Genomic DNA, 446,526 nt, shown 5'->3' with positions numbered 1-446,526 from the left:
GTCGGTCAGCCCTTTGAAGGTTTGTAATTACTTGAATTTGTCCAGGTTTTAGTGACTATACTGAGAAACTGAAAAGTAATTTCTGCAGTATCACGTGACAGCGTTGTTTTTCAGTTTCTCAAATATATATAATTGTAACTCTTCGGCCATCTTCTAATTTATAAATGTCAACTATTCTATTTAATTGCAAATATTCTTAGTTTACACTTGCTATATTACAAATTATTTCTTAATACTTAATTTTATAATTAAAAATAAACAATTCCTTGTTCAATTACCGGATGTTGTACATCTTGTGAATAGAAGAGCTACAATAACAGACTCTTTCCTTACATCTCTTAGCTAATTTGCAGTATTACGTTATAATTTCAATGGCGATTTTGTGGAACTCTGGCTTTCTTTTGCTGGCTTAATGTCAGTAAAACCTCAGTTATGAATATACCGATCCCTCCCAGAATATTTCCATTTACAATATATTAATATCAAAAAAACAAAATTATTTTAGATTTTAATCGAGGCATCTACTGCAGTATTTCTTTATTATTTGTATCTGAACGTTCATTTAATTTTTCCTAGTTTTTCAAAACTAGAAATAACATTGCAGTTATACTAAATACCAACCTCAGGGTGACCTTTATGACATTTTCTTTCCCTGAATACCTCGTTACTGCAGAACGCAGAACGTTGCTGACTTGATGAGTGAAGCATAAATGCTTTTCGTATTCCCTTTGTCTGAGGGGGGGGGTTCTTTGAGTGGAGAGTTATTGAGCGTTAAGCTCGCCCAGAAGGGTAGTGAGATTAGCTGTGGTCAGCTGAGCATAAGATTGACTTGGGTCTTTTGTATTTGTAGAATTCTGTTTCATTGTAGTCTGAAGCTTGCTTGATTAGCGAGTTTGGATGATTGTTTGTCTTGGTGAAGAACTTTGCTGATAGATCATGGAGGAGGGATGCGATGTAAGGAATGTTGACTTCTCTGTGAATTTGGGAGTTTCTGATAAACCATGGGGCATCCAGAATCATCATCAGGCATTTGTTCCGTATTCTCTGCAGTTTTTGAATATTTGTATTCGAGGTGTGGCTCCAAGTAGGAGATGCGTAAGTGATGACTGGGCGTATTACCATCTTGTATATGAGTAGTTTGTTCCGGATATCCAGTTTACTTCTTCTGTTGATCATGGAGTAGAGCTGGGCGATTGCTTTGGATGTCTTCGAGCTTATGTGTTCTATATGATTGGTGAATTGGAGTTGTTTTTTTGTCAAGCATGACACCTAGGTATTTGACTTCATTCTGCCATGGGATCTTGACACCTAGCAGGTGTATGTCTTCCTTGATCTGAAACTTCTTTTTGGTGAACAAGATGGCTCTTCAGTGGGTTTTGTTTGGATCCTCCAGTCCATCAGCCATTTCTCCAATGTGTGAATACTGTTTTGGAGTATTTTGATAGCTAGTTTGGGACTGCGAGATCTTAAATAATAAAGCGGTATCATCCGCATATAATGCCGTCATTGTTGAACTTGGATTTTGTGGAATATCAGCTATGTAGATAGAAAACAACAGGGGAGCCAAAAGAGAACCCTGCGGCACGCCTGCCAGGATCTTGCGTTTGGATGAAAAAGTTTCATTTATTTTTACTTGCATGAATCTGTCTTTAAGGCAACTATCTATGATTTTTATTAGATTAGTTGGCATGTTAAATTTGATGAGTTTGTAGAGAAGACCCTGGTGCCACACCTTGTCAAAAGCCTTCGAAGAGTCTATAAAGACTGCATCAGTGTGGAGGTTCCAGTTGAAACCTGTGATGATAAATTCAACCAGTCAGTGTATCTGATGTCTGGTGCTATGGTTTTTTCTGAATCCGAACTGCTCATGAGGGATAATACCTAGTTTATCTGTTGTTGATTGAAGCCTTGTAAAGATGACTTTTTCTGCAACCTTACCTAGGTTGGACAGTAGGCTGATAGGTCTGTAGCTTTCGGGGAGTTGAGGGTTTTTCCCAATATTTTTGATTGGTGTGATGTCAGCCGTTTTCCATGCTAAGGGAAAATATTTGAATCTGATTATTGTATTGAAAATATTGACTAGGTGCACAATGGCTTTTCTGGGGAGTAATTTGATTGTTCTGTTTGTGATTCCGTCTGAACCTGGAGCCTTGTTGTTATTCAAGTGGGTTATGATATTTATAACTTCTGCTGGAGAGGTGGGTGTGATGGGTTCTGCCCTCTCCTTTTGTTCTGTTATAACCTGCCTGACTCTGCGGTGAATCTTGTAGATTACACTGATGTTTAAATTATCGTAAGAAGGATTACACTGAGTTTCCAAATTGTCAACCAAAGCTTCTGCTTTTTCTTGGTCAGTGAGCTGCTCCTTTCTTGGTCTGAATTGGGGGTATGAGTTGCCTTTTAGTGCGGAGAGTTCTCAAGAATTTCCAGATGGGTTATCCTCTCGGTTCAGATTGTTCAATTTGGTTTCCCTGTCTTGATTTCGATGTTTTTGTAGAGCTTCCCGAACTTGTCTATTTAAATTATTCAGAGTTGTTTTATCTTGTGAGGCTTTTGTGTTATGGTACCTCTTTCTCGCTCTGTTTTTCAGCCTTATCAGGTCCATAATTTCCTCAGGGATCCGACCACTGGAATGAAAAATTGTGGTTTGTGTGACTGAAGTTGGTGCTTTTTTTTAATTTGGTAAGTGAGGTTGTCGACAGCTATATCTATCTCCTCTTTGTTATGGATAATGATGTTGGGCCAAGGTGGTCTGATTGGAGAGCTTTACCCATGATATAAAGGAGTGTGGAGGAGAGAATTGTTCTTGTGTGCTGAGCTCGAGCAGAATGGGGTTGTGATCAGATGATAATTCGTTTAGCGTTTCCAGTTGTTGGTATTGATATCTGATGTTTCTAAGGACTGCGATGTCCAGTACGTCTGATCTTCCATTTGGACTGTGATGAGTGGGCTCTGTGGGTCCGGTTATAACAATAGAATTTTGCGTTGAGTAATGGTTTAGGGTGCGGCCTTTGTCATTGATTGTAGAGCTATACCAAGCTGTATGCGTGCATTGAAATCTCCAACCATGATAATGATGGAGTCTGTGGAGCCGAGAATGGAGTTCAAGTCAGATACCAGTAATGGAATGCTGCGTGGGTTGTATACTGCATAGCTTTTGATACTGCCAGCATTGTTTATATGGACTTCAACGCCTGTTCTCTAGGTTCTTGGTTTGTGGATTTGTCAGTACATTGTAACTTATGTAGTGTTTAATGAATATGGCTGTGCCGCCTCCACTGGCAGTGAGTCTTTTTGTTTTGTACATTGCGTAGTTCCGTAATTTATGGTTATTAGCTGGTCTGAGATGTGTTTCATTTACTACAATTATATTAGCAGTATATCTGTGAGTGAACTCTTGTAGTTCAAGGATTTTGTTGTTCAATCCATTTGCATTCCATGCAGTTATGGTAAGGGAGTTAGGCTTATATTTCCTATTGCTCATGATTGAGGGCTATCAGAATGGAATGGGTACCTTGAAGGAATTTCTTTATGGAGGATGGTGTAGGATTTGTTTTGCTGAATTCCTGAAGCATGGTAGCTAGTGAGGCAGTTACAACTGATGTAAGGTTGGAGTTTGTAAATTCGTTGGAGGAAGTATTCTTGGATCGTGCAGCCTCAGCATACGTTTTGGTCCTGGTTTCAGGTTGATTTCCTTTCTGAGCTGTCAAGGTGGAGGTTATTTGAACTAGATGGCGATCTGCACAGTTGCTCAGGGTGTCACTGCTGGGTGATGGATGAGCGGTTTTGGGAGACCCGCGGTTCTTTGGGTGTGCTATGCATCCTTTATAGTTGGCGGGGTGAGGACCTCCGCAGTTTGCGCACTTAGCTGGCGTAGATCTTGGCTTGGTGCATATAATGATCTGGTGGCCTTCACCACAATTTGAGCACCTGAAGTTGGCCCGGCATAGCTTTTGAGCGTGCCCAAAGCGCTGACATCCGTGGCACTGTCCTGCTGACGCTCTCTTTCGTAAAGGTTCCATGGTAATTCTGAGGCCTCAGATAGCAGCTAGCTCATATATTTTCTTCTGGGTGTTATCAATCTCCACGAGTACTAGAGGCATTGGCCTTTTATCAGACCTTAGCATCCTACTTACTTTGATTGGGGTCAGGCTCTGGTTGCTTAAATCAGCTGAGATTTCCTCTGACTCCACGTATTACCATATTTAAGGTCTTTTCACTCGGTAAAGCGAATGTATGGTAAGGAATATTTTTGGTGTCCAGTAGCCTTGTCATTTGCCTGTAGTCAGTGACGGTGGCTGGCTGGATTTTGACTCCCTCGTCTGAGTTTTTTGCCCAGGAGTATGTGATGTTTTGCTCCCTGAGGGCTGAAATCCATTTCTCCTTGTCCCGTAGAATAACTGGGGGGACCTCCGAGTTTTTCGACGCGTCCTGTGTGGGTGAGTCATCCTCCATAAGATCTTCTGCTGTTCTTCTCCGTTTGTTGGAGTGCTCTTCTTGTGAGTTGTTATGACGGGGGTTTTTAGATGGTGGAACAGTTATGAATTCCCCTTGGGTTTCTCCATCCTCTACTTCTGGATCATTTGTTTGGACGTACAGGTTTAAATAACCTGGCCAGTCGGTCTCAAACTTTGCCATAATAAGTTTTAAAACTTTTAATGACGCCTCCTTTTTAGAGTCTTAATCTGTTTCTTGATACCTTCCATACCAATCGGGAATTTCCTGGATTTATGTAAGGGCTACGAAACAAACCCTCAACAACGTGGGTCAGTGAGCCTACGATTCAGTTGCTTTTAGTAATTAATCAACAATGGCGATTCCAACGACGGTTAGGCCTATCGAATCGCCCAATTACAGTCTATTTACCTGTGATGTTAACTTGCTGTTCTTGTATATAATTTAAAAACTATAATCGCATCTCTGCTAGTTAATCTAGGAGCTACACTACAAAACCAGAGTTTCATTTCGTACTTGCATTACAGTAGTAGGCGACTTTAAATATCTCGTTACTGCATCCTTTAGTCCTTATAAGGACTGGCTTAAAGGTGCGAAGCAAGAATGCTTTTCATCCTCCCCGTTATCTGTAGAGGAGAGTGTAGGGATAAGGTGTTATTGAGCTATTAAAGCTCTGATCATGGCAGGAGGATAACAGCAATAGCCAAACCTTAATTAGAACTTCATTGGCTACATCATTGCCCCTGTAAGGGTCGACCCAAACCTATTCTTCGTTACTGCAGTTTTAATTCCCACTTTTTATGTGAGTCTTATCCAATAACAAATGTGGTGTCTATAGTAAATTTTAATACTGTGTAGGTTTGGTCAAGTAAGATAATCCAGGAATAAGGCACAAAGACACCAAATATGAAACTTTTTTTTCAAATCCATTCAGGCTTCCATTAAAAAGGATGGTGATGATAATCATGCACTATGCGATGAAAATTTTCTACCACATAACATACATTTTAGAACTCACTGTAATTACTGCATCTTAAGGAAATTCTTCTGATTGTTTACTTCATATTAAGAAACTATTTTACTAACTCGTTCTATTTTGTTTTCGAGACATTACATCATTATTTAAAACGCTCCTTAGGGTTAAAATAATTTCTTAGAAATACACTTCATTTTCTTTCATCAATGAAAGTAATCCTTCATATATTTCTTACTAATGGAAAGATGAAAGGGGAAAAAAACCAACAAGGATGTGATATCAGACTTTCATGTAATCAACATCTGTCAAGGTGACGTTTAATAAACACCCATCAACAAGTATAGATTAGTTGACCGGCTCAGGTGTAGCCCTAATGACCCTATTTCGTCTCTTGGCGACTGGTATATGAAGACGAAGGGAACTTAATGTAGTTTACCAAATCAGTCATATCCTGACATCCTGCCTTAAGAATCCATTGTCGCATATTTCTTCTATTCATTTAAAAATAATAAGCACTAAAATTATTTAAAAAGCATTTCAAAACCAAACCTTATCTTTGACAGAAAAAGATAAAATAGAAACAAAAATCCAACCTTCTGTTTAACAGGCTTTTCTCGACCTCTGCCTGTTTGGTATTCAAAGCAGCAAGCGTATATCGAAGAATACGCTTGTTGCCATTAAGCAGAATGTATTTACTGGGTCCCTAATCAATAATAAATTTCATCTGGCTACAAATTGCACAAAACAGTATAAAGATGTCACGCCAAGTTGCCATTTCGGGTAGATTAACAATCGATAAAATCCAGAGGAGGGGGAGCTCTAAATCAATGGCAATGGTTGCCCTAGGAATTGAATTACGGCAGCTTCCGTACATTTGTTATTCGTTTCCTAGTTCTTCACAGGGTAGAGAAGCTATTTAAACACAAGAGCGTACACTCTTCTCATCTTATATACAAAATGAGAGAGAGAGAGAGAGAGAGAGAGAGAGAGCAATGCATACGTCCTGAATGTAAATGGTGAAGTAAATATGATCACCAAGTCTAGTGAATTTCTTAGAATTTCAAGGTGCATCGAGTGATGCTGAGTTTTTTATGTTCTGATATAAATTGCCTTTTTAAAATTTTCTTTGTAGATCGTTCAAAGTCGTTAACATACCTGTATGATTATATTTTTAATATGCATCCATGATATATTACTGCATTATTGGTATGCTTATATTTTTGTGTTATCATAGTCTATCATTTCACTGAAGTGAAAGACAATTGATTTCTGCATCTCCTGAAAAATACTCACAGTCAACACTGTGGGTATTTTTAAAACCGAAAAAAAAATCAGAATTGCCAGGGGTAAAAATCCTGCCATTTCCCTACAAATGTAGCTAATTTATCTTGATATAAATGGCATTGTAAATCGTAATTAGACGCTGATAACCAATATTTTGAAAATATACCTTGTACAAAACTTATTTAGCGATAGTAATGAGGTTGCCATTGTAATTTCGTTTAAATGCATAAATACGATGGCAGTATCGCCAACGTTCGATTATCTGAATTAGCTGGCCTTGGGCCTATAAAATTACATAGATTTTCTCCCGAAAACTCGGATATTTCCTATCACAAAACAAGAACAGAACTTAGACGTGCAACTCACATATATAATACTATACTCGTCTCATTACCTTAGCTGTATCGCTAATATCAAAAATGAACCCAATCCACTAACATTTATGTTGTTGAGTTCGCTCTTTTTGACTCAAAGTAAAATTTATGTCCACACCACAACACCGATTAAAAAAAAAACTCGCCCTCTGGAGGAGAGCCATGAATCTAACAATAAATTTCATGATATTTCATAATATTTCGCTTGCGCAAAATAATATTTTGCGCACGCCACTACAGTATATCTTATATATCGTACACGCAAAGCATATATGAGAGAGAGAGAGAGAGACTGATAGATTCTACTACATTAGACAAACCCGTAAGGTTGAAGAATACAAAATGAAAGACAAATTAGATTTGGCCTTTCATTTTGTATTCTATACTTTGCATCATATGACCTTTGATCCATCTCATTGTTGCTTAGTGAGCCAGCAGGATTTCTTATGTTCTGCTGACATCAACAAAATGATGAAATGAATTTTAACAGTATTTGATCCACTGTCATTAGAATAATAATAGAGACCAATCCTTATGGTAACTTTGAGAAACGAAAAAATAAAACATATAAGCAAAATACACGAAGAATATCCAGTTATGTCAACTGTTTACATGCTTGTCGTTACATGTTTAGAAACACGATGTAGTAATTTTTGCACGCATTCATTAGAATTTTGAAGTTTCTGCATAACAAATGTAGAAATGATTTGATTTCTTATACTAATATGTAATCATTTAAAGATCAAATAATCGATAAATTTGATCACAGTTCGACTCCACAGAATCTCATCTAACAAACATTAAAACGCATAATTAAGAACTATTATTGTAATTTTTATTTTCGTTCTAACTGAAATTATTTTCAAAGTTTCGTAATAATAATATCTTATGATTGCGCATATTTGAATTCTAATTATATTTAACCACATTACATAATTCTGAGAATTGCATTCTGTTTTCTGTTCTTAACGCTTTTCCTTTATTTCATCAGCTATGTAGTAAGAAGTTCACGTAGAAATATTTTCATAGCTAAATATATTCTTCCATCGGAATTTTATCCCTAATTAACATTAAATTAGTAGGAGAAAGCAACGTCGTTTAGCCTTTTTTATCCTGTTCTGTGACTTTTTAATCGTGCCTAATACTAACTCATTAAAAGTGTTATTAACTCGAAGAAATTCGTACAGAATAAAAATGCCAAAATCAAAAAACAAATTCAGAGCTACTTAATGCATATTAATTGTACAAAAAGAAGAATAATTTCAGAAATATTCTTTCACGATATTGCAAAGAGCGACGTCTGGTGTGCATTTTATAATTAACATATGAAAGTAAATGGAGTTTATTTTCCCAACTGGTTGTGGAAGCAAACTCGGACCATTTAGTCAGAAATTTTGCTTGCACTCATCTTTCATTCTCTAGGGTTTTAGGAAGCACAACCAAAAATGCAAGCAAAGAATTATATTTCGCTTGCATACTAAGAGCGGTCGGCTTTGAGAGATGTCAAAGATGTCCAAACAATTTGATATAATCAGAAGATGTGTTTCACAATATTATTCATCATTGGCCCAGAAAGTTAACCGAAAATATTCTCGTAGTCCCATTATAAACTGTCCCTTACCCATGATCTATCTCTCTCTAAGTAAGAGTTTTGCAGATATAGAGAACTGTAATGTAGGCTTCGCAAATTTTTATACGTGGGTTGATATATAAAAGTTAAAGAAGCTCAGTTTCTCTTGCTGTGAGGAACTGTATCGCAGAAAGGATAAGGAAACATTGGAGGAGCCCTCTCCTGGAAAATTTTGATTTGGAACCTCCTCCACCTAGGCATGAGGTTGAAAGACAATAAAACAGCTTAATAATAATAAGCCCCTGGGTTCAGATGGAACACCAGCAGAGTCAATTAAAGCCACAGGGGATGGAGGGATAAGAGTTCTTCATAGATTGATTACAAAGATATGGGAGAACGGATCATGGCCAAACGGCTGGAGAAATCGGTTTTCATACCACTGCAAAAGAAGAGAAATATGAAGGATTACAAGAGCTATAGAACAATTCGTTTAATTTCTCATGCAAGCAAGATTTTATTAAAGATCACTCTAAATAGGATTGACGCCAAGGCGAAGATGCCTTAGGAACAAGAAGGTTTTAGGAAAGTCAAGGTTGTGGAAGACGTATCCTTTGCTTAGACATATTGAAAAGCATAAAGAATTTAGATTCCCAGTTATAAGCTATATCATAGACTACTCCAATTTTTTTACTGTGTTCAGCTTGGAAAATTCTGGGAGGCAATGAAAACAATGGGTTTTCCTCGAACATTATCAGGTTGATAGCTAACTAGTGAGCAAGATGCTGCGGTAAGAACAGGTCTTGAATTAACCGATTGGTTTCAGGTGGGTAAGGGAATTAGGCAAGGATGCCTACTTTATACTCACCTATTTAGTAACTATGCTGAGGGCATCATGCGCGTAGCATTGCATGAGCTTAATACTGGAATTAGGATAAGGGATAGATTGATCAGTAATCTGTACCTCAGCTTATCTCAATAATCTGAGGTACGCTGATGATATAATAATGTATTGTAACGACCAGAAAGAACTAGAAATCCTTGACAAAGTTAATGATATCAGTAAGAACAAAGGATTTCAGCTCAACTCTAGCAAGAAAAATATTATGATTTTCAAAGTAATTACAGACAGGAAAGCTTCTGAGAAACAAGTATACCTTAACGAAGAAGAACTGAGAAACTCAGGAGGTTCGCGTACCTTAGATTCATTATTAATGTGAAGAAATGCTGGTCAGAAGATGTTAGAAGATTAGGAATGGGTAAAACAACAGTCAGAGACTTGTCCAAAATCTAGAAGGATGGTTTTTATTGAGGATTTGGATGTAGCTGTTTTTCCAACAACGACTTATAAATGTCAGACTTGGAACCTGAAGGAGTCTGATAGGAAAAATGATAACCGCTTTAAAGATCTGGTATTATCATATACTGAAAGGCGGTCAAATAGATGGGTACTAGAAAGGATTAATAGAACTTGTAAGGCTCTTTATGGATATTGACAGAATAAAGTTGAAATACTTTGGTCACATTGAAAGGACGGAAGAAGGACTTATCAAAAACAGTAATAAAAGGTCAAGTTCCTGGAAAATAAGGAAGGGGAAGACCGTCAATGAGATGGATGGATGGTGTGACTGGACTGATCTTTAGAGAGTTGACGCCTCCAGAAAAGCATTAGAACCATCTGGTTCTAAAAGCATTAGAACCATATGCCACACCAATACTCTCCATCTGGAGAGTATTGGTGTGGCATATTACCGAGCTACGGAGCGCCCATAGGATATCTAACGATGTCCAATGATTGGAAGAAGAAGAAAAAAGAAAGAAATGAAGTTAGTAGTAAAAATTACTTCCATACATTTATTTACAAAATTCTGTTTTCTTAGAATGAAGAACAGCATAGTTCCCGCCTTTTGATTATTTTTCCTGTTACAACCCTATGTCACCGGTATTCAGCTTAATAATAATGACTTCATTCAGGCGATCGACTGCGCGGTTGATGTCACCATTTGTCACACTGAATAGGGCTTGGAAAGATTTCCTGTGATGACAAAACTTAGTTTCCAATCATTTATAAGATACCACAAACATTAATGAGAGCTTTTCAGTTGAATGTGAGCTAGCAGGTCTGAACCAAAGTGAACTGGTGACTAAACAAACACACTTAATACCCACTAACAGAAGATGAATTAAATATTTTAGCAAGAGGCCATAAGTTTGCCATTTCACCTAAAGGGAATTAATTTCCATATTTAGATTTTATACACAACATTGAAAGAAACATCGATTATCTTTCCAGTATTGAAGCCAACAGACTTCGTTTCGAAATCGCCAAAATAATCTATGATGCCAACCTTCTGACTTGAATATCCCACCATCAGAAATGAAAGCTCTTACCTCCTTAAAACGTAATAAAAACATAATCATCACCAGAGCCGACAAGGGAAATACCGCTGTTGTTTTTCGGTCATATCGTATGACCGAAAAATGAATTTACTACTCCAAGAACGAAATACATACGCCAAACATGATTATGCTCCTACAAAAAGACAGCTCAAGAAACTCAACAAGTTACTTGATGAAACCACTTCCTTAGATGAAGAAACAATAAAAAACTCAGGACATACCATTCTAGGCCTCCTAGAATATATGGTTTACCTAAGCTTCACAAGAAAAACATTCTACTCAGACCCGTCGTGATTCTATTAGCAGCCCGACTTACAAATTATCAAGATTTTTATCTAACCTTCCCCGTCCTCACATAGGCCACTCAGCTTCATCAATTAAAAATTCAGAGTTTGACGCAAAAATAAAAGACATTCAACTGTTGGAAACTGATATGCTAATTAGCTTCGCAATTGTCTCCCTCTTCACTAATATTACCCATAAGGAAACGGTAGGCTTGTTAACTCAAACATTTCCATCTGATATTGTAGAAATATTCAAATTTGTTATTATGTCGGGTTACTTCACTTGGAAAGAAAAAATTTACAAGCAAGAGAAAGGAACAGCAATGGGGTCTCCCTTATCAACAAACTTAGCCAACCAACCTGTTTCTAGAATACCCTGAAGAAAAACTTTTCACCTTTAAACCCAAATCAAAAATTTGGCTAGGATATGTTGATGACATCTTTCCTGTCTAGGATCATTACGAACAAGAACTACACCTCTTTCTAGATAAAATAAACCTTCTTCATCCCCGCATCAAATTCACGCTAGAAAAAGAATCTCCACAGGGTATCTTCTTTCTGGATTTACACATCCAAAGAAAAGAAGATGGTTCCATCTCCACTTCTGTCTATCGCAAGCCGATATTTTCAGGTCGTTACATTCACAATTCTTCTGCTCATCGTTCATCTCAAAAATTTGGCATCATTAAATCATTAGTAACCAGAGTACACAGATTCCGATCCTCTGATGAATCTCTAAACCAAGAGTTGGAAATAATCACAAATACAGCCATACTAAATGGATATAATCTTAAAACAACTCAAAAAAGTATCAGTCACTTCCCTACACATCAACCTAGACAAGAACAAGCCCGTAGGATTCCCATACTTTATGTCAAGGGCATCTCTGAGCGTCTTTCAAAAATTATGAAGAAATACAAACTTGTTACTACCTACAACACAATCAACCAGATCTATAACTTGATACCTTCTTCTAAAGACAAACTGTAACCTCTGATGCTACCTGGAATGTATGAGGTTCCATGCTCCTGTAAATTGTCTTACTATGGACAGACAGGTAGATCTGTTTATAAAGGCATTTCGGAACATCAAGACCATATCCGTCATATCAAACCTCAGAAATATGGCCTCGCACAACACGGAGTTGAAAACCCAAACCATTGTAAAAAGACCAAACTTCTACATAGATCTTTATATAAACATGAACGTTTATATAAAGAAAGTGCTGAAGCCCTACTTCACAGACCAAATCTAAACCGTAATAACGTTCTTGCTATTCCGAAAGTATGAGAAATTGTCATACAAAATTGTGTAAAATAATTTTTTATGTATGTTATCTTATAATCTTTTTTTTTTCTTTTTTCCCCTCCAGATACATTTCATTTAATTCTATACCAGCTACTGCACGCAATTGGGATTCCATTGTAATCATGCGCCCTAACTGTATGTTACTCCTAGTATTGTTTGAATTAACTGTACTGACGATGTCTTAAGATACTTAGGATGAAATATCTACTTATTAAAACGTATTACTCTGGTTATTGCGTGTTTGTTTAGTCATGAATTCTCCACAGGTTTCATTGTACAATAAAGTGAACTGGTTTTTCTATTCTTCCTAAAAACTATGATTTTTATTTTCGTAACCCGAAAATGAACATCAGATTAAGAAATACAGTATTAAACAAAATGAATGCCTAATACGCTTTCCATAATTTTACCTGACTTATAATACTGAACAATTGCAATCATCCATTCAAATCTACAGTAAAAGCATTTTACTGTTCTGAAAGTCTCATCTATTCACTCCTTATGTTGTAGTTTAGTGTTGTAACTAAAGAACTAGTATTCAGATCCCTACATGGCATATTTCTTTCTTTCCTCTATCCAACTAGCCAACATCGGGTGCAGTATTATTTCTTTCATATTAATACGGCGTAACATAAAAACTTTGCCTTGTAATGTAACAGATGCGTATTAGAATGAAAATTGTCTCTAAGTATGGAAAATATTTTTGGTATAGTTAACTTTAAAATGCTTTCAGAGATAAATCTGTTATTAAAGTTCGTGATAAATGTTTTATTGTTGACTGTTGTCCTGCTATCTACGGTTAAAGTTAAATAAAATTTTGAAACTGCTATTTATAAATTAGCCATTCGTAATCCGCATCCTCTCACTGTGATTTAAAAGAAGCAAGCCAGAGGATTCGCATTTTAAATAATAATCACATCTACAAATGGTAAGAGATCTACAACACATTGGCGTCATTAATGGAATGTGGGTAAAACTGTCTGGGCCCTGCACTAATGGAACATTGGGCGATGAAATCGTCTACCACTTTAAGACATTCACAAACATGCCACAATTAGAATTCGAACCAAAAGCCTGCACTTCAAACTAAAAGTGGGAGCTTTCACCGCAACCAGTCTGGGATAGAATCATTATGAATATTAAGATGTACATCCTTATTGGGATATCATACAGTGAATGAAAATGGTGTTTCTGCTCTGTTTAGAATCCTATTGAAGATGCCATCGTTTCATCCATTGCTACAAGATGAGAAAGGAGTCCAAAATTTTTGACCCATTTCAGCTTTTACTTGAATCGGTTATGCAATGCTAGGTGATGAGTGTTTGGGGTCAGGTATATCAGTTTTCTCTATTCCACAAGGATTTATTCAGTTTTCAATGATTCAACGATTCCTTAAAAAGCAGTATGGACAGTTCTGGTGTGTAAAATGAGTACAGTACATGTGACCTTGTTGTCGTGGATTTGGGTCCTGAATTTATATCACAGAGACCTCATATCTTCAGGTTCGTAGTACTGTAATAGTATAATATCGGGTTTCATCTCAGTCCCTTTTGATTCTAAATTAAATAACGATAGCTACTTACAGTGAGTGCCTTAACAGGCATTTATCCTGTTAAGGCCAAATCGTCAAATCAATCAACCCTTTTGAAGCCTAATTTTGATAGGACATCGTAATGCCAATAGTCTGCTGTGTGTGTGTGTGTGTGTGTGTGTGTGTGTGTGTGTGTGTGTGTGTGTGTGTGTGTGTGTGTGTGTGTGTGTGTGTGTCCAAGCGCGCGCGCGTTAAGTAAGCCCCTATTTTGCCTGAGAAGCCGCTAAGTTGCAGAGGATAAAAAACAAACAGTCACCAAATGACATGTAGTAAAACGGTTAACGGACGGAAGTAAGGAGGCTGAACTGCAAACATTGAAGAGAGAAAAAGACAGACAGAGAGCTTTATTCACCAAATATTCTGATACACTATAATGAAATGTCATAATCTTGTTTCCTAGATAACCGAGTCTTTCAGATATAATGCGGTACCAATGCAGTTTAAATTACATTGACTTAAGATGGGCTGGTCTGTTTGGAATTACGAATACGTGAGGATACGAGACCAGAGTATTAGGCCATTTAATTGAACGTGTTGTTTGACCAGTCTGATTGTTTTGCACAATGAAAAAAAAATTACATTTTCTGAAGGAAAACCCTCTTCCACTTTCGTAGAAAGTGGAAGAGGGCTTGTAAAGATTTTTTGCACCTCACACGGGGATGCGAACCCAAGTATTTATGTTTGGTTGGATTGTTTTGAATTACAAGAAGCAACTAAAGTATGAAGCCAGTATAGTACGTCTTTTAATTGCGCGTTCTTCGAGCTATTTTGCTGTTTGAAGAGAGGAAAGATCAAAAATCATCTCCTTATGAGACATAAAAAGAAGGTTGCTGTTACATGTCTGGAGAAAAGCAATCACAATCTTTGTTTCTCAGTGTGAGCGTTCATTTACCTGACACGTGTTCAAAATATGGATTGTTTTTCGGTCTTGACTAAACTAATATGTTTTCAAAGCATTTAACCTATTTATTTTCACTGGTCCTAAACGTTTATTTGGATTTTTTTGTAGTTTTTATTACTCCATTTTTTCCAATGACTTATGACAGTCTTAAATCGAACCATTATACAATAAAACATTTTATAAGAAATATAAGAAAAAATAAGATATAAATCCACACCAAGTATTTTTTATTACACATATATAATAAAATATTAAATATTCGGTAACATTTTACTTGGCATTTTCAACTGTGTATGTGGTCATACAGTTACCTGGCAATTAAAAGATGTCCATATTAAAGATTTTATTCTTTCTTTTTTTTTGGGAGAGAGGCATTTTTCAAATATAAACGTAGATTTATTCTAAAAATATAAAACGTTCTTAATGCAGTCAATCAATGCAAAGTCTTAAATATTTCATTTATTTCATTAATCTGATGATACCAAAAAAATATTTCATCAATTTTTGACTTTAACTTTTTGTTGATTCTTTCCCATCTCTGTTTGGCTACACCTTTTTATTCTTACATGCGGTTTTCTTTCGTGTGATAGTGTATTTCATCTTGTTCGTTTTCGCTTCTGGCTTTTGTGACTCCTTGTAACCTTAACGCTACCGATCTTCGATGCATTTCGCCTTCAACAGGTTTCCACTTGTTGGATGTACTCGGTCTGAAGCAACATGTCACTGTTGCACCGTCTGCTCCAAGTTTCTAGCGAGGTCTCCACCAATGCTCGTGGCAGCCAAGATAGTATCGATCGCCCATAAGGAGAACGCTCGTGCGGCGGCCTCTCCGTTAGTCGCCTCCATTAGCCGAAGCCTGTTGAATCCCTGCCACTCCCAATATCGACCGCGATATGGGGTCGCCTGTTGCTGTAGCTTCTCGGCAGTGTTCGGCTTCATGCAGGAAAGCCTGAATTACAGGATCACAGACCGCTGCATGGCCTGCAAACAATGGAGTCAGATTGAGCAGGCAGTACTTGTTCCATCACCGCATTCACACACCTACTGGAGGAAACTTCATTATGTAATACCGCTGAGAGAAAAGAAATAAAAAATGGGAAAGAATTTGTTTTATTGTTCTTTGGAAAAAAATATTTGAATTTAAGCCTGCTGTTCGGCTAATAACAAAGTTTTAAGCCGGCATTTTCAATAACAAAATTCATGGAAGATTTCTCTTTTTTTTTCATTAAACATAAATAAATCTCTTGAGCTAAACTAGGATTTACCAATCTTTTTAGCCTTAAAGTTTTTTGTTTTTGTTCTAGCTTTTTATTAAAAATATTTATTAGTATTTAAAACATAACCAAACTATTTTGTTCTAAATATAGTTTTATTGAAATAAATATAATCTTGCACGATTTAAGGCCCTACCTGCCTAGCAACAGTAATTTAGAAGATCGATTGGGATTATAGCTCTAATTTAAAAGTTCCGTTAATAGATATCAAATTAAAATATACTCCTTGAAACATGGGCATGTATATATATATATATATATATATATATATATATATATATATATATATACAGCACCATATTGTTTTTTTGTGTTGCATTTTGTCTTATGTACACTACCACTACCAATAATAATAATAATAAATTAGATTTAAAGTTATATTTATTATATTCAAACTCTAATTCATTAATTAACAGTATTAAATATTATATAATAAAAATCTCTTGTTTTGATCGTGATTGAAGTAGAGTATTATGAAATGATTGATGTATTATCAAAATCAATATCCGTACAATTCACTTAATACTACAGAACTTACAGATTCAAGATATATATCCAAGTTATTCATTTAAACAAACAATAGAAGAATTAATACTTACAGATCAACTTTATCACATGTGGAAAAAGGTTAGGTTGAACAAAGTCTGGACATAAATCAGAAGACCAATCTTCTGACTTGAGTTTTAAGCGGTTGGCATCTCTGATTTAAGGTATTTAAAATTAAATAAATTTACAAAGACAGCGGTAACGACGTAATTCTGCTTCATCCGTTTTCTCAATTAGTTCACATGTTTCAGTCCTACTCAACAAAGTAACGTCTAGAATAAAACAAATACAAACTTTGAGAATTTTAATTGTTGCTATTCTATAGCAATCATAAAGATGTATGTTTCCTTCAATCAGTGAATAATAATATTATTATTATTTGTGAATTACTTATTCAATACCTCTGAACTCTAGTGATTTTTTTAAAAAAATTAAAAATAAATCTGTTATCTAGGCATTGCTATTTATTATTTACTTACCTTGTAGTATATTTGTTCCGAATAAAAGAGTTGCAGTCTATTAAATATTAGACAATTTATAATGCAAGCAATAATTACCTATAAAACAGAAACTTTAGCTATGCATTAATATATGTATAGATTTGGTCGTTTCACTACTAGAAGATTGGTAACATTTGGCAAAATAAGTTAAAAAAACATTGTAATACACAAGGAATGTAGTCTTAACTTTTCTCTATCTTTCTATATACCTCGACAGGGAGATTAAATACCTTCAACCACCTTCGCCAGCGGTCGTTATTTTTGCTTGAATAATTGAGTACAATGTTGCGACAAAGATTTCAAGTGAATGACATCCTCTGTGAAGAGAATGGGAAGAGATGGAAGCTGAGAGAAAGAGAGAGAGCTTTCTTGTTTATCCACCAGCGTCATGGGTAGTGCCTCGGGGAACTATGCAGGTATAGTAATGCCTCGCACTCTTTTAAGCAACATCCGGCCACTCCTGGCCTGATTGCTGATGGAGGTAGAGTGTTTCCGGTTCGAGATGCAGTTAATCATACGGCAGACAGTGGGTCCTTTGGTAGTATACAGCTGCAATCGTTCCCGATAAGCGAATGCTATACAGAAAAGGCACAAACAGAAGATATCGATATAATTAACTGAAGAGTAGAGTTGAAATTTATTTTTTTGTTCATGATTTCTGTATCTGTAAATTTGAAATACCAGTTATAGTGTTCTAGGCGGCATACATTTGTGATTTGATTATGTTTGATTACATTACAAATCCAAAGAGAAGTGTAGGTAAAATTTGCTTATTACTAACAAACCAACATTTTTAGAAATTACGTACATTAACTGTCGTTTTCCTATGGGGAATTTTAACTTAAAATTCTAGGTTATGCTGTTAAAGCAATTACACTCTAGAAGTGCTACCATCATATTTTAAATAGTTGAATTTAAATATGAAATAACTGGGAATAACCGAAAAATCTATTACATTATATAGTAAACTGCTAATCTGAGGTTCTGTAAGATATTTCATAATAATAATAAATGAATTTTAAAGTATCAATCTCTTGAAGACAAGTGGTATAGACTAAAGAAGTTATACAAGCTCGTCTATCCCAATGTAATATAATTCAACTTAATACATGGATTTTACAAACATCCATGAATTATGCGGCACTATATTAGGACAGTATGTTTACATTCTTCGTAAATTTTTTATCAGTTTGTGGCTGGTTCTTTTTGGTTCACCTTATTACGATAGTCCAAGCAAACTAATAATTGAGCATATGCATGTTTAACTACTATTTAATGTTAACTCCACTAAATATTACACTTTGTAAGGTTTAGTGATACTTAGACGATGTTTCCCGTCTTTTTATGGCATTTCATTTAGCCATTTATCAATGCGAAGTCATAACGGTACGTCTGATCCTTTAGGGCTTAATAGTGCAAGAGAAAAAATGACAAATATTAGTTTGAAGAAAAGCAACCTTGCACTGTTTGTTCCTAGCCATAGCAACACGTAATAACCGGAAAAAGGCAATATCTTTCTACGTCGTCCACTTACTGATAGCGAGGATATTCACTTATAAGTTTTCAGGAAGACCTGTAGAGCAAGAATAGTGTGGAGAGTCTGGTACTTTTGCGATAACCCCCCCTTACTCATTCTTTCATAGGAACCTATTGACCTTTTCTTGCTTTTAATTATAACGTTTTTATGGAGTTTAACCAAGGTTCTTGGCTAATCAATCAAACAAGCTGTGGTGTCTAAGACATTAAAACAACGCCTATGTCACTCCGGCAAGCCATAAATAAAAAGATAAAGGAAGTGTTCGATGAGCAGCCTGCACACCTGATTAATGGTGAACTTCCCCTCTACACAAATACCTAATAAAAATTAATATCTTGCTGCAGTCAGGACTGCTAATAAGAACTATATATTTAATCGTAACCTATTAGCGATAATGTAAGTGTCAGGTCTTTTATACATTATATTCACTCATTTCGTTGACGAACTAAAAGCTGTAGAAGATAAATTTATATAAGGTTTTGCAGTAGCACAAGACTGCGCCTGTGACAGCTTGGGTTCATCTTTATAAATAATAATTTGCAACTATCAATGTTTCTGTAAGTCGAAAATTTACATTTAATTCAATAATAATTATAATTATTGCCTGACAAATCTTATTTCGTTTGCATTAATTGATTTTTTTCAGAAGTAAATTAAATGTTTTATGTTGATTAGAGTATCTTTATATATGAAATAAAAGTTTGATTAATTTTTCCCCTCATATTCCGGATATATTGGCTTTTTCAGTTAACGAAATGAAACGACATCTGGTGGATGGATACCGTTTTTTCAATCTGATATTTAATATATTATCTTCTAATTGATTAGAGTATCTTTATATATGAAATAAAAGTTTGATTAATTTTTCCTCTCATATTCCGGATATATTCTCTTTTTCAGTTAACGAAATGAAACGACATCTGGTGGATGGATACCGTTTTTTCAATCTGATATTTAATAAAGCGAATTACCAATGACAGAATCAGAGGAAATGAATAAAATAAAATTTTATACGTACAATATCAGTAGAATCGTAGAGATTTTTTATTTGTAAAATTTTATATGAAATAACTATTCTTCACAAGTTCAAAACTAACGTAAATTTAAATAATTTCAAATTTGTATTCTTATACATTTCAAGGTTATTTATTATGTTCTAAAACGCCACTTAAATAATATTGGTTTATACCTAACAAATAGAAATATCATATAAATCGAAAAGTCAAAATAAGTTTTAGACATCATAAGTTAATGAGGAACACTTTACTATTTGTTTTTATTCGTATTCGTTTATTACGTTGGCGTCATATTCGTATTCGTTTATTACGTTGGCGTCGAGAGCTATCGCACAGGCATCGCCATCTATCGAGAAAATATTTAACTATATTTCGGTTTTTCATGATAGGCACAACGTTGGTGAACCAATTCATATTTATGAACAAGAAAGATAACCTTGTCGGTTAGTATGCACTACAATATTTTCAGATGAAAATACTTTTGAATTAATGGTCGCGTATATTCCGTATTAATAAGATAACAAACCAAGGAAATTTCTTTCAAACAGATTATAATGATTTTAAGAAAATGAGTATTGTCGAAATAAATAAAAAATAATAATAATAAAATTTCTTTCTATTAATCAAGATCACTAATTACATTAAATTATTAATTTAATGGTTATTTAAAAACTATGCCATCTTAAAATGTTTTATGACTATTTAAGTGGAGCAGTAGGTCACAATTTGAACGATGTGTTCGCCAGCATCATTATGTTGTAGTATCAGAGACACCTTCTTTATTATTTCACATTTTTTAAAGAAAATTAACTACGGAAATTAAGGAAAACAGGAAGAAGTGCATCCACCCATAATCTTAGTCATCTCTCTCTAATATGCAGGATGAATTTTGACTCACTGACAAAACTCCGAATCTTCGGGGAAGCATAACTCCATTAGGTCGATCTGTAAGGGTGTACTTATGTTTTCCTTGGAGAGCGAAAAGACCTCTAACTACCCTTTGTTAGGAAAGCCAAATAATAGCACACAAAAGGTGGCGTGATCCCTGTTAATGATAATGATTACAGCTAACGTCCTTCTTGTTGTACGATTAGAGCACCTCTTGCGAATGATGAAGAAAAGTCCTGAGCTGCTTTTGTCATTACAGGAGACCTGTAATTAAGATCCAAAGAGTCAGAATTAGATGGACATTGTTAGTTAATGATGCATTTATTTGAAACTCAACCTTTTTTTCTCGATTATTGAATATTTTGATAAAAAATTATCCTGCTCCTGATTATTTTGAAATTTTTCATTCTCTTGATGATCTCATTTATTACTAATTCTTGAGGATACATAAAATTTATTAGTGAGATTCGAATATCCATCATGATGTATTGTGATTCAAGTGGTTCAAGAACCTATTCTTGAACCACTTGTATTTGGATAAATATAAAAATTGATTATGAAAATTTTCAACATAAATTCACGATCTTTGAATCCTTTAAATTAATCTTGATTTTGTTTTTAGAACACAAAATCAATAGATACATTACATAATATTCTTTTAGTAAAAAGTAAATATCTGTAAATATCTGCGGCAATTTTTATATGTCCATGGTTGTTTTTCATTAGAATTTGGAGTTAGCAATTTCCCTACTTTCCTGTAGATCTGTGAAAACAAAGTACACCTTCATTGTTTCATAATTAGGTTCCAAGCTCATAGAACAAATATTTCTTCTCTTTCATTCAATCTCTTCTTTTGTGTTCTTTGGATGCAACTTCCTTCATCTGTGGTTTTTACGGGTATTAAAACCAATCCTCATCATTATCATTCAATGGGCGACTTAGTCTTCTTTTCCTCACAGTTTATAATAAAGAACATGTCTTTCTATTTGCATTCTCCATCTAACTGTATTTATATTTTCTCTACGATTCGTTCCTAATTTAATTATTTCCTTATTTCTTCATTTCTTTAACGATATATCGCTAATATATCATAAAAGAAACGGATTAGCATTGGTTTGTATGCTTATTATCATTAAAAGTAATTCTCATAAGTTTCTTCTAAACGTTCGACTCATTTACATAACATATATGAGTTAAACAGTATCTCCTGTTTAGGAGCACCATTAAGAAGGTGCCTGGAATCTCCATTATGTATCCACATGCCTGCCTGGTTTTTCTCGGAAATCCTGTTTCCAAGAAAAATCGCTAAATGAGCATCGAATGTCGCCATCTTGGTTCTTTAGTTTCTTGTAAATCCATCTGAATTAAACTTTAGTATTCATACAAGCTATTTAAACTATTCACATAGGTGAGCAGTTTATGTACATATGCATACATATACATACTCCAATTTGTATATAGTACATGTATACTTATGTGTATGTGTACATGGATGGGGTTTATGCATTAGCATTGTATAGCATTGAATATACGTTTAATGAAAAATTTAGATCAAATTCTAATTGGTGTTTTTTAAAAAAACGTTCTACTAATTATGATAATATACTGCTCACTCATAAATATGTATTTGCGATAGATATTTACAATTCTGTATTTACAAAACTACATTTACAATATTGTGGTTCAATATAATATATCAACATACATCTTTGAGCTTATGTTAAGCTGATTTGAATGCGGCAACAGAACTAATAGTCGATAATTAATCCATGTTAAGCTTATCTGGAGAATGAGATGGAGTAATTATTGTCTGTTGGTTCTGTTGCTGCATTAGCAATATTTGAGATATGTTACCACTGTATTAGCATGCGCGCGCAGAATAACAAGTAAGACTATGCTTGTTACATAATAGATTGTTTGCGATTGGCATATTTTCTGGATGTTATAGCAGCATACGGCCATAGGAATGAAAGTAAGCAGTTTCAAAGCAATTTTTTAGTAACAACGAATATCAAATTTTAATTCAAAATATTGGATACAAAGTTGGCACTCAAGAAACAAACAGTTTATTTATTTATTTTTATGTCTTTATTTCGTATGCTACGGTTGAAATACTCCAAGGAATCTTTTAGGAAATGAAAAAGTCAAATGCTGAATAACACATTAAATTAAGTATTTAAGCTGCCTTAAATTAAGTATATTTTAAATATATTAAACTATCAGAGTTTATTTTATTTTTTCATTACTATTTTTACACCGAATATCAATACATGAAACCAAGGTGTCTATCATCAAATATGACGTCATTCCTCTCTCTTGAATCGATATAATTCTTTCAAGAAGGATTCCTAACTGTATTAGTACAACAACCCTCTGCCACGCTGTCTGATTTCGATTTTAAGAAATTGTTTCCTATACATGCTGAATGGCATTCACTCAATCCTCCCATCGAATATGAGATTTGGAGCGCTGAATCAAGTGTATGTATTATCATTTCTGCATCCAGCCTCGTTAGCCAAGGGAATGGTATACACGCTCTCTAAACAACAGGCCAGGGATTCCAATTCCAACATGGATGTTTGTGATTATCTTTAGATGGGAGATGAAATTCATCGCTGAATGTGAGAACTGCCACCCTGCTTAATGAAAGCCTAAAGGACCTTGTAACAAGTTTGGTGTTTTGGTTTCTAGATCATGGTTTCCAGGTTATATATTTTTTAAATATATAGAATAAAAAGAAAAACTTATGGCACACAAACTTATACACTATAGGTTTACAATATTTTGTAGATGAGCGCCATATAAAAATAATTCACTGTTTTCTGAGAGGAGTAAAACATGATTCATTGGTCTGCATACAAACAGCATTATCAATATGCTACAGCGAACTGTTTCGATCCTTTCGATAACGTAGCAACAACATCAGTTATTGCTTTTTCTCCTTTTTGAAAAGAATACGCTGTTTCTCTCGTTAGTGTCTCAACATCGTTTCAGAGAACGATGAGCATTCGATGTGATATTTTTCAACTTTAGTGAAATAAATAAATGCTATGATATTCTTATCTTAAAAATACTTAATATTATGATTTAAAATTAAATGATTCAAGCAAAGCTAGACAATTATTATTATTGTTATTATTATTGTTATTGTTATTATTATGTAAATTGCTATCTGTCTTTTTAATTAGCCTCTCAGGTCTGTGTCCCAGTCTCTGAGCACTCATATTAATAATATACACTTTTTCTTTTCTTAGTTTCCAATATTCGACTCATTCTTTCTCTCTCTCTCTCTCTCTCTCTCTCTCTCTCTCTCTCTCTATTTATCTCAATTTGCCTTCTGTCGCTAAACAGCCCACGGATATCATATTATCCCTCTGCTCAGAAATATGAAACTAAGATCATAGATAGAAAGTTTATTTCTCTCTCTCTCTTATATTTTAATAATGCTCATCCCTGACCGCGTGATGACCTCTCCGAGACGGACAGTTACAAGACAAGTAAAGCAAGGAAACGTCTTATTGAAACTAAGAATGTGGCTTTGTCAGTTGGGCTGTTTGGCTGGCTCACGCTTTGTACATTAGCACAGTGGCCAGTATGAAGACTTAATGCCTGATGTCAGTGTAGGATTAGGGAGATTTAAATTTAATTACAGGAAGATTAACAGTGCCAATAGCGTTTCCTCTCTGAACTGCGGTCGTCTTGCTTAACTCTTAACCGGAACCGATGGCGTGGAGTGGGATGGGGGGGGAGTAATCGGGGGGAACGAAGAGTGGCGGCCATGCACCCTAACATTGCCATGTGAACCCAGAACGGGAAATTACCGCGTTCTATCCGCCGTTCATTAAGTAGTGTGATCTTGTCATCGTGAAGACTTCGAACGAACAAGGTCGGACTAGAGACGGGGGGACTACGACTTGAAATTGCGTTCACTTCCTGGAAATAAAGAGTAGTTAGTTCTGGTCAAGAAATTTCAGTAATTTGTCTACTGAAAGTTGTTTAATCATTTCTCTCTCTCTCTCTCTCTCTCTCTCTCTCTCATCGCTTTCTTTTTCCCAGGAGTTTTTACCTAGTAGATAGCATTTACATTTACAGGTGGGAAAAAAACAGTTCAGTTTATTTTATTGACTGACCACTAAATAACATAAAGAAACACAAGTTTACCTTATTTAACGCACTTTATAGACATATAGAGTTCCACAAATGATGCAAAACAGTACTTGCCATGCGCAAAATATATTCGTCGAAGTTTCTCTATTTTCTTAATGATACTTCTCAATAAATGAATAGGAGTTCCACAAAGTGATTAGTGTTGCTGCATTATTATATGAGAAGTTATTTTTTATTAATTAAAAACGAATATTCAGTTTTGTCCAGTTTATAGCTACTCGCCACGTGCGATTGAGCAAGCTTATTTGTCGAGTTCTGGAACCTAAATTACGTTTTGGCTACTAACTATTCAACTATTAGATGAACATGCTGTTAGAAGAGGAGAACATGTTTGTAAAAAAAGTCAGACGAGGTTTTAAGAAGTTTATGAGTTTATTGTAAGTATGCCATACTGGAAACTAAATGTTTGTGTTCCTTTTTCCCTTGTCCAATAAACATTATACAAGCTTTAGTTGGACTCAGTGAGGTTAGAATGTATTGAACTATCAGAATTAACACAGTGTTCTCAACAACAAATATTAGGGAAGCGAGCTTTACTGTCAAGTCTATTAATCTCACAGGTTCGACAAGAGTAACCTGTCCTGGACCCATGAAGTTGTTTTCACCTAAAAATGAGTCAACAAGACTCATTCGGAGGCAATTAGGTTGTCTCCAAAATTATAGGTCTTCTTTTCACTCAGAAAAACAGACAAATTGGCTGTAGAGAGAGAGAGAGAGAGAGAGGGGAGCAATAACAATATTACATCACAACAACAGCGATGGTCCAAAACTCCTTCTGTTCGTAACATGGGAAATGGGGAATGCATGTCACAAGACATGCATTCCCCATTTCCCATTCGTTTTTAAGAGGTCATTTCGTAGAAATACATATTGTGGAATGGCACGAGCAGGACGAGAAACTTAAGCTATTAATTCTCGAATGTATTAAGACCCTCGGTCTCTCACTCTACACTACGCCTTGAAAGTGCACCGGTGATTCCTATCTTAAAAGCAGAACGAACTCACAGCGAGAGAAACGCGGCCACTTTCTGAACAGCCGGATATATTATGCTAACAAATAACCAACTACCGTCCATTCCTTGGATTAAGCAAATCCGATTTCGCCTCATTTTCGTGGTAATTAGTAAACGTTCCTCATTTCTGCTGACAGCCGTATGTTTCTAAGCAGAGTCCCCAAGCAAAGAGGCCCACCCTTTGTGACATATTTATACCACCTCATTGGGGACACTAATTTCATCGTGCTAGCGTGTCTGCCATAGAAATAATGTAACTGCTTTGGAGAGGCCAAATGCGTGTGTGTGTGTTCTGAGTAATGGGAATGGCGGTTGGCTTGCAACCCGTGGTGAGCCGGTCGCTGCATTTTTAGAGTGGTGATGTGGGGGAAGACTTAAAGCAAAAGGGCCATGTTACTTAGCTGGTAAAATAAACAACGTTAAGCGCGTGGGGGTTCTGTGCAGAAATCGAAAGCACTACCAGAAAAGTGAAATGGATATTTTATGTTGTGATCTTCGTATGTGGTTCACATAATTCATTGATTACACACAGCTCTGTTATATTCATTTTCATCGCTTTTTTGGTTTTCCTTTTTTGTATGATAATCTGCACCAGCTAATACTGTTTGTTTTATTTTGTTATCATATGTTCAGTTCTATATTCACTTGTTACTCTTTTTATATTTCTGTAAGAGTTTACTCCACTTTAGAGCAGTCAGAAAAGTGTGGTGACTATTTGATTGGCAACATCTGATCGAACACTTTCAAAGAAAATGATAATGTCCCTTGTTGTACGGAAGCTGAGTTAGTCGGACTGCGATGAGGATGATGTTTTTTTCTCTCATAAAAACTAGCTTTTCTTTTCTTTTTCAAAAAAAAAAAAACTATCGATGAATCCCTGAATCTTACCTGCTGAGTCAGAACTCATCGAAAAGTTCAATATAATCATTCAAGTCAAATGTTTGGAAGATACTAAACAACTGGGATATCAATTTTCAGTTTACATGTATGTAATACCTAGATATTTATGAAGTTTATATTTATTTTTATATTATACTTGCCAAGAAATTATATTCTTATTTAATCCTTTGTCCAGGCGTAAGTAAACATTGTGTGTGAAGTATCATCCCGACTAGTTTATTTGTATATAAAGGCTGCTTCAATTTCATTAGTATCCCATAATGCAAAGCATACATCCTTTCAGAAGTATGTATTAGTATGCATTAACGGAAGAATTACTACTCATTCGGGTTTCGACCTTTATTGAGGTCTCATGTGGAAGAGAGACGCAGGAAGATACTAAAGTTGAATCAATGAAGTCATATATTTCCATATCATCGTTGTGTGTGTGGGTTTGGGTGGGGGTGGGGGTGCATATATATATATATATATATACACCCATACACACGCACGTATACCAATGTTCCAGTATAATAATGCATCCATCGTGTGTGGGTGCGTGTATGGGTCACACACACACACACACACACACACACACACACACACACACACACACACACACACACAAATGGGATTATTATGCTGGAACCTCGGTATACGTTTTACATTAGTAAACGAGTAATACGTTCATCTGTAATTTTGTTGTATAAGTGGTTAATTAAATATTTTTGCGATTAACTGAAACTGATACCTAAAATGACATTCTATTTAAACATTCAAATTTATTTGTGCTAATTTAGTGTATTATTCTCGCAAAATTTCATAACTATGGAATTGATATGGAGCCCCAGTTGACAATCAACAGATTTCCAACTTTTGCAGTTTTCTCCATTGCAACCGCTCTTCACATTTTTCACTGCGAAAGTTATCAGATGCGACTTAGATATTCCATATGAAAAATATGTCCCCAGAATAAGTCAGTATTGACACTTCTACACCATTGTCTTAAGTAACAGAGAGCAAACTGTAGTAACATTTATTGTTATGGTAGAAGAATCCTGAAATATTCAGTTTATTTTTATAAATTTCATTACACATACAAATCACTGTATTAAAAGTCCAAATCATTCTTTTCCAAAAAACAATGTTATTATCTACCTAAGCCACGTATAAATGTGAAGATGGGCTGTACAGGCAGTCCCTATTCATCCTAAGGATGTGTATCTTTCTGCATCCTAAGGATGTGTATCTTTCTGCTTCTAAAGACGTCCTCACTTGTACTTGTTATAACAAAATAGTAAAGTAATCAACAGAAGTGTTTTTTTTGGGGGGGGGTTCACTGGGTCAGATTTTACTAGATTAATGTAATTTGGGGCGCCCGCAATGAGTTTTTGATGAGTCCACAGAAGACCTTGAGGTGTCTAGACCTTGCGCCCTCGTGTAAAAAAATTACCCCATAGCAATTAATTATAATACAGTAAATTAACACGATGTGAACAAAATTCAGTTTACTTTTAGTTTTGACTTAAAGTATAATAATAAGTATAATAATTATCATTATACTTAAAGCATAATAATAGGGAACTATTATTATAAATAGTTCACTTAATCATAAATAGGGAACTATGACGAAGGTAAACGTAAAAGAAAACAGTGCCGCTAGACAAAAATTTGCAATGCCTTGATCTGTCAGTAAAACAGCTTCAATTTTTCAGCAATATCAGTGAATATTCTCATCCACAAGACAAAAAAAAAAAAAAAATTCCAAATACTGTGAAAATAAAAAGAGTATACGTTAGTCGGATATTAAGTTAATCTAGTGATACACCTAGTAACTTACAGTGCAGATTTGCTACAAAACCTTCACGATTATGATTCATAACAGTTTTTATGCATTTAGTGTTGAAAAGTTTCGAGGGTGAATAACCAGTGATATTACAAATAACAGTAATCCTTCATGCGATATATTGTAATCCTGAATGAAGATAAATAATTTGTATTGTTAAAGGTAATCGAGACAGTGTTACATAATAACTCCGCTAGATGGAACCAGTTTCCAATACAATCAGTAAGAGATAGAATCAGCGACAACTTTAGTATTTAGACAACGATCTTGCTATCAGATTTATTCAAGATGGAATTGAAAAGTGGATGCTTCCCCATTAAGAATAATTTCAGATAGAAAAAGAAAAGTTTGAGTTAGACGGAATTTATTTCGATGTTTATTCGAGATGAATAAATGGATTCAAAACATCAGCACATTGATATTTTCGAGATGGAAATATAGTTGAAAAATGGCGCTCCTTGGTAGGATATATTTCTTTGGGCTATAACTCACAGAATCCTCGTTCAGAATGAGAAATAACTGTTTTAGAATAAAACTTCCGTTGCAATAAATCTTGAAGAGTTACTTATATCTGTTTTCGGATGTTTAAAATATCTACTTCTCAACAGTTTGTCTACTCTTCTTACCCCACTTCGCACGTTTTAATTTACTTTTTTTATTTGCATATTTTTGTAACCCTACTTTCGGTTACGGATTTGTCTACGAATACAAAAAAAAAAAAATATTTGCGTATTTCTCTATTTCTTTCATTTAAATCCATTTAAATGTTTTCTAGTAATTTTTCTCATTTCTCTCGACAGAATCTTCCGGTGTAATTGATTATACTGTTTTAACCTTTGAACCAGATGTTTCTCTAAGATCTTTCTACTCTGGTATAAAAATCGGGTCCTCGATTATTTTAACATTTTCTCTGTGTGGATAAAATTATTTATCTCCGTTAGAAATAAATTCAAATGGATTTTCCAAGTTTTTATTGTCCTAAATTTTGTTTCACTTTTATTTTAGTAGATTCTCTGATGCGAATTTTCATGATTCTTTTATTATATTATTGAAGCTATTTAAGGGAGGAAAGGAAACCGCTTTTTTCCTACTGCAAATCACATCGAATTTTTTTTTCTTTTACAAAAGCATGAAACGAGAAAAAAAACGACAAATAATACAAGACGGCAAATCATGAATCATCAAAGAACACATTTTGAGAATCTTCTTCTTTCACTACGCGTTATTCCCGCTTCTTATGCAAGCGTCCGCGTGTTACTTAGATGCGACTTCTTGTTAGTACCACTCCCAACCGACCTGTCGCCTAGTCTGTCACTGGAGGGAATATATTTTTGACTGTAGTAGCGTATGTTCACGGGGCCTGTTTGCGGGATGAAAAACGCCAGATAAACTGGCGTAAAAAACTCTACTTCCCGCGCCCAAGACTGGCTAACTTGACTATGGCTGAGGAAGATCCTCAAATTCCTCCCGTCTTCGACGGGAGTCGAACTTGGGACACTCCCCGGTCATATGGTTGCGAAGCGCACAGCCACTAGGCTAACCGCGTGAACATATCCTCTTTTTGAGAATCTAATACCACTAAATTTACACCCATTTATAACCCAAAATTTTGTAATTTTGCAATTTATAGTTTTGTATTTTTTGACTTTTTTTTGCTTGCATTTACTTTGCTTAAATTTCCTTCAAAAATTATCCTACTGAAATCAAAACTGAAATAATTCGATAAATTTTAATAAAAACCATGAAATGATTTTGCTAATAAAATAATAAAAAGTGACCGTTTCAAATCAGCTCCTGAGAAACAAATGCACTTTATTGGGAAAATAATGGAGGAAGTCAGTAAAGTGGAGTATTTGGGATTCATTATTAATGTGAAGAATTACTGTTTAGGAGATTTTGGACAGTTCTTGATTTATCTAAAATCTGGATGGGCGAATGACCATCTCCACGGGAATAAAGCTGTGGATTCTGAATGCAGCTGTTTTTAAAACAGCAACTTACGGATGAGGCATTTGGAACTTGAAGAAACCTGATAAAAAAAGAGGATAGCTGCTTTTCAGATGGGATGTTACAGCAGGAGACTGTTGAGGATCTCATATACTGAAAGGCTGATAAATGGATCGGTGCTAGAAAGGATTGTTAGAACTTTAAGACTCCTTAAAGATATTAACAGACTATACTTTTGGACACATTGAAAGAACATAAAGAGGGCTTCTCAAAACAGTGAAGGTAAAGTTCCTGGAAAAAGAGAAAATGGTAGATCTTCAATGAGAAGGATGGATGGTGTTTTTGTTGCAGTGGCGGCTCGTGGCTTGAAAGCGTGGGGGTGCTGCAACTTTCGAAATATACATACGGGTGTTTGGATGAAATATCAAAATTATGGTAAAAATTTTAAAAAAAATTAAACATGAAAAAATATTGTTTGTTATCGATAAAATTATACAGTTTAGTATTATTTAAAATTACTTAAAAGTAAAATCCATTATCAATAATGTTCTAAAATAAAAACTATAACAAATGTTATGTCTTTAATTGTAAGTCCAAATATTTAAAGAGACGGAGTAAACACAAGCACTACGAACACTCTACTACTGGCGCAAACTGCATATAAACAACAGTGGAACTGCGCGACGGACAGTGCCGCATTACGATAATAGTCGCATCTCACTATGACGTGCATATACTTGCGCGCGTAGCAAATACTAGCAATATGACACTGTGGTAAACACAGTGCTGCTAGCGTCCTTCGCCCTCCTAAGCTACAAGATAGATTTTTATTATTTTTTATACAAAATAAGAGAATTGTATAGGATTGTTGATGATAAAATTAAATATTATAAGCAAATATAAATAAATTAATAAATATATTTATATATCGAGAAAAATTGGGAGTGCTGCAGTTCCGCAGTGCCTCTGCACGAGCCGCCCCTGGTTTGGAGTGACTGATCTTCAGAGAGTTGAAGCCTCCAGAAAAGCCTACATGATCACCTGGCGAGGACTGAAATGACACATCACCGAGAAGCGGAGTGAGTGATCATGTGGCATCTGATAATGTTCACTGAATCTAAGGATGGACGCATGGATGATAGATTCAAATCAAAATTGCATCATATGGAATCATCTTCCTGTGGCTGTCCTAAATCCTAAATTTTCTTAAATTCCATCCAAACAGAGTAGGGCGAACCTTTGTTTCTCAGTCGATTTTGATATCTTTTGGTAAGACAGGCATAGGTTCGCATCGCGTCTAGGACGAGAAGAACCGCTTTACTTTTTTTTTTTTTTTTTTAAATCTGAAGATTAGTTGTTTGTCCTAATACAGAGGTCGAAATGCTTCCGGATTCTAGATTTTTGTATTTTTTCAAAATAGGCAAACCGGTCAGTAAAAATGAATGCAACTACACAGTGAGTATGTTCCGCGCATGAGTACTTGGCATCTTCATGTCAACAATGCTCATCGCAAATGAAATGAATGACGGTTGTCATGACACCAGTTGGGTCTTTGGTTTTGAAATTATAGAAGAAAGAGAGCCCAATTGCAATGAGCAAAGAACTTTTTTCGCTAACCTTTTCAATATTAAAACGTTTACTGTTCCACTGATTGCCAAATGATTTTTCATCGGCCTAAGTGCACTTATACAGATGTCTTATTTGCATTTGTTTGAAACAAGAGCGCAAAGCAAGAATGGATTCAGATTGATACCTTATTTCATTCAGCTGATATCTGTGTTTGAGGGTAAGAGATTCGAATTCCTGTTCAGTTTATTCTTAATTTTGATTAGTGTAAGAATACTGTAGTTCTCTTAATTTGCATAAACTTCTTGCACTAGTCAAAGTTTCCTATTCGTGACGTAAACAAGGCAGAACTACCGAAATTAACATTAATTTACATAAAAGCAAACACGTTAGGAACTTATGAAGTACACAACTCCAAAAAAAGGGGCTTAACTGCTATTATTACTGATTGACAATAGGGTTGCTAACGTGAATCATATTTTTGATACTAGTGGGGAATGGAGAAAGCCTGTACTGTGTGTGTGTGTATACGCTTGGTCAAATCAAAAATCAATAAGCCACCTTTACACTATGTTAATAAACTTGACAGACTGGAATACGTAATACCAAACAGTCTCCAAAACATGAATACAAATCTTCATACAGAAATGTTTGTAGACTAGCTTCAAGTGTTAAGTCCGTTATCAAACAAGAACAGCCCTGTCGAGATGTGACCCTGCAATCAGAAAATCCCTTTCAAAACAGTTCCCCATTACTCTTACTGCAACTTCCCGGACTAAATGGTCGATTCTTGGCTACGCATACGTTTCCACTAGGTCGGAAGTAGCTTGATTATATTATGCGCTCTATTGCCCTTGCGTTTAACGTCAGAGGTAATACTTTTCACATGTATGGCAGAATGCGGTTGAAGCTCCTTTGCCCGCAAGCGTTCCCGCCACCTTGTTGCACTAATAAATGGCGCGAAGCGAGCTTATTGTTCACCCCTAATTACTCTAGCCGCTCTTGAGCATCGTAATGAAGCTTCTGTTTGCAAGCCGATTCTTTGTTCTGCTCTTGTGCGTTTCAACTGTCGACCAGATGAAGAGATAAGTATACGTTGATGTACGGGCACTGCATGTGCGCGAGTTTATGTGCCAGCTTGCTCTCTTTCGAAACTAGTAAATGTAAATGTTTAAAAATATATTTCTGTAAATACTGTTTTTTTTTTTTACATGTTTATTGCTGCTTATGGGTGAGTGGGTATTTTTTCACTCTTGGACAAGGTTAGGGTATTAAAAAAAAAGATACAAGAAGCGCACATAATGAAGAGATTTAACATTGGTATGATAAACAATGTTAACAGTGGTTTCGGTTCTGGTATATTGTGGTTTTACGAAAAAGTAAGTGGAACGTCTATTTGTTAATAAAAAAAAACGAAAGAAATATTCAAAAGAATCTTAAAATCAAATAGAAACCTACATTTTTCCTTTAGGCATTTTAGACGTTGTTTACCATGTGCAGTAGTAAGCAGGACATTTTTTTTTACAGGATCAAGAGCAAAAATTTCTTCCTCAGCTGTAGCATGCACTGTATGTGCTTGTGGGCTATAACAGAAGCAAAACTGGATAAGCCTCTTTTAGTTATTGTTATTTTATTTTTTTACTTTCGTCGCACATTTTTATTAACTTTCATATTTCTGTGGCTATTTCAATGATGTCAATTAAAGATCGTTCTTTGTGAGATCAGGTATTGATACTGTACACTATTTTTGTCAAAACTTTGTTAAACCTAGAGAACTTAAAGAGAGAATAAAGTAGCATATTTTCACTATGAGATTAAGACTATATTGTGTACAGAAAGCTATGTTTATGTATCTGTAAATCATTTGGCAGATTCGCTAACAGTCTCTTACTAGCGTTGGATAACAACAGTTTCTGTGTTGAATAACCACAAAAAATCACTCATTCCCGCCTTCATAGTGCAGTTAGAATGCTTGACTACAGATGCGATCTTTTATTACCAAAGACTCGAATTCGATTACCCCTAGATGATGTGAACATTTCCTTGGAATAAGAAAATATACTTTTCAGCCGAACTTGGGTTAATAGGTATCGTACTGTATATGAGAGTGCCAGAGTTTTTCTTCCTAATAATTCGAGCTTTCAACCTCTTAAAAAAGACAAACCGGGAACATGCACTGATAGCAAAACTATAACATCAGTGGAGATTTAATTGACCCTTTACAGATGGACTGAATTCAAGATGTCTGTAAGAAGTAGTTTAAGGGAGAGAGGACCTAGAAGTTCACGGAACTGGAGTTTCTTTAGTTTAATTTCGAACACTTGATGCAGAATAAAGGGGTGAGGGGGTGAGGGAAACTGGATTACGGACCACAAATAAAACACTGGGACAGTAGAGTGTGTGGATATCAATGACGGGAAAGAGCGAAGGAAACTTCGGGAAGCTTGTCCTTGCAGAAGTTGTCCTAGCTTCTGCAAGGACAAGCCAAAGTCTGTCCGAGATATTATTTGTATGATTTTAAAGTGATATACGGGCACTGCATGTAAGATTTCTTTTCGTTTTCTGTATAGTTTGTTGGTTGAAATTAAACTAAAGAAACTCCAGTTCCGTGAAGTGAGTATATTTTACTTCAATGTGTTCTATGGCTGTTTTGTACATTTTTGCGATATATAATATAAGCTGAATAGCTTTTATAAAAGTTATTTTTGTATCCTAGACAGAAAAAAAACAGCGAATATTCAAACGCAGGTCTTTCTGGCCAAAGGAGATGTATTGTTTTGTTTTTTTTCAATATTCCATAATATTACAATGTATTTTCAACATTCTGTTTAATTAAAAGTTGAAAGTATCCGCGTTTGTTTATCCATACAGTTTTTGTAATGGCGAAACAGGAAGATGAAGAAGAACAACAACAACAAAGTTTGTAGTTATCTCAAGATGTGAGCGGTTTTTCTCTTGAAAAGGTTACGTCGATGGAAAAATAAAACCAGAATGCAGTCCGTGAGTGCATAAACTGGTGTGAGTATTCTTTTACTGTTGCTATTCATTACTTGAAGTATAGTGTCTGTTTTATTGCATTCATTCTTTCATGTCACTACGAAATACCACAGCCAAGATTGAAGCATAGCATTTGCATTATTTATTTTCACAGTACTAACTTTCGTTTGTCTTTTATATATATATATATATATATATATATATATATATATATATATATATATATATATAAAGGTAAATGACTTTTTTATATATTTTTCAGTTGGGGTATTTTTCCCTTCATTTTACGACGGACAAAGATCACTATTTCCCTTGTACCAGGATTACTAACCTATAACCCCAGGAAAGAGTACAATTTCCCCAGGGTTTTAGGATGGTAAGTCAATAAATCCTAAAGATAAATTCTAAAACACGCAGTTGAGAACAACTTCGAAAGCTCTGGGTGTTCATTTATGGAGGTACACTTTGTTTTCTTCCCATAGATACACAGGACAAGAGAATGCGATCTTGTTACGTACGGAAAGTTTTTTTTAATTTACGAAATAAATGAACTCCCACCATGTTCTCATTGTTTGCTTTCCTCAGTCCAACTAGTTGATTATTTGCTTGAATCAAAATAAACTTAAGCTCCTCAATCGACTAAACGACATCATCATCATACCTCAAAGATTAAGTTTTGCAGTCCTACCTGAGGCAGATGAGTTGAGATGCTTAGAATTATTGCCAAGATAGAAAAGACATGTGGCATTTATATATATATTACATCTCTCACTAGCATGCGTTCTTGAAGCTAGTTTATCTTTTGAGCAGAAAATTTCGAGTTTTCATAAAACGAAATTGGCTAAATCTGCTCCGCAAAATCTGCTATCCTCCCATCTGCACAGATCTGGATCGCCTGAAAAGATAAAATTCCTTGCATCTCTTGTGGAAAATTACCTCCCCCCCATTTATTCCTGCTAAGAAAGAGATAAGAAGCAGGAAGTTAGGGTGAATTGAAACAAACCCCGATGAGACTGTTGCAAAGAATAGAAGTTTATGGCATGAAAGAGAAAAAAGATAGTTGGCAGGTAAGTTAGGTTAGATAAAATCAGTAAAGATATTGTGAGTGAATGAATGAATGTTGACCATCCACTTCACGTGATTTTACAAGCTCAGACAAAAGTGGAGGAATGATGGTGACCAGTTCATCAGAACATTATCTATGAAGGCGTGGATGAGACGTAAAGAAAATATAGAACGTCTCTAATAAATAATTGAAAGAAATTTTTGAGAAAGGAGTGTCAATTAATTGTATTGCCCTCTATTAGACAGTAAAAACATTTAAGTTTTAGGTGCACCCCTCCCTCTAATAATTGTGAGTAGAATTCCAAGGTTTGAAGGATTTGGGATTTATACAGTGTCAACGAGTTGTGCAGATGAAAAGTATTCTCTTAAGCAGCAAAGGCTGAAAAGAACTGTGCATGAGACATGCTTGTGTAAATAAAGGTTAGAAGAGTAAATCAATCCAATGAAGAAAAAACTCATCTTTGTTTTGGAGATCTTAGTGTTATCAAAGTCATAATGAAGTGAGGTCTTTCTTCCAAGAGATCAAACATGATTGTGTTTTGGTAGCATTGAAGTTTACAAAATTGTTCTCCTCCCGCTGAAGTATGGCAAGGAGTTTGATTTTTGAAACCGTTGGTTATAACTGAAACGTTTGAGCACTGAAAGATTTATCAAATCAAGATGAGGAACGATGATATCCATCAGCAACAGTATGGATATGATTTGTGGTTGGTGAGAAAAGGTAATTTACGTATGGGAGGAAGGAATGGGTAAAAGCACAAAATCTGGGTGCTCCCGTAGGGGTAAAGTAAACCATCGTTCACTATGTTACCGTGACATAGTGAACGATCAGAAAGGAAACTGTCAACCCATTTGCAAAGGGTAGATGGTAGGGTGAAGAATAAGCATTTCTGCTAGTCGCGACCAAATGTCCTATAAATTTTCAGGGCAACCACATGAGTTTCTTAAAATCTTTCCGCTTGCGTCTAAAAGCACATAAAGTTGATTAGAAGAGGACATCTGTTGTTTAGGGGGAGTTGCATAATTCACACTGGCAGGTGTTAAGTGATGGGTCTCTAGTTGTTGAAAAATAGTTATCGATGACCTTCTCCATTATTTTGGAAATTGAAAAGGATTAAGGTAACAGCATTGAGACGTCAGATGACTGACTATTATTATCTTTTGTGGAATGGGCAATGAACATAAGTGTGCATCCATACTGTTGAGTAGATGGCAAACGAGTAACTGTAACATAGATTTTGAGCGTAATTTTTGGATGCCATCAAGACTATACGTTTTTTTTTTGTATCTAAGCTATAAGGATTCTTAATAGTTCGTATCCAAGCTATTAAGTATTCTTTCTGTTGAAAGAGCAGAGGAAATATGAAGTGAGCTGTTCTTGGTTCACTAGAGGATAATTTTGTGTAAACTTTATAACTTTGAAAATTATTTTGGAAGTAGTATTTCAGTGTGTTACAGGACAAGTAATCACTAAACTTACAATAATGTGAATGTTATACCAGCTGAAAGAATAACATTTTGGACTAGCTGAAGCCACGATAGAGGTGAACCAGCATTGCAGACTACGCATTATGCTACATTACAGCTACATTTTCCTGTTATAGTTTTTATGATCCTAAATGGCGAAAAAGTTGTAGAACATTAGACTCTCAATTTTCATATGCATATTGATAAATTTTATAACATAGCATTCTTCTTCTCCTCCCTTCTACGTGTTAGGCCTATTGGCCTGTTACAGAGCTATCTGAAGCCCTTCTAAGTAGTACCCATCCAGAGGATAGGGTGACTAACCCTATTCCTCGGCGTGTGTTCACGGGGCCGGTTTGCCTGCTTGCGGGAGGAAAAACCCTGCTGTCCACGCCCAAAACCGGCTAACTTTGCTATGTCTGAGAAAGATCCTTAAGCTTCTCACCTCACACTCCTTTCCATATGGTTGCGAAGCGCATAGCCACTAGGCTAACCACGCGGACGTAACATAGCATTATAACCGTATAATTTCAAACCCGTTCAGGAGTAAAATTCAATCTTAAATAATAACGTTATTATCAGTAAAGAAGAAGAAGAAATTCTATCATAATTTAAACAACAAGGAAGGATGTACACGTGGAAGAAAATATTACAGTTCAAAAGAGCAAATAAATTATAGACACTGAATAAACTTTATAAAATACAGGTGAACGCAAAGTATAATTTTTAAATGAATTCCATCTATAGGAGTTTGTAAGCCTATCGTATACATATACTGCACATTAGTACCGTGGATAGGCTAAGAGTTAAACTAGAAACCAATTTCTAGAGATCAAAATCTTAATAAATTTATTAATTTATTAATACATTTATTGAGATTTATAATTTATGGTGGTGTGGGAGAGTACACAAATATGATTCATTCTGTTTGCTTGCAAGTGAAAACAATGTGAGGAATATAAAAATAGAAAGAAATACATTTGATTCATCTCTTATCTTGAATTAAAGAAATTGTAAGTATAAATAATACCTGGAAGTTTCCCAGCTTTTTTTACAAATTCTCCAACTACTCTAAAACTGTGCAGTTCGCTCATGAGCAGTCGTGGACGAGTCTCGGGTGGTGGTGGAGGGGGATAGAAGTGTAGCTAAGGGTTTGTTTGAGACATTCGAAGTGTATAACATTTTAATATGATGGTATGGATGCGATCCAATTGTATAAGTTCGGCATTCTTTAATGAATGATGTGTAACAACCCGAAGGCCTATTAAGAAAATGCAATAACAGGATAACAGGATAACACATGAACTTGAAAATGATGGATTTCCCGTTGAATTAAAGGCAGATTTGCTGATATATGTTAGGTGAAAAGTATATTGAAGTATTGTCAAAGAGACGTCCCATAATGAGATGAATGCAATCTCGGGATGCATATGCATGTTCAAGAATGGAAAGTACTTTGAGGGAAAAGAACTTTTAGTTATAAATTTACTGGTTAGTCAAGCCATGTTCTCAGAGCAGCACATCCAAGCAATAGATTAAAATATTTTTCAAAAAAAAAGTAAAAGTTCCTCCTCCTGTTTTTTCCCATTTTTACTATCCTCTTAAGCTCTCACTCCATACTTTGTACCTATAATTTCTTATCAGCGATCACTTATCATGTGATCAGCCTGACAACAATAATATGAATCCAGAGAGAGAGGAATCGTGTGCCTAACACTGCTGTTATTTACTTCATTAATTTTCGTGCCGTGCTGATGAATATTATTAACCATTGAAAACAAAGTGAGCAAAAGAGAATCTATTTTGGAAAGAAAACTTTTGCGGCTAATTAATATCCAGTATCAAGTTTATATACATATATACATATACAGGGTGTTCGGGATAAATTTGACATATTTATAATTAATTATATTTTTCCGTAAGTTACATGTATTAACACACACTTCTCTTCATTTAAAAGTTTGGACCCTTCTTCATTCATATACAAGATGTCAGAAAGGATGGATAGCTGGAACCCACCTGAATCATGGAAGAGAATAACTTGTATCATGATGATTCGTGCCCGCCATCAAAATAAGGATATTACGACTGCTGCCCAATGCTCCCTGAATACAGTAAAAACAATCAGGCATGAACTAGAGACTTGCAATGGTGACTACGAGGATGTAGCAAGAAGAAAGATCCCTAGCAGACGATCTGATTGCGTTCGTACAGCAGAATTCCTCGCAAATCTGCAGGAACAGGTGTTGAAGAACCCTGGCATTGGAATTCGGGCTTTGTTCGTGGAGTTGCTAACTGTAGTCAAGCCCTGGATAACAAGGGTAGCCAATGGTAGGCCGTATGTATGGCAGCAGGATTCGGCCCCTTGCCACACCTCTGGGAAAAGTCAAAAATGGTTGTCTGAAAATTTCTACGACTTCACCAGTCCAAATGTTTGGTCTCCAAACTCCCCAGACCTTAACCCCATGGATTATTTTGTATGGGGCGCAGTTGAAAAAGACACCAATCGCACTTCCAGTAATACAAAAGCCCAGTTAATGGATAAAATTAAAACAGTTTTTGCGGCCCTTCCCAGGGAGACTGTAGCATCAGCTTGTTCGAGGTTCCGAAGCAGAATTGAAGCTGTGATCGATGCTAATGGTGGTTATTTTGAGTAAATCTTGTTGATAGTATTGTAATTAACTCTGCCTGTAATGTTTTTTTGTCAATTCATTAAATTTAATAGATACAAAGAAGATTTTCTTTTTCCTTACGAAACTGTCAAATTTATCCCGAACACCCTGTATATATATATATATAGACCAGACGTTATAATGAAAATAAGTGATCACTACTTGACTATTTAGAAACAGTGAGGTACGAGATGATAGTCGGTATCAGATTGCTCTGCGCTCTATTTTTGACAACACTCGTCAAGGTATTATCGAAATAACTGCATCGTGTATTCTCCAATTACTAATAAGAGACTAAATTTTAATTAAAAGCTTCGCATTCTGTGGTGTAGATGAAGTGTGGATGACTTTCAGGCTATATCTTCGTGAAACTAAATACTGTCCAGGTTTAAGCCAAAGACTAATAAAAGAAAAGCGTTACTCGAATTGCGTGTTTCATAAGTACTACACTAGAGCTCTTGATGCACAACGAAAATATCTATTTCTAAATCTGTAGTGTAATAATGGAAACTGAAATTTATCCTCTGTCTGAAATGTCAAATGAAATGAAATGAAATGAAATGAAAGATCAAAGTTGAGTCACCGTTTTAGTTTTAATTCAGTTCGGTGACATTTTGCGCATTTTCCTGCACCTTAATAAATTCCTTCTTATGTTGTTGTTTTCTTGAATTCACTTCGATTTCGGTTTTAAAGTTGTTGTTATTTTTATTTGAATCCCATGATCCACGTAAAGCTGTAAACTTATCATGCTGATGAGCATGAGAACTCGAGAATCTTGCTCTGCCTAAGACGTATTCCGCTATCGACCATAGTGGCATTTTAAGTCACTCAGCTTCCAATAAACAGGGGGTAGTCTGTTTATTGGAAGGAAGGGAATCATCTGCCACCTAAACAGTTTGATTAAACACGGAAATACTTTTTTCATATTAAAATATAATTAATTTATTGTTCCATTACAGACTGAAAGCGAAGTGCTTGCAATGAAGATTATCATCATCATCAGTGGCGCTCACAGGTACTATAGTGCTTATGACCTTCGAAGCATCCTTGGATTTCGTAATCCTAGCTCAATGATATGGTGGATTATCCTTATGTCTATAAGCATTTCTTTTGTCTGTAAACGTATGTGTTTTACTGACGGTTTGCCTGATTGCGGGACGAAAAACCTTCGTTTCTGGATGAAAAATACCCTTCAACACCGTATGAGACCAGATAACTCAATCCTTGAAAGGCTCTGATAAAGATTCTTCGCGTCCTAACGGGATTTGAACCTAGGTCTTTCCAACCAAACAGCTAGTCTATACCGATAAGCTGCAGAGGCTCTTTGCAATGAAGATACCAGAGATTAACTCACGGAAAAACTAACGATTTTCAAAAAGTAATTTTATTTGAAAGTACTCTTGTCCCTTGCAGAATTATTGATAATAGAAAGAGACGCTGATAAAGAAAGAATCACGAATTACAAGTAGCGACTAATTAGGGTGAACTGATACCACTTGAAGTGACTGATTAAGGACACAGACACTGGTAGCCGTCTCGTAGTTATATTTCCTATATAGCAGTCATTCTACCGATGACCTCATCATAAGAGTGCAGGGAAGGGATCCTAGACTAAACAAGCTAACTGATTAATCCAGAATACATTAGCAAGTCATGTCGGTTAAAAGCCTAGAATGAGATTCCGAAGAAAGGGGATGAGGAAGAATTCACTAATTCATTTACGCGGCTTCTACCTAATGAAGAAAGCACAGAAAACATCATCAGTTCTAGTACATTTTCTCCAATTGTGCGATTTGGTAATAGTGAAGGAAAATCCTCAGTACTGTACCATATATTGCACTTATATTTAGAAAAATTCCTACCATCATATTCCGGAACCCCATAGTGCTTGTTCCTTGATATCAGATTTGTGAAAGACTGTAATTTGAGGAACGTGAAGGTCTGGAACCGCTCTAACCGTATAAACTTGTTAGGAAGACCAAGAAAATATTTGCATTCTTTCAATGTCGACTGGGCTCACAGATGAAAGGCATCTAATTCTGATTTCTAATAAATATTAGAAATGTTCAGAACTGTGTCACAAATCACTGTAATTAAGGGGACCACATATTATTAATTTTCATATTAAACTTCATTTCATACAACAATAAAAATCTTTAAATACTTTTGAGAATATATTTGTATTTTCTAGGAGTGAGTTGAAAGAATAACTGAACATGACTTTTAGGCTCGTAGTAGCAGTACCAATTTGGGCTACAGCTGAAGATGAAAGAGATTTATCTTTTTTTCTTGGAAATATAGATTTTATTTTGGAAAAAAATTGAACATGCACAATGAACAGGAATAATATATAATTTCGTTTATTTGCTTTCTGAGTTCATTAGAAATTCTACACGATGACTTTAACGTTCGTCGAATCTTAATGCACACATTAAACACACACACACACATAAAACAAAATGCTTTTTCTCTGGAAATGAACCTCCAGTTTTGAAGTAATTTCATTTACCTTATTGATACCTTACCATTTTATTTCATTGATCAGATTAAAGCTGTTATTTTCTTGAACCAGAATAGCATCGACATTCTCTCCGTTTCCTATTATGATATCCTATAGCTTGTTGACAGAATCCCCACTTCTGTGACACAAACAAATTCTTCCCATCGTTATCCTGCTCAGTATCCTCAGTGGTTAAGAATTCTAATCTTAAAAAATTTCAGAGCAGGATTCAAATATTAATCCACTCCTATTAATACGCATTAAATCGCATTAATAAAAAACACTGATTTTATTAATGTGTTGAAACCTCTTAACTTGGGTGACTTTTAGTGCTTATTGCACTAAACATGTATGAAAAGAGTCTGAAGAGGTTTTTTTTACCAGAACTAGTTGTTTAAATACTGGTTGCACAGCAATTGATTCATTTTTACCATGATTTGTAAAAATGATTTGTGATTTTAAATTTGACCTTCAATTTTCGAAGGTGTGCGTGTGGGGAGGGGGGGGGGGAGTTGGAAACCTTCGAACACTCTACCTCCTTTTTTATTTTTTAGATTTATATTTAAAATATAACAGCGCAGAACAGTAGCTGATTTCAGCATACCCATAAATTCTAAGAAATTTTAAATTAAGTGATTTGTTTTCCCACAGACTAAAGTGGTTGCAGGAAAGTTTATGTTACAATATATACAATATAGACTTATTCTATTATCTTCAACATATCTTTACTTTTTTTCCACATGCTGGTGTATATGGCAAAATTAAAGATATGCCTTCGACTTATCCATAAGTCGAAGGTCGTGCCTTCGACTTATGGATACTCAACAGTCAATAAGAAAGCTCGCGTCTATTTTGCTGTTTCAACGAATTTTTTCCCTTTAAGAATGTTTCGCATTCTTTCACGTAAATCACTCAACTTCCAATCCTTTAAATGCTATCGTTTATATTTTTATCGGTGAACAATTCACTGCTGTTGTCCTTCCAATCTCAATTGAAATTCATGTTCATTTAGGCATTATCGTCGATCTAAGTTTTTTTAAGTGGATTTCAAAGATTTTGACATTTTCAGAGCCTTTTTTGTCCCTTAATTTACTTCTGAATACAGTAGTAAAGATGGATAAGACGATGAGACATCCGTCACCGACCATTTAACTCAACTCATTCTAGAAAAAAATTCATCACGTTCATATTCGGATTAGAATCTCGTATTTAAACTATGCATGCTCTATAACTGTTGTCCTCCATGATCAATAATAGATGATAGAATAAGTATTAATCAATGTAACATACATCTTTAGTAGTAGATAATACTTACTTTAAGATTGCTGAAAATTTCTTTGAATCAAACCAGCCTGCCTGGTTGGCCGAATGACTAACTTATCCACTCTCCAACCAAGGCTCCTTATTCGAATCTCGCTGTCACGAATGTTTTTGATTGCCTTTAGATGAGGATGGATTTCATCGTCAAGTGTGAGACCGTCCCTCCACTTTTTGAAGGCATGAAGAGGGTTTCAAAAGTTCCATGTTTGATCTCAAAAGCAAGTTTTCCAAATTACGTAAAAAATAAATAAAACATAAAAATGATATAAAAATAAAATAATAATAATAATAATAAAGTCTTATCCGCCCACAGTACTAATATACTGTAAGTTTACAACCAGTCTTGGAGGGGGGGGGGAAGGAATAAGACTACAAGCAAATTACTTAAAAATGCAACAGAGGCTGCTCTCCCCCATTCCTACTATGTACTTGCTTTAGAGACAAAAACAACCGATATGGTGTTTAAATTCTTAGTACAAAATTAAGCACAATAGCTGATGTTTCTACCATCTTACTTGGTTATAACAGTGGTGGCGTCCAACATTTTTAGTAATGGAGAAGGGAGCAATATTTCAAGTGAAAACCGAACAGGACCTGTGACATCCATGTCCAAAATTGGGGAGTAGAGAAGGAGCATTTTAAGTAAACTGGCAAAAATGCATATAAATATCGAACCATGTATTCTTGTGTTCATTAACAGTTCTATTCAAGATCTCGTTTTATTTAACAAAATTTAATTCTACTTGCTAATGTTTGGATTAAAAAAAATAGTAATAAAAATATCAATGGGAATTTGAATATGATCCATTTGAAAACATTTCCAGTACAAAAGTGAAATAATTATCTGATAATATGCCTCACGTGTTTTTTTTTTTTTTTCGTTTCATAAGGATGAAACTCTTGCTATTCGACTTATTAGAAGAATATCCAATCACAGCTTCATGTCATTCCGTAAATGAATTTAAAAATAAATAAATAAAAAGAAATCAGTACCGAAATTGCTCAAAGTGCTGCATGTATTCTGGTAGATTAACAATATGCAGAAGTTTGACAAAACTCCAAAATGTTTCTCGTGCATGGAAATTACAGTTGACAAAATACAACGACGTGCTAATCCTATGTGAATATGCGATAAAATATTCCAAATTTTCTCAATCGTCACGTCTATTTCGCTGCACTTTTTCATTGGTATTATCGCTTTGACTTAACGACAATCATATTTTCATGGTGACGACACTTTGTCTACAAGAAACATCAAGAAAATTACGATTGATTTTCCACATCTTTACTGGTTATGTTCCTAAAATAATACACGGAACTTTTCGACACCATTTTTACAAAAAAAAAAAAGTCTGTGTGAGTTTTTCTCTACGTTTCGCTTGCTTACCAAGTCTTATCTTTCTGCACATCTAGCGCAGTGGGACCTGTTATCGGTGTTTTCCACGAAGCGCGATGTCGACGTCTTCTCGTGTGTTGACATTATAAATGACTTGCCGTTCGAATATTTTATTACCTACAGCTTTTCCTTCTTCTTCTTCTTCTCTCTTTTTATTCTTCTTCCCGCTTTTAGCCCAATCGTTCTTCATGACTTATTCGCTTCCTTATGTGTGTATATGAGTGTGTGTGTGTGCGCGCGCGTTCTATAGAAAACGGATGAATGACGATAATTGCCTCATTAGTCTGTTCGCCTTTCTTTATTTTCTTCTATTGAAGTCTCCCACGTCATAGAAAAATGTCATCAGTAAACTGTTGTACAGCAATTGAAACGTCCCCGCAGGGGCAGCCTTTAACCGAGTAGAACAATTTCTAAGAATGCTACATATGGCATCAAGGTTAAAGCTACCGAAGTTTTGCTGTAATGATACGGACAGAACAAGCGATTCTTTCCCGTATCATCCTACTTTTGCTTTACAGCGTAATTTAAATCTGTGACTCCACTCCGTTACACGAAATTATATGACTGAATAGACTTGAATAAATTCGAGTTGTTGTTTTTTTCCTTACTTAATAGATATTCTTAGAACTTAGAAAGTCATCCCAAAAGTTTTTTTTTATCTGTCTCTATGGAGAAAACATGCATTTTATTTTCGGCCACACCTCCACACATCAGAAGTATTATCTGTGTTTTAAACACCATGAAAATATCCTATAGGTTCATAGGACAGTTGCCAGAAATTTGCAACCCTTCAATGGAAAACCTGAGTTTTTAGGGGCTCTTTTTTTAACTGAAAGTGACTTATTTGGTCTCTTACAGAAGTGGCAGGGTTTCCAATTTTGAAAGTGAGGCATTTTCATCCCTCATAACCAGGAAACTCTCTGCAGCACACATGAAGATATAACACACCGATCCTACTTGACTTAGTTGCTTCAACGTAATTCCGAACAACTTAACTCGCTTCCATTATGTGATCATAACTTATATTAATATCACTGACTTGACTTTTATGTTTAAAATGATGTATCTTATTAACAACAAGAAAGTTTTTATTGAATATCTCATATATCAAATAAGTACGTCATTTTTTCTCCTATATAAACTACAGGATGGAAGTTCTAAGTTGGTCTTAAAATTCGTAGTTCAGATTTGGAACTAAGACTTATCTCTCCATAGCTCCATTTAAATAGAAGGGATATTTCGTCCCAAAAATTAACCGTTTCTTTTCTTGATCCTCCCCCCTTTTTTTCAGTTATATGATTTGCAGAGGTACAAATTAATAAAATGTGGAGAAATTATACTTTACAATAAGTATTTTCAAACCAAACGGATTTTAATGAAATTAGGGATATAGAATACACATAAGAAAATGTCCGCATAGTTCAATTTGGCAAAGTAATCTGAATTGATGCTAAGAATTCTTTTACCGGCTCCTTGAACTTTAATACAGTTTTGATATTTAGATCTTTACGATTAAAATTTATCTGTTCTCATTTCGTTTTTCTTAAATTTCAATCTGACCGTTTTGTTGCAAAATTAGAAAAAAAAGTACATGCGTAGAGTACATTAACAAAGAAAAAAGGTGAGGGTCGAATTTTTTTAAAAAAAATGCATAACGTTTAGCGCACTCATCTGCTTTGGAGCAGCATCACTCATACGAAGTGGTGCTACTCCAAACAGTTCTGCAAATAATGCAATTTTGATTTAAGGCTTTGATTGTTTTTTTTTTACCTCACTACATATTTCTATAATAAAATTTATTATAAAAAAAGTTAAATTCCCAAGCATCAACTGATAAGTCGGGCGATAATCTTATGAAATTAAGCTTAATTGTTTAACGAAAGTACAGCTTAAGCTTCACTTTTCTTAATATTTTCTATTTAATCCTTTTTGATTTGTTTTGTTTTCTGAGGAAACGAAGCAAGTCTGCAAGAATTGATTTTTTTTTCTCCGTGTTTGAGTTTGTTATTATTTTACTCTTCTGTGCAATATAGTTTCTAGCAAGGCCATAAATTACTCTTGGGACCTCTAATATTTGGGTAAATTAGAAACATCTTGGTCATCAGTCCCACAAGACATGTTTCTTATATAAATGAATGTGTCCTACGGTCAGATTTTTTATTTAAGGAAAACGGGGTAGGGAAAGATCTGGAACTAACTCACAGAACTTCATTTAACAACTTGAATAAAAACAAGTATCTGGAAAAGGTCACTAAAACTTTTTAAATGTTTGAAATCCAGCCAGGGCAGTCTCCTATATAGAAGAGAAGTACAGGATTCTCAGTATGTAATGGACATTTTTGCATTTTTCCATATACCTATAAGTAAAGTTAAACTTTCTTCGGAAAGAAAATCTTTTGATTTATTAAATGTAATAATAACAATAACACACTGGTGTCCAAACCTAAGGACAAACACTATTTCTGAATATTACAACCTCAAATTCAGATGAATCGGCTTGTAGCAATTTGTATAACTGACGATTTCGAGAAAAAGCTGGTACATATTCAAATTTTCGAATCGCGCGCAAAGGAGGATCAAGCGATAGCACTCAACAGGGTAAAGAGCAGAGCTGCGCTAAGCGAATTGTGTTTGAAGGAAGCTCTTTTCGTAAAGGAATAAAGTTGCAAACTTCAATGTCTTGTAATGACTCAAAGAAATCATCTAGATGATTTCACACTGGGAAAAATTATTGGAAAGCTTGAAGAAGGCTGTAAAATCACTGATATGCCAGAGAGAGTTTGGAATCTCACATAGCGTTTTAACCAGGCTCTAGGCAACGTTTCAAACCAATGGAATGTGTTCCAGACGTTTGCTAACAGGTCGCCCTCGCTCTACTACGGACCTTGAAGACAGATTTTTGGTTATAACAGCGAAACGTAATCGATGCGCCACGACAGGTCAGCTTGCAAGTCGGCTCCATCAAGCACAGGTACGCTGATATCTCGACAAAACTGTAGCAAGACATCTGCGACAAGGTCTGTACGCCTGAAGGCCTGTAGTATGCTTCCCTTTATCCACAGCTCATCGGAGAGTACGTTTTCAGTAGTGTTGTATCCATAAAAAATGGACAGGACAATGAGCTAATGTGCTCTTTACGAATGAGGGTCGTTTTAGTCTTTCCTCCGATTCTAGACCACACTTGATCTGGCGTGTAAGTAGTACTGCTTATCATCGCGATATAAAGATAGATCGTATCCGTATATCCCTTTCAAGAACAATTTTATTCTAGACATAGATAGATACAGCGGTGCTGGAGTCATAGTGTGAGGAGTCATTATGCTTAATGGACGCACCGAGCCACAAGTACTGAAAAAGGGACTGTGACTAGTAAACGATATTGCAACGAAGTTCTTCAACGTCATGTTCGATTGGTCCTGGTGCTGTACGAGAAGAATTCATTTTATGGATGACAATGCCACATCACATCGTACACGAGCAATGGAGATACTTCTGGAGACTGAAGATATTAATCGAATCGATTGACCAGCATGCTATCCAGATTTCAATCCCAAAGAACACGCTTTGGGACCCAATAGAAAGACGCACTGCTGCTCGAAATTCCCCTCCAGAAAACAAATGAGGCCTTATCCTAGCTCAGAAGGAGGAGTAGACCAATTTTCCTCAAGAATTTCTGAATCACTTGGTACTAAACATGGTTCGACGTTGTGACAGCTGCGTCGAGGTTCGCGGTGGACATATTCCATACTGAAATGTCTTTTCCCATAGTTTTCTGTAAACAATGTACATTAATTCTTTAACTGCATCCTTAAGGAATTTGTAACTTTTGTCAAAAACGTATTGAAATTTAATTTGTAGGACAATTAAACACATTTTTGGGGGAATATAATGTATTAGTATGCTGGCAATAAATTTATGCCGACATTTAGCATAAAATATTTTCATATACAGGTAAAAACGTAGTTTGTCCTTAGCTTTTGGACACCAGTGTATATAATACATCATAACTGAATAACTCTATACAGATTTTGATACATTTATTTGACTCGCAGCATACTGGACAGGAATACTCTGACTTGCCATGTATTGCTAAATAACTGCCTAACACTAAGTTATATCGTTCCTGCCTTTCAGTTGTAAAGATCAGGCTTGGAATCTCATCTAGAAGCGAAAGAACTTTATAGGGACTTCCAAACGTAAGGTTTCATGCGGCAGTGGCAGGTTTCCTCACTGCAACTCGGGTGTTTCATCCCACAAAACAGGCAAAAAACACCCAGTTAACAGACATAGCACACTGACCTCATAGTTTTAGTTGCCTTGGTCGTAATGCAAAACAACCCAGCCTAGACGCTTCATGTGCTAAGAGTGATAAATTGTAAAGTGAATTGTGTTAAAGTTTTAGAATACTAAAATGTAATAGTTGCCGAATATACAAAACAGTTGAGCACTTCATATAGCTTATTTTATTATTTTTTCTGTTAGTTCAAAAGAATATTTGCTGTGGGATTGACTGTAGAAGGTCGAAAATAATAATGCACATCTTACCACTTGGTTGTGACACCTTATCAATAGAAGATGAAATATATACCGACAACTTCGTCCCATAACCTGTCACCCTGCACTTAGTTATTATATTCCATTCATTCATTCATCTAAATTTCATGGAAAGATGGCATTACAGGTAGATTTCAAGGAAGTCTTATAATATCCATCGTTGTCCACAAACAAAACTATTTTTATACAGAGGGACGACCGAATTAAAACATATACAAACATTCAGTTTTGAACATCTTGTAAGCCTATTCAAAGTGTTTTTATTGACTAGCGAGCAGACCTTTGTGTTTGTCCCATTATTGGCTCTGAGCACGTTTCCCGATATTCTGTTTCAGTCCACGTTTGCTACAAAGTCTTCATCATTACAGTGACGATATCGTCCATTATCCCTGTTTTAAATGCTGTGAAGTTTGCAGTACTCAACATCACAACATTACGCGTTTTTGACATATTCCTAAATAATAATAATAATAATAAGTTTGACTACATTGGCTTCTAAAAATAGAGGTCACTCTGGCCTACCTTAATCAATGCTCACTTTAGAAATATATAAACAAAAAACTCAATAAACCGGAAGTCCATTTTGTTAAAATATTATCGGCGTTCATTTCTTACAAGTACGGAATTGCAGATAATTATCCATGTTTAGCGATATACGTCTCTGTGCCATCAACTTAAAAAAAATGGTTATAGACTTACATAATACAAGTCACATATTTAATTTTTCAGCCACTAAGAAATATATTTCAGCCAACTGAAGATTATGAGATATTAGTAAAATGTTGTTAGAGTTTACTTTTTTAGCATCTGTAAAGAGCAGCAAGTGCGTGTATTCAGAAAGCTACAACTTTGTTGATGTTACACAATACTGATATGCTCGCATGGCTGTGGTAAACATTTCGTATCGCATCTCGTAATTAGCGGTTTGGGGCTTCTAATGAACGTTTATTATGTAGTTTTCTTCAGAAACTGTAAATGTTAGCATCATATTCACGAATATTAACTAGATCATTCTGTTGCTAGAATAATGAAAAACGAGGGCAATTTCAAAAACTCCTCTGAACAATGTACTGTTCCTGAGCCATCGCATGATCTCCATTATGCTTTTTTTACTGATGTGCAATGTTTGCATCAATCTTATATTCCCAGCAGCAAGCCATCTTTTTTATATGTTTTTTGAATAATAGAAGGTTAAATGCAGATACATAGCAATAAAATATTTTGTGTAAAATTCGGGCAACTCAATACAAGGGACTAGCTCAGCTTATTATCACTTAGGAAGTTTTTGCAACACACACACACACACACACACACACACACGCACGCACGCACACACGCACACGCACACACACACACACACACACACACAAAGGCATCATTCAACATGAACATGCTTAAGAATTTGCTCGGAATGATTGCAGTCGCTTTACAAAACTGAAACCGCATTCCTTGTTGAGCAGGAAGAAAAATTAGAGTTCAAGAAAAACTAGTAGCAAAGCAACTTTATTTCGGAGTATTCTATCAGAACACAAAGTCTTCGAAAGTTTCATTTGTTAGCTTGAAGGATGAGAAGCGGAAAAGAACCGAAAGGAAAATGAAGGTGGTTTTGGAAAGTTTAAGAAAGTGGTTTGGTAACGGATCATACTTTTTGGTCTCACCATCAGACTGAGATAAGTAAATAAAAGAAAAGCTGTTGCATTTATGCTCTTAAGTTTATCTATTTATGCTCTTAAAAATATTTATTTATGCTCTTAAAAATATCTTGAACTGTGACAATATTTGTTGGCTCTTAAGTGTATAACTTCCCATGTGACAGTTTTGGAAGAACAAAGTCAGAATACACTTATTGTCTTCTCCCATAACTTTATGGCCACACTTATTACGTTCTCTCAATCTAGTCTATCAGTAGCACGGTCGTATTTTCGGCTTTAGTATAATCTAGTCTTCTGTTTATTAAGGGCATTCGCATAGTTGATTTAGAAGTTGCAAAGGGGGATTATAATGATCTGTATTTATTGTCTGCACAATTTACTCATCTGTCCTGTTCATTGGTGAAAATAAATACTGATTTATTTTTCCTCAACAAACAATAGCCTCAGTTACTTGCAGATCAACCTAGGAATCATTCGTATGCTGGTCACTTTCATTCTTTATATTTTAACTCAGTTCCTGATTTTTACATTACTACAAAAACAGATTTACATGCATTTGATAGAAGTTAAAGTTTGTGCATAATTAGAAATTAAGTCTGTTTTAGAAAACCTCATTAATGTCGTTTTACTGCTTTAATGTAGTACGCCACCAAGTAAAATCCAGTCGCCGTATAAAGCTTGCCTTTTACGAATAAAGTTTCAGAAGGTTCTAAGAGATTGATTTGCTTTTTCCCAGAGACTGACTTTTGGGAATTTTCCCCCTACAAGTAAACTGTTTCTCAGTGGTACAAAACGAATATCGCAACGAATAAGTACAAACTGCGAAACCTCGAACCCTCACATGGCGAGTTCACATGAGAAACAACTTTTTTTATACCTCGTGGAGGGTGAAAGGAATGCAAAATGATTTGCAGGTGGCAGGGTGAGGCAGACCACATTTTCCTCCAGGATCAATAGAGTTTACCTTCCTATATTAAATTTCACTTCATTTGAATCAAAAGTTGCTCGACCAAACGCTCTCGACATATTATTGCTTTAAAAAGATCTGATCACACAATTCCACGAGTTTTGACCTCCATGACAGGTACTACCAGAAGCCAGAGGAAACGCATCTAGAGCAGATTAATTCCAGAATCTGTTAAACCCTACATACCATGATTCTAAACCCATTAATAGCATTAGTAGCAATGTAATGTATTAGCATAATGTGTTAGCAGCATCATAAACTAAATTACATTTACATGATCCAAAAAAAAGAAACAATTTCCCACAAATAACTTTATCAAATGGAGTTTAAGAAAATAATTGAGTAAAAAGCATTATCGGTTTTTCTCTATCTCCGTTCCTTATAAATCATTTATTATTTTTAGAAATCTAAGAGAGCCAATCAAAAATTTGGGGATAGAATTCTTGATAGTGAAAACACATAATTTGATTTATCTCCTTGAACGTATGATCTGTATGATTATATTTAGAAGTTCCAGCGGTCTTTTGCTTGTCCAATGTATATTTGGTAGTTCTCTGTTTAGCTTGTCTTCTTCAAGTGCATACACTTCCTTCTTCTTTTCCTCCTCTAGTGCTTTTCAACTTGTGATAAGAGGAAGAAGTCGCAGGGAGTCAAATCTGATGAGTAAGCCATAAAAGGGATAATCACTGTGATGTTATGCTTGGCTAATAATTCCTGACAATGCGCCATACTACGTGATAAGTTACCTTGTTGTGGTAACTAAGTGCCAGAAAACTATTAATGGAGCCATTTACAAGGAATTTCATCTCAAAATTGTTGGCGATAGCCTAATTTATGGTTTGATCTTGGAAAAAGTTGTTGATGCAGCATAACCTCTACATATAAGAGCGATCATCAGCCCTTAGACATTTGACACTCAAATGTTTTGGATTACGTCAATACTGATTCTAGGATTGCGCTTGTTGTAAATTTTCCTACATTTTTGCAGCCGTGTTACCGGATTTGAAACAGAACTTAATTTACACATGTTGTTCCTTCGATACAACCATTTCATAATGCGATATGATGGAGAAAATGGACTTGAGAATTTTCCTTGATATCAGCCCATTCATGACTGAGTCATATGTCCATCTACTTTTCAGATAGATTATTTCATGAGTTATACCCAAACCCGCACGGTTCCTACTGTTACTAATTTTTTATGGAATATTCTGTCCGTGACATATTGAAATAAGACGTCAAATAAAAAATAATCCAAAGAGCAGATCGTTGGAGTAGCCTGATAAACCTGTTAGTTTATCAGTCTATTTCGGAAATTCATTAAATTTAGTTATTTAACTGATACTAATAATTTATAATACAGAAATATATGGATCACTTTTTCAAGCCGATATTTTATTCTTTTGGAATATGTTAGTTTACTTTAAAACCACTTCTCTCTTTATAGGTGATTAAATACTTATCGGTTTCAGAAAGACTTACAAACATGCACTTATATTCAATAAATAAACTTGCATTATGCCAGTTGCTTAAATGTAGTCATCATAGATAACCACAGTTTATGGTGATATGTGTGCTAACAGTTTCAATGGAATTGTGACGATTTTATTCTTTACTGCAGTGGTGGTTTACAAGTGTACTTACAACTGTACAAGGTAAATGCACACAATATTGGTTCTGTTGGCACTGTTCCAGGTTACCACACGTCTCACTCAAGACCAAGTGTGGCTAGTCTGCGTTACCTCTACCAGAGAGAGAGTGTTTTCTGATTAAAGACTGACGGTGGGTATTGGCTTTTTTTTTTTTTTACCTCTACCGAGGAGGAAACGGTCAGTTGGCAGTGTTCCAGCAACAAGAGGTCGAAACCGTTAGTTCTAACGTTTGCTTGGATATACAAAACACGAACTATTCTTAAGCTTTGCGTGAGCTTATTGACTACACAAATATGTGTTATAGAAGTTATCTATATTAAGTAGAACTATATAGAATAGATTGAGGAATCAATGACGAAATTTCATTGCGAAACGATCTACTGTTCACTTCAGACGTTAGCATGGTCTCAATTCACGTAGTTTCTCTTTAGAATACTTTTTTGGGGAAAATAATAAATACTTTTTTTTAAATGAGGAGGGCCTATGCTCCTCATTTAAAAAAGTGTCTGACACAGACAGTATGTTATATAGAAATTATGTTCTATCAAGCTGTTGAGCACGCATTGTTTGGTATATAAACAATATAGAAACTATGGTGTATTCAATATTAGTTTGAATCTGTTTTTCACTGTTTTCTTTATCAAAAATGATAATTGTTTCACTGAAATTCGAAATGGCCGATTAGATTTTTGTTTTGTTTTGTTTTTTTCCCCGAAAATAACTCATTTCAACCAAATGTTGGATTGAAGATGTCTTGAACCCTTCCTTCTCTGTAACACGCTTATCTCTATCTTCATTATTCTCAAATGCTCTTTTTTTGTTAGTCTGTTTTTCTCACATATTCATTAGTTAATCATTCCCACACGGCACCTTAGAGAATCAATTTTTTTCCCTTTCTATGGCATTTGCACTATCCCAAGAAACGAACACTTTCACACAATAACTTGCTACTATTAAAGCGATCGTATTCTTTGTTCAAGCGTGGATGAAAGTCTTTTCTTTTCACAGAGAAAAAGTACAAATAAAATAGCGCGTGCTGCCTGTTTGTTATGCTCTTGTTATATTTGATCTTTGGTCCCGACCGAAGTCGGCGTTGTATTCACTATTATAAAAGCTGCTTTTCGTTCTTGTTAAAAGACCATGCGGAAAGGAACGGAGTAAGGGGAGGCAAAGAGAAAAATGGGGGAGCGGGTGGAGGGGGAAGGAAGGAGTAAGGTGAGGTACACTCGACACTACTTTTAGGCACTACGATCCAACGAACCGTTGAAAGAAGTGGTCTGAGTTGGAGAGTAAACGGAACGACGGTTTTCCTTAGAGACGGAAGGACAGCAGTATCACCTTACCGCCGCTAACAGTGAAGACGACGAAAGGAAGGTAATTGGCTGAAAGAGGTGGACGCGAAAGGGATGCGGAGTAACAGATCGCGTGCAAGCGAACAATGGGCCACGATATTACAGGTGCGTTAGATTAAGAAAACTGTGGTGGCTTACTGTTACTCGTTAAAGGCACAGTCTTTTGTTATAAAAGAACGCAACCGCTGTAATTAAATCTCTCTTGGCTCCTCCCCAGGTGTACTTGACTATTTAGATGCCTATCTGGATGGAGATTAGACATGCGAAGATTGAGTTTCATAGTTTATGTTATATGAAGTAACCGTCATTGAACAGTTGTGCAAACTGTGCTCCGCAAGCCCGGGAACTTCCTGAATGGTGCAAACCAATCACCTGAAACATTGAGTGATTGTCTTGCGCAGTAGCATTAAGTTATACACGTGTAAGCACATAAGGCAACCTTGGTTAGCATACCAACAACGTATAAAATCAAAATAGCATTGTTCGAGTTATTTAAGAGTCTTTACACTCCTAGTATTCCATCCCATCCTTTTTTTTTTTGGAATGCTATTTTCACGATTGGCTTTTTTTATCGTAAATGCATTTCACTGTTCATATTTTTATGATAAAGCTTAGTTATATGATATCCTCACCATAATGCAGACTTAATAGGACGGTAGAAAACCTGCAGAAAGGGAACGCATGAATTGACAAGCAGAGTATGCAGAATATGGAGATTATTAATATTCTTATCTTGCAAGTGTTGGGTTTATTGGAGCCAGGTTTATGTGGCTTATACTGTATAATAAGCCTTTGTACCTAATGCTCAAAGGAAGATGGGATAGGATCGGAGTTATAAAGTTAAAACTCGTAGTAGAATTGTGTTAAAAGATATGAATCATTTTATTTTTTCGATTTTCTACTTACTATTTCTGCAGTTTGCTTGCTATTACTACTGTAGATAAAATATGGTATTATTGTCTATGTTGTAGTTGAATTTCAATTTTTGTTCACTAAAATATTCACTGTGTCTAAAAATAACCACCGAGCTAAAACACGCACATTAATATGTCAATTTACGACAAGTTTAGAATAGTTTTCGCTGTTAACTTTTCCAGGTCAATTAAAACTTATTTCAAGACTGAATCTTCGAAAGTTGTAAACAAATAAGAATTCCTGAACTTTTTTGCAATCCTAAAAAATGATCCATTGAAGTGTTTCTTAATATTTAATGACAAAACTCATCCAGATATTGTATACCTTCAGAATCAGCACTGCCATAAATAAATAAAAACCAAAAGAATAGTAATAAATAAATTAACTAAAAAGGAATATTGAAAATTTAAAATACCTGTGACCAGATTTTTGAGGAAAATGGCAATAGAAGATATAAACATAATTAAAAACGAGTAACTAACTTCAGCCGGTACTGATGTCCGGCTGAAGGAAAGCGTCTCCGCTATAAACCAAATAATTCCATTCCAATACATGCATTAAAGAAATTAACTTTTGGTGTAGGTATCAATCTTGAAAATTTTACACAAGATTTCTACAGATATTGGATCTCTCTTTTTATTATAAAATCTTTCCCTTCTGTGCTCCATATTCGTTGTCGGCTGTCAAATAAAGCAGGATGGAGACTGTCGACCAATTACCTCATAAACGTTCAATGGTTTGGTAAATACACCGGCAGCGCAAAGCTTATGCAAGGGAGATGGTAAGGTAAATATTGATACCCACACGCTTCTTTGGTCGAGTTACCTTGGTAACTAAACTGCCAGTAAGGGGATAGGGGGAACAGATAATTCTCTTTCAGTTACCCAGATATAAATCGTATAGTGGGTGACAAACTTAAGACCTCTTAATGTTCAAATGACTTATGAAAAGTAATTTAAAAAGTGATCCTTAATGTGGAGTTCAATCAGTGTTGGAAATTACAAGCACTCCGGTGGCGATGAACAGAGAAAATAATTTGTGGACAAAGAGTAGTTTCATTTTCTAATCTCTCCTTGCTTGATATATTAAAATAATGACCCCTTTTAAGCTGATTGTATTCAATGGCGTTTGCTAATTTCTTAATTTATACCTTTATTCAAAAACCTTAATTAGTATTCTTATAGAAATTCAAATATTCCTTAATCTCATTCTCATAGTGGAAGAAATTCTAATTGTTTTTTTAAAAAAAGTAAAATGCTATTTCTTAAATAACATTCAGCTGAAATGATGGTTTTCTTTAATGTAGTGTTTACTTGCTGATTATCGGTTTCATGGGCAGTTCTTACCTATAGAGGCACATCATATGAAAAGTAATTGATAAATCTTGCTTTTATTTCTCGTTGCAAAACTCGATATTTATTGATAGCTAATGCGTTTAAATTATGTTGTGATGTTTCAGTGTGGTTAAATGGATTTCATTCTGTCTTCAGATATTGTGCAGTACAAGTTTTTTCTCATGCGAAATATGAACTTTTTGAGTCCGTTATAATTTATAATTCGTTTCAAAACATCATAAAACTACTCATCTTCCAGTTAGTTTAAAATTAATACTTCTATTCGAAAACAATGGAGAATAGCTGCTTAAAATTTAGATAGAAAAAGAAAATCAAAGCCATAACCTTAGAATAATAATAATAATAATAAGCTTTGTAATGTTATAAGAGCATTAAGAAAATGGATATCTTAAAGTAATCTTATAATAATCTCAATAGAGAGTCATTTAAGGATCGGAGCTAGATTACTGGGAGAAGACCCTCCACATAGCCTTTTAAGAAATGAGAAGAACATATCAAGGTTTCGGACCTAATGTCCGATCCTCACATTTTCGTGGTGCACCCCTTAGCAGGTATCTCCACTGATACTGAACAATTTGGAATTTAGCCAAACAAATTGTCCTCTGTAATAACTTAAACCAAAACAAATGATAGTATAACATAATGAAATTTCATGCTGGCTGGGACGTCACCCAGTTAAATAGAAGCCTCGCTGTTTTCATCAAGGAATAAGTAGAAAATTGGCTGCCGGAAAAAACTCCAACTCAACATCAACATATTCATCGAGTTAAGAATTATCGATGAACAACAAATGGGACGGGCAGAAGAATTAGAGAAGTACCCCATCGAACATGATTGTGCATACCAAATAAAGAAGACAAAAACAGGTAGGATTCTTCGAAATACTCGTAACACATACAAGATATATTCAGAGAGTAATGATCAGAGAAAGGAAACATTGGCAATCGTACACAAAATTAATCACGAGGATAATCTTCTTGAATAGCAGTCGACAATATTGGGACTTGGAAATAAGTCGGATTTTTTCCTATGGTTCCACAGACTTTCACTTGAAGAAGTGAAAGAATTCTTCAAATCATTAGCGAAGGAAACTTACATAAAAAAGGAAAAGTTGGTTCTTGTTTGGAGAATCGAAATAGCGGAGTAGAATAGGAATACGAGAGAGAAATGTTTTGGGAAAATTTTGGGAAAAAGCAAATTTAATCATGATGGTAACTGCCTGCTGTAATATTATTTAGGAAATTGATTAGTCATTACTAACACCATGTTACAACATAAAAATATGCACAAACAGACATGGAGAAAAAGTCTCATTAAGTATGTTATTGTTTATAGCTACATATTCGAACTGGTTCAGGACATAAGCTAGGATTTGAAATAGTAAGCGATCGGCATTTAGTTTTGATCACAGTAAAAATGAATTTCGCACTCCAAAAAATATAAACACGAACGTACACTATGTGTGTGGGAGAGAGAGAGAGAGAGAGAGAGAGAGAGAGAGAGAGCGATTTGATTTCCATATTCTGATTTCCGCAGTTATTGTAGAATCACGTAGCTCTGGAATAAAAACTGCATGGAGCTGAAATGAAAATAAATAATAATTTACTATTTAAATTAATTATTTACACTCCAATGTTTCTCCAACTCACGTTAGTATGATCAAAAGTACTTGAACACAGCGAAGAGTGAGAATGAAATGACCTCCAGAACAGTCAAGGACAGTCATGTCCTTTTATCAGATGGAAGAAAACCAGGCTACTGCACAGATCCCGATTCAAATCATAGCGACTGTTCCTGGAAGTAGTTCATGTTCTGCAGAATCCAGCGAAACTGCAACAGAACTCGTAGTATAATTCTACACAAATTTGGTGCACCACCCTATCTTCCTGTCGAGGATAATTGCAGAAGATCACTTTTGTAATTTTCTATGATCTTTCAGAGTCATAGTCGTCCCTTCATACACGCCACTTTCCTTATGTGCGTGTCTTTAAAGGGATTTTGATAATTCTAGATTAAGCTGACGAAACGTTGGCATGTAAAAAATTAATTTAGTTAATAAATTGAAGCTGTCTGCAAGGATACGAAAATCAAAACAAAAACTCGCTGATAAAGAGACAATCATAAGGAAAAGAAGGAGGTGCGTCGAAAGTAAGTCAGCATGAGCTCTGAAAGAGTACAGAGGAAAATTTAAGAAAGCGAAGCAATGTGAAAAAAGTAGCTAAATACAACCCATGGAAAGACTTTGAAAAGAATAGAGAAGAAAATATTAGAAGGTGCAAAATAGTCTATAGGCTATTGAAAAAGCTTAAAAGTGAAGGAAAAAGTACTGGAAAACGGATCAAATATGATAAATGTGACATATAAACTGAAGATATATTCTAGATGTATGGATTAATTAGTTTGAAAGATTGCTAAATGAAACAAACAATGACAGAATATATATATATATACAGTATATTACGTTTGATTCCCGTCCAAGACGTGAGGAACCTTTATCTGGTCTCTTTCGACTAATGCTGAGTTAGCTGGTCTCATATGGAGGTAGAGGGGTTTTTTCACCCGGTAAACTTGGGTTTTTCGTTCCGCAGAACAGGGGCAAACCGGTCCCGTGAACACACACGGATCTACAGTCATGAACTTGCCCTTAGGGGGATGCAGCAGAGGAGTGACGAGCCGGCTGCATTAATTCGACGTAAATCCCTCATTAGGGGACTCGATCCGTCCTAAGGGACGGATGAGAAGGGGAGGGGAAGGATATTCATCACATTTTAAAGGAAAGTGCTATTCAACCTAATATCGAAATTAGAGATGACAAATTAGTAAATCCAGTACAGGTGTGCAGTATTCTTTAATTAAATTAACAAATACCATAAAAATTTCATATGAAAATTAGCGATAAAAAGACAAATAGTACGGAAATAGGTAGTATATTGAAAGTATAAGCTGTATCCTGAACAGCGAACCTATAGAAATAAAACATTTAAGTTATTTGGATACACTTTTTTGTGAAAAAGACAAATTATATGTGGAATTAGACAATACCATATGCAAATCTGGTATGGTAAGAAGTCCTCGGAATAAATGTGTATGGAATATGAGAGAAATCAGCAAAACTCTCAAGTGGCAATTTAACAGTGTTCAGACCAAGTTTAAATTATGGAGTGAGAGTTAGGTTAGAAATAAAGCAGCTGAATGAGATTCCACAGATTGCATTATCGAGAAAAATCAGAGACGTGAACAGATGGCAACACTGGCAGAATCATGTTAAAAATGAATATATTAGGAAGAACTTGACATTGTTACCATTCAGAAATGCGTGAGCAAAGATAATCTCTGTTGGTTGGTCACTTAAACAGAATGAGAAAAGAAAGACTAGCAAAACAGTTGTTTGAATGTTGTCAGGAAAACGAACCAGAGGATAATCAATATTTAGGTGTGCTGATGTAGTTCGAAGTGACTTAGAATATGGAAATAGAAGCTCTGACAATATTGAGTCTTAAGAGATAACAAACTAATTTGGATGAAAATTGTGATTAGGATGTAATAATATAAACTCTTCATGTGGTGCAAACATAGTATCTTTCATTTCATAGTATCTCTCCTAGAACTTTTTCAAGCCATCTCAGGACTCTAATAAGCGGGGAAGCGGTCTCACACCGGTCGATGAAATCCATCTCTCTTTCTGTGGTGGTTAAGATTTAGGAGAAAGTAGGAACAGCTCAGATGCAGTCTTGCTCTGATGAGGGTAATATTATTTGTGCAGGTCATTGTATTTGTCAGGAGAAGACGCTCTTGTTTTATTAATCTTTTTATAACAAAGTAAGGAGATTAATTGATGAGGGAAATGAATATAATCTGATTTTTCTGGATTTTGCAAATTCATTTGCCGCAATACAGATTTATTATTTAAGCTGCAACGTATGAGTTTAGATATCAGATTAGTGAAACGGATTATGAATTGGCTTTCTGATAGATATCAAAGGTTTGTGAATAGGGGAAAAGTATCACAGAGGAGGAAAGTCTCCAGGATTCCACAAGTATTTTTAACTAGGATCATTACTTTTCAATCTTTCTACAAACGATATTGTCACTAAAGGAGATGTTCTTACTGTTTGCTTATAATGCGAAGCTAAGGAATTATTAGGTGTATTCCTGATGTATTGGTTCTTCAGAAAGACCTGAATAATCTGGAAAGACAGGCAAATGGTAGGGGATAGTAGTTTAATGTTATTAAGTGTAAGATTTTGAACTTTGGAATCCAAAGAATGCATATTGTATTAGTGGAATTATATTGGAGGAAGAATTGCAAGGTCTTGGGATGATAGAAGTTCGAAATTTAAAGAACATATTGCATGTCCTTACCAAAGACAACTGGAAGGTTTGCTGCACTTTTAAGATGGGTATTGATTAGCAGAAATAAAATGGTAGTGGTTCTATTAAAAAAGACTCTGATCAGACCGCAAGTGAATTACTGTGCTCAGATCAGGTCACGAGAATTTGGAGGATTTGAAGAGACGTGACATTAGTGCAAAAGGAGATTGGCAACAATTATTTGAGGTCGTGAAATGAGGGTGTGCCTATGAGGATATTTCTCCAATATCCTTTACCGAATGGATATGGGAAAAATATTTCAAATGGCAGACGAAGGGGAAGCAACAACTAGGGATTATCTGTGAAAGGGTGTGATACATAAAACAGTGAGAATTGTTTTCCTTACGTGAAGAATTGAGTCGTCGTAGAATTCATTGCCTGAAAATGTTGTGATTATTAAAAATATGAATAAATTAAAAAATACTTTTGATAAATGTTTCAAGCTGAGTAAAATTCTCCAGGAGAATTGTGCAATAGTAGTAGTAGTAATAATATAATAATAATAATAATAACTCAAAAAGAAGTATCGGAAACATGAGCTTTAGATAATTGTGTTTTTATAATAATTTCTATGCTCATTAAAGTTGGAATTTTTTTTCTTCCTAAAAATATCCACATTTGGTTTTGGGTTTTACATTAATAATAAAGATATGACATAAAATCGTCAGTTTTATAATTTATGCTTTTTTTTATTTATTTCAACTTCTTTACATCCTCTTACTCACCTATTCCTAAATAGGTTATTACAGAATATCACAGGGATCTTCAAAATCAGTTAAGTTGTAACATTTGCTATCATTGCAGACAATTAATAAAGAAGACGTGATCTAAACATTTTGGGAGCTATAATATAGCTAGAGCTGCGATCTACAAATACTATAAGCTCTGATAACAAGGTGAGTCTAAATTTTTATATTCACTATTTTTCAATAAAATAGTTACATGGAGAATGCGGTTTCGAGATAGCAGTATAATTATTTACATTATTTCAGGCTTTTGTAAAAATGGTATTGAGCTAAAGTTTCTTTCTTGATGGTGTGAGAGAATGGCAACATTTATCAACGATTAAATCGAATAAATAAATAAATAAGTAAATAAATACATTGAGTTATTTATCCGAACTGATCCAATTTCCTTTCAATTCTCATTCATATTCAAAACGATAACCTTTATAATTCCTCCTTAAAACGTAAAAAATATTCAGTAATAGAACTTAATACATAAATTATTACTTAATATATTATATGAATTCTAGAAGCAAACATTTTTGTGCCTTCAAGATTCTCTGCGATTCTGAACCAAGTTGCATCATTTTATCAATTTCGATATGATAGCAGTCGAATTAAAATTGCGTGCGTGCGTGCGTGTGTGTGTGTGTGTGTGTGTGTGTGTGTGTGTGTGTGTGTGTGTGTGTGTGTGTGTGTGTGTGTGTGTGTGTGTGTGTGTAAGAGAGAGATAGAGAAGTGATTTTCATTCGGAATATCCTTGCCTTGTTTTCCATGGTTCGTGAGTACTAGCCTTGTTTTCAAGGCTAGTACTCACGAACCATGTTATGCAATAGCAAAACAACGTAATTACTGAATATAGTTGCAGTTGGGAAACTTCCAGTAGGAACAAGTATTTTAAAAAAACATTTTAAAAAAATCATTTATTTATTGATATTATCATTCAAACAACTGCAGACATACAGTGATGCACAAGCTGTACCAACTATTGCATTTGTAACGTAGAAACATGCCATCATCATCAGCCTCCGAGAACAACAAACTAATTTATTATATAGAAAGTTCAATAAAAACAGTCTCGTGCGCATCTCAAAATTATTATTGCTCTGAAGTTAACGTATTATAAACGCTAGTTTTTGAAGACTCAATTACATAATGTTCTGACTGCTGTCAGAGTGCAAATGCATTCAGAATAGGAGGGATGTTTTTCATTCAGAGAGAAGGAAATGAATATCAGATTTTTGGGGATAGTTATGTAAAATAGATTGGTTCTATTTCACTGATAAATTCACGGTTGTTATCTCGTTCGCACTGATTGTATACATCGAATGAAAATAGCAAAAATGTATTCCAAAATTTCGGCAATATTCATAAATATTCGACAAAATACGAAATATAATGTAGCGCTTAATTTTCAACATCAGGAGTCATTTTTGTATTAAAAATTAAGTAACTTAGTACATCATTATAAGCATTTAAATTGTGTTTTAACTGGAAGAAAGTGGCAAAATGTAAACACTTCAGAGAATTAATTTAGTCTGTACGTTAAATAAAATAATTAAAACATAGCTTAGGAAAGGCAAACCACAACTGAGATATAAAGTCAAGTATCCGTAATACGGTTTATTTCAACCGTATATTTACAAGTGGTCGCAGCTCCATAGGGCACTTTAATTATTTCTTTCGTGGTCTCCATGACTACCATAACCATAAAGAGGCCTGCTAATAAAAAAAATATAAAAAAAACGGCCATGAGAATCCCTAGGAAAACAAGTCGACCACGAGGCAATCGCCAACAAACAGATTCCGTATGTGAGAAGTGACAACGTATAATGGTGGGCTGCAAAGTTCAGGTAGTGGCTGCGGTTCGGAAGGCGGGTTGTAATTCATTACCAGGACACAGAAGAAGAGAAAATGGAAGGGGTGGTAGCGATTACAGCTGTTCCGGGAAAATATAATTAGCGACGTAGTGGCGACAGTGACGATGATAAAACGCAGAGACTGGTAGCAAGCCGTCAATTACGACGCGCATTGGTCTGTTGGGAGGCAAAGTGGATAAGGCCTAATAAAGTTATCATATAATACTTCCACTGCGTTTGGTAAAGCTGGCGATGAGGGAAATGGCAGGTGTTCATATGTTTCGAGCGTAGAGAACAGAAATAGGATGAGTTAGCTTTAATAGTTTGTACATAGGGGAGGAGTTCACCCACTCCCCAGAAATTTTATTTTGTTTTCGAATACAAGAAAATGAAATGTAACTGGCTGATTATGATGTTGATGCCGATCAGCGAATCGTTGGAGCTCGAATAGTCTGGAAATAGTTTAAAAAACCTATTCTAATGTTTAAACTAAAGCAGGAATTGTACAAAAAGAGAAAATAAATACAGAATTTCTCCTTTTTTGCAGAATTTGAAACAGAAATTTCGTTTTCTTTTCTGAAGTTTTGTTTGAGTTAAATTTTCTTTACAGAGCTTTATTATAACAGTAATTTGAACTGATCTTTTTTTTCCCCTGAACTAATCCTGTTTATCAGTATTTAAATATAATGAAAATCAATTGCAGACAGTCAGTGTTAAATTATTTCTTACTTTTCAAACCTTCCAAATCAAAGTTATTTGTCATATTTCTTTGCGTATTGACAGCTCATTAGATAGTCTACGCGAACACAGTCATTCGCATAGTAGTAGAAGCTCTGGACAAAAAATCTAATGTAAAATAGTTGTCTTGTTAATGTATAAATCGTTGTCTATTGTAATAACAGATTTATTAGATCTTTCCACACGTCAGACTTTTAACTTTTCTACCAACAATATAGTTTCCAACCAGCGTGCACGCCCAATTTTCCTTCAAGTATAAGTCCTCACTTTTCTGACAGAACTAAGTCTGTTGCTGAAATGAGTACGTCATCATCATAAAAATGCTTTTCTCATAATGAAGATTTAAGTGCTGAAAGAGAAACAGAGTCAGACAGTGTCAGGTCTGGTGAATAAAAAGGATGTGGCAATATTTTATCGTAGAAGCACGTAGTGTGGAGTTACGACCATGGTCTAATTCGACCTTTTCCTTCGTGAATCGAGATGAACAGTCTCATATCTTCCATTTGTCATCAGCTCTCATAAGTTAATCGGCAAGTCTTTTTCTTTTATCCGCTTTTATATGATGAAACTTTTCTCTGTTATCCGATTTTATTCTAGACACTATGTTTTGATCTGGATATTTTATGCGTGTTCAACTTCAAAAAAAAAATAATAATAACGATAATAAATAAATAAATAAATAAATAAAATAAAGGACGGACTTGTTAGCGTTTTGCTGCTTTTATTTTAAACTCATTGAGGTTAACTTTGTTAATCTCATTGAATTTAATGACTCATATTAAAATTTTGCGATTGAACACTTTGACGAGTATTGAATTATCGCGATTTTGTGATAATTTCTGGAAGTCGCTTCCTGCAGTTACGATTCTGAATTTAAATGCCAGTTAAATATGTTTGTAGTAAACAATATGAATACTCAACATCAATGTCTGCAAATATTTTCGCTAGTTATTGACTATATATATATTGAATGAATATGTTGTTACCTTCTCAGAGAAAACTGGTGTGGATGTTTCAAGAAATAAATATTTATTATTCTGATATAGACGTGTGTATACCAAGGTTGACTTATATCCAAACATTGACTTATCTCCAAAGATGTTTATGCATTTGCTACACCATGCCACCAAGGTATCTATCCTCGCCTAGAAGAAGAAATCCTCAAGTGTGTTAACCAAGAAACACACTTTACTGTAGCCAAGTGATCAACGATGCTGTGTTCAGTGAAATATTAAGATCTTGTACAACGTCACTCAGTTTAACGCGTCTTTCTATAAAGGTATCTAAACAACCACTGTGACTAGTGTTGTCGCGGGGATAGCTTCTCATCTCGGACATCTTATCCATTCAATGACCTTGCCGGAAAAATATCATCACCAGTTTGTAGAAGCATACAGAGGAACTTATGAAAGAAAGTACACTTCTGTCAACTTAAGGAAAGAGGTTTGCAGTTCACATAATAATGTTCGGCCGGTAGGGTATCCTTAACATACAAAAATCGTATCAAAATCCCTGTTTACCTCTAAGAATGACCATGTTTCGTGTCGTCCAGTCATGTTGAAACTGGCGTGATACTATCCGTGATGCAACGTTTTTACCTTCACTACATGTTGGTACTTCTTGTCTGCCCAGTGCAAATCGACTATTAACCAAAATCTTCCTGAAAAAATCCAACCAAAATACATAAATCACCACAAAACCCAATTAAAAAAAAAAACAGATTTTTATTCACTTCCCCAAATTCGAAGTCTTATCACGAATAACTACGTACTCTCCACTTTTACTTTTCAAACTATGCTTTCCATAATTCCTTCTGTTTCAAGAGGGGAAATAATGTATTTGTGAAATCTAACAGCCCCTGTAAGAGAATGGCATAATTACAGCACATATGCGCTTTGGAGTAGATTCCACAAGGTGTTAGATTGCATCTACGTCTACAACATACAAGGCATTCACCAGATAGTATTTTAACAGATAGATTTGATGGAGGAGGACTTTACTTATCTTTTTTCTAAAATATCTCATATATTTTCAATGGTGTTCAGATCCGGCTTTATGGTGGATAGAAAAGATGGTGGAAATCGCTGTCATGCTCGCTGAACCACTGCAGAACAATTTTTGTGTAATGAACAGTAGCATTGTCGTCGATGAAACAACCGTCACCTGCTGGATAAAAACGTCAACACTGAAGGATGGATTTGATTGCAACAATGTTCAGATATTCCTTGGAGGACACTCTATCTTTCACTAATATCAGGGAATCCGTTCCCTACCAAAAGAACATGCCCCACACCATGGCACCACCTCCAGAATTTTGAATCGTATTTACAAAGTAAGCTGGTTTCAGTGCTTCACGGGGGCTCTGCCAAACTCTCTGCTACCGTTCGAGCAGAACGAGATGCACCGTGACTCATCGGACCACATGACTTTTTCAAGTCGAGTCTTTCAGTGTCCAGTCGCGGTGTTCCTGACTCCACTACAGAGAAACCTTTCCAGTTCTTTGCAGAAATCTGTGGTTTCCGTATACGCATGCGACTGCGAATACGGCAATAGCATGCACATAGTTCGGTGAACTATGGATCTAGAACAGTTTTCATTAAATGTGTTGGTTAATTACTGCACACAGGAAGTTCTGTTTTACGTATAAACCTTCTCAGAAAACGGTGATCTCGTTCCTGAGAGATTGTCTTAGGAGGATGAGGACCACAGTTACGTCTTTGAGACAAGCAATGTGGGTTATTTTTCCACTGATTATACACTCGGGATATCTCACCTTTCGATAAATCAGTCAGCTCTGCTGTTCTCAAAATTGTGGCTCCAACCAGAAAGGCACCCACAATAAGCCCTTTATCGAACTCCGAAAGATCCTTTGTTTTTTTTTCTCATTGTGATCAAGACTGTTGACGATTACTGACCAGCAGCATTCTTAAATAGTTGCCTAGAACACGTGGTGAAGCACATGACCAAATATTTTGCAGATATGTTGAGTAAGTGATGTTTACATACATCTGCAAAAAGGTTTCTAATTCAGTGGCAAGTATGTGTCGATTGAGACATTTTCTGTGACACTGAGTTCCAGCCATCTTTATAATCTCATCCTCTCACCACCATATTATCCATCGTGTTGTCCATCTTTGGGGGCAACCTGGTGGATAATATGGCCGTAGAGCGCAAAGCTACAACCTCCTAATATCTTCATACATTTCCCATGTTGCTATTAATCTTGTCATGTGTTGTAGTCCTCAACTCAAAATATTGAAGTTTCTCACTGGACTATCACTGAAGTAAAATTGTGTGTGTGTGTGTGTGTGTGTGTGTGTGTGTGTGTGTGTGTGTGTGTGTGTGTGTGTGTGTGTGTGTGTGTGTGTTTCCCGACAAACTTAAATAAGCAATCAGAATGCATATTAGACAATTAAAACGCAATATACTACATCATGTATGCAAATTAAAGATCGGGAAATGTATTTGGGTTGCAATAGCTCATCCAAATTTGAATTATTTGTAATTATTTTTATTAACAGTTTTATTATCATTTAGCTGAATCTTTTCCAAAATTCGTAGTGTGGAAGTGAATTTTATGAAAAGGATTATGAAACAGATCAGTGAGCAGTGAATTCAGAAGATTTGTTCCTGTATCAGATAATATTCTTTCCCGGATCCCAGTGTTGAGTGAAGATTTCTTATAAATAAATCAATAGATAATAATAAAAAGTTATTGTTATTAGAAGAAATACAACAGGCTTACCATTTCGGACAATTTAATTCCTGCTTCAGGTGGTTTCATCCTTCGGTGAAGCAAACCGAAGAATATTCCTAAGTCGAAATAAGCTGTCTGATTAGTTTGGAACTGGCAATAGAAAAAATCTTGTAGAACAGCAGTTCTCAATTAGCGAATGCGATGTAGGAAAAGTCGCTATAAGCTCATACAAAATGCAATAACAAGATAATCTTCCTGAATGACTAACAGAGTTATCAAAAACACAAATATATTACAACTATAATCTGTAATAGCTAGGGGGAAAATGTTTGCCCCCAAAAAACGTTTTTGGCAAAAAAAAATGAATGAATGAATAGGTAACAATTCCCAACAGTCTTAAAGTAAGCTACGGTACATTAATATACAACTTACTTCAGCATTCTATATATCATACTGTATAATGTCATGAACCGCCATAGCTCAGTTCGTTTTTACGGAGCCCTTTGGTTAGAGAGACCTGTGTTCGATTTCCGCCTACGAGGCAAGGAACCTTTATCAAAGAGCTTTTCTATCAACTGGATAACCACTCCAAAACGCCCGTTTTTATTCTGTGGCTCATTTGAATATACCTGACTGCTGAACGTTCCACTTATTTGTATACGATAACCACAATCTTTTTTTTCTCTTTGTTTTTCACATTTGACGTCCGTAGACGTCGTATGGTAACTGGCGTACCTCACATGGCTTTGGAAATGATGTCTTCTACTAGAATAAGTGGTAGGGTCGCAGATTCCCTTTCCACACAAAGGTTTGGAGGACAATCACAAACAACCATGCCCATGGTGGGATTCGAACCCACGGTCTCTTGGCTGGAAAGCGGACACCCTAACTACTCGGCCAACCACAATTAGTGACTTTTTACATAATGTATCTGACATTTACCTTTTTCCCCTTTTCCTCTTCGATTTATCTCTTTGTTCCTTAATTTAGTTCATAGGATTATACAGTATATAATCCCATGAACCTCCATAGCTCAGTTGGTTTTTGAAGGAGCCCTTTGGTTGAAATGACCTGGATATATTCCAATCTATGACACGAGGAAACTTCTCAGAGCTTTTTAGCCAAAAGGTGAAAAATCCGTTCTCGGAGGTGGAGGGATTTTTCTCCCGGAAACTCGGATTTTTCGTCCCACATAGCAGGTAAACCAGCTTCCTGAACACATATCCACAGACATAGACCCAGATATCCCCTCAACCCAGATAGTACTGGGTTGAGGGAAAACACACAGATAAGCTCATAAAAAATCTCACACGTAAAAGAAATGAAAATGTAGAAAGATCAACCAAGTACCTAAGAAACTAAAGACATCCTACGGTCTAAAAGAGTAATAATTTGTTGATACTATTTTTGCTGCGCTTGCTGTTCGATATTTTTTACTTCCTCGGTACTTACGTATGAGATGCTTTGTATAAGACATCACTTAATTTGTATTCTAAATTTGAAGAAAGCAAATTACTTCTCCCGCTTTTATTGATTTTAGTCCGATTAGGCGGAATTTTTCAGGGGACCTTAAATAATATAAGAAACGATACAAAAATATTCATTAATTTGTTTATTAATTTCTTTTAAACTGGTTAAATGTTTGACTTCTTCAGGTTGTGCCTTTGAGCCAAAGGTGTCTAAGAACCGTTTTTTTTTATTATTTTTTAAATTAACTGAATACTACATGATGTAGCATTCATCATCAATACTACATGATGTAGTATTCAGTTAATTTAAAAATTAATAAAAAACGCTTCTTAGACACCTTTGGCTCAAAGGTACAACCTGAAGAGGTCGAACATTTAACCAGTTTAAAAGAAATTAATAAACAAATTAATGAATATTTTTGTATCGTTTCTTATATTATTTAAGGTCCCCTGAAAAATTCCGCCTAATCGGACTAAAATCAAGATATACAAACATCTTTGTTCCAATAAAAGTGACAAACTGATACTATTAGATTTAGAACTGGAATGAGAGCAGGTTAAATTTGAGCCCTGATGATCTTGTAAGAAGATTAATTAGTGACTCGCTGAAGTACTTGGCTTACTAGTCCTGCCATGACTCTGAATTCCAGTGCAGAGAGTTAAACGTAGCACATCCTTGATAGCAACTTTCTCTCTCTACCTTGGCGATATAATGTCCTAACAGTGTAATTTCTTTAACAGCGTTCCAGTGCACTAAGAGCGTGTTAGGAATCATGGCCAAGACTGAAGTGTAGCATGTTCACACACGCACATTCATTTTTATGTTGCCTAAGTCTGAATTATATATCTTTTCGAAGAATGAAACATTTCATTTAAGAATGCAATAATTAATTCTTTTAGTTTACGTTTGGTCATTTGGGTGTTACAGTAGCAAATTTTAGGTTTTGATAAAAATAATATAAAACAGTTTCATACAGTATATTCAATAAAACTGATGTTTTGGAGGGGGGGAAAGAGGGATAGAGATTTTATCACTGTATTTAAAGGAATCGTTCAGAAACATTTTATTTATTTTTTTTTTACAAACAATATCATATATTTCGTTTATAGTCTGATAGAAACCTCAGGTAGAAGTAAGAAGATAAATTACTTCTGAATTGATCACTTTATAATGGTTATAAAGGACTATTGCAAGTCAGTCTTCCTCCAGAAGATTTTAACTGACTATTCTCTTTATAATACATCATCGAAAATGATTTACTAACATCACGAAATGCCATAATAACGTGTTCGTGTTTCACGAATTTTGTGGCAAAATTGAATCAGATGTTCTTTTAAGAGAGATCTCACAATTTAACTATCAGACCACTAAACGAAAGTACTTTTGTTTCTTATTTTATCATAGATAAGGGAAAAAAAACTGAATAATTGTTATTATAAATTGAAATTCTTACATTTCATAATCAGTGTATTTCGTAGACAGAAATCTCTGTTTCTTGTGTAAACCTGTGTATTTTTTTTTTTTTACCAAAAAATATTTTGTCACTGTCATTAACAAACATTTTTGCCAATTGGCAACAAGTTTCACCTTAGAAGGTGAAATCTGCCTCCGATTTAATTGAAAAGGTGTTCTAGAAACATATTTTTATAACCTTTCATAAAGAAAACAAACTCGACCCAGAACTTCAAACCGTGTAATAATATTATCGCTACCATTATCTTTAAAATCGTATATTCTCACTGAATAATATAACTAGAAAAAAAAAAAGAATATTTTCTGTAATGTGTTTCTATCATTGGAGAATGAACTAAGCGGAAGTACACGAATATGTACAGAATTGCAGCAACAACTTCCCCTTTGACCCCCCCCCCCCATCAAACATTTTCTCTCACTCACATGTAGCATTAAAGCTACAAGCAATGGATAAAGGTTTCGGGGATATGCAAATAACATCTCGAGAAGATCATAGCTAACAGTACACTTCAGTGCATTGTCCTCCTTTATATCACCTTCATCACAACGACAGAATAACCCCCTGAAAGTGCACAGAAATTATTTTTACACGTAAGCTTTTTATTTTCTTACGCGACATGTAGTCTCGTTCCATTAGCTTCCATTTACGAACCCTCTCGCGCGTCCTAACAGCACCAAGATCCCCGAGGCATAAATATCGTTTAGGCTTAACTTGCAGAAAATACCGCATAAAGAACTGCACATCTTTAACGCTCTTAGCAAAACGTGCCCGCGAGACCTCCCAAATGACACATGGGTAAATCACCAGAAAGACAGTCACGTGCAGAGTGTCGAGCCCGTCACGTGCACCGCTTATGGTATTGCAGACATGCCACTTTAATGTTTCGGGGGGGGGGGATTACGATTTCTCTATTTTTTTTCTTCCCCCTCCCCTTTCCATCCTCGCTGTGTTTCGGTCTTTCATCCTTTTCTGCTACGTGGTTTAAGGTAGATTCTTATCTGAAAGGTACTTCAAGAATAGGAAGTGATCAGAGAATAGCCCGGAATTTATGTAATCTTTCTAAATACAGAGTTCTAAATACTTTATTAAAAATGGTGAAAATATGAACAAGCTCATTTTAGAATTTAAAAACGTGCTCCGATGGAGTTGCTTCCAGTAATTCTGCATAAAGAAGGGTTAAAAATGTTTAGTGCACTAGTACAATGCGACTGGTGAAGACATTTATGGACATTTGATCGAACTAAATGTAAATTGTAATTTATAAAAAAATATGCTGATTAAGACTTCCGTGGGAGCAGGGATGAACAAAGGACAGGAAAAGTTAATATAATAAAATCGAATATCAAATGAACAGCAACCAGTAGTGCTAAAACAGCAATGGCTAAATACCTTTAAATTTGTAATAGTGACTGTTGGTCACTATGAGTCAATACTGTGCGCCACCCATAGAAATGTGTATATTCTAGCCCAAGGTATTTCCATGAAATGTGTATATTCTATGCTGTATTCTTCATCCAGTTCTGAAAAGGACAAAATAGTCCTCTCTCTCTCTCTCTCTCTGTAGGGTGGACAGAACAGATCGAAGGTACTCTTCGAAATAAATGGCTCGTTTTTGAGAAGTGTTTTACAATGTATAATATTTTAGCATGCCTGTCCCTTCATATGAATATGAATAATCTGTATTACGGTTATCGAACAACTGCGATATTAGTTCACATATTTTGTGTAATATAGCTCTCTATAATGTGTACTTTAGTTTTTCATGGCTGCATTTATGCTCTATCATTAGGAGAAAAAGGAAAGGGGAAAAAATTTTACCACAGCATCATCCGCTTCGCACGAAAGGTTCAGTTTGTAAAGTTTTTTTACATGATTTTATTGTAGATTCTATATTGAATACCCGTAATTCTTGCTATTCAGATGATATGCAAGTGATATAGTAACAAGTTGTTTATTTGAAAAGTACCATTTTGTTTTATATTAATGTTGAAATAAAATTAAATCAGACTGCAAAATACCTTTTTTATGACATTCAGTTCATTCTTGTTTTGGCATCAAGTTGGTAAATTTTGAATAATAATAATAATAATAATAATAATAAAAACTGTCGAAACCATATGCAGTTTCGACATTCATATGAAAGGATAAGCATGCTAAGACTTTACACATTGTAAAACAATATATGAGCACATACATTCAAGTGAGATTTATTGTTATATTTTATTATTTAATGGCGAATAGCAATCATCGTATGGGACAAATCAATAGTGAAGACTAAGAAGAATTGGCTTCGTTTCTTTTTCTTCTTCTTCTTCTTCTTCTTCTTTATTAACAACTGCTCCAACAGAAATTGTTTGCTCAGGGCTGATCAAAGATCTTCATTTTCGCAAATTGTTTCTTCAGGGACTCTCTTCCAGCTGAGGTTTCTTTTTTTCTAAATCTTATCTGGTCTCTCCACTTTTTCCATGGTCTTCCTCTCTCTCCTCCTCGATTTCCATTTCGTACATTCTTCTTGGTGTTCTTTTTAAATTCATTGTCATTATACGAGTCTCTTCACTACTTCAAGCGAGAGTGCACAAGCATTTCTTTTACACTTTCTAGTCCCAAACATTTCTAATGTCCACATTTCTTATTCTATCTTTCTTGTTTTTGTCAACATTCTCCTTAAAATTTTCTTTTCCATTGCTTTTCTACTTATGTCTGTTTTTTGTTAGTCTCCATATCTCTATTACATAAGACAAAATAGGTAAAAAATAACCTCTGCTAATCAAAAACTTGCACATCATTGGATAACCCGAAGTAGACTCTTCACAATTAAAAAAAAAAAAATTAAAATCTCCCTCAGTATCTTTCTGGCTCTCATCTACAGCACTTTAAATCAAAGTTACATCAATAATAAGTTAAGTATTAGTTTATTTGGAATTCATTAAGCAAATGTGAGAAATAGCATGTCGCTATCTCTCACATTCATACGAGCAAATTAAGTCTAAGTTGTTACCATAATAAACCATGTGTTCCACCTTGTTCACAAAGAGACAGCCCCTTTGTTATGCCTACCTTGTTAGTTGGTCTCCCGCGATCGTTAATTGTTAGCGGTCTCTTTAATCGAGTGACAGCTTCTGTCTTAGGTAGTAATAGTTTCGTTGCTCGTAGCTATGTCGGGTCTGATTGGCTTAGTCAGTAAGACTATACCTACCTTCTCCTTAGGATAAAAGAGCTGTTCTAGTGTCAAATCCTACCAATGAGAGGAAGATTTTTTTTTTTAAATCACACGAAGTGGGATTATCGCTCTCTGGTAAAAGTCATCAGTTTTCCCTAAGGGAAACGCCAATGCTTCGCATCAAAATCACTCAATTCTATCTTTGGAAAAATCTTCCAACTTTATAAAATATGGAACAGCAGTTTTATTTGAATTTCGGTCATCGAAAAAGGCTAATTCAGTGCTTAACATTCTGTCAAATGTTAATTTTCATTTCACTTCTGTTTAACATATTATTTAACACAAGTATGATTAAGGCTTTAGAAATAAAATGAATTAAAAACTCAAAATCCAAACATTATTTCGATATTTAAAAATCTCACATCTCCTTTTAACGACAAAATAATCCACGAAAACTTTGGTTCCCTTTGTCAGTATCCTGAGAAACACAGCTGAATAGATTATCATTATAAATAAAGTCCGTAAAAAAAGTGTCACGGATGCAAGTGTTCTCAGTGTGTGCGTGTAGTTAGGGTCAATCGATCACCTGTTAATTAATTCGTAATCGGTTGCACAGAACGTGTGTGGTGCTCTTTGCCTTGGATAATTACTCGTTATAAATAAAATAAATGTATACAAAAAAAAGAAAAAAGAATTGATGACCAAATTTCATCTGAATAAATCGTCCCACGACGCACAGTTCTGAGGATGCTCAAGCGAAATAAATTTTTTATAATTTAAATAATGCTTATTCATTATTTAAAATTAATATTAAATGTGTTAAATATTTACAAATTTTTTATTTTAATAATTTAAAACTACCAAATGTAGGATATGAGAAATTCTTCCTGGTTTACCTGAATATTTTAAAAGGGGTATTTTTATCACCATAACAACCAGATTCATCGTGGTTCAATTGCATCTTCGCTATCTACTGCATAAATGTCGTACACCTGCGCTGTAAAATATAACTACAGTACGTACTTTTATGTAATTCGTTCATCAATAGCACTACGAGCCTTTAGGGATCCCATGGCCTTCCAATATATCCTTGGTTTTGTAAACATAATTTTAATAGGGGGTGTTCTTTATGTGAAATCATCAAATTAAAAAGTAATGGATGCTACGTAATTTTGCTTTTTATGAAGGTGAGTTATATCGTTCCCCTGCCCTTTAGATGGAAAATTTTTTTAGATTTTTTTGACATTATATTAGTTATGAACATTCTATGCATAGAATTTTCATAGCTTCGGAGGATCTTAAAATTAATCACAGTTTAGTTCCAGATCGTCCAACTCCTGATTTTTTTACTGCCATTTTAATGCTCAAGATGTGTGCGTGTGAGTGCATTTTGATATCTTACTTGTATTTTCAGGCAAATAATTCTTGATCAAGATGATGGCCACCTGCTTTAGGTGTCCAACTGCTCTTTTTTTTCCGATGTTTAATTCTATCCTGTAGGTCCTATTAGAATCCACAAGTACGTTTTTTGTGTTTCATATAAACATATAGTAGAAGAATGTGAATATTCAAAATCAACTTGACTGATGAGTTTTTTCTATGAAAGAAATTGCCTCAAAGTTTACAAAAAATAAAATAAAATAAAAGCAGAATTAAAAATTAAATTAAAAATCGAAGCCAGTAAAAGTTATGTGATAGACCTAATAAAAATTTGAACATTTTATGAGAGATAATCTTGAAAGGAAACTATAATGTAAAACTGGTGTTCCATGGTGTATTTTCATCCCTTCAGATGAAAGAGACTTTTGAAAATGGAAACAGCATTTTTGTTTGTTGTATCATTCAGCGTATTTAATACGTTCACCTATTATTTTTCAGGATTATGAATGTTGTGCTATGTTACAATAGCAAATGGGAGGATACAACATAAATGATTGAAAGCTTTAAAAGAAAAAACTATATATTTATGTTATTTTTTTTCCTTTTTAAGTTCTAATTTGATCTGTAATTTAATTTTGGTTTTACATTTCAAGTCCACTTTATTTTCAAGAAAAATAGCATTTTGATAACTAAAGTGATGAAACAGTATGGTCTTTGAGGATTATATGCCCCATATCTGGGTTTTAAAATTAGATATGAAAATGAATTATATAAAATGTTAAAATTCTAATGACCAAACCTATAAGAACAGTGGAGGCTGCAGAATTTGTGGCAGTACAGGCAAGTTTGTTCATGAGTGTCTATTTCTCATGGAACGACATGTTGATGCCGGTTGAAACAGGATTCATCACAGGATTAAACTTGCTTATTCTAGATCATCTCGATTATTAGATGAGAGCGGATTAAGTGAGAATTTTAAAATATCCGTGAAACTTAGATCAAGTGTAGGTAGTATTATAAATAGATATTTATACCATTATAAGAATAATGTGAAAGTGTTTTTTTTTGTTTTTTTTTTGCATGTGTATGGTATCAAATGCATTTAGACTATTACTATCAATTTAGACTACATACTACGTAATGCTAATGTACTCGATGTTTGGAAATCTTGAACTTGTAGTATTAAGATGAAGAATAAGAAGGAGGAAAAACACTTCATGTCACACTGTATGAGCGAGAGTGGATTCCTCTAGAATCAATTAATCAGGCAAAAGTTGCACTAGTTAAATCTTCCTATCGCTTTCAGAAATCATCTTCTGATCAATGATCAATGATCACAGAGATCATTGACGAACTGAAATTCGGCGAATACATAGTCAGAAATTCCAGAGCATTATGAAGAAAACATTGAATACTACCAAGTGGTAAAAAGCGAAAAAAAAAGTGGAAATAAGTTACTGATGATGTAATTAAAACAGCGGAAGAATTCTATTTGAATGATAATTTAAGTAGAGTTGTGCCTAGTATCAAAGATTGGGTCACTGTAGATCTCCAAGTGGAGTAAAAATCGAAGGAGAAAAAGCATCGTACTCTTCAGTTTGAAAGAGGTATACATGAAGTTCAAAAAGTTTGAAGGAACCCAAAACAAAACTGTGTCAGCTAGTGCTGGTGATATTGGATTGTGAAACAGATGTGATCAACTATTAATATTAAAGCATAATATCTTACAAATATTTTATTATTATTATTATTGATACCCAGTCAAAACAAGATATCATATAAACAAAAATTTGACTGGTGATACAGAACAATTCAGATTCTACCCAAGAAAATAAGAATAGTTCGTCAGGTAGCGTCGTAAAATATGGACTGCGCCAAGTAATGCTGTTTTTTGAAAGACATATGGGGTCACTTCGTTGATATGTAATTGCTGTAAATAGTTGGATAACTTCTTTAGAGGTTGCATCGAGTGCACCGATAACTATTGGGGTGACTTTGGTGTGTTTAAGCCAGAGTCGGCCAACTTCGATTGCCAGATCTCGATATTTAGTCATTTTTTCCAGTTCTTTCTTCTTTCTTTGTTGTTATCACTGGGTACTGCGATATCAATAATCCAAGCATGTCGATGTTCGATAATTGTGATGTCAGGTCTATTGTGTTCCAAATGCCGATCATTTTGTATTCTAAAGCCCCAGAGAATTTTTGCTGTTTCGTTTTCCAATACAGTCTCTATTTTATGCTGCCACCAGTTATCAGAAGTTGGAAAGGCATATTGTTTGCATACATGCCAATGAATTATTTTGGCCACTTGATCATGGCAGTATTTATAGTCAGTTTGGGATATTTTGCTGCAGGCACTGATTAGATGTTCTACAGTCTCATCTTTCTGATCGCATAATCTGCATTTGCTATTATTATTGATGTTCAAAATTTTTGTTCTGATTGCATTAGTTTGTAATGCCCGTTCTTGAGCTGCTAGAATAAATCCTTCTGTTTCTTTTTTAATGTATCCGTATTGTAACCATTGCCACGTCTTGTTCACGTCAATTGTCCTCAATATCTCGAAGAAATTGGCCATGCAAGCGTTTATTTTTCCAGCGCACAAATCGGTTATTTTGTTGTTCCTGTTTGTAATCTGATTTGTTTCCTGTTGCTTTTAGAAGACCCTCTTGTGTAATTGCTTGAAGCATTGGCTCAGAGCTATTGTCGATGTAACTTCTTAAACTAATTTCTTCTTCTTTCACAGTCTGTCTCACTTGCAGCAGACCCCGTCCACCTATTCTCCTCGGTAGGTACAACCGGTCAACATCACTTCGTGGATGTAATGCATGATTCATAGTCATTAGTTTTTCTAGTTTATTATTATTATTATTATTATTATTATTATTATTATTATTATTATTATTATTATTATTATACAGGTATCTCCATGGAGTCAGAAGACTCATCGTGGGAGATCCATTATTCATACATTACCTATCATGCCTCTCCTTAAACTCATTCACCGATGAGACAGCCACCTCTGGCAACCCCATTCCACCTATTCACTGCCCACCACGCAAAAAATTGAGTCATAACATCTTTGCAAAACACAAGTCTACACAATTTCTACGGGTGACCTCTTGTTCTCTCGTTTCCTACATGTACTAAAAAAAGTCTTCAGTGTCAATCGTATAAGACATCTTTAACAGCTCATGTGCTTTTATCATGTCTTCTGTTTCTCTCCTATCACCTAGTTTATGAAGCCCACAGACCATCAATTTATTTTCATAGGGAGAATTTCATAGACCTGCCATTATCTTTGTCACTCTCCTCTGGATCCTCTCCACCACCTCTTCATCCCCACGGAATTCGGGTGCCCAGATCTGTGTGTAGCAGTCCAGATGTGGCCTTATTAAATTTTTACAGAGAAGAATAATAACCTCTCTATCCTTGCTTCTTAGTGGCTCTTCAACAACCACGTAATCTGATGTACTGTTTTGGCTACCTTTGTAAACTTCAACTCCCTATCCGCAATCATTACCTAGTCACTGACGTCATCAGTTTCCTTCAGTTCTGTTCGGCCAATATAGTACACAGCTTGTGATCTCTTCCCAAAGTGCATTAGCTTAGACTTAGACGTAGGTAAATTGCCCAGATTAAACTGGAATCATGGAAAAATTGCTAGTGCATGCGAAAAGTAAAGGCGTGGGTGTTTCCACGTTCGCCTCTATGCTAGAGACGAACCTGGGAGTCCACGTCATAGACAGAAAATTGTGATAAGAATGAGATGTAGACAGCGATGAAAAATATGGAGGACTTTTGGGTTGATTTCAAACAAAGGTTAATTAAATTAAAAAATCATATTTTAATCACCAAAAGCTGTTTAAGTTTCTAAAAACTAAAAAAAAAAAAACTCTTCTGAGTGCACAGTTCTAGGAGAATTTTCAGAAAACTACAGCTTTGTGATGTAAGACGAAGTGTAACCATTTCATTGGGTAAATGCACAAGCCACACTGCATCCATTTTTGATGTACTTAAAAAAATGATTGTTTAAAATCTGAAACACTTTATGTTATCGGCTACTGTCTCAAACCCAACAAAGTAACAGTTCATGATTTTCGGAGAGTTTTGATAAATCGTTTGAAATAAAAGTTTCTCAATTTGAAAAAAAAAAAAAAAACATTATTTTAGTCATGGCTCGTATAATAACAGACAGAACTCTCTTCTTACCCTATCAAACTAGAGTTTCCACATGGAAAAACGTTTCTTCTCTAGAAGATGAATGTTTTATCACATGTCCATTGAGGTGCTCTGTAAAGTGACACATTCTTCCAGTCATACGAAATACGTCCCTTACTTAAACATGTGAAAGAAATATATGCAAATCCTATAAATATTTTACTAAATTAATAAATTCATATTTCAAGTTACCCTAGCTATTAAACATTTCATTTTTACTCAAAAACTTAATGGTATTCATCTTAAGTTACTTTTTTGTTGATTCTAGCACAAAGACGGGCAAATTCAAAGAATACATAATGGTACGTGTATAATTGTTGTTAATATGTACCTGAATTATTATCTAATTATGTACAAGTGTATTACATTTTGCACAAATATTGCAAAACATTATTAAAATAATTGTATACCAAGTGGAGTAGATGAATAGATCAAGCAGACTAAAAAACATTCGGTTTATTGTCCTTAAAATTAAGAAATGCCAAATTAACAACAATAATGAAGACAGTAATTGACTCCTAGATAGTTAGGTTAAGTATCACTTATGCAAAGCGTGGCTATGGCGTAATTTTTGTTGGGCAACCTTGAATGACGTCGAATTTCTTTCCTACTTTATTATGGCAGACCTAATATATAAAGGAAATGGGAGAGCAACATTAGTTTTTTACAACTGTAAATACACTTCTCGACTGTTGATTGTTTTTTCCTTTCAGTCGTTTCCGACCGTAGGTGACTGTGTAGGCATTGCCCACAAAGTATTCCTGGTGAGATTTTTATAAGTTAGTTCACCATTGCTTTCCCCAATCCCCCTCCCCCTATTTTATCCGGGCTCGGGACCGGCATATCGCGGGGACATATTCATGACTGTAATCCATGGGGCCGTTTTGTCTGTTGTTCTGGGGGACGAGAAAAAAATACCCTACCTCCGTATGAGACCGACTAACTCACCTTTAGTCGAAAGAGCCCAGATAAAGGTTCCTCACGTCACAAGACTTAGAGAATTGCTCAAGTTCTTGGTATTCGAATGTACTAACCGAGTAACGAATAATGAAACCACTTAAACAGGGAAGCACATAAATAAATTTGTATAAAAGGTCTTTTTTTCCATTCGATAACTCGTAGAAAATAGAAAGAATTGAACTCTTAAATCTAAGAGTTGAAAATCATTTTTAATGACGAAGTATATTCAAAGAACAGTCGATCGATTAAGTTTTGCGTTATTTTCAGACTCCATTACAACAACTTTGTTTGCAGAGTTGCAATCCAATTTCGTAGTAGTGCGATTTCAGGGACAGAATTTGCTTTACACTCAGATGAAGTTAAAACTGAAAATATTCGTCCATAATCTGATTTCATTTAATATTCAAAATAACTCCCTGCATAAACTAAAGATGACATTTGAAAAACAGTAAAACTTTAATTGCTAAATCTGTTTTTATATTTGATAGCTACAGATGTGATGTACAGACATAAGTATTTCGGGTCGATATTGACGCCACCCTTGTAAAGACGTGGTTTAGAATCTTGTCTAACGCGAAGAACTTTAATAAGAATTATTTTATACGTAAAGGCTAGTTACATGGTCTCATATGGATGTAAAACCAAGGTTTTACATCCAGAAAAACAGGCAATTAATAGACAATGAACCGGTCTAACTGTTGTAGTTCAAAACAACCTAATCAAATCGGACATGGGATGTCCGTATTCTGGGTTTCCGATTTCACCCACGAAAAATTGCTGTCAGGGCATAAGATCCTCTAATCGGCAACGACGAATAAAGAGAATCTTTAGATTACGTATATTTTGAGTATTGCGACACAGTTTATTAAGAAAGTTGTGTTAAATTATCGATTCCTTTCAAACCCAACAAAAAAAAAGTCTCAAAGTACAAACATAGCAGAAGATATTTTTAATACGTTTAGTTGAAATATGAAACCTTTAAAACTCTTTTCATCACTAATATTGCAGGTTGGAAATTACCTTTCATTGATAATAATACTTCCTGAGAATTTAGTAACCCTTCATCTAATTTTTATTACAGACATCTGAACTTAATATTTATTACAAAAACGAAAGAAAGAAAAAAAAAACTTTTTTATTTTATGTGTATTCCTTTTTCCTTTTCAGACCTTCAGTGTCATACGTCTGGAACAAAGTCGGTTCGTGCAGTAAAATGATGGTCTCGTGCAGTAAAATGACAAGCTGTACAAATATTTCCTCGGTATAAATATTTCCTATTATCCAGAGAGATAAATCTGAAGCACCCTTTATGAGCAGTAATGCACTATACTCAACAAGACTTAATTTGTCCTGTTCCAAAGTAATTGCTCAATCACCCATTGTTGTTATTGCATCCTTTATGCGCATGTGCCATTCAGGAACAGAAGCATAATTTTTCTAGATGTGATTCTGACCTTGGAAAGACAGTGATGTGCTAGTTGCTAATCTGCAAATTGAAGTTGTGTCGATATTTTTAATATTTACAATGCACTCTTCGTGCAGATACAAACAGACCACGTTTACATATAGCTTATGTATCTGAACATACAGTTCAGATATGCTTGAAAATGAATTTTATCAGGAAAGATAATTCCTAAGGTATACTTCATAAAAATAAACTTAAAAAAATTAGAAACCCTACAGAGGTGTAGTGTAAGATCTTCATTTAGTACGCTTTAATGATAGTTCAATTAGGATATATAAGGTATTCAGGGTAATTTATAATATCTATTCCTGAGACAATAATGATTTTATCCTCAAGAAAAAGAGGACAACGGACTGCTTGTGCAATTCTCTACTTTACAGTGATCTGAGGAGTATAATTCTGAGATTATGTAATATTCCTTGTCGCATATATTCTGTGAAAAAGTCATGGAAAGTCCCTTTTTTTCAAGGCTTTTCAACTTGAATAAGTTGGTGAATCCTTATTCCCCAAACTGTTCTATGTCTGTATACTGCGTGTGTTCTTCTAGTCGATTTGCATGTTTGGCAGGATGAAAAACCCTGCTTCCTCCGTATGAGACAGGATAATCCACCTTCAGATGAAATCCCTGATAAAGGTTCTTAGAATCCTGGAAGGGATTCGAATCCAGGACATTCCTGAGGGACAGATGAGGAAAATTGGGGGGAACCATACACAACAACAACCATCCTGGTTGCATAAACTATGTCTTAAGAAAGACGTATTCGGCGGTTTAGAGAAATATAAAAATAGCAATGTATAATAATTTAGCTCAAAACGTGGAATTCCCAAAACTTTTGAGGGAGAAAAGTTTAGCATGGTTTACAGGGACTAAGATTTATGTTAGTGACTGAAATCACAATCACTAATTCAAACATTGTACCTTACCTATTAAATTTTAGAATTAAAAGACCTGAACTTTTTACTATAATATTGCGTTAGTCTGCTCTTTAATTTTTTTTTTTTTAAGTTGGGGAGGCTTCCTCACACTCTACATACTGCAGTGTAATTCTATGAACCTGTATAGTCGATACTCGCTTTTCGTGAAGAAAAGCGAGTATCGACTATAAAGCTAAAACACCTCTCCGAACTAAAGAATATTTCCAATGTCCTAAAGAGTATGCATTAAAAGACACCAAACAACTGGTGTTCTTTTTTTCAAAACTACTACTTTCGTGTTCAACTGCTAACACTTTATAAATTCAAAATCCGACCGGTTAAGAATATTATAATCACATTTGAAGGTATGCACCCAAAACTTTCCTAAGTTCCCTTACTTCAGTTATATATATATATATATAGTTAAATATTTAATGACTGAACGCCGAGGATTTTAAAATCAAAACTTTAATAGATCACACGACTAGTTTCGTCGGAAAGCCGACCTCGTCAGGTGTAACAGCATAAAAATATATAAAACAGAAAGACCATAAAAGTATTGCATTTCTAATACAACGGAACATGTCGTTCAGTCATTAAATGTTTAACAATATGAGAGCAAGTTCCGTTGTATTAGGAAAGCCGACTTCGTCAGGTTACACCTGACGAAGTCGGCTTTCCGACGAAACTAGTCGTGTGATCTATAAAAGTTTTGATTTTAAAATCCTCGGCGTTCATTCTATAAATATTTAACAATGTGATAACAAACCGAGTAAACCAGCATTCTAATATATATATATTGAAATGGCCAACAATTCCCTGCTTTCATCTAATTATGTAAGAAAGAACAAACACGAGTAGTCACCGGTCAACTTCGATACCCTATTCATCTCCAAACATATCGAACGAACTTCTCATCCTCTTACAACTGCGACTGTTTCTTGGATCGGCCTTTCGCATACTGTTTTTATGCCCAATGAAAATCCCCGCTTTTCAAGAAACTTGTTAACAGACTTCATCTTTCTCTTTAATTACTTGTGCACACACAGCACTACTGTGTTGGGAGTTTAGTAAACTCTCATACGAAGGGGGGGGGAGGAGCTGAAAAAGTTCTGATAAATACCTTAAACAAAAATGATATTAAAGCAACTGATATAACCACAAAAAAGAAAGAACATATCTTAAAGCCCTTTAACCCTCGTGTTTCAACAAATTACAATAATTTGTTCTTTTTTTTCCTTTTAGAATATATAAGAAGACATATCAGAGGTTTTGAAGAAATTCGAAATTATCACAAATTTTCAATACACTCTCGTGTGTGTGTGTGTGTGTGTATTTATACCGAAGGACATAAATACTGATAAAGTTTCCTTACAGAATAAAAAATTGGCATAAGCCATAAACAATTTTTTTACAAAGTGCTTTTGGATAAATATTTGTACTGAAAGATTCCTCCCCTGCCCTTTGTAGTTTACCAAATATTTCATGCCACACCGTTTTTCTTTTCTTTTTTTTTTTCTCATATTTCTCGATTAACTTTACTTGTACAAACAAACAAGCATGAAAAATGCATACAAAATAGTTTGGGACCGACAGCATACGCCACGTCTTTTTTTTTTTTTTTTTCGATTTATATTTGTATTCCCATAATAATAAAAAAAAAGTAATGAAAAGTCGATAGTTCGCCTCCTAGCCAATAAATGACACCGATTTTTTTTACTGTTCGGGGCGGTTTAACTTTTCATTGTGAAGAGACTATTTGCCAAGGTTAAAAGTCTGATATTTCCAACATTAAATTATTCATTATAATCTATTAATTAAAATCCACTCGACATTAATGGCTATGTTAGTGACATTGTCATCAACACTTATGCGTCCATATAATAATTATTTAGTAGCTCATATTGGTCAGTGGCGCACTCAGGATTTAATCTTGGAGGGGGCCGAGCGCTCAGGATTTAACCTTTGAGGGGGGGGGGGGCCGAGTTGAGTAGACGTTTTGCGAATACACACTGCACATCGCATACGACCTATAACTGAGCATCTGCAGTGATCTCTAATTCATAAATAGGACACAACATAAATAAAAAAAATGAATTTTAATTAGGAAAAGATTTTTGGAAATTTTTCTAGTGTTTTTTCCTTTTCTTTGGGGGGTGCCCGGGCCCCTTGTCCCCCCCCCCGGGTGCGCCACTGATATTAGTTAATATCCACAGAAAGAGATCAATACAAGTACGTGAAGCTTGACTCGTACTATAGCATAAGTAATGAATGCATGAAATACTGAAATAAACTTTGTACTTACATTTTGATAACCCGCTTCAAAGAAGCATTCTAATCAGTTAGCAATTAATAATTGGTACATACGCAATAAACAGAAATCGATACAAAAAAAAAATTAAATAGTTGAACTTTATACGCCAAATCAGAAACGCTTTACATCCATCCTGCATAAAACGTCCTTATCTTTTTGCAACTAAAATTTAATTATGCGCATTTAATTCTCATATAAAACTTCCTTGACAATCTCCATACTTCATATTTCTTCAAAGTGTTACGAGACCATCGGAGGGGGGGGGATGAAAAAGTCCTAGGCTGCTTTAAACCATAAAAGAAAATTACTAGATTTTGATGCTTCTTTTGGCACGACGAAGACAATCACAGCATTTACATGCTAATTGCTGCTGTTTCCAAGTGTCACTTCCTTGGATGAGCTCCCATTGAACAAAAACAGCCTCACCATCCTGGTTAATGCCATCATAAAACCGGGGAACAGCGTGTTTTGAGCAATGAATAGTTATAGTATACGTAACAAAATGGGCAAACAAACTGAAACAAGACAGCACTGTCAAAGCAGTGCCGTAGACCACATTAATTTGGTCCCGTAAATGATACGGTGTTTTGCGGCCGACACTAGCCGTACCGCTCGACCAGGCGTAATTATTACCTTCTAAATTTACATAGCCTGCAAGCTTGTCATGAATACCAAGCAGGAAGGGAAAGCGTGACCGCGCAAAACCCTTCATGCATGAGGCAGCGACCGATAACGGCGGTAGAAACCCGGGGGGGATTACTGGCGACTGTCAGACCGACCTATCGCCAGCTCAAGGGAGACGAATGTCCGTATAAAGGAGGACAGCACGAGGCTTAGTAGGCCAAGCACATGAGCTCCGCAATTCACCCTTGCACCGTAGAACTCTGCTGTAGGAAATACAAATCCATGATTCGTGCTCATCGCTCTCTCCGTTTTCTATTTCCTCCTCGAACACGCGGCGTCTGGTATGGCGTTTGGCTGTTGTACAGAAACTGTCGTACGACCTCCCCATGTGGCCAACGAATGGGGAGTTAGAAGTTGGTTCTGAGACTGAGAAGGAAATTGGAGATTCTGGAACATGGATTACATCAGAGCCAGAGATCAGCTGTCAACCCGAACCAACCCTCCACTTAGTATGCCCACGGAGAGAGGCACGAAGTAGGATTTATTTTACTGCTTTTCCCCTATATTCCTCTAAAGCAAGATATTTCAAGAAAAATCACTTCCAAAATAACGCTTAAACTTCTTTTCTTGAAGTTTTTTTCTTCTTTTATTTTTCAAGCAAAGGAAAGAGAGAGGGTCAAACGAAAGATCATCTATAAACATGGAAGAAACAAAGCATCAGAAATCGAAGTACGATAATAATCTTTAGGAAAACTTATTTGATTAAAAGAAAAAAGGGTTTATAAAGCTATTTGCATCACTTACCGTTACTAATGGCAGAAGTACCGATTTCCAGAATGAATAGAACTCAAGTATCAATGCAAAATCAAAAGGATTGATCGATAGGAGAAAATTTTAATTATAAAAATGATTCCAAGTAATCATTAAAAAGACTCTTTTACAGTAGAATTGTTATGTACTGATGCCATTCATAATCACAATAGCTGAATCCAAGGTTTGTGGCTTATGCAATCCATAAACGGATTACCACTTGTAACATATTTTTTTTTATCATTTCGAACCTTTCAATTTTTTTTTTCATTTAAATTAGAGAAATTTAAAGTAAAATTGAGATAGTCGTACTAATTTTAGAAAAGATTTCAAATATTAAATTTCAATAAAAATCTGTTTCCCCAGAAAATGGTTTTATGCAAACAGACACGAAACTTATTCGAGGCAGTCACATTTTGCGAAACGTTTTACGCACATTTTACGTTAAAAAGTATAGGAATGTTTCATTTCTTTTGATTTAACTGCTAGGCAATCATTTTTTTTTTCTGAAGGGATAGACGATTTCCCCTATTTTCTCCCACCTTGAATCCCCCACTGAGTGATTCTACGTTAAGAAAGTAAATACAAGATGATCTCTATAAAAGGTATTCTTCCTAACCATCTATCATTTGAGCTCCATTACCTAAGGAATTATCAGACCATTAAGAGTTCGTCCAACGAAATACAGGACAAATTATTACTGGGCATATCTTTCTGGAGAATTTAGTCCTCATTACTTTTAGAAAGAAAGGCGCGTTGAATTAAAGAAGTTTCTGTATCTTGAAATGTCCATACTTATTTTGTCTGGCAAGAAAACCATGTACAAGAAAAATTATTTAATTATTAATTTCGTACCATCTAATTTCGTAATAATTTCGTACCCTACCATCAAATCGCTCTAGTAGCCTTATTGAACAAGATGCGAATACCATGGTCGCACTTTTCTTCTAGTCAGCAATTCAACATTAACAGAAAAGCTAAAATTTAAAAAAAAAAAAATTACACTATTGCGAAACAGATACCTTCAAAGGCCAATTAAAATCCATGCTCGCGACTAATTTCAAACCGCAGTTTGTTAGAGCGGGTACGCTATCCATTGGGGCAAATCAGGACGGGGGGGGGAGGAAGCAGTAAAATAAAAACAACAACGGGGGGAAATGAAATAAATCAACTGATACTATGAAATTCGTTTAATTTCATATCTGTGAATTTTCGTAAATATTTCTGCTATTATGAATTAGTAGAGTATTATTTTTCCTAATCGCATAGTTTATGATAATTCTTCAAAATATACAAATATAACCATATAACCATAATTATATAACCATAAATTGTTTATTTTCTAAAATTGAAAAAAAGTATTTTATCAATCCACTAAATGAGCCTTCCGATTCTTATCGACCGGCAACAAGCCATGTTTAGCTCAACAGGTTTAGATCAACAACTCTTAGAAAAGTTTAGATTTGATAAAGATTTGCCATCTTGTGGTTAGTAAAAATTATTAAAGAATGCTGTCTTTAAATAAGTTACTGAACATTTATTTTACGCTAAATTAGCCATATGTTTGCAACTAAGATATATCACTAGAAATAGAATGAGTATTTATTCTGTAACTACACATTTCAATGAATTAATTAAAATAACCACAAACTTATAATTTCATGATTAGAATCTAACAGCTTAAATGCAAAACCTAGTAGTTTCTCTCCTCATGATAAAAAAGGGAGTTACAAGCTCAGCAAACTTCTCAAGAATTCTCAAGAAACAAACTTTCGTACTATTTATAGTTCGAACACAAAAAATCATTAAAAATGTTTTAAATAATCGTCAAATTTTAGAAAGAAGAGACACTGGATAAATTTTTTTTAACAATTTGTTTGTCCATTTTTGATCAAAGTGTGTGCAAATCGGACCACTTTCTCTTATTGTTATTATTATTACAGTGAAAAATATACAGTGAAAAAAAGTCTCCTAAATAGTTCAAAAAGAAGACCAGAATAAAAATGAATGTGAACCACCAAGACAGATGCAATAACACCAGAATATACTGGCAATTTCACTTTGATCAGACCTTTAAGATCATTCATTTGATCTCCCAAACATCAGCCTACTTCCAACACAGCAATCAAATCAATTTTTTAAAAAATACATATATCTAACCAGTGTCATTCTCAGATAAGCTCATTAAAAAAGCTTCGAGGATGCAAGTAGAAACATTACATCTCAACCGAGATCAACAACAAAAAAAAAAAGAATTATTTATTACATTGAAGCGCTGTAGTTACAGCGGTTAAAAACATTAAAAAGCAAAAATTGTAAAATATTATATATTTTACAATTTTAATTTACTGTTATACTATAAATGCTGTTAAAAATGTAACCTTATCCAATTGCAAACTATAAATTACCATTCATAGTAACTATTATTAACACATTTTAGAATACAAAAAAAAAAAAACGAAAACATTTGTATGAAATTCACTGTAAAAAAAAACGTAATATATATGTAAATATGTGTATATATGTAAATGTTCTGTAAGATGATAAATAAAATGTTAATACAGAAAAAAATTATTATTATTACTATTATTATTTATTTATTTTTTTTTTTATTAAGGGAGACCTTCACGGAGTCAGGGACTCATCGAGAGAGGCCACACATTACTCACACCAGCTGTCATATCTGTTCTTGAATTCATTCACACTATTTACACACACACACACACACATCCAATGGCAATCCATTCCAATCCTCTCTCTCTCTCTCTCTCTCTCTCTCTCTCTCTCTCTCTCTCTCTCTCTCTCTCTCTCCCCACTATGAGAGAAAAATTTAGCTCTCATCCCCTTCTTGACGATCGATATCCCTTTTCACCTTTCAAAGAATGCCCTCGTGTCATTTCCCCACCCTCCTCCTTCTTCTTGGGTGGATCAACCCGAAGACTAGTTAGTTGCAGCAGCGCATCATAGCATCAGTCTTTCTTTCTATCCAACTAATTCTCACCATCCTTCTTTAGCACCAAAGTTCAAATGCCTCTAACTTTTCGGTGTCTTATTTTATTAAAATCCTATTCTGTGATCCCCTTTTTATTTCTTCATAACTTTTAGCTCCACTTATTATCGTTAAGTGGTTTATATAGAAGACTCTTGGTCTGCCTCTTGGCTTCTTTCTACCGTCCCCACCATTATTTCTATAACCACTCCTCCATACCGCAGGTGATATCCAATTTGCCTTTTTCTTCTCTTATGGATGTAGTTCAGTAGTAACTACTCTTCTTGAACCATGTTCAGGACCTCTTCATTAGTCTTTCTTTCTATCCAACTAATTCTCATCATCCTTATTTAGCACCAAAGTTCAAATGCCTCTAACTTTTCGGTGTCTTATTTTGTTCAAGTCCAACCCTCGCAACAACCATGTAATGCTGCGCTCAATATGTATGTTTTCACCAGTTTCTTTTTTAGTTGAAAGCTGAGTCCAAAATGTTTCTTCTATTGTAGAATGCTTTTTTTTTTTTTGGTTAAGCTTATTTTTGCTTTTATATCTGATTGGCTTCTTCCATCCTCTGTTATTGAAACTCCCAAGGTATTTTAAAGGAAGTTACCTGTTGTATTGGGTTGTGATTTATTTCCAAGTTTATTTTCGTGGAATTCCCTTTATTTGTGATTAGTAGTTTAGTTTTATTGTAATTAATTTTTAGATTGTAGTGTGTGAAAATTTCTTCCATCTTTGTCAGAGTGGATTTCAGTTTGTTTTCATTGTTAGTGATAACTGCTATATCATCAATAAATCGTAGCCAGTTAATTCTAATTCCATTTATGTTAATTCCTGTTTCTATTAGTTCCGTTAATTTGTTTATTTCTTCTTCAATAGACATTAAACAGTATTGAAGAAAGGAATACCCTTGTCTTACACCTTTATATCCTTGCTGTTCTTGTTTTGCTGTTTATTGTTTCTACTTTGGCTTCTTGGTACTTGTGGAGATTAAATATGAGCCTTCTATCTTTCCGATCTATCTTTACTGTTTTTAAGATTTGGAACATTTGTTTCCAGTCAAGACTATCGAAGGCTTTCTCCGGATGAAGGAAAACTATCAGAGTATTTTTATTCTTCTCAAATGTTCTTTTTATAATTGTTCTAAGAGCTAGGATTGTATTTCATGTCACTTGTTGTTTCTTGACCACAAACTGGTCATAGCTGATATATTCTTCAACCTTATTTGTGAATCCTTTTTGTATAACCTTTAGTAATATTTTTGAAGCATGAGATATTAGACTTATTGTTCGATGATTTTCACACTTGTCTGCATTATTTATTTTAGGAATGGGAATGACAGAACATTACGTAGTCTTTGGCAATGGTTCCAGTTTCATATATATCAATTATGATCTTGAATAAGTATGATTTAGTTATATTTCCTGAATATTTTATTAGATCTGAGGGAATATTATCAACGCTTGGTGTCTTCTTAGAAGACAGTTCGTTTAGTGCTTATTTAAATTCATCTTGTAATATGGTTGAGCTAATTTCTTCTGCATCAAGCTTTGTTTCACCTTTTATGGCACTTCTCTATATACACGGTTCTTTTGCTTCTTTGCATTTTCTATTTATCATTTTTAGTTTATATTTTCCTTACTTTCTTCATCTGGGGAGGTTTTGTATTTTATTCTTTCATCTGTTAGGTTTAGAATGTCTTGGGTGATCCAAGGCTTTATTGTTGACCTCCTATAGAGTCATTGGTTGCCTTAGTACCTGTGTCCTTCATATAGATCCACTTTCTCTCTGTGTTTATCTTTCTGCTTTCTGACATTTTAATACTTTCATCAGTCTTCTGTTTGTAGATTCTGTGGTTTCCTTGTATTTTCAGGTTATCCACATTCCATTTGGAACTTTCCCCTCGATTCTAACAGGTTTTTGAATTTCAAACTACATTTCAATAAAACCAAATTGTGGTCACTGTCTACATCAGCTCCAGCGAAACTTATCCATGAATTATTTATTTATTAATTATTAGTAGTAGTAGCAGTAGTAGTATCAGTATTATTATTTTTTTTATTAAGAGCAACTTCCAGGGAGTTAGGGACTCATCGAGAGAGGACACATACCATATGCACCAGCTATCATACTTGTAGTTGAATTCATTCACACTGCTTGCACACACCACATCCAATGGCAACCCATTCCAGTCTCATGCGCCACCCAATGAGAGAAAAATCGAGCCTTCGCCTCCTCCTTCTTAGCGGCATTCATTCTCAGCTTTCAAGGATGCCCTCTTCTCCTCACTCTTCATAAATTGAAAATTTTCATCAATTGAAATCCTGTATAACTCTTTCAGAAGTTTGTAAGTCTCGATCATATCACCCCCCCCTCTTTCTCCTGTTTGCTATTGTCTGCAGTCTACAAATGCTCAATCTGTCTTCATAATCAGTATTTCACAATCCTGATATTTTTTAACACTCTGCTTTGCACTCTCTCCAATATACCAGAATCACAACGGAAACCAGGAGACCAGAACAATAGTCTCGTTCTCCTTTGCACGCACACGCACACACACACTCTCTCTCTCTCTCTCTCTCTCTCTCTCTGAATCACAACAGAAACCAGGAGACCAGAAGAGGCAAAATGACATCCTTATCTTTATATGTGAAAGTTCATTTCAGCACTGCAATTATCTTTTGAGTTGTATTTGCAATCCTTGCTAGATGAACCCTGAGCTTACACTAGCTGTCCACTAACACTCCAAGATCCCTAGCCTAATCTGTTTCGTTTCTTCTAGCATAATCCTACCATATAATACGACATTGAATATCTAATCATGCCGAAGTGAATTACTTTACATTTATTGACATTGAACTGACACCCATTTTCCCATGCCCACAATTTCAGCCTATTCAAATCATTCTGCAAGTTCTGCATATCAGCAGCATTCCTGATTACCCTACCTACCTATCTTTGCATCATCAGCCAATAGCTGTATGTCTCTTGTCAACTCCTACCCAATATCATTAATGTACAGATTGAATAACAGAGGACCAACCACTGATCCTTGTGCTTGTTACACCACTTGTTACCTTAAACCTTGCAGAGTCAGATCCCCGTATACCACTTTATGATATCTGTCAGTCAGCCATTCTCTTATCCATGCTAATATTGTATAACCCAAACCCATTTTCTCCAATTTATGCAACAGTCCACCATGCTGTATTCTGTCAAAAGCCTTAGCAAACTCCGAACGTATCATGGTATATCCATTACCCTTGTCTAGTTCAATGATAGCATTGTTATAGAATGTGAGCAAGTTTCTAAAACATGACCTTCAATTAGTAAACCCATGCTGTTCATTGCAAAGTAAAGATTCACTGTCAACCCATTTCTGAATGTGAGCTCTAACCAATTTTTCCAAAATCTTCGATACCACTCCTAAGATACTAATTGGTCGATAGTTGGCTACACTGATCTTTGCACTACCCTTGTGCAATGGAATTACTACAGATTTTTCCATTCCTGAGGAATCTTTCCTGTTCTGAGACTCATATTAAACATCCTAGTCGAAGGAAAGAGTGTTCAGCTGAACACTCTTTTAGAACCCGTGCTGATGTGCCATCAATTGCTGAATTCTTATCCAGTTTGTGCAACAGCTCTAATACCTTCTCTTCATACACCTGAGTTTCTTTATTCAGTGAAGAGGTAGCAGTTAAATGACTGTTGCATACACGATGTTGATAGCTTTTAGTAAAATGGGCACTCATTAGCTGAACAACCTCTTCTGCATTGTCACCCTCACATCATCTGCATTCAGAAGAGTTGTTCTTTCATATTCTTTCTTTCTTTTACTTTCAGCATATCGATAGAATTTTTGGGGTTGTCTTTAGCTTGCAGAGCCAGTTTCTTTTCATACTCAGAATTAGCTTTCCGTACAACAGATGATGCTCATAATTTTCGTAATGGATATCTTCCTTATGCATACAGTATTCCTTCCACATCATCCTTTTCTTACGAATCTCTTGCTTAATAAGATTACACATCCATTTGACTTCTACTCTATTTATTCTTCGAACTTTCGGAATACATTCTGATATTGAATCATTAAGTGGCACACTCAGGATTTAATCTTGGAGGGGGGGGGGCAGAGTTGAGTAGACGATTTGAGAATATACACACTACGCACTGCATGTGACTGAGCACCTGCAGTGATCGCCAATACATGATACTCGTGATCTCCTCTGGCCCAACTCGGGCAAACGAAGTAGCGCTCGGTCCGCCCGAGCACTTCTTCGCCTTGCGTTCACAGCGGCCATCATTCCCGAGAGCTATAGGGTATTCCCACCTTATGTGACCGCTAATTCATAAGTAGTATAGAAATAGAAGACACGACACAACATAAATTAAAAAATGAATTTTAATTAGGAAAAGATTTTTGGAAATTTTCTAGTGTTTTTTTTTCTTTTTCTTTTTGGGGCCAGAGCCACTTAGACCTCCTTGGGTGCGCCACCGTCTTCTTTTCTAGTACCTCAAACCATGTGTTGGTGATTATTAGATGAAATTGGTGGCAGAACTCTAGAAGCCTATCGCCTCGGTCATTCCGACATCCCAGTTCATATTCTCCCACCTCTCTACCATCTTTTTCCTCTCCAATGACTGCATTCCAATCTCCCATGACAATGAGATTGTCTTCACTTTTGATGAGTTTTATCAAGTATTCAGTACTGCACATATTTTTTCAACTTCATTATCCCCGTGGTCACTGGTAGGCATGTATGCTATTATTATATTTGTTGGATTTGCTTCGGATTTTATCATTGTCATTCTGCTGCTATATTTTACTGAATTGATTACTCTTCTTCGTCATTTCTTATTGAGACTCCATTGCAACTCCATTTTTTGCTGTCACATCACCTCAATTCTATAGTAACCATTCCCAAAGTCTCCAGTTCCATTCCATCTTGTCTCACTAATTCCTAGTATAGCTATTTTAATTAATCCATTTCTCTCTTTATATTTTCTAACTTTCAAATTTGTAGGAGAGTTCTCATATTCCATGTTCGAGTAAGTGTACAAAGATTTCTCTGATTTACGACTTGGGAAGCCTTGTTCCTTTCCCTGCCGTGCACACGTATTGAGTAGTATTTACTAGAGAAAGATAGAATAAGATGGTTTCCCGTTGCCTTTTTTTGTCCAGCAATAGTCTTCTAAAGAGGTGTGGTATGCTAGCCGTTTCTCATTTTCATGATTATCCGCCTGCCACGATATCCTTCACACCGTTGTCATTTATGGGCAATCTTCCGCTGATCCGGATGAATGCTGTTGCTGACCCAACATCCAGCTGGCTGTAACTTATTCAGTGGCTGTTACATCTTGCCATGTCGCATCCCTGTCATTGGAACTATGATAGCCATGCCACAGGATAGTTTTACAGAGATAGCCATGCCACAGGATATCTCACCACTTCCTGTTGGTAGATGTCGTCCCATTGTCTACAACTGCTATTTATTGATTTCCCTGTTTATTCTCAGCTGACATATGTATCCAGAGGCTATTCCTCTATTCACAACCTGAGAAGGCGCTTGGTAGCATGGGACCCATGTCGTCTCAAGTCCTCACCCTCCATAAAATGAAAAATCCCATTAACTGAAATCCTGTATGATCCTTTCAGAAGTTTGTATACCTCAATCACCCCTCTTTCTCCTGTTTGCTAGTGTCTGCAGTCTAGAAATTCTCAATCTGTCTTCATGATCAGTATTCCACAATCCTGATATCATTTGACATTCTCTTTTGCTCACACACACATATATACTCTCTCTCTCTCTCTCTCTCTCTCTCTCTCTCTCTCTCTCTCTCTCTCTCTCTCTCTCTCTCTCTCTCTCTCTCTCTCTCTCTCTCTCTCTCTCTCTTCAATATATCAGAATCACAACAGAAACCAGGAGAGCAGAACTGCGCACAATAATCCAAGTGAGGTCTTGTCGAGGCGTTGTAAAAAGATGACATCCTTATTTTTACATGTCAAAATTTTTTTATTATTATATAAAGAAAAAAATATGTAAAGAAAATCTGTTCTGGCTGGATATAACTAAATAAAATTTGGTCCTTAGAGAAATGTAGGTTATAATGTGTCTATTTATCTAAATTTTACTTTAAAATCTTACAGTTTTCTAATTTTTAATAACACTTGTAATTAAATTGTAATTTTAATTTTAGCGCAATTTTAAATTAAATTTTTAATATAAAATTGCGAAACAAAAACAAAAAATGTTTTGTTTCGCAATAACACCAACCTTTTTCTTACTGCATTATGTTGTTGAAGTATAACTCTGAGGGACAATATAATTTGCTTTATGAATATTTACTTCAATAATATTTCAGTCACTCTCAGCCACCTATGAGTAATCAGTATTACATAACTTACATATTGTTAAAAAAAATCTACATTCAAATCATTGACTAAAACATATTATTAAGAATCGTTGTTTCTATCCAGAAACTGCTAACAGATTATTTTAAAGTATTATTTCAGGAGACTTTCTTTCGTGACATCTACTTTCTTATTTTAATACGTGAACGAAATGATCAATGTTAACCAATGTGAATTAAAGATACTTGACTTATTAGCTAATCTTCTCTGCCATCATAAGCTGCACGTGAACAGTTAACTAAATCCATGAATCTGTGCAATCTTTTTTTTTTTGCAGTTTAACAACAAAGATGTTGCTATAAGGAAATAACAATGTAATGAAATGTTCTTTACACTAATATTTAATCGCTGTTTCGATCCCATATACATTCAACAAAATTTTTTGCTATGTTATGGAGGAATTAAATAGGAGTACTTTAAATCAATAAAATAAAGCAGACGAAATCATTCAGGACCTTTCAATATAAATATGAGGGAATCTCTACACAGCTTCTTTTTTTTTCACTCACGAACAGCTTACCAAACAACAATATAATGTTTTTTTTTTACCTTCATATTTATTCTCATAAACAAAATGTTTCACTTGACGAATTGTTGTTATTTGAAGCAAAGTCATCCAAAATTGCAGCAATTTTTATTTTATTTCTCTCCATCTATTTTTTTTTCTATCATTTGTTTAAATTAATTACTGTATTAGTATATATTTAAAGGCAACAAAACTATTACTGTAGTTCTTTAAGCAGTATATTTTAGAAATAACTGATTATAGGCAAACTTGATGTTCATTTGTGAAAAAAATCCCTATTTTAAAAACCAGAGAGTTGTCTTATGACAGCAATCTACCAAACAAAATTTCTGACTGATATCGAGAAGTAACATTTTGGTTATCAGTGCGTTTTTAATTAAAAAAAAGAAAATAAACTACATATATTTACGTATTTTGACTGTTTTTAAAATTTATTCAAACATTAACTTCTCTAAATTAAGCATGAGACATGTCTTAGAACTAATTATGTCACGCCTCTCTTTATTAGAAGGGGCTAGGGCGCGCGCGCCCGCACACACACACACACCGTTATTTTCTTCGAGAACTTTTGCAGAAGCTAACAAAAAATCAATACTTCAGAGTAGGCAGATGGGGAAGTAAAAAAAAAAAAAAAAAACGGGTAGTGCCGATGTCAGCTGCGTAGAGTCGGATATTTTGAATAGTACGAAGATGAGATTTCTGTGTGTGTGAAAATGCCGTGCTGCTAACTGATGCAAACAGTAACTCCTTTTTCTAAAAGAAAAAAAAAGTACATTTTTTTTACTAGGACAGGAAGATCCAATTATATTTTTTGTCTGCCATAAAAAAACACTAAGAATATTTTAGAGGAACTTCTGCATTCGCCAACTCTATCAGTGTTTCGCTTAATGCAATTACCCAGCAGGAAATCGTGACGATTTTTTGCTTTTATTATTACGTTCAGCTAAACAACGTCTCCATAGTGCTCATAAAAGGCACCAACTTGAATCGATTTCATAATTTTGCATAACCTTAGTTGTTGTTTTTTTCATAATCTTTTGGAGGATTATGCAGAAATACAAATAATACATCTATATTTTATAACCGATAACAAACATGGAAAACACTGAAATTGCAGTAAATGAATTGCAAAATGAACTATGTACGTTTTCATCGTCAAATATTATTACTTCTGTTGCTTATAATTTCCACCGATGAAATATCGTAATGCATACAGATGGAAATGGATGTTTAACTTATGATTTGCGCGGTTCCACCAGATTTTCATTTGATCTTCGAGAATATATTCAGAAATTAGTTTAAAAAACATATATTTATAAAAAGTTAAACTATTAAAAATATTGAGTACTTGTGTACAGTTAAAATCAATAGTAGAGGGATAGTATTAAACACACATCAGCCAGGCACCGAATTGTTAGTTACTTGTTATTTTCGAGTCTTACACGATATTGAATAAAAATAGGATTCATCATCATCGGCAGACATTTTCTGTCCACTGCTGGAGGAAGAACCCCCTCCCCAAAGTCCCCCATTCAGCTTTACCTTGAGATTTTCTATGCCACTGAGTTCCAGCCATCTCCTTAATCTCATCCTCCACCTTCTCTTTGGTTTTTCTGTAGGTCTCTTTCCATCTCTTGGATATCATTCTGATATTAACTTGGTCCATTTTTGAGTGTTATTTTTGAATGTTATGTCATTAAATAAGATTAAAGTAAGAAAACACTAAGCTCAACTTTGAGATGTGAGTGAGTGACTTAAAAGACCTTATTGTTGATGTTGGACGAACATGGCATCCATAGAACAATGGTAACTTGCCTGTGAATAGCTATCATGTAGAATGTATTTAAAAATTGGGACTCTCTCTCTCTCTCCATCTATCTTCTATCTTTTCTTTCTTTCTTTGTTCTTTCACATTATTCGCTTAGTTTCATTGTGGCAAAAGCATTAAGCTGTAGGAAGGGAGTGATCGGTTTTAATGAGCAGTTCACTCGCCCGTTTACATTTGACTCTATACCTTAACTTAGAACGAGCGCAACTCATACCGACTTTATTTATGCACAAGGACATACGAAACAGTCAATCCTTACTTCATTATAATCTGCTGTACTTCTTTCAGATAAATATTGGGAACAAACTATAGCAGTGAGTGAACAGTCTCGAAAATAAAAAATAAATAAAAGTATTGTGACAAAACGAATCCAACTTTGCAGTCATTTTGCATTCACTCCTGGAAATACACCAAATAAGGAGATGAATAACCTTTCCTCTCATCACGTTCACTGTATAAACCAGAGAACGTGAAAGAAGTTTATATGCTAAATATGCTGTGGTTTAAGCAATATTTCAAATCGCGTAAACCTGTAATGTTACGTTCGTTGTGTACTCCACCAGTGGTAGTAATATCATCCTAACCAATCAATTGCCTGCAATTCAGATTTCTTTCCAATTCCAAGATTACTTGGATGTAAATAACAATGTGAAATCGGGCTTGACTATCATTATTAAGGTAAACCTTAAACAGATTGCTTCAAAATATATTGTGCCTTTCATACTACTGTTTAATTAGAATCCCACCATGCTAAATTCGATCTGTTATTAAAATAATTGTAAGATAGGCATGATACTGAAATAGAAATAATACTTTAAAATTCTATTGTGTGTGTGTGTGTGTGTGTGTGTGTGTGTGTGTGTGTGTGTGTGTGTGTGTGTGTGTGTGTGTGTGTGTGTGTGTGTGTGTGTGTGTGTGTGTGTGTGTGTGTGTGTGTGTGTGTGTGTGTGTGTGTGTGTGTGTGTGTGTGTGGAAAGCATTAACGGAAAGCATAATGGTGTTGGTTGACTGAAATTTCTGGAGAAGGAACATATCAGTTGACTATCCAGCTGGTTTGCCTGTTTCGCGGAAAGACAGATCTCAGTTTCCAAGAAGAAAAAGAAGAAAACTGGGTTCGAGACTAAAATCAACTCTTTCCAATCAGAAGATACAATGCTTGGAAAGAAGTCAACGGACACCATAGTGTGTGTGAAGAAGAAACAGCCATGGCGCCCAAATTAATAAGATACAGGAATCGCTTTCGCCGCGATGACTGCAGCACTCCAACGGAACATATTTCCTAGAAGCGTAGGATAGCGATCAATGGGAATTTTGGACCATTCTTCCTGTAGGCATGCAATGAGGTCCTGGACTGTTGTAGGACGGCGGACGTCCCTTGACCTCACCCGACGCTCCAGTTAATCCTACAGGTGTTCAAAAGGATTGAGATCAGGGCTTTGAGGAGACCAGTCAAGTGTAGTGATGTTCATGTCCACAAACCACGCAGTTGAATCAGCAGCCTTATGACACGGTGCATTGTCTTGCTGAAAGAGACAATCGCCAGTTCCGCAGAAATACCACAAAGTAGGAAGCAATGCATTGTCCAGAATGTTCAGATACCTCTTGGAGTTCAATGTTCGTGATACCATAAATAGAGGTCTAAGGCCAAATCCGGAAAAACGGGACTATACATCACACGCCCCGCCTGCGAATTTTACGGGGTTACGCATTATGATAAGAGACGCTCACCGGGCAATCCCCCACACACCGACAACGATCTGTCTGCTCGGTAGAGGGTGTAGCGTGATTCGTTTCTCTCTACCACACAGCTTCCCAAGATTCCAAGTCCCACTGTGCATGATCTTTGCACCACTGTAGGCGACGCTGTATGTTGGTTCCGGTAATGTGGGACTTGCATATTGCTGTCTTATCATGAAAACCCATGTTGTGAACCTCGATTCTGAATGTTTTGGGGCAAATTAGTACTACCGTCGACTCCCGGAACTCCGCGTATTCAACGTGTCGGCCGACGAATTGCTGTTTTTACATATTATCCTTCGTAGAACTCTACGGTCACCTTTGGTTAGTGTGGTGGGTCGTCCACTGTGGGTAGCAGTTTCAGTTGACTCCATGCGCTTTCATCTCAGCATGATATCACTGAATGTTGATCTGGGATGGAGATCGGCCTGCAACATGGCATCCTATCACAACGCCTCTTTCAAACTCCGTCAGTTCCATTCTAACAGCCATTCACCCGGACACTGTTGCACTGACTTAGGAGCATCATATTTCTCCAATTCATACCTCATATTTATATAAAAACGTGACTTATTACATGACACGATGTACCTTGTCATGGGGACGTCTTACCAAGCAGTGTATCTCTTGACTATCCTGCCGATTGCCTGTTTCGCGAAAAAGCAGATCTGAGTTTTTTAAGAAGGAAAATCCTGCCTTCATTCAAAAAAGCCTCTGTGAAGGTGGAGGTGGAAGAGACCTGGTGTCGAGACAAAACTAAAACCCCGTCTTTCCAATCAGAAGATAAATGTCGTAACGTTCTAGTGACTCTGCTAAGGATGCACTCATAAAGGTGTAATAAGATACACAAAAACACGCTGGTAATGACTCTTTTATTATCAACGTTAGGAACAAAGAAGGGAAAAAAAAAGTAGTCAGCATTCTTTGTGTTTGCTCATTAGAATTTTCGTCCAATGGCATAGAGCAGTTTATTAAATAAAAACTAAGGAACTTGTAAAATTTAAGTGCACCAGAAGAAATAATTAAGAGAAATTCCAAACATCGCAAAAACACCGGATCACATCATAATGAATGAAACTGCAGAATGAAAATTAAAACCTGATCTAAAATAGAAGTTCATATTCCAATTAAACTAAAGCAAAGACAGAATTACTTGCAAATCCACCAAAAAAGGTTTACCATACATTTTCTCCCTCGCTCAAACCAAATTAAAAGAGAAATCCAGATGCGAGAATTGTAGTAGTCTATTATAAACATTATTTAGTTTTAATTTTTTATTGTGCAATTTTGATATTTCCTCTAGGGTTCGTAATAGTCAAAGACTGTACAACTAGTTACAATGTTACTTATCCACTTAAAATCTTCTAAAAGCATACAAATTAAATTTAATGCTATTCAGTCCAAGTGATTTGGTACTTATCGAATAAAAATGTATTTAATAAAAAATTAATCCTAAAATAAAAAATAATCCAAAAATTAGGAATTATGCCTTCCTCGTTCAAAGTGAAATTCCTTCTTCCTCTCTCTTCATTTAAAATAGAATACGTAGGGTGAGAATTGATTGGCCATTGATCTTTAAAAAGTTAAATCTAAAACGCTTATACCTCTCTGGGAATAAAAGATGTGTTTTTTTTTGTTGTTGTTGTTATGTTTAAGCAGATAAAATTATTTTATACAGAGATATCAATTCATACACAAATCATCAACATAAAACCATTAAAAATTTGTTTTAATATGTAAATAACGTAGTTAATAAATAAACTACATTAAATATTTAGTAAATAGCATTTGATTTGATTTTTTTTAATCTATACCTGGCATGGATTCACCGGTCAACTATGAATCTATGGGTCAACGCTGAGTTATTACTCAGCAACTGTAATCGAGTTCTAGCAATAAACACAAAAGTTCTTTGAATTTAATGCAGAATAATTATTTTGGTTATTCCTCTAAGCGAGAACTTTCAAAGATAAGTGGCCCAATGGAAAAGCATCTCTGCTCTGCAATCAGTAAGCCCTAATAACATTCAAAGATAAGTGGCCCAATGGAAAGCATCTCTGCTCTGCAATCAGTAAGCCATAGACTCGAATTTCACTACAAGATTGTAGTTTTATGAATCTTTTAGCGATAGATGATGATTTTCATCACTCGCTCAGAGACCATCACGCCGTTTACTGGAGGCCTAAGTGACTTAAACGTTTTTATTACCCATAAACCAAAAACACATTGAAGTTTCTAAAACCTCTACTCAACACGCCAGTCCTAACATCACCACCTGTACCACAATCACAGTATCACAGACATTATGGAGGCTTCAATTTTACTTATAATCCGACCATTTTAAATAGTTCTACAGCGCATATACCAAAAAGGGTTCTAGGTTGAATAATGAATAGTCGCACACTATTTTAGAATGATGTTACAAAACCAATTATTTTATGATTGTGTACAATAATTTATTTCTTGAAGATTTTTAATGTTAAAAATAGTTCAACCGAAATGGAATGAACTATGAAATTTTAACAAATATTTTACCCATCAAATTTCTTTAAATTCCATCGAATCAGAGCAAATTATTATTTTCATTTCATTATTCCAAAGAAAATGGTTTGATTGAAATCAAAACTGCCGTCAATGAAAATATTTTCGTGAAAATTCTAAAGAGCAAATTATATTAAATTTCATCCAGCGAAGCGGAGTTACTTCTCTGTATTATTTCGAAACATTTTCACTCTGCAAATTCAGACTGAAACAAAAATTCAGATGGGCTCAAAAAAAAATTTTTAACGTTCCACATACTAAGTTTTGTTCAGTTAGAGCCAAGGAACAATATGCATCCGGACAAAGCAAGTGTAAAATTTCGTTAAACTTGCTTTAAAAAAAAAGGATATACGCAGAAACTTGCTTCTACAGTATATTTCTGGTATTTCTTCAGAACAGAAATCCATTGATGAAAGATTCGCTAAAAATGTTTGCAAGCTCAGGACTTCATTATCTAGGTATGTTTTTATAACAACAGTACAAAACACCCATTTCCAGAGGTCCATAATTTCGTTCGTCAGGCTTATTATACATTGACCACCCTATTCGAACAAGGATTGAGTGTGATCATTTTTACACAGTAACATGCTGCTAAAAATCTGCATATTTTAAGCAAATGTTTACAGTCGAGCTTTACTGATAAAGTTCTTAGACACACCGAATGTGCCTAAGAAATGCATCATGTTTCTTTGTTAACAGGTAATGTAGTTTAAGGTGAATTATCCGTAATATCTGGAGGTGTGCTTCATTTTCACTTCTTTTAATATCAGAAATCCTTTCTTTCATACAGACAGCACTATCTTGATATGCAAAGGATGTCCCATTTTTGCCAATATTTTTTACAATTCATCATAAAACTGTTTATAAAGTAATGTTGTTAACATACGTTTTCCATAAGCTTCGATAAAAAAACAACTTTTTTATTATTAATATCATCAAAACGAATAGTAACTGAATGTCTTTCCATGTAGAATTTTAGCATATATTAATGATTAAGTTATGACTTCAAGATCTAATAGAACTCTAAATAAGATAGAATAGAAATATATATATATATATCAGTGGCGCACCCATAGGGGGGCCAAGGGGCCCGGGCACCCCCCAAAGAAAAGGAAAAAACACTAGAAAAATTTCCAAAAATCTTTTCCTAATTAAAATTCATTTTTTTTATTTATGTTGTGTGCTACTTATGAATTAGCGATTACTGCAGATGCTCAGTTATAGGTCGTATGCGATGTGTAGTGTGTATTTATAAAACGTCTACTCGACTCGCCCCCCTCCAAGATTAAATCCTGAGTGCGCCACTGATATATATATATATATAGAAATGAGTGGCTTCGGCATTGTCACTTATAACTTCAGTTTGGTATATTTTTCTAATAAATATAAATGACACTAAAATAACATTGCACAAGTAACTGGGATTATATAGCATATATAATAAATAGCTATCACAAATAAAATCAACACTTTTCTGTCATAAGAAAATGCTCGCAGAAAACATTATGCTATCATAAAAGCAAATTTAAGTATGTCATGTATTAATTAATATATCGTGTATTATTAATTGTTATTAACATTCTATCTCCTTGGGTCCCTCTTAGCACCCATCGCGGAAACAATATATCTCGTACAATCTCCCATACTTCTCTTTCAAGTATATATTGCTCACTTTCTCTTGCAATGTATTCTCGTCACTTGCTATGAGAAATACTCTCCTCACTACTTGCTATATTTTTTTCTTTCTTGTAACAGTAATTCCCCTATACAGTTATTCAACTTATAGTATAACAGTGCTGCTGAGGATGGGCAGAAATTTGATTAGAGAGATGAGACCTTGTTAACATTGAATTGACTACTTGAAAAACAATTTTCCTTTTTAGTATTTCAAATGACAACCACAGAAGATAGGAATAAAGAAGGGAGAAAAACTTGCATTTTTCCTCTTCACTTGTTCCGCTCTCCATGTTTCCCTCTTCTGGGAAGAAGGAGTGTTGAACAGCCGCAGAACTTTTAACAAATTTCTTAACTTTGTAACATCAGCAAATGTATAGCCCACGTCAAACTACTTAAAATGTTGTTAACATACAAATTAATTACTTTGGCTCAAGGACAGATTTTTTTGGCATCCAATTGTTACCTTCTTCTCTTTGATTCTATTCCTCCATACATTTTTTTCCTATCAGTTATCTGTGGGTTTTGTCTTATCTATAATAAACTGTGCCACCAGCTTATTATCCACTCCAAGCAACCCAAATGCATGCAATATCCTACAGTGTAATATTTTGTTAAATACTTTTGCAAATTCCAGTCATATCAGCGTGCATTAACTGCTTTTATAGAAATCAACTGTTGCTTTATTTATACTACAGTATATAAGTGAACTAGTAAGACAAGAACTCACCCCCACACCTTTAACAAAGCCATGTTGTTCTTCTAAAGTCCATATTACTATCTATCCGCTCCTGAATTCTGGTCGTAACCAGCTTTTCGGAAAAAAAACTTTAACAAACACCTCACTAGAACTATCAGTTGTCACTCAAACTATCTTGGGAAAGGGACAACTTTACTAGCATGTGTCTGTGAAGACCCAGAGCGCCAATCATGCGCACAAAATGGGTGCTCAATAATCCAAATACAGTAATCCCTTGATTAATGCTCCCCCGATTAGTGCGTCATTTTTTTCGATACCCAAATTCGATTAATGCGCCTCTAAAATTCGATTAGTGCGCCTATGCATATCTTAAAAATAAATGTTACAGATTTTAAAAATTTTCGATCTATACATTTTTTATGGCTAACTATTTTAAACAAATCACTCACCAGGATAAAATAAATTAGTTACCGATTTGAAGCATTTTACAAAGTTATTTTTTAATGGCATACTACACTATTTCCATGTACACTATGTTCCAAATTTACCGCCAACATTTATGTTGTCTGCTTTACATAGCATTTTGCTAATCATATCTTCGTGCAATTATTTTCCTTACTTTTTTATTTTAAATTATTTTCCTAACCTTAATGATGAGCAAAAGAATTAGTGAGCAAAAAATAGAAGTGTGAAAATGATTCGAAAAGTAATCTGATTGGAAGAAAAACTTGAAATATTACAGAAAAATGAACACGGCGAGTCCAGAGCAAAGATAGGACAAGAACACAAAAATGGGTGAATTAACTGCTGAATACAAAGAGAAAGGTAAGGCTGCTTCAAGTTCATCATGCATGCACTCGAAATCAAAGTATTATAATGACTGAATTAGAGAGACTTCTTTTTGCATGTTAAAAACGGATCCCACTAAGCACTGGCCTTATTAAATGAAAAGCATTGTCTCTTTGTAGCCTGGAAAGAAAGGGCTATCAATTATGGAAAAGAAGTATTCCACGTTAGTGCTGGGTGATTTGGGCGTTTCAATAATCGAAATAGCCTACATAATGTTCTAATCACATGCGAAGCTGCAAGTACAGATAAGGAGATATCCAGAAATTTAGAAGAAAACTGTGTAAGAAGGGGACTATTGTGATCAACAAATATTTAATGTCGAAGAAACCGGCCTTTTGTTTTGGAAGCGAATGCCTTCCAAGACTTTTCTAGCCAAATCAGAGAAATCTCAGCCTGGTTATAAAGTTGCAAAGTCGAATGAAATTACTGCTGGCGATATGCGAGCCGTTTGGAAGCACATTCTTCCACATTGTGCAAATGATTTTAGAGGTTTTTCAAATTAATCTAATTAATTAAATCTCATTCTGAGAAGGCGAGTGATGCCGACCTGCTAAATTTAGATGCACAGCGGGAAGATGCTGAAGAATATGAAGAAAATTTAATCACTGACAAGCCCAAAGAGATTTCACAGAAACAATTTTAAAATATTTTTTGCACAATCGAAGTTTTTAAGCAGCAATGCTTAGTGGCTGACCCTGGTGAAGTAAAATTTGCAGAAGAGGCAATAGGGCCATACCGTCAGTTGTATGAAAAAAAGAAACAGAATGCCCACCAAACTACGTTAGCTCAATTCTTTGTTAAGAAGCAGAATAATAAATTTATATTCTGAATATGTTTCATCGTCTTTCAGCTTCGTGGTTTTCCTTTAACTAGGCCCTGAGACATACCCTAGTTCTTTTATTAAAAAAATGGTCAAAAAAGAAATCTGAGGAACGAATTATACATTTTCCAAGAGGTTATTATATTCGATTAGTGCGTTTTCGATTAATGGGCCTGTTTTAAAGAACGCATTAGGCGCATTAATTGAGGGATTGCTGTACTTCTGTTGTAATCACTGTACCTCTCATCTGCATTCGCCAACATTATTCTGCCAGAATAATTTTCCCGTTTTATTTGTCACATAAGGAAAGTGCTTCCTCAGATTTCCTTCAACTAGTTTTTTCCTTCTCAATTCCGAATTTGCTTTTGGTGCTGTATATGTGAATTTTCCAATATGTGCATCATTTATCCACATTTTCCTTATATTTTCTACACATATGCCAGCGATGGCTAAATCTTGGCTAGCAAGGTTGTGCGCTGTGGCTCTCGAGGCAATTTTGGTTTTTTCCTGTGTTTATCATAAAAGACAAAAATGCCTGTTGAAATATCTAGCTGTAACATCAGCAGATTGCCATATTTCTTCTCGTTCATAATGCCGAAGTTAATTATCTCTCAGCAACTCTATAAATTCTCTTTCTTACCTCTCACATGCTGGTTCCTTCTTCCAGTTTATGTTCCCGTACTTATAAAGTCTCAGTGATGATTACTCGCTTGGTAGCTACTTTATTTTGCTGATACATATCATATTCATCTTCTTCTTTTATCCCCACGCTTGTATCAACACCTTACTATATATTATCACGCTAGTTTTTGTCTGACACCACACAAACAGCTTCAAAGTCGCTGCCAGCTCCTCCCTTCTTTTTTTTTCGAATCTCTACTTCTGGTGTACTTAGTTATTTTCATCGCCAAAATATTTCACTCACATCTCCTGTCATCTGTCTTTTCGAAAAATAAGATACACTTCGTATACTATCCCGGTGGATGTATCCTTTGCTGTCAGCAGGTCTTTTATACCAGACAATTCGAAATGATTAATCTCAAAACTCATCTCCTTTGTTCCTAATAATTCTAGAATTAACGGGACAAGCATAATCCGTTTCAGACTTTGAAGCATCTCATTCAGTGACTTCCAAAATTCCCCTTCCTCTCATTTTTCCCAGCACCTATTGTTACTACTGGTGTAAAAAGTACTTGATCGAGCGATGCTCAGATCAGATCATTTGAGCCTATGGATACAATTATCTTTTTCATTCGTCTCATCAGCATTCTCACAATTTGGATCAGATCCTAAACCTCAATCATTATGCCTTTAAAAAACGAATTTATCTTCTTTCATCAACTGCTCCTCAAATAATAGAATATCCCCATCACACAATTGTTTTTTTTTTCTTACGCTTATATGCTACTTCATTCTATTTCTTATTCACACGCATACCGCTTGCAAGTCATTTTAAAATCGCCTCTAACTCTTCTTTCCATCAAAGAATACCACTGCGCAACTTTTTTTTCTCTAATCATTAATTATTTTTCTAATTTCTGTATGAAATAATTAGAAATTATTTCATACTAGATTTTTCATTTACGAGACATCTATAACCTCTTTTTAATTTATTCTCATCCCTTTCATACCGTTTTCATTTTCATTATTTATTTATTATTGACCTCAGTTAACTAATAGCATTATTTTTTCAGTACTAAAAAACAGCGTTGTTTAATGTGAAAGAAGGGCGGAGTGCAGTGCGTGTGTGCTGCTGTTTTTTTTTTCATTCTTATTATTATTTAAATCTTTTTAAATTTAAATAGCCTAGGCTATTTAAATTAACTAACCGCGCGGTTAGCCTAGTGGCTATGCGCTACACCAGCGCTTCCCAAACTGTAGGCCGCGGCCCCCTTGGGGGCCGTAGGTTTTGTTGAGGGGGGGCCATGAAATAATGAAAACAAATTTAAAATGTTTTAAGACTAAGTAGATTTTTTTTTTTTAAAGAAACGTATTTAACTTTTATTATTTATTATTTCTTTTTTGTTATTTTTTATATTTTAATGCAAAAATTCACACATTGGTGTTGGTTCACAGACTTTGCTTCCTGCGTATTTAGGCGCTTAATGAATATTAGTAAATATTGCTTATTCATATGTTTCATTTCAAAGCAGTGGTTAATTGTATTTACTTCGAATGCTCTCCAGGAAAGGTCCAAATCTTCCTGTCCCTTTCATCACGCGTTCGTAATCAGGGATTGTCCATATTGACTTTATATACATATCAAAACTCGTTTTATATTATCACTGTCATCCGAGCTAGTTTTCTGTTACCAATAAAAGTTTCGCATATACTTCACATATGAAAAAAAAAAGCTTAAACAACTTCATGTGGGGAGATAGTAACTCTCTTGCAGTGGTAAACAACACCACTCCCTAACAGCCACTATACTGCAGAGGCAATAAAAACAAGTACTTTTATTATGCCGGTGAATAAGGTATGAAGAGTCTGTGTAATATATTTCTCAACAAATAGTGCAATTAGAGACAACTGGGATAAAAACACACTAATTAATGAATCACATGTCCCCTCATACAGAAACTATGCTGTATAGACTGAAACAAAACCATATGTTGCATGGGCAAACACAGTATCTAACTAAAAACTATTGTTATTAATTAGATGTGTGTGAGTTCGATTTCCCAAGGCAGCAATAAAATTCAACCGAACTTGTTAAAATTCGTAAAAGTGTTAAAACTAAGTAATATATATATATATATATATATAATGAATGTTATGGCAGTTTCACATATGGAATTCGGTTGAAGATAGTTAGCATTTCAACTCAATTGTCAGCTATGCTTTTATCTTTCGGTTGCGCGATCTTTTGTTAATACCGCACCAATCATATGCACGTTTTAATAACCTGCCTTTGCTGAGTGTTTCGTGTTAGCCTTAATTACCGTAAAGGGAGAAAAGTCACAAAAGAGAAAAATGTTCCTGGTCCGGGGATTCCCTTATTCAGGTAATATTCACTAATTTCATGTTATCAGTCTGTGGTGTGCCAGTATCGGTAAGTGGTGATATTATTTGATCTATTCTACGTTAAAAAATTTAACCCTGAGATGGATAAGTGGATGATAAAAAATAAAAAAAAATTCCCACGAACAATCAGAAGAAGCAGAAACAGATTCAAAAAAGGACAGTATTTCATATTTTACGGAACAGCCCGCATCGTCTTCGGAACCAAACGGTAAGAAGCAAAAAATGTAATATATGCATTTGATTTTTGCAATATTCGCTGTGTATGTTTTGTATTGAATATAAATACAATAAATATTATAATAATATATCTCTCTATTACGATTGTTTTTCGAGGGGGCCGTGAAATAGTTTAATTTTTGCAAAGGGGCCCTGACATCCAGAAGTTTGGGAAGCACTGCGCTACACAACCATATGCCTGGGGAAGGAGTGTCCTAGACTCGATTCCCGTCGATGACGTGAGGAGCTGAAGGATCTTCTTCAGCCATAGCCAAGTTAGCCAGTTTTTGGCATGGACAGTAGGGTTTTTCCTCAGTTTATCCTGGGGTTTTTCATCCCGCAAAGCAGGCAAACCGGCATTGAGAACTCAACACTAGAGGACGTAGGATAAACTGGGACATAAGGCTGACCACCTTATCATGTGAACGGCTTGAGGTCCGATGATTAAACTCTTGACACCGCAGGATAAAAGAGGGTAAAAAGAAGATGAGATGAGAAATGTTTTTCAACAAATTCGCATTTAAGTGATAACATATTTGAAATGACATTAATGTGAAAGTGTTGACATGTGATAACATATATGAAATGAAAGTTGAGATGACCCGTGTGGGGACACCTGTAACCCCCATCGGGCGCGTCCCCTGGTGGCGGATCGGGGAATGCTCGTCATAGGTTACTATGAATGGTAGGAGGGAAATAAAATACCTCCCGCGGACCAACAGGATAGCACTTCCCTCATAGGCCGATCTGGGGGTCTCGAAGGTGGCAGCCCTACCACCAGACTCGGGTGCTGAAGGCTAATCCCCTGCACACCTTAAAATTTCACTCATTAAAAGAAATAACAAAGAGATAGCCGAACTGCCTAAATGGTTAACGACAAAGCGAGGAAAAAGGTACATGAGATATGGAACATGGAACATTAAAAGTCTACATTGAAAAGAAAACGAATTAATTGATGAATTTAAAAAATCAAGATTGGATTTGCTAGCAGTCACAGAAACAAAAAAGAAAGGTCAAGGTTGCCAGAAAATGAAAGATGGGTATATACTTTTCTATTCAGGGGTAAACCCAAGAGAATGGGGAAAACAAGGTGTAGCTTGCATAATTAAACCAGATCTCAAAGAATATATTACTAAATGGCAACTAATAAACGAAAGGTTGTTGACAATCACTATAGATTTTAAATCAGACAACCAAGTATTCATTGTAATTGTTGCATATGGCCCAAATAATGCCAATAAAGAAATTAAAGAGGAATTCTTCGAACTCTTACAAAAAACAATTGAAGAAGTTCAAGGGCATATCATACTACTAGGAGACCTTAATGGCCGGGTAGGGAATCAAGTAGATGAAGAAACGAAACAAGTGTTGGGACCCGTAATAATAATGGAGAAAGAATAATAAATCTTTGCTTTACAAATAATTTAGTGATAGCGAATACTATGTTCAAGCATAAAGAAATCCATAAGTTTACCAGGGAAGAGCCCAATAGAAACGAAAAATCTATAATCGACTACGCCATCATAAGCAGATCATACTGGAAGTATACAAAAAATGCAAGAGTCTATAGAGGTCCTGAAATAGGCAGTGACCACTACTTATTAGTATTGGAAACAATCCATAAAATAAAAGTTGAAAAATGTAGAAAAAGCAGCAAGGAAATAAATGTTAAGATAAAGAACTACAAACTAAAGAAAGAAGAAACAGCCATTGAGTATAAAAGTAAAATAGAAGACCAAGATGGAGAAAACCTATGGTACAGGTTCAAAACACTTCTTCTAGAAACAAGCAAAGAAATTTGTGGTGTATCATTAAATAATAAACAGAAGAAACATAAAACACCCTGGTGGACTGAAGAACTAAAAGAAGAAATTAAAAAGAAAAAGCAATTATGGAAGAGATATATAATATCAAAGCTGCAGGTTGATAGAAAACTATACAACAACCAAAGAAATAAAGTTAAAACCTTAGTGAAAGCAGAGAAAAGAAAATGCTGGGAAGACTTCGGACATACTTTAGAACAAAATTTTAAAGGAAACCAAAAACTCTTCTATAATGTTTTAAGAAGAATGAGGTCAGAGAAAGAATGCCCCATAACGTTTATCAAAAATAAGGATGGAAAGTTACTCACAAATTCCGAAGACATCATGGAAAGATGGAAACAGTACTTTCAAGAATTATTGGACGATGCAGGATATGGAAAAAATAGAACCCTAAGAGCAAGACACACAAGCAAAATTCATGCAAATGAACTGTTAGCAGAAATAAATAAAATAAAACTGGGCAAATCAGCAGGCCATGACCAAATAACACCAGAAATGGTAAAGAATTTAGGAACAAAAGCCATAAAATTTCTTTTACACCTATTCAATGTTGTATGGAAAAAGAAAATTATTCCCATATTTAAGAAAGGAGACAACCGCAAATGTGAAAACCATAGAGGAATTTCGCTTTTAAGCGTTCCAGGAAAATTATATACGCGCATTTTAGAAGCGAGGCTTAGGAATCAAATAGAGGACATGCTGGATGAAATGCAATATGGCTTTCGAAAAAATAGAAGCACACAGGATCTTATCTTCAGTCTTAGACAAATATCAGAGAAAACATTGGAATATGGAAAAGAACTACATTCATGTTTTGTAGATTTTGAAAAAGCCTTTGACCGAGTTCCCAGACACTTAATATGGCAAACATTAAAGAAAAACAAGATACAAGATAACTTAATAGCAGTCGTACAAAGCCTCTACAAAAGTAATAGAAATTATGTAAGAACCTGTAATAATAGATCAAAAGAATTTGAAACAAATGTAGGAGTGAGGCAAGGCTGTATCCTCAGCCCTCTTCTCTTCATCGTAGTAATGGATGAAATTTTAAAGGCATGCCAAACAAAAACAAAAAAGTTCCACTTAGGATACAGGAAACTGAAAGAAACTAGGATTTCATATATGGCTTTTGCAGATGATGTAGTGATTCTAGCAAATACAGCTGAAGATCTGCAGTACAATATCAACATTTGACATGAAGAAACAAAGAAAAGGAATATGACCATAAATATAAATAAAACTAAAACAATGATCATATCTCAACAAAAACACACAATAAAAATAGAGAATCACCAACTGGAACAAGTCCACTCCTTTAAATACTTGGGATCATATATACAAGAAGATGGTAGACTACAAATTAACAACAGGATAAGAGGGGGAACAAAGCTATTCTATGCAATGAAAGGCCCACTCCTAGATAAGAAAGAAGTCACTCAAAATACCAAAATGGCAGTGTACCGTTCAGTGTTTCTACCAACATTAACATACAGTTGTGAGTCTTGGTGTTTAACAACAGGAAATACAAATAAACTACAAACAATTGAAATGAAATATCTCAGGAAAGTGGCACAAAAAACAAGACTAGACCGAATAAGAAATCAAACCATAAGAGACAGCCTTCAAGTTGCACCTCTGAATCAATTCATAACACAAGCCCAAATGAGATGGTTAGGACATCTCAATCGAATGGAAGAAGGAAGAATAGCAAAAACTGATAACGAAAGCCAGAAAATAGGAAAAAGACACATAGGCAGACCCAGGAAAGGTTGGCAAAAGGAAATTAAAGAAAAATTGGAAAAGAAGGGAATTAACTGGAAAGAAGCAAAACAACAAACCTTGGACAGGACGGCATGGAAATCTCTTTGGCAAAATCTCGATGCTTAAAAGCATAAGAGATCATAGACGAAGAAGAAGAAGAAGAAGAAAAGTTGAGATGAAATGAAAGCCTGAGAGTTGATTTGTCAACCAAACAGATTATATAATTTCAAACGGTCCCATTCCATTCCAAATCTAATATTATCACTCATTATCACTTAGGTCGTTATAACTTGTCTTCATGCAAGTAGTATACCGGGCGCTTTTGACAAGATCAAGATCAAGATAAGATAAGGAATCGTGACGCGTGGATGTGTGTTGTTTTCAGATGAAGATAGAGTTTGGAATGTTTGGAATTTTGCCGGGGTAACCCTGCTGTCAGGGACATCATGTGGTGTGTTTGGTTCGTTTAAGCGTTGTGGGTAATTTTTTAAAGATAAGGAATCGTGACGTTATGTGTTTGGAAATTTCGGGGAAACATATGTTTCTGTGACATTATGTGGTGTTTTGGTTTGCCTATGGAATTGAGGCGATGTTTTGAGTTAAGATATCTTGGAATTTCCTAGGGTGACAAACATCCCTCACTGTCATCAAGTTTTGTGTTTGGTTGTCTATAGATGATAGTACTAATTTTCCAATACAGTTTGGGGTATTTCTTTCCTGTTAAAAGACTATGGAAAATCATAGAGTAGAGTCTACATGGTGGCATCGTTTAGACTTTTCTTAATAATTTAATTAGATGTGGTGTCCATAAAACACACAATTTTTTTCCATAGCTTATCCATATTTTATTCTATGAATAAAATATGGATGAGCTATGGAGCTATGAATTAATAAAATTCTAATTCATATTTTATTCATAATTCATCCAAATATTTTGATTTGTCTAAATTAAGATCTTAATTTAAATTAAGTTCAATAAATAAATAAATAAATAAACAAATTGTGTGTGAATTCACTGTGATTTTAAAAGTGATCTTACTTAAATATGTATAACACATCAACGACACCATTTGTTCATTTAAGTTTACACATTTATTTCAGATATATTATTTACAATATTATCTTTCTGAATGTTACATAGAGAATTAGAATTAGAATTGCGTTTTACCAAAACATACGATCACTGGTCATTGAAATGATAAATATCACATGCTATGTTTATGTTAAACAAAAAAGATTAACTTACTTTCCAGAATGGAATCTTGGAACTATCAAGGTTTTCTGAATATTCCAAATTGTTAATTTTAACATATATTCACAGCACAAAACACAAAACACAAGGTCTGAAATGCCATTGACTATTTTTCCTTATAGGTTACTATGTGCTCTGTTAATTCACAAGGTAGTGCGACATTTTGTACTTTGACTTGGTATTTGGACTCATAATTTTTTTTTCAATCTGGTTGGTTGTTTTTCTCTATTTTACTTTTAAAATTCAGCTCCTACATATTCTAACAAAATAACTGAGCAAAATAAATAAATAAACTGTGTGTGCATTATTTTCCCACACTGTAAATTTCATTAGGCTCGTTTGAAGATTACTAAGTGACTGATATCCGGTCATTTGTTTTCAGTCCTCATTCAGACTAGCTATGGGAAGTTTAGTTTCAACACTTTGTAATAATTAATAACATCCTATCGGAGATGTATTGTGGTATTCTACAAAAGGTATCATTTCCCACAGTTGCTTGTTTCCACAGGCTTACACATGACTAAGTGATTTTAGCATTCACATGATTGTGAGGTCACATATCCTAATCTTATTCATTTCTGATTAGGGATTTTACACACCTATTGTTTTCATGTAGATGATGTATTTGTTTACATTTTGTGTAGCTAGAAAAGTGGAATTGGATCTCATGTGATCGATGAGAACTACGTTATTCGATGTCATGTGTTCTCGTTATTGGTTTTCCATTGGTTATGATTTTTTATAATTACGCAGTTACAGGGTTTGAAGATAAGTATTTGGAATATCTATATGCTGTCAAATGTTTGTAGTTCCAAGATGAGCTATTCTGGAGAACATTCAAGTAAATGTTTTTGACATGGCAATATCATTTGTAAATATTAACAATAGTTGAGTTTTTTTCTTGTTAGTGATTGGGGAAAGATATTGAGGGTGGATGTTTAGTAAAATTGTGTTAGTGAAAGTACCGCGTAGTGTTGGAAAATCAATTTTTTTCAAAAATCAATCATTGCAAAATCAATTTTGTGATGAATAACATTTATTTTTGAAAGAGATTTCTGAAATCTAGAAAATAATTTTTTTTTAATTTAATTAAACTTTTTAGGGTTTATATTTGCGAATTTTGTCTTTGTTTTTAATATATAAGGTTATAATAATGTGGTTTTGCAATGGAAATTAAATACATGTTCATGAAAATATTTCAAACTGTTTTTGTGTTAAGTGAAAAGCCCATAAGTCCTTTTTTTTTGCTTGTTGACTGGAGAAAGATATTGAGGGTGGTTATTTAGTAAAATTGTGTTAGTGTAAGCATCGTGTAGTGTCGAAAATTGCAAAAACACATTATGATGAGTAACATTTATTTCTGAGACTTCTGAAATCTAGAAAGTAATTTTTTTAATGTCTAAGTTTTCAATATATAAGTTTATAAGGTGTGCTGCAATGTAAATTAAAAACATGTTCATGAAAATACTTCAAACTGATTTTGTGTTAAGTGAAATGTCCATAAGTCAATATTTTTTGTTTGTTTGTTAGGGTTTGGGGAAAGATTTTGAGGGGTGATGTTTAGTAAAATTGTATTAGTGAAAGATCGTGTAGTGTTGCAATTGCAAAATCACTTTATGATGATTAACATTTATTTAATTATTTATAAAAGAGATTTCCGAATCTACAAAGCAATTTTTAATAGCGATCATCAGTCATTCGGTCTGTTAGTGGTGGCATTGTGCATAATCATGCACCAGTTATTGTTGAAGTTTATTTAACAGATTCATCTGTAGGTGAAAATGAACAACAACACACACAGGTCATGGTGCTAATCCATGTGTTTCTCTTGCTGGTGTGACTGGAAGAAGCCATGACCCCCACAATTTTTACATTCTGAATGGGAAACTAAAAGCTCTTCTACCACTACTGACCCCTCACTCTACAGGGATTTTTATGTTTCGATGGGACAGTCATGCTTCTCTATCAAATATCAAACTCATCAAATGGAGAATCAAATTAGATTTTGTGACCTTGAACTCCTCCCACCGGAGTCTTTTTTCAGAATTTTTCGAGATATGCTTAATGAGATTATTCAGCATTTATCGAGTTTAGGAACTTTTTCTCACGTTTGGTTGGGCGTTAGTGCATCCAGTTTGGAAAGCAATATTAACCTGCCATTCATGTTGCTTTCTGAATTAACTATCCAAATGATAGTTGATGCATTTTTGCTGTTGCCCAATCGAAAAAACATGAGTTTCTTTTGGCAAATGATCTTCCTATAGATGTCATGCTTATCAATATAAGTAACAATAGTGCTGCTGGTAGAAAAACCAATGTAAAAAGAAGAACGCTGCTTAGCCTGGATGAATTTGTAAAAATAAAAAAGCTATTGTGGAAATTACCAACAAAGACAATTTTTGCATGGCCCAAGCACTTGTTCTGGGTGTTTCTGCACATACTAATGATGTCCAAACATACAGACAAGTGCAGTTAGATTGTAAAAAGATACAAACAAAGAGGGCTTTAACTGTCCACAAAATTGCAGGGGTTCCGCTCATTTCTTGCAGTATTGCAGAAGCAGGTCTTTTTCAAAAGCATTTGACTCTGGAATACCAAATCGTAACTTTTTCGGAAGATGCTGATTTTTCTATGGTGTTTCATGAACCAAATGCATGTAAACAGATCTGTCTTTTATTTCACGAATCTCATTATGATTTTGTGTGTAGTGTGGGAGTTCCTATTATTGCCCCAGTTGCTTAAAAACATACAAAAATGCAATCGAATTGCAAATGCTTAGATGTAAAAATGTGTGCATCCGCTGTTGCAAAAATGCCAATCATAGTGTGCAGAACCTTCTTTTGTGTGAGTCATGCAATAGATTTTTCTACGGCAACAAATGTCTGAATTTACACATACAAAATAATATTTGTCCAAAATTCCATCGTTGCGGACAGTGTTTGGCTACTTTCTCTACAGATAAAAGCCACGTCTGTCCACCTGAAAATTACTGCCACCATTGCAAGTTAGTTCACCCAAAACATATGTGTTTTGTGCAAAAATCGGAGGTCTCAAATAAGCAGATTTCTATATTTTTTGACACAGAAACTATTGCTAAAAATCATCATGTTCTAGTATTATGTATAGCTTATTTTGGAAGTCACGAACGCGAGTTCTAGGGTGAAAGTTGTGTGGGTCAGTTTCTAGACGAATAGAAACTGACCCACACAACTGTTTTTAGATGGTAGGATCCTTCAGACTATCAAAACGAAAATATGAAAATGTCTGTGTGATTGCACACAATTTTTGTGGTTTTTATGGGTATTTTATTTTAGATATCTTTTTGCAAAAAATTTCCAACCCCGCGTAGTGTTTGGCAGATCGAAGATACTTGCTATCTATTATGACCCATTAAACATAATATTTCTTGACAGTTTTTCGTACGTTAATGTTGCTCTTCGGAAACTACCAGCCATGTTCGATCTCCCAGAAGTTCGTAAGGGTTTCTTTGCTCATAAGTTTCACACATTTGATTCTCTGGATTATCGCGGAGACATCACCGAAAAATCATTTCTAGCCAGAATTTATGAACAAAGAAACTCGTACAGAGTTTGAGATTTGGTACGAAAATCGGCTAGACAGTGAATACTGTCTGAAAGCGGAACTTTTAGCTTATACTGAAGATTATGTGCGTGTTTTGCGTGACAGTTGCAATACTTTTCATACTCTCTTCATACAGCTCACCCAGATTGATCCCTTTCTCCATGACATTACAATTGCAGGAGTATGTTTGAGAGAATTTCTCCAAAACTTTTTGAAACCTAACACTTTGGCCATAATTCCTGCTCAGGGTTACAGGGGGGAAAATGTGCAAAATCGAAAGGCTTTGGCTTGGCTCAAATGGCAAGAACAACATAACCATCCAACATGCATGTTCTGTTGGGGGGGGGGGGAGTCTGCATCGGACCTTATTTTGTGGATGGGAAATGTGGAAACATGTTATATGAATTCTAAGGCTGTTTCCATCATGGTTGTCAGAAATGTTAGACACCAAATACTTTCCAATCATACAGAAACACAAACATGATTTCCCTTTTTGAGCAAACGAAGAATCGCGAAACTATTTTTGTAGCCTCGGATTCAATGTGATCTCAATTTGGGAATGTCAGTTTAATACAGAAATTTCGAAAAACACAGCCATGAAAAACTTTATTGCTGCTCTTAAAATTCCAGATCCAATTTTACCTCATACTGCTTTGCATGGTGGCAGAACCGACTGCTATAAAATGTATCACAAAATTCAGTCAGAAGGGGAAGTTATTTGCTATTTAGATTTCAATAGCCTTTATCCATGGGTGATGAAATACCAGGTATTTCCTATGGGGCATCAAGAAGTTATTCTTGATAATTTTGACTATTCTCCTGGGGTATACTTTAGTGTTTGCCATGCAAAGGTGGAAGCACCTGCCAAACTCTTTTTACTGGTTTTGCCCATCACAGTAAATGAAAAATTAATCTTCCCCTGTGTGGGATGTGTGCTTCCGAAATGGCCCCATTATGCTCTCATACAGACCAATCTTTTACAGGTTTTTGGTGCACTCCAGAATTAGATTTAGCATGTGCTCGCGATTATAAAGTTTTTTCAGAATTTTACGAGGTGTGGCATTTTTCTCAAAAATTTGAAGGTGAAGAAAACTTCTTTGCTCACTACATTGGTACCTTTCTGAAGTTGAAACAGGAAGCATCTGGATGGCCTGAAGGTAAAAACCAACAGTGTTATCTGGATGAGTTTTTTGCTAAGGGAAGGTGTTATGTTAAATAGTGAACACATTAGTAAAAACCTTGGTAAACGTTCACTTGCTTTGTTTGAATTCCCTATGGGGAAGACTTGGCATGCAAATGTTGAGAACTGAAACTCAGGTGGTTTCCTCTTATGAAGACCTTGTAGAACTTTTTTAGATAACAGTAAAGTTATCCAAGATGCCAGGTTAGTTTCAGAAGAGCAGATGATGGTTGCCTACTCTCCTATTGAAGGCACCGAGCCTGAAAATATGAAAGGGAATGCTATCATCTCTTCATTTGTAGCTGCCTATGGTAGGATAAAGTTATATGAGGTCATGGAACCTTTGCAAAGATGGCTTTTGTATACAGATACCGATTCTGTCATTTTCAGTGAAACACTGGGCGATTACACACTGTCCACTGGTCACTACCTTGGGGGAGCTAAGTGACGAACTCAATGGTGACTTTATAGTTGAGTTTGTTACAACAGGCCCAAAATCTTATTCCTGCAGAATGCGGGGGAGGGGTAAGATTGTGACCAAATGCAAAGGCATTTCTTTAAATTCTCGCGTGGCCACTTATATTAATCTGGAATCTATGAAAACAGCAGTAGGGGTGAGCCACAAAACATCCAAATTCCTGTACCATTTTCTGTCCATAGAGACAAATGGAGCTGTCAACTCAAAACGACCTCCGTAACAAAAAGATTTGGATACACTTTTGCAAAGCATATAGTGTCAACAGACACATGAACTTTTCCATATGGGTATTTTAAAGGATAATTCCTTACGCTCACATACCCCATAAGCAAAAGATGACATCTATGGACAGAAAACTAAACAACATTCTACCTAGTAGGTAAAAATCCATGATTGTTTCCCAACACGATAACTTGCAGTGACGCCCTTCTTTTGTGCAGTTTTCACATCACTGTTATTATTACTATTATTCCACAATAGCTTTTTTTTTCTTAGAATTTAAAAAGAAAAAAATTCGTCTTGGCATGATTACATGGTGACTGTGATTAAAAAAAAAATCTTGATGGGGAGATTTTTTTTATATTAAAAACAAGTATCTATCTGTTTTTACATGATCTCTGATTATATAAAAATAATCAGTCTAATTATTGTTATCATTTTCGCTATGTTCGTAGATCCATTTACATGCATTATTTCTGGAGCTACTCAGTCAGGAAAAACAACATTCGTGTTGTCTCTCATAGAACATTGTAATCAACTAATCAAACCACCACTGGAGCGAATCGTTTACTGTTACAGTGAAAATCAGGATAAATTTAAAAAATTTACCAACATAGAATTCGTGAATGGTTTGAAGTTACCTGAATTTGATTCAAATGTGAGAAATTTACTCATAATTGATGATTTGGTTCATCAGGCTAAGGACAGCATGAAAATAGCTGATGTTTTCATAAAAGGTTCACATCACCGTAACCTCAGTGTCATTCTACTGACAGAAAATTTATTCTTTACAGGAACACATTTTTCGGACAATTTCTCTCAATAGCCATTATGTTATTGCTTTTAAAAATCCCCGAGACTCTTTACACTTTTCTCATTTAGCTTCCCAAGTATATCCAGGAAAAACGAACCTATTAGTTCAGATTTATAAAGATGCAACACGGGACCCCCACTCATATTTAATTTTAGACTTTAGACAGGAAACACCTGATATTTTACACTTAAGGTTACGGATTTTGCCAGGAGAAGAATCCAACACAGTGTTTATCACTGAATGGCTGATAGACTCAAACGCTATGAATATCTCATCAAATACTTATCTCATTCCTCTCATTCCACCTCCAGCCAAATCACCACACTGTGAAATCTGCAAAAATGTTTAATCTGGAAATATTCCACCAAAACACAACCAGAAGTCACGCCTACGAAGGAAAAAAAATTATAAGAGCACTAAGCAACAAATCGCTTCCTTACTAGAAGAAAACTGGTTTTACAGCACGGGGAAGTACTGTTCCCATTATTAGGCAGTATCATTGTTCCTTTATTGAGTTCATTTATTAGGAAATGAATCATATGTTTAAAAAATTTACGCTCCTCCAATCGCCAGAGGAGCGTGAACTGTACACACCAGATGATGAAATGAGTGCTATTTTAAAAATAAGAAATAAACATGCAGATGAAAACGTAAAAGCATATTTAAATGTTCTGCAAAAGTATTTAGGTTTGAAAAACCAATTGGCTCACACAGAAGGAGAGCAACAGGAACATAGGCTGCCACATCCAAAACATACACTGAACAAACCGAATACCCAGAACCATTCTTGTCAACCATCAACATGAGCCAGTCCCAGTGAGGAAAATGCTTCCAGTCCACTCCCCACCCACAGGAGAGCTCGAAGAACCAATAGCAACTTCGTCTTTTTATCTCCCTGAAAGCTGCGCGGAAATAAGAAATTGGTGTGGAAAAAATGATAAGTGAAAAAAACATTTTTTAAAAATTATTTTTTATTTTCAGTAAATGATCTGTAACAGAATAAGTTACTACAATATCATTTAACCACAAATCCTTAGAATAACATTTGCTAATAATATTTTGCATAGAAAGACCACGACATCTCAATATTAAAAAATATAATATTGATTTCGGGTGGACGACCGAAACTATCAAAACCATCACAGTTTTTGTCTTTGATATAGATAGCTTGCCAATGTTGTCCTGGCAACCAAGTCGGATCTGTGTTCACGACGAACATCGAACTGCCGTTGTCTGATATCGGATGCTGTGGCAATTCATCACGAGCACAAACTCCTAAACCCACTTTTCTTGTGGTGGGTTCTAACTCTAGTATGCTTACTAATTGTTCAGTGTTCATAGTCCAGTAACACAGAACGATCTTTTGTTATGGATAACGTACACTCAAATTCTGCATAAAGAACCACTGTGATGTTTTCAGGAAGAGGTTAAGCAAATTTAACTTCGAGGCGCACACTTCCTCTTCTTAACAGACTGACATGGGGGGGGCAACGGCATTTTGATCTGGCGATAAGTCAAATCCATAGAGAACGTTTCGCTTTACGTATTCCTCATAAGAAATGTCATTACCACAGTCTCTGTTCCATTTTCCTAGCGATGTAATGCCTTTCTTTGAAGTTCGGAGTCAAAGGTTGCTAGGAATACTGAATACCGTCAGCTGTCACCACAAGAAACTTCAGAGTGAAATGATGAAAATTAAATGGATTTCTGTTGAAAGTGCCATTAAATCCAACACTAGCAATCCAATAATTAATCTAGATGGTATTTCACCTAGATACAGATTGTCTCGTGTGGCATCAGACATACCCTTGGGAATCGAAAAATAAGACACTTCCACTCGATTGATGGGATATACCATGTTTGACTTGTTTAACAAAGACAGGTGAGCCAGCTGAATCTTTGGGTTTATTTTGACTTTGCGGACAAAACGTGTAGCCTCTTCAAACTGCACTTTAGCCTTAGCATCAGCATTTGCACACAGTAAACAAAATTCGGGAGAACTGCGAACCATACGAACATGAACAGAAACGTTGTTGATCAAGTACCGGTTTTGATGCATGATGTCAGTGTGTATTCGCCCAAGCATCGCGACACTTTTCGATTGGTTTATTCGAGATTGTCGTCTATGCATCCCACATTCACTTTTGGTAAACATATCACTAACATTAGTCACATCATCTTTAACAAATAGTTCATTTGTCAGTTGACTGTTTTTAGCATCTCTGTCATAATTTAGCAGGTTTTCAATATAAGCCCTGTAAGGATACGTGTCTGATGCCACATTCACTAGTTTATCTTGAAGAAAAAAGTCAATTTGACTGAACAGGGAATGGAAAAAAATTGTTCACAACACCAACTGAAGAATCTTCGATAGGTTAACCATCATTATCAGTGATGCACACACGAACGCGTAGGTATGATTTTCCCAAATCCAAGTATTCTTCAGATGTACCTGGTATGCAAAATTCCACAGGACCTCCACTGTCAGTACTGGATATTGGTTGGTAGGTGACATAAGAACTTCTTTCCACACACAAATTGACACGAGGGTGGGAAAAAAGATCTAACTCTGACATCATATTCTCAGCAAAGATGTCATCTCGCTTGCGCTTTAGTTCGTTTTTTTCTTCTTACTTCCTTGACCTCTCCGAATTAATCGACTCTGAGCTTTTTCAGCAATGGTTTTCCCAGCTTCTGATGCTCTGTTTATAAAGGCTCGACGTACAGGTACCCCTTCCAATACATCTCCTATCATATGCTGACCGGCTTTTAAGGCTTGACGACCGACAAATTGAGCTGCAGGTTTTAAAAGTGGACTTAGAAAGGAGAAGGCACTTCTGAAACTGCTGCCTAATCCGTACACACGCTGTATTGGAGGCCCTGTAAATACTTGAGCTCCACCTACCTGTAGTGTGTAATATCTGAGATAATCAGTCATCCTTCACTTGTCGGAAGTGTAATTTAATTGTCTTGCCGCCACGAAAGTGGAACAATTCGTCGCTGTCAGAACGAATTTCGATGCTGATTGACCGAAATGTTTGTTTTCGTAACGGATAATAATCAGGGTGAGCAAAAATGAAGGAACACTTGGTGCTGGACGTTGAACAACTCGTAATAATGGTGCACATGTATCACCAACTACCTGTTCTTGGATTAAATCAGAATAAACAAAATATGCGGCTACACCACTCTTTATATCAACGAGATATTTCCCAGTGATTGAACCTTTCCGTTAAACACCAATCACAACACAAATTGGACTGTCAGAGAAATGGTATTGTTTGGGTTCTTTTTTCCCGTAATCACAGATCTCACATCAAACACTGCTTGAAGAAGTTCAGAGGGTGAATTGTAACTGCCATGGGAATCTTGTATACTTTGTGAAATCCTTCTTTAGACTTTTCGAAAACTTTATTTCCTGTGATGTTATTGTTGTCGATAGTGTTGACTCCTCCTCCCTCTCCTCCAACTCCACGTATCATATGAAACTCATCGTAACCGGAATCGATGTTATTAAATTCTCCCGGAAGATGAATTTCTGCAAGAGCAACTTCCCATTTACGTTTAAGTCTGATCTCATAATTCCACTTGAAATTTCGTTTGCATGTTTGTAGGAAACATTTTCATACTGGCGTTACTGGGAAGGGTTAAGCAAAACATCTTCGCTACGAACCCAAGAATTATACGATGAGGGATAACCGAGCCACTTAACAAAATACTGAAGCTTTCCTTTCTGCTTGCGCTGTTTAAGTACTTGTTCGATTAGATAAACGTCTTCCGGAAGTTCATTGGATATATCAGCCTTTTGCAGTTGAGGTTCATAGAAAGTTCCCTCCACTATATCTCCGTCCCGACGTGAACTCTATATACTACAGGATTTCTATTAATAACCTGAGCAATAGTGAACAATTCTCATGTTCAGTTACCCCAAAACTCTTTTCTAAATTTGTGGGTATCATCACTTAAAACCTCACTATCACCTACTTGAAATTTTGGTTTGGTAGTCTCCTCTTGGGTTCTGTACAAATATTTCCAAACATGATCCTCATTGTGATGGTTAACTTCCGAAGGAGCCATACCGATAGTGGGGTGTAGTGTGAGGTTATAAGTATGTACGAGGGTCAGCAAAATTTCTACATAATATTCGTGTAGAAATGAATATTATGGTTCTTAAACAATGCACGAACTTTCTTGTTGCAAAACTCTTTTCCTTCATCAGTGTTTATGTAATATGGCGCTTCTTCTTTAAAAATAGACTCGAAAGCATTGACAACAGCGTCTGCTGATTTCTTCTTCAGTGTTGGAACGCATACAAATCGGGAAAAACAATCAATGCATACAAGAAAGAAACACACGCCCCCATTCTCTTTTGCATGGGATGACATATCTGCCAAATCACATTGAAAAGTGTGTAAAAGTGTCGGGACTTTGATTTGATTGCGCTTAAACGTTCTTCTAATGGGTTTATGTCTCACATAAGTAGGCTGTGTCGTTAACCAACTTTTCATGGTTTCATGTGGCAAATTTGTATGTTTCTGTAAAGCTTTGATGCTTCCAAAACTAACTACTGTATTAGGATTATAGTAATCTGCTAACTTTTCAATTACTAACAATAAGTTTTTTTTTCTTTGCAGGTGAAAATCAAGAACCATTGCAAAAGTGGCAGATACTTGCAGTGCTGGTAATATTAGTGTATGTGGAAATTGCCATACTCATCTGGGAAGCAGTATCAAAATCAGCCAATCGTACATGTCTCATCAAAGAAATGTTACGACAAGAAAAACACCACATGCATTGGTGATATCTGTAAATTCCTATTTCTGCATATAACATTGTAAATAATATCTGTGAAATAAAATGTGTAAACTTAAATGAACAAATGGTGTCGTTGATGTGTTATACATATTTAAGTAAGATCACTTTTAAAATCACAGTGAATTCACACACAATTTGTTTATTTATTTATTTATTTATTTATTGAACTTTAAGATCTTAATTTAGACAAATCAAAATATTCGGATGAATTATGAATAAAATATGAATTAGAATTAGAATATGAATATAGAATAAAATATGGATGAGCTATGTAAAAAAAATTGTGTGTTTGAGGGGACACCATGGTTAAACTATCACGACACGAATCCTTATCCACTAATATATCTTCCTTTTCCATTCAAAACAATAACGTCACTTATTTACAACTAACAAGTTACGTCACTTATTTACAACTAACAAATTACATCACTTATCTATATCTCATAACAACACCCACCCACATCACGATTCCTAATCTTATCTTGATCTTGTCAGAAATGTCCCACCAATCACGACACGAATCCTTATCTCTAATCATCACCCATAATTCCATACGCGAACAAAACACAAGAACTGAAGCCAGTGAAACATATGTCCCCAGGGAAATTCTAAGATATCTTATCTCAAACCATCACCCACAATTTCATAGGCAAACCAAAACAGCACATAATGTCACAGATACATATGTTCCCCTGAAATTTCCAAACACATAACGTCACGATTCCTTATCTCTAAAATCAGCCATAATGCTATACGTGAACCAAACACACCATGTGATGTCTCTGACAGAAGGGGGGGGGGGAAGCGAAATTCCAAACATTCCAAGCTCTATCTTCATCTGAAAATAACACACATCCACGTCACGATTCCTTATCTTATCTTGATCTGATTAAAAGTGTCCTACCAATCACAACACGAATCCTTATCCACTAATATATCTTCCTTTTGCATTCAAAACAATAACGTCACTTATTTTCAACTTACAATTACATCACTTATTTACAACTAACAAATTACCTCACTTATCTTCATCTGATAACAGCTCACATCCATGTCACGATTCCTTATCTTATCTTGAATCTTGTCAGAAGTGTCCCACCAATCACGACATGAATCCTTATCTCTAATCATCACCCATAATTCCATATGCAAACAAAACACAAGGACTGAAGCCATTGACAGATATGCCCCCAGGAAAATTCCAAAGATTCCAAACTCATGACATCACACACTTAATGACGTCATCATCTCAACAACCAATCACGTCACGATTCCTTATCTTATCTTGATCTTGATCTTGTCAAAAGTGCCCAGTATACTACTCATGCATAACTGATATTGTTGCTGCCTTCACCTTACTAAGACAATGGCTACCAATGCGAAAGTACTATCCAACTTATTAGAGACCTGAAATTACTTCCAAAAGAGTTTCGGTGTTGAGATCACACATACACGCTTTCACGATGATGAATTCAAAGAAAGATAGAATTACTATTATTAAAATAGTGAAATTAAAAGAAATAGATCTAAACATACTTTGCAGTACTCGTCATAAGTGCGGCCATCTCCTCAAACACACAAAAAAAAGCGCGACACCTCTCGTTTCATTTATTTATTTAAAAAAAATCAGCTAACGCCTTTTTATTCCCATACATGGGGAGTAGGCAAGGCCATTTAGCCCTATCTAACTTTTGGAGACTGAGTGGGCAGTTCAATCTCCACTGGTACCAATCAGAGATAGATGGCCCAAGGCTATCACTAATTAAGCGATACACAGTGAAGAGAGACGGCTCAAATGTGCCGCCATCTCGTGGTCCCTAACCCTAACACAATATATTTAATGTCTGAAATAATGTGGGTTCTACGGTCGATTTTCTTTAGTTTACGGGACGAAAAACCCGAGTTTCTGGGAGGAAAAACCCGCTTGCCCATGCCAGAGATCGACTAACTCGGGAACCAGTCGAAAAAAGGCTTAGAAAAATTTCCTCTAGTCGCCTAGACTCGAAACCAAGTCTTCCTTCGTGTGGCCAAGCGCCGTGGCGTGCAAACGCCACATCCACTGAGCTACACAGGCTCATTCATTTATTATTACATTTAAAACACAGTTCTTTATTTTACGAAATATTTCTACTCAAATATATATATACTGTATATATATATATATATTATTGACTTTTTGTGACTGAAAAGTCACAAAAAGTCAATAATTTAAGGTCCGCGCGGTTAGCCTAGTGGCGTGCGCTTCGCAACCATATGACTGGGGAAGGAATGTCCCAGGTTCGATTCCGGTCGAAGACGTGAGGAACTTGAGGATCTTTCTCAGGCATAGCCAAGTTAGCCAGTCTTGGGCGCGGGCAGTAGGGTTTTTTTCCGCCAGTTTATCTGGCGTTTTTCATCCCGCAAGCAGGCAAGCCGGTCCCGTGAACACACACGGATCTACAGCCATAAATACTTAATCCCCCCATAAGTGGGCTCAAACCGCCCTAATAGCGACGGGGTAGAAAAAGGGAGGAAACTCAGTACGAATAAATAAATAAAAATAATTTAAGAATAATAAAACTCAAAAAAAAAAATCAACGTTTAACATTTACTAGCATTGTGAACACTATACGTATTAAATAATCAAACTAAAGTCTCATCAGTTAATTATACATACACACACACACATATAATTATAGAATTATCGGTTGCTACACTCCTTCCATCCTACTACAGGGAGGGTGCTCACCCAACCTGTAGCAGGATAGGATTACGAACAGATTAAACCTAGATTAAGTCTTTAATTTGTAAATACCCTTTCAGAATGCCTTCATTCTGTTTAAATAAATTTATAATCGTATGCATGCATATTTCAGCACTGCTTCCAAATTATAAATAATCACAAGGAATTCATGCAAAATATTAAACATTTCAGACCCTCCGCATATTTATGGAGGATTACGAACACGCTCATTCCATAATACAAATCGCAGCTGTCTGCGTTAACCATCTCTTTTAGAACATGGGACAGCTTAAAATAATTTGCCTTCTTGTCATTGTTTCCATAATCATGTGTAAATGCCAAATTCGTTCCTCTCCTCTTGCGAATGTTATCGATCTTCTGCACGCCTAAACTTCTCCAAGTCCTACAATCTGCAGGTGTTTTGAATCGATAAGACAGAACAAATTAGCTGATATAGAATATTTGACAAACCCACTGATTATCGCTATTAAATTCATTGCACTTTGAAAGGATATGTTAACATTACGTTATTCATAATAGAGAAGGTATCGCTGTTGACAGCTAAGTCGTGAATATAAAAAAAGTGATTTTGGATCATTTTAAGCAAACCAGGACGTCAGAACGAATAATTAAATGCCAAAAGCTGCCATTGTTTACTTTACTCCATTGTGCAAATCTCTTATCATCATGTTATTAATTTCTTGTGAAATGAAAACACAGAACAAAAACAAACAAAAAATATTCCTCGAGTATTCTTCTTAGTGAAAAATTAAATGGAAATGTGAGCAATCGATTTACTGACTCGACTACACCTCCTATCCAAAATCTACAGATACAACCACCGTATGATTGATACATAAATCACCGAATAATCTTTCCAGTGCTGCAACTAAGGAAAGAGTGGGCACTCTTTACAGAGCAAGTTAAGGGAGCTATAGTTTATATTATAAATACAGATTAACAAAAAGTATTTTGTTATTTTACATATAAATGTTAAATTAATGTATTGTTTTTAAAAATAAGATCTCTAGCTGAAAATAAAAATAAAAAACTATGCGTGTGTGTTCCTAGTCTTATAAGACTAACCTTGTACACCTTGTTCAAGCTAACTTGACTAACCATTACGCATAGTACATAATCATATAGTGTATATAATTTTTCAGAGTAGTGTCAAACTTATGATCTGGCCATAAATATTGTAGTAATAGATATATCATTAGGTGGATCGTTGTATGGAATTAACAATGTTTTATATCTACTCTTTACGTCAATAACATTTGACTTTTTATTTTTTCCAGCTGATTCCTGGATTGATCGGTCTCTGACAAATAATATGTGTTTTCCTTTGGAAGAAACGGTTATTCGTATTTAAAAAAAAAAAAAAAAAAACTCAAAGTCAGAAAAAGAGATTGGAGGATACGTGCATACGAGATATTGTCGGTTGCTGATTTATTCTCGTTGCCTCTAGTATGCAGGATAGTGATACAGCGTTGGAATAGTAGTGACATAGAAGCCTACCGATTTCCAAAAAAAAAGCAGAAACAACTCATTTAAAATATATTGCCTATAAAACACCTATATTTAAAAAAAACACCTATTTCCTTCCCATTTCTTTCTTCTCCATACACTTGAGCTTAAAAAAATATACAACAAACCATAGACTTGCTTTAAAATTTCAAGATAAGCATTTTCGCTACGTATTGCAAAGGATGATGTGCGACATATACGTCAATTGGTTGGAAGAGACCCTATCCAAGTTTCGCTATATATATTATCCATATATAAACATATTTTTTTTTATTTAATACATTGAATATATATTGGAAAACGTGCCTTGTCTATCCTTAAAAGAAGACATTTACGCTGATCAGAAAATTCCGTTCTTCATTAAAGAATAAAATAAAATAAAATAAAAACCACTCACCATGTCTGTCGGCCTGGTTGGCGGAGTGGTTAGCGTGTCGGCTCTCCATCCAAACGAACAGGGAACAGGCCGCGAGTTCGAATCTCACTGCGGGCATTGGATGTCTGTATGTCTGTGAATGTTTCTAGGTAGTAGATGAATTTCATCACCCAGTGTGAACTCTTCAACTTCGCAACTGCTCTCAAAATTAGTCTAAATTATTAACTAGGTATTGAGAAAGCGTCTACATACCTCAGGGACATCAGTCTCATCATTACCGACTTCAAGCTGTATTATTAAAAATTGGAAACCTGGATTGTTATAAATTAGGAACCACCTCAAAATAAAATCACCCTGGATGACTAGAGGGCTAAATTAATATAGAAACATCAAAAATTTTGGTTCGTAACGAGAATGAAATACACATATTTCATTTTTATTTCTCAAGTTCAATTATTCAAGAAATTAAACCTTCTTGGTACAAAATCATATGAAATCATGGACACACTCATATAAAAATATTCATGCCAGTATAATATTGAACAATATTTTGAACTCGCTTCGCGCATGCTTACTAAAACATTTTTATGTGGTTCCCACTCATGAAAAGTTGTAAGCCTATAGTACCTTAATACCATGAGTGGGTTAACGATTTTTGCTTCTAGTTTTATATATATTGCATTTTTCTTTATTTTTACATAGTATAGAACAGTGCCGTAACGAGGGCGTGGTGAAAGAGGCGTCCGCAACTGGCGCAACTAGATTTGGGGCGCAAAACGTAAAAAATAAAAATAAATAAATAGATATATAAAAGTCCGCTATTTTATATTCTGTTTTTAAATTTCAGCAATACGCCGCTTTAGATACACAAATTCTGCAACTCATTTTGATTGGGTTAATAGTAAGTATTTAACATATTGCATTTACTAAAATTTAACTTGTTACATTTAAATTTTTCAAACTTTTTGTCATATTTGGGTTAGGGGAGGGGCGCAAGTTAGACACTTGCCACAGGCGCTTCATGGCGCTACATTGAACTTTTTCAAGTTACTTCAGGCCTACAATAAGCAGAGCAGCGTCTTACACTGCCCTGCTTATTGGCGATGAAATTCACCTTCCATCTAAAGACAATCATCATAAACAGCCATACCTACAGCGGGATTCGAACGCACGTTCTGTTTGTTGAAGAGCGGATACAATAACCACTCTACCAACCAGACCGGCATAAGTTACATTTTCTCTATCCTCTGACTATTAGGTTATAATGGTATCCAAAAATTCACAAACAAGATGTCTCATTGAGGCATATAGTAGATGTCAAAGGTTGGTAACTGCTTAAAAAGTACCTAACAAAAATTTATAAAGAACCTACATGACAAAGGCGACATGAAAAATTCGGTACAAAAATGAAGGATCTCTTCATAGAAAGTACAGCCATTTTACCCAGTTTTGATATAATATTATGTTTAAGTACGAGTATATCTTCTTAAAATATTGGAAATCTAGTCAGCAACAAGTTTACAAAGAGGTCAAGTTTTACATGATATTCAGATTAGCTATTTCCTTAGCAACAACAAGGTACAGGAACTTCGGATCACACAGAATACCAGTTTGTGTGTAAACTGGTATTCCGTATTACTCAACGTTCCTCTACAAAATGACTTGAGGGCTTAGAATTTGAGAGGCTTAGAAATTAACTCCCTCTCCCCACTGCAGTTCTTTCCAGAATTAGGCAGAACAATTCGATGCAGACATTAAAAAAAAATAAAAAAAGTCATAGTATTAGAGTTGCTTAAAGCCTGTCCAAACCGTCTGTATCTTACTTTGATCTCCATAAGACAATAACCACTTCTATAAACATCTAAACATACAGGATGTACACATTTCCATGTTTTTGCGGCCTACTTTTTATAGGTCAGATATGCAGAAGTTATGAAATAAGAAAGAGGGGAACATCTCTTCACCACACATACAGAAAAAGAAGAAAAATAGGGAGATAGTCATCATTCTTCTGACACAAATCACATCATCGATTAGAATAAAGCCATGTCTTAGCTTGATGTAAACTTCATTTCCTTTACTGTCGAAAATAATCAATTACGCTACAGTCATCCACTGACATGGCTCCCTCATCAGAAACCAATGGCTGGAAGTCATTAATTAGATCTCAAAACATGACTGAGTTCAGCTTTTAAAACAATCACCTGGCTCCTCGTTCTTTAATAATTAATATTCACCTGGCATATCTGGAATTTTAAATTTATTTTAATTTGTAATTCTTATTAATTTACCAATATGAAGCATTGGTCCTGATTCGAGAAACTGGTCAATACATACTCTGTTGCATTGCTATATTAGAGTTATCGACTAATAAATCCAGTCCTCATATGATCTGAAAATTCAGTGAACAGAGAAAAGTAAATGTGAATTAAAATATTCTGGAGAGTTGGGGGAAATTAGTCCACTTTCAGTATAAACTGACGAACTAACTATAATAATTAAAAGATGCAAAGTACAAGAGGGCTTATACTCGCATTCCTTCATTATAGCATATTTTTAGATTTTACTGACTACATACTCGTTTCTGTTTAGACTAAAATCAGTCATTAGGTTTCTACTAATGGCAGATTCTAGAGGTTCGAGGACTTTCAGTTACCATGAAGTATACGAGGGGGGGTGGGGTCTGGAAACTTCTGATAAACACCAAGAACAAAAATAATATTAAAGCAACTGATATAATTGCTGGCCTGGTTGGCTGAGTGGTAAACGTATCCGCTCTCTAGCCAAAAGGCTGCCGGTTCGAATCCCGCCGTGAGCATGGGTGTTGGTGCTGTCTGTGAAAATACTAGTGGTGGTGATGATGGCTGTTGGTAGTAGATGGCGTTGGTGTAGTTGCGCTTCGTTGTATTTGGTGAATTAAGTGGTGGACACAGAGAGCTGTAGAGTAGGTGCCCTCCCTCGATGAGTCTTTGGATTCCATGGAGGTGTCATGTAATAATAATAATAATAACTACAAGAAAGAACATACAAGGATTACAAGAACATAAGCTTCTTGTAATCCTTGTATATCTTCATAACTCTGCTATTAGTATGTTCTTTTTTGTGATTAGATCAGTTACTGTAATATCATTTTTGTTCTAGGTGTTTATCAGAACTTTCCAGATCCCCTCGTATACAACTAGTTCGCTCATGCTCACCAGTAGCAGTTTGAAAGATTTTGAACCTATGAAGTGTCCTCGCACAGCTATTAATTTATCTGGACATTGAGAAGAAATTGAATATAAATTTTATATCAAATTGAAACCAAAATATTGATCGTAAAACGATTTTTTATACTCGTGTGTGCGTATATTTGCGTGTATGTGTGTATATATATATATATATATATATATATATATTTGCATTGTTTTTATATTTAAATTGTTCTTTCAACATTCAGTTTTATGATAAAAAATGTTTTAATTGATTTAAATTCATATTTTACGTGAAAATAGATGTGATCTAATCTAGTTCGCGGTAGTTAATAAGGCCCAGTAAATTTGTTGATGAGTCTTATTAAACTGCTATAATTTATGATTTTATTTTTTGGTGATTGCTCATAATAGTTACTTATTTTATTGCTAAAGGCCTCTGAAAATGTCAGAAGTTAAACGAAACTGGGTTTGGACTGATGAAAGACTAGAAGCAGCTATGAAAGCTGTGCAAAGAGAACAACTATCACAACGTGCAGCATCAGAACGCTATGGAGTACCTAGAAGAACATTGAGGAACCATTTAAAGACAGAGAAGACGACGAAAAGATTAGGAAGAAATACTCTGCTAACTAAAGAACAAGAGAAGAACTTGGTAGAAAGAATAGTAAAGTTTGCTTCAACTGACGTACCTTTAACTCCAAAAGCTATATGCCCACAAACTTTTATATTTTGCGAACAAAATGAAATTAGGAATAACTTCAATAATGAAAGTGACCTCGCAGGAAAAGATTGGTTGAAGTTATTTTTAAAGAGAAACCCAACAATTTCTAAACGTAAAGTTCAATTTTTGAATCCTGCTCGAGCTATAAGAATATGTCCTAATCCTTCATCTTGTGATTCAGATAACTCCGATGATGAGATTCCATTGGCAAATCTAAAAACGAAGAATTCTTTGAAGTCATCGTTTCAGGAGTTAATGCCAAAGCCAAATTATGCAGTTGTAAAGGCAACACCACGAAGAAAAGCTTTTAAATTATAAGGGCCAGAGAGCGACCAAAGATCTTTTCAAAGAAAAGGATAGTAAGAAAGAGAAGGCCGCCACTAAAAAACAGGAAGAACCAAAAAATAAATAAAAATAAAAGAACAAAGAGTGTCAAAAGAGGGGTGGTATTGCTATTGATGCAGAGAAGAAAAGGTTGCTGGTATGAGGCAATGCACATGGTGTCTTAAATGGTACCATGAAGAGTGTGTTGGTCTCACCAAGAAGAATGTGGCATATTTGTATGCCCTTATGACTGTTCTTAAGCTAATAATTATGATTAAAATTAATAATAATTAAAAATAATTATATTCTTTTTAATATTTAATTTTGTTCAAGGGCTTTATTAAACTACTATGGTTTAATAAAGCCCACACAAGGTGTTTTTTAAAAGACTTGGTTAAAATATAAATTACTGCAAGAATTGTTCTTATTTGTGTTTTTTTAATTAGTGATAAACACTATTGTTTCAATTAATCTAAACAGTTGTCTAACTTATTCAAATTTCAAATAAGGTGGGCCTTATTTGCCTCAGGTACCTTATAGAAAGCAGCTAGTACAGATGGCAGAATAATTTATAGCCAATTATGCACTGTCATAATATCTAAAATTTCTTGCGGGCTTCAATGCATGATACTTTATGCCTGTGACTTTCAAGAACAAATCTTGAGTTTTTATGAACGTTTCCATTGCTTCACAATGGATCAGTGGCTCAGGCAGGAAGATTCCCTGCCTGAAGATATTAATTCTGTCAGTAGCAGAATTAAGAACTAATAAAAAGAAAATAAAAAAAATCACCTAACGCCTTTTATTCCCTAATATGGAGTAGGCGAGGCCTTTATACCCTATCTAGCTTTTGGAGACTGAGTGGGCAGTTCAATCTCCACCGGTAGCCAATCAGAGATAGCTGGCCCATGTCTATCACTAATTATAGCAGCCGCCGATGAAGAGGCTGGCAAACAAGTGCTGCCATCTCTTGGTACCTAACCCTAACAAGATATGTCACTGTCTGAAATAATGTGGGTACTACGGTCGATTTTCTTGAGTTTGCGGGATGAAAAACCCGAGTTTCCGGGAGGAAAAACCCGCTTGCCTGTGCCAGAGATCGACTAACTCGGGAACCTGTCGAAGATAGGCTTAGAAAAAGTTCCTCCAGTCAGCGACTAGACTAGAACCTAGGTCTGACTTCAAGCGGCCAAGCACAGAGGACGCAAGCGCCACTTCCACTAAGCTACACAAAAGAAAATAAATAAATAAAAATAAAAAGTAAAGTAATAAAGCTGTTCTCAAGATGAGCACACTAATCAAAAATTAGGCAATCCACTGTAATTAATAAGCAGGGCAAGTCAAAAGCCAAATATTGTTTGTAAATCCCCAGGGCAGAGCTGACTACTACCTGGTGCGTCCCCAGGTAGCAGATCGGGGAACAGCCTTCAGATATGGAGGTTAGCTGCGATATAAGCAGAGCAATCTTGCGAATAAGCAGCCATGGACCAACAGCGACTGAGCTATCAGAGCATGGGGTAGCAGAAGTGGCAACTCTGTCTCACTTAAAACCTCACAAAGCCCAATGACAACTCGGTGACATGGCGAGTAGTGCCGCCATTAAATAAGTACCTACTGGGGTCACCTCCCCTGACATTGGGAAGCAGCATTGTCAGTACTGACACAAGGTTGAAGCCAAATGATGAAGGAAAAGCTTGTGATCAGAGATTTGCAGAGGGCAATATGATTATATTGTGTACGTCTGTAATACTGCGGAGCAGAAAGCAAATGGAGAAACTACTGCTCTACCTTATCTCCAGAACAACCACCATGGCGAGCAAACCCTTACATTGGCCCCAAGTTCCCGGCATCCCTTAAATGGGACAGGGGTGCGAGTCTCCGGGCTCAAAATGGTGTCCACTTTTAAAATTGCAACTTGGAATGTCAGAACTCTGTATGAAGCTGGCAAATTAAGAAATGCCACAAGAGAAATGAAGAGGCTGGGCATCCGGATTTTGGGAATTTGCGAGACAAGATGGCCAGGATTTGGAAAGTGTCAACAAGATAACACGACAATGTATTACTCTGGGAATGATGAGAACAAACATCGACATGGTGTAGCTGTAATAGTAGATGAAGAAATCAATAAATCAGTAATAAATTGGATTCCATTTTCTGAAAGGATAATGCTGTTACAACTTAAGGGAAACCCTGTTAACATAAATATCATCCACGCTTATGCACCCACAGCTGACAAAAGTGAAGAAGATGTTGAAGAGTTTTATGAACACCTAAAAGAGATTAAAAACCTAACAAAGAAACATGATATAAACATAGTGATGGGTGACTTCAATGCAAAAGTAGGAAGAGGGGGCGATGGAGAAATTGTTGGCGAACATGGCTTAGGCACCAGAAATGACAGAGGAGATCGCCTAGTCCAATTCTGTCAGGAAGAAGATCTAACAATAGCAAATACCTGGTTTAAACTTCCACCCAGAAGACTGTACACATGGAAATTGCCTCAAGATAACCAACATCAAATTTCCTCACAAAGAACAATAAAAAACAGCGTAGTTATAGTTGCAAAATAAAATACTTATTTTTAACTGCCCACTCAGTCTCCAAAAGTTAGATAGGGTTAAATGGCCTCGCCTACTCCCGTATCGGGAATAAAAAGGCGTTAGCTGATTTTTTTTTTTAATAACTAGAGGCCGCTGAAAAATTTGTGAGGCTTCCCGCTTCCATTTGAAATACATTGTTCTTTCCTTAGAATTTAAAATTAACAGGAACTCTGTATTCCATAAAATTCATGGATGTAAGCATACCATTTTTTGCTGGACGTATATACACGTCCAGCAAACCTGGATAATATTCTGTCCACCTGCTGAAAGAACATGGATAAGAAGTGTAGTTTGACTGTCATGTCCATTAGAAGGTGCGATAATCCTTCACGCTGAAAAGAACACTTAACTACATTACCTGCCGTACGTAGTAGCTACGTTCTGTGGCCTACAGCAAGAAACGCAGTTGCTTGCCGTTTACTCGGTAACCGGAATCTAAGTTATATCAGGCTAAATACCTATGAGTTTTATTCATTTTGCTGCTTGTTTTTATCGTATAATTATAGTTTTAATGTCATCGTAAAATATGAAATCCTTTCATAGTTTCTTCACTTCATATTGTATCACTTTGGAAGATCAATGTCACTATCAATTTTTTTGCTAATTATTTTAATCGCCAATACATTTTAAAATTCTCCAAGAACTCGATTGAAGATATTATTTTTGTCAAACAATTATTTTATTAATTCATGAAAATCCGAATCTAAAAACGAATACAGCCTCCATCTGTTCCAAATTAAGTTTCCTATTTTATTCATAATCTTAGTTCGAAGGTTAGTTATCATACTTAAATCTTGAATCATATCATGTAATGCATAATTTTTATAACGTAATCTGTAGGTTTTATCAACTTTCTTTGTTTCCCACCTACTCACTACAAATCGAAATAAACCGCAGTTATAAAGTCAATGGTTATGCACATATTTTCGGCTAATTGCGAAATTATGCGGCAGTTTTGAAGTAGCGATATTTTCCCTACAATTTATCTTTTGAAAATTGTAGGTGCATGTGTCAAAATGAAATTTTATTTCCAAAATTTTCATGACAGAATTAATTCCCCTTTAATGGCTAACCCCCCCCCCCCTTCCAAAATTATCACGACACACACACAAATACTGCTAGACAACATGTGCGCACTTTCTTTTTGTTTGAATTCGTTAATTTTCCAAAGTAATTGTACTGTTGCAGTTTTAAGCAAAAGACAAAGGCGTAGAATCTGATAAAATACCATTGGATATAAATTAAATAGACTCACAATTGGAAACCCCGAGTAATGCAGTTTAACACCATTTGTTATTCATAAAAAAATAAAAAAATCGTTCCTAAAATTCAAATGTGCGACCCATATAATCTTATTTTGCAAGGAAAGGAAGCAACTTGTCATATTTATTTCAATAAATGTTATTTAAAAAATATAAATATTTGACATAATATTTCCAATGCAAACACGCATTTTGATTATTTATTTTCGCACATGTGAAATTCGTTTTTATTTGGGCAGAGACAATAAATTGTGCAGCAAAAAAGGGTCAATCCAAGAAATACAGTGCACATAACTACACTAATCCGTTAACGGTGGGGGGGGGGGGGGGAATTGCATTTTAACAGATAGAATGCTGATGAAGTTTCATAAGCATTCTGCCTTTTTATTAGGTCAAAGGGATTTTGAGTATATTTGCGAACAGATATATTCAACATAAATTAGCCAGTTTTGTTGTAAAAAGTGTTGCCAGTTTTGTAAAAATTGTTGCATTTGAAGAAATATTAGCAGCATACTAATAAAATAGCAAAATTCATAATGCTTCAGAATAACTTGATAATACCAAAACAAGATGAGACACATCTGTAGAAATCTATTATTATTAGTCCTTTTAATTATGAACTCTATAAAGATATACTTAATAATTCGTATTTTTGTGTTTTTAAATAAATAAACTAGTTTCATTTTGTCACAGATAGTTTTCACTGGACTACCTGTACTTTTAGACTATTGTTCTTATCAATATTGTAAAAACTCGATTGTAGCTTAAATATTCCAAAGCACATTCATCGATTTTTTTACTTAGGTCAAGTCCCATAAGAATGTTGTAAAAAATAGCCTTGTTTTTCTCTGTATATTTTGTATTAGATGTTTTTGTAAATAGCCCTTTGGAAATTAACTGTATATACTTCTTTAATAAGAATATGTTAGAGTGTTAAAAACAAAGGCAATATTTTTCGCCGGAGCTGTATGTAATAGAAAAACAATGGCAATATTTTTCGCCGGAGCTGTATATAATAGATCTACATGGCAGCATTAGAAAGGTTGTTTATTAAATTTTGTGTGTATGAGAAAGGCTTACAAGCTCTGCACATAAACACCTCCGAAGTCAGTCAGAAAGGTTCAAACAACTTTCCAATGGTCGGTAACTTACAATCAAAAGAAGGCACAGAAGAGAACAAAGAGTGGGCCGAACTTGAAACTTAAGATGAAAGAATCATGCCTAATTCTTCGGAGATTACAAACTTCGTGCGAGATCTCAGAGAAGGCTATAATAAAAGGGGACAGAGATAAGCATATAGGCTTCCCGTTTCCAGATGTTGCCAGAGGAGCTTCCCAGTTCCAGTCTTAAGAGAAGGCTTCGAGTTGCCAAAAGGAGATGTTCCCTTCGCCAGAGAAAAGCTTCCAGGCCAGAGAGGAATCCCGGTTGACAGTTGGCGGCAATTCGAGTTAGTGGAGGCGGCAGAAAAAGGAGGCAGTCGTCCAGGCATTTTTGGCGAGCCCAAGCAGAGAAGAAAAGGCAAGACAAATTACCCGAAGCACTTTCCCTGTGGGAGAATAACTTTTTGCCAGAGCTGTATATGAGTACTGCAGGGCGCAGTTCACAGTCCGTTATTTTCCCGATGAGATATTTCTGAAGCCAGATTTCCTGAAGGAATCTCAAGATCTGAGATGAGAGAATTGTCTTAGAATTTTTGCAAGACCTTTGACTGAATGTGCGATACAGAGCTTTTGTAAGTTATATACCTTTGTACAATTCCTCTTATGTGTTTTAGTTGGACAATTAAGATTTAGATTAACAGTAACAAGAAGTGTCATTAAGAGAATCTATTGGCATATTTGAAGTTGATATATAGTTTGCAAAAGTAACTTAATAGAGAGTTAGCTAACCTCTTTTCAAGTATACTCGAAGTTTAATAAGTGGAAATTGTAAACAGAGTAAATAAGTTTTTGAGTTAAAGAAAGTTTTTTTGATCATTTTCAAACATATTCCAGAGACAACAGGTTTTTTGTGTGCTGCTGCTATTTGTATTAATTAGTTGGGTAAGAGCAGTTTCTATATCACATAAATAGAGCATTTGAATTTCAAGTTTATTATTATTTATAAATTAAATTGATTTTTCAGTTCATTTTTTGTGCATCAAGATTCTAGTCATTTTAGGGTAAAATGTCGAGTAAAAAAGCGAATGTTAGCCAACATAGCAAGTTATCGTTACTATTTATTGCCTCTGCATTTTAACTAAAGCTGGAATTATTATGCTTATTACTGCAACTTAAAAAAATTAAGCTGGAGTTGAATAAATCTTGTAATTAATAAATAAATGTTGTAATTCCATAAATATGATGATTTTTGCTATAATTTTTATTACCGTAAATTCAAAATTTTTATTTTTAGTGAGAATATCTGAACTTTGCAGTTCATGAAGTTCCAAATTTTACCTTGATAAGCAAGCTTAATTTGATTGCATTTAAATACTTTAAAAAAAAAACTTTTATCCTTATACTGAATTATCATACCTTTTTAATATTTTTCCGTATTCAGAATTTTTGTAGCGACTATGATGTTTATCAACGAAGCTTGTCAAACAAAATCAACGTTCTCAAAATCAATAATCAACACTGCAATTGAAATCTTTCACAGAAAGATTTTAATTACATCTTTCTTTAAATTAATTATGATTCAATTACATGGAATATTTAAAAGTGTAAATAATATATATATTTAGAATTACATTCAAAGATTTTAAACTATTTAGAAAATTTAATATTAAATATAAAGTATCGTAGAAGTTGCATAATTATTTATAATCCATCGATATAAGTTAGTCATTTATTTATATAAAATTACTTACAAGGTTGCTAGTTTAATACTACCAAGATTTTTTTAATATTAATATTTATTGTATACATGTGAAATTCGTTTATATTTTTGGGAAGAGACACAATAAATAAATTGTGCACCAAAAAGGGTCAAATATCGTAGAACAGTAAAGGAAATTTCAAAAAACGGTAATTAAACTGATAGTTTAGTTACAGTTATTTGGCTAGTACTTGTAAAGCAGTATGCTGTATACAAGTAGTTGTCGCAGTCGGTAAGAATATATTATTCAATTAATTATTCTTATTTTACTGTTACTCGTTTATTTTAACAAAACCAAGATACTACTGTTTCTATTTTTGTATTTTTTAAGCTTTTAACATAATTATTTTATTTATATGTTTATTGTGGATTTAATAAATATTTATTTCGCTTTTGATAGATTAATACACATAATGATGCCAAGAAAATTTGAATCCGGAGCTAGTAAAAGAAAACGACTTAGAGAAAATGAAAAACAATGACTATTTAGTCAAAAGGGGGACAATTTTGTCTTTCTTGCGTTCAGGAAGAGATGAAAGTAAAAATGAAAAACATCAAAATGATGTGGAAAACATAGAAGGAGAGAAAGAAGTAAATGAAACAAATCAAGAGGATTCTGAAGAAAATTTTCAATCGGAGTCTGTACTTACCAGCAAGCAAGCTATCTGTTATCCTACCGATATAGCAGTGTGGCCACTTGCTATTTATGAACAGTTTATTGATCATATTTAATAAATATGCCCCAGAATGTTGGTAAAATTGAAAATTTAAAAAAAGAATACACAGAACGCAATAGAATATATATGTCAGAAATGTAAATATATCACATTTTACTGTAAAAAGGCGAATGGAACAAAGGAGAAACGAGAGCGGCTAATTTTTTCAGAAACCAGCAAAGCAATTTACTGCTTTGTTTGTAAATTTTTCTAAGTCAAATAATAGCTTAATGAAGAGTTTTAATGACTGGGGAAATATTACACGAACCTTATGTGATCACGAAGTTATCAAGTTCTGTAAATAGTCGAATTGATTCTGAATTGATCAAACAAATACAATCTGAAGAAAATTATTGGAGAGAGGTTTTAAAAAGAATAATAGCTACCATTAAGTTACTGAGTAAACTAGGGCTAGCATTTAGAGGAAATAAAAATGATATTTTTTGTGATTCTTGCGGAAATTATTTATCGTGTTTAAATTATTTAAGTGAATTTGATGATTTTTTAAAACATCACATGAAAATGTACGCCAACTGTGGTTCTGGAAGATCAACTTATCTTTCTTACCATACTTGTGATGAATTCATAGCGTTAATAACTAAAAAAACAAGAGAAATGTTAATATCAGAAATTAAAGGAAGCTGCTTATTTTGCAATAATACTCGATTCAACGCCACACATTGCCCATAATGACCAACTAGCTATGATATTTAACTAGTTGCCGCAAATTCTGACATTAGAGAAACATTTTTCGGGTTCATCAGAATTACACAACATAATTCCTTATATTTAGAAGAGGTAGTATTAAAAAAAAATTAGAAGAATTATCTTTGGATATAAAAATGTGCAGAGGGCAAAGCTGTGATAACGCTGCCAATATGAAAGGTATCTACACAGGTTTACAAGCTAGGCTAAAAAAGCATATTCCCTCTGCACATTATATACCGTGCTCTAGTCATTCCTTAAATATAATTGGCAACTATGCCGCGGAATCTTGTCCGGAAGCAGTGCAATATTTTTGTTTTATTCAAAATATATATAATTACTTTTTATATTCAACAAGATGGGGTATACTCCTTAAACATTTAGGAAAAAAAAAAAATCTGTAACAGTTAAAAGACTAAGTGAAACGAGGTGGTCCGCAAGAGCTGACGCTATATTGGCTTTGAAACGCGGATATAAACAAATTAAAGACGCATTACTTGAACTATCCATTTCTCCTCATGAAAAACCTATTTCTAAATTAGAGAGCTCATCATTGGCTGAACATTTTGATAAACCAGAAACAGAAATTTTAATAGTTATGTGGGACAAAATTTTACAACGAATAAATGCCACTAGTAAATATCTACAAGATCCCGATATGGATTTGTTTTTAGCTAATAATTTGTTACACTCTTTAGTTGGTTTTATTTTAGATATAAGATATAATTTTGCTGCTGTAAATGAAGAAGCGAATTATTTATTAACAGATGAGACAAAATTTAAAAATGAAAAAGGAAAGAGTTAAAAAACGAAAAAAAAAAATGAGTGACGAAGTTGTTTCGTAATCTAACAATGAGATTATATTACAAGGGAAAGAAAATTTCGCTGTGAACACTTTTAATGTCATTTGCGATAAGCTAATTTTGGAAATTGATGAAAGAACAAAAAGCTATTTCGACATATTAGATATGTTTGACATTTTTTGAAGGAAGATATATATCAAAACAAGTACAAGACTATTTCTAAATTAGAGAGCTCATCATTGGCTGAACATTTTGACAAACCAGAAACAGCAATTTTAACAGTTATGTGGGACAAAATTTTACATTTTTTGAAGGAAGATATTGATAAAATTTTACAAACTTATGAGACTGATATTGATCCAGAAAAATTTACTGATGAAGTTAAGCAATTTTTAATAATGATAAAGGAAGAAAATTGTTCAATTAAAAATATGTACAAATTTATAAACGATGGGTTAAGGTCTATTTTTCCGAACGTAGAAACAATTTTAAAAATATTTTTGACGATGCCTATTTCAAATGCAAGTGCTGAAGGCTCATTTTCAGTGTTGAAACAAATAAAAAATTATTTAAGAAACAACTTGCATCAAAATAAAACAAGTGATCTGTCGTTATTATGCATTGAACGAGATGTAATGGACTCGATCAATTATGATGACATTATAGATATATTTGCTAAAACGAAAGCCAGAAAAAAAAAACTTTATTAATTTTTTTATTTAAATTTGAACTGATTTATTTTTATATTTTTTTAAAATGCAAATATATGTATACCAATGTTGTATTGTATTATTAAAATGAGTTATTATGGAAATGTTGACTTTTCCATAATAACTCATTTTGAAATTATGGAAATGTTGACTTTTATTTTCAATAAACTAAAAAAAATCTTATTTTTGAGGGCCTCATAATGATGTTGCGCCTCAGGCCTCCAAAAGTATAAATAGGGCCCTGTTTAAGACATATCTATAAAATATAATTAAAATTTAAACAAAAATGTAATTTATTTTGATATAATTAATGAATATTTTTTTAAGATTTCCTCCTCGCCTGAAATCTTTGTCGCCTTTACTATTCTGGCGCCTGTGTGCGTCGCACATATTGCCAGCATGCCCCTGTCAGCAATGCTGCCGATATGCAGTGTTTGCAGAATGATTTGAATAGACAGGAATTGTGGGCATGGGAAAATGGATGTCGGTTCAAAGTCAATAAATGTAAAGTTGTTCACTTCGGCATGATTAGATATCCAATGTCGTATTATATGGTAGGATTATGCTAAAAGAAACCGATTAGGCTAGGGATCTTGGAAGTCTTAGTGGACAGCAAGTTGAAGTTCAGGGTCATGTAGTAAGGATTGCACATTTAACTCAAAAGATAATTGCAATGCTGAAAAACGTTCATATGTAAAGATAAGGATATTATTTTGCCTCTTTTCAAGGCCTTAATAAGACCTCACTTGGACTATTGTGCGCAGGTCTGGTCTCCTGGTTTCCGTAGTGATTCTGATATATTGGAGAGTACAGAGGGAGTGTTAAAAATGAAATCAGGATTGTGGAATACTGATTATGAAGACAAATTGAGAATTTGTAGATTGCAAACAGGAGAAAGATGGGTGATATGATTGAGACTTACAAACTTCTAAAAGAATCATACAGGATTTCAATTGATGGAATATTTCAGTTTATGGAGGTTAGAAAGGACAAGAGGGCATCCTTGGAAGCTGAGAATAAAGGCTGCCAAGAAGGATGTGAGGGCTAGATTTCTCTCTGAGGGTGGCCCATGATTGAAATGGATTACCTCTGGATGTTGTGAGTGCAAGCAGTGTGAATGAATTCAAGAATAAGTATGATAGCTGGTGTGTGTGTGTGTGTAGTAGTAGTAGGTGGCCTCCCTTGATGAGTCTCTGACTTCCTGGAGGTCGTTCTCTCTTAATAATAATAATAATAATAATAATGGAGAGTATGGTAATTAACTGCATCTAATTCTTTCGCTTATACTCTAATAGTTATATATTATTGTCTGACACAGTCCGAGTTCGGTGGTCGATTTTGAGCTGCAGAGATTAAATTCAGAGTTTACAATAAGGAGCAACCTGCATACTCGTGCCGAAGCTCGATCAATTTGAAACCAGCTGCAAAAACGAGCATAGATGATATTATTTTAGTTTAAGAATAAAACTGAGCCTATAATGGTCTAGCATGAGAGCAACACCACTTCCACAGGGATACTTAAAAATTAATTACATATTTAGGTATATGATTTTATACTGAATGTAAATATTATAGATACAACTCGACCTATGTGACAACTATATGATTAGTTGCATCCAGTTGCAAGGGCACAACATGTTGCATTGTAATTATCTAAATTACTCCTTGCATAGATTTATTATAGTTTTATTATAGTCTTGCCTTGCTTGATAATTAATAAATCAATCGAGGAAAGAGATAATTGAATAATAGTAGCTAGGTTATATTCATATGTGCTAAATCAACCATCATTTAGATTTTTGAACCAACAAATAATAGTTTCCAGAAAAGGAAATCTTTTATGAAATATTATACAAGATTAGAGAATTTACGAGAAAAAATTATATGAAAATTATAAGCATGACGCGAGTATTCCTATGAGTGATGGGAATGTCAAAAAAAGTAAAAGAAATAGGGCAGATCAGGGAGTAGCAATATCAAAGAAGTAAAAATGGTGACATAGTGATGAATTTATATGACAAGAAACAACTCTACATCATTACACTCTGATCTATACACATCAAAATACACGCTAAAGTAAAAAACAAAAAATCCGGGTATCAGTCATACTTAAAGAAATCTGATAGGAAGAGTATAGCATGATTCATTGCTCCACAGGACTGATTTCTATTACTCCACAGACCAGGATCAGTGATTCTTGGCACATGCCTTTCAATGTATTCATTGTTCTTAACATAGGCTTATGAGCTGAAGCTCATCGGTGAAAATTTACGTCATTTACTCTACATATCATGGATATACATCGGATTTTCTTGTGACTGTTAACCGACTCCAAGAGATTTCCTAAGATCTAAAACAAACTATGCTTTGCCATGATTTCTGCTATGACTGTGAAATTTAAAATTATGTTAATATGGAAGAAATTATCTAAAGCACTGTTTTGAAATATGACTGAAGCAAGCAAAACTACCTACAAAGTGTATGTCTGTTAATTTTTAATTTCTTGTGTTCTTCAGGTCTGTTTGCCTCTTATATGATGAAAAGCCTAAGTTTCTGGGAGAAAAATCCTTCCACTGATAAATGAGACTGACTACCTCACCATCACTTGAAAAATTTCTATAAACGTTTTTTGCACCTTGGATGAGATTATAACCTTAGTTTTTCCAATAAAAGAATATCATCATTACTGACTGAGTTACAGACAAACTTTGTTTGAAATGTGAGGAATATCATGAAAACTATACGTTAGATATTAAATAAATAACATTTTAATATTCAAATTAAATCTGAAAGAGGATAACACAACATAAGTTAAATAAAGATCTATTCAATTCATAAAACAAACAGAAAAGGTAAAAAATGTAACAAATTTCATAAAATTATTCGTACTTTAAAAATTAAGATCTAACAAGGCTTTTGCAGATTAAAAAGAATTGTTTTAACCTTGAGTCTTACTACAAAGCTTTGTTGTAAGGACTGCACTCGACTTGCCACACAAATATATATTCCATATCCTCCAAATTTCACAGTTGCGGTTACGGTTATGCCTGGTGAACATCTCCTACCAGAGATGTTCACCAGGCATCTGCCACACCAGTCCATCTGCTTGGTAAAGGATGTAGCATGATTCGTTGCTCCATAACACAGTTTTCCAAGATTCCACATCCCATTGTACAAGCTCTTGACACCACCGAAGATGATGATGCATGTTTGTTCGGGTAATGTATGACTTTCATATTACAATCATACCATGGAAATCCATGTTGTGAGCGTCGGTTCTGAATGTGTTTGTGAAGATTCGTGTTCCATTCACTGCTTGGAACTCTGCATTCAACTTGTCGGCAGAAGAATGGCAGTTTTTGCATATTATCCTTCATAGCAGCTTCATTTATACTAGTATGGTATACGCTGATGAAGTGCTAATTCAATAATTCCACTATATCCTTTGCACAGTCACTCTGCTGCCATGACTTTTCACCAGTGTCACCCTGCCATAATTATTTCTTCTCTTGCTGGCCTTATAGTGAAAGAATTTCCTGGAAATAACCTTAGCCTGACCAGCCAATATCCTCTCATTCTGCACTTTTTTTTTTTTTTTTTGCCATATTTGTCACCTTCCTAGCCTCCACTTTGTACTCTTCATGATCCCATCGCCGCAATGTGTTGTACCTCTTCCAAAGCATTTTCTTTTCCAACACAGTTTGCTTGATTTCACAGTTCATCCATTTCACTCCTACTCTATTTACTCTCATAGCCTTGGTTATGCAGTTATTCGTTGCTTGTGTTAAATACTGGCTTATGAATTCCATGAACTGTCAGCATCTTTTCTGCACAGCTCCTCTACCCAACGTATTGATGCTGGTTGACTGTAAAACTTCCCATAATCACTCATCCTATACATATATCTGTTTTTGTCAGTAACTTTTTCTTGTTTTACCACTTTCCAAACAAGTACTTCATGATCACACTCGTCAACTTGCGGTAATACCAATTAGCTCATTAACAATTACATCTTGTGAAGTTATCACCAAATCCAAAACACTAGCACCTCTGGTTGCTTCAGTCACATGCTGCTTAAGATATTTATCCCTTGGAAATTCAACGAAACTCACTCTCCCCATCCCCCTATATTATCTCCTCCTTCCATTCTATATTCCTATAACTAAAAAAAGGTGATCAGAATCACCTTTTTATCTAAACAGCTCACAATTAGTATTCTCTACATTCCCTGGAAACAGCAGCCTGTTGGTTTCAACTTCACACAACACAGATTCAAAATCTTCGCATGTACTTTCTACACTTTGTGGACACAATTCCTTTGCAAGCATTAACAGCACACCCCCCTGCTATTTTCACCTTCCTATCCTTCCGGAAAATTGTATATGCTTCCATTTCTATTCCTGATATCACATCATCCTCAGAGAACCTAGTTTCAATTATGCCCATTATCTTTGAGCAAACCGAGTCAATGAATGCAACAAACTCGGCTCTTATTTCGAATACTCATTACATTTGTATACAACTTTTTTTTTTCAAGTCGTTTTTGCCTACAACTACCACTAATGCTCGCTCTTTCCTTCTTTGCAAAGCAGTTATTTGTTTCACCTGTTCCACCAAAAAAGCAAAGTTTGTATACTTTATTAGTCATGACACTTCTGATGATCGGGTCCCTATATAATGATTACGATTATACTTTGACTTTCTTCCTAACACTAACTTCTTCCTTCTCATTCACATCAGCCAGTCTCTTCTTTAGGTATTTAATCTCATTTCTTCAACATGTTTCATTTCACTAACCTTAGGTTATTTCTTACCTAAGTTCTTCTTCTATGGCCCAGACTCTAGCTTCCATTTCTAATCGCTCTAACCCAGCGTTTCTCAACTTTTCTAAGCCCAAGGCCAGTAAAATGCCTAAAACAATTCTACGGACCACTACGTTATGTATTTTTTTAAATGTATGTGTGGATTACCAACATTTACATATACAACATATTACATAAACATTTGCAAATACATATGTAAATATAAGTTGGAAGTAAACGATTAAAAGTGTATCATCACTGGACAAAGTTTTAATTTTTATTAAACAAATAAAGCTATCAGTTTCCGATTTGCTGTGGGCAAATGAATGTCAGCGTCGTCCCGCTGATACCCCCATTCATCTGCCCACAGCAACTTTTATATGTTATCCCCATTCATCTTCCCACACTCATTAAACTCACCCGACAACATTTTTAGCGTTGTTGGTACCATGGGCAAATGAATGGGGGAAGGTCAGCGCCGTCCCGCTGATACATTCATTCATCTGACGACAACGACGTTTATCTTTAATCCCTATTCATTTACCTACAGCAACTTTTATATTTGATATGTTATCCCCATTCATCTGCCCACACAAGCCCCAGAACAACTTTTATCTTCACGCACTCTCTGATTCGACCTGCATGTAAACTGTTCCATTAGCTAAGTGCATTGTGAGATGAGGGGAAAATGTTTTTATCTTAAATTTCTTAATAATTAATTATTAAGAAATTTATCTTGTGGCCGAGCACACAAGATAAATTTCTTATCTTGTGTGCTCGGCCGCATATTCCCGCAAGCGACCGTACGAGATATGGAATTTCGCTAAACGGGAGGCGGGAAGCTATTCTCCTCGACAGCTGAGCTTAGCCTCACCGTGACGTCACGTTGCGTAACTTTCATTTCATCCCCGATTTTGGAAATTGATTAATTCCAAAACCAATAACGAGAATAATCTGAAACTGTAGTCCAAATAAATAATATGATATAATTATGTTACTACTTACTTTTAATGAAATAGTTCAGCTTCTCGGTTTTTGCAGTTTCTCAATATTGGTCAACTTCAGTCGAAAATCAGCACACACACTAAGATGATTTCTGTATTTTGTTTTTATTTCAAGGAGCATTCTTTCTCACAAAGATAGGTTGTAGAAAACTGCATGACAATTTTCAGTGCTTCTTCAGATAATTCGGGAAATTCACTTCTCACTGAAGGCGAGATCCAGAATCGAGCCAATCCAAGATCACGGAATTGCATTTTAAGCCCACTGTCACTTGAAAGTTCAATTAACTGTTCTTTTTTCGATAATGAAAGGTCGTTCTCGTGACTATAAGCCTGAAATAGATCTCGAACCCACAGAAATTTCTTATAAAAGTTATTCGGAAAATATGCTTTAAAATTCTCTTTCAGAGTTTTGAGGTTGTCAAAAACCATTTCCAGAAACTCAGAATCAACAAAAAGATCATTTTCCACTAAAAAGGATTCGGATGTTGGAAAAGGTGCAAATTATCTGTCTTTTACATAACTAATGCACAACACCAGTTTTTTTCTCTCGAATGCCTTTATTTTGCCGTAGGCATCAAGATTTTTGGAAGGGTGTTATAATGTACAGACATTTCTAACATCAGTTAGAAATGTCTGTACATTTCTAACAAGATATAGGAAGTGACCATAAATTAGTTCTTGGAAAAACAAAAACTGTCAAAGAATAAAACACAACATACAGAGAGGAATGAAATACAGGATAGAATTACTCCAGGATGATAATATATGACATATTTCCTTAATTAATATGATCATAAATTTCATTCCCTGGTTCATCAAGTTTCAGCAGGTAATCAATCTATGCCTGAACTTAATTACTTTTGATTTGGATAGCCCAGACACCTAGTAAAATAATCCACTAGCATTAAGAGCAAAAAGTTTTCTGAGATTGTATGAGAAGCACACTATCTTATCAGTGCCGATGCAAATATTTCTGCTTGCATAACTGGAGCTAGAGATTTTGCTTTATATATACTCTAGTTTCATATATTATTATTATTTCGTGACACCTCCAAGGAGTCCAAAGACACATCTAGGTAGAGCACTATTCTACAACTCTGTCTACACCACCTCTATCCGTCTTCATCATAATAGACACCAATGCCATCAACCACAAAGAGACTAAAAGTGGAAAAAATCAAGTGCTTTTAGTATCTGTGCTGTTCAAAAACATCAACCTGTGCATGATGTGCGATATAAATGCAACTGTTGCTCTCTGCATTGATTTCTGCTTGATATTGGGCAGACAAAAGAATAATGTGGATGATTAAGAATCCACCTGAAAACTGTCTCACCTGGTTCCATGGTACTGCATCCTTTTTTTTTTTTTTGTACCACTATGATTTTCTCATTAATTACCTTTTTAATATTTGTATTTTATTTTCCTCCTGACTTTCAAGACCTAATATGTCTGCATGTGTGTGTTTTTCTCTCACATCTGTTTCCTTTGTTTTCCCGTTTACTTAAGCCAATGTTTCCCATTAAGGCTTTTACAAGGTATTATCTAATGAGGCATCCTCAGTTACATCAACATTTTGCCCCTCCACAGAAAAATGTGGTAACACATAATGTTCATGACTTGTCCTAATTATAAACTATACAACCATAATTTGCTATATGTGACACTTTTATGTGGCTCCTGCCTACAAAAAGTTGTGTGAATGAGCTAAGAAAGTTTTGTAATTTTTTAATATTATTTCGGTTACCTCCATGGAGTCAACAAACTCATCAAGGGATGCTCACTCAACAAGCCTGTCATAATGAATTTTGAAGTTATTTACACTACCTGCATTCACAATGTACTCTGGCAATGCATTCCAATAACTCTTCACGTAAAAAAAAAAAATCTACTCCTCGCACCCTTCTTCACCACATCTTTATTCAACTTCCAGGGATGGCTTCTCATTCTTCCCATCTTAACATCCACTCTTTTTGTAATTCTTTCTGTATTAATCTGGTAGAATCCCTTAACTTGAAGATCTCTATCATATCTCATCTTTTCCTCCTATCCACCAAACTCTGTAATCCACATTCCCTCAAACACTCTTCATAACCAACATTCCAGAATCCTATTATCACACTGTTAGTGATAATAGGATTTTGGGACACATAGTATCATATCTCATTGTTCCAACCACATATGGACTATTGTCTGTGTGTGTGGTTGACTTGCAATGTGTCCTCAATGTGTTCACTGCCCAACATCCTGGATCTCATCCAGGTACTGAAGTACAGTTTCACCAATACATTTATTAATATTAAAACTACAATACCCATTCATCTGTCCAAGCTAAAAGTCTATTCAAATCTTCCTGTAGAGAATTAACATCAACAATACTCCTGATAATTCTACATAACTTTGCATCATCAGCAAACATTTGAAGATCCCAGTCAATCCACATGAAACATTAACAAATAATTTAAAAAGAGTCCAAGAACAGACCCTCTGAGGAATGCCACTGGTCACCTTCCTTTTCTGAGACACTGCTGCATCATATACAATGTGCTAGTATCTTTCAGTAAACCAATCTTCAATCCATCTAACCAATCTGTTTTCTAATCTCATCTTCTGCAGCTTATGTATAAGCTGCAGAAGATGAGACTAGGGAAAACCTTTCCCACAGAAAGAATTTCATTAAATAACCAGAATAAGCACGTGGCTAACTCTTTTGCACATTCTTTAAAAATATGTGGTGATGTAATCCATTCCCACAGCCTTATTAACATCTTACCCAAGCAATACTTGATTAACCTGATTCTTTCGTGTTTAATTCTAATCCTTGCCTTCCTTTGTGTTGAACTGCATCATTCACACCATTATATGCTGATGAAGCATTCATTAAATAATTCCACTATATCATTTGCTATGGTTACTCTACTACCGTAACTATTTTTCTTCTTGCTTAAAAGAAAAATTCCCTTGGATTATCTTTGCTCTGATGAGCCAATCTCCTCTCATATTCTATTTTCTGGCCAGTAGTTTATATTCTTCATGCATCTATTCACTATAAACTGTCTTGTACCTCATCCATATTTTTTGTATTTTATTTATTTTATCAAATCTGGGAATCTTACTCTAGAAACCAAACATGGAACTTTATTATCAAGCTAATTCAGTAATCCAATAAGTTGGGTGGTTGCCCACATAAGGATAAAGTTCATCTCCTACCTAATGACATTCAGGATTTCAACCTACAGCCTGTTGGATGGAAAGCAACAATGTTAACTATCTGGCTAACAACACTGGTAAGCATCTTAATGAATTATACAATCCACCATCCTTTATTATGTTGCCTCCTTTCATTTGTTTTTCCTATTACTGCTAATTGCTATAATTCAAGATAAGGGCATATGAGAAGAACTGGTCCATCTGTTGTTGTTGGCATCAAACTAATATTGCATTACGCCTGTTCCATTGAGCATGGCTACTAACCAATAAGTATGAGTGTTGAAGTACTTGTGACATAAGGATGAATTACATTATATAAAAATACAAGGATATATTTACTGATAATCTAAAGTACAGATATTTTGAAATGAAAATAAGACTACCTCAGTGTGCTAAAAAGGCAAATTCAAAAGACAGCAAAGACACCTTCATGGCACAGAGTGAGTGCTAGTGATAAGACATAACCTGTGATGTTAAAAAAAAAAAAAAGTTACCAAAAAGTTTGAGAGATTCTAATTCTCAAGAAATGTAATGATTTTTTTCTTCTTTTGTCACACCAGTCCTTATGCCTTTATGTCATATGGTCTGTGCTGTGAAGATAAAATCCACTGCAATACAGCATCTTATCAAAAATATCTGATGACTGCACATATTCACTGTCACTTTAACACAAAAGGCATTAATATGGAGTTGGTCCACTCTATGCTGCAATAATTCCATTCCAGAACATCATTAGTGTGATAACTGATGTCAGGTAGTTCAGCCTGGCTTGCAATTTGCATTCCAATTCATCCACAGGTGTTTGATGTGGTTAAGATCAGGATTTTGTGCAGGCAAATCAAGTTTTTCAACACCATCTCATCGAACCATTCCTGCACAGTCCTCACTTTGTGGATACAGACATTGTTCTTGATACAGGAAAGGGCCTCAATTGCCATAAAGTTGGAAGCACAATTGTCTAGAATGTCATTATAAGCCACCACAGTGTTAAGATTCACCATCACTGAAACAAGACCCAGTATGAACTATGAAAAATAGTCTCAGACCCTGATGCCTCCTCCACCAGACTTCACAATTGGCATAACACATTCGAGCATGTAGTGTTCCCATCACATTTACCAATCCAGATTCATCTGTTGAGCTGCTAGACGGACAAGTGATTCATCACTCCAGAGAATACATTTCCACTCCTTCAGAGTCCAATGGCAATGAGCTTTACACTACTCCAACTGATGCTTGGCATTCCCCTAGTTTAGGCTTGCATGCAGCTGTTGGCAAGAAAAAACATGTTCTTTAGTTCCTGATGAACAGTTATGTTGCTGGCATTGCTAGCAGAAGCATTTTGGAAATTCATGTCAAGTCTTTCAATGGAAGACAACAATTCTTTTAAGCCATGCACTTCAGCACTTGGCAGTCCCACTGTGATTTTATGTGGCCTACCAGGTCATGATTATGCTGTTGTGGATCTTAGGTATTTCCACATTATTTACAGATAAGGAAAGCTGCAGCAGGGCAGAAATTTCCATGTGTAGCAAAGGTGGCATCCTATGGTAGTGCCATGTCAAATGTCACTGAGCTCTTCAGTACAGCCTATTTTACTGTTAACATTTATCTATTAAGACTGCAAGGCAACCATGTGCTTCTTTTTATACCTGTATGAGCTATGGCTATGATGTACATATAATCATATCTACTACTATGAAGGGGTGTCCAGATAGTTTTGATTAGATAGTGTGTTTTACCTTTTGTATTTCTACTGAGGAAGGATGGTCTGTTATTTTCAGACTGAAATATTTTAAGACAGTATCATTAAATATATCTTTGTGCTTGTATTATGGTTTATTAATGCTTTTGTAAATCCTCTTTCCTGGTTAGCATGGGCTATTGGATAATTGTTATGGATAGTTATCTGTTAATTGTTATATAACTTAACTACATATGCCACAGACCTTGCATGTTGTAGACACTGCACTGTGTGATTTAAGTCTTATTTGCCTGGCAAAAAAAAAAAAAAAAAAAAAAAAAAAAAAAAAAAAAAACAGAAAGAGAATAGAGTTTCAGTTTGGTTTGGAATTTGGTTTTCAAATCCAAAGCTTTATACCAGTGCTTTATATCTGCTAATTATATGCAGTCTTGGTGCGTTTTGAAGAACAAAAAAAAAAAAAAAAAAAAAAAAATAAGTTTCTAGAAGAAACAAAGAGGATGGAAGGAGGATTATTTTACTCACAAAAGCAAGAGAGCAAATGAAAACTTCACAGCTGAAAGTTTACAACTTCTAAACTTAATAGGGCAAACAAAAACTTTATTATGAAACTAACTTTACTGAGCTGTTGCGAGACAACTTCCTCAAGCAAACGTGAGGTCAAAGAGTGCTAGATCTGATTATAGTGTCGGGGGGGGGGGGGGATTTCCATTAAAGACTTAATATTCTGCCTCCAGTTGGTAACAGAGATCATGAAGTAAAAATGTCAACCTGGTATATGCAACATTGAACTCACTACAACCTCTTCAACCTTATGAGGAAACTCATGAAACTCATCTGGATGAGGAGGAAGTACTAGAGCTGTTGCACAAACTGAATAAGATATTTGGTCGTTTATATAATTCAAATACAAACTTATTTATTAATTACTGACCATTTACGAAAAACAAACTACATTAGAGCCTACCAGTTTCGCAAGCAAACTGTCTGGCTTTTTCAAGGCATTTACGGAGACATAAAAACTAGTAAATGCAAATTGAAAGGAACATAAAAAACGTTGTAAACTAACTAGTAGCTAAGGTTACACGTTTGCGTGACAGAGAGGACTTATTGTTCTTATTCATTAACACGCATGCATGTTTGTTGTAAACGTGTAATGTGATTACTGGCTAGTTGTAGTTTAGATTGATTTAGAGAGAGAGGATCAGGTTTTTCCACGAACTGTTTAGGATTGCACCCTGATTTCTGTTGATGTTTCCACCGGTTATTAACACAATTGTGGCTTCCTTGAATAAACAATGTCTGTAGTCGTCATCCAGATATGGCATGGAGCTGTTTTGCCACTCTGTCGTGTGGTTACATGTACAGAAATGATGTGCTAAGCCAGAAGAGATAATTCTGTTGTGGTTTATATCACCAACATGTTCTTTTTGTCTAATTTCTAAACTCCATGAAGTTTGTCCGATGTAGGCAAGACCACAGGAGCAAGGAATGTAATATACTCCTGGATATTTGTAGAAAGGCACCTTATCTTTTGGGGATCCTAAAACTTGTCTGATGCTGGTGGTTTGAAGACCACTCTGATGTTGTAGGCTCGTAGTATTCTGGCTATTTGATAAGAAATTGACTTGATGAAAGGGATCACTACAGTAGAAATGTGCTGGGAGTGTGATTCTTCTTGTCTGGGGTTGTCACCGTGTAGATATTTTTTGATGATGTTTTGAGGATATCCATTTTGTGATAATGTGTTGGCTATTAGTGAGAGTTCAGTCTGTGTATCCTCCTCTTCTGATATAAACTTTCTGGTCCTATATTTCAACATGTGGATAATGCTCAGTTTGTGTGTCTTGTGATGGTTTGAAGTATAATGAAGATATCTTCCAGTTCTGTGGGCTTTCTGTAAATAGATAATTTGACACTATTTGATTGTTTCTTTATCAAGATGTCTAAAAATTGCAGTTGGTTGTTGTTTTCCACTTCCAGAGTGAATTTTATCTTGTTATGTATTGAGTTGATTTTATCCACAAACCATTTTAGGTTTTCTAAGCTGTCTTGCCATATAATGAAGATATCATCAACATATCTCCACCATGTAGATGGTCTAGGGGAGATTGTGGAGAGAATTTCTTTTTCAAGTTTTTCCATGAAAAGGTCTGCACAAGATGGTGATAGTGGGCTTCCCATTGCTAGGCCTCCTAATTGTTGGTAACCTTGAAGAAATTAGATTGAAGGCAGTGTCTAAACATCTGTGTGATGTCTAGAGGAAAGAGATCTTGGATGATGTTTATTACCTCTTCTACTGGTACATTGGTGAAAAGGGATACAACATCTAGACTGGCTACCATGTCTGTTGGTGCAATCTTAATGGCTTGGAGTTTATTTACAAAATGTTGACTATTCTTGTTATAGGATTCTGTTGATCTTATTTTATTATTTAATAAGTTAGCAAGATGCTTGCCTAAAAGTAGGTTGGTGATGATCTTCCACCAAAGATTAGACGGAGAGGTATATCCTGTTTATGAATTTTAGGTGTCCCATATAATCTTGGAGTGATAGGATGTGAGGATTTTAGTGTTCTCTTCACTTCTTCTGGCCAAATGTTACAATTTCTGATTAGCTGGTTTGTTTCATTATGATTTTTTATTGTGGGGGTCTCTGTCTAGGATCTTATAGGTGGAGTTGTCTGAGAGTAATACGTTTAACTTATCATAATAATCTTTAGAGTTAAGGATAAGTTAATTATGATAAGTTAAATGTATTACTATCAGACAACTCTACCTATAAGACCCTAGACAGAGACCTAAAAGATAAGGTGCCTTTCTACAAATATCCAGGAGTATATTACACTCCTTGCTCCTGTGGTCTTGCCTACATCGGACAAACTTCACGGAGTTTAGAAATCAGACAAAAAGAACATGCTTATGATGTAAACCACAACAGAAATATCTCTTCCGGCTTAGCACATCATTTCTATACATCTAACCACACGATAGATGTGGCAAAACAGCTCCATGCCATATCTGGATGACGACTACAGACATCGTTTATTCAAGGAAGCCACAATTGTGTTAATAACCGGTGGAAACATCAACAGAAATCAGGGTGCAATCCTAAACAGTTCGTGGAAAAACCTGATCCTCTCTCTAAATCAATCTGAACTACAACTAGCCAGTAATCACATTACATGTTTACAACAAACACGCATGCGTGATAATGAATAAGAACAATAAGTCCTCTCTGTCACACAAACGTGTAACCTTAGCTACTAGTTAGTTTACAACGTTTTTTATGTTCCTTTCAATTTGCATTTACTAGTTTTTATGTCTCCGTAAACGCCTTGAAAAAGCCAGACAGTTTGCTTGCGAAACTGGTAGGCTCTAATGTAGTTTGTTTTTCGTAAATGGTCAGTAATTAATAAGTTTGTATTTAAACTGAATAAGAATTCTGCAATAGGAACTGATGGAATATCAGCAGAGATGCTAAAAGAGTGTTCAGCTGAACTGACTATTCCCTTGGCCAGACTATATAATTTGAGTCTCAGAACAGGGAAGTTTCCATAGAAGTGACAAAAATATATGGTAATTCCATTGCACAAGGGTGGTGCCAAGACCGCTGTATCAAACTATTAACCAATTAGTATCTCAGGAGTGGTGGTGAAGATTTTGGAAAAACTGGTTAGGGCTTGCATTCAGAAATGGGTTGACAGAGAACCTACTTTGCAATGAACAGCATGGATTTACCAAGGGAGGGTCACGTTTTTGCCATTTGCTCACATTCTATAATAATGTTACCATTGAATTAGACTAGGGGGAATGGATACACCATGATACTTTTGGATTTTGCTAAGACAGCATGGAAGACTTGCATAAATTGGAGAATACAGGATTGGATTATAAACTATTGGCATGGATAAGAGGATGGCTGACTGACATATCAAAAAGTGGTAAAATGGAAGTGTCAATATGCCAGATTCAAGGTAACCAGTGGTGTACCTCAAGGTTCAGTACTTGGTCTATTGTTATTCAATATGTACATTAATAACATTAGGAAAGATTTCAGACGCAACGTACAGCTATTTGCTGATGATGCAAAGATAGACAGGGCAATCAGGAATGCTGCTGATATGCAGCACTTGTGGAATGATTTGAATGGGCTGGAATTCTGGGCTTGTGAAAATGGCAGATTTCAATGTTAATAAATGTAAAGTCATGCACTTTGGTGTGATTAGATATCCAATGTATTATTATATTGGTGGGATTATGCTTGAAGAAACTGATGAGGCTAGAGATTAAAGTTTTAGTAGATGAGAAGTTGAACTTCAAGGATCATATAGCAAAAATTATAAATACAACTCGGAGAATAATGCTGAAACGAACCTTGACATGTAAAGATAAGTCATTTTGCCTCTTTATAAGGATTTGATAAGATCTCACTTGGACTATTGCATGCTTGTCTGGTCTCCTGGTTTCTGTGGTGATTCTAGAGAGAGAGAGATAGAGAGAGTGCAAAGGAGAGTGTCAAAAATAATATCAGGATTGTGAATACATATTATGAAGACAGATTGATAATTTGTAGGCTGCAGACACTAGCAAACAGGAGAAAGAGGGGTGATATGATTGAGATTTATAAATCCTTTCTTTTAGGCTTGCACGGTGATCCGAATGCATTTTGAAAATTATGGAGACAACTACCGTGTTTGAATAAAACTTTAGTTTAATACAACTAAAATCTACAATTCGATGTTTCGACCTTTATGTCAAGGTCATCTTCTGGAGCGTACAAATATACACAGGAACAAGCTATACTACAATCAAACTGGCTCGTTAAAGACATTGACCAACCACTACCACAATTGTTGGCCAGACCTCTGGTGAGAAAAAAATCGCTAACTTCTACATGGAAACCTTTGAGCAAAGGGCTCTTGATTCTGCCACGCTACGACCGACAGTCTGGCTCAGATACGTTGACGACGTGTTCGCAATCTGGAAGCACGGGCGACAAACGCTAGACACATTCCTCAGCCACCTAAACAAACAACAAGAACGCATACAATTTACCATCGAAATCGAAAACCAAAATTCGCTCCTGTTCCTAGACACACTAGTTACACGTCTTCCTTCAGGCAGTCTATCCTTTACGGTCTACCGAAAACCAACACACACTGGCCAATACATACATGCGAATTCATACCACCACCCATCACAAAAATATGGAGTCATTAACACCCTTAAAAACAGAGCCACAACTATTTGCTCTAACCCGCAAGCCCTGAAACAAGAACTAAAAATCATTAATGACACATTCATAAATAATGGCTATAACAAAAATACTGTCAATAAAATACTCTATAAAACTACAACAAAAAACGAATCTAGATTACAGTAAAACCATAGCCACCCATACATTAAAGGATTATCAGAAAAAATCAACAGAATCCTATAATATTATAGCCTCAATGCCACCTTTAAACCACCCACTAAACTTCAAACCATATTCAGCTCCTCTAAGGATCCTCTCCTCCCATTAGCATATCCTGGAGTCTATTGCATCCGCTGCACCTGTAACTTACCATACATTGGAGAAACAGGACGGACAATCCCTATACGCAAGAAAGAACACATTAGACACATTAAATATAACCATTATGGTGAAGCAGACCTCTCAGACCATGCACTTAACACTTTACACCAAATCAACTGGAAAAGCACCTGCTCCTTACACCGCACAAAAACCTGGTACGAAAGAAAATTTAAGGAATCCTGCGAAATCCTGATAAACCACCCAAATATCAATAACAAAGATGGCACGAAAATTCCAAGGATCTGGATGGCACACATTCAGCCTACCTAATATGAAAGATTCAACATGTCAGGACTCTAGCCAATCTGCTAGTATTAGAAACCATTCCACTCCAACTGACTGGAATGATGTTAATATATGTATATAGTAGACAACACAAATAATAGGACTCTAGCGTTGATGTATAATTTTTTATGTTGAAATTTTTTTTTTTTTCTCACCAGAGGTCAGGCCAACAATTGTGGTAGCGGTTGGTCAATGTCTTTAACGAACCAGTTTGATTGTAGTATAGCTTGTTCCTTTGTATATTTGTACGCTCCAGAAGATGACCTTGACATAAAGGTCGAAACATCGAATTGTAGATTTTAGTTATATTAAACTAAAGTTTTATTCAAACACGGTAGTTGTCTCCATAATTTTCAAAATGAGACATAAACTTCTGAAAGGGTTATAGAGAATTTCAGTAGATGGAATTTTTCATTTTATGGAGGGTGGGGAAAGGACACAAGGACATCCATGAAAGTTGAGAATGAATGTTGTGAGGAAGGGGGTTAGCGATATTTTTTTCTCTTATAGAGTAGTGTGCGATTGGAATGGATTGCCGTTAGATGTTGTGTGTGCAAGTAGTGTGAATGAATTCAAATACAGGTTTCACAACTAGTGCACATAGTATTGCCTCCTTCGATGAGTTCCAGACTTCCTGGAGGCTTAATAATGATATATAATATAGTAAACAAAATAACTATAAAAGCCAGAGATATTCTAAACATTAATTTACAATTTGTAGCATTTTTTTTTGTCAACAGCCTATACAAAGCAAATGGACATGAGTAATATAGACGGTTGAGTATTCTCAAGTCATACTTTTACTTAATTCTGTAATTACAACTAAGCTTAAAATGATCATGCTTTTAAAGTTAACATATCATCCTCCTCATGAAACAAATGAATCTGGAGAAGAGTCTGAAATTAAAAAAAAAAAAAAAAAACCAAACATGTTAATAATACATTTCGAATAGCAGCAATGATGATACATAGGGATACTCGCAATTACCTCTGGCAATCCATTCCACTCATTCGCCACTCTCCAAGCAAAGCACCTAGTGTGTAGACCCTTACTAACCACACTCTTACACAACTTCCAAGGTTGACTCCTTGTTCTTCCCTACTCCTCATGTATTGGTAAATTGGTTTGAACACTGTCTTGCATACAGCTGGTTTAGTATTTTGACTAATTTCTCTCTTATTCTATATAATTGAATTCATTTTCTGAGACTCTTAGGGTTATAATCATGCACAACAAATCAGCCAGAAGAACATGCAACTGACAGCCATAATATGCAGACAAGATTAACTACCTTATCATAAGCAGTAATTATGTTTCAAAAAAGCCAAATAACTTGGCAATGAGAGGCATTTGAGCCTAACATAAAAAAAAGGAAGATCAATAGGATGGTTGGAATGTGTTACTTGGTCTACAGATTCCCATTCAGGATGCATCTAATGTTTTCAATGTTCCTATCTATTTTCAGTCTTTGTCTTTCTATTGATTACATTCATACCAAATGTGTTATAGTAGTTATTCAGTTTAGTTAAGGAATTCTGCAGACTACTCTGGATTTATTTAAAGATATATCATCATCTGCACATAACAAAAGGAACTGTGATTAACATTTCCAATTTTGATATCAGACCTGATGCCACTTTCCTTTATCATGTGATTCACATAGATGATGAACAACAGTGAAAATAGTGTGCACCCTGTTCCTTACACCTGAATATACATTAAATCATCTTCCTGGTTTGATGCAAAATCAATTCTAACTGCTGACTTACAACTCAAATAAACACTATAAATTTCTGGATATAATACGCTAACCACTCGGCAAGCCAGGCTGGCCGAGTGGTTAGCGTATTATATCCACTCGCCAGCCAAAATGCTGTGGATTTGAATCCCGCCGTGGGCATAGATGTTTGTGATTGTCTGTGGAAATACTAGTGGTGGTGGTAGATGGCGTTGGCATAGTTAATGGATTAAGTGGTGGACACAGAGTTGTACAGCAGGTACCCTCCCTCGATGAGTCTTTGGACTCCCTGGAAGTGTCAAATAATAATAATAATGTCCCACATACATCATATAGCTATAACATTTTGAACGGATTTTTTCTGTCTCTTGTTATATGCCTTTCCAGATATACAAAACAAATACAAATCTTTATTATAAACTTATGATTTTAAAACTGTTTTGTCTGACAGAGTGAAAATCTGATTCTGACACCCTCTGTTTGGCCTGATTCCAGATTGTTCTTCTCCTAGTTTCCCACCCACACTTTTTTTTTTCCTCAAATATGCTTTCACAACTCTTATCTTGAACACCCAGTGTTCAAAAGAACCCTGAAATTCTCGTTTTATTTTTCTTTTTATAGATAGGTACTATGAGAACTTTACTCTGATCATTTGGAATTTGACTCCTTCCAAATTATGCAGTGAAATCACTGTAAAATCTTTGTACCTCCATATCTCAGCATTTTTGGTCTAATATCCTCAGCTGCATTTCAATATTTCAGGTTTTTGATAATGTTTTCTTCCTTGCATATTGATATGTTTGCCCGATTGCCTTCTTCTTGAATATTTTCTACCACTGTTCTATCACACTTTGTTTCATTCAGCAACTTTTAAAACTTTCATTACTCCATATCCATCTAGAAAAAATATCTTTACTTTAACTTTTCATGTCACCTTTGATATCTCTAATTCCTTTTACATTACTCTTTCTTCCATTCATCCATCTATTCATTGGACATCATCAGATGCGATATGGTCACTCAGTTACTCACTAGGTGGTCCTGTTGTATTTTTTTTTTTTTTGGAGGCTTCAATTCTGAAGATCAATCACTCCAGATACACCACTCATCCATCTCATTGAAGTTCCACCCTTTTTTTCTTTTTCCAAGAACTTTATCTTCTATTATTTTGAGAGGTCCTCCATCCATGCTTTCAATGTGTCCAAAGCATTTCAACTTTCTTCAGAAAATATCCTTAAGGAGCCTTAAACCCTTAAACAGATGGATGAGAGAAAAGTTCTACTGATCTTTTCTCACATCCATTTGTTTGTCTCCCTTTCAGTATACAATATCCTCAACAGCCTGTAGTCTCACATTGATAAGTTGCTGTTGGAAAACCAGCCACATCCAGAATCCTCGACTTTGTTCCTGTGGAGATAGATCCATCCTTTCAGATCCCCACCCTTCTTTGCTAAGCTTTTTCAGTGGACTCCAGAACATTTTGCCACTTTCTACATTGACCATAGTCACGATTAATCTGGACTTGCAGACCATGTATTAGATACAACCCACAGGATCTCCTAGAAGAAAACCCCCATGCTCCATCATAGTAAATTTAAAAAGATAGACTATTTTTACAATCCTGCAGCAGCACTCAGAAATCAACTGAATTTAAATAAATAAGGATGCATAAAACTTCTCAAAATTTGAGAAACAGTAATTGTTGGAGGTCCCACTTTACATCCTAGGCCACCTACAAATGTCCATAGAGGGCACATCTCCTAGATAGGACTTTTAAGATAGGACTTAAAGTCCCACGTGTTGTCTTTGTGTGAGTTTTACAACAAGAGTTATTTGTAATCCTTGAAAATGTCTTAATGAATGAGACAAAATACTGGAAGCATTAAAATCAGTTTTTCATCCTTTCCTAGTGCTGTAAATATTCCATTAAGCCTTCCAATATGAAGTCTTCCCGGCACTTAAGCCTTAGCACACATTTTTCCTTAGTCTTCACTCTTAAACACAATCTCCAATTATTCATGCTACAGCCCAACACACAAGTTCATTCCAGCTGCCTTTTACCTTAGATTTCTGAATCAGAATCGGTTATTTTATAATTTTTTTCTAATTAAGCTTAACTGAATTTTTTGTATTCCCACAGAATTTTATATTCAAGATAATTACATTCATGAAACATTTTATAAATTTAATTGCACATGTCCAAGTTTTAAAAAAGTTTGCTATTTGTTTAAAATTAAATTCTGCATACTATTTTTCATTATCTTATAAATCATTTTACAGAACTTTGTTTTCACACTTGTAAGTTTTTTTTTTCCCACATAAAAACAAAACATAAATCTATCTTTATACCTATGACAACATTTATAATAATTTACAATGTTATCTACTTTGAGCTTTTTCTCTCTCTCTCTCTCTCTCCTATTTCTCAAAACAGCACACTAGAAACTGAAATAAACATTATGAAACAAGTTATATATTAGATATGATCTCTATGAATAACATGAAACTAAAGCAATATTAATGTCATTTTTATAATTACTTTAGATGTTCAGCTGCCACCAAAATATCAAGAAAATAATCTTCTGCACTTTTTTTTAAAATAAAATAAAAATGTGAAAGAACATGACAAGAAAATTCTGAAAAGATCTTGTCCCTGAAGGAAATACTGCATATTTGAAAAGAAACAGTACAATTTTTAAAGTCACTATACTTTTTTACTATCATTTTATGGGGAGAGAGAGGATAAATATATATATATATATATATATATATATATATGTGTGCAGAAGTGTGTTAAAAAGGTGGCAAACCTTTTGGCAACTCCTATAGGTAAAGATGACCTTGCTACTGCTTCTGCTTGGTATCTCCAACTCTGGGCCTGGCTCCCACTGAAGAGACCTCAATAAAGGTCAAAACTAGTCTGGGTAGTGGCCAATCCCTTAATGCATAACAGTATACATATCCACAAGGAGATGTTTTGCATTATGGGAGATACTGGGATAGGAGTGTTAGTAGCTTGCCCCACCTTTGCCCTGAGTTGACTGGTGTTGTACAACTTACCCAGGTAAGATAGTACAACACTATATTCAGTCCTGAAGATATTTTCAGGTGCAAACTTTGTTTGCTCTCACTGGGATAAAGGATTAAACTAAATTTATTATATTATGTGTTATATGATGTCAAAATGGAATACAATTTTAATTCTCTAATGAGCAGTCTGAAAATAAACTATAATCAGAAATATGTGAACAACTTTGAACAGCTGGCTAAATCCCTCCATCCCCCAAAAAAAGTTGGACTATGAGTGTCTTGGACTCCTTGGAGATGTAGTACAGTAGTAATAATATAAGAATCTGATAAGTTTCAGACAATTTCATATAGCACAGCAATTATAATGAAAGGAGCATCTTCCAAAAAATATATAAACAATATATATTACCTCCTGCATTTTTAAGTTAAAGGTGAAAGAGTAGAGTGAGATTCTTCTGGAAATGCTGTATGTATATATATATAAATATTCTAAAAAGTCTCAAAATTGGAAAACAAGTAATGCAATTTAACATCATTTGTTCTTTGTAAAACCAGAACAGCAAGATATCTTAAATAAGAAATATGATGATGATTAAACAGCCATATTTGGAATTGTGAAGGAGAAAGATTTAATTTATTTTCTTCCCATGCATGTGGAGTCATTTTTTTTTTATATTTCTTGCAAACAAAATAAAGAAAATGTAAAGCAGAATGTTAAAATATTGATTTTTTTTTTTTCTAGAAAATTCCAAATAAAACATTTTAAGTCAGTGATCTCAAAAGTCACAACTCCATTACAGTTAATCTGGTAGTGGCCCTGACAGTAAGGAATTAATAGCAGCATAGGGTAATTATAAAATAAAAGGCAGAAAGCTGCCTCATGTTTCATGAACCACCTTACAAAAAATTTTCCTTCGAAAAATTGTTAAGCGTTTCATGTATCTGACCCATTTCAGCTGCTAGGAGATTAATGAAGGTTGACATATTTGCTTATTTTGGATTTTTTTTATAGGATTTATATATGGCTAGCAGCTGTACAGACAAGAAGCAATGTCTCAAACAGAAAAGGGCAGGTTTTTTTTTTTTTTTTTTGCAGGTATGAATGTAACATCCTTGTGCAAGAAAGGGTAGAAGTACTGATATACTTATCTCATATAGGAAAATTTGCAAATCCTATGACATATGAGTGGTGTGCCATAGAGTCAAGTTAAGAAGAAACAAAGAACCTAGTGAAGTATTTCTTGAACAACTGAAAGTCACAGTCCTTAAGGAGGAAACAATTTGGGTAAATTGTTCCAGAGGGGAAGATGGCTTGAAGCTAAACTATGAATGGATGTTAGCCATTAACAAAACCAGAACATCTCTAAGAAAGTGACTGAATTTGAGTCTGTGAATTTAGATTGCATTTTCTGGATAGTGTCAAACATTTTCAGGAAGACGTTTGGTGTACCACCTCAAACATGAGAATGGTACTCTAAAGCTGAGCAAATATTGGATTTATGTATGGCTAGCAGCTGTACAGACAAGAATTAGTGTCTCAAACAGAAAAGGGATTTTTTTTTTTTTTTTTTTTTTTTTTTTTTGGCAGGTATGAATATAATAACATCCTTGCAAGAAAGGGTAGAAGTTAGCTATAGAAGAGAAATCTGATCTTGTCAGGAGATGTAGATATTATGAAAGGTAAAAGGAGTTCAAGTGAAATATTTCTTGCAAGAAATAAAACAGGGTTGTGTTTTGGTAGTACTGAAGCTGACAAGGTTGAACAAAGCGAACTGAAAATTTGCAAGGAGATCAGTGCATAAAACAGTAGTTATAGAATATCTTGAAGCTGTATGGGTTATAAAGGCCAGTCACAAATGAAGAGAAATTAAGAGTACTGTTATCAGAAAGCTGTGGATAGAATTTGAGATAGCATTTCATCATCAAATTTCTGGTATGTATTCCAAGGAAGTATGTATACAGGATGATGAAAGACCTAAAAAAAAAATCCAAGATCGGACAATATTGTAGTCCTAACAGATACCAGACTAATTTGGAAGAAAATTTCTGGTACAAAATTAGAAATAACGTAGAGTAAAAATTGTTGATACAAATGTAGTTATTTAAATAATAATATCATTTTTGTTTTCCTTTCTTAACTAATATTGTCAAAGATGTTCCTATGGAACCTATTTATTCACTTCTTGACCATGAAATATGAATACATAAGTCTGTGGAAGAATGATATTGTGGGATAAAAATGGGAATAGAGTGACTGATACAGAGGACATAGTGGAATTGTTCAATGACCACTTTATTGGAGTATTTCATCCTGGAGGAGTCAATTTTAATGCTAGAGGGATAGGGCAGGTACAAGGTTTAGAGGTACAGGAGGAGAGTGTTTCAGATACTGAGAACTCTGGATGTCAATAAAGCTTTTGGACTGGATGGTATTTCACCACGAGTTTTGAGAGAATGTGCTAGGGAAATGACAGTGCCTTTAACCTGGCTTTTCAATGAAAGTCTGGCTTCGGCAAAGGTGCCAAGGGAATGGAAGGAAGGTAAGATAGTGCCATTACATAAGAGTGGTAACAGACTGGAAGTGTTTAATTATAGACCAGTCTGTGTGTCATCAGTAGTTGTTAAGATCTTGGAGAAAGTAGTGAGGGACCATATACAGCACTGGGTAGATGAGGGTAATGTTATCTGTGAGAGTCAACATGGATTTGTGAAAGGGTGCTCTTGTTTTAGCAATATGCTAGCCTTTTATAATAAAGTTACAAGAACATTAGATGAGGGAAAGGCATATACTGCAATTTTCTTAGACTTAGCAAAGGCATTTGACAGGGTTTCACATGAAAAGCTGATATTTAAGTTACAACACATGGGTCTGGATGTCAGATTGGTCAACTGGATTCAGGATTGGCTGTTGTGTATGGTGGAGAAGTTTCAAGGAGACAGAAGGTTACAAGTGGGGTCCCACAGGGACCAGTACTAGGACCTATATTGTTTAACCTTTATATCAATGACATTGCCAGTGGATTGCAAGGGGATATTCAATTGTTTGCAGATGATGCGAAGCTGGGAAGGATTATTAGTAATAGTGCAGATGTGGTAGCCCTGCAAGAGGATTTGAATAAGCTAGATAGATGGGCAAATGAATGGGGGTACCAGTTTAATGCAGCAAAATGTAAGGTCTTGAGGTTTGGGAAACATCGATGGGATGCTGCATACTCTATGGGAGGAGTTATACTGGAGGAAGTTGAGGAGACAAGAGATCTGGGGTTGATGATTCATAGAAACTTGAAGTTTAGGGGACATATTGCAAAGGTGGTGAAGGTAACATAGAGGATTGCTGCAATTATGAGAAGGACACTGACCTGCAGAGATAAGAGGGTTATCATTCCGTTGTATAAGTCTCTGATCAGATCACATTTGGATTATTGTTCTCAGATTTGGTCCCCAGGATTTGAAGGGGATAAATTAACTGTGGAAAAGATACAAAGACAGATGACAAAGAAGGTCTCAGGATTGTACAAGGATAGTTATGAGAATCGGCTGAGGGAATGTGGACTGCAGAGTTTGGCGGATAGAAGGAGAGGTGATATGATTGAGACTTTTAAACTGTTGAGAGGTGGTTACAGGGTGTAGGTTACAAGAGGCCATCCCTGGAAGTTATGAAAGGAAACTGTGAGCAAGAGGGTGAGGAGTGGTTTCTTTGCATGGAGGGTGGTTGAGCCGTGGAATGCATGGCCTGATAGAGTGGTGAGGGCGAGAACGATCAATGAGTTTAAGGAGTAGTATGATAGACTTTGTGTTTCTTAGGGGAACCTCCCCTCGATGAGTCATGACAGACTTTATGTTCTTAGGAAGGACCTCCCACAATGAGTCTTTTGACTCCATGGAGGCCTGAATAATAATAATAAGTCATATCTCAAGATATGTTGTTATTTCAAAGATGACTCTTAAAACATGTTAATTGAGAGTTTAGATATTTTAAAGGGTTTAAAATAAATAAAAACTCAGTAAATTAAGTATACATGTTACTTAATAAAAAAATGAAAGGAAGATACAAAAAACTGAGAGTAAAGTTGCTACTTAATTTGTGACATAATTTACACTCTACACTTCAATAGCAAAAATAATTTTAATCAACTATGAAAATCTGCACAGTCACATAATGCAATTCAGATTATTTCATTAAATAACACCTAATTTATACAACTGTAATAATAATAATGTACAACTTCAAATATAGGAAGATATAAAAAGATGTTTGTTACACATAAGTCCTTCAAAATAACTGCAAAAAAAAAAGAGCCTATTATATAACTGAATTGAAGGTTGATGTATTCTGCAAAAAAAATGCTGTCATTTACACAAATATCAGCAGTTGTTCCAAATTTTTGCAGTGAGTCAGAAAGTAAATTATATGTTATAGGAAATTATATTCTTGTTGATACTTTACCCATGTGTGACAAATATAAGTTTGAATCTGCAGTATCTTCACAAACAGATTATTTTCATACAGAGGCAAATAGTTGCATATCAAATTGTCCCATACTTTCTTTCATACATATATGCTTTTGCCACATTATGGGTAGGGTCACTATCCAGTCTGGTTTGACTTTTACCGAGATCTTATTAGCAGGAGCAAGACCTGCAGAAATAATGAAATCTAAATCAATGCCTTAAATTCACATTTTCATATACAAGTAGAAAATGGTGCAGATAGCTGTTTTTCTTGCTGGATCAGAAAGTAAATTCTCTCATTTAGAGTATTTTAATAATACAGTGATACACCATTTTGCTATTTGTATATGGAACTTCAGCCATTGATCTGGCTCTCATTATCTCCACAGGTACAGCTCCATTTAATTAGACCTTAATAAAGGTTAAAATCAATCTGATAAGTGACCTGTCCATAATGAATGTCAAACTATACATCTGAAAAAATGTGTGCTGTACATTATGGGATACTGAAATAATTTGATATGAAATCAACAGCAATAACATCTAGATACAAGCAGATAAATCATGATAATACTTCATGTGCAAACTTTTGCTTGCTCATTCTTGGGCAAAAGATAAAAAGAAGAACATAATTTCTTGTCAACCATAATTTACTTAAACAAGTGTCACTTATACAGATGTTACAAACCAGATGATGCAATGTCCTACTGTTCAAGAGAATCATTAGGATCGCTGGGAGTAAAATGATCTGCTTGATTTACAAGGGGTCTAGAGTACACATCTTCACCTTGAAAAACATCTGCTTCTTGAGGTGCTTCAATGATATTATTGAGAGAATTAGCATTTCGATTCAAAGCATCAGCGTTAACTTCATGCAATACTGCTGGTAATTCATAATTATGGAAGAAATAGACCATGGAGTGCTGAAAAGAAAGAAAAACAGGAATAGTTCATCCTAACTATTATGTCAACAAGAAGTGCAATGACCATTTCATGTGTTGAAATAAATGCACATTACTAGTTTTAGAAAAACCTAACACAAAATGAGACTATGTTTACATAATCTCATTTTTAATCCATATGAATTATCAGTACATAATTTAAATTAAGGGGATGTTAAATCCCACATTGTTTGTATTTAAGTATTTAATAATCAGTACATAATATAAGTTTTTTTTCAATGCCATATATCAATGTTAAAAACTCACAAACATACATACAATAATCTACTGTTTGTTTGACCTTCAAAACTATGATCCCTCAATTACCCAATCCTTGCATGTCAACCAACTTCTAGTACAGCGACATGTAATTGTACTTTAATTATCCAAATGGTAATTGCCTTCCTGATAAACAGTCAGATTACTGTGTATCCTTATGTAATTAAAACAATACTGTGTAATTAATTTCTTTATTTTATAGGGTTCAAAGTTATTCTATACATTTCAACAACAGCAAAACATCAAGAGATATTCTGCTAGCACACTATATCAAAAGTTACTCCACTATGACAGTTTCAAAAAAAAAAAATAAATAAAAAATAAAAAAAATAAAAAAAATATTTACTATTATTATTATACAATATCTCCAAGGAGTCTGGAGAATTGTTGTGGAAGATTCACACTAACTGTCATTCTTCTCCAACTGTAATGGCACTTACAACTAATTCTGGCAATCCATTCCACCCATTCATCAGTCTCCATGCAAAAATCTCTGAATCGTCTCTACAACCTCCTAAATTCTCAAGAAACCCAGGTAACAAAATCTGTGTACAGTAGTCAAGATGTGGCTGAATCGTGGCCTCATAAAGAAGGATAATAATTTCCCTATCTTTATTTGTTTGCATGTTTTTCAGCATCAAAGTAATCCTTGAAGCTATTTTATTAGCTTTTGCAATGTGTCCTCTAACTCATGTCCTTTAACTTTAATTCATGTCCACCATTATTTCAAAGTCCCTAGCCTCATCAATTTCCTGCAATACAGTACCATCATTATGAAACAACTTATGCAACAATTTTAACCCAAAGTGTATAACCTTACATTTTGCAACATTAAATTGATAATCATTATCCTTTGCTCACAATGGCAATTTATTTAAATTATCCTACTGAATATCTACATCACCTTTATCAACTACTGCCCAGCTTTATACTGAATTTTCCCCCCTCTCCCGTAAATCTTTCTCTACGTCATTGATATACAAATTAAAGAGTAATTTGTATATCAATAAGCCATTAAAGTAGTGGCCCTAGTACAGAACCCTGAGGTACTCCACTTGTCACCCTCATTCTCCTAGATTCCACTCCACTATGTACTACTCCCTGTTACAGCACCATATAATTGTACTTCAATTATCAGAATAGAAAATTGTCTTCCCAATAAACGGTGGCATTACTGTGTATTCTTATGTAATTAACACAATACTGTGCAATTCATTTTTTTATTTTATAAGGATCAAAGTTATTCTATACACTTCAACAATAGCAAAGCATCGAGATATTTTGCTATTATTATTTTATACACACAAAACCTATCATACCGCTCTTTAAATTCATTCGCTATCAGGGCACTCACAACTAATTCTGGCAATCCATTCTGCTCATTCACCACTCTCCATGCAAAAAAATATAATCTGCCTCCATGTCCCAATAGCTGAAGACTCCTATAATAATTGCTCAGCTTGCATTCGTTGTGCTAATCTGCTCATGCATGGCATCTACATCTTCCTGTAGACCTCCCTGATCTATGGCAGTAATGCAGTTTTACTTTATTTTAATGACATGACTTCAAATGAACAATTAGAAAGGGAAAAACCAAATTATGTTATAACATTTTTAACTGATATTACCAAGACAAAAATGGAAGAAGAGTGAAATTTCTAGTCTCATGTTCCAGGATCTCTCCTTAAAGCTGCATGAGATGTTCTTAGCTCAGCAATACTATGTGTTTGATGTTTTTTTTTGCCAAAGTGAGTACCAACTCCAAATCCTGTTCACGCATTTAAGAAATGTGGAGTGACTGTGGCTGGAGTCATAACATACCTCTGAAGTATTTTTATGACAAAGTTTATGGCATCATGGAAAAGCCTGTGAGTTTTTATTCTTAATCTAAGAACAAACTTTCCAGTCAACAGCACAATCAAATAATTCTGGTTTTCACTGTACTGTTGTATTTTTGTCTTCCAAGGAAGGCAGCAGGCATCCGATCAAATTAGCCTTGCTTTTAGAGAGGTTTTTACAGTCCATTGGCAATAAAAGTGGGTATACAGATCTTTTACTGTTATAAAAAGAATGGAAATTTGTCAAGCATGGGAATCAGTCTTTTGTAATTTATCCTGGAATGATCACCATTTGCTCAAGAATAATATCCTAGCGAATCATGTTTTGCTGTAGGTGAGTGATAATGGCTTACATATTGTAGGATACACAAATTAAAGAAAAAGCAAAAATAAATATTTTATCTTATATACAAGGATCCATGGAGGAAATTTTCAACAAAAATGTTTAAATTAACATAGGTCAGTTTATTTCTAACTGATATGGAGGAACAATAATTGCAAGGGGAAAAAAAATCAGAATGCTGTGTTAAATGTTTATTTTAGAAGTTCGAGATGGTTTAATATCATAAACTTGCTCTTAATTTGGAAAATCAATTATTTTAAAAAATGAACAGCAATAAATCTCATCATCATCATTAAATTCCTGATATATACCCTCAAGGAGTGTACAGAATATGATAGTACTACATGAAAAATTACATCATCACTAACTTCCTATCTACGATTTTTTTCGAAATCAGTCTGTTACCTGTCAAGACTCCAACATTATCAGATCTTATATTTCTATCTTCTAAGACACTTTTTACTGTATCAATCCACCTATATCTTGGTCTTCCTCTGAGTCATTTTTCTGCCAACCTGGCAGACAACACTTGTTTTGCTAATCCTTCCTCTCCGTTTAAGTGACCATACCATCTGAGATTAGCTCTGCTAACACATTCCTGGATGCTGACAATGTCAAGTTCTTTCCTAATATCCTCGTTTTTAATATGATATTGCCATTGATGCCATCCGCTCACGGCTCTAATCTTTCTCAGGACTGTCGTATCTGCAGTCTAGTCTTTGGTCAAGTGTTTTACTTCTGATCCAGCTCTCAGATCCTTAGTTAAAACTTGTTTGAACCCTGTCTTGTATACAGCTAATTTAGAACAAATTACAACTAGTGTTTCTCTCTTATTCCATATGAATTATTCAGCTGACTTCCTACTATACCAGTTTTGTTGATTCTGTTGTCTATTTCCATATTTAATTTACCATGTTCACTAAAAATCATGTGCCTAAGTAGTTGAAATGTTTTACTTGTTCGACAGGTTCCCCATTCACAACACAGTTGACATTTTCAACAATTCTACCTATTTTCATTGTGTTTGTCTTTTTAATGCTGACCTTCATACCATATCCATTACAACAATTATTCAATTTAGTCATTTAGTCAGGGAATCTTGCAAACTTGTAGCGGATTTATTTAGAAGTATAACATCATCAGCATTAGGCAAAGAGCTGACATTAACATCTCATGATATCCAATTTTGATATCATGTTTAATACCACTTTCCTTCATAATGTGATCCATATAGATAATGAATAACATAGGGGATAATGTACATCCTTGTCTGACACCAGATTTAACATTAAATCACCTTCCTATACTTCGTTCAATTCTAACTGCTGACTTACAACTCAAATAAAGATTAAGTATTGCTTGATATAATGCCCCATTGACACCATATAACTGTAGCATTTTGAATAGCTTCTCTCTTGGCACCCTGTCATATGCCTTTTTCAGATCTACAAAACTTAAATACAGATCTCTGTTATATTCTCATGATTTCTCAACTATCTGTCGTAAAGTGAAGATCTGATTCTGACATCCTCTATTTGGTCTAAATCCAGCATGTTCTTCACCAAGCTTCTCTTCCACAATCCTTCTCAACTGTTTCTCAAGTATACTGGCATAAATCTTACCAGGAACAATCAGTAGAGAAATACCTCTGTAATTCTCACATGCAGTTTTATTTCCCTTTTTATTTTATATATGGGTACTATGAGAGCTCTACTCCAATCATCTGGAATTCGTCCGTCTGTCCAGGCCTTCTGAACTACGCAGTGCAGCCACTGTAAGACTTTTATACCTCCATACTCGAGCATTTCTGGTCGAATATCATCTACTCCTGCTGCCTTTCCACATTTCAAGCCTTTGATGGCTTTTTCTACTTCAAGTATGGATAAGTATTCCTGACTGCATGCCTGGTCAGTGTTTTTTTACCACTGTGCTGTCATCACTGCTTGTTTCATTTAGCAATTTTTTGAAGTAATTACTCCGTACTTCAAGGATATCTTTTTCTCCTGTTTTCATGTCACCTTTATCATCTCTAACTCCTTTTACTGCACTCTTTCCTCCATTTCCAGAATATCTTACCACCTTCTTGATATTTATTTTCTATCATCTTGCCAAAGTCCTCCCGAGACGCTTGTTTAGCTAGTTTTACACAATGTTTAGCTTTCATACATTTGTCTCTGTATTCTCTAAGAGCACAAACTGATTTATTTACCAAGAACTTTTGATATGCTTTCTTCTTTTCCTTCACTGCCTCTTTAACTTCCTGTGTCCACTATGGAGTTCTGATTTTTCTATCCTTGCAGACAACCTCGCCACATGCCTCTCTGGCTGAATCAATCAGGGTTTTCTTCAAGGTTTGGTTCTTGTTCTCAAACTCTTTCATTTTTTCTTCCATAATCTTTGTGTATTTTAGTCTATAGTTCACATCTGAGAGATGTTCAACTTTTGTTCGCTTTAAAACTTTCTTACACGTTCTTGTTTTCAATAAGAAATTCAATTTTATCCTGCTCAAGACTAAATGGTGATCACTTCCAATTTCAAATCCTCTGTACACTCTGGTGTCCTGCACCAGAGAGAAAACATCACTATCAACAATAACATAGTTAATGAGACTTTTCTTATTCCTTGCCTAATCTCTTATAATAGTTATTCAAAATGTCTGCTTCTACTTGGATAACAGATTTCTATGTATTGCAATTATTATTGCATTGTTTTTTCTTTTTTCTCTCTCCTACTTGTTCATTTTAATGCTGTTTAACATTCAAAGTTATCTGGTAGTATATTCCTATGTTAACCTTTTGTACCTACACTGACACTAATGCAATTTCAGATGCAACAGTTAAATGTGTTAAGATCAAGAAATCTAGTTGGCCAAGATGAGAACTTCCTTGTGTTAACTGGAAGTTAACATGAGGAAGTGGATAGCTAAACACTCTCCAGCTAACAGGCTATGGGTCTGAAAACAAACAGGTGTGGATGTTTGTGACTGTCTTTAACATAATAAATGAATTTTGACACCGAAAATGAGGTTACCACACTACTCACTGAAGACATGAAATGACTGAAACGACTTCCATGTCTCTTGAGCAAGGTTCTGAATTATCTAACCTGCAGCTCACCCATGGTACTATTACCAATGTAGTATAGGTTTACAACCTTTATGATGGTATTGTAGAGGTTGTAGACCTATTTAGAATGCTATGTATTTCCAATATGATGGAAATATGAGGGTGGTCTGAAAAATTCTCGGCCTCTACCATAGATGGCAACACTATTGGCAAGAGATCTTTTTTTTCTAAGTTGGTACATTTGTCATAAGCATCCATGTGAAATTGCAAGTCATTCTATCAAGTAGTTTGTTTTACACAGCTGTTTGAAGCAAAAGTGTTGTCTGTATCCCTTGAAATGGATAAGATTGAGTATCGTGCAGTTATAAAATTCTTTGTAAAAGAAAGTTTAACACTAAAAGAAATTCATTCAAAGTTCATAAAAGTTTATGGCCACTCTTCTCCTTTGTTTTCGACAATTAAGAAATGGGCTGCAGAGTTTAAACATGGCCATGCCAGACTTGAAGATGATCCATGTGAAGGTCATCCACAAATTGTAACAACACCAGAAATCATTGATCAAGTGCATGATATGCTATTGGATGACCAGCGAGTCAAAGTTTGTGTAATTGCTGAGACTATAGGCACTTCAAAAGAACATGTAGGATATATTTTGCATGAAGAATTGCAAATGAAAACGCTTTGCACAAGATGGGTGCTGCACTTGTTCGCAGAAGATCAAAAATGCACTAGCATGAAAATCTCTGAACAGTGCATGGAGCATTTTAACAAGAATAAAACTGATTCTGTGTGTCGATTTATTACTATGGATGAGACATGGACTCACCATTACACACCAGAATCCAAACAGCAGTCAAAACAGTAGAAAGAAGCCAGTTGTTCAGCACCAAAGAAGACAAAGTCGGTTCCATGAGCAGGAAAGGCATTGGTGTTTTGGAATGCTAAATGCATTCTGTTTATTAATTATCTTGAAAAGGGCAAAACAATAACCAAAGAGTATTATTACAATCTTTTAACCAGACTAGATGAAAAAATTCATGAGAAAAGACCTGGTTTGCAGAAGGATAAAAATTATTTGCCCACAAAAGTGTTTTGGCAATGGGAAAATTAAGGGATCTGCACTATGAATTGTTGGAACATCCACTCTATTCCCCAGATTTGGCTCCCTCTGACGTCTGTCTCTTCCCAAAACTAAAACTCTTCCTCGCTGGTCAGCGTTTTTCTTCGAATCAAGAAGTGATTGCAGCTGTAGAGGAGTATTTTGCAGATCTCACTAGGAACCACTACAGGGACGAGATAATGGTGCTGGAGCATCGCTGGAATAAATGTATCAGTCTTAAAGGAGATAATGTTGAAAAATAATTTTGAAATTATAAATTTGTTTTTTCATTTTTAGGCCAAAACCTTTTCAGACCACCCTCGTACATAGGCCGTCACATTAATAAAGGAACAACCTCCAAAACGCTCAGCAACTATATTGCAAAAAATTAAGGTATTGTTATTAATTATAATGTACTATTATTAAGTAATTATTTCTCTAACGGAGAGACATTGAATATGTATAAGTCTAAGTGATTTGCAAGTCCACACACCAAAAAATTGGCAATGGTTTCAGTGATCGAGTTTATTCACCCCAAAATCATTGGAATAAGTGAAACATGGTTGAATGAAGATCATATCATAATAGAATAGAAATGGAAGGATACAGTATTTCTCGCGAGGATAGAAAGGGCAAGAAGGGGGGGGGGGTTGCTGCTGATGATACCAGGAGAATTAAGTCCACATAAGGTAGACATGAAAGGGGGAAATAGTGGCAATGGTTATGAGGCAGTGTGGTGTAGCATGGAGGTTGACAGGAAGACATATTTAGTTGGATGTTGTTATAGGGCAGAGAATGTGGAGGGTGGTGATGAAGAAATGTACAAACAACTTGGATTAGAGAACAAAGGAAGGGTAATTATTATGGGTGATTTTAATTATGGTGGTAAGATTGGAATGAAGAGAATGCATTTGGGAATAAGGAAAATGAATTTGAGTTCTTGAGAGATAACTATCTCAGGCAGCATGTAAAGGAAGGCATGCAAGGTTTGAGAGAGTGGTTTCACACTTTTCTCGAGTTGGTGAAAGTGATCATGAAGAAATCACCTGTGATGTAGCTAGTCATATACAGACTTTTGTGTGGAAAGGATATATGTGGAAGTATAAGGCTGGTAATTATGACAAGCTTAGGAGACAGCTTGGAGTATAACATGGAACAAGGAGTTGAGCAGTAAGGAAATAAATGCTTCATGGGAACTGACAAAGAAATATATAACAGCATCAAAGTGTGAATGTATTCCGAAGGTCAAGAGGCTCGATAAGGAAGGTGTAAAATGGATGAATGTAGAGCCTAAGCATAAAATCTGGAAAAAGAAAGTACTTTGGAGGAAGTACAAGATGAATAATAGTAATAATCAGTTACATGAAGAGTATAAAGAACAAGCCAGAGAGTGACTCTGAGTCACTCTCTAGAAAACAAAAGTAGAGTATGAGCAGAAATTGGGAAATCAGGCACAGAAAAACCCTAAAGTTTTTTTTTAGATATGTGGCAAGTAGACGAAAGAATGATCATGGTAAGACGAAGTTAATGGATGAAAGTGGTAGAATTGTATCTGCTGCAGAAGACACTGTTGAGGTATTCAGTGGTCAATTTATAAGGGTGTTTCATCCTGATCAGGATGGAATCATGAGGAACTTAAGTGCAGAGGACATAGGAGGGGGATGCCTTAATTGTGAGTAAGCAGGAGGTATTTCAGTAAATAAATGACATTGACGTCAATAAGGCGATAGGATTTGATGACATATCATCACACATCTTAATGTTCCAAGGAACTGGCAGTAGCATTAGAAAGCCTGTTTAATAAGTCTTACAACAGCACAGGTTCCAAGGGAGTGGAAGGAGAGTAAAATTTTTCGACTGCATAGGTGGTGATAAGGCTGTAGCTTCAAATTATAGGCTGCTCTATATATCTGGAGTTGTGGTGAAGGTACTGGAGAGATTGATGAGAAGTAGGATACAGAAATGGGTTGATAACAACAGTGTTCTCTTTGGTTATCAGCATGAGTTTGTTAAGGCAAGATATGTTTCACTAACTTATTTATGTACTATAACAAGGTGACAAATGTCTTAGATAGGGGAGATACAAATACAGTAGTATACTTAGATTTTGGAAAGGCTTTTGACAGACTGCCACACGACAAGGTCTCATATAAATTGAAACAGATGGGATGTAACAGGCTTCTCAGTTGGATCAGTGACTGGCTGTTGGATAGGTATCAGAACATTGTATATGGGGGTGAGGTATCCCAAAAGAAAAAAGGTCACTACTGGTGTGCCAGAGGGCTCAGATTTGGGGCCATTATTGTTCAATTTGTGTGGTAATGATATTGGGATTGGTTTAACTAGTGATATGCAGCTGTTTGGGGGGGGGTATGGGTGTCGAGGAGAGATAGTACATCTCCATTTGGATGGTCGCACGTAATTGGCTCCAAGAATTACTCACTTATGGCTCCAAGAAGCTACTTAAACTAGTGAGGGTAGCCAGATATGGCGATCTCAAGCAGCGACTGTATTCAGTGAATTGGCTGCAAACAGCGTCTGTACTCCAAGTTAGGAGCAACTGAATTCAGGTCAAGGAGTGGTGGTTGATGCTTGACGAAACTTAACCATTGAAACCAAATGAACTCTAACCAACCTAAACATACATGCCGTCTCGGCCGTCGCCCAGTCAAACAAGGGTGATGCCCACTATTAGGGAACCAAGATAGCGAATATGAAAAATATGCTATTGGAATAAAACATAACAAGCATAGGAACATGGAATGTAAAAACTTTTCACCAGGAAGGAGCATTAGAAATACTACTGCATGAATTGGACAACTATCGATGGGAAGTGATTGGACTCTGCAAAACCAGATGGACTGGAAAAGGAGAATTCCACCATGGACAATACAAAATCTTAACTTCAGAAAAGGAGAATTCCACCATGGACAATACAAAATCTTAACTTCAGGCAGGGAGGACAACAAACACCAAGAAGGAGTAGCACTTATATTAAAACCAAAGGCTCAAAACTCTCCATTGTCTTACAATCCTATCTCCCCTAGGATAATTAAAGCAAGATTTAAAACATCAATTGGATCACTGACTATTATTCAAGTATACTCACCAACTTCGACATCATCAGAAGAAGACATTGAGGAGTTCTATATAGATTTGCAAAAAGCAGTGCAGCAGACATTAAGTCAAGATCTCCTAATTGTGATGGGGGACTTAAATGCAAAAGTAGGCAAAGACTGGGATACCTGGCCAAGAGTAATTGAAAAGTTCGGGTATGGAGAAAGCAATGAACATGGCAAAAGACTGCTAAACTTCTGCTCAAATAATAGACTAACAATAACCAACACTATCTTTAAACAACCAAAATCCCAAAGAAAATGGACATGGATATCACCAGACAGACAAACCAAGAATATGATAGACTATATTATTGTAAACCAAAGATGAAAATCAAGTATCTTAAATTGCAGATCCTTTTCTGCAGATTGTGGATCAGACCATAAGCTAGTATTAGCAAACCTAAGAATAAAGTTAAAATCTGAAAGCACTTTTAGAGTCAAAAGGAGACTGAATGTAAAAAAACAAGACAACAATATTCTAAGAAAATATCAACTAGAACTAGATAAAAACCTGAAGGAACTACCAAAACAGAATATAAACATCGAAGAACATTGGTGCAAATTAAAGGAAATAATATTAAAATCAGCAGAAAATACAATAGGTTACACAGAAAGAGAAAGTAAAAAGGATTGGATCTCGATTGAAGTAAGAAGGTTAAGCGATCAAAGGAAAAGCAAGAAACTAAAACAGAACTATAACAGAAATGAATATAATAGATTAACCAGAGAAATTAGAAAACTAGTTAAAAGAGACAAGAATAACTGGTTAGAAGAAAAATGCAAAATGGCAGAGAAGCTATCAAAAGAATAACCTTCATGGATTATATAAACAAATAAACCAAATTAATAAGACACAAACAACAAAAATGATAATGATCAAAAACAAAGAGGGACAACTAACTGAAAGTAAAAGAAAAAGAATGGCCAGATGGGAAGAATACTTTAGAGATTTATATAATAAAAACAGCTCCCAGGAATAATACTATTTCAGCCACTGAAATGGAAGAGGAAACAAATATCTTTACCAAAGAAATAATAGCACACAGCATAGAAAAACTTAAAACTAGGAAAGCACTTGGTATTGATCAAATACATGCAGAATTCTTAAAAGCAGGATAGGAACAACTTTTGGAACCATTAAAAACATTATTTGAAAGGATCTACAAAAATGAAGCAGTGCCTACTGATTGGACTAAATCAGTTATAACTCCTACATACAAAAAAGGAGATAAAACAGAATGCGTTAATTACGGAGGCATTAGCCTTCTCAGTATTCCAAGTAAGGTTTTTATGAAAGTACTCCAAAAACAAATTAAGCCATATATAGAACTAGCACTAGGAGAAGAACAAGAAGGTTTCAAACCGGGATGAAGCACAATTGATCAACTATTCACCTTAAGACAGCTAATAGAAAAGACTAGACTACAACGAAAGTTGCTACATAAATTTCATAGGCTTTCATCAGGCAATTGATGCCTGATGAAAGCCTATGAAGAGAACAATAGAAAACTATGAAAGAATTTGGAATTCCCAACAAAACAATAAGAATAATAAAGAATCTGTATGAGAAATCTGAAAGTGGTACGAATGGAAGACACCTTAACCAACTGGTTCCACACAGAAAGTGGAGTAAGACAGGGATGTAATGTCACCAGACATGTTCAATCATACACTGGAAGAAGCAACTAGCAAGGCCTTAAACAATGAAGACTCCGAAATCAAAATATATGGAAAAAAGTAACAAATTTAAAATTTGCAGACGACATCGCATTACTTGCAAACACAGAAGAAAATCTACAGCGAATTTCTGATAAAATAAAGGAGGAGTGTATAAAATTTGGATTAAATATAAATATAGACAAAATAAAAATTATGCAAATAGGAAAAAGAAGCACCAATCTAAAAATTGCAATTGATAGTAAGAATCTAGAGCAGGTACTACCTTGGAGTATCTCTGCTGGATAGACTAAGAAATGAAGACATAAGAAAACGACTAAAACAAGAAATAACAATAATAGACAAAATCCAAGAAAGAATGATGGTTTGGCCATGTGACCAGAATGGGAATAGAAAGACTACCATCTAAAGTCCTGAATACAACGATGGAAGGTAAAAGATCCAAAGGACAGCCCAGAATTAGATGGATAGACAAAATAAAAGAGGACCTGAAAACCAAATCACAACAAGCGACACCAAACTGGACAGAATTGTTCGGACTCTCCCGGGACAGACAGAACTGGAAAGAGTTCATTTGGCCTCATCATCATCCACATAGATGATGGAAGAGAGAAGAGGAAGAAGAAGATGCAAAACTGGAGAGAGTAATGCAGAATGAAGCAGATATTATGGCATTACAAGAGGACTTGAATAGACTGCATGAATGGGCTGGTAAGTGGAACTGTCAGTTCAATGTTGCAAAGTGTAAGGTTTTGAGATTTGGTAAGCAACAATGGGATGCAAAGTATAAACTTGGTGGGGAAACTTTAATGGAAGTAGAGGAGATGAGAGATCGGAGTAATGGTGGACAAGGACCTGAAATTCAAGGGCTACGTTGAACAAGTTGTGAAGATGTCGCATTGGGTAATGGCAATGATGCAGAAGACCCAACATGCCGAAATAGAGAGGTTATGATGCCATTGTATAAGGCTTTGATCAAGCCTCATGTGGATTATTGTGCACAGATTTGGTTGGTGGGTTTTCACAGTGACAAGGATATATTGGAAAGGGTTCAGAGAAGATTCACAAAGGTGGTCAGTGGTCTTTGGAATGTGGAGTATGAGGACAGATTAGGAGAATGTAAGTTGCAAAGCCTCATGAACAGGTGGGAGAGCAGGATATGATTCAGACATATAAGCTAGTCAGGGATTGTTATTAGTTCAACATGGAAGAGATTTTTCATAGAATGGGAGAGGGGGTGGGTAGAACAAGAGGCCATTGCTAGAAATTGTATAAGGAGAGTGTGAGCAGAGAAGTGAGGAGTAGGTTAGGTTGACCCAACATGACTTTGTAGAGAGTGGTTGGTGAATGAAATGCATTGCCTGAGTATGAGGTGTTGTGGGTGTAGATACATTGAATCAGTTTAAAGCACGGTTGGATGAGCATTGTGTGCCTTGTGTGTGTACCTCCTGCGATGAGTCTGTGACTCCATGGAGGTCAAATGTTCACAATAATAATAATAATAAACTGGTTTGTTTCACTTGTCGCCAAGTCCAAACATTACAAGTATTAGTCACTCAATATCAAGTAAACATTACTTCATCAGTGAATAGAACATAATACACATCAGGATTTGCACTGCTCATAAATGGCATTGATTCAACTACAATTTATTAGCATCCTTCAGTCATTTTGGGAACTTTCTTTTGGAAACTAATGTGTGCAGATTCTTGCACAGTAGTCTTTGTTTCAGAATCACATGTATACACTGCTCACAGCATGTTATTTATGTTATTTTGAACAGTGTAATTTAATGAAATATTCAGACACAATATAAAACAATCCAAACTCCTGCAGATTTGGATTTGATTCCCACTGCTGGCATGAATGTTTCTGAATGCCTTTAGATGGAAGATGAATGTCAATGCTCTGAATGAGACCATCATCCTGCTTGCTAGAGGCCTAATGTAGCTTCAAAAATTTCCATGTTTAGCCTCTAGAGCAGAGTTTTGGAATCTAACCTTAGCCTATTGACTTGAAAAAAAAATAAAAAATGAAGCAGTCACCATACTCTGCATTTGAAAATTTATCCAGGCATTATTTTTAGTAAAAAAGCAAAAATTTACATGAGGTCAGCTCAATAGCACACAATGGAATACTGTTTACAAGTCATCTATATGCATGCAAGAGCTAGACTACATAAGTAGACAACAGTATTCACAGATTCAGGTATTACTGCAGTCAGTGGCGTAGCTAGGGGGGATGGGGTGCGGAGTGGGCAGTCCGCCCCGGGCAGCACTTTGAACCTTTTTGAACTTTTGCAATTAATTCTAAAATACAGTTTCGAGAACTCAGTTCCAAATATTGTAATACTGCTGCGAATTTTCCTCACAATTGCTGTAAGTGTTGCTAGTTGTGAGAGGAGTTTTTCTAAATAAAATTGATTAAGAATTACCTACATTACTAAGAAATAGACTTCGCCAATATCTTTAACAATTTTGCTAACAGAAAAGCAAGAAAAATAACATTTTAGAATGTTGAAATTAAAGTTTTACTTCAAAAATAAACATAGCATTTTAATTTCTTTCCCTATACGTTGTTTTGACTTTTTGTAGTATTTTTGGTGTGTATTGAGAGGGGCGGCAAAAGCTCTAGCTACACCACTGACTGCAGTTATTACCAATTCAATGTGATACAGCATATTTCCTACTCCTATCCACTTTATTTACTTACCCATTCATGGAATATTAAGTTAGACATATTCCACCTGAAACAACTTTTATTTCATCAATAAACATTTTATCATTGTCCTACAGCTACGTGCATATTGTGACCAGTACAAATGACTTTTTCAGCAAATTGTGAAGGCATACAGCTTGCAGGAAATCTGGTTAAAAAGATGTCTGAAAAATGGAAAGTTTTACTTTTCTTCTTCCAGAGTAAAGTACACTCTTAGGATTTTGTTGTTTAAGAAACTAAAGAATTCAGGAACAGCATTTTGACTACAAAAACATCACATATATATATTTCATTCAAGTATATAGCCATATTTAGGGATCCAAACAACCTAAACACATCACATTTTATTTGCCCCCCCCCCCTTCTTTTTAAATGAAGTCAGCAGTGCTTCCATTTACTGAAACAGACTGAAGGAATGCTATAATAAATGACTGAGTAATGACAACCCTAGTTATGGTTAAATAGGCTAATCATATTTCCATGAGACAAAAACAGGATGGGGGTTATGTAATATTCTGTATTCATGAAAAAATAAGATGATAAAAAAAGTTTTATTACATAAATTTTGCCAAGTCTTTCTTTTTTTTTTTTTCTTTTTTTTTTTGCAACCACCAAAATTGGTGTTCATGTTATCTGCACAAAGCAACAATTTTTTTTTGCAATGCAAATTTGTCAGTTACTTACTTCAACATTGCACACTGTATGTTGGATGTTTCACCAGGTAAGGGAAAAAAGTCTATAATTTTGTTTTGAACACCACAATTTGGCAAAAAGTTTGTCTTTTTTGTTTGATGCATCTAAACTGACTGAAATGCTTTTTGTTTTATTCAAATCCTCTATTACTTCGCCCAATATGTGTGGTGATAAAACGATGGTAATTCCTGCTTCTGATTTGTGAAGAAAATTTCGGTATGTGAAGAAAATTTTGGTTCATAAATTTTATTTATCAATGTCGACAAGCAGGCATTTTGCACGAAAACTTTGTAAATGATGCACAGTATAATAAGCAATAAGAGCTTAGCTTCACTTGCTGCAATTTTATTGCTTTCACTATCATCAAGTCTCACCATAAACAAGCTGGTGTTTTTAACTGAAGCAAAAGTCTTTTCAGCATCCTTATGTTTCTGGCTATGTAGATGTTGGTTGATGTCGGTTCTGCCTCCATGAGCAACAGAAAAATGGACATTACAATGTTGGCTTACCACTTTTGTTCCATCACTACACAGCTTGTCCATTTTAATAAATTTGAATTCTTTCTGGAAATCATCATTATTAAAACTGCAGTTTCACCTCTTTGGCATTGCAAGGATAGACTTAAATCTTTAAAAAATATGAAATTGAAACTATCAGCATTGAATAACAAAGCCCCCGGTTAGCATAACAAAAACTAATGTTACAGCAGAATAGACAGTGTGTCTGAGACGAGCAAGTGTTGCCAACATGTATTTTTTTATTTTCTCTGAATAAATCACTGCAGATATTAATATTAATATCTGCAGTGATATTAACATTAATATCGAACAATGTGACTCCATGGTTATACAAATTACTGGTATCCATGATATTGATATACGATTATAGGTTATGAATAATAATTTATGATTGACCAATATTAAAGTATATTTATAGTTTTTATTAAATTGACATTTTTATTAAAATGACGGGAATGGTCAGAAAATATAAACAAAATAGTCAGCCTGTGGTTAAATGTTAATTTTTTTTTTTAAAAATCCATTATTTCAACTGCATGCAAAGATATTTACATGACCTAACAGCCTGTTTTTAGGCGCCAAACAACTGTGTTAGCTAAATATAAGATGGCAATAGATATGACTTGACATTACATCTGCTACCAGGTACAAATTAGCATTTTTTTAAAATCTTCTTCAGCTTATGGTGTCTATATTCATACAAGTTAGTAGTAATGGAAAATCATAATAGGTTACTTTAAGCTGCTGTTAGTTTCCTTATTAATCTCAGTATGTTAAATTTAGAAGTAATAAAAATTGATAACATTTAATAAAAATGAAGTTCATCTTGATGCACTGGAGAGCAGCTTGGTGGCTGGAATGAAGCATATCCTTCTTCACTCCCTTCAGTTTTTATAATACTGAATCTCAACAAACTTGTGTTTACATAAAGCCTGATAAAATGAATTCAGAGAAGCACACTACTGTGCAGCATTTAACTTATGTTTCATTTCACATTTATTCTCTCTTTCATATTAACATTTCTTGTAATTAATCTTGGCTTCTTTTTCCCTCCTTACACATGACCTAAATTACTCATACTGCCAATCCTTTATTGAGCAGCAGAGTTATTATTATTATTACTACCCTAAGACCCCATGGAGTCAAAAACTCATCTAGAAGTTCCTTTTGTTATACACACAGCTCATCATACCATGCTTTAAACACACTAAAATTCACTGCAGACACTACACTCTCAGGCAAGGCATTCCAATCATTTTCAACTCTGGATGAAAAAACCTGCTTCTCACTCCCTTGTTCAAACCCTCCTCATACAGTTTCCAAGAATGACCTCCTGTTCTCCCCTCTTCTCCCACCATTTTCTGTAAAACCACTTCAACATTGATCCTATAACAACTCCTTACTAACTTGTAGGTCTCTATCATATCACCCCTTCTTCCTCCTATCCACTAGACTCTGTAGATTGCACCTTCTCAACTTTTCCTCATATTTGACATTCCAGAGATCAGAAACTACCTTAGTCAGTCGCCGCTGGACCCTTTCCAACAACTGTCAAGATTGTCCAGGTGCGGCATAATCAGAGTCTCATACAATGGAACAAGAATCTCCTTACTTCTACAAGTCAGTGTCCTCCACATCATTCCAGAATTTGTTGTATTGTCCTCACAATTTTGGCAATGTGTCCTCTAAATTTTAGATCGTTATCTACCATCACCCCAAGATCTCTTATTTCCTCCACCTCCAACAATATATTTCCACCAAGCATAAATTCTACATCCCATCTTTGTTTCCAAAATTTTAAAACCTTACATTTTGCAACATTTAACTGGCATCCCCACTCCCATGCCCATTCACCCAGTCTATTCAAGTCTTCTCGTAAGGCCTCAAGATCTGCTCTACTCCTCATAGTTCATCTCTATGGAAAATCAATGGCCCAAAAACAGACCCCCTGAAGCACACCACTAGTGACTTTCCTCTTATGGGATATTGCTCCTTCATACACAACTTGCTGATATCTATCAAATAGCCAATCTCCAATCCAATGCACTAATCTAATATCCAACCCTATCTGCTCCAGTTTGAGCTATCAACTTATCATGTGGTAACCTATCAAAAGCCTTTGCAAAATCTAAGTATACTAAGATTTTGCAACTCTACTGTATATCCCTCTCCTCTGTCCAATGAAGCCATCACCTTAATGTAATAACTAAGTAGATTACTAAAACATGATCTCCCTTTAGCAAATGATTCTATTATGATTGACATCCCCCACATGTTCCTTCTGTCAATCATAATAGAATCATCACATCTGGTTTAGCTCATCATTTCTCAACATCAAATCACGTTATAGATTGGAAAAGCAGTTCTATGCCTTACATCGAGAATGACTACAGATACAGAACTTTAAAAGAAGCAGCTGTGGTATTACGCACAGGCAATAATTTAAATAGAAATCAGGGTATCATTCTTAAAGACATATGGAAAAATCTCATCATCTCTCTCAGTTCGACAGAATTATAATATGCAAAAAACTACACAACACGTGGTCATGTACCGGAATCTGACTGAAGCTTTCGAACACATGCATGCCTTCAAACAGAATGATCAAATGTAACAGCCTAACAGTTACTAAAGTGTATGTTTGAAATATAACTTAGTGCATTTGTTTTCACACCAGTTCAGCCTTGAAAATGCTAGACAGTGGCTAGTGAAACTTGATGCCTCTTTGTATATTTTATCATTTATCTTCTGGTCTTTTAATAATAAAAGTTATTTATTTTAAATGCCATTGTTGTCAACCCAATTCTAGATCCTGGTTCTAACCAGCCTCTCCAACACTTTAACCACAATAACAACCATGGCACACAGATGAGTTTATAACAACACTTGACAACATCAACTTTAGTAAAATTCAATTTTTGTAGAGACACCATGAACGCAACCTTTACATATGTCAAAGATATGGGTGCACTGTTGAAGTCTGATTATTTGAATGCCAAAAAGTAAGGATGAAGTATTTAAACGAGTTTTTCCTAGCTTGTTGGCTTAGTGGTTACTATCCATCCAACATGCTCCAGGTTGCATGTTCAAATCTCACCATGCAAATGGATATCTTGTGAATGTCTTTAGATGGGAAATGAATTTCACTGCATGGTGTTTGACCATTGTCTCACTTATTTGTGGCCTAAGGTGAGTCAAAAAAGTTCCATGTTTAGTCTCTAAAACAGAATTTCTAGATTATATAAAAAATAAATATAAATAAAAAAAACTTGACTCTTTACTCCACCATGGTAAGAATGGTAGGTATTATTATTATTATTATTATGGGAATCTCTATGGAGAAGAAAGGACTCATCACATGAGACCCAGACTAACCATTATTCACACAATACTACTACCATCTCTCTTTTTAAACACTATTCACAGTTGGGGGCATTCATAACTAACTCTAGAAATCCACTCCACTGATTCACTATTCTGCATGCAAAGAACCTAGTCTGCAAACCCTAACTAATTACACTTACACAACTTCCAGGGAATGACCACTTGTTCTTCCCTCATTTATTGAAAATTTTATTTTGTGTCAATCTTATAAAATCCCTTTAGTAATTTATAAGTTTTTATTATGCTCCCGGTTGTCTGCCTGTCAACTAAACTCTGCAACCCACACACCTTCAATCAATCCTCATAGGGAGCATTCCACAGACATGTCACCAAATTGGTCACATCTCTGAATCCTCTATACCACCTCTTGACTTCAAAGAAACCTAGATGACCAAATTGGTGCACAGTAATCAAGGTGGCCAAATCATAACCTTATAAAGAGGAAATTACCTCTCTATCTTTACTTGTCAATGTGTTTTTCAACATCCAAGTAATCCTTTGAGGCTTTTTCTTCCTAGTTCCTAAGACATATCAATGCAATAGGACATATTGCATGGATATGTCCCCAGATCCTCTAGCCTTATCAATTTCCTATAACCCAGTACCATCAATATGATACAAAGTATGTAATCTTTTCATTCCTGCATTACCTTACATTTTGCAAAATTAAATTGACAACCACTGTCCTTTCCTTTGTCCCCACTGCCAATTTATTTAAATCACCTTGCAGGATATCTCCATCATCTTATCAACTATTGGCCTCCTCGGTTTTGCATCATCAGCAAACAACTGAACATCCCCCCCTTTAAATCTTCTGCTATATCATTAATATACACAATATAAAAATCTTAGTACAGAGTCCTGGAGAACTCTGCTAGTTGCCCTCATTTGTATTAATTCAACTCTACCATACACAGCCACCTGAAGTCTGTCAGTCCCCCACCCATTCCCATTTGCTGAAACTTATGTAACAGTTTTCCTTGTGTATTCTGTTAAATGCCTTTACAAAGTCCAGCAGTATCACAGTGTCACTGCTGTTTTCTTTATCTAACTCCACTATCACCTTATTATAAAATGTGAATAAATTACTAAGGCTGGACCTACCCTGCCATGTATAGAAATATGATACCAGAGTATCATATTTCTATACACCCTGTTATGTTCTACTTTCATGTTGTCTTCTGTGCTGTGTGACTATGTGACTGCCTTATTGTTATATCTCTAACTATCTTTACTTTAACTTTACAGTTAACATTAATTTTTGTATCACTTAATATCAGATATTCAATTGCCGACAAATTTGTATTGATTAAAGACTGCACCAGCTGGCAACTAAACTCTGATACAATATCCAAGAGTACTTAAAGAAAATGTAGGGATCATGAGGCATGCAGTCGTGGTCCCGATTCTTATATCACTATTGGTTTCCCCCTTAATGCACGGCACGTAAATTTTCAAACGGTAGCTCAATCCTCAGAAAGCATGACAAACTCATTTGATTGTATATAAAGAAACACATTTATTATGGCACAAAGACAAGTATACATGTTAATCAAATCCTTAATCTTAAAAGAGTCTGGGTTCCCTATACCTAATTAATCACATCCAAAACTTCTATATTATAGTCCCTTACTTGACACAAATTTCTCACTTCTATACGTAACATCTATTCTCAGACTCTTATATTATAACTAAGCTACCTAATATTATCACACATGTAATAATGCATATATACACAAGACAACTCAATAATTCTGACATGAACTTCTCTAGGGTAATACTTCTTATTCTTACTTAATCCTCCCTCCAAAATTTTAGCTAACATTTAATTACATTCTGACCATACAACATTACTATTCCTAAATTACACAAACAGTTCGGACCTCAGCCTCCTATTCGCCTGGCGCCTAATATGCTTTCTTCTCAACCGCAGACAAAAGTGTCCAAATTGCTGACTGTTCTTATAGCACTACACGGAAGTAGTATGCTTCCTTAACTTCTGCTTCCTTATTCCACAGTTACTTTAATCCAACATTTAACATAAGAAAATCTTACGCTTACCGTTCTTGCTTTGAACTGGATATTCTGGTCTGCTTACAGTATCTTCACTGATGGCGGCCTTGCTATTCCTTTGTTTCCATAAGAACCAAAAACACTCATACACAGATTTGAACACTGACGTTGATTTCATCAGTGGCTCTTTCTTCTTATGGATCTGAATATAGTTGCAGCCTTGGCCCATGCAGCATACATAGCAAGGGGGGATTCTTGCTACACGTGGCGGCAAGCTCTACACAGCTCTCCGACAGGAAACTAGGTGCCGACGAAACCCGGAGACAAGAGAAAAAGAGAGCGATTCGAATCCCCGCCGAAACCTTTATACCTCAAAACAGCTCCCTCACTCAGCGGTGTCGTCACGCATACGGCGACTGCCGATTGGACACCATGGCTATGGACTGTTTTTACATGGCTTAAAACATGCTCTAGCTTATACATATTTACTTAGCAATTTATACATGATTTTATATTCTAATTCATTTATAACTATTCTCTATTAAACTCATGGGTTATTTTAACACTGTTCAGAGCTTACACACTTGGATATTTACATGTTCTTGGGACATTAGTCGGTACATTTCCCATCCGGAGGCATAAGCATGTCCTTATCCACTCCTTCTGAGACAACTTAATGTTGGGTGGGAAAAAAGGTGACTCGTCATTTTTTTCTGACACAACAACCCATTTTTAAATTTTACTTTTAACAAACTTTTCCAATACTTTAACCACCACTCTAGAAATAATTGGCCTGTAATTTGCTCATTCTATCTTGAAGTCACCTTTATGTATGAAACTATCTTACCCTTTTTCCACTCATTTGGAACTTTGCCAGAACTGAGACTTAGATTAAACAACTTCATCAGAAGCATTGCCAGTCTCTTGCAAAGTCTTATAGCACACATTTAAACATACTGTCCAGTCCCACTATTCATATTGATGTTATTTAATATGTTCAACACTTCCAGTTATCTACCTTAATTCTCATATCAGCCTCTGTCACATTAGTAACTGCTGTCTTCACCTGGATGATACACCCTTGCAAAGTGATTACTTAGTAACTCAACTATTTCTTCTGCTTCTGTCACTTTTCTACCATCAGCACTGAGTAAAGTTATCCTTCCATAATCATTCTTTCTCTTACTTGCTACATAGCAAAACTTTTTTGGATTTACTTTGGCCTGCTTAGCTAATTTTCTCTCAATCTGATTTAGACTTCCTTCCTTACCATATTAATTATCCTTCTTGCCTGCACTCTGTATTGAACATTAGCATGCTAATCACCTTTATGTTTATATTCCATCCACAATGCTTTCTTTCTTTATCCCCCCCCCCAGCTCCTGCTTTATATTGATACTCATCTACTTCATCCTTACTCGGTTTATTCTCCTGGCCCTGGGTAGGTGGTCTGACACTGCCTCTCTCAAACAATTACCGATCACTTCTTATGCACTACACACATCCATTCTTTGTAGTTTCTTATACCATTGCACTATTCCAAGCTGCCACCTAAATTTGTCATAATTGCCAGCTTTGTAGTTCCACATAAACCCTTTCTTGACTGAGAATTCCACAGCAGGAGAACAAGTTATAAAAAGAAAACTAAGAATTGAATGATAAGATACTACAACTGAAGAGTGAAGAACCAGAACAGAGAAAGGAGGAGAGGAAAAAAAGTGAAGAGGTGGGGAAAAATGAAAGTCAGAGAAAGTAAAAGAAAAACTTGAACAGAATTTTGTATTTTTCTGGTCTTTGGGTCAATTTTAAAGAACCGGATATCTAAGTTAAAGTGAACATGATATAGTAGATAAGAGATTTCAAGCAGCAGGAAGCAGGGGTAAATGTAGAAATGAGAGAGAGATGCAAGGTTGTCAAATAGAGCAAGTGATGAAGGATGGAGGAATGTAGTCTGGGTGACGGGAGTATTTTTTTAAATGCGATTCAGGATTTTAGAGCTCATGAAAGTTTTTAATAATTTGATAATTTCACTACCAAGAAGTCTCTCTAGTTTATCAGTCAAAAACTTTTGTCAATAATTAGCATCATTGTCCACTTAGATAGGGTATAGTTGGCCATTCAGAGCTGTCACTTTAGTTATAATAATAAATTTATGATGCTGATCATAAATTTATTATTATATATGTGGTGCATATATATTTTGCACAAGGGTGGTGCAAAAACTGATGTATCTAACTACCTACCCATTTGAATTCTGTTCATATTGGTTTAGTTCTAATTCATACTGATTCATACATCAGTATCTAACTAATTCATACTGAATTAGTTAGATACTGATGTATCTAACTAATTTAGTTAGATACATCAGTATCTAACTAAATACAGATATGGGTAGACAAGCATTCTATACTCTGCAGGGAACAGCATGGGACTAAAGGAAGGTCATGTTTTAGCAATTTGCTCATATTTTATAACAATCTTACGGCTGAGTTGGATAAAGGGATTGGATACACCATGATAATGTTGGATTTTTCTAAGGCATTTGATAGGATACCACATGATAGGCTGTTGTGTAAACTGGAGAATATGGGATTGGAACATAATCTATTGACTTGGATCAAGGGATGGTTGACAGACAGATATCAAAAAGTGGTATACAGTGGGTGTGAATCTGCCAGATTTAAGGTAACCAGTGGTGTACCTCAGGGTTCAGTCACTGGGCCATTATTGTTCAATCTATACATTAATGACATCAAGCAGGGTCTATCATCAGATTTGCAATTGTTTGCTGATGATGCGAAGATAGGCAGGGCAATCAGGGATGCTACTGATATTCAGCAATTACAAAATGATTTGAATAGACTGGAAATCTGGGCAAACAAAAATGGCTGTCAGTTTAATGTTAGTAAGTGTAAAGTTATGCACTTTGGCATGATTAGAATTTCAGTGGCATATTATATTAGCGGGTTTATGCTACAAGAAACTGAAGAGGCAAGGGATCTTGGTGGATAAGAATTTAAAGTTCTAAGGTCACATAGCAAAAGTGGCAAACGCTTGCAACTCAGAGGATAATTGCTATGTTGAAGCAAATCTTGACATGTAAGGATAAGGAAGTAATTTTGCCTCTTTATAAGGCTTTGATAAGACCACACTTGGATTACTGTGTGTGGATTTGGTCTCCCGGGTTCCAAGAAGCTGTGGAAAGGGTGCAAAGAAGAGTTACAAAGATTATATCTGGATTATGGGATTTAGATTATGAGGACAGATTTCGAGTATGTGGATTACAGACTCTGGTTAACAGGAGAAAGAGGGGTGATATGATAGAGGTCTATAAACTTTTGAATGGGTGTTATAGCATTTCAAATAATGAAATTTTTTGTTATATGGAAGGAGGGGAGATAACATGGGGTATCCATGGAACTTAAGGTTGTTCTCAGTCAAGAAAGGGTTAAGAGCTAGGTTCTTCTCCCGGAGAGCAGTGAGTGAGTGGAATAATTTGCCCTTACGGGTAGTGAGTGCATCTAGTGTAAATGAATTTAAGGGAAGGCATGATAGCTGGGTTGGGTAATTTACAGCCTCCCTCAATGAGTCCTTGACTCCCTGGAGGTCTCAGATAATAATAATAATATTAGTGTGTGCAATGAGCACACTTTTGTGTCAAGCAGAACAGCTGCAATCATTGACGAACTATGTTGTTTAATTGTTGTGGGAGGATATTAGAGAGATTCTAATGGTATTTAAGATATATTTATTTTTTATATATATAAAAACAAATGAGAATTCACTGATCTTTAAATAGATGAATTAAATGATGATAAAACTATCAGGCACAGTAACAAATAACCCTCAAACAAAGATTCTGGATGAAACCTCTAGTTTGCATACCCTTAAAGGGAATCACTCCAAGCTACTAAGTAAGAAGAAAGTGGAGAAAACAAACTAGAAATCATGCTATATAGCATGGCAACAACCATTTCAGCTCTTAAGCGAGATGAAATTTTACTGGCCAAATGAAGGTTATCTCTGACCTATAAGTACATATGGTGCCTCCTGCAATTAGGGATGCACATTCAGTTGTAATACTTGATAGGTTTGTCAAAGTTCCATTTGCATAAGGAAAGAGACTAAATGACGAGAAGGTAGGTTGCTTTGGATAAGTGAAACTGTATTGTGCATCACCAACACATTAACAGCTTTAAGTTACCTTAGGTTCAGCACTTCAGGCTTAGGTGCTGAGTTTCTGATTCCTTCTATGATGTTTAATAACACCTGTCCTCCCCTCCCAGCAGAACCTCTTAATGGTTAATAGGTATACTGCACTTTCACAGCTTGGCTGGAAGAGTGATTAGCATATCTGCTCTCCAACCAACCCCAGTGGTAGCATGAATGTTTATGATTGCCTTTGAGTGCAAGATGAATTTCTCACACCCAGTGAGAGACCAGTACCCTACTTACTGAAGGCTTGAAATAGTTCTATGTTTGGTTTCTAGAGCAAGGTTTCTGGATTATGTAATATATATATATATATATATATATATATATATATATATATATATATATATAAATATATATAAAATTAATAAAAACATTTTTCTCTGTTCGATATTGCAAATATTGAACAGAGAAAAAATCCTTAACCACAGTACTAATCTTTTGTACCCTTTTATGTATGAGACTTACATAAAAATAAATTTTCCTTGACAATCAAGTGTTCAAGAAAAACAAACCTCTGTTGTAATGATGAAACAGTTATTTTTTATCACAAGAACTACAGGAAAGATTGACTTCTATTTGGGTTTATAGGTCAGAATTATTTCAAACTAAGTTATGCCAACTAGTTTCGTCAACTATAGCTGTTGGCTTCGTCAGGGTAAAAGATATATAGATGTAAGATCACTTAAACGCTAAAAACTGTTACACTAAGACTGTAAATGAACCAAATATAATTGCATTTTTACAAAAAACTGAAGAACGCATACATCACATGCATAGAGCATGTATGTTCTCACTTGTTATGTAGGAACGTTCTATAATTTGTAGCAAAATTTAATTCTGGCAAATTTAAAGATCTAATGAGGGGCTTCCAGATCTCAGACAGAATTAATCCTTGGTTTTTATTTAGGTTTTGTTTTGAACGAATAACTGCTGTGGCTTCTTTTATCATTCAAGAGCGGAAATCCTCCTCTAAGTAGGGCATGGAGCTTTTGTCCCATTCTATGGTATGGTTTGTCCTAGAGAAATGAAAGGCTAACCCCGATTTGTCTTCTCTACTATTGTTTACATCTCCTATGTGTTCCTTTTTCCCGATTTCAAAACTTCTAGAAGTCTGGCCAATATAGTTCAAGCCACATGAGCAGGGGATGTTGTGGACTCCAGAATATTTGTAAAAAGGAAGACTGTCTTTTGGAGATCTTAAGAATTGGCTAATGGTCTTTGAAGGTTTAAAAGCCACTCGTATTCCATGTGGCTTGAGGAGTATGGCAATCTTATTGGAAACTGTCCCCGTATACGGAATTACAATAGTGGAATTATAATGTATATCTTCAAGCTGTCTTTGTGGGGAGTCACAGAAAAGTATCTTGTGGATCAATTTTTTAGGATAACCATTCTTTGTAAGGTTATTTGATATCAGGGAGAGTTCATCTTTGAGATCTTTATCATCTGTCGTAATGAGAAAGGCTCCATTTTTTAGCATGTGTACAATGCTAAGTTTCTGAGAAATGTGGTGTGAAGAATTTAAGTGCAAGAATCGACCTGTATTGGTTTGCGATACATTATATTAGTTTGCGATACACTATAAGGCTGATGCATCCATCTGTTTGTTTCTTAATTAAAGTGCCCAGAAATGGTAATTGGTTTTCTTTCTCAAGTTCCAAAGTGAATTTAATTTTGTGGTGCAAAGAGTTGATCTTGCTTAGAAACTCGAACAGATCATTTTCAGTGTTTTCCCAAACAATAAAACTGTCATCCACATATCTCCATCACACTGCAGGTTTAGGGTCTAGTTGAGATAAAATTTTACTCTCAAATTTCTCCATGAAGAGATCTGCACAAGGTGGTGAAAGAGGGCTTCCCATTGCAAGGCCTGATAATTGTTGATAAATAGTTTTATTCCATACGAAAAAGTTGGATTTTAAACAATGATGGAACAGAGAAGTGATGTCTTGGGGGAAAAGGCTTTTTAAAATGTCAATTGCCTTCCTCTACTGGAATGTTGGTGAATAAAGATGTAACATCCAAGCTTGCCAGAGAATCTGTACTGGAGATCGAGATGTTGCTTAATTTCTGCATGAAATATTGTGAGTTACGTATGTAAGTATCCAAATTGCGGATGTGTATGTGCCTTAAGGATTAGATCTTTAAACTTGCCAGAATTAAGTTTCGCTACAAATTATAGAATGTTCCTACAAGTGAGATCATACACGCTCTATGCATGTGATGCACGCGTTCTTCTGTTTTTTTGTAAAAATACAATTATATTTGGTTCGTTTACAGTTTTAGTGTAACAGTTTTTAGCATTTAAGTGGTCTTACATCTATATATCTTTTACCCTGACGAAGCCAACAGCTATAATTGGTGAAACTAGTTGGTATAATAAAATAAATATAAAAAATTTAATAAAATATATGAAAGTGATGAATTTCCATCAGACTGGCTCAAATCTACATTTATCACTGTCCTAAAGAAACCCAAAGCGAATTCCTATGGTGACTTCCGACCTATTAGTCTAATGAGCCAAACATTAAAAATATTTTTGAAAGTAATTCAGAATCGTATTTATAGAAAAAGTGAAGAAACTCTAAGTGAAACACAATTCGGCTTTCAGAATGGTTTTGGTACTAGAGAGGCCCTTTTCTGTAACCAAATATTGATACAAAAATGCATAGAAAAACAGAAATCTGTCTTTATGTGTTTCATAGATTTTGAAAAAGCATTCGACAAAGTCAGACACACTAACTTAATAGAAGTCCTTCAACGAATAAGGCTAGACGAACAAGACATAATACTAATAACAAATCTGTATTGGAATCAGTCAGCTACCGTTCAATTAGACAACATTACCACCAGTGATATTAACATCAAAAGAGGAGTGAGACAAGGATGTGTGCTCTCACCACTCCTGTTCAACATATATGCAGAGGTAATCTTTAAAAAAGCATTGGAAGAATGTCCAGAGGAAATCACAATAAATGGAAAGGTTGTTAACAACCTACGATATGCAGATGACACCGTGCTAATTGCAGATAATATTATGGATCTCCAAAAACTCATTGACAGAGTATACATAGAAAACCAAAGAATGGGAATAAATATAAACATCAACAAGACAAAATACATGATCATCAGCAAACATCCAGCCTCATCAATGAAACTGACACTTAATGGGAAAAATATTGATCAAGTGTCAAGATATAAATATCTTGGTTGCTGGCTTAATGAACGGTGGGATCCAGAAATAGATATAAAGACAAGGATTGAAGTTGCACGGCAGTCCTTCATGAAAATGAGAACACTATTCTGCAATAAAGACCTAAACATAAGTCAGATGCCGAATGCTGAAATGCTACGTGTGGTCTATTCTGCTCTATGGAGTTGAAACATGGACATTGAAGGCGACAACCATCAAGAAAATCGAAGCCTTTGAGATGTGGCTATACAGAAGAATGCTAAAGATATCATGGACAGAAAAAATTACCAATGAAGATGTCTTAAAATCCATTGGCAAAGCTAAACATCTTGTACAAATAATCAAGAAATTAAAAACATCATGTCTTGGCCACATCATGAGAAACAGCAAATACCAACTTCTACAAATTATTTTGATAGGAAGAATTGATGGCAAAGGAACTAGAGGAAGAAAAAAGAATATCATGGTTTGACAACATCAAGACGTGGACAGGAAAGAGCAATGCACAACTGCTCAGATTAGCACAAGAGTGCAGTTTGTTCGCCAAGATGGTCGCTGACCTTCGATAGAAGATAGAACAATAAGAAGAAGTTGGTATAACTTAGTTTGAAATAAATCTGACCTATAAAACCCAAATAGAAGTCAATCTTTCCTAAACCTCTGTTGTGTTTTTTTTTACCAAGTATAAAAATGTTGGTGATTACTTTCCATGTTTTAAGGTTAGTATTTCTTCTAAGGAATTCTTTGTGCCTGTGAAAGAACTCATTAGTGTCCCCCCCCCCATTAACCAAGGTAATGGTATTCTTGTGCGTGTAGTATTTCTCTTCAATTTCAACTTGTGTTTTGTTCTCATAATTTACTAATTATCACATTTGTCTCTTCTGCATTTAGTTCATTCTATGCTCATTTGGGTTTGTCCTTATGCAGTATGATCATGGTTTGCTGCAGTTCAGCAGTGTTGAATAGCATAACCAAGACATGCATGTCAGAGTGATGTAGAACAGCAATATCATTTATCCAGGAATGTGTATCTTATAGAACTGCTTTGTACATCAGCCATTCAATTCTAAATATCAAATAATAAAAGTGACAGAATACATTCCAGTCTTACAGCTGCTAAAATACTTCCACATATTCTTATCCTCTCTGTTTCCAATACAGAGGCTAAGATTATTAAGATAGCCTTAAGTCAAGCAACAAGAAAACCTATTCCTTTGAGAATTTTCAAAATTTTACAAAGTAGTTTTGTAGAAATTTAAAAAAAGTATAATTTATCTAATTTTGTTGATCTTTCCGCTATAATTTTAAACTGCTCTGTTCCCCTCTTATATCCAATCTCCTTGCAATTTCAAATTAAATGTTTTAAAAATATATGGAATTAGACATGTTGCTCTCAAACCAAACTGGAATTTTGTTTTTTTTCCTCCTTCAGGAATAGTGATAAATATTGCTCATATTCTTCTCATACAACTTCCAAGTAGTGCAAATATTTTTTTTTGTGGAATAAATAGCAAAATGTATTCAATTTGTGATTTTATGATCTTCAATGAATAAAACAAAGGTGTAAAGTTATCCAGGCTCTGTTCATTGATGATTACAACTCATGGCACACATGGTTGCATCAATGAATTACGAATAAAATACAAGAAGAGAAGCTGACATGGAACATCTTGATATTTGTAAAATTTTTGCCCATGTTTCAAAGACATCTTCAGTACAAAAATGTAACAACAATAAAAGAATTAAACAATAAAAGAAAATTCTAAAAGGCACAATCCATATAGTTAGACAATATAAAAAAAAAAAAAGGTCAGTATTGTCTAACTATATATTTTAGCCCAAAATGCAATGTTTTTTCATCCCTATCTTCCTCCTGAACAGCTACTCTTCTGGCTTGATTCCTCTACTATCATTAGCAGAGCCTCCCCTCCCCCCCTGCTGTCTGGAAATATTACACAGCTTATATGTTATTCCTATAATTATATTATCCTTTCAAACATAGTTTTGCTATTGTCTATATAAATCTTTTTAATCAAATTAAACTAACTCATGACAAAACTCCTTCCTTATTCCTGCTGCTGACATTAATATGCATAAACTGCAGCTTAGCATTTTTACTCCCCCCCCACACTATTCATACATTTTTTGCTAAGAATGAAAAAGAACTGAAGCCAACAAGAACAGGTAGGTTATTCAAAGCAATCTGATATGAGATAGAAATCAACAGGATGAAATATAAGCTTCTATGTTCTCCCCAGGACCTTTTGAATGGGCAAACTGCCTGGCTGGTTTTACTGACCGCCCAGCTAATGTTGTGAATTGACATGGCTAAATAATGAGAAAGAATGGAAAAATAATTTTTGTATGCCTGGCTAATGCTTCATTCCACCCAGATGGTAAACATTTCTGGGGAGAACACTGAACTTCATTGCTATTATAGACCGAGGGTACAAGGAAGAAGATAGATGGCATGCATCAGCAAATTAGTTCAAGTAATTATTATGGGGGACTTCAACTATAGGGATACAGACTTGAAGATGCAATAGTCACAGGGAGGGAAGAAAATGGAATTCATAGAGCTGCTGAGAGGTAATTATCAGGAACAATATGTGGAAGGGAAATGAGGTTCCAGAATGCTGGATCTGGTGTGAGCATCAGAGAACTTCACAGTAACTAAGGTAGCAACAAGTCTCTGAACAAGGAGAGCAATCATGTGGTCTTAGCATGAGAGATTACCAGGCATGCAGAATTTTCACTTAATAAGGAATGTGTGTGGAATTACAAAGTGAATGATTATGACAGTCTGAGGAGTCAGCTTACAGTAGTACCTTCAAGGGATGTTTGGAGAAAGCAGTAGCAAACTGCATACAGAGAGTCAGAAGGTAGGAGTTAGACTAGAGCATCATAAAGGAGGAGCTTCAGAAAAAGAAAAAGTTGTGGAGGGTATATAAAGAAAAAGGTGACAGCAAGCTCAAGAGTAGTACACAGTGCAGGTAAGAAAGGCAACCTGCATGGTAAGGAAGGACAATATTAATTATGAGAGGAAGCTAGCTGGTTCAACCAAAGGAAATCCCAGAGTTCATTATATGGTGAGTAAAAAGAAAAATGTGTGTATGGAAGAATGATTTTAACGAGTGCTGAGAGCAAGGAGTTAACAGAAGAAAACAAGACAGTGGAGTTACTAAGTGACTGTTTTGCGGGGGGGGGGGGGGGGAGCTACCATTCTTCAGGTGGAGAAATATTGGAGTGCAGATGTGACACTGACTGAAACTGGAGCTGCTTATGATATTACTGAACTTTAATGCAAATATCACCATGCATTACAACCCATGTATACAAGAGTGTGAAAATAGAATTGCCAGCTCTTTCTGGCCAGCAGTATCTCAGAAGTGCAGAAGTTGATGAGAGCCAGAATTCAGTGGATGGAAATATAATAGCCTATATGGACAGAATAATTTTGCCTTAGTAATCTGCTCACTTTTAATAATAAAGTTAAAACTGAGTTGGATAAAGGGTTAGTTATACAGTGATACTGATGGAAATTGAAATGGCATTTGACAGGATCACATAGAACTTTGTTATATAAAGTGAAGCAAATGTGGACGTATATGAATCTAGTGCTTATAAGAAAGCTGATGATGGACAGATATCAAAAAGTAGTACACGGCAAGAAATGAATGCAGAAGGCAGGATAGTGATGTACCCAGGTCTGTTGCTGTTTACTTTTTACATTGATGTTATAGAAAATTATTTAAGGGAAAATGTCTGGTTATTTTCCAACAGGCTGTGGGTTCGAATCCCACCATGGGCATGGATGTTTAGGATTCTCTTTAGGTGGGAGATGAATTTCATTGCTCAGTATGAGACCACCACACCATTTACTGGAGGCCTGAAGTGGGTTTCTGGACTATGTAAAAATAAATTAAAAAATAACTCAAAGAAATGGAAAAAAAATACTTAACTCACCCACAGAACAAATGTACTATAGGTTTACTGATGGCATTTCATGGGTGGGAGCAACACAGAAAAACACGATAATCTGAACAACTAGCAGTATGGACAAAGGATAACAGTAGTCAGTTTAATGGACCAAGTGTAAAGTCATGTACTTTCAGATGAAAAGATCCCACACTGTGTCCTACACTGATGGAAATGACTGCAGGATACTGATGAGACCAGGGATTTGGGAATGATTGTGGAAAGGAAGTTAAAGTTTAGAGATATATTGCAAAGGTGGCCCAAATAGCACAGTGCAATTTAGTTGTTGACACACTGACAGGCAGGGATGGGGAGGTTATTATTCCCATTTATAAAGCTGTAATAAGGCCACATATGGATTACTGCATTCAGATCTGGTTGCCTGGATTCCATGGGGATGAGGAAAGGGTGAAGGATCCAGATGTGAGTGACCAAGATTGTGACTGGTCTATGTAATTTTCCGTATGAGGATAGACTGGAGGTCTGTGGGCTGCAGAAAGCAGTAAGCAGGCAATAAAGAAAGGATATGATGGAAACATAAGTTATTAAGGGGGTTTTAAAGGAATGACACTAAAGACTTTTTTCTTTCAATACATGGCAGGAAGGGCAAGAACATTGGGCAATCTTTGGAAATTGTGTAAGTGTGTAGTTAGCAAGAGTGTTAGGAGTAGATTTTTTCTTTGGAGTTGAATGGGTAATGGGTTGACAGAGGTGGCTGAGTGCTTTATCAGTGAATGAGTTTAAGAAGAGGTATGATAAGTATTGCATGAATAATGATTAGTAGGGCCTAAATGCAATGAGGCTGACTCCATGGAGATGCCCAAGAAAATATTAATAATCTCATAACATCTGCCAACTTATTTGAAACTTTTGATATGCTTTCTTCTTTGCCAGGTCTGTCTCTTAACCTATTGCAGCCATCATGAAGTTCAGATTTTTCTATCCTTGCAAACAACTTCAACACAAGTTCCTGGCTGAATCGAGTTTTTTTTTTGGCACTTGTTTTCACACTGTTTAATTTTTATTTCTTGAATAATGTATGTATCTTTCAGTTTGCACATTTCATCACTGAAAGCCGCTTAAATTTAGATTATTTTTTAAAACTTTAGCATTCTTTTAAATTTCACATTAAATATGAGATTATTTAATATAGTGCAGTTTTAAAATTTGCCAACTAGTTTCTCTTAATGTGTATTAGATGGTAGCCAGGATTCCATACTAATTAATATAGATAAATTCAAATTAAGGGGATAAAAATCCCTTATTATTTTACAGCCAGTATGCGAAACTCTGAGATCGAAAACTACGATCTAAGAGTTTCTTGTTGAAGAATTATCGGCGAATCCAAGCGTAAGTGAACACCTGGTAAGCGTAAGTGAACACCTGGTAAGCGTAAGTGAACACTTTACAGAAAAAATAGCCGTTTGGTTTTATAGATAAATTCAGTTTGGTAAATTCCACATTAATAGTTAATTATACACAGCGTGTATAACCACTATTAAAGTATCTGAAGACTGCAAATGCCTCATAACAGCTGAACAAAATTATAAAAAAAAACAGAAATATTTACTATTTTGGGATAATCTTCAGTTATGAGAATTTCAAATTATTGACACCAGTATATAGAAGAAGACAACTGTCTTAAGTTTAAAAAAAAAAAAACTGCAAGTGTATTTATAAATATATAAAATAATTAATATAATTAATATTAATTTATATTTATATAAATTTATAATTAATTAATTTATATATATTTATATTAATCAGTATGGAATCCTGGATACTATCTAATACACATTAAGGGAAACCAGTTGGCAATTTTTAAAAGTGCATTAGATAAATATATAAAATTATAAAAAAAATACAACTATTTACTACTTTTGGGATAATCTTCAGTTACAAGAATTTCAAATTATACTACACCAGCAGAGAGAAGAAGACACTGAAAAGACATTGATTTTCATGCCAAATTTGTTACAGCTGTTATTCAATTTAGTTAGAGAATCCTGGAGACTTGCACTAGATGTGTTTAGGAATACATCATCTGCATAAAGCAAAGAGCTAAGTTTGACATCTCCAATTCTAATATCGGGCCTAATGCCACTTTCTTTCATAATTTGATCCATATAGATGATGAATAAGAGTGGAGATAATGTGCATCCTTGCCTTACCCTTGATTTTACATCGAACCATCTTTCCATATTTCCTTCAATTCTAACTATTGACTTATAAATTAAATGTAAACTATGTACTGCTTGGTATAATGTTCCATTTACCCTATATAGTTGATGAGAGTGATCACAAGCTACTTGTTTAGAAAGTGATGAAACAAGAAATGGTTTATTGCTAAAATGGGATATATGTAGTATAAGGTGGGTGATTATGGGAAGCTATGCAATCAACAAGCATCAATACACTGGGTAGAGGAGCTGTGTAGAAAAGATGTTGATAGTGCATGGAAATTCATAAGGCGGTATCTGACACAAGCAATGTATAACTGCATACCAAGAGTTAAGAGAGTAAATAAACAGAAGCAAAATGAATGAACAGTGAAATCAAACAAGTTGTGCTGGAAAAGAAAATGTTATGGAGGAGGTATAAGACAATTGATGGTGATTGGATCCATGAAGAGTATAAAGTACAGGCTAAGAAGGTGACAAGCATGGTAAAAAAAAAAAAGAAAAGGTGCAGTATGAGAGGAGATATTGGCTGGTCAGGCCAAGGTTAATTCAAGAGAATTCTTCTATTATATGGCAAACAAGAGGAAGAATAATTATGGAAAGTTGACAATGGTGAAAAGTCATCAGACTATTGTCATGACTTTTCACCAGTGTCAACTTTTGCAGTGACTGTTGCAAAGCAAATAGTGGAATTATTCAATGAGCACTTTTATCAGCATATAACATACTGGTGTAATGATACCAAGCAATATACAGAAGGGAGGAAAGTATTAGGAGAATCACAAGTGAAATAATCAGAGGTGTATCAGGTGTAAATTAGGTTAGGTATTATTAAGGCTGCAGGAATTGATTACATATCACCACATATTCTTAAGAATGTGCACAACAGTTAGCTGTACCCTTGACCTGGTTATTTAATGAAAGTCTTGCAAGAGTATGGTTCCTAAGGAATGGAAAGAAAGCAAAGTAGTGCCACTCCACAAGTATGGTTCTTGGACAAAAGTTTCCAATTATAGATGTCTGTATAACTGCAGTTGTAGCAAAGGTGTTGGAGAGATTGGTTAGGAATAAATTATAACTGGGTTGATAAACATGGCATTCTTTACAATGGTCAGCATGGATTTGTTAAAGGTAGGTCTTATTTTAGGAATTTACTTGCATTTTATGATATTAGATAAAGGGGAATCACATATAGTGATATTCTTGGACTTTTCAAAAGCATTATAGATTACCACATAAGTTGGTGTACAAGCTGCAGCAGATGGGAATAGATAGTATGTTGGTGATTGGCTGTCTGAAAAAAGGGAAGGTAACTAGTGGGTCCTGTTCTTGGGCAACTTAATATTAACTGGGGGGGATACCCCCCTTCCCGAGTTCCAGCCTGGTAGGCCAGTTCTCCTTGAATTCTGATGACTCAAATTTTGAAGACTCTAAAGGGGGGTTCACTCCCCTCTGGCATCTACACCGTCCAACCCCCCCGAATTCCAGACTGGTAGGCCAGTTCTTGAATTCTGATGACTAGAATTTTGAAGACTGGACATTCAGGGAAGTCCTCAAGTTTCAAAACGTTTCAAAAAACATGACATGAAAAGGCTTATCAATTTATATATATATATATATATATATATAGCGTAGATAAGTGCAGTGCGTTGCATTTTGGAGTGCAGAAATATAAAGCTGTACTATATTGACAGTGCTATACTGCAGGAAAGGAGCCTCCATAGCTCAGTAGGTATAGGCGAAGCCCTTTGGTCAGAAAGACCTGGGTTCAATTCTCATCCATGATGTGAGGAACCTTTATCTGGTTTCTTTCAATAAAGGTGAGTTAGCCAGTCTCATATGGACATAGAGGGTTTTTTCCACCAGGAAACTTGGGTTTTTCATCCTGCAGAACAGGCAAACCAGCCCCTTGAACACACACGGATCTACAGCCATGAATATTTATAAAAATGTGGAAGAGACATGATTCTCACTACATTCTCCTTACATCTGTAGTCAACCGTGAGTCACATCATGGTAGTCAGCCTCCTAGACAGAGACAACACACGATGATGATGAGATGATACTGCAGGAAGTGGATGAGATTCAAGATTTGGGACTGATGGTTGACAGTAGAATGAAGTTTAGAGGACATATTGTAAGTGTTGCAAAGTCTGCAGATCGTAGTACTGCTATGATAAGAAGAACTCTAACATGAACGAATAAATAGGTGACACTGTATAAAGCACTGGTCAGATCACACTTAGAGTATTGTGCTCAGATTTGGTCATCTGGTTTTCAACGTCATGTGGAAACACTGAAGAGGGTCAAGAGATGAGTGACAGACAATATCAGGACTCTGGAATACTGACTATGGAGAGATGTTGAAGAAATATGGACTGCAGAGTTTGGTAAATAGAAGAAGAGGTGATATGATAGAGACATTTAAGTTAGTGAGGTGATTTCACTGGATTAATCCAGAGGAGATTATAAAAAAGTAGAAGGCAAGAGGGGAAGAACCAGAGGCCATTCCTGGAAGTTATGTAAGCATCTGGTGAAAAGACGTGCAAGGAGTAGATTTTTTTTACATGGAGAATTGTCACCGAATGGAATGCATTACCAGATGTTGTTAATACACAGAATGTTAAGGATTTTAAGATATGGTTTGATAAATATGTTGTCATCTGAATGAACCTTTCATGATGAGTCTGCTGACTCCATGGAGGGTGTGTTAATAATAATAACACACTTTAAAACACTAATTGTAGTGTTTTAAAGAGCTTTTCTCTGAACACTGTCATATGTTTTTTCCAGATAATCTATAAAACTTAAGTACTTATCCTTGTCACATTACCATGATTTCTCAACTATTTTGTCGTAAAATGAAAGTTGATCTTGACAACCTCTATTTGGCCTGAACCCAGCTTGTTCTTCTCCAAGTTTTTCTCAGCCTCTTTTCATGTATGCTGGGAATTATAAAAGCTCTACTCCAATCTTCTGGAATTTGACCTTCTGATCAAGCCACTGCAAAACTTTTATACCTCCATATTTATTCAATGAGAAATGCCTTTCCACATTTTAAGTGGAAATTATCTAATCCTAGTTAGTCTATATGTAGCAATGTGCTATAAGATTTCAATCAAACCTTTCACGAGTGAGACTTCCATAAAGAATTACTTATTACAATGGATAGCCAATATGCAGCAGGTTTACAATTACAACCTTTCATGAGAGTGAGATTCACATAAAAAAATTTTTTGTAGTCAAATGAAATAAGATGTCTGAACATTCAGATATCTTATTTGAAACTTGAACTAAGTTCATGGCCCAGCCTTATTTAGTACAGAAAAATGATATTAACTTTTGTAAGAAAACAGAACATACTTAATTTTTAGTAAAATAGCATACTTAATTTTGGGGAAAATAGCTATTTGCTATGTCTAATTTAAACTGTACAAAAATAGCAACTGAAATTTTTTACAGTGAAAATGCATACAACAACATCAGCATAAAGATAATTATAAATTAAAGATACAATTCTGTATGAAAACAATATTTCACCTTTCATTATAATGTTTGCTAGAGGAAGCAAGCTGCTTTCGGTTCCAACAGTTAGTATTTCTCTAATGTCCTAACATGACTATCATTCCAACTTCTGTCTAGACTGACAGCCTTTCAATTATAACGTACCAACAGATTCATCACATTTAGCTAAGAATGCCAAGATTCAGCACGAAATTTGTGTTATTATGTGATATATGCAACCATATATTTTCACTAATTTCTGACTAGAAATAATGTTTTTTTCCAAATTTATTTGTATATATACCAAGAAGAAAAATATTTATCCTTAATTACTGTATTATTTCCATATTAATTTCATGGAACAAATCTGAGAAAAGTGTCATGTAATTATACGATCTCAGATCAAACTATGTTTATAATATACAGGGTGTTCGGGATAAATTTGACAGTTTCGTAAGGAAAAAGAAAATCTTCTTTGTATCTATTAAATTTAATGAATTGACAAAAAAACATTACAGGCAGAGTTAATTACAATACTATCAACAAGATTTACTCAAAATAACCACCATTAGCATCGATCACAGCTTCAATTCTGCTTCGGAACCTCGAACAAGCTGATGCTACAGTCTCCCTGGGAAGGGCCGCAAAAACTGTTTTAATTTTATCCATTAACTGGGCTTTTGTATTACTGGAAGTGCGATTGGTGTCTTTTTCAACTACGCCCCATACAAAATAATCCATGGGGTTAAGGTCTGGGGAGTTTGGAGGCCAAACATTTGGACTGGTGAAGTCGTAGAAATTTTCAGACAACCATTTTTGACTTTTCCCAGAGGTGTGGCAAGGGGCCGAATCCTGCTGCCATACATACGGCCTACCATTGCCTACCCTTGTTATCCAGGGCTTGACTACAGTTAGCAACTCCACGAACGAAGCCTGAATTCCAATGCCAGGGTTCTTCAACACCTGTTCCTGCAGATTTGCGAGGAATTCTGCTGTACGAACGCAATCAGATCGTCTGCTAGGGATCTTTCTTCTTGCTACATCCTCGTAGTCACCATTGCAAGTCTCTAGTTCATGCCTGATTGTTTTTACTGTATTCAGGGAGCATTGGGCAGCAGTCGTAATATCCTTATTTTGATGGCGGGCACGAATCATCATGATACAAGTTATTCTCTTCCATGATTCAGGTGGGTTCCAGCTATCCATCCTTTCTGACATCTTGTATGTGAATGAAGAAGGGTCCAAACTTTTAAATGAAGAGAAGTGTGTGTTAATACATGTAACTTACGGAAAAATATAATTAATTATAAATATGTCAAATTTATCCCGAACACCCTGTATATATATATTTTTTTTTTAATTAAATTAGCATTTTGACTATAAAGAATTTTTGTTGAAAAAAATTACAATAATCTACACCATCGTAAATTATAGACTAACCTGAATAAACAGCCACGAAGTCAACAATGCAAGTCGACTGTATTGTCCACTGAAACGGTAGTTATAAGCATAAAAGGCAAAGTGGTAGAGGTAGAAAAACCTAAATAGTAAACATAACAAATATAACTGATATCCCAATAAGTACTTTAGATTTTGGATATAATTCTAGTACTCCAATTTTACTTTTCTTTCTAAAATAATTCTTTACTATATAGGGTGAAATTTTGATTCATCATTCTAATTACCTTCATTTTCCTGCATGTTTCATCTGCTTTTTTTGGTCCCAGAACTAGCTCCATATAAATAACACTATTTTTTCTGGCTCCATCAATCCTCAAACTGTCATTTTATCGCATTGATTGTTTACAAATCATGGTCCTGACAAAACATTTTTTAACATGGATAGTTTTTTTAAATTTTGAAACGATGAACTCTGCCTTTCATCCTTTTCTTTGGACTAAGTGAAGACTTGGCAACACTGTTGTCAAGAGTAATGCTTCATCACAGATAGTTATGAGCACATCACTTTTGAGCTTTACTTCATTGCAGTGGTCCTGTGCGTTCTCATGTGCTTCATAGTTTCATCAGTTACCCTGATTTAACCATTTATGAATTAATTAATTCCTCTTTTTATTACATTACTTCATTATATTTTATTCCTATTACTCTTTTATTTATTATCCTTAATGCTAATAATATACTACTAATAATAATACGCAGGGTTCCATCCAAGCCATAACCTGAAGTTCATACTTCCTGGAAAATGCTAAGTATACTTTCAATAAGTTAACATGGCTGGTGAAGCATACCATGACTAATCACCCAATATGTACATTTTTTGTAGTAATTACAAAAGGAACAAGAAATACAGAAAAATTTTATATAGTACAATGTCTATATTTTTTTTAATGAATCCCATCAGTGAAAGCCTTTGAAGAAGTCCACAAGCAGAAGGACGAAAATATTCAAAACATGCTCAAACAAGCACTTCTATAATAAATTTAGTTTAATTCTTTATCCAAGTGTAGGCAAACAAAATTTGAGCCTGAAGTATCTTCAGGACTAAGGCAACTTGAGGTAAAGGTTGAACCAAACTCTCATCCTGAAGATACTTCAGGCGCAAACTTTGTTTGCTTGCACTTGGATAAAGGATTAAACTAAATTTATTATAGTCTAACCAAGTGGGAAAAACTTCCAAGCACTTCTATAACGCAACTGGAAGAACAACGGGTGCATTGCACCCTTTGAATGAAAAAGGCCAAAGTTTGATTCTCATCATGACAAGAGGAATCTTTATGTGGGATTTTTGCAACTGAAGGCAAGTTAGCCAATCTCATATGGAGATAGGATTTTTTCTCTTGGAAACTAATTTTTCATCCCCCCCCCCACACACACAGACAAATCAAGCTTGAAAAAACATGGAATTTACAGACAAAAAATACCAGTGGTAGTGGGCAGTAGATGGCGTTGGTGTAAATAATGATAATGGTAGGTGCAGTTCGCTGTAGTTGATGAATTGAGTGGTGGAGACAGAGAGCTATAGAGTAGGTGCCCTCCCTCAATGAGTCTTTGGACTCCTTGGATGTGTCATGTAATAATAATAATACATCCACTATGGAAAAATTCTCTCATTGTATAACTACAATATCCTTACCCTCCTACAGTGTATGAAGTTTTGTGAACTTTGCACTAAAGTAGAATCAACAAATTTTTATGCAATGAACAAAATGAAATCACATCAAATTGAAAAAATATTTTTATCTATCAACAGACAAACCTGGAGATGAAGGTGCTAGAGTCAACAAAAGGTTCATAATTACATCAAATTCATCCCCAAATTTTTTAACAAAGTAATAGCTATAACTGTATGGTAACATTGATTGGAAGGAGGAGAGGAGAGGACACATGTGAGGAAGGAAATGGATTTTATTCAATTATTAAGGGATAACTATCTGAGACAGCATGTAATTGAAAATACTAGGGGTGTGAGAGTGCTTGACCTGGCAATAGCATCTCACAATTTGACTGTAATGAATATGACCATGTTGCCACCTATTGGTGAGAGTGATCATAAGGTCTTGACCTGGGAGGTGGCTAAAGGTGTGGAAATTTCGATTAAGACAGGGTATATGTGGAATTACCGTGCTGGCAAGTATGACAAGCTTAGGAGATTGCTTGGATCAGTGCCATGGCATGTACAACTGCAAGGGCTGGACGTCGATAGAGCATGGGAAGAGGTCAAGGAGCATTTACAGGAGGTAATGGCTGATTGTATACCTAGGGTCCGAATAGTAAAACAAGTGGGGGTTAAATGGATGAATAACACCATTAAGCTTGAGCTGCAAAAAAAGAAACAACTGTGGAGGGAATTTAAAGAAAGGGGTGACCTGCAGGCACATGAACGGTATAAAGTGCAGGCCAGAAAGGTAACGAGTGTGGTAAAAAAAGCAAAAGCGGATTATGAAAGAAAACTAGCTTTGCAAGCAAAAGTGAATCCAAAACAGTTCTTTCAATATGCTGCAAGAAAGAAAAAAACTGTACACGGTAAATTTGATTTTAAGGAATGACGATGGTAAGGAGGTCACAGAATCAGTCGATATATTGTGGAGTTACTGAGCGCGCACTTTGCAAAAGCATATCATCCAGGTGGTGACATTGAAAAAATGAAGGAACCATTAGTTTATATGGGAATAGTAATAAATGAAGTGGAGGTGACTAGTCTATTACAGAACCTTAATGTGAACACATCTGTGGGATTGGATGGTATACCGGCACGGGTCTTGCGTGAAGCGGCTAAAGAATTATCAGTGCCCTTGACCATGTTGTTTAATCTGAGTCTCAGGTCTGGCTTAGTCCCGAAGGTGTGGAAAGAGGGGAAAATAGTTTCACTGCATAAAGGAGGATCCAAGACTACGGTTGCAAATTACCGACCGATCAGCATATCAGGAGTCGTTGTCAAGGTCTTAGAGAAAGTAGTCAAGGGAAAAATACAGGAATGGATTGATGAAAACGAGATACTGTACAGGGGACAACATGGCTTTGTGAAGGGTAGATCAAGCTTCAGTAACTTGCTCAAGTTTTATAACAAGGTGACGCTTGAACTGGATAAGGGAAATGGGTTTACAGTGATACTGCTGGACCTGACAAAGGCGTTTGACAGGATACCACATGGAATACTAATCCGTAAACTACAACATATGGGAATGGATATAGGGTTAGTGAGGTGGATAGGTGGTTGGTTGATGGAGAGATATCAAAGATTATTCTTGTTGAGAGGCTTATACGCTGGTTAAACATGATAACTAATATTTAAGGAATTGACAGCGTATACTAGAAATATAGATTAAATAAACTTTAATATATACTTTCCGATATTTCGGCGAACGTCACGTTGCCATCTTCTTGGGAACTTACTACAAAGACACGTGCACACAAGTGCTAATAACAGCAAATGAGACTGAAGCTAGGAAGCTAGCGTTTTCCTAAAGTCCTGATGGTGCCCCCTGGTGGGCTATATTGGGCTGAAGTTCTTCTGATAAAAGTTTCCCAAATTTGGGGCAGTCTCATGCATCCAAATTTGTTGAGGTTTGGCATGTTCCTAAGGGCCGAGGCTGATTCCATGAATAGTCTTTCATACTTGAACTTGCTGCGGTGTATTACTGTGGCTTTCTTCCATCTTATTCTGTGGCGAGTATCCAGAGCATGGTCTGCAAGCCCAGAGTGGCTGTACTGGTGAAATCGGATGTAATCCTTGTGTTCTGAGATTCTGATATTTGCTGTCCTGCCTGTTTGGCCAAAGTAGGACAGTTTACAGCTGCAAGGGACCTGGTATACACCAGGTAGGTCTAGGGGAAGTGGTTGGTCTTTGGTGGAGCGGATAAGGGATGCCAGTTTTCTATGTGGCCTGTAACAAGTGGTCAAGTCATGTTTTTTTAAGATTTTATTGATTTTTTCCGAGGTGCCTCGGATGTAGGGAATGCTGATGGATTTAAAGTAATCTTTATTGTGAAGGGGAGGGGGTGGTGGGTTGTGGATAACTGGGTTAAGTATTTTTTGGATTTTTTGGAGGGGATAGCCGTTGGCTGAGAAAGCGTCACAGATGTGATTTAGTTCAGTGGTTAGGGCTTGATCATTAGAACAGATTATTTTTGCCCTGTTGAATAATGTTTTAATAACTCCATATTGTTGTGAGGGGGGGGGGGGGGGTTGTTGGTGAATGTATCTGCCTGTATGGGTGGGTTTTCTATAGACCAAGAAAACCAAGGTTCCATCAGGTTGGCGGGTGACTAGTGTGTCTAGGAAGGGGAGGTTATTGTTTTCCTCTTTTTCCACTCCTCTCCTTCTAGAATTTGATTCTAGGGTGTTGGTTGTTTAAGTGTGTTAGGAAGGAGAGGAGTGAATCCGGGCCATGTGGCCAAATGGCGAAAACATCATCAACGTAGCGAAGCCATATGGTAGGTTTTTGTGGGGCTGAGTTTAAGGCTTTCTCTTCAAACGTCTCCATGAAGAAGTTGGCCAAGGGTGGGGAAAGTGGTGAACCCATGGCTGTCCCCTCTATCTGTTTGTAGAATTTTTCCTGCCAAACGAAATAGCCTGAGTTCATTGTAAACTGAAAACAGTCTGTAAACTTTGCAGCTGTAAACTGTCCTACTTTGGCCAAACAGGCAGGACAGCAAATATCAGAATCTCAGAACACAAGGATTACATCCGATTTCACCAGTACAGCCACTCTGGGCTTGCAGACCACGCTCTGGATACTCGCCACAGAATAAGATGGAAGAAAGCCACAGTAATACACCGCAGCAAGTTCAAGTATGAAAGACTATTCATGGAATCAGCCTCGGCCCTTAGGAACATGCCAAACCTCAACAAATTTGGATGCATGAGACTGCCCCAAATCTGGGAAACTTTTATCAGAAGAACTTCAGCCCAAAGGCCAAGAACTACCAATATAGCCCACCAGGGGCACCATCAGGACTTTAGGAAAACGCTAGCTTCCTAGCTTCAGTCTCATTTGCTGTTATTAGCACTTGTGTGCACGTGTCTTTGTAGTAAGTTCCCAAGAAGATGGCAACGTGACATTCGCCGAAATATCGGAAAGTATATTCTCTCACGATGAGTCTTTGGACTCCTTGGAGGTGTCATATAATAATGAATAACACTGTACTCAATGCAGTCAATAAATATTTTAATTTATAATAAAATTTTAACTATCATTTGTAATTTGCGTGATACAATATTCATTTTACTACAATTAAAATTTATAATAAATTCAATGCTGTTTTTTTGTTTCATATTTGTAAATTTAAATTTATGAAATGTCTCAAGCTACTTTTCCTGACTTGAGACAAGAAAGATTTGAATATTTCTCAAGAATTTTGTCCAGGAAATTGCTAGGACAGAAACCCTATACAGGTATCCCTTGTTTAACGCAAAATTTGAATAACGTAGCGAAATTAATAGTTTTGATTAATGCGCCTTTAACCCTGCAGAGTTCGCAGCTGATCTGACAGATACATGCAAAATGTTTCATATAAATATTCTTACACAATTCAGTGTATAGCTTGGAGGTCATGAATAGCTGCGCATTCATATGTTATGAGTGATATTCCGCAATGTTTTTTTCCTGTCAGTTTGGTTTAACACATGTTATGTAAAGGTTTGTGATATATGACAGTAAATTATATCTGAGAGAGATACCACGACCTCCGATGTCAGTATAGAAAGGTTTAGTTTTTTTTTTTTTTTTTTTTATTCTTTGTTCAATAATTTCTAGATTGTAACTGAAAATAAATAAACCATCATGCATTACTGAAATAGAGAGCCAAAGGCTTATTTATCGTATATCGCAGTGGTGCCAAATGAAAATTACTAAAAACAGCTAAATCTTTTAAAAAAAAAAAGAGCTAAAAAGAAGTTACAAATAAAAATTTGAAGCTAAAATTTTAAAAGTAGTAGCTGATACTCTTAAGTTAGTTACTTTATTCTAGTTGAAGCGATACTTGCATATAAGTGGCTAAATACATCTCCCATGTGGTCTTCTGCACTTAATTCACCCACGTTTTCACTTAGATTTTCAGCTTTATTATATGAGGCCATCGTTCCAATATTACTCAGTGAAGATGCTGGTAAATAATAGTCTGTACAGCACTTGTTGTTACGCCTGAGGCCATACTTGACTGACAAAATAGCTGTCAGCATTGCCAATTCCATTAATGAATTAAGAAACAAGATGGACTTGTTTCTTAATTCAGTTTTAACTACATTCATGGAACTAAAAATTCGTTAAATTTCAGCATTAGAATTTGGCAGTATTAATAAATTTATTGCACACTGAGCAATTTCTTTAAATGGATTCATTCCAAATACATCTTTATATTCTCATGCTTCATTCCAGAATTTTCTATATTTGTCCCTTTATTTAAGTGGATAGTAGATAATATTGTACTGGTATTCAGCAGCAGCAACATCTTTTTCTGTTTTCAGCATTATTTCTAAGATGGGAATAATGGGTTCTTTTATATATTTCAGGGTATTGTCAACAGAAAAAGAAGACATCATTCTTAAAATATTCAAGTTTTCAGGCAACTTTGCTTAAGCTGTTTGAAGAGACCAAGAAGAACTGTCTTGCTCTACTTCTAAGGTTTCGCTCATCATTTTGCATTATTTTCTTTTGTATCATCAACTCTGAAATTTTTCTTTCAAATCTGTAACCAAGATTTGGATTGGGATCAAAATAGTCATCAATCTCTAACTCTAGAGGGTCGACTGTGGATGATGGTAGCACTAACATATTAGCAATAGAGTGAATCAAATGAGAAAAGTCTTCAAATAATCTCATCTTATCCGCTCTGTTAGATTCGACAATTCTGTTAACTTGCTGGACTTGAACAGGATGCACAAATAAAAAGGTACAACAGATTCCTTTCATCTTTGTACATCTCCTACAAAATTTGAGCTTTATAACATTTCTCAGTCACACTCATGACTTCAAAGTGAGTTTTTAATTCCAACCACTGGCTGAGAATTCTGTCTACTGCAAGTTCAATGGAGAGTCTCCTTGTTACATAATTGCTTACAATATGCAGAGGAGCATCATTTTCATTGATAGTTTGATGCAGCTCTTTGTATGCTGCTTGTCTTGAAGAAGAATGTGAAAACTACTTATACGTTTCAACAACTAAAAATTCTAATTTTCTTGGGAGAGATTCTGCACAAGTGGGAGACACTACCAGTTGCAATGAATGGCATACACATCTAATTAAAATTAAGGAGGGAATATATGCCTTCAGTTGTTCATAAATGCCATTATTGACACCAACCATAACACTGATGTCAACTGTACCAATTGCAATGAGATTTTTAATGTCCAGTTTCTTGGTCAAGAGCTCTTTTTTCAGTACAGCCGCAATACCACTAGCATCACACTTTTCTAAAACCACCATGCTCAGAAATGTATGCATAATTTTGTTGAATTTCTTGCTATAATAAATGATGGCCATTCCTAAAATCTTATTCACTGTGATATCATTCGATTCGTCTATTAGCAAGCTGAAATTTTCATCTCCAATGTTGAAATTCCACAATTAGATCTCCTTCAAAATGATCATTTAGAATATTCTTTACAATTGCAGAGCACTTAGTTAGGTGCATTTTTACCTTTGGAATAATTTGATTGTCTGCGATGATATTTTTGCAAAGATCTACTAGATGATTGCAACTGTTGAATGTTGAGTGACAATAAAGAAATAATGCTAACCTACCTTCAAAGTTCCTGGTCTCATCAGACTTTTTCACAAGCATATTCGTAATAGGAACAGAGTTATATGGAACTGCAGCAAGATGTTTCTTAGTTTCGCTATGCTTTACAAGCTGACAATATTTAGCAGCTGCATAACATCTGCAAAACTTACAGTGGCCTTTTGTAGTGTCATCACCAGGAACTTCACAGAACCATTTACTAAACATTCTCATTTGCAACCACTCCCGCCTAAATTTTTGCTTGTAAGCTTTATTTTTTGCTCTGCTCATTTTTGAAGAAGGGTATACAACTCTTTACTGCCATGAATTACAATCAGTCTTTGAAAACTTCCCACTCGCTATCATAACTACCAACCAGAACACTGTACAAAGACTAACTTGTTAGCGATGCTATCAACTTTAAGGCGACAAAATGGCAGATTGTTGGGCCACATGACTGAGTGCCATTATCATGCATTTGAAATATGTATGATGCTCGCACCAAACGTACAATACAATTCTTTATCAAATGCGAACATCTGGAAAACTTTTAAAACAATTTTTTAACAGTAAGTTATAAAAACGACTAAAAAGAGCTGAAACTAGTTCTGAAGGAGCTAGATTTGGAGCTAGGTGCTAGATTAAAATTTTTGGAGCTAGGGAAGAAAAAAAAGAGCTACATCTAGCTCCAAAAGAGCTAAATTGGCAACACTGCATATATGTCCTCTGGGAGATGTGCTTTACATTATGGAAAATACTAAGGAAAGTGATCTGGAGCTTACTCCACCTTTACTACGAGTTGCCCATAAGGTTGCTTATGTTTGCATCTGCCAAAACTTTTAGTTTCTATATATTCGGCACGAAACTCTTGTAGTTTCTATATTCGGCTATGAAATAATGTTGGATTCAATATCCACTTAATTTGTACCATCATGTATTATAATTGCAGTGTTTTTTCTTTATGTTTTATTGCTTGTTTGCCAAGGTCTGGAGAGTCATTTTGCTTGTTATCGAAGAATTTATGCCGATAAGAAAAAAACTAAAACTGTTCAAATGACTCTTGATAATGTCTTTTGATAAAAAAATTGCAGTAAATTTTTATATAGTACTCTTTCCTAAAAGAGTACTATATAAAACAAATTATTAATACAGTAACCGATCATGGACGAATTGTAATTTTTACCATTGATTATTAGATTTAATTAACGAATTTTGATATACGCATTGACATCAAGGGATACCTGTATATATAATTCATCTGCAGCCTTTAAGGCTGCAGACTGATAAAAGGACTAAAAGATAAAAATTTTCCATTAATCTTCAATTATGTAGATTTCTCCAAGATCTTCATTTCAATAAATCAACATGTTCAAAATTCTCAGTTATTATGGCACAGTTGCAAGAGTAATGGTTAATGGAGAGATGTCAGTTTTCATATTTTCACTGGAGCCATCAAAGGAGACCTTTTGTCACTGTATCTCTTCATGATAACCCTTAACTACATTTTGGACTAACATGAATGGGTCCTGAAGATTTCTTGAGGATATTGTAGGCCAAATGAGCATAATCTGTTCTGAATGTGCTAAATAATAGTGATATTAGGAGTGGTGCAAACTACCTAAATAATCTGTGCAAAAATGCAGCACTATTTGGGTTAATTTCAACAGCATTAAAAAAGGAAATCCTAAAACAATGGAATAGAAAGAAAAATTACTTCAAATGACCAGATTACTGAAGAGGTGGAATATTTTCAATACCTTGGTTGTTGATATTTTTTTAGATGGGAGATGTTATCTGGTGTGAGACCACTTCACCACTTATTCGAGGCTTGAAGTGTAGTGAAAAAGTTGCATGTTTTGTCTTCTAGAGTTGTCTCTTGATGATGTAAAAAATAAATAAAATAGGATAATATTTTTAAAAAATAAGGGAAAAAAAGCTTTAGCTCACCTCAGTACTATAGGTTTACAACCTTTCACACATGAGAGTTACATAAAAAAAAGTCTAAATGAAACAGTGAAAAGAAAGCACAAAAGTTATCAACTTTCATAAAAGACTATTTAATATCTGGAAATACAAACATATCATCACAAACACAAAATGTTCTACAATACCACCAGTCAGATCTTTCTTACATATGGTTTTCAGACATGAACGATCATAGCTCAAAGCACAATTAACATCGATAGCTTTGGAATAACATACCTTCAATCCTAAAATCCTAATATAATGTGTAAAGTCCACATCCTCAATATGGTCTTTCTTAACAATAAGACACCAATACAACAATCAAAAAATTCAAATGAAGCAAGTTGGAAGCCAAGAGAGACATTCCATTAACTACATTAAGCACTTATGCTTTCTATGGACCAACAAATGGAAAGCAAGAGTAGTTTTGGCAACATAAGTTCTTTCTTTTTTTTTTGTTTTTGGACCAACAACACCAACAGAAATTTACTGGCTGATATACAATAAAGCAATTTGGATCACATTTGCTTAACATGAACTTACCAAGAGCTGTTGTGCTAAATCTATATTTCTTCATTCATACCTGAAAGCTATGAACTATGATAATGTTGAGTATATTATATTTATTCACTGATTTTTTTTTTCTTTATTCAGAAAAATTACAATTTAATCTCATCTCCCTTTTGGTGGTAGTCTTATTTTTGATAACACTCAAATTTCCACACAAGATGAGATCTCTCTTCTTGGAATTACCTTCACATCAAGCCTCTCCTGGTAGAAACACATCACGACCATTGCATCCTCAGCTTCTAAAAAAAACTAGGATTTCTCTTTTGCTCAAGACATTGCTTCACCTCTGAACAGCTGTTAACCTTATACAAATCATAAATCTGCCCAGCTATCAAATACTATTCTCACATTTGGAGTGGGGGTCCTAAGAGCTCCCTCCAAAAGCTGGACCCAACAGAGGGGACAGCAATTAGATTAATTAATGACCAATCTCTTAACAACTCACTCCTCCCAATTTCGCACAGACATTTGGTTTCTGCAATTTGTGTATTCTATAAATACACTGTCTACCAATAATTGTCCAGACACCCCTGTTATTTGAAGTTACAGAATATTCCAGGTTTTTTAATAACATAAAAATCAGCATACAGATAGTAGGAAGCAGTATTTCATCGTAGCAGCTGAATACAGGTGGTATGGCAACATGACGTTAACTCAGTGACTTCACGAGAGGTGTCATCGTGGACTGTCACATTGGCAGCATGTCCATATGTGCCATTGTCACTCAACTAAAGCATTCAAAATCAATGGTTGGTGATGTGATCAACAAATGAAGACATTCTGGCATCACTAGTGCAGGAAAACACCCAGGGTGGATGAAAATGATTGGCAGGGACAGGAGTGTGTTAAAATAGACGGCACGCAAAAACCGACTACAATCAGCACAGACCATCTGTGATGAGTTCCAAAGTGCCAGTAACACCATGGTGAGCACTAATACTGTACGAAAAAAAAAAAATCCATTTACTCTGTTCCCATGGAAGAGCAATGATACACAAGCCGAACAATACACCAAAAAGACAACTCATCTGGCCTGGTGCAAAGAGCATATGAACTAGAAAATTGACCAGTAGAAAATGGTACTCTGGAGTGATGAATCAAGGTTCACCTGTTTCCAGTCTGATAGCAGGGTGTGGGTGTGGATGCAGCATGATGAACGCTTGTTACCACAGTGTGTTATACCCACAGTAAAGTTTGGTGGTAGAGAAGTAATGGTGTTCGGTGCATTCAGCTGGTTTAGAATGAGACCATTGGTCATTATCCATGGTTTCATGAAGGTAGCTCAGTACCTTGATATTCTAGATAATCAGGTGCTGCCTACACTGTGGAATTTTTTCCACACTTGCTGCCTACGCTATTTTTTTCCACACTGCTGTCAACTATCGAGGATGTGACTTTTTGGCCAGGTTACGTCAGAAGTCTGAGGGCAATGACAAAGGCCGATCCACCAGGCAGAGTCTAGATCTGACGACATTTGTCACCGGTAGCTATTGTCCAAGGAGCGAACCTTCAAGCTGAAAAGGAACTGCACCATTACCCGAACAGGAATGCATGTGCACCGAATGCCGAACCTCTTCGCCCGAGCTTATGAGTGCTGAAAAATAGCGTTCCAGAAGCCTTCAGTGTCGCTGATCTGATGCCGGTATCTGAGGATCCATAGGAAGGAATTCAAAACCTGATACAGAGGGCAAACTCAAGACTCCAATACGAAGCCAAGAATAAGTGCGTACCGAGGGTAGCAGAGCTAATGTGAGTTAATCCTTTCATTTATTTATGTGAAACATAGGAGAACTTTATTAGTGGACTGTCAAGTTTAAGGTGTTGAAATCAAGCAGTGTTTAAGAATGAATTTTACTGCTTGATAGTGATTGGAGAACATGTAATAGTTAAAGAATAATAGTTTGTTAGCAGTAAAATTGGCTAGGAATTTAACTTAGTGTTGGAAAAGAATGAATATTCATGTGTTATGATAATTATGAATTGCAAAGGTATTTTAACATTTTTTCTTAACTAAGAGTTAGATGGAGTATTTCTCCCTATCGGAAATATGGTGCAAATTGTTTTTTGTTGTAAATAAATGTGTTTATTCAATGTCAATAGAATGCCACCTGATCTTTAATTTTACAATGCACTGTTTCAAAATAAACCAGAGCCTGTTAGTGGGAACCCAGGAGAGAAATAGAAAAGATAATTTGTAGACCATGACTGTAAACAATAATTAATTGGAGGAAATTTGTGTTTAAGGGAAAACTGCTGGACATACTTACCACATCTTATTGCTAGAAAAAGGATACTGGTGGAGCTGTCTTAACAAATAAATTTTCCAATATTCATAGGCATAGGACTCGTAGTGCAAAGGGTAAACAAACATCTTATGAAATAGTAGGATAGAATAAGAAAGGAAAATATAAGGAAAACTAATTATAAAGATGTTACAATAGCACAGTAACCAATCAATATTACAATATTGGAAGCAAGCACCATGTTTACACCTGACCTCAAACCCATCGAATACCTGTGGAACAAACTGAAGAAGCGACTGAGGTCCAGAGCAGCAAGTCCTCAATGTGTCACAGAACTCAGTGCTGCTTTGATGGGGGAATGGAGACAAATTCCACATTGGTGGAAAGCTTCCCTAGAAGGTGTGAAGGAGGTGATCAAAGTCAAAGGTGGACATACCCGATATTATGATTCGCCAGCTGGTATCAATTTTAAATTGCTAAAGTGTCCAAAAAATTGGTAGATAGTGCATTTTCATGGCAAATGTTCATCTGAAATAGCATCAATAATTCCCAAACACAGTACTAAGAGTGTTAGAATACATGCAGCTGCCACCCAACATCCCTTCACAGTACACCTTGGAACCCACAGAACAAACTTCTTTTCCTCCTCCTTACTGCCATATTATGGAACAGTCTTCCTCCTGATATGTTTCCCAAGGAATACAATACAGGCTTTTAAATCAAATGTAAACAAGTTTCTTCTTTCCCAACTCCCTACCCATATATGGTACTAATGTACTATACCATAATATAGAGAGGATTATGATATAATCCTCTCTATATTATGAGCCATGGCTGATGTGCCTGTTTTACAGGATGAAAAACCCTGAGTTTCCAAGAGGAAAAATCCTGCCACTTCCATGTGACACCAGTTAACTCATCTTCAACTGAAAAGTCTTGATAAAAGTTCTTTGCATCCTAAACGGTATAGACAAACAAAGCTCTTTGTTTCTCCATACTGACTGAGATACAGAGGTTTTACAAATTTAATCACACAGCTAAATTATAAAATAGGCTAAAATTTGATTTAAGCTTTTGGCTATTAAATTTAAATATTTTTTATCTATTCAAAAAAAATATACATCAAAATTTTTTTTTCTGTAATGTTATATTAATCATATACATAATAAACATCAACATACTTTTTGGGTTTCCATTTCTGCATTTTTGAATACATAGTAATGATAAAACATTCACATTCCTGCTTTAAGATATATCGTACTTCGATTCATTCAAGTCTGATGTTAAAATAAACCTTCAACAGAACTGTAGTAAGAAAGTAGTTACCTCCACAGTGGTGTTTGCAAAATATTAAGTGGTATCATAAACATAACTTCCTTAATCTTTAACTCATGCCAAATAAAATGAGTTACCTTCTCCCTTTGGTCACTTTAGGAAATAAAGAATGACAAATAGTTGATATTAATTATTCCTAAAGAAATGCTACAGTGGTATTTCCTTATAGGAGATGATCTTCATAAATCAGATAAATCAAACTAGAGGTGTAAATGTAAAAAAAAAAAAAAAATTTGCAAAAAATATAAAAAAGAAGAGCAGATAAAGAGGGATTAAAAGGCTCAAGTTAAGAGAACCGTCAGAAAGTCAGTCAACCGAAGAAAGTCAGCTACTGGAACAAATCTGAAAACAAACCCCAACTCAACATCACCAGAGTTAAAGATCGGTACTATCAACGTAAGAAGCCTGAATGGCAAAGAAATGGAGCTAGCTGAGGAATTAGATAAGTACAAGATCGACATAATAGGGGTGACTGAAACAAAAAAGACCAAAACTGGTGAGATCTTTCTGAGCAATAAATACAAAATGTTATATTCAGGCAATGACAATCAAGGAAAAGAAGGAGTTGCCATAGTATTCAACACAAAATACGAGGCTAATCTTCTTGAATGGCAGTCAGTCTCAAGTAGAGTAATGTGGGCAAATATGAGAATGGGGAACTGGACAATGAGACTTATTTGTGCCTATGGTCCCACAGAAGGTTCTACTAAGGTAGAAGTGGAGGAATTTTTTGAGGCTTTAGAAAAAGCAACTGACACAATGAAAAAGGAAAAGTTGGTCCTTGTTGGGGATCTAAATAGTAGAGTAGGAAATGATTGTGAGACATACAAAAATATTTTGGGAAAATTTGGAGAAGAGAGCAAAGCTAATAATAATGGCAAATATCTGTTGGATTTCTGCTCAGGACATGGACTGGTTATTACTAACACCATGTTCCAACATAAAAATGTGCACAAATTCACATGGAGAGAAGAGGCTAGGAATAAGAAAAGTCTCATTGACTATGTTATTGTTGATAGTGATGTTTTCTCCCTGGTGCAGGACACCAGAGTGTACAGAGGATTTGAAATTGGAAGTGATCACTATTTAGTCTTGAGCAGGATAAAATTAAATTTCATATTGAAAAGAATAACATGTAAGAAAGTTTTAAAGCGAATAAAAGTTGAGCAGCTCTCAGATATGAACTGTAGACTAAAATACAGAAATATTATTGAAAAGAAAATGAAAGAGTTTGAGAACAGGAATCAAACCTTGGAGATTCAGTGGCAAACTCTGAAGGAAACATTGATTGATTCTGCCAGAGAGGCATGTGGTGAGGTTGTGTGCAAGGATAAAAAAATCAGAACTCCCTGGTGGACACAGGAAGTTAAAGAGGCAGTGAAGGAAAAGAAGATAGCATATCAAAAGTTCCTGGCAAATAAGTCAGCTTTTACTCTTACAGAATACAGAGACAAATGTAAGAAAGCTAAACAGTGTGTAAAACTAGCTAAACAAAAGTCATGGGAGGACTTTGGCAAGAATATAGAAAATAAATATCAAGAAGGTGGCAAAATATTCTGGAGGTTGTTGAAGAAGCTTAGGAATGGAGGAAAGAGTGCTGTAAAAGGAATTAGAGATGATAAAGGTGAAATGAAAACAGGAGAAAAAGATATCCTTGAAGTATGGAGTAAGTACTTTGAAAAACTGCTAAATGAAACAAGCAGTGATGACAGCACAGTGATAAAAAACACTGACCAGGCATGCAGTCATGAATACATATCCATACTTGAAGTAGAAAAAGCCATCAAAGGCTTGAAATGTGGAAAGGCAGCAGGAGTAGATGATATTCGACCAGAAATGCTGAAGTATGGTGGTATAAGAGTCTTACAGTGGCTGCACTGCATAGTTCAGAAAGTCTGGACAGAGGGACGAATTCCCGATGATTGGAGTAGCTCTCATAGTACCCATATATAAAAAGGGAAATAAAACTGAATGTGAGAATTACAGAGGTATTTCCCTACTGAGTGTTCCTGGCAAGATCTATGCAAGTATACTTGAGAAACGGTTGAGAAGAATTGTGGAAGAAAAGCTTGGTGAAGAACAAGCTGGATTCAGGCCAAATAGAGGCTGTCAGGATCAGATCTTCACTTTACGACAAAGAGTCGAGAAAGCATGGGAATATAACAAAGATCTGTATTTAAGTTTTGTTGATTTGGAAAAGGCATATGACAAAGTGCCAAGAGAGAAGCTATTCAATACGCTGCAGTTATATGGTGTCAATGGAGCACTATATCAAGCAATACTTAGTCTTTATTTGAGTTGTGAGTCAGCAGCTAGAATTGAAGGAAGTACAGGAAGATGGTTTAATGTTAAATCTGGTGTGAGACAAGGATGTACATTATCCCCTCTGTTATTCATTATCTATATGGATCACATTATGAAGGAATGTGGTATTAAACCTGATATCAAAATTGGAGATGTTAATGTCAGCTCTTTGCTTTATGCGGATGATGTTATACTTCTAAATAAATCCGCTACAAGTCTCCAAGATTCTCTGACTAAATTGAATAACTGTTGTAATAGATATGGTATGAAGGTCAGCAATAAAAAGACAAAGACAATGAAAATAGGCAGAATCATTGAAAATGTCAACTGTGTTGTGAATGGAGAACCTGTGGAACAAGTAAAACATTTCAGCTACTTAGGCACAATTTTTACTGAAGATGGTAAACTAAATATAGAAATAGACAACAGAATCAGCAAAGCTGGTATCGTGGGAAGTCAATTGAATAAATTCATATGGAATAAGAAAGAAATTAGTCGGAACACTAAATTAGCTGTATACAAGACTGTGTTCAAACCAATTTTAACTTATGGATCTGAGAGCTGGGTCAGAAGTAAAACACTTGACCAAAGACTAGAGACCGCAGATATGAGAGTCCTGAGAAAGATTAGAGGCGTGAACAGATGGCATCAATGGCAATATCATATTAAAAATGAGGATATTAGGAAAGAACTTGACATTGTCAGCATCCAGGAATGTGTTAGCAGAGCTAATCTCAGATGGTATGGTCACTTAAATAGAATGGGAGAGGAAAGATTAGCAAAACAAGTGTTCTCTGCCAGGTTGGCAGGAAAACGACCCAGAGGAAGACCAAGATATAGGTGGATTGATACGGTACAAAGTGCCTTAGACGATAGAAATATAAGATCTGATAATGTTGGAGTCTTGACAAGTAACAGACTGATTTGGAGGAAAATTGTAGATAGGAAGTTAGTAATGATGTAATTTTTTCATGTAGTACTGTCATATCCTGTACACCCCTTGAGGGTACATGGCAGGAATTTGATGATGATGATGATGAGTTAAGAGAACCAGTAAAATAAAGAGTGAAGGAAAAAAAATCAGAATATGAAAGCACACACTAACAACATGGTACAAAATCATGATCTCATAAAAACAAAGAATTTCCATTATCAGGGCCTCCTTATCCATTGGGCTAAATGGGCCCAATGGATAAGGAGGATAAGGATATAGCCCAGGGGTGCCACTGATCCAAGGGCACTTAAGAACCAAGTAGCTTTTTTCTATTGTATGTATTTTTATAAATACAAATAAACTACCTTTATTATATTATAAATATTGTTGAATTAAATAAAAATGTGCAATGTTGATATATTTAAAATAAAATTTTTTGCACTGCAAGTTATTTAATTAATTATATGTATTATTTAATTATTGCTCAATCCAGTGTGATTAAGGCCCCAAATTTTTTTAGCCCAGGCTGCTCAAACCTTTTAAGACAATCCTGTCCATTATATGACCAGTAAAAGGGTTGAAGAAATGATTACAAAAGAATGATTTTTGCTAGATGGAGAAGGGAGTTCAGTGACTGGTATAGATGATTAGTGTTTCTAGTAAAAGAGGTTTCATCTCTGCAAAGAAGGAAAGGTGATGAGGAACTAGAAATAAATAAAATGGATACATCTTTCACTATGCGTTATTCCCGCTTCCCATGCAGAGTCTGCATGTTACTTAGATGTGACTTCTTATTAGTACCACTCCCAACCGACCTGTCACTTAGCCTGCTGCAGGGAGGGGGATGTATTTTTGACTGTAGAAGCATATGTTCACGGGGCCAGTTTGCCTGCTTGCAGGATGAAAAACGGGAAAAAACCCTACTGCCTGCGCCCAAGACCGGCTAACTTGGCTATGGCTGAGGAAGATCCTCAAGTTCCTCATGTCTTCGACTGGAATCGAACCTGGGACACTCCTTCCCCAGGCATATGGTTGTGAAGCGCAAAGCCACTAGGCTAACCGCGTGGACTTGGGAAGCCACCTGTATTAAGTACACACAGTTTCAAATTTTCAGTCCTCAGGATCCATGAGAGTTCGGAGGACTGTAAATGGAGAGACATTGAAAATGCAGGGGACATTGAATTGAAAACTCAATGTCTCTGCATATGACACAGTGATAATAGCCACAAATGAACAGGAATTAAAATCAATTAGAATGGGGAAGCTTAAGCCATGGTTTACGACTAAATCAAGATAAAACCAAAATAATGATTTTAAATGATGCAGAAGAGATAGATATAGAAGGAATTGAAATTGTTGACAATTTCAACTAACTACCATGGAGTGATAATAACAAAAAAAATGGATGTAAAAAAAAAAGAGATAAGAAGAATAGCACCAGCTAAGAAAATAATGACTGGTTTAACTCAGATCTTGAAAGACAGGCACATCTCCAAAAAGACCAAAATTAAGCATGTAGAAACCTTAGTTTTTTCAATCTTTCTCTATGCTTCTGAGTCTTGGGCAATAACAAAAGATGATAGGAGAAGAATTGAGACGTTTCAGCTCTGGTGCTGGAGAAGAATGTTAAGAGTCTTGGACAGAAAAATGAACAAACGAAAGTATCCTAGAAGAATTGAATATCCACACAAGACTGAAAAACATAATTGACAAGAGAATTGTGAAATATTTTGGACATATATGCAGAAGGGAAGGCAACTGCCTGGAAAAAATAATCATCCAAGGTAAACTGTGTGGAAAAAAAAAAGAGGGAAAACTCCCCAACAGATGGATTGACCAAATATCAAGAATCACTGGACTTAAACTAGAACAAGCAATAAGAGAAGCACAGGGGAGAAAGAAATGGTGAAGCATCATCAGGAAGATCACAAATCCTCAGACATGAGGAGATCCAAGAGAAAGAGAAAGAGGACCATGAACAAAATCTATTCTCACTCAGTAGGGTGTTCGGGATAAATTTGACAGTTTCGTAAGGAAAAAGAAAATCTTCTTTGTATCTATTAAATTTAATGAATTGACAAAAAAACATTATAGGCAGAGTTAATTACAATACTATCAACAAGATTTACTCAAAATAACCACCATTAGCATCGATCACAGCTTCAATTCTGCTTCGGAACCTCGAACAAGCTGATGCTACAGTCTCCCTGGGAAGGGCCGCAAAAACTGTTTTAATTTTATCCATTAACTGGGCTTTTGTATTACTGGAAGTGCGATTGGTGTCTTTTTCAACTGCACCCCATACAAAATAATCCATGGGGTTAAGGTCTGGGGAGTTCGGAGGCCAAACATTTGGACTGGTGAAGTCATAGAAATTTTCAGACAACCATTTTTGACTTTTCCCAGAGGTGTGGCAAGGGGCCGAATCCTGCTGCCATACATACGGCCTACCATTGCCTACCCTTGTTATCCAGGGCTTGACTACAGTTAGCAACTCCACGAACAAAGCCCGAATTCCAATGCCAGGGTTCTTCAACACCTGTTCCTGCAGATTTGCGAGGAATTCTGCTGTACGAACGCAATCAGATTGTCTGCTAGGGATCTTTCTTCTTGCTACATCCTCGTAGTCACCATTGCAAGTCTCTAGTTCATGCCTGATTGTTTTTACTGTATTCAGGGAGCATTGGGCAGCAGTCGTAATATCCTTATTTTGATGGCGGGCACGAATCATCATGATACAAGTTATTCTCTTCCATGATTCAGGTGGGTTCCAGCTATCCATCCTTTCTGACATCTTGTATGTGAATGAAGAAGGGTCCAAACTTTTAAATGAAGAGAAGTGTGTGTTAATACATGTAACTTACGGAAAAATATAATTAATTATAAATATGTCAAATTTATCCCGAACACCCTGTATATCGTGACACATTTATTTCATTTTATGAGATAGTTTAAATCAGTAATGTTAAATTGTGAATGAAGCTATGTTATGTAATTTATTTTTTTTTCATTCACATTTAACATTGGTTATTAAATATTAATCATGGCTCATATAAAATTATTTATTTATTCCTTAATTGGGAATTACTAATTAAATATTTAATTAAAACCTGACCTAGTATTATTTATAAAATAGTAAAATGTATAGAATTTTGTATAACCAAATATATATGGTGTAACGTAAAGTGTTATTTTATATTTAACTGTATACGTAATCAATAAGTTGAAAAAGTAGCTTAAATATTTTGTTGTTCTTATTTGTGAAATATTTAATGTTATGTAATCACTCATGTAGCAGTAATAGAGCATACATTACATTGGCGAAATGTTTACGCTTAGTCTATTGTCATGGAGACGCACGCGTAAACAACCACGAGTGGAGTAGAGCGTGGCGTTTGAAGGTAAGGTGAAGAGTGAAGGTCATAGATAGAAGGGAAAAGGGGAAGGAAGGTCATAGATAGAAACAGAAAGAAAAAGGAGGTCAGAGATAAGACAAAAGGGAAAGAAGAATATTATTAAGCGAGGGAGGAGAGAGTTTTGTGGAACCAGAAAGAAGGCAGCATACAAGTAAAGAAGTAAAAGAAGATTATAGAATCCTCAGGGTAGAAATTTATAAATATAGTGTTCGGAAGTGAACCAATAAGTAGTGAATCATAAAGTTTAATATTATAAGCGAAGTCAGCTGTTGTTATGAAGAAAGGTTGATGCCGTAATCAGATAAAAAGGAAACTGGACAGTCAATGCGAAAATTCTGATTAGTTCCAGTTAATCTGGATTACGATTTAATTCTATGTTGCCCTAGGAAAAGATTATATTGATTACTTGGAGAAAAGTGAACAAGAGAAGATATCAGTACCTAATTACTGTTGTTTGGAATAGTGAAGTATGACTAACACTAGTACAGTTTAAACTTGGAGAATTTTTATTATGTGTGTTCCGCTAACGTTAATTAAGTTAATTCATAAGTGCTCTCTCAATAATTTGATGTGTTGAAGAATTTGTCTGGTAAGAGTAGTTGTATAAGTTTTTCTATTCTAGCATTAACTGTAATATATCTCCGACGCTCAAGGACCGGAATATATTTGCTTGGAATATTGCTTACGTAGTTTATTGGCTGCTGTGAATATAAACATTGAGCTGATAGATTTGTGAAGACTGATTAAATGTGAAGTTGTTATATTAACTTGAGATAAGAAGATTTATGTTTTTGAGACTGAATTGTAAATGAAAGTTAGAACATTGAATTGGTATGAGTGAGCTAAGAAGATATGTTAAGTTTATTGTGTAGTTCCAATTTAAAATAGAGTTCTTGTATTTATTAACCATATCATATATTAAATGTTTTATTTTGTTGATCTAAATATTGTGTTTGCCTGAATTCCTTATTATTGCACCGTTCATAAATATTCGAATCTAGCGGGAACCCCAAGTAAAAATGATAATAAATAATTCGGCCTAATGAGAAGACTGCTAACCTAATTAAGAATTGATCCTACTATTTATATAGACTAATCTAAGAATAGGGTGGCGCAGTATAAATATAAATTTCCCTACTTTTGGATCGGTGATCACTTCGCAATTAGTTATTTTAATTATAAAAGTGACTTGGACTAGATGGATTTAGAACACGACAGAAAAGAGTCGTCACGACAGTAAGTATTTTATAATATACATTTAAGACATTTTTATATGCTATATTTTAAACATAGAATTCCAAGAAAAAATGTGAACATGGTTTAACAAACTGAAATGATCTAGCAATTATGTAGATTTTCAAAATGTTGTTTGCTATAAACATTTTTTTAAGTTAATTTTAAGTTTCACACATCTCTCCTCAAATATTTTATATTTGAAGTAGATGCATGAAAAATAAATTATAATTATTTCCAAATATGCAATTCAAATTTTCATATGCAATAGAACCAGAACCACTATTGGGATATATATGCAACCCTTAGGAAAGCACTATTATGCCCTCTCACTCATACTTCAAGAAAATATATAAAATTAAAAACTTTATGGTTGACATACAATTCTGCCAGTTTTCTGCTACCCTCCAAAACTTGCTGCACCTAAGCATTGCCTTACAACAGCCCTGAACAGAACTATTTATTTTCTGTATGCACTTGAAAACTTGTTGACTCTTGACTTTGCTGATATTTTAAGTGTGTCCTGTGTCACATTTCTACACACACACACACACACACACACACACACACACACACACACACACACACAGATTAATTTTTATTCTTGTTCTTCTTTATTTCTTTAATAAAAATAAAAGAAATCTAATAATTTTTCCAGTTATTTGTAAATAATAAAGCAATATGACTACTCAAAAGAAGTTAGACAATATATTGAAAATATCTTGATAAAAAAAAAAAAGAACAGTATCCAATGAAAATTGTGGCAAAATTCTTACTGTATAATGAAAGCTTTACAATTAACTTGATAAAATATATCATAGGCATGCATAAAACAATATAACTTTGAAATAATATGCTGAACAAAGCAACAAGCCATAGCTTATTTGCATCACCAAGACATGGTAGGCCCCTCCTCCCACCCCATCACCAACATACACACACAAAACGCAACAGATATAATAACATATAAATGGCAACAGATATAATAACATATGGTAATTAAGGACTGCCTTCCAATGTCATTTATGACAAAGTAGTTTAAAAAGTTTAATGAGCAGGGTATAATATGCCATAAGCAAACCCAGCAAAAAATAGAATTCTGAAAATATATATTAACTACCTTACCAGCCATTATGAATCAAATACGCATCCTCATACACTTCGTATCCATGTCAATGGTATTACAATTTTAACATGCACTTCACATCCATGATAACCTTGACATCTATAACCTTGACGTCTTGACCGGTAGCATGGTTAAAGAAAAGTAGAAAGTTCATTCTCAGAGGCCAAATGCACCTCACTGCTAATCATTGGGCTCAATGGTAAATGATCCATTCATCACAATAACATGTCATTACATCAACGATGAATGGGAAAAGAAACTTATATGACAAACTTAAATAACCTCCCTACTTGCCTTGATGTATGTTTATACAGGGTGTTCGGGATAAATTTGACATATTTATAATTAATTATATTTTTCCGTAAGTTACATGTATTAACACACACTTCTCTTCATTTAAAAGTTTGGACCCTTCTTCATTCACATACAAGATGTCAGAAAGGATGGATAGCTGGAACCCACCTGAATCATGGAAGAGAATAACTTGTATCATGATGATTCGTGCCCGTCATCAAAATAAGGATATTACGACTGCTGCCCAATGCTCCCTGAATACAGTAAAAACAATCAGGCATGAACTAGAGACTTGCAATGGTGACTACGAGGATGTAGCAAGAAGAAAGATCCCTAGCAGACGATCTGATTGCGTTCGTACAGCAGAATTCCTCGCAAATCTGCAGGAACAGGTGTTGAAGAACCCTGGCATTGGAATTCGGGCTTTGTTCGTGGAGTTGCTAACTGTAGTCAAGCCCTGGATAACAAGGGTAGGCAGTATGTATGGCAGCAGGATTCGGCCCCTTGCCACACCTCTGGGAAAAGTCAAAAATGGTTGTCTGAAAATTTCTACGACTTCACCAGTCCAAATGTTTGGCCTCCAAACTCCCCAGACCTTAACCCCATGGATTATTTTGTATGGGGCGCAGTTGAAAAAGACACCAATTGCACTTCCAGTAATACAAAAGCCCAGTTAATGGATAAAATTAAAACAGTTTTTGCGGCCCTTCCCAGGGAGACTGTAGCATCAGCTTGTTCGAGGTTCCGAAGCAGAATTGAAGCTGTGATCGATGCTAATGGTGGTTATTTTGAGTAAATCTTGTTGATAGTATTGTAATTAACTCTGCCTGTAATGTTTTTTTGTCAATTCATTAAATTTAATAGATACAAAGAAGATTTTCTTTTTCCTTACGAAACTGTCAAATTTATCCCGAACACCCTGTATGTCAACCAAAATGAGGATGTGAAGTAAGATGGTTGGAGAAACATGAATAAGAAGTGCTCACCGTCAATTATCTCTATTATGAGGTGTAAAAATCCTTCATACTCAGAAGAACACCCCCTCATCTGCATTAACTTGAGTAGGTTGTTTATGTTAATCTAGTTGAGAAATTGGATTAAAAAAAACAATTATAGTGGTCAGTTTTACAAAAAAATTTGCTGTGTTTTAAGTGAAGCTAAGTAAATTGAACAATATTACTAAAAAACATTTTCTAGGTTGTTTCAAAAAAAAATGTAATAAGGTTCAGCTGATGCATGCTACCTATTCTATCACTGTATTATTATCTAGCACCCCATGGAGTTGCAAGATTTGCTGCAAGAATCATGCTACTACATACATTTTCTCTGTTAATTATGCATATTCTTCAGTGTGTATTACTGTTCAATGAGAGAAAATCCTGTTACCTCCATAAGACCTACTAGCTGCATTTTGATGATAAAAGCACCATTATAAAGGTTCTTCATGTCATGGCGAGATGCAAAAATGAGTCTTTTCCAACCAAACAATGCACATCACATTGTTCTTTTGTGTTGACTGTACCATGCAAGTTCTCCTGTAACTCACTCATTGTCATGTTATGCATAACATGACAATGAGTTGAAGGCTAAAGCAGGGCTGAAGCAGCATGATACATGTGACAGATGTTTTTGTTCTATCATATGCAAAGAATATGCAGGACTTTCTCATCCCACTCCAAAAAAACAAAAATTCAATCCACTGTATTAATTACTATACCAAGTTGCTGGCCTGATTGGTTGGGGATTATTTAGTATTTCTGGTGATTCCTTGAATGCTCTTACAAAGAAATCATAACCAATGAAAGCATTGTGACCTATGTAAGCAATGTAAGCTTCATAACCATTCTACTTCATAACTATTCACATCCTGGATATGTTCTGACACGAACATGACCAGCTTATTTCTTGTTTGTCCCACATGACAAATTCCAATTACCAACTGATTTGTATACCTGTTTTTTTTTTAAGGAGTGAATGGAGGGGTTTTGCAAGGTGAAGGAACTATGTCATCCTTTCCCAAAATAGTTATAATCAAAATATGGTGGAGAACATGATAAAAGAGCCCTGTAAACAAACAACAGACAAGAACAAAGGCATAGCATCACTTATTCACATAGAATCCCTCACAGATATGGCAACAAACAACAAGGAATAAAAGTAGCATTCACCTTGTTAAATAAGATCATCTCTTCCTCCTCCAAAACCTCTCCATTCACTCCTTAAAAAAAAAAGTTTACAAATTCAATTGGTCACATGGTTGCTATGTGGTGCAGAGCATATCTTAACATATCAAGTACATGGAAAGAAAAAAGAAAACAAATCAAGACTAGTCACACACATGAAGGGGGGGGGGGCTGGAAAGTTCTGATAAACACCTAGAACAAAAATGATATTAAAGTAACTGATATAATCACAAGAAAAAAAATACTAGTAGTAGAGTTATGAAGGTGATTTATGTTCTTATATCCTCATGTTCTTTCCGGCCTACCCCCCTCCTTCCTTGTACAACAGAACATCAAGTACTGTGGCAATGTACAGAAGAATGATCAGGTTTTATTTCATTCTCCAGAAGAATTATACTATAATGTGCAACAAATCAACTAGAATGGATAATAACTAAGAAATTGTAAATTGTTCAGCAAACATTGTGCATCTGGTATATATAATGGATATTAATTTTGACATACCTGCCATGACAGAAGTCTCCAAAGCAAGTTTCATGTTTATCTATAGAGCAGGATTTCCAGATTATCTAAGCATTAGCCACACAATGTACTAAAATGTGCTATAGGTTTGCAACCTTTTAGGGATAGGATTGACATAAAAAAAATAAATAAACTGTTGAAATATCCTATCAGCAAGCACTAACTGCAGAGATATCTTCCTTTTAGTTTCCTATGATATTTAAAACTGATAATTCATGGCTGAATATATAATAATAAGTGATATGCCTTATCACTACTTGTATATGAGAAATATATGACTTCTGCATTATTTAACCTTGGTATCTCTTCTGGGTCTGGCACCCACTATGATACTTCAATAAAAGTCTAAACCAGTCTGGATAGTCAAAACAACTCTGGTTATGAAGAGGGCCAGTATGTGTCTGTTGACTGCATGAGTTCTTTGGTCAGATTTGGTGGAATTAAAAAAACCTAAGTTTCTAAAGAAAATCCTATTCATTTCCACACGGACCAGTTAATTCAGTTAAAAAGCCATTGAGGATTCCTTGCATCCTAGCAGAATTCAGGTCGTTCCATTCTAAGAAGAAATGTCATGTTATCTTTACACACACATGCTATGGAGCACTTGGTAACAATCTATAGAGAACACAGATTAAGACAGATTACTCTGATTATATAATTATGCTTAAAGATAGTAATGACAGTTTGGCTGACCAAGGGGAAAACATATCTATCGAACCAAATGGCTATGGTTTTCAATCCCATTCTAGATATGGATTATTTAGGAATGCCTTTTAAGTGGTAGATGAATTTTGTTCTTGCTGTGAGATTCTCCCCCCCCCCCACTCTTTCCCAATTACTGATGACCTGAAGTGGCTTGGAAACAAGTTGCATGCTTCATCTTTAGGGCACAGTTTGCAGATGATCATCTTAGCTCACAGTATATATATCAAATCTCTTGTTATGATTTTATATCTGAAACCAGGTCTGCATCCATGCTATTCCTCCACTACCAAATATTGAAACTAAATCAGTCCTAGTAACTGTTTTTTTAAATAGAATGAAAAAAAAAAAATCACTTTTCTGCCTGTTGTTTATTTATTTTTCTGCTAAAATATTTAAAAAAAAGCCATCTATCTAGATTAACAAATAGTGAAAATAGGTATACACAGAAATATGCAGAAGAGTTTTAATCTGCAGAAAGTGGGCAGTTTCTCTTAATCTATTAAGAAACAGCAAAACAAAACTATGAAGAATTTGAGAATTTTTAGGTTATTCACATTCTTTTACAGAATCTGAAGAATGATCTCATATAGATAATATCTTTCTTGACAAACAGTTTTTTAATTTTTCAAAAATATAAGAAAACATTAAAAGAAAATCAATAAATGCCTCACCATAAAAAAAAACAGCTGAATGCATTCAAAAAAAATAAAAATAAAAATACTCCCAGATGCTTTTAAAAAGAATTGGAAAATTTCTTGAATGACCACAGCATACTTAGAGAATCAAAAAGTAAAGCATTCCAACTTAATAGAAATAAAAAGTATGATTTCAGCCAATTCAATTATATCACTGCTCTACACAGTGTAAATATTAACTAAATGTTTTAGTTCTTATATTATTATTATTACTACTACTATTATTAAGAGAGACCTCCAGGGAGTCAAAAACTCATTGAGGGAGGTCATACACTACATGCACCAGCTATCATATTTGTTCTTGAATTCATTCACATTGGCTGCACATGCAACATCCAATGGCAATTCCAATCATGCACCATTATGAAAGAAAAATCTAGATCTCACTTGAATTCATTCTCAGCTTCCAAGGAGATCTAGATTTTTTCATCATAGAGTGGTGCATGATTGGAATTGCCATTGCATGCTGTGAATGCAATCAATGTGAATGAATTCAAGAACAAGTACGATAGCTGGTGCATGTAGTGTGTGGCCTCCCTCGATGAGTTTCTGACTCCCTGCAGGTCTGTACAACTTTCAAAAATTTGCAAGTCTTAATCATATCATCTTTCTTTCTCCTAATGCTAGCGTCTGCACTCTACAAATTTTCAATCTGGTCTTCATAATCAGTATTCCACAATCCTGATACCATTTTTATCCCTTAGTATCTCTCAGCACTCTCTCCACTGTATCAGAATCATAACGGAAACCAGGAAATCAGATCAACATGCAATAGTACAAGGCCTTGTAAAGAGGCAAAATGACATCCTTATCTTTACATGTTAAAGTTCATTTCAGCATTGCAATTATCTTTTGAGTGGTATTTACAATCTTTCTACATGGCCCATGAACTTCAACTTCCTATCTACTAGCACTCCAAGATCCTTAGCCTGATCAGTTTCTTCTAGCATAATCCTACCAATATAATACAGCATTGGATATCTAATAATGCCAAAGTGCATGACTACGCATTTACTGACAAACATTTTCCCATGCCCACAATTCCAGAAATCATTCTAAAAGTACTGCATATCAGCCACATCCCTGATTACCTTACCTATCTTTGCATCATCAGCAAATAGCTGCATGCTGCCTATCAAATCCTTCCAAATGTCATTAACGTACAGACTGAATAACAGGGGACCAAGGACTGATACTTGTGGGACACCACTGGTTACCTTAAATTTTGCAGATTCGCACCATATACCACTTTTTGATATCTATCAGTCAGCACCACTACCATTTTATAATCCAAACCTGAGTACTGTTACATAAATTAGAGAATATGGGTTTGGATTATAAAATAGTAGTTGCTGACTGACAGATATCAAAAAGTGGTATATGGTGCGAGTCTGCAAAATTTAAGGCAACCAGTGGTGTCCCACAAGTATCAGTCCTTGGTCCACTGTTATTCAGTCTATACATTAATGACATCGGAAAGGATTTGACAGGGAGCATGCTGTATTCTGTCAAAAGGCTTAGCAAAATTCAAAAATATCACGTCCCCTTGTCTAACTCAGTGGTAACATTATTATAGAATATGAGCAAGTTGCTAAAACATGACCTTCCCTTAGAAAACTTTTTTTTCTTTTTTTTTTAGTAGAGATTCTCTGTGAACCCATTTCTGAATATGAGCCTGGTTAATTATGATACATTCTTTCCACTCCTGCAGAATCTTCCCTGTTCTGAGACAAATTATATAGCCTGGTTAATTACCCCCCCCCCCCCAACCGGCCATGACTAAATCTGGATACGAAGCTCTAACACCCATTGAATAACATGGATAAGAAGTGCAATTTGGTGTCACTATTTCATCCACGTTGGCCGGTAGGGAGGTTAAAGGAATAGCCAGTTCAGCTGAATACTCTTCTAGCACCCATACTGATTGAGGAGTATAACAAATGAAGACAATATTTCTCATTCTGTATTACATCATGCTTGAAGCATCTTCGTGACTGGGATATGGGATACTAAAGCAATATCAATTGCCTTAGTATCCCAGGATATATACCCCCCCCCCTTCAGATGTTCATAATGCTATGTATTATGGGAAGGGCTACTATCCAGACTGGTTTCGACTGATAATGAGGTCTCAACAATGGGAGCCAGATTCAGAAGAGATACCAAAGTAATGCAGTGGTCATATTTCCCATATAAAAGTATCATCATAGCATAACCATAATAGATATATAACAATAAGGTGATATGCCTTATCTCTACTTGTATATGAGAAATATATGACTTCTGCATTATTTAACCTTGGTATCTCTTCTGGGTCTGGCACCCACTACGAGACTTCAATAAAAGTCTAAACCAGTCTGGACAGTGACTTTTTGCATAATGCATAGTATTATATGCATCCAAAAGGGAGGGTTCATTCCATTATGGAAAAAGAAGGCAACTAACATGAATTCATCAGCCTCTGTATGCAAGCAGCCCAGTCATGAAAATACTTCATACGCAAACTCTGTTTGCTTACACTTGAATAAAAGATTAAAATAATTTCTTGGCATCTTTAATTTATAGTATAATGAAGTAAAAAAACTTGCAACATCTAACTCTGATCCAGACTATTTTAATAATAAAATGATACAACAGAAGAGATACCAATCCAAACTTGGTATCTCTTCTGGGTCTGGCTCCCACTGATGAGACCTCAAATAAACTGCTAATGCAAGACAAAATTAAAAGTTGGACTAACCCCTAAGAGAGAGAACCCCTCAGTATAATTGGAATGCCTTTCTCCACTTACTCAATATTACCAGTTTAAGAACTTATATACAAAAACATTGAAACCCATTAGAAGACTAGAAAACTGGTCCACTTTCCTTTTCTTCTAAAACTATAGTACTTAAAATCATAATCTTCCCTGCTCAGTTGTACATAATATTACAGACATTATGCAAGCTGAAGAAAAGTAATTGTACAGCAAACTAGTGCAATTTTTTTGTTCCAGCCAATACGAAGAAGTTAAAAAAGGAATTTATTCAATTATCAAAGAAGGCTTGGTCTTAAAATTCTGCTATTTAAGCAATACAGCTTCAAAAATCCATAAAATGTTGCATACTAATCGTACATGTGCAGACCTTCTCCATACTACCTGGGTTTTCATCGTCACCTATTTGAAGTAAATGATTATAAAGGTCCAAAAACTGAGATTGTTCCTGAATACTACAACATTCTGTGCAACATTCTAGCATTGACATTCTTTTCATTAATAAAAAAAAATTTGGTATACAGAAATCTTTCACTTTTGACACAAACTACTTCCACAGTTTGGGTACTGACAACACTTTATTTCATAACTTACTGAAATTTCAAGGATACCCTAATGGAGGGGGGGCGTGCTTGGAGAATTTCATATGGTTGCCTTCCAGTCAAATACGATCAAATGGAGGTACTTAAATTGGAAACCCAATCTGTCACATCTGTTACCAATCAGAAATAGTAGAACATGCATTCTACAACTGCCCTCTTGCCCTGAGTATTTGGAACAGATTATGTAATGTGTTGGGCATTCCATTTCTTACAACAGAACAGGTTTTTTTTTTTTTTCAGTACCCACCACATGTCAGAAATGGATAGAGAATTTTGATTTTTATCATTAATGAATTAAAATACCATCTATGGAAGGTTAGGAAGAAACATGGATTTGAAAACCAGCAATATGACATACAAATTCTTTACAATATTGTATTGGGGAAATTTTATTTTTTGGTCCGACGATTTTTGTATTCAGAAAGCATTCCAGGGAGTGTCAAATTTTTGGCTAGGTGGTGTACACCACCTACATTATGCAATATTCACCAGGGGAGGTAAATTTCTGTCTATTTTTACTATGAGAGTTTTTTTTTTAATGGTTCCACCCTCTTAGTTCAATGTGGTCTTATGATCAATTATAGGGATGACTGGAGAGCAATCCCAGGCAGAGAAGGCCAACTCAAGGTGGGCTAACTCAAATAAGGCTAACCACCTGGATATAAATCATCTTTGTGCTTTAGTTTCAATTGGTCTTTCGATTGTTTATCTACAATAAGGAAAAATCTGGTGAATAAGGAAAAATTATAACCTTTGGTTATATCTACTCTATATATATAAAATGATAAGCCTTTTTATGTAATGTTTTTGTGTCACGTTTATTGTCAAGTTATTTGAAACGTTTTGAAACTCAGCGACTACTCTGAGTATCGAGTCATCAGAAATCAAGGAGAACCGGCCTACCAGTCCAGAACTTGGGGGTTGGGCGCTGTAGGCATCAGGGGGAAGATCCCCCCCCTTTCGAGTCATCAGAATTCAAGGAGAACTTGCCTACCAGTCCGGAGGTAGGGTGCTGTAGGCGCAAGGAGAGTGGGACCCCTTTCGAGTTTCAAAATTCGAGTCATCAGAATTCAAGGAGAATCGACCTACCAGTCCAGAACTCGGGGTGGTTGGGTGACGTAGGTGTCAGGGGGATGGTACCCCCCTTTCGAGTTTTCAAAATTCGAGGCATTAGAATTCAAGGAGAACTGGCCTACCAGTCTGGAACTTGGGGGGGTTGGGCACCGTAGGTGCCAGGGGACGGAGGCCCCCCCTTTTGAAGACGCAACACTCAGCGGCTACTCTGAGTGTCGAGTCTTCGAAATTCGAGTCATCAGAATTCAAGGAGAACTGGCCTACCAATATGAAACACAGGGGGGGGTTGCGCCGTAGGTGCCAGGGGGAACTCCCTAGTGATGATATAAAAGAGCTGAAGCCTTTTCTCTCTCTCTCTCTCATACTATCTGTCTTTTCATTTTCCTAATACTATCAGGCTCTCCTGCACCCCTATACTAACTACCCTAAGCCTATGATGAATACCCCTTTACTTTTTCACCTCAAATAAAGATTGAAACCAGTCTGAATAGTGGCCCTATCCAGAATGCATAGCACAGCATTATACGTCTTATACATTATACATGTTATTATACAAAGGGAGTGTGCATTGCATTATGGGAAACTAAGGCAACTGATGTGAAGTCATCAGCCTCTATATACAAGTAGCCCAGTTGTGAAGACCAGGCTACTTGTATACAAAAGCTGCTTCTCAAAATGTCCAGACATAAATTACCTCATATTACTTAACTTTACAATGAGCTGTCTCAATGCTGCACTATACAAACAGCAATACTCACTCACTTAATAAGGTGTTTTTCCATTCAAAATTACATTAATTATACATATGTATAACAAATTTTAAAAACACTATGCACACTTTTCACAAGCATTAATAATTCCATAAAATTCACTGGAAATCAAGTTTTATAATAATAGCAAATTTGGTAAAATACAAGGCTACCCAAAAGTTCGAGGAATTTGAATAGTGTAAAAACTGGTTGCAGTACAGCCTTCTGCTGCTATAAGGGGATAGCAGTACCCTTTGTGAACCAATATGCCAATAGCTGGCAAGCTGAGAAACTGCATTCTCAGGTTATGTGTGTTTTTGAAACATGTTTTAGTGGGTTCGACAATTTTCTTATCCAACTGAAATAGCAGATTTTAAGGAGCAAAGAATCTGCATCAAATTTTGCAATGTTTCAATTTCAAAAGAAACCCACCAAATGCTTAAGGAAGTGTTTGCTGATAATGTTATGAGATGAAACATAATTTTTTTTGTGGTACAAATGCTGCAAGGATGGATGAGCCTCTGTCAACAACGATGAGAATTCTGGATAACCATCAACAAGTACAGCACTGGAAAAATCACAGACGTGAGTGAGGCTATCATTGCAGACTGTAGGTAAGCTATCCATGATATATGTGAGATAGCAGAACTGTTGTATGGGACTGTTCAATGCATGAACATGAGATGCATTGCTGCAAAATTTTTGCCGAGAGATGAAGTTGGGATCATCTCTGGTTTGATCTTTGAGCCCTCTGCATTGCTGTTTGCAGAGGGCTCAAAGATCAAACCAGAGATGATCCCAACTTCATCTCCTAGGGCAGTCACAACAGTGATGAATCATAGGTTTACAGTTCTGACCTTGAGACAAAGCAGTAATTGTCGCTGAGGAAGTTGCCAAATTCCCATAGCCAAAAATAGCACATCAAGTTTGCAGCAATATCAAGTCACTATTTATTTATTTATTTATTTATTTATTTTTTACATCAAAGGCATTGTCAACAAGATTTCCTTCCCCTCAGTCAAACTGTCAACAGCAAGTTTTACTGACATTTTTTGAAGCAGCTAAAGGAGAGCATTTGGCACAAATGTCTAGACAAATAGCAGAACAACTGGATTCTCCACTATGACAATGCACCTGCCTACAGCTCACTAACTGTTTGACAGCTTCTAGCTTCCAAAAACATGAGAGTCAATTTCAACCCCCCCCCCCCCATTTACCTGATCTTTCCCTCTATGACTTTTTCTAGTTCCCCAAGATGAAATTATGGGCTGAAATGGTGTCATTTTAACACTAATGAAGAGATCTAGGCATAATGCTCAACACATTAACATAAAAAAAAACCACCTTAACCAATGCCATTTTGAAATAACAGTATGAGCAAATAGTGGAATCTGGAATCACTGCATATACACAGTGTGCCTGTTAAGTAATGAGATTGAGTTTTTACAGCTCTTTGAATGAAAGAAACAAATGTGTTTATAGTTTTCACTGCTAGAGTGTGTTGCAACCATTGAAGTAAGATTGTGTGAGTGAACCATGTCAGAAGTTGCATTATGGTGTGATAAAAGAGGTGTGATAAAAGTTTACTATAAATTAGGAAAAACTGCTACAGAAGTGTTCCAAGACCTAAAAAAGGTTTATGGCAATGACCGTCTGAGTCATGCACAGATGTTCTGCTGGTGTTTAATGTTTAAAGAGGGGGAGGGAGAAAGAGTCCCTGGTGTCTGTATACACCCATATGACTTGTCAAGAAAGAACTGTTTCACAACAACTGGTTTCTGTTGCATGACAACGTGCTGGTGTACTGTGTGCTGCCTGTGAAGCAGTTTCTGGCTTCAAAGTCGATCTGTCTGACTGAACATCACCTCCCCCATTCACCAGCTTGGGCTCCTGCAGATTTTTCCTCTTCCCAAAGATAGTGCCTTCAAAGGGGAATGCTTCAGCGATACTGAGGATATCCAATGTGGTGTGACCCAGAGACTGAAGGAGGTTCCCATTCAGGACTTCCACCATGCCTTTGAACACCTGTATGACAGATGTAAACACTGTGAGGAGTTGGAGGAAGATTATTTTGAATCTGTGTAATTGACAATTCAAATATAGTTCTTTGTTTTAATATAATAACTGTTGTCTCATTACTTAACGGATACACTGTGTATACCCAAGAGAACTACTTCGAAGAAAATGATGAAAACTAGGAATTAGGGTAAGTAATTTTTTTATAGTCATATTCCCTGAACTTTTGGATAGCACCTCATATATCATTCATGTACACAGCATTGTGCTTAATAACAAAAAAAAAAAAAAAAAACCCACCTTAACCAATGCCGTTTTGAAATAACAGTATGACAGCAAATAGAATCATACTGATCTGCAATCCAGATTATGAGAATAATATAAAAGGATGTACATGTGTCATTGAAGAATTCAGACATTATGGCTTCCATTCCTGCAAATATAACACGTGTAAAAAACATTCCTCTAACGAAATATAAAATATTATTGACAGTATTTCATAAATTACATTTAGCAGCAATCAATTGGAATATGACATTAAAAGGAAAATAAATATGTAAACAAAAACAATCTGCAGTTTTCATACACTATTTTCACCAAAATACTTATTTGAATTTCATTAACTCCATATCTGAAATATGAATGCAAATTTTGCCCATTAGGAATAATTACGCATTGTGAATGCAAATGCTCTGACATCTACATACACACACACATATACAGGGTGGTTTAAAATTCCACATACAAACTTTGAGGGGAAGTAGAGAACATCAAAAACATCGGTTCGCCTATTCTGGGGGGAAAACCCAAGTTTCTGGGTGAAAAAAAAAATCTTACCTCCGAATGAGACCTACTAACTCACCTGTCATCAAAAGAGACCAGATAAAGGTTCTTCCTCATGTCACTAATGGGAATCGAACCCAGGTCCTTCCGACCAAAGGGTCTATACCATCTATACTGACTGAGCTACAGAGGCTCTTGACACAAAATGTTTCATTAAACAGATGATAAGTTTGCATATAGCTAATAAAGGGTGAGAACTAATTTTTCTCTCACAGAGCCATTAATAAGTGAAACAGTTTGCCTGTTGAAGTGGCATGTGCATCTAGTTTGAATAAGTTAAAATAAAGGAATGACAGCTGATGTGAATGATGTATAGCCTCCCCTCATGAGTCTTTGACTTATTGGAGATATCAAATGATGATATACACTGCATGGAAAGAAGTCAACAGACACCACAGTGTGAGGAACAAACAGCCATGGCACTCACCTTAATAAGATGTAGGATCTCCTTTTTGCTGTGATGACTGCAGCAATCCTACAGAACATACTTACCACTAGTGTATGATAGTGATCAATGGAAAATTTGGCCCATTCTTCATGTATGCATGTAATGAGGTCCTGGACTGTTGCAGGATGGACATCCCTTGACCTCACTCAATGCTCCAGTTCATCCTACAGATGTTCAATAGGGTTGAAATCAGGATTCTGTGAGGCCAGTCAAGTGTGTCAACATTCATGTCCACAAACCACACAGTTACAGCTGCAACCTTATGTCATTGTGCATTGTTCTTGAAGAAAGAGACAATGGTCAGTTCCATAGAAACACCACAAAGTAGGAAGCATTGCACTGTCCGGATTATTCAGATACTTCTTGGAGTTCAATTTTTGTGGCACCACAAACAGAGATCCAAGGCCAAACCTATGGTGTGGAAAAACAGGACCATAACATCACACCGTCAACCCTGAATTTCACAGCTACAGTTAGTCACCCTGGCCACACCAGATGTGGCAGATGCCTGGGGAACATCTTCCCAAGTTTCCACATCCCACTGTACATGCTCTTTGTACCAATGAAGACAACGTGTGTTGGTTCAGGTAACATGGGACTTGCATATTGTGTTCGTGCCATGGAATCCTGTGGTGTGTGTGCCTCGGTTGTGAACAAAATCTTCACAAAATGTTTCTGTGTAGATTTGTGTTCCACAATACCCAGAATTCTGCATTCAACATGTTGGCCAACAAATGGCAGCTTTTACATATGATCCTTAATAGCAACTTAAGGTCACATTCAATGAGTGTGGTGGGTCATCCACTCACGGTAGCACTTTCAGTTGACTCCCTGCGCTTCCATCTCAGTGTGGTATCACTGACTGTTGACTAGGAAGCCCAGTTTGTTCACAATTTGCCAAATAGATAGGCCTGCAACATGGCATCTTGTAACAATGCCTCTTTCAAACTCCATCAGTTCCCTTCTGTGACCTCGTAGTGCTAGATGTAAAAGGGGCTCACGGCCGTTGAATCACCATACAAAATGAATTACATAGTACAATGCACCTTGCCAATGGGATGTTGACTTCTTTCCAAGAAGTGTATTGCAAATGGAGATTATGTCCAAATCCTAGCAAAACAGAAGTTTCATGCTTCCATCTGAACAATAACCAGGCTAACAAAAAACTGATGATCTACATCAACCACAAACTGCTACGCTACAACATATTCCCGAAATATCTGGGCGTCACTTTAGATAGAATTATATCTTTTAAACCACATCTCATTAAAACACAAACACAGCATCCAAGTTAAAAACACTAAACAATATACTGCAAAAACTATGTGGAACCACTTGGGATGCCTCAGCAGCAGCAATGCTTTGCTTGACTGCTCTCAGTTCTTGTTTACTCTACAGCTGAACACTGCTCATCCATATGGCTGAACAGTGCCTATGTGTACTTGGTCGATATTCAGCTTAACAGCACCATGCACCTTATTTCTGGAACTGTGAAATCAACCCCAACCTACTGGCTCCCAGTGCTAAGCAACATCCCACCTCCACACTTCTGCATATCAAACTTTCTTCTACATGAATAGAGCAAAATCATGGAAATCCAAGATCTCCCAATCTACAAAGACATGCCATCCCTCCAATCCTAACAGTGAAAAATCTTGCAGAGACAAGTTTTGACATGAAGGAGATGTGGAAAGAGTCGGTGTAACACTCCAACAGGAGACTTCCATGAATTTTATTTTATTTATTTTATTTTAAATTTATTTTAAACTAGTGCAGTTGACGGGATACTCAACCTAGACATACAGTTGTAGTCTATTTTTGAATGTCTCTTTTATGACTGTTTTATATTATGTTTAAGTATTTTGTCTATTTTACACTAAATTATTATATATATTAAAGATTATTGTAATGTAACTTTTCATGTGTGAGTCATTTATTTAGTATACACAAAATAAATAAGTTCCTTGACTTCTATTTGGATTTATATAGGTCAAATTTATTTTAAACTAAGTTAGAAAATACCGACAAGTTTTGCCAACTAGCTGTTTGGCTTCAACAGGGTAAAAAATAGATGTAAGATAACTTAAATGCTAAAACTGTTACACTAAAATTATAAATGAAGGAAGAACTGAATACAATTGTATTTTTACAAAAAACAGAAGAACGTGTACATCACACATATGGAGCATGTATGATCTCACTTGCTGTTATGTAGGAACGTTCTGTAATGAGAGCCTAGTCCACCTTTACTACGAGTTGCCTCAGTTCTAAAGATACTTCAGGTGAAAACTTTGTTTGCTTACACTTGGATAAAGGATTAAACTAAATTTATAATAGTCTAACCAAGTGAAAAAAACTTCCAACATCTTTCTCTAAATCCAGAGTAATTTAATAATAAGGTGAGACACCTTTTGACAACTCATATAGGTAAATATGACTTCTCCATTACTTCCACCTTAGTATCACCACCACCTCTGGGTCTGGCTCCCACTGACGAGACCTAAATAAAGGTCGAAACTGGTCTGGGCAGTGGCCCTTCCCTTAATGCATAGCATTATACATGTCTGCAAGGAGATGTGCTTTGCATTATGGGTGATACTAAGATAAGTGATGAGAGCTTAGTCCATCTTTACCACGAGTTGGCTCAGTCCTGAAGATACTTCAGGCGCCTTTGTTTGCTTACACTTGGATAAAGGATTAAACTAAATTTATTATTGTAAATTCTTATTCGCGTGTGTTTTTGTACATAACTGGGTTTGAAAATTTTATTTATAATGCCTGTTACTTTTAAAAAGTTTGATAGCTTTGGTTCTATTATCAGCTTCATTTTCATATGACATTGTGCATCCTAAATATTTGAATGTATTTACTTGCTTCATTATTTTGTTGTTTATTACTATTTTGTTTCTTATTGGATTAGCACCTTTGAAGGCCAGGACTTTTGTTTTGTTTGTTGATATTTCCATAGCATATGTCTTTATCAGATTATTTAGACTGCACAATGATTTTTGTAGTTCATCTTCATTGTTTCCAAGGATTATTTGGTAATCAGCAAAAAGTAGAGTAGCTGATCTGTTGTTACGGTTTATCTTGAATCCTCCTTCATTAGTTTTCTTCTATTCTTTTATGATTTTATCTATGTATATATTAAATAAAACTGGTGAGAGAGAGAGAGCAGTCCTGACTGCTCTCTCTCTCTGATCTATAAAAACTATGTGTGTGTTTCTATATTCATTTCTCTCTGTTTTTTTATTAGTAATTGTAACATAAATGTAGAGTCTATGCAAGACCTGCCTTTTCTGAATCCATTTTGTTCTTCTATTAATTTTGAATCTACTATATGTTTAAGTTTATATGCTAAGATTTTTGCATATACTTTATAACTGGTACTAAGTAAGCTGATGCCATGATAATTGTACAATCAGATTTGTGTCCTTTTTGTAGACTATTGCTTTTGTTCAATCTTGTGGGAATTTTCCTTCTTTCCAAATCATATTATAAAAGTTAAGTAACGTGAGCGAGAATTCAAGTCCTGCATATTTGATAAGTTGCAAGTTTATATTGTCTTCTCCTGGCTCTTTCCCTGTTTTGCTTTGAGTTAATGCTTCTGTCAATTCTTCTAGAGTGATGTTTTCCAAGTTGTCCGAGTTGTTTACAAAGGGTAATTTTCTGTTTTGAATGTTTTCATCATACCACAGATCTTGAAGATGTCGTACTTCATTATAAGTTGCTTCTTACTGAACAACTCATCTAGATCCTGGTCTTCCTCTGGATCTTTTTTACTGCAATCCTATTATCAAACACCTACTTTGCTAACCTTCCCTCTCCCATGCTTATAAAGTGACCATCAGCTTGACAAATTATGCAAAACTCTACTCCTTAACACACACACACACACACACACAAATGTACTGGCTTAAGATCTCCCATTTTTTAATCATATATCCTAATAAGTCATATTTCCATAAAGTGTTTAATATACTGCATCTATGGTTGCTTAAAGTTAAAATTATTACTGTTCAGAAATTTATTTTTTATGAAAAAAATATTATATTTTGTCCAATCTGCAGTTACTCCCCAGCAGGCAAAATCTACTCGTCACATGAATGGCCAAGTGTGTCAAGGCCTCGTGAACACACTTGATATAGCGATGCTCACACATTCCTGAATACAAACAATGCCAAGTTCCTAATATCATCATTTTCAATATCATTCTGCCATTGATGTCTTCTATTCATTCTCCTAATTTTTCTCATTACACTCATATCTATGGTTTCCAATCTTTGATTAACTGCTTTGTTTCTAATGAAACAAAGCTTTGTTTCTCAGATCCATAATTTAAATATTTTTCAATACTGTCTTGTATATAGCTACTTTAATGTTTTGACTAATCTCTCTCTTATTCCATATAAATTTATTTACTTGACTCCTTTCTATACAAGTTGTGTTAATTCTACTGCCTATTTCCATATTTAATAAAATTGTACCTAAACAGCCGAAATGTTTTACTTATTCTACAGATTTCCCATTCAGGATAGAGCTGATGTTTTCAACATTCCTGCCTATTTTCCATGAATTTAATTAATGATTAATTTAATTTGATTAATGAATCCTACACTTATACCAGGTTTACATAAAGGTATAAATTCATATGCATGAAGTAAAGAGCTCAGTTGAATATCTCCAATTTTGATATCATGCCAAATGAACTACTCATTTCTTACCTTCATAATGTGATCCATACAAATAATGAATAACAGTGAATCACATTGTGGAGAAAAGTGGCATTAGGCTTGTTATCATAATTGGAGATATTCAATTTAGCTCTTTATGCAGATGATGCAATACTCTTGTCACACACCAGATTTTACATCAAACCTTTTCCTCCATCTCCTTCAGTTCTAATTGTTGACTTCAAATTGAAAAATGTATTGCTTGATATAATGTGTCATTTACACCATATAATTGTAGCATTTTAAACAGTTTTCTACTGGCATCATATCATATGCTTTTCCAGATCTACAAAATTTAAACATAAACATTACATCCTTGTTATATTCTCATGATTTCTCAACTATTTGCCTTAAATTGAAAATCTGATCCCGAAACTCTTCAGAGCCTGAACCTGGCTTGCTCCACCAAATATCTCTTCTACAATTTTTCTTAGCTTCTTCAAGTATACTTGCATAAATATTAGCTGGAACACTAAATAGAAAAATCCCACTGTAATTCTCACATTCATTGTTATTTTCCTTTTTATATAGCTCTACTACAATCATTAGTAATTTGATCTTCTAACCATGCATTCACAATTATGCAGTGTAGACAATTAAAATTTTTACTAATTATTGTATATGTCGGCGTATAAGATGACTCTCAAATACTTCAGAAAACCCCTCGAAATCATGGGTTGTCTTATACGGTGAGTATAAAAAGTAAATCTTGTTTTTTCATGACCTGTACTTCGAACTGGCACACTCTTACTACCTTTAGACTCCACTGTTTTATTGCTTATCATATCAAAGCTCATAGGAGTTTCATCCATATTTCCAATATTTGACAATAGAAATTTATGTTCTTGTCTCAACTGAATAATAAATTTATGGAAACTCAGGGGCACGCCAAAAGTATCCGGCGCCAGTGTGCAAAACTTTAGTTGGTGCCCCTGTACCCCCCCCCCCTCCGTTTATAAAAACATATCAGTGAGTAAAAATTAAATACGAAATTATTAATTATAAGTTTATTGAACAAAAAGCAGAAATTACAAAAAAAAAATTATAAAAAACAATAAACATACAAGAAGGGTACAAAAACAACAAAAATAATTTGGAAAAAAATAAAGTAGTTTGTTATTTGGCAAGAAAATCATTTGCAAATTGCACCTTATATAGTTTTATGTAAATTAACAGATAAACTTACAGTTTTATAAAAACAAAAATATTAAATTTTTTTTGGTACAAAATTAAACTAACCATATTTTATTTGGCAAGAAAATCACTTTGTCATTTGTACAGATATAAATAAGAAACAGATTAACTCACAAGTATATAAAATAGGAACATATTAAACATTATTGGGTAAAGAAATAGGTAAATAAATATTTAAACAGAAAGAAAAATCGCTTTAATGGACACACCATGCCTGTGAGGCCTGTCAGGAAATACCCACTCGACAGACGTTACACACTATGCACATGGGATCGATTTTTGTATTGGAGTATTAATAGGCTTCTAAAAGAGTAAGGTTGCGATTGACCACGAAACCTAAAACGTAAGAAGTTGAGGATGAAAACGATAATACATATCCTGTTTTTCAGGAGAGATTATTTTTATTTAATGCAACTACCTGAACATCTTTTCATCAGCCTATTCATTATATGACGATAGCCCTGTGAAATGTCAGTTGCGCTAGGTTCTCAAAAACAGACTGTTCTAAGTTTGATTCTAGTCCCGACTAGAGGAACATCTTCAATTGGATCCATAGTTAGTCGATCTCTTGCACAGGCGAGCAGGGTTTCCTCCAGGAAACTCGGGTTTTTAATTCTGCAACTCAACGAGAGAATCATGGAAAAATCATATCAACTCCTTAGATTAAGCATTCTTGTTCCCTACACTGTTGTGAAACTTGAAATTTCACAATGAATGTTATGTGAATACTGCATGCAGTAGCTAGTGCGAATTTTGCATTAAAATGTAAAATGCCCATAAAAATAAATATATTAATAAAAAAGTACAAAAAGTGCAGTTTAACGTGAATATTTCTGTGGTATTAGAAAAATTACGCATCAAACAAAAGAATTTCAATAAGAAATTAGACTACATTTGAAATTATAGTAATATTTGTTCTGCATGTGTGTGTAATTTTTTCATACTATATTTTTATTTTAATAATTTCGATGCAACAAATGAACTGTTTTCGACATTGTTTCATCAGTTAACAATGCTCTCTTCACTAATTTATTTCACGAATAACTTCGATATCCAACAATCAACACTTAGTGTGTTTTTCGTTTAGTGTTGTGAGTGTCCTGGTTATAGCCTTTCGCTTAATTTATCTCTCCACCATGCCAAAAACAAACAAGAAAGTCAACACAAGCCCTCAGAAGAGAACAAGAAGAGTGGAAAATATTCCAATGCCACCAGTGTCTTCCCCTCAAGAGAACAGAAGGAAACCAATGATTGGTGATTGTGCTATTCATCGTTTAGCAAAATAAAGTGGAATCAAAAAATTGAAACACGATGTGAAGGACGCAGTTAGAAGAGAAATTTTTCTGTCCGTATCAGATCTCATGAAGACCTCGTCAGCGTAACTGAATGCGCTAAAAGAATCACAGTGAGGGGGCGAAGATGTTCAGATAGTGCTTGGCGCATCAAACAAGGTCGTTTATGGAGTGTAAACCAAGCAGTACCTCACTGAATCCTTCCTCTTTTCAAAAATTCTACTGCGTAAACCAATGATCACTCACAAAAAAAAGTTTTCAGTTTTCTGTTTTAAATAATTGTAATTTCGATTGCTGAACTTAAATAAATTATCTTGGAACTGACTCATGTTTGGGCACTTACTGCTTTATGAAATTCACTGGGGTATTTATTCATTGTTCTTTGAATGAGTTCTGGTAAATATTTCCTTTGTTGATGCACCTGATATTTGCAAACAATTGATGAATATGTAGTTAATAAGGGTAATCATTCAAACATCTACTGTTATATCAAGCTGCTTAACACGACTTTTGACGGGTCGATCAAAAGAGACGTTCTGAGAAGAATGGGATTCCAGAGGGATCTCATACGAGTGATCCCATTGGAACCCTAGAAAGATGGATTGAGGATCCCTTCAAAATAATTTTCTGTTGTTTTATCCTTATTTATTCAATTTATCCTTATGGGTACTAAATGAGTGATCGTTATGGGTGACTATAATTATCCAAACATTGATTGGGTAGAAGAGAAATCTCGTGAAAAGAAAGAAGAGGAATTTATTGAATTGTTGCAAGACAACTTTCTCAAGCAGCATGTGAAAGTTAAGTTTGTTCACAGTCAAGAAAGGGGTAGAGATAGGTTTTATTCCCAGAGAGCAATGGAATAGTTTGCCTTTAGGGGTGGTGAGTGCATCTAGTGTGAATGAATTTAAGGGAAAGTATGACTTCTGTTTGGGTGATGATAATAATAATAATAATAATATATTTGTTCAAAAAAAAAAAACTCGTATAAGTGGACCTCGTAGTTCAAACACACGTTCTTCAATGGTCAACTGTATATAACAGAGTTCAGTCAGAGAATGAAAATCGCTACCAATAGAAACCGCTAGGCCTTTGTTCACTACCCTCCTACTTATTGTAAAATGTCTAAAACAAAAAAAAAAGTAAAAGCCGCATTAAAAAGTGAAAAAAAGTCTCCTCTATAAAAAACTGTAAGCCCAGAACCTTAATTACGATAAAAGACATTTAAACTTTTGGCAAAATATAAATAAATTTGTCAGTTATAACGTTTTGCAGTTTCTGTTATTTCAAAACATAAGGTTATTTCGAAATATAGCATTAACATATGGATATTCAGGGCATACACAAATCTGCTATTCTTAAATCGTCTGGATTTCGAAATTGTATCACTCTGGTATTGCTCTTGCATTACTAACTTTTTAAATGTGTTTCGCAAAAATAAATAAATAAATAAAAATAATAAAATAAAATAAATAAATACACAAGTGCCTATTAAATTAGTTTTGTCTGTAAGCATGTTAGTCTAGCTGGACTTTAAAAAAAAAATAAAATAAAAATTGGTATATGCAAGCCTCATTCAAAAATAAATTATTATTAATAATAATTATTGAGCATGTCAACGTGGTTCAGTTTGGCTTCACTCGAGAATATTTGAATTGGTAAAATTTTGCAAAACAAGTCGAACTGATAATTCTGAAATATATAGGTGGAATATACTGAAATTTGTTATTAAAATTATATCTTGATTGAAATTTTTCCAGTGATCCAAATTTTACTTTCAATTGGATCATTTCTAGTGATAAAATTACTCAAAACAAAATCATATGTCTAGAATTCATTGAGCCAACAAAACTGCTACCAGCCACCCCCCAAAAAAGGTGAGTTTTGAATGGCAAGCTTGTACGTGTAGTGTATAACATCATTATACACGTACAAGCTTGTTCAATGCATCTAAAGCAAGTTGGAGATTCATAGATGAAGACCGCAGTATTTTGCTGACAAAATTCACTTTATTTAAAATATCAAATTTACCAAATCTTTGGTGCCTTTACTCTCCTGGTGCCTGTGTGTGTCGCACATATTGCACATATGGCCAGCACACCCCTGTGGAAACTGGTAAGTTTGTGGTCAAGATCTGCTGGTAGTTTTTGAGCAATTTTTGTTTTTTGTTGTATAACCAGATTTTATCTGTTCATAAAACGATTACACCATCCTGAATGGATATGCATAATGGATATAACAACACTATCTAACGTTGCATTAATACAAGAAAGAAGAAATGGGGGGGGGGGGGGGTCATCTTATACAACAGACATAAGGTTAAAACCTAAAAATAGCCTAAAATTTAAGTCCTCATGATAGTGACTGTACTTCCTAGCTTTGAATGTTTCTCAACGCCCCCCCCCCCCCACCTTCCCAGCTTTTGGATGCCAAAATATTCCTCTTGGATATTTTCTGCCACTGTTCTCTCATTTCTTGTTTCTTTCAGTAGTCTTTCAAAGTAATTACTCCAGATATCTAGAGTATGATCATCTTCAGTTTTCATGTCATCTTTAATACCTGATTCCTTTTACAGCATTCTTTCTTCTTTTTAAATATCCTTCAGAACATATTATGACCTCTGTGAGATACTTCATGATCTTCCATACTAGTAACTTTAATGATCTTACAACACAAATCATAAATAGATGTTTATTGACTAGATTATATTTCACTCAATTTCAAACCAGCACCCTCAGAGCAGAACTACTTATTATAGTCTGCATACAATAATGAGTAAGAATTCAATAAGTGAAATAATTCAAATTGTAACGGACAAAAAAAAAATCTAATCCTAATTAGCACCTGTTAATGTTGTAACAAAGAAGTTATTGCTGCCTGTTGTGTTTATCTTAAGATGACTGTCTCCCAAATTTTTGGAAGATTAATGCAGTCATATCTGTTAAGGAGTTGTAAAACTCGATGTAGCTTAAAAATATCAAAGTGCTTTAAATCGATTTTTACATAGGTCAAGTCTCATGAGAACTGTAAATAATCTTGTTTGTTTCTTTGTATATTTAGTTAATGTAGTTAACCCTATGGGAAGTGACTGTATTTACTGTTTTAACGTCAAAAACAAAGCCAATGCTTTGCCATCGGAACTTTGTATATAATTATGTGTAAGAGCATAAGAAAGTTGTTTACAGTTAAGTGCATGAGAAAGTTGTTTGCAAGCTCTGCGCATAACATCTTTAAAGTTAGTATCTAAGAGTGCCACTAGGTTCAGACAAGTTTCTGCTGGCCGACAAGATAAAAAAAAAAGGGAGTGCTCAGAGGAGAACAAAGAACGAGTTGAACTTAAAAGAAGATGAGTCATGATGAATTTTTTGCAGTTTACAACCCTTAGTGCAAGATCTGGAGAACAAGAAAATAAAAGGGGACTGAGTTGAGCATAAGGTTCTTCCAGTCGTCGGAAGAGGAGAGTCAGTCAGAACCAGAGGAGGTCAGAAGCAGAGCAGTAGCGGCAGAGAAAGAGGAGAGGAAAGGCTTCAGTTACTAAGCAGGACAGTCCAGGTCCAGTTGCTGAGAGAGAGGAAGGCGAAGTGCTGTTACCGAAGAGAGCCAGGGCCAGTCGGCGGCAGTTACAGTCATCGGCTGTCGGCAGTTAAAGGCACAGTCATCGGCAATTAGTAGCAGAAGTGGCAGAGGTTAAAAGTAGAAGTTCCCGAAGACTAATTGAGGATCCAGAGGAGAATTTGCCCGTATGCTGAAACCTCTTGCATGTGCTATTCGAGTACTGCAGATTGCAGTCCAAAAGCACGCCAATATCCCGACATGATACAGTTGAAGCAAGACACTCCTGAAGAAAGCTTAAGATCTGAGATAAAAGAAATGCCAGAAAGACTTTAGTGTAAGATTCTTGACTGAATGTACAACACAGCCTCTGTAAGTTCCATCCTTTTTGTAATTTTTCTCTTATAATCTAGAAGACATGTCATATATGGACTGTTAAGAATTAGTTTAATAGTAATAAGAAGTGTCCATAAGAGAGTCAATTGGCATGTTAGAAGTTGATATCAAATTTGTAAAAATAACTTAGCAGAGAGTTAGCTAATCTCTTTGCGAGTAAGCTAGAAGTTTAATAAATTAAATTTGTACGCAGAGAGTAAATAAGTTTTTGAGTTATAGAGATTATTTAGTGTTGAAGAAAAAGGGTTCTAATTTTATGCTAAAGAATTTTTTAGATGAGTAGAGAAAGCAATCTCTCTGTCATTTGATTCATGTATATTTCATATTAATGTAAATAAATGTGTTTTAATTATTTGTTAAAAGAGTGTTGCCTGATCCTTTATCTTACAATGCACTGCTTCTAAAAATAATCAAACTTGTGAGCGGGAAACAACTAAGGCATTAAAAGTGCAGTTTAATTACTTAAGAACCACAACTGTTTATGTAAACTTTGTTGAAGGAATTTACGCTAGTAAGAGAGAGAGATCTACCCAATGTTTTATTGAGTCTTATGCCGAATATTGCTATATTGGATGGCGCAGTCTTACAAATAAATTTTCCGGTGTTCATAGGCATATGACTAGTAAATACGGAAGGCAAATAAACATAGTATGCAGTAGAATAAGTAAGAAAGGTTACGAGAGAAAAAGAGCGCACTGCTAATTAGTAAAAATAAGAATAAAAGAAGATATTACAATAACGTAGCAGGCAGCATTCGTTACAGAGTCTCCATAGTTCAGTTGGTATAGACAAATCCCTTAGGTCAGAAAGACTGAGATTTGATTCCCGTCCATGACGTGAAGAACCTTTATCTGGTCTCATTTGACTAAATGTGAGTTAGCCAGTCTCATACGGAGGTAGAGGGTTTTTACACCTGGAAACTTGGGTTTTTCATCCCTCAGAACAGGTAAACCAACCCTGTGAACGCACACGAATTACAGTCATGAATACATGTGGCCCAGTCATATGCCTGATTTGTCAGCTATATGTTGGTCCCAAGCCCGGACAAAACAGGGAAAGTGGGGGAAAGCAATGGTGAACTACCCTGTAAAAATAATATTACCAGAACACTTTGTGGTAAGAAACACTTGCCTACAAAGTTACCAAAGGTCAGACACAACCGAATAGTTAAATCATCATCTACTAAGGTTAGCTAAGAGACTGCTTCATAGCTATTGCTAACTCTAAAAATAGTTCCCTGAATTGTGATGACTTCTATACAGCACACAATTTTCTTCTGTCTACTTCCCTGTGAAGGTGTCCAAAGCATGGTCTGCCAGTACTGACTTGTTATAATGATGGTAGTGAATACATTTCTTGTATTCTCTAAGACATGTGGCTAACAAATCCTCCCATCTGTTCATAGTATGCCAAGTAACAATCAGAGGGCATTTCATGCACTCCAGGATGTGTTATAAGTTGGAGTTTGTCCTGAGGAGAGTGAATCAGAGGTGTGGCTTGATGGCACTGTGAAGGTTATATTTTATTAGTACTTGGGCTGTCTTTTCAGATGTATTCCAAATATGTGGAATAGGAATAGTGTTTGGGGAGGGAGGGAGGGGGAGGGGCATGTAGTATTTTTTTCTATTTTGTACGAGCTGTAGACATTGTTCAAAAAAGTGCAGCAGGGATAGTTGAGTTCTGTAGCAAGGAATGCATAACTAGAACAAATAGCCTGGCTATTCCTGAGTTGAGCCTCCATAGCTCAGTCAGTATAGATGCACCCTTTGGTTAGAAAACCCGGGTTCAATTCTTGTCCATGATGTGAGGAGCCTTTATCTCATCTCTTTCAACTAAAGGTAAGTTAACTAGTCTCGTATGAAGGTAGAGGGTTTTTTTCTTACGGTAGCTCGGGTTTTTCACCTCTCAAAACAGGCAAACCAGTCCGGTGAACACACACGGCTACAGTCATAAATACTTACAGTATGGCAAGGAAGACAATGGGGAAACCCCCTTGCTTCATAATCATCTCCCTAGTATAGTAGAATATTTTTACCCTGCCAGCCATAATATTACAATAAGGTTGAAGGAAAAATATACACACACACACACACATTGCTGAGTTAGTGTTTGAAAGATCCCACACTGTTGAGCTGGATGATGATGTGATTGTCCACATCAACATGCTACGAGTTCGTGTTTTGAGGACAATCTCATACTCTTGGGTTGAATGATGATGTGATTGTCCACCACATAATGAATGATATCCGCATTAAAAGTGTCTGAGGTGTCCAAATACGGACTCTTCAAATGCCAATTCAAAAAGCAAGGACTATTTGTTCTAGTGATGTAGCCCTTGCTACAGAAATAATCTTTGCTGCACCTTTTCTTGGACAATGCTCCTACAAAATTACAAAAATTTTGTAGTTTTGTAGGAATAGTTCTCCTAGCTGAAACATTCTCCTAACCTTAGCTGGTATGGTTGCATTAATCTTACAAGAATTTGGGATGCAGTCATTAAAATGAACAAAACACTTATTTACCTCACTTTGTAGCCTTCATTTGCTTCCTTTACCACTCCTCTAACTCTGACAACCATGCTGCCCTTTTTGAACTATAAACTCATCATCATCTGTTCATTGGGCATCCACAAATGCCATATAGTCCCTCCAATGCTTGGTGACATGCCACACCAGTCCTCACCATGCATTGTATGCCTTTCTGGAGGCTTCAACTCTCTGAAGATCAGTCACTACACACACACACACACATGCACCATCCATCTCATTGACAGTCTATCCCTTCCTCTTTTTCCAGGAACGTTACCTTCTATTACTGTTCTGAGCAGTCCTCCTTCCATCCTTTCTATGTGTCCAAAATATTTTAACATTCTCAACAGTCTTCTGTAACACCACATCTCAAAAGCAGCTATCCTTTTCTTATCTAACTTCTTTAGGTTCCGAGTCTCTCATCCATAAGTTACTGTTGGAAAAACAACTGAATCCAAATCCTCAACTTTGTTCCCATGGAGACAGATCCATCCTTCCAGATTTTAGACAAGTCTCTGACTGTTGTTTTAGTCATTCCTAATCTTCTTCTGAACAGCAGTTCTTCACATTAATAATGGATCTCAGGTACTCAAACTTGCTGACTTCCTCAACTTTTTTTCCATTAAGATACACTTGTTTCTGAAGAGCTTCCCTGTTTGTATTTCCTTTGAGAACCACAGACTATAAATATTTACCCAAATTTTGAAGGTATCTTCCTAGAGGACTTTAACATCCATAACACAAACTGGCTTCGCTACTCCAACTTCACAGATCAAGCCAAAAGGGGAAACTGAATCATCTGCCATCAGTCATAACCTATCAACCAGAATGCCAGACAATCCTTATTATTCTTCTAACACTCTGGATCCTTTCTTAACTAGCACCCCCTCCAAATAAATACACTGTGGATGTCTGCTCTCTCCTTAGCAACTCTGACCAAAGTCATATTCAAGTCTCCTTCTAAGATGTCCTCCAGAATTTTTATACCTCATTTCCATGGTCATTACTTTTCACTCTCCTGATCCAACAATATGCACTGAACTAATAACTGAAATAATCCTCACTGGAATAAAAGTCTTTATTGCCCACTCCAAGCCCTCATTCTCAAAAATGTGGCTCTACAGTTCATGATAAAAATGCAGCATGGTTCAATGGTTTAAATTAAAAACACCATCTTCTCATTCAGCTTACACAAGTGTAAAAAGTTATCAATGACCAAAGCAAACTTCATAAGAATGAAATGCAATAAACTTGCCTCATGATCAAATGGCAGTTGAGCCTTCTGGTGCATTGGCTAAAGCATAACTAATTTCTGCCCTTCCTATTACCACATCTCTTGTATTCTGATGTCATCATGGTAACCTCACCCAAGGAAAAAAGCAGAACTCTAGGCATCAGTTTTTACTTCTAACTCTTGCTTGAACAACCAAGGAAAATCACCTCCTGCACTACAAACTGCCCACTACATCATGACTTCTCTGAACTTTTGCCAGAAGGACATAAAAAAAAAAACGATTAATCTTGATACTAATAAGGCTTCTGGTCCAAATGATATTTCTCAAGTTGTGCTCAAAACTTCTGCCCCATAATTAACACCCATCCTGCATCGCCTATACAGGGTGATTCAAAATTCCATGTACAAACTTTGAGGGGAGGTAGAGAACATCAAAATCAACCATATTCATATAGGAAAGCATGACCGGAAATGCCACCCGAAAGTGATAGGTGGCGTTGTTCGCCAGCATTCCAGGTAAGCAATTGGGGCTTTCTCATTCAAGCTTTCAACGTTGTACGAAGAACATGCGTCATTTTACGAATGCTGAGATGGCAGACATGCACCTCATTTATGGGTTAGCTGGTGGTAATGGACGAGCCGCTGTGGGAATGTATTGCAAAAGGTACCCAAACAGACGTGTATAGCATCAGCAAATGTTTGCATATTTGCATCAGAATTTGTGTGACTATGGATCATTCAGGGATCACAGGCATGATAGTAGGCAGCCACAATCGACGCAAAATCCCACGATGGAAGAGGAGGTGCTGCATGAGATGGAAAATAATCCAGAGACAAGCACATTGCCTCTGCTATAGAAGTATCTTGATCCAATGTATTGTGCATTTTGCACTCTGAGTCCTTAGATCCATTTCATCTGCAATGGGTCCAGTTACAGATGGCCAAAGATCATCCTCAACGTGTGGAATTTGCGCAGTGGTTTCTGCAGAAAAGTGCCGTAGACCCAGATTTTCCAACTTGTGTTTTGTTCAAGGATGAAGCTTCATTTACCTGCGAAGGGGTCTTCAATCACCACAATGCTCATGTGTGGGCCCATGAGAACCCACACACTTGCGATCACATGCTGCACAACAATGCTTTGTCATTAATGTATGGGCAGGTATCGTCGCTGACTGTTTAGTCAGCCCATACCTGTTACCATCCCGACTGGACTTGTAGAAGTATCGGACCTTTCTGGAAGAAGTTCTGCCAGATTTACTGAACAATGTTCTAATGACTCTGCATCGGCAGATGTTGTTCCAACACAATGGGTGCTCTAGCCCATTTTGGCATTTCTGGGCGTCAGTATTTGGACAGATCCTTTGGGGCTCGATGGATTGGGTGTGGTACATTGATTCTCTACCTCCCCTCAAAGTTTGTATGTGAAATTTTGAACCACCCTGTATAAGTATCATATTCTAATGGCATCTATCCAATAGCATGGAAGCAATCTTTCATCCAGCCTGTACCTAAAAATGAGAAACAAAAGTCAGCCATCAAACTATCATCCCACTGCTTTCACTTCTGTTCTTTCAAAAGTGATGGATATGGTTATCAACAACCAGCTTCTTCATATTAGCTGATAAATCTCCAGGCTGTGGAGAATCATCAATTAATTAGCAATCACCAGTATGGATTCCATCTATTCTTGTTCTACAGCTGATTGCCTGGCTAATCTCACCCATCTTTATACACAAGTCATGGAAAGATTTGGAGAAACCCATGTTGTTACTTTTGATATTTCAAAGGCATCTGATTGTGTCTGCCATTGAGGCCTCCTGAGCAAGCTACAATCATATGATCTCCCTACTGCACTTTGTGATTGGACTGCCAGCTTCTTCACTGTTTGTTCATTGCATGTCATGAGGGATGGCTTCTTCTCATCAGATTTCTCTATCGATGCTGGAGTATCCTAGGTTTCTGTATTCTCAACCCACACTCTTCCTCCTTTACACATTAATGACCTTCTCCCTCTAACTTCAAATTCTATTCACAGTTTTGACGATGATAGTACTTTTAATTCCTCTTCTTCATTCAAGAAATCCTGTAGTATGAAATGATAAAGCCTCAAGATCTTCCATAACCAATGACTTAGAGCAGCAACATGGCACTGTTGTGTTATAGGTCCTCAAACCTTGTGTGTGAGTCATCATAAAAAAACTAATAACTTCTTTTCAACAGCAGCAAGCACTTAATTAGGGCTAGATGTTTTTGTCTGTAATAATTTGAATTGTTTCACTTACTTATGCATAGACTTTAAAAAGTAGCTACATTCTGAAGATGCCACTTTAAAATCCAGCAAAATATAAGCTAGTCAATGTCATTTTATGATTTAGTGTTGTAAGACTACAAAAACAGTAAATAATCATAAAAAGATGATTCAACACGTAAGTCTGCCTACAAGATTGTTCATCTTCTATACTGTTACCAAAGTCTTTCAATGGCCTAATCTTTAGCTATCTTACATTTTGCTTTGCTTTTTTACGTTTTACTCTGTACTGTTTCAGTACATATACTAACTTACTTGTTGGAAACTTTTGATATGCTTTCTCCATGAATACCTCTTTAACTACTTGAGTCATGGAGTTCTGATTTTTCTATCCTTGCAAACAACTTAACCACATGCCACTCTGGCTGAATCAATCTGCAATTTGAATCTGCAATTCACTTTGGAAAGTTGCTCGACTTTCTTTTAAAATGTTCTTACCATTTTTCTTTTCAACAAGATATTAAATTTCATCCTGTTTAAAACTAATTTGATGATCACTTTCTAATTCAAATTACTGCATACTCTTGTTCCCGAACTAACACAGAAGTATCCTTATCAACTATCACATAGTCAATTAGATTTTTCTTATTTCTTGTGTATCCTTTCCTTCATGCTTACACAGTGATCAGAATACATCTTCAAAAATTATGAAACGGCTATCATGTTAGAGTAAAACTTCAGTTTAATATAAACCAAAATAATCACTCGACGTTTTGACCTTCACATTAAGGTCATCATATGGATGTTGGAAGTTTTAAAGTATACACATATATACAAAGAAACAAGCTACACTACAATCCACATGGTATGATGAAGTTACATTGATTTGGCCAACGATTAAAATTACTGTCCTGACCTCTGGCAGAAAAAAAAATACTTACAACAGCAAAGCTAGAGTCCTGTTATTATGTTATCATTATTATCTGCTATCTATTAGGTTACAAAATTAAATTAAACTAGAGAGTAATATGTTCACACACAAAAATTTTTTTTTTTCACTCATATAAGTATACATATAAGTTAAAACAAACCAGTATGGATGGTGGCCAATAAAAGCTGAAAAATTGCTTAGAGTCCTAAAGTCAGAGTTTGCTGGAAAACTTGAAGAACTAATGGACTGAATGTGTGACATCTAAATTCTTGGGATTTTTATGGCACCATTATTGTCAAGATTAGGTCAGTTAATCAAAATTTCATAGGATTCTTTAAATTTCTGTTTATACCAGGTTTGTGTAAGATGTAAAGAACAAGTACTTTTCCAATCAATTGTAGAGTGTTAAGAGTGTGATCTGAGATGCCTGCTTCAACAAATTATTAAATTTAATGTACCACTTTTTTTTTTTTTTTTTTTATGGGTAGGGATTGTACGTCCAGTTTCCCCAATATAAGGTAAGTTACTGGTGCAATAGATAAACTCCAGGGTGAGCCAATGGGAGAAGAAGATCCTTAGAGGAGTTGAATATGTTTTTAGTTTTATAGATGGTTTAAAAGTGGCATTAAGATTATAATGGTGTAGAATTCTATTAATTTTTTTCTGATAATCTTTTAATGTATGGGATAGATATGGTTTTACTATAATCTATATTATTGTTTTTTATGAAGTTTTATGAAGAACTTTATTAATAGTATTTTTGCTATAGCCATTATTTATAAATGTATATAGTTTGCAATTCTTGTTTAAAGGCTTGCTTATTACAGCAAATTGTTATGGCTCTGTTTTTGAGGGTGTTAATGACTCCAAGTTTTAGTGAAGGGTGGTGATATGAGTTAGCATGTATATATTGGCCAGTATGTGTAAGCTTGTGGTAAACAGTGAAGGAAAGACTGTCTGAGGGAATAAGTGTGACCACTGTATCCAGGAAAGGAAGCGAGTTCTGATTTTCAATTTCAATAGCAAATTGTATATGCTCATGCTGTTTGTTCAGGTGGCTAAGGAACGTGTTTGACGTTTGGTGGCTGTGTGGCCAGATAACGAAACCACCGTCACAGTATCTAAGCCAAACTGTAGGTTTTAAAGTAAAGGAATATAGAGCACATTGTTCAAAACCTCCCATATAAAAGTTAGCAATTGGGGGGGGGATAGTGGTGATCATGGCTGTACCTTCTTTTTTGTAGGTAGAAATTATTTTGCCATACGAAGGAACCGGAACGTACTACGTGGGCAAAGAGAGCTGTAATTTCAGGCAGAAATTTGTTCTGTAAGAGAAGAATTGTGTCACTGATTGGGACATTTGTGAAAAGGGCAGAAACGCCAAATTAACTAATAAATCATCTTTGCCGAGTGTTATGCTTTTAATTTTGTTTATGAAGTGTTGTGTGTTCTTTATAGGAAGGGAAAATGACCTACCAACTCCTTAAGTGTTGACGCTAATTTCTTGGCTAGGTGATAATTAGGGCTATCTATACCCTCAACTATCAGCCAAAATGGAATGTTATGTTTATCTACATTGGGAACATCATATATTCTGGGAAAACAGGCATAATGGGGTATTAGTTTTTTAACAGTGGTCGATGACCAAGAAGTGACAGACTTAAGTAATTTCACAATTTTTTTCTTAATCCTGTTAGTCAGATTATAGTTCACATTATTACGGGCAACTCCAAGGAGTCCTTAAACTCATCAATGGAGGCCCTAAACATCATGTCAAGAACTATTCAGCATTCACACAGTATCTATCATACTTTGCTTTGAACTCATTCATTCACAGTCATGGCACCCTCAACAGACTCTGGCTGCTTATTCCCCTCATTCACCACTCTCCCAAGTAAAAAACCTAGTTCTAACACCCTTGCTCAGTTCCCATGGATGACTGTAGTTCTCCCACCACCAGACCTGTTCTGAAAAATTTCCTCAGAATTAATCTTGTAAAAACTCCTCAGTGAATGTCTCAATCATATCACCCCTTTTCTGCCTATCAACCAATTTCTGTAACCAACAAATCTTCAACCTGTTCTCATAAGGTTCATTCCATAAGCCATCTTGGTCACTTGCCTCTGGATCCTTTCTATCTCCTCCCCATCGAGAAGAAACCCTGGTGTCCAGATCCGGGCACATTAGTCAAGATGGGATCTTATCAAGACTCGATAAAGGGGAACAATAACCTGCTTGTCTCTGCTCATCAAAGTATTCTTCAGTAACCAAGTGATCTAATGAGCTTATCAGACTTACTATCAGAGACTATTTGATTTATCTGATAGATTTAAGTTGATTTATCAAGGATGACCATGACCTTACCTTTGTCTGATGATTCTATTATAATTATATCTTAATTAGCTTTTAATGACTTGACTGCTACTAGTTCTGTTTTTGTAAAATTGCCACATATGGTTTTCTTTTTCTTCAAAACATTGCTGGTTTCTATACGAATTTTATCAGCTATATTACTTGGAAGAGAATTAACCACCTTACCAGCCATTATGGATCAAATACACATCCTCATACGCTTCGTATCCATCATGTATTTCAATGTAATACCATTGTAATATCAATGGTATTACAATTTTAATATGCACTTCGCATCCATGAAAACCTTGGCCGGTAGCATGGTTAATGCCTCTTTCTGTGTGGTATATAATATCCAATTTATTAACAGTTCTAGGTGCTACTGCAAAGTTTAAGCTTTTATTGAGTAATGTAAGTTCACCATTATTTACGGTGTCACTAGATAAGTTGATCACATTAACACTGTTTGCATGTGGTTGGTCACTCCTCGTCTCACTTGTTTGTTATTCACTGTTAGAGTTATTTGCTGGGAAAGAAATATCCTGATTAATTAGATTTGTATGATCAGCATTCAGATTTTGTAGTTGTTTTAAAATATGAAATTTAGCCTTAAGTTTTTCTTTATTACTTTCCAGAATATATTTAGCTGAATTATCAGTGATTCTCTCAAGCACATTCAAAATATCTGGATTTCATGTAACTAGAGAGCTCAGATTACAAATTTAAAACTTGATTTTGGGTCATTGCTAGGTTTTTGCAAGCTGTTTGAATTTGTTCCAAAAGTACTGCTTTGTCTGTACATGCACAGATATGAAGTGCTTGGCAGAAATAAATAATGTGATCCATATAGTTGATGCCCATTATCCCACTGTTATTCAATCATCTATATGGATCACATTATGAAGGAAAGCAGCATTAAACCTGATATCAAAGTTAAAGATGATAATCTCAGTTTTTTTTTATACAGATAATGTTATACTCCTAAATAAATGCAGATCAGGTCTGCAGGTTTTCTTAAGTAAACTAAAAAAACTATTGTAACATGCATAGATATGAAGTGCTTGGCAGAAATAAATAATGTGATCCATATAGTTGATGCCCATTATCCCACTGTTATTCAATCATCTATATGGATCACATTATGAAGGAAAGTAGCATTAAACCTGATATCAAAGTTAAAGATGATAATCTCAGTTTTTTTTTATACAGATAATGTTATACTCCTAAATAAATGCAGATCAGGTCTGCAGGTTTTCTTAAGTAAACTAAAAAAACTATTATAACCTTTAGTATGAAAATAGCAATAAAAAGATAGACTATGAAAATGAGCAGGAACCCTGAAAGCATCAGCTCCATCCTGAATGAGAAATCCATAGAATAAATAATTCATCTATTAAGGCACAGTTTTTAGTGAAGAAATAGATAACAAAATTAGCAAAGCTGGTATGGTAGGAGTCAATTGAATAAATTTATATGGAATGAAGAGGAGATTAGTCAAATTGCTAAAATAGCTATAAACAAGCCAGTGTTCAAACCATGGGTTGAAATGATTTTGAACTAAAATAAAATATTCCTCTTGGAATAATTGTAAAGGAACTTTGTTTTTCTAACTGCACGAATTAATAATCTCAGATAGAAATTTTTTGTTATCGTGAATTTTTTTTTATTTATCCAGAATCTGGATTGGAACAATTTATTTGTTCCTGTGAACATATATTTCTGGGTCGAAGCAAAAAATTTACTCCCAGAAAATAATGTTCCATTTAAAAAATAAAAAAAAAAAAACATTTATTTTTATTTATATAAATTTATATTTATTTATTGGCTATTCAGGATTAATTTAAGAATTATGATAGTGAAAAATAAATTATGTAAAAAAAAAGTTTTTATTTATCTATTGTTACTATTAACAATAGATAAATAAAAATAAATAAATACACAGAAGAAATATTTAATAAAATTAGTAACCTCAAAGCAATCACTGTAGGGGGCAGAAATATTAATGACCTAAGATATGCAGATGACACTGTTCTTCTAGCAGAAAACATATGATAGTGAAAAATAAATTATGTAAAAAAAAGTTTTTATTTATCTATTGTTACTATTAACAATAGATAAATAAAAATAAATAAATACACAGAAGAAATATTTAATAAAATTAGTAACCTCAAAGGAATCACTGTAGGGGGCAGAAATATTAATAACCTAAGATATGCAGATGACACTGTTCTTCTAGCAGAAAACAAATATGACATCAAAACTCTTATAGATGAAACCCTCAAGTATAGAGAACAGTATGGCCTCAGTTTCAACTTTAAAAAGACAAAAATCATGATAATTTCAAGAGAAAAGAAAATACCAAAAATATGCATCGATATAAAAGGAAATAAATTAGAACAGGTGCAAAAATACATATACCTCAGACACTTGATCATAGAGAATGACAGGACAGAAGATGAAATTAGAAAAAGGATTGAAATCGCAAGGTCAACTTTCAACAGTATGAAAAATCTACTAACATCTAGAGAATTAAATCTGAAAACAAGACTAAGAATCTCCAAATGCTACATATGGTCTACATTATTATATAGAGTAGAGACATGGACACTCTCCAATCTGAGTGTGAAAAAACTGGAGGCCTTGGAAATGTGGATGCTGTGAAGAATTATGAGAATATCATGGAAAGAAAAAAAGACAAATGAAGAGGTACTAGAGATGGCAGGCATCAACAGGAGCCTGATGAAAGAAATTAAAAAGAGAAAAGTCAGATATTTTGGACATATTCTGAGACATAACTGCCTACAAACGACACTTCTCGAAGGAACTGTTGAGGGAAAGAGAAAGAGAGGAAGACAAAGACTGGAGTGGATGAAAAATATAGAAGACTGGACCTATCTCTCATATGAGGAATGCAGCAGAGAGGCGCAGAATAGGACATGGTGGAGACACATGGTAGTCAATCTCCTGGAGGGAGAAGACACCTGACAGGACTATTAACAAGGAGAAAGCATATTGATAACTTAAATTTATTGAAATACAAAATAAAAGAAAAGTTATTTATAGAGAAGATATAAGCAGTGCATGTGTGTGTGTGTTTTGCTATGGATTTAAAAATACATACATATATATAATGTTTTTTCAGATGGAGCATTATTTCCTCAGAGTGAAAGTTTTTAATCCAAACCAGAACAATTTACCTGAGGAAGAAAAAATTTCGCTCTTTTGGATTAAATCCTCAAAGACAGATATACTAGAACCTAAACATCAGTTGTTTCAGTAGGACAGAAATATATTTACAAAAAAAATGTGTATATATATATATCATTCCACTGTGGAAAACTGTCTGAGAATCAAAAAAAAATGATTCATTCTTTGGATATTTATTTCCACCCAGGTTTGAACCTATGGCTCTGAGAGCTGGGTTAGAAATAAACCAGTTGATCTAAAACTGGAGATCACAGATACGAACATTCTGAGAAAAACTTGGAGAATTAAACATGGCATCAATGACAGAATCATATTAAATATGAAGATATTAGGAAGAGCTTGACAATGTTAGCATTTAGAAATGTGTGTATGAGAGCAAAACTAATCTCAAGTGGCATAGTCATTTAACCATCCAACCAGCCACATGGATGAAATATATTAAAATTATAATTTTTATATCCATATAATTTTTTCTATAGTATGCAAAGGTTATATTGACTTCAATGGACACTTCACATCCATGTGATTATGGATGCATATACACGTCCAGGCCGGTATGAAGGTTAAATAGAATGGAGAGAAAAGATTTAGTAAATTAGGTTTTAAATGCCTAATGGTAAGAAAAAAAGACCCAGAGGAAGAACAAGATTTAGATGGATTGGAAATTTTAGAATTATCTTAGAAGACTGAAATACAAGATCTGACTATATCAGATCCTAAAGGATAGACTAATTTGAAGGAAAATACTGATAGGAAGTCAAGTAATAATATGAAGCTTTTGGCTCTTCATATATTTAATAATATAAACTTTTCATTTAATATTATTACAGTATCCTATACCCACCCCCCTCAAGAGTACTTCTGATAAGTACTCTTGGGTGGTGGATATAGGGGCCCTTTATGAAAGACATTAAATTTCATTAACAATTTAATGATAATGATGACTGGAGCTTATAATAAAAAAAGTGTTAATGAAATAAAATGAATAAAATGAAAATCAGCAAGTAAATTTCCTATTATTGTGGCATTCCCAACTTATGAAAGGTGTGTGTGAACACTATTCACAGTCCTGCCAGAAAAAGAAATACTGAGAGAATGCCATTACGACATTTTTATTATTATTATTATTATTATTATTATTATTTGACAGGGAGTCCAGAGACTCATTGAGGGAGAGTGTGCCAACAGCATTGAACGAATGGTCCCCTTCCAGCTACTAACCGCGCTCAAACTTACTTAACTGAGCCATTAGTAGCAGAGGCTCTACCAATCGACCAACCTTTGCCGGCAAATATTTAAATAACTTCAAGATCATGCAGGAGAAATTTTAATCAGACCTCAGTTTAAACAAATGAAGTGTGACTATTCAAAAATATATGTTAGCTTACTTACCAACAAGAGCTAAAACAACTGTTAATAAAGGTGCGGCTGGAAATATCACATTCAGGTTTAAGTCCAATATGTGTAACAGCTGCACTGCAAGATGAGGAAAAAAAGAAAAAACAATTCACACTGATTCTTAAGTAAAAAATGTAAATGATTATTAGTAAGCGTGTGGAAAGACTTATGTGTTCGTCGAACATGTTGTTTATTATTTTAACGGTATAATAGAACACAGAAACTAAGTAAATAATTAATTTATTAACTTGATGCTGATATTTCGCTGGTATTATAACCAGCATCTTCAGAGCACAAAAACACTGTTTGTCACAATACGCGAGACTAAAACAACATGGTGTACTTAAACAAAATTGTAGCAGCAACACAAAGACTAAAGTCCTGATTTTGGTGCCCTCTATCTGAAAAAAAAAAAAAAAAAAAAAAAAAAAAAAAAAAAAAAAAACTATCATATATTACTAGAGTCCTAGAAAAGTGCTAGGTTTTTCTTAATATGACTGTCTCCCAGATCTTCGGCAGGTTAATACAGCCATATTTGTTGAGATTTGGAGTGTGTTTTAGGGCTTCTGTCGCCTCTAAGAACAATCTCTGTGATTTATACGGGTTTCTGTGTAGTACTTTTGTGTTTTTCCAGTTGATCCTGTGTGCAGGGGTATCCAGAGCATGGTCTGCTAGGCCCGACTTCCCATAATGATAATTCCGGACATATCGTTTATGTTTTAAATACGGAACTTTGGCAGATCTTAGAGAACATCACCGACGCAACGGCAAAAAAAGAATTCGACAGAGTCAAAAACCGGCACCAAAATAAGTTCGAAAATCTACAACAACGGAACACCATGCAACGACCGCAATTACAACAAGACCTCGTCGTCGTCGTCGTGAATCTATCGTCACTCACCTTAAGCAAAGAGGCCACGACTGCTTTAAGTCGAGGGCACAACTTTGCCATAACTCCCAAGCAAGTTCCAAAAGCCGAAATAATGGCGTCCATCGAACGAGGAATATACGACCTGCTTCCAACAATAGCTAACAACATATAACACAATACATGCAGGATATTTCACATGGAAAGGGAAAATATACAAACAAATTGATGGAACAGCCATGGGCTCCCCCCCCCCAGCCAACTTTTACATAGAACACATGGAAAAAAAAACAAGCAATCAATACAGCCACTCTCAAACCAACACTTTGGCTACGCTATGTTGATGATGTGCTTGCTATTTGGCCACATGGCCTTGAGACACTGAAAACATTCTTAGCACATTTAAATAACCAACATCCAAAAATCTACTTTACTATGGAACTGGAAGCCAACAACTGTCTGCCCTTCCTGGATACACTCATCACACATCTCCCAGATGGTTCCTTATCATTTTCAGTTTTTAGAAAACCCACACATACAGGCAGATACTTACACAAACAATCACACCATCATCCTTCTCAACAATATGGCATATTAAAAACGCTAACCCATAGAGCGAGAGCAATCTGTTCCAATGACAAGACTCTTACTGCTGAACTGACTCATGCCACACCTTCTTGGCCAACGACTACAATCCACATAAAATAAACAAAATACTAAACACTCCTAAGAAACCCCTCCCACCATCCACCACAGAGAACTACAACAAAACAGTCACCATCCCTTACATTAAAGGCACATCCGAAAAGATCTCAAGAATTCTCAATAAACATAAACTACGCACTACATTCAGACCATGTAGCAAATTAGCCCTCATTCGCTCACCCAAGGACAGCATTCCTCCTTTATCACATCCAGGAGTCTACCAAGTACCCTGCTCATGCAATCAAGCCTACTACGGTCAAACAGGAAGAACTGTGAATATCCGCATCAGCGAACATAAACGATACGTTCAGAATTATCATTATGGGAAATCGGGCCTAGCAGACCATGCTCTGGATACCCCTGCACACAGGATCAACTGGAAAAACACAAAAGTACTACACAGAAACCCGTATAAATCAGAGAGATTGTTCTTAGAGGCAACAGAAGCCCTAAAACACACTCCAAATCTCAACAAATATGGCTGTATTAACTTGCCGAAGATCTGGGAGACAGTCATATTAAGAAAAAACTAGCATTTTTCTAGGACTCTAGTAATATATGATAGTTTTTTTTTTTTTTTTCAGATAGAGGGCGCCAAAATCAGGACTTTAGTCTTTGTGTTGCTGCTACAATTTTGTTTAAGTACACCATGTTGTTTTAGTCTCGCGTATTGACAAACAGTGTTTTTGTGCTCTGAAGATGCTGGTTATAATACCAGCGAAATATCAGCATCAAGTTAATAAATTAATTATTTACTTAGTTTCTGTGTTCTATTATACCATTAAAATAATAAACAACACGATTATTAGTAAGGGTATGAATTTTATAACATTAACCGAAGTAACATAATTAGAGATAATTTTTTGGAATATTGATAACATAAAATTAACATACTTATTTCTTTCTTAACTGTTAATTTTAAGGAAAGAACAATGTATATTATTATATTAACTAAATAACTTTAATTAATACTTCCAATATTTCGGTAATGTTACATTACCATCTTCAGGGAACATAAAAATTAATGAAATGTGCACGCAGGCACTAACACTGAGCAAAAATGGCTGAAGAAAACAACTGAAGTCAGTCCTAGAGTCCTAAAGGGTGCCACCTAGTGGGCCAAATTGGGTATTAATCTTGGTTGTTTGGGCTGATGTTCTAAGAATGCAAGTCTCCCATATTTGGGGTAGTCTCATGCATCCAAATTTATTGAGGTTTGGGGGGGGAGTTTCTTAAGGCTGAGACTGATTCTAAGAATAATCTCTCATATTTAAACTTGCTGCGATGCAGTAAGGAAGCTTTCTGCCAACATATTTTATGGCAGGTGTCCAAGGCATGGTCAGCAAGTCCTGAGTGGCTATAACGGTGGAAACGGATATAATTCTTATGTTCAGATATCCTGATGTTAGCAGTCCGGCCTGTTTGGCCATAGTAAGACAGTTTTCAACGACAAGGGACCTGGTAAACTCCAGGTAAGTCTAGAGGAAGTGGCTGGTCCTTGGGAGAGCAAATAAGAGATGCCAATTTTTGATATGGTTTGTAACAAGTTGTCAAGTCATTTTTTTAAAAAATTTTTGTTAACTTTTCAGAAGTACCACGAATTAAGGAATAGTGACAGATTTAGAGTAGTCCTTGTTGTGGAAGGGGGGGGATTAATTGGTTTTAATATTTTTTGGATTTTATGGGGGTTGTATCCACTGGCTACAAAGGTGTTGTTAAGAATATGAATAAGTTCAGTAGTAAGGGCATTGTTATCTGAACTGATTAATTTTGCCATATTATATAGGGTTTTTATAATCCCATATTGTTGGGAGGGGGGATGGTGTGAACGCTGGTGAATGTATCTACCTGTATGTGTAGGTTTTCTGTAAACTGAGAGAGGCAGGGATCCATTAGACTGGCGTGTAATCAGAGCATCTAGGGAAGGGAGACTGTTATTGTTTTCTTTTTCTAAGGTAAACTGGATCCTGGGGTGTTGATTGTTTAGGTGTGAAAGGAAGTTTTCAAGTGTGTCTAGGCCATGCGGCCAAATAACAAACACATCATCTACATAGTGTAGCCACACAATAGGTTTAAGTGGGGCCGAGTTTAAGGCTTTTTCTTTGAAGGTCTCCATAAAGAAGTTGGCCAGAGGCGGGGAGAGTGGAGAACCCATGGCAGTACCCTCTATTTGTTTGTAGAATTTTCCTTGCCAAACGAAATAGCCTGAGTTCATGGTAAACTGAAATAGGGCTGAGCTATCATGAGGAAATTTGCCTTGGATGAGGTCCAAAGTATCTTTGAGTGGGACATTGGTGAATAAGGAGGAGACGTCAAAACTGACCATTATGTCAGTGTGTTGGAGTGAGAGGTTTTCTATACTGGCTTTAAAGTGGGCTGAATTTTTAACATGTGAAGTGTGTTGCAGTATATTGTGTGAGCACTTTGGCTAAATGTTTGGCTAGTTTGTATGTGGGGGAATCGATGCCATCCACAATGGGACGTAATGGCATATTCTGTTTATGGATTTTTGGAAGTCCATATATACTGGGGGGTCTAGAGTTAAAAGGTTTTAGTTTATTAGTAATTTCCACATGCCAAGAAGTAATCTTCTTAAGGAGCCTATGGAGTGTTCTGATTTGGGAGTTGGTAGGATCATATTCTACAGGGAGGTAAGTAGACCTATCTAATAGCAAGGAGGAAAGCTTACCTGTGTAGTCGGTTTTGTTTAGAACTACAGTGGAATTTCCCTTATCCACTTTAGTAATTATTATTTTATTGTTAATTTTTAATTCCTGTAGAGCTTTGAATTCTTCTTTAGAAAGGTTGCATTTTGGAGATTTAGTTTTAGTGAGAACACTGGCTGCATCTAGTCTGATATTGTTGACAATATGGTATTGAAGGTTGCGGATAACACATTCTAATTGAGTTATTATTTCTTCAGAAAGGATTTTTTCAGTGTTATAGCAAAGTTATGGCCTAGGGAGAGTGCATAGAGAGTTATGTATCACCAACGTATAAGCTTATCTACAAGAATAATTATTTCTTTCTTTTTACAGCAATCCACCAATAAACATTTAAAAACAAGTAATACTAGTATCATGGATGAACTAATATTAGCCAGACAGGAGAAAATTATTAACATCATTTTTGAATAGCCTCAGCTATAGTTTGCAGAAAACAGTGATATCCATTCCACAGTACAAATGAATAGTGAGTACTAAGTGCTCAGGTGAAAATATATCCATGGAAAAATATATGAATACCATTATTGTTTTGAAAGAGAGAGAGAGAGAATGCAGGTGTATACTACATATGCATTCTCTCTCTCTCTCTCTCTCTCCCTCTCTCTTTCCAGATTCTTATTAAAAAATGTGCAGCAACCAATAGCCTTATGAAAGACAAGAAGGTCTAACCGCTGTTGAGCAGGAAGCAGGGTATCCACATGCTGTCCTTTCCGAGTCCCTCTCCCTTTTTTTTTAAATAGATATTACAAGCAACAGCATAGTGTAGGCTTACTACAATGCTGGTGTAAGTGTAAGCAAACAAAGTTTGCACCTGAAGGTATCTTCAGGCCTGAGGCAACTCATGGTAAAGCTGTTATAAGTATTATGAGAACTTATACCACCTTTACCACGCGTTGCCTCAGCCCTGAAGATACTTCAAGTGCAAACTTTTTACTTACACTTGGATAAAGGATTAAACTAAATATATAATTTATAGTCTAACCTAAGTGAAAAAACTTCCAACATCTTTCTCTATTCCAGAGTAATTTAATAATAAGGTGTGACACCTTTTGGCAACTCATATAGGTAAATATGACCTCTCCATTACTTCCACCTTGGTATCACCACTGGGTCTGGGTCCCACTAATGAGACCTCAATAAAGGTCGAAACCAGTCTGGGTAGTGACCCTTCACTTAATGCATAGTATTATACATGTCCGCAAGGAGGTGTGCTTTGCATTATGGGAGATACTAAGGAAAGTAATGAGAACTTATACCACCTTTACCACGAATTGCCTCAGTCCTGAGGATACTTCAGGCACAAACTTTGTTTGATTACACTCGGACAAAGGATTAAACAAAATATATAATTTATAGTTTAACCACGTGGAAAAAAATCCAATATCTTTCTGTTTGAGAAAAGCTTAATTTTTATCTTACACTACTACTTCAGTACACTTGTTGGAAAACTGAGTTTGGTATAGTAGGTTGTAATTTGTATGGAGCAGGAAAGGAATGCAGATCTTCAATCCATAATGATTGAAGATCTGCATTTATTCAATTGTAGCACGAGCCAGAAGAAAAAGCAATTGGACTATGAAAAAAGCATCAAAAATCATAGTTTTTTTGATGTTTCAAGCACACCAACTTTTTTAGAGATTAAGGATATTAAGTGTTTATCCTTGGACAGATTAGAAATGGAACTCAATGCAAAGAAGGTAAAATATATCTTGACAGTAGATCTAAATATTATCAAAAGTAAGGGCAACTGAAGTAAGATCTTTCCTCCAGAAAATATGAAAGAATTGTGTTTTGTTAGCACTGATCTCACTATTCAAATGGAGTAGATTTTCTTTACTCCACTTTAAAACTGATCTTGCTATTCTCAAGCATTGACTATAGGAAGGAAATCTTGAACCATTTAAGCCTTACAAGATTTTGTGAATAAAGAAGAGGAATAGAGTGAACATTAGCAAAACTATACATAGAATTAAGGTTAGAGAGAGAGAGAGACAGAGAGAGAGAGAAGGAATATAGATTTATGTACCATAAGAACGAGTGCACTGGATGTATAGGAGGAAGAACATGAGTAAAAGCACACTCCTCTTCCTAGGATACCTCAACATTGAACAGAGAAAGCTGATGAGAGAAAGTTGTCATCATCATGAACAGACAATGGATAATGAGAAAGGAAACTGGTGATCCAACCACCAATGACAGGAGGGAGACTAAAAAGCAGTAGCTTGGTAAGAAAACTTCTAAATCAGACTTCATCAAATACCTTGGAAACAGCAAGAGCAACCATGAGTCTCTCCAAACTTTTCAATGACTTGTGTCTAAAGGTAGTCAAGGTTGGTTAGGAGGTCTGCTGTGAGAGTGTAGGAATACATATTGTGATCACTAATTAAGTTGTAGACCTCAAGTGTATAGAGATGAGGATAATGGGATGATAGTATGATGATAAACGACAGACTTTTATCTGCCTTTTTTTAAAAGCAGGCCATATAAAGGCTTTGTTTTATGCTGTTAGATACATGCCTAATCAGTATGGCATGTATAAGCAATACAGGATTGGTGCTATTTTGAAGCATACGCAGTCTTGCCATAAATACTGTTACAACTTCTGCACACCCCTCGCACTGCCCACAGAATTACACAAGCCCAGTTCCATTAGTGGTGCTGTGTGCAACCAATATTCGTGTGTTTATCAGTAGAGAGGGAGTTATTTACCTGTATCGATTAACATGCAGTGGGGAAGATTATGAGAACTGTGTAGCTGTAATAGCACTTCACAACAGGTGGAATGCAGCCACCTGCTATTTTCAACACACTAAAAATACTTGGGATCAGTAGGATGTTTGTGTATCACACTATTAACTGTTATAATGATACAGAACACGTATCTGACTACCAAAGAACAGGTCGACCATACTATGTTAGGATGCAACTGCTTGTAAAGGCATGTCTTCACATAATCCTGTGAGAACACAGAAAGTGATGTTGCGCGAGATGATGTTTCACAGAGAACAATGTCATGTGTACTAACTGATGACCTGGAGGTGAGAACCTATGATCATTCTACTGGACTTCCTTACTTATGCGGCAGAGGGTGATAAAATCAAAGGTACTTCTCTGGTGCACAAACAACAGCCACAGAAATATCCTCAATGCGGATGAGAAGATTTTCACTAGAAATTATTCTTGCTAGGATGAGTGCTTTTATCCCTCACTCAAAACAATTGATCCTTGTCCAAACCATAATTCCCCAACGTTTCTGCCAAACAGTCTAAGCCAAAAATTCATATGCCTAATGGCTCAAGTCAAAAACTCCCAGCCTCTCACTCAGTTTATACTACAGCTCATAACAACTGCAAAAAAACCCATCAACAAATCTAAAGCTGACTTTATAAGGACCAAATGCACTAGGCATGTTTCTTGCTCAAATGGCAGTTGAATCTTTTTGGTCCCTTGCAAAAGTTGTGGAATGCAACTTCTATCCTTCCATGTTTCCACTTTTCTTATATCCTGGTAGTACAATTGTAATCTCTAAAGATAAGGGAAAAAAAAACTTCCGGCATAAGTTTTTAACTCCAACTCTTGTATCGGCAACCAATGAAGTGCCTCAACAGATGTCAATTACATGCTTGAAACAGTGTGGTTAATGATGCCAATTGTGAAAAAGTCACTCAAAATTTCCAACATTATTCGATATTCTAGGGATTTCAGCTTCTTAAAGCATTTAGATATAGGATCCTTCTTTTTCTCAAACTGAAGCACAAAATGTCTATGACAGCCACGTCAGTGGTGTGAAAGGCACTGATTCACACTCAGAAGCATTCATTATTTTTGTAAATCTACACTTTTTTTGTTGAAGATGGCAAAAGACTGTGTAGATAGTTCTCATCAATGTCCCCTCATTAGCCTGATCTCTTTCCATGCTTCAGTGATACCCACGTCTTCATGAACACAGGGCTGTTGGACTAAGTGTGGGATTTTGCATTTTAGTTGGCTAGTTACATCATTCAACCTGCTTAGCATGAGAGCAGCACCATCATATGTAATCATAATCATTTTTGCAAGATCAAATTGATGGGTTCTGTAAAAATCTTTGATAGTAAATGCTATCACATCATCATTGCATTGCTGTAGTTTAACAATGCCTCCAAAATACGTTTTATATTGCGATTACATTTGATTTAAAAGTCTGTATATTGTATTCCTAGGGAAACATAAGGGAAAAGACTGTTCCACAATACAACAGTAGCATGGATGAAGAAGGAGGAAAAGAAACTTTTTCTGTGGGTTTCAAGGAATTTCAACTTTATAATACCCTGGCATTAGTTGAATGGTGAGAGGATAAGGAACCATCCACCATCACACAATGTGTATCCAGACAGAAAGTTGGCAATCTAACTGCAGAAGTTCTGGGATAGACCAAATAATCGGAGATTGTTTTGTCTATTGAGATTCACACTTGAGATTCATCAAACTTCTCCATTGCATTTGTCCAGATCACCAGCAACAGAATCCAAACTGGTGGTGATTTATCAGCCGAGTGCCTTTGAGATAGGAGTTGGGAATTGGAGGATGGTCTACAATACAATACCTCAGTCTAAAGTAATGGTTCTCTCCATTACTTTAGACTGAGGTGAGTGAGATAGGGTAGTAGTTTGATGGAAGTGATTTGTCACTTTTCTTGGGAATGGGTAGAATGTAGGCCACTTTCCAGTTTGTGGGATAGATACCAGTGGAGTAAGAGAATATATACAGGCAACAATGGATAGGAGTCGATTCTGGTGATTGACCTTCAGGACAATTGGAGGAATGTCATCAGGGCCAGGAGACTTTTTTGTGTCTAATTTGGGCAATATTTTTCTGATCTCATTCTGGCAAGAGGATATAGCAGCTTTGTGCATTGGGCATCTGGTATGGTTAAAGGGCATTTATCAGTCAGTTATTCGGGCATCGGAGACAAAGTGTGAAGCCAGGAGATTGACTTTTTCTGTGGATGATGCAGTAGAGCCTTATTGATAAGAATGAATAGTTCTGTGGTTTCTGTTCAAAATATAAATGATCACATAGTTAAGTAAGTGAACATGCCCAATAGCTGGCAAAGTAAGAATTATTCTTGTGAGTTCCTGAATTCATAAATGTTGTCACTCAGAGTGATGCCATAAATGAAATAATTGCAGCTGCATGTCACAACTTTAGCAGTTGATGAGAGTATCGATATATCAGCTACCAAGTATTTGATGCTGTACTTCAGCTTAGATCAGCATCTTGATAATAGAAGCATATAACTCCATCATCCTCATCATATCAAAATATTTTATTCAGCATATCTAGTCATTCACTAATGTAATATCTGGTAAAGGGCAAGTCATGTTGTTTAATCTGAGTCTCGGGTCTGGTTTAGTCCCGAATGAGTGGAAAATAGTTCCACTACATAAAGGAGGATCCAAGACTACTCTTGCAAATTACCGACCGATCAGCATATCAGGAGTTGTCAAGGTCTTGGAGAAAGTAGTCAAGGGAAAATACAGGAATGAATTGATGAAAATGAGATACTGTACAGGGGACAGCATGGCTTTGTGAAGGGTAGGGTAGATCATGTATCAGTAATTTGCTCAAGTTTTATAACACAGTGACAACTGAAATGGATAAGGACAATGGGTTTACAGTGATACTGCTGGACCTAGCTAAGGCATTTGACAGGATACGACACGGAATTCTAATCCGTAAACTGCAACATAAGGGAATGGATATAGGGTAGGTGAGATGGATAGGTAGGTGGTTGATGGAGAGATATCAGAGAGTAGTTTATTCAGGAGTATAGTCCAAAAGACCTGTGACTAGCGGTGTCCTGCTGGGTTCTGTTCTTGGACCGCTGCTGTTAATTTGTTCATTAACGATATAGGGAAGGATCTAAGAACAGTTCATCTGATGATGCAAAGTTGGGTAGGGCAATAGTGAATGCAGAAGATGTCAAAATCTTGCAGAACGATTTGGATAGATTGGAGTTCTGGGCTAAGAAGAATGGATGTCAATTTAATGTGACAAAATGTAAGGTTATGCATTTTGGGGTGAAAAGATTAGCAGCAGTATACCACAATGGTGGAATTGTACTCCAGGAGATTGATGAGGCCAGGGACTTGGGAGTGTTGGTGGATAGGGAGATGAAGTTTAGGGGGCACATTGCAAAAGTGGCTAAATCATCTCATCAACTCACTTGGTTGTTGAAAAATACTTTGACGAGCAGAGACAAGCAAGTTATTGTTCCTCTGTACTGACCCTTGATAAGACCTCATCTAGACTACTGTGCCCAGATTTGGTCCCCTAGGTTTTTCTTCTTGATGGGGAGGAGGTGGAGAGGATCCGGAGGCGAGTGACCAAGATGATAGCAGGTCTATGGAATGAACCTTATGAGAACAGGTTGAAGATTTGTGGGTTGCAGAAATTGGTTGATAGGCAGAAAAGGGGAGATATGATTGAGACATTCAAATTGCTAAAGGGTTTCTATAGGATTAATTCAGAGGATATTTTTGAGATCAGGACTGGTGGTGGGAGAACTAGGGGATATCTATGGAAGCTGGGCAAGAGTGTGGTTAGCAAGGGTGTTAGAGCTAGGTTCTTTACTTTTAGAGTGGTAAATGAGTGGAATAAGCTGCCAGAGTCTGTTGTGGGTGCTATGACAGTGAGTGAGTTCAAGGCAAGGTATGATAGATACTGTGAGAATGTGTCGTATAGTTGCGTGGACATGATGTTTAGGGCCTCCTTCGATGAGTCTAAGGACTCCCTGGAGTCGCCCGTAATAATAATAATAATGTTGCTCTCCCCACATACTTTTTTAGCTATAACCTGTAAAACTGCAAGCACTAAATTCATTTGCACATAGCTACAAAAATCCATCACCATTTACACAAGTTCAAGTGACTGTACTGCCACTGCAACTTGCTGATGTGAGTGTCAATCAATGGCGGCCCATACATAAGCACTGCGACAGTGCAGCACCCCCAAGGAAAAAATAAAAAAATTAAATTTTGTTTGTGTTTATAAATAATAACAATGCTTACAACATTACATAAATGCAGTACAACGTGTTAAAGGTTACAGCTTATGTTTTGACATTGATTGAATAGTTAATAATTGGAATTGTTCTATTAACGATTTAGATTACGAAACAAATGCACTATGATCTAATGTCGATATTCATTGCTCTTGTCATTGCACATTACGTCATTCCCAACTGTAACTGCTCAAATGGCAGTATATTTTTAGTATGCTTAAGTGCCTTTTTTCTGTGAGATACGAAACATTTATTATTGGTGCATGTGCCTGGTGAACTATTTTTTGTAAATCTTATTTTATTTTGTTAAAATAACATATAATTATTTATTTATTTATTATAGATACAAGGCTGAATTATGACGAGTGTCACTGTTGAAAATATGAAAAGAATTATATTTTTTTAATTATCGTTACATGAAACAAATGCACTGCTATCTAAAGCCGATATTCGTTTGCACTTGTCAGTGCTATTGATAAGAAACTTTTATTATTGGTGTTTGTTCGTGGTGAGGATGAAATATTTTTAATAAAGCAATTTTTAATATGTAAATTTATTTATTAATAAATTCGTTACTGATTAGGAAAAAAAAGTTTTTTTTTTTTTTTTTTTTTTTTTTTGTATATGCAGCACCCCCACTTAAAATTTTCACCGGCCGCCACTGGTGTCAATTCACCCAAATAGCACAGGCTAAAAGTAATAACTAAGTAGTATATTAAGTTGGGATGGGTTAGAGTATTACTAGAGTGGAGACACTGGAGAAATTACTGAATATATTATAAATTATTTTAAATGACTGATACCAAGAGATAAAGAGATGACATGGTTTATTTAAAAAGATACTAGTAGTTTAATAGTTTCATTGAATGGATCAACTTCTTCATTTTCTTGTGTATTATGGGGCGACCATATAATTTTCTCTTAAATATATGCAAGACCACCAAACAAAAGGCAAACATCCTGCTCAGACCAACAGTTGAATGGATACACTTACCTACCTACAACCTTTCTAAGTACCTCACAACTTTTTCAAGAAATCTTTCTGCAATTTCCTCTTCTCATATTAAAAACTCTGCTGACTTTGTATCAAAAATCAAGGACATCAAAATTAAAAAACATATTTAATTTAATGATTTCAATACTGTCTCTCCCTTCACAAATATTCCTGCTTATTAGAAGTCCTCAATCTTCTTACGAACAAATTATCCAAAAAACTCTTTGCTTTACTCTCCCATTGCATAAAGTCAGGATACTTGAAATATGACAATAAGATCTACTTACAAAATTCAGGTCTAGCCATGGGCAGCCCACTCTCTCCGATTCTCGCAGAGATATTTCTTAACGATTTTGAAGAAAAAGCTATTAACTCCTTCCCCCTTAAACCAAAATTTTGGTATCGTTATATAGACGATATATTCCTCATCTGGGAAGATGGTGTCAACAAGCTCAATTTATTTTTGGATCACCTAAACAAGTTTCATGAAAAAATCTCTTTTACCTTCGAACTGGAATCCAATGACTGCCTCCCCTTTCTAGATCTGAAGCTTACCAGATGTTCCGAAAGTATTAAAATCTCAATTTTTAGAAAACCTACTCATACTGACAGATACCTTCATGCTTCTTCCCATCACTACCCTCCGCAAAAATTTGGTATTATTTCTACCTTAGCACACTGGACCAAATTTTTACAAACAGAAGAAACAGAAATTGAAAATGAACTCCTTTTTCTTAAAAAGACTTATCAATAATGGTTTCTCTCCTAATAAGATTGAAAAATTTCTTTCTCTCCGTCACTCAACTGCTTCTGAAGATCCCTCTTCCCCCAGAGCCTTTATTTCTTTGCCTTACACAGCTCTCTTTCACCAAAACTAGCTAAAATTCTCAAGAAATTTAACTTCAGAATTTGCTTCACTACGCTCCCAAAACTTCGATGCGTACTTAGTAAACCTAAAGAGAAACATCTTCAAACTCAGTTTTCAGGAGTCTACAAACTTTCCACAATCTTATATGATTGTGGAAAGCCATAATATGGCCAAGTATTATTGTCTTCAAACAGATTTTTTATAGTGTTTCTGAAAGGAGACAAGGATGTCATGAGTAGTGGAATGTCTTCACCATCTAATGCAGATTTGTGTGATCGTCTTTTCTTCGAAAAATTTGGTGATCTGTCTATTGAAGAATGCAGCTGAAGGGCTATCTGCTGCTGTATTCTTATTTTAAAATTTCTTTATTCCACTTGTTTCTGCCTTTCCAATTCTGTCTTTATGTTGATGTTTTTAATGATGTTGCTACATTGGTTTGCTGCAATCCAGCTTCTCTCTTTGTCTTTCAACTTTTTTTTTCTTTTGAGGAATGCCTGTTTCTTTCCCCATGCAATCAAATTCTGTTTAACTACTTGTTTCAATTTTAACCATGTATCCCAGTTCCAAGTAATATCATTGAGGTTTGAACAGAGAGGCTGGAGTGCGGTTGAAAAGATCAACAGGAAATATGGTGGATCCTTTTTTTTATGGGTTACACGGTGATCAGCATTCATTTTAAACATTTTATGGAATTTACAACCGTGTTAAAAAAACTTTTTTTATTATCCCGACGTTTAAGTCTTCACATCAAGATCATCATCTGGAGCGTACATAAATATACAGGACAAGCTGAGTTACATCATTAACTGTAAGCTAGAGAAACAATGATTTGATCACGTTATTCTACTGGCGTGACTCTGGTGAAGAAAAAAAAATACATCAAGCTAAATTCTATTTTACAATGACAGGAATAAACATTCTTTTAGATGGTTTTCTTTCAGAAACAATTGGTATCCTATTTTTAGTATTACAATTCTTATTTTTGATTTACAATACTGAATTTTCTACAGTCCTGTTTATAGTTGTTCTTAGTGAGGAAGGTCGAATATATACCTTCCATATGTTTGGGATTTTTAGACCATCATTGTTGTTCAGATTGGGGTTGTTGATAATTATCTCACAGGCTTCCTTGAATTTCCATTCATACCATGTTTTAGTGTGATGTAGACAGCTGGTGGTTTTCCAATCAATTCATATTCAGGGCATGATCAGAAAGGCCAGCTTCACCATAATTATGATATTTAATGTGTCGTTTATGATCTTTTTGTCTAATAGGAATTGTGCTTCCTGTTTCTCCTATATATGGTATGCTGCAAGTAAAATAAATCTGGTATACTCTAGGGTGAGCTAGTGGAGGAAGTGGGTCTTTGGATGAGTTGAGTAAACTTTTTAATTTTGCAAGAGGTTTAAAGGTGGCTTTGAGGTGGTACTTTTATACCACTCTGTTTATTTTGTCTCATATTCTTTCAATGTAGGGAATGGTTATAGTTTTACTGTAGTCCGGTTTGTCTTTGTTTTTTGTAGTTTTGTAGAGAATTTTGTTAATAGTGTTTTGGCTGTATCCGTTTTTTTGTAAGTTATTACTGATAATTTTAAATTCGTCTTTCAGTGCCTGTTCACTGGAACAGATCATCTGAGCACTGTTTTTTAGTGTGTTGATGACACCTAGTTTTTGTGTTGGGTGGTGGTAGGAGTTTATGTGTATATATTGTCCCGTATGTCGGTTTTCGGAAAACAGTGAAGGAAAGATTGCCCGAGGGAAGATGTGTGACAAGTGTATCTAGAAACGGAAGTGTGTTGTGTTTTTCAATTTCAGTTGTGAACTGTATGCGTTTGTGTTGTTTGTTTAGGTGGCTAAGGAATGTGTCTAATGTCTGGCGGCCATGGGACCAGATCGCAAAAACATCGTCAACGTATCTAAGCCAGACTTTGGGTTTTAGAGGGGAGGAATCTAGGGCAAGTTGCTCAAAATGTTCCATGTAAAAGTTAGCAATAGGGGAGGATAATGGCGAGCCCATGGCTGCGCCTTCTTTTTGTAAGTAGAAGGCGTTTTGCCATACAAAATAATCCGACCGTAATACATGCGCAAAGAGCACCGTGATATCTGCAGGGAATTTGTTCTGTAGGAGAAGGATTGTGTCATTGATTGGGACATTCGTAAAGAGGGCAGAGACATCAAAACTGATTAATAAATCATCATCCTAACATCTTTGATGATGTTTATGAAGTGTTGAGTGTTTTTGATATAGGAGGGGGAATGACCTACCAACTCCTTGAGTGTTGCCGCTAATTTTTTGGCTAAGTGATACGTCGGGCTATCAATTCCTTCAACGATAGGTCTTAGCGGGGTGTTTTCTTTGTGAATTTTCAGTAAACAAAGACGAAATCTCTATACTTAACAAAGGTTTAAATTTTGCTATAGCACCGAAATCAATAGACAAACTTGAAGTTATTTGTAATATGGAAAGAGGCCTAAGATTCATACCTAATAACATAGCAGACAAAATACGTATAGAAACTGTAAACATTTTAAACCATAACAAAACAATAACAAGCAACATAACCAAACAAGAATTAACAGCGATAAAATCACTTAAAACAAACCCGAACATAGTAATAACTAGAGCCGATAAAGGAAATGCCACTATCATTTTAAACCATACCACTTATATAGAAAAAATGAATCTGCTGGTCTCTGACAATAACACATACAAATTAGTTAACTACAACCGAACTAACAGAACAAAAAACAAAACAGAGAAACTACTTAAGTCGATTACCACATGGCCCGAAGATACAGTTAAAAAACTGTTTCCTCACTATGGGCGCTCCCCAAGAATTTACGGGCTACCAAAAATTCACAAAGAAAACACCCTGCTAAGACCTATCGGTGAAGGAATTGATAGCCCGACGTATCACTTAGCCAAAAAATTAGCGGCAACACTCAAGGAGTTGGTAGGTCATTCCCCCTCCTATATCAAAAACACACAACATTTCACAAACATCATCAAAGACATTACATTAGGAAAAGATGATTTATTAATCAGTTTTGACGTCTCTGCCCTCTTTACGAATGTCCCAATCAATGACACAATCCTTCTCCTACAGAACAAATTCCCTCCAGATATCACGGCGCTCTTTGCACATGTATTACGGTCGGGTTATTTTGTATGGCAAAACGCCTTCTACTTACAAAAAGAAGGCACAGCCATGGGCTCACCATTATCCCCCCCTATTGCTAACTTTTACATGGAACATTTCGAGCAACTTGCACTAGATTCCTCCCCTCTAAAACTCAAAGTCTGGCTTAGATACGTTGACGATGTTTTTGCGATCTGGTCCCATGGCCGCCAGACATTAGACACATTCCTTAGCCACCTAAATAAACAACACAAATGCATACAGTTCACAAATGAAATTGAAAAACACAACACACTTCTGTTTCTAGATACACTTGTCACACATCTTCCCTCGGGCAATCTTTCCTTCACTGTTTACTGAAAACCGACACATATGGGACAATATATACACATAAACTCCTACCACCACCCAACACAAAAACTAGGTGTCATCAACACACTAAAAACAGAGCTCAGATGATCTGTTCCAGTGAACAGGCACCGAAAGACGAATTTAAAATTATCAGTAATAACTTACAAAAAAACAGATACAGCCAAAACACTATTAACAAAATTCTCTACAAAACCACAATAAAAAACAAAGACAAACCAGACTACAGTAAAACTATAACCATTCCTTACATTAAAGGAATATGAGACAAAATAAACAGAGTACTATAAAAGTACAACCTCAAAGCAACCTTTAAACCTCCTGCAAAATTAAAACGCTTACTCAACTCATCCAAAGACCCACTCCCTCCACTAGCCCACCCTGGAGTATACCAGATTTATTGTACTTGCAACATACCATATATAGGAGAAACAGGATGCACAATTCCTATTAGACAAAAAGAACATAAACAACATATTAAACATAATAATTAGGGTGAAGCTGGCCTTTCTGATCATGCCCTGAATACCTTACACAGAATTAATTGGAAAACCACCAGCTGTCTACATCACACTAAAACATGGTATGAACGGAAATTCAAGTAAGCCTGTGAGATTATTATCAACCACTCCAATCGAACAACAATGATGGTCTAAAAATCTAAAAATGATGGTCGAGGCTAGCTGGTGAACGGACGTGCTATCAGAGAGCTCCTGAGAGATTTGTGTTTTTTGTTGATTTATTGGTGTTTTGGATTCAATTTAATGGACTTAAGTGTGTAATTTTGGTATATTATTGGAGCTTTATTAGCGTGGTTAGTGTACTAATGTGTTTTATAACATAATCTATGTCGGGAAGTCGCCGCTGGATGAATTCGTAATGTGTAGTGTTCGTGCAAGCTCCAGATAAGATAAGTATCATTTTCAGTTATCGATACAAATTACTTAATATTGTGTAGTTTTGTTTTGTTTGCCTTGCGTATTTTAGTGCGTCTATTTTTGGTGTGTTATAACGTATAATTTGACAAAACACGTTGCAAATAAGGATGGCACCTGTGCGAAGGAAAATGGCGGCCAGTAATGAAGGTTCGCCATCGTTATCAAAGAAAGGTAGCATAAAAGAAATGAGTCAGTGTACTAGCTGTGAAATGTACGGTTTGCGGAGTGCGGTCGGAGTGTGGTTAGATGATAATAAAGGATTGAATGTGTGTAGAAAATGTAGGGAGAATGAGGAATTGAAGTGTATTTCGGATCGTGAGTGTGATATTTTTGTCAACCTTCAGAATGAAGGAAATAGGGATATGACAAGAAACGGCAAGGTTGTACATGAAAATTGTGAGAGTGTGAATGTAGAAAGTGTGAATGATAGTATAAATGGTTTCTCAGAGAACAAAAAAGATGAGATAGATGCATTGAGTGAGATCGCGTTGTTGAATAGTGCGATAGAAAGAGCAAAACAGCAGCTAGAGTGCATGAACAAAAGTAGACTGAATGAACCAACCAATAATAAAAGGTATGACAGGAAAAATAGACGTATGAATGTGAACATGAACAAAATGAAGGATAGAGTGCTGTATGGAGACTCGTTAGTACGAGGTGTGTTAGTAGAGGATTTCACAAAATCGTACCAACCTGGTGCGACCATAAAGGATGTAACTGCGTCTATTAGAGAGCAAAAGGAAAGGGTGAAAGAAATGATTGTTGTGGCAGGTACGAATGATTTGAAAGGAGATAAAATGGAAATGATAGAAGACCTGAATGAATTGTTTGAGGTAGCAAAAGAAAAGAGTGAGAAAGTTAGAATGATTAGTCTTTTGCCACGGTATGACAGTGAAATGTTTAAAAGGAGGACTATAATTGCGAATGACTTTATGCATGGGTTATGTATGACGAGTGGTGTGGAATGAGTTTGATGGGCGAAAGGATCTATATAAGATGGATGGCTTGCATTTGAATGGTTACGGTGTAAGAAGACTTGAGAAAGTGTTGCTGAATGTAGTGGATGTGCAAATTCAGGGAAACTAGATTTGTTAGGGGGGGGGGATACAGTCCTTATGGAGGCAGTTGAATGTAAGAATGAATATAATATGCCAGAGCAAATAAGGACAACAAATCTGAGTGGGATAGTTAATATAAAGCATCAAGGTAGGGTTGGGGCTAATTGGGGTCTTAAATTCATGTACACTAATACTAGGAGTATTAGGAACAAGAAGGAAGAGTTTTTGGCCATGGTTGGCACTTCCAGACCACAGGTTATAGGTATTAGTGAAACATGGCTGACTGTAGATGATATAACTAGTGGGATTGAATGTGATGGGTATAGTGTGTTCAGGAATGACAGAGAGAATAAAATGGGGGGAGGAGTATTGTTGATGATAGCTGATGAGCTCCAGCCAAGGAGAATAGAAGTTGAATTGCAGGATAGAGAAAAGAGCACATTTGAGGCCATTTGGTGTGAGATTGTGGCTAGCAGAACTAAATATACCATTGGGTGCTGCTATAGACCAGGTGATGGAAAAGATGGTGATGACAGTATGCACAAGCAAATAGAAGAAATGGGTGGAAGGAGGGCGATTATTATGGGAGATTTCAACTATGGTCGCATTGATTGGAGTGAGGAGAGGACACACGGGAGAAAGGAACTGGATTGTATGCGGTTATTAAGGGATAACTATCTGCGACAGCATGTAATGGAAAATACTAGGGGTCAGAGAGTGCTTGACCTAGTAATTACATCTGAGGATTTGGCTGTAACAAATATGACCACATTGCCACCAATCGGTGAGAGTGATCATATGGTCTTAACTTGGGAGGTGGCTAAACATGTAGAATTTTCAATTAAGACAGGGTACATGTGGAATTATCGGGCTGGAAAGTTTGACATGCTTAGGAGTTTGATTGGTTCAGTGTCATGGCATGTACAACTGCAAGGACTAGAAGTCGATAGTGCATGGGAGGTAGTTAAGAAGTGCTTGCATGAAGCAATGGCTGACTGTATACCTAGAGTCCGAATAATAAATCAAGTAGGGGTTAAATGGATGAATAACACCATTAAGCTTGAGTTGCAAAAAAAGGAACAACTATGGAGGGAATTTAAGGAGAAGGGTGACCAGCAGGCACATGAACGGTATAAAGCGCAGGCCAGAAGGATGACGAGTGTGGTAAGAAAAGCAAAAAAGGATTACGAAAGAACATTGGCCATGCAGGCTAAAGAGAATCCTAAACAGTTTTTTTAGATATGTAGCAAGTAAAAGGAAAAATGTACATGGCAGATTGATTTTAAAGAATGCTGATGGTAGGGAGGTAACTGAATCAGTTAAGATAGTTGAGTTACTGAGTGAGTATTTTGCAAAAGTATATCATCCAGGTGGTGACATTGCAGAAACGAATAAACCAGTAGATTATACGGGAATTGTGGTTAATGAAGTGGAGGTGAGTAGTCTATTGCATAACCTCAATGTCAATACATCTGTGGGATTGGATGGTATACCAGCTCATGTTGTACGAGAAGCAGCTAAAGAATTGTCGGTACCCTTGACCATTTTGTTTAATTTGAGTCTCAGATCTGGGTTAGTCCCGAGCGGGTGGAAAGAGGGGAAAATAGTTCCACTGCATAAAGGTGGTTCCAAGACTGCTGTTGTAAATTACCGACCGATTAGCATATCAGGAATCATTGTCAAGGTCTTAGAGAAATTAGTCAAGAAAAGAATACAGGATTGGATAGATGAAAATGGGATATTGTATGGGGGACAACATGGTTTTGTGAAGGGTAGATCATGCCTCAGTAACTTGCTCACGTTTTATAACACAGTGACGGCTGAACTGGATAGGGGTAATGGGTTTACAGTGATACTACTGGACCTTGCCAAGGCCTTTGACAGGATACCACATGGAACCCTAATCAGTAAACTGGAGCAGATGGGTATAGATATAGGGTTGGTGAGATGGATAAGAGGGTGGTTGAAGGAGAGATATCAAAGAGTGGTTTATTCAGGAGTGGAGTCTAAAAGCCGTCTTGTGACTAGTGGAGTGCCACAGGGCTCTGTTCTTGGACCACTGCTTTTCAATTTGTTCATCAATGATATTGGAAAGGATCTGAGAGGAAGTGTTCACTTGTTTGCTGATGATGCAAAGTAGGGTAGAGCAATTGTGAGTGCACAAGATGTCAAAATTTTACAGGACGATTTGGATAGTTTGGAGGACTGGGCTAGGAAAAATGGATGTCAATTTAATGTGGCAAAGTGTAAGGTTATGCACTTTGGGGTGAAAAGAATAGCAGCAGTATATCGCATTGGTGGAATCATACTCCAGGAGATTGATGAGGCCAGGGATTTGGGAGTGTTGGTGGATAGGGAGTTGAATAGGGAGCACATTGCAAAAGTAACTAAAACAGCTCACCAAATCACTTGGCTTCTGAAAAATACTTTAACATGCAGAGACGAACAAGTTGTTGTTCCTCTGTATCGAGCCTTGATAAGACCCCATCTGGACTTCTGTGCCCAGCTATGGGCACCAGGGTTTCTTCGTGATGGGGAGGAAGTGGAGAGGGTCCAGAGACGAGTGACCAAGATGATAGCAGGTCTGTGGAATGAACCTTATGAGAATAGGTTGAAGATTTGTGGGTTGCAGAAATTGGACGATAGGCGAAGGAGGGGTGATATGATTGAGACATTCAAATTACTGAAGGGTTTTTATAAGATTGATCCAGAAGATATTTTTGAAAATATGACTGGTGGTGGGAGGACTAGGGGCCATGCATGGAAGCTGGGCAAGAGCGTGGTTGACAAGGGCGTTAGAGCTAGGTTCTTTACTTGGAGAGTGGTAAATGAGTGGAATAAGCTTCCAGAGTCTGTTGTGGGTGCTACGACCGTGAATGAGTTCAAGGCAAGGTATGATAGATACTGTGTGAATGTTGAATAGTTGTTCTTGACATGATGTTAGGGCCTCCCTCGATGAGTCTGTCGACTCCTTGGAGTTTCCCGGAACAATAATAATAAAAATCCCAAACATATGGAAGGTATATATTCAACCTTCCTCACTAAGAACAACTATAAACAGGACTGTAGAAAATCCAGTATTGTAAATCAAAAATAAGAATTGTAATACTAAAAATAGGACACCAATTGTTTCTGAAAGAAAACAATCTAAAAGAATGTTTATTCCTGTCATTGTAAAATAGAATTTAGCCTGATGTATTTTTTTTTTTTCACCAGAGTCACACCAGTAGAATAACATGTGATCAAATCACTGTTTCTCTAGCTTATAGTTAATGATGTAACTCAGCTTGTCCTGTATATTTATGTACGCTCCAGATGATGATCTTGATGTGAAGACTTAAACGTCAGGATAATAAAAAAAAGTTTTTTAACACGGTTGTAAATTCCATAAAATTTTTAAAATGAAATATGGTGGAAGTCTCCATAGTCCATAACTGATTTCTATTTGTTCGATGCAACAGAAGTAGAACTGGATTACAATCTAACATGTTGATTTAGAGATATTTTATCTGAATTACTCTATTTATAAGGGAAGAAGAGACATAAATTCAATCAAAATAGGTACCAATACCATGATTCACGTACATGTAAGCCTGGAGATTAGGGTTGTGAATCCTCCGTATATCTGCTAATTAAGCATTGTCAAGATATTTTTAACTGTACATATTCATTTTTCCACTTCTGGGGATGTCCTTCTATTTTGCCTAATGTGGGGTTTTCAATACAATTCCAATCTTGAGCTGCTATGATGCAGCAGCATAGAAGATGCAATTCATAGAAGAATTTTTGTTTAACTGTTCCATTTGATGGAGCATCAACATTTATAAACCTTATTACACATCCATAGTATTTCCAGTCTACTGTCAAGATTCTCCCTTCTGCATTCCTTTAGATATTACATAATGACTGGGGGGGGGGGGGGAAGCAAGAATAAGAACTCCCCTACTCCAGACCTGTTAAATCTTCCAAAGTTCCAATAAGAAAGAAGTGGATATCTATCTATCTATTAAAGTTGATATGCCATGCCATTCTTCATTCTCAGCAGCGATCTCAACCTTATTTTTCAATATACAAGTAATCCTACACAGCCTTCTTTTAACTATTTATGGATGGATATCAAACAATTATATATAATTTGTGGCTATAGGTGTTTGATATGTTTGTGCATGATCGTGGGTTTAACTTATGATAATCCTGAAATTTTCATTTATATGTAAAATAATTTCAATGTAAACATATAAAATTACATTTTAATTTTAAATTTATGTCAATCTTATTTATTATATACATTATAATAATATATATCCAAGGAGGAACTGGAGGGAGATGGCTGGAGTGTTATGCGATAAGAGGATGCCGATCAATCTGAAAGGCAAAATCTATAGGGCAGTAGTGAGGCCAGCTATGACATATGCTATAGAAACTGTGGCCCTGAGGAAAAATAACATCAGCAGGATGGAAGTAGCACAGATGAGAATGCTTAGGTGGATGTGCAGTGTGACCAGAAAGGATCGTCTGAGAAATGACTATGTCAGGGGAACAGTGAAAGTTATGAGAAAACTTAGGAGAAAGAACTTAGGAGCGAAAATACAGGAGGCAAGGTTGAGATGGTTTGGTCATGTGATGAGGAGGGAGGACGAATATGTGGGAAGAAGGGTCATGCAGATGAATGTGCAAGGAAGGCAGAAGTGTGGGCGGCCAAAGAAGAGATGGAGGGAGCTGGTAGAAGAGGACTTGAGGATGAAGAACTTGGATGTGGTGACAGCCCAAGACAGGAAGGTGTGGAGGAGACTCATTATCAACAGTGACCCCACTTAAGTGGGAGAAGCTGTAGAAGAAGAAGAAGATAATAATATATATCCAAATTATATATACATATATATATATATATATATATAATTTGAGACATCTTGAATAAAAAAAAAAAAGTGATGGACTTCATCCATATGTATTGCTACTACATCTTATGATAGATTTTACATTAATCTGACAAAATAAAACTTAAATGTACTATACTAATTATAAAAATAAATTGGTAAAATGATTATAAAATGCATTTTTCACTTGAAATATTTCCAAATATTATGGCAATATTCTAAATACACAAAATTTATAAAATAGCTATACAAGAGTACAATTTAAATTAAGCTTTTTACTTACTAATGCAAATAAATATTTGATGATGAGAGTATCTCAAGAGCATCGAAACTGATAAAGTCTGAAAAAGAATAATAAAAAAAATTAATTATTTAACTGCAATGCTAATTTCTAAATTTCTCCTACATACTTCATCAGACTTGTTATTTTTTTTTTTTTGACACACTATGCATACAATGGGGGGGGGGGGAACAACTTTTGGCAAATTTTGATAGCCTGACTACAAATTTCGTTTAAGGCTGAAACTGTATGGAGGAAAAAAGGATATCTTCTAAGTCCAGATAAAAATTCACAAGAGGAGCGTGGGCTTCACACTGGGGTCCATTCTGTTTGTAAAGTTTGCATTGTATCTGGAGGACAATTTGACTATATCTTTAGGCTTGGAAAGTAAATGAAAGGAATAGATAAACAATCTCCTCTTTCTCAGCCTAGTGTATAATAAGAAAATGTATAATAAGCCTAGTTTGAAATAAGAAAGGAGATACTTGTACCAAGTACAAGTATCTCCTTTCTTATTTCAAACTGGACATTCTATCGAATAAAGATGACAGGAACATCAATCTTGCATCATTAATAAAAAAAATCTGAGAAATCTGGCCTACTGTAATATGGAATTACCGCCAACCACAAAATCTTATCTAAAACATGCTTACTTCATAGATGCTGCTTCAAGTTCAAGCATTTACTTAAAGAGAGCACTATAGTCCTCTTCTATCCTAACCTGAATCAGAATGACCATCTCCTTATCAAAAATCTGGAAGTCTCATTCTTATCAGATATCAATAATTTATTTTATATGTGTGTGTGTGTGTGTGTGTGTGTGTGTGTGTCAAATACAATAACTCTCACACATCACATTGTTCCTCATACACCATCACACAGCTTGTAATGTTTTTAAATAATCCATTGTTAACATTCTACCTTGGATTTACTAGCCTTCTTGCCACTGATAATGACCTATAAATTTCAGGTTGAAATAAATGGCAATTAAAGTTTATTACTTTAATCATTTCTTGTGTGTACATGTAATTTAATCTTACTATTATGGTTAAAAGCTTTCTTAAGCATCATGTCTATCATTAATAGCTGCTATATTCAAGCATGCACTAAAAAATAGGAAAAATAACAGAAGTAATTCATATTTTTTAAATTACAGAATGAAACAGAACATATGAGAAAATATTACAATATTAAGCACCCTCTATAGCAAAGTTGGTAGGAACAGCATACTTCTAGTGAAAGAATCTGAGTAAGAATCTCATCTAGGAAACAAGAAAAAATATTTTTTAACTGAGAATGATTTAGCCAGTGTCATATTGGAGAAGGCAAGGATTTCTCACATGGAAAGTGTTTAACACTCAAATGCAACAGAGATTAACTACACTGATAGATTATAATAACAGAATCAACCATCCTCTTTCAGTCAAAAAAAAAAAAAAAAAAAAACAGGTTAATGAAAAACCAAGATATATGGGCATGCAACATAGAACATCAATGAAAGATGGGATATTTAAAAAGATGATTTTTATTTTATTCTTTTTTTATTCTCATTTCTTTAATTAGAACTAAACACCAGATTAATATATTTTCCCATGTTCTATTTAATATTGTTATTAAATAAAAATGTAAATGACTCAATATGCTAGTACAGCAAGTCCTCTACTTCTGCAACATATGTATTCCCAGGACTCTTGCATAAACGGAAATTATATAAAATAGAACATGATTTTCCCATTCAAATACGAGAGAGGAAATGCACTATGAAATTTGACACTGTGAAAAATCAATAAATAGCATTTGGCATGACTATTTAGTTTAATTATACTGCACATACAATTTAAGTAACACTGAACATTTCAATTAATATTAATAACAAGTACAGAATACATCAAGATTTCTAGTAGAAACCTTTTCTTCATGGTTATGCGGCGATCAACATTCATTATTAAAAATAATGGAAACAACTACTGTGTTATAGTAAAACTTCAGTTTAATATAAACGAAAATAATTACTTAACGTTTCAACCTTCACATTAAAAGCATCATCTGCAGTATACATATATATATACACATATACAAAGAAACAAGCTGCATTACAATCTACATGGTATGCTAAAGTTACATTAATTTAGTCAACTGCTAAAACTATTGGCTTGACCTCTGGTGAAAAAAAAAAAAAACCTTACTACATCAAAGCTCAAGTTCTGTTATTATTATCTATATGGTTAAAAATCATTAAGATATATTAAGCTAGAGAGCAACATGCTCTCACATAATTACTCATATAAGTACACATATAGATTAAAACAAAACAGTATAGATGGGGGCTAAGAAGAGCTGAAGGGTTTGATGAAAAAAACATGAACTTGAAGTCATGTTAAGTGTCATTTATAGATTTTTTTCACAGTGTCAAAATGATCAATCATCCTAATCTTAGCAATAATGGTGCCATAAAAATCACAAGGATTTGGATGGCAAACATTCAGCCCACTTAGTTTTTCAAGCAAACCCTTACTTTAGAACTCTTAACAACAAATAACTTTAGCTCTTATTGGCCACCATCTATATGTGTACTTATATGAGTAATTATGTGAGAGCATGTAAAAACCTACATTCAGAACTATACATTTGTGGCTACTGTTGCCATTGAAGTAGTCCCCGCGTGCATTTATACATTGGTTTAGACATTTATACATTGGTTCTTCCAGGCCTGTTACCATTTTTGGAAACAGGCCTGGAACTCTTTTTCTGTAATACTCTTGAGTTCCTTTATCACATTATGCTGGATATCAGTGATGTCAGAAAATCTTCATCCTTTTAGCACAGTCATTAATTTTGGAAATAGCCAGAAATCACAGAGAGCTAAGTCGGGTGAATAAGCAGGATGACCTAATTCGGTAATCGATTTTTTGGCCAGAAACTCTCTCACAATGAGCGCACTATGGTTTGCCGCATTGTTCAGTTAAAATTACCTTGACTGTCTCTGGATTCATTTGTAATTCATCAGCCATTAATCGCACACTTAATCATCAGTCAGAACGTACCAAATCTCACACACTGTTCACATTTGCATCTGTCATTTTTGTTTTTGGCTGCCCACTTCTGGAGACGTCATTCACATCTTCTCAGTGACCTTTGAATCTCTTATGCCACTCAAAGACACTTGACTTTTTTAGAGCATCCACACCATATGTCACTTGCAACAGTTCTGTTTCAGTATCGGCAGCTTTGCCGATTTTCACACAAAATTTGCTGTTAACATGCTGCTCTAAATTTCGATCACACATCTGTTTTTTCACCAAAGCTTACACACAGAGCTCTATTGTTTTTGCAATAGCCAACAGCTCTATCGGCTTGAGGCTTATGCATGCATTAGTTAAAACATATACAAAGATGATTATTCATGCGACTCCAACCAAATCAACAGACGACACTATGTAGCTGTTCTGGGAATTAAATTATCACACCTCGTATACTCCAGATGATGACCTTAATGTTGAGGTCAAAACGTTGAGTAATTATTTTGGTTTATATTAAACTGAAGTTTTACTATAACACGGTAGTTGTTTCCATAATTTTTAATAATGAATTTCTAGTAGAAAAGTTTATGAAAATGAAACCTACATGAATTTTTTGATGTCTAGGGGCTGGAGAATGTCCATGGGGGAGGGGGGGGTCATTGTCTAATCTGCCTTCAACTTCTAATTTAATAGAAAGTGAAGACAGTGAATCACCTAAATTATTATTATGATTATCCCCATATCTCCAAGGAGCCAAAGACTCATTATTGGCAGTCCCTGCTCAAACACACACTTATCACATTCTCTTCAGACACCACAATCTCAGGCAATGCATTCTGATCACCTTAAACAGCTTCCAAGGATGAACAATTATTACTTTTACCCCCCCCCCCCACACACACACCTCTCTCGCCACTCTATGAAAAACCTTTTCAATGTTAATCTGATAGGAATCCCCTTACCAACTTGCACATCTCTATCATATCGCTCTTCTTCTTCTTCCAATCCACTAGCCTTTGTAAACTGAATCTTCTTTGTCTTTTTTCATACTCAACATCCCAACACCTTAGTTAATTGTCTCAGGACCTTTCCCAATACCTCTTCATCATTTTGAAAACCAGGTGACAAAATCTTTGTGCAAGTCTATATGTGGCCTAATCAAAGCCTTATATAATGAAACCAGAATTTCTTAATTCTACAAGTCAGTGTCCTCTGCATCATTTGCAGAATTTGTTATGTTGTCCTTGCAATTTTAGCAATATGTCCTCTAAATTTTAGATCCCTATCCACATCACTTGCAGATCTGATTTCCTCCACTTCCAACCACAATCTCCACCAAGAGTAAATTCTACATCCCATCTTTGTTTTCCAAATTTTAAAACCTTACATTTTGCAACATTGTACTGGCATCCCAATTCCCATGTGCATTCACTCAGTCCATTCAAGCCTTCTTGTAAGGCCATAGCACTGCTAAATTCCTCATAGTTCCTCTCAACTATGCATCATCTGCAAACAACTGTATATTCCCATTCAAATCTTCCCCAATATCATTAACATGCAGGTTAAACAGCAATGCCCTAAAACAGGCCCATGAAGCACAACACTAGTGACTTTCCTCTTCTGGGATACTGCTTCCCCATACACAATTTGTTGATGCCCATTAGACAGCCAATCTCCAATCCAATGAACTAGTCTATTATCCAATCCCATCCGTTCCAATTTAACTATCAAATTGTCATGTGGCACATTATCAAAAGTGTTTGTAAAATCTAACTATACTATGGTGTATTCATTTCTCTTATCCAATGCTCCTATCACTTGACTGTAATAAGTAGACAAATCACTAGAACATTACCTTACTTTAGCAAATTTATGCTGTTTGTAAATGAGAATGCCATTGCTGTCAACCTAATTCTGTATCCTGGTTCCCACTAACTTTCTCAAAACTTTAACCACAACACCTGACTCACAGATTGGCCTATAATTTGAGGCTTAAGTTCTGTCACCTCCCTTATGAAGTGATGCAATTTTATCTTCCTTCCACTCATTCGTAACTTGACCCAGTGTAAGACTCATATTAAACAAATATGCAAGGTAGATGTCAACTCCCTGGCACATTCCCTCAAAACACATGGTAATATACTATATCAAGTTCCGCAGCCGTAATAACATTAAGTTTGCTCAATCCCCCATATACCTCTTGTTCCCTCACAGTCAGTCTGTCCTTCTCCCTTTCTACTGCTCTCAGACTCAACATGATATCACTTTTACACAAGGACAAAATTTCTCATGAACTGCTCATTTAATATCTCAACTATATCCACTGCAACCTTAATATCATCTTTCCATAATCATTCTTTTTTCTGTTTGCTACATATCAAAAGAACACACTACAGTTTTTTTGGCTTCAACAGCTAAGTACTGTTCATACTGCACTTTTGGCTACCCTTACCAACTAAGCCTCTCTCCTTGCCTGTTATTTGTACTACTACTAATGGAAAAGAATATTACCACTCATTTTATTTTGCCAAAATGCCTTCTTCCGCTGTACTAAATGCTTAATCTCTGCATTCATCCATTCCACACCTACTTCATTTAACATTCTGACACCCTTGAAATACATTTAGACATTGCTTCTACTAGATAGTTCTTGAATGGCACCCAAGCAGCACTGATCGCCTTTCTACAACTCTTCATTCTATGCTACAGCTGCAAGCTGTTTCCTGAACTTTTCATAATTACTAGCCTTGTAGTTCCTCATATCTTGTCCTCACATGGCTGGCAACCACCAAGGTAATCACTTCATGGTCGTTCTCACCAACCAGAGATTTGACACCTCATTCATGACATCCTCTGATGAGATGATCAAATCCAAGAATGCTCAATCCTAGTGTACTCTCTGTTACATACTGCCTGAGATACCTGTTTTTCAAAAACTCAAGAAATTCATTTTCATTACTTCCAGGTGCTATCTTGTAATCACAATCTATACTCCCATAATTAAAATCGCCCATAATGATCACCCTTTTCCTATTTTCACTTTTCTTCTTCTTCTTCTTATTATTATTATTATTAAACAAGACCTCATGGAGTCAAAGACTCATCTAGGAGGTCCTTTTATCTCACACACATCTCATCATACCGGGTCTTAAACACATTCAAACTCCTTGCAGACACCACACTCTCAGGCAAGGCATTTCAATCATTCACAACTCTGCACGAAAAAAACCTGCCTCTCACTCCCCTACTCACACCCTCTTTATACAGTTTCCAGGGATGACCTCTGGTTCTCCCCTGATCTCCTACTATTCTCTGTAGAACTTCTCCACCATTGATCCTATAACAACCCCTTACCAACTTGTAGGTCTCTATCATATCTCCCCTCTTCCTTCTCTCCACTAGACTCTGCAAATTACATATTTTCAATCTTTCCTCATACTCGACATTCCAGAGGTCAGAAACTACCTTAGTCAGTCGCCTTTGGACCCTTTCCAACATCTCTTCATCCTTCTGAAAACCAGGTGACCAAATCTGGGCACAATAGTCCATGTGTGGCCTAATCAAAGCCTTATACAATGGAACAAGAATCTCCCTACTTCTACACGTCAGTGTCCTCCTCATCATTCCCAGAAGTCTTTGTGTTGTCTTCACAATTTTGGCGATGTGTCCCCTAAATTTTAGATCCTTATCCACTATCACTCCCAGATCTCTTATTTCCTCTACTTCCAACAATATATTCTCACCAAGCATAAATTCTGCATCCCATCTTCGTTTTCCAAATTTTAAAACCTTACATTTTGCAACATTGAACTCACATCCCCATTTGCTTGCCCAATCACTCAATTTATTCAAGTCTTCTTGCAAGGCCACAACATCTTCACTACTCTTTATGGTTCATCCCAACTTTGCATCATCTGCAAACAACTGAATATCTCCATCCAAATCTTCGCCAATACCATTAATATACAAGTTAAATAGTAATGGCCCTAAAACAGATCCCTGAGGCACTCCACTAGTGACTTTCCTTTTCCTGGATATTGCACCCCCATACACAACTTGTTGATACCTATCAGATAGCCAGTCTCCAATCAAATACACTAATCTAATATCCAACCCCATCTGCTCTAGTTTGACTGTCAACTTATCATGAGGTACTCTATCAAAAGCTTTTGCGAAATCCAAGTATATTACTGTGAATCCTTCTCCTCTGTCCAAGGAAGCAGACACTTTATTGTAATAAGTAAGTAGATTAGTAAAACACGACCTCCCTTTAGCAAATCCATGCTGTCCATCAAAGATTATACCATTGTTGTCAACCCAATTCTGGATCCTAGTTCTCACAAGCTTCTCCAACAACTTAACCACAACACCTGACACACAGATAGGCCTATAGTTTGATGCTTGAGTTCGATCACCGCCTTTATGAAGTGGCACAATCTTGCCCTCCTTCCACTCTTTAGGGACTTGACCAAGTGCAACACTCGTATTAAAAAAATATGTCAAGGCAGGTGTCAACTCTCTGGCACATTCCTTCAAAATACGCGGTGATATATTATCGAGTCCCACAGCCTTATTTACATCTGGTTTACTCAACTCCCCAAACCCCTCTTGCTCACTTACAGTCAGTCTCTCCTCCCCATCATCAACTGCTCTTAATCTCTCCATGAAGTCACATTCACAAGATTGAAAGATCTTTATGAACTGCTCATTAAGTATCTCCACCACACATTCTGCAACAGCTGTCTTTATACCATTTCCTCCAATCAATGTCATCCTTCCATAATCATTCTTTCTTTTGCTGGCTACATATCGAAAGAACTCCCTAGGAATGTTTTTAGCTTCATTAGCTAACTGCTGTTCATACCTCTCTTTAGCTACTCTCACCAACCAAGTCACCCTCCTTGCCTGGTCTTTGTAGACCTCATGAAATTGGTTACTTCCACTTCTCTTATGCTGCCTCCACAATGCCCTTTTTCTCTGTATTGCATGCTTAATCTCTTTATTCATCCATCTCACACCTACCTTATTTAACCTTCTCACCCGTGGTATACATTTAGACATTGCATCCACTAAATATTTTTTGAAAATCCCCCAAGCTGCATTGATCTCTTTTCCAGCTAACTCCTCATTCCATGCTACACCTGCAAGCTGTCTCCTGAGCTCTTCATAATCAGCCCCCCTTGTAGTTCCACATATACCCTTTTTTCACAGGGGTCCTTGCACTGCTGGCAACCACCCAAGTAATCACCTCATTGTCACTTTCACCAATTGGTGGATGATTTGATATCTCATTGATAATTACATCCTCCGATGAGATGACCAAATCCAAGACCCTTAATCCTCTTGTGCCCTCTGTTACATACTGTCTGAGGTAGTTATCCCTCAAAAACTCAAGAAACTCATTTTCTTTACTTCCAGTTGCTATCTCTTCATTCCAGTCTATATTGCCATAATTAAAATCACCCATAATGATCACCCTTTTCTTATTTGACTATACATTTCACTATCACCACCATCCACATTACCAGGTCTATAACAACATCCCACCAACTATTTGATTCTATTCACCTCTATCTCACACCATACTGCCTCAAAACCACTGGCCCCATTTCCCTCTTGCATCTCTACCTTGTATGGACATAACTCTTTCTCTATCATCAATAGCACTCCCCCTCCCTTTTTACCCCTTCTATCCTCACGAAACACATCATACCTTTCCATCTCTATTCTTGTCAGGATGTCATCCTCATCAACCCTTTTCTCACTTATTCCGACAATCTCTGGGTGCACAGATGCAATTAGTGCAACCATTTCATCCGCCTTGTTTCTTATACTTCTAGCATTGGTATACAAACACAACAACTCATTTCTAGATCTACAGCTAGTTCCACTGATACTACTCACTCGATGTAATCTCTCCATACTGGACTGGGGCCATTTCCCTTTCTGCTTCTTCATTTTAGAACCTTTTGCAATTCCATCTGTTTCCTTTTGATCCCTGATCATCCCATTACTTTCCTGCCTACACATGCTCTCACCTCCTCTTGGAGCATCCACCTTTCTCACGCTGTGTATCCCTGTCCACCGTGAGCCTCCCCGTTTCCCTGCTCCTCTTGCACACCCATTCTCTCATTTTCTATACTCATACCACTCACTTCCCCATTCATTTCCACTTCTTCAATCTCTCCTGTCTTACTCTCCTGCTCTTCCACATCACTTCCCTCTTGATCTGATTCATTCTCTCTATTCACTTCTCTACTTTCCAGCAGCAGTCTCTCCAAGTGACTCACACCATAACCACTCAATTGCAGTCCATCGCTCCCATACAGCTCACTTCATCCCTCAAACTCATTCCACACATTAACAAACTGTACTCCCATCTCCTCGCACATTTCAGCCAGAATATCATTCATAATCCTTGCTCTCCGCCTCATTTCACCACAATCATACCTAGGCAACACACACTGACCACCCATCCTGTTACACTATTCTCCTTTATCTTTCCAAGCAGTCTCCTGACATTCATTTTGATATGCTCTTTGTTCTCTCTCAAATCATTTGTACTAATTAATACAATTAACTCTTTTGCTCGTTCCTGCCTCATATTCAATGCCTCTTATCCTACCTTTTTCCAATACATTTCCTAGTCACTACCAGGAAATGTACCAGGAATATTACCTCATCTATAGCAACATCCAGCAATGTATTTCATTCTATTCACCTCTATGTCACACCATACTGCCTCAAAACCATTACCACTATTTCTACCTTGTATGGACATAACTTTTTTTCTATCATCAATAGCACCCCACCTCCCTTTTTATCCTTTCTATTTTCATAAAATACATCAAACCTTCCATCTCTATTCCTGTCAGGATGTCATCCTCATCCAACCACGTCTCACTTATTCCAATTATTTTGGAATACCATTCTTTCCCCTGTTTGCTAGTGTCTGCAGTCGACAAATTCTCAATCTGTCTTCATAATCAGTGTTCCACAATCCTAATATCATTTTTAACACACTGCTTTGCCCTCTTTCTCTCTCTCTCTCTCTCTCTCTCCATTGTTTCACAATTCTGATATCATTTTTAACACACTTCTTTGCCCTCTCTCCACTGAATCACAACTAAAACCAGGAGACCAGACCTGCAAACAATAGTCCAAATGAGGTCTTATCAAGGCTTTGTAAAGAGACAAAATGACATCCTTATCTTTACATGTCAAAGTTCATTTCAGCACTGCAATTGTCTTTTGAGTTGTATTTGCAATCTTTGCTATATGGCCCCGTGAACTTCAACTTCCTATCTACTAACACTCCGAGATCCTTAACCTGATCAGTTTCTTGTAGCATAATCCTACAAATATAATACAACATTGGATATCTAATAATGCCAAAGTGCATGACTTCACATTTACTGACATCCATTTTTCCCATGCCCACAATTCCAGAAATCATTCTAAAAGTACTGCATATCAGCTGCATTCCTGATTACCCTACTATCTTTGCATCAACAACAAATAGCTGTATGTAGCCTGTCAGATCCTTCCAAATGTCATTAACATACAGAATGAATAACAGTGGACCAAAAACTTGAGGCACACCACTGGTTAAATCGAATCTTGCAGATTCACACACCCCATATAACACTTCTTGATATGTCAGTCAGCCATCTTCTTATCCAAGCTAATATTTTATAATCCAAACTCATATTCTATGATTTATGCAAGTCTTCCATACTGTATTCTGTCAAAAGCCTTAGCAAAATGAAAAAGTATCGTAGTGTATCCATTCCCTTTGTCCAGCTCAATAGTAACATTATAGAATGAAAGCAAGTTGCTAAAACATGACCTTCCCTTAGTAAACCTATACTTTTTCACAGTGATTCTCTGTAGACCCATTTCTGAATGCGAGCTGTTAACCAACTTTTCCAAAATCTTCACCACCACTCCTGAGATACTGATTGGTAGATATTTGGATACATCGGTCTTTGCATCACCCTTGTGCAATGAAATTACCATGCATTCTTTGCACTCCTATGGAATCTACTTTCACATATCCACTTGTTAAATTATATAACCTTGTCAAAGGAATAGCCAGTTCAGCTGAACACTCTTTTAATACCTGTGCTGATATCCCATCAGTCCCTATTATTGAATTCTTATTCAGTTTGTGCAACAGCTCTAATACCTCCTCCTCACACATCTGAGTTTATTCATCCAATGAAGAGGTAGCAGTGAACTCAATGTTGCATGCACCAGGTAGATAGCTTCTAGCAAAATGGGCACTCATTAGTTGAACAACCTCTTCTGCATCTGTTATCCTCACACCATCCGAATTCAGTAGAGTAATTCAGTAGAGAATATTGAGAGATATCTTTGGGGTTATCTTTAGCTTGCAGAGCCAGTTGTTTTCATACTCGAACTTTGGTTTCTGTACAACAGTTGTGATTCTTCTGGCCTGCAGCTTATAATTTTCATAACGGACATCATACTTAGACACACAGTATTCCTTCTACATCATCCCTTTCTTAGGAATCTCCTGCTTGATAAGATTACATATTCGTTTGATTCCACCCTATTTATTCTTTGAACTCTCAGGACACATTCTGATATCGCATCTTAAGTATTTTTAGTGCTCTATTCTTACCCAGCAAGCGATATTATTTAGCTAAACTAGTAAACTAGTATACTCTCAGTTGGTCATAATATCCTGCTTTGTATTTCAGCATGTAACTTTTCCTGAATGGAACTTTCATGACCTTAGCCAGTTCCCAAGTGAGTACTGCATGATCACTGTTACCAACCGGAGACAGAATAGCTACATCTTTAACTGAAACATCCTCTGACACTATAATCAAATATAACACTCTTTGACATTGAGTTCCTTCTGTCACATGCTGCTTGAGAAAGTTGTCTCACAACAGTTCAATAAATTCAGTTTTATTCTTCTCATGAGATTTTACTGCTACCCAATCAATGTCGGAATAATTAAAGTCCCTTATTATGATTACTCTTTTCACACCTATCATCTTTATTTGGTGAATGCATTTCTTCATCACTAGCAACCTATACACCAGGTCTGTAACAATCCCTCACTATGTATTTGATCTTATTAGAGTCACTCACACCCAACACTAACTGGATTCAAGTCATCTGATATCATTAGCAGCATGCCTCCCCTGTCTATCCTTCCTAAAAATACTGTGCCCTTTACACTTGGTACCAATTAGAATGCCTGATAAAGCCAAGAGAGTCTACTCCTTTGTTTCTCATACTCCTAGAATTTGTGTACAGACACAGTAAGCTAACTGTATGTTCTTTTGTATATTCGTCTGTAGTCCGTGTGGTACAGTTAGGCAACTTGAAGATCTCTGTTCTTCCCTAGTGCCTTATATTTGCAGATGTCTGATGGGTCCAAACCAGACAAACAAAGTCAAAATTGCTTTCTGATACCAAACAAATCCAATTTTTCCTCAAACTTACTCCACACATCCAAAAACTCACATCCATTCCTTCTACACAGTCCACGCATTGAACTGTTTGTCATCATAGCCCTTCTTCTTAATTCATTTTTATCATATCAAGGTTATTACCTTGTACAATTTTCACTTTCTCACTCTTAACTAGTGACTTAACTAGTGATAAGTACCTATTACAATTACAATGTCGTTTACTTTTCGTCTCTGATTTTCAATTGCATGCACTATGTTTATAATTTTTGCATCAGGAAAACTTGAAGTTATAACCTGCTCATCAACAGCATGTTTTATGATAGAGTCACCATACCAATATTCTTATTTTTTTTTACAATCAATGTTACTTACTAACTTACCTGATTCCATGCTTTGTTGTCTCTTATTCAGCGGCTTAATTTTCTTTTCTTCCCTATGTTCATTCAAAAGCTGCCTGACTTTCTGTAATTCCCATGATGTCTCTCTAATAATCTGCTTTAACTTCACTATTTTGGAGGTTAATTCATTTTCAATAACCTCCTCAGTATCTTCAATATCCTCCTTAGCAGAGGCAAGCCTTCTTATTCTCAACTTCATGCTCTTCTTAGCATTATGTTTTTGGTGCCATTTTAAACTAAATTTAATATTGCAATAGCTTAACAAAAATATGTTATAAACACTAAATTGTACACTAATATACTATAAAGCACTAATTTTCTAAGGAATAAACACAATAAAACAGATAAAAATTAAAAATCACAAATTTTGCCCTAATAAATTCACTAATAATTTATTCAGGTTGCTGACTATGTATTGCTGTCATAGCAACCTGAACACCCTTTACGGGTACATATCAGGAAATTGATGATGATATTCCAAAATTCCCTCACATAAACATTCAAAGAATGACGATGAGTTGTGACTGAGAGACTTCCCCCATGAACTCTGAAGACGACACAGTGTCCAAATGGTCCACACCCCATTACTCCCACTCCTGAACCTATCCCATATCCTTTCCCTTCTCCAAAAAATTGTTTCTATTTTTACACCCCCCAAAGTATTTTTTGCCCACCCTTAATAATAATAGTAATATATATATATATATATATATATATATATAAAACCTGGGTTTTTCAAAAGATTCACATACCCCCTTGCCTCACCAATAATTCTCCCACATTGCTCTACTTCCTCTCCCTTTCCAAAACCCCCTTCCTTTCAATCATACTCCCATCAAACAGCAGATGAATGTTGTCGCCACATGCCAGAATGCCACTGAATAAGAAGACAGCCAACACCATCCTGAAAGTATGTCTGAAATTTCTTCTTATATTCTTCATATATTTATCTATGTAAAACTTCAGTAATGTCCTAGAACTGAGTAAAAAGCCAATGACATTATAAAAAGGGACACTCCTAAACAAAAATAGGATAAATAATCATAAAATTAATAATTTCTTAGAGAGCTCTTGTGAGGTAATTTTGGAATACCATCATCATCATCAGATCATTATAAAATAACTCTCAGAAAAACATCTTCAAGATAGGAACATGGAACTTCTGAGGACTCCTGCAACCTGGGAAACTAGACATAATACAGAATGAAATGGAAGACAATAAGATACTAATCTTAGGGTTGCCTGAAACTCACTGGAAAGAACGTTGTCATTTTACAACACATAAGAGAAACAAGGTATTTTTCTCTGGTCCAGACCATAACAGTGAAAAGGGAGTTGCCATCATTGTTAATAAAAACATAAGTAAAGTAGTAAAAGGATACAACTCAGTCAGCAACAGAATCATAACAGTAAGATTAAACACCAACCCAATTCCAACAATGCTGATACAAGTTTATGCACCCACATCAAATGCAGAAGATGAAGTAAGTGAGGAATTCTACAAAGACCTAAATGAAACTAGATACAATACCAAGAAAGGACATTCGAACAGTTCTAGAAGACTTCAATGCTAAGGTGGGATTCAATGCACATGATGATCACTTATATGGAATCATTAGAAAATAGGGACTGGGAATTAAAAACAAATGAGGCAAAAAACTATTGGAGTTCTGCATTGAAAGGGAATTAGCAATCACTAACACTATGTACAAATAGCACAAGAGGAGATTATACACATGAATAGCACCTGGGAATCGATGTAAGAATCAAATTGACTACATTTTAATTGACAGAAAATGGAGGATACTAATCAATAACACCAAAACATTGCCAGGTGCAGATTGTGGATCAGGCCATCGATTATTAATCTCTAATTTAAAGATCCATCTGAAAGAAAACAAGAATAACAGCAACAAAAGATATGACTTTTCACAAATGGACAACAAATTTACAATGGACATTGAATCAGAGCTCAAGAAACAAAAAAGCACACCTCAGGAACAAAGAGCATTGAATCATATTGGACACACCTAAAACAAACCATTGTAAAATCTGCAGCCAAAAACATTCCAATAAAAAAGAAGAATGGTAGTCCATAGATTACAAAAGAAACCCTAGAACTAATTGAAAAAAGGAAACAAATTAAAATAACAGATTGGCAAAACCCAAATTACCTGAATCTGAATAAAGCTATTAAAAAATCTTGTAAAGGATAAAAATAGCTATATCCAAAACATCTGTAAAGAAATAGAAAGACACTCCAACTCTAATGAAACAACAGATTTATTCAAGAAGGTTAAGGATATAACCAAAAAATTCAAAGCAAAACTTAATATAATTGCAGAGGAAAACAGCAAGATCTTAAATGAACACTAATGACATAGCCAGAAGATGGAAACAGTATTGCACCGTGCTTTACAAGGACCCAGCTATTCAACAAGAAGATGAAGGAGCTATGGAAAACATGGAAACAGAACCGGAGATCCTCAAAAGCGAAGTTGAACAAGCAATCAAAAAATTAAGGAAAAACAAAGCCCCAGGTCCTGATTCAATACCAGCTGAAATGTTGAAAAACCTTGGAGAGAATACAGTCAACTGGATACATGATTTATGCAACAAAATCTGGAAGACTGGAAGATGGCTGAATGACTGGACAAATTCCACCATTATCCCAATCTACAAAAAAGGCAATCACAACAACTGTGAAAACTACCGCACCATTGCCCTTATCTCACATACCAGCAAGATTTTACTACACATTATCAAGCAGAGATTACAAAGTTTTATAGACCATCAGATCTCAGAAGAACAAGCAGGATTCAGAAAAGGTCGAGGGACTAGAGATCATATATCTAACATCAGACAAATAATTGAAAAAAAAACAAGGGAATTCAAACTTAAGCCTTTATCTAGGCTTTATAGATTACTCCAAGGCCTTTGACTACATGAAGTGGGATATCATTCAAGAATCAGGAATACCAAACCATCTAATAACCCTCATAAAGAACTTATATCAAGGAAATCAAGCAACAGTAAGAATTGAAAATTCACTGTCCCCTACATTCCAATTTGAAAAAGGATCAAGACAAGGATGCATACTCTCACCATTACTATTCACCCTTTATAGCAAAACTATAATGAAAAGATCTCTAGAAAAGTGGAATGGAGGCATTAAATTAGGTGGCCGAACAATCACTAACATATGATATGCAGATGACACAGTGATAATAGCAACAAGTGAACAGAAATTAAAATCCATCCTAAATCAATTAGAATGGGAAAGCCTAAGCCACGGTTTATGAATAAATCAAGATAAAACCAAAATAATGATTTTAAACAATGCAGAAGAGAGAGATATAGGAGGAATTGAAATTGTTGACCATTTCAACTAAATTGGAGTGATGATAACAAAAAAAGATGAATGTAAAAAAAGAGATAAGAAGAAGAATAGCACTAGCTAAGAAAGTGATGACTGATTTAACCAAGATCTGGAAAGACAAGTACATCTCCAAAAATACAAAAATTAAGCTTGTAGAAACCTTAGTTTTTTTGATCTTTCTCTATGCTTCTGAGTCTTGGACTATGACAAAAGATGACAGAAGAAGAATTGAGGCGTTCGAGCTCTGGGGTTGGAAGACTGTTAAGAGTGTCTTGGACAGAAAAGCAAACAAGCAAAAGTATCATAGAACTATATCGAGCCCTGATAAGACTTCATCTGGACTACTGTGCCCAGATATGAACACCAGGGTTTCTTCTTGATGGGGAGGAGGTGGAGAGGATCCAGAGACGAGTGACCAAGATGGTGGCAGGTCTGTGGAATGAACCTTATGAGAACAGATTGAAGATTTGTAGGTTGCACAAATTGGTTGATAGGCAGAAAAGGGGTGATATGATTGAGACATTCAAATTACTGAAGGGTTTCTATAAGATTAATCCAGAAGATATTTTTGAGAATAGGGCTGGTGGTGGGAGGACTGGGGGCCATACATGGAAGCTGAGCAAAAATGTGGTTAACAGGGGTGTTAGAGCTAGATTCTTTACTTGGAGAGTGGTAAATGAGTGGAATAAGCTGCCAGAGTCCGTTGTGGGTGCTATGACCATGAATGAGTTTAAGGTGAGGTATGATAGATACTGTGTGAAAGATGGATAGTTGTTCTTGACATGATGTTAGGGCCTCCCTCGATGAGTCTGTTGACTCCTTGGAGTTGCCCGTAATAATAATAATAGAAGAAATGAATATCCACACAAGACTGATAAACATAAATGAAAAAAGAGTACTGCAATATTTTGGACATATATATGTAGATGGGAAGGAAACTGCCTGGAAAAAGTAATCATCCAGGGTAAACCTTGTGGGAAAAGAAAAAGAGGAACCCCCCCCCCCAATAGGTGGACTGACCAAATATCAAGAATCACTGGGCTTAAACTAGAACAAGCAATAAGAGAAGCACGGGAGAGTAGGAAATGGTGAAGCATCATCAGAAAGGTCACGAGTCCTCAGACATGTGGAGATCCGAGAGAGAGAGAGGAGTAAGATGGGAATTTTCCCAGAAATAAAACTTTTCAAAAATGGTATGCTAGCAGAGCTGTGTGAGGAGAAGGAAGTGAAGTTTATGGATGTATGGCATGTGTTTGAGGGAAGAATGAAATTATACAGGCGTGATGAGTTGAATTTAAATGGCTTTGGAGTGAGTGTATTGGAGAAAGTGTTGCTGGATGAAAGTACAGTGTGTTACGCGTGCAAGAGATCAGAAGAAAGAGATGAAGGGAAAGAGTGGTACTGAAGAGACAGAAGTGCTTGACAGTGGAAACAGTAGTAGTGTGAGAGATGAAGACAAGGAAACGAGGAAAGGGGGCTCAGGTGGACAGGGAGACATGGCATAGGGAGAGTGGATGTTGAAAGTGGCAGTGAATGTTTATATGAAGATGGAGAATATTGTGATCTGGGTGGGAAGTTGAGACAGAGCAGATATATGTGGTAAGGTGATAAAGGTGATTGAGCAGGAGTGATGGGGAAATCACAACCAACACATGACTTGGATAGGACAGGCTATAGACCTAAAAATAAACTGCTCTGTCTGTTTACAAATGCCAGATGTATCAGAAATAAGAGGGATGAAATGGTTTCAGTGATTGAGTTTATATTTATTAGATTGAATAAGTGAAACATGGTTGAAGATGATATTGTAACAGAAATAGAAATGGAAGGATACGGTATTTTTCACAAGGATAGAAAGGGCAAGAAGGGAGGGGAAGGGGGTGCTGATGATGATGATGATAGCAGGAGAATTAAGTCCACATAGGATAGACATGAAAGAGGGAAATAGTGGCAATGTTTATGAGGCAGTGTGGTGTAAAATGGAGGTTAAGAGGAAGACATATTGAGTTTGATGTATGTTGTAATAGGCCTGGGAACGTGGAGGGTGGTGATGAAGAAATATATAAACAACATGGATAAGTGAACAAAGGAAGGGTAATTATTATGGGTAATTTTAATTATAGTGGTATATAGATTGGAATAAAGAGAGAGCATTTTGGAAATATGGAAAATGAATTTCTCGAGTTCTTGAAAGATAATTATCTCAGACAGCATGTAAAGGAGGGTAAATGAGGATCGAGAGTTCTAGATCTGATCATTTCATCAGAAGATCTAATTGTGAGAGGGGTTTCACACTTTCCTCCAGTTGGTAAAAGTGATCATTTAGTAATCACCTGTGTTGTGGGTAGTCATATGCAGACTCTTGTGAGAAAAGGATATATGTGGAATTATAAGGCTGGTGATTATGACATGCTTAGGCGACAGCTTGGAGCTATAACATGGAACGAAGAGTTGAGCGATAAGAAATAAAGGCTGCATGGGAAATAAAATAAGGAAATAAAAGTACAAGATGAGTAATGGTAATAATCAGTTACATGAAGAGTATAAAGAACAAGCCAGGAGAGTGACTTAGTAAGGAAAACAAAAGTAGAGTATGAGTGGAAATTGGCAAATCAGGCAAAGAAAAACCCTAGAGAGTTGTTTAATATGTGGCAAGTAGAAGGAATAGTAATCATGATAAGATGAAGTTACTAGATGAAAGTGGTAGAGTGGTAACTGCTGTAGAAGACATTTTTGAGGTATTCAGTGGTTAATTTATAAAGGTGTTTCATCCTGATCAGGGTGGAATCATGAGGAACTTAAGTGTAAAGGACATAGGAGTGGGGGGTGGCTTAATTGTGAGTGAGCAGGAGGTATTTCAGGAAATAAATAAGAATGATGTCAATAAGGTGATAGGATTTGATGACATATCACCATGCATCTTAAGGGAATGTTCCAGGGAACTGGCAGTAGCATTAGCACACCTGTTTAATAAAAGTCTTGCAACAGCACAGGTTCTACGAGAGAGAGAGAGAGTGGAAGGAGGGTAAAACTTTTCGACTACATAAAGGTAGTGATGAGGCTGCAGCTTCAAATTATAGGCCAGTCTGTATATCTGAAGTTGTCGTGAAGGTAATGGAGAGATTGGTGAGAAGTAGGGTACAGAAATGGGTTGATAACAGTGGTATTCTCTGTGGTTATCAGCATGAGCTTGTTAAAGGAAGATCATATTTCACTAACTTACTTATGTATTATAACAAGTTGACAAATACTATGGACAGGGGGAGATGCATATACAGTGGTGTACTAAATTTTGCAAAGGCTTTTGATAGACTGCCGCATGACAAACTCTTAAATAAACTGAAACAGATGGGATTGGATAACAGACTTCTGAGTTGGATCAGTGACTGGCTGTCAAGGTCAGTTTTGGGGTCATTGTTGTTCAAATTGTATGTTATTGATATTGGGATGGGTTTAACTAGTGATATGCAGCTGTTTGCAGATGATGCAAAACTGGGAAGGCAATGCAGAATCAAGCAGATGTTATGGCCTCACAAGAGGACTTGAACAGATTGCATGAATGGGCAGGTAAGTGGAACTATCAGTTCAATGTTGCAAAGTGTAAGGTTTGAGATTTCATAAGCAAAGATGGGATGCAAAGTATACACTTGGTGGAGAAACTTTAACAGAAGTAGAAGAGATGAGAGAGATCTAGGAGTGATGGTGAACAAGAACCTGAAATTCAGGGGCCACATTACACAAGTTGTGAAGACATCACATCAGATAATGGCAATGATATGGAGGACCCTGACATGCAGAAATAGAGAGGTTATGATGCCATTGTATAAGGCCTTGATCAGGCCTCATGTGGATCATTGTACACAGATTTGGCTGCCGGGTTTTCGCAGTGACGAGGATATGTTGGAAAGGGTTCAGAGAAGATTCACAAATGTGGTCAGTGATCTTTGAAATGTGAAGTATGAGGATAGATTAAGAGAATGTAATCTGCAGAGCCTTGTGAATAGGGGGATGGGGGGGGAGGAAATAAGATAGAGACATATAAGCTAGTCAGGGGTTATTATCAAGTCGACATGGAAAAGATTTTTCATAGAATGGGAGAGGGGGAGTAGAACAAGAGGCCATCACTGGAAACTGTATAAGGAGGGTATGAGCAGAGAGGTAAGGAGTAGGTTCTTTGCACGGAGAGTGGAATGCATTGCCTGAGTGTGTTGTGGGTGTAGACACATTGAATCAGTTTAAAGCGTGGTTGGACGAGCATTGTGTGCAATGGCGTGTACCTCCCCAACGAGCCTCTAACACCATAGAGGTCAAATGTTAATAATAATGATGATAATAATAATAAACTACATCTAGTTGACAATTTCAACCATTAAACAACACAAATAATAAGACTTGAATGTTTTAATTACTCCCTGGTCCAATGGTTGCAGGAGCGAAGTTGTAGTAGATGGCAAAAAAGTAACATTGTATGTTACTACTCAAATATTTGAACTATTAATGACTTCATGCAAATTTCAAAACAAGAAGTTTGAAAGGAATTCGATCCTGAATGTAGTAAGACTTCAATTCTATATGCACTTTTTACTAGAGTGAGTTTTGAAGATACAACTTGTCATATTTTCTTTTGTACTGGCATACCAATATATTGGCAAAAATATTTTGTTCTAGTTATTGAGCACTGTGGATCTGCAAAGGCTTCAATTTGCAACTACCATATGCATCGCAATCCAAAAAGTAGGGTCAGGCAATCTTTAATGGCAGAGAAACCTGGCATACGCCTTTCTTCTTGTACAATGTAAGTGAAGTTTGACATAGTTTCCAAAGTTTCCAGATTAATCTTATTCATAATGAAAATTTGTTTGGCTGTATAGCTACCTTATTTGATGACTGTTTTTAGTTCTTTAGAATATTTGTCTGCAGCTTGTCTATAGACAGTCTCTCCCAAAAGCTTAATATTCTTGAAACTATATCAATCCTGAACTTGCATTACATTCTTTCACTTCACTTTCTTCTGTTCTTAACTATTCATAGATCGATCAGAACATTCTGTTCTGTTGATGCAAATTAATTTTTGCCAACAACTTTTCCATGCTTTTTATTATGTTATTGTGCATGTATATGGAATTAAAAAAACACAATCAAGTGCTGCATTAATGCTTTACTTGATTTCCCCCCCCCATTGTCCCTGATGATGCATAAGATGATCTCACTTAAATTCAACATGCTCCTTATCGTGGCAGTTGAATAGCCACTTTCGTAGACTATTCAACTGCCACGATTTTTTTCAGCAGTGCAGAAAAAAGAAACATGTTTTTGTCAAGTGATACAGTAGCAGCATCACTTGCTGTAAACTTAGAAGCCATTTTTATTTCATTACATTCATTTATATTAATTAAAAAGTTATTAGAGTATTATTAATTTAAATAAGCACTAATGCCAAAAATTCTTACGAGCAATGTTATAAACAGCACAACAAAGCAAGGTATTAATTTACACTAATAACTATTAAAATTCACTGATACAGTAATGATAATTAGTAATTAAATGTGCACAATTATAGATCTATATGAATTACCGTACAGTACTAACAAATTGAAGTAGCAATAAATGAAACACACAAGCAAGGTTTAACATCAATTGTGCACAAGAGATTAACAAATCAAGAGGTTGAAACATTATTAATTTAAATAAGCACTAATGCCAAAAATTCTTACGAGCAATGTCATAAACAGCACAACACAGCAAGGTATTAATTTACACTAATAACTATTAAAATTCACTGATACAGTAATGATAATTAGTAATTAAATGTGCACAATTATAGATCTATATGAATTACCGTACAGTACTAACAAATTGAAGTAACAATAAATGAAACACACAAGCATAGGTTCAACATCAATTGTGCACAAGAGATTAACAAATCAAGTGGTTGAAACACTGGGCAGATCAGATCACATGGCCACTGTGTGATAGATGCAACTCATCACTTTAACTCACTCTTTCTCAAGCCTTTTACCAGATTTTTCTTGAATATTCCTTGTTGAGTAACTTTGAATTTGGCATGCAAATAAAATAAAAATTGATAAAAATCAGATCATGGAAGTTTGAATCTGCATAAATTGAACATGCATAAACAGAGGACATATTGTAGTTTAGTTCCCAAATGATTTTTTTAATGTAAGTATACTTACAAATACTATCATTATAAAAGCTGCAGCTATACATGATGTACAAGGCATATTTTTATTTACAAATCGATACTGCTCCCCTGTTACGACATTCCTTATATATCCTAATAAAAAAAGGTAAAGTATCATATCACAATGAAATGAAAAATTTGTCAATAAATCAAGGTATCATTTATAATAAAAGAAATTATCATTAAATTTCTTATTTTTCTGAAATGTTAAGGGCTACTGAATTTTGCAACATAAATTCTTAAAATTTTTTTGTCATATAAGACTAATTGTATGAAATTCATAATACACACAGCTGATGTGAATATTAATCAAACCATCACATATTAATGTATTAAATTTGTGCTTATGGTAGCCATAATAAACTGAACATGTGTAACATCATTTGCTATTCACCAGTTTCATCTATCATTTCAGAATCATCCTTCTCTATATATATTCTCAAGCTTATCAAAACACCCCGCTCAATACCTAAAATTTCTACTCAGCTCAACCCTCATAACCAAATAACCTCATGCCCATTATTACTGTTTCTTTGAAGTTCCAAAAGGAGGGAACACAGCTCTTCTAATAACCCTTCCCCTTTTTTTTATCCTTTATCTTCCTGAAAAATGCTAGTCATCATATTCTATTCCTATTAGTATATCATCCTCTATTAGCTATGTTTCACATACCACAATGATTTGCAGAATGACTAATTTCATCAATATCACAAACTCGGCATCTTTATTCATAATGATCCTTGCAATGGTGATAAACATAGTATCTTGCACCTGGTTCCCCTTTCCATCTCAAAATTCCCCACTTAAGTCATTCCACAAAACACTTGATTTCACTGCTTTCAATTGAGGCCAGCTATGAAGCCTTATCACCTATACCCCCATAATGCTGGCATAAATTCACAGCCACACAAACTAACTGTTATTGTCCCTGCCTGAACAAACACACACACACACTTTTCTCTCAACAGCAATATAACAACATGTCCAGCTTCACACTATTACTCTCTACCTACTGCCTTTGAATTTATCCCATACATCGATATACTCAAGGCCTCTCTTAGTACGCACCCTAGTTATCCTGCTATTCACAATTATTATCCTCCTTCTCAGCTCTATCACTCTTTGGAAATCCATTCACAGCTCTCCCACTCGTCTGCCTTACTATGTAATAATACTATAAAATCCCATGCTACTTTATTCACGATTCCTCATAAATCATTCATTCCAACAAACACTGTCTTCTATTCTCTCTTCTCCATAGACTCAGTAATGTTCCTTATTATTCCTGCTCTCATACACACCTTCAACCTGCTCTTTCTTAACCTTCACCAAAGTGTCCCTATATAACAGAGCATCACTTTTTGGCTTTTCACTATTATCATTTAATTCTTCTTTTCACTGACAACTTCCATCTTACACTTTCAACAGTAAGTCTCTTCTTCAAATTTTCTATCTCACTCTGCACCCAGCTGAATTTACTTTTATCCTTATTCATTTGAATAAGCTAGATAGATGGGAAAATGAATGGGGGTGTCAGTTTAATGCAGCAAAATGTAAGGTCTTGAGGTTTGGGAAACATCGATGGGATGCTGCGTACTCTATGGGAGGAGTTATACTGGAGGAAGTTGGGGAGACGAGAGATCTGCGGTTGATGATTCATAGAAACCTGAAATTTAGGGGACATATTGCAAAGATGGTGAAGGTAACACAGAAAATTGCTGCAATTATGAGGAGGACACTGACCTACAAAGATAAAAGGGTTATCATTTCGTTGTATAAGTCTCTGATCAGACCACACTTATTGTTCTCAGATTTGGTCCCCAGGATCTGAAGGGGATAAATTAACTGTGGAAAGGGTACAAAGACAGATGACAAAGATGGTTTCAAGACTGTACAATTTTGGTTATGAGGATCGGCTGAGGGAATGTGGACTGCAGAGTTTGGTGGATAGAAGAAGGAGAGGTGATATGATTGAGACTTTTAAACTGTTGAGAGGTGGTTACAGGGTTGACACTGGGGAGTTCTTTCACTTGGTTGAACAGCAGGAAGGAGTGATGACAAGAGGCCATCCCCGAAGTTACGAAAGGAAACTGTGAGCAAGAGGTGAGGAGTGGTTTCTTTGCATGGAGGGTGGTTGAACCGTGGAATGCATGGTGAGAGCGAGAACAGTCAATGAGTTTAAGGAGTGGTATGATAGACTTTGTGTTTCTTAGGGGGACTTCTCCTTGATGAGTCTTGACAGACTTGATGTTCTTAGGAAGGACCTCCCACGATGAGTCTTTTGACTCCATGGAGGCCTGAGTAATAATAATAATAATTTTCCTCAACTTCATTACCACTTTTTTTTATTCATCTTCCTACCATTCTACTTTCCAATTTCCTCCTCTTTCTTTCTAATACAGCTATGTAATTTGCTGCTATCACTCCACATTCATTCCCTTTTTTGCTTTATCTGTGTCAGTTTTTCATTTGACTTTCAGTTACTTCTTTTCCAATAAGTTCAGATGATGCACTTTTTTTTTTTTTATATAAAACTTGCTTATATACTACATTCTGCATCTATATATCACTTACTTATGGAAATTGAAGGAATTACAGCCTAAAGTAAAATGTTATAGAAAAATATTCTAAATGTTTTAAGTTAATAATTCCTTTAGAATCCAACTTAGTATTCTATAGTGTCAATCTTTTAAAAATTTGTATTTTAATGTTTATTAATATCTACAACATCTATCCATCCAACCATCATAACCATTAAGGTATTACTGCCTTGAGAGAGAAGATCTTAACATAGAGATACTGGAAATATTGTGTCTTTATCTCAAGAAGATACAGCATCCAAGCAGAAGGTAGATCATCAATCATCACAATCTTTGTGTACTGATCTGGTGTGACTAAATATGTCAGAAATCATCTAAAAAATGTATTTGGTAATCATATTCATACTGTAAATATCAAATTATGTAAGTGACATTATTCATTATCAATTAAACCAACCATACCAACTTAGTTGGTATGGTTGGTCAAGTGGTTACTGTATTCACTTTTCAATCAATAAATGGCAGATATAAATTCTCCTCTAGACACAGATTGTGATTGTCTTCAGGTGGAGCATACATTTCACGGCTTAGTACAAGACCACCATCCTGCTTATTGGAGGTCAGGAGTGGCTAGGGAAAAAGTTCCATGTTTAGTCTCTGGGGCAGAGTTTCTGGATTATCTAACTTTAGTCCATTTATTGTACTATACAAATGGACTATAAGCTAACAGCCTTTTGTTGGAATCATATTTAAAAATATAATAATAAAATAAAATGGCAATGTCAAAATTACGCAGCGCATGCGAATCGTGTTAAACTGCGAGTTGTTTTGGTTTTACTAGTCTACTGCTTTCTATCCGGAAATTGACATGAAATCCATCACTTTGTTTACACAAAGAATGCTTTAGGCACACATTTAGATTTCAGTCCAGTTTATCTCTGCAGAAATCAGTGACAAACTTCAGTCTTGAAGTGACCACAGATCTCCCCACCAAGATATCTGCAAACAGTAACAGAAATAGATTTTGAAGCTTCTTGTGCAATGTGCTACCAGGAACTTCTCTTCCTGCAAGGATAATCCCATACGGACATACATCTGTAAGAGAGTGAAAGAAATATTTCATGGAGTCATAGGAACTGTGACACAAAAAAAATTTCTGAAGCTGCACAAATCATCTGTGAACTCTTGAGATGGTCCAGTTTCCTGCTATAAGCAGTGCAATTGATCTTCAATCTTGTCTAGAGAAGCCTGGGGCAAAATATTGCTGTGATCTCCACCAACGACTTTACACCCAAAAGAGCAATGGATTTTAAATGAAAGAACATTTAAAACTGCATAAGAGTGATAGAGAAACGTTTCCTTGCAAAGTTTGCTTGAGAGATTTCTCCACTGCCAGATATCTGAAGACCCACATGAAAATACACAAGAAAGTACGTGAAACATTTCATTGTAGCATGTGCTGTAAAAAATTTACTGCCAAGTGTAATCTGGTCTGCCATCAGAAGATATTTCACGGTTCTGATTCTGCACTTCCGATGACTCCAGGTAATGATCTGATCCCCAGCAGAAGTTGCAAAAGAGATTTCGCTGTGAAATTTGTCATCGAAGATACTCCATTAAGGACGGACTCAGATAGTACTTGCAGTTGCATGTGAAGAGATCTTTCCATTGTAAAGTTTGCCACAAAGATTTCTCAACGGCTGGTAGCCTTAAACATCACATGGAAACCCACAAGGATGTGCAGAAAACGTTTCTGCAACACGTTCTAGTGAGTTTTTGTGGAAACAAAATCTTGTATACCATCAAAAAACATCATCTGACTCTTAGCTATGAAAGTAATGAAGACAGTACTCATGTTAAGTTCAATTTATGTTTGAAATTTATTGATGTTTGTTGAAATAATTTGCTGTATTGTTAAATAACATTCAATGCACAACAATTGTTGGTAGGCCTGCTTCTATATGTGTGGTGAGTGACAGAATCAGATCACAGCAGCTTTGTTTATGTCTGAATCCAGACTGTTCCACTGGGACTTGTTCTATTATCTTAGGGGCAATTCTATTGAGGATGAGCCTTTCTAGGAGCTTATAATTGGTGCTAAGCAGGGCAATTCATCAGTAATTTTCTTGTTTGTTATTGGTTTTAACTGGTTTTAAGATGGGGATAATTTTTGTCCTTTTAAACTCTTTCAGAAGTCTACCAGTCTGGAGGATGTAAGAGAAGAAGCAAGCCAACCACTGTCGAGCTTTTTCGCCTGACTTCAACAGGAAATCAGGATGAATTCCACTGAAACCTGGAGCCTTGCCTGGTTTCATATCCATCAGAGTAGTGTTAATATCTTCAAGAGTGAAAGGTCATAAATATGAAGGGTCTGATGGTCTGTTATTTTTCAAATATGTAAGTTCTCTTTTTATTTGAAGAGTGTACTGTTTGTCCTTGTTGTGGCATATCTTCATGTGTTGACAATGTGATGCATAGCTGATAGCTGATTTTTCCCAGACAGTCAGAGTGCCACTACCTAGTTTTCTTAGAAGGCTCCATGTTTTTCTACTGGAGTGCCGAAAATTGAGTATCTCAGTCCGTTTCTTCTGTTGGTTGGTGTCAAAGCTGTGAATGAGTTCATCTGCAATGTCAGGGTTGCCACACTCTAGGCATTCTTGATACGGGTTATTACTATCATTGTCCCGTCCAGGGATATACTCCTTGCAGAAGCTTCTTGGTATGGTCTCCTTTTACCTCCAGCTAAAACAGCTCCCACAAATCTCTTGTAATTACTGTTTGTTGAAGGAATCCAAAAGACTATTTGTCAAAATAGGCAGCAAACGTATCCCAGTCGGCTTTCTGGAAGTTCCAGCAGGGATGTTGGATGTATTTGACAAGGGGTACCTGCAGACCTACCTCTAACATAATTGGCCTATGTTGGCTTCACGGAAAGTTGGAGAGAACTCGTGTCAATTTAGGTAAGTAATGGTCATCCATTGTTGTCTTGAGCGACGAAGCAGAGGTTGGGGTTGTACTCCCTGTTCCTAGCTGCTGACCTGAAGGAAGATCTGTCTTTTGCATCGAAAATTAGGTGCATGTTGTGAATTTCTGCCCATTCACTGGTTAACCAAAATTGTCACTAAAACGGTTTAGAATGCTAACCACAGTTAAGATGATTTGACCAATTTTAGTAGGATCATATCAATTTTGACTTTAGTCTGACTACTTTTAGTGGTAACGCTATGCAAAACAAAACTTATAAGTGTGTCTGGCCAAATTTCATTAAATTCCATCCAGCTAACTTATCTGAATTATTACTGATCATTTTGAATAATTTTGCAAAAGTTTTAGTACCTTTATTTAATCCCTACAAATAGAATAAAACTGAGATATCACGAAAAATTTTCATAAGAATTCCAACTATTAAATTTCACTTCCTTATATCTAGCAAATGAAATTTATAAAATTCAACTGATCTTAATTCCATCAGAAGTGCCTTAGAAGAATGAAATATTAGATACAACAATACTGGGGTGCTGACAAGTAATAGACTAATTTGGAGGAAAACTGTTGATAGAAACTTAATAATACTGAGGGTACATATCAGGAAACTGATGATGATGCCATACATCATCATCAGTGTCACTGATATGACAGTGTCACTAATATGGGAAGTGTCACTATATATGACCATTTCTACCTGTTTATGGAAAATGACTTCTACAACTGATTTAGCGCAATGATAATCCCTTGAATCATGCTTCCATATGATGGCCAACTATAAAATAATAATTCTTTTTCTTTTATACTGATCACGTACACATGAGAGGTTGAAGAACTTATAAGCACATCAGTTCTATGTCTTGGGTGCAGGTGAGGAGTCAGAAGTTTACTGACATTTTTTTTGAAAAGCTGAAGGTAGCAGCAGTTTGGAAATACTTCTTGTGGTTGGCTGTTCCAGAGGACAAAGGTAGATGGAATAGAAGAGGAAGAAAAGCAGGTTCAGTGTGTTTGTAATTGCAGAGGAAAAGGATGCTGGGCAGCTACTGATCTTGTATTAACAGGTGCAGCAGAAAGTGGAAGAATGATGGTTGCCAGTTCAGTGGAGCACTGACCATCAAAGTATTATACCTGTAGAATAGAGACAGTGCTGAAATACATCTGAGATATAGAGGTTGAAGTGAATCTGTAAGACAGGGAATCGTCTATGAGCTGAATTGCTCTCTTCTGGACAGTGTCAACAAATTTTAGATTTTCTATCCTAAACATATGAGCAGAATTCTAAGCAAGGACAGATCTGGGATTTGTATATTTTTTAAGGGTTTGTTGGGTGTAAAACAGTATCTTGAATGAAAGAGAATGCCTAGCTTTTTTGAATGCTGAGGAAGCTATTATTGAGATGTGTTTGTGCCAGGAGAGGCTGGAGTTGAATGTTAGTCCAAGAGAGCAGAAAGATCTGATCTTGTCTAGTGATTTGTGTATTACTGAGGGACAATGGAATGTGAGACCATTTTGATGGCATTGAACGTGAACATATTGTTCTCACCCTCATTAAAGGAAAGTACATAGATCACTGTTTAAGGCACTAGTTGTAGATGATCTTGATGCTTGCGGTATCTGCACACTGAGTGATTTGCAGTGTGCAGATATCCCAAGCAGAAGTCCTGGAGGTCATTGCATTTCATGTCACTGCAAACCATGCAGTGTGCAGATATCCCAAGCCATTCAAGATTCACTGCCAGGTCAGCAGTGGATCTTGAATGGTGGAATCCATACTGGTAACCACTGATTAATTGATGGGCTGCTAGGTAGTGAAAGTGGCTACTGATGACTTTCTTCATTATTTTGAAGAGGACCGAGATGATGGCAATTGGTCATTAGTTTGACAGTAGACTTCTCTCTTTTTTGAAATAGGCTAGATATAACAGTGCTTCCACATATTGGGATAAGTACTGCTAATATAATATAATACATTCTAGAGATGATAAAGGCCAGATGTTAGCTCTGGACCATAATATTTGAGAACAAATGGAGAGATGCCATTAGGACCTGGAGACATTTTTGTGTCTAAGTTATTTAATAATTTTCTGATGTCTTTTTATTGAATAACTACAGGAGGCATACAGTGCTTAGATTCTGGTATGGTAGGTAGCAATTTCCTCTAGTCATAAATGCAAGAGTATTAAGAAAAGGGTGATGATAAGGAGGTCAGCTTTATCTTTAGGTAAAGTAACAGTGGTATCATAAAGATGAGAGAGATAGATGGAAGTGCAGATGAGCAGAAGTTGTATCCATTAACCTTAGCAAGGGACCAGAAGGCACAGCTTCTGTTTGGACAGGTGGCAAGTTTTCTGCTGTTGATCTTTATGAAATTAGATTTGGACTAGCTGATGACTTCTTTGCATTTGTTGTGTGTTCTGGTATAGGCAAAGTATATGAAGTCAGAGTTCTTAATGCAAACCACTTACAGTGAGCTGAATTTTTTCCTTCAACTTATCTCATACACTTGCTGTTAAACTAGGGCTTGTAAAGCAGACTACAATTCTGAGTAGAATAGGGGAAGAAGGCTTTCATGCTAGTGAAGATAATTTCTGTGACTCATTCAGAGCATGTGTTAGGGTCAGATGAGCTGAAGCAAAAGAAAGAGGAGAAGTTCTGTAGGTCATCCCATTTGGTGTCTTTGTAGTGCCAGAAGATGCAAGGTCTGAAATGAATTGAGGAAAGGCATTCTATAAGAGAGAGAGGAGACTAGTACAAGATTGTGACTGAGTTGCCAAGATGGGAAGGTGATCTCCATGGAGTATTTAGAGAAAGAACTGATCAAAAAGAGATAAAAAGCATTGAGTGAGTGAGTGAAGATGATCATCAGGAATTTGCATAGATAGATGAATGATTTGCAATAGGTCACAGATTATAGCAAAGATTTCTTCTCGTCCAGCTTGGTTGTTGGTGTTGGAGATGACGTCACTATTTGAATGGCTTGATTGTAGATGGTCAAGTTTCATGGAGAGGAATGTGAAGAAGTCTGAGTAGTTATCAAAGTTTGGAGAAGGGTAAATGCAGTAGATGAATGTCGAACTTCTCTAGCTCAAGGTTTCTTTGAGCCAGAGAAGGTTGACAGTAGAGGATTCTAAATTAGCCTCTCTAGCATGCAATGTCAGATCTTACAAAGGCACAATTGCTACCCTCATGATAAAATAAATTGTATAGTGTGTAAGCCAACAAAGGTTGGTCGATTGGTAGAGCCTCCTCTACTAACGGCTCACGCAAAAAGTTAAGCAAGTTTGAGCGTGGTTAGTAGTTGGAAGGGGTTTAATCATTCGATGCTGTTGGCACACTCTCCCTCGATGAGTCTTTGGACTCCCTGGAGGTGTCACATAATAATAATAATATTAGGAAGCTTCAGTGCATCTTATTTTTTTCAAAGAAGGCCTTGAGTGTCATCTGCTTCGTTGACTTTTGCTTCTTTTCATTTAAAATAGCTCGATAGCAAGCAGAAGCGTTATTCATTTCACAGGAAAATTTACTAAATCATTCAAAGTCTGAATCTTGTAATTCAAAGTTTGCTTGAGCTTTTTTAAGAAGTTTAAATACTTCTTATATGCCTTTTAAAGTGAAAAAGCGAGTTGGAGCTCCATATTCATTATTTTCTTTGTCTTTTTCTTCTTTGTTTCTTTTTGTTCCTCTAATTCAAGGAGATTATTGAGTGAGAGTTCCATAGTGTGAGACTGAAGCAGCTCATTAACATCACCTTTCGAAACTTCCATTTGCAACCGGTTAGCCATACCTAAGATCACCTGAGTTTCAGAATTCGCAATCTTTGTTGGGTCTTCAAAGCCTTCAAAATTATCATTAAACTGAGGACAAAGTTTATGCCATACTCCTTTCATAGTTTTTTCAGAAACTTTATACCAGGTACTCTGTGTCACCCGATTTGCATCTAAAATGTTGAATCTCTTCCAAAACTCTTTGATAGAAAAGTTTCCATCTTTAGCAGTTGCTTCTATTAACATTTCAAAAGTCTCTTTGAGATAATGTGCTTTAAACATCGCAATCACTCCCTAATCCATTGGTTGTAAAAAAGAAGTTGTATTTGGAGGTAAAAAGACTATTCTTACATTAAGGCAAATGTAAGCTACTGATGAGGGATAGCTTACATTTGCCTAATTTCTTCTAGTTTTCCTGAATAAGATTTTGCAGCCTCACTATTGGTGCTTGCAGCTTCTTCATCTTGTACTTTAATGTTATGCCAACCAGTTTGCTTTATTTTTATAGCAGTCAAACCACCTACTTCTTCAGCAAAAGTCTCTTTGCAGTCATCCTCTTTTTGGTCTTTCAGCATTTTAAAAATGGCTAATGCTTTAGCACAAATCGTTGCATATGTAATAGACATGTTTAATTGTTGAGTTTGGCCGCTTATCCATGCAGTTAACAGTTTTTCCATATGAGGAATTATACTGCCCATTTCTTTATTGCATAACCATGAAGACTCCATAAATTGCGCATTTCTTACATCTTTCAAATATTTTTCTTTATCCTTTAAAATGGTGCAAACTGTAGAAGCGGCAAGAGAAAATTTCTCAGAAAGAGCATTAACAGTGCTACTTGCTTGATGGCTGATAATAATTTTGTATATTTTCTCTAACATAATTGCTTTTCTTTGTTTCTTTTGTTCATTTTCTGGTTTTGCACTGTTGCTTCTTTTTGATTGTTGGAAAAGTAAAAGGGTTATAGTTAAAAAGAAAACAAAATAAAAAAATCAAGTGTAATTGAAGAAAACTACAAATAACATACCCGAGTTGCCAAGGTTTGCGAGTAACTGAGGCTCATTCTAAACGATCATTACATACTGTGTAATTCCCTGTACGTGCCCCTAATTGCCTTCGCCATGCACAATTTAAAATAAAAATTCCAACCCAAAAAATTCATAAAGCAAGAATTTATAAAGTGAGAACTACCTGCATTTAGAAATTAAAAAAAAAATAAAAATAAAAAATAAAAATCACATCCAAAATTATCTAATTTCAGAACTATTATTTCATAAATGTAAAGTGAATTTCTTATACAGTATACCATAGCCCCTCCCCTTATCCGTGGGGGGGGGGGTATGTTCCAAGACCCCCTGCAGATATCTGAAAACATACTATGTTTTTTCCTATACATGCATGCATGCATACATATATACATATGATAAAGTTTAATTTATAAATTAGGTAAAGTAAGAGATTAACAACAATAACTATAACTACAAGAATAAAATAGAACAATTATAACAATATACTGCAATAAAAGTTATATGAATGTGGTCTCTCTCTCTCAAAATACACCATCAAATTGTATTGTGCTCACCCTTCTTCTTGTGATGATGTGAGATGATACAATGAGTACGTGATTAGATGAATGACATAAGCATTGTGCCAGACGTAGTGTTAGGCTATTGACCTTCTAACGATATGTCAAAAGGAGGATCATCGAGCCATGACGATGTCAATGGATGGATGTCAGGAGCAAACGATGTTGATGGTTAGAGATACTCGATAGCTGTAGGTAGTTTTGCCGAAATCTTTTGAAAGAACATTATAATCGGAAGTTGTTCTCTTTCTTTTTAACTCATTAAAGTGTTGCTGCATCTTCAGTGATCATACAAGTAACTTTAATGCTGCATTCCATGCTCCATAATTTTGTTCTTTAATGTGTGTGCAATTGCAAAACACTTCGGCAAATTTTGGTAATGTCCAAATTGCTGGTTCTGCTTCAGTTTCTTCTTCTTCCTCTGTACATGACTCAACAAGTTCTTCCAATTCTACATTCGTTAACACTTCTTGATGGCCTTCAATATGTTCTTCCACTTCTTCATCAAGCATGTCAGTGAATCCTTCTCCACCAATTTATCTTGCTGCATGAATGATTTTCCTAACTTCTCCACTGATCCCTGGGCTGGGAAGTCTTTAAAATCATTCATGACTTCATCCCATAAGTTCTTCCAGCAGGCATTTACAGTTTCTGGTTTTAATTCATCCATTGCAGCTTTGATGAATGCTATTGCATCAGCAATACTGAATGATTTCATGCACTGCATTATGTCCAGATTAAGATCTGCATCAATTCCCAATCAAATGGAATAAGTACAAGGAGGGATATATATGTGGCCTTGACAACCCAAATGATGGCCTGGTCAAGGGGCTGAAGCAATAAGGCTGTATTTGGAGGTAAAAATACAACCTCAACAGTGCTGTTAAGTGCTCATTTAGGTTGGGTGTGCTGTTATGTGGCTATTGCAACCAGCGCTACAAAATTCATGTCAATTTGACCATATGATTGCATTTTTATTGATGTATGAAAGTTTTAAGAGTGCATAAGCACTGATCTTAATTGGTCCAATGCAATTAACTGTAAGATAGCTTTAAATACTTTAATTTATCAATTAATATAATTTTAAATATGGAAAGCATAAAGGTCAAATGAACAATTAGCTATGCTTCGTGTGTGCCATTTATGTGAGAAGCACAAAGGGTAAACCCTTTGTGCTTCTCACATAAATGAGTTTACACTCTTCATCATGAGATTAAATGAGATTAAATAATCATTGCCGAATACTAGTGAGACACAGATAATATAAATTTTGATTAGATTTTTAAATACAGCCATATGATGTGCACAGAAATCAGAAAAAATAATACTTCGGAAATTTTTATTTTTCCAGAATGAACCAAAGAAAGGCTGAAATAACTCGTATTATTTATTTATACACAAGTTCCAACCTTCTTCAACTATAATCAATCATACAATGCAGGAAAGCTCTGGCAGAAAGAGGAACATTCAGTAGATCATCAATTGCTTCCCATTGTTTGCAAATAGTGTTCGCCAACACTATTTTCCATTTTCCAAGTTATAAATTATTTACAGAAAATTTCTAGCCTATATCGGTGTCCTAAATATATCAGGTTACACTTTGCACACACAAAACAAATAAAACCCAGAAAACAAAAACTGCAACTCATTACAAATGACAAAGTTCAATTGGACTGACTAAAACAATAACCTATCACAGCCACTGATTTCTAGGCACTACTGTCTCAGCACTCACCCTGCCTCACCTTCTAGGATTTTAAAACTTAAAATACTAAAAATTTGACCCACTGCACTATCTGTATGTCTGTTCAAAGGGCTCAAAGGTGTATATGTGACCTCACACCAGGGCTATTAACGCAAATGAGATGCAATGTCTAAGTGTCAAAAAATGTTCTCTTCATCAAGCATTTAGTATGCTGTGTTTAATTTTAGATAGCAAAGCCAGGAAACAATTAGGAGAGTCTTTAATGGGAATAAATACTCCCCTAATTGCAATGCACATCCACGAAATATAATATCAGTGATATTGCTATTCTATGAATGTGTACCACAAAGCACACTCTGAATATTTGCCCTTGAACCTCAACATTTTCATAGCAGATTCAGGATGGCCAGGTGCACCGTCTATTATTAATAGGATTTAAAAATTTGGAAGAAGAAGAAGACAACCCTTCTTCTTCTTTGTCCAAGTATTTTTTTCACTTCTGGGATGATTAATAACTGAGAGGAGACCTCCATATAGCCTTTAAAGGAATGTGGAGGTCTCTAATGTCCAATCCTTACCTTTTCATGGTGCACCCTGTTGGGTATCTACCTGGATACTGAACGAACGAGGATGAGCTGGCAATTTGGGATTTAACCGACCAAATTTTATTCTTATTGGCTTAAACCAATATACAAAATTATGGTACAACATGATAAAATTTCATGCTGGCTGGGGCATCGCCCGGTTAAACAAGGCCCCGGTTGTTTTCACCAGGGAAACAGGGCGAACAGCAAAAAGTCAGCTACTGGAACAAATCTGAAAGCACACCCCAACTCAACATCACCAGAGTTAAAGATCGGTACTATCAACATAAGAAGAATGAATGGAAAAGAAATGGAGCTAGCTGAGGATTCAGATAAGTACAACATCGACATAATAGGGATGACTGAAACAAAAAAGACCAAAACTGGGAAGATCTTTCTGAGCAATAAATACAAAATGTTATATTCAGGAAATGACAATCAAGGAAAAGAAAGAGTAGCCATAGTATTCAACACAAAATACCAGGCTAATCTTCTTGAATGGCAGTCAGTCTCAAGTAGAGTGATGTGGGCTAATATCAGAATCGGGAATAGGACAATGAGACTTATTTGTGCCTATGGTCCCAGAGAAGGTTCTGCTAAGGTAGAAGTGGAGGAAATTTTAAGACTTTAGAGAAAGCAACTGATGCAATGAAAAAGGAAAAGTTGGTCCATGTTGGGGATCTAAACAGCAGAGTAGGAAATGTCAGACATACAAAAATATTTTGGGAAAATTTGGAGAAAAGAGCAAAGCTAATAATAATGGCAAATACCTGTTGGATTTCTGCTCAGGACATGGACTGGTTATTACTAACACCATGTTCCAACATAAAAATGTGCACAAATTCACATGGAGAGAAGAGGCAAGGAATAAGAAAAGTCTCATTGACTATGTATTTGTTGATAGTGATGTTTTCTCCCTGGTGCAGGACACCAGAGTGTACAGAGGATTTCAAATTCGAAGCGATCACTATTTAGTCTTGAGCAGGATAAAACTGAATTTCGTACGGAAAAGAATAACATGTAAGAAGGTTTTAAAGCAAATAACAGCTCTCAGATGTGAACTGTAGACCAAAGTACACAAAGATTATTGAAGAAAATATGAAACAGTTTGAGAACAGGAACCAAACCTTGGAGATTCAGTGGCAAGCCTTGAAGAAAACCCTGATTGATTCAGCCAGAGAGGAATGCGGTGAGGTAGTCTGCAAGGATAGAAAAATCAGAACTCCATGGTGGACACAGGAAGTGAAAGAGGCAGTGAAGGAAAAGAAGAAAGCATATCAAAAGTTCCTGGCAAATAAGTTAGCATTTGCTCTTAGAGAATACAGAGACAAATGTAAGAGAGCGAAACACTGTGTAAAACTAGCTAAACAAAAGTCATGGGAGGACTTTAGTAAAAACATAGAAAATAAATATCAAGAAGGTGGTAAGATATTCTGGAGGTTGTTCAAGAAGCTTAGAAATGGAGGAAAGAGTGCTGTAAAAGGAGTTACAGATGATAAAGGTGATATAAAAATGGGAGAAAAAGATATGAAGTATGGAGTAATTACTTCAAAAAATTGCTAAATGAAACAAGCAGTGAAAGCACATGGTAAAAAACACTCAACAGGCATACAGTCAGGAATACATATCCATATTTGAAGTAGAAAAAACCATCAAAGGCTTGAAATGTGGAAAGGTAGCAGGAGTAGATGATATTCGACCCAGAAATACTGAAGTATGGTGGTATAAAAGTCTTACAGTGGCTGCACTGCATAGTTCAGAAAGCCTGGATAGAGGGACGAATTCCTGATGATTGGAGTAGAGCTCTAATAGTACCCATATATAAAAAGGGAAATAAAACTGAATGTGAGAATTACAGAGGTATTTCCCTACTGAGCGTTCCTGGCAAGATCTATGCAAGCATACTTGAGAAACGGTTGAGAAGAATTGTGGAAGAAAAGCTTGGTGAAGAACAAGCTGGATTCAGGCAAAATAGAGGCTGTCAGGATCAGATCTTCACTTTACAACAAATAGTTGAGAAAGCATGTTAATATAACAAAGTTCTGTATTTAAGTTTTGTTGATCTGGAAAAGGCATATGACAAGTTGCCCAGAGAGAAGCTATTCAATACGCTACAGTTATATGGTGTCAATGGGGCATTATATCAAGTAATACTTAGTCTTTATTTGAGTTGTAAGTCAGCAGTTAGAATTGAAGGAAGTACAGGAAGATGATTTAATATTAAATCTGCTGTGAGACAAGGATGTACATTATCCCCTATGTTATTCATTATCTATATGGATCACATTATGAAGGAAAGTGGTATTAAACATGATATCAGAATTGGTGATGTTAATGTCAGCTCTTTGCTTTATGCGGACGATGTTATACTTGTAAATAAATCTGCTACAAGTTTGGAAGATTCCCTGACTAAATTGAATAACTGTTGTAATACATATGGTATGAAGGTCAGCAATAAAAAGACAAAGACAATGAAAATAGCAGAATCGCTGAAAATGTCAATTGCATTGTGAATGGAGAACCTGTGGAACAAGTAAAACATTTCAGCTGTTTAGGCACGATTTTTAGTGAAGATGGTAAATTAAATATGGAAATAGACAACAGAATCAACAAAGCTGGTATGGTAGGAAGTCAATTGAATAAATGCATATGGAATAAGAGAGAAATTAGTCAGAACACTAAATTAGCTGTATACAAGACAGTGTTCAAACCAGTTTTAACTTATGGATCTGAGATCTGGGTCAGAAGTAAAACACTTGACCAAAGACTAGAGACCACAGATATGAGAGTCCTGACATTGTTACTTGACATTGTTAGCATCCAGGAATGTGTTAGCAGAGCTAATCTCAGGTGGTATGGTCACTTAAACAGAATGGGTGAAGAAAGATTAGCAAAACGACCCAGAGGAAGACCAAGATATAGGTGGATTGATACGGTACAAAGTGCCTTAGACGATAGAAATATAAGATCTGATAATATTGGAGTCTTGACAAGTAACACTGATTTCGAGGAAAATTGTAAGTAGGAGTTAGTAATGATGTAAATTTTTCATGTAGTACTATCATATCCTGTACACCCCTTGAGGGTACATGTCAGGAATTTGATGATGAAACAAATGAGCTTAAGATTACAAATCAATACATAACTGAAAAATGAAAAATATCAAATTCATAGGAACCGTTACACAATACGTGGAGTGTGGATGCTAGCACTTGGTCAGTCAGCTAATTAAAAAATGCACCTGCTTAACAATGACTGACCAAGTGCTAGCATCCACACTCCACATAGTGTGTAATGGTTCTTATGAATTTGATATTTTTCATTTTTCAGTTATGTATTGATTCGTAATCTAAGCTCGTTTGTTTTAAGCTGTCATACGTATATTATTATTATTATTATTATTATTCAAGCCTCCATGGAGTCAAAAGACTCATTGTCGGAGGTCCTTCCTAAGAACATAAAGTCTGTCAAGACTCATTGAAGGGAGGTCCCCCACTCTAAGAAACACAAAGTCTATCATACCGCTCTTTAAACTCATTGACCATTCCTGCTCCCACCACTCCATCAGGCAATGCATTCCACAGCTTAAATGTTGTATCAAATTTCCGACTAATTAAAATCGAATTTTCAGTTATCTCATTTAAGTATTTAGTGGTTGAAAAAACACTGCTCATTAATGCCTATCACTCAAGAGAATCAAGGGATGATTCAGCAGAAACAAAGAAACTTGGTATTCTGGAGTAATCCAGGTCAAGCAAGCAGCAATTTTTCAGATCAGGTGCTTAAAATAATGATGGAATTGTGACAGATTTTGAACAAACTGTCTATCCACTATACTCGTCTAAACTGATCTGAGTATTGACTCATCACTTTGGTCAGGTTTAAGAATTAGTTCCAATATTTTAGAATTTTTAACATCATATTTATTTAAATTAGGTAGGTGTATCTGGAGTAACTGATCTCCAGAGAGTTGAAGTCTCCAGAAAAGCATAGAACAGGACCACCTGGTAAGGCCTGGTGTGGCACATCACTGAGGAATAGAGTGACCATACAGCATCCAATGATGTATGTCTATTGAATAGATGGAGATATTTAAAGGGAGCAGCAGATTCCAAAAAAAAGCCTCTCACATTTGTACTTACTGTAGCAAAGTATATTGGTTTTTTGTCCATTTGATATAGATGGTATCCAAGACATGGTTTGCAAGACCTGACTGTCTACACTAGTGGCCAAAATTGTGGAAACTTTCAGAAAAAGTGTATTTCTGAGATTTGATGGCTCATAAAACCCAATTAATAGAAGCAATAATTCAAATGAATTATCGAGGACTCGTCAAGGGAGAGTGTGCCAACAGAATCATTCGATGCTGTTGGCACACTCTCCCTCGATGAGTCTTTGGACTCCCTGGAGGTGTAACATAATAATAATAATACCACCACTTTTTTTTTGAGTAATACCATAAAATTATATATCAATGGAAAGATAATTTAATCAAGAATGTAATGCAATGGAGTGAACCAATTTTTTTTTAGTTCTGCAGCTGTTATAATGTGAAACCAAGATTGAATTATTGATTCTATTAATTGGGTTTTATTGGTGGGTTTCTTCTGACTAGCAAGTTTCTTTAGTCGGCTCCATAGATTTTTGATTGGGTTAAGGCCTGGGCAATTTCCAAGCTATTCCAGCAGTGGAATATGATTATCTTGAAACCACTTTTTGCACACAGCAGCAACATGACATGGAGCTGAATCCTGTTGAAATATAAATGCTTCATTATCTTGGAAAAGATCACATGCGGAAAGCTTCAGTTTGGGCTTAAGTATTTCATTTATGCATTTTTGGGCATTTACATTCCCATTAATCACAAATTCTGCCCACACCTTTTGATGTCACACAACCCCAGATCATAACACTACGTGGATGTTTCACGGTAGGTGTAATGCAATCAGGATGCAAATCTTCTCCGATTCTTCTTACATATTTTATGCTATCACTACCAAACAGGGAGATTTTGGTCTCATCACTCCAAATAACACTGTCCCATTGTTCTACTGCCCAGTTAACATGCGTTTTAGCCCAGTTTAATCTTTTCAATCTTTGTTTGAGAGATAAAAATGGCTTTTTTTGTGGAATTCTAGCATTTAGACCAAATTCCTGCAGTCTGCGCCGAACAGTCCTTGCACTCAACTTCACACTGTATAGCGCCATTTCATCTTGTATGCACCCAGATGATTTTCTTCTGTCACGTAGGCACAGTCTCGCAAATCTTCTATCATCACTTGCTGTTGTGCACCTCTTCCTGCCTTTACCAGTCTGGTTTTGTAGTGACTGAGTCTCCTTATACCGCTTCAAAAATTTAGAAATGCCACCTTTGGTTAAGTTTCCACCAATTTTTCTTCTAATTTCTTCATAACTGTAGCCTTGTTCACTTAATAGTACTATTTTATATCGCTTTCTGGGTGGCCAGTCAACTCTTTGAACCATTTCTTTAAATTTATTACATTTTACAAGTTCACTAAATGAAAGAACACAAAAAAACTTGATAGCAATCACATAACACACTGATAAATGTCCTCCTCTCAGCTCCAATGCATGACATCAATTGCTAAAACAAGATGACACCTGATTGGCTCTCTAGACACTCATGCTCATTGGCTACATTCAAATGAAGGAAAGCTACTTCATATCAACCTAAGCAAGTTATACTTCTTTTTTCTTGTTATTTGGCTATAACTTTTCATAGAATACGGATAATTGAACAAACTTTGTTGCATTACATTCTTGATTAAATTATCTTTCCATAGATATATAATTTTATAGTATTACACCAAAAAAAGTGGTGTTATTATGAGCCATCAAACCTCAAAAATACACTTTTTCCAAAAAGTTTCCACAATTTTGGCCACTAGTGTATAATCATAATTGTAGAATTTTTTATTTTTTTTTCATTATTCTTCCAAGAAAATATTGGCTGAGTTTCTGGTTTGTCCATATATGTCAACCCAGCAGTAGGCAACCTTTTCAAAGTGAAGAGCCATTATTAAAATTATATCTGTTAAAAAAAAAATTTAGGGAGCCACACGCAGTGATGAGCAACCAATGGGCTGCGGGCTGCATGAGGCCCTTTCAGAATTTTTGTGCGGTCCACGGTGTTCGTTTTGTACGGCAGAATTACTATATTTTAATTAAAAATTTGAATGTTGATTTTTACATATGGATTTATTTGTGCAGTTTAAAAAACTAAAATATACCTAAAATTAATACTTTCTTATCAAAGAAAAATAAAATATTCTTTATGCGGATCGAACCGAGTATTTGATTTACTATTTAATTGTTCGTCACTGCTTTAAATTTAGAAACTACATTGAAAAATATTATAATTAAATTATTTATTCTTTTTTTTTTTTTTTTTTTTTTTTTTTTTTTTTTTTTTTTTTTTACAGTAATACGTTATCATACTTGTAAAACACAGAGGTGGCATGTCACACGAAATTATATGATATTTTTAAATATTAAATAATAAAACAAAGATTTCCTCCTCCTTATAAAAACATATTGAAAGTTTATTTTTCACTTGGTTAGAGTATAATAAATTTAGTTTAATCCTTTATCCAAGTGTGAGCAAACAAAGTTTGCGCCTGAAAGTATCTTCAGGACTGGGGTAAGGTGGTACAACACCAGGGCACTCCTTGCAAAGGTGGAGCAAGCTACCAACAACTTTGCATTATGAGAGATACTGAGATAGGAGTGTTGGTAGCTTGCTCCACCTTTACAAGGAGTAACCTGGTGTTGTACCACCTTACCCCAGTCCTGAAGATATTTTCAGGCGCAAACTTTGTTTCTCGCACTTGGATAAAGGATTTAAACTAAATTTATAATACAAAAACATATGCATAAAATCCAATAACATACCTATTTCTTTAATTTTTTTTTATTTAAAATATCTTATTAGTGCGACTTTTGCTATTGAACTTCTTCGGATAGTTTCTCAATATGCAGAGAATAAGCTGTAATTTTCATTTTCAAACATGACGAAAGACTTACGTAGTTTAGTTGGTTTCTCAACTTACTTTTGATAAAATTCATATTAGATAATATTTGCTCACAGAAATATGTCGATCCCAAAATCGACAGAAGACCAAATGAGTATGTTTTTAACTGAATGTAAGTGTCCGGTAAATAATTCCACGTGTCAAATACAATCTGATCTTGCTTTTTAAGATCTTCTATTGCAGACCATTTGTATTGCATTGCAAGGGGATTTTTGTCTTTCCAACTCCTCCAGGTCACCTTCAAGATGTCTACATTTTGAATTCCACAAATTCTTGGTTTTCAGGTCCTCTAACTGAAGTTAAAATGCAGCCTCATCAATTCCAGCAAAAGGTGAAAAATTTAATTTGGCAGGATTAATTTCAAGCGGTCGCAATAAAAATGACTATTTGCCTTGTTCTTTCTAAACTCCTCAAATCTCCCATTAAATTCAGATCACATATTTACCACAATTTCTTTGAAAAAGGTTAAATTTATGGAATTATTATCAGCTTGTTCTTGTCGATGTTTCTTCAACATAGGAAAATGTAATAATGTGCCTTTCTCTAAGTCTGTCGCAAACAAATATAATATTTGTGCAAACGAAATCACTTCTAAAAGCAAAACTGCTGTATTTCCCTTTCCCTGTAGTTTCTTATTTAGTGTGTTTAAATGGGAAGTCATATCCGCCATAAAGTAGAATTTTTGTAACCAATGAGTATCTTCTCTAACTGAGCATATTCCAGGTCTTTTTGTCTTAGAAACAACTTAACCTCTCCAAGGCAGGTGGCAAATCGCATCAACACCACACCTCTGGAAAGCGATCTTATTCTGTTATGCAAAAGATCAGAATATTCGCAATTGATTTCTTTAAGAAGTTCACAAAACTGCCGATGATGTAGTGGTCTTGCCATTATTTTGTTAACAATTTCTACAACCAAATCCATCACTATTGTTATCTCTTTTGGAAAAGTTTGTGCACAAAGTATCTCTTGATGGATTATGCAGTGAAAGGAAAACACATCATGCAAAATTTGTTTTTTAAATAAAGAAACAAAATCTTTTTTTTTTTGTACCTTTCATGCTCGATGCCCCATCACTCACAACAGATATTATTTTGTTAATATTAATACCCTTACTTTTCGAGCAAGTGGTAACAGCAGATTCAATGTCTTCTTCACGAGTTTCTCCTGTAAGTGGCAGCATATCGAGTAATTCTTCCTGAGGTCCTTGAGAGTTTATGTATTTACAAATAAGTACAATCTGTGCAATGTCATCCACATAGCATGATTCATCACAAGCAATGGAGAATCCTAGTGTTGAATTTAGATCTGTAACCTGCTGATTTGTTATATCTTCTGCCATTCATATAGTTCTGTCCCTTACAATCTTAGCAGATAATGGCATGTCTTTTATTTTTGTAATTATTTCCGCTTTGTTTTTAAAATCACAGAAAAGATATTCAGACATTTTAATAAAACATTCTTTCACATATTCGCCATCCGTAAAAGGTTTTCCTCGTTTAACAACTTCTTGAACGGCCACAAAACCAGCAATAGTTGTATTTCTTGATTCTTTTATCCATTTGGAAAATGAACGTTTAGTTAGGTTTACTTTGCATTGCAGCTCTTCTACTGCCATTTTCTTTCATATCCACTGGGACATGATACATTTGACAAAGTATCATGTTTATTTAAAAAATGTCTTAGTATATTTGATTTTTTATTGTTTGAAAGCTTTTCATGGCATATTAAACACATTGGAAATCCTGCTGTATTTGCTACAAATGCATAGGTTTCGGTCGATTCACTTTTAAACTCCCTATTTTCTTGTTCTATCTTTCTCATTTTTGCTGACATTTTAAATACTATAAAAATATTTTTATTTTCTTAATATTTAATTGAATGTTACAATATTCACATTACCTAACCCAATCACCAGTAAATGAAAGCACTGCAACGTCAACTACAAAACCTTTACTTATTTTAACAAACTGAGCAGATTTACAGACCACACCTGCACTATATGCAAAGACAATGGACATATTCAGACAGGCAAATGCTACCGTAGCGCTACATGTGCTAACCGAGGTTGACGCATTTGGTTTAATAAATTAAAACAACATAAAACATAACTTAAATAATTTTAATTGGCATGAATAATTAAAACAAAGATTTGACACATTAGTGGGTTTATGAATTCTTGGATTATCCATGATAATCCAAGACGAATTTAAAGAAGGATTATCACATATGATTTCAAAGAGTTCAAACATGAAAGTATTAAGTTAAAGATACCAACCCAAGTTAAAAATACTTTCTACATGAAAGTATTAAATTTTTCAACATTGCATGTACTATTTTCAGTTGTAAAATATCCTTGACTTAATGTAAAACATCCTTGATTAAATGTAAAATATCCTTAATTTATTGCAAATGCTATATTTAAGATTTTTAGTTTCTTATTTAATAAATAACATTCATTTTGCATTATTAAAAAATAGATTGTTTAATAATGAAAAGAACTGCAATTATTCATTCAAAGAGCCATATGCAGCTCCAAAGCCGCAGGTTGCCAACCCCTGTGTCAACCTACAGGAACAAGGAACCACAAACACATACCAGGAACTGAGAGAGAGAGAGAGAGAGAGAGAGAGAGGAAGGAATTGCTCCTTAGTGTCCTATTTTGAGTGGGATTTAAAGGCCGACCAGAGATTTGTTTTTTTTTCTGAAGGCACAATTTTTTTTAAAAAAATACAATCGCTGCACTACCTACAAACCCCAATCAAAACTGTTTGCCCTTATCTGTTCACTAAGAACAAAGTTCTTCTTGTCCCAATAGCTATACAGGATTCCTCATTCCACCAAATTGACCTATTATGGAAAAGTGGGATATCTGCCAAAAGTTGCTTGGAAGGAAAAATACATCTACAATCATGAACCACACACACAGTCAAGTTCTTGCAGAACCAACCTTGGACACCATTTACAAAAATAATTTTAAAAAAACTCAGCCTTCAACTGCTGCAAATTCACATGAAAGGCGTTTTTTTTTTTTTTTTCAAAATCTACATTTGTCATTAAAAAACCTAATTAAAAAAAATATGATTGTGAATGGGAAACAGAAATTCTTAGGCAGTCCAAATTACAACTTAAACTTCCTACTATACAAAAATGATGGTACAACATGACAGTACTTCATGCCGGATGAAGTGTTGCCCGTTTAAACAAGGCCCTAGTTTTTTTCGCCAAGGAACCAGGGCAAACAGCAAAAAGTCAGCTACTGGAATAAATCCTAAAAGACACCCCATCTTTTCACCAGAGTTCAAGATCAGTACTGTCAACATAAGAAGCCTGAATGGCAAAGAAATGCAGATAGCTGAGGAATTGGATAAATACCAGATCAACAAAATAGGGGTGACTGAAACAAAAGACAAAATCTGGTGAAATTTTTCTGAGCAATAAATACAAAATGTTATATTCAGACAATGACAATCAGGGAAAAGCAAGTGTAGCTATAGTGTTGAACACATAATACGAGGCAAATATTCTTGAATGGAAAGCAATATCAAGTAGAGTGATGTGGGCAAATATCAGAATGGGAAATTGGACAATGAGACTTATATGTGCCTATGGTCTCACAGAAGGTTCTACTAAGGTAGAAGTAGAGGAAATTTTAAGACTTTAGAGAAAGCAACTGACGCAACGAAAAAAGGAAAAGTTGGTTCTTATTGGGAATCTAAATAGCAAAGCAAAAAATGATTGTCAGACATAGAAATACTGTATTTTGGGAAAATTTGGAGAAAAGAGCAAAATTAATAATAATGACAATTACATGTTGGATTTCTGCTCAGGACATGGACTGGTTATTACTAACACAATGTTCCAACATAAAAATGTGCACAAATTTACATGTTATTCGACTATGTTATTGTTGATAATCATGTTTTCTCACTGGTGCAGGACACTAGTGTGTACAGAGGATTTGAAATTAGAAGTGATCACCATTTAGTCTTGAGCAGGATAAAATTGAATTTCATAGTGAACACAAGAACATCTAAGAAAGTTTAAAAGTAAATAAAAGCTGAGCAGCTCTCAGATGTGAACTGTAGACTAAAATACACAAACATTATTCAAGAAAAAATGAAAGAGTTTGAGAACAGGAAACAAACCTTGGAGAGTCAGTGGCAAATCCTGAAGAAAACATTGATTGATTCAGCCAGAGAAACATGTGGTGAGGTTGTCTGCAAGGATAGAAATATCAGAACCCCATGGTAGACACAAGAAGTTAAAAGGGCAGTAAAAGAAAAGAAGAAAGTATACCAAAAGTTCCTGGCAAACAAGTCAGCTTGTGCTCTTAGAGAATACAGAGACAAATGTAAGAAAGCGAAACACTGTGTAAAACTAGTTAAACAAAAGTCATGGGAAGACTTAAGTAAAAACATAGAAAATAAATCCCCCTCCTTATTTTAAAAAATTAACCCTTTCACTTTTTCCCCACCCTATATAAAAGTATATGTTTCTATATATTACGAAAAAAACCCGGGTTTTTCTAACTTATTCTACCAAACTGCCTACCCCCCCACACACACACACACTCTGCAGTTCTCGATATCGCAGACAGAGGAAAAGCCACAACACCCAGAAAAAGGTATGTGCAATTTCTATTCCTTAAGCTACATATACTTTTTAGTACATCTACACTCATAATGCCCTAAGAACCCATGAGTAAATAGCCAATGACATTTAAACAGGGGCACTCCTAAACTGAAGCAGGCAATATAGCTGTATCATAATAGAAAATAAATATCAAGAAGGTGGCAAAATATTCTGGATGCTGTTGAAAAAGCTCAGAAATGGGGGAAAGAGTGCTATAAAAGGAATTGGAGATGATAAAGATGACTTGAAAACTGGGGAGAAAGATATTCTTGATGTATGGAGTAATTATTTCGAAACATTTCTAAATGAAACAAGCAGTGATGACAGCACAGTAGTAAAAAACATTCAACAGACATGCTGTCAGGTATACATATCCATACTTGAAGTGGAAAAAGCCATCAAAAGCCTGAAATGTGTAAAGGCAGCTGGAATAGATGATATTCAACCAGAAATGCTCAAGTATGGAGGTATAAAAGTCTTGCAGTGGCTGCACTGCATAGTTCAGAAGGCCTGGACAGAGGGATAAATTCCAGATGACTGGAGTAGAGCTCTCATAGTACCCATATATAAAAAGGGAATTTCTAGAATTCTTGAGGGAACGTGTAATAGAGGGAACAAGAAGTTCAAGAGTTTTGGATTTGGTCATAGCCACAGAAGAGCTGATAATAAGTGAGATGACATCTCACCGACCAGTTGGAGAGAGTGACCATGTGGTTTTGACTTGGAAGATGAATAGACATGCAGGTGTATCAAAGAAAAGGGAACGTATGTAGAATTATAAGGCAGGTGATTATAATAGTCTTAGGTATCAGCTAGGGGCATTTCAATGGAGGGCAGAATTGGAAGGCCAGGATATCATTAGTGCTTGGGAAATTGTGAAAGGATATTTGTTAGAAGCAATAGTAAGCTGTATTCCACAAGTGAAAAAGCAGACATAATTTTGTCTAAAGTGGATGACAAACAATATCAAACAGGAATTGCAGTTGAAAAAGAGATATACAGAGAGAGAGAGAGAGATATACAGAGAGAGAGAGAGAGAGAGAGAGAGAGAGAGGTGGAGGGCAGATACACAAAATATAAGACATAGGCCAGGAGAGTGATCAGCATGGTGAGGAAGGCAAAACTGGAATATGAGAAGAGATTGGCACTAAGATCCTAAGAAAATCCTAGGGAATTTTTTAGCTATGTGGCCAGGAGGAAGAGAAATGATTGTGGAAGATAATATTGATAATATTATCAGGATCAAATTTTCATATTACAACAAATAGTTGAGAAATTGTGGGAATATAACAGAGATCTGTATTTAAATTTTGTAGATCTGGAAAGGCTTATGACAGGGTGCCGAGAGAATGAGAGAAGCTGTTCAAAGTGCTAGAGTTATATGGTGTCGATGGAGCATTATATCAAGCAATACTTAGTCTTTATTTGAGTTGCAAGTCAGCAGTTAGAATTGGTTACATGAAGTGGTTTTATGTTAAATTTGTTGTCAGACACAGATGTAAATTATCCCCTCTGTTGTTCATTATCTATATGGATCACATTATGATGGAAAGTGGTATTAAACCTGATACCAAAATTGGAGATGTTAATCTCAGCTCTTTACTCTATGCAGATAATGTTATACTTCTAAATAAATCTGCTACAAGTCTGTAAGATTCCTTGACTAAATTGAATAACTCTTGCAATAGATTTATTATGAAAGTCAGCAATAACAAGACAAAGACCATGAAAATAGGCATAAGCATTGAAAATATCAAATGCATTTTGAATGGAGAACCTATAGAACAAGTAAAATATTTCAGCTGCTTAGGCACAATTTTTAGTGAAGATGGTAAATTAAATATGGAAATAGATAACAGAATCAAAGGTGGTATGGTAGGAAGTCAAATGAATAAATTTATATGGAATAAGAGAGAGAAATTAGTCAAAACACTAAATTAGCTGTATACAAGACAGTGTTCAAACCAATTTTAATTTATGTATCTGAGAGCTGGGTTAGAAATAAAACACTCAACCAAAGCCTCATCATCATCATCATCATCAAATTTCTGCCATGTACCCTCAAGGGGTGTACAGGATATGATAGTACTACATGAAAAATTTAGATCATTACAAACTTCCTATCTACAATTTTCCTCGAAATCAGTGTTACTTGTCAAGACTCCAACATTATCAGATCTTATATTTCTATCGTCTAAGGCACTTTCTACCGTATCAATCCACCTATGTCTTGGTCTTCCTCTGGGTCGTTTTCCTGCCAACCTGGCAGAGAACACTTGTTTTGCTAATCTTTCCTCACCCATTCTGTTTAAGTGACCATACCATCTAAGATTAGCTCAGCTAATGCATTCCTGGATGCTAACAATGTCAAGTTCTTTCCTAACATCCTCGTTTTTAATATATGGCCATTGATGCCATCTGCTCATGCCTCTAATCTTTCTCAGGCTTTCATATCTGCAGTCTCTAGTCTTTGGTTAAGTGCTTTACTTCTGACCCAGCTCTCAGATCCATAAGTTAAAACTGGTTTGAACACTGTCTTGTATACAACTAATTTAGTGTTCTGACTAATTTCTCTCTTATTCCATATGAATTTATTCATTTGACTTTCTACCATACCAGCTTTGTTGATTCTGTTGTCTATTTCCATATTTAATTTATCATCTTCACTAAAAATCGTGACTAAGTAGCTGAAATGTTTCACTTGTTCCACAGGGTCTCCATTCACAATGCAGTTGATATTTTCAATGATTCTGCCTATTTTCATTGTCTTTGTCTTTTTATTGCTGACCTTCATACCATATGTATTACAACAGTTATTCAATTTAGTCAGGGAATCTTGCAGACTTGTAGCAGATTTATTTAGAAGTATAACATCGTCTGCATAAAGCGAAGAGCTGACATTAACATCTCCAATTTTGGTATCAGGTTTAATACCACTTTCATTCATAATATGATCCATATAGATAATGAATAACAGAGGGGATAATGTCATCCTTGTCTCACACCAGATTTAACATTAAACCATCTTCCTGTACTTCCTTCAATCCTAACTGTTGATTTACAACTCATATAAAGACTAAGTATTACTTGATATAATGCCCCATTGACACTATATAACTGTAGCATATTGAATAGCTTCTCTCTTGGCACGAGACCACAAATATTAGAGTCCTGAGAAAGATTAGAGTGAACAGATGGTATCAGTGAGAATGTCATATTAAAAAACAAGGATATTAGGAAAGAAAATATTGTTAGCATCCAGGAATGTCTTAGCAGAGCTAATTTTAGTTGCCATGGTCACATAAACATAATGGGAGAGAGAAAAGATTAGCAAAACAAGTGTTCTTTGCCAGGTTGGAAAGAAAAAGATCCAGAGGAAGACCAAGATATAGGTGGATTGATACAGTAAAAAGTGCCTTAGAAGATAGAAATATAAGATCTAATAATGTTGAAGTCTTGACATTTAACAGATTGATTTGGAGGAAAATTGTAGATAGGAAGTTAGTAATGGTATAAGTTTTTCATGCAGTACTATCATATCCTGTATACCCCCTTGAGGATACAAATCAGGAATCTGATGATGACTTCCTACTAGTGCCTACAGAGGATGCGTTTCCTCACTAGGACTATTACATTCCACTTTACTTTCTGTTGTTTGTGTATTTGTAACAATTTATATAGGACTCTGAAGATGTTTCTGTGACAGATATGAAATACTGGCAGCATTAAACTTTTGTTTAATTTATTCCTTGTGCTGTTTTTATTTCCATTAGGTGATAGTTGGAAGTCACGTTAGTGATTAAGCCTAAAAACACATGAAAATCATATCCTCTTTTAACTTCCCCCCTCGTTCTTCCCATTAGATTTCATATATGCATAAAACAATCCAACAATCCAAACACGTTCAGCAAAAATCAATCATTTTAGGTTTTAGAATAACTTACCATATTTTTATGTTTCACTATTTACTGGCTGACAACATCATCAGGAAAAACATTAAAGAACATACAAGACCTGGGAACTTTATTGCCAATTTATTTTATTTTTTTTAAATAATCCAATCTGTTGTTAAAATAGCAGCTAAGTACGTGTCATTTAATACATCATGTGCACAGCATGCAGTTATCATGTAATACCTGTAGTGATGGGTATTGGCATAATAAGTCTTAGAAGTGTAAAATCAAATTAACTTCCAAATATCATGAAGAATAAAGCCCTGGTTTCTGTTCAAGGTGTCCTGACTTCAGAAAATCCTTAAAAATCCTAATAAAGTTGTCTAAGTACAATATATTTAGGTAAGGCACCAATGCAAATGGACAATCCGTGATATGTCACTCAGAGAAGATGTGCTCAACAAGATCACTTTTTCCTTTCCTTTCACATTCATCTCTTAGTTGTTCTTTCTTAAGATTTCAACACGACTTCCAGTATGATTGACATAAACATTGCTGCATAAACATGGAATCTAACATACCCACAGTATTTTTTAAACAGAATGCTGTCTTTGCAAATGTGCAAAGTTCTACAATGGCACTGATATATAAAGTCATTAAAGCTTCTAGTCATTAAATTTATTTAATCATGTTATATAGCCAAGTAAACCCATTGCATTAAATACACACATATACAGAGTAAAGGTGACAAAAGGCAGATTTGTTGGATGCTATGATTTTACTAATTTCTAATTTGATATTTTGCTTCTCAATTTGAATGCTATGAGATTATACCTATCAAGATTGCAGGTTGTTACTATTCTTTGGTTTGGAGTTTCATCATAAGTGAGTGTTTCTAAAATTTCTATTTAAAGTAAAGTGACATCTCTGCAGGATACTGTAGCAGGACAACTCTGTATTAACACTTTTGTGCACTGTAGAACTTCTTTCAGCATTCGGATCTTTATTCTGTAATGCCTTTAAAGTGATCTCAATTTGGTTTAAAGAATCTGTAAGAAGTTTGATTGTCAAAATCTTTGTAGGAGGATTTATACTATTTCTGTTGTCTTCATCTGCCTCTTTTCCAAGTTCTTTCTGCATTTCAATTAGTCCATAATTTGTCAGTTCAAATGAATGAGAATCAATTAAACTGAATCAATTATTTCCAAATCTCACTTCAATCTTATTTCTACAACTTTCTAGATGATTTGCTCTTTAGTTTCTCCAGAATCCTGTAAACCAGAAGGAAACTGTGGTCACATAAACTGTGGCACAGTTTTCTCCAATTTCATTGTTATTGAATTTTATTTCTTTCCAGCAATGGTCAATGTTTTTGACCGCTTCAAAGATATACCCTTTCCAGAAGTTTCTCAGGATTACAGTTTCATCTGCACTGGTAGCTGCTACAGCTTGACTAACAGTGTGGCATAAATAAAAGCATTTGGAGTTGCAATTATCCTTTGGTCCATAAATTGCAGTAAGCTGGTGGTAGTGGAAGATAAGAATGAATACCAATTTTACAATTGGATTTAAGTTAATGTCGTAAGATAACCTAGTACGTTATTATTATTATTATGTGGCACCTCCAGGGAGTCCAAAGACTCATCGAGGGAGAGTGTACCAATAGCATCGAATGATTGATCCCCTTCCAACCACTAACTGTGCCTCAAACTCTTTTAACTTTTTGCATGAGCCATTTGTAGCAGAGGCTCTACCGATCAACCAACCTTTGTTGGCTTATCAAGGAAATAAAACTTTCAATGCCAAATAATTGTCCCTGAAATATTTTTTGATAGCAGAAACAAAGTTACAAACTATTCATGGATTAGTGCATTACTTATAATTTTTTATTAGAACTGGCTATATCCTTAACAGCCCTTGGGTTTCCAGAGTGATAAATATACAAGTGGCTTTGGATTATAATCTCATAAAGCATTCCCTCCACATAGCAGGGTTAGATAATCCTTTGAAATTTTGAATCCTGGAATTTCGTCTCCTCAGCTGTGATGGCATCTTTTTCCAGAAAAGGCAGTCTTACACTGAAAAAATTTTGATGAGAATAGTAGCTTCCTCTTCAATAATTTGGCTGTATCATGAAAAGCACTTGTAGACTCAAGAAATGATGAAAGGTTTTTCATTTTATTCTTTATTTTGAATCTAGCAAACTACTGAGCACTAGCATTAAAATCTGCAGTCATCTGCCATTTCTCCCATGTGAATTTTAATAACCTGAAAAGATTTATGGCATTATCTTGAATTAATGCAGTATTAGAGGTTTCCCCCTCCCCTTATTCTGATTCAGAATCCAAACTGTTAAACAGCATTTCATTTCTTTGATGGCAATTTTTTTTAGAAATAAACTATAGATAGTGATTTTTAACAAAAATTTTATTATCATCAAATTTTTGCCATGTACCCTTAGGGAGTGTACGGGATATGATAGTACTACATGAAAAATTTACATCATTACTAACTTCCTTTCTACAATTTTCCTCCAAATCAGTCTGTTACATGTCAAGACTCCAACATTATCAGATCTTATATTTCTATCTTCTAAGGCACTTTTTACCATATCAATCCACTTATATCTGGGTCTTTTTCCTGCAAACCTGGCAGAGAACACTTGTTTTGCTAATCTTTCCTCACCCATTCTGTTTAAATGAGATTAGCTCTGCTAATGAATTCCTGGATGCTAACAATATCAAGTTCTTTCCTAATATCCTCATTTTTAATATGATATTGCCATTGATTCCATCTGTTCATGTCCCTAATCTTTCTCAGGACTCTCATATCTGAGCTCTCAGATTCACAAGTTAAAACTGGTTTGAACACTGTCTTGTATACAGCTGTTCAGTGTTTTGACTTTTTTAGCTATTTACTTATTTAGTCTTTTGATTAATTTCTCTCTTATTCCATATAAACTTATTCAACTGACTTCCTACCATACCAGCTTTGTTGATTCTGTTGTCTATTTCCATATTTAATTTACCATCTTCACTAAAAATCGTGCTTAAACAGCTGAAATGTTTTACTTGTTCCACAGGTTCTCTATTCACAATGCAATTGATATTTTCAATGCTTCTGCCTATTTTCATTGTCTTTATCTTGTTATTGCTGACCATCAATACCATATCTATTACAACAGTTGTTCAATTTAGTCAGGGAATCTTCCAAACTTGTAGCGGATTTATTTAGAAGTATAACATTGTCCGCATAAAGCAAAGAGCTGACATTAACATCACCAATTCTGATATCATGTTTAATATCACTTTCCTTCATAATGTGATCCATATAGATAATGAATAACATAGGGGATAACGTACATCCTTGTCTTATACCAGATTTAACATTAAACCATCTTCCTGTACTTCCTTCAATTCTAACTGCTGACTTACAACTCAAAGAAAGACTACTTAGTCTTTCTTTGAGTTGTAAGTCAGCCCCATTGACACCATATAACTGTAGTGTTTTGAATAGCTTCTCTCTTGGCATGTTGTCATATGCCTTTACCAGATCTACAAAACTTAAATACAGATCTTTGTTGTATTACCATGATTTCTCAACTATTTGTTGTAAAGTAAAAATCTGATCCTGACAAGATTTGCCTTTTAAAATGATTTTATAAAATTGTGGCTGATATAGAATGATTGATATTATAAACAGGACAAATTGAAGTAAGCAATTCACTGTTTTCAGATCACTTATGTTCATTTTAGTTTCTGTTAAAATCTTTCAATGTTTTTTGCCATTTTTTTTAGCATTTTTGCAATCAATACATTAATATTTGTTTGATTTCCATATTTCAATTGTAATAAAAACTACTATGATATATGTAAACATTAACCTCTCTTTCTCTTAAGTTTCTGAGTCGCTGGCTCAAGGAGAATTAACATAATAAATACTTAACATGATGAATGTGTTCAGTAACTGAAAAATATTCACTATGACAAATAAGAAACTGATGACCAAAACATCTTGTGCATTGTAAAATGCTCAAAAATGTGGGGTTCTGCATTCATTAAAGGAACTATGATTGAAATTTATTAGTACATGTGCAATGTTATTAAATTAGGAATTGTTCATTTCTTAAAAGTTCATAAGTAGAGGTTCACCTGTAACTAAGTTATAATAGTTTATATATTAAATTTGATAAATAAAAATTTATATTAAAAGATATTTTGAATAGTCATAAAAATTTGCATAAGAAAATTTACTAACCATTTATCAATTTTTATATTTTTTAAGAAAAAAAAATTATTAGGTTTACCTTTATTACCATCCTTATGCACAAGGTTCTTTAAGCTAATCATCAGAACATCTCCATATCCTACAAACTGTGATAATAAGAAATGACTGAACCAGTTCCCAAAACACTTGTCTTCTTTTGGATCTGAGAGAGAGAGAGAGAGAGAGAGAGAGAGAGAGAGAGAGAGAGAGAGAGAGAGAGAGAGAGAGAGAGGTGTGTGTGGAATTAAAAATATACATTTAGCTAATCCCAAAATACAAATAAAAAATACAGTTATGCATACAAAAGGTATCAGAAGTAATGAGCACGATTTGACAGTTTGATTAGCTACTGCATAAATTCCATTTCCTTCCACACATAACCCCAATTCTAATCTATGACCCATAGCTGAAGTTTCTCCAAAATTAATATCCATCCTGCACTCATTGTGCTAATTTAACCAATGCATGACATCTGCAATCTCTTTTGTACTTCCTGGCCTATAGCAGAAACCAACTATATATTTCATCTGGTTGGTCCTTATCCCAACACCAGACAATTTCAAATGAACTTCTCTGGGCCATAAGGCCAAATAGAGAACATATCATCTATATATCTTAGCCAGCCAGAATGTTTGAAAGGGTCTGAGTCTATGGCACGTTTTTCAAAATTTTCCATATAAAACTTGGCAAGAGGGGGAAAAACCCATAGCGGTTCTCTCTCTATCTGTTTCTAGATTTTGTTCTGCCAAGAAAAATAATCAGAATTGATGGCAATGTTTCACTTAGTATTGTATTGTATTTGAGTGTGTTATTACAAAAGTTATTTGTAATCCCTGAAGACATCTTCAGGGATTATTGGAAGATTATTGGAATATTTTCCCTGAAAATATTGGAAGCATTAAAATGAGTTTTAATTCTTTCCCAGTGCTGAAAATATTCCATTAAACCTCCAACATAATGTCCTCACAGCACTTATGGGAGGTCCCTTTGTCAGACATCAGCTCATCATACCATGCCTTAAATACATTCACATTCTCTGCAAACACCACACTCTCGTGCAATGCATTCTAATCATTTGCAACCCTCCACGCAAAAAAAAAAAAAAACCCTGCTTCTCACTCCTGTGTTCGCACCCTCCTTATACAGCTTCCAAGGATGACCTCTTGTTCCCCCCCCCCATCTCCCACCCTTCTATGAAAAGCCTTTTCAATGTTACCCTGATAAGAATCCCTTACCAACTTGTACATCTTTATCATATCACCGTTCCTCTTCCAATCCACTAGACTCTGTAAATTGAATCTTCTCTGCCTTTCTTCATACTTAACATTCCAGAGACCAGAAACCACCTTAGTCAATTGCCCTCTGGACTCTTTCCAATACCTCTTCATCCTTTTGAAAACCAGGTGACCAAATCTGTGCAGAGTAATTCATATGTGGCCTAATCAAGGTCTCATACAATGGAACAAGAATCTCCTTACTTCGCTAAGTCAATGTCCACTGAATCATTCCCAGAATTCGTTGTGTTGTCCTCACAATTTTGAAAATGTGTCCTCTAAATTTTAGATCCATATCCATCATCACCCCAAGATCTCTTATTTCCTCCACCTCCAACAATATATCTCCACCAAGCATAAATTCTGCATCCCATCTTTGTTTGCCAAATTTTAAAATCTTACATTTCACAATATTGAACTGGTATCCCCACTCCAATGCCCATTCACTGTCTATTTAAGTCTTCTTGTAAGGCCACAACATCTGCTCAATTCCTCATGATTCTACTCAACTTTGCATCATCTGCAAACAACTGAATATCCATTCAAATCCTCTACAATATCATTAACATACAGGTTAAACAGCAAGGTATCCAATCCAATGCAATCAGACAGCCAATCTCCAATCCAATGCATTAGTCTAATATGCATCTGCTATAGTTTGACTATCACTTATGTGGTAATCAACCAATAGCCTTTGCAAAATCTAAGCATAACCTTATTGCAGTGTTTCTCATCCTTCTTTAATGTGTGTCCCGTTTTTTAATATTAGTTTTTGCAATACCTCCCCCCCCTTGCAATTCTTGTATTGAAACACTGACAAAATCCATAAAAGTTAGCAAAACAAAACAAAAAAAAAAACTAGGAATTAATTAAAATTTTTAAATATTCATACAAATTTAAATATGTCATCAAATCTTTCGAAAATTGTATAGATCTGGCATCACTGCACAGACCATTGAATTATATCGGCCTTTCTGAAACATTCATGATTTCATCACAGGGAGTCTCAAATGTTCTGGAAATGTTTCTGCGAGTATAAATAAGGCTCGAAATGACAAGACAGCAGTAACACTGCAACAGTAATCAACAGTGAGAAGTCAATGGTGGGTGTTATTTTACTCCTATTCACAACAACTGATACACGGTATAAAAACAATATTTTCTAGTGTAGAAAAAGGGATATATTTTTAATTGGACGTAAGCAAGCATCTGATGACTGTGGAGCATCGCCATCAACAAATTCAGGTTCACAGAATATCACACTCCGAAAGTAAAATCAAGAAAGTATGCAGAATATTTAGATTTCAGTTTTACAAAGACTGAAGTAAATGATGAAGAAAGACCACTGTGTTATTTGTTCAAAAATTTTGACAGCTGATAGCATGAAACTGAATAAACTTAAAAGACATTTGGAAACACTTCATAAGAAGTGTGTTAACAAACCTTGAAAGGACTTTGCTTCCAAACTGAAATGTTTTGAAAAGCAAAAATCTAGCATTAAAAAAGCGTTGCCTGTAAATGAAAAAGCTTTACTAGCTTCTTACAAAGTTGCATATAAAATATGCTAGGTGCAAAAAGCCCCATACTATCGGAGAAGGCCTATTCTGCCAGCTGCAATTGATATTGTGGAAACTATGCTTGGAGTTTTACTAAACAACTACAGTGCATACCTCTATCATATGATACTGGTGCTCAGTGAATTAGTGAATATGTGAAGATATGCAGCAACAATTTTTGTCGAAACTTTGTGACCAATTATTCTCAATTCACCTTGAGGAGGCAACAGATAGCAACAAGGATTGTCATTTAATTGCTTATGTTCGATTTTGCAATGGATTATCAAACGTTGAAGAGTTATTGTTTTGAAACCTAATAGAAAAAGCCACAGTACTGAATTGTTCAAAATATTGGATGATTTTATATGCAAGGCAAACATATAGTGGAAAAATTGTGTTGGAATTTGCACTGATGGTGCTCGAGTTGACTGGAACGTTTAAAAGTTCACAAGCTCTTGTGAGGGAAAAATCCCCACAATGTATTTGGACACATTGTATGGTTTATAGAGAAGCTCCTGCTGCAAAGGAAATGAGTCCTGGTCTAAACATTGTGTAACAATGTTTAGACCAGGTGGAATTATGGTGATGGAACATGGTGAATTATATAAAAATGAGATCCTTAAAATCAAGACTGTTTTCTGAACTTTGCAAAGACATGGCTGGAGTGGAACATTCAGCGTTACTATTTTACTGCAAGACAAGATGATTATCACAGGGAAAATGTTTACAATGTGTTTACGAATTAAGAGACGAAATAGCAATCTTCTTGGAAGAGGAAAACCGCAAAGAAGCAGAGAAGTTTAGAGAACACTTATTTGTGATGAAATTGAGCTACTTGGTGGACATATTCGAGAAACTAAATATATTAAATCTGCAACTTTTTACTTTTTGTAAAAAACTAGAGTTATGGAACAAAAATTAGAAATGTATGCAAATGTGGATGAATTTATCAAAATCTACAAGGCAGAAAAGCAACACATCAAAGTTTTATTTGCAACTATTCAAAATCACTTAACAATGTTGATGAAGAATTTTAGAAACTATTTTATAACCGATGACAACATAACAGCAATGTACAAGTGGGTTAGAAACCCATTTGAAATTACCCCTGAAGGTTTCTCAACTGAAGGAGGGGAACAATTTATTTATTGCCATTTCCAACTCTTTTATCTTTGTGAAATCAGGTGTTCTACAGTGACTGCCTTAAAAACAAAATATAGATCTCAGTTAAATATAGAAAGAGAACGAAAAGTGTCAATTTCTAATGTATCACCATCAATTTTTAGATTCATTGTTTAGTTTTTAATTATATTCTCAGTATATTTTGCAATATTGATATGTTCCCATAAGCATAACTAGTTTATTCGATACAGTGGATTTTAGATATTTTATTATTTTATTTTCAGAGTGTATTTTATGTTTTTATCTTTATATTGTTTTTGTGTCAATAAATAGTTTCAGTAAAGTAATTTTTCAGCTATTCCTTTGATTTCCACTTTCTTCATTTTCTACGCACCCCTCCTTTAGGTATTTTGCATCCCCCAAAGAGGGCATGATCCATAGGTTGAGAATCACTGCCTTCTTGTAATAAGTAGATTATTAAACTATGAATGACCTCCCTTTAGCAAATCCATGCTGTCCATCAAAGATACCATTGTTGTCAACCTAATACCTGACACAACAGATTAGTCTATAATTTGATGCCTTGAGTTCTGCTAACTCCCTTATGAAGCAGTACAATCTTCCCTTCCTTCCACTCATTCAGAACTTGACCCATGAGGTGCATCCAGAAAGTAAGGTGTGATCAAAAATTAAAAAAAAAAGTTTCATTATACGTTAAAATACCTGCATATATATACTTTATTTTTCCACACAGTCACCATTGACTTCCAGACATTTTTGATATCGTGGCACCAGCTTCTTCATACCTGTCAAAAAAAAGTCTGCCACCAATGAGTTCAACTACTGAGTTACGCTGTTCTTCAGTCTCTCATCTTCTTCAAAGCACTTAGATGGGAGATACAGCTTCATATGCAGGAACAAGAGGTCACTGAGTTCAAGGATGGGGCTGTAGGATGGGTGGTCGAAAAGTTCACACCCAACTTTTAAATCTGATGGAAGTTTGAGCTGCAGTGTGAACTTGCACATTGTTGTGCAAAAGCACAATCCCTGAGGACAGCATTCCTCTTCTTTTGTTCTGAATTGCTTGTCTGAGTTTCTTCAGCATTTCACAATAAGCATCAACATTAATTGTGGTTCCACGCTGAAGATAATTGACAAGCAAGATCCCTTTTCGGTCCCAGAAGACGGTGAATGTAATTTTTTTGAGCAAACGTGCCTGCTCAAATTTTTTTGCTTTTGGAGATGATGAATGTTGTCACTGCAATGATTGTTGTTTTGACTTGACATTTTTATACAAAATCGACATTTCGTCACCATTCATGATATGAAAAAAAAGTATTTTCATTTTTGAAACTCTCTAAATATTTTTGAGCTGATACCACTTGTTACTGTTTATGCACATTGATCAACATTTCTGGGACACTTATGGTGCACAATTTCTTATACTCCAGATTTTTTTTGTCACACATGAATGATTGAGCAGGAATTCAAAAGAAAGTTTCACAGTTGTGAAATGACAATTTTCACAAATTTTCATGTTCGCCCTTTCCACCAAATCATCTGTCACCACAGTTCACTGGCTATTGCACTCTTCATCTTAAACATATTTTATTTATTTATTTATTTATTATTATTATTATTATGCAACACCTCCAAGGTATCCAAAGACTCATTCAGGGAGAGAACCTACTCTACATCTCATCTGCAACACTCAATAGACCAACTACAGCAAACCACATTATCAACACCAATGCCCACCACCCCTAGTATTTTCACAAACATCCATGCCCACAGCAGGATTCGAACCCACAGCCTTTGGGTTGGAGAGTGGATACGCTAACCACTCGGCCAACCAGGCCAGTTTCTTCTTTAAGCAAATGACACCATTGCCTAGTGACTTCCTAATATAATGAGTGACTTCCAGTCACTCATTACATTAGGCACATAAACCTTACTGAGTCATTGAATTTTTGCATCACCAATGTTTTCTGCCAACAAAAACCATATCACGGCATGAACCTTGCAACGGATGGATTTTTTTTTTTTTCATGATGGCACTCATTATAAATTATTCGTAGATGACAACAAATGATATGCCACCAAAGGCTGGTTGATTGGTAGAGCCTCTGCTACTAATGGCTCACGCAAAAAGTTAAGCAAGTTTAAGGTGGTTAGTAGTTGGAAGGGGTAAATCATTCAATGTTGTTGGCACACTCTCCATCGATGAGTCTTTGGACTCCCTGGAGGCATCACATAATAATAATAATAATAACACATGATGAAAGAAAAATAGTCAACGGCTAGGAAATGAGTCACTCTAATCTACTACACATGTGCAACTCCTCTCCCATATCTTATTTGGCAGTAAATTCTGAAGACCTTACTTTCTGAACATGCCTCATATTAAACAAATATGCCAAGACAAATGTTGCCTGTCTAGCACATTTCTTCAAATTATGTGGTGATATATAATCGATTCTGCTCAATTTCTCCATATACTTCTTGCTGACTCACAGGGGTCTCTCCTCCTCATCTACTGCTCTTAAACTCTCCATGATGTCACATTCACAAGGATGAAAAATCTTTATGATCTGCTCATTAAATATATCAACTATCTCCTCTCAAAGAACTACCTAGAGGTTTGTTTGTTTTTTTGCTTCATTACCTAACTGCTGCTATCCTTACCAATTGAGTCATTGATGGCTGTTCAAGGTACTCCTCATTAAACTGATTATTACCACTCCTCTTATGTTGCATCCATAATGCCTTTTTTTCTTTGTATCGCATGCTTAATCTCTTCATTCATCCATTTCAAACTACCTTATTTAACCTTCTGACCCTTGGACTACATTTAGACAATGCTTCTACTAGATGGTTCTTGAATAGCATCCAAGCAGAATTGATCTCCTTTCCATCCAATTCCTCATTCCATGCTACAGCTGCAAGCTGTCTCCTGAATTTCTCAATCACCAGCCTTGTAGTTATCCATATACCCTTTCCTCACAGAAGTCCTCACATGGCTGGCAACCACACCAACTAGGGAGAAATTTGACACCCATTTATAATGATATCTGATATCATTATAACCTCTGAAGAGGTGATCAAATCCAAGACCCCCACACCCCCAAAAAAAAAAATTCTCGTGCCATCTGTTACATGCTGTCTGAGGTAGTTATCCCCAAAATACTTGATTCTGATCTCAAACCCGAGAACACTTTGGGATAAACTGAAACAGAAGACATGGACCAGACCTATGCATCAAGCAATGGTGCACAGATTAGTGGACTAATGGTTCAAAATATCTGGCTCATATTAATACACACTGCTTCCAGTGTGTTTTAATATGCAAGAGTACACAGAAGTATGGAAAATGTGACATGACTAAGGGAGGGCAACACGCTATTTGAGATGCATGTGTAAATTAGGTTTCCTGGAAAAATAGTGGGGCCCAATACTTAATTCAATGTAGTGGATGGTACAAAACAGTATATGACATATATAATATCTACAAAGATATATAATATATAATTCTATAAAAGTATATAATTAACTAAGTTTATCTATACTAATGGAAAGGCTATTTTATTTCTAAGTAGTATGCTAGAATGCAAGGCTTGCTTTCAAGTTATATGAGTGAAAAATCCCTCACCAAGAAGGGACTTCATTACTGGGCTCTCTATTCATTCAAAGGAGTGAGATATGTCCTGGTTGTCGTAAATGGAAAAAAAAATGTCTGCTTTTAATGGGATTTCTCCATTACCTTCCACTTTCCCTCAACTTTTTCAATCATTTTTTCCTTTTCTGTTTCTTAATCCTTCATACTAATAATCTAGTAATGATGACCCCTAGGAACAAGGTTTCTGCTCCTTGTTGCTAGGGGTTATTAGTATGTCTCATCTGCAAAAGAACAGCTACATGTGGGAATCCTTTCATTCAGGTAACTTTTAAGTAAACCCTGTATTCTAGAAGATTACAGCAAAATTACATGGCTATGCCACTTGTATAATTAATTTAATCAGAGTATACTGTTCCTAATCTCAGAGGCTCATTTTTAGTGAGAACAGGAGTAGCAAACCCAAGATACCTGATGCTGAACCAAGCTTTACTTAACATAATATACATGTGATATATGATCTGTCAAGTGATCCCTCCTTTTTTTTTCTGTTTTTCTTTCTTTTTACTCCTTTCCCCCAATGCTATTAGAGTATTGGAGGGCTAAAGATATATCTTTCCTGTCTTGCTGAACTTTCTTCTTCACAGCAGTGGGAGTCTGCCTTCTTTATCAGGTATTTGTCTTACCTAAGTAGGCTGCCCTTCCATGAAGCCTGGTCAGTAAGGAAGGGTATAATAATAAGTATAAAGGAAGCAGTAGAGCCCAAGGCCACAATGGGCTTATAAAAATTACCAAACATGTTGTCTCTCTCTCTCTTAACCACATGACATACCAGACTTAAACCCTTTGTGGAAGTCTGCTCTTGATGAGAAACTTGAGAAACACTATACACAATTAAGAACATACAATCTAATAGAACTAATAATAGAAAATTATGTGTACCTACAACAGCTGTAGGTCATTATTAGGACAAACAAGATTAGAAGAATTACTATTGGAAGCAGAAAAGATAAAATGGAACAACATTGGATTGAGTGAAACTCAGAGATTTGGGTAAAAATAGTATCAATCTAAAGAATGGACATGTATTCTATAGTTATGGTCACAATCTAAGATCCCGGAGAGGAACTGGCTTCCTAATTAACTACTCCATAAAAGATAAAATAAAAGAAATAAAATATCACACACAGGATTGCAGAACTCCAAATTAAAATAAACAGACATTATAAATTAAGAATAATACAAGTTTATGCACCAACCTCAGACCATACAGAGGAAGAAATAGATGCATTTTATGAAACATTAGACCAACTGGTAAATAGCAATGATACATTTTTCATTATCTTGATAGGAGACTTCAATGATCAAGTAAGTGTAAGAAATTAACATCTAGCAGCAATTTGAAAATATGAACAAGGACAGAGGAATGAAAATGGAGAAAGATTGATATGATTTCCTGAAAGTAAGTCTTTATGTAATGAATACTTTCTTCAAAAAAAGAAAGAATCAGAAATGGGCATGGAAAAGTCCAAACAGAGATGTATTTAATGAAACAGATTATATTTTAACCAACAGAGAATATACTGTCCACGATATAGATGTGATAAATAGTTTCAATACAGGTAGTGATCACAGATTAGTGAAAATAAAAATTGTCAACAACAAAAGATGGGGAAAGACAGAAACTGATCAGAAGTAAAAGACCCTCTAATTAATTTGCTAAATTTGGAAAAAAAGCAAAGAGCTCTTCTGGAAAGAGATAAAAGAAGGGTTTTATAATATTGACTTTATTATTATTATTACTTGACACCTCCAGAGTCAAAAACACTCATCGAGGGAGGGCACCTACTCTACAACTCTCCATCTCCACCACGCAATCCACCAACTACAGTGAACCGCATTATCTACACCAGAATATGAATGAAGACTTGGATAACAACCATCAAATAATAACTGAGACTCTTCTAAATAATTCCAAAGAGATTGGTGGAATTAACCAAAAGAAAGTTGAAGGAAAATTGTCTGATGAAATCCTAAACCTTCTAAGAAAGAGAAGAGAAATGAAAAGAGATCTAGACATGAGAAGTAAAATATAATTCTTAAAGCTATGTAAAACAATAAGAAAACAATGATAAAAGAAATTAGAAACTTCAGAAGAGAGAGAGAATTAGAATTACAATAGAAAACAATATGAGTCAAAAAGGAGTGAGAAGAGTTGCCCATAGGACAAAATAAATTAATAACAATTAAAAATGAAATCAAGAAATTAAGGCAATATGAAGTAGAGTAATGTAGGCAAATATCAGAATGGGGAACTGGACAATTAGACTTATTTGTGCCTATATCTCCACAGAAGGTTCTACTAAGGTAGAAGTGGAGGAATTCTTTGAGTCTTTAGAGAAAGCAACTGATACAATGAAAAAAGAAAAGTTGGTTCTTATTAGGAATCTAAATAGCAGAGTAAAAAATGATTGTCAGACATACAGAAATACTGTATTTTGGGAAAATTTAGAGAAAAGAGCAAAACTAATAATAATGGCAACCTGTTGGATTTCTGCTCAGGATATGACTGTCTTGCTAACATAATGTTCCAACATAAAAATAAATGTGCACTAATTCACATGGAGAGAAGAGGCAAGGAATAAAAAAAGTCTCATTGACTATGTTATTGTTGATAGTGATGTTTTCTCCCTAGTACAGGACACTAGAGTGCAGAGGATATGAAAATGGAAGTGACCATCATCTAGTCTTGAGCAGAATAAAATTGAATTTCATAGTGAAAAGAAGAACATGTAAGAAAGTTTTAAAGCAAATAAAAGTTGAGCAGCTCTCAGATGTAAAATGTAGACTAAAATACACAAACATTATTCAAGAAAAAATGAACGAGTTTGAAAACAGGAACCAAACCTTGCAAATTCAGTGGCAAGCACTAAAAAAAACATTGATTGATTCAGCCAAAGAGGAATGTGGTGAGGTTTTCTGCAAGGATAGAAAAATCAGAACTCCATGGTGGACACAGGAAGTTAAAGAGGCAGTGAAGGAAAAGAAGAAAGCATACGAAAAGTTCCTGGCAAATAAGTCAGCATTTGCTCTTAGAGAATACAGAGACAAATGTAAGAGAGCGAAACACTGTGTAAAACTAGTTAAATAAAAGGCATGGAAGGACTTTGGCAAGAACATAGAAAATAAATATCAAGAAGGTGGTAAGATATTCTGGAGGTGGTTCAAGAAGCTTAGAAATGGAGGAAAGAGTGCTGTAAAAGGAGTTAGAGATGATAAAGGTGACATGAAAATGAGAGAAAAAGATATGAAGTATGGAGTAATTACTTCGAAAAATTGCTAAATGAAACAAACAGTGACAGCACAGTGATAAAAAAACACTCAACAGGCATGCAATCAGGAATATATATATCCACACTTGAAGTAGAAAAAGCCATCAAAAGCCTGTAATGTGGAAAGGCAGCAGGAGTAAATGAGATTCAAACAGAACTGCTCAAGTATGGAAGTATAAAAGTCTTGCAGTGGCTGCACTGCATAGTTCAGAAAGCCTGGACAGACGGACAATTTCCAGATGGGAGTTGCACTCTCATATAAAATGGGAAATAAAACTGAATGTGAGAATTACAGAGGTATTTACCTACTGAATGTTCCTGGTAAGATTTATGCAAGTATACTTGAGAAGCAGATGAGAAGAATTGTGGAAGCGAAGCTTGGTGAAGAACAAGTTGAATTCAGGCCAAACAGAGACTGTCAGGATCAGATTTTCACTTTACAACAAATAGTTGATAAATCGTGGAAATATAACAAAGATCTGTATTTAAGTTTTGTAGACTAGCAAAAGGCATACTGCCAAGAGAAAAGCTATTCAAAACGCTACAGTTATATGGTGTAAATGGGCATTACTTCAAGAAATACTCAGCCTTTATTTGAGTTACAAGTCAGCAGTTAGAACTGAAGGAAGTACACGAAGACAGTCTGATGTTAAACCTGGTGTCAGACAAGGATGTACTTTATAATCTCTGCTATTCATTATCGATATGGATAACATTATGAAGGAAAGCGGTATTAAACCTGATATAAAAATTGCTTATGTTAATATCAGCTCTTTACTTTATGCAGATGATGTTATACTTTTAAATAATTCAGTACAAGTTTGCAAAATTCTCTGACTAAACTGAATAACTGTTGTAATAAATTTGGTATGAAAATCAGCAATAACAAGACAAAGACATTGAAAATAGGCAGAACCATTTAAAATACTAACTGCACTGTGAATGAAGAACCTATAGAACAGGTAAAAAATTTCAGCTACTTAGGCACAATTTTTAGTGAAGACAGTAAATTAAATATTGAAATAGACAACAGAATTAACAATGCCGGTATGGTAGGAAGTCAACTGAATAAATTTATATGGAATAAGAGAGAAATTAGTGAAAACACTAAATTAGCTGTATACAAGACAGTGTTCAAACCAATTTTAGCTTATGGATCTGAGTGGGTTAGAAATAAAACACTTGATCAAAGACTAGAGACCACAGATATGAGAGTCCTGAGAAAGATTAGGGGCATGAACAGATGGCATCAATGGCAATATCATATTAAAAATGAGGATATTATGAAAGAACTTGACATTGTTGGCATCAAGGAATGTATTAGCAGAGCTAATCTCAGGTGGTATGGTCACTTAAACAGAATGGGAGAGGAAAGATTAGCAAAAAAGTGTTCTCTGCCAATTTGGCAGGAAAAAGACCTAGAGGAAGACCAAGATATATAAGTGGATTGATACAGTAAACAGTGCCTTAGAACAACGTTTTCCAAACTGTGTGCCACGGTCTCCTTGGGGGCCCATACGTTTTGTTGAGGGGGAGGCCATGAAATAATGAAAACAAATTTAAAATGTTTTAAGACTAAGTAGATTTTTTTTTAATCTTAAAAGAAACATTTAATTTTTATTATTTCTTTTTTGTTCTTATATTTTAATGGAAAAAATCACACATTTCATTTCAAAGGTATTGATAAAAAGCACAAAAAAGATTACAAATGCAAAATCTTGAATATAAATTGTATTGAATACAAATATAATAAATATTATAATATATGTCTGTATTACGATTTTTTTTTCGATGGGTGCTATGAAATATTTTAATTTTTCCAAAGGGGGCTTTGGCATCCATAAGTTTGGGAAGCACTGCTTAGAAGACAGAAATATAAGATCTGATAATTTTGGTTAAGATTTGATAACAGATTGATTTGAAGGAAAATTGTTAATAGGAAGTTAGTAATGATGTAAATTCTTAATGTAGTACTATCATAATATCCTGTACACTCCTTGAGGATACATGTCAGGAATTTGATGATGATGATGATAAAAATGAAAATGGAGTACTAATTAAAGATAAAGAACAGATTATAAGAAGAACAGAATCCTTTTATGCCAAGTTGTATGATGATCCCCCGAGACTTAAACCAATACGAAAAAAAGAAAAAAAAAATTTAACATCCTAAATAGAAGAGGAAGAAATATGTCCTGATGTTTTAAAAGAAGTTCAGTATTATTATTATTCCATGTAACAAATCTGGTGGTCCACACACCCCTACTAACCACACTCTTACACAATTTCCACAGATTCCCCTAGTTCTGACTATTTGTCATATATTGAAAATTTTCACTTGCATCAATTTTTTTTTTTCACCTATCAACTAAACTTTGTAACCCACAAACCTTCAAATTATCCTCATATGAAATGTATTTCACAGACCTGTCACCATCTTGAATACTAGTCTCTGAATCCTTGACTTGGTCACCAAGAAACCCAGGTGACAAAATCTGTGCGATAATAATTTCCTTATCTTTATTTGTTAGCATGTTTTTCAACATCCAAGTACTCCTTTGAGCTATTTTATCAACTTTTGCAATATGTCCTCTGAACTTCAACAATTTGTCCACCATTATCCCCAAGTCCCTAGCTTCATCAATTTCCTGTAATCCGGTACCATCAATATGATACACCACATACAACCTTTTCAACCTGAAGTGCATAACCTTACATTTTGCAACAATAATCATTATCCTATGCCAACAATGCAAATTTATTCAAATCATCCAGCAAGTTATCAACATCACCTTTATCAACTATTGCTCTCACCAGTTTTGTATCAACAGCAAACAACTGAATATGCCCTCTTAAATCTTTCCCTATGTCATTGATATACAAATTAAATAGTGGCCCAAGTATCAAACCCTGAGGTACTTTACTAGTCACCATCATTCTCCTAGATCCCACTCAACCATATGCTACTCTCTAGTGTCTGTCCATCAGCCACTCCCCTATCCATGCTACCATCCTCATAATCATTCCCATTTGCTACAGTTTTTGTAGTAGTTTTTCATGTGGTATTCTGTCAAATGCCTTGGCAAAGTTGAGCAATATCATGGTGTAGTCATTACCTTTATTCAATTCTGCTGTCATTTTATTATAAAATGTGAATAAGATACTAAGACATGGGACCTGCCATTTACAGAGCCATGCTGCCCACTAGTATTGTATCCCTATCCGCCGCTGTTGTATTTTATTCTATGGCAAGATACTTTAGCTATATTGCATAATTAAAGGAAAATGCACTGTTTTTGGGAACATAACTAATTAATACAAAATCATCTCTCACAGCAAAGAGAATTGGCAAGAAAGTATTAAAAAACCCTGCTAGAACATTACTCCCCATTACATAACCTCAATATAAATGTCGTGATGATAATCCCTCATCCACTCATATCCCACCCTCTAAGCACAGGATTGAAGTTGGGAGATGCAAATTTGCATCTCCCAACTTCAATCCTGTGCTTCATATATATATATTTATATATATGAAAAATAAATTAGTTTGAATAACTATAATACCGAGAGTAAAAAAGAATAAAGTTTAATGCTGAGATACTATTAGTTTCGTTGAAAAAATCAACTTCTTCAAGTATCAAAGACAAAGAATTATATAAAAAATAACAGAGACATTATAAAATTACATCAACAGATCTAATATAAAAGACTGTAGTACAGTTTAAACAGGTATGCATACTGGACTTCCAACTGCAGTTGACCACGTCCGTGAGTTATCACGAGAGTGGCAATACTGGACAGTGGCAATGTGTGCACCAGAAAGATTGTAGCAAAGACTGTTGTTTATATGGGATGAATCCAGGGATATTTCTTTAGATTCGATTATCTTTCTTTTGAGCTCATCATAACACATATGTATATTAGAAGTTTGTGGCCAGTCTACGAGGTGTTGGTGGCTTTCATCCGAGTTAATAGAGAAGAGAACGTGACTTGAGAGAGCGCTGGCTCTGGTCCTATTGTAGGATATGTCTCTTCTGTGTTCCTCAATACGTAAAAGGATAGATTTATCCATCTGACCATAATATGGTTTGCCACATTCACACATGACCTTGTAGACTCCTGGATACTAAAGAGGGAGATGTTTTACTTTAGGTCTACTTAGTATGGAGCGAAGTTTTGGAAACACAATGAAACAAGTTCTAATGTTGAATTTCTTAAGAATTTTTGCAAGTTTTGGGGAGAGAGCTGATATATGGCAAAGTTATAAATGCTCTTGGGGAAGAAGAATCTACAATAGTAGGTGAACGACGGTGAGAGATAAATTTATCAATCTTCTTAAGAGAGAAACCATTGTTGACAAAAGTCCTTTTTAGTAATTTAAGTTCATTTTCGATCTCTGTTTCGTCTGTTAATAAAGATCTGGCTTGATGTGCCAGGGTTGAAATAATACCAAATTTTTGCGGAAGGTAGTGATGGGAAGAAGCATGAAGGTATCTGTCTGTGTGTATGGGTTTTCTAAAAACAGAGATTTTGATATTTTCAGCGCATCTTGTGAGTTTTAAGTCCAAAAAGGGAAGACAGTTGTTGGATTCTAGTTTGTAGGTGAAATTGATTTTCTCATGAATCTTGTTGAGATGGTCTAGAAAAATATTGAGGTTGTTTAAACCGTGTTCCCAAATGAGGAATAATCATCTATATAACGGTACCAGATTTTGGGTTTCAGTGTTGAGGAATTAATTGCCTTTTCTTCGAAGTCCTTAAGAAATATATCAGCAAGAATCAGAGAGAGCGGACTGCCCATAGCCAATCCTGAGTTCTGTTTGTAAATCTTACTTTCGAATTTGAAGAATCCTGAATTTACATAGTGAGAGAGTAAGGAAAAGAATTTCTTGGATAGTTTGTTCTGGAGAAGATGGAGGACCTCTTGAGTAGGTACATTCGTGAAGAGAGAAACTATATCAAAACTGCAAATTAAATCTGATTTGTTGAGTGTGACGTTTTTGATTTTGGACCATTGGATTATTCATCAACAGACTAGTCTTTCTTAAAAGATGTAAGTGCCATTCAATCATTCCTCGTTTTCTTAATTTTGAGGAATCCATTAAAACAGCTAGAGCTCAAAGAATATACCACAGAGCTAAACTGGAGCTTTTATCCGAACGTATTGTTGATAAGAAACATAGTCTAGCTTCTTATTTCTCTAAGAAGACTTCTCTAGAAATTCGTTTAAACAATTCTCTGGACACTTCATCTTGGAACAATTTAAAAGAAATTAGTGCTCTAAAGGCTTCAAAAGCCCAGAACACAAATAAAATTAATCTCATCAGAAAATTTGATGCTCTAAAATGTATGCAGGATCGTCCCTCACCCCATCATAATTCTACCTATTTAAAAAACATTGTCATAAATAATTCTTCCCATTCCCTTTCATCGGCAGAAGAAACTATACTTGCTAAAAGGTCTCAATTTTTTTATAGCTCCTACTTCCATACCTAAAGAACTATTCCTAACTAAGATAGAAAAAGCAGCATCCTCACTACCAAACCAAGAAGCAAACCTTCTACATATGGAAGCTATATTCACCATAAATCATGCAAGACCCCCAACTGACTCACAACATTTCTCATTCTGAAAGATCAACTATTAAAAACTTAAAGAAAAATAATGATATAATTCTTCCTGCAGACAAAGGGAATGCTGCTGTCATTTTAGACAAAACTGATTACCATAACAAAATTTTGGAACTACTAGAAACTGACACTTACTCTGAATTAAATAGCAACCCTACAAGAGAACTGCACAATAGGACCAACAAGTTACTGAAAACCACCTTAGAGTTACCAAGAAACATCCATCTTTCCCTCAGATCGATTCATCCGCTAATCCCACGATTATATGGACTCCCAAAGATCCATAAATTGAACTCTCCACTTAGACCAATTGTTGAAGGTATAAACTCCCCCTGCTTATAACCTATCTAAATACCTCGCGTCTTTCTTGAAAAACCTATCTGATAATTCCTTCTCTCATACAAAAATTTCAGCTGATTTCGTGTCCAAAATCAAAGAAAACAAATCAGATTTAATGCCAAGTTTCAATATAGTTTCTCTCTTCACGAATGTACTTACTAAAGGTCCTCCATCTTCTCCAGAACAAATTATCCAAGAAATTCTTTTCCTTACTCTCTCACTGTGTAAATTCAGGATTCTTCAAATTCAAAAATACGATTTACAAACAGAACTCAGGATTGGCTATGGGCAGTCCGCTCTCTCCGATTCTTGCCGATATATTTCTTAAGGACTTCGAAGAAAAGGCGATTAATTCCTCAACACTGAAACCCAAAATCTGGTACCATTATATAGATGATGTACTCCTCATTTGGGAACACGGTTTAAACAACTTCAATATTTTTCTAGACCATCTCAACAAGCTTCATGAGAAAATCAATTTCACCTACGAACTAGAATCCAACAACTGTCTTCCCTTTTTGGACTTAAAACTCACAAGATGCGCTGAAATTATCAAAATCTCTAATTTTAGAAAACCCACACACACAGACAGATACCTTCATGCTTCTTCCCATCACTACCCTCCGCAAAAATTTGGTATTATTTCAACCCTGGCACATCAAGCCAGATCTTTATTAACAGACAAAAAATAGATTGAAAATGAACTTAATTTACTAAAAAGAACTTTTGTCGACAATAGTTTCTCTCTTAAGATTGATAAATTTATCTCTCACCATCGTTCACATACTTTTGAAGATTCTTCTTCCCCAAGAGCATTTATATCTTTGCCATACATCCGCTCTCTCTCTCCCCAAAACTGGCAAAATTCTTAAGAAATTCAACATTAGAACTTGTTTCACTATGTTTCCAAAACTTCACTACATACTAAGTAAACCTAAAGTAAAACATCTCCCTCTTCAGTATCCAGGGGTCTACAAGATCATGTGTGAATGCGGCAAACCATATTACAGTCAGACGGATAAATCTATCCTTTTACGTATTGAGGAACACAGAAGAGACATATCCTACAATAGGACCAGAGCCAGCGCTCTCCAAGCCATGTTCTCTTCTCTATTAACTCGGATGAAGGCCAATAACACCTCGTAGACTGGCCGCAAACTTCTAATATACATATGCGTTATTAGAACACATTTTATTAGAACACATTAATTCAAACTTTCTTTCCAGCTCATCAAATTATGATGAGCTCGAAATAAAGATAATCGAATCTAAAAAAATATCCCTGGATTCTTCCCAAATAAACAACAGCCTTAGCTCCAATCTTTCTGATGCACACATTGCCACTGTCCGCTCTCTGATAACTCATGCACTTGGTCAACTTCAATTGGAACTCCAGCACATATTCCTGTTTAAACTGTACTACGGTCTTTTATATTAGATCTGTTGATGTAATTTTATAATGTCTCTGTTACTTTTTATATAATTCTTTGTCTTCGATATCTGAAGTTGATTTTTTCAACAAAACTAGTAGTATCTCAGCATTAAACTTTATTCTTTTTTATTCTCGATATTATAGTCATTCAAACTAATCCATTTTTCATAACATTATCTACCGAGTAAATATGAAGGCCGATAAACATATACATATAAACATATACATACATATAAACATATACATATATATATATATATATATATATATGATTAGTACTATTAACTCGGGGTTGGGATATGTTCATTTTTCTAAATTAACTGACTTAAAACCCGAGAATTATAACACAATGACATTTATTTGAAAAAACGCAACATGTTTCATCAAGAATGACTTCATCAGGCGATAAGAACATAGAAAGATATTAAAAGACACTGAAATTAACGTTGACACACTCTAAAGCTATTCAATTATAAAGCCATAATATTCGACAGTAAATTACAGTTATAATAATAAAGCTCATAATAACTGTAATTTACAGTCGAATATTATGGCTTTATAATTGAATAGCTTTAGAGTGTGTCAACGTTAATTTCAGTGTCTTTTAATATCTTTCTATGTTCTTATCGCCTGATGAAGTCATTCTTGATGAAACATGTTGCGTTTTTTCAAATAAATGTCATTGTGTTATAATTCTCGGGTTTTAAGTCAGTTAATTTAGAAAAATGAATATATATACATACATATATTACATACATACAGGTATCCCTTGATATATGCAGCTTTGATTAATGCGGTTTTGATTAGTGCACAAAAAATTATTGTGACCATAAACTTGATATATGAGGTATCAAATTTGATTAGTGCGACCTAAAAAGTTTGAAAATAAACAAAGCGCTAGGCTTGGTCAATGAAACCGATCAGATCACGTGGTACAAGTCATGCTCCAACGTTTGTAACTCAGTCTCGGTGCTTCAATTTATCAGCAGAGCATGGCAGGTACAGACATATATGTGTATGTATTACAGTGTACGCTTACAGCCTATCTGCACATCACGCAATTTTCAAATTATGTAAAGCATTATCCTTCGTAACCATGGCCTTGAAAAAAAAAAATAAATAAAGGAAAACTTATTACTTTGGATACTAAAATTGACATTATTAAAAGATTTGATAACGGAGAAAGCAAAGCAAACATCGTAAGAGCTCTAGGCTTTGGTGAATCAACTATACGAGCCATTTAAAATAAAGCGACTGAGTACTGCGAACAAGGCAAAGTGGCATCTGCATCTTTGAGTATGCACTGTACTAGGAATAGAAGCTCATTAATGATCAAAATGGAAGATTTACTATTTCTTTGGGTAGAACGGAGGTTGGAAACCTGCGGCTCAGGAGCCGCATATGGCTCTTTGAATGAATAATTGCGGCTCTTTTCGTTATTAAACGATCTATCTAAACATAGAAGTAAAAAGAAATTTTTTGTAGGTCAAATGACCCTTAGGCATATGTTGATACTCAAAAAACATCAGTTTACATTCGGTGCGATCAGCCAGGCAGAGCACTACTTTGTAGCGAAAATTAATCGCTACAAATTAATTTAATTTGTAGCGATTAATTAAGCGCTACCGTGCCGATCGCTACAGTAGCGCTAAGATCAAACAGTTGGCTTAGACACATTTATGACGTCACGCTAGGCTAGCACATGTAGCCCTACGGTAGTGCTTGCCTGTCTGAACGCACCCATTGTCTTCGCATATAGTGCAGGTGTGGTCTAAATCTGCTCAGTTTGTTAAAATAAGTAAAGGTTTTGTAGTGGACGTTGCAGTGCTTTCGTTTACTGGTGTGTTAGGTAACATGAATATTGTAACATTAAATTAAATATTAACAAAATAAAAATATTTTTATAGCATTTAAAATGTCAGCAAAGAGAAAGATAGAACAAGAAAATTGGGAATTTAAAAGTGAATGGACTGAAATCTACGCATTTGTAGCAGATACAGCAGAATTTTCAATGTGTTTAATATGCCATGAAAAGCATTCAAACAATAAAAAAATCAAATATAGAAAGAAAATTTTTAAATAAACACGATACATTTGACAAAGCATATTCACTGGGAGATGAAAGAAAAAGTCAGTAGAAGAGCTGCAATGCAAAGTAAACCTAACTAAACGTTCATTTTCCAAATGGATAAAAGAATCAAGAAATACAACTATTGCTGGTTTTGTGGCCGTTCAAGAAGTTGTTAAACGAGGAAAACCTTTTACGGATGGCGAATATGTGAAAGAATGTTTTATTAAAATGTCTGAATATCTTTTCTGTGATTTTAAAAACAAAGCGGAAATAATTACAAAAATAAAAGACATGCCATTATCTGCTAAGATTGTAAGGGACAGAACTATATGAATGGCAGAAGATATAACAAATCAGCAGGTTACAGATCTAAATTCAACACTAGGATTCTCCATTGCTTGTGATGAATCATGCTATGTGGATGACATTGCACAGATTGTACTTATTTGTAAATACATAAACTCTCAAGGACCTCAGGAAGAATTACTCGATATGCTGCCACTTACAGGAGAAACTCGTGAAGAAGACATTGAATCTGCTGTTACCACTTGCTCGAAAAGTAAGGGTATTAATATTAACAAAATAATATCTGTTGTGAGTGATGGGGCATCGAGCATGAAAGGTACAAAAAAAAAAGATTTTGTTTCTTTATTTAAAAAACAAATTTTGCATGACGTGTTTTCCTTTCACTGCATAATCCATCAAGAGATACTTTGTGCACAAACTTTTCCAAAAGAGATAACAATAGTGATGGATTTGGTTGTAGAAATTGTTAACAAAATAATGGCAAGACCGCTACATCATCAGCAAATTTTGTGAACTTCTTAAAGAAATCAATTGCGAATATTCTGATCTTTTGCATAACAGAATAAGATGGCTTTCCAGAGGTGCAGTGTTGATGCGATCTGCCACCTGCCTTGGAGAGGTTAAGTTGTTTCTAAGACAAAAAGACCTTGAATATGCACAGTTGAGAAGATACTCATTGGTTACAAAAATTCTACTTTATGGCGGATATGACTTCCCATTTAAACGCACTAAATAAGAAACTACAGGGAAATGGAAATACAGCAGTTTTGCTTTTAGAAGAAGTGATTTCATTTGAACAAAAATTATATTTGTTTACGATAGACTTAGAGAAAGCACATTATTACATTTTCCTACTTTGAAGAAATATCAACAAGAACAAGATGATAATAATTCCATAAATTTAACCTTTTTCAAAGAAAATTGTGGTAAATATGCGATCTGAATTTAATGAGAGATTTGAGGAGTTTAGAAAGAATAAGGCAACTAGTCATTTTTATTGTGACCACTTGAAATTAATCCTGCTGAATTAAATTTTTCACCTTTTGCTGGAATTGATGAGGCTGCATTTCAATTTGAGTTAGAGGACCTGAAAACAAAGGATTTGTGGAATTCAAAATTTAGAAATCTTAAAGCTGACCTGGAAGAGTTGGAAAGACAAAAATCTACCCTTGCAATACAACACAAATGGTCTGAAATAGAAGATCTTAAAAAGCAAGATCAGAATCTTAAAAGCAAATCAGATTGTATTTGACATGTGGAATTGTTTACCGGACACTTACATTCAGTTAAAAATATACACATTTGGACTTCTATCGATTTTGGGATCGACATATTTCTGTGAGCAAATATTTTCTAATATGAATTTTATTAAAAGTAAGTTGAGAAACCAACTAAACAACATGAGTCTTTCGTCATGTTTGAAAATAGAAATTATGCATATTCGTCGAATATTGAGAAACTATCCGAAGAAGTTCAACAGCAAAAATCGCAATAAGATATTTTAAATTAAAAAAATTAAAGAAATAGGTATGTTATTGGATTGTATTTATACATATGCTTTTGTAAGGAAAAGGAAATCTTTGTTTTATTATTTAATATTTTAAAATATCATATAACTTCATGTGACATGTCACCCCTGTGTTTTATAAGTATGATAACGTGTTACTGTCAAAAAAAAAAAAAAAAAAAAAAAAAAAAAAAAAAAATGTGCAGCTCCCTAATTTTTTTTTTAACAGATGTAATTTTAAAAATGGCTCTTCACTCCAAAAAGGTTGCAGACCCCTGGGCTAGAAGTTGTAATCAGAAGCATATTTCCCATTGACAGCAATAATCTTAGGCTCAATGCTTTTAAGCCTTTTTCCTACATTTAAAGAAAACAAATATCAAGATGTGACTGCAACATTTTCTGCAAGCACAGGCTGGTTAGAAATTTTCAAATCTTGATCCGGAATGAAAAATGTAAAATTAACAGGCGAAGCAGCAAGTGCTGATAAAGATGTTGCAGCCAGATATCCAGCTGAATTAAGGAAAATAATCAAAGAAAATGGGTGCGACAATCGTCAAATATTCAACGTAGATGAAACTGGCCTGTTTTGAAAGAAAATGCGAATAAAAACATTTTTAGCAAGAAAAGAATGAGCCATACCTGGTTATAAAGCATCCAAAGATCGCTTAACACTTTTACTTGGAGGTAATGACGAAGACGATTTCAAATTAAAGCCAATGCTAATTTAGTGAGCAAATGAACCCAAGAGCTTTCAAAGGCTGTAACAAACAATCCCTTCCAGTAATATGGAATCAAATAAAAAGGTATGGCTTACCAAACAGTTGTTTGAAGAATGGTTCATTTTGCATTTTTGTCCCACAGTTGAAAAATACTGCAATGAAAATAATTTAGTTTTCAAAATTCTTTTAGTATTGGATAATGCCCCTGGACATCCCATGTCACTTAATGATTTAAATAGTAATGTGCAGGTTGTATTTTTACCACCGAATATGACATCTTTGATACAGCCTATAGATCAGGGAGTCATTTCTACATTCAAGGCTTACTATACTAGAATAACTTTCACCCAGGCAATTCAAGCTACAACTGGAGACAATCCAATCACTCTAGAGGAATTTTGGAAAAATATGATATTAAACAAGCAGTTATAAACATTCACGAGTCTTGGGAAGAAGTGACAGCCAACTATATGAGAGCAGTCTGGAAGAATCTTTTGCCTGAATCTGCAAATAATTTTGGTAGTTCTATTAATCCTGTCAACAAAGTTATTGATAATACTGTTTTGATTGGAAGTGCTCTTGGCTTTGAGAATGTCGATTCAGAAAATATTCGGGAATTATTGGAATCACATTCGAAAGACCTAAGTAACGAAGATCTTCTTGGAATCGAACATCAACAGGCATACGAAGAGGAAGAAGAAAAGGAAACTGAAGAAATAGAAGATGTATCTAAAGAAATCACTATCAGAGAACTTGAAGAATTGTTTAGGACAATTGAGAAGGCAAAAGAACTTATACTAGAGATAGATCCAAATGTAGAGAGAGAGAGAGAGAAGCATGAACGTTAGTCATGGTTTAGATAAATAAATTGATTGTTATCGCAAAATCATGGAGGAGAAAAAAAAAGCTACTATTGTTCAATTTACGTTAGATAAGTTTTTTTATAAAAAAATAAATATTTATATAAGTTTTTATGTAACAAATATGTATAAATAAAATATATAAATATATGTCACCTTAAAAAATAAATGTTTAAATTTTTATATTTTGCAGGATTCATTATAATTATTCCCATTAATTCTTAACATTGAATAATGCGGCTTTGATATATGCAATGTCCATCGAGGATTAATTAACTGCATATATCAAGGGATACCTGTGTGTATACATATATATATGTTTATAATTATTAACTGACTTAAACACCGAGAAAAAAATACAAGAGATTTAATAAGGTTTCACTACTAGTTTTTCATCGGAAATGCCAACTTCGTCTAGTAAATACAGTACCATGGAGAAAACATTTTAAAAATATATTGAACTCTAGACAAAACAGCGTTTAGAACAAGTAGTAGTTGTGTTTGAAATTGAGCCCGAGCATTAGTTCTGGCGTGAAGTCCTGTGCGTGTGAATGATATCATGAGTGCACCAAAACTGGATTACAGCGCTATGTGAATTGGGCAGGCTGTAACTGAGATTGCTGTTTAGATGGGTAGGGTCAAGAGCTATTTCTTTGGATTCCAAGATATGTCTTTCTAATTCATCGGAACATTTATGGATGTTTGAAGTTGAGTTCCAGTCTATTTCATGTTGTCATCCTTCAACATTGGTATCGGCCAAGAATAAACTATGTTTTGTCTAAAGTACAATATATTTTTAAGATGTTGTTTTCTCCATGGTACTGTATTCACCTGACGAAGTTGCCATTTCCGGTGAAACCTTATTAAATCTCTTGTATTTTTTGCTTGGTGTTTAAGTCAGTTAATAATTATAAACATGTCATTTAACCGAGTCAATTACTCTGTAAATAAATAAATAGACACACACACACATATACTGGCTATATATATATATATATATATATATATATATATATATATATATATTCCCAGTTTTTCTCTTACACACACAGAACAAAACTCAAGTGTTCTACATGTGCCTTTTACTCATGATGACATAACAGGATTCCAGGTTCATATTAATAACAAGATGCTAGAATTCCAAAAAACTAAAATATAAGATAAAAGAAATTAATATGCACAATGAGGATTCAAGTTCTTCCATATATATATATATATATATATATGCACTTTCAAGTTTATATAAATTAACTTCAGGTCAAGCAACCAGATATTTAATTGGATTATGCTTTCAATTACTATGATTATACCTAGTGCCTTTTCTTACTTTCCTTCAAGTTTAATGTAACTGTTTTAACAGATGTCAGACATCTATTTAACACATTAATTCAAAGTCGGTCAGTTTCTTACTGGAACTGTATACATACACATAACTACTTATGCTCTGCTGTTCCATTATTCGACAGCTGAAACAATGCATTGTAAGTTTACATTTTACTTAAAACAGTGAATTTTCCATTAAATCTTTATCTATGCAAAATGTATAACTGTCTGGTATAATATGTGTTTGAGTTATCCTTCTGGTCTTCTCTGATTTTTTGTTTAATGCTACAAAATTTGTTGATTTTAAAAAAACAAAAGATATGCATCATTTTTCAATTACATTATGTCTCACAACAAATAAATCATGTTCCCGAGACACGTGCATTGTCTCACACAATACTAATTTTGTATGAATTAGACCTGTCAGTTAAAAACCTAGTCTGTTACTTTCATATAGCTTACCAATTGTATTCCCTGAAGATGCCGATAGCAAAAATCGGTGAAACGTGTAGGACGATAAATTAAAACTCACTTGACTAACCTTCAAAAAAAAGTGTTATAGTTAATATGCATCTTTTATTCTAGGCCTTGAGAATATAAAAGAAATTGCATCTCAACATTTTCAGCAGTGTTGTTCACAGTTTACTGCTGACTGTAAGTTCAAACTGCACATTGTCGCCACCAGCATTGTCATTTTTCAATGTTGGTGGCCATTTGGAGTACTTGGAGCCAACTAGGTTTTGCTCCTCTCTTTTCCACCTATCAACTATACTCTGTAACCCACAAATCTTCAACCTATCCTGATAAGGATTATTCCACAGCTCTGTCTTGGTCACTTGTTTTTAATACTAATAATACAAATTCTATAATCAATGACATATACAGAAAAACAATTTCTTTAACTTCAGTATAATTCATCTTATCAGGGAGAAAGGAGAACAGTTAACAACATTCAAAACATGAATCCAAAGATGAGTCACACAGCATGTTCTTACTTGCCCATGTCTCAGTCACAGCTAAGTTAAAAGGATGTTCAAAGGGAAATAATGGATAGGTTTTGTAATTCAAATACAGGGTTACATAACTTATTACAAAAAAAAAAAAAAAAAAAAATATATATATATATATATATATATATATATATATATATATATAGAAAGTTTTAACTTGGGCATATAATATGTATTCAAGATACCAAGTGATTTTATATGAACTTGGTTTTTAATCCTGTTTCCCAAGAAAGCAAACAAGAAAGTCAAGTTTGCGCCTGCAAAAACTGCAAGTCTAAGGCAACTGATCACTAAGGTAGTGCCAGTCGAGGCAACTCGTGGTAAAGGTGGATAAAGATCTGATCACCATTCTTAGTATTTTTCTCTAATGTAAAGTACATCCCCTTGCGGAGATGTATGATGCTAAACATTAAAGGCAATGGTCACTACCCATACCAGTTTCGACCTTTGTTGAGGTCTTGTCAGTGGGAGCCAGACCTGAAATGCTAAGAGTGAAGTAATGCAAAGCTTATTATGTATTTTACCAAAATATATACCCAAGTAATGCAAAGCTCATTATGTATTTTACCAAAATATATACCCAAGTAATGCAAAGATCGTTATGTATTTTACCAAAATATATACCCAAATTAAAACTTTCTACATCTCTCTCTCATCCTGAGATTTTATTTATAAGGTTTAAACACCTTGTGGCAACTTGTTTTGGTAAAATACATAATAAGCTTTGCATTACTTCACTCTTAGCATTTCAGGTCTGGCTCCCACTGACGAGACCTCAACAAAGGTTGAAACCGGTATGGGTAGTTACCATTGCCTTTAATGTTTAGCATCATACATCTCCGCAAGGGGATGTATTTTACAGTAGAGAAAAATACTAAGCATAGTGATCAGAGCTTTACCACAAGTTGCCTCGACTGGCACTACCTTAGGGATCAGTTGCCTTAGACTTGCAGTACTTGCAGGTGCAAACTTGACTTTCTTGTTTGCTTTCTTGGGAAACAGGATTAAAAACCAAGTTCATATAAAATCACTTGGTATCTTGAATACATATATATATATATTATTAGCAGTTAATTGTGACTATTTGTCACAACTTTGAGAATGGCATCATGTCAAAGTAGTTAAGATTCAGACAATGTCAAAGTTTCACAATTATCAAAAAATAATCAAATTTAGATTTACTGGAGATTTGAATCCAAAGAAATGTGTCAATGGCATGGTAACTAAGGCCAAACTTGTCAGAGTCCAAGAATTCGATGTGCTCCTAATGTTCCTGGATTCTAATCTTGACAGAATGGCCAGTCTGTCAAAAATAGCACACTCAAAGATTGAGCAACACAGAGGACACTTAATAGGCACTAGGCAAGAAAAAAAAAAAAAAAAAAAAGCAGGTAATTTATATTTGGTGGAAAAGGTAGCACCTGTGCTACCTTTCCCAATATTCTTTAAGAAAGAATAGGAAAGCTCATTTTACATCAGATTGGTTAATTATAATTTTTTTTTATTCTTTTGTATAAAGATTGTAGAAAAAAAGTAAAAAAATTATAAAAAATATTGTAAAAAATGAAAAAAATTATAAAAAGATTGTAAAAAAAAGTGTTAAAAAGAATCACAGCTGAACAACTTCCCGATATGAACTACTGACCTAAATATGCAAATTTCATTTTAAAAAAATGAAAAATATTAAAAACAAGAACCAAATCTTGGATATTCATGGCAAATCTTGAAGAGTAGAGCACTCATCTATAAAAAACGAAATAAAGCAATGTGAGAATTAGAGGAATTTCTCTACTGAATGTTCCTGGTAAGATTTATGCAAGCTCTAAATCTTACTCTGGTTCTCCTCCAGTCAAGATCAGATTTTCACTTTATGAAAAACAGTTCAGAAATCATGAGAATACAAGACTTGAAAAGGAATATGAAAAAGTGCAAAAGAAACACTGTTTAAAATGCTTCAATTATATGGTCTAAATGGTACATTATATTGAACAACACACAATCTATATTTCAGTTGTAAGTCAGCACTTAGAATTGAAGGAAGATGCTTTGATGTTCGATCAGTTGTGAGATGAGGGTGCACATTATCTCTGCTGTTATTCATCATCTACAGTATATGGATCCCATTATGAAGGAAAGTAACATTAAACCCGATATTAAATTGGACAAGTTACTCTCAGCTGCTTACCTTAATGTAGATGATAAATTAAAGATGCCAAGAGATAATATTCTTGGTTTAATCCATTATCCAAGTGTAAACAAACAGAGTTTGCACGGTATTTTCAGGGGAGGGCAACTTGTATATGGAAGCTAATGACTTCACATCACTTGCCTTAGTATTAATGTAGATGATGTTTTACTCCTAAATAAATCCAGTAAAAGTCTGCAGAATTCTCTAAATCAGTTAAATACATGCTGTTATAAATTTGGTATGAAAATTAGCAATAAAAAGATAAAGACTATGAAAGGCAGGATTACTACTGAAAACATCACCTGCATCCTGAATGAACAACTTGTAGGATAAGTAAAACATTTCAGCAATTTAGGCATAATTTTTATAGCAAATTAAATATGGAAATAGATGACAGAATTAGTAAAGCTAGTATGGTAAGAAGTTAGCTGAATAAATTTATATAGAATAAAAAAGAAATAAGTTAAAACACTAAATTAGCTATATATAATACAGTGTTCTAACCAATTTTAACTTATGGATCTGAGAGCTGGGTTAGAAGTAAAACACTTGATCAAAGACTGGAGACTACGGATATGAGAGTTCTGAGAAAGATTAGAGAAGCAAACAGATGACATCAATGGCAGTATTATATTAAAGATGAGTATATATTGAGAAGGAACTTGATATTGTTAGCATTCAGGGGTGTGTAAGCAAAGGTAACCTCAGGTGGTGCAAGCAAGCCACCATTCACGTCTTGTGATTCGTTTGAATGTTGTTAACTTCCATCTCTCCTTGATGATGTTCTTGTACAATAGGAAAATATACTGGAGTTAAATAAATTTTATTTTACTGTACATATATCAGTTATTATAAAATATGCCTATTACACATTCCTGTAAAACATTTAATTATTAAGCAATGAATGCTTTTGTCAACTGTGCTTATTTTAAAACATAAGCAACCCAGGAAATCAATCTAACTTTTAAAAAATAAGCAGTTGATAGAACATATAAAGAAGCAAAGTTTTATAAGTTCCATTTTCATTATCTTACATCGCTTGAGTTAAAGATAAAAATTATGGTTTTGAAAAATTCCAAAAAAATTTTAGGAAAAATATTTGGGTTCTTGGGTTTTCTTGTCAGCTGCACATCAAAAGTTATATACAAAATGAGTAAACCAATCTAACAGATAAGCTTAGGTGTTGAATGTTATCCATAACTTATTTTTAATGGTATTACAACACCAAATAAACTAAATTATATGAAAAACATGTTTATTAACTGGCTTATATTTTGCTGGATTTCAAACCAGCATCTTCAGAGCACACTGTGTTATATGCGACAATGAGTAAGCAAAAGAATTCAAGTTGTAATGGACAAATGATCTAAAGTCCTAGTTTGTTACCATCTACTGTTGTTAAAAAAAGAAGTATTACAGCTATTCCTACATAGCTATAATACATAGTTGATCTTAAGATAACAGTCTTCTAAATTTTTGACAAATTAGTGCAACCATATTTGTTCAGGCTAGGAGAATGCTTCATAGCCACAGCTGACTAAAAATAATCTTCCTGACCTGTGATGGACTATGGACAGACAGGAAGATCTGTTAACCTAGGAGAACATAAAAAATACATTCACTACCATTATTATGGTGTCTGGACTAGCAAACCACACTTTGAACACCCCTTCACAGAGGATTAGATGGAAGAAAACCAACGTGCTATACAGAAGTCATTACAGGTCAGAAATCTTCAGACCACTCTGCTGAGTTCCACAGCAGAGTGGTCTGAAGATTTTTAACATACTGCATTGTTTTTTCGAATTGTTGTCAAGGCATCTAAACCCAAAAGCTTCAATATATTATAACTATTAATTATAAATAAATGTGACAAGCCAGTTTTCTGTGTTTATCAGAAAACAAATCTGAGTTCCTGGGAGGAAAAATTCCTGTTACCTTTATTAAGCATGCTTGACCTTGATAAAAAAGAGACTTATTATGTAAGAATACTATTTATAACTAATAAAATAACATTACAATTATAATAAATATTCTAATTATCACTGTGAATATAAAACACCATATTTACTCGAATATAACTCGCACTCTATTCCCCAAAATGAAAGTTATAAAATCGTAGTGCAAGATACGAGCGGGGATTTTTGGAAACTAAAGTTTTTTGGGAAAAAACAAAATTGACATTTATAATTAAATCCTCAGTATTCATTATAATTTATAATTGCTCACATTATTTATAAAATGAATGCATTTAAATTTTAATTATCAATGTTATATAAGCATTCGGTTGCTCACCAACACGCAATATATTTGCATCTTCAAGCAACAATGCTTCTGTAATTAAATTAATTATTTCTGGCAAAATCATGTCCCAAGCTCTCAAAATCTAGTTGCACAACACACACACACAGAATCCAATATCGAGTAGAAATCAATGCTCTCACTCCCATATTTCCTCTACTGGTTGCTCCCATCTCTATGCATATGATCAATGTGGTATTAACAAAAGATTGCGTGACTTAACGACAAAGGCAACTGACAATTGTTGAGTTGAGATGCTGATTCTCTTCAACCGAATTCTAAAATATATGAAACTGCCATAACAACGTTATTTATTAAAGTTTTAACCTTTTTTTTTTGCATGTGAATTATATGCAAAAGTTCTTAATGTTTTTTTTTTTTTTTTTTTTTTTTTTTTTTGTGTGTGTGTGTGTAAAGTAAAATCAGGGGTGCAAGATATAAGCGAGAGGGAGTTATATTCGAGTAAATATGGTATACAACCTAAATTTCTGTTACAAGTAAATTTGAACTACTTTACCTAAAGTTATAATCTGAAATGGAATATTTAATTTCTGTCGAGTACTAGGTGAGAGCTTAAGTAAACCATGTTCAAGAGAATATTCTAGTATATAATCATCCTGTGGCCACACTGAAAAGTGAAAACAGTCAACTTAATATACAAATCAAATAAATGGAAAACATAAAATAATACATATCAGACTTTAAAATGATTAAAATTTTGTCTCAGCTATCATTTTGCTGAGAAAGTTAATTCAGGTGAAACACTTATTTCACCTGAATTAAATATTGATAATTGTGATTTATCATAGGTGTACCATCATATGTACAGTAGTGAACAAATTCATCCGAACACTAACATGTCAAAGAAAAATTTTAATTTCACAAGAAAATAAGAACAAAAATTAAATACCAACTTTACCTAATAATTTATATGTGTTCCTCTGTTCCTAATAAGTTCATTAATTCACTTAATTCACCATGGATACCAACATAGAACACATTTTTCTTATTTCTGCATCTTGAAACTACACTTTTATAATGGATTGTATTAAGTTATCCTTTGTATCAATTTGATTTTCCAAAGTCTCTTTTTCACTATGGTCCCACAGACTTCTGGTCTGTGGGACCACTCTTTCCTCCAATATTTTTATGTATTGGTCACTTTTCATCATACCATCAACAGGCAAGTGATCCTGGATCATCATGTGTAAAACAATCCCAGAACAACTTTTTAGCTTGGTGTTTAGGAGCTTGTTGAAGGTGGGTGAGAGAAGTCTTCTCAGCTGCTGATTTGCAAACATAGGATACTTGCTCTCCTTGGACAAAGAAATGGCTCTCATCTGAGAATATGACCTTCTTCCACTTTTCAACAGTCCAATCTTTGTACACTTTTGTCCATTTCTTTTTCTTCATAGCCTTCATCAATAGTTGTTTCCTTTTTTGGTCTGTGGGCAGTCCTCCCTGCTTCCAACAATCTTTGATGGAATGTCATGTCAGAAACATTAATCCCACTAGCTGCCAAGTCTCTAAGTCTACAGCTGACAATCTTGGATTCATTTTGCTAACTAGTAAATGATCTTGAATAAGCATAGTTTTCCTCTTTTTCTTTTGTCAGGAGAAAAGGTACCAGGTTCTCTAAATCTCTTTAAAATCACATTAACAGTACCTAAACAAACACCATACTCATTGAAAATTTGTCTTTGAGTCATGGATGTGAGTTGAGAAAGAGTACATATTTTTGAATGCTTTCTTGGAGATCATACTCATGATTGCAGATGTAATCACGACTATGATCAATCTGGCCTTGCAAACCATGTATTGAATACAACTCACAGGTGTTCTTCTGGAAGAAAACCACCATGCCATGCTCCACCATAGTAAATTTAAAAAGGAAAGACTATATTTGGAATCTGCAGCAGCACTCAAATCAACCTAATCTTAACAAATGTGGATGTATAAAACTTCCCAAAATTTAGGAAACAATAATTGCAAGCAGTTCCAGTATACATCCTAGGCTGCCTACAAACACCCATAGAGAGTGCACCACCTAGATAGGACTTTAGAGTCACCCACATGTTTCATTTAGTATTGTGTTGTTTTTGTGTGTATGTTACAAGTGTTATTCGTACTCCTTGAAGATGTCTCAGAGACTGAGACGAAATATTGGAAGCATTAATAGTTTTTAATCCTTTCCTAGTGCTGTCAATACTCCATTAAATCTCCAACATGAAGACAAATGTGTGTAAGGAATATAAAATAAGATTTCTGTCAAAAAAAGAATCCCAAGAACTTGGCTTCAGTTGCTACTGAGATAGCTTGTCCCAATTAATTCTGGGAGGCAGAGTGCAATTTCAGCAGAAGTGTGCACATAAATGCTTTTTTTTTTTTTTTTTTTGCTGAAAACCTGAATCCATTTCTAAATGTCCATTAACATATGAAGGGTGCAGGGGAAAAACAACTTCAGTCCACGATATTGACTTCCGAAAAAAACGTAATTAAATTTTCCTTGTTGTCAAAATGCAAGTAAACATAGCATAACAAAATAAAAAAATAATAGATATGGTACATTCATATATATTAAGCATAATTAATTTAAATAGTACTTAAAAATTAAAAAAAACAAATGGTAATTAGGTTGAATTCACAAAAATTGGACTGAAGTTGTTTTTCCCCTGTACCCTTCATATATCATCAACTGCTTGTTGAAGTTGCCTTTCAATAACTCTCACATTAAAAGAATGAAAGAAACCTGTCAAGTCATTAACATATAGAGCATTATCTACCGTGGAAGATTGTTCAGTGTTTGTGTTTACTCTGCCAGCAAGAGTGTCACGTGTCACGCTTAAGGACAGAGCTTGGAGAAGACCCTCTTCTTAGCAGTATGGCCAGGATAATGTGCTTCCCAATAGGACCTAGAATATTTGGCTATAGATATAGTTTGTAATAAAAACATGATGTCCTCTGAGACCTGAACTCTTTTAACATACCATACCTCCAGGCTGTGTCATAAGTTTTTCCCATGCCTAAGAAAACTGAAAGCATATATTTAAATTTCAGGAATGTACCTCATATAGATGTTTCTAGATAGATCAAATGATCCAGTATTGATCATGATTTAAGAAAGAACCCCACTATTTGTTGGGGGAGAGAGATCGTAACTTTCCTATAACTAAGAAAAGATCCAAAACGAGCAGTTTGACATTAATCATTTTCTCCAATATCTTTGTAAGCCATTGGGTCAAGGTTAATGCCAGACTTCTATGGTATTTAGAAACCAACAATCTTTTTATCCAACACATGGCTTTCATATTAAAGTGCTTTAATATGAACTTTTTTTATACACACACACATTCACAAGAATATAGTAATTTATTACTGCAAATATTTCAACCAGAAACTACATGGTCATCATCAGTGTATTTGCATAATCATAAGGTGAAGCTACAACAAAGAATGTTAATCCTATTTACAGAGCTGAGCCACATGCTGGATCCACCTAGTGGGTAGATCCAGCATGTGTAATATTAAAATAATATTACAATTAAGGCCCAAATTTAAATTTATTGATTTGAAATAAATTAGATAATGAAATGACATAGCATGATATTAATTTTTTTTTAATTTAAATATATATATATATAATATCAATAATATCAATAATTTCCCTCCATTTTAATTAATAATATTATGCAACTTCATCAGATAAGATGTTTCAAGCCTAAATCTTTTACAGCACAATGTTTAAACAGTTTTCCAAACATGGTCTCATGCCTTGATTTTTCAATTTAGAAATACTGAGATGATGATCTCTGCAGATTCTTTGAAAAGAGATCAAACTGCAGATTTTTAACATAACAGTTTAGAAAATATTCAAAATGAAGCTTTACAGTATAAACACAAGCAAACAAAAATAATTAATGATTGATTTATTGATATTAATAAATATTTCTTATTGATAGTTTGCTGTGATAAAGTGTGTAACTGAAAAGGAACTAATGTTGTAAAAAAGGTACCCTCTGGAAGAGTTGGATAAAAACAAATTCCAAAAAGTCAAGCTAAAATTGGGTTTTAGAATAATGGTGTCCCACATCTTCAGCAAATTAATGCATCCATATGTGCTGAGGTTGAAGTTCTTCCTAGCTGATGCTGATTTTCAAAATAGTCTCTCTAACCCACAGTGACTTCTATGCAGCCAAGCTGTATTCTTCAATTTAATCACATTAAAGCATAGTCCACAGCATGACTTGCTATATAGATGATTATGGATATAGTTTTTATGTTCTTCAAGGTGGATGTTTAAAAAAAATAAAAATCTACCAGTCTGTGCATAGTAGGCTGAGATGTATACACAAGGAACTTTTTATACATGCCCAGATCTACAAGAGGTGATGCTGCGCTTTAGGCAAACTAAGGAGCAGCATCACCTTTGTGAAAATTCAGAAGTACAAAGTCAGGGAAACTAGAATGTTTAGGGAGAAGGGAAGCAAGTGAGTATGGATCCAGGAAACTTAGAGGTTAGTAAGTGGAAGAGTGATCACATGATTGATAGTTTTCTTAAGTATTCTCAGAACATAATGGACTGGGAATAGTTTTCCAATGATCTTGTGTGCTGTTTGCAGTATTTTATCTATTTAATAGAGCTGTAGTCATTAGCTAAAAGTATTGCAAAGGTACTCAAGCTCTGTATCAAGAACTGTGTCATTTGAACATAAGACCTAGTTTTGTGAGCAAGTGTTTGGGGGATGCTGTACTGTGGAGATGGTATTATTGTTTATGTAAGTACCTTCTAGTGTGTATATGTGTGTAGGTTTCCTATAAAAAGGAAAGAATAATGAGCCAGAATCATCCGATAGTTATGTGTCTAGGAAGAGAAGACAGCTTCTAGTTTCTTTTTCTAGAGCAAAACGTATTTTTGGATGTTGGGTGTTTTTGAAGTGCACTAAAACTGCATCTAATATGTTTGAGCCATGAAGCCAAATAGCACACAAATCATCTACATATCATAGAAAAACTGTAGGTTTATGTGAGCTCTGCTGCATGCCTGATTTTCTAGATATTCCATGTAAAATTGGCTAGAGAGAAAGAGGGGAAACAAACTAAAGTCCCATCTAGCTGTTTATATATTTTTTTTCCTTTCTATAAGAAAGAATAATAAACGATGAATTTGAATAATATATCAGAGGAGAAAAGTGGCTTGATAATGTCAAGGCCTCAGTGGTACATTGGTAACTTTTCATGGGTAGGAGTCCCATAAAGAAAATCAATAACATCAAAGTTGACCACAACGATTGAATCCTTTCAGGTGAAGATTATTTTTTATTAAGATTTTAACATGAACAGAAATTTTGATAAAGGAGGGATTACCAGTCTGGTTGGTTGAGGTGGATAGCATACCAGCTCTCAAACCAACAGGTTGTGGATCAAATCCTACAGTGAGATGGATGTTTGTAAAAGCCTGCACTGGTGATATAGCTCCTTGACTACCCCCCCTTTTTTTTAAAAAAAGAAAGGGTCATTTTTGCTGGATGTTTGACAGTTTGTAGGTAGAGCCATTTATTCTATCAACTACTGGATGAATGGATTCATGAATTTTTGGGACTCTATTTATCTAAGAAGGTCTGACATGGTAATCAAAACATAAGGGAAATGCTATGTCATTATGGATCTAAAAGAGTATAATAGAAAATCTCAAAAGAAAAACAGTGTACAAATTCGGTATAGAGATGGAGAAATGATTGTGAATAAGTCAGTACACCAATCATGCAGTTTGTGGATTTGTGGAGTGATACTGATGGAAGGAAGGATTTATATTTATATAAGATGGATGAGTTACATCTAAATGGCTTTGGTGTCAGGAGTTTTGAGAAAGCGTTGTTAGGTGAAAATTCTGAAGTACAAAGTCAAGGAAACTAGAATGTTTAGGGAGAAGGGAAGCAAGTGAGTATGGGTCCAGGAAACTTGGAGGTTAGTAAGTGGAAGAGTGATCACATGATGACCACAAAATGTAGCACCCCAGGATAACTTTGGTGGGCTCAGTAACACATTAAGGGAGATTGTGGGATGAAGAGGGTATTGCAGTTTCTGTATGCTAATGCCAGAAGTATTCGAAATAAGATTGAGAAATTTTTGGCATTGATTAGCACAACTTGGTCAAAATTTAAAGGCATTAGTGAGACACAGCTGATCGAGGATAATATGATCATAGGAATAGAATGCAAGGGATGTAATGTCTTCAGAGAGAGAGAGAACAGAAAGAACAGGATGGGGTGGAAGAAGGGATTTTGCTAATGATAGCAGAGGAATTAAAGCCAAAAAGAGTATAAATATATATCAGTGGGACAGGGATTCAGAGAGCAGTTAATTTGAGGCTATCTAGTGTGAGATAGAGGCCAACAGGAATAAACTGTTGCTATAATACAGGGAGTATATGGGAGAATATAGATGATATGCACTACAAAATTAGCATGAGTACAGATTGAGGTAATTATTATGGGGATTTCAACTATGGGAGACAGCTTTGGAGGAGGAATGGTTACTGGCAAGGAAGGAAATGGAATTTATACAGTTGCTGAGAGATAATCACCTCAGGTAACAGTAAACACCACATGTAAACCAACAGTTTGGCTATGCTATATATATATGATGCACCCAAAATGTATCTAATGTATCGTTACCCAGATACATTAGATACATTTTGGGTGCACTCAAACAACCAATGTCCAAAAATACATTTTGCTGGAGAAAATGAAACTGTCTCCTCTTTGTAGACATACTAGTTACATGACTACCAAATGGTTCATTATCCTTTTCTGTTGATAAGAAACATACACACACACACTGGAAGGTATAAGAATAACAACATCATCGATCTCAACAGTAGAGGACCCTCAAACATAAACAGAATCAGGGTTTATTTCTTCAAATGACACAGCCCTTGATACTTGAATTTTAATACCTTTCACAACAATTTTTAAGCCAATGGCTGCAAGCCCCATAAAACAGTTAAAATACTGCATGTCTTGCCCAAGTCCCTCCTACAACCAATACACAAGAAGCAAAACTATTCCCAATCCCATTATATTCAAGATACTTCAGAAAAAACAGCTAAAACTGTTTGCAAATATAATCCCCACACCACACATCAAACTAGCAATCATCATCTGTTCTCCTAAAGATCAGCTTCATCGTGGAGTGTATAGTTCCTTGTGCCTGCAACTTTGTGCTCTTCGAACAGATTTACCACTATGTAGAAAGTCTTCAAGGCAGATGCTAAACATAAAAGTTATGTCTGTGATCATCCCTGTGGCAAGTCAGAACTGGAAACCATGTTACAGACATTATTTAATCCTATGTTAGGAAATGTCTACAACATGGTTACCAGTCCTGATTTGCCATACTTGACTTTTCTGAATGATCTTCATTTTTAACTAGCACCCTAAAGAAGAGTACTTTGTTAGGATATTAGTTCCTTTTCAAGAACTAATATCCTACAATAGGAAGTGTTTTTTCAACAATCTAAGCATTATGTGTCTAGTACATTTGTAATTTTGTGGTTTGAGGATGCTGGTTAGAAATTCAGCAAAATATCAATAAATTATTTATTTTCCAAAGGTGTTGTTTATGCTGTTGAAGCATTTATGAATAACGACCAACACCTAAGCTATACAACATCTATACATAAGTTTGGAAAACATTTTCATGAAGAAGCATATCTATATAGTTCATTTGCAATTTACTGCGTGCTTTCCTAATTCATTCATTTTGTATGGTGATTCAACGGCCATGAGCCCCTTTTACCGGGAGGTATGGCACCACCTCAATCCCCCCTATTTTTATCTGGGCTCAGGACCAGCATAGCTGACAATTCAGACCTATGGCTGGAAGGATGATTGTCTTAAGTATTCCTGACTGTATCTGTGTGTGTACACAGGGCTGGACAGCTTGAGGGATGAAAACCCCCAGATAAACTGGGGGTGGGGGCCTGCTATCCATGCCCAAGACCGGCTAATTTGGCTATGTCTGAGGAAGATCCTTGATCTCCTCACGTCATCGACAGGAATCAAATCTAGGACACTCCTTCCCCAGGCATATAGTTGCAAAGTTCATAGCCACTAGGCTAACCGTGTAGACTATGCTTTCCTAATGATGTGATTTTTGTAGTCCTGATGAGTCCAAACTTTAAAATGGTCAAATGTGTTCACAATAGTTATACAACATTCAAAATCTCTTCACAGAAATAAAACTAAAAGTGCAGAATCTAGAAAAGCAACACATTAAACAAGCAAAATTACATAAAAATTAATTTTTAAAAACGTTCACAGACATCAACAAACGTCTACAGTTTCAATGCATCAAAAAATTTACAATGTAAAAGCGATTAAAATCACCAACAAAGATGACTTTACTATCAGTAAAGTGGAGCAGAAGAAAATAAAATTTCATTAATGGAAATCAAAACATTCAGAATAGTGTAAAATGCAAAACTATTATGTTTTTAATAGAGATATGTGTCAACTGAGTTTTAAGTGTACTAGTTTACTTATCCAATAAGACTATTTACTTGTATGTATAAACAAAGCGCTCTAAGGTAGTTAAGAAAAAACACTTAAACAAGGATTCCACAAAACCATTAACCTTAGTCGAGTATAGATTTGTATCATAACTCAATTTGTTTTTATCTTACACACCAGAAGTACAAGAACCTATAGCACATCAATGCAGGTAAGGACTGAGAAAAAAAAAAAAATCTATTGACATTTTTATTAAAGAGCTGAAGGTTGAAGATGTTGGAAAACACATTATGAGGAAAGCTGTTTCAGAGGACAGAGGTAGATGGAATAAATAAGGAAGAGGAGAAGCAGGTTCACTGCTTCTCCTCTGAACACAAGAAAATCAAAAGATCAAGCTAAAATATACAGGACAGTTAAAAGAAAATGTAAACATTAGGATCTGAAAGTTGTGTTACAAATAAAAGCAGGCAATCAAAGAGTGGAACCACAGATATCATAGTTCTGAGGGAAATTAAATTAGTAAATGAATGGTATTAATTGTAGAACCATAGTAAAAATAAAGACATCAGAAAGAAATCTGACATTATTAATATTCAAAAATACATAACAAAAACAACCTACCTAACTATTATAATAACGGAATTAACTCATGTAAATTATAATAGTTAGTAGGTTGTTTTTGTTATGTATTTTTGAATATTAATAATGTTAGATTTCTTTCTGATGTCTTTATTTTTACTATGGTTCTACAATTAATACCATTCATTTACTAATTTAATTTCCCTCAGAACTATGATATCTGTGGTTCCACTCTTTGATTGCCTGCTTTTATTTGTAACACAACTTTCAGATCCTAATGTTTACATTTTCCAACATCTTCAACCTTCAGCTCTTTAATAAAAATGTCAATAGATTTTTTTTTTTCTCAGTCCTTACCTGCATTGATGATATATGGCATTGATGTGCTATAGGTTCTTGTACTTCTGGTGTGTAAGATAAAAACAAAATTTATTTAATTATTATTATTATTTATTTATTAATTTTTATGTATTTTTAATTATTTAAATTTAATTATTTAGTTATTAAATTAATAATTAATTATTAAATAATAATTATTTAATTATTATTTAATAATTATAATTTCAATTATAATAATTAAATTTTTTTAATATATATATATATATATATATATATATGTGTGTGTGTGTGTGTGTGTGTGTGTATACAGTTATATGTTACGAAAGATTTGCTGCTTTATAAAGTACTATCTCCCACAAGGGAGAAAGACGTAGACCATCGGATCTGTTTAGGTTAGGGGAGTGAAGTAATGTGTTAAATGTAGTAAATGTTAAATGTAGTAAATATGTTTCACATGTTTTTCTTTGTATAGCCGTTCCATTAGGAACCGACTTTTGTGAATGACTTTTGTCTTGTTCCACTTAACTCTATGTCTGGTGTTGATTAATGCACTTCATCAAAGGATCCAGTTCACCCTAGAAGTAGAAGTAAATAAGCAGTTAGCCTTTCTAGACCTTTTGATTCTTCGCCAACCAGATGGTTATCTACAATTCACAGTCTATAGGAAAGAGACTCATACAGGCCAGTACATCCATGCTGAATCACATCACCATCCCAGCTAAATGACAGGTACTATAAAAACACTAGTTCATAGAGCCAACTACTTTTATTCTTCAGAAGAACTTTTACAAAAAGAATTACAGTATATTAATTCCTCCTTCATATCCAATGGCTATAAGAAGTCCTTCATAAAAAGAGCTTTAAGTAGTCGTGCTCCAGCATCCTCTTCAAGTACAGAAGAACCTACATGTATACCTATCCTCTATGTACACAGGGTTAGTGAACACATAGCTAAGGTGCTAAAACCACTAAATATCTGTGTGGCTTTTCGACCTATCAGAAAAATCTCTACATTCCTAATGTCTCCAAAGGACAAGCTCCCACATCTCAGCTATCCAGATGTCTACCAGATTCCCTGCTCGTGTGGATTATTATGATATTTCAGACAAACAGGAAGATCTGCTCAGGTCCGGTTAGAAGAACACCAGTCGTACATCCAGTACCTTGAACCCGAACAGTCTGGAATTGCAGAACATGCCATCAACACCAGACATAGAGTTAAGTGGAACAAGACAAAAGTCATTCACAAAACTCGGTTCCTAATGGAACGGCTATACAAAGAAACATGTGAAACATTACTTCACTCCCCTAACCCAAACAGATCCGAGGGTCTATGTCTTTCCCCCCCTTGTGGGAGATAGTAATTTAAAAAGCAGCAAATCTTTCCTAACATATAATTGTATACACACATATATATATATTTATATATATATATATATATAAAAATAAAAAATAAATAAATAAATAAATAAAAATAATAAAAATAATTTTTTAATTATTATAATTGAAATTATAATTATTAAATAATAATTAAATAACTAAATAATTAAATTTAAATAATTAAAAATAAAAAAAATAATAAATAAATAAATCATAATAATAATAATTAAATAAATTTAGTAAGGTTAAATTAGGAAATTTAACCTTAGCTACTTAGGTGGCACTTTGTGAATATAACAGTTATTGTTTAATTAGCTTTGTACCTCTACTGATGATGCCTGTGATACTCAGGTGAAAATTCTACGAATATAGAATAATTTATGTGAGTTATTTCCGTTATTATAATAGTTAGTAATATGTCTACTCACGGTATTTCCTTACTGAAACTTATAAAAACAATCTAATGGGATTACTTTAATGGGTTGGGAGATGAAACATTGGCAAAAATGGCAGGGGGAAAAGACCTAGAAGTATAACAAGATATGAGGAGAAGGGGGGAGGTGAAGTTTGGAGCACTTTGAAATCAGTGTGATCAAATAAGAGACCTAAAAAATAATAGTCCAATATGGAAGAATAGTGGTAGATAAAAAACAATTATAAACCCTTGTGGATGTCGTACAACCCTTAAAGAGAGGGGAGGTACCCTACATCCTCACTGCAACAGACAGTATTATCTCTTGCTTGTGAAGGAACAAAGCAAACTATAAATATAAGAGAACAAATGCCAAGGTTATTTTTTACAGTAAAGGAGGTGGTGAGGAAAACTGAACATCCCAAAAGCTGAATAAGAGCTGTCATCAAGATTTTTTTGGGGGGGGGTATATTTTTTTTGTGAAGAGTTGAAGTGAATGGAGTGGAAAGATTTCTCAGAGGACTACAATAAAATTAAAAGTTCAAGAAGTTTCAGACAATGAATCCAATATACTAAGATTAAACCCAAATAATATACAAAAAAAACATCTAGTTCTATTATTTACAGAACCATTTTAAACCACCAAAGCTAATCACAAACCAACAAATATTAAGCCTAATCAAATGTTATTTCACACGAGAATAAGCAGCATTATTTAAGTTATTTTTTTGTCCTTTGCAATACACTATATTTTCACACTGAACCATGTGCACATCATGCAGAAGAATTTTCCATTTCTGATATGGAAAAAATCAAGCAAGACATTAACCTCATTGTAACAGTATATTTGCATAAATTACTAGATGTTTAACAGAGATATGCATATTAGACATAGTATAATGATTTAAATAACATGGAGGATATGCATATTAGACATAGTATGATTTAAATAACATCTTCACACACACACACACGTAGAATTTATTACTCCTATATATTTTGCTCAATATATCATGAGCTTCATTTAGAGAGAAGGCATAACTGATAATAACATATAAATTCTGAATACAAGAAAGAGTCATACAGCATACATATAATATGGCGTGTCTCAGTCACAGTGGTACAGTATGACGAAACAATATCAGAGTTCAGAGATATGCGTATAGATATATAATTAATTCCTTAATTTTTTTTTTAAAATTATAAATTAACAGCAATCACTTCCAAAATTTAGTAATAGGCATACAGTCTCTCAGATTAAGATTATGATAGCATAGGGCTACACACAATTCAAAAAACAAATGATGAAATTTGAAGCTACTGTAGTGTAGCATCTTGGTATGGTGCCAGTGAACTGTCTAGTGTTGATGGCATGAGATGCAATGAACCTTCCGATTCCAAAAATCTTATATAATCTTGATGTTCCTGAATTCTAATGGTAGCAGAAGTCCTGAGACAGATCAAATGGAAGTTTGCTTAGTAAGTCTTTGTGCCAGACCCTCAAAAACTTTAGAGATATCAAGTGCAATCACTTGAGATTCACGAAACTTCTCAATGGCATTAGTCAAGAAATTGGTGACATATGTGAGCAGATCTTCTGTTGACTGGCAGCGATGGAATCCATACTGGTGGTTATTTATTAGATGGGTGCCCTTCAAGGAGGTGTAGGAGTTGGGAATTGATGATTTTCTCCATTACTTTAGATAGGACTGAGGTGAGTGAGACAGGGTGGTAGTTAGACAGCAGTGATTTGTCGCCCTTCTCGGGAATGAGTTGAATATAAGCCAATTTCCAAGCTGTGAGATAGATACCAGTGGAGAAAGAGAGTATATACAGGCAACATAGGACAGGAGTCAGTTCTGGTGCACAAACCTTCAGAACAAATGGAGGAATGCCATCAGCATCAGGAGACTGTTTTATGTCTAATTTGGACGGTATTTTTCTGGCCTCTTTCTGGCAAAAGGATATAGGGGCATTCTATGTTGGGCATCTGGAATAGTTGGGGGCATTTACCATTGTCAGTTATACATGCATTGGAAGCAAAGTGTAAAGCCAGGAGATTGGCTTTTTCTGTAGGTGATGATGCAATAGAGACACCTGGGTATGATAGGAGTGGGAATAGTGTTGGGAAGAAGTTATAACCAATTGCTCTGACGAGAGACCAAAAGGCTCGGCTGCCGTTTTGACAGGCTGCTAGTTTCCTGCTTTTTGCTCTTTCGAACTCTGTTTTTTGGAAGTATTGATAGTTTTCTTTCATCTATTTCAGGCTTGATTTATGCCTGAAATAACATACCATAGCCAGTTATGGTATCTTTGATTTTTCATTCGTAAAGCCTTGGCACATCTGTTGGAGAACCAAGGTTTAATTAGGGAACAGCAGTTCAGAGTGGTGTGGGAAATGTATGTTTCCATGCCAGTGAGGATTACTTTGGGTTAGAAGGCCAGAAGGAATAGTCCAAACATAAGGATGAGGCATAGAAGTCATGGAGGCTGTCCCACTTGGCTGTTATAATGCCAAGCTACTCAAGTATAGGAGCAGTTGTGTAAGCAATGTTAATGGTGGAGGAGATGAGAACTAGATTGGTCAGAATTACCTAGGGAGGAGGGCCACAACATTCACTGCATACTTGGAAGGGTCATTGGTTAGGAAGAGATCTAGGGTGTTTGGGGAGTGGTTCAGGTTATCCAGTATTCTGGTTGGCATGTGAATAAGTTTTGTAGGATTGTTAGTGATGGCAAATGTTTCAGCATCTCTACCTGCAAGATCACTACAACTGGAGAAGGAATTGGGATTGGAGAAAATCAATTTTTAAGGAGAGGAAATTAAAGAGCTCTGAGTAGATGGTGGCATTAGAGGAGTGATAGAGGCAGCAAATAAATTTGACTGAGTGAAGAAGGGATATTTTCAGCCAGAGAAGGTCAAAATTGGGCGATTGGTTGGGTGCTCTCTGGCAATTATTGTTGTTATTGTAATTAAGGTCTGATTTCTAACAATTTATTATGAAAAAAAGGAAGGAAAACTACATCATAAGAGTAAGAAAATGAGTCAAAATCTTCAAGTATCCCACCTATCAGCAAGCATTGGCAAGAATGTATTTTGATTACAACAAATTTGAGTAAAACATCAAAAACAGATTACATAAAAAAAATAAATAAACCAGTTGTATAATTGACATAGCACATATAAACTTACCAGTTTTAGCAAGCATTTCTAAATCAGATGAAGGAATCTTCAAATATGACAAACAGTCCTCTTTGGCATCACTGCCTTTCACAATATCAGTATGAAAAGTTGAATTGAGATCTTCTTTGCTTTCCAAATCAAAATATGAAAAAGACTTCTGTTGGTTATCTTCACTCAGTTTACTGCCAATAAAAGTTGGTACTCCAGTAGCAGTTTTTTGATTACTGCTTTGCATAATATCATCTGTTTCATTTGGAATCAAAGAAAAGTTTGAATTTTCATTATAGATAAAGCTGAAATTTTCTTTTTTATGCGAAGAGTGCTCTGTTCTGCATATGTGCGCATTCTTGTCAGTTATAATTTCAACCCTAAGAATTCCATCTCGAGGCCAACTCTGAGCCACATGACCTAAGCAGTGTATACTTGATTGCATAAATGCAATGTGGATGTATACCAGGATAAACAGAGACAAAAATGCCTATAAAATATATAATTCATTAATATGTTACCATAACATGTTTACCTAAAATTTTACAAAATAACATCCCATATTACTTTATTTAGAGGAATATAAAATGCCACATTACTATATTAACAACAGTATAAATTTCTGAAAACATAATATAGTTTTAAAAACATAAAAAACAGCTATAAAATAAATCTGATATTATAGAATCAGACTCAAACTTAACACAATAGAAAATTAGCAAAGCAAACATAAAAAGTATTAGTGGAAAAGAGTCGAGTAAGCAGAGGAATTATAGAAATATCATGTTGACATATGTGCTGTTACTGAAATGAAAACAGGTAAGATGCACTGCTTGGAAAGAAGTCAACAGACACTGGCATGAGCAAGATGCATCGTGCCATGTAATGAATCACGTGTTTGTAGCCAGTATAAATTGGAAGAATGCTCTCAACTCGGTGCAACTGTGTCTGGGTGAAATGGCTGTGAGAGGGAAACTGACAGAGAGTTTCAAAGAGGCATTGTGATAGGATACCATGTTGCAGGGCTATCTGTTCAGCAAACTGTTGACAAACTGGGCCATCCCAGGTCAACAGTCAGTGACATCATACTGAGATGAAAGCACAGGCAGTTAACTGCAACCTGCAGAAGACGGCCCACCACACTTGCTGAACGCAACCATAGGGTGCTACAAAGGATAATGTGTAAAAACTGCCATTCATCAGCCAATACATTGAATGTGAAGTCCCGAGCATCGACTGAAACATGAATCTGCACAAAAACATTCAGAATCGAGGCTTACAATATGGGTTTCCATGACAGGACTACAACATGCAAGCCTCATTACTCAAACAGCATCATCTTCAGGAGTGCAAAGAGCATATACAATGGAATGTGGAATGCTTGGAAAGATGTCTTATGGAGTGATGAATCATGCTACACCCTCTACCAAGTAGATGGACAGCTGTAGATGTGGCAGATGCCTGGTGAATGTTACTTACCAGAGTGCGTAACCCCCAACTATGAAATTCAGAGGTGACGGTATAATGGTATGGCCTGTTTTCTTGGTTTGGCCTCACACCTCTGTGCCATGAACATTGAACTCCAAGAATTATCTGAACATTCTAGACAATGCAATACTTCTTACTTTATGACACGTCTACAGAACTGACCATTGTCTCTTTCAGCAAGACAATACACTGTGTCATAAGGCTGCTGCTGCTGTAATTGTGTGGTTTGTGAACATGAACGTCACCACACTTGACTGGCCTCCACAGAGCCTTAGTCTCAACCCTATTGAACATCTGTGGGATTAACTGGAGTATTGGGTGAGGTCAAGGAGCATCCATTCCACAATGGTCCAGGACGTCATTAAGATTGATCCAAAATTCCCATTGACCACTATTGTATGCTTGTGGAAAGTATGCTCCATAGAAATGCAGTCATCGCAGCAAAAGATGAGGTCCTATATCATATTAAGGTGGGCACCGTGGCTGTTTGTTCCTCACACTATGGTGTCTGTTGACCTTCTTTCCAAGCAGCGTTCTTCTAAATACACATAAGATAATATATTCAGGGAATACTAAATCATAGAAAGGAAAGGAATTTTCACTTGACAAGAAATTATATGCTTGTTTTAATCCTTTACCAAGCATAAGCAAACAAAGTGTGCATAAGAAGTATCTTCACTAGTATATTTGTATACAGAAGCTGTTGATTTCGTATCAATTGCCTCAGTACCCCATAACACAAAATCATTACAGGAAGGGTCACTACTAAGACCAATTTTGACCTTTCTTGAAGCCTCATATAGTGGAGCCAGATCCAGGAAAGATTTCTATATAAATTATGAAAATAGTACATCACCACATTCTTAAATATTCAGAAATAGTTGTAGAAGATTTTTTTTTTTTTGCTGATTACAAAGCATATTATATTTGACAAAAATTATATTCTTGTTTTAATCTTTGACCAAGTGTAAAAGTTTGCATGTGAGGTATCCAAATGACTAGTTATCTATATATAAAGACTTCTTCTTCTTCTGCAGCTTCTCCCACTTAAGTGGGGTCACTGTTGATGATGAGTCTCCTCCACATCCTCCTGTCTTGGGCTTCCACCACATCCAAGTTCTTCATCCTCAAGTCCTCTTCCACCAGCTCCCTCCATCTCTTCTTTGGCCACCCATGCTTCCTCCTTCCTTGCACATCCATCTGCATGACCCTTCTTCCCATACAATATTCGTCCTCCATCCTCATCACATGACCAAACCATCTCAACCTTGCCTCCTGTATCTTCACTCCTAAGTTTGTAACTTTCACTGTTCCCCTCACATAATCATTTCTCAGACGATCCTTTCTGGTCACACCGCACATCCACCTAAGCATTCTCATTTCTACTACTTCCATCCTGCTGATGTTATTTTTCCTCAGGTGCCACAGTTTCCATAGCATACGTCATAGCTGGCCTCACTACTGTCCTATAGATTTTGCCTTTCAGATTGATCGGCACCCTCTTATCGCATAACACTCCAGCCACCTCCCTCCAGTTCCTGCAAACTGCTTGTATCCTGCATCCCACTTCCTTCTCAGCTCCTCCATCTTCTTCTTCTTCTGCTGTTGAACCTAAGTATCTAAAGTCCCTCACCTTCCTGATGACATTTCCTTCCAGCTCCAGATCTATCTCCTGGCCGCCGCCCACTGTGCAACACATATACTCTGTCTTACTTCTGCTCAGTCTCATACCTCTCTTTTCCAGTACTTTTCCCCATCTTTCTAGTTTAGTTCCTGCTTCTTCTCTTGAATCTGCACACAGCAAGATGTCATCTGCATACAACATTGTCCAAGGTGCATCTTCTCTCACCTCCTCCATCACAATATTAAACAGAAATGGACTTAATGCTGACCCTTGATGTAAGCCAACTGTTACTTGAAAACTTTCTGTCTGTCCCAGACAGGTCTGAACACTGTCCTCTTCCACTCTTGACTCATCCCACTTCTGCTTTGCATTCCTCTTAGCTGTCACTGCCACTTGGACATTATTATTCCACTACCAACCCTCCTTCTGCTCTCTAATCTTTCCAGATGTCTCACCAAGCACCTCGGTGCTTGGTGCTTGGTGCTTGATGTCTCACCAAGCACCTCGATTGCACAGCTCAGGATTTTTGAATTATGCTTCCACATCTTGTACACTTTTCAGTCCATCTGAAATCCTCTCTAATACCCTCTCACTAAAACGATTCCTCACACTCTCTTCTTTTAAGCGAAACAACTTAATTGTCTTCATCCCATGGCTTCCAGAGGTTCTTATCTTCGATCTTATTTTGAAGTCTGCACACAGCAGTCGGTGTTGCTGTGCCACTTGATCTGTTGGAATTACTTTACAATTTGTCACAACCTTAAGATGTTTTCTTCTAGTCAAAATGTAGTCAATTTGTGAACTGCTGTAGCCACTCCTAAATGTTATCAAATGTTCTTCCCTCTTGTAGAAAAACGAGTTCACAATTGCCAGATCAAATGCTACTGTCCACAACCCTCTCTCCTTCCTGGCTCATCATTCCCACTCCGGGGCCACCATGCACCCTTTCACAGTCTCTATTCTGTTTCCCTATGTGTCCGTTCAAGTCTCCTCTGACAATCACCATCTCGATTTCTTCCAGTTCCCTCATTTCTTCATCTAACACGTTCCAGAACTTATCTTTCTCCTCTGCTGTACAGCCAACGTGCAGGGCATATACACATAATACGACCACCCGCTCTTCTCCAAGACCCAATTTCATTCGCATGATCCTGTTGTTCCTTCTACCCAGTTCCAGTACTTCACCCTTCATTCTGCCACACACCACAATTCCTACACCATTTCTTCCCTCGTTATTCGCTCCAGAGTAGAACAATTTATATCCATCTCACAGTTCCTTTGCCTTTCTCCCCCTTCCACCTTGTCTCCTGCACACATAAAATGTCCAACTTCCTCTTCCTCATCCTGTCTGCCACCTCTCTTCCCCTTCCAGTCATGCTTCCAACATTCAGTGTTCCCACTCGCAACATCCTCTCCACCTGCTGGGCTCGCTTCTTTAACCACACCCACCCTTGATGCGGTAGCCCTCGTCCACTTCTCGCAGCTGTAGGGCAATGTGGCTGCATGTCACTTAAGGGGTATGCCCTAGCCCTTATATCATTTTCTCTTTGATTCATGTCATAGCTAGAGCTGGGAGTGAAGTTTTACGACCGGATGCCCTTCCTGACATCAACCCTCGCCATTTATCTGGGCTTGGGACTGGCACCTATTGAGGCTAGCTTGCCTCCTTCGGTGGCTGCATAAGACGAAATGACTTAGCAAGATAGGAAAGCTTCACCCCTAGTCCTCGAATACTCTAATAGCATCAGGGGGAAGGAGCAAAGAAAGGAGAAAGAAGCAAAGAAAGGAGAGGAGGGACCAGTCTACAGAATAATATAACAGATGTATATGACATGAAGTAAGGCATGGTCCAGCATCTGGTACCTCGTGTTTGCCATGCCCGTACTCACTAAAGTGAGCCCTGGAGGTAGATATCTATATAAATCTATATATAAAGATATGTAGATATCTTTATATATAGATATCTATATATAAAAACTACTGACTTAAATCCTTTTGCTACTTTGTATATGGAAAATATATAAACTTCTGCACTGATTTAACCTTGGTACCTTTCGGCATCTGGCTCCCACTGATGAGATCTCAATAAAGGGCAAACCAATCTGGATAGTGACCCGTGCCATAGCATTAGTGCATTACACTGCATAGAGCATCATAGCACCAATACTCAACACAATGGTGGGTGATTTTAACTTGCGTGATAATGTTCATTGCAGCATGTGTAAATTGTGTGGCCTTCACAGAATGAGAGATTTTTGGAAGGAAAATGTGGAAAACATATTTGTCAAAAGTGTTTTGTGAGTTGCTGTCATAAGTGTGAATGGAGTAAGAAGAGTGATAGCAATAAGATGAAAGACGAAATCACTGTCACTCTTCATAAATATGACATTCACTCACGAAACACTTTTAACAAAATAATAATGCAGTCGGCATAGTTAGTGTTGCAAGCAGCATTACTATCTGGTCGCTCTTCATTTTCTGCCATAAATGATGCAGTGGAAAATGAAATGTAACCAGATAAAAAAGATAGCGCACTTATGTGGAGCTTTTCACAGAATAAAACTTGAGACCAAGTGGTTTGAGAAATGCCTGACAGATGGTATCATACAGAAGTGAAAGAAAGGGGAGAGAATGCAGAGCATGAAAGAGCAATGGTGTGAAAATAAAGAGGGGATTTTGTATGGTGATTCAGGAGTATGATATGAGGAGCCCTTGAGGAGAGTGTAATGAAATTGTATTTTCCTGAAGCTAAGATAAAGGAAGTCAGTCATACTGTAAGGATGCAGAGAGTTAAGGTGAAAGAGATGTTTATTTTGGCTGATACAAATGATTTAGCAGGTGATAAGTGTGGTATGCGAGAAGACATGAAGAGTTGCTGGTGCATGCGAAAAAGAAGAGTAAGAAAGTAAAGGTTGCAGGTCGGTTGCCACGGTATGATAGAGGTGAGCTGAGAGAGAGAGAGAGAGAGAGAGAGAGAGCTATGATCATGAATGAGTCAGCACACAGATTGTGCAGGAGGAATGGTGTGGAGTTTGTGGATTTGTGGAATGAGTTTGATGGAAAGAAGGATTTATATAAGGTGTGAACAGCTGGACTGGTGTCAGGAGGCCTGAAGAAAGAGTTGTTCTGTGAGATTTTGTGAGTACAAAGTCAGAGAAACTAAAATGTTGGTGGGGGGGAGGAGCAGGTGACTTACCTCTAGGCAACCTAGATGTTAGTAAGTGGAAGAGTGATCACTCAATGCTAAATGTAAGAATCCAAGTTTTTAACTTTAGTGGGCTAAGCAACACAAGGGATAAAGAAGATATTGCAGTTTATGTATACTAATGTCAGAAGTATTCAAAGTTGAGATGCTTTTGGCATTGATTAGCACAACTTGGCCAAAATTTATAGGCATTAGTGAGCGAAAAAGAAGAAAACTGAGAATGATATGATCATAGGAATAGAATATAAGGGATATAGTGTCTTCAGAGAAGGCAGAAGGAACAGGATAGAGAGAGGGGTTTTGCTAATGATAACAAAAGAATTAAAGCCAAAAAGAGTAGAAGTACATGAGGAGGGAAAGAGATTCAGAGGGCAGCTCATTTGAGGCTATCTGTTGCATGGGATAGAGGCCAACAGGACTAAATATATAACTGGCTGCTACTAAAATCCAGGGGATATATGGGAGAACGTAGGTGACATGCAAATTAACATGATGAGTACAGATTGAATAATTATTATGGGGATTTCAACTATGGGGACATAGATTGGAAGGAGGGATGGTTACCAGCAGGGAAGGAAATGGAATTGAGAAAGTCATTAGTGACCAACTTCATCACCCTAAGTCCAACCAATTAATTACGAATATGAATTCTGCTACTTGTTTCATAGCATGTTTCTTTAACCTCTCACCTCTGAATACAAGTCATGGAAAAGATTGGAGAAATTAATGTGATTGCTCTTGATATTTCCAAATCACTTGATTGAGTGACTTGGAAATAGCAATCGCTGGCATTGAGACCTTCTTACTAAGCTGTCACCTTAAGAGTCTCCTTCCTATCCTCATTTATTGTTTCAAAGTGAAAAATCCTGTAGTGCTCAAAATTCTGTTCTGGCCACCCCTGTGATAAATGAGCATGATTACAGAAATGATTATGCAATGATGAATGCAATTTCACAAGTTTCCAATTTGAATGGATTGGTAATGACATTAAACAAGGTAATTGTGGGTACAAGAGGATGTTGAAATGCATGTACACGAGTGCCAGAATTTAGGAAGAGGAATTTTCAGACATTGGTCAGCTCAACTTGGCCAAAAATTATACGCATCAGTGAGACCTGGTTGATAGAAAATTGTATAGTTACAGGGATAAAATATAAAGGGTATTATATTTTCAGGGAGGATAGAGGGAATAGGATAGGAGGTGGGATATTGCTGATGATAGCTGCAGAATTACAACCAACAAAATTATAAGTTAAAGAAGATTTTAGGTCTGGGGAGAGATGGTTCATTTGAGGTTTTCTGGTGTGAGATAGAGGCCAGTTAGATTAAATATATTGTTGGTTGCTGCTATAGACCAAGGGATCCATAGGAAGATGCCATGTATCAGCAGATTAACACAATGAGTTATGAGAGACTTTAACTATGGGATATAAACTGGAAGGAGAAAAGGGGGAATGGAAGATGGAAGTGGAATTTATACAGTTGCTAAGGGATAATTATCTGAAACAACCTGTTATAGAGGGACCTAGGGATTTGAGAGAGTGCTGGATCTGATATCAGCATTAGAAGATATATATCAATAACCAAGGCAGACACTCCTCCAATTGAGGAGAGTGATTATGCAGTCTTATTCTGAGAAGTTGCCAAAATAAAGAACATTATTTCTATCTGAAACATCCATTCTTCAAACAGTGTGAGTATAAAATAATATCATCATCATGCATATCAAGGATTTAGGCCTAGCCCAGCCTGTTCCGGGGAAGTCATCTTAGAAGTCATCGTTGAATCGTTCAAGAGGACGTCCTGGTTTTCTTTTTCCTAATAGCTTGTATTTTAGGGCTTGTTTTGGTAATCTTTCTGTTTTCATTCTCTGAACATGTTCCATCCATTTATGTTTGTATTTTTTAATTTTTTCTATTACTGGTTCTTGGTTTAATTCTTTCATAATTTTTTCATTTCTTTTGTGATCAAATAGGGTATACTTTGCAGTTTTTCTCATAAACTTCATTTCTGCTGTTGTTAATCTTTGTTTGTCTTTTTGTTTAATTGTCCAGATTTCGCTTCCATACATTAAGACTGGAAGGGTTAATGTATTGTATACTTTTAGTCTGGTTTGTTTTTGAACTAGGTTTGGTTTAAATATAGAGTTAATTACACCTGTTATTTTTAAATATTTTGTGATTTTTACGTTTATATCTTTTTCATTTTCATATGTGATCGTACATCCTAGGTAGTTAAATTAATTCACCTGTTCTAAGATCTTGTTATCTATTACTATTTTAGTTCTTGCTGGATCTTGTCCTTTAAGGGCCATAGTTTTTGATTTTTCTGTTGATATTATCATACCATAATCTTTGGTTATCTCATTTAGATTTAAAATAGCTTTCTGTAAGTTATCTTCAGAATTTGTAATTATTATTTGGTCGTCGGCAAAGAGGAGAGTGTTTAAGTTTACTGTAGGAGAAATTTTAATTCCTTGATGTAAATTTTTATTCAATTTTATTATTATTTCATTTAAGTAGATATTAAAAAGAGTTGCTGAGAGGGGACAACCCTGTCGGACCCCTTGGCTTATCTCTCTCATATATGATAGCTCGTCATTTAATCTTATTTGTATTTGATTATTTTCATATATACTTGATAGCTTTTAGGATATTATTTGGTATTTGTCTTCCTTTTAATATGTTAAATAATATGTTTCTTTTAACTTTGTCAAATGCTTTTTCAAAGTCAATAAATGCAATATGTGTTTCTAAATTGTATTCTCTTCTTTTCTCTATTATTAATTTTAGGCAAAAGGCCGGGTCTATACATGATCGTCCTTTTCTAAATCCATTCTGTACTTCTAAAAGAAAGTTTCCGGAATATTTCATTAGTTTGCTATTTAGGATTCTGCTATATATTTTGTAACAGGAATTTAGTATACTGATACCTCTATAGTTTTTAGGGTCATCTCTATTACCTTTTTTAAAGATAGGAATCACAATTGCTTTTTTCCATTCTATTGGGGGGATACCAGTTGAATAAATTTTATTTAAAAATAATAAGAGTCTTTCTTTGAATCTAGTTACTCAATATTTATATAGTTCTGAACCTAGTTTATCTTCTCCAGGTGATTTTCTGTTTCTTGTTTCTTTCAGGCTGATTTCTAATTCTTCTTTAGTTATTTCCTTTTCATTTTCATTAATTGTTTGCCAGTTGTCTTTTTTCAAATATTTGTCTGTCCACAATTCTGTGTAGTAATTTAGAAAATAATATAAACCAATTAATTAAAAAATATTTTGTTCACATTATGATTAAAGTATTACAAGGTCACGTATATTAATGCCTCTCTATAAAACACAATAAGTGCTTTTCCCTGTCCATGACACATATGTGAAGATCTTTACTACTACTCATCCTGTCTCATTGTGAACCAAGCTACATATAACTACTGCCCTAATGAAAAACAGCAGGATCTCAAAACAACTCATTTCCTAAATTGGAGGTAGGTAAATTCAAAGGGATAGATGGTTGGAATTAGGAAAGTGAGGAGGTGGATGGAAACATTTCTCCCCCTCCTTACTGCTATTCACAGCATTCAATACTTCACAGTTATTCCATAGCTGGTCTGTATCAGCACTTCTACAAATGTTTATATGGAGAGACTTTCACCTGTAGCCAAGCAACAATACATAAAGTTAGTACACTCGAGTTTCTCATCAACATGATTGCCACACTGATTTTCAAGCTGATTTTATGCACAGGTATCCCAGGAGCAGTTCATTCAAAAGTATCCTGTTTGCAACACTTCTATGGATTGTAGGCCATTTCCCATACTTCTATTGTATGCAACTAGCTGTTCTTGGAAGTCAGTAAGGCAAGTTCACAAACCAAAAATTCTGCTTATTCACAATATCAGAAACATTGAATGAAATATAATGAAATGATGGGTGAAATAACTTAGTAGCATAAGACATATTCAAGGCAACCCTTAACATAACCCCCAAAATTTCATCAAGATCAATTCAGCTGTTTCTGCATACTGACCAAACAGATTTCAATTTTATTGTATAGATTCTTGTGTAATTTATACCATACCTATCAATACTTTTCCAAACTTCATTCAACTCAGCAATATATTATACAACCACTCCCACCTTCCCCCATCTCTAATGCTACTATCCTACACATAGGCCATCACTGATTCCACCCTGGCAACTCTCCAACAAGTATTTGGAGGATGTGTTTCTTCTTTGGGCAAGTATGTCTGAAAGTTACATTTTCAAATGCAAACTACCTCTTGTATACATTTTTACATGAATGCAAACTGATAAGAGGTTTGGAAAACTACAATGCATTACTTTGATAGGAGGCTAATTTGTGAAGGGATAACTGTGCTATTCATTTAAATAAATTTACACGTTAAGTGAAGTTAAATATGTAATTGACTAAGGTTAATTATAGCACAAATATGTTGGTACACATATCGTGAACTATCCTCAGTCTAGTATATTTCTAGTATATTACATTTCTAGTATAATACAATTGGACATTCAAAAATCAAACAATAAAGGTACATGGAATGGAATCTTTTATGTCTTTTTAAGGGGTGTGTGTGTAAATATATGTTTGAAAATATTTTATATATAATATTAAGAAGTATAGTTCTTGATTGAAAATTCGGTGGCAAAAGAGCAACTCCAATTTTATTAACTTTTCTAAAATAAATAAAAACTATTCCAAAAAAAAAATCTTTTGACTGTTACTTGAAACGTTTTGCCAACATAATACACATGTGAATAGATATTTGAGTATTTGAATACACTCCATGTAAAAAATGCATACTGTATTTTTTAACCTATAACTCAATTTTTAACCAAAAATGGAGCTGCCTCCTTTTTGCAGCATTGTCTTCAATTTCCCAGAGTTTTGACATGAAGAGTTCATCATTATGGTCGTAGTTAGAGTGATACATAAGGAGTTCAGCACTTTATTTAAAAAGACAATTGTATTTATGGCAATAGTATCATCCAGTAGTTGAATTCTAAATGAATAAGCTCTGGGACCCCTTAAAGTAAGGATCATAAATGTGAGGCTATTGCTAGATTGTCGCAACATTTTTTAAAATTTTATTTATTTATTTATTTATTCTGGTGGAGTTTGTTTAGACCCTTTCCCTATAATACGTATTAATCCATTTATCCACTCTGATGCTAATTGAATACCCTGATATGAAGAACTTGCACCTAGGGTCTGTACCTTTGCATGTTATACACCCAAAACCACCGTCCTTACAAAATAACCAATTGTATTTACCTCTGAATGCAATCCACTGGTCGAGTGTCCAGCAAGTTGGCAAATCTTTCCTTTCGTTCAACGTATAAATATTATCGCATTGCAACTGATGGGAATTCTGTGTTTTTGTGGATTCGTTACAGACCTCTTTCTCTTCAGAAACTACACACGAACTATTATTGCAAACTCGTTTTGTATTATCACTGTCATCCGAGCTATTTTTCTATTTAAAGAAGGAACCAATGTACTTATCAGTAGCTGAAATACTGTACTTACTCGAATATAACTCACCTTTGTGTATAACTTGCACCCCTGATTTTACTTTTCGAAAAAATAAATTAAAATGTTTCGCATGTACCTCAAACATGAAAAAAAAGGTTAAACACTCATTTGGGCGATAGTAACTTGCTCCCCAAGGTAAACAACACGCCCTCCCCAATAGCCACTATACTGCAGAGGAAAGAAAAACAAGTACTTTTATTATGTCAGTAAATAAGGAACGAGCAGTCTGTGTAATATATTTCTCAACAAATAGTGCAATTAGAGACAACTGGGATAAAAACGACACTAATTAACAAGTCACATGTCCCCTCATACAGAAACTGTGCTGCACAGACTCAAACAAAACCATATGTTGCACCAGCAAACATAGTATCTAACTAAAAACTATTGTTATTAGTTAGATATGTGTGAGTCTGCCTGCTGCAAAGCAGCAATAAACCATGCCACCTCCACATGCGACCTACTAACTCATATTCGGTTGAAAAGCCTTGATAAAGATTTTTTGCTATCCTAAATGGGATTTGAACCCAGATATTTCCAACCAAAAGGCATCAGGAATACCAACTGAGCTATGGAGGCTAACCACTGATATATAAGCAGAGGTGTTGAACCAGATGAATTTCATCACCTCCATATGAGATTAACTAATCTCATATGTGATTATGAGATTAGTTAATGAGCTACAAAGGCTCTGCCAAATAGGCTGGCATTGCTATGTTGAAGCATAATCAGATAGTCTGAATTATTTTTTAGGTTCAAATCCTGATAGGAAAAGACCTTAGTTGAAATAGTGCTAGGAAGAAAGAAATCTTTATAAGAGATTCCTTACTTAAGTGAAGGTTAGTTTAGCTAGTTTCATATGGAAGTGGAAACAATTTATTCAAACTCAGGTTTTTAATTCCATAAAAATCTATGAATAGTCCGAGTTACTTTGGCCATAATTTCATCCATTACCAACCTAGGATGTTAGAAGAAATTAAAAGGATATGTGTTGGACCTGGTGCTTGCCATATGGTATTTTGCTATTTCATTTTTCTTTTTTTTATGTCAACCCTCACTCCCAAGAGGCTGAAAACCTATAGCACAGTTTAGTACCATGTGTTAGATCTTGAATGAGGACTCTTTCAAGAAAAGAATCATTCATTCAAGATTTAACTAAAACACAATACTAAGTAAGAAAATACTTGTACTGTTGGCAAAGAAAGCATATTATATGAGAGAACATGTCACATTTTCTTTAGAAAATGAAAATTAGAAAAATTGCATATTCAAACATAAATGTATTGTTTAAAGCTTTAATGTTAAATTGTGCTCTATACAAGAACATGTATCTAAATGCTAACAAAAGTCCAAAGGTTGCTTGCTGACCTCCGCCGATAACGTAAACCCCCGAGGCAGAGGCGTTCATCGAAAGTGAATGGAATTCGCATTCCACGAAAAGTGCGCTCATCGAGGAGCAGAAATGTGACGCCACTTCGTAAGAGCAAATAGGGAGGCGCCTTGAATAAGATTCGAAGACGGAAAGAGGGCGCTATGAAGGAGAATACAAGCGAGTTCAGATGTGTTTGAAGCTCTTTCTCTCTTGTTTTTTTTCCTTCTTGTTGTTGCCTGTTCCTGTGTTCTCATGCAGACCAGCGATGCTGATGATCGGAAGGAAGCTTGATAACGACGAGCTGCAACCTTTCCCCGTTGCTGACTGACACGAGTCAGACAAGGCTATATGCGAGATGACAACAGTTTTCCAATTCGGGCCATCAGTAAAGGTTTTACCGATGTGAGATAGCAAAGGATTCTCCTTTGATGGCGGTTGAGCTAACAACAGCAAACCATGAGATGAGCATGTGTCCAGCAAAGAAAGATGCCCGATTTGTGACTAGCAAGTGACTTCTGCGTGGAGGCAACTTGCCGTAGCAGAAAGATATCCCCCAAACAAAGGACGGACGAAAGAATCACAATATCATCACGTCAAGGTGATAAAGTACTAAAACCTTTTCTTTTACCTATGTAATAATTAGTTTTAGATGAAAGAAGGAACAAGAATTTTGACTAGGAGGAAAGAGAACTTTATAGTGCAATGATTTATTGACTGTATTGGATTGGTAGTCTGAGATCTTATGATTGTGCAGTTCCTAATCTAATGTGAAGGAGTAAAATGACAAAAAATTTAGTTTAGAAGTTGACTTATGTTTTGTGCTATGTGTGGATTTAATTTACCAATGAAATGTGAATAGCATACTTGTCAGTTTGAACATTTCTTACTTGCTTAACTAGTGATTTAGTAATGATAAAAATGTGATTAGCCTTTGACATGTTAAACTTAATTGAAATCTCTTTGACCATTTAATAAACATGTTTTTATATGTAAGCCTGAGTTTTATCTGAGCATGAAACTGATTTTACCACTCATAAAACTATGGACCTATGCATAAGGGGAATATAAAGGAAGTTAAGAACAATTTAGGCCATGACTGTATGCTAAGATTACTTTAAGCTACTTAATTCTTTTAATAAGGTTAGGTAACACTTGACCTCCGGGACGGTTTCTTTTGACAAGAATTTTCTGTTCTAAAGCTCTGATTATTGGCGCAGCCAAAACAAACAAATATCGTCAGAGCTTGAAAAGGAAAATGGGTCCCAGAGAGATAGTTTAAAGATTTATTCTTAGTTGACACAGAAAAAATAATAGTAGTGAATTCATAGAAAACCAATGATGTAACACATGGTAAGTAGGCTACTATAGTTTGGATAATCCATTTTTTTTCAAACTACTGCAGGCCTCCAGTAAGCAGAATAGTGACATCACACTAAAAAATGAAAATTATCAGATACTCATACACATCCAGGCTGAATTAAATATGAATGCATGCTACAAATTGAAATGATGGTAAATGAGTTTTAGTTTAATTAAACATTTGTCCTTTTCATGTTCTTCCTTCAATTAAGAAATAAAATGAAATAAGATTATATTAAAATTTCAAAGAAAATACAAGGTTTGTTTGAAAAGTTTGGTAAATTTCCATTAGACGGCGACACAATTCATTCATTCATACCAGTGACCCCTGGCAAAATATTTAGCCATGTGCGACATGTAATTCTCATTTGGCAAACATTTAAAATGACCATGTTCACATTTTTTATAAAAATGGAGAAAAACGAGTTTCGTGCATTGATAAAACACTTCTATCTGAAGAAGTGGACGGCCATGCAGATCAAAGCCGAGTTACATGCAGTTCATGGGGACTCTGCACTAGCATTAAAGACTATTTATTTTGGGATAAATGAGTCTAAACATAGTCATAAGTCCAATTGAAGATGAAGCACGTACTGGACACCCAACTGAGGTCACTACGAAGGAAATGATTGAAAAAATTCATGGTATCGTTATGGAAGATCGCCAAGTGAAAGTGTGTGATATTGCTGAGATTGTAGGCATCTCAACTGAAGAGGTGTATAACATCCTGTATGAAAAATTGCACATGAAAAAGCTGTGTGTGTGTGTGTGTGTGTGTGTGTGTGTGTGTGTGTGCGCGCGATGGGTGCTGCGATTGTTGACTGTCGATCAAAAACACATACGAAAAGACATTTCAACACAGTGTTTGGCGATATTTAATCACAATGCGCAGGATTTTTTGTGTTGATTCGTGACTGCAGATGAAACTTGGATCCATCACTACACACCTGGGCCCAAGCAGCAGTCAAAACAGTGGACAATGCTCAGCAAAAGAACACCGAAAAAGGCAAAGACCGTTTTGTCAGCAGGAAGGCGATGGTCACTGTTTTTTGGGATTCCCAAGGAATTATCATGATAGACTATTTGAAAAAGGGTAAGACAATAACAGGAGTCTATTATGCATCATTGTTGGACCATTTAAAAGAAGAACTGAAGAAAAACAGCCAAAATTGTCAAGATAATGCACCTTCCCACACATCGGCTGTTGCAATTGGCGAAATTGCACGAATTGAGGTTCGAATTGGTTCCACATCCACCATATTCTTTGGACTTGGCCCCGTGTGACTTCTTCTTGTTCCCAAACTTAAAAATTTGACTCGGTGGGAAAAAACGTTTCTTCAAATGAGAATGTCATCAAGGCTGTCATTTTGCACAAATTGACAAATTCTACTTTTTTAGATGGGATGAAAAAATTTGGAAACTCACTTGACCAAATGTGTTGACCTCAATGGAGACTACATTGAGAAATAAAGATGATTTTTCTGAAAAAATGCATTTAACTTATTTTTTTTACCAAACTTTTGAAACACTGTCCATTAATTCAATTTATTTGTTTTGCAAAAATTAAATAGTAGTAATGGATATATTAAAATTAAGCTTGTATTCAAGGGGTAATTAATGTCTTTTTATGTCACTGATATAAATTAATGTCATTGCAACTGAATAACAACCAAAAAACATTAATGCAGAATAAATGAATGAAATAACTAATTTGATACCTTTACCACAGTTAAAGGTAGAAAGCGCAATGTGGCTGGTCGCAAACTATTAAGTTCAGAATTTAAGTGTTGAACAATGGAACTTAAAGGTTCTAGTAAGAACTAAATAGCTAAGCTGTAATTTCAAATCCACATCATGAAAAATTCAAAATAAAATTTTCAAAAAGAAGGAACAGTGTTAAATAGGAAAATGAATAAAAAATTCCTACCTAATTTGAGAATATTGCCAGATACTTATATTTTCACAATCTTAACACTGTGGGTGTAGCATGTCAATATTAATTTAAATATACTAAACTTACTGTTAGCAGAAGAACATATTCAAATAGTCTTCTAATAGAATGAGAAAATGCTCTTGAATATGCAACAGTGATACGCAGGAAAATTGTCTGAAACAAATATTCTCTTGCAGTCCACACAGGATGATGATTATTGTTATTGTTATGGTTATATCTAGCTTCAATACCAGCTAGAGGAAGAAGATCAGCAGCAGCAAGAATATGAGGCATTGGAAAATTATTTGGAGGCATGATTTCTTCATATTACATTTTTAACATGAACGGAATGCATGTTTGTGACTTTTAAATAATCTAGAAAAGAAACAACAAAATATATATTTATTAGAAAAACAATGAAGTGTGATAAAAGCAGATGTTCAAGATAAAGCATGTAACAATTATGTTATACTACCAGAGCAATAACAAATTTTCAAAATCTGAACTGCATTTCAAAGATAAATTTTAAAAAAAATTATATTGCTATTATACAGATATCTCGATGGCATCAGAAGACTCATCACAACAGATCCATTAGTCACACAATACCTATCATACCTCTCCTTAAACTTTGATTTTTTAACGATACTTGTGACACAATGATTAGAAATATATACACGTTAGCACAAGAATAATGTTTAATTTGCCAAATATTCTCCTTTAACTTGTTCACTGATGAAGTACTCACAACAATCCTGCAATCCACTCACTACTCTCCAACCAAAAAAATCTAATCCTAACACCCTTACTAACCACATTCTTACACATCATTTCTCCCTTCCTGCCATGTACTGAAAAAATCTTTAATGTCAATCCTACAAAAACTCCTTTAATAACTTATATGCTTCTATTATGTCTCCTCTTATTCACCTGAACTGCATTACAGGACTTCAATATAATTTTTATTCTGCCTTATCAATGCTGCTCAGCATTTGGACAAGTCTTGCATATCTGTTAGCAAACTTGATTTTTGTTGATGAGATTGGTAAATCAGGTCGCTACATCAGAAACCTCATCAGCTAGTTTTTGAAGCTCACAGACCTTTAATTCTGCTCTCATAGAGAGAATTTCATAGACCTACAACAATCTCTGTCACTTGCCTCTGGATCCTTTCCACTACTTCTTCATCTCTGATGGAAAGGTCTCTGGACCTTTTCTAAAATACTGGAAAAGATCCAGAGGCAAATGACTAAGGTGGTTTCTGGTCTCTGGAATGTTGAGTATGAAGACAGATTGAGAAATGCAATTTACAAAAATTGGTGGATTGGAGGAGAAGAGAGGACATAATTGAGACATATAAGCTGTTAAGGAATTATTATCAGATTAATGTGGGGAAAGTTTGCATAGAATGGGTAAAAAGAGAGAGAGAGAGAGAACAAGATGTTATCCCTGAAAGCTGTACGAGGAGAGTGTGATCAAGGGAATGAGGAGTAGGTGTGTTTGCATGGAGCGTGGTAAGTGAGTGGTACATTGTAATATACACAGTTTGAAAAACTGTGTATATTACAGTGGGACCTTTTGACTCCATGGAAGTTTAATAATAATAAAATATTATTACAGGACTTCAATATAATTTTTAATCTGCCTTATCAATGCTGCTCAGCATTTGGACAAGTCTTGCATATCTGTTAGCAAACTTGATTTTTGTAAATGAGATTGGTAAATCAGGTCGCTACATCAGAAACCTCATCAATGGTGGCAAAATTTTCCATAAAGTGTTTCTTTCAACTTAAGAAACAGAGTAAAGTGTACTTCCCTCCAGTGGTGGAGGAACGTTTGTCATTTCCATTTTAAAAAAGGTCAGTTAATAGACATGAAACATGGCCACACATACACTATGAGCAAAATGACAACTCTGGATGTGAACATTTCAGGTGTCAAACTCTTTTGCTATGAATTTTTTGGGCAGAATGTCCCAAAACTTTATAGTAAAGATTTCAAAATATTCATTGCAGAGATTTCTAGTAATAGTAGTGACATTATTAGTTCTGTCTAGTGTCACTTCCTTCTTGTCATAAGCCATTACTATCATTAAGAACCACGATGAGTCTCTGACTCCATGGAGGTCGGATGTTAATAAGAACCTTAAACCTAAGAATCTTCAATTATTTTCGATCTTTGCTAGGTTACAGCTGATGCATGCCACATGACTCGACAATCTTGTTAGTATGAATTTATTGCCATTGTAACAATTTTATTCAGCATTTGAACAACTCTGTAGTTATCTATTTTTATGTGCCTTTTATATACTTTTTATAAACCCTGAAGAGCCCAATAGTTGGGCATGAGTGAAACTAGTTGGTACAATCGAATTATTCGGTTTCATGACCACATTTTTATCAAAAAAAGACTGTTTTTTAAAACTAAACAAGCACTAAAAAACAAACTCCACAAGTTTCGTTAGTCATCACTAACATCTTCAGGGGTAAAGAGAACTAACAGTTTAAAGCACAAACTATACGAAATTACGAAAAAACAAGTTCATTTGTTGGTATTATGAACATCAAAAAATGGGAAGATCGAGAGAAATCCGCATGAGCGAACATCAAAAGGACGTACAAAAAAAGAGAGAACATACGTCTGGCTTGGCATTTCACACAGCTTCTACCGGTCATGATGTACTCTGGGACAGAGCAAACATGTCTTACATTGATAAAAACTTTTTCACAAGAAAATTCAAAGAGGTGGCAAATATGATTAAAATTCCTACACAATGCAACAAATATCAAGGTTTGATTTTAAATAAAGTTTGGTCAGCGTTTATCAAAAATTTACCCAGTTCAGACTTCGGACAGAGTGAAAGTGAACCACAGAACGTGACATCAAATAGCATTGTTTCCAGTTAACACACATTAACAGTTGTATAGATCTGTTATTCGGTATTTTTTAATGAACTTTTTTGATGTTCATAATACCATTTGTAATTTCTTATAGTTTGTGCTTTAAACTGTTAGTTCTCTTTACCCCTGAAGACGTTAGTCTGATGACTAACGAAACTTGTTGGGTTTGTTTTTTGGTACTTGTTTAGTTTTAAAAAGTCTTTTTTAATAAAAACGTGGTCACAAAACCGGAATAATTTGATTGAACTTCTTAACCACAGAAACCTCTGCATGATTATAGAAACTCACAGTGAGTTTAATGGTCTAAAGTTTCACAATTTGAGAAATTACGCATTAAAAAGCAGAACTTTATCAACTGTTTGATATTTTTAAACGTTGCAGAGACAATGAAATTGTTCAAGATTACCAGGATACATGTAATATACATAACGAACTTGCCACATCACTGCCGTCTGAACTATGGAATAACATAGACACCATCACATACAATAAAGCTACAATGGTGTCCGAAAAGAAAAAATGCATCCTAATTAAAAAATTCAATTCCCTTCTAAAAGAAAAAGAAAAGCAAAGAAAACATCTAGTTCACTCCAAAGTAGTAATTAACCTCTCCTCAAGAGTCCTAACGAGAGATGAAACAAATCTTCTTATGAAAGGCTTTAATTTCACTGTAATGTCACAACAAGTCCCGAAAATTGATATCACAGCCCAAATTGAAAAAGGAATAAGAAATGTACCAGGAGATATAGCAGATCTGATCCGCATTCAAAACACAGCATTACTATTAAATTGCAAAGTACCACCAAAAAACCTACAAAAAACAGAATTTGCAGCCTTTAATAAACTCAAATCAGACAAAAACATAGTCATAATAAAAGCAGACAAAGGCAATGCAACAGTGATTTTAAATTCAGAAGATTAACGAAAAAATGAAAAGCCTTCTTGAAGATTCCAACACCTACACAGCATTAGACAGAAACCCCACTTGGAGAACTCACAACAAAACCAATGAACTTATCAAGAATATACCAAACTGGTCTGAGGAACTAAAAAGAAATTTACAATCAAAACACCCACTAGTTCCTAGAATATATGGAGTTCCCAAAATTCATAAACGAGATATACCACTAAGACCGATAGTAGACGGAAGGGATTCTCCTACCTCAAATCTTGCAAGGCACCTTACAAACTTGATTTTACCACATATAGGAAAAACACCATCGTTCATTAAGAACAGCACAGACCTCATAGAGAAAGTAAAAGATATACACATCGATCTTTTAGACATATTAGCGAGTTTAGATGTGGTCAGCCTTTTCACAAAGATTCTAAGAAATGAAACAGTAAACATCCTAGAATATCTGTTCCCACCGGACATTGTACAGCTCTACGAACATTGCATAAAAAACACATTCTTCCTTTACCAAGACAAACTCTGGGAACATAAAGGACTAGCAATGGGTTCACCCCCCTCTCACGAGCTCTAGCAAGCCTCTATATGGAAAAATTTGAAAATAATGCTCTAAAAAACTGGTACATCAAACCAAAAATTTGGCTCTGTTATGTGGGCGGTACTTCATCATTTGGCCAGGAAGAGTACTAGAACTAACCATTTAAAGACTATCTTAATAACTTACATCCAAACATAAAATTCACACTGGAACTATAAGAAAATAAAAAACTTCCTTTCCTAGACATCCTTATAGATATAAATGAGAGAAAAAACAGATTATCGTTCTCCATTTATAGAAAGCCAACAAACACAGGAAGATTCCTTCATGCTATCTAACACCATCACCACCACCCCAAGCAAAAAATAGGCCTCATAAAAACCTTAAGGGATAAAGCATACAGCATCCTCAGTACAGAAGAAAAGCAGAAAGAAGAAATACAATACTTAACACAAATTCTACAACTGAATGGTTTCAAAACTAAGACAATTAAGAAAATTCTCAATACAGCACCTACAAGAAACTTAAATAAACAAGACTTCAAGAACACACACCCTTCCTTATATCAAGAATGTAACAGATAATTCGCCAACTTCTGTACAAGTGTAACATAAAACTGACTTTCCTGCCACTTGAAAAAATATCAAAATCTCTTCATCCTCCGAAACCTCCACATCACCCAATTAAAAAACCAGGAGTTTAAAATATTCACGGTTCCTGTAGCATCTGCTACGTAGGCCAGATGGGGAGATCAGGAGAAATCCGCATGAGCGAACATCAAAAGTACGTACAAAAAAAGAGAGAACATAAGTGTGGCTTGGCATTTCACACAGCTTCTACTGGTCATGATGTACTCTGGGACAGAACAAACATGTCCTACATTGATAAAAACTGTTTCACAAGAAAATTCAAAGAGGCAGCAGATATGATTAAAATTCCTACACAATGCAACAAAAATCAAAGTTTGCTTTTAAATCAAGTTTGGTCAGCGTTTATTAAAAATTTACCCAGTTCAGACCTCAGATAGAGTGAAAGTGAACCACAGAACGTGACATCAAATAGCATTGTTGTTTCCAGCTAACACGCATTAACGATTGTATAGATCTGTTATTTGGTTTTTTTAATGAACTTTTTTGATGTTCATAATACCAACAAATTATTATTATTATTATTATTATTATTTCGGGCGACTCCAGGAGTCCTTAGACTCATCGACGGAGGCCCTAAACATTATGTCCACACAACTATGCGATTACATTCTCACAGTATCTATCATACCTTGTCTTGAACTCGTTCACCATCATGGCACCCACAACAGACTCTGGCAGCTTATTCCACTCATTTACCACTCTAAAAGTAAAGAACCCAGCTCTAACACCCCTGCTAACCACACTCTTGCCCAGCTTCCATAGGTGTCCCCTAGTTCTCCCACCACAAGTTCTGATCTCAAAAATATCCTCTGAATTAATCCTATAGAATCCCTTTAGCAATTTGAATGTCTCAATCATATCTCCCCTCCTCTGCCTATCAACTAGTTTCTGCAACCCACAAATCTTCAACCTGTTCTCATATGGTTCATTCCATAGACCTGTTATCATCTTAGTCACTCACCTCTGGATCCTCTCCACCTCCTCCCCATCAAGAAGGAACTGAGGTGACCAAATCTGGGCACAGTAGTCGAGATGAGGTCTTATCAAGGCTCGGTACAGAGGTACAATAACTTGCTTGTCTCTGCTCGTCAAGGTATTTTTCAACAACCAAGTGAGTTGATGAGCTGATTTAGCTACTTTTGCAGTGTTCCCCCCTAAACTTCATCTCCCTATCCACCAACACTCCCAAGTCCCTGGCCTCATCAATCTCTTGGAGTACATTCCACCAATGTGGTATACTGCTGCTAATCTTTTCACCCCAAAATTCATAACCTTACATTTTGTCACATTAAACTGACATCCATTCTCCTTAGCCCAGAACTCCAATCTATCTAAGTCATCCTGCAAGACTTTGACATCTTCTGCATTCACTATTGCTCTACCCAACTTTGCATTATCAGCGAACAAATGAATTGTTCCACTTAGATCCTTCCCTATATCGTTAATGAACAGATTAAACAGCAGTGGTCCAAGAACAGAACCCTGTGGCACACCACTAGTCACAGGCCGTCTTTTGGACTCTACTCCTGAATAAACTACTCTTTGATATCTCTCCATCAACCAACCACCTATCCACCTCACCAACCCTATATCCATTCCCATATGTTGTAGTTTACGGATTAGTATTCCATGTGGTATCCTGTCAAATGCCTTTGCCAGGTCCAGCAGTATCACTGTTCAGCCGTCACCTTGTTATAAAACTTGAGCAAGTTACTGAGGCATGATCTACCCTTCACAAAGCCATGCTGTCCCCTGTACAGTATCTCGTTTTCATCAATCCATTCCTGTATTTTTCCCTTGACTACTTTCTCTAAGACCTTGACAACGACTCCTGATATGCTGATCGGTCGGTAATTTGCAACAGTAGTCTTGGATCCTCCTTTATGCAGTGAACAATTTTCCCCTCTTTCCGCACCTTCGGGACTAAGCCAGACCTGAGACTCAGATTAAACAACTTGATTAAATGAACTTGTTTTTTTCGTAATTTCTTATAGTTTGTGCTTTAAAGTGTTAGTTCTCATTACCCCTGAAGATGTTAGTCTGACGACTAACGAAACTTGTCGGGTTTGTTTTTAGTACTTGTTTAGTTTTAAAAAATAGTCATTTTTTAATAAAAATGTGGTCACAAAACCGGAATAATTTGATTGAACTTCTTAATCACAGAAACCTCTGCATGATTACTAGTTGGTACAAGTTTTTAAATTTGTACCAACTAACAAAAAAAAAAAAAAAAATCTTAACCTTCAAATGTTGATGCAACTTTTTTTGGGAGACAAGAGGAGGTTACATGTTTCCATTTGAGGACTGACTTTATTTCTGGTTCAAAATATCGTATTCATATTAAATCCATGGCAACAATTCTCTTTAAAAGATGTTTGCCTTCAGTCTCATAAGGATGTGGAAGCCATTTGACAATACTCTTCACAAGCTGCTTACTAGTCTTGTGTAAGTTGGCATGGGACCCACTTGATGGCAATTTTTCTCCTCTTTAAACTTTCAGTCAAAATTCTGAAAGCAGATGTGGTTAAGATATTTGCTTCACTTGTAACATTGTGACATTTTGCACCAATCATCTTCCAACAGTATGTTGATGATAACCACTGCTGAGCCTTCCAGGGCTGTTTTTTTTCATTTTTTTTCCATGTAAGGTTTCAATTTCAATATCTAAATGCTGATCAATGTAAAATATCTCACCAGAGTCAGATTCTTCCACTGTTTTGAAGTCACTTTGAAGAACAAGAACATCATAAAAAGAAAACAAGCAGATGTTTCTACTCATAATCTGGCTTACAACTGATATGAAAGAGGAAACTATTACATCATTCCACTGCCCAATTATGTACAATGTGCAGAACATTTAAAATAACCTTTGTAGATATAACTATTATATTAACAGACTGATGAAACAAGACTACCTTGTAACAAATCCATGCTGCCCTCTGTAGAGATTTTCATCAATCCAGTCTTACATTCTGATGCAAACCCCAAACTAGGTAAGAATTTGGCCCTACTGCTCTGAATAACCTTCATGCAGTGATAGGTACAGTACTTCAGAGGCATCCTTATTGTTACTCCCCTGAACAACAAAGCATACACACATTCCCTCAATACACATGGTAATATGTCATCCACTCCTTTAGTGCAAGGTGGATATTAAATAATGCTGTCTCAAATACTCTGTATTCAACTTTCATCTTCTATCTTCCTTTATTGTTGTACTGAGTACTCTTACCTTCCCCCAACATGAAATACATGTTGACAAAATATTTACCAAACATTTCACTAAATCTTCTGCTTGCTCACTCTAGTACCATCTCTAGCAACGAGGCTGATTCTCAGATACTCATCCCTATACTTTTACTGTCCACATAAAAGAATTTGTTCTACGAGCTTCAGTTTGAATTCTTTTCCTCCTTTCTTATTACATGCGTCTCTTTCTTGCATGCACATTTCTGGATCACTGATTATATGGATAATTCAGATGTCATGTCCTTTTAGGAGAATTTAAACAGTTTGATTTGTACATATGAGTTGAGTTGTTGTTTTAATGGTAAATGCAAAGTTTATGCACATTGTACATAATTGGGATGGAATGATGTAACAGTTTCCTCTTTCATATCAGTTGCAAGCCAGATTACGAGTAGAAACGTCTGCTTGTTTTCTCTTTATGATGTTCTCCAGCAAATATGCTAAAATCACATTAACTGTCCTACCTGCCAGCTCAACAACTGGGTCCTACTTTTCATATCCAACATTAAAGAGCCCCCAAAACACCCCATTTACACTTCTTACTCTTCTCTGCACTCTTCCAAAATATCTTCATTCCCTCAAAAACCATATAAATTCTTATATGCAATAAACAATTTCACATAAGTTTCCCTATTGTTATTTTGAAAGAAAACAGAATGCTAGACATGTTTCAAGATCCTCACACTCCAAGCACAATATACACACATAAGTATCACTTTTGGAATGCCTCCATACATAATTACAATATTGTAGTACTTTAAATCCAAAGTTTTCACATTCACAACATTACAGCAATGCATTTTGTGCACTTCATTCTCTGTGCAAAGCATCTATTTTTTGCTCCTTTAATCACTGCTTCCAGGGACTGTATTCATGTTGTTTTCCTACTTCCCTCATTATCAACATAAAATTTCTCTCTTTAATATAAAACTTTCTATCATATTACCTGTCCCTCTGTCTATTCACTAATTTCTGTAACTGACATTTCCTCAACCTCTGTCTCCTGATCAATAATCTAGAGCAGTGTTCTTCAACCTTTTTACACCTGCAGACCGGGGAAAATAGGAGAAATATGTCGCAGGCTGGCTGATGGCTAAGATAGAAACATAAACAAATGTAGATGGTATTTTATTTATTAAATCCAATATTATAAAATTACAATTTTTAGCTAGTGCAACATCTCATGCTGCTTAGAGGTAAGAAAATTTGATATACATGGCTGGAGCATTGTTTCTGAGAGGCAAAAAAATTTTTGGAAATTTTTGGCAGACTGCCAGACCAGTACCGGTCTGCGGACCACAGGTTGAAGAACAAGGATCTAGAGTTTTATAACAATGAAAACCAGGTGTCCAAATTTGCATATAACATTTCAAGTGAGTCAGTTCATGGTTATATACAGTGATACAACCACCTCCTTATCTCTACTTATTAACATTCTCTTTATCATAGTAACCCACTGCGTACCTTTCACAACTCATGCAATGTGAAGTTCCCTGAATTTTGGATCTCTGTCAAACACTATCACTTCCAAATCCTGAAATTCCTTCTTCTCTTGGAGAAAAGTTCCACCAACAGTAAAATGAATTATGCTTTTCTACTCTAAAGTGCAAACTTTGCATTTAGCATTAAAACAGCAACTCTACTCATGTGTGCAAATTAAACTGTTTAAATCTTCCTAAAGTGACATGACATCTGAATTATCCATATAATCAGTGATCCAGAAATCCACTTGCCATGGACAAGTTATCAGAGACAAGTGAATTTCCAGCCTCATTCTAAATGCATTCACAAAATATACAGTTTTATTTTCTTTACATAATTTACACTGTTTTTATTTTAAAACATCTCATTCACTATCAAGTTATTTGATCATAGACAGCCTCCAATAAATATAATAGTTTTATTTTCAACCTTGAGATTATATCTTATCTAATTAATTTAATAAGTTAATTCCTTTGTAAGCTATTTCTCCCCCAACAAAACTGAGTTTGCACAAAGATACCTTTCCTGATGTTTCTGAACACGAAACAATTCCAATCTATGACAACAGGTAGAATTACTAATCGCTCACCCTTGTTATAAAGCAAAGCCGCCCTGCATCTACAGAATAATTTTGAAATAAACAGTCAGGTATCAAATAACATCTTCTTTTGCATAACTTCTAAGTCATCAACATTCTTATAAAAATCAGAGAGAACTTTAAGAAATTAATTTAACAAAACCAATTTTCATTTGTTTCACTGTCAACTGTAATTTTCCTAACACCCACTTTAACTCTTAAGCAGGTATGCAGTAGTATTGGCATAAGCTTATTTTCACAATTCACAGCATGAATTATCATAGTGTAATTATATACTTGAAAATACATGATAAAAATACTTTTTAATAGTACATTTAAAAAGCATAATTGTATCACAAAGACATGCCAGAGACCAGATCACATTTTCTGTTGACTATTTTATTGTTTTTACAAACTTCATTTATTTTTCTTGCTGAATCTTTGAAATAAGGGTGAAGGTAAAGGACCATAAAATAGTAAAAACACAGGAGAAAATAGTTCTGTTGTATCATGAACTATAAACAATCAAGTCATGCCTTCAAGACAACTGGCTCAAGGAATTCAAGTGGATGTGCTATGAAGACAAATTTGCATCCTGTAATGTATAAAAAATATTCCAGGACTGCTGATCCAAACTCTACATTAAAACAAGCTTTTCAAGGCCTTTAGTTCAATTTTCACAAATGATGAGATGACAGACTTAGCCAGAAAGTGACTGGGAAAGATATCCTAGCCTGCTTTCCAAAGAAAAATGGAATGTATATGTCTGAATGCATGAAGTGTCTTTTTAATATAACCAATTATAAAGCTAAATTCCATAAACCATTTACTGAGTTCAAAAACTTCATGGACCCAGTAATAGAACATTATCAAAATGACACGAAGTGTGAAGAGTTTGAGTCATTTACTGCTGATGTCGATAATTAAAAATTAGTACAGGAAATCGGATTCCAGTAGCGAATCATCTTCTAGATGTTCTATAGATATCACAAATGAGGAGAAACTTGTTTATTATCTCAAATGCATTCATAAAAATCAGTGGAGATGATTGTTTACATAATTCCTCTCCAAAACTCAGATGCAATGTACTTTGATAGAGTTAAAATTTCTTCTTCTTCTCATGGAAGATTGATAATTGGTTAGCAAGCAGAGGAACAGAAATATCATGTAATATGTTGAAAAAAAAAAAATTAAGTAGTAGCAAATGCAAAATTAAAGTCATGCCAACTCTTAGAAATTATTGCATATAATTTAAATTTGCCGTTTTAAATTCTGTTATATTATATATAAAATTAAAATATTTGTAATTCATAATATTATATATATATATATAAAATAAGTGTAACATTATAATAATATATATTATTATAATTTAATAATACACACATTTAATAATACACACATGGAAAGAAGTCAATGAGCACCACAGTGTGAGGAACAAACAGCCATGAGCCCACCTTAATAAGACGTAGGACCTCCTTTCCCTGTGATGACTGCAGCAATCCTACAGGACTTACTTTCCACAGGTACTAATGGGAATTTTGGACCATTCTCACAGTTGAGAGATAGACATCCCTTGATCTCACTCCCTGATGCTCCAGTTGATCCCACATATGTTCAAGAGGGTTGAAATCAGAGCTCTGGGGGAGGCCAGTCAAGTGTGATGATGTTCCTGTCCACAAACCATGCAGTTACAGCAGCTGCCTTATGACATGGTGCACTCTCTTGCTAAAAGAGATAATGGTCAGTTCCCCAGAAACCCCACAAAATAGGAAGTATCGCATTGTCCAGAATGTTCGATTCCTATCAGAGTTCAATGTTCATAGCACCACAAACAGAAGTCCGATGCCAAACCAGGAAAAAGAGACCATACCATTACACCGCCACCTCCAAATTTCTTTGTTGGAATTACACACTCTGGTAAGAGACGTTCACAGGGCATCCACCACACTATTTGGATAAGGGAAATGGCTGCTCAGTGATATTGCTAGACTTTGCAAAAGGATTTGACAGGATTCCACATAGAACTCTATTGCAAAAATTGGAGCACATGGGGATGGATATGAATCTGGAGATTTGGATCAGAGGCAGCTGACTGACAGATGTCAAAGAGTGGTTTATGGAGGAGTTAAGTCTAGGAGAAAGCAAGTGACCAGTGCAGGGGCTGCTCTTCTATAGGGGTCATAGGGACCAGGCCCCACCTATATTTGTATAACTAGCCCAATAATTGTAATTTTAAAAAATATGTTTCTTGTAATTATTATTTTTTGATTATTTCCAACATGTTTTATTGTTTAATAAAAAAAATTACTGTAATATTTTGTGGCAATATTGTATAATGTGACTTAGTATAGTCTCTGGGGCCAGCCACGGCTGGCCCTATTTTATACGTGTAGAACACAGGGCATGTATGAGGCACGTGCACTAGCAATCGTGTTTGCTACCAGGCGCAACACTTATCTTGGGGCCAGTTTAGTCTGGCCCAGTCACTGTGTTGGCATGTACATACATAGCACGCGATTCTTTGATTGTGAAGCACGTACACTAGCAAGAGTGTTTGTTTACCGGGCACAATGCTTATTTTGGGTCCTGTTTAGTCTGGCCCAATCACTGCATTTGTACGTAAATAGCATGCGATTCTTTCTTTGTCTTATTATTTATTCTCGTTGTTGATGTTTTATTGTTTTTAGTGTGTTTAATTATTGTTGTCGTTTTTTGTTATAATTTATTTTAAAGTTTAAATTTTTATTACATCCATAAATAATACATTTTAACTATGAACAAAATCAATAGTTTATTGGAAAAACATTTCTCGTTATTAAGTCTAGAAGAAAAATCGGAAATGAAAAGACTTGGCGCATACCAACCCAGAGATGTGCATATTACTCAACAAGATAGTAAAAAAACAAGAACATTTTATGTAACCTGTTTTGACAAGAAATCATGGCTTAGTGTGAGTGATGAAAAAAAAAAAATCTTTGTTCTGTTTTTATTGTGTTTTGTTTGGTGCCGAGAGCTTGTGGACACTCAGTAACTGTAAAGACCTAAAACATCTTTCCGAGCAAATACAAAAACACGAATCCAGTAAAATTCACATAAACAATGCGGTACAATTTCAAGTGTTCAGTAAAATGAACATCTTATCTTCCATTGTCCTAACAATTTTAAAAAATTAATAGCTCAATGCATCAGTGAATTCTGACTAAACATTATTGTAATAGAAATAACAACTATAAATCAATAATAGAACCCACTATATAAATATAAAAAAATTAAGTTGATTTTGGCTGCTGGCCCCCACCTGTTTCTATTGTCACCAGCCGCCACTGGAACAGTGGTATATGACAGGACTCAGAACTTGGTCCTCTATTCTTTAATTTATACATTAACGATATAGGAAAATTATTTGACAACAAATATTCAGTTGTTTGCTGCAGGAAGACTTAAATAGACTAGATGTATGGGAAAAGTAAAATGGCTACCAGTTTAATGTGCTCAAGTGTAAGGTGATGCACTTTGGAAAGAAGAGATCACAAGCTATATACTATATTGATGGAAATGAACTATAGGAAACCGATGAGGCCAGGCTCTTGGGGGTGATTGTGGACAGAGTTAAAGTTTAGAGGACATGACTACATGTCCTCTAAAGATTACATGACTGTTGAAGAATACACACTAACAAGCAGAGATAGAGAAGTTATTGTACCCCAATATAAGGCTTTAATAAGGACAATTCTGGACTACTATGCAGAGATCTGGACATTTTGATTCCAAGGAAATGAAGAAGTGGTGTAGAGGATCCAGGGGAAGGACTATGGAATGCTCTTCAATGTTCTCACAACCCTATGAGAACAGATTCATGGTCTGTGGTTCAAAAACTAGCTAATAGGTAGAGTATAATAAATTTAGTTTAATCCTTTATCCAAGTGTGAGCAAACAAAGTTTGCGCCTGAAAGTATCTTCAGGACTGGGTTAAGGTGGTACAGCACCAGGGCAACACTTTGTTTGCTCACACTTAGCTAATAGGTAAAAAAGAGGAGGCATAATGGAAGCATATAAATTATTCAAGGGATTTTATAGGATTGATACTGAAGACTTTTTTTCAGTACACAGCTGGAAGGGAGAGAATGAGGGATCATTGATGGAAATCGTGTAAGAGTATGGTTAGCAAAGGTTGATTATATTTTTTGCTTGGAAGGTGGTGAATGGGTGGAACAGGTTGCTACAGGTGGTCGTCAGTGAATGATTAAGGATTGTGTGAACAATTTGTGTGAATAATGTGTGATGAATAATGAATCACCTACGTTGAGTCTTCTGACTCCATAGAGATGACCTGTATTATTATAATAATAATTATTATGACACCTCCAAGGAGTCCAAAGACTCATCGAGGGAGGACACCTACTCTACAACTTTCCGTCTCCACCACTCAATCCACCAACTACAATGAACTGCAACTACCATTATTTACACCAATGCAATCTACCACCCACCACCACTACTGGTATTTTTCACAGATAATCACAAACATCCATGCCCACAGTGGGATTCGAACCCACAAGCTTTTGGCTGGAGAGCGGATATGCTAACCACTCGGCCAACCAGGCCAGCAATAATAATAGTAATAATAGTGTGCAGAGAGTAGTTTTGTGGAGTAGAGTCCCACTCTGTGAAGTTGCTCCTTGGAGGTGACATGTTATAATAATAATGATAAAGTTTTCAGTCATAGTTTTTCATTTTTAATCTTAATTAGCCTAGATCTCTTCCTACCTCACATAGCGAGCATGCACTTCTTAAGAGGATAAAACTCAGGATTCAGGGCTTACTCTATACCCACATGTGCACTGTAAAGCCTATTGTAAATACTTATTCTTGAAAATTATTACCATATTGATTAAAATGTCAAGATTACAATAAATAAATCTGCTAATGAATTTTATTCCACAAACGTAGTAGAGAGGCCATATAACTAACTTTTCCAGATTAGTGGGCAGCAATAATTAAAGCAATTCCTACAGCTTTGCAATTTTATCCAAATACTGTATGACATGTATGATGAACTTAGTCCTTCAGTCTAGCAGAGATGCTATATTTGCAGGGATATATTCAGTTTCTTTTGAATATTTAAATGTGAAGAGAATGATTAGAAACAGTTCTAATATAATGGCTGTTCCGAGTGATTTGAATAGGCTCAGAAAGTGCAACTTTCTGAGCCTATTCAAATATTTATGAGTCGGTATAATAGTTTTACATCACCAATTCCCATGCTTTTTTCCATCTGATGAAATGGTGTTCATCCAAGGCATGATGAGCAAGTCTGCTTTTTGGTTGTCCATATCAAATATATTTTTATGTTCTTTTCTTCATATTATGGTGGTCCATCCTGACTGTCCAAAGTACTGGATTCCCACATTGACAGGGGATATTATAGGCACCTGGGGAGAGAGCAAATTCTGGCAGTCCTTAATTTATCTAACAGAGACTATTCTGATTCTGTGTTGTTTCAGGAGTGAGTCCAGTTTATCAGTGTACCTTTAATGTAGGGTTACAGTGTACATATAGTCTGATTGGGGATGGTAGTGTTCTTTTTAAAGAGTCCAGCAAGTTTTTCTTTTGTTGTTGTTGTCACTGTTGTAAACAACTGCCTCTTCCCAATCAGACTATATATATATATACACACACACACACACCAAATCCCTATCCTACATTAAAAGTCCTTGCTCTGGAGCTCATTTTAATTTTCTGTTCACTATGTATCTTCAATGTGTCTTTGATAATGCTAGTTTGAGACTGTAAAATAGCAGATTTAAAATAGTTGGCTTCTTTAATAAATTATCTATTTCATTCCTGTTTCTATGTCGTTTCAATCCAGAAATTTCAACATGAATCCCTATAACTGCAGAAATCTGAATATGGAAATATTCAGATTCTAATAATATCTAAACACAGTCAATCAATAGTATATGTGCATTAAGGATATTGACTGAAATATGGACTTTCAAATCTTAAAATGCCATGCAATTTTCAAATCACTAAAGGCAATGTGTGTGTGTGTGTGTGTGTGGATGGATAGGTTTACATTTAGTTCTATTACTGCATTAATAATAAGTTGTACCATGCATTAAGTTTGCCAAAACTTAATTATCTAAGTTTTTTCACATGGAAGATAAACTCTTGCAGCTGGTAAAAGTTACTTGTCTGAGCTGCTCCTGAGTTTCACAAATTGCTGTTTACAGAAGTTTTACTTATCTGGCTCTTTAGGCACGGCATGCTGTACATCTCTGTTCTCCAAGAATCCTTACACACGAGACCTCTGAACAACACTGAAAAGTAGACACTTGCTTTCCAAATTAACTGAAATATATTATGTCTTAATTGTGAATTAGCATAAAGAACATTCCCATCAGGCAACCACCTAAAACAAATGTGGCAATGAAACTGACTCCAATAATATGTAATTGGATAAACAGATAATGTTGTACTACCCTATCTGTAATTTGAAAAAAGTTCAAACTTTGTATTACATTGTGACAGTAAAATATATCACATAAAATAATACCATTGCATAATTAAAAAAAAAAAAAAAAAACGCATGAAAAATTTTATTGCAACACACTAAATGTTGAGCTGTGCGACTTATATACTTGGGCATGTATATCATGTTTAATATATATATATATATATATATATACACAGAGAGAGAGATAACCTCCGTAGTCTCTCTAGTATTAAATGGAATACAAGTTTCCAGCTGGAAAGCTTACCAAATCATCTAAAAATATCACGTCAGTTAGATCACTAATAATAATATAATACTGGAGACGAGTAATTGTTTACTCATCTACATGCATCTACGTACATTGCTTTAAACATCTCAAATGAAATAAATCACTATATATCACATATATTAAAACATCGTCTGCCACTGACGTTAAATTAACGGTTATGGTATGGGAGACACCTTAGAGTGACAAATTCTTACACAAACGAAATACTAAACTGAGCTGAAAAACTCTTCATAGGCATTCTTCTTTAGAAAAATAATAATGAATATAGATTAGCCTAAATTTAAAAAAAAAAAAAAATATATATATATATATATATATATATATATAAAATATTAAACTTTATAAAATCTTAACAATAGCTGAATATCATTTCATTTATAATTAGTAGTATTGTCGTTCTTTAGAAGACCTTTTTGAATGATAGTTATGGTATGTACACTGAATTTTTTTTTCTTTTTATTATTATTATTTGACAACTCCAGGGAGTTCGAAGACTAATCGAGGGAGAGCACCTGCCCTACAGCTCTGTCTCCACCAACTGACTGCAACTACACCAACACCATCTACCGTCGGCCACCACCACTACTATTTCCACAGACAATCACAAACATTCGTGCCCACGGCGGGATTCGAACCCGCAGCCCTTTGGCTGGAGAGCAGATACGCTCCGGTTAGCATACTCTCTCTCTCTCTCTCCTATTTTTGGCATTTTTACATAAAAAGATAAATCCTCTAATACCGTTTATTCCCAAAAGAAAGCAGACAGAACTACATTAGCCCTAAATAACTTTTTAGAGTGAGGACAGGTATATATGCAGTCATGCTTCGCTGCTAGCGAGCTCATGCCATCAATGAGCAAAGCTTTATGAAGGAGAGAGAGAGAGAGAGATCAACTAAGGTGGCCGAGTGGTTAGCGTATTTTATATGATAGCGTACGTTATTTTAGTATATTTTTTTCCTATATTTTAGCGTATTTTAGTTTTTTATGTGACTTCACGGCCAAGAATCGCTTTGCTCTTACTTTCTGCCTAATTCACCTGCCACACTCACGAGGACATTCATCAACATACATTCAAGCCCAGGATTAACTAACTCAGTGCTGGAAAAAAAAATAAAGTAAAATAATAATAATCAGCGGATAAGCAGTATAGTGACCGATTGAAAAAGTAGTCAAACTAATACACAACTTGAGATTCCCTAAGTTCCCCAGGCTGCTTTTGCTTATCCATTGTTAAAACCTTTGTACCTCTCTCTCTCTCTCCTATTTTTGGCATTTTTACATAAAAAGATAAATCCTCTAATACCGTTTATTCCCAAAAGAAAGCAGGCAGAAATCCATTAGCCCTAAATAACTTTTTAGAGTGAGGACAAGTATATATGCAGTCATGCTTCACTGCTAGTGAACTCATGCCATCAATGAGCAAAGGTTTACTTAGGAGAGAGAGAGGGAGAGAGAGAGAGAGAGAGAGAGAGAGAGAGAGAGAGAGGGAGAGAGAGAGAGAGAGAGAGAGAGAGAGAGAATGGTAAACTATTGCCATTTTGTAGCTGCAATCCTAGCAGTTGTATTATTGTCTATAATAATATCAGTTCTCCAGTTCATTTTTGATATGAGGAATTAAAATCCAGAATTTCCAAGAGGAAAATCCCCACTTCCAGACACCAAAATTGACTAACTTAGGAACTAGCTGAAGAAAGGCCTAGGAACTCACAGACCAAAAAATTAGAATGATATGATTGGGACAGATAAACTTCAGAAACTGTTATACGGGATTTTTGTAGATCATATTTTTTTCATTTTTGAGGGTGATGAAAAGAAAAAGAGAATCCTTGGAAGTTGAAAATGAAGACTATCAAGAAAAGGGTGAGAACTACATTTTTTTCTGTAATTGGGTGGGACATGATTAGAATGGACTCATTTGAATGTTGTGTATACAAGCATTATGAATGATTTCAAGAGAAACTATGACAGCTGCAGCGTTTAGTATAAGTCCTCTAGTGATGAGTTCCTAAATCCCACGGAATCTTCCTTAATAATAAGAAGAAAAAGAAAAATTGAAACTGTATGCTCCTGCAAGTTGACTCCATCAAACCTAACCTAAAAGATATTTTGTAAAATAAAATCCATTAGTGAATTTTATTCCCTTAGAGTCAGTAAGCAAAGACATTTAAACCTATCTAACACATGGAAATTGGGCTGGAAGTTCAATCAATATGACTAGTAAATCAGGGATAGCTAATCCAACACTAATTATGAATGGCACCCAATGGAGATACAGCTAACAAGTGCTGCCATCTCCTAGTTTCTAACCTTCACACAATACGTTATTCATTAAAATAATGTAGATGCTGTGGTAGATTTCCTTGAGTTTACGAAACTAAAAATCCTAGTTTCTGGGGAGGAAAAAAAGCCCGCTTCCACTGCGAGAGATCGACTAACTCGCAAATTGGTCACATAAATTAATGAAAACGATTACTCTAAACAACAACTGAAATTGAAATTAAGTCTTTCTTTCGACGTCCTTGCGCTGGAATGCAAAATTCACATCCAAATGTTAACAAAGGCCTACAGAAACGACAATCATACAAATATATGTCACTGTGCTTGGGGGGGGGGGGGGATTATCAAACAAATAAAACATATATGAAAAATATAACACAATGTTAAGAAATAATAATAAAAATATACAAAAAAACTAATGATTCCAACAATTACTCAAAAATTGTACATTCATTTTGCCACCAAACAAAGCATAAACACAAAAATTACACAAACTGGCCACAGATTTACATATCTTTACTCAGATTTTCTTACGTAAATCTGAGTAAAGATTTGTCACCTTACTCAGTGTATGTGAAAAATACTTGGTCAGATATTCCACCATTTTAAAGACAGCAGACGTGACTGGTTCCCGAAGAGATGAGATATCCTATGGGTTCTAGACAACTATTTAAGAATTCTGCTGGTCAATAATCGTTAACTAATCACAAATGCAAAAACAAATGGTCTTTCTGCGTTCGATAAAGGGCTAATGATGTGATACAAGTCTAGCCGGATCCACAATTTTAATAACAGCAGAACCGACTAATTCCTGAAAAGGTGAGAGATTCTATAGTTCGCCCACCGTTTCCAGGTCCCTGCTTCGCGTCTTTCCAAGAATAGTCGATTCATGCTGAAGGGTAGAAAAAAATGAAGGACGTCCGAATTGGTCGCCAACACGCGAAATCACGTGCTTTATAGGTAAAATTTTCCAACTGTTATACAAGCAACATAGTTAACTACAATAATCATAAAAGAGAAGTTAATTTTCCGACCGGTAATAATAAACAACTCATCCTACTATACGGACTGATTACCCTATTATTAGAATGGATTCTTCTTTTTCTGAGATGCGCAGAAGTGTCGGGGACCTCAAATCGGTGGGCGAACTATAAGAGTTTAATAAGTGGACAAATTATGCAAATTGCTTGTCCAAGAGGCCTAACTATGGTCCTAAGACATTCTTTCAGGTACCAGATCGATGTTCGCCTAAGAAGTCTTGTAAGGACAAACAGAATTTCTTGTGTGCAGCAATTGACTGAAACATTTAATGAAGGATGTTACCTAACCAAATCTTACTAAACTATGAGAGGAAATTCAACAGGATCAGTATTAGCAAGAAACGACTACAAATACTGATCCTAATATACTGGGAATACTAAAGTTTCTAATTCAGTGGCCAGTATGTGTACTTACCACCACTTACATCGAAACCTCATCTGCTGTTCCTAACGAAACCTCAATTGATATCATCTATGACTACATCCATTGCTATGAAATCAGATATACCATTCCAAAGGCTACCCAACCTCAAATTCCTACTATTCGATATGTTCTGGCTGAAGATTTCCTTACCTCACTTTATAGCCTTCATTTGCTGTTCTTACTGCTCTTGTTATTCTGAAAATCATGCTGCTCTATTTAACTACTTATCGATAAATGTTGATTAAACAAAGTTTACTACTCTGATAGTGTCTTCTTAGGAGATTTTAACATCCATAACACAAATTCACACAAGATAAACCGAAACATTTGACATTAACCATGATCGAATAAGAATAGTAAACTTACCAACCCAAACAAAGAAAATCGTCATCATTTTTCAACAGTCTTTACTTAACCAGTTCTAATCTATTTTTCTCTTGGCAACTGCGAGCATAATGTTATGTACAGAGTTACTAAGAGAAAAGCAGGCATGGTACTATTTTAATATGACACTAGAGCAGTAACAAACTAGGATGACCCCAGAATTTTTATCCGTTTCCATGATCACATCTCTGCTTTCGCTCTTCTGATCTGAATAACTAAACTGAAATAAGAGCCAGAATAATCCTCACTATAATGAGGACCTTCATTTCCCGTCACTTCGCCTTCTTCACCCTTAGTCCATGCTTACCACTGGATGTTATGAACGTGAGAGACCTAACGTAGTCTCAACAGGTATTTCTTTCTTCCGATCTCTTTAACCAGAACAAGAAACAAGAATCAGTCAATTTTTAATATTATCTTTCCAAGTAATTCAAGGTTTCCCAGGTAACTTTTACCATTAGTCAACCTGTCGGTTGTTATTTTAAGTACACTTTGAGATCTAGCTATGCTGGCTCACCAAAATAGTTGGTTTCGACGTATATTATTGATGATATTTTCGTGCATTCTGGCAATGGAGCAGACTTTCCTTTTAACCTCGTCATTTGGTATGAGACCATGTAATAATAAAAATATGTATTAATGAATTCTGTACAAATTAACTCATTGATAACAGAGTTCCAAATAAACACTGCTTGATTGTCTAAGGATATAGGAATGCAAAAATGGGCTTTGGCATTGGAAGGAATATTCTTCCTGATTGTGCTGCGTTTGGTTTGCTATAACCAATGACGATACAAACAAATTTATCGATTTTGCCATTTACAATAATTTATCAGTTGCCAAATTTTATATCCACAAGAAGGGGGAACAAGGATATTATCTAATGGATCTGCTCCCAATTTAATTCATTGTGCAGTAGCGAAAAAATTAATCTTTGTATCTTTAAAGTTTCCTCTAGCACTTCATCTCGAATATCAATAGCATTTCCTCATCTTCCTTTTACAATTTCCAATTCTCATATTCGTAAAGTAACGCAGAGCTAACACGGGTGTGATGAGTCTGTATTTAGCAGTAATTTACTATCCCTTCAAAATGGGTGAACACATCTGAAGGGCAACAGTTCCTTTAGCAACGCATGCTTTGATGTTATGTCTGTCTGTCTGTCTTATACACTTCCCAAGTAGATGAATCTTTCTACTTCTTGCAATTTTTGATCATTGCCTGAAATCTTCATAGTTTTTTTTATCCAAATACATCGTTTTTGCTTTGTGAATGCAGAACTTTAATCATAATCACAAAGTGTATTAGAAAGTCTGTCTGTTAATCCTTTCTCTGCTATCAGGTAAATCTCATTGGTAAATCTAAGAAATATATTTTTTTTCATTAGCTGACATATCAATATAACTGTTTTCCTGGGTTAAGTTTATTCTATGTTCAAGTTTAGGTATAAAAGCATCGGCAAAAGTATGCAGCCTTGACGCACTACTAATTGCCATTTATTTCTATTACCATTTCTGAGCTACGGGAAAAAGTTTAATTACGCGTACTATTTTATTATCTATTCTATAGTAGATCAATATTCTTCAGAATGCTTCATGCCGAACCCAAATTGAAGGCCTTCGCATATTTTTAAATCTGTGACATAATATTCTAGTATGTTCAATATATTTTTCGCAAATGAGATGTATTGTAAATAAATTATCTATGTACCCTTACATTTACGGAATCCTGATTGTGTCTCTCAAGTTATGCTTCTTATTTTCACATAATCCGATAGATTAAGATTTTCAGAAAAAAATTATTCGGATGTCTGATTAAACTGATATTTATATAATTGCTACATTTTGTACTATTCTCTTTTTAGGACTAGGAATCAGAACAGAGATGCACCAATCCTTAGCCCATGAGTTATTCTTCCATACATCTTGAGAAATTTTCAGCAGAGAATCTATGATAAGTATTCCCCTGCATTGAGTAGTTCTAAAGTTATGCCATGTATGCCTGGAGATTGTAAAACCTTCAGACTAGTAATTGCTGTTTCTACTTCTCTTAAAATAGGGAAGTCTGCTACATCCAATATGATTTATATTATCTTAGAGGTTTTGATTATTAAGGCTACATTCTTCTGAGAAAAGGTTAGCTGTCTAATCATGCCAACTCTCAAAGATTTCGTCCTACCAGTGAAAAGTGTGTCATTTTCATCAAGTATCGAATTAGTGTCACGAAAGTTTTGTTAATCCTGCGTATCGTCAGGAACACACGTTTAAGCTTGATTCCTTATAGTTGTTCTTCGGTCTTTTCAAAATCGTTCAGAATACATACAGTTGGATTTATTTGTTTTAAAATAATAATAGTAAAGTATTTGTTTAGTTGTTTACATTTTCCCTACTATCGTTATCCTTGTCTATACAGCATTTTAAGTCTCCTTTTCCCACAAAGCAGAAAAATGTTTTCTGTAGTTAAGGGTGTAATATACTGTGAGATTGTCCTATTAAAGTGTCGGCCGCTTCTAAAATTAACTTTGGAAAATAGTTTGGATTCATTCTCAATGCTTCTAAACATTTCTAGAACGTTTTCACGTAATTTTCAATATGGAATTTGTATAGTTCTCTGATATTACGTAATTCCATCATCTCAACATTTTTTCGTTTGTTTTTGGTTAATTTTTATTTGTTTTAATTCTAGATTCAAGGTAGCAACAACCATTTTATGGTTACTGCCAATATCGGATGCTTTAAAAGATCTAGTCTAAGGAGGGTTGGTTGATGTTATCGATGTGTCCAAAGAAATATATACTAGCCAAGTAATTAATCCGAACAATCATATTTTCAACAAAAATTTTAATTTCACAAAAAAATAAGTAGAAAACTTAAACCCAAACTTTTCCTAACAATTTATATATCCTCCTCTATTCCTAATAAGTTCATTAATTCGATAGGCATAGATTCAACTAAGGTGAAACACATTTTTCTTATTTATGCATCTCGAAAATATACTTTTATAGTGGATTGTATTAAGTATCACAATTGAATTTTCCAAGTCTCTTTATCACTGTAGCCCACAAATTCTCTATGTCAGGAACGTTACCTGGCCAAAGAAGCAACTGGACGTTGTAAATTTTTGAGGAACTCTGCAAGCAGTTCCCTGCCTCCAACAATCTTCGATGGACTGTCTAGCTAGGTGCCAATTCTTTAAATCCACAGCTGATAATCTTGGAATCATTTTGCTGGTCCTAACTAATAAACGATCTTGTATAAGTGTAGTTTTCCTTTTTCGGCAACATTTTCCTTTTCTGTCGGAAGAAAAGGTACCTCTCTCTCTCTCTCTCTCTCTCTCTCTCTCTCTCTCTCTCTCTCTCTCTCTCTCTCTCAATCTCTTTAAAATCACATTAACAATACAGAAACCAACACCACCCCATTGGCAATTCACGGATGTGTGCCTGGAAAGAATACATATCTTTGAATGCTTTTATGGAGTTCTATCCATTTTATAGCAACACAAAAAAATGAATAAAACTCCACGAATGTCAAATACACACTATTAAAAACGCATAACGCATAACACTAGTAATCAACAATGTGGAGACAGTTAAAACACGCAGCACTCACCCAAAATAGTGAACTACAACCAAAAGAGAAAATAGTAAACAGAAACAAAACCAAAACAAAACAAAAAACTTTACAAAAATTCGGATCATTCAGATGAATTTGTTCGCTACTGCATATTCAATTAAATTGGGAGCAGATCCATTAGATAACATCCTTGTCCCCCTTCTTGTGGGTTATGAGGATATAAAATTTGCCAACTGATAAATTATTGTAAATGGCAAAATCGACAAATTTGTTTGCATCGTCATTGGTTATAGCAAACCAAACGAATCACAATCAGGAAGAATATTCCTTCCAATGCCAAAGCCCATTTTTGCATTCCTATATCCTTAGACAATCAAGCAGTGTTTGTTTGGAACTCTGTTATCAATGAGTTAATTTGTACAGAATTCATTAATACATATTATTATTATTATTATTATTATTATTATTATTATTATTATTATTATTATTATTATTATTATGTGAGCGCCTTCATAGAGTCCGAAGACTCATAGCGGGAGACCCAATATATCCACAAAATCTATCCTACCTCTCCTTGAACCACTTAACAGAAAAAGCACTCGTAAGTGACTGTGGGAAACCATTCCACTCATTCAGCACTCTCCAAGGAAAAAATCTGGTCCTCACATCATTACTGACCACACCTTTATTCAACTTCCAAGGACGATCCCTTGTTCTGGTCCCTTTAGCTAGTCGCCTTCGCGCAATTGAAAGAATAGTGGAACATTGCGCCCTTCGATTGGAAAAGGCCCGGTTTCGATTCAAGTCTTGACGATGGAAATCTTATATGAACTTTTTTCACTTGAAGATGAATTAACTGAACTCATTAGCAGGGTTTTTTCTCCCGGAAACTCGTGTTTTTCATCCCGCATGCAGACGAATCGGCCTTCATAACACATGCAATTTAAAGACAAAAAATGCTGTTGTTGGTGATGATGGGCGATAGATGGCGATGATGGAAGTAATGTCGTGGTAGGAGAATTAAGTAGCAGTGGAGAAGATGAGATGTATTTAGAGAAGTAGAGTAGTGTGCCCTCCCACGATGACTCCTTGGACTCCCTAGAGGTGTCACGTAATAATAATAATAATAATAATAATAATAATAATAATAATAATAATAATAATAATAATAATAATAATAATAAAATCATTTAAGGAACTTAATTGTTTCTATCATATCCCGTCTTTTTCTCCTATCAATGAACATCTGCAATCAACACACTTTCAATCTATCCTCGTGGGGCACATTACATAGACCACTCACCATCTTGGTAACTCGCGTCTGAATCCTCTCGACCGCTTCCAGATATCCCCAAGAAAGCCAGGTGACCAGAATTAGGCACAGTAATCCAGATGTTGGCTTATCAAGGCCTTATCAAGAGAAATTACAACTTTCTTATCTCTACTTAATGTGTTCTGTTCTTGACTAGCCAAGTAATCTTATGTTCTACCTTAGCAACCTTAGCAATATATCCTCTAAACTTTAACTCTCTGTCTACTTTCTAGCTTAATCTATTTCATGAAGTGTAGTGCCATCAATGTGATAAACGGCTTGTAATATATTTATCCCAAAGTGCATGACATTACATTTTAAGACATTAAACTGATAGCCATTAACTTTTGCCCATACGGACTGCCTCTTTAAATCTTCCTGCAAGCTCTCCACATTGTTCTCCCTAATTTCGCATCATCAGCAAACAACTGAATATTTGATTTCAGTTTATATCATATATCATTTATGTGCAAATTAGACAGCAATGGTCCCAGCTTTGAACCTTGTGGCAGACCACTAGTAACCTGCTTTCGCATCTATTCTGCCCATTCATATACCACTTTTTGATATCTGTCCAGCAGCTCCTTTTATCCACTCAACCAGATCATAGCCATCCTTTGTTCTAATTTGTGTAACAGTGTTCCATGTGGTTTTCTGTCAATGCGTTTGCAAAATCCAGTAAAATCATCGTGTAGCCATTTCCTTTATCCAATTCAGCTGTTACTCTATTATAAAAAATTAGTAAATTACTAAGGCATGGCCGAACCCTTAACACTTTCATTGCCAAGCTGAAAATTGGAATTTCGTGTGGTGGCCAAATTTTTTTTATTTTTTTATTTAGTTAGCGACGTCAACGCGATAACGCGTGATCGGTCGTTAAGTGAGAACTCCCATCGCGTGATCGCGCGATATCGTTCATTGCCAAGCTGAAAATTGGAATTTCGTGTGGTGGCCAAATTTTTTTTATTTTTTTATTTAGTTAGCGATGTCAACGCGATAACGCGTGATCGGCCGTTTGGTGAGAACTCGCATCGCGCGATATCGCGTGATTGGCAATGAACGTGTTAAAAAGCCATGTTGATCCTCATACAGTACCATATTTTTATCTACCCATTCTTGAATTCTCTTTTTTACCAATTTTTCTAATACTTTTACCACCATACCTGAGATACTGATTTGCTAGTTATCATATGCTACCGTAGTCTTAGAACCTCCCTTATGCAATCGAATGCTTTTACCCTCTTTCCACTTCCTTGGAACTCTACCAGAGCTGAAACTTAAATTGAAGAGCTTAGTCAAAGGCATTGCCAGCGCTCTTCTACATTCTCGTGGGATCTCCCAGCTGATATCCCATCTAATCCCACACCTGTATTTACACTGAGATTCTGAAATATCGTAAGGCCCTCCATTACATCCACTTCTTCTCTTCCCACATTAGTACCTGTCACATAGGTTAAAGCAGTAACCTCACTAGGAAGATATATATACTTGCAAAATTGTCACTCAGTAACTCAACTATTTTATCCGCTTCCGTCTCCTCGTGACCATCATCTCTCATTAAGGTTAATCTTCAATAGTCATTCTTCCTCTTACTTGCCACATAACAAAATAACTCTTTGGGATTTCCTTTGGCCTGCTCGAATAAATTCTTCTCATAATCTCGGTATTTCTCGAAATATCGCGATCTGATATTTCATCCAGTGTAGATGTTTATCTAAACTGGATGGAAATACAGCTTTCTGTTAGAAAGTGAATTATCACTTTCAGAAATTGAATTGTCACTTTCTGTTTATCCACGTCGCCTCAATTATATCGTAACTATGGTATTCCCAGTTGAATGATATACCCTTGCAAACTAAGCATTGCAACTAGATTCAAGAATAGTAATTCCAAAGACTGACTAAGGGTGAGAATTGCCGCGCTAAAACGATTTGTTTCCCTAGTTCAAGGAAATGCAAATTACACCTTCAACTTGCATATGATTTAATCGTCGGTGAAACACCATCGGCATAGATACTGGAGGATTGTAATGACTATTTCCATACTTCGACTCCACAGTAGGATATCTGGTTTCTCAGACATTTCTTCACACATGCAATGGTGGTGGTGCTAGGTATGTACGAAACACCGAATGAAATGACTAAACCAACAACTCCTCTGCTCCAGATTGTTGCGGTAAAATGGTTACCAAAAGCACCCTGTAGATATCATGCAGGTAGATACTTATTGATAATTCTGTGGATCTCAATCTGCTACCAAATAATCCTGCTGCTTCTTACCCTGCCATGTTGTGTCAAGATGGCTTTCTATATACCTTCATGTCGAGGCCAGCATAGACAGCAGTGTTAGGCATTCACTGTGTGGCAATCATGTGCACAATCTTTTACCGAATATTCGATACGTAAAAGGCTTCAACAAATTATCACGCCATTGAAATTTAAAGGAATCTCCACAAAAACCACCAAACAATTTCTAAAAATGTCAGAAATTGAATAAAAATTACATATGAAATTGGCAGAGAAGCTGAATTGTTTGATCACTACTGATTAAATACAAATCTCTCATCAACCTACAATAATATCAGATACTACAGATCATTCGTGCTATCCACTGGTGGCGAACCTTATTATGTGCGCGTGCAAACAGTTTACATATCGAGTTGCTAACGTGCCGGCGCGTGCCAAAAATTTACAAATCAAGTTACTGACGTGCCGGGCAGTTTTTAGTAGGAGAAAAATTAATAGAAAATTAATTAATTTATAACCTATAATACTTTATAAATCATTATTATAATTTTATAAATAATATTTTATTTTATGTATAATATTTATTTATATATAAATTTATAATATTATTCGGTGTAAAATTTATTATTAAATTGATTTTAATGATGTTGGTTTGAAAAAAAAAAAACGGTAGCGAGAAAAATATTTCTGCTTTCCTTGCTCAGCTGACATAGAAGTCAGCTGAGCAGGGGAAGCAGCAGAAGGATGTCAACTTTCGGCGAAATGCTTACCATATTTACTCGAATATAACTTGCCCTCGCTTATAACTCGCACCCCTGATTTACGAAAAAAGACATCAAAAGTTTTGCGTATTACTCGCACACGAAAAATATTTAAACATGTTAACGTCGATGCGATAGTAACTAGCTCCAAGCGGTGGCAACACGCCCTCCCCAACAGACATACTGCAAATGCAAATGCAAGAAAAACGACTATTTTTCTTGTATTCCTGAATAAGGCAGAGGATTTTGCAGTCTATGTAATATATTTCTCAACAAATAGTGTGATTCATTAGTTAGCGTCGTTTTTATTCCAGCTGTCTCTAATTGCACTATTATTATCCCCTCCGACAGATATTATGCTGTATAGACTCAAGGAAAACCATATGTTGCACTGAAACACAGTATCTAACTAAAAACTATTGTCAATTTTTCAATTATGTGAAATAAGCATTTCATGTAATTGAAACATTTGTTTGATTGCATGTGAAATTCTCGATGTCATGATGACAGATCACAAAGGCTAACTTTACATAAAATTCTACCACGAATTGACACATGCCATATAATTATGGCGACCATATGTCCTTTATTTAAGAGCACAGTCCTTTATTTCACTGCTCTGTCCTTTAGATTTATTTTTTTCTAAAATGGCCATTTTGTCCTTTATTTTGTGAATTGAAATAGTAAATTGAATATTGATACCAACATATTTAAAGATGCAATTCATAAATTTTACCAAACCTGCATTGATTATTTAAATAACTGGGACAGCTGTTTCGTGGAAATGGGAGTATTTGAATGGGTCCTACTACGAGAAATCACTCTGCGGGCGAAGATCGAGGAAAGTGTTTGTTCATTTCCAGTCACTGGAACTTAAATATAAATGACAGCAAACTATTTGATGAAGTTTCGTGTATTGAAAGTTATGTCACCAGTGAAAGTTTAGAAGAATGGTGACAAAATGATGAGTCCTACCGACATAGATGGGTTGAAATTTTTAAAAATTTCGCAGAAAAACACGTATCTTTTAAAAATATTTTAAAAATCGTTGACTTTTGCTTATGTCTCCCTGGATCTAATGCCTCCACTGAACTAGTATTTTCATTAGTGAAGAATATGTGAACCAATTAAAACTCGAAAAATGGAAAGCATGCATTTATACCAAATGGAACTTTGACATGAATTCTATACAGTTTTATGAATTTTTAAAACACAAACCAGATTTATTAAAAAAGTTCATTCTTGTGAAAAGTATCAAAATTAAAATTTTTAAGCAATAATGTGATTGTTTAAAATGCTATGTATATGCTTATATTTTACAATAACGCAATAAAGTTTTTTAGTTTTAGTGAAACAAATAAACGCAACCCGTTTTATTTTATTTTATTTTATGATTTTTTTGTTAAACAATTTCTGATTTGTCCTTTATTTTCTCCAAAAAAATATGGTCACTATGCATATAATGCGTGTGTGAGTTCGCCTGCCAGATCAAATGCAAACAAGCAGGAATAAAATTCAACCCAGGGTTGAAACTTTGTGTGAGTTGAGCCCGCCGGTAATGAAGTTCCGTCGGAACAATAAATGATACCCCGTCGTGAATGTATTAAAACTAAGAAATATATAGTGAATTTTGTTACGACAGTTTCAGATATTATGGAATTCGGTTGAAGAGAATTAGCATTTCAACTCAACACTTGTCGGTTGCCTTTGTCTTTGGTTCGCGTGATCTTTTGTTAAATACTGCACCAATCATATTATGCACGTCTTCATAGCTGCTCTCTCGTGTAAAACAAAATTTTACTTGTACATATTGTATTAACTAAAAAAAAATATTAAATAATTTATAAGCATATATGAAAGGATATCAACAAGTAAATCGTTGGCGTGCCAGCAAAATTCTCGGACGTGCCATTTATGTCGCAGAACATCTGTTCCCAACCAGTGGTACGCGCTGGGCCGTTCACGGGTACACGAAAAATAATCAGTAATGGCGGAAAAACAAGTAAAGTACAGTATTTATTATTATTATTATTATTATTATTATTATTATTATTATTATTATTATTATTATTATTATTATTATTATTGGCAACTCCAAGGAGTCTTTAGACTCATCGAGGGAGGCCCTAAAGATCATATCAAGAACAACTATTCAACATCCACACAGTATCCATCATACTTTGCCTTGAACTCATTCACAGTCATAGCACCCACAACAGACTCTGACAACTTATTCCACTCATTCATCACTCTTCAAGTAAAAAAACTAGTTCTAACACCCTTGCTAACTATGCTCTTGTCCAGTTTCCATGGATGGCCCCTAGTCCTCCCACCACCAGTCCTGTTCTGAAAAATATCCTCTGAATTAATCTTATAGAAACCTTCAGTAATTTGAATGTCAATCATATCACCCCTTCCCCTCCTATCAACCAATTTCTGCAATCCACAAATCTTCAACCTGTTCTCATAAGGTTCATTCCATAGACCTGCTATCCTCTTGGTCATCACTTGTCTCTGGCTCCTTTCCACCTCCTGCCCATCAAGAAGAAACACTGGCGCCCAGATCTGGGCACAGTAGTCAATATGGGGTCTTATCAATGCTCGATACAGAGGAACAATAACTGGTTTGTCTCCTTGTCAAAATATTCTTCAGTAACCAAGTGATTTGATGAGATGATTTAGCCACTTTTGCAATGTGCCTCCTAAACTTCAACTCCCTGTCCACCGACACTCCCAAATCCCTGGCCTTGTCAATCTCCTTGAGTACAGTTCCACCAATGCTGTATACTGTTGATAATCTTTTCATCCTAAAATGCATAACCTTACACTTTGCCACATTATATTGACATCCATTCTCCTTAGCCCATTCCTCCAATCTATCCAAGTCATCCTGCAAAATTTTGAGATCATGTACATCCACTATTGCCCTACCCAACTTTGCATCATCAGCAAACAAATGAACAGTTCCTCTCAGATCCTCTCCTATATCGTTAATGAACAAATTAAATAGTAGTGGTCCAAGAACAGAACCCTGCAGCACACCACTAGTCACAGGTCGTCTTTTGGACTCTACTCCACTCTGATATCTCTCCACCAACCACCCTCCTATCCATCTCACCAACTCTATATCCATTCCCATGTGCTGCGGTTTACTGATTAGAATTCCATATGGTATCCTTTCAAAGGTCTTAGCAAGGTTCAGCAGTATCACCATATACCCATTACCCAGTTCAGCCGTCACTGTGTTATAAAACGTAAGCAAGCCAGTGAGGTATGATCTGCCCTTTACAAAACCATACTGTCCTGCATACAGTGTCCCATTTTCATCTATTTGTTCCTGTATTTTTCTCTTAATACTTTCTCTGAAACCTTGACAACGACTTATTGACAACGGGGTATAGTCATTGGATGCTGGCGATTTGCTATGTGTATATTAGTGTTAATGTTATCTTAACTTTGTTGGTATATTTTCAGAGTTCGTGTTTTAATGTTCTGTAGTTATCTATGTGTTTTAAATTTCACGTTAGGTTGTTGAGTAGCGTGTGTATCTGATGTGATCTCACAAAAGAACCATATGCGTTGTTGAAGGATGTAGGGATGTAGAGAGTTGTTGTAGGTCGT

The 446,526-nt window shown here is 35.4% G+C and overlaps 1 protein-coding gene and 1 long non-coding RNA gene across 3 annotated transcripts in view; one reads left to right on the top strand and one right to left on the bottom strand.

Moving 5' to 3' along the window:
* LOC150108643 (uncharacterized) overlaps nt 1-63,431 on the top strand; it is a 400,594-nt gene extending 337,163 nt beyond the window's left edge. Inside the window, exons 3-4 of the long non-coding RNA XR_016550669.1 lie at nt 35,191-35,337; nt 63,359-63,431. This is a non-coding gene — a long non-coding RNA (uncharacterized LOC150108643). The remainder of the gene's footprint in view (nt 1-35,190; nt 35,338-63,358) is intronic.
* A 108,154-nt stretch (nt 63,432-171,585) lies between these two features.
* LOC150108642 (membralin-like) lies at nt 171,586-431,065 on the bottom strand. 2 transcript variants are annotated; one of them, XM_090416100.1, is made up of 11 exons: nt 430,865-431,065; nt 413,879-414,166; nt 397,273-397,741; nt 383,377-383,487; nt 352,314-352,436; nt 319,257-319,357; nt 296,817-296,874; nt 272,939-273,022; nt 246,889-247,021; nt 212,128-212,227; nt 171,586-172,853 (listed from the first exon to the last, which is right to left on the bottom strand). In XM_090416100.1, exons 2-11 carry the CDS (start codon nt 414,104-414,106, stop codon nt 172,635-172,637), a joined length of 1,626 nt encoding a protein of 541 aa, XP_090272226.1. In that variant the 5' UTR covers nt 414,107-414,166; nt 430,865-431,065; the 3' UTR covers nt 171,586-172,634. The 2 variants fall into 2 exon arrangements, with proteins under 2 accessions (XP_090272226.1, XP_090272227.1); XM_090416101.1 differs by having other exon boundaries at nt 430,960-431,031.
* Between the last annotated feature and the right edge of the window lie 15,461 nt (nt 431,066-446,526).

The sequence above is a fragment of the Typopeltis vanoorti genome, chromosome 3 (assembly GCF_054136105.1).
Source record: "Typopeltis vanoorti isolate ZY-2024b chromosome 3, IOZ_Tvanoo_1.0, whole genome shotgun sequence".
NCBI classification, from domain to species: domain Eukaryota; kingdom Metazoa; phylum Arthropoda; class Arachnida; order Uropygi; family Thelyphonidae; genus Typopeltis; species Typopeltis vanoorti.
Note: the sequence above shows the minus strand (reverse complement) of the source record. Positions and strands in the feature narration are given on the sequence as shown.

Bases quoted from the DNA above. Each gene is read 5' to 3' on its own strand.
- LOC150108642 (XM_090416100.1), bottom strand. From the start codon at position 414,106: ATGCCTCCAAATAATTTTCCAATGCCTCATATTCTTGCTGCTGCTGAT. The intron at 296,875-319,256 runs GTAAGTATACTT...ATTCTTTTTCAG, and splicing joins CTTTTATAATGATAGTATTT to ACTTTATCAGTTTCGATGCT. The intron at 247,022-272,938 runs GTAAGTAAGCTA...TTATATTTGCAG, and splicing joins AGTTGTTTTAGCTCTTGTTG to GAATGGAAGCCATAATGTCT.